Below are 576,716 nucleotides of genomic sequence, written 5' to 3'. Positions count from 1 at the left end.
TGGGCCTGAATTGGACACTGAAGCTCTCCAGAACCAGGGCTGCAGACCTCTGTAGATTTACCTTCTTCTGCCTGGAATGGAAAGGTTACAGCTCCCTAATGAAAACAGTATGAGCATTAGTCATGCTAACAGTGGCTTTCTCTAGCCTGGTAGCATAAGCCATGTGGGAGAGACTTCACAGAAAAATCAGGCCTCTGTTGCAACTGGTGGATGAGGAGGCAGTCTTCCTCTCTATACCATGTAGAAAAGCAATCTTTCAGCTGGAGCATTAAACTGAAGTCCCAAGGCATTTTTCCCCAAGAGTAGGGCATAGACCTCAGGTGCCATAGCCAAATTTCTAGTTCAGCAATATGCAGCCCATAATTGAATTGGCTAGAGACACAAGTTCCACTATTATCTCGGTTGTATTTTTTTTTTAATTGTGTGCAACAATGGCTTCTGTGCATCATCCAGTTGGTAGTGTGCTTGCATTGGTCGTAACAACACATATGTACTTTTTTTTGTTTGTTTTCTTTGCTGTGTAACATGAAGTAAAGGGAAAAGAGAATTTAACGTTATCACTGTTCCCTAAACACATTGTGGCGTGCATTTGTAGTGTAATCCATCATAATGTTCAGATAACGGAGAAGGAGTGTGGAACCTGACATGGCTTAACTGATTGCATCCAGTGAAATATACAGTTCTGTTCTGCAAAGGTATGCCCCAGTAAGTGTGCACCTCTTTTACATGGCATTATAGACACTAACAAAGATGAAGCACCAGTGAGTCGATCTTCCCGCGTACACAGAAACGGTAATGCAAGAAACAAAAGTTTGCATCTATTCACAACTGCTTAACTTCTATGGTATTATAGTCAAGCATATATAAACCAATTCAAATCTCACCTTTCAGCCATATTCTAGAATCTCAACACATATCCCAACCCAACAGACAGCAGTACATTAGGCATCGTTCTTATCCGTCCTCTGTTCAAGAGTGCTGACTTCCTTTCTACTTTATTATTTTGGCATTCTGTGCCATGATGTGCATTTTTTACTCTTGCTCTTCTTGCATGCCACTATTTCCAGGAGTTCACTGACTAGGGGAAAAGACATTCTTGGTCATGAAATAGTTAGAAACGGACAGAGTGTAGCACAGTGGGTAAGGAACTGGGCTTGTAACCGAAAGGTCGCAGGTTCGATTCCCGGGTAGGACACTGCCGTTGTACCCTTGAGCAAGGTACTTAACCGAAATTGCTTCAGTGTATATCCAGCTGTATAAATGGATACAATGTAAAAATGCTATGTAAAAGTTGTGTAAGTCGCTCTGGATAAGAGCGTCTGCTAAATGCCTGTAATGTAATGTAATGTAATGTTAGCAGATAGGACTAGATCAACTGTAGAAGAACGGGTTCTGATACTCCTCCTGTACATGCTGTCTGTTTTGGATAATGTGATCTGTGTATGTTAATTGTGATCTTTGAATTGTATTTGTAATGCCATTCATAACCCAGTTTATATGGACTGCTACCTTCTTGAAGAGATTCTGAAGCACTTGGCTAAAAAAAAAAGCAATTCAAAGAAATAATTAAATCACTTGTTATGGATTCAGTGAAAACCAGTTTCATTAGGTTTTGCATCAGTCAGGTCATGCAGTCGTTTTAGAAATCTATCGAGAAAGCATTGATTGGTTGGTTGATTGATTTATCGATTGATCACCTGAAATCTACAATAATTAAGTTACAGCAAATGACATTCGCTGCCATTTTTAGGCCTGTTCCAGTTGTACCCCAACTGGGAGCTGTTGTCTCTGTCTGAATTTGAATAGTAGAGATTTTCCAGATAAAAATTGCATCCTGATTGGTTCTTGCTATGGCTTAAACAGATCAAAAGCCTGCTGGATGTGATACTGTATGAAAGCCTATTCTCAAATTGATACATGTGTTCTCAATACAGCTGCTTTGTGACATGAAGGGGTTTGTGGGGGTAGGATAGGGATAGCTTCACAGAGACTACAATAAAATGCCTAAAGCTAGCCTCAGGCAATCAGAGGCTGAGAGAGACAGATAGAGAGGGGAAGAATCACAAAAATGCGGCAACCTTTCCATCGCAAAAAAGCCAAACACAAATAACGATTTGGGACATGGTTTCTAAAAGGTCTGCTCGCTCCCCTTCTCTTCCGCTCAATATGTCAGAAGAAATTATATAATTAATTCTCATCCAAGCCCCGAGCGTCACATTGATATCCTTGCTGGAGTTCATATTTCAATAAGGGCCACGGGATTTGTACTTTTTCAAGCTCGAAGGAGAGGATGAAGGGAAATGACAGGTACCAACAAGGCATTGCTGTCTAATATGGCACTGGCATTTTAGGGTCACCACACTGGCCATGTCCACGGGCCAAGTATATGTCACAGTTTTGGGGAGTTCAAGAGAAAAGTGAATGCACATTTTTCCTCCCCTGCAGCAAAGTCAAACTATATCTTACTTTGACACTAGAAAAGCCAGTCTGTTAACCGTCCCAAGGTCCCAAAAGACTTGCAAAAAGATGCTTGCATTTAAACTTTATACAGACACATTTTTAAAGATAGCTAAACCGATATGATGAAAAATGTGTTGATGAAAATATGCATTTTGAAACCAATGAACAGTGAGAAATTATGTTTATAATGATGGCATTATTCCAGGTCTCTGCTAGAGTCAGTTGCACCTCTGTAGAGCAGTGTCTTTGTCAGTTGCCATAAAACACCAGCATTATAATTTTGGACACCTGACCAATGATTTTTTTTTTTTCTCCAAAATTCATTGGCTAGTTATATGTGTTTTTTATGTCACATTTCATAACAAAAATTGTCTAAAATATAGTGTAAACAAATAACATATATGTTCGCATGATTTGTATGATGTAGTGGTGAGCAATTAACCGACATAATGGTGTTTAAATCATTAATTGATCAATTTTGGTTTGATTATTTGAATTGTATTAATTCATTGGATAAATTGTGTTTTTGTTCAGATTTACTTTAAATATATAAGTTTAACATGAGTCTAAGTCATATGTTCAGTATGTGAATGTTAAATTTGCATGAAAAAATAATTACATCATACTGTATGGAGCAAATTAATTGCAGTGGGTTTCACCAGCTTAAAAAAATATGTGGGTGATTCTTGTGTTCAAGCAGATATAAGTATTGGTTATATATATTTGTACAATGGCTTAGCTGAATACTCAGTTCTGATTGGTTCAAGGGTGTGCATTAATTTTCAATAACGGGACTCCATGGCCCTTTAACAGTTCTAAAATCAATGTGCTACAAAATCCAACATTCCAAAGCAGTTAAACAGCAACACATTCTTTTTGAATTAATGTTACATCCAATCCCATATTCAAAGTCCAATTTCACTATAAACAGCAACCTTGAATCAAAGTTCTAGCTACTGTAGCTTATAGCTATATTTAGCTAAGCTGCCAAGCCAAGCATCCCGCAAAATATGGAATCATCCCTTATTTGGACAGTAGAATAGACATTCTGTATTTAACTCATGCCTACGCATTTTCTTCTGTATGTTTGTAAATGATTGTGTTTACAGTTTAACTGCTGTTTCTAATATTATTCAATAGTTAGCTAACTAGCTAGCTAGCTGGGATAACAAGCATGCCATGAGACCATTTTGAACTAAAACCAAGTTGAATTTTAATATTTGCTAGATAACCAGCGATGGTAATCCTATCATACAGGTTTTTCAGGGGATCGACAAAGATGCTAAGTCTACACTGCTTGATCACTCCATTTAAAAAAAGCAAGCATTATTATTATTATTTTGTTTTTAATTCCATTATCAATCAAAAAACCTTTTGGCTTTCATTCAGAGAGATGTGTGGAGTCCACATTTTGCTCTTTTAATTGCTCTGAATGACTCCTCGTGAAGCTTAGCGCATGCACCCTGAAATTATAAGATCCTAATTGGCATAATGCATTATGCACAAGCACTGATAATGACTCCAAGCACCCTCCAAGCTGCTGTTGGATATTATACATGTCTGAGTTCCTCCTCTGTCTTTGGCATTTCAAAAAAATCTGTAATAAAAGACAAAGAAATAGGATAAAATGAAATTAAAAATGTAACCAATCTCACCAAACCACTCCCATTGGCACTACTTGAGAGCATGAAGTCCATCAAAATTATTAAAAAAAGGCTTTTTAATGACAGTATGTGATGACTCCATTGAAACTATTAGACAAACTCCTATTGATGGCAACGTATGAAAGTAAGCTATAATCAATAGACTACTAATTACAGGATAATTATGAGAGATTAAATGTGGACAATTTGTGCTAAATTACCATAAAAGCCATTCTATTGCAAAAGGAGCCAACTGTGTAAAGTTCACTTTGCTAAAACTGAACTGCTTCAGTTCAGATTGACTTAGTGGAGTAAATTGTATACTGCACTTTACACTTTGCCACAGAGTGTGCATTTGCCAATTTACTATGACACAAAAGCGACCGGATGCACAAAGCAGCTTTGGTGAAGGAAAAGGAAGCTATAATTATTTGTTTCTGTATAATTCTATTGTTTTTCTGATCATGCATAGTGTTTTTATTGTTCTTTTTTGTTATGAATCGAAATATTGTATATTTACAGTAACATACAGGAATTTCATTAAAAAGAACTTCCATTTTTATATGTGAAGTTTTTGTCTTCCAATGTCCTGTAGCATGCCTAAACACAACAAATGGGCTATGCTATTTTTGAGATAGTAGGTATTACAATGAGAAATTACACATTTTAACATAACAGGTAAAGACATCACTAGGCAACTAAGAGTTGCAAAACCACAGCTGTTTGTAGTGTGAAAAGTCACCAATCGTAGTGTGAAGAGTCATATAGTGTATACGATGCTAGAGATGGTGAAAAAGGAGCAATTAAGACCTGCAAGCGAGTACCATGCTACAATTAAAGGCACTGAATTCTCAAAAAAGTGGTTGCAATGAACAACTTGCACTGTTGTTAAATTTGTTGTAAAGTTTTGTTGTTGCTGCTGTTGCTGCCACTGTTCTTCAGAGTCAACCAGCCAAGCCTGCTTGGGAAAATTGTTTTTCCACACAAGGCAGTTTCAAACATTTGAGTTAAATGTGAGAAAGCTATCAAAGCAAAGACATTTCTGAATAGTCTGCAGCTGTGCGAACAGAGGAAGTTTGTGCGGCTCAGGAGGTTAAGGTCACAGCAGAGCACACCTACTGTGCTAATGAACCGTGTACTTAACCTACAGTCTTACAATAAATGCACAACAGAGTACCATACACAGAAGCTTTACCTTCAAAGAGCAGGAAGAGAAAAAAATACAAGAAGAAAAATAACAAAGAATTATAACTTCAAAAATGAAAAAAAAAACAAGATCAAAAGGAGCTATGGGAATAGTGTCAAAAGCACAACACCAACAACAAAATGAACGCTATAAAAAGCAGCAGAAGGACCAATAACAAGAAATATATCACCAGCAACAGCGACAATCACATTCTCATGGCAGCCTGTCAATCAGATTACTGCACTGTACTGTACCAGTAACACAAATGTTCAAGGTTTCAGTCTCAGGTGAGGTTCTAGTCTTAAACCAGGAGCTTAGCTTGAACTATGTTCACTGTGATCTAATTGGATCTGGAAATGTCCAGATCTATATGAAATTTTAAATATGAATAATAACATACAAACACACACAAAATACAAACACATTTTTAATGCGGCTCTTCTGAAATTAGACACTCTACTGCACAAAGGTAATACTGCTAGCTAGCTATTCAGTTCACAGATCATGGAGGTAATATAGCCTGCTGCTGTTGCAATAACCTCAAAGGCAAATGTGGTCACCACATGGATGGAAATGGATGGAAAATGTGTGGGTTGAACAAACATTTCACATAAAACAAAAATATTTTAAAATGTTAAATATTGTTAAGATATCTTTTTGAAAAATATGAGTGCAGTTATTGGAGTTTTTCTGTTAAGAGATGTCAACTTACCCTGTGAGCCATAAAATTTCCATTACTTAGCTTATGTCTACTTATGTCTTGTATTCATCTGTTCTGTGTAAATATTTTGAATCTTAAAGGACTTTCTTTTCAGCAATTAAAGAGAGAGGTTTTGGCTTCTGAGACCTTGCTAATTTTTCATTTTCCAAATCACTTAAAATTTGATGTGTTGGCATGAAGAGGCTTTCCAAAGAATGTGAACATATTTCAGGTAAGCAAAAAAATTAATAAAATAATAATCAGAATAAAAATAGTCAGGGTCTTTTTGTGGGAACTCAAACCATGCAGGAACTCTACACAGTACCAGATAGAACAACAACCACTATAAACTGTGCTGGAATCTTTTGTCACAAGAAAAGGAGTGAACAGGCTGTGTCACTATTATTTGAATTCATCATTTTAGCTTTACATTGGACTTAATTATAGATAAGTGACTTACCACTCTCTGCTAAGAAACAGAGGTGTGTCTGTACTGTGTGTGTGTGCTGTGCAAGGACTTGCAATACAAGAGGAGACCAGATGCGTGCATGTGTACTTGCATGCTTCTGTGCATGCATTGTGCTTGTGCATGCGTTTGTGCGTATGTGTTCAGTCACTTCCACAACTATAACAGGAGATTAGATGTACCAGATTGGTGTGTGTATGTATTAATGTGTTTTACATTAATTGGTATAAAGTCTTACAACAAAATGGCACTTATCAAAATCTAACACCACTGAGAGTACCCATCTTCCCAGAGGTTCAGAACTGCGGATCACACTCACGTATAGTTTCAGCACCATGGGTAGCACCCATCCCCCCCAGAGCTTCAGCACCACAGACAGTACCAATCTCACCTGGGTTCCAGCATTTTGTAGATCAGTGGATTGCAGCCAATAGACAATTATGCACACCTGCACATGGTTCCCCATCCGAGACATATATAAGGCTCTCTCTAACATCCACACTTCAGTTCCTCTGGAGCTGAGCTGAGGAGAAGAGAGCAAGAGAGAGACAGGAATCAAGCAAATCATTCATTCATTCAATCAATCAATCTAGGATGGCCAAGTTTGGCTTTTTCATCTGTTTGCTAAATTGTCACTGATTTCACACTGACTTGTATGATTGAATTTCAGTTGGCATTTTGAATATTCTTAGTTCTTTCCAAAAAAAATCAATTTAACAACGATTCACATTTTTGTGAGAATGATCAGACAGCCAAGCACTTGACTGAATTTCATTGACATATTCTATGGAACCATGGGGCAGTTTTCTTTTAATTTTTTTATTTTCTCCACTTGCCAAGTAAAAGTTAGAGTACTTAAAAGCTGGCAAGTAATATAATGGTTTTGCATTGCTTCAGCTCATGTTCACTTTGGATTTTGAAATCTGGGAACCAGGCATGTTAATGCTCACTCCCGTCTATTGTTTGATAATTATTAGCAAATGTTTTCACCACAGCATCTCCCTGCTTTGCATATGCTGGTTACATTCTCCATTTGTGGATTTACCGTGTCAAAACATCCAATTTGCCTAATATCGCTCCTGGATTTACCACAACACATCCTACTTACCCAAAATCCTGCCTGAATTTACAATGCATTCACTGCCCAATACAGCATCTTCACTGGGCAGCTTTACCACAATAATGCACTGTACTTGCCCAATACCACACTTGGGAAATGTATCTGCCCAGTGGAGCATCAGACCTGGCTACACCAAATGAATGCATCTGGAGCAGTCACATTAATACACCCTATCTGCACACATGTCACACTTGGTTTTACAATGTACCTGCTCAGTACAAAATTACTTCTGGACTTACCATACTAATACACTCTTCCTGTCCAATACCAACAGTATTAATGTCCCCGGAGTGACATTGCAGTGACACAGTGCATCCATATTTAAGTGGCAAGCTAAATGTGCCTAAGATGTCATTTATGTTCTATACGTCTTCACCTGCAGCTGATGAGCCAAGCCCCTGCAGGTGCTTGGAAAGTGGCTGTGCCAGTGAATGTAGGGCCTTGTGCAGCCTAAACTTTGCAGTAATTCAGTGTACGTCTAATCAACAGTGTGGCATCAGTCTGCTGACATCAACCCAGCCACAAGTTTTTGTTTTTTTTGAATGAGGAACAAGAAAAGGATTATTATGTTAACTAAAACACCCCAACAATATTTGGGTGTTTTCATCCGAGGTACATCAAATAATGATAAATGGTGCCTCCATATTTTCTTTATATTAAATAATAATCTTCTGATTGAATAGAAAATGAAAGCAAAAGACGGTTTTCCTGTTGAATAGTAGAGGTGACAATTAGTTGTGGATTCCAGTCATTATCCTCTCAAACGCTATGGTCAGCTCACTACTGTTATCATCCATGCACATCTTTGACACAGTGAATATACCCTAAACCAGCAGTACGTGCAGACTCACATTTAAGCAACGCATCTTGAGCTTTGCTTAACAGTAATTTGCATAAAATATGTTTGCACCTGGCCTTAATGAGACCAGCTCCCCTAGTCTCAGAGAGACCGCAGCCTGCTCTAATAAAGTGGGTGTTTGGCTAAGCCCTGTAAAGATCAAGCCCTACTCTAATAGACCGTCTCTGGCAGCGCCGCTGAGGGAGTTCCTCTTTGAGAACGGTCGTTCTGCTGACATTTTTTCTTTGTTTGTTTTGTTTTTGTGCGTTGACTGGCGTTTCCCTCACTCCCCACTGGGAGAGGTAAGGGGGAGAGAGGGAGGTGGGCGGTGATGGAGCCGAGAAGGCAAGACGGTCGTGCGACTCCCACGGCATCCTTTGCTCATATGTCCTCATGAGATATTGTTGGAGAGAAACCTCCACAGGATTAAATGAGGCTGCCTCAAATTTAGCGCTACTAACCAACTGCAGCTAAGGTGGCTAACATCAAAGGTAAGGGCAAAGTAAGTCGAATTTTTCACTTAACGACCATGCAGCCAGCACAGTTCTATCCATTCACCATGAAAAAGTCCCCACTCCCACATCAATATAAAACACAAGGCCTTCTTATCTTGCTTTTTCAAGCATGAGATTTATACATATCACTAATATTTTGCTTTTAAGTGTAATAGACTTTGTTCTATCAAACAGTTTTATAAAGCCAAGAGTTTTTAATGTTCTATGCACAGTAATACAAGCCATAACCTTTACTGTGTCTTTTTATAAAAATGCTCCCAATTACATATTTGTGTTTTTATCCATAATATTTCAGTACTCGTATGCTATTTATTTATTTGTACTTAAATTGATGAATCCTGTAATGAGTAGTAATATTTTACATATTCTGACACTGGTAATATTAATGGCATCCAAATGCATTGGTTGTCTGTATAAATGTAAGTCATTAAAAGATGTAAAGGTTGTCCTATATCACCCTTTACTCTCTGCGTGTGAGCCAGCAGAAGCTAAGCAATCATATTAATCAGTACCTTTCTCATGCCAAACTGCTGAACCTAAGAAGCTGTACCACCCTGTAACCTTTGTCAAACTGCTGAAGCTAAGCACCCATACCCCCTGTAGACTGTGTGTTGAATTGCTGGGGCTAAGCAGGTGTGGCCTTGGTTAGTACTTAGATGTAAGACTGCCAAGAAAAACGGAGTTTCTGCTGTGGTGATGGGTCTGTAGGGGGCATGTTTGACTAAATAGCCACTGGTCATTAAACATCCCATGGAATCTGTTGAAAGAGTTTAACCTTGATCGTCCTGGTTAACTTCCCACAAAAACTAGGTCTCTACATCTGTCCGCCTAATCATCCCCTGCATATGACCAGCTATGCAGTCCTTTCCATTGTGGGCCCACAGCAATTCATCACTGGGAAACAGAATTTATTTCACAAGTGGCCTGCTTGTTTAAATAAGACAGTGTCAAAGCAGTACTGGAAAATGGCCACATGTTGAGGGTCTTGCTTCTCTCATCTCATCCATCACAGTCTATCATTGGCCTCATAGGTTCACAAAGGAGCATTCCTGGTAAATACATGCAACGTCAGAAAAATCAGCATCCCACTGCCTTTCAACAGCTGCCCTATCAGTCTAATGTCACCTGGCAACCTCTGTTGTGCTGTAGAAAGATCAGCAGTGACACACTACCCATAACATTAGAACCTACTGCCTGAAAAGCAGAGGCACTACAAGGAGGTTGGTCCATTAAAGACCCTGACAGGTGTGTGGTAATGAGGCATAGCTATATTATTTCACTAGGCCTATACTCTAGCAGGAGCTTAAAGCTTGTGCTTTTAGCAGGATGCTTAAAAAAACAACCCTTCAAAGTAAATTAAATGTCGTCTTAATTTTTTTATTGTAGCAGAATAGCAATTTGTCCAAAGTTTAATAAGTAGATTTAAAAGGGACAGTCTTGGTTCCAGTTTTGGACTCTTGACCAGACTTGCATATTCATATTCCATTTAATAAATGTCTATATGTGACCCCACATGAGCCAGTTTTCTCAGGCCCTGTTTTGCCGAAACACAATATTAAAACATCCCCACAAATATTTACTCAGCATTATTCCTCATGTTATACCTCATTTTGTAGATCTGATTCTGTGCTTTAACATGAAATGAAAAACTGAAATAATCACATTGGAAACATCCATTTGAAGTATCCAAAGTAAGTATCTGGCCACATATTCCTAATTTTGAACCGTTCATCATTTTTGCCAGCAGTATTTTAATGGCAGTTTACCTGAATTTGATCATACATTCCCACAATGGGCCACGAAAGCATGGCTCAGCCTTTTTCTGTCCTGGCAGTAGTGATGGATTGTCACCAGAAGGAGCTGGGATCCTATGGGTGCTGTGATGTCCTACACCTGTGATCTCGTATAGTGCACCAGTTTCCTCAGCCTCCGCCTGCAGGAAATTACTCTCATGGCCCTCGGAAATCTTTATGATACCCCCCCCACCCTCTCCACACCCACACACCACCAACCCAGAAGAACAAACCATGTCATTTTTTCCCCTGTATCTACGAGTCAGTGCACACAAATTAAATATGGGGTACAGTACAGGTTCTCCAATACCCAAGGATCCATTTTTGAGGAGAGTGGTTTTCAGGAGCACAGATAGGTAAAATAAAGCCCCTCCTCATTGATGTGCATGATGTTCCTAATGCAAAGCAGTTTGAGGCAATCCTAGTCTCACAAGGGGCATGTCACATGGTCTTTCCACCTGCATACTGAACCACATCCATACATCTGTCTATTCTTTTCTCTTTTAGGAACAGTACAGTTTGAATCTGGGGAAGAAAGTGCACCACAGTGCATGGTAATGGTATGGATATGACAATACTGCACAGGGAGTGTGTTCAACTGCAACTACAATGGCTAGTGCCAATCCCTAAATTAAAAGATTCCTCTTAAGCTGACAGTCCCCTCCTTCAATTGCATTTGGCTGACCAGTCCTTAATGGGGTATCCAAACAATCATCTAGTGCAGTATGCAATAAATTTATATTAATGGTACATGTGTATTCTCAAAATTGTACTATTATTCTATTCAAAGAAGGGAGATTGGATAATTAGCACTGGCAATTTATTGTGCTACATACGGTATATACATGTTCTGATCTGGTGTGAGACTCGCAGCTTTTATTTGATTTATTTTCTATACACATCTGGATATTTACTGAAGCGGTTTGGCCAAGTCTGCCACTCAAGAATGTAACAGCAGGGCCTCCTCTTGGGATGTGAGCCTGCAAACCCTGGGTAATGAGTCCAGTTTTCCTCATGGCTATGCCTCACAAAACACAGAAAGAAACTAAAAGCATAATTGACAAAAGAATTGAAACTGCATTCCCAAAAGATCATATATAACAGCCTTCCACAAACAAAAGCCCTACCCCAGACCGAGAGATCGGCACTGGGGCTGATGGAATTTGACTGGAGCCTCGGAGAGGGACTGGAATGGTCAGTCAGGCTGTGATGGGAGATTGAAGTTTCAAGAATGGCATGATGCCTGGAGCTGCCGAACTAGAGGTAGCTGTCCAACACTAAATCATACCGAACAAATAAAAGGACTCTGCTCTCCATAGGAGAACGCCATGATTTGTTCAATCCTCCAGTGTTTCGCACACACACACACACACATTTCTGGGGGAAATTGAGTTTAGACGGACTGAATGGAATAATCCGGTCGTTAAAATCTTGTCTTATTATGTTCAGTGACTCACAGGTAACACATGATTGCTCTGCCAGTTCTGCAGTTACTGACTTCCCTCTTGCCTCACAGCATGTAGGTAGTACAGAGATGAGGTGGAGCGTAACGCCTATCCCTCTATCTGCGCATCTGAATTCATCAGCCATGTGTTCTCGACAATAACATCTTCAGCGGTGTGTGAATACGCACGCTCGGGTAACACTGTGTTATAGTCTGCAGCTACCAGCGCATCACACCCGTGATTCTTCAGCAAACCTGCCTGTGGCTGAGCACCCATGCTGGAGTGAAGCTCTTGAGTTCTATTTCCAGATGATTCCAGCCACATCTGACGTAGTACACAGCTGGTACTTGTGTATTTAAAGAAAGGACCCCATGTATTTACACTTTAACATTCTATGAAAGTTACAGCCCAAACAGTACATTCTTTTGTATTTATTTTCTATTTATTACTGAAATGTACAATTTGAGGCTTGAAAAAAAAGGCGCTTGCAATTAATTTTATACTCTGTGAAATGGGCTGGTTGTGATTCAAAGTGGACTGAAGGGGAGGTGGTTTGAAGCGTACTGTTTGTCCCTCCCAAATCCTCTCATTTATGTTCCAATCACGTTTGAATTTATGATAAATATTGTTTGTGCCTTCTGGCTTATTCTCGCTCTCCAAGTAAACCAGAAAACAAAGCAAAGCGAAAGAGGCTTCTCAAGAGCCTGTTTAATGCATACATTCCAAATATTGTAAAATATCAATTATGGTATACAATATCCAGATGTGCTGTAATTGCTGCAAAATTACAGTGCACTGTAGTTATAAGAAGATATAAATGAACCTGCAGCAATGACTTCACTCTTGGAAGGGCGTACAATGTATCTTCGTTCCTTGGCTGAAATGGATTCTCATTTCTGGCAGAGTTATTGTATTTTTTGTAGTGCTTTATGATTATAACTGTAAAAGCAGGGCTAATAATCACTCTGTCTCTGTACTCCTCTCCATATTCATCACACATTGAGGCTGATGGAGCACTTTATTACATTTCCAGTGGAGGCTCCGGAGAATATTAGGAGGTGAGAGGAAAGAAGAAAGTCCTGTGTCTGGTAGGGTTCAGGGGCTGTTATTCAGTCAAACTTATGTGGTACAAAACTACCTCACATTCTGTAATGAATACTTTCTTTTTTTCTTGCTACATCTAGCTTGATTTTAGAGTTCTGGAAAAAAAATATATATTACAAGATTTGAAAGAGGTTATTCAATTGAATTGGTTGAACAACTGATTTTTCCCACGGCGCGCAGGAACTGGCGCCGTGGCCTATGCGTGGCAAACTGTGGTCACTCACTCACTCAGTCACTCACGGACAACCTTTGAGGGAGGTTTGGTGGGACGCATGCGCAGGTGGTGCTTCGTTTAGCTTTATCGCCTAACGTTACTTTAGCTAACCTAATTAGCACATACGGATCGCCTACTTTAGTTAACCTAGTTAGCACGTACGGATGCTATTCTGCACGCATGAGTAGGAGCTAAGGACACACCGCTACAACCACCAATACAGATGTATGGACACACGGAGGACAACAAATAACATTACAGAGGTGAGGGCATGCCATAGCTAGCTAGCTGTACTATATCCGGACGGCAAAACAGAGCTTTAGAATGTCGCGAGCAGTGTATGCGCGTGAGCTCGACAACACATTTCTCATAGAAAAGGTAGTTTGTAGCCTTTTTTTAGTTCATTACAGTGGTGGTACAAGTGACAAGAAATAAGTGGTACTGTGCTGTTAGCCTTTATTGATCACCGTAAAAGGTTCATGTAAAGTAGCTAGCACAATCTGACAGCACTAACCCATAAAAATGTACTGTGTATGGTACTTGCTCAATCGAACGGTAAATGTGAAAAAACATTTGATTACAGTCAGCTGCACCAAAATTTTCTGTCACACCCTCAATAATCGGCAAAACTCCCAGTAGAAGATTGAATTAAATCTTTTAACATTATATATTTTCTGAAACGGTATCAATTCCGCTTGGGCACAGTAACTGAAACTAGGTGATCTGAGCGTATAGTTTCTATGTAAATTATGCCAAAGGGATTCAGCCTTGTTGTTTGCTACCTAAACTTCACAGCACAGTCATTTCCATTGTCATGATTGTAGCATGAAGTGTCTATTTTCTAAATCCATTTCAGCCTTTCACAAATGACCTGGGACTTTGAAGTTATAAGGCAGTATCATGTCTCCAGTGAAAATATTGACCTGGCTATATCAGTCAGAATTCTGAGAGAAGCAACTGCCATATGTGAGCGCGAAAATCAACCAAAAAATATCGTTCGACAAGTTGCGCCGTGGGTCTGGACAGTCTCGTGCTTGTTTCTTCATAAGTTGATGACAGAGTACACTGTAAGGGGTGTGGAGAGTTAGCCAGCCAATATGTGCAAAATTGGGGGAAAAAATAATGTTCATTAACATTATTTACTGCAAAGCCTAAAAGCATAAAGCCCTTTGGGAGTAAATGATGACCGGTCCCTTCTAAATATTATGACAATGGTAAAATATATACAATATAAGTAAATACGCGCAGTGCTGGAGGAAAAACTTTTGCCTTTTTAGAAATATAATTTATATCAGTGAGGCTTTCAATAATGTATTATGTGATGTTTATATGTATAAACATTACATAGTGCATTACAAAAATATTTATATATATTTTGTACTTCAGCAGATGTTGAGTCTTCTGCTGCAAAATGGCTGCCATGCATTATCCAGGTTGGAGCTACTCATGGTGGGCGAGAGTAATTTCCCACTATAAACGCTTCATGATCACAAAATGAAAAATCTCTATTGTAGTGCAATCTATCCAGTTCATTCACCTTAAAGCCATGAGGTTTTTTATGGCCCTGTCCTCAAAGACATTTTGCTTCTGGAAATGTGTCTACAAGTGTGATCAAATTGTGCCATTGGTATCTTTATCAATGGGTAAGGATTTATAACCACAAAAATAAGTAATAATGGCAAGTGTTGCCTTGTTTCACATGCAAGCTAAGAAGTAAAATAATCTTACTGAGTAGCATAGACACTATAACCAGGGGGGCCATGGAGGACGTGGACTCACTATGTTCTATGATCAGTGAACCACGCAATGTAGAAGAGAGTGGCCATAAATATTAACAGTTTTTAGATTTTGCTCATTTACTCAGTAAATATTTAGTTTAGCACTATGAAATTTTACTTCAAAGAGCTTCTATATGTGATTAAACGGCTAGTCCTTAGCCGTTTTAATCACATTTATAACTTAATTGATTCGGACACAATTAAAACCGAAGTACACGCGGCCCGATGTATACAATCATACCGACTAGGTGGTATGAATGTAACAAGGTGCATAATAAATGCAACATTAAATGAAAACGCTCTGTAATGTGCGTACACATGTTTTTTCTGCACATACTAATGTTAATTAAAAAACACATTTCCACGTGAGACCAGCCACATCCTCAGATTATGAAGCATGGGGCTTTATTCATGAAAAAAGACACTGACACACAACTTACTAACTTAGCGTGAAGTGGAACTTATCATTTCCCACTGCTGCGCATGAGATCTATTAATTTATTTAATATATCAATGTTTAAAAAAAAAAATGATTTCTTTCGCTTTTTAAAAAATTTTGGCAACTTTGTGTGACTGCTCCACATGTGATTGCATCTCAGTGCCAAGCAAGCAATGATAAGAGTGAACCTTTCATGTACAACTAATTAGCTCACTAATAGTTTTATCTGCACTGAAGTGCGTGGCCTTGTTTTCAATCATATTATCATTGCAACTGGCCCCCCCACTTTAAAACTGGTTCCGGCGCTACTGCAGAGTAATTACTTCTGTTGTGCGAGCTGGGAGTCAGCAGTATTATATTTAGTTACCATTGTGCATTACCATTGATACGACCATTTGTTCATTCCGGGACATTACTAAACATATTATTTCTTTACTTTATGTTTAACCCTCATCAGCCCTGAATTAAGGTCTGTAAATCACCAGAATTAATGGAATAAACGTGTGTTTGTAATGGAGAAAACATATTTAATGGAAGTTGGAGTTCAGGAAAAATTCACTAGCCCAGGAGATTGCCAGTGTCTCTTTTAGTTCGGTATCTTATCTTCTTTCTACTGAATTGGTCTGAATTTGTATTTATCTGCTGGGGGTTTGGACCATAACCATTATAAATTGAATCAACCATATAATAATACATTTACTTCAATGGTTTTATTTAAAGAACATAAAATAAGAATATAGCTACAGATGCTAAGCACAACGGCACCCCCGTAGGACAAGTTCTGCAAGCTCTGGACTTTGGGCAAAGTGGCAGTGATGCATTAGCAAAGGCTTTGTGGCTGCAGAGGAGAAGGCGTGAACGGCATGTATGTTTTCAAATGAGGCCACAGTGGAAGGGTAGCGCTAGTGGAATGGTCTAACAGAGCATGCTGGGATGCTCAGTTTGATTAGTAACACATTTTAATTCACATTGCAATCAGGCAAACAGTTAAGGAGATCTGCTTATTTCCTGTGTGGTCAAGTTGGAACAAAATCAGACAGTGCATCGAGGAGATGTGGCCTACACAGAGGTCATGGTTGGCATTGACTTCTGGTGACCTTTATGTGTTGCCTTATCAAACTGTTTTTTGGAATTAATGTTTAGGAAAAATAGGACAAATGGTCTGAGAAGAGTTCGAATAAGGAGACCGTGCGATTTTAATGCATTGGTTCCTGTGCACTCTTTGACCTCTGGCAGCCATATGGTTTGGCCTAATTCCAAAAAACTTGTATGTGTTTTGCAGAAAATTGGATCCCAAGTGCAATAATGTACGATAGGTTCAAATTGCACCTTTCAGCATTGAGGAGATAGACCTAACTTGAACTTGTTGATGCAACAGTTCAAATGTGACCTTTGGCCACTGCCAGCCATTTTGTTTGAACTTTTCCAGAATGTTTTTCATAATTATTTCACTCATGCCGTCTATCAGTATTCCAAGTTTTTTTTTTTTTTTTTAAGTGACCAAGCCAAAATGGATGCTGCCATATACACCCACTATGGAAGATAAATGTATCCTGTTTTATTCACCCCACAGAAGGTTATATCCATACAATCACTTCTAGTGTTTCTGTCACAGTGTCATGCAGCTTTTTTTTTGTCATTCAAATATAATTTCACCATTGAGTTTTCATGTAATAAACAACAGGGTGTGCAACAGGAGGATCCATTTGATTGCTATCTTTCAATGTGAAAGGCTGGCACATTTAAGCTCAATATGGTGTAATTGTGTGTCAGCTATTGTAATCATTTGATGCAGGCACAAATTATAGACTTGGTTTTTTGTTGTCTTGCTTTAAGGCTGCCCATTCTTTTACCTATATGCCCTGTAATCTTAACCAGTGTCATTCTGTTTTAGTGTTTTATTACAAATCAACTGCTGCTTTTTGGGTGATACCCAAAGGTTTATGATAGTTTTCTTGGTGCTATTATATTGATTTAAAATAGGCACAATGAGACAGAATCTGTATCACAGCAGGAGAGATATATAAGTGGGTAAAACTCAGGCCTATAAAGATTAAATTTAGCCATTGACTCTGAAAAAGAGAGAGAGAGGATATTAACATACCATCTCTTTAGATTGCAGTAGGAATATTTCAGGTAGAATATTATCTGTACAAAATAGGTTTCTTTAGTTTTATCACTGATTTTTATTATTATTTATTATTTTTTGACTGAGACCCTAAACTGAGCTCCTCATCCATGAACGATTTAATTTCCTGGGTTCCCAAACCTAACCACCTAGTCATCCACCAGTTAATTTGATTCAACAACGATTCAAATATCTGTGGTAATGTTTGAGTCATCATCATCATCAATTCATCCATACCACCTTCATTTCATCCAGAGTCCATAATGCCACTGCTTTTCTGATCCATGTTTCAACTTTCATAAACCTCCCTCTGGTTTCTCATTAGGTTCCATCAGGGATATTTGATTAAAATTCCAGTCACCCAAAGTTCCACCATAGACTAGGTCCGAAATATCAGGATGTATAACAATTGTGCATAATTCTTATTCAAAGGCCTGCATGCAGGTTTAATCATATGACTATTAAAACATTACATCAACCAGGTATTTCAACATTTTTATTGTGAATGTTCAATGTTTTTTCATTAGTTATGCATAAATGCACATTTTAACTGTAGGCAATCTAAAGCAATTGTATGGGCCTTGTACTTGTTGCAGGGAGAATAAAGGCATATGTTTTTTTTTTTTTTTTTTTTGTCGACTCCTCTTTGAACATTCCATTTTCAGTGTAAATTTTTTTTATTTGTGAACACGCCATTTATCTGTCAGCACTCACTCTTTTTGTTTTGTTTCACTCACTATATTTAATCAATAGGAAAAGGTAATAACATTTTTCCTTTATCAAAATTATAAGAGAAAAAGTATGATCACGAAAGAGTAATTGGATTGCATTGACAGGGCGCACTGGTCTCTAATTGGATAAGAACAAACCAATGAGATTTGTAATTGGGTCATGGGTCAAAGCTAGCAGCATCACAGCTTCATCGTGTAATGAAGCCTAACCCCATTACAGTTTCGGTTTTGTCGCAAAGCCACCAAGCGACATAAATTATCTCAAAAATAGCCTATCAGCAAACTACCTCACTAGCTAGATAATGTTAGCAAACCGTTAGCAAGAAGTTCACTAGCTTCAGATATATAAACAGCCAGATATTGTGTTGAATAATAGTTTTGGCAGAGATATAAATCCTACCAACACGGCACAGTGATAGCTTTAAGATAACTTAAGATAACACCTTTAGCCAATAGCTCAGTTATATGATCCCAAATAGCTATCATTAGATTGACAATGGAAGTATAGTGTACCAGCCAAAAATCAATACTTATATATGCAGAGTTGGTTTCAGTGAAAACCAATGAAAGTAATTATGTTACCCAGGTTAAATAGCTAGCTATATCTGCCATTGCTGTGCAGCTAACATAGACATAGCGCTAACCAGCTTGCTACATTAGGTAAAAAAGAAACATAACTGGAATATCTTAACACAGATGTTTACCAGAGAGAAGTACTGCATAGCAATTTTTGAGGCATTGTTTATTCTATTCCTATTTTTTTCTTCATAAAATCACACGATGCAGCTCCTATCTTATCTAAATCCATCTAATACAGGCCAATATCCTCCCATTTTTGAGGATATTAGGCAAGTAAATTCAGTGTTGTCTTTTAAATCTCTTCTTAAAATCAATTTTTATAGACTAGCTTTTATCTGATGCGGCCCCATTTCTTTTAATTGTGCTATATTTTACTAGTGTTTTATTGTGTTTTACCAGTAATTATTATTATTATGGGGTTTTTTTAGGTGATATGACCTAATCTGAAATGGAACTGGCAGTGTTACTGGGTCAGGGTGGCAGTGGGCTACAGTCCACTATTTGTCTTATTCATTATAAGGGACATCTTATTTTCAGACACACCACATGTGTGCAATGCAGCACAGACTTACTGAAGAAAAGAGCCATTTGCATTTAGATTCAGATTCACATTGAATTCCCCAAGTACCCCAATATTGTATGACCATATACAAAATGCTTGTGGGAACTTGTGTAAAGTTATTACAGCCATTTAAGGTATCATAATGTTTTAAATCCCTAAACAGGAAGACAATGACTTCAGTAGCCTCGCCAACAAAACGTGAGTCCAGAGAGAAATATGCTTGCTTAAGAAAATGATTTACAAAAGGCATTTATAAAAGTGTATTCCCACTTGCCTTTTTTATTTATTATTTTACTTATTTTTACTTTCATTTTATTATATTTTTGCTTTTTCCCATGAGGAGAATGCAGCAGCTTTAGGGACATTCCTTGGCCCACGAGAGAATTTATTCATCACTTATATACATTGCTGCTGTCAGGAGAATTGCCCTAAGGATATCCACATTTTCTCTTACAGACTCTTAAAAGCAAATACTAAATCAAAGCATTTACCTTTTCTGTGGCTCAGCAATATATAAATGTGATGGGGCAATACAAAAAGACTTACAGATTCATGAAACCTTATGGACTTGACACCTATACAACCCTTCCCATAAACTCAAAACTTACATAACAATTCACACAAGCTATTATCTCTATTTTTACTTCTTTATTCAAGCATAAAAGGGACATAATGCATGATGCAACAGACACAATGAATGATGTAACTATCATGCGCACACCACCAGCTTCCAACAAATTGCGAGCAGAATTTATGCTTCAGTTTTCTGCAGAAGTTATCGCGTGGCAGCCATTTTGAGGGTCAAAACATTCAAAGTCTGCCCAGAGCCCTGCCTAAAGATAGAATGCTCATGAGCATGCCACAGTGTCCTTCCTGGATTTGCTTGGCTCTCAGTGAATGTTTTCAGTTTCTTCATTGTTTTTATACTAACTTAAGCACACATAATGACAAGAACCAGCCATTCAGCCCATCTCCACTCATTATTTACCTTCCAGCATTGCGTCAACTAGACTTTAACACCTCGAGGGTCTCTGCCCTTACTGCATGTTCTGGCAAGCTGTTCTACACTTTGACAACTCTCTTGTTAACTGTTTTTTTTTCTTTTCTTTTTTTTTCACATTCACCAGAAACAAGCCATGATGCCAAGCCATGATGCCGGCTTTACAGTTTACCATTTGCAGGGCAGCATGGATGACAGTCAGAGGTGATTAGCCGGTAGCCAATGCTGAGCAGTGCTGTGGCAGTGCAGGTGTTTCAGTGCCCTTCTGTCTGTCGCTATTCATTCATGTGGGAAGATCCTCAGTTTTCATGTACTGATGATAAAACCACTAATCACAGGAGCAATTCAAAGAGGAAACAAATGTACATACGGCATATTACAAATTGCTAGATTGATCTAGGTGCACTTTGCAGGATATTTCGTTTTTGATTCCAATGCTATGTGTCTTTGAGCCTGGGTTTATTTTATTTATTTTTTATTTTAAATCAAGTTTGTGACAGCTAGTTCATTTTTCCTTTTGAAATGATTTAGAGCCATAATGTCACACCATCTCTCTAAAACTGTCGAGATGCATGTCATTTTAAATTAAATCAAGGTGATAGTTAAAATTAAATTTCAGTCATATTCATACCCATTAGATGTTTTATGAATTATTTATCTTCAAAATTCCTTGACATGGCACTTTATCAGTGTCCCCAACGTGGTGAGCTACTTTTTTTTCTTTACTTTCGTAGAATATGAGCACACAGCTGTTGTGCACCACAGATGAATCATTGATCATGTTTAATATTCACAATCTTCCATACCTTTCAAGCTAAATTATTTGGCTTTACTATATTATTAGGTCGGGCTCAGATACCCTGCAGCACATCATTTTCATGTGTTGCCTAATTACATTGCGATTCACACTCTTTCCTCAAAATGGGTTTCCTCTACCGAAGGCCTAATCCAATCTCAGGTCAGTGCTGGTTGCTTGTGATGGTTTCAAGGGACTTCATGTCTCCATTAAGCTGAAATAGTATAAGAATCTAATGATGCAATTTTTTCCACTTAGCAGCCTATGCACTGGATGGCACCAATTAAAACTTTTGTGCTACCAAATTAATTTATTAAATTGTAGTTCTCTCCCAGGCCTTACCCAGACAATCAGCATGGATTTTTCTGCATGGAGCTTCCTACAGTCTGATATTGTTTTATTGATCGCACAGTCAGCAACTTGCCTGATTGCATTTCCAACTCCTTCAATCCCAAAACCCCCATCATAACTGGAAAAAAATGAAGCAACTTAGTTAACATGTCCTTGTACTCCCTCCTGGCAAAAGCAATTTTGTGATGCGCATACACATGCACATATTGAATGGGAAAGTCTCTCATTAATTAGTGGAGCCTCCTGTTAATGAGTATATGTTTACCTCTGAAGGTCCTACACACAGACATCATTTCATCCTCGCTGATTTAAGAGACAGCACTTTTCAAGATGTTTGGCCATTTGGTGTTGATTTGTCTTTGAGTCAGTTTTCTTCCCAATTAATTTTTTACACACCATTTTCACATTAATGTCATCGAGAGTCAGAAACATGGAGAGACACACAGATATCAGGCAAATAAATCACATTTAAAATCTGACTATCTTTGAGGGAGAACACACTGATTGAATCTGCCTTTTTATTGGCTCATACAGAAGGAGAAAAAATCTTCCATTATCAGGCTGTAAAAATGTGTGTTCCACAGAGTATTCTCTTTCTCCCACCTTTATCTGATTGAGCTTCCTCTTGAAAACATTGCCATTTGGGTCTATTTTATTTTTGCAAAATTAAATGACATAATTTCCTGTGTAGTTCATTAGGCAGTCAACCACTGGGAAGCAAACACACCTACAGTATGAATGGAATGCATAAATAATTGGAGAGTGTGAATTTGCCTCCTGGGGGAGAGACATGACAGCGCCGGAGATAAACAACAAGAAAAAGAATGCACCACATCCCCTGCAGTATTACCAACATATCAACCGAGTGCATAAGGGGGAAAACATCGCTGCTGGCACCCTGCTGACAGCTAAATTAGCCTGTTGGCAATAAGAGCCACTATTCCACTATGGTGTTATAACATTTAAATAAAGAGCTTTTTTATTTTTTTTTATTATTTAAATTTTGCAAAACAGAAACTAACTAAAATTTCAAACTATGAAGAGGAGTTTTTTTATGCAGATAACTGTGCGCACTTGCCTGCAAAGTTACAAATTGCTCGCAATTACAAGATCCTGGAAATAGGAGGAAGCTCAAGTGGCAGGTTACCAGGCGGGCCTGTCCCAAAATGATGTCTGAAAGGGGTTTCTGGGAAACAGGCAGGCTGTCAAAGTGCGAAAATGCTGCAGCTGTGTTCTCTGCCGGTGTCTTTTCAGTTCACCTGAGTAGTGAACCACCCGAAGGTCCATCGGTTGTATCAGAGGGCTTGTTTCAGTGGGATTCAGGCCTGTCTTTCTCAGGGATTCACTTCAACAGGGACACAGCAAAAATGTGCGGTTGGAGAAGTGCTCGCCCCCTCTACAAATTTCCCATCCCATAAATTATGACCCTCCACTCCCGCTTCCCCAAATCCACTGAACAAGCCCCTCCCTCAGAAACAACCTATTGAATCTGGTGCTGGAGGGGTTGGTTTCTTCACGCCTCCTGGGGAGTTTCTGTTTGCCACTGTCACTCTCAGCTTGCTCGTGTGGGAGGTTTCTGCTAGGTTACGCTCTACGGCAGTCTGTGACAAATGTATAAAAAAATTTTTTTAAAAACCTTTCTTTTTTTATTCTTGATCGGAACTTCATGAACCACCCACCCCACAAGTCCACCACCAACGTGGCCCCTCTGAACCATCAACTCTATAAATCAAACCACCACCCCCCCACCAATAACCGTTCCATTAACCACCTAGCTTAGCAGTTACCACCTCTCCCAAAAAATAAAAACACTAAAACTACCCAACTCAACCCCTTCATGACCCATCAATAGCACAAGTCCACTACTCCACTCCAGAAAGATAATCCATCAAAGAGCCATCTCTCCAAAGAAAGCCATGTCTTCTCTTCCTCATCTATGTTAACGGAAAGTACCTGACCTGTTTTTAAACTGTTGTTTATTTATGCAGCACCTACACTCAAAATATACATAACACAGACACGTCAGGTCTCCCGGGTAGAGTGAGAGACTTAACGCTGTGGGGCCCCACTTCACAGCTGTCACACTCAGACCTGAGAAACGTGGGCTGTTCTTCTTCCCTGCTTTTTCTCAATGTCTCCCGGCAAAAGCATCATTTGAGTAAGACAAAGCAGCCACGGGGAACAATGATGCCATGTGTAATATGTAAACTCTTAAGAGAGTTTTTTGACTGATTAAAAATTGCTCTGTACAGATTTAGTAAGCAGTTATTCACACCAACATGCCCTCCAGTTCTCAGCTACAAATCTCTACCTTTGTCTGTAAAGCTAGGCACAATATGTCATTGCTGGCTTGGCAAACATGGACTAAACCAGAAAGGCAATGCCTTCAACCTCTAAGACCCTTTTATTTTATTCATATAAAAAAATACTACATGTGAATGATCATTCAAGTTAATTTTATCAGAAAAGTTCAGTAAATCTGATATGTCAGTACTTCCATCCATAAATTATTATAAAGACTCATTGTATGATAATCCCATCCTATGCAGTTCTAAAGAGTGTTGGGGGAATGGAGGAGAGTTTTATCTATCATAAACTAGAAGTCTAGGCCTTACAGCACGGCCCCTCCGTCTCCAGGCACCGAACTTATCAAGGACAACAAGAAGTTCGAAGCATTGCATGTACGAGTGTCTGTGTGTGTGTGTGTGTCTGTGTGTTTTCTTTCTCCCTGTCTCTTATACATTTCTAAACGTGCAAACTGATGAGCTTGGCCTTTCTCCTCCCCCTGTTATCCTGCAGGGAAGAACCGGCTATGACACCATACTGCCCAGGACTCTGAAAGCAACTGATAGATTAAGACTAAATACTTATTTCTGATGTAAAGCTTGTTTATGTAACATTGAAGGCTAAGAGGTCACCTTGTGCTCATTCAGTATTCATGCTACATGATTAGACACAACCAAATCATTCGCTTTGTCAGATCTTACTGCATGCGTATGTATTACCCATGTACCAATCAATTACAGAATTATGTGGGACTGCCCCTGTTTTCTTCAGTTCTGATTTATCTATATTGTTGTGTGGAAGTGCTGAACTCTTTCTGCAGAAATAAATCCTATTTCTTATATGGACATACTTGGTCGTGCCTGGTTATTCTAAGCAGAGTATTTTCTCTGCTCAACAGTGCCTATATATTGCATATGAAGATTCTATGCTATATCTTTCTAATTAGTGCCTATGTATCATTTACAATGAGCTTATTCTTTGAAGTTCTGATGAATGCTTTTGTAATCCCTGCATAGTTGTCATGCAGTTCGTATGAATGTATTATGCCGGTCTTAACTACCCATTATTTCCCAAAATTCTTTTTCTTGCAAAATGAAAGAAATAATCAGGAATGTTAACAGCAAAGAAACCAAAAAGATTACACCATGTGAGCAGCAATACGCACTCCATGAATTATATATTTTGCACTGGCACTTCCATGCGGTTAGCAGCTGAGGCTGTGGTAAGCACGCGGAGAATAATGTCCAGAGAAATAAGCTGAACATATAAGTAGTCAGGCAAGTGTGAAAAGTATAATTGCCTTTTTTATAGTCTACAGTTGTACCCAGCACACTTCAAATTTTAAGTATGTGCTCTGAATATACCTGCTTTATATTTAGTAAAATATTTGCCTTTTGTGGGTATCATTGCAATCATAAATGAATTAACTAGTGTACGTTTGAATTGCCATATTTTGTCTGTATATTTAATAAGCATATTCAATCTTAAATCATGTATTGGGTTTGATTTATTTGATGATTCCAGCAGTTTATCACTTTAATAACCTCTCAAAAATTGAGATTTAAGTTAAGATTATTAAATTGTCTAATTTTGTCCCTACTGTTGTCTTCATATTATGTCTGCACCCTGTATCCACATGATTAAAAATGACCCATCCTCGCCAGACCCCGTGTGATAACGTCTCTTCATTGAATTTTAAACCCAACTTGGTGAAACACTGTTTTCCTACTTTGAAGTCCAGAGAAAGTGTATGTCATCAGTGTACACAACTCATACACAAATCACAGTTTTTTCTGTATTTTCAGAGGAAGTTACCTGTAAAAATGTTTTAATCTGCAATGTTATTTAGTGGTAGATTAAACTCACAAAAATGAGAGAAATTTATAGTGAACAGTTGATGACTGAATGTCAATGTGAGCTAGCTAGTTAGATAACGTTGTTTTAAGAACATACACATGGCTAGCTGTTATGTCCTATTTATGTATGTAGCTAGCTAGTTAGTTGATGTAAGATAACTTACCAGTAATTAAGTATCATTGCTGCTCAATAATGGGAACACTTTTTTAAAAAAGTGCTATTTATCTTTAGTCTCAGGCTAGCTGCTATTTAAAAATGGAGCCTCACTGGAAGTTAAGAACAGAGAACAGAGTAAGTTGCGCATGTGCAGATGTAATTTTATCGTTTTGGTCTTTGAAACGGTCTATACAGCTTGATTTGTTTGGTCCAATTGTTTTCAAGTATACATAGAATGGACTCTGATTTGGTTCAAGTGGTCAGCCAAGCCGTGCCTTCAGAGATTTTGATCCCTTTGGCTTGTGGTAGCCTGTGGATCATCTGTGCGGGTGTGAGCCAGTGTCAGCCTCAGACTGTGCATCCAATCGGGTCAGACTCAGAGCCATCTGGGCTCTCAAAAAAGGGGCAGTTTGTCACTACAAGCAAACCAAAGAACAAAAATCCAAATTAAAAAATTACTTCCACTCAGACTTGGTCCCATTTTCTGGAACACAGGAATCAATGAAACCTCTTTTGCTCCCCCAAAATGAGCTGATGCCCCAAGGCCATTTTCATCATCTCCATCGAGTTCCCCCAAGCTGCATCACTTCAACGTGCCAAAACAAGATTGTTGGGCTGGTTCATAATGATGGTAAAGAAAAAATATTATGGAAAATATTAATCTTGAGAGCTTGCCAACATGACTAAGGCATATGCTCACCTAGCTGATATGGATTTGGGGAGTGAATTTGAAGAGGAGTGAGGGAAACTCCTCTGAGCCCCACAAAATTGATTCTTTCAAAGAGGATGCATACAAACATGGCAAATGTCCTCCTCAACATGCATGTATTACTGTTTGAAAACTGGAAGTTACATGTATAATTTTTTCCGCCTTTGCCATATTTTTTGTATTGTTATATCCGCATTGTTTCCTTTGCTAATAATTCTGAGAGTTAATGGCTAATAAATGGTACCATAGTAGCTTGTTGTGGCCAGCTCTGTCAGGAGTCATACCACTCACAATGGAATCGAGTGTCTATCAAGAGGTCAGCACTTTTCTCTAATGGTGACATTTCACATACTGCAGCGTAAGTGCTCATATTTGGCTCAGTCATATGTTATGTCTGAGGCACCAATTTGCCGTGAGGCTTGAACATTGCCATTATTTCCCTGATGGTGGTATATTATCTTTTTATTATACGTAAGGTAGACTATGGAGGATTAGTGTCTCCAGGGGCATGTAAAGTACTTATTCAAACTGCTGATATATGCTAGATCAATGCAAGATTTCTCCTTGACTGATTATAAATAGCAACATTTGTGAAACACACTACAGAGAAATGACATCCCTGGACATTCAACAAAAGATTACATATTTATACAATACAGAAAAAATGGTGTTTTATTAATTTAGGTGTAAGTACCACAATGTGTGATAATGCTTCTGCATTAAGTCATTTGTTCCTATCCTAACATTTTTAATAGGGCTCTGGTGAAAAATGGTCAAATTTAAATGCTTTATAATGGACAAAAAGCATTTTATTAATTTTCGAGGATGTTTTGGATAGGTTTTTGGATCCCAAAATATTTTGTCTATTACAATAGACAAAATATGAACCACTCCATCTAGTTTAACTTTTTCAGGTCTGCCTTGATAAAGAAGTTTTTTATCACAAGGGACTCCCTGATTACAAATAGGTGATTTATTTATTTTTTTATGGAAGTGTTCATTTGTCAGATCAGCGTCTGTGAGATTCCGTCACATGTTCTGCTGAGTTTACTTTTTGCCATGGCCCAGCGAGAGTTTTAGTTGCAGCACTGTAGTGCTGTATTTATGTTTTTATTCCTCTGTCTGCATTGGTCCTGCCATTTAATGAACATGTGAATGTTGCCTCCGTGCCATGAGCAGTCTGCCCCCACCCACCCCCACCCCTCACTCCTGAGTTCAGAGCAGTGACTGATGGCTCACACGGCCAAACAGTTTTCTTCTCCCCTTCCATTCGATGCACCCACCACTTCAGCGAGTCGATTAGTATCTCCATTACAACCCCTGCTACAGTCCAGGACCTCCCAAGGCATACGATATGAAAGATTGTCTATAGACGGCATCATATGAATGTAACTAATAATGGGGTATGCTCAGCTTTCGTATTTATCATCCGGTGGCATTCTGTTGGAGACACCGTAGCTGAAGAATGGCTTTGCTCTCCCATTAATCAGCGTTGCGGACCTTCAGGTGTGGCGCACGCAGTCAGGGCCTCACATGTGGTGCCTGTAATGATTCACACAAAGTTGGAGCAATTAACATGTATGCATGTGATTGACAGCCATTGTTCACCCAGTAACATTTCACATACCTGTACTACATTCAAGTCAGTATACAGTCTGGCGAGCCATTGCTTCAAGCGTGGAACACAAGTGAAATTTGGATTTCTATCGCTCATTATAAAACAAACTGTGTTTATTTGTCAGGGTCAACATTTTCGAAAGTACATGACCCACAAGGATTTAAACTTGCATCACAATCAATTTCCTAGCGGGGTCCCAGTAGGCACTGGATTAGCACAATCACCTAACTAATCATACAATTAGAGATTAATTGTGACCCAGCAATTTGTTTATAGTAGTCAACGGATTGAGAGGAAGGAAATTACCCATAGGCAGGATGTCAGACAAAAAAATAATTGCAGCAGTGAACCAGTATGTGCCTGTTACACTGCATATACTGCGATATAATCTAGCACAATGTCATGTTTGATATGCACATATAAAAATTGAGAAACGCTGCTGGTCCACTGCCTCTATTGTCCACACGGAGCTTTTTCTGCAGATACTGCAGTGGCTGTTCAATGAACTGAATGAGCTTGTGTGCCAACAGGGATGCAGAAGCATTTTGTGTGAAATTATTAAAGGCTTTTATCACAATAGCCACTTTTCTCTTCACTGAATGAATAGTCAGTGTTGCACATCAATACAGTTGGGATCTATTTGAACTTCAGCTGCCCTGCAGTTGGCTATGATATTATTGCGCATGTAGCTCTGGGAAAGAGGGCTGATGACTGGGATAATGAAGTGTCATCGCTCACCAGTGACCCCTGCTGGTCAGTCTGTCACCAGCAGCCTGCTTCGTCCAGCTGCACATGGAGTGACGCCCTCTGACTCACATCTGTTCAAACTCAACTTGGGGACTGAGGTGTATAAAAGAAGCAAGAGCTTGATATCACGCGTTTTTGGAGAAGAGCATGTGCTTGCTTGCACTCTCCCAAAATTAGTTCAGCTAGAGAACACAATTGACTAAATTATGAGAGAAAGGTGGGGGAAGAAATCTTAATGAAGTGCACTGATGACACCAGTTGGCCTCACTCTCTGCTCCTGAGACACAGGATAGCTGACAGCACGTATCACTGAGGATACATGTGTTACTCCCCAATTTACAGTTTCAGTTGGCCTGGTCTGACTGGAAGTCCAAATAGGGAAAATACTATTAAAAATTATATCTGAAATCTAAAATAATTACAGTCATACAGCACCTCATAGGAAACTGTGTCTGGCCTTGACTCTGGTGATGACTGGGGTTACTTTAGCACAGGGGTGAGGATCATCTGGGCCCGGTTTTGTATAATTAATAAATTCTGCGTTAGCCGAGGGCTCCCTGGCAGGCCTCAGCTGGGGCTCCGCACAGCGAGGCCTCCCTCTGGTCCTGGCTCTGCGCTGCTGCGGCTCCACGCGGCCCAGCTAATGACTCACACCTGTGATTCATCTTCAGCCCTTCCGGAAAGCAGAGGCTGCCACTGCTCGCGCTCAGACACTGGAGACTCCACACAGGGCGAGCGCGGGATGGTGCTCTCCTCTGGCCCTCTGGGTCTGACCCGATGAGTCATCAATGGATCAATGGTGACCTATAGGCTATATAGGAGAGCAAACAAATGGCTTAATGTTTTCATATTCAACAAAAAAGTCAGTACATATTAAATGAGCGGTTTTGCATTGCATAAATATTTAGCATTTTGGCATCATTTACAATTTGCAGTCCGGTGTTCATGTTCAGTTCAGTTCAGTTCAGTTCATGAAGAAAATTTTCCAAAGGGGCGAAAAAAGAAAAGAAATACGGATCGCTGACTTGGATAAAAACTGGAATCTCCCCTGAACCCTCAAGCTGAACTGGAAAATGGTGGGAAGAAGAAGATAATAACTCAATAAACACTAATGTATTGGAGAACATAGGCCAACCGTCTTAAAGATGACAGGTCAGCTCAGGTCCTCTGATAGTAACCATCTATTACACACACTTCCCCTCCTCCAACGCACCCTCCCACAACTATTAGCTCTGCTACCACTTCAGCACTACTACAGCTGACTTATTTAACACTATCAGCCCATTAAACACTGTTACCAGCACCCCCATCACAACTACAACCTGCTCCCACACCCCGACTTCCCATTCCACATGTTAATAATACAATTACACGCACGCACGCGCACACACAAACACACACACACACCCGCACACATTCACAAATGCACACACACACAAACATATGCACACAAACACACTCAAACATATGCACATATTCACACACACACACACACACACATGCATGTACAGATATACATTCACACACCCAAACACGCACATATTCACACAGGTACATGCACATACACACACACACACATAGATGAACACACATACCCGCACACATTCACACATGCAAACACGCACATATTCACACAGGCACATGCACATACACACACACACCTGCAGACATTCATGCATACACACGCACACAACCACACCCCTACACATTAATGCACACATACAAACATGCACATAATCACATACACAAACATACATTTGGATGCACAAGCACACATACACAGGGATACATACACATACACTCAAACACACACACACACACACATGTCCACACATTCACAGGAATAGACGCAAACACACAGAGGCACATTCATACCAACTAAACAGAATATTGTCATTTTTTTATATGAAATCAACAGTCGGAATGAATTGCATGGCAAGCCCCCATACAAGGCTTAAGTATTTAAGCTTGGCAGTACACACATCTACAGCATAAGACAGCATTTTTCTTCTGCTATAAGTGGCAGAAAACTTCCAGGCATGTGCAGCAGCTCTGGAGCCCGCCATGGGCAAGTTTGGCTGCCACAGCTGTGCCTCTGCTCCCCACAATACAGTATATCCCCAGCAAGCTGTGGTAAAATCAGGTCTGAGACGGTCACATGCTCCGGCTGTGTTTCCACCCCAGAAGCAAGCTCCGAGCTGCAAACCAAGAGCCGCTGAAAAACATCAGCAGAATGCGAAGACAATAAGACCATTATTTTAATATATTATTAAAAAATTATAATTTGTTATAAATGTAATGAATGTAAAAGGGGGCCTGCTTGTATTCCCGCTATAAATGTGGAATTCAGAGCAGTGGAGACACCCTTCATAGACAGTGATGGCATAAATTAAGGATGCAGGCACAATTTGAATGTATGAAAATGACAGCTTGTAGCAGTGTGGAGATCTGCACACATCGTGCAGACCCACCAGTGGGTAAACACGAGTCGGGGACACGGTTTGATACATGAGCACCCTAATCTGCCAACAATACACACAACACAGAGGAATAACAACTTGCTCACTCGTAATTTTTGTTGTGAATGCACTTGCCCATGATTAAATGTATGGTTAGTTGATTTATATTGCCATCCTCAGTGTAACAGGTGCAGTGTAAATCAAATCTGCATAACCGTATTTTCATCTAGATTTTCTTTCAGATGTACAAGCACGCACCGAACAAACACACACACACACACACACACACACACACATGCACATGCATACACATGTGCCCACACACACAAACACATACACACACCCAGAGGGACACACAAGCATGCACACATACACAAATTAAGTTTAGTTGATTAAATAACCTGAGGGCTGTTCAAAGATTCATCTGAGTAAATCGAATCCCAGAGCATATTAAATACGAAGCCTCAATCTCACACTGCAGTCTTCAATAAAACCCACCTGTGTTCAATCAATTATGGAGCTCTCATTTGCAACTATAAATGCCTGTGCCTCTGTGTTTTTGCTAAATGCACTGCTTATTCATTGTGCTATAAATGCACTTTCTCAGTGCTTTATTAAATGTGTATCCATATGTTTTGTTGTAAATGTATTGCGTCTGCTCTTTGCTATAAATGCACTGTGTGTTTTTAAATTTATCTGTTTGTTTTGCTGTAGTAAATGCACCGATCTGTCTCTTGAGGAAGCCTGACATGCTCTTGTGATTTTGCCAAGTCTTTAAAAAATCTTTTCCAAATTTACAAATGTTTGTACACATTTATGTATGTAATATGTTTGCATTATAGTACGATATAAACTCCTCAGTGTAAGCCAAACAGTTTGCTAAATGACAAACACATATTTAAAACTTTGTTCACAAAGACATGCATGTGCTTTCCTCTAAAGACTGTAATGTCAGCTGCCGCTTCTTCTGGTCAGGGGTGTCTGCCGGATTGCTTCTATAAGGTACACAGAAAAAAAAATCAAGTAACGGTAATTGTAGCAAGCCTGATCCTTAACCAATGAAATCCAGGCATTTGAGTTACTACTGTTTGACGTTCTTACACATTGATAAGCAGACGTTTTATGGTTACAGGCAGTTGACTATGAAATTTTTAATGCAGCTGAGTAACGCAGCGTGCATACTCTGTTGCATACAGTTGAGAGCACCACTGCCACAGGTCGCGATTAAACTCACACAGACACAAGTTGGGGAGAAACATTTTGCGTACAGCTCAACAGATGAACTTGTGGGCATAGGGGGGTGGCTGGTGTGTGATGAGACACTGTCACCCCAGTCAACTGAAACCCTCCCATGCCTGGTAAACACCAGAGCCTACTGTGCATTGCCCTGTGGGGCCGCCAGCCACGGTATGCATTGGCACAGTGAATTCAATACCAAACCCGTGGGGCCCATCCACAGTGCCGTAACAGGATGAGCCCGACAGCCCAAAACTAAACTCCTGGACAGCCTAAACTCACAACTCCTTTGCAAACACAAACACTAATTTATTTTGTTGTCATCACATGACTGGGCATGTGCTCACCCAACATTTCAGCCTGTCTCCGTCTGTTTTTACTAGACAAGGAACCGAAGGTGGTTTTAAAATGGGATTACTGCATGGCCAGGCAGGACCCGTGCCGGACATAAAAGACAGTCCTCTTTGGCTGTTGCCTGCCAAGGCCTGGGAGGCCTTCGGGATCAGAAACCGCAACTGCCTCACTTACAGGCCTTCAGGGCCTTGGACAGAAACTGCCTCACTTACAGGCCTTCAGGGCCTTGGACAGAAACTGCCTCACTTACCGGCCTCCAGGGCCTTGGACAGCAGCTGCTTCACTTACAGACCTGCACACCTGGGACTGATTACAAATCAACCCAAGAGTTCTTGTTCTTTGGTCAGGTTTTCTATAAAGGCTCCAGTCTGCTGTGCTTTCAGAAATACAGACACTGTCTGTTCTGGCTCTCAGGCTTCTTCCTATTTAGGCTGTTTGAAGCGTCCCCCCCTCCCCCAGCCTCTGCACGGATAGTTTATGTTTTTGATTTGTTTTTGGTTATTCATGCTCTGTTTTTCTCAGCCCCTCTCAAATGGTAAGACCGTGGCCTCAGGCGTGTTTACCATCTTCTGTTCTTGCCTTGTCTTATCCTCTCACTGTCCCAGCATGGCGGTCAAACCCATAACTACGCCATGACAACGTTTGCTTAACCTCTCTCCGGTGTTGTTATACTACTACAGTTTGATCCATGATTCAGGCACAATACTGCTAAAGCAGCATAGTAAATGGAACCAGGTTCATAACATGGAAACTGCAGGGTCAGTTCAAGGGTGGGGCTCTACAATTATACCCTTGAGCAAGGTACTTAAGCTGAATTGTGTGAGTTAATATCCAGCTGTATAAATGGATTGTTTGTTTCAAAAAGCTGTGTAAACTACTCTGGATAAGAGCATCTGCTAAATGCCTGCATGTAATGTGAATGTAAAGCACACTGCTCACTCTCGTGAAACACAATCTCAAATCTCAAGAGGAGAAAACCAACTCTGGTGTTAACAATGCATTTTCCACCATCAGCATGTATTATGTATATACACTCAGCTGCTATAGAAGCTGCTATACAATTGCATAAGCATTCTCTTAAAAATAATGATGATTTAAATATTGCAGCTTTTTACCCCCCTGCCTAACACAGTGCAGAATGCTACCCAGCAGTTTCCTCTAATGTTATGGGAGGCAGGGATGATATTGTATTCAGTTCAATCTACATTCAATCACATTCTCCCTGACTAACGCAATATAATATCACTTAATCAAGGTGAGTCAGAAGGATGTCCGTGAGAAGAGGCGCTACTGCTGGGGTGGATCGTGTAATGGGAGATGAATTTAAGACCCGTACAGCACAGTGACATCAGACTTTATCTAAGGCTCCTGGAAGGCAGAAGTCCTGTTCTGTAATCGTATAATAATGTTGGTGCATCATTATGCGGGGTTTTGGAGGAGGCCTGCATGTGGGAATGGGTCTCCTGTTCACATTTAATTATTGTAGGGGATGCCAAATCAAATGTTTGTTTGGCTCGCTTGCCAGTTCTGCATGCTGGCTTTCTGAAATCTCACTTTTCTCTGAGCAAATACGGCGTCACGAGATCTCCAGCAAGGTGCTGGTCGTCGTGGAATCACGTTTGTTTGTCCCTTAATCTCCAACGCAGCTGCGCAAATAGAATTGATATTCATTTCCCAACGAATAAGGTTGCTTGGAATGCTAAAACCTTGTTAAAACAAATTGCACTCCTGAATGAAACCTGATATGTCCATTGTGTTTGGTCGGTTTCTTTCCGTTCCTCTCTGTGTTTACAATCCGTTTAAAGCCCAGAATATTCTTCACATTTTACTTTTTATTGTTTATTAAAATATCCTCAGGCTTTTATGTTAGCTGTTGGCATGTGTTATTGAAAGCTCATAAAATACTTTTTGATTTTTTTTTTATGAATCAACAAAAACTAAATTTGAAATAACAATCCAGTACTCATGCAGCCATTAGTTATAGAGAGGTTTGAGCAATATGTGAACACATTCCCTTTGAGCCCTTCTGATGTTACAAGATGACCCACACTTCAGTATCCTGACATGCATCACAAGTAATAACCTGAATTCCCTATTTCTAAATGCACAGATAATGCCTTGTATACAGATGGATTTATTTCCAGGTTGATAAGTCAACCAATAATAACCAGAATACAGTCTTTATTCATTTGTTGGTAAACTGTAGACATCCCAGAAAAGAACCTTTGATTCATACAAATAGTGAGAAATAAACAGAAACATTTACAATAGATGAAAAACTGCACATTCCTTATGGGTTCATATCCTCATGTTTCTGCTGCAGCTAGGCACTAAGGGATGGGTCTGCTGTGGAGACTGACACACACATGGAGGGAGAGAGATACTGTCAAAATCTTCTAGCTTAGTTATACTGATATGCATTTATTTGATTACCACTAAAAAAGTTTTAAATAAGATTGGCATGGGTTAGCATCTCAGTAGTGTACTGCTGTACAACTTCAGTTATCTACAAATACAATGGGTGGAAGTGTAGTATAATGGTGAAGAATCTGCCCTTGTAACCTAAAGGTCACAGGTGTGATTTCCAGGATAAGAGTGTCAGCTAAATGCTTGTAATGTAGCAAAAAAAATATAGCTTGAAAAACTTTTATTATAGTTATTAATGTTATGATAGTGTTAAATCGCAAGTAAAAACTGCATGGTCAATGTGCATTGATTAGATGAGAAAATACATGAGAAACTATTTTACACTATTTCTGGTTTAAGTAATGTCCAATTCTTGGGGATTTTTTATCCTAAGACAAAGACAGATACACTATATGACCAAAAGTATCTGGACACCCTTGGTCTGGTGCTGTTTTTCATGGTTTGGGATAGCCCCCAAAGTTCCAGTGAAGGCAAATCCTAATGCTACAGCATACAATCACATTCTAGATGATTCTGTGCTTCCCCATCTGTTTCCCCAGCTGTTTCAGCATTGCAATGCCCCCTGGGCGCACAGCAAGGTCCACATAGAAATGGTTTTGTCAAGAATGGTGAGAAAGAACTTGACTAGCCTGCACAGAGCCCTGACCTCTACCCCATCCAACACCTTTGGGGTCAATTGGAAAGCCAACTGCGAGTCAGTCCTAATCACCCCATCAGTACCCGACCTCACTAATGCTCTCCTGGGTGAATGGAAGCAAATCCCTGCAGCAATGCTCCAACATCTATTATATAGCCTTCCCAGAAGAGTAGAGGTTGTTATAGCAGGAAAGGGTGGACCAACTCTATATTAATGCCCATAACCTGATGAGATGTTGGATGTCATGTGTCCATGTAGTGTACAGATATAGATAGCATAATTTGTGCATACCCTCAGGAGTTAATACATAAATCTACACCATAAGTTCCACAGGGGCTGCAATAGGGAGATTGAGAATATAGTGCTTTACCAGAGAGAATTTGTTAATGTTGACCTATAAAAATACCCTAACTCTCAACACATAAGCTTTGAAAGTATGTGTGCTTATCTATGGCAAAATTAAGGAACATGGGATGGATACATAATGTTTTATCCAGTTTCCAGACAGTTTCTTGAAAATTGTTTGCACTTTTTCACCTTCGCTGTCAAAATGCAACTGTTGGCTGGCCACAGCACCTGGTGGGGATCTGTGCAGTTCTAGGTGGTGTCTAAGCATGAGCACAGATGGTTTTTATTTCCTGTTTCTAAGAAAATGTGTCTCTGTTCAATGACAAATTAACCATTAAGACATCTCATTAAAATACAACACTGTCATTGGTAAAAGAGGGTCCCTGGAGAGTCTGCACCCTGAGAATTCTATCTTCCAAGAAACCTGTTCGGCATATTTTTTTTCTGTGCCTCCTTATTTTCAAGGGATCGTTAATTTATGATCAATTAATTCACCATATAATCTTGTGTTGTGCCATTTGTCAAGCTGGCAAATGACCAGCCCTTGTGTTTGGAAATTAACTCTCCATGTGTTTATTTCCACATGTTTGGTTGTTATTATGTACATCCTCCTAAAAATATATTTTTTTTTTTATTTCTTCCTGAATATCACCATCTGTTTGAACCACTTGTTACAATGTGTCACAGACAACTTGCATTGCTACCGTCAAGCAATTGCCACACTCCAAGAAGTACACAAATTAAAAAGTACACAAATTATTTTGAACATAAAATGCAAGAAAATACTGCCTATAATTTCCTTGTAGCAAAATGACATGTCTTTATCCAAAAAGATCATATTAGAAGTTTTACAAGACTAAGTGCCAGGGTATCATGTTTAAGGACATATGCAATTCAATCAAACCCTCCAGATAATCCGGCATATCTCAACGCATTCTTAGCTCGCCGTATTGAGATCTACTGACCAGGTGTAGTGTCTTCCTGCCAATGAAAATTAGTTTTCATCAAATTATTGACACTACTGGTTGTGACCCATTTGTTAGGCCACTTATAAAATATCTGCACTTCTAGGCGAAAAGCTCTGTATCTTAATCTTTAGGCCACAAATGGTCCCTTTTTTGGATATTTCAGTCATAAGGAGCTTTAAGTCTTGTTTGATTGTTGGTTTGAATATGAAGCAACTTATGTCTGGTTTGTATGAATTGCATGTGGCCTTAAATGGACTAATGGCATTTGATTGACTATCAGGAAGGTTCTTCGAGTGGTAGATTGAATGATGAATTCATGGAAACCCTGCATAAGTCAGCATTGTTCTTCAGAGGAGTTGCTTCAGCGCAGCGCATTTCCTTATTGAAAGACATTCATCTTCAAAGGCATTTCCTCTCTGATAAGCCCTTATTTTCAGTATCAGTATCGTACTTCATGACCATCACACTTGGACTTGGACAAGACTGAAAATACTCACAACCTCTTCTGAGTCCTTGTGCTTGATCATTATCATTCATACTGAATTGCATATGACCGTCACTATGAATTTTGAGTTTCTGGAAGGAACGAAAATAGGTTTAGGAAAAAACCCTATATTTCTATGCTTTAAAGATTTAGTAGACTGAAACTACAGAATGACAAGCATATGAGAATGACATTGATTATAACAAAGGTGATTCTCTTGACACCAGTTGTTGATGTATAGTATATATTGTATATTGAATGACTACGTTCACAGTACCACTTCAATAAATTATCTTTGTTCTCTATTATACTAAGCTTTCTACCTTTCCCCTTTCTTTTTACCTGCCTGGAGTTTTGGGAGTTTTTTTATCGTTCAGGTCATACCATTTTTTTAATAATCTAATCATTCTTTTTCAAAGGGTTCTTTCATCAAAACTAGAGTAATGGAAAAAATAATTGAGCAAAAGAACTATCTGGATTGCTGTTAGAGAACATTTCAGCATATATTGTAATATTTCATGATGATGACAACATGACAAGGCTTTTTTTAACAGATGGCAGTAGCTACTCACATACAGTAAGGTGTGCAGAAAAAAAAGGTTGCATCATCAAAAAGTGTAATAATCATGGATATCCACAGCAAGAATTGACCGAACACCTAATTCTATTTTTCATTTGCCGTTATTTTTCCCACTGCATTGTGCATTATTGTTAAGATGTGTCCCAGATTTCGTTTAGATGAGACTGTGCTTTCCCGCCTCCCGCAGCTTTGACAGAAGAACAGCATTCATCTCTTTTGCATTTCAGCCCTCACCCAGACCCCCACCCCGTCGCCTATGAGGGAGAGGCATCTGCTCTGCCGCCAGAATCACTCCTGGGACAGCAGTTTTGGGGGTTTTTTTTTTCATCATGACAAATCAATTAATAAACGAAAAACTTTACACGCAACTTCAGCGAAAGGCTTATGCGCTATGCATCGCGCTGCCTAAGGGGCATGTTCTGACAAAGCTGGGAATGCGGCGTGACCTGCCAGCGCTTTCCTGATGCCTGGAGGCAGGTATAAGCAATACGCAGCCAATATTGAGCAGAGGAGCTATCGCGGGCTAGCAGCGTTCACCTGCTTCCGCGTTCGTGCGAGGGACTTCAGCTCCCCGGGATGCCCTGAATTTTATTACCTGCCAAAAGGGTCCAGATAATGAAACACGGCACCCAGCAGAGATGCAAAAAAATAAATAAATAAAATCCCCCTCTGCGTGATAGCTGGTTTCCCTTAGCTTAAACCTCATATTTTTCAGGCAAATTGACTTCCATTATTATGAAAGAACTGTAGCATGGATGATGCTTCTGCATAAACGATACAGCAGGAGAGAGAAAAAAACGCATCACTGGTGGCTGGCTGAAGCTCGCATAAATAAGCGCAAAGATTATGTGTTCTGTTATTTAATAGGTACCATTAGAAATAATGCCATTTTGCAGCCAACTGCTGCTCACTCATTTTCTTTATAATTATCCAATTTTGTAAATCAGCAGGTGCCCGGGAAAATTTATTGAAGGTGCCATTCCGCGTGTAATTTATGACAGGCGTGGGAATGGACCGAGGAGAGTGTGTTCAGCTCAGCACCAATGGCGTCGATGCGCGTCATTTCTACCGCCCCACTCCGCTGCCAGTGGCAGCCGCCGTTTGATGATGAGAATGCACTCGGAGCCAGGGTGCTGAAGTGACTGATGTTAGCAGCCTAGCGACAATTTGTCTGCTATCCTATTCTGTTAGCCCCCAACCCCCACTCCCCCCACATCATCACTAATATCATAAAACCCCCGGAAGACCGCCCAGTGTTATCTTTGAAAGGGGAGGGCGCACGTCTTTGAGTCTGTTCTCTTTTTTTCAAGGGTGACAGTAATTTTGGAGGCCAAAGTTAATGGTTTTTTCTGAGGTTACTTTTTACCTTCATTTTAAGCTGTTTTTAGGCCCTGAGTGGATTAGTCAGCACCTCTTTGACGGTGTGCTGTCCTTCAGTGTGCTGTAACATGGCCATAATCAATGCAGGTTGGGACATCTATAAAAGAGTGGGTGCCTGCTAAAAAAGGGACCAGGGAGTGGCTCTGCCATCTCATTTCATTAATCTAATGAAAGTTTAGTATAGCACAGTATAGTTCCCGGTGGTGTTACTGAAGAAGCTCAGTATGTTGTTAGCTTGGAGTAGAGGAGCGGGCTCGATCTAAGGAATGGTAAGTATGGTGTGTTAACAGGTACTGGGTACACCACTTGTTTAAAAAATAAACCTGAAACTCATTAAATCTAAAAGCCCAATTCAGTGAGTGCTTACGTACGTATTGGAAATGGCATAATAGCATGTTCTTTAATGTAAGCAACTCACAAATGACTGTAGCAAAGTAATAACACGTTAAACTGAAATAATAATTGATTATTTGAAAATAAGAAAATACCGTATTGATTTAGTTAAACATCATTAGTTAAACATGTCTAACTGCCTTCCGTTATCTAACATTTATCATGCAGTAATGACATCCCCTGTATATTTACAGGTGCACGCACACACACACGCACACACACACACACACACACACTCACACAACCATGAAAAAACTATTTATTTTTACAATGAAATGACTCTGTTACTTAGGTTGGACAGATTCCAGAGAATTATCTGCAAAAAAGCTTTTATTAAACCTTGTCACTAAGGATGATGAGGGAATGGTGAACATGGCTTTGAATTCAGGGTTGAAATATTAAAATCACATAAATAATAAAAAGGGATTATGCAAAATGTGAATTTATGATATATGGGTGACTCTTTACACACAGTTATAAAAAATATGTATCGCCTGACTTCTCTGATAAGATAAGCATATTTATTGGAATCTATTCAGCAGGAATAAAGAAGAATAAATAGATCTCATACTGAAATGTTACCAAGAAAGGCTTCGCTCTTACCTGTAAACAGTCCCACCTCTTGACATGCCAACTACTCAAGAATACTCATATTGGACTTGCATCTAAATTGAGGAATTTCAAAGAACATTTCAAGAAGCAATGTTCTCAACCGATGCTCATTTTATGTTACAGTTAATAGCACAAGGACATGACGTAAACAAATAAATAAAAAAGAGAAGATTAATCTGGAAGCAGATATGACCCATTCTGTGATGGATATGCAATGAAAAATCAATTAAGCATTGATGCAGGTGCTGAATTAAATGTGTGAGATGGCAGACAGAGGAAGAGGATCTTGTTGACTGAAGGTCATGACTGGTGCAGTAGGGCCAGAGGGCTAAAATAAGATCATTTTGTTTTTATTTCCATTTGCCTAGTTTTTTTGGCACACTGTCCTGTTACACTGTGCCTGGCTTATAAAATGATTTCATACAAAAGGCCCATCCTGTCATGGTTTTGGCTGATACCACCATTTATTTTCCTTACTGCGCCTTTTCTTCAGTTATTACGGCCATTGTTTTTTACTGCGCCTTTTCTTCAGTTATTACGACCATTTAGTTGTCTTCTTTTCCTTGATTGAATTATACGCGTGCAAATCCCCTTTAACTATTTGCACCTGTTGGCTCTCTATTTAAACCCTTAGCAAGCCGATAAGCTTTGCTTCAGTGTCACTTGCGTTACATGAAAGCTGGTAACTTGGTCTGTTTGGTAAGAGGTTTAGCGTTTGTTCAGGACTAGATCAGTTCCTCTTCTGGGTCCTTCGTTTTACGCGAAGAGTTACTGCGGAACTGAACTTGGAGGTTATTGGATTGTGGGCTACAAAGTTAGCACTACTGTCCTTGCTCATTTCTACTACTCTCTCTAGTGATTCTTTTGACAGTCCTCTGTGCGAGTGCTTCTTAAAGTTCTCACGTTCTCCAATGTTTTCAGACCGCTGTTTTTGTTGTTATACTCCTTAAGCTTTTGTTTGTTACCCAGTACGCTGGTTATTCTACCTCTGGTGAATAGCTTAAAGAACCCCTGTTCGGTCGCGGTTGGTCTCCCAAAAACCCCACTCCATCACAAATCCATTTGTGAATGCATCATTTCTAAATAAACTAAAAAATGAAAGACCACTTAACACTGCTGGAGAGAGAGGGGGAAAAAAAGAATTCCCAAAAGGCTAGTTCAGTTCGTTTTAATGTTTCTTATGAACAGAGCCATGGATTCATTGTACATGTAGCCTTAACTTGATTTACATTTGTTAATGTTCGTTTTATTTATTCATGAACATTTTCACAAATTGATCATGAAATGAATTAATTGAATTCTAGTTTCAACAAAAAAACTAGAATTTTCATTCTTGCATTTAATTGTTCTTATAATTCTGCTATTATCAAATTTATGGAATAGTTACAACCTCAGATCCCATAATTTGGTGCAATTCTATCTTCCATTCCAAATTCTGTCTACTTGGCTTATTATAGACCATGATCTTGAGTTTTATTTTGCTCGTAAACCACTCCAAGTCATTTATTCTTCTATCAAATCAGAATGAAATTACAGAAAATTCACAATGGTGTGTTTTGAATAGCTGTTAACTTTCAGGGCCAAAGTTTGTTTTTGTTTGTCCGCTGATATTGTAAGGGTTGTATAAGGTTGTCTTGTTTGTCTTGTTTTTATTTTGTGTTCCTCTAGTCTGCTGCAGTTTCCCTGTCTTTACCAGGTCTCACTTGTAAAAGAGGTTTTAAATCTCACTGACTTCCTAGTAAAATAAAGGTTAATATATGCAGTCGGGAGCCAACATTACTGAGATCAGGCATTAAATATGGGGATTATTCTGGTCAGAACTTGGAGGAACTTAACGACACAAGTATGCATATCTGCAATGTTTGTTTTTGTGCAGAATAATGGTTCAGAATAATGATTACATGCTACATATGGATTTCATTGCCATCTTCCATCACTGTTCATATATATGCCCAATTATCAGGAGAAAATTGAAGATCCTATGAAGAAGGATCTGCCATCGATAATTTTCTCCTGTCTGCAAGCAGCATCCGGGCAGCAAGTAAAATGTTAGTGCAGCATTTTATAACGTTGCAGTAAGCCTGTACTGAATAGCAACCCTGATATATTTTTTTACTGTGCTTCTAACACCCTCTCCCCCAGAAAAGAACTTTCCAGCTGAGTCATAAACAGAGATCCAGATCATACTTGTTTGAAGCCCGACCCAACCTGTTTTTACGACTTTTCACGACCTACAATAATGTTTTACTTTTTGTTAATTATTGTTGTTGTTGTTGTTGTTCTATGTACTCCACAAGTCAAAACACTGATGCAGGAGCATTAGTCTTAAGGAGTCTTAAGACCGCCTCTAACAATCTAGTCAGATTGAGTAGCACATAACCACTAAAGACTTGAATAAAACAATGTAATTAAATTTTATTTTTAAAATGTGTGCAGTTAATGATATTGCTAACACAATTGTGCATTTGTGTTGCTGTACTACTAATCATTGACTTATTGACATGTCAAATGATTAATTATTCATGCATTCAAAGTCATTCATTGGTTATTTCATATCATCAGATATCAACCTCCCCTTCCCATTAGCATTATAATTCTGATCCTTCTGTAAATAGTTTGTTTGTTATAAATGCAAATTCTGTTTATTTACAAATAGTGTTGTCTCATTATTATAATAAGTCAGGCTCTACTGATTAAGCAAACTCAGAAGAATGCCATTTGCAGCTTCCGTCTAGATGTGCATTATTTGCTCATGTTAATGCAATAAGTGGCTCCCCATTTTACGAAAGCCTTGATGCCGTGTCTTAAAAAGAAAACTACAGAAGCAGAGCTGAATGATATTTAACAGCCAGAGCCATTACATTGAGATTTACAGTGATGTGGATTGTAAGGAGTATAACAGGCAGTGTGTACATATTATTCACATTTACTTGGTATTGTGGAAGAATGAGTCATAAAGATACACACAAACACTAACATTAACATAACTCTCTCTCTCTCTCTCTCTCTCTCTCTAATTAAGGTTGGTTGGGATGAAATGGGGGGTGGGAGGAAGTGATGGGTTGGGGTGGGGGGATGGGGGTTTAATGGAAGTGTAGTGACGGAGCGTGTGCGAGCGAGGGCGGACCGTTTAAAAAGTGCGCCGCCATTAACGGGAGACGATTCGGCGGCGCTGTTTGTTTCCCGCTAACGGACGGAGGGTGGGGCCAAGATGACAGGGCGGTGCAGCCGGGGAGCAGAGCTAAAAGGCTGAAGGGACCAAAGTGCACTCGTTAAATGTTTGCGGAACCAGAGCTTGAACGCCCCTGAGCTGCCACTTTGATCTTTACATAATGTCCCTATTAAGCAGTCACCCTTAGTCAGGTTGGCTTACACTGGGTTACAAGTCATCCCGTTTGTGCGACTGGCTATTATAAACAGCCATTCAGGTCAAGTACAACAGCAACAGCAGTGTCATGGACACAGGCCCACACTCAGTCACCGACCAAATTAACTGCCGGACTGTTTGAAAGGCTTGTTATATTCTAAAACATACAACCACAATGGCATGTAAGTGATACCAAAGCTATCTAAACACAGAAAATGAAATAATTTATATGCCATTGTGGATGTATGTTTTACAATATAAAAAAGTATCATAGTATCATTTTCAGTAGCAATGATACTTTGAAGGTTATATTTAAAATCTGAAGAACACAAGAAAACATTGTACAAATTGACAATATCTTGTATTGATGCCAGTTTACAGTGTTTAAATGTCTACAGACCAAAAAAGCATTTGAAATAGTTTAACATTTTAGATGCCAATAATATCTAAAATGCTCCAGCAGATCCCTGACAATTTTCAATGGAGCATGACATTAACCGAAATGCATATCATATGAAAGAACATTTTGTATTCTGTATAGCTGTGAAGAAGATGCTTCTTTTATACTTCTCGGTAATCTGCAGGAGTTTTACTGGTGGTGATATTTCAAATAGCGCATTTGACCCTGGACCCCTTCTCACTGAAATGGTGATGGGGCACCTCTGCTCATCCGTCATTAGGGTTTAAATGGTGGGAAAAGAAGGGCTTTCACCCCACTTGCCTTTGGAGTTTGACGTGTCAGCAGTGGCGATGCTCTTCTAGGCCGGTCCTCTGCCATCTCGCTGCATGTGGGAGACCAGTAGTGATGACAGCAGCAAATTGCACTGGGACTGATACAATGACTTTCCCCTCCAAGGTGAGTCTTCGAGAGATAGAGAGAGAGAGGGAGGGACAGAGAGGCCAAGAGGGAGAGGGAAAGAGAGTCAGAGAGAGAGGAGATCGAGAAACAAGAGGGGAGCAAAAAAGAAAAAGTTAAAGGCCAGGTCACCAATCAAACTGAAGGGCTGCAGTTCCAGTCAAAGCCTGTGATTTTTTTTTTTTTTTTTCTCCCGGGCAGAATCTGACTCACCCTGTTTTTCCATGTCTTCATTCTCAAGCCCTACGAGTGCTGTGAGAATCCATCCATCAGGAGATCCAGGAGATGCAAAAAATGACTACAGTATGAAAATATATTCAGTTCCTTTGGTGCAATAAAGTTATGGTTCTAATAAAGTCCATTGGCTTCAACAACACAACATGGCGTTTCCTCTGATATCAAAACCTTACAGTGGATGTTTTCACCGACACCACCCCAATTCAGTTCTCCAAACTAGTATTTTAATCAAGTGATCTTGGCGTGAGTAATAAATAACTGCTACAGTGAATAAAATTATCTGAGGTTAGACTCAATGTGAATTTAATATTCATGGTCTGCTTTCTTGGGATTGTCAGGATTAATTATCTGTTTTTTAGTTAACCGACAAAAAATATTTCTTTCTTTCTTTCTTCCAGCATCTAATCAACCAAGCAGCAGATTTTTTGTATTACAGTGCCAACTACTGTTCAAGAAAAGTGACATTTATTCACAGACTACATTCTGGGCACAGATTAAAGTATTTCTCTTCAAAGGGTAAATTGAAGGAATTTAAACATTATCGTTTGTGTCATTATCGTTTTGCTTAGCTTCACAGTCACTGTCTCAGGTTCCAAGGTAAATTATGTTCTTGTCATCTCATTTGGTACAAAGGGATCAAATTAAATTAGGTACAGTAATAAAACCTTCCCAAATTTGCATAAAAATATGTTCCATTCAAAGATTTGTTCTTCATTGAAATGTTAAAGAAACTAATTTCCTGCAAACCGCCACTGCACCCTCCCCCAGCCCCCTTCACTATACCTCTCTGTTCTGGAGTGCTCATGCGTTCCCCATGTTGGGTCTGCCTTGGAATGGCATCCATCAAAATTGGGAGGAAGTTCATTTAACGGCAGAGTACAAATCCCTTTCTAAGCAGCTGTAAATTTCACAGCAGTAAAACGGTAGGTTTCTGGGTACTGGAGAAATGAGAGTTTTTGGGAGGGGAAGTTTGAGGCAGCCAAAAGCTCAAGCTGAGCTCGCAAAGCCAGGGCACGCCCCTCTCTCTCCCCTCCCCCTCCCCCCAAAAAAAGATAATTAATGGTACTCTTAGTCCTAATTAAAAGCTCTTAGGTTCTCTTGTCGCCGAGTGTCAGCAGCTGCCTTGCTGGCACTGGCTGTGATGGGAGAGGAGTAAATTCATTGGTTGGGATTGGCGAAGGCACCTGGCCCTGCCTACTGTGCCCAGCATGATGGACCCCCATACTTCATCCTGTCTGCAAATTAACATTCTCCTGAGTGCAAAAATCACATTTTTCATCTCCCGCCTTTTTTGGTGGCAAGAGGCAGCGGTTTGAATGCATTTTTTTGATGCTAATATATGACATTGTTGTGTGGCGCAGTGATGCAGGCACCGGCTTCCTGCAGTGAAAGACATGTGCCGGATCTGAGAGATTTCCCCTGGGGTCCACACTCGAGCCCCAGCACGTAATCGTCACGTCAAGATCTGCTGAGGATCATATACATTGTCCAAGCCACAGAAACTTCCAGCCATCAACCAGCCAGCCAAAAAGTTTAAAATATTTTTTTAAAAAGGGGGGGGGGAGAGAGTGCCCTCAAGAGTGTTTAAGCATGAGCAGGAAAATAAAATAAAGGAGGGGGGATAGAAAGGCATCTGTAAGAATCATAGTGAACAGCATGGATTTTTCCATTTTCCATTTAAGTTGTATGAGAATGAAAAGGCAAATGGTGTTACACGATGGTGGATGACTTTCCTCACCAGAGCTTTTTAACCCCTTTGTGGGTCTGTTGATAAAGCCCAGGGGGAGGGTGGGGTATTTGGTGGGGGTGGGGGTGGGGGTGGGCGTAGGGGGGGGATTTCCCCACATCAGTAGCAGCTGCCTCACTCCGCATCTGGAGCTCACCAGAGAGGAAGACTTCTGAAGACCAGAGATATGAGAAAAGAAGGAGATGATGCAGTGGCATGAAAGGAACCCTGGATGCTGACCGCTCAGTGTGGCCAGACCAGGCCTTAATTATTCATGCCAACACTCCTTCAGTAATTAGGCCATTTAATTGTGGCCAGACACCCTTGTAGCTGCGAGCCAAAAAAGAGAGGACAGAAGGTTGAGAAAAGAACTGTCTGCGCACACACAAAAACTAAGTGTGTGTGTGTGAGTGTGAGTGTGTGTGGTTTCTGTGTATAACACACCATTTTAGTTTTTTTATTTTACATTTTATTTTTTACATACTGTGCATAGATATACAGTGAAATAGCATAGGACCATATACAAAATTGAGGAGTGGCAATCGGTGGGAGCTTCACAGTTCAACCTGCTGATGTTTTATGATTATTCTGGTCTGATGAAAAAGGATGATAGCTATGTTGAGCATCTTTAGATTATGTGTGTGTGTGTGTGTGTGTGGGTGCGTGCATTCATTGCATGCCTGTGTGTGTTCGGGGGTGGGGGGTTCAGTGCAATATCTAAGACACTGGACCGTACAGGGGTTCATATCTCATTTGGAGCTTTTCCCAGTATTGAACCCCAAGATTTATTATCTTTAAATCATGTGTATTGACATAATGGATTTATTGTACATTTTTGTCTCGACAATAATGGCAAAGAAATCATAGGCCTACCCTATGGTATTTTCTCCAGAATATCATTCCGCCCTGACCTTGACTGCGGCATTAACCTGATCTGATGCCACATTACGACCCACCAGGAAGTTGGGAATGGGGGGAAATTGCAGCGATCAAGGCTCACGGAAGAGAAATAAACGATGAACAAACAAGGAAGAAATCACCTGACCTCTCCCGTGTGCTATGAACCCAGAAGCGCACAGAGTGAATTTCTATTTACGCTTTATTATATATGATCTCGCAGGCAGATGGTCTGACAATAAAGTACTACTCTTAGAGAAAATTCATATAAGGCAGAAGTATATATTTCTGTTTTTTCATTATCCCTTCACTGCTGCCCAGAAGTACAAACACACTGCCCACCCAGTTAGCAGCTCCCACCCTAAACGATAGGCTTCATTTGGAATTGTGTCATTTCCTGTGTTCATTATTATTTGGGTTTTTGTATACAAAGCTGTGCCAGTTTTTGTCTTTATAGCACAGGTGCCAGACTTCTGTTCTGGAGGGCCACAGTGTCTAGTGGTTTCTAATCCGTTTCAGCACTTAAGTACTTGAGTCATTGATTGTTTAAAAAGTTCAACCCATGTTTCCGAGGCCTACATTAGCTGCTGATCGAATGGCCTGAGACCCTACGGACCTCCAGGACCGACTCCAGTGCTTTAAAGTGTACAGTGTAGTTATACATTATAATAAAACATTCTTCTGAAAACCTTGTGGAAATTTATAAGGCCTGTTTTGGAAGTATAGAGAAGAAGACGTGGGGGTAAAACAGCCCGTTGTGTGAGAGTGGCTGCTATCACCCCTGAAATTACAGGAACAGATTCAGCAGAAAACAACTTGTCATCTATATACACTATGATAATATGATGAATTGTCAGAGTAGACACTTCGATCATCAGCGCTGTCTACCACAGCCACACTTGATCACTGTCAGCTCCTTGTGATACAATATAAGATGGGTGCAGAGAGAGGGAGGGGGAGACACAAACACACACTCAACTGCTATCTCTGGATGCTCGGGGAGTATATTCTCCCAGAATGCATTGCAACGGAAACACTGTGATTTACTGCTTGGGGGTAGGTTCATCCAGAATGCATGGCAGCTGAATCAGTCGCTTGATTTACATTATTTTATGACTTCATTGTGGCCGCAAAAAAAGGTAAATTGCTTATGCTGAACAACTAATTAAACGGTCAAACAATATACAATTAGCAGCAGATGCAATTAACTAAAAGGCTACCACATAACTGCCCACTTTGAACCACAGCTCCACCCCGATTCCCATTGCCCCAGTCCTGATTATGCATGCCACTGTCACTGCCTACATTATGTTTGCTTGTTAAAAGTTCATTTAAAAGAATGCATGCCTTTGTGATTTTTTTTACAAAAACATATAATGAGATCCTTTATCAGACATCCCAAAATGGGCAAGAATACAGACATTGTACATGTGAACTTACAAATGTGCATGAGGCTTTTTGAAGTTGCAATGGCAAATTTTCACAATACTCACTCTTCTGTGGGCCTTGTCTTCTCTTAGTCAAAGCATCGTCTCTAGTTCAGTGCCAAGAGGGATGGTCTCAAACCCTAGTTCCGGCCGGTGAGGCTCTGACAGCAAAAATAAATAAACACACAAAGTTGCAGAGATGTAAATTCCAAGGTCTGTCATCAGTGGCACAGCCGGGATTAAAACCTGCAGCACCTGCCGAAGGGAAGGCGTCTGTCCAAATAGCGATTAAGACTGCTCCATCACCCGGCTCCTGTTGGCACCTCCAGTTTCTCAGCAGGAGATTGGGTGAGGCAGCTGTCTTGACCAATCAGGGTGGCAGGTACCAGCCCAGCCCTGCTTATGTAGGCTTAATCTATAAGAGCAGCGGAAACTCAATGTGTACAAACTGTGCCTGAAACGTTCGCTTTATTGCTCTTTCCATTGCATCACCGATACGCAGCTGTCATTACGTGACTTCAGTGCACAGCCCACATTATATAAAGAAACCCTGGCTTTTAGGTTACTCCAGACATCTGTAAATAGAACATGTATCCGCATTAAATATTAAATACAGAAAATATTGCATGTGAGTATGTGTGATGCCTTGTGGACTCTTATAAATGATCAGAGTTTATTTAATACTATTTTACTGTGTATATTTACAGGAAATATCATTTCATTGGATGTTCAGTTGACATCATATCTGTACTGCCGTTTCTTGTGCTTATGGTAAATGGTAAATGGACTGCATTTATATAGCGCTTTTATCCAAAGCGCTTTACAATTGATGCCTCTCATTCGCCAGAGCAGTTAGAGGTTAGGGGTTAGGTGTCTTGCTCAAGGACACCTCGACATGCCCAGGGCGGGGTTTGAACCGGCAACCCTCCGACTGCCAGACAATCGGTCTTACCTCCTGAGCTATATCGCCCCTCAGTGCTTATGATGTCATACACATATTAAAATATCACTACCAAAAATGTTTAGCTTTTCAGGTTTACCATGTATTATACATTTGATGTAAGTAAGAGCAAATATTGTTTCGTGAGAAATTCTGACTTTATACAACTCTGACCACACATCAGTGTATGGATGTCAACAGGTACATTTGCTCTGTGATTCTGCATCATTTTAGTTATTTTCATGGAGATGGATGACAACCTCCCCAAATTCATCTACAACCTCCCCAAATTCTCCCACGTCACTCCTCTGCTGCGATCACTTCACTGGCTACCGGTCGCTGCCAGGATCCGATTCAAAGCCCTGACCCTTGCCTACACTGCCGCCAACAGGACAGCCCCCATCTACTTGCAGGACATGACTCAATTCTATGTGCCTGCTCGACCACTCCGCTCTGCGGCAGCAGGGCGTCTTGCAACGCCTCCCACCCGCCCAAAGGGATCACAGAGCTTCTCCACCCTAGCTCCCCAGTGGTGGAACGAACTCCCCGTCCCTCTCCGAACCTCCCCCTCACTATCCATCTTCCGCCGTGGCCTGAAGACTCATCTCTTCAGACTATACCTAGAATAACCACCACCACGCTGTGTATATATATATTATATATATATTAAAAAAAAAAAAAAAAAAAACCTTTTTCCTGTCACTTGTTACATGTTGCCCCATCCCTGCACTTCTTGGTAAATTGTATTTGTCCTAATACTCTAGCTTATTCTTCTGCCTAGTTTGGCTTTGCAGATGTTAGACCAGGATAGTGTTCTTTGTTCTCGGCTAGAAATAGCTTTACAAAATAAGTAATTGCACCTTACTGAACCCGTGTTCAGCAGTTGTCTACGATCATGAAAATGCACTTTTTGTACGTCGCTTTGGATAAAAGCGTCTGCTAAATGAATGTAATGTAATGTAATGACTCACAGCCAAGGTCAGTCAAATAAGTAAGCAGCCAGCTATTCTCTATTTTAGTTTACAAACCAGGTGTAGTTTACTATAAAGTAATTTTCCTTGAAACATGTTTCAAATACAGCATTGAAAAAGGATTGTCACAGTTTATTTAATTGAGTAGCCTAGTAATTACTATATTATATAAAGATATTTCAGCCATTGTCTTGCATGCAAAGGTGCATGGAAAATATTATGTCTAAAAAAAATCATTTTTTATTTCAATTAAACTATAAACAACAAAATCATATTAAGCTATGCAGGCTTTGTAGCCTAACAATAGTTTAGATTTGTTTACACTGTGATGGCATGTTAATACTGTTTTAGGCTGGAACTGGCTTGGTGATGTCACATCCAGCAATTGAGAATATAATATTACTATAAATGAAGGAAGCTCACTCGTCAAAAGCAGAGGAATGTACTTCAAAATGAGGAAACATTATGAGTAAAGATTAGAATAATTGACTACAATAAAATCAAGTTGGCACATTTCAAATAGCCTAAATTCATGATGCTATTTTTTGCTATGCATGCACTATTTATTTATTTATTTATTTATTTTATTTGAGGAGTCGTCCAAATAATTTTCCCAGAAGATGACTTGGAAACCCTAAATATGTTCTCTGGAATCATCATGCCAATCATCTTCATACTTTAGAATGAGCTTCAATGGTGAATCATGATTTTTGTTATAATGGTAGATTTTCTATATTTCTTAACCTTCAGAGTGTCTGCTCATTTCTGGACCCTGGGGTTAAACACATTTTGGGAACTTATACCTGGAGCGCATAGAGCAACATCCCTCTTTGGGCACCTGTACGGATAAATATACCTTTTTTATCTCACCTGGTTATGTGTGAGCTTCCCTTGGCTTTCCCATCTCTTTGTGGTCGGGTGGTGTGAATATTAATCAGCCACGTCTGCTATCGTGCGGCATCAGCGCGTTCGTGCATGCATACCGATGAGGTGGGGAAAGCGTAATGAACAAACACCTGACATTTACCCCGGAATGTTGTGAAGTCACGGATCAGATGTGTGTTAGCGATCACGGCGGGTTTTCAGCGACCGTAAAGGTCACACCAAGCCAGGCCGGTTCAAGGGCGCGGGGAGGTTTACGAGATCCCGTGAAGGGTTTATGGTCACAGCTTTTACTGTGGTGCATCTTTTATTTATGAAAGTCAAAAGGAACATAAAGACTGTAGATGGAATGCCCGTGGAAAGAGCCAGAAGATGGAGGAGGGCAGGCCGGGGAAAGTAGGAGGGGGCAAAGAGTGTGGCAGGCAGGTAGGCAGGCCTCCAAAATGTGCAATATTGCAATTAGAAAATAGGACATTGGTCATCTTAAGAATATAAATATAGCAGTGTAACGAAAGGCTAGGCACAATCAGCCAATGAAAGGTGCAGTGAGTGCATTGAGGCATCAAGAATAGTATTATTAGTAGTATTATTTTACTTTTGTCATTTAAACATATTGTTACTGCAACATGAGGAAAGGCAGCTGCAGTCTCAAAGCTCACTCAGGTGATGGAAAAAAACAGAGCAAAGGAGGTGGCTGGATGGCAGGAGGCTGCAGTACAGAAGCTGCAGAAAGAGGGAGACAGACAAACTCTATACATATTGATGACACCCATCTACGCGAAAGGTTTGATTGAGCTGTAGGGTGATTGAAGAAGGCAGGCAATTCCTCATGTTGGCCAATCAATCAATTAACAGCCCCCCCCCCCCCCCCCCCTAACTCATAGAACAGGCATTTTTGTGGTCTGATCCCCCATAGACATTTGGGAAACAAGTGGCTGTGATAATAAAATGAAATGTATATTCGTTGAGGTTTGGGTCTTTCAGAGACAGAAACCGCTTAAAATGACCACGGTGCCTGTTTGTTTTGGAAGACCAAGAGAACCAATGGGGCAGAACTCCACTCTGGGTTATTATACAAAATATGCTTCCTATCATATGGCAATAAATATAAATGAGACTTTTATGAGTCTAAAACTTCCACAACATCCCTGTGGATTTAATGAAGTTCTTCTTATTTGTAATTTATCATAATAGGCCTATTTACCCTTTCGAAAAGAAAATGTCACATTTTCACATTTGATTAGCTTTTTTTACTTGAATGAAAATTTCCACATGCGAAAACGAAACACATGACATGAAAGCTTGTGAATTTCCAAATTTTCACATGCTAGTGACTTTTTCAAATGTAAAGTACAATTTTTACACATGAAAACAAAACATGTGACTTGAAATAGCATAGCTTCCATTTTCCCACTTCCATTTTACAAATGGGATTATTTTTATAGTCCACATGTGCATGGGATTGTCTTTATTTTTTGATAATGGGTGTTCACATGTGGTTTTTGGACACATAGTTTTTTAATTTTTTAAGGTCTATATACAGCGGAAAAAAAATCTTTTTTTTTTTTTTTTTTAGGCTACACTAAATATCAACTTTTAAAGAGTAATCCAAGCAAATCCTTCAAAAGGATTTTAACTCCATAAAACTTTTTTTTTTGTTTTATGAAAATAACCAGATGAAGAAATTGCAATAGCACAGTTATAAATATATATATTGGATTGGACCTAACTTTTTTAGCATTTAGAAAACTTATTCAAACAGAAATCATTTGTAAAGTGATGTTTGCCTATCTTTTCTGTGCATTACAATGACAGTAAATGGGGGTACTGTGGAGAAGGTGATGAAAAAAATTATTCATTTGCTCCATCCCTTGAAGGTTTGTTTTAACGAGGTCATATTCAGAGTAAAAGCAATATAAATATACTTTTTTTCTTATACTTTTAAAGGGGGATTGAAATGTAAATTCACACCTACTTTTGCACCCTTATAATGGCCAGTTAGAATCCCTGATTCCTTTAGAGCTGGATGTTAGGTGTGAGAAGTGTATTATTTTAAGGGAAGAAACAGCCCAAATGAGCCTGATAATGAGTTAGGAGAGTCAGAGAGAAAAGGCAGCCGAGCAGCATTCAGCACCTCACTCACACATCGGCTCGCTTTGAGAACAGAGCTGTGTTCTCAGCTCCGGGGCTGAGAATAACACTCACATTCAGTTACTCAGTTTTGCTTAGCCAGTTACTCGCTCCAAACTCACAAAGTACTGGCTCCAGCTCCCAATTAATGTGCCTCTCTCTCTCCCTTTCTCCCTCTCTCTCTCTCTCTCTCTCTCTCTCTCTCTCTCTCTCTCAGAAGTCATTGAAGTTCACATGGGGCCACATAATTTCCTGCTGCTTGAGGATAACCAAAATGTACCATGTTTTCCCATATCCATATTTTGAACAACTATGTATGTGTGTATGGATGTATGTATGTGTATATCGATGTATGCATATATGCATGCAGAACAAATTAAGTTCTACTACAAATCAGAATTCTGTACGTCTGTAGAGCAAACTTTGTGACATAAGTTGGGCTCTAATCGTTAGGAAAAATTATATATTTTTTATTGGCTATGATTATGAATATATGAACAGGCTAACTGAAAACAACAATTTGCATAAAATGATGAATAATATTATACGATCCTTATTCTTAGGAATAAAATTATACAAGAAAATGATAATTCTGCAATGGCTAAATATACAAGTTAACAATACTACCATTTTACTAAGGTTAATTTGTGTTATGGGTTAGTGACATACTACTATATATCATGTGGTGAGTTCATTTCATCAGTCTCATAAAATGAAGTTTTAATGAGGTAAAACAACAAGGTCAGGGAATTTGCTGTTCCAGACCCACAGACACACAGCAAAACAAAACACAACAACAAACAGCAATTAAATGACCCAATCAGGTATTACTAGTTTTACGCTATCCTATTGTTTAATGTCAGTGTTTAAAAAAATGTATTTCAATACTTAACGGCCAGTCTTTAATTCCATTAGGTGGTGGGACAGCTCTTCAGCTGGTCCAAGGCTACTGCAGGTGTGTCAACTCCTAGGAACCTCCTTCTTGGAAGTTGGGGTCGTGACAGGGTTCCAGTCAAGACAACTTTGGGGGGAGCTTTTGGGGGAGCTTTTGTCTCTCTGCACTGCGTGCGCTAGTGAACACTCATGACTCAACACACACACGCAACACTCGCCCCCTTTTCATACGCTCTCTTATTTAGCCTTTAATGATTTTAGTTTAGATGTTTGTTTGCTAGTTAATAAATTCTATTCTATCTAACCTGATATTTATTGTTATTTGGATAAACGCTCGAGCCTTACCACCTCAAAGAACTTATGCATGTTGTTATGTCATTGGTTGTTACTTTAATATTTAATATTGAAATTTGTAATCAGGATTTAATCATTTATTTTATGAGACTGATTGATTATGAGACTGATTATACTTTGGCACAATTTGATCACTGTATATATTTATATCCCATGCATTCCTTGGTGCTTATTTGTGAGGATTTAAATGGAGAAGTTTTAATTATTCATTCTCACAATTTTACAGTTTGTAGAGGTGTTTTCCCCTACACTTCATTATGCCTTGATTGACAAAAAAAGTTCATGGTGAATGTGACTTGGCGGAGGGTCAATCCTGTGGTCAAGAAACCAGAGACCACAAACGTTCCTGCGTATAGTTACATTGTTACATATGTATGTATGTATGTACGCAGTCACTCAGTCAGTCAGGCAATCAGTCAGTCATACTTGCATCAGGCAGGTGGATTTTTTATGGCGCCAGCCAGAACTATAGAAAACTATGAATGTCAAATACACTGTCATGGAATCTATGGGGAAATCATGGAAAGATAATTAAGCGAAGCAATGATTAAATGATTAATCAACTAAATGATAAACATTGTGGTTGCGGTAAAGTTAGTAATTTGTCAGACGTTTAAATGAGTTTACAATGATTTAATGATTTTTAAATGTTTTCTCAGCATTTCAACCCCTGTAACTCCCTCCACCCTCCATATAAAAAGCAATTTGACCGAGGAGGTAATTTTATGGAAGGTAAATGCAGCCATGGAGCATGTCAACCAGGAAGAACATTAACAGGATGTAGTTTTACAGTGTGCTGACAGTGATTAAACTCTGGGTGGAAAGCATTTTAAAACTCTCTCCTCGCATCCTTGTCAATTTACTGGATCCCATTAGTTCAACAAGCTGCTGAGACACAGTGCAGGAGCCAAAGAGAAGCCAAGTCCACTTCACACCCTTGCCCCACAGAGACCTGTTCCCATACGCTTTACTTCATGCTCCTCATCTGCTGCTATAAAAATGGCTGCTTGCTGACTTTAGAACTATGCCCATAAATTCTTAGCATCAACTATGTGAGTGTGTGAGTGTGTGTGTGCGCATGTGCGTGCATATGTGCGTGTGTGCATGTGAGTTCGCGTGTGTGTGTATGTGATGGTTCAGGGAAACCCCTTTTTGATTTTTTGACAGTTTTTTATGTTTTTGTTGTTGTCATAGTATATAGTGTAGGAGAGAAGGAATTATGTCTGTTGACCTTCACAGTGTTTCATCAGTGAGCATTTTGCATTATAATGCACACAGTCTAAACTATGTAAATGTGATGAAGTTCTGAGCCCTGGATGAATTCCAGGAAGTCTTAGTCTGGACACAGTGCCCACCCCTTCTGGACAGCAGCTCCTGGGACAATGTTCTGCTCACATGGGCTGCAGCGATTTCCCTCGCCTTCGTTGTCAGGCTCATAGCACTGCAAGGCCACGAGCCTGAGAACGCAGGCTAGCACTGCGATGAGCGAAAAGGCCGACACACTGATGTTATCTGACATTAGCGAGGCCCCAATCGGAGGCAGCAATTCAAGCTAACTCAGCCATTGACATATAATATAACGCTGGCTAATACTCGGTTGAACAGATCATATTGAAGAACACCAATCTCACGCACTGAAGCTTCTGTTCAGACTCAAGAGATCATCTGATGTCAAGACTACTGTGTGTCAGAGAAATGCATGGTGCTCCTCGAGCAAGGAAGCATCAGCTTCCCTGGGGCTCGAATGACATTATGACAGTCTTAGCCATATTTTTTTTTTTAATTATTAATTCTCCTGTTTGTTATTCCATGTTACGGGTCATCTACCAGTTCTGCATTTACACTGCTGAATAAAACCTCCTTCAGGCCTCACCTCCTGGTAGGAAATGGCAGGTAAAATCTAAAAAAAGCAACACTTTTCAAGCAGTAAGCAACGGAGGCTCTCGGCTCAATGAAGTGGGAGAAGAGATTAGTTTTTAAATGATCATTTGAAAAGAGCCTCTGTGATCCCTCTGTGCAGCAAGAGCCTGCTTTGCCAGGTCTGTCTCAAATTAAATGAAATGTTTGGAGGGTAATACTGGAAGGATGAGTCTGCCGAGACCTCTTCCTGAAATTATGCGGCAGTTAACTTTTGAGTTAATTTAATAAATTGCAGTCATTTCAGCAGCCATTTCTTTGAGTACCCCTGTACATGTGTAAAGTAGCCCCCGAAGGCTTGGAAATAGTTGGCTAATGTTACTGTACTGTACTTCCAATCAATGGCATGTAAATAGGTATTTAACAATCGCTGCAAGGCATGAATCTTATGAACAAAGAGAGGGCCTGAAATTGTATTAAAAAAACAATATTGTGCATAACTCACTGGATGTGAAACCGATTCTGCCAAAAGCAAAGATAATTCATACAATTATTTCTCGTGCCTTGCTGATTTATAACACCAATATGAAATACAGATTATTTTAGACTGCGGATTACTGTTCTGACAGCTGTCAAAATGAACCTGGGGCATAAAAAGTCGTATTTCCACTTCAAGACTCAAGTCTTTTAATGATTTCTAAGATTGACAAAAATAAGACTTAAGACTTTTCAAGTGTTCTTAAAGCCGTTTATTTTCTCTTTAGTTTTGGCTTTTGTAAAACATAATCAGACTGTTACATCATCCACAGCGGGGGCAGGGAAAAGCTCACTCAGTCTAGCGAGAGCAGTGCAGAGTTTCATTGCAAGCTTTGGTGCTCTTGCCACGCACTATCGACTACTCCTGTCTGTTAACTGGATTTGCCTATGATTGTGACACACTGCCGGTGGAATAGTTTATTGTGTATAAGGCTGTGTTTTTAGTTCTTGCCACAATTACAAATTACTAGGGATTTAGCTCGGATAGGCAATCCATTCTACAGGGCTTAAAGCCATGTTTAAGTTTTTGTAGTCATAGTTTTGTCACCTTTTAAGGGACTGAGGTCTTCTCCCCTTTTATCTTGCTTCTAATAAATCTAGACATTCATGCATGATACAGCGCATGATGTAATATAGGCTGTTTGCAATCATATAGCATCAAGGTTAAATTATACTTTATTTGGCTTTATAAAATATTTTATTGGTGTTCTTGTTATCATGCAATTTAGCATGGTTATAAAAAATGCCAAAAAAAATTTAATCTCATCTTCTCAAGCCCTATATGTAATTAACCTTTGATGAACCAAAGAGGTGTAGAAGTTAATGGAGTGTTGTTTTTTATTAATTATAACTCAAACTGAAATTAAGAGTCCAGAATATGTACATGTAAACAATGTATTTAACAAATGGTGTGGCACATTGTCTTTTAATGCGCAATTAAACTGCATGTGTCTTGGGATCTGCAAAAAAAAGAATATTTGCTTTCCAAAGGCAGGTTCATATATCATTCTTTCACTGTTAATAGTTCAACGGTCCCCAATAATAGCTTTTGGAGACAAATGGCTTGCTAAGAAAAGTACTTAACGATACACCTTCAGTTCAATGGAATCATATAGTGCCTCATGTTTTTATGAAAAAGTTTTAAACAGTTTGCACAAAAAGCAAAATAATGGCAGTGACATGTGCATAGATTCATAACAGACATACGTAGCAGATAATATGCTATTTAATATGAATAGGATTTTTGCTCAGTGGTTTGAAGTTAACTAAAACGTATCTGCTTATCAAAGTCCCCCTAAGGCCAACTGACTGCCTACTAAAAGCAGGAACTGCAGCAGGAAAAAATCTTGTCATTTTTTTCTCTTTTTTTGCATTTTATGGCTGAAGGCATAGGTAGATTCTGGATTTATTCCCTGCCAGGTTGATCTCATTTGTTCCCTGTGTTAATTCAGACTAGGGTTTCATGCTTACACTCTTTTTTTCCCTCTCTTTTTTGCCAGTTCATTTTTTGATGGGTGGAAACTGCACCACAATCTGTGCAGTTCTGATCTGTTCTGTTTACTGACAGAACAGATCAGACCTGCACAGAATCTGATCTGTTCTGTCAGTAAACAAAAAAATATTCCCCCAAATGTGACTGTGCTCAAAATGTACAATGATTAGTATCCTCCAATGTCATGTTTATGGCTCTAATGCTGACAAACAGGGGCAATTGGTTTTATGGATCCTCTTCCGGGATTAACTTTGGAAAGACAACATCAGCCAGAGGGTTATTACATTACAGTATTCATTTGTTGAGCTCATTCGGGGTGACTTCACTGCCTAGGTTTTACATGCTATCTATGTAGCCATACATCTGAATATCTGCTTAAATAATTCAAGTGGCTTGTGCAAGGAACCAAGGGAATTGCCCCAACTGGGGATTAACCCAACAAACCAGTTACCCAGAAATTATCAGTCCAGTTCAGCAACCTCTGCATGACAATATTCCCAAAATATGGTACAAAAACAAAGCAAATCTGGCAGGCTAGGCTTAGCACATCCAAAGCCAACAGCCAACAAGGCACATTTAGAAAGATGTTTAGCTGGAAAAGACTGACGTAACAGAGACTCCTGTCCACCAATAGTGATTTTAGTTTGCCTTCACCAGGGTGTGATTTATAAAATAAGGTACAAAATGTATTTCTTTACGAAGCCTAATTGCCTTGTGTCTAAATTCAACACCCATCCTTATTGGTAGAAGGATGCATTCTCTATGAAGCATGTCTCTGCAAAGTTCTGTTCATTTTGTGTTGAAACTCCTGCATTAACACCTACAAAAATTAATTAATAGTCATCAGTAATAATAATAATAATAATAATAATAATAATAATAAACTTTATTTGTACAGTACCCTTCAGTCTTTTGCAGCTCAAAGTGCATACAGTGGGGAAAAAGCATTGTGGAATTCAATAAAAAAAAGGAAAAGAATGTGAATAATACAGGAACAATGCAGAATCAAGGCATAAGTAAAATGAAGGCTTTAAATCAATAAATATTTGAGATTAAAATAAATATTGTTTAAAAACAAGCATAGAAAGGGGTCATTTGAGCTGCTTTTTAAAATAGTCATGCCAAAAGCCTCCACAAAAGAGAGTACTTCCTTTTTAAATAACCATAATTGTATGCTTGCAGTGAAGTTTTCTGAAAGACTAAAAAGAAAATAAGGAGTTTTAAGCATTGAATCTTCATCCATGTTTATCCACTTTAGAATGAGAAACTTTGAATGAGCCATGATAGGCAATGCCAGATTTCTGCTATATTTTTCAGAGCATAACTTGGCCTGGATGGAAAATGAAGGTGCTAAAATAGTTCACATTTAATGAGGCTCAAAATTGGAATTGTTATCATTTTAGCGGTTTGTTTAATGAAGAAATTTGGCTTAAAATTGTCTTCTATTCTTTGCTGGCATGAAAGAAAAAAAAACTGTCCTGTTTGTCTGTGAGTCAGACAAACAGGAAAGTTAATGAGAAACCTGGATAAAAGGGGAAAACTTAAATCTAGAGTGCCTGAAACTCCAGCTTTGAAAATACTCGTCACTTTGTTTGTCACCGAGACACAAAACTACTACATAACCATGAGAAACTGTCTGATAACCATTCCGCATTATGGACAATTTATAATGGAAGGCCCAGTGAATATCTTTTTTTTCGGAAAGAAAAGGACAATATGTTTATAAATCAGCGCAATTGGATGCAGGAACCTGATGGAGATGAAAGGGAAGGCATGGCTGATAACACTTGTGTGCAGTCTTTTTTTCAGCTAGCCGAACAGGCAGCTAAAGGGACAGCTCTGTTACATCTTAAAAAGATCATCAGACCCTGCATACCGACCAGACCTCTGTTCTGTTACCGCTGGGTGCCTGGCGCCTCCCCACTATTCCTGCTCTTCCAGGTCACATCTCCTGCCTGCCTGGGCTCCCCAGTGGTGTTATGAGCTTCCCACTGCAGGAGGGACAGTAGAAACCTTGCCCATCTTCTGATACAGACTGAACACTCACCTCTCCAGATTGCACCATGCCCCCTCTGACCCCTTTTAATTATTCTTTCTTTCTTTCTTTCTTTTTCTTGCTTTAAGTTTCCTTTTGGATAATGTTAAAGGTATATCTATCTAACAACAGATTATCTGTCTACTTTCTTTTGTTACAATACAACCTTGCTTGGAATAAGTGGATATTTAAAAGATTTTATTGCTAAATCTGGTTGAAAAGATATGCATTGCCACTGTATAATAAATAAAATACATGAAAAATAAATCTCTTTCTCAAATTAAACATAGTTTTCCTTTGCTTTTATAACCATGACTCTAAATATATTTCTGGCTACCAGACTACCATCTTCATTCCTTTACATCGCCCATTGCCTAAAGCATGGATACTCAAATCTGTACCTCGAATCCAAATCCAGCCCTGGTTTTCTTTTTCCCCCGGTAATGATCTGAACAATTAGCGCTACTGATTGGCCAGACTGCCTTCACACCTGACTCCCAGGTAAAGGGAAGGTGTAAAAGCAGCAGTTCTTGGACCTTGAACGCAGTGATTTGAGAAACAGAGGCTAAAGATTTTATAATGAATTCAGTCATTCTATAAAAATTCCTTTCCAATGAATTTTGATTGATTTATTCATCTCTGGGTTTATTTTTTTTATAATAGGGCCAAAGGCTGATCCTTCCTTGGACTTTAGGTTTAGTGCCTACACAGCAAAAAAATAGTGTTAAATCAATTCTGATGTGAATTTTATATGGATGGAGTATATTTTATCCCAAGTGGACTCATAAACAATGTTAGTATTAAGTGAATGTTGAACATTTTACTGTGTACAGTTTGGAATTACAGTTTGTTGGTATCGTGGTCATGTGATGCTGGAATGGGTGGGTAAGGAGCAGACAGAGCTGCTGGCAGAGCTCCCTGCTGTCTCACAAGCCTGGGAGGCATTCAGAACCATGGACAGCAGCTGCCACAACCACATTCCTGCAGGACCAAGGACAGCTGCAGATTCCCTTGTAAGCATGCACAGCTGACTTTGATGGATAATCAGTCCAGGTGCATCTAATTGTCTTTGTCAGGCCTGTATTTAAGGCCTAAAGGAGTGGCTTTCATGGATCAATATATTGTGTGAGGGTTAGTTTGTTTGGCTTGCGCCTGTGGTGTCTGCATTGTAAAAATCAGCCTTGAAAATCATACACAAAGCTTTGTGTTCTGTTCTGGGTTTTCTTTTTTTTTTCTTTTGAAAGAAACTTGAAAAGGGGGTTCATAAGACTGGTATTTGATATTTGACATTTCAGTCATTATGCTCCAGTGACTCTTATCTAATCATAAGCTGGAGCCCAAAGCCATATGCAGTTTTGAAGAAACTACCTGGCACAGACCTGTTTGCCATTAAATCATATATACCTTTATTAGGGATTTAACACATGCTGTTTTGCTGTATTTGCAAAACAAATGGGCAATTATTGTGCTTCAAATACAGCTCACATAATTATGCCCCCCACCCCACCCTCTCTTCCAAACAAATTGGACTTTCACAATTGTCATTACATTGGGCTGTTCTTATGTCCCAGGGACCATATACCTATCTATATTTACTACAACATAAAAAAGCTAAATAAAATTGTACACAACTTTAGCCATATGGGCATACAGCTTTCATTCCACATCAAAATCTGAAATTTATGAAACTTGTGAACTTGATTAAATGGGATTCATATATTATGTATACTTAGTAAACCTGCTAGGAGAGCATAAGACTGCAAGAGTACATAATGGTGAGCTAATATATGGTATGGTATTTGGTATAATGGTATTTCAACTCATATACCTGCATTCTGTAAGATTAAGGAATAAAGATTGAAGACTAACTGCATGTGGTGGACAACGTGAGTGCAGGGGCTTATGTGGTCTACTATTTGATGCCTGGGGAGACTCATGCTTTCCAAAGAGGAGAGATTAGGACCAAAGTCTTGTGGAATTGATTGCAGGACATGTGAAATTGCATGCCCAAAAACCACAGAGATTCCTGCTATTCAAAGCCAAAAAAGAGACAGACAAGACAGTTTGTTTTGGGTTTTATTTATTTACCTACTTTGAGTCGGCCATTGATTTTTGCTGGTGGTCACAGGCACCAGTCTGAGCCTCCATGCCTGGTAAATCAATCTTTACTCTGGAATCAAAAAGTGTGCATCCCCGGCTCCCAGGATGAGCCCAACCTGTGTTCCTGCTGCACTTTTACATTCACTGTTGATGCAGGTGTTTGGTTTTCACTGCTGTGATGGTTTTTAAAGGAAAACCTTCCTAGAGTTTTTATTATTTATTTATTTTTTAAGTTTGATATTTGTGTTATCGGCTGACAATAATACAAAACCCTTTACCACAAAATGTGTACTACACCCAGCCAGACAAGTGCTGAGAAGATTTTGACAAAGCAGATTTGTATTGACCAAGTAATGGTGAGAATAAGTCTACTCCTGTTTAAAAGGATAAGCACATGTACATCTGAGTTCATGCTTTTAGAGACTTTCCATTATGTTTAAGTTTTCAAAAACAATTGACTATACATGTGCGGGTACTTTTCCTCCGTCAATTGATAATTGTATAGCCTCAAACTTCATAATTCATTGCAAAGTCATTGTCAATGATGATTATGAGATATTGATTAAATGCATCATGGGAAATGTAGTGCAATGTAAATTGGAAGACATGACAGAATTTTAAAAATGCAGTTTTACAACTTACAAAAGCTAATCATATTGTATTTGGGGACATTACTGCCACATTTTATATAGGTCACAACATACGGATTGAAATCTGATATGTTGTATATCTTCTACATTTGAGTGTCATTAAATTACAAAAGCCAAAATGGCAGGAGTCAGATCATGCACACTCAAAGAGATGGATGACAGCTGAAAGTGCTCGTCTTCAGAAAAAAATATCTTCTGTTATGTGCCCATAAAATATTGATGTGTGTGTTGTTTTTTGCATGTGGTACCACAAAAAGGATATCCCTCAACAAGGGAATGATAAAAGTCTATTAATCTGCAATCCAGATGGTAAAATTCTCCCCTGATGTTGATTAGGCAACTGTAGATGATGCTTAGCTTTTGCATCCTCACCAAATATCTGGGCAAAGCAGACTGCAAAGAGATAATAACTGACAAAATGGCAGCTTCTTTTTCTTTTTCTCTGTGGAAGAATGTATGGACTAGATGATGCTTGTAAACTGGAGATCAATATTTTGGAGGAAGCATGGCCAAATGCCTCGAATTGATCAATGCCATCATCAGAGAGTGTTTTTTTCCTTCAGTGTAATGTGATAAGTGCATACTGGACACATTACACCAAAAGGTGATGTGCAGAGTTATAAAATGTGGTGCTTTCAGGGCTCAGTGGCCTGCCCTTTGCCCCAATGAAATTCAGGAAGGAGCTGGGCATTCCAGAGCATTCTTGCATAAAATAAGTGAATTTCCCCCATTTTCTCTTCTCTTCTGCAGTGTTTTCTAATGCTCTGTAAGTTATCCGGTGCTTTTGCCAAATTACGGAGCTACTATAATACATAATTTGTGAAATCATGCTACTAAATCACAGCTATGGGAAATTCTATGTTTGCTGTGGGAAAATCTGTCAAAATTAAATCAGAGGGAAATATCCATGTGGCAGCATTTCCATAAATTATGAATGTGCACATAATCAGCAAATCTGTGCACTTTTAGTGCCCAAAAAATACTTCAAATTTTAAACATAAATTGTACTTGCCTATGGATGTGTTTTCCTGTTTAGTGTGATTGAAGAATATGCCGTTTTATTCTGTGTGTGTTTAATCATCCTGTCTAGTTCTTGGGTCATTGATTATCTGTGGAAGCTTCAAGTGCTGTAGTTTCACAACATTTTTTCCAAGGGAGCTGAGGCCAAATCCAAAGTCATATCCAACTTCAGAAACAAATCACCGCACGTGTATGTCTTCTTTATAGCCCTATAAAGGCGAAAGGCAGCTCTTGCCTTGTTTAATGGTATTCGAAGGTGAAAAGATGAAAATCCTTAAAATACCCAGTACTGTGCTTCTGTAAAACAGAAGAACTTTTGTTATTTTCCTGTAAAGTTTAAACCTTTAAGAAATATACATTGCTGTTAAATTGTGTTCCTGGAAGATGAGGTTCTTTCCAAACCCTGTAGAATAGAATTTAGTATAGATACTCCTAAAAATTCCAATTAAAAAAATATTTCAATTTAAAACTACTATAGGCACTGCATGTTCACTATATTTTTATACCACCAACCAGGTATCAAGCCAGATTAAACAGAATCCAAAGTTCCTTGTAAATGATTATTATCACTATTCTGACAATTCTCTCAGATGAGCAAGGTTTTATCGTGAGTGTTCTGTTGTATGATGAGTGAGGTTTTATTACGAGTGTGCTGTTGTACAGATAATGAGGTTGAACATGTTGCCAAGTCCTCTCAGGACAACACAATCATTTGACCATATTTCTCTTCTCTGCCCCTGAAGATCACCCTCTTCCTTCTGTTGCTTTATTTGTGTCATATTTTCGGCTCCTCCCCTGAGATTTCTACTGCAGATAAATCTGTGTTCTGAGAGTTCACTACATGTGCTTTCAAGTGACTGACTGAAAAGTTAACAACAAGTCACACTGCTATCACACTGTGAACAGTTAACTGAAAAAGCTATGCAGAAATATGTAACGGTCTCAACTGTATACAGATATAACAAAGATGTTGTTTGTTCTTTGATACCCACCCATATGTCCTCATCCCTATATTCAATAGCAATAATAATTTCTGGCACAGCTGTAATTAGTTTCCAATATATTTTAACTAGTACAATGCATGCAGAATACATATCAATATTAAAAGATGTTCCTGGACTGTCAAAACTCTTTACAAAGAATTTACACAATGACAGTGAACAGAAAGAGGAAAAAGAAGAAGATGAAAAAGAAGAGGAAGAGGAGGAAGAATAGAAAGAGGACAAGGACACAAGAAGAAGAGGAAGAAGAGGAAGGAAGAAAAGATTTTTAAAAAGATAAGAACAAGAAGAAGATGACATGATTTCTCCTGTTTTTGTGTGATGATGACATTTTCTACTGATGTCTAATATAAATGGGTGAATAGGTGTATCTGGGCTTTTAATATTACTGACAGGATTTATGTGGGATATGTCAGAGTAGCATGCAATGCATTAATAAACATTACCATTTTCGTTATATTACCATTAATATCATTACAATTTAATTACATTTGTTTCCATTACCATCTCCGGAATCATTTCAGTTCTATTGCATTACCATTGGCTTATATTGCCATCTCTGTCACCAAAATCATTTCCATTTCATTACATTACAGCTGCCTTCATTGAATTTGATCACAGGGAGTAAAAACACACATCTGCTTCAGAGGACAGACAAAGAATATGAATCACAAGAAGCAAAACAGGCCATTCTGAATAATTTGGTGCTGTGCTGCAATAAATGTGCATTTATAAAAACTTCACTCAAATTGCCTGTTGCGAATGACAAACTGTTTATTAAAGCAAGATTAAGCTACTTGTGGGGTTTGTATTTACATTCTGATTCTCAAATCTCCACCAGACCATTCATTTGTAATAAACCCCAAATATTAACCTTTTTTTATTTTAATACTTCTCCAGCCATCCGCACAACAGAGAAAGCCCAATTTACTTGAAAGCTTATTAAAAGTATATACCGGTCCAGAGCAGCAAACTGCTTGAATTGCACTGTGCTGTTTCTAGGGTGTGTTATGGATAAAAACCTTGTTTCTGGCGCTCAGACCCTTCCCCTTCCTGATAATTGAATGCATAACAAGTGTGGCTGGGCGGCTAGGTGAATCTTGGAGTCTGCCTACAGCTTTTGTCCCTGGCCTGTCCGCTAACCTTCAAGTAGCTCGGCTCTGCCCTTGTGAATGTAATGAGGAGGATCATTTCCCAGCCTTCCCTGCTAATCTCTAAACCCTGGCTTCGCTACAAAGGCGCCGTACCTGAAGCTGACCTCACAGGCTCCCAGGAAGAAGACCATTTATTTTTTTAACACACTCAACTGTTACGCTGTTAATTATAAACACGTTTCCATCATGCTCTCTCTCCATTAAGTCCGTGTTTTATCTGCTTAAAACCTGCCTCAAACATCATTATTCCCTTTTTAAATTAAATATAGGTAAACATATTAGTGGTAGTAGTTGTGGTAGTGTTAGTTGTAGTGGTACTGGTGATGGTGGTGGTTGTAGATGTGGTAGTGTTAGTTGTAGTGGTACTGGTGATGGTGGTGGTAGTAGATGCTGATACAGGGCATATTGCACAGCTTGCATTTTATACATTATCCATTTATATTTTCCTGGATTCTCATTTATTGAGCATTTATACAGGTGGATATTTATTAAAGCCATTCGGGTTGAGCACATTGCTTGAGGGTGCAAACAGCAATGTCCCACTGAGGATTCAAACCCATGACCTTCTGGTTATGGCCACCAATAATTTTCTCATACTGCTGCCCTCAATATCCCATACAGCATTCTTCAAGGTCTCGCAGTAATACCTGGCTATTATATATTAATGTCCCCCGTATGCAATGCATGTTCACTGAGGCATTAATTCCACATACAAGTTATAGTTGTGTCCTGCAGCATGTGTTATCATCATTCAGCCTATTAAACAGGCTGTGGGTGTTGTTTATTATCATTTATTCAGCCTTTATATAACCAAGTCAGTACTCGTTGAGATTAAAATGTTTTTACAAGAGAGATCTGGTCAAGAGGGAGGCAAAACAAACAAACACAATAGCGCATTCATGAAAAAACACTGTATAAAACATTCATACAATGATCTCAAAATGTAATTCTCACTGTACAATTCACACAGAAAAAGCAAGAATCTGATGTGTTTTAAAAACACTGAAAAGCAGCCTTTTGACTTATGTAAATCTACCATTGATAATTATGTCTGGTTTCTCATGTTTATGGCCTCCTAGCAGCATACCTGCAGGTGCCTTGGTGACTGCGTTTGTTATAGATTTACTGTGCTGCTCCAGGGGCGAGACTATTCCACTCCAAACCCGCCTCACCGTGGTCATAATAATGTAAGTGCTCTCATGGTGGTGTTGACGGTGCACGTTTAACTTAAATCGGCTGTTTAATTGATTGATCAATCAATCACTCAATTGAGCAAATAACTGATCGATGATGGTGAAATTAGTTTCTATAGGTTTCCATGGTTGAACAATCAAATAAATTAATTAAGTCGAGGCCATATTCGTGTTTCACAACAGGATTATTGTAGGATGTGGTAATGGTTGGGTGCGCTGATCCACAAATTAGCATATAGTTTATCAATTTTGAGTTCAAAAGTGCAACTTGTATGGTATTTGAATTTACAGTAATTACAGATGCTGACAGATTGAAGGCATGCAATTTACCAGAGGGGGCGCTGTTGCACACGTGCATTGTGTGTAAACCCACTGTACCTTCTTCAAATACATCTGCCAGCATGTACGCAAAGTGTAATTACACATGTAAGATGAACATTCTGATAAAGTCTGTTTAAAGTGTTGTTAATAGCATTTATAATTAAACATTTCTGCGCTTCTTAATTAAAAATTATAAGGGGCATTAGTTCCAGCAAAAAAATGAATGAATGAATGAATTGTTAAAAGAGTTCTAAACCAAAGCACAGTTAAGATCTGAATCCTACCCAGTCTTTTTTTTTCTTATACTTCTTCTTAAAGAACACATCACTGCTTAGGAACACTCTAATCTCTTAAGGCCATTTTGTGTGAAGGTAATGCAATCGTTTCAAAATTGTGCAATGGGCAATGTTGAACCATGTAATACCCCCTTTGGGGCCATTCCAGTCCAACATGAGTGTTTAATATAGCGCAATCCCTACCCACTTACGGCCTTGTGGGTACAACCTTTAGCAGCAGGATAGATGACCACTCACAGGTGAACTTACACAAAGAGAGACAGAGAGCAAGAGGCAGATCTCACGCCAGGCTGCAGGCACAACCTTTAAAAGCTCTCCTCCTTCATTACCTTGCTTCCTTTCCATGTGATTCCTTATGAATTAGCCACAAGGAACCAAGAAAGGGAAGGAGAGGAGATGAAACGTCCCATTCATTTTGAGGCAACATCATTTAAGTGACATTGAAGCCTACAACGCACATACAACACATCATAGACCATTGCATATTAATATTTTAATGTTCAAGACTGACTTGTAACGTGTAAATTTTAATAAGTAAATGTATAGTATAAAGCATTAAGGAAACCTATGGGAATTGCTGTCCACAGTTTTTGTTTCTCTGATTATTTTAAGTGTATTTTCCTTTAAAAAGGAATTTTTAAAAAACAGCAAGGTAAGATTAAGGGCTAATGTTAATTAATGCTCGCATCAAATTCAAAACATTGGTTCTAGCATACCAGGCAGTCAAGGGATCAGCCCCAGCATACCTTCACAAGATTTTCAAACCCTACATGCCAGCCAGATCCCTCCGTTCTGCTACCTCAGGACGCCTAGCACCTCCCCCTCTTCGCACCTGCACTTCCAGAACACGTCTCCTGTCTGTTCTGGCCCCACGATGGTGGAATGACTTCCCTGTGGAGGTCAGAACAGCTGAGACTGTGAACAATTTCAAACGACGACTGAAGACCCACCTCTTCAGGCTGCACCTCTCTCCATCCCTCCCTTCCCCCCCTGTAAATGACTAAACTTAGGGTTGTATCTAGGCAGCTGTTTCATAGGTTACTTAGTGGATGCGCCAGTCTTAACGACTACTTGTATTTTTATTTATTTTTATTTTTCCGTAGATTGCGTTGTTGCCGTTCTCGTTGTTAGTGTCAATCAGTTTAACCACCAGGGTCCAAGTTGAACTATGCGGTTGTTCCCTGTACTTGGACCGGTACTTCTCTCTAGGGGTTTCGTCATACTTGTTCCTGGTTATGGTTATACACTTTGTTGTACGTCGCTCTGGATAAGAGCGTCTGCCAAATGCCTGTAATGTAATGTAATGTAATGTGATGTGAACCAATCAATCAAATTTCAAAAACAGTTGCCGCAATACGCTTCACAGACAACCCTGGCCTAAAGCCCCACAGGAGCAAGTCTAAAGCAACAGTGGCAAGGAAATACTTCCTGTAGCCCATAGGATGAAACCTCAGAAGGAACCAGTCTGAAGGGGGGGAACCCATCCTCCTCTGGTCGGCTCAGGGTGTAGCTTTGTGAAAAACGTGGTCAGTCAGTCAACAATCCTGATTGACCGACACCCACAAAATGCAGTACTATCAAAGCAAGGATGTTAAGAATATTTCTTGTTGGTACTGCATGCCTTGTGGTGGTTTAAAGGAAGTCATACAACACATTATAGACCAGTGCATAGATTAAAGCCTGCATTCAATATTTGTCTTTGACTTACAAGCAACTGCGAGCAACTGCAAGCAATACATTTTCTTCAAACTCTCTTTAACAGGCTAGATTTAAACCTGTTTGTAAAGATGAAAAAATATGTTTAGTTGTTAATGTAGACAAAGACAAATCTTGGTTGAGTCCCTGCTTTGATTTTTGCTTTGTACACTGTATTGCTTTGTACATTCCTGTTTCAAAGCACTTTTGTGGCTATTTGATAAAACGGTTACACTCCAGTTATTCTCAACAAAACAAACTTCAACTGACACTTCAAAAATAGCTTTTCAAACAAAGACAGACTGCCAAGGACCCAGTTTTTAAAACCTGAAGCAAATCATCAATTAACACAATATTTTACAAAACTAAGGTGTGTTTTCTATAAATCTAAATACGGACTCCTCACTGTATAATTTCTGCATGAAGCCCTGACCTATACAGGCTTGTTTGAGGGTGGGAATGCAAGTGAGTAAGTTGATGTAAAGAAAATATCAGATAAATGATTTTATGTAACTGTAAAGCTTGTTATTTTCACTGAAGTTAGATTAATGTCCTTGATAACAAGGTGAGTGATTGTGTAGCTTTTTCATCTTTTAGAAGATTTTCATCTTTTAACTTCTTTCACATACCAAAGCTGGAATTTAGTTTTATAAATGTTAAAAGAATTATTTTTTTTTATTAAAACAAAATAATGTAAAACAAAATCAGTAGTAAAATTTTTGCTTTATCATTGTTTTCAGCCTGATTGGGTAAGGGTCGTTAGAAAACTCACACCCCCCCCCCCCCCCCCCACCCGATATACCCTTTAGTTTCAGTGTGGATGTTTCAGAGTCGTTCACAAGGGAAATGCTCACCCTGTGTGGCAGATTTGTGTTGGCCAGATTGATTCATGCAATGCCTTCAATTGTAAAATTCAAAGCATGTGATGTGAAGATTGTACATTTGGAAGTTAAATTAATATTTCAGGCTAAGCCTTGTTTTGTTGCCTTGATGTTCTTTACTGCGGCACTAGTCAGCTTTCTAATATGGCCATTAACACTGAAGCATCACAACTGCATTTAAGCCTATGTAAAGGACCCTGTTCCTTTTCATAGTTTGCTTGTACAACCACATTGCTGATATGAATAACAAAATAAGAATGAAAATAAATATTCCTCCACTCTAAACACTGTTCATTTTTTTATATACATTAGGCAGTTGTGTGTATGAAGTGGCACTACAAAGTAAAGCATTACAATTCTCATGATTGACGCGTTTTGGAAAACATTAATAACTAGCTAAATGCACAGCTGTCTCTATTTGGATAATTCCTCAAAAGGTTCTGCATCCTCATTATAAATGTTTAACATTTTTGAATAAACTCTTGGAATCTGCTGTGGACTGTTTATCAGTGAAGTAAAAAAAACTGTAAATTAAAAATTGACAACGCGCTGCATAACAAAACTCCCCATAAAAGCATGCAGAAAATATTCCCTCAGGAAGGGTTGAAAACCATATGGCCAAAAAAAAAAAAAAAAGAAATCCAACCGCATTTATCATTCTTCCCATCTACATTTGTGTTTTGAAACTTGAAATTTAAGGGGGGGAAACAAATTTGAGGGGAATAAAGAAAACATGCTGAGCCTTGGATCAGTTGAAGCAGTTTTGTTTTGTTTTTTTGGCTGCACATGCACTGTTTAATTTAATTTCATCACACCCTCAGCACTTGAAGGCAGTCAGACAGACCGAATAACAAGGCCAGAGAGAGGGACAGAGGGACAGAGAGACAGAGACACAGAGAGACACAGACCTTAGTTAGATAGCCACGTTTCAGATGCTGCATGAACACCTGTGTGAGTTCAGTAAAAATACAAGCCGAGTGACATGAAGCTCAGACCAGGTCAGTCTTGGTCAAACTCTGATGTTAAAAAAACAAAACAAAGCTATTTCAGCACAGATGGTCTTTTAATTGTGATGTCACTCAAACAACTGAGCCATCGGCCGAAACCAGGATTTGAAATGTCTCTCTCGGTCTATAGCCTTTGATTTTTCCCCCTGCCATTGATGGTGGCTTGTCAGAAAAAGCTTGAAGCGTGTGTGCATGCATGTGTTTGTGTTGGGGGGGGGGGGTGGGGTGGTGGTGGGATTAAGGGTGAGGTGGGACAGAGGAAAGGTCATTTGGCAGTCAATGTCGGGAGATATGGCACGTGGGAGTATCAAAGGGAGATTGGTAGAGCAAACACCAGAGTCTCAAACTCCCTTCTGTCACGTCACTCTTTCTGGCTCCGGCCCCTTGGCTCCCTGTTATCAGTATCTGTTTCATATGGGCCTTCTGTTCGCCTCTGCTTCATCTTTACACATCCCCATCTTTCTGCACTCCCCCTCATTCCCTGCGATGCCTTAAATGACCCTGCTCCTACCGTCTTATCTTGTCCCTTTAACTGTAATTCACCTTCATTTAATATTTAAATTATAAATATTAAATGTATGTGTATGTGTATGTGTGTGTGTGTGTGTGTGTGTAGGCTTACTCTTCTGTTCAAATACTAATGGAATGCACAGTAATGTTGTTCTGTTTCTTTAAACATTTGAATGCTAAGCTCATTGATAAATGGTGTTGTTGCTGGACAAAGTCTCTTAAAATTTTAAGCAAATTATGAGCAAGAAATCTATAAAAATCATAAATCATAGAAATTGATTTTCAATCCAAATGGTTTTACTGCAGCAGCTGCCATTGATAGTGGTGATACTGAACTGTAACTGGTTATCGCCAATAGCATAAAGCTGTGACCTTCAAAGGCTACTCATTATACTGCCTCAGCAATGCACACTGTTTTTGAAGTAAACCAGCACCCCTAAAATTGGTTTCTGGGTCTATGCTTAATAAAGGCATGCAGTCTCTTTGTACTCTGGCTCCAGTGTGTATATGCTAATTATATTTGACAGATGAAGACAAGACTGCACATGCAAAGTACAACAGAAATTAATGCAATCCCATGGCCCAACTGCACATTTTTAATGACTGCACCAGAAAGTTTATTAATTATTTAAGCATGCCCGACATCATCACTTTCTTTGTCAAACCATGCAGCAGGACTGCACATCTTGCATGGGTTGTGTATCAAGCAAACAGGGAGAGCTATGCACAAACCATTTTACACAAAGTCTGTGTTTGCAAAAGGACAATGCACAGACACACACACACATAAATATATTTATGAGCTCAAATATCATAGATCCTTGATATCTGACAATAACCCCTGCAATAAAAAACTTCAGGAAGTAATGATGTTTGGAAAAAACCCTACAAGAGAATTGCAAAGGAAAACCATGTTTCCGTGCTAAATGCTGCTGGTTTTTCTGTTTAATAACTTTACGACTTTTTTCAAACTTTTCATTCAACAGTTTTAGTTTTTTCACAAATGCGGAATTCCTAACCATAATGGTTTCATAATTTCTTTATGAAATTAGCTCACTGTGGGTGCAGACATCGATGCTATAATGCTGGATCAGCCTAACACCTCTGGGCGTCATGCTTGGCAGTGGAAGGTAGTGACAAAACGCCACCTTTCTCATTTTAACTGTTGTGGTGGTTCTGTAATGGTATGAACTGCATAGTCCCGGCATGGTTTGGGTGAAATCGCACCCTTCAAAACCAAGTCATTGTCAAATATGTCTTCATAGTACAGAGTGATTATTTTCACCAGTACTAAAACATTTTTTCCTGCAGAGGAGAGACGTTCATGATTTCAGTCCCCCCTTCACCAGAGCATGAGTAGCCACCCAAAGATTTGATGAGCATGACATTGATGTTATCCATATGTTATGGTCTTCTCGGTTACCGGGTCTGAACCCAATCAAGCATTAATCGGATTTTCTGGAATGACACCTGTGACAGCATTCTCCACGTCCATCAACTAAGTGTGGGGTGATTGCCTTTCTTGTGGGAGGATGCTGTCATATTCCTCCAACAGAATTCCAGACACCGGTGTAGACTCTGCCATACAAGCTGTACTGACAAGACAGGATAGCTCAACGCCGGGATAGTTCTTCCCGATTGTTTACCCAGGAAAACTGGTCATATGAAACTAATGAGCAAGACTTACGTTTATGTGCAAAAAAAGACAATTTCTTAAAGACTCTGAACACAAATCACTTGTTTTTGTATGCATTTCAGTCTCAACAATATCACTTCACAAAATTCACTTTAAAATTTATTGTAATTCCCATTTTACAAAATGGAACAATATTTACAATCTTTGCAAAGGTGATAATCGACAATTATTACATAAAAATTCATTATTAATAATAAGAAGAAGAATAACAATAATAGTAATAATAATAATGAGAAAGAAAATAAAGAAAAACAAAAACCCAGTAGAGCACACCAAAGGTTGTTGGCCCAAACACAGACAACTATATTAATTGAAATGAGGACATAAATGTTTCAAGTAAAATAATTGAATTATGAAAACCATCTGAGATAGGATGAAGCAAATGTAGCACTGAAAGAATGAAAGATCTCTGCTACTTATATGTGCAAGCAAGTATGCATGTACTATAATCCTCAACCATAAGCACCTGCTAACCCATAAATCTGTTAAAGGATTATTGGAGTTGTGGTTTATATACCTGTCAGCAAAATAAATCCTTATTTACTCTTTCTAAAAATGTCAAAATTCTCTTGTTTTTCACTATATACTGACTGTAGGAGATATATTCCTTATACTGTTATCAGTTATCATACGGTTGTATGACACTTTTTCTGGGGATGTTGAACTCCATATAATCCTCATTTCACATGAGTACATTTTCTTTGTTGAGGCAGGGTTGGATTTGGCAAAACGTAGGAGACACGGAAGGAACATCATTGTCCACCATGCCATCATCTAAGAAATATCACTCTGCAGACATCAGCAGCCAGGAGGTCATCCATCGCCAAGCCCACACTTAATCCATTCTATTCAGTATTGCACATCTCACTTCCCTTCACACTTTCCATGATGGTCTCATCCCACCTGAGATGAGCCAGCACATCTTATATACATTGTCATTTGGGGAAATATAAGTTTCCACTGGACTGCTCTGGTCCCCAACTGGTTTGATAAACTAACATTTTTCATCTCTGTTTCTCCCTCCATATTCACCTTTCCCAAGTCCAAGAGAGGGTTTTTTTCACATGGTGGTGAAAAGATTGCAGCCAAAACCCCTATGACCATGTGACCAGATAAGGAGTGGAGAAGGAATTTGGGCATATACTGGCACAGTCCCTCCAGGGGTGGATGCATCATGGCGCATGAACATATCCCCCTGCTGCTTAGTCAGAGAGAACACAGCTTCTTATGTAGATGAAAGTCTCAGGTCTGATCAAGAGCAACGACAGGACCCTCAATGATTCATTTACTTTGTGTGTTTTTGTTCCTTCCCAGTTCTGTGTAGTTCTCCTGTTTCTTTTTGCAGTTTCCCTTTTGTCACCTGCATATAGTCCTTGTAATTTGGGAAAAATCTCCCTTTTTTCCTTTTATATTTGAGAGGGCTTGTACATTTTGCATTGAACAAAGAGCTACTGTGCATTAGTTCTACATTACAGTACTGAAAAAGCAAGAGCATACTGATGCCGTAATAGTGACTTTTATTTATCACCCCAGTGCTTAACTGATATTCAGTAAGCTCTATTCATTTCATGCTGGTGTGTACGATTTGAAAGCAAAATGTTATTTTGATGGGACATGATTTTGAATGGCATGATTTTATATGTAACAGTTTAACAGAAACTATGTAACTTACTGTTATTGTGAAATTAATTCAAAATTGATACCTTATTGCATGTGCTGAGTATTTGAGCTCAGTATTCATGAAAAAAAGCTAAATTTGGTTTGCCAAATTTCTCCTACTGAACCAAAGTCATTTTATTCTCAGTGGGTTTTTACTGGGAAAAAAAGAATGGTTTTACCTCTTCTAATATTGGCTTTGTTCTATTTTGCAAACAACATCATTTTACAAAAAGGTGTTTTCATGTGGAATTTTAAATTCTCACACATATTGGCCAAACATATCAAAATGACTTTAACGGAGAAACACCTCTGTTACATACAGTTTATCTATGTTCACATAAAATTGTATCGGAACAAATTTCAAATAATGGAAAATAACTAATGACTGCACCATTATGTGAAACCTCACATTGAAAAGATATGACTGAGCAAGCCTTTAACCCTACTCAACAGTACCAGTGCATAACTGAATACTGCTGTTGTTCAATAAGGGGGCATTCCAGGGCAAATAACAGAAGCCAGAGCTAAGCCTCCAGCCCCCTGGAGCATGTCTGTAAGTAAAGCTGCATTAGTGGTCCACATCCTAACCTCACTTTTACAGAGGCTTCCATTAGCCGCTAATACAGCTCCTTATTAACAAGGTGATTAGATTTTTTTTTAAAGATGCTACAGCCCTTAAGGATTGAAAGAGACTCCAGCTGCTCTAAGAGGGATGTACCTGCACTAAGACACTTGGTCCTTATTGTTCCCTAAAGGACCTGCAATTACATCAGAAGTGGAGGTTTGAAACCTACTGCAGGATTCAAAAACACTTTCCTTCGTTAAAGGAAACTAATCCTTCTATTCACTGGTTGTAGGGAGTGACTCTTTTTTTAGGGGACACTCACCTCACTAAAGTAATCAGGCCCTGATGCTGTGTCCTATTTTAAATACATACAGACATCTACTGTGCTGGTTAGGTTGATGGCTACACCCCCTCCCCAATTTGGTGAACAGCTAGTTCTTGCTAATGTACATTCGTGACACATTTTCAAGGTAATGATAATAAGATGTGTCACAATGAAAATGCAGCTGTATCTATAGGCAAATGGCGAGTTGAAGAGTTGTTCCTATTCCTGCCTTCAAATAAATTGCAACTGGGAACCTGGCGGAACTAGGAATTTCAAAAATAAAAAAAATAAAACAGAACATCAGACTGTCCAGCCTTTCATCAGAATCTATTTTAGTTTCCATGGCAACAAAATAATTTTCCCTCATCAATCAATCATCCCATTTCTTCATTTTTGCCATCCAGTTAATTGATCACAGCATGCTCCAAACATTACCAGAATGGTTCTTGAGGCATGGAGTGCTTCAAATACAGAGCGTCCAGTGAACATGCAGTACAAAATGGCTGCTGCACATCACCTAAGGTGGAGGTCACACATTTATGATAGATGAGTGGAGTGAAACAGGAAGACCCATGTGATGCAGCCCTAGTATCAACCATAGATAATCTCACTCTAGAGCATCTGGAAAGGGACATTAACAGTTTCTCTCAGTTTGCTTATGTGTAATTGGTTCAAGTGACTTTCGGCTTGCATTATACAATAGGTCAAGGAATTGGCTTGAATCTCATCCTCTAATTGGAGCCTAACCTACACAATGGTTTACTAGCAAAGTATATTCAATTTGTGCAGGCTTATCTCACATGAGTCAACCTGGTCAGGCTTATAGTCCTACAAGGTTATGAGCCTGATATAAAGCCATTTATTTGACTCTTTCCTCAAACATTAGCCACTCTGTTCTTAACCTGAATATGGATGAGGTACTGACATTTCAAAGAAACCAGAAGCACTTGGCAGATCTACTTGTACGGATCAAATTGGAAATTAGTTAGAAATTGGTATGGAGTCAGAAGTTCTTATTTAGACCTTAAAGTACTTTAAGTTGAAAAAAGCAAGTACTGGTTAGACTGTTCCTGTTGAAGCAGAAAACAACAACCTCACCAGCATTATAGTCCTACAAGCATCATAGACCCTTTATGAACCATCATATTTTCTACACACATGTACGTACACACCACACACACACAAATATATGTACCTGTGCCACACACAAGCACACAGGCCACATATTTGTGTTGCCACAAAAATAATTAAACTGGTAAAGTAACTGAACATTAAAGATTAAACAACATACAGTACAGGAGAGGCCAACTTAAGCGAGCTTTTCATGGGCTGAAAGGCACATAGCTGTGCACACATTCAGGCATGCGAGCAGTATGGAGACATGTACGCACACACACACACACACACACACACACACACACTTTTCACTTCACAAGCACAGCTAGGATGCATGGCACACACAACTGATTGCTAGATAGCACAGGAGATGTATCAAGTGAATTTCCAGGATAGATATGGGACTGATGAACCAGCGACAAGCGGAGGGCTTTCCAGAGTAATTTATCCTGGGGCTTAAAAAGGGATGGCAAGGGGGAGCAGGGGGTAGCTGGGGGCCCTGGGGTGTAAGGAATTACATCTGAAAAGGGCCAGGCGTGTGAAGCATTAGCCAGCCCATGTCTATGTTAAATTTACCCAGCACTCAGTCACCAAGACCGTGTAAAGCCCAACCACTTAATGTGATCTCCTTCTAGTTCTTGAAGAGGAAAGACACTTAACCCAACCCTCCCCACTAAATCCATCCATTCACCTCTTACGCCTCCCTTCTCCCTGAGAGATAGCGGGGTTTTGTGGGCAGGGCGTGTGCCGTTTCTGTCCTGGTGCATAGCCCAAACGAATCATGTGGAAAAAAAAAAGTGCCAAGACAAGAAAAAATCAATCGGCCAATTATCCTGATTCGTACTGTCATGTCGGCACGTCCAATCTGGCCGTGGCGACAGAGGAAAAGAGACATATTGTTGAGTTTGAACTTTTCTCAATTTGAAAACATCATTCTGTCCTGCCTGTTCAAGCATTCTCTACCCTCCTTTTCAGCTTCTGCTTCTTTTCTTCCTCTTCTTGAGCAGCAGCTATTACTGTGCGCTGCGGAACTGAAGTATAAAAGACCGCACAGCAAGACGGGATGGTTAAAAAACAGGAGTACACCATGGTGACTACTGAGAATACTTCTGTTTTCTAACCGCGTGTGGACGTGTGCCTGGACTCAATCAATTCATCCTTAGCTTTAACATTTTATTTTTTCTATCAGTTTGTTGAGTTATGATTTTCTAGTTGCTTTCAGGGTGAATACATTAACTGTTTGTGAAGAAAATCAATTATTACTTGCATGTATCTATGTTTCCATAGTTAAAGTTGAGGATGAATGTTGATTAAATCCAGGCCATAAGAAAAAAGGGTGTAGAATGTGTGTTAAAATGATTTAAATAACTGCTTGTAAAATGAGCTGCAGTAATTGATTAAACATGAAGTTAAAGAGATGGGACTTTGGGTCTCCAGACCACATGAATTAAACTCTTCTGCGCTCAGCCCCTAAGGAGAAACAGTTTAGGTGGCACAATATTTCCGAGCGCTGAGACCAACCGAGCAAAAGAAATAAACACCTGCGTCTCGGCTGCGTTACAAAACAAAGCTCCGGCAAATAACCCCACAGAGAGGAGACTCACGAGAACGTGCCCTCGGGCAAAATGTACGCTGTGCCTAAAGATCAACGAGGAAAACCAGGAAGCGCACCCCACCACCACAAAAAAAGCTTCCTCCTCATTCAGCAATCCATGGGAACATGCATCATTAATCACGGCAGGGCTCGGTATCGATCACCCACCTTGTTCAAATATTCAGACGCTGGCGGTGCTGCAAGGCCGGGCGCAAAGGGGGTTTCATACCTACACGGCGGCAACAAAACATTCATTTTTTAAAAGTGGCGGAGAGGAAAAGGGCTTGCGTGCAATGATCCATATTTATCAGTCAGAGGCCTCCTGCAAATGTTATACTGCCTGCCCTTTTCACCCCGAGCCACTGTTATAATGCACTTTGATCCCTTCAGCTTTTTCAACATCTTTATCCTTCCATGCCCTTTTATATAATCCACAAAGTGCATTCACAAATATCTAAAGGACCTTGATCTCCGTATGGCATTAGGGACATCATTGTCATTGGGTGACACTCAATAGGGAGACTGCACTTTGGTACGAGTGTCATTAAAATGCTAAAAGCCACCCCTCCCCAGATCACAAACATCTTAGAGCTCCACGCGCATCTGCGTCAAGATTAAATTCAACAAAAAGCTTTTATCAGCCCGCAAATAAATAAAAAAATTAAGTGTGAATTGCATAGTTGTCTGCAAACTGAAAAAGACACAAAACTACAATCAATACATTGAACTTTTTCTACGGGATGAGAACTTGAATCCTTAATATCAACCATTTTTATGTATGTATTTGTATTTCCTTTTTTTATAAAACACAAAGAACCAGCTGAAATGATTAATCATGGCCATAAAGGGGATAACCCTGTGATATTAATCACTAGAGCTGGAGGGCAAGAAGATAATTGGTTGTGAAGCCGTTTACAAAGGGAGTAAAGCACTATCAGGGGAGATAAGGGAAGTATTGAGCGAAAACAACAAACTTGCTCCCAACAGATGGGATGCAGAGAGAGAGAGAGAGAGTGAGAGAGAGAGAGAGAGAGAGAGTGAGAGAGAGCGTGTGTGTGTGTCATTGGAGGGCAGAGAGGGGAGGTCAAGTGAATTGAAAGTTAAATATGACCGCTTTTCTCAAGAGTTGTCCTATCTTTTACGGTGATCGAGGTGCCTTTTCAATGCAAAAATAAAAAATAAATACCCACCGCTCCATCCCCCATTCCCACCAACAGAACATGCAAACAGCACTGTCCACAGAGCTTGGGCCCCACCACTTAACCTTGCTCTGCTTCTCCTTCCTACCATTTAGCACTAATTGCTACCTTGGTCAGCAGTTTTTTTTTTTTTTGTTTTGTTTTTCAGATAAAGGCGGGTGTGTCTCCAGTAGGTGTGCACAGTGTTGGTCTGATTTAATAGCTTGGTGTTGTGCCAATGTGTTGCGCTGTTGCTGGGAGACAGACTGACCTTGACTGAATGCAAATAACGGATGCGTACTCTTCGTGCTGAGGGAGAGCGAGACAGACAGCGTCAGATTCTTCAAAGGAATACATCGCCTCTGAATTACCTTCAATTACATAGATGACACGCTGACACAAGCATAAGAGTTCACACTCACCTGATTGACTTCAGCCACTACTCTAGGAAACACAGCTGTGTCATTTATATTCTGAGTATGTATGTATATGGTAAATATGATTGACTGAAAAAAGGCTGAATCTTCAAAACTTAAGCAAACGCCGACCCCACAGTGCCAAACTTGTTGTCCCGCTTTATCAATCCTGACTGAAACTTTCATTTTATCAACAAGAAAAATAATGCACTATGGCAGTTCAAGTCTTAAACAGTTGGATGTAAAATTAAGCAGAAATCCATTGCATTTCAATGTAACAAAAATGTTGCAGAGTGAAAGGGAGGCATACCAGGCACGTCCAATAAACTGGCAACATCTATCAAAGTTGAAAGATGCCTGAAGTCATTCAAGAGCTAATGTAACTATCAAGGCTACTAGAAACTAGAAAAACACACATCTTCATTGCTCACTATTAGCACCCACTCAGTTTTGAAAAGCTAATTAATGAGACTGAATTAGACTGATTTAAAAACAAACAAAAAATAACAGGCTATGAACCCACACCCTGAGCCAGTCTGAGAGAGAATATTGAAGAATCTCCATCTGAAGAACCCAGAAGCGCCCCTTGGTTAAACTGAAGCTGAAGGACTCTGAGAGAGGAGCTCCGTGAGGGGACTAGAGGACTGAATCAGGCTAAAAGCTGTTTAAGATTAAGCGTCAGTACTCAGATGCACAGTGTTCTGGGCTTCAGTGGTAGAGCAGGACACAGGGGATAATGAAGGATTCTGGGACTGCCTCTGTCAACAGCGCCAGTCGCACTGACAGCTGTTTATCAAGCGCTAATGTTCCCCAGCTGCTGGGAGCACACAGCCCTTCTGAGGTCAAGCCAATGCACCCCCCACCCCCCCGTTCCAAATCCCCCATCAGCACTTTGTGTGTTTTTAAATCCACTGGAGAAAGGCTCTGGCTTTGGCCCGAGTGAATTATGTCAGGGATTATAACACAATATGGACCATGCACTCTTTTCAGTCCTGGACCTTGAAAACACATTTCATAAACCCTGCTCCACCCACCCTCCCAACACTCCCACACACACACACACACACACACAGGTCTGATCTGAATGGCACGGTGCATGGTCACAGGGGACAAGCTAAGCCTGCCAAGGGACCTTGAGAGGCTACTTGAGGTTTGTTCTCAGAGAAATTTCAATTTCTAATGGAGCGTTCTTTTGTTGGTCTCTGAGGCGAGGCTCCTACTTGCACCCTTTGCAAGCGCACAAATAAAACATCGCGCCGACAGAGCGACTGACAAAGAGCGGGAGCTACGGCAACGCCGCCATTCCTCCGCCGCCTTCGGTACTGACTGAGGCCTGATGATTACAAATGGAGCGACACTGTATATTGATTTAATTTAGCAAAGTTTTATTTTTCCCTTTTCGAACGCAGCCGGTGTGAAATGCCTGTGAAATGGTGCGGTTAGACTGGCTCCTCTCAAGGACCCCAGTGCCTCAGCCGATGGCGTTTCTTCTCCTTGCTTATATTAAGGCGCAAAAAGTAATAAAGCTTCAGCTCAACTTGTGATGGGTTAGTTGTGATGGATAAACAGCAATAAAGTAAGAGTCAGAGATTTTTTAAAGTTGGTGTTGGGCAGTAATATTGCTCCTGACAAAACAGAGGTACACCCTAATTTTAGAGCAGTATATTGCATCGCATTCATTCCCTGACCAATAAGTGTATGTGCAAACATACAGTTTCAAAGATTTTACCAATTTTACCCAAACATTTATGGGTGACTACAAGTCAGTTACTATACCAAATAGTATCCAAACGTCAAGGACCCAAATGAAAACCCCCACAGAAAGGATTCAGTGTTGTGTAATGTCATTTTATGAGGTGTTACCTTATCCCCATAAAATATGTGATCATGTCAGTGGTTGACTCTTGTCACTGGAAGCCATAGGTTCATCAAGGAAAGTAGATTAGCCCCCCCACCCAAATACTTAATAGTTTGTATCACCATGTAATTTAAAATAACATTCAATTACAGCTGCACTAGTACAAGTAAAGCTGGTACATACAACACTGTGTATGTTTATATGTTCAAATGTATGAATCCTGTGGGTGTTTTCTGCATCTTGGAAATGTGATTAAAGTGATTAAAGACTGTGCTGACAGGTGTGTCCTATACAGAGTCTAGGGAAAGACCTCTCCTTACCTGAAAACTCTCTTTTCCAGAAGTGCTTACTAGGGTGCCAAATATTTTCTGATAAAATGGGCCTTCTTGGCCTGAAAAAAATATGGCACTTATTCAAAGAACCTGAAACTAGAGACAAAATAAGAGTTGGTTGTTTCTGGCTTTGAATTGGTAGGTGTCGAGTTTTTACAAAGAACCACTTGTATTGCATTGTTTGTGATGGGAGGTTTCTCATCAAGTGCAAGGCTTCCAACGGTCTCTGTTGGTGGCTTCACATATGTATTATCTTCTTTCATCTAGGAATAAATTTGCCTGTCAACTGATAATAAACTGTGTCCTTTATTCTTTGTCCAATCAAAGGTAAATCCCATTCAGCGGAAATGGATCATGTATATGTATATATGTGTACATTATATATATATATATATATATATATATATATATATATATATATATATATATATATATATATATATATATAATCAAGATATTTATTTCCCTTTTTAAAGCACGTGTGCTTTAAAAAAAAAGTTGGAAAATACAAAGGCATAACTCAGTCAATTATAAGCAGTCATATAAAAGCACCGTCAGAAAGGAATGTTTTTAGTTGGATTATTTCTGCATAATTATTTTATCATTTGACAAAGCTTCACAATACTATAAAACGTATGTTGGTCTTAAAAAGATGGTTTTATTATACGTCAGTGGTTCTCAGTGGAGTTTTTTTTTTTCTTTGACATGAAAGCCAATAGTGCCCATATTCAAACGTACAAGGGGCCAAAAATCTGTTCAACAGCTGAAATATGTTTCAACAGCCAGTCTGTCAAGCTGAAGCAGACAAGGACAGTTGTTGAAATCGCTATAGCTCATTTTACAAAGGGAAAGTTATTCTGTCATGCTAGAAATTGACTTAAGGGTCAAAGTTCAAACTGACTAGCTTGCTGCTTCACATTGATATAGCTAACTTGTTATTCCCTTTTGTGTACATATGTACCCAGTACAGCCCGGTTGGCCACTAGAGGGAACAGCTACTGTAGCTGATGTTTGATGGCTGCCAAACCGGACAGTGAAGAAAATGTGGTCCAGCATGGTCAAGCATGTCTTGGGAAAAATGTGCTTGACACTTTGTCAATGAAATCTCGCTGCTACTGCAGGTTGGCTGCCATTGACAGCTTTCTTCTTCCTAAAGGTTGAATCGGGTTCCTGTTTGTTTTTCATGGTTGCATTGCCAGTGGCGGTGAGATATAGTGAAATAAAATACATGATGCCAAGACCGGGCTATCAAACAGTGCAATGTCCCTAGACCCAGACGTAGAGCATATTATTGCAGTTGAGACTCCATCACTGTATTTAGAGTATATTCTGTATACATGAAAAAACAGATTATTTAATCAACCCTTTTTTTGTTCTTTGATTCAATTGATTTGTGTATGTATAAAATGCAGCCTGTACTTTATTTTTTATATCTTCAGTTAATACATTTTAGTTTAAATTCTATCAACAGTATTATGTAGTATAACATATAGCTCATGAAACTACCACAGGCTTTTTCTATATCTCATATATAAACCATAATTTTGATGCTCGTAATTGGTCACAGTTATTTGTGATCAGCAAGTTAGATAACGTTTATATTTTTTCAGTGAATGTGTGAAAGAAAAGGAGTTTGAGCTCACATACAGTGAATGGGCAGATGCCACTAGTCCATTTCAAAAAATGAATCAGTCTTGGTTAAACTTATCTGGGAATGTTCCTTCTTTATTTTCGAAGAATATTGGGTTAGCAAGGGTTAGCAACTGCAGCAGGCCAAACTGATATGATTTACAGCAGTTCATGTGAAGGAGGCTTCAATTACCCTTCCCTCTGTCTGCCTTTCTGTCTTGTCTTGATGAATTTTAATTGACGCTGTTCTCTCTATCTTCCTCTCCCATTCTCTTGCTCTCTCTCACTCTCTTTCTCTCAGAGACAATGACAGCAAGACAGTTGTGCTCTCTTTCCTTCTCTCTCTCTCTCTCATAATACCGCTTCCTCCCGAGAAACAATTAAACATCTGTAGTGTCGATAAGGCTTCTATTGCCTCACTCCATTGCCATGCATACATCATTTCCCCCTCTTCTTCTATTAATCTGTTATACCAAAGGAAAAAACCCTGCCACTCAGACACATGCACACACACATGAGCACGCACGCACACATGAGCGTACACACGCACACACACACACACAGTGTGCAGTTAAGTACAAAGTCAAATTGCACATCCTCTTATCACCCACGTTTTCATATCTAACAGTGGCGTGATGCTTGTTAGTTGTGTTTTTCACAAAAGTGCATTGAAATACATACATGGCATCTGTGAGTAGCATGCATTAGAGAGGAAACTGCATCAAGTGTGTACTTTGTCATTCGCTGAGCTTTATTCTTCCCGTCAAAATGGGTTGTAATAGGTCCAAACTTAATGACCTGCAAATAAGTGTTTATCCTTTTTATTTCCATGATAAAAAAATGTTGTGTGCATCACATACCAATATCCAGGCCTGAGTTTCAATGAAATAAGGTAAATGATGAATAAGGACAGATGTGAGGTGAAGCCGGGCTTGATCTGGGGTGAATAAAATAAACAGGTGCTTTTTGCTGATGCCTGATGAGTCAATACCATTAATTCTCCAAGTATTGATCAGCTAACTTCTCCAGGATACAATCCATGTGAGCGTTCTCCCACCTTCCCATGATCTCTTTCAGTGTAAAATTCTTACTGTAGCACTGTTGAGATGTAAGTACATTTGCAACATCTGAAAACAATGCTCTAATCTGAACTCATTGCATTAATTGGTTGTGGGATTGGTTGTGATTGCACTGTTGATCAGGCATCTTATCAACAGTACACTGTTAAACACCCCCTAATGGGAGAAAAGGTTGATTTCTTTTGTATGCTTTGTAATTCTGCCCATTATAAATTCCTGCACCAAAGCAATCCTTGCTTATGAAATATTGATGAATAAAATGAACAACCCACCCCACCCCCCACCCCTTCAATATTAGGCCTTTTGCATTTCAATATGCACATACTACGCTTGCATAATACATTGCTTGACATTTAACATTTTAGGTTGATGGTAATATGTTATAATTAATTGGCTTTGACCTCCGTGATGCACATTTTGCACTTAACCAGTTATTTTAGTGTTTAGTGTGCCAAGGAGAAATGTTTATTGATGGCCTTCCTGAATGCAGATAGTGTGAATGCAGTTTGATGTATACAAAGCAAATAAGTATTTTTAATAAATCCAAAAGGAAAAGTTTTTGATTTTTTCTTTATATTTAAACCTGGGCATAAATAATGGTTCCCTTTAAAAAAAAATACAAAATAATAATAATAATTATTATTATTATTATTATTATTATTATGTAAACCTTCAAAATACTGGAACTGGAAGAAATTCCCAGAAAACTAAATCTACACTTAATTTCTTTAAAATCTCCCCTCCTATTTGCAGGACCAGGAACCTGATAACTATTTCTACTCGTAAGAGATACAGTATTTTACAGTTCATATAACTCAGAAACTCTCTCTAGTTTGCATGCTGGATGCTGTCTACCACAGAACAACAATTATCCATGGCTGAAACAGGATGTCTACAGCTCAAAAGTGGCTCTGAAAGAGACCATTGTCATCCGTGGAAAAATAAGTGGAGCTATCATGTGCTACCTGTGCTAGCAACTCACTGTTCTCACCCATCCATAGTACTTTGTAATATCTATTATTTGGTTTGACAGAACCAGTGATTGAACAGCATGTGGAAGTTTCCCACATTATGTGGCTTCATTTTTTAAGCCTTATCTTCCCCTAATTTTTATTTTTGGTGTTCTAATATTAAAAGTGTTCACATTGACCAATTCCCATTGAGTAAAAGCCAGAATCTAGACATCTTGAGGCATGGAAATGTGAGATGTTTTGACATGAACGAACTAGGTTAACCCCAATATAGTTCAGGGTTTACCCAGATATCGTTTGGCTACATCCTAGTCGGCTAGAAAACTTTTAGTTTTCAAGCAAATGTAGCCGGGTTTTCACCTGAACACGTATATGGCATCTCACAGACGTTTCACCACTGGGATCCCACTGGGATACAAGTCCTTGCTCAGGGAATTGTCCTTTTTTCTTTTTTTTTCTTTTAGAGCGAATGTGTTTGTTTTAGGAATAGATTGACTGGAGAACAGAAAGTTTCTAAAGAGACATCTGTCTCTGCCTTGCCAGGTTTGAGGGGAAAACAAAATCTGGTATTTTAATGCATTTTGGTTGATTAGCAGTGTAATGGCCCATTGGTAGTGTGGCTAAGGGAATATTTTGTGTTCTTGCAGCAGTAATAACTGCTCTTTTTGCATATGCATTTATGGCTGCTTTTCCAAATATTACTGTGTGTATTTTGTTGACCGAATGAGCAATTCAATGTGTACAGAAAATACAGTGCAGCTAAGCAATTTAAGCTAGGATTAGGGGTGTGAATCTCTCCCTCTCAGATGATTCGATATGCATCGTGATGCATGGTCTATGATACAATACAGAAAAGAATCCCTTATAAAGGCAACAATTCGATCCCATTCATTAGGATTCGATTCAGCTCTGATTCAGTTCAATTTTACTCGTACGCATTTCAGTTCAGATTTAATGCAGTACAGTTTTCCATGTTCAACTTAACATTGACTGCTTTGACTGTGTTGGCAGAAGAAATTATTTATTCTAGATCGTGAAATAACCGAAGTTGCCAAATACTGATTCAAATCTTGATTCTACATAATCAAACAGTATCAATTTCAAATAGCCTAATGTTAACTTGTGGAAAATTTCTTTTAGCTAATGTTCTCCCTACGACACCATGGCCCATGTATGCTCAACAAATGTGTCTATTACCATTTGTTCCATCATCGTAGTATCATGACTATAGGCCACATGCACATACACAGTGCCAAGCTAAAGAAAACGAGGTCCAGGTTATTTTGACAGATGTATTGGTTTTTGACAGCTATATTACTATTTGACCAGTTTTCCTCCTAATTTGAACCCTCTTGGAATCAATGCAGCACATTTCAAACACGTGGTGCATCAGTTGAACCTGTGAATCTAGTCATGTTAAGTCTCTGTTTGACATTCATTTTCTTTTTGCAATATTTTTTTTTTCATTGACTTGAAATTTACCTCTCTCTTTGTTAGTTTTTTAAAAATCATTATTATTAATATTTTTTATTTCTCTGCATTCAATTTTGCTTTGGCTGCTTATAGGAGTAATGGGTAGTTTCCATGGGGTGAATATTCAAGGTTGAGGAAAAATACCCTTCACTCTCAGAAAAAAAGGTACCATTCAGTACCTAGAAAGGTACAATTGCTTGTCACTGTGGCAGCACCCCTTGAAGGTACATAACTGTACCTTTACCAGAAAAAAAGGTACCATTCAGTACCTAGAAAGGTACAATCGCTTGTCACTAGTACCTTTAAAGGTACAGTTTTGTACTTGTACAGAATTTGTACCCTTGTGTACCTTTATTTCTGAGAGTGTTCTAATAAAATGTCAATACTGATGTGTAAAGTAAATATCTTTAACACAAACAATATGTGAATCATAACCGATCATTTATGATGGAGATGTGATCTTCATGTACATGATTAGACTGCTAATTGACCTACTGCAAGATTTGTGAGACTTGCGTAGAATATTTTGATGATTATAGCCAATGGAACGCTGTTTGTTCTGTACACAGATAATATGAGAGAGCATATTTCCTCTCCATGCTGAAGTAGAATCATTATGAAGCATCCAGTACCTGCAATAAATATCTCCACACCTGCAATCAATAAACACTCTGGATGGTTGCTATGGCGGCTAACCTTAGAATGGCATTTTATTCTGCTAGGACTGTGTAATAAACCTAATGAAGCTTGCTGCCGGTTCTGTCATTATGATATAATTTCAGGCATGCATTTGAAATGTCATAACTCACAAAATAGGATCTTCAGTGCTTAAAGAGTCTCCACCAAGATACAATCACAGTTAAACAAGCCCCTTCCATCCTGTTGTAAGTTGTGAAACTCTCACAGGACACTAAGAGATCAGTTCCTACCAAATAGTAGAGTATTGGACTCACTGTTACTCAGTGGTCACTTGTAATCCTGTGATAGAGAACGTTTTGCAAAGCAGCCTATTTAAAACATCATATCGCCGCCAGGAGACCCCCTTTTTCCAGAGATGAACATTACATGGTACATGGTACTGTACCTTAGGGAGAAAATTAGCGCTATCGATAAATATTCAATGAATTTCCTCGTCCTCTTCCCCATATCGCAGTTGCTAAATTAAAAGAGCCTTTAGTCAGCTAATGTAGGGGCAAATATAAGATTCCCAGCACAACAATTTGTTAAAATAACTTTGCAGGTTGTTGTAGTGTGTGTTGCACATTGAGCACACGTGTGATTGTACGCTCAGGGTTGGTGAGGAAATGGAACTACCTGATAACGCTCCACTGGTGTCATGAGTTTAAAATGAGCACAGGGGGATTATGATAAACACATAAGCGCATAAATGCTGAATAAGGAGAGGACATAGAATCCTAAACCAGAATATACTCGATTACGTTTTCCTATGATTAATGCGGCCAGTTGCCTCAGTAGAAGGCAGGAGGATTCAATCAATTTAGCCAATTAATCGAACCATGAAGTTAAACGGAAGAAACCTACTGTAATATGATAAGCAGAAGATTTTCTTCCTGAACTTTACCAAGAACACAAATGGGTTCTGAAATGAGACGGCTTTACTCTTGGGCTGTATTCAACCATCAGCACTACATAAATATAACCATGGACCTTGACCATATAAAGTTCTCAGAAGAAGAATTCGAAACTTTAAATTTGGAACGTGAATTTCGTAATTGTTTAACATAGAACTTTCCTTACCATACCAGAAAGTACCACAAGCCTGTTTTATGAAATCAGGTGCATGCATTCTGTTTCTAGAGAGAGGACTGGGGGTTTGGGCTCAGTGATGTTGCTTTTACCTCAGAGATTTTACCTCAGATCAAAAGGTTGGGGCATTGTTGGCAATGTCAACTGGCAATAAGTTATTTAAAAGGGGTGGGGAGAAGTGGGTGATCCTGAAATATTAATGAATATGCCTTTTTTTCATTGTGTGCCATCTCCACAAACATTTCTAACTGTGTATCATATACAATGAGTTCTTCATTTGCCAAAAGGGAGTGCTTTCAGTTAGTTTACAATTACGTTTACGATTTGGACTGAGAAGAATCACAATTAATAAGAATTACAAATAACAAATAAGAGAGAGCCACTTTTTCTCATTATTCTTCCGCTTATGCTTATGGTGGTTAGCCAGGCCCAAGGACTTGCACAGACCATCCTTCTCCACATGTTAGCGTCCTACCACATTAAAATACATTATTCTGTCTCTGTGTCAATGCAGATGAGTCCACCTGCCCTTAACTCTGCACTGCATATGATTAAGCATTATGTACTGTAATTCCCCTTTTTCCATGGGTCTGAATCTTTCACTTTACCCCATAATCCTCCTTTCTTCTCACAGAAGGTTCCAGCATTCCCTCTCTGCAGGTTGTTGTGACGACAATCCCTGTGCCTTAATCTCTCTCCCCTAATGGACCAACGCATGGTTTCATTTTTTAAGAATAGGGCAGTAGAAAGCAGTGGTGCTCCTAGCTGTGCTGTTCCCCCTCCCTCCCTCCGATCCTCACGCTCCGGCCTCAGGGCCTGGCTTTGCTCTCTGCAGTATGGCTTTTTTAGCTGTAGGGGAACACTTTCTAAGCTTTTATCACCATGCTGGCTGTTGAGTAGAAGCCAAAGCACAGGTACAGGGTGGGGGTGGGGGGGGGGGGGGGGGGGGGCAACAGAACACTGCAGCAAAGTACAGTTTAAATCCAAAACTTTATACAAGCATCGATGATGATGACGACGACGACTATTATTATTATTATTATTATTATTATTATTATTATTAATAACAATAATAATAATAATAATAACAACCATCATGGTCAATTCAACTCAATTTAAAAGAAATCGAATTAATTAATCGAAAAGTCAGTCTTGGGCTTTTTGCCATCCATTAATTTAATTCCATTTCATTTTGTGAATTGACTGAATTGAAATTGAATTGACCCAAACCCTGATAATAACAATAGCTGGAACATGAAAAAGATTTGAAGATTGCTGTAATGTCAATGCCTTCCATACACTCAGTATATGAAGAGGGCCCAGTGCTTCTGTTGCCTGTGGAGGTACAACATTATGAGCAGGTCTTCTGATCTTTTCATATCCCATCAACATTTCATCAAAAGAGTGGGAGAAAAAAGCCCCGTCTCTGCATAATATAATGTAGAAACAACATGAAAAGAAGTTAAGAGTCTCCAAATTCAAATCCTGCAAAAGAAAAACTACAGTGTTTTTTGTTTTACGGTGCAAATATAATTAACAGACATGTAAATGTGAAGTCATCACTCATCAAATTAAACCATAACAAAAATATTCTTCAGGACCTACTAATTTATGAGGATTCTTGAATATTTAGAAAATTTACTGTAGAATATCCTGCACTTTTTTGACAGTTCTGTGGTTGTAAAAGATTGCTACTTCATTATCCTTAGTTTGGGTCACACATATTTCTGTCTTTCTGAAACTGACTTTCATAAACTGGGCCTAATTATTAACTATGCCTCTGTAGCCTTTATATCTGTTTGGCTATGGTGTTACCGTTGATCAGAATGATAAGTGGGCAAAAAGACTGGAAAACTACTGCAAAGTTCTGAAGACATGTGACAGACTTCCACCCGGCACAGTTTAACATTGCGAATTCCACCTGGAGGACTGAAATAAAATCTGTTGTTTTTCTTCGTAAGGTTCTTAATAAGTCTCTCGGGGCCCAGGTGACATGTTGCATAATTTTTCACACACTGACGACTGTTGACTGTGCCAGGGAAAGAGGAAGCTGTACCTTCTCTGCTGCATTTTCTTATTATAATATTATGTATTTTATATTTTTGCTTCAGTCGATCAGTGTATTTTCAATGCGTGTTTATCGCTTTTGCCTTGTCTCTCTGCTTTATCCTCTACTGTGAGTTCCAAACTGCCAGAGTGTTAAAGAACAACAGCAAGACTGCCTTTTTTACGTAAAACAACTTCCCCGAAATGAAACCGGCTGCCCTTTTAACACTTCAGTATTCTGTTTTTTTTTTGGGGGGGGGGGGGTTGGGGATAAAAAAGAATACTAATCCTAATGGACTGTGTGCACTCGAGCAGATGAGGGACGCCGAGAGTGTCGCACAATGCACCTCAGCCCTTGGAAATAAGGCTGTCATGTCCGCGCTCGTCTCCACCCACTGTAATCTATGCAGGAGACACACAATTTATTTTCCCTCTCACCGAGCCCCTCGTTCACCGCCATCCCCGCGTTCACCAAACGCTGCGCCCGACTTCCTGTTTCCACAGTTAATTTCCATTCACCTTTGCCTGCTTCTCCAGCATCCATCATACGATGCACCATCTGGACTTGATTTATTATTATTATTATTGTTATTGCTGTTCTTGTTGTACTGTATGTTTTCTTGTCTTGTTCTAAAATGTTTGTAAGAGTGGCATATTTCCTGGAAATACCCAATCTTTAGGAGAGCCACGAAAATTGAATGCTCAGGGTTAGGATTATGGATTCATATTAGAAGTTATGGTTAGGGACTAAAGGTAGGTGTTAGGAGTTTGGGATCTGAGTTAGAATACCAGTTAGGAGTTATAGGTTGTGGATTTGTGTCCACACATCAAGCCTGATATTATTGAAGACAGCAAAAATTATGTTAATGTGAGCTGAGTGAGAAATGTTGACCACATGCACTATAGGAAAAAAAAATCAATTTAGTGTACAAATGCATTGGTTGCTTGGCCTATGCGTATATTGGTTGGATATGTATGTGTATTGGTTTGTCATTGGCACATTTATTGGTTTGTCACTGATGCATCTATTGGTTTGTCATTTATGCATATTGGTTTGCTTCACATGCATATTGGTTTGATATATGCATGTATGGATTAATAATTTGTGCATTTATTGGTTTCTCATTTACATTTGTATTGGTTGTCATTGATGATTGTATATTGGTTTATTATTTATGAATCTATTGGTTTGATTGTCATGTATATTGATTTGCTTCACATACATATCGGTTTGCTATCTGCATGTATTGGCTAGTCATTCACACATATATTGGTTTTCCACTTATACATTTATTGGTTTGATTATCATGTATATTAGTTTATTTTTCATTGTTTGATATAAAAATCTATTGGCTAGTCATTCGAGCATACATTGTTTTGTCATCAATGCTCATATATTGGTTTGTTATTTACACATCTGTTGATATGATTTTCATGTCTTTTTGTAAGATGCATAAATAGCAAACCAATATGCATGAGAATGACTAAGCAATACATATGTATATCAAACCAATATACATTACATGACAATCAAACCAATAGATGTGTAAACAGAAAACCGATTTGTGTGAATGACTAATCAATACATGCATATAGCAAACCAATATACAGTATATCTGAAGCAAACCAATATTCATGACAAACCAATAGATGCATCAATAATAAACCAATATACAAGCATCAGTGACAAGCCAATACAAATGTAAATGAAATGCCAATATTTGCATGAATAATTAATCCAAACAAGCATATATCATCCAATATGCATGTGAAGCAAACCAATACGTATGACAATCAAACCAATAGATGCAGCGATTACAAACCGGTGTATGCATAAATGACAAACCAACAGATATGTCAGTGATAAACCAATATAGACGTAAATGACAAACCAATAGATGTGTCAATGACAAACCAATACATACGTATATCAAACCAATTTATATGCCAAGCAGCCAATTAATTTGTGCACTGAATGGATTGTTGTTTTCCTAAACGGCGGCCTACACTTTGTCGTGGTCACAGAGATGAACTAGTGAAAATCTTTAAGTTACAAGCAATTTCATCTTGAGCCGGCCTGAGCTGAGTAGACCATTGTGTTGTAGGAGCAACAGCAAAACAGAGGCTTCATTATAAAAGAGCCTGAGGACACACGACTCGGCTCTCCGTCCACACTGACGCTCTAATAAGCAGTGGCTGAGGCAAGTCCGATTACTGTGACATACCTCCGGCTAGAGTGTCTCAACAGATTGTGTGTGTGCGTGCGTGGTGAGTGTGTGTGTGCGTGCGTGTGAGTGTGTGTGAGTGCGTGTGAGTGTGTGTGTGTGTGGGTGTGTGTGTGCGTGCGTGTGAGTGTGTGTGTGTGTGTGTGGGTGTGTGGATATCTGTGCATCCAAGTATACGTGTGCTTGTTTTGTACATGTTTGTGAGTCACTGTGTGTGCACACGCACACAAGTGTGCTTGTGTATGCGTGTTTTTATGTATGTGTGCATGCATATATGTGTATGTGTTTGCACGTCCGTGTGTGTATGCATGTGGGCATGTGTCTGCATGTTCACTGGGATTTGGGTGAATGCTGAAAGATAATTTAAGGGGAGGAATTTATTGGCCAAAATCCACTGAGCCGCATGGTGCAGGCTTTATACTAAGCTCAATGACAGTTGTGGTGATTGCTTATTTAATAAATGTATGGAAAACTGACAAAGTTAACAGACACAATTTCAAAAGTCCCTCATCTGGCATTTTAATTACAATGCCAAATTGTGAGTACCACTGAACGATTGGAACTCTGTTAAAAATCCACAATAAAATCTAAGGCCTAGCAGGATTGGTTTGGTTTTAGTTTTGAACCATTTTAGAAACATTCCAGTTGAGAGGTTTTTTGCAACCTTGGCCAGTTTGAAAACACTTTTTGCATTCTGTGGTTTTCAAAATCTAAAATGCGCTTCATGCAGCACATTTCCTTGACAGCGGATTTGATCTTTAGCGTGCCTTGGTACCCATAGCTACATTTACATCTGAACTGAAACCAAAATAAACTACATGGAGCCATTTGCCGCTGTCCAAGTGTTTACGAAGATGTCCAGTGCTCTTCCATCAAAGTTGAACCACAATCATAATATAGAGATATGATAATCATTATAAAATAAAATGTTCGACTGTCAAAATAACTATGATGTTCGAAATTCCCACAGAACTCATGAGTACCACAAATGGAACTCTAAATCATTAATTTATGATGAAAATGATTGTACAGGTAGGTAGGTAGGCAACAGATCCTGTACACATTCACAGCTAAAACCAGCTATGGGTTTTTGTGACATTTCTGATACTTGAGGGGTTTTTAATTAAGACGTTTTTGCAACCCCTGACAGTGCGGATTTGACGGTTTTAAGGAGCTGAAACGGTTTTCAAAATGCATTTTAATGCCTTGTGTGTACAAGGCGGAAAAGTCATATTAAAAGTAATATGTATGCACTAATTTGATCCAACACTTTCACATCAGGTACATTTATACCAGAAATGTTAACTGGGAAGGGAAGGAGTAAAAAAATGTTTGTTTTTTTTACAGAAAGTGGATTATTTATGAGGGAACATGAAGCCAGCAGGAGGGGGGAATGTTGAATGAGGTTAGCGATTGCAGGGTAGCGATTGTTGCGCTGCGATGAATGGGAAGAGAGGATGGAGTAGTGAGTGGGGCTCGTGTCAGAAGTATGGAGGGTAAGCAGGAGAGCCCTTCTTCACTCCTCCTCAGTGGCGAAATCCACAACAGGGTAACACTGAAACACTGTAATTCTTGCTAAAATAGCATTCAAATTGCCACATATTCCACATAGGTTTGGACAGCCTGGGTCTGTGCTACTGGAGATACATATTTTATCTAAACATCTAAACATAAGGTTGCTGCTGTTGTATTAGTGTTTTCTTCTCCTCCTTTCTCCTGTCTCTTGTTTTAGACTCATCTCTCTCTCTCTCTCTCACCCCCCCTACTCCCCCCTCCAGGACAGGGTCACACCTCCTTGGGCTCTGCATCGTCACAGTTAATGGGAGCTAGCATTGTCACACTCCCCCTGACCCCCAGAAATCCACAATCCCCAATTCCCCCCACACCCCCTTTGTATCCTTTGATACCATTTGAGTGTTACTGCAAACATGTGGTTGGGGGGAGGGCTGCTTTTGCACCCAAATGCATCATGGATCATGTAAGTGGTGGCATGGATAAGGGGGGCATGTCCCACCCCCTAATTACCCTCAGGGGTCAGCTGCCACAGACACCCATCAACACCCCCCCTATCAGCACCACCCCACAAACATGCGCTAGGCACACACACACACACACACACACACACACACACATGCATGCATGCATGCACACAAAAACACAAAAACACACACAGACACACGCATGTATGCAAACGCACACACACGCAACGTATGCACGCACACATGCAAACACACACACACCCCCCCACCCCAGCCGGAACCATGCAGACAGGTCCATCAGAAGCCCACTGGAGAAATGGCAAATGACAGAGGTGAATGAAGCTGTTTTTCTCTTAATTTTATTTAATTTGCCATAACAGTTCCTCTCATCTGGTATTATTAAAGGACCAAGAGGAAAGAGGAGGGAAGAGAGCGGGGGAGAGAAAGAGAGACAGAGGAGGGAAGAGAGTGGGGGAGAGAAAGAGAGACAGAGTTGTTATGAGTTGACTGGTCTACGAGTGCCACCATGTGGAGAGAAACACAGGGGAAGTGTGTTTTCCTTGCAGGGGGTGGGGAGGTTTGTTTGTTTGCTTTTCTAGAGTGTTGGTCAGCGATGTCTCCGCTTTAACAGTATTCTGATCAGCACTTATCAAGCGCAGGGATTTATCATTGTTCCAGTGTTCCTGGGTTGTTTGTTTTTTTTTTTCAGAAAAATGTTTTGTAAAAAGTAACCGTGTGCCAACATACATTCATGTTTTATAGGGATCATCCACCAGCTGCACTATACTTCTTATTACGGTATCTCTGATCTGTGAAATAAGATGAGAACTTCTCCAGTGGTATTGTTATCTTCACTTCAGTTACAGGGGCTGTATGCTCATGCTCCTGTCAATAACGGCTTTTCTTTTCACTCACAACCAACAAAATAATTTCCATAATACTTTGAAGTTGATCCTCATACCTCTATCTAATGCAATACATTTACTCATTCAATAAGTATTATGCTCGAGCCATATGAAAACCTTTTGGTACAAGCTGGTCATAATATTGAGGTATGCTTAGGACAGTGTTTATGATGCCTTGTGTAGTGCTTGCTACAGTACCGTTCCATACTTTGTCCAGGTTTGCAGGGCGTGTGAGGTTCACTGAAAATTTTTATTATTTTTTTAAATGATTTCTTTGTGCATGTGCAGTCAAGACCTTTAGCACATGCAAAATCTTTTAGCACACAAAAAACCAGCAACATGACCAAAAATTGGCTGTTATTAGTTTTGCATGTGCTATAGCTCTTAAGAAATGAGGGTCTTTGTGTACAGAATTTCTGGTGCCCGACTGACCAGTAAGGGTCACCGGTGCTTGATGAGCAGCTGTCCTCCAGGCCAACTGAAACCCTCCCGTCCCTAGGAGATGCCAGAGTCGACTGTGCCCTGAGGGGTAGCCAGCCACAGTCAGCACTGGCACGGTTCAGATTCCATACCAAACCACAAAAAGATAACAAAAAATGCATTGAGGAATACATGCATTAAATGAACTTCATACATAGTGTGTCTCCCCCTCCTGTAATATATTCTAATCCCAATCCCGTACCCCCCCCCCCCCAGACCCCTGCCACCCCCTCCCTTTTTCTCATGACCTTTGCTTTTTCCCAATCTGCCAAGATTCTGATCAAATACAAAACTCTATAAAACACTTTTTTTGTATATGTGACCTTTCCTTGTCTATACTGTGAGAGGCAATGGGTTACATATTTTAGTCATTTACCAGGACTACATCAGGCTTGCACTTTCATTTAGAAGTGAATTTTAAAAGTTGCGCATAGGTACAACACTGTGATCTCTATCAGATGCCCACACAGTACGAAGCAAAAATATGTTAATTCCTGCAAAAAAGGTTTACTTTTGCCTCTAGCTCAAAAATACTGAAACACTGTAATTCTACTTGAATCATATATTGCTAAGCTTCTGCTTTCTACATATGTGGGTTTTGGGCATCCTGGGCCTGTGATGTTGTAAGTACTGGGGGGGTTATGTCAGGTTGCTGCTGTTGTATTGGAGTTTATGAGGCCTTCCTCCGCAATCATCTCTCTCTCTCTCTCTCTCTCTCTCTCTCTCTCTCTCTCTCTCTCTCTCTCTCTCTCACGGGGGCGGACCCACTGTCATTAGCAGTTTGTATATATGTGTGAATAAATACCAAATAATAGTTGTGCCATTTGAAAAACAGCCCTTTAAAAATGCACTGCTCTGTTGCTGAGGGAACAAAATAATTACCCGGCGCTGCTTTGTGAGCGAGCGGCGGCAGTCACAGCGACACGGCATTCGGCTCGACATGGAGGTGATGTACGGCCACGTGCGCAGATGAGTCCTGTATGCTAATAATAGGTCCGCACAACGCCGTGTAAGCTCACAGGGCATATTTATAACCCGAGGAAGACAAAGCGTGTGGGATGTCCCCGTCATCGGGAGATTAAGCATATATGAGTGTGACAGGCTAAATGTATGGGCCCCTCCGGTTAGCGCTTAGCGCTAGCCCTGCATCCCAGCGCAGCAGAGCGGTGAAGGAGGAGGCATTGAGCTGCTGGGCCCCTGGACCACAAGCCCAAATTGAACAACTCAATTACATTAGCGTAGGTAAATGCCCAGGTTAAATAACCCTGCCTTTCACTGTTAGCCCATGGTCCAATGGGTCCCTCCAAATGGGAAAAAAGAAAAATGTGCGCAAAGAAAATTCTTGTGTACCCTCCCAGACTGCAAATGGCAAACTCTGCGCCCAGGCGCTGGGGTTGGGGGGGAAGAACCGTTGCAGCTCTGCAAAGCTCGCGATTAGTAATTCCAAGCAGCGCTAACATTTGCATAGGAGGAACGCATATTGGAACAGCCTTCTGTGGGAATGCCATCCTGCTGAAAAGTGTAAACATTGTACGTCTTCGGAACCCACGGCGGGAAAAGGTCACATTTCGGGAACATGGAGGGAGGATGTTCACGTGTTGCATCTGGACAGAGGGGTGGGGGGTCACGTTGCAAGATGCACATGGCCCCTGTGTAAATTATGAATGTTTGCAGACCTTGCTCATGTGACCAGGTGCTTAGAGAACAACAACTGGTGAATATGAATGAACAAAAACCTTGCACAATGGATTTCCTGACAATCTCACCAACTTTAACATGTCAGTTACAACCCGGTCACAGTCCGTTCCATCTTCCTCAGGGTCCAAATAGGCCAAAACGTTGGTTTTAACTTCACACATTAAGGTTTGTGGTATTGACAGAAATTGCCCTTTTGAAGTTTTAGACCTTCAATACATAAAATGTTGTACTACTATTTATTTTTATTTTTCATTACAGGCAGTATATTGATTGTCTGTGTTCAAATGTACATGGACATATTTGTAATAGAGGCCTGTGAAATGGCCTTTGTGTTATATATCAAGATTATCATGCAATGGTACAGAAAAAGTAGGGTGCATATGGCATTGCTAATGATGTGCAATGTACGATTTTTTAATTATTAATATTTTTATTTTTCCCATCCCTTGATCTAGGAGGTAGATAATGTACAGTATACTGGCTTTTAATAGCAAGGTCTTTTTAAGAAAATTCATTTGATTTCTTAATTTAATACAGACCTAAATACAAAATATAGCCGCAAGCAGCAATTAACGGGCCCAAACAGCATTGGGCAAATGGCGCACAACTGCATAGTCTTACGTATCACTTGTCAAGATGTAATGCATGACACAAAACACCAGACCGATGAGTCTTCGAATGTAAGGATGAATGTAGGCCAAGTAGTTATATCAAAAATATAAAACACATGCTTCATTTGATGATGGCAATGTATAGATCAGCTATTTCTACTCAGTATGCTTTGTGGACTTTAGAAAACATATTAATGTAAGTTTCATCCAAGTTTCATGGGTTATGCAGAGATCATCACGCATCACACCCATATTCACCACAAATTTTGAATGTGCGTTGTGGCCGACATGTTTGGATTACTTTTCATTAGCATACTCGAAAGGGTTAGAATTGTTCGTTATGTGAACATTGGCCCCACCGGTCTCTGAAGAGATCATGGAATGCAATATGGTGCAAAATTTTGGTGGCCTGAAAATATGTTGATTTTGTCCCATTCGCATGCAGCATCCAGGAGTTACACCTCACTACACGTTTACAGGGTATTTTCCACAAATGTTGTGAGAGTGATAATGTGAAATACTTGGGACTTCAGTCTAATGGTCGAATTTTAAAAAATTGTTTTCCAAAAATTGTTTTTTTCAAATATCCAAATCCAATTTGGCAACAGTGCACCCAACATGGCAACAGTGCATACATTGGATTCTGTGTGACTCAAGGTTTCTCAGCCTCACAGTTTGTGAGATACAGGCCAAAAAGTAAAATGCCTTGTTATAGCGCCACCACGTGGTCAATGCAGATGGGCTTTGACTGAGTAGTGGGTCACATTTGAAAGCTATCTACTAAATTTTGTTGCTCTACACTTATGGTTTCTGAGATCCAGATACTTTCAGGGTAGAAAAAGAATAATAATAATAATAATAATAATGATAATAATAATAGGGTTCTAGCATCTTTTCCTCTAACTGAAGTTTGCCTTATGGATCTAGCTACATCTAATTTTTAATAAAAATACATGGTAATGAAGAGAAATTGAGAGGATTGTGCTTATAAAAAGATATAAGTAATAGGATTTGTTCAGTATATTTTTCTTCATGTAGTTTGTACCCTTAAAGGAAACATCGGGCAGCTTTCTCAATGAAGCTTAATTAGCTGAATTAATTGTTCTAGGCCATAAAACAGTTATTCAAACAACCAATTAATCCTTTTTAGAATTTAAATACCAATTTATTTTAGGGGCACAAATTTAAAGAAAAGGGTTGAGGAAATAGCTGAACTTGTGTGTCTCATGGTAAAATCACCCTGTAAACACATCTAAAGAATAGCGACTCAAATTCAGAATTTGGTTAGCTTCTCACACAAAGCCCAGCCCATTTAGTGAGATTTTAGCAGCACACACTACGTAGTACAATGTGTTTATAGCAGTTTAGTATAATGGTCAGGAAAAGTGGGCTTGCGTAAGTTGGAAGTTGTACATTTTATTCTCAAGTGGTCCACTGTCATTGTACTCTTCAGCCAGGTTTTTAAGAATGTTTTCAGTACATATCTTTTTGTATTAATGGAACGTATGTTAAAAAGAACCTGTAAGATCTGGAGCATCTGTAAAATCTGTGAATGTAAATGAACTGGAATATTCATCATTATCTGATATAAATGAGTGGGTTCAACTCATATCAACCCATCACCTGAGCTCAGACCTGAAGTCTACAAGACAGAGCCTTGATCTTCCTCCACAAAGCAGCTGCCTTTTGTCATGTGATCACCCTTTGAACCAATTGCGTTTTAGATTAAATCGCTTCCTGTCATAACTTGACTATTCTCAAGAAAAGCAAGGAAATATAACCGTGACCCTTAGAATACCACCTACACGCCCCTGCGTCCACACACAATGATGCAAATGAACACACGTGTACGCACATGTATGTACATATAAACAAATGAACAAAAAGACACAAACATGAACAGAAACACACAAGACACACATGCATACATGCACAGATAGAATACTCTCTCTCTCACACACACACACACACACACACACACAAACACGCACACACACACACACAGATCCACACAGATGGTAATCTGAATGACGCAAAAATGCAGGGAAGTTGAAGGACCTCATGGAGAGATGTAAATGAATGGCTTTAACAGGACAGGTGTAATTGGTTTTAACAGGCTAACCGATGCCAGGCGGCTTCGCTCCAGGAAGAAAGACATGGGGGAGGAAGGCTACTGTGCTGAACGTTACCTCCGTTTAACACAGCCAGAGTTCCCCACATCATCCTAAAGTCTGCATCTCACTCGGCTATTTCAGTCCGCTACCACAGTCTGGACAGCCCACATCATCCTAACATCTGAATCTCACTCAGCTACTTAACACCACCAACACAGTCTGAACAGCCCACATCATCCTAACATCTGAATCTCACTCAGCTACTTAACACCACCAACACAGTCTGAACAGCCCACATCATCCTAACATCTGAATCTCACTCAGCTACTTAACACCACCAACACAGTCTGAACAGCCCACATCATCCTAACATCTGAATCTCACTCAGCTACTTAACACCACCAACACAGTCTGAACAGCCCACATCATCCTAACATCTGAATCTCACTCAGCTACTTAACACCACCAACACAGTCTGAACAGCCCACATCATCCTAACATCTGAATCACACTCAGCTACTTAACACCACCGACAAGCCGGGCACCCACCGCACGCGTATCGACCGCGAGCGCACTACGCGCGTATTACGCGCGTAACTGAAGCGTAGTTGAAGTACTGTTATTACAACGGCAGCGGGCGACGTCGTCTCCACCAGATGCGAACGCGTCGCGTACCGGCTGCGAAGCTCGCGCGACACAAGCGAACTGAAGCGTAGTTTTTCGCTTCTGTTCTATTTTTTCGGCTTGTCGCGCGTCACGGTGGCCTGTTTATACACAGAAATATGCTCTAAAATGCTAGGTATACATGCTCTGATTTATATTTCATCCTTATATTACTGGGGGTGTGTCCCTAGTTACCTCCCAGATATTTTATAAGCAGCAAAAAAAAAAAAAAAATACAAGCCTTTTCGTTTTGTAAAAATAAATAAATAAATAACTGGTTCATACTAATTCATATCCCTTCAAGTTTAAACTGTTATCTTTTTGACGATGAACTGATTTTAGTAAATATGATCATATAAATGTTTTGACGTGAATAACAAGACGACACGGGAATTCCCAATGGTTGATTATGGATTATTATTATTATTATTATTATGATCATTACATATTCTTCACAAAGTTGGCACGCTTGTTAACCAAGCAAATAAATTAATACCGTTGTTAGATTGTTATGCAGGCTACGTTGCGATTTAAGTTTATGGTAATTCTTTAAAGCGTTTACTTTCTCACGTATTTACATATAAAAACATATTAAGAAATATTACCAAATTAACAGAATGAAAAAGGTCTCTCACCAAGTATTCACTTAACCCATAATCAAAAGTCCTGAACAAACGTGAAATACACGATGTAAGCCCACTGCAGACTGCGAGAGCTACTGGGAATATATAGCTTTTACGCAAGCCTTTGCGCGACACAAACGGAACCAGTGGAGACACCCTACGCGTCGCGTCGTGCTGCTTCGCCCTGCTGTTTACGCGACGCTTACGCGACGCGTGCGGTGGGTGCCCGGCGACAGTCTGAACAGCCCACATCATCCTAACATCTGAATCTCACTCAGCTACTTAACACCACCAATACAGTCGGAGCTCCCTAGATCATTTGGCAGTCTGTATCTCACTCACCAAACTACTTAACACACTCACAGTGCCCATCACCTGCATCACACCCCAACACTTATCAGAATGCCGTATCAATTATATTGTCCGATCTGGATCTTGCTCACTTCAGCTCCCATTTACAATAGTACAGGACATTTTGACAGGACAACAGTTTTGTGTGGAAATAAATGAAACTGAGAGAAATCACTCTTTTTGTCTATGCTGGAATATCATTTCTTGTCTTGCATTTTCGTTCTGTCTGATAGCAGTATGGGTGATTTGGAGTGTATGGAACAATGTTGTCTAAAGCCTTGGATTCAAGAAACATTTGTCCTTACCTTTGACTCGCAAATAAATGCAAGTGTTTGTTTTCAATGTCTTCAAACCCAGTTCAGTGTAGTAACCAAACTCCCCACTGTTCCCCAGCAGTGAATAAAAACAAGAATCAACTTGAATTTATTTGTGAATCAAGGACGAGTTAAGAGTTGAGTTAAGGACAAAAGTTGCTGTAATTCAAAGGTTACCCATTCCTGCTAAAGAACATGTGTGTGTGCATGAGTGTGTGTATGTTGTGTGTGTATGTGTGCGTAGTGTGCATTTGTGTGTGCATATGTGTGTGTGTGTTCCAAGCCAGACTACTCCTTGTCCTCTGGCCCAAGCTGTAGATAAAAGAAGGTGATGAATGTTTTACTGTACTTTGGTCTCAGTGTGAGGAACAAAACCATAGTATTATTGCAAGTGGGAGTGGTGACCTGTCCACAGCGGCGACAGACAGGTTCACTGCTCCACAGCAGCCTCCCTGACAAATACACTATTAATATTTGCTGACTGGAGGAGAGGTTCAGCTATGAGTGGCTCTGAGGTGCTCGTGTGCTTGGTTTAAAGCCAAGAAGGTTGCATCCACTGACCAGAAATACAACACAACCCCCAATCATACTGAAATTTCCCATCTGGTTCCAGGGAAGAATGTATTTTATAGTCATTTTCTCCATATTCACATTTCTTTGCCCGAGGACAAAAATTATTCTGAAAGCCATTCCATTCATGGTCGACCGGCTGGCCTTGCGTTATAAAATCCACATGAGATATGGCGCAGAGCAGCTCCTTTGATTTCTGTTACATTTAATCACATTGAATTGTGCTGCATTGTAATCAATGAAAGACCCAAGGTGTGCAAGGGCTATGATTTTAGATTAGGGCCCTATTTTCTGTGCAGGAAAGGCACGACTCATTAACGCTGTGTGTTCTTTGCATTGTGGCTCCCAGTCCCACGGTTTGGAGAGGTCGAGTCTGCAGCACCGTAAAATAATCTATTGTGCTCTGCGGTTATTATCTAGCTGCAAATTGTGTGTGTGTGCGTGTGTGTGTGGAGGCAGGGGGGAGGGGTGGTTTGGGGGAACCGTCTATTGAACTTTAAGAATAAACCTTGAATCAGCTATGTAGGCATTTATTAGAGGTGATGGAGAATTTTAAAGCCTGTCAGCTTTTGAGGGCTGTTTGGATTTGCCTTTAACGACACTGGGGGGATACAGCAGTCCAGCAATCAGCCCCTACGCGGGTGCTGTTGTTCTTCTTGCTGCTCTTGCTGTTTCTGTTGCTGGGGTTTGTTGTAAAAGTTTTGTAGCTCATTACTCTAATGTGCAGAGTACTGGAGGGGCCTATAACTTCCTTTGTTTCTTTGTCTCCTATCTGTCATATTCTTCATTATTGAAATTAAATTACAAAAAAAAAAATACTTGAAATATCCCACTGAGACCAAAGCCTCATTTTCTGATGGTGTCCTAGAAACAGAAAAATCTCATTATAATTTAGAACATCAAGACAATCTACATCTGAATAACATAAAATGATTAAAGATAAAAAAGATTTTAAAATAAGCATATTGAAAATTTCAAACAACTCCCAGCTATACATATGCATAGACGCCATACGCCAGCTTTCAGCTAAACATACTGAAAAAATCATTCAAATCTTTGAAACTTCCCAGAAATAATTAAGTGTTGTTTTTGCTGTCACAGTGTGGACCAAAGTAACATTCTCCAATTTAATGATGCCTAATTAATATTTGTTGTATCCTTCTTACGCTCCATCTTTCTTTTACATGTTGAGCATGAATATCCCAACACAAGGAGAAATTCTAGCAGTAGAATGAGGCCAAACATAAGCATTAATAACTTATCTTGTGTAAATTAGACTGTACAAATGGAAAACTCGAGGGACAAAACAGATGTTTTTCCACCAGTGTTACATTCCTTCTGATTTATGTTGTCTCTGAACCCCTTGATTTTTCTTATCTGTGTGTTCCGATCATGATTTACTATATCTTTTTCACAGTAAAGAAAGACAGTTTTCTGTAAAAAAAAAAAAAAATGAATACTGATAATAAAAAATATATGTCGGCCTATTCTGTATGGGTCCATTTGTCAGAGCAGGAGAGTAATTTGATTGCTATGCTTATAAACATGTCTTTTGCTTTGCTGAACTAGCAGCACTGAGAACTTGAAAATCATCTATCCCATTAACCATACGCATCGAGGACCTGTCTCACACTTTCCCTTTATCCTTCTGAGACTGTGAAGAGGAAGAACCTAAAAGCAAAGGCTTCAGTCTCCTCACCACTTCATGTGTAAAAAAAAACGGTGCATTTATTTTATTGAATGGTTTATCAATCTGTTGGATATATAGTTTAAATTATCACCTTTGAGAAACAGACAATATAATTTTATCTAGTAGACTTACTCTGTTCCATCTTTTTTTCCCCCAGAGGCATGGGAAAGAATGTCTTGGGGCAATTAAAAGTCACGTTGCAGGTCTTATCTCTGGGGTGTACGGGGGTTTTCTCTCCCTTGAAAGTTTTAGAATTTTAGAAGCTGTTCTAGGTTCAAGCAGAAACCAATGCAGCGCAATTTGGCTTTGTTAAATGGAAAATAGTTTGCTTGAAGTTGGAGATTATAATTGCCTGGATTATTTGTCAACAAATATCACCTCTTTTATTAGAAGCAGAAAAACTTCTTTTTTTAAGAGTTATGCAGTAGCTCAGCTGGATTGCCTCCTAACATTCTCATATTCGGTCTCAATATAAAAAGACTAGGCTCATGAATCTTTTCAGAATAAGATCATAGTGTTTAGCCTTGCTCCTAACTACATAAGGCAACTTTAATATGTAATTTGTTCAGATTAGTCAGCCCTTGTCTGACCCCACTCCCACACACACCTCAACCCTTCCCCAATCAGTGTCACCATGCCAGGCTCCTTTCTCCCCTCTCTTGCAACAGCATAAAATGTGAACCTTTCTTTGCTTGCAGACAGAATTATGCGAGCTCAATGTCAGCCAGTGAACATCTGTTGCGGTGGACATTTAGGGGTTGATATCTGCTTTTGCCATCTGAGGAATCTGAATCTTGCATCTGGGCCTGGTGTTTCCTAATGTTTGGCATGTGCTGGGTTGGAAGTTTTTTCTTACATCTCATTAGGTATTTTTTACATTTTCAACCCTGGTTTTCTGGAATATTAGGTTTTTTTATTTTTTTATTTTACACTTTTACTTGGGAATATCTCAGGCAAAACAAGCTGTGCTTTGGTATCTTCTTTGATTCATTTGTTTGTGACTGTTACCTGTCTATGTCTGTATCATTTGTTATTTGTTAAGGTAGTTTGAATGTTCATCTTTAGATTAGACATTGAATAATTTGTTGTGACTTAATACATTTCTTAATTTTAATCTGGCTGTGAGTTGTACATTTCAATAATGGTTGAACCAACAGGGTGCTCTGCCTATAAGCAAATTCAGCGATTTAATTTATAATTAATATTTTTAATAATGATCACCAAATTAAATCAAATAGAGTTTATAAACGGGACAAGTGAGAAGTTTTAACAGTTGATGCACTTGTGTTTGGTATTCAGAGTGCTGAACATTTAACATGAGTGTTAGCTTTTAGTTAAAACCACTGGATTCAAAATATAAACATATTTTACTCACTCCTCACTGTCCCAACAAATCAATGCCTAAGACGTATCAGTGATACAACACAGCTGTCCTTAAAGCCTCCACTGGCAACGTATTATGTATAATAATGCATAAATTAATATTCATGGCCTTGGTACTCCTCGTCCCCTCACAACTGGGGTCCCTCAGGGCTCTGTCCTTGGTCCCCTCCTCTTTTCTCTGTATACTAGGTCCCTTGGCCCTGTTATTGCCGCCCATGGCATGTCATATCATCTCTATGCAGATGATATTCAACTTTTCTACTCTTTCTCTCCCACAGACACTCAGGTCTCCGATCGCATATCCGCCTGCCTGAGTGACATCCAGAGCTGGATGACCAAACACCAGCTCAAGCTCAACACAAGCAAAACGGAACTTCTCCATATTCCTTCTCTTACCTCTCCCACTTCTCATCTGCCCATTTCTTTAGGAGACACTCCCCTACACCCTTCACAGAGTGCCCGAAATCTTGGAGTTGTGCTCGACAACAGGCTGTCACTCTCTGAGAATATCGCGGCAACCACCCGGTCGTGCAGGTTCATCCTGTACAATATCCGCAGAATAAGACCACTCCTCACAAATTATTCCACACAGCTCCTGGTCCAGGCCATGATACTGTCACGTCTGGACTACTGCAACTCCCTCCTGGCTGGCCTCCCAGCATCAGCCACCAGACCCCTTCAGCTCATCCAGAATGCAGCAGCACGTCTGGTTTACAACCTCCCTCGTGACTCCCACGTCACTCCCTCCTCATCTCCCTCCACTGGCTACCAGTGCAAGCTCGCATCCGGTTTAAGACACTGGTGCTTGCTTTCCAAGCAGTCAAGGGGTCAGCTCCTGGTTATCTGCAGAAGATGATCAGACCCTACAAGCCGGCCAGATCGCTCCGATCGGCTACTACAGGGCGGCTGATTCCTCCCCCAACACGAGCAGCAACAAGGTCTCGACTCTTTGCAGTTCTGGCCCCACGATGGTGGAACGATCTTCCAGTGGAGGTCAGAACAGCAGAGTGTCTGAGCACCTTCAAACGGAAACTCAAGACGCACCTCTTCTCTGTGTACCTCTCTCCTCTTCCCTAAACCCCCTCCCATAACTATTAAAAAAAAAAAAAAAAAAAAAAAAAAATTTTGGTTCAGACTATCTTGTTTCTCCTTAATGTATGCATCATAGTAAAGGCTTTTTATCTACATGTTGTTCAATGGACTTAAGTGGACTTGATCCTGAGTTTGGTTACACTGTTGTAAGTCGCTCTGGATAAGAGCGTCAGCTAAATGCCTATAATGTAATGTAATGTAATGTAATCTGTTTATATGACTGAATAACTAACAGTAATTTTGCAAACTGGATGAAATCAAGGTCACAAGTAGAATAAAACTATTACTATTAAACTCAGTTACCTGTACATTCTGCTGTGTTCAGAGAACAGGCCATTCATTGCACATAGACGTGTTGGTTCAACCTGCTGTTGATCAACGTCTTCCTTCTTGCATTTCATGCATATGGACCAAATACACAAAAACCATATTTGGTAAATTCTCTTAGCATATGTGTAATTGGTATGATCTGTGTTCTATATGTCAAAACTGAATCTTTTGTTTGTTGTGTGCAAAAGACAATTTTAAGTAACTATTGGATAAAATATCTCCACTTTGTTCTCTCATTTAAAGAGAAATTATGTAAATTATTTAAGAGTTCTACACTGTATTATTGAGCCCACCATTGTTGGGAGGTTAAAAATGTTAATAAGGGGTAGTCTATAATTCTTAGTTACTGCATCTCACATTCAATATACACCACTGAGAGTGGGTGTGGTGTCAGATCTTTCCAGGATGGGAGACAGATATCAAAGATGTCCCCCCTCTTACAAATTGAAACATATATGTTTTTTTGCTTCATGCTGGTTTTGAGCTTCCAGTTGTGTACGCCAGACAACCTGTTAAAAAGTGCCATGCCGTGCATGACGCCATTTCTGGCTGGTGAGTCCGTCCTCTCTCCCTGACATCCCTACAGGATGCAGACGCGCAGCGAGAGCCTATGATTCCTCATCACCTCCCCTGAATACAGGGTAGTGAAGACGTCTCATTTTTAATTATGCGTGAATGAAATATCCCACAATGCCACTGAGTAGCTCACCAGCATTACTGAAAAGGCAGTAATAACTTTACCGTGAATAAGCTCAGAAGAGCTGCTGGACAGAGACCAGATTTTTATTTGCGGCACTATACCTCAGCACTAGCACTCTTTCAGGAGTATGTGATATAAAATAGGATGTTATTATATTACTACTAAATCAAATTATCGGGCTAAAATAAATGAGGCACAGATTTTACACCACTCATGTCGTGTTGTTACCTCGCCTATCCCAATTTGAACCCCCCACACACATACACGCACACAGCCCACCCCCAGAAAACAGGACCATTTTTTCTTTTTTTAAAAAGAATGTGCTGCAGAACCGTAAGTACTTGAGATTGCATGAAAAGGTTCCCTCCTTTATTTATTCACCAGCAGTAATATATTTTGCTGTAGAGTAATGCGATTCTGTCAGTGTTTGGCTGCTCCCTAAGGCGCACAGATGTTCTCTGGGACATATGGTGTCTAAACTCTATTTTGTCCGCTGCCACAGAGTTTTGTTGGAGAAACTTGTGGAAAGATGTGCTGGTGTAGGGGAGGGGGCTTTGTGGGAGGGACCACAGGTGGTCAGGGTGGATTGAGTGGTGTGGAAGTGGTTTCTTTACTGTAGATATGAGATACAGGGCCAAGCTTTGCGAAGACTGTTGGCACAGAACAACCAGACACAATAGAAATAAGCATTCAGCTGGAAAAGCAGCAATAAATTACAAGCATGCAACAGTCTGTGTTTAATTATCCAATTTAAAAACACACTTGCACAGTACCAACATGCTTATTTGCCATTTGATTATGGATAGGCTAATGTTAAAGTCGTATGAAGTAAGTGGTTCATAGGAGAATATTAATGTCTTGCAATGTCTTAAAGTGTCAGTAACGTGTATTCTTTTGTGAACTGTTGCATTAGCCTGGTCATATATTGTATTTCAGTAGGTATTCAGTAAATTGCAGTTATGTGAGGGATATCTTTTTTTGCTAACTCTGGCCTGACTTCTGAAGCAAGACAAAAACGAGCATCAAGTGAGCAGCATCAAAGATCAACTCAGCACCGACCGACCCCATCCAGTTCTGAAAATAACAATAACAGTCATTATGAATCTATTTGAAGAGCTATAATCAGTACACCAACACAATGGGTAAAGTTTGCCCGTTATTCATTATATGGCATCCAAGCAAATACAATGAGGAGATGGCCACATGAAGCACATGAAGGGCTTGCCTTTCAAAGGCAAGGAAAACCAGAAGATTCAGCACATTTCAGCAGACTTCATTGGGGCTCTTAATTACTTGCTTGTATTTTATTTTTTGTTTGTTGTTTTTTTTTTTTTTTTTTTGCAGTTTCAACTTGCCACCGCTTCAACTGAAGTGGTAATAGATTCCCAAGTTCCAATTACTCACAAGCAAAAAAGCAGAGAGGGAAAACTCTCCTCTCCACCCCAGCTGCGCGGGCTAGAAAAGGCTTTGAAACATCAAAGTCCTCTCTCTGATAAACCACTCCAAGCTTGGTCCAGTTAGTTTTCTGTCTTATGTTCTTTCATTTTCTATCTCTAATTCTTTTTTGTTTTATGTAGAATATTCCAGATAATCACATTACCTCTGCTTTACAACAGCCAGCGCTTACTTATCTTAATCACAGTAATCAAGGAGTGAACCCAACAGCTAATCACCAATTACAGCGCTTGTCTCCTCACCTTCACATTTTCAATGGCAGATGCTAACTTTTAGACACCCACAACCCTGGCCCTGTCCTTTTTATTTTATCTTTTGAACTGGTGGATGGGTAAAGCTTTTGGTCTGTGTTTCCTTTGCTGTACTGTGGTGAATCAAATTTATTTTCTAGGCTTCTTAAAAGATATAACAATGCATTTTCTATAGATCAGGAAGCAAATAACCCCCCCACCCCCCCAAACTGAAGAAGGAATCCTTCCAGCAGGCAAACTGGCTGGACTGTTTACGATTTTCACTTTATTATTCAAAGATCAACTGTTTCAGTGAGAACAACCTTTCAAGATTTGACCTTTTTCAAGAATCGCAAATCTCAAAAAAAGGTTGGCATGACGGAAACATCTCTCTCCATCTGGATTATGCAAAGATAAAAAAATCAAAGTGTGCCATGTTTTGGCCATGGCAATAATGCATTTTGTTCTTTTGCATTAAATAAACCAAAAGTCTGGCTATCGTGCTACACTGCACTGCAGAGCCTCCGGTGCACGCTAACCGTCCTGTGTTCACCGGGTGGTAAAAGGGTGACAGATTATGATTGATCGTAATGAAAAACCAGTTAAATGTCAGGCGTTTATTAAAGCCAGCATGTATATGCTTCATTCATCTCAACTGTGGCACAAGTAACAAGACCTCAATTAGTCTGCTAATACCAACATCAGCTCTTTAGCCTTCTTTTTTTCCAAGGGATCATGTTTCATTTCCTCTCAGCGACAAGGAAGGCTTTTGCCATATTTGAGCTTTTCATTCGACTCTGCTTTCCTTTACTTTTTAGCCTAGGGGTAGAGGAAAGGCATTGGACCCTTTTACCTTCACCAACCCCAGGCCTCTAACACTACGGTACAACACAACGGCTCTCTGTGGATGTGAATTTACCATAAAGCAAAGGTGGCCAGTTCCACTCTGAGAGTGTCTGGTGTGTATACGGGTTTTATTAGAAATTTACATTGAACCAGTTTACAAATGCTATTATTCAGAACAACCATCATCATTGCATGCATGAAGGTTTAGCCAATAACCTGAGTTGACGCTAAGTCACTTGTTTCACAACTGTTGATACATACAGCTACAATATAAAGTTAAATGTCATAGTAGGTGTAAGAGGGAGATTGAGAATTAACTGCATTACATGGAACCTGGGTTTGAGTGTATAATGTTTGATGTAGCACAGATAGCGCTAGTAAACTCAGTTAGCTCATTTAGGTAACCAGCTGTATACAAAAACATCAGTTCATAGACCCAAGTACAGTCCTCAGGTGCCATTCATGAGCTTGCCAAGAAACAGAAATAAACTGCATAAATGATTGCGGCAGAGTAAATAATTAAGAACAGAAGCTGCCATGAAATCCAGAAACTGATACAGCCTTCTTTGCCCACTCCTGCTGGAATACACAAAATTAGATGACTCATATTTTCAAAACCATGTATTTGTGTTTTTTTGTGTTTGTGTCACTGTGACTTTCATTACTTTCATACATTTATGTATGACCCACACGGGCCTGGATCACATTATGTTGTTTCACAGTTTGAGGTAGTTCCAGTATTATTTGCCAAACTGTGAATTCTGACTGTGTTTGTGAAGATAACCTGCATTTGTTTGTTAATCAAAGTAAAAGCAAAATTTTGAATGTATCCAAGTAATAGCCAATTCTTTAAAAACTTAAATGTATATGACTTAAATGTATAGTAGTTTCTAATGGGGGGGGGGGAAATGGTGCTGTCTGCTTGCTGCTCATGTTTAAGGGTCTGACAGCGCCAAAATATTCTTGCATTTGTTCCATTTTTTGCCATTGGTTTTGTTAATTAAGCATAATCATTTCATTAATTTGGGGAGCTTGAGATTACCCTAAAGCTCTAAACCACTTGATTGGACCACAGCACTAATGATGGCAGGGGGTGTATGTTCTTGTGATTTTAATAAACTGTAAAATTCCTTCGTTAACAAATGCCTGAATCTGAGCAGGGGAAAAAATATGAAATGAATGTTATTAATTAAGATGTCAAATTGGAAAAAAGGGCCATATTGCAGCATGGCCCTGGGTACCCATAGAGTGAGACGAAAAATAACAAAAAACATGAAGATGCCGCAAATGACAAAAACCGGGGGACTAAGGGACCGTGTTCTCTTAAATATGAATGCATTAGGAGCTCTGGTGTTCAGAGCTCTGTGTCTGCTTTGTGCTTTGTATTTGAAATTTTCATAAATTATGCAACCCTGAATGGGGCAAAAAATCTATTATTATACTTTTTCTTGTTATGTACACTCACATATATATGGGAATATGGCTCTATGCAGCAACGTGCTATGTGGCTTGACTTTAGGTGAAATGAAATATCATTCTGAGTTTTAATTTTTTAATCTTTTAATGCTAGCGCCTATACAGCATTCCTTCCTGGTTGGCAACTAAGACTCTTTAATGATTTCATGTTTCTTGCCAAATTCCTACACCTGGCCTCAGCAGCACAAAGTAGCAGAAAAAAGCAATGCATATTTTAAATGAAGCTCAACGCTCCATGTGATGCAATAGTAGATTCAGACTCCATGGAATTACAGGCATTTCAAATTCAGTAGGCACCAAATTTAGCATACCCGTGAAGTGGCCTCAGTTAGAACTACAATCCAATATGGCCACCACAGCAAGGAATACAAAACCCAGTGAACCAAAGCACACAGCTGTTAAGAATCAGAACTTGTGATTGAGGCCTATATAAGCTCTTCAACCACAACAAAGGGACTAGATGGTTGGGACTTTTGATAGAGGCTTTGTAGCAGGCTTTTGGGTGACAATAGGTAATGAAGCTTAAAAACACTGAATGGCCTCTTTTCTCTTCTTATTACATTTGCTGAGTTTTTTATTCATTCATTTTTTTTTGGCAGTACTATTTAGGTGTGGGTTGAGTTTGGCAGTGTAGACAGTCAGTAGAGTAAATAAATCATTAATAGCAGCAAATATTTATTCTCAACTTGATATTTCCAGCAGTGCCTCTCCTGCTCTATGTGTGGTTCTCAGAACTACACTGTCCCGTAACAAAAACTTAATAAAAAGGGCTGTAAATTTAAAGAGATGTATCCCCCAAACAACTGAGATTTTTGTTTGGGGGAATATAAATGGTTTTGATTATTTTACACATAATACTAACATTATAAAACTGTGGTATATGATGTCATTTGTGGCTCTTAAGTGTGGAATAAATGTGCTTCAACTGCTTTTTTAGATTTTTATAAAAAATTTTGTAGCTTTTCTTGATTTCTCAATCATGGCTTCTTGTAGCCCCTTACTGTTAACGCACTGACTAACTGAATTAAACAATTAAGTTCACGTTTTTGCTGCAGAGAGTCAAGCTGTTTAATTTAGAAATGTGGCAATATGAACAAATAGCTTGCAGCTATTTTTGTAAGTCTTTTGCATTTGGAATCAGACTTGCAAATTATTGTTTACAATATGTATTTTTTTCTTTTCAAAATCCTATTAATGATGTAAGACCAGGCAAAATATAATGGGATTAGAGAACGTATGTCAGGGAGTTGAACGGCACTCCTGAACTCTGTTGCTTCAAAATGGCAGTGGACTGAATCAGGAGACTGAATCAGAAGACTCATTTCCTCTCCTCTTTGATTCCTGCTTTTGTGGTCAAGAAGAAATCAAGGAATGGAAGCAAAGTAAGGATTAGAGGAAACGTTTTAAAGGATTTGAACATTGCCTGACTCTCCTGTGGCTCTGACTCAAATCCCCAACACTCGCCACTGTTTGACCCCGCATGTGACCAGAGGCCCAGGCTCAAGAGGATCAATCATGTCTCTTGTTTTTACTAATGCTGATGATGGCATAATTTAATAATGCTCAAAGCAATTTATTATAAAAATTGTTTTGTGATTTATATACACCAAAGCAAAGGTGCGGGCTTCACCTCAGATATAAAATATCCATAGCAGCAAGATGGCAATACAGCCTCTTCATGAAGGTAGGAAGCTGTTGAGCAAACAACTACCCACTTTGGGAGACCCATATACCAATTTCCTCCTGCAACTGGGGGGGTTAATTCCCTGCCAGGACATTTTCTGCACTGTGAACTGTCCTGTCTGAATAAAGGCGAAAAATACATAAGGAGGCCAGACTGTATTTGAATCTTCCTAATTAGAAACTTGAGTACTGATTGCCTGCAGTTGCATTAATTCATAGAATGCACTTATGTGGATTTTTTTTTTTTTTTTTAATTGAACAGTATGCACAGTAACATACAGTATAAATAATATGCTGTTCACAAATCCAGCATCACGTGAGTTAAACCCGGCTCCGGGTGAATCAGCTGATGGTTTGGCTGAGCAGTGATGTTCAGCAATCATGGTCCATTCACATAACAGTGTGGTCTATCAAAACGGCCCCTCGCTACTCCTTCGACTGCTTCCTCCTGCATGCATGCTTGCTGCAGCTGCCAGTCTAAATCCCCCTCCTCCACCCCAGTTCCATCCCTCTTGTGTTTATTCAGTAAGACTATCCTCATTGCTGCTGTACCCCTCTGTGGTTTTTTTTGCTCTGACTCCTTTCCTCGGCATAGGTGAGTGGGAGGGCTCCCAGAACAGAGCCAAACCTCAAAGATTCAAACTTTGATGACAGGTTTTTTTTGTTAAAATCCTCCCTTTGTTTTAAAAAACTTGATTATCTCCAAAACTATACACAGTGCAGATATAGTTCAAAACTTGAAATATAGAGCACATTTGTACGAAAAGGACCAAATGCCCTGATCCTACAGTTTCACTCTGTATTCTGTAGTAATTACATGTACTTCTGACACTGGACAAAACCAAATATATCTTCCAATCATACCCCAGGATGTATACAGCACTAGGATAAAAGTGTGGAGAAGACTGAACAAAGCAGTAAAATTTGACGTGTTTTCCCAAAGGCGAGCCCAAGTGTCCCCAAAACCTCTCCAAATGCACGCTTTTTCCAATTAACAAACAAAGCTCCAATAAACAAATGATAAAGCCTGTAATAATATGCCACTCATGCGCTATGCGAAAACAGAAAGTTACAGTAACTCCGTACACTGCAGAATAACTAAGCCACAATTTTAGCTAGAAGGAAGCTGTAAACTACATTTGAAAGCTGTGTAAATGTGTTTGAAGAACACAAGACTGTAAGGTTACTGTAACATATACAGGGTTTCCATGCCGGGACAGAACTGATTTTGGGTAGATCACAAAGAGAGTCCATTTTTTCAGGAAGCATCTTGCTTTTTGGTGATTTACCCAGCACTCAAATTTCTAATTGAGATAATTTTTCACTGTTTGTAAGGTAAGAAGTTACTTTTTTAGGAAAACTTCACTTTTTGCATTTGAAAATCAATTTACCAAATAGAAAAAGTGCTCCTGAAAATGTTTTCAGCTCAATGGAAAAATGCATTGACTTTTTCTAGCCTGTAGAATTAGTGGTTGTTTTGACTTGTTTTGAAGAGTTATTGGATTGTAAAATACCATAATCATCAACCTGGGGTGTCAATTTCAGCCCTTCTTTGGGGAAAGTGACTGCCTTCTTATTTCTTTTTTATCTCTAGTTTTTACTGATTGAGGTGTGTGTTTTTTTTGTTTTTTTTACATCAAAGTGCAAAGAGTCTAAGCTTTACAATGATATACGGTACAGGTTATAGTGCTGCAATAGAATCAATGACAGATAAAAGCAATAATTTATGAGAATGCTATTGTTAGACACCAGTGTGGCATTTCATCGCATTAGGGCTTTAAGGATTTAACTTAAGAAAACAAAAACTGAATAAAATGTTTCATACTGTGAAATGTCATTTTGAAAAATTCTCTTATGAAATAAATTTAAAATAATAACAAAGAGCAAGCTAGTGGTGAAAATTAAACAGTTCAAAATGTATAATTAAAGCAACTGGAAGAGTCAAAAACCTACTTCTGTTTGTCCCTCACGGGTATGCCCTGGCTCCCTACTGTTAACAATTTATAAGTTATACTTAATATACTATATATTTAGCAATGTCAGTTATCATTATACTGAAACTTTATCATCTGCAACAGATCGTATGACTCCTCTTTAATGGAAACTAGTTAAAACAAGGTTAATTCCACACTAATATCAGGACATTTTGTTTTTTGCCGTTGTTGTAGTTGTTGTTAATGTGTGGGACAGCTTGCCAAGGCACTCTCTTGGAGTGTTCAAGTCTAAACTTAATGAAGGACTGCATACTCCACTGCAGATTAGTGACAACCCTAGATAGGCTGGGTGGCCTGTTCCCATCATTATTTGTTCTTATGCTTCATGTAGAATAAACTGGTCTTTTGAAATTCAGTTCAATGGATGCTGCATGCCAGGCCTTGGCAATGATCTTTCATCAGTTCAGTTTTTGCATGAAATGAAACAGGTCAACAATATCAAATAATAAACCCAGATTCTCTAAATGACAGGGTGAAACTCATCTCAAAGACTGGCCCCATCGGCACTGATCCCAAACAGACGTGATGGAATAACCAAGGACCATACACAAATATGCAAACAGATCATGTGTCTCCTCACAAAAACAACTTTGAAAATACACTGGTGAACTGGATAACAGAAAATGGCCCACCTTTGCATTTTGTTTACTTTACTTAAATTGCTAGCATGTGGAGGACAGAGGCTTACCAATTAGCACAGAAATGAAATGGCTAATTTCTTCTTTGTTTCATAAAAATGTGTATTGCTAAGCTGGCTATTTTAGCATAATAATAAAGGAAGGGGAGGTGGTGAAGCCTGCCTTTGTTTGCACTTGAGTGGCCTTTTCAGTTTGCTGGTTGTAGCCGTGGAAACCATAGTCAGGGGACACTCATTTCTGTGTAATGGGCAGCAACGCTATATGTTATTTATACATAATTTGCATGAAAAACACAAGTTGCGCAGTGTTTTTATTTCATGAAAGAGCTGTATGCACCATAACACTCAGCTCCTTAGTGGAATAACATCCCTGTTTGACAAGATGAAAAAAAGAGAGAAGAAAAAACCAAAATGCTAGCTTTCAAAACCAGCTGTCTCGTCAGCACATTTTCTTTTTTTTATTTCATGCTCTCATCTTCAGAGAGTTGCATGACAGGACAAAAGAACAAATCGGATGATTTATTTCTTTTTTAATCTTTTTTGTTTTTTTATGTCTTTAGAGGTGAGCAATGGTGAATTTCCGTTAACAAGGTCTGTAGCTTGAGCTCTTTTTACCTTCCCCTCTTTTCATGTTTTTTTTTATTTTTATTTTTTATTGGTATGTCCTCTTGAGGACATAACGCGTGTGCGCTTAACACGGGTGACATGGCAGGCATAAGTGCCACCCCCATGCCTCCCCAAGGCCAAAGCATTAACATTCAGAGCATTGTACAACCCGCAGAATATTGCGCTTTTATGTCCAAGGTCCCTCCATTGCTGTAACTCACAGCTGAATGCCCCCCCCCCCTTCCCCAAGAGTGGCATTTACTGAATAGATGAATGGTAAGAAAGGCAAAGACCACCCCAGAATAGATCGGATGAAAAATGCGTTAGCAAAGCATTATGTCTGCCCGTGTCTGTGCTGAAACGTGGGGGAGAGTGGGTGTAGAGAGGGAGGGTTTAGGGGCAGAGGGACATTACTCGTGGGAGTCGAACAAGAAAAAAATGTTAACACCACAAAATGGAGGTCCGGCAAAAATATATTTATATAAAAAGCAGAAAAATAACAGAAAGGTTTCCTTTTGATAATTTTCCGCTTGCTTTCTGAGCCTCCAGGCCTCGTACCCGAGCGAAAGTGACCGACGTGCTACGGATAAAATGTGGGAATCTATCAGATCGAGATGGCCAAGGGCAGATACGCACATGCCGGAACAACTGATACAGGGATCTCCCCTCCACCATCAGCTCATTCATCTGACATTAGGGAAGCCAGGGGAATATGTTCGCACTGTTAATGCTGCCGGTAATACAACTCACCTGACAGCATGACGGCAGCTTGCATGAGTCATTGTTCCATCATTATTGATATTTAAGTGGTGGGTTTCTTTATAGAGCACTAGTAAGATTTGCTGGAAAAACCATTTAATATGCTACAATTTTAATATGCATTTCTTTAATTTTTTGAAAATGCTTGAGTGTCTCATTTACTTTTTTTGTACTGATGGTAACACAGGTATCACAAAATTAGATTCTTCACTGAGTCATTTTTCAGAACACGGCACTTTAACAGGGCATACAAAATAAGTTCATCTGTGTGCCATGGGCTAATGCAATCCAATGCTGCCGTTCTGTTCTCTCCGTGCAGACCCTTGGTGTACAGTTCAGAGCCTCCCCCTCACTTCTGTCCCTACCACCCCAATGCCGTACAAATGAACACATTGAAAATGGTCTTCACTCCACCCTAAAATGGGTGAGTCACACACCTCACACCATCCAGGCGGCCCCACCTCTGGCCTTTGCCCCCTGAACCCTGATCTCTGACCCATCTCATGTACAGCCCTTTCCCTCCGTGGAAAAAGCTTGGGTGGACTGACCGCTCCTCACATCCTCTTGCTCCTCACGTTTTCTTTCTGGCTCACTAAAACAAAAAGCTTTGTGTCCCTCTCTCCTTCTCTCTCCCTTTCTGCACTCTTACTTTCCTTTGTAGCTTCTCTATCCTGTCTTAATCCTTCTTGATCTCCCTCCTCTGGGTTTTTTTTGACACAGTGGATCACTTGGGCCATCTCCATTATCGACTTCCTCTGTCTTCTCCCGGAAATCTCAGAGACGGTTAAAAGGAGTGTGTGTCCTGGAAATGTGGAGATACTTGTTCTTCCTTCCATTAGTGCCCCCCTTCCCTTGTCTCTGCCAGTACGTTGAGTCCAGAGACTGCGTCAGTCCTCACAAAACAAAAAAGCTTCATCATACACTCCTCCCACAGTTTCCCTGCATCAACAGTGGACCCTAATCAATCACATTCCTCCATCCACAATCATATCACTTCACTTCACTGAAAGAGGTCACCTGTGGTGACCTTGGGTCGGTCCATTTGGCCAGGAGTTACAGGTGTTTCCACTGAGCTGCTCATCGGAAGTGGAAACATCGAAGTGCAAGGAGCTCATGTGCTAGGCTTCCCCAGCTCTGCTTACAGTAAAATGATGCTCAACTTTCAAGACAGCAGTGCCCAGCACAACCGAGTCCATTTATTTATATATTTCACCTTTACATAACCAGGCAAGTCAACCGAGAACTCCGTTCTCTTTTGCAGTGACAACCTGGAGGATCAAAGTGGGTCGGGAACTCAAGGAATCGTGTAGCCAATCTGGCGCATGAGATGATTAGGCGGAAAGACGTAGACAGCCAGTTCCTGCGGGGAAGGTAATGCCCCTACTCATTTGAGAAGTGCCATAGGATCTTTTAATGACCATGGTGAGTCAGGACCTTGGTTTAACATCTCTTCTCAGGGACTTCACCTTCTACAGCACAGTGTCCCATTTGCTGCACTGAATACTCGATTTCTATTTTGGTCCAGAGGGAAGAGTGCCACCTATTAGCCACTATCAACAGCTTAGTTTTCCCAGGAGGTATCCCGGCCAAGTACTAACCAAGCCCACGCCTGCTTAGCTTAACCATCATGTCAGTTGTCATGGGATCTCTAACTCCTAGCATACCTTGCGTTTTGCTTTTCCTACAATTGCACTGCTATTCAATAAATAAATAAAAATTCAGAAATCATATAAAGCAGTTCTGACTAAAAAGTCTCCCCACCTGTCTTATCAGTACTCTATAGTCTGTTCAACATTAAGATAAAGATATCTCATGCTAGATACATTTTTATTGACAATCGGGTAGTATTAATGGATTTTTGTAGCCTATTCTATTGTTTCATACTGGATTTAAATTAAAGTTATTCTACTTTGTTATCTTGTTTCTGTCCAGAAATTTCTTTTAGCTTCTCAAAGTTAATCTTGGCTGTTACCCTTCCATCATATTTGTGACTCAAATACCTGCAGTGGTGGTGAATTGTCAAGAAGATGATTCTAAACCTGCTGTTAAATTGTTAATAACAATATGGCAGTAATGAGAAATCGAGAAATATTTTTGCACTTAAAAAACATTGCTGCAGCCACAAGTTTACTTGCCATGGTAGTTCTTAATCAGTTGTAAAGTGTGAAGTATTTGTTTCTATGTAGTGACAGACACTTCAGGGTACGTTAAGGTAATTGTGACCTCATATTACAAAGTTATTTTTACCACATTTACCGCCCACACCAATGAAGCAGCAATCTATGTTTCTTTACTGTCTTACTGTTAGTATAAAATAATTGCTGTTGTTTATACCTGAATTTGAGGAATTCATAATTGCTGGCAGAGGCCGTGCAGTGGAAGTCAGTCTCCTGGGTTAAATGTTTGACAGGGTAACAGAAATTGGCAGGGCCCCCAGCGGTTCCTTCCTGTTTTAATATTTTTAACCACAAATCCCCGTGCTGAAAGCTTCGCTTATAAATGAGCGAATCTCCATTCCCGAATTCTCCACATTTCTTCGGTGGCCACCAGACATTTCACTTAAATATTCCTGTGTGGCTCTAGGAATTTAATTAGCATGTAACAGTTTATGATTATTAATATTCATTAAGCTGGCATTTGCACTGATGCAAATTGCACCAGATGGACAAACTCGATTCTGAATTAAACTATGCATTTTGCATCCTCAAACAAAACATTTATTTAAAATAAATAAACTCAGGAGGGACTTGAGAGCTGATCATTTGCCGAGGGAGAGAAACATTCCCCAAACCCTGAGTGAGTGTGTGCTCTTCTGGAATCTTAATTGCAGGCACTTTATTCTAAACTTCTACTGGACTTGTGGTCATTGATGACCCCACCATGTGTTTCCACATTCATTTTTTCTCCTCTCTATAGAATGTCTGGAGCAGAGCTGAGAGGACTATATAATTTACATATTTTAACGCTGAATATTATATTGTATATTATATTGTATAAGCCTAGATTTGATAGCCAATCAGTGCCTTAAACTAAGCACTTCCATGCTGAAACACTACAAAATGCCAGCAGACACTGTGGCCCCTCAGGATTGGACTTTCATCCCTGTACTGTACCTGTAGGTAAAAGACAAGCTTTGATTGGCTAAATAGCCATATCAGTTCATTTTATTCTAATGTTCTTATTTCTAACGGGCTTCCATGATTAAGATGCATCATATGATGAACATGTCATACATGACATGTAATAAACCTATTATGATGATATCAATTAATATAATATTCATTTAATTATAGTTGGCTTGTTTATGACAATTTTTTATACTTTATACTTTTTTTTATACGTTTTGCACATTTGCGGTATGCTTTATGGCTCAAGGCTCATTCTTGTCATAGTCTAGTCCTTGGGTGTTACTTTATTTTGAATATTGGAGGTTGAAATGCATAGAACCCGAGAACTGCAGCCCTTAAGGGTGGGCATGCCCACCTGGAAGAATTTTCTTTTTAAAGAACAGTTGTGAAATAGCATTTCTGGTGGATTCTAAGTACTACAGATAACTGCACAGCAAGGCTGGGCGTTACGGAAAATATTGGCTGAAGTAGCGGAGCAGTCACAGCAAAGTTGTTGTTTTTTTAAAAATATTAATTTATTGTAGACCAGCACAGGCTCAGCAGTCATCATCTCAACAAAAAAAAAAAAAAATTCTTTGGTTTTCAAAAAGAGTACATGTTTGTACCCTACATTTTGCAGTGCATTGTGGGGAATATTGAGTGAAATATTTAGGGTGTCATATATGATACCCAAAATTTGTAAATCCTGTAAAATGGCTGATCCCCTTTATAGTGCACTATGAACCGCATAGAGAGCCATTTCGAACATAGCTTGATGAGTGTTGAACTAAGGCCGACGAGCTGAGACTGAGATGTTGACTCACGGCCACGGCCAAGTGTCCTTTTCATGGTAGGTTTGACTCTTTTTTTTTTCAGTGAGATGAACAAACTTTTTGTAAGAAACATGCCTCATATTTCCTCATCTACATATTTGCTTTGTTGTAAGGCATGGAAAAAAATTCAACTCAAATGCTGACCGGTGATTTAGAACCAGTACATCTGGGGATTTCCACTTAAAATGTAATGAATGCAAGAAATGGTGTACATTTCACAAAAAAATCAAGAATATTGAGAAACTGTCACATGCACCTAAATTTAGGTTTGAGTCCAAGCTAAAGACAAATGTTGATAGAACCAATGACCTTGTGTCAACCACACACCCTCCTCTCTCAATTCCTCACCTCCATTACTGCCTACCTACTCAATCCTCTTCATACTGAGGGGTAAATAAGACATGCACAAGAGAGCACCACCGTTCATCTTTATTACTATGAGCAGAAAACCTGCACCTGGCACCTTTTGGATTTAGCTGTGTGATTGGAGCTATACTGGAGCCTGGATTCAGTCAACATTTATTCTTACAAATGAATTTGACTTGCAAATAACCGCAAGTATTTGGTGTGTTTACATTTTTTTTTACATTTTTACTATCGGTCTCTTCTGAACTGACCAAACTGTGCTTGTGAACAAAATAAGTAACACTCTATTTACTGGGGGTCAAGGTTCAGAATAAATTAAATCCATTCTTGTATCTTTGGTGTATCATTTTTTAAAATCTCTTTTTCCAGAAATCTGGCACATGCAAACCCTTCTCTCCAATGTTTTGCTCTCCATTGCTAGGCAACTGTGCTTCTGGGAAAGGACTGTTGCACAATTATGTTTCTGGCTTTTTTTGTAAATAAATAATTTGCATTGCATCTGACTATGCCCCATATCACAGATGGACCCCCCCCCCCCCTACTTCACAGGGAAAAAGTAGTAATAAAAATTGCAGACAATCAAAATTCCAAAAAAGCAAGTGTTTTTGTGTGTACTCTTTCTGGTTTGAGCCACTGAAACAGGAAGACTGGTTGCTCATGTGACCTGGTATTTCATGAATTCTGCAATTCCTGCCTACCCAGGGTCACCACATTGTGTATTATAGAACACTTTGGCCATTCACATTAACATCTGTTCCAAGTGTTTCTCTGTTTTTTTTGTGTGTAATGAACATGCCTTTTGGATCTAGAATACAGCTGGCCATAGAACTCAAGTGTCACAAACATGACTTCCCGTCCGCTTTTCCTCAAATTGCAGTTTGTGTTGTTCTTTAAAGTCTGGGTATATTGTGATTTTGAGCTAGGGAAGTTCCCTTTCATGTGGTTAATGGTGCACTTATTTGTGAGGTAGAGGCTGTTGATGTGTAAGAACCTCTATTCTGAAGAGAGTTGATCTGACGCTAAGTCACTGCACTTACAGGTTGTAAGACCCGAACAATATTATTTTTGTTCTCAAACTAAATAGTATGTTAGTTATACATAGTAAGAAATCATGGTCCCCTCAGGTTAGGACAGAACTCTTCCATGCTGTAACCACAAAGTCACTGTTCTGCAATGACAAGAGAATGCTGACCACTGGGTACCTTAAAGATTTTGGTTTATATTTACTACAGAAATTAGCATTTAGTGCTGAAATCATTAAGTTTCTAAATGTTGGCACTAATATGATTATCTGGTTGATGGTAATGAAAGCATCTAATCGTTCCTGGTGGTCTCCAATAATGCTTCAATCCAGCTACCACCAGCTGACAGTCATTTTGACAAGAGCCCCTGGGTCACACCTGCACACAGAGAGGGCGATCTGAAGACCCTGTGATATTAACAGCATGTATTTTGATTACATAATTCATTTAAAAAGCATATCTCCAAAATGTTCATTGGCAGTATCCTGGTGCCTTTGGAAGAATGCTTGGAAGAGTGCTTCTCTGTGATGTTTCAGGATGTGAACCTGCCACCGGTGGCTGACAATCAAATGATCGACATGGCAGCATGAAGAGGACGTTCTATTCAGCATAATTCATGCATTGCAATAACATAGCCAGAATAAACTATCCTTTTCATATTACCATGTTTAGGATTTTAGAATAGAATAACTATTTTCTCCAGGGGGGACTACAGATATTTCACACTTTCATTTACATCTCAGTGTAATTTCATTTATAATTTTAATTATGCCTCAATCCTTAGGCTGCATGTTCCACAATTGACTGCAGCCTGAATGTAATTTATGACACCTTACCTTTCATTTACATTGCTCAATATGTATGTTGTTTTTTGTATTAAAAGCTTTCGTGCATTTGTAACTGTACACAGTCAGGTTTTCAGGATCAAGGACAGAGGTTGATTTGGAATAAGCCCCGGTGTTTCTGGTTTCATTCATGCTTTTTATAAAGGCACAGACCTCAGTGCCCAGGGGAGACTCTTCCAGGGACACGTCCTGACTGTGCTCGAGATCCCAGACACATAGAGGGCACAGGTCAGGTCCCTGGTGAGTCATCAGGACTGAATAGTCACCAGTGTGTGAAGCTGTCAGTGCCAACCCCCACAGGCACAAGGGGAAAACGTGAGAGAAGAATGAGAGATTGTGCCAGACCTGGGTCAAATAAAAAAAAATTACATTTGTTAACCCTTTAAATAACAGTAAAATCCTTGCCGATTACAAGCAATTTTACAAGAAACTGTAGTTTTCACCAATATTCAGAACAGAACTATGTATGTTTTTTATATGATTGTACACAATCTAAAGAGTTTTTTTCTGTATTTTCAACATTTTTTGCATGTTCCATGGACTCGCTGGAGTGATATATTCTCTATTTTACATACATACAGTCAGCTCCAGAATTATTGGCAAGCTTCATCAAAATGAGTAAAAATGGCTGTAAAAAATGAACAATGCATACACTTAGTCATATTATGGGCTCTTAGTCAAACATATGGGGGAGCAGTATCACAATTTTCAAACTCAAAGAAAGTTTTATTGAGCAGTACTGTACATTTTCTTTTGGAAAAATAAGCTTAAATTATTAGTACCCCTGAGATGAATATTTGGCAAACCTTCCCTGGAGAGGATTACAGCACTGCGCTCTTCTTGTATTGTCTGACAAGGTTGGAGAACACTTTTAGAGGGATCTTGGACCACTCCTCCTTGCAGATAATTTCAAGATCCTTGCACTTGTGGACTGCCCTCTTCAATTCAGACCACAGGCTTCAAGGCTTCAATAGGCTTCAAGTCCAGAGACTGAGATGGCCTTTGCAAAAAACAGATTTTTTTTTTGTTCCAGCAACCAGGTTTTGGATTAAAATAGCAGTTTGTTGACCTTGTTTTTGATTTTTTTTTAAATACTATCACTCAAAGAAAAAAGGTTTTTTTATAAGAATAATTTTTTTTAGAGTGAAAGTAGTTTCCCCAAATGTTAAAGCAGAAAATGTGAATCATTATGTGTATTTTTTATTTTTTTATGCGGTCATTTTTGTTGATTTTCATGAAGGGTGCCAATAATTCTGGAGTTAACTAACCCAGGTCGGGTAATAATTAAATATAAGAATTGAATTTCATATTTACTGTTTACTGTGTAATCTTCCATGCATTACCATACTCTGACGTTATTTCTGTAGCTCATGGACTGAAGGTCAGATTTGTCTGCATGATTGACAGGCTGTGCATTTAATCAGGGTCTCGTACAGCCAGAGAGGGCGGAGACATATTCTGTATTTACCAGCTTAGCTCAGACCTTCAGATGTACCAGCCTTTTTTTAAAATTGTAACCTGACAAATGTACATGGATTAGGAATGCACAGCATTCAATAATTCAGTGCAGGAAGGGGGTTCAGAAAAGGCCATGTGTGGAATTTAACAATATCTTTTCTGTGCAAAAAATACATTTCCAAAAATGGTTTTTTCCCCTTAATTGTTCAACATCTTAAAATAAAAAAAAACATTTGTTATGAATGTGTTTAAATTAGAAGTGAAACTAAATAATGGAAGTGGGCGTAGGATGCAGACCCCCTGGGTCAGTTTGGGGGTGGAATCCCTGCATGGGATGCACACAGTATGAGGGGATGGGTGCCAGGACAGGGCCACAGCACAGCCAGACCAGACTGATGGGCTGAGTTATGGCAGGAGGGGTATAAATAACACTGCACAGAGGAGTGGTGGGGGAGAAAGGGGTGGAGTGAGAGAGGGGGAGGGAGAGAAGGACGGGGGAGTGAGGGAGAAAGTGAGAAATATGGCAGGGAGAAAGAAACAGAGGGAAGGAAAATGAGAGCGAGTTGAACGCACAGAGGTGTCAGATGGAGTGAGTGTAGGGGAGGAGAAAGGGTTGGGCAGGCAAAAGGGGTGCCACAGGAGATGCCCCGTACCCCCGCGCCCTGCCCCCCCACCCTTTTGGAAATTGCTTTGCGTCTTGGGCGGTTCACGCGGTGGCCTTCTCCCTGCAGCTCCAATTATTGTATTTCTCTCTCCACGGTCCTGGGCCATCGTGTCGCTGAGTGAGGCTGGCTTTGGATACCTTGTTGCTGTGCTGAATGTGCCCTCCTCCTCCTCCTCCTCCTCCTCATTGTCGCGGTAGCCGGTGACGGTTGCTGTGATGGTGGCGGTTGCCGTGACAGCGGTGGTGGGAGAAGAGGGTACGGGGAAACACTCCCTAGGGGGTACTGACTTCCACCTGTGCCCTTCCCCCCCTCACCATAGGAAGCCAGCGTGGGTGATGTGTGGGTTACTAAATCTCAGGGGCACTTTCAAAAGGGCTGGAGTTGGGGGATACGTGAGTGTGTGTGTGTGTGTGTGTGTGTGGGCATGTATTACTATCTTTGTGAGAACCAAATGTCCCCACAAGGATAGAAAAATGAGGAAAATTACGCAAGGTGGGGACCTTTTGCTGGTCCCCACAAGTTCAAGAGGCTGTTTTAGGGTTAGGGGTTAGGGTTAGGGTTACAATTCGGTTAAGGTTAGGGTTAAGGTTAGGCATGTAGTGGTTGGGGTTAGGCTTAGGGTTAGAGTTTACGGAATGAATGTAAGTCAATGGGAAGTCCTCACAAGTATAGTAATACAAATGTGTGTGTGTGCGTGCGTGCGTGGGTGTGTGTGTTTAAATAACACAGAGGTCAAAAACATGAAGGCTTTAATATTAAATAACGGGGAGACATGCTCTAAATCATCAGCATGGACAGACAGCACGCAGTCAGCCTGTTTGAACCCTCTCTCAGTATACCACAGGCTAGTAAACCTGCTTTAACACCAAGCCACTGTGAGACAGAAAGGAAAAATGAGAATCAATTCAGGTTATTTACTTTGATAATGGCCCTATACACCTGCAGAAAGCATGTGGTTATGAAGTGGAAGTTCAGTTTTTTACAGTTATTATTTTTATTAAATTATTATAAAGAATTATATTTGAATTAGATCCAGGGGGATAGGAATGTTGAGATTACTAAATGCCTACAGTTTTATTCAGTAAACCATTGGGCAGCATGCACATCTGTGTTACCCTATACCTACAGGACTAAGTGGGGGAAACAGACTTGCACACTGTGGGTCTCCTCTGGATTTAATATGAGCCACTGGCTCACACCTTGTGTTTCCCCACGTGAACGCTGACCCTCCCTTCTTGACCCTCACCACCAGAAACCATTAAGATACAGCAAGTGTAAAATACTGTTGTACCTTTTAAAACGGTACAGTAAGGTTGTGGTGAATAATGTTGCATCGACTTTGATTTATTGTCACCCTTCATTGTCACCCGAACCACCGCTGTATCCTAAATAGGTCCAGATCAATTCTACTTTTTGATGCAGGAAGATCTTTTAAGGAATGTTTTTTTTTTTTTGCCTTTTATCAACTGAATTTAGTGTTCACTAAGTTATCAGTTTATGGTAGATTCATCAGATCTATGCAACAATTGCAGCTCAAATGAACTGTGTTTACAAATATACTGTATCAGCCATAGAAGGCTGTTGTTAATTCTGACATGATGTGATCTGCGCTCTTGACGTCGCTGCAGCAACACACGCACACAACTGATGCACACAGCGCCTCAATTTCAAGGATGCAGCTGATCTATGTGGCCCTCTGGGGGTTTGTAGTTATTATGTTTACTCTTTTTTTTTTTTTTTTGTATTTTTCAATATAATGTTTGCATGTGGAAGTATAAAGGAAAGAGATGGTGTCCATGGAGACCGGATGGGGGAGTGGATGGGGATGTTCTGTCTGTGGCCACAGAGTGACTGACACACCACAGAAAGAGCTTTCAGCTTGACTAAGGAAATTCAGAATTGTCATTATTAAATTCTAATTCCAGAGCTGTCAGTTTCTGTTACCCACACACTGCTCACAGTACAAGAGGTTATTGATTTAAGTTGTAATCTACAAACAAATGTATTACCTGAGTTTTCCGGACCGGGAGCAATGTTAAACCAAGGGCAAAGACAGAGAATGGATGTGGAGGAGTGAGGCTCTACCAACCAGCCTGAAGATGGAAACTTCAGGGTTTAGCTTTTCACTTTTTTAATTAGAAAGAAGATGGTTCACACATGAGCATGCACATATATGCATGGAAGGATTCACACACACAAACACACAAAGAACATTGTCACACACACAAACAAACAAACATACACACACAAATATTCACATACAAACACATACACAATCAAACACACAGAACACAAAATATAGACCAATATTCACACACAAACCCGCACATATGCACAGACCATACACAAAACACACACACACACACACACACACACACTAACAAAAAAAAGCTGAGAATAGCAACAGAATTTGGAGATTAGGGTGTCTTTTGAAGAAGAGGCTGGGTTTCTTATTGTTACACAGCATTTGTTGAAGTACAATTATTAGCAAGTGCTTGTGCAGAAAAAGAGAGAGAGCGAGAGAAAGAGAGAGAGAGAGATGGAGAGGGGCTTTGTTGCGCCCCAGAGGCCTCAGTGAGAGTTTCTAAATCAAAGGTGATACAGTATGGCTGAGTCTCCAGAACCAGGAAACAGCAGCGCTTTTTGATATCAGTGTTTTTCCCAGAACGCACTTTGAGATTCAGTGACACCCTCAACCATTAGAAGCTCCCTTTCATCAGTACTGTCAGCGTTTACAGTACCAGCAAATGCAGAACAGAAAGCAGATAGAGCCTTGGGATTGCATGGGGGGGGGGGAGAGAAACTCAGTCATGTAAGGTCAATATCAATAATGAGCTACATATAAATCTACACTCTGCATCAATAACCCCTCATTTCTGAAGCATCCACTAAACACGCAGAGAAACTCACTGTAGCAATTTCATTCTAATTATCCAAGGGCACTTTTTGAAGATCCTTTAAAAAAGCAGTATCCATCTCTGCTGCGCAGAAATGGAATTTTATCTCTGTGTTGTCGGCAGGAACAAGTGATAAAAAGGAATCAAAGCACGCTGCAGGCTTATTGGACCCCACCGATTAAAAGCGCACCACTGCCCCCTGGTGTTACAGCACGGTAACCATCATAATTACACCAAACACAGTGGGTTGGGGTTGGGGTAGGTGTTGGTGTTGGTGATGAGGGGGGAGGTGACTGGCAGGAGGTGCTGAAGAGGGTTGGCTTTCATGTTGTTAATGTGTAGTAAGGTCTGATAGTGAATACACATAATCCCACCAAAATCTCTTGCCCCATAATGATGCATTGAGCAAGGGGAAGAGGCAGACTGGACTACAAGCTTAACGAGTATGAGTGGAGGCACTGCCCTTCTACTCAAATTCCTCAAATGGACTGAGGAACGTGAGACCTTACCTGTGCCCAACACCTGTGACGCTGCCCGGTTAAAAGGGGGGATTTTATTGGGTGTGAGAGCAGCATATGTGCTGTGGTATGGTAATGGATGGGGGAGCCCACGACGATGCGGTGGGCAAACCTGCGTTCTTCCACTCAACCTCACAGTAAGTGAGACAGATTACAACCATTAAGACGGCTTATTGCTTTCAAGATAGAATCGTTGGTGGCGTGGCTTCAGTACAGAGAGAGAGAGAGAGAGAAGGGAAAGAGAGGGATTGAAGGAGAGAGGGAGAGAGAGAGAGGAGGGGGGGATATAAAAAAGTAAGTCTTGCCCAGAAGTGATGGGCCAGGTGGTCTGAGCATCTGGAAAGAGAAGACTGGATCAGTTTCCGCTGCAACTCTTTCACCTTGTGAGCAAATTAGCAAAGTGAGAAAATATGGAAAGTGTAAATGATTGTGACAATCACGCCACAGACCCTACAGAGGACGCATTCATCTGGAGAAGCCATTATTACATTAATGGGAGGAGGGACCACTGGATATGCGCCTATAAATTGATTAAAAAGTTATTTAAAGTCCATATATGACCCAGGTGAAGCCCCCGGTCTGACAGACCCATACATCTAAAGATTTATAGTAATGATTGTAGGGGGAGGGGGCTTGGGGGTGCAGGTTTTGGGGGGGGTTGGGGTTGACCGTTGTTTTAATCATTAATGGTAATGAGAAGCCTAATTTGAATAAATAAGAAAATGAGGAGGCCTACGTGTTTATGTAATTTGTCTGGGGCTCACCTTTGACCCCTTGGCAAGGTTACTGCAAGGGCGCTCTGCTGAAGAGGACGGGCTCACCCTCAACCACTCTTCCAGTCTTTCTGCCAGCTTCAGGTGGTTAAATGAATTTACCCCCAGCCCCCAACCCGCCCCCCCCAAAAGAAAAAAAAAACTAGGCCACATAGAGGTCATGAAGACATGAAGGGAGAGGTCAACCTGTAATGTTTCTTTACTGACCACCATCCATCCATCCATCCAGATCCTAACACAAGCTGAGCTACAGAGATTAATGGCTGGGATACGTGAAGGCATTAGGACTGTTGCCTATGCACAGACACACACAGACACGCACAGACACATACACACACACCAAAGGCCCATATGTGCACACAGATACGCAGACATTCATCCACATGCGCAAGCTGAGACACAGGCACCCAAACAGACACGTGTATGTACAAACGGATACACACACACACAGAGACACAGCTGCTTGTGCATACTCGAAAAGACATACACACACACACACACACGCACATACCAGCACAAACAGACGCAGCTCAGATGTGCATGCACACACATGAACAGAGGCAAACGTTGGCACATGGTGCACAGACACGCACACAAACACTCACGCCGCACACAAACGCACACGCCGCACATATGGAAAACGCGCACGGCGAGGACGGAGCAGAGGTGCGCCAGACCAGCGGGCGTCCGCGGCAGCGCTGTCAGGAGCGCGTCTGCACCCGCATCTTAAATGTCGCGCGCTGCTTGGCATGCGCGCCACGCCGGTCGCCTGGGAATACCGCGCCGCTAATTTATTCACCTATCCGATGACCGCGCAGCCGGCCGCACCGCCTCCCCGAGCGCCTGATCTACTGCGCCCTTCAGCCCGAGGAGTCACTGCAAAGGTTAGGCCCACACTAAAACAAATAGAGCTAATGACTCCCCATCAGGCTCCCCCCTCCCTCTCACTCTCCCTCTCTCTGTCACACTCTCACTCACCCTCCCTGTCACACTCTCTCTCACTCACCCTCTCTCTCACACACTCTCTCTCACACACACTCTCTCTCACTCTCTGTCACACACACTCTCTCTCTCAGCCAATTCTCACTATTAGCCGTCAAGCCAAACATCCACATGTTATTGTAAAGCGCGGGCGTTCTGAATTGCGAGGGGAATTTTCCCGCTTCGGTCCGTCTGCCCAGAGCGGCGCCCTTCCTTCCGCGCTCCCCGCTCGCCGTTTGTTTATTTGCCTGCCGGAGAGAGAGAACCTGGGCAGCCCAAGCCGAGCCCAGACACTGATCAATACCAGCGGCCCTTCTGAAGGGTCAATTACCACAATTCATTGTTCGGCTACTCTCTGCAAACACACCGGGAGCAGCAAACCGCAAGGTTGTTAAAGAATGGTACGACGGGACTGATAACTCAAATTGGTCGCACGGATGCCATGATTTAATCTTTTAGTCTCTCCCATGGCGTGCGAACTGAAATCAGCGCTTAATCATGCTGACAAAGGAGGAAAATAAATTCCCCAATAAGCCTGTGACCTTCAGATCTTACCTTCCTTTTTAATTTGCCTGTTTATTTATTTATATATTTTATAATCAGTTTTAATGGAGGCCAGATAATTTCTAACAGAAAAATGTTAATCACAGGTGTGGGGTTTCTTTCTGACAGATCTTGTTGACCCCTTGCTCTCGCCCTCTTCCAGGATGAAATCGACAAACCCGGCTGCAACTACGTGTCAGTGCCAGTTGCAGTTATGCTTTTCATATTTAATATGAGAACTCGCTGCTCTTTTTATACGGTTTATACCTGTGTGGCGCCAGCAAAGTAACCTGCAGCTCCTCTGTTTTCATTGAAGTTTATAGCCTAGATACATTTATTTGGTATTTTGTATCCTGCAGCAAAGTACATTTTAGTGTATTTTTGCCTGTGTCCTGAGTAAAGAAATGGCCTTTCTCCTTGGCTGAACCCACCATCTTGGAGCATTAGTCCTCATCAAACGTGCCGGCCATTTTTCATTTTCTACTCACCTGGCTCTTCAGCAGCATACCCGTGAACACCAAAGGAAGCGGGAACCCTCTTTTATATGTTCTCCTGCCGGACCAGACCAGACCTGACCCGCATCCAGGTCTGGGGGGGCACTATTCCTGGAGGTGTCTAACCGCTGCCGACTGGCATGCGTGGGGCTTTCCAGCTGAACAGAGGAGGAGAGGCACAGCACAGGGAATTATGGGTATACTCAATTCCCATTTATGGTTTTAGCCGGAGCTCTAACTCATTAATACATGAATAGAGGCAGAACCGCACACGCAAGCTAAGGGATACTGAGGTTATGGGGGGACCCTGTTCCTCTGCTTAGTGATACTGAGTTTATAAAGGCAGGTTGTACATACATGACTAGCTTCTAGGTTGTAAATTAATAGTCTGTCCCTTAACCATTCTAGTTGGCATGCTCATGTGACACCACTATACTGAAATTAAAGATGCCCGTATCATTTAAAGCGACATCACCTCAAGAACAGATAATGCATAGATACTCAAATCTGGCCCTCAAATTCAAAACCAACCCTGGTTTTCTTTTCCCCCAGGTAATGAACTGGACAATCAGTGCTACTGGTTGGCCAGACTGCCTTCCCACCTGACTCCCAGGTAAAGGGAGGGTAGATAACCTGCAGTTCTCGGTCCTCCTTTAGCAAGTGGCTTCACTTGTAGATTAGACCGCGGTTGAACTGGCTGGTAGGGCTCACTGCCCTTATGTGCAAGAGCATGTTGTCTGGTGGCCGTGCCAGAATACCGCACCTCCGAGCCGAAGACATGGCGCAGTTTCCTGTGCATTAAACCCCACCCAGTGAGGTCTGTTTCAGCATGTTTAATCACATTCAGACGAATGCACATTAATGCACCTCAGGGGTTTTCCCACTGACGAGTTATCGTGAGCATGTGGCATCTTACGTTTCTCTCGTCTACTAACCAAGCAATGAACCAGAATGGATCCGAGACCTGATATCCAGACTTTATACATTATAGAATTTACTATTATTATTATTATTTTTATTATTATTATTATTATTATTATTATTATTATTATTGTTATTATTATCATAGCCCCTTCCATACAGTAAAGTAGGATAAAGTGTTTTACAGAGATACAACAATGATAAAATAAGAAAACCGCCAGAATAGCTTCTAGGTATACTCAATAAAAGCAATAATAAAACTGCAATGAAAGCCCATAAAACATTTATAAAATTACCATCAAAAAAGTGCAAGTCCTACATGAACTTAAATTGTACTCTCGAATGTACTCTATCTGAGTTAAATTAACACAGACCATTTTTGCTGCACAGGAGTAAACAATGATATTCTCAGTAATTTCACCTTTAGGGATACTTAATGCATTGTGCTACTTTCATTATTTTTTTATCATGTTTTTATCATTTGCGATAGATTGGCAGCCTGTCCAGGGTGTATTCCTGCCTCTTGCCCGTAGCACACTGGGATAGGCTCCAGCACCCCCCTGACCAAGATAAGCGGGTATAGAAAATGGATGGGTGGATGTTTTTACTTTATTTTATTTTTATTTTATTATTTAAGTAAATAAGTGGCCCAGATAAGGAGGCTGTGTTTAGAGAACGTGTTCCCTGGAGGAGAGGCTGCAGAGATGCTGTGTGATCCAGCAAATGGCAGTGGAAACAGACAGCCCTGTTGCAGCTGTGCTGTTCTCTCAGGATAATAAGGAACTGTGCACATCCTCTCCACCTCCCTCTCAGCCTGATCTGTCACTGCACAGAAACAATACCTCATCCTGCTCTCTCTCTCTCTCTCTCTCTCTCTCTCTCTTACTCTCTTTCTCTCTCGCTTCCTGTTCGCTTGCTCTTTTCTCACTCCTTTTATTTCCCTTTTTAATTCTCTTGACTGTTTCTTCTGCCATTCTCTCTTTCCTCTCTCCTCTTCCATTCTTCTCTTCTTTCAGTTCATTCTCTCGTCCTTTTCTCTCTCTCCTCTCTCTCTCTCAGTTTATTATCAGGGATAGCATGACTCTAGATGAAATGAGTGCAGATGAATTTCCTGCTTGTTATTACCATTCTTGCTGATATTAGTAACACCACCCCAGAGGGGCACTTCTAATTATCTGCTGCCAAGTGTCACTTCCTACAAGACTCCCCTGGATTACATGGCCCACCTTTGATCCCCAGTTTAATTTCCCTGGGAAGAAGAAACTTTACTATTTTTATTAAATAGGGAAATTACTTAGATGCAGCGTTGATTAGCTGTGGAGGAGGGGGAAAACACACACACACACATACACTGAGACACACACATACACACGCACACACCGAACACCACATACCACCACACACACACCATCACGAGACACACACACACATACACAACACATACCAGAGCACACACAACACACGCACACACACACATACACTGAGACACACACATACACACGCACACACACACATGCACACACACACACACACATACACTGAGACACACACATACACACGCACACACACAGCACACACATACACTGAGACACACACATACACACGCACACACACGCATGCACACACACACACACATGCACGCAGACAGACACACACATGCATATACGCGCACACACACATGCACGCAGACAGACAGACAGACACACACACACACACACACACACTCGCACGCACACGCAAGTGGCGGATGGATGACAAAAAGTTCCACAAATTAAGCGAGTTGTGGGAGAGGAGCGGGAAATGTCAGCGCTGTTTGCTTTAACGCCCGCGCTGTCAGCAGGACACTGATGAATTACCGCGGCTCAGTGGATCCCAGCAGAGAGTAAACGAGCCCAACACTCCCCAGCATCTCCTCCGCTCGCGCGGGCTGACCTAATAAATGAGCACTGCTCCTTTATTTTCACACAGACGGCGCAGTGTTGCATCATTCCGCCTCGTCAAACTATTGCAGCGAAACCAAAAAGTACATGCATTTTTTGGAGGGGCGAGGGAGATGACAACTATTATTTTCTTTGTTTTCCGATACGAGTGTGAAACAGAAAAACGCACGATGCGCTCTCGACCTTCTTCTCTCGCCCTGTTCTCTTCATACTCCCTGCGTCTCGGTGAATGGATGACAGTCCCTTGAGAATACGATATTGTTGTTTTCTGTATGAATCTTACAGTGCTATTTAAAAGTTTGGACACCCCTGGTCAGATTTCATGTTTTGGAGAACCTCTAAGTGAAGTGAAGAATATTTTCGCTTTGCAATTCAACAAAACATGCAACATTTTATTTATTTTTTAAATTTTCTTTAAAATGCAGCAAAGAAATGGTAATTGTGAAGAAATGTGTAATGTTTAAGTTTGTGTAATGTTTAACTTCATTTCACTTAAAGATTAACAAAGCATGCAACTGGACCAGGGGTGCCCAAACTTTTGCACACCACTGTCTTCGGTTCTTGCCTTCTCATATGGTATTTAATTAACACTTACTCCGAGATGTGACCCAGTAAAGCCCAGTGTTCACAGCGGGCTTTAGGGAACAGCTGGTACCCAGACACCCATACCAGTAGGTGAGAATACGCTTTTAACCCCACAGAGGGGACTTATGACAGTTAATGATAAATAAATGATCATCAGCAGACTGGAGCTGAGTGTTGCACTCAAAGGTGTTACATCAGATCAGCCAATCAGGTTTCCACTGGGAAACAGCCTTGAGTCATCCAATTCATTTTCTTTTTTTAGGGAACTCTCTCTCTCTCTCTCTCTCTCTCTCTCTCTCTCTCTCTCTCTCTCTCTCTCTGTGTGAAAACAAATGCATAATCACTCTTGGATGTTTTTTTCTTTTGTCAAAAACTCAAGTATTTGTTGTTTAATCCAGTATCCAATATGTTTTTATCATTGCAATTCTTAATTTGCATTTACTCATATTCTTGTGGGTGCTGATGTTTGTGTGTGTTTGCACCTTTGTGTGTACAGTATGTGTGTATGTGCGTTTAGTTATTATGTCCATACTGCTCACTTAATATCTATTTTATTGGCAGACAACCGTATCCTGGGGGACACCACAACCCACCATATAACGTCAGAGCCGCCACTTGAGAATCAAACCTGCAACCTCTGAGATGCAAACCCAGATCCATAATCACAACAGAAGCGTGGTTTTGATTGGCGTGACTGTGAGGCTCGTCTCTGCGGCCTCCCCTGAGTGTGCGCGCTGCGTGTCCAGCCGCTGCTCCGCTGTCGGAGCTTCCTGTTCTCCCACCTGTTCCAGCGCGGCTCAATGCCCCTGAGATCTCATAACGCCCATCCTCACCTGTTTCCCCGCAGCGCAGCTGCACAGAGGCCCTGTTCTCCTCCACACTCCAGAGCAGAGCCTTCCTCCAGCATTGAGCAGCTGCGCTTACTGTAAGAATACAGGATCCATTAACGATGGCATGATAAACCATCAAAAAACGTCACTAAGAAATATACACATTTTGTATATTTCAAATAAATTTTGGTTTACTTGTTAATGATCTATTTTTTGTACTGTTTTATATTATTCTTCAATGATTGCACATCACATCTGTTCTGATACTGCCAAAGAGATTTGACAGTTTTTTTCAAATCCGATTGTGTATGATTTAGAGAGAGACGTACAGATTCCAAAAATAGAGTGATATTGGTCTATGGTGTTGCATTACCCAAAATGAGTTTGTTTGTTGCCCCAGGAAATAACCTTTGAATGATCTAGATGATGGACAAATCTCAAAAGAAATACATTTCTGAGGGTCGCATGTCTGCAAACTGTCCTCTAGCTATGAACGCCATAAAATGGAAAAATGCTAAATGGGAAATATGATTCTTCATATCCAGATATGCTAATGTGAGACTGACTTTCAATGCAACTCAGCATATATTTTAAAAAAGCCATACAATACTATATTGTACCACGGACTGATAAGCAAAGACAATAAATATTTACACATACATTTAAATATGATTTCTACTTTTAGCTGAACTTGATTTTAGCAAACATATTTTGCATGTATAAACCTGAAAGAAGGTCACTCTTATGCAGTTTCAAAAGATTTTCTATTTTATTTTCAGAGCTGGAACAACACTGGTCTGTTTCTGTAATCTTCTACACAGGAAACATTACGTTCTGTTCCTGCATTTCAAGGGTATTTGTTGGTGGATGTGCACATAGAAAAATGTAATTTTTTCCCTTGATAAATATTTCCATTTTCGTACAATTGTAAATGTGAATCATTATCTATGGTGTCGTGGCATAAGTGGATATACAGTACAGGTCGTGTTAGGCCACCTGTCGTTTTCTTTTTCTTTTTTTAAACTTAATGTAGAAAACAGTTCAGTTAATTTGTGTACATTCATTGGATAACAAACCAAAGTACAAACAGTTTTTTCAATTTCTACCTGCAATGACAAAAAAGGTGAGTTTTACTTAAAAATGAAATAGCCTCCTTTGGCTTTATTTACAATGAAACAAATTATTGGAAGTCTATCCAATTATTTTTCAAAGTGGGAGGTGGAGGGGGGAGGGAGATGGAGAGGTAATTAAACTGAGTGAAATCTTTTTTTTTTTTTTTTTAAACCACAGGTAGCCTCATACCTTTAGTGCAAGTAAAATAGGCATGGACATATGCAAGAAATATGGCAACAAAAAAAAGTAGGAGTTAGGCTTAGATGTGCAGGGCTAAGTAAACATATTGTGGCAGGAAGGTTATTCCCAGTGAGAAATTGCAAAGAACCTTAAGATTTCCAGGTGTTCAGTTCCCACTCAGATGGGATTAGCTGATGGGCAGTAGAGGGAAGCAGAGGGAAGAACTTGTCAATCACCCTACTGTTATAAAATTACAACAACAAAAAAAACAATCTAATTACCTAACTTCAAATTTATATAGGGTTTATTTATCTGGATGTTATAATTTACATGTGGTACATTTTTGGGCACAAATATTACATGTTTGGGTACAAACAACACATCGTAAGTTTTAGAAGTTTGTTTTATTTTGAAGGTTTTCATATATTCCACAAACAGCCTCAACAACTATTCTTGCTCAAAGCAATGCTAAAACAAATTTAGCTTACCCAAATGTTAAAAGTTGTCATGCTAGTAACTTTAGCTACTATCAATAGTCCAATCTGTTGAAGGTGAACATGTTTATGGCATCATGGTTGTTATTATATTGTGTATTATAATACAGCTGGAATGCTGTGTTGATCAATCAGCATCCAGGGCCAGAACTATCCATTTTATAAAATGTATGTATACAGTATCTTGCATCATGTTTATATTCGTGAAAACCACACAACTTGTCATGGATTATTCAGCTATCAATATTTTGTACAAGGGCACCACAGCACCACCATTAACCTTTTTTCTTGCAAATATTCAAAGCCAGCGCTTCCCCTTCCCCATGTATGAAATTCAGATTGCCGATATGTCTGCCTGCATTCCATTCTCGGGGCTGTTATTTTGGGGCAGTTTATCTTCTGCAATTTAAGGATTGCTGATTGTGGGGCAAACAGCCTCTAAAAGGGGGTATAATTCCTGCTTTGCAAGGGAGGTACTTTGCGATGATGGAAAGCACCTGCAGAACAGTTATACTGTATACATTTATGGCAATATTCTACAAATGCTTGTGTTTAAGGCTGCACGCATATTAAAATAACCACTTCAGTCCAAAACACAATTTCCAGCGTTGTTCCACAGCCAGCCGAAGAGGAAACGCTGAAATAACAGTGAATAGTGAAATTACACGGTTGATATTGGAGGATGTCTTCAAATTTAAGAATGTGAACAATTCCCATGACAATGCTCTGTCTTCTGCAAAAGGCAGAACCTTTATTTGTATCGATGCTGCTAACATAATGGCCAGTATTTCATCAAGCTTTGTCCTTAACAAGTAAATGCAAGCGTAACACTTGTCCTTCACAAACTTAGTTTGACAAGTTATATTTAATGATTTTGACCTTGCCAAATTGTGTTAGTGAAGGAAAAAAAAACATTTTTATTCAAAGTTCAGGACAAATGTTGATTGAATACCAGTTAATGTTCATAATGTTATTAAATATGATAGTATAACAATGTCATATTTAATTAAATATATTTTATGTATTACTGTAGTTTAGATTTATTTAAATATGGTAAATATTTGAATGCACCTTGTCTTCAAATAAATTTTGTTAGAATTGTAGCATTTATTTATAGTTTTGTAATTGTCCTTTAAATAGCTTTTGTGAGTTACCTATAAGCCTAATTGAAACTAAGCAAGTGCATACTGGAATCCTCCCTCAACTTAATACCTTTGGATTGTGCAGTATATCAGCTACCTCCAAGGATGAGCTCTTTGCTCTCACCAGATCCTGAGAAGGCAGAAAGTGTCTTTTGTGCAGGCTTTAGATGTTTTGCCAAACTCTTGTTCGGTGTTTGGGGTCAAGAGCAGTGCAATACTGCCAACAGCCAATATATAATCAGGCCAAAAAACCCCATTCTGCATCATAACATGGCAACATGAAACAGCTGCTTTCTATAAGCCTTTTCCTGTAGAGACTGAACAGGAGGCAAGGAGAGAACCCACGGAATAATAAAACAGAAAAAACGCGAGCTCCAAGCAGATACGCACGTTGGACAGGAACGCGATTGGGAGATGAGGAATTCCTCGAGCTGTGGAGCGAGAATGAGGGTTTATTTCATCAATCTATTCTACAGGCAACAACTGCACACTAACAGCAGAAGTACAGGCTGCTAGAGAGGAACAGACTGGCAGTTTGATAGAAAGTCTAGGTGGCCTTGTGTGTGTGCTAGAGTTAATGAATACTAAGTGCTTCATAAAAGTGTAATATGTCATCAGTGACCAATGGGTGTAGTCTCATAATGTTCGAAAATCATTGTACTGAGTCCTAAGGTGGTGGGAAAAGGTAGAATTCCTCTGATTTCATAACTTGCAAGACATGTCAGACCATAAACCGCATCCTGCAGTGTGCCGGTCAAACAATTAACCCTGCCAGTTATACTGCGTTCCATTAAATCTGCGCTAAGGACAAAGGACAAACTGCTGAAAACATTGACTGTGGGGAAAAACGTCTCCTTTAAGAAGAAATAAGCCAATTGCCTAAGTACTGCAATAATTATTTTAGGGGTCTTCTTTCAGTGCCCCCCCCCCTGCTCTGGGACAGCATGACAATGGTCTGCTGTAAAGAAGATGCCCAGCAAAGCTGCTTGTGCCGTAATCTGAGGAAGGAAAAGAGCTGCATCTGTTTAAGCAGTTTGCTCCAGTACCCTCCGGTCCCTCGCTAAATTCAAGCAGTTAATCCCCTGCAATGAAGACGGGATGACTCTTCAGTTCACTTCAACTTTATTTGTGTAGTGCTGTTCACAAAGGGACCAAGGCCTCAAAGCGTTTTAGAGATATTTTGGGCCCAGACCTCAGGCCCCTGTGAGTAAGCCAGGGGCAACAGTGGTAAGCAAAACCTCCCTTGAAGGAATAGGAAAAGACCGTGGGACAGCCATCCATTCCTAGCAGACGCTGGGCAAACTAATTAAAGTGGTGGCAGAGTATGGAGAGATTTGGGTTAAGTCTTCTAGCCATATTCCCAGTTCCCATTTTACAGATGATTACTTTCTCAATTTGAAACATAAATCTGCTCGCTCCTCTATAGTTGTTATTTCTTCGTAGATATGCAAAGCCGGTTATTTGTAAAGCAGGATGGGTTTGCCCTGCCTAAAACTGCTTGTTGTGTACTGTATGTCAGTGCTGTGTTGTCTTGTTCTTATTTTAAATCTGTGTCTTTTTACTGATAGGCATTCCTTATAATGATATGTGCTTTTTATTTATTTATTATTGTTATAGTTGTTGTTGTTTATTCCCACTGTATTGCCGTGCATCATTATAAACAACAGTATTTTTTTTTTTTAACTGTAATGTATTGTGATACAAAATTACACGCCTCACAGCCAGAGCATATAGGACAGTATAGCTGTTTGGAAGAGCAGTGGGGTAATTTTGCCACATCAATGGGCTCCACGGTTTTATTGATCTGGAGGCGTCTGGCTCACCTGTCCCATTGGATTCGTTCATAACATCCGCCAACGTAAGGACCACAAAACCAGTGAATATGTGAAGCATCGATCGAGAAGGAAAAGAACTTTTAAAAAAGTCTTTATTTTGTGGTTTTCTGTGTGCCTGTGCGTGCGTGTTTGTGTGTAGGTGCATGCGTGTGTGCGTGTGCCTGTGCGTGTGCGTGTGCGTGTGCGTGTGCGCGGAGTAACGCAGTGACAGTATAGTATAATAGTCAGCGATCTGGGCTTGTAATGCAGATGTTACAGGTTTCATTCCCAGGTGGTGCATTGCTGCTCTTGCCTTGAGTCAGGTCATTAAATTCAGTAAATTATCTTATCATAAATATTCAGCTGCATAAACGGATTGCATGTAAAACCGAAAATGTAAGCTGTGTAAGTCCATCTGCATAAGACGACCTTATAAAAATGTATAGATTTATCCAAATACAGTGTAGCCAGCTCATACATTGGGAGTTTCTGAGCTTTAAATCTTTCGTGGTCAGGCATAATTGTGTGCCTGAAATGAAGCCTAACTCCCAAGTAATGACACCTTTCAAAATGTGGAATGAGCCAAGTGATTTTCTGGATGATTTTTATCTGTGAAGCACAATGAGAAGTGTAGAAGGTGTGTGGTCATGTGACAAGATTGCCCATACAGGCAGCTCCTTTGTTAGTAATTGTCATGTCTGTCTGTACATAATGACAAACATTTAACATTTAACAATTTTGAGGGGCGGGGCGGGGCTGAGTAATTAACTCAGAAATGTTATATTTCCAGTTTTTCTCAAATATGTTTATTTGACAAAAGGTGGACTCCATAATGTTTGGTACAAAGACATATTTTTCTTGATTTGGCTCTGTCATCCAAAATTTTAGATTTGTAATCAAACGATTCACGTGTGCGTTTTCGGCTTTTATTTAATGGTACTTTGATTTCACCATGTAGAAATGGCAGCAGTTCTCACATAGCCCTTACATGTGTATGTGTAGCCCAGCTTCCCAGTGGGCAAATTACCGTTACACAATGTGGTGCGACAGGAGGTAACCATGACGTTGCAGCCTCGTCATGGCTTCCTTGACTTTCACTGGCACAACTCTGGTCCTCACGTTGACAAATGCCAATAACTGACTACAAAGGCTGTCAAAACTGTAGAATCAAGACTAGATACTGAAAGCACACCCGCCATATCAGAAACACCAGTGAAGCCATTTGTCCAAAACATTATGGTGCCTTGAAAAGAGGGGACAATGTATAAAAAGCGCTGTAATTTCAAAATGACTGTCAACATGACTGTCAGGCACAATTAATATTTATAAATGGCCAGGCACATCTATGTCTTGAGTCACAATAAAGGTAACACAAAATGTACAGTATGGGTAAATATACAGTGTGTACCTTTTATACACTGCACTGACAGTAGTTGTAGAGGGGTAAAGTCTAAAATCCATTTCAATATTTACCACCAGAGGGCAGTGTTTTCCAGATAGAATTGTACCAATTTGATCTCCTTTTGATTATTGATAATTAAAATATTTTGAAATGATAGTTAATGGTAGTATTGGTAACAAGGTTCTGCTGGTGGTTTTGATTGTGAATTACTAGAATCACTCAATGGCATTCTGGGAACGAGAGTCTTTTTTGTGATGCCTGCTGTTTGAGTGGTTGGGGGACGTGTTCGTTTTTATTTTTTATTGTTTCAGTTTTTTGTTTCACAGCCACAAGACTTTTTATCTGAAAATTGAGCCTGTGAACATCCTTCACACTATTCCTCTCAAAATAAATGCTCCTATTAATCATTGTGAATTTTCAGGAAGGTACCATAATTTTGCATTCAATTTTGCCAACAAAAAATAAATAAATTCTGAATTACGTAATTTGGTTTCACTGAATTGCCTGATAGCCAGGCACAGATAACCTTTTCTGCAAGCTATTCAAATTAATATAGACCTGGAGATTTTTTTGAAACTTCTATTGTTGCAGACAATTTTACAACGTGGTTGGAAAGCTCATCTTTTAAGCCATACGGGGAGCAATGAATGACATTGACAGCGACTGAATAATACAGCCAACGTGGCTTTTTTGCTATCATTTATATATTAAAATATTAACAGCAAAGTGAGAATGAAATTATCTGTAGCAAAGCATCGCTTTACCATTTCCTGTGTTGCAAAGAGCCTCTGTGTTTCTGGTGTCTCTCCCTATTTGCAGGAGTGAGTGGCATGATCCCACCATCTTGGTTTCCTGTGTTTCGGTGCCTAACCCAATAGCTGACCCTTTCCGCCTCCAACATCACTGCAATCCTCTTTAACCTGTGTGGACACATCAAAGGGGAGGCAGGATCCCAATAGCACATTTCCAGGTGTCAGAAATCATGGACCGTGGGGGTCATTCACAACCTGGCCAGTGTTGCTTAGACTGTTTTAAATCGTGTTTATGGATTCTCAGGCTTTTTTTAAACTCCCCCCCGTCCCTTCATATGGTGGTTTTACATTTATTGACTGAGAGACCGGCAAGCCCCCAGAGAATGACCTCTAATAATGCATGAACGCAATAAAAAAAATAATCCCTCCCTCCCTCCCACTGTTACTGCATCATCATGCTCTGCTGGTGAGTCGCGCGGCGTTAATATGCTTCCCCAACTCAATTTCCTGTCAGCTTGTTTTTTTCTTTTCTTTTTTTTCAGAAGAGTTCATCTTCCTGCCTGTGGAGTGGAGTGATTTTCACCCACCATGTGGAAGTTCTGAAATGACCTTGGGGTGCCAGAGTAGGGAGGGGGGAGACGCGGGGGGTGGGGGTGTGTGGGGGGTCAGGGGGGGTGGGCGGCACGGGCGCCAGCCGAACCCTCCCATCTGTTCAGGGGAGTCAAAACAGTTGATCTCCCGTGCCCTCTCAACATCAAGGCTCTGTCGCCTCCTGGCCGGATCATTATGGGATATCCACACTAGAGAGGAAAAGGGAGAGGGAGAGGGAGATTGGTGGGTGACCCAGGTGAGGGAACTTGACTTGTTACCAGAAGGTCGCAGGTTAACATCCCAGATGGGAACACTGCTGTTGTACCCTTGAGCAAGGTGCTTAACCTGAACAGCTTCAGAAGCTAAAAATAAACCGATCGCATGTCAAAGTCAAATGTAAGCTTTGAAGGTCATCCTGGATGAAGACATCTGCTGAGAGAAATATTATTATTATTATTATTATTATAGGGACTGTCTGCGAGCACTGCAGATGTCTGCAGAAGGCAGCTCAGTCTGTTTGTGGGGATGGGGCAGGGCTGAGCCAGGGGCCGCCCCATTGCAGTTTGCTTCAAGAGTGCTGCTCTGCCACTGCCTGTTTCCTGTACCCTGCTGCTGCTGCTGCTGCTCTACCCTGCTACTGCTGCTGCTGCTGTACCTTACTGCTAGGTAAGCTGGGAAAGTGGTGACATTTTACGCACGTCCCATCTATTAGCCAATCAGATGCTAGGAACACCAATTAATTAACCTCCTGATTGACCTTCTCGCTGTTCCTCATTTATACTGTACTGTATTTAACCATTGATTTTCCATTGTTATATTTGTGGACATCAAAACTTGGTTAAAAGGAGTAAGATAAAATCAATAAGGCTTAATGTGTTTAATGGGTAATCTGGTTCTGGGTCTTGTCTAGCTGATAACTAGGAATGAGACCTTATTAGGCCTCATAAGATCCAGCAAACAGCGCTCCAGTCATTCACAACAGGCTGGCTAGCTCTGTGCCTTACATAAAATGATAGGAAAGATAAAGAAACATTCAGAAGCTATTTGAAAGGCGTAGAAAATTAGATTAATAATCCAAACAATAGCACCTTGAGAATGTAATAAAAGCAGAGAAGCTGAACGAGCTCCTCGCTGGCAGCCCTGCTTCTAAGCGGAGAAAGAGGTGAAGAGTGTTTTGTATTGTGCGCGCGTGTGTTACAAGACCAGAAATGACTGGGGGGTGGGGGTTTTGGAGGGGGGGGGTGGCAGGGGGGAAGGAGGTGTAGCTGAAGATGATTTAGCACCAGTCCACAAGCAGTCGCTCGGTCTGTGAGCAGACAGCTTCAGCCTTGTATCTCTGTCAGACAGAAGTCAAGGTTTTTCGCACTTTTACGATCTGCGTCGCCATGGTTTCAATGAGCGGGACCCATTCCTCGACGCAAGTCAATCTAATCTCAGACAAGCGCCTGCGTGCAAGAACTTAAACAGCTCTTTCAGGCACTCGTGGTTTTACTAGTATTACACACAGTCATGCCTCCAAATACATTTTATATTGCATATTAGTAGCTTTTTGTCTCTTTTTTTATTGATTATTCTACAAACCAGGGGGTCAAGGTAGGGGTGGCGGCTCAAAGACAAGATCTACTGGGAATGGATCTCATGACTGAAAGATCCCAAAAGTTGCCAAACAAAGCCAGAACATTATATTCCAGAACTATTCACTTCGGGTGACTACTTTTTAAATCTCTGTTTCATTACTATGGACCCAATCCACAGAATCCAGCACATTATAAAACAAACACGCTTGCTTTGCAGACACTTCTATTACATCCCTTGTTATCATAACTACAGGGTGGTTTGAGCATGATGCAACACTACCCCCTGCCTGTGAGGCAGTATTAACCAGGTCATTCTAAAAGCAATTAATCAGTTATCCCTCAGACTCTACCTGAAACAGCCCACTGTATGACAGCATAGGAGAAGCAAGAGCACAGCCAAGGACATCTTTTTTTTCTTCTTTTTTTTGAAGATTGTTTAGCTGTGCTACTGGATTCTGCCTATAATAGCTGGGAGACTGGCGCTTATGGGATGTGCAGAAGAAAAATCAATGCTTTTCTTTTTTTTGGTAATCTCATTTTACTCCTGAGTTTTGTGTGTTTTGATTTATGGACACAGGAGAGACTCGGGCACGTCGTCCCTGCTTGGATTCCACACCGCTGGTCAGGCTAAATTGTTTCTCTTGTGAATTTAGCTTGACATAAAGCTCAAAACATAATCTCTGGAACAGAGCCTCCTGACCTTGCACACAAAAAAACGTCCAAACTAACTGTACACAGGAGGACACAAACAGTGTTCATAAGGCAGCGTGTGAACTGCTTGAAAAAATACACTAATTTATATAGCCACTCAGGGTGCAAACACTGGCTTTTAAATGCAAACAGAGAGAATATGTTAAGGAATATGTTTAATTCATGAGTGGGAACTATGCCTAACAATCACGTGTACATTATTCTGTTCGTATTACAAAATTGAATCCATTCATTATCTGCTTTTTACCTCTCCACAGTTATGTCCCGTTTTGACCAAGAGAGGGCGCTGTGTCCTAAAAATACAAGTGATTGAAGGGCCTGTCAGCCTCCCAGATCCCTCTCTCACTTGGACGCATACAAACACAATAATTAGCACTGGTACAGATGACCAGAGAGAGAGCGCTCATTCACTGTGATCAAATGTTTTTAATGAACCGTTCTTTAATGAACCGTTCAGTAATGAATCCTGCAGAAATGATGATCTGAGTGTTTCCACAAGATTTGGTACAATGTACAAATCATTCCAGGAAATTGTTCTTATGAAAGAAAATCACATAATACCTGTCTCAAATTTAGCTACACCCACAGTGAGAGAACTCTGTAAGGGATTAATCCGCTCAGAAATATCCCAGTGTCAGGTATCGGCTAATCGAAAAAAGGTGTGCTGTTTTAAGGAGATTAATGTCAACGGCAATAAAAAGGATGGTTTCAATTCGCACAAGGGTCTACCTGATAAAATCCAATTAGGAGGCAAATATCTTTGCAAAGGCTCACTAATGTGCCTTCAGCTTTGCTATTTCTGTTGCCCTTGGCACAAAATGGACACCCTTACCTCCATGTTTTGAGAAAATTAATGGGCTTTATGACCCCCCATAAAGTGGGGTCAACGTCTTTCACCCCACTTTATGGTCCACCCCACTATCAAACGACCAATCCTTCTTTCAAAGCAAAATTCACACACACAGCTCTTCACATGGACATTTTCTGAAAGTACGACTATTCCCCCTTTTTAAATACATAATTCCAAAGAAAGATCTATTTTAAAAATAAACTGTGTCTAGGCATAAAATGCCTGCCAAATAAAGAAAAAAAAACTGCACAGTCATAGGTAGCTTTGTAGGTGACATAGAGATAGAAGCCATATAAAAGATAGGAAAGCAAGTTGTATTATTGTATGTAAATACAAGCACATGCATCAGAAATAAGTGCCCATCATAGACTATAGTGTTTTCATGCTTCTGTGTATGGAGAATGTGTGTTAAACAATTATGAGTGAATATACACACTTATTATGGTTCCCAATTTGGTCCCTTACACAGGTCATTTAAAGGGAGTCTGAAATGATTGTTTTATTCATGAACACCATTTTAATAATATGGCATTCTCTGATCTTTACAGCCATAAAACACTACATCAGTCACTAAATACCAGAAAGGCCCTCCCCTCCTTGTACCCACAACAAGACAAGGACCCCAGTCCTTGAGGGGCTCTGCTTCAGCATTTAAGTAACTAATTTTAGTAATTTATTGGTCTGAGTCCACACACCTCATTTCCAAAGTTTAAACTGGCTGCTGATTAAAAGAAAACTACAAAGACCAGACTGGAGTCTGAGATCATTGACATGAGTGAAATATTAGCATATTCACTATTTGAGAATGGTGCGGTACACAGATACTGTGGACTCAGTGACATGTGTATCGTGTGGTGTGGTGGATCCAGCATGTAAGATCCAGATTAAGTGAAGAGAGACATTAGAGGAATCGTGTGCAGAATATCCTCAGGGACCACCATTTTGTTTAAGAAGATTATGTGCTCGTGCTGTGAGGGAAGCTGCCATAAAATATGGCGAAGAGTTCCACCAATCATGGATTTTGTTGGTAACAACTGATGCAACAATGCCAGTGGAGATTGGTGGAGACTTTCTCAATGTTTCCTCACACCCATAAAGATCCAAGTAGGATCGCCATCAGAAAGTATCTCCCAATCAACATCAGCATTGCTATGTATAACTTAGTCTGTGATTGTTGGAGTTCCTCTCTGCTTTCTATAAGTAAGGTAATGTCATGACTCTGTTTTGTTTTTTAATATGTTTTATTGTGATGGAGGGATTGAGGACAACCTGTAGAGCAGGGCCCAGGGGTTTGACAGCTAGAAGACCACTATGCCATACCTGGGCTCCTAGGGGTGGACCCACTTCCGGTCGTTAACAGTCCATAATTTCTAAGATATACATAATTCAGTCAATGATGGTTTATACTGTTGTAGCCACAAGGCCCCATTATGAATAGCCTATGAAATGCACATTACTACACGGTTACCATGTGCCACCTGTGTAAATAAATTTATAAACCACACCTGTGCATCCGTGGAGAGTCCCGTTTCCAAGGAAGGGGATGTTAGCAACTCTAATCCCACCCGACCCGCCGGCAGTTTCTGTTAGCGGTGTCCCCCCACCCCCCGCCTTCACTCCACTGATGACTACAGGAGAGAAAGGAAGGATGGGACGGCTTTGAGCGGGACATCCCAGATCAGGGCGCGGCGTGCCGGGATTCTCATCAGGCAGGAACGCACCCAGCTCTCACACGCAGGGCTGAAGATTACCCACCGCCGAGCGGAAATGAGATCCTTCACAACATTCCAGATGGCACTTTAATAAGGAGGGAGGGAGGGAGAGAGGGAGGGAGGAGGGGAGGGCAGAGCAATCCCATAGAATTCTGATTAACCAAACAGAAGGCCCAGGAGGGAATTAGCACCTGCCCCCCACCTGTCCAGACTGCAGTTCTGCCTGCGGGTCTGAGAAGACTGGGGGGTAAGGGAGGGCAGAGAGCCCACTTCAGCAGTGTGAGCAGAGCCGCTCGTCTGAGGAAGCTGTCAGCCCACTCCTAACCAGCGCACTCCTAAAGGCGCTAATGAGCGCGCTGAATTACAGTTTAAACGCTCTATTAATTTCACTGTGTCTCCAACCAGTCTCCAGCGAGGGTGCTTTAGAGTCAGTATACAGTATACTGTATACTTTAATGAGACCCTCTGGTCACAGTCTATAGCCTGTGGAGTCACACTATATATGTGAAATATCACAGTGATAAGGCTGGCTTCGGCCAGGCTGGCTGCTCGTATCGCATTAGTTAGCTCAGTATCTAGTCATGTGTTTTATTCCGTGAAGTGTACACTTTTCTGTGGAGTGGCTACTAGACACAGAAACCTAGCAGCCAATGCATCGTTGACATTTTCTCTTCCCTTAAGGAGCAGAATTTATTTGTGTGTTTATTTTTATCTTTATTTAACCATTTATTAAAAACAACTTCAAGTACGGTGATTACAATAAACTGTAAAAGAACAAATTAAGTTTAAATATTTAACTGGTAAGAAAAGATTAAATAAGAATTTTATTTACAAAAGCACATTCAAACATTTGTTCCTTTTCTAATCCCTCCCACCACCCACAGGTGGGGGCTGACCCACAGTTAGAGCGCAGGGTTGCCAGGTTCTGCAGAGCCAAAGTGTGGGGGTGTTCAAGTTTGACCCTGTGGAACAAGCAGTTTGTACAAATCGATTAGTGCCCAAGGTCTGAGAATGGCCTCACCGATGTTAAACGTGGCCTGGCATTTAACATAGCTGATCTGGTGATGCAGAGAAAGTAAAATACCCTCCACATTTTTCATCCACATACCTTGTGCATCAGAGCTGTTGGCCTGATGTCTAAATCCCTGCTGACTGATATAATCTGTCTGCCAAAGGAACCAAAGCCAGGACACTCTGCTGCCAAGTGCCTATAACACCATTCATTTTTTATCAAAACAAATCCAAATGAGCAAATCATTGTTGGCAATGTGATAATTTCAACTCAGGGATGAATCCATCTTTATAGCATTACTCAAACTGTGGTTTTTTAAATTATGTTTTATTGAGTTATTTTTATTAGGTGAAGTTTTTGTTATAGTTAAATGGAAAAGCCTGTTGGTTTTCCAATCCTTCAAGTTAATGTGAAATCAGTGTGATGATCCTGTACATTTTTTGAAGGAGCTACCAGTGGGAGACACCTGTGGACTATTTGGAAAGAGAATGAATGTCAGTGCGTCTGTGGTCTAATCCAATCAGTAGAAGCTTCTGCCCGTTACGTTTTAAATGTCTGCTGGAAAAAAAGTTGGCGAGGTAGAGTATCGTGATCAGTTAAAGTATCTAGCTGGCTGCACAAAACCATGCTGTAACATTCTGCATCTGGGCAGTGCATCATTCTTATTTCTATTCAAATATGCAACATTTTGGAGCTCTTTTGCATGCAGGTGCAGTGATAAAAAGCTGTGAACATTTTAATTGGGTAATTGGATAATTGCTCCACTTCTTTAGCAATGTGAGTACACAGAGTTTAAATACTGCAGAGGTGAGGGGTTAGAAGAAGTGAATTTACCAGCATGCTGCTATGGTGTTAGGCTTGTGGCGGTGTGGTTCAGCAATCACGTGCATTTTTAAATGCATGAATTTTAAACCGAGAAGATCTAGCAATTGATTTTCGAGACAAGTTAACAGATACCACCTGAGATGAATGGGGTTCATTGCTAAGAATGCTACACTCATGCATGCACTCGCTCATTCTGGAAACCAAATACGGCTTTAAGCGTCTTGTTTTGCCTGGACTCTTCTGCAGTGGAAAAACTGCCTGATCAGGTGTGAAAAGCGTGATGAGACTGTTTCCTAGGCAGATATCTGAGCTATTTGCTGGCCCTAGGCTTGTGTACATTGGAACTTAGCAGGACTGGAGACGGTGCTTTTTTTCATTTCTGAAACCCTTTTACATTTAACTGATGGAAATGGGTTTTCACCACCTTGTGTGAACCTGCCTCTTTCTTGGAGAGAATGTAACGTTAAAGCGATTGCATGTGAAATTTCAGTATGTGACAGAACTGGTTTGCTCAAGTGATTTGGGTGGATGTGTTTGCAAAAACAGAAAAACGGGCTGTGTTCAAACTCTTTAAAACATTTCTCCATAAGACAAAAACCAGAAAATGTTTCCTTCCTTTAAAAAAGTTTAAACTTGCTGTCCTGGCAGTCAGTAAGCCCCTTCCAGGGTAGAAGAAGCTGAGGGGGGAAAGGTGCTTTTTTTTTATTAAAGCTGTTTTATGGCTGGCTCTCACCAAGGCATTCAATCAATTCAATTCAAATTACTTTATTTTCCGTGAGGAATTTCATTTGTGCAGTGGACAAATAAGACAAATACAACAGTCACAGACAATCATTATAAAATACATACTTAATTCACATACACATTCACATACAAATTCAAATACAAAGCTAAGGACAAATTTAGCATTATTTAGGCTCCTGTGATTTTGAGATCAGACTCGTTTAATTTTTATTTAAAACACAGAAACGCACGAAAATGGATCTCTTTCCAGCGGAAGACATCGCTGAAGGGGGCTATGCACAGCATGAGAAGAACATCGTAGATTGTTTTTATGTGTTTGCTGCATTCCATAATGCAAAGTGTCTAAATACGCTGGGCTTCACACAAGTCCCATGTGAAATGACATTTGGAAACACCAGTAGCATAGCCTAAATGTGACCGATCATTCAACTCAGTCCAAAGGACTGTGTGTGTGTGTGTGTGTGTGCTGGCTTCATTCCAGCCACTACTACAATCCCCAATTACAGTGAACAGCTCATTGTTAATCCTAATTAGACACTTTAATGTCTATTATGGGATGGGCCCTCTTAAGCCCAAATTATGTCAGAAGTAGTTGAGAATATGTACGGTATGTTCCATATTCAAATCCCAAGTCTTTAAATCAGTCCAATCAATGAATGCTTTCATTTATTGTGCTACACGGTGAATAATTCCTTCAGAAATATGTTTTAAATCAATTCATTTTTAGATATGAACTCAGTGGGGTCTCAATTGCTGAGTTGAACAGCTAGTCACAAAAAATGAAACCCATTAGTGGAAAATTTAAAAACAGTTTAAAGTGATACCAGTGCAAATGGCAATAAGCCAAACCTCATTTGTTTAAGGGTTTAAGGGTTTAACAGAAAAAATATCTGCAACTTAAACTCTTGATTTCAACAACCCTGAAACCTGATCAAGGTGGCTGCAACAAATCCCAGCAAACAGGGACTTGCCCAACGTTCCCACATTCATGCAAACAACACCCTGATTCACGTATGTCACAAACTGAGTTAATCCAATTAGTCTGTTGACATTTTGGGATAAAGCCAGGATTTTTGGTTTTACAAAGGGAGGTCCCCATTTAGCCAGACTTGTTACCAGAGCAACAGTGTCATAAGCCCAAACCTGCAAAAACTCAGGTTTAGGCTCAAGTTAGCTGGATGACATGAGCATAGCTTAAAAGCAACGTGGTGAAATCACAAACACACCAACAGCAGAAATGAATGCTTGTTGATAGTTTGTAAGAGGTTCTTGTCAATGGAAGAGCCATCATTGTAAGAAGGGCATTCAGAAGGGAACTTGTTTTCGAGACCGACAATACTGTTTCAAAGCACTTGTACAATTAAATTTATGAGCACTACCAATTTAGTCGTGAGGGAATTATTTACCTCAATTAATGAACATTGCTGATTCGGACCAAAAGTAGAGCTCTAACAGTGCCACCAGCAATGTGCTGAGCACCACTTCCTCACACCACCACATTTATATATGTTATAGGCAATGCTGAAAATATAATAATTATAAACTTAATTTGTAAAACACTTTCCATGCGTAAAATGCTATGCAAAGTGCTTTACATTTGAGGAGAATAAAAACAAAGTAAGAATGGATATGAGATTACACAATACAGTAGGGTAGTAAAAATTAGAAAATTAAAACAGGACAGAGACAAAGAAATATTAAGAATTAAGTAAAATGAGAGACATCATTAAAGCCTCAAAAATGAAAATATCAGTTTAGCCACAGTATGCTGAGCAATCAAAAAGTGTAGCCTACTTTGCATTCAAAAGGCTTATCAGTGTGTTCACATTACTGGGCCATGCAGGAGTGGACACTATAAGGAAAGTTTCCATGCAGTCGAAGGTAAAAGTGCCATCATTTGCAAGGTTTCACAATGGTAATATTTACATAAGTCCTCTACAATCCCAAAACAAAATTTAAAAAACCACATAGTTTACACAACGAGGTCGAAAATACTTCTTTTGTCAATTGCAATGTCATGTGATCCTGCAAAGGGCCGCCTCACCTCACTTTGTGTCCATGTAAGGAGTGTGATGCGATTAATCTCCCCTTTATAGCAGAGTGGATGCGCAGTTACCTGGGATGATTTAACGCTAGATGAACTAATCAAATCCTTATTTACGTTCGTGAAACCGAGTTTAATTTAAGAGATAATTTGATACGATACGCATTAAATTATCCTGGATGGTTTTAGTGCCGTACAAGAAACAGGGCCCAGGACTTTATGAGAACCCATGCACTCATTCACTCTTTCAACTCCTTCAATGAATTCACTTATTCACTCACTGACCAGCGCATTGATCTCAGTCTGCTCACTCAACCCACTAAACGTCCCAGCACCTGCCGTGAATGCGGGTGCAAGACCAGGAACAAGTTCCAACAAAGATCTACGTCTTAAGAAAAGTGTTCATCTGTTTTTGTTTTTGGTGTAATAAAACGGTCATCAGCAGTAAGTTTCACTGTATTTAATGAGGGGCCAGGTGGTACTTTAAGAAGTGTGATTCACCAGAGAATTTCTTTCTTTCTCATAAGTCTGCTCGTTAAAATGAATAATTGCTCAATGGCCGTGCTCATTCACCTGTGAGGGAAGGGGGAAAGGCTCTGTGATGGTCTTTAAGAGGTATTCATGACAGCTCTCTTATGTGATCACAGACAAGTTTTAGGCTTAATTACATTACTTCCATAAAACCCCTACCTTATTAGCTGCCATACAGAGAGAATTTGTATAATAAAATATTTCTATTGTTTTTTCTTTATTCTTTCAGCTGCTTTGGCATGACCGCCATGGAATAAAACTGTCAAACAGATTTAAAGGCTAGGAGACAACATCATGAGAATGCTGCCAAATACCAATATGTCCTTCCTGAAAATATGGGGGGAAAACATAATTAAATTCATAAAAATAATGTGTAATTGTAAAAATAAATGATATGGACATGTATGTGCATATTCCTAATGTACTTCAATCAGTAATTTCAAACTGTTTGGGTAGAAATGGTGCTATGAGACATAAGACATACTGAAAAGGTTCCATAAATCTGGACACACATTTGTGCTCCATGTTTTTTCCCTGATACATGCAGAACTAGTGAATCATTTCACAATGTAGGGAGGGAGCATCTCGGTTAGTCATTTCCTCTGGGCTATGTTAAACCAATGCATGCTTTTTAATGCTGTGTGTCTATGTACTAGCAACTTGGCGCTTAGCAGGACTTTAATTAAGACTGAAGCACAAAGTTAACAGGACATCTGTGGAGGGATTATGTCCACCACCCTAACAGCATATGCAGCTGCTGTAATTAATGGCAAGAGCGCCTTCTGAGTCATGTCTTCACATAATCTTTATGTAACTTCAGACAGATGGAGGATGGAGGGAAGGTTTAAAATTCACATATCAATATACTTTCCCTATTTATTTTTTGCAGACTAATAAATGCTGTTTTTCCTTTTGGCATTTGCTATATTCGTGTTCAGTGTAGCTTAAGTTGAATGAATGAGGGGTCTAATGTGGGTTTTTACATTGCCCCATTTAACATCAGCAATGCCTTCAAATTTGATTAGATGTACTGCTTCTTTTTTTTTATTTGAGATTAATTCCAGAGGCTGAGATCATCAGGATTATTACAAAGTGTCTACATTAGAATCAGTATATGTACTTGGGTCATGTAACCAATCATTGCACTCATCCTTCCAGAGTTATTATGTTTTCTCTGGAACTTTGAATACCTGCATAATAAATCTTTCTCTCTTGGTCTATGAAGACACAAATCTCTCACCCATCTAGCCATGCCCTTCACAGGTTTGGATGCAAAATTAGTCATCCATCAATTTGCGAGCATGGACACTCGCAAGCCTCTCCATGGGGGCTGTGTAATAACTGTGCTGGAAGGTAAGAATGCATGATGATGACGATTGGCCATTCAACCCATCTAGCTACGCCCTTCACCCACAAACTGGAGAGTATCCGGTACAGGGTCGACCTTTAGGGTGTGTGCCTCGACCGCAGGACCAGACCAGCGCTGTGCAGCAGCACTTGTGGTTCAGGGTAGTCAAACCGAAACTGAAACTGAATGAGTCACTTTAGTTATTCACTTGGCTGCCGAAACATGCCAAAAACAGGTAGACTGTAGTCCTCCAGTTTTGGAGTCACTGCAATAGCCAATTTCACATTGACCTGCACAGCAGTGACCGGAACAGATCAATACCTTCACCTGCAAATGTAAAATTATCGCGCTGTGCATGATTTCTACGTTAAACTTTATTTTCACAACAACAGTTTTGAATTGCATAAAGGCACAGGGTAGGAAATGTCCCTATATGCCCCTAAAGTCAGAGTGTGACATTCCACAAACTTTTCCCACATCAGTTTTTTTTACCATCAATCATGTGTGTGTGTGTGTGCAGGTACATGTGTATGGGCGTGCGTGTGCGTGGGTGTGTTTGTTTTAATTTTTTCGCACTTAAATCACTGAAGTCAAGGGACACAGTGAAGTTAGCGACGCCCTGTGCCAACCATGACTGCAGGTCCCTGTGGGACGGTCTGGACTTGTATCCACAGGTGATAATACAGCCAAGTGCTCAGCGTGCCAGGGGACACGCAGCCAGCGCTGACTGTGAGGCAGTCTGGATTTCCTTTCTGTCCATGGGGCATATTTCTGTGAGCCACAGCTTTATCTGTGTATAAGATCACAAGTTGTTGTGGTGGTGGTAATGATAGAAGTCTTTATTTGTGTAGCACCTTATCATACAAAAACAGCACAAAGAGCTTCACACAATCAGAAACACCGTGAGCGCTTTGTAGGAGTGCCGCAGCCTGTTAAATCAGGACGTGTTTAATGGTATTGAATGAAAGCGTAAATTTCTTTCATGATTTAACTTGCCCAAGGTATGTGAGATTCCCACAGCAGTCCCTATCACATAACTACACGTATATGTGGGTTTGTCTTTCCTAACACAATCTTTTAGCCACTTGTCCCCACCCACCCGCCCTGTATCTGTAGGCCTGACCCCATTGAGATGTGAGGAAGGGGGGTGTACTGGAATGTGCAAAAACAGTTGCAGCTAGCCACCATTTGTTCACTGAAATTCATGCTTTGAGATGTGCAGGACTAAGCAGCTGGAGCAGCTGGTCCAGACAGATCACATATGGTAAAATCAACCTCATTGAAACCAAATATATTATCAAGATATTAGTACATTTCACAGTATATTAGAGTGAAGTTGACCTGCCCTCTGTTGCATTATCAGTTCAGCATTCTCAGATATGACAGCACTGCAGCACTTCATGGTATTTCACCTGCTTGGTGTTAAAAGGAGGAAGGGACAGATTGTTTATCAGCTCTGGTGCAGCCTGTCCTAGTGGCAATAGTCATGGTGATGCCTTACAGAAAATGAAAATATATTGAAAGAAAATATATTTTAAAATACTGCAACATATGGGCAAACATGCAAATTGGATATTTCAATATATTATACTACAGTCATATACATAAAGCCTTTATTTACAATATATTTCAGTAATAGAATCTTCAATGGAATATAAAGATTGTTGTTATTGTTGTTGCCATCTTTCTTTTGAAATCTGAGCTCAAAACTAAAGCTGCTCCCACTGTTTGGCTGTGGTCTCCTAAACCACAATGACCCAGTCAGTAAGAGGTAAGACTTTTCTCCATATTAGGATGTTTCCCCCGGGGTTCACAGGGAAGGCTGTACCTGTGAAGCATAAACATTCACGGGAATGGCCGCCTTTGATGGAGGCTCTGGAAGGTTCTGTTCATAAACAGGTCAGGAGATGACTAATCACTTTCTGCATGTGGGTATCTGGATGCCTTCTGTAAATGTGCAAATGTGGCCCTCTCTGCAGGCCTCCCTGGTTCTGCCATCTACAACACTGCTGCTGGCCTGCTTTACAACCTCCCTACAACATAGCCACATCTCTCCCCCTCTCATGGCATCTGTGCTTGTCTAGTGGCCTAGCGCCTTGCACGCCCCCCCCCCCCCCAATCCGAGTAATGGGATCACCCTAGCTCCCCAGTGGTGGAACAAACTCCCTGTCCCTCTTCAAACCTCTCCCTCACTACCCATCTTCCACATTGGTCAGAAGGCACATCTCTTCAGACTATACCTGGACTGACTGCCACCACTATGTGAATCATTTCACTTGAAATCCCCCCTTTCATGGCACTCTTGTTACATGTACCCCCATTCCAGCACTTTTTGTCATTTGTATTTTCGTCCTAATAGTGTAGCTTGCTCTTCCCTCTAGTTTGTTCTTGGTTATAGATAGCTGTACGAAATGAGTATTGTACCTTATCGAACCTGTGTTTTGTAATTGTTCCAATGACCATGATATGCACTTTTGTAGGTCGCTTTGGATAAAAGCGTCTGCTAAATAAATGCAATGTAATGTAGTGGCCAAGGGACCGCTCTGCTATATTATTTAAAAAATCATTACACCACACACACCAGCCAGACCTCTCTGTTCTGCAGCTTCTGGGTGTATCCAAACCTAGAACTGCATAATTGGATCATTAGGCTAAATAAAGTCAGCTGACAATGCACTGGCGGCACTCGTGATTCAGCATTCAGGCTCATATTGAATATTGAGGCTCAGACACTTAATAAAGCAAACGCTTACAATCAAGACCAGTTCTTTGATGGATTAATGTAGGGCATGGATCTAAATCATCAAGCGATCACTACCTTTCAATGGGGCTGTTTCTCTGAATGGTTTCCAGACTAAACCCCAGGTGTATTTTGCAACACGTGAACTAACAGATATAATCATGAGGATATTACATTACAGTGAATTGCAATCACAAGCAGACCCTCTTATCTATAGTGACACACAGCCCTTATTTGTTACTTTGACAGGGCCAAAGACGAAACATCTGACATATCTGCACGTTCCAAGTTTTCAAATCATGTTTTTTACTTCTAATCCCATTTACACACGTTTATATAATCCGAGTTTTAGTAGTCTGATTGCACAATCAGCATTCCTCTTCATTTGCTCTCATCCACTTAATGATTCACAGTGCAGGCTGACTCCAAAATTGATTCCTACTGTATGTCAACATACTGTAGGAATGTGTCAACTGACTCCAACAAGACCCAGCAGGATTTAAAGTGTCACACCCATTTAAATATAAACATGCAATTAATGCAAACATTAAGGCCTGAATCATTAATCAGTAATCATATTGAATCAGTAATCATATTTCCTCTTAATTTTAATTTACAAACAAACCTATAGTTGCTGGCTGTTTCATCCTGTAAAGACAACTGCATCCTGCCATGTCTCAAGGAATAAAAAAAAATAACAATCTCACCTACATGAACTCAGCAATATATTTCATTTAGATTTAAAAAGGAGTTTGTATGTATTTGAAATACTAAGCAAGATACCATGGGTATTTGAAAAGTCTATTCTACACAAACACAAACCTGATGGAAACAGAAAATACATACATTTTTATTGCAATAGGAAGGTATGAAGAATGGGTGAAGTGTATATTATTCATGTTACATTCTGTAACCAATGCGCATGAAGGGACATGTCTGTCAGGGTCACTGAAGAACTCGTTTTTCACTGTTCATTCTGATATTACAAGAGGAGATAGCAAGTGCGTAAAAACAAGTGAGGCTGATATTATTTCATTTTTTACCATGTATTGAGATGGGACTTGTGGGTAAAATTGGTGAGAAAGAATGGAACTAAAAAGCAATGAGAAGGGGTCTGCCCTCTGCAGAGGAAAATCCAGGAAATTGCTGGAATGGGCTAAATCTTTACAAAAATAACCAGATTAAATCAGTGGGGGAAAATGACTGGGGTCTTGGTGTAGGAATTTCTACAGGACATCTGGATGCTATGGTTTCTACCACACTGTGCTCCATAAGAACATCAAAAAAGTTGGCCAAGAAAGAAAGATATTAATAATGAGAGACTATTTACCGGGAAAATGTGACAGGCCATAATCATTATAAACAGGACTTATCGAATGTAAAAAGGATTTTGTACCTTCATGCAATCTTGTGTTATAGTCATTTATATTCCTTACAGAAGAGTTTAAAATGTGACTAAAATGAATGAGCCTCATGGCTTTGGATCGAATCCAGAGTGTTCCAGTGCCAACTGTGGCCGGTAGCTCCATAGGGCAATGAGCAATTGACGATTGTGTCTCCCAGAGTATAGGAGGGTTCAGTCAGTTAGGGGTCCATGTTTCAGCACTATCAGGTAACACCAACTGGTTGATTGGACATCGGTGCATTGCATGCATAAAAGGGTCTGCACATAAAGAGGGGGCTTATGGGAAATGAAGTCTGTGTAGCGACATTTGCTGCTCATTATGTTTTGTAACAAATTTGTAAGAAATTGAGGTAAACCGCACACTTTGGTAAACTAAAACATTTAGGAGTGACTTCAATCATTCATGAAGGAAGTACAAATTAGAGTGTGCAAGTCGAAAAATATGACTCTAAATATTATGCTGAAGTGGTTCAAAACACAAATAGGTTGCTGGGATATAGCAAAAATTTTGGTGTATAGATCTTAGTACTTCATTGTATTCATTTTTTTATAGCAGGTAGATAGAAGTTAAAGTAAACTAATATTCATATGACTTTGTGCTAACAGTAATAATCATGTAGCATTTAGTGATCTTGTTTCACCTGGATGTAGAACAAAGTTAACTGGTGTAGTTTCGCCTGACAATCATGTATTATTTTGTGAACAAACCGATTATTAAAGGCAATACATCATTCGGTACACAAGTTTACACTGTTATATTGAAATACTATTGGACGGAGCACAAAGACTTTCTCACTTACTGCACTTGCTAAGCCTGGGATCCTGTGGTTGTGTGTCGCTCATTAGAGACAAAAGGAATGTAAAATACAGACCTTGGTAGATGGATATCATAAAAATGTAATGCAACCGCCCCACACACCTCATTAATCACAGGAAACTGAGACATGTTCGGGTTTTTCTTTTAAAAAAAAAACAAAAAAACAGGAGCTGTTTGAAGCCAAGTTCTGTAGTGCTCGTCTGTCAATCAAATTGTTTACCTAGAGCTTCCTGGAAACGACGACCTCGTGGGTCTGGTTTTAAGGACACGCAGTTGGCAAACACCAGGGCAGATATTAAAAAAGGCATGTCAAAATCAGATTTAAAGATACTAGCATATGTGGTGTGGAGTGTAATGATTCAGGGACTACCCCAGGAATGAGTTCAAAGGGGAAGATGAGGGCGTGACCAAAAGCTCCCGCTCTCCCAGGGTAAGCATGAATAGCACTGCTTTGAGCAATCCCAGGATAACTAGCCAGCACACGTGTTGTGCTGCATTTTGTATCACAATCGATGGGCATATCGACAGAATTGACCCCCTATATGGTCCACCAATATTAATCGTGCATAATATCTCAGAAACGAGCTTTTCGATGGCAGGAGTAAAATGAGGCGCTAAATGGGTATATTTAACCAGTATTGAAAATACTGTAACTATTTTGCAAATGTCTTAAATGTGACAAGATTTTCATTTCCACTGAATTTATTATCTTGAAATTTGTAGGACAAAAGAAAAGAGAAAAGCACTGTATAATACTGCTTTTCACTGCCGTGCATATTGTTCTTTAATAAAGTGGCTGTAGCACTCCCAGTGATGCACTGATATAAAATCCTGACGTGCAGGGCTTCCCTTTGCCCCTGCATCTGCTTGTTTTGTTCTCTGTCTCTTGCATAATCAAGCCTGTGTTTACACTGAGGGTTTCGACTGACCCAGTGAAGCCCTGCTATCTATGTCTTTATAGCCAGTGTGGACATAATAAAACATCCGCAGATGGCCTTTTTTAAGGCACTACTAGGTAGATGCTCACTGGGGTTGTCTGGTACTGGTAGTCTCTGTGTAACATGAGCATGGATGGTCCTACCTAATGAAAGTGATTGTATTGCATTACAGATGGACTTTTTCTGAGCTCATAATCCTTCTATCTTTATCAATTATTTCTAATTTATTATCAATGATTTTCAAATTTTATACTAAATGTTTGCAATAAAGTCCTCTGTTGCAAATTCAAATTATTAACATATTCAAAATTACTGTAATTTAAAGAAATGAGGGGTATTTTGAGGATGCAAGATCAGTTGGAAAATGGACAGTAGCACAGATCAAGAGAGGTCTGTCAAAATCCACTTTAATAACTCTAACGAGCTGAAGGTACATGTTTTTCTGTATAGACTGAGGTCTACATTGTAGTTTACCACACAGTGTATCATAAATCACAACACAGCACACGTGGGTGCTACATATTCCTGTAAACCAAATTAAGATGAAAGGCTGACTACAAAAGCAATTCACCATTTTTATTACCATCATCACAGTACACTGCTGACAACCAGCAATTAACAGCTTGTCTTAAATAATAATGATTGTGTTGTTGTTTTTTAAAAAATGTTTTAATAGCACATCCAAACTGCTCACCACTCTCCTCCTCTCTAATAAACTGCTCTCTTTCAACAGCACTGTCCTCATTGCTCTTAAGAAAGTCTGTGTAACTCATTTCCAAAGAAAACCCCTCTCTGAACCCAGTCAATGTACACATTACTGACCTGTCTCACTCCTCTCATGTTTATCTAAAACTATTGAGGGTGCAGTGTGCAATCAACTGTCTCTCTTCATCTTCAGCAGAATGTCCTCAATAACCTCCTCCACAGAAAAGCACAGACTTTCCAGTCCTTACATTCTGTGGGTCAGCTTATGTAAATTTGGATCATGCATAAGTTGAGCGCATCTGCAGTTTTGATCCACACCAACAAAAAAAATCACACTGAGCCATCCAGCATACATAGGGTAAAAGGCAGAGTCCCGGAGAGCCAGCAGCACTCACAATCCGGTTGGCTGACTTTGAGAAGTAATTTGCATATGGGAGGTGTGTCCAAAGTCTGAGAGCAGATGAATGACTTCTGCCTTTCACACTGTGAGAGCAAAGCCATCAAGGGAGGTCTGGCTGATCAGCGGGGGGAGAAAATGTATCAGTGGTAAAAAAATTTCTCCATTTCTTCGTGCTGGAGTACGAACGCTGTTGTGCGGAAATATGCCCAGCGATCAGCGCCACATCTTACGGGGAAAATTATGGGTAAGTGGTGTGAAGAGGGGAGGCAGCTGGGACTTTACAAGGTGTGTGTGTGTGTGCTTGCGTGCGTGCGCGTGTGTGTGCGTAAGTGTGTGCTCAGTGTTAACTGAGCATTTATTGTGCTCAGTTGTATTGATTTCAAAGTAACTGGTCATTCCCCATCTTTGTTAGGAATATTTTACTCACCTCAGTTTTTGAAAAGCTTGATGAGTTATTTTTTACAGTTTAAAAGACAAATCTGGACTTCTTTACTCTAATCTTGTTTGAAAATATTTATTGCAAAAATGATAAAAATGTAATAATCTAGCCTGTTCTGCTGTTGATGACAGAAGTCTCACACTTTGGCAATTTTTCTAACTGCATCCTTTATATTACAAGACAATAATTACTTGTAAAAGTTTCAGTAGTGTTATGATTATTTCTGTCATTGCTATAAGATAATAATATGCTAATTATTTGATGACTCGCATTATTATCATTGCTGGCATTACTATTATTATTTCTTTTGTTATATACAAATTTTTATTTCTCTTTTCAGGGATTCTGCATTCTCCTGCCTCTCATTAGCCCTCTCTCCTGCTTTACAAGTCAGGCGAAGGAACTGATCTACAAAATCAGAGAAGGATTACCCAGGGGAACCTTCATAGGAGCCATTGGTGCAGACTTACAGTTGGATTTCTCTGTTGATCCTCCTCTTTTATTCAATCAGGCTTTAAAGATTAGCCAGCAGTATGTGAACCTAAATGACACCACGGGTGAGCTCTACACATCTGCCAATGCAATAGACAGGGAGACTCTGTGCCAGGGCAACCAGGGGCCACGAGACTGTTCCCTGTCCTTGGACATCTTCATCCTGCCCCAGCAATACTTCCAGCTGGTCAAAGTCAGGATTTTGGTGGAGGACGTGAATGACAACAGGCCCAGCTTCCTATCAGACGAGATCCAGCTCTTTGTCCCAGAGAATGCCCCGGTAAACTCCAGGTTCGCACTAGAGCAGTCAGCGGTCGACCCCGACGCCGGGATTAATGGGGTCCAGACCTACTGGGTGGTCAACGACTTTGAGGTGTTCACCTTGGATGTGGAGGAGAGCGAGGGCGGGGAGCTGACCCCCATCCTCATTGTGACAGGCCCCCTGGACCGAGAGACCACAGACGCGTATGAGACCAGCATCATTGCAGAGGATGGCGGGACGCCCCCCCTCCTGGGGACAGCCACGCTCAGGATTGTTGTGACTGACGTCAACGACAACTGCCCTCAGTTCCAGGAGAAGCAGGTCAACGTCACGCTGTATGAGAACACAACCAAAGGCTCGCACCTGGCACACCTCCACGCCCACGACCCCGACCTCGGCGCTAATGCCCAGATCACCTACGCCTACAGCGAGCGGGTCCCCCGGGACGTCAGGGCCTTGTTTCACTTGGACAAGGTCACCGGGGTCATCAAGCTGTCCGGCAAGATCGACGGCAGCACGGCCAAATTCTATAAGCTGACCATCCTGGCCAACGGGCCTGCCTGCATACCCGCCGTCGCCATGGTGATGGTACGCATTGTGAAATTGTCGTCTGGCCCACCAGCAGTGATTCCTCGATACATCGCCTTGGAGAAGGACGGTGTGGTGTGGCTGAAGGAGTCAGAGTCGGCGTCTTCCCCCATTGCCTTTTTCACGGTGAAGAATGGGGCAGAGCAGCGACAAAAGGTGGAGTGTCACCTTGAAGGGGAGGGGCCTTTCAGGCTGGCCCCTTACAAGCTATTTACAGATGAGTACCTGCTAGAGACCACCGAGGTGCTGGACTACGAGCAGAGGCAGGAGTATGAGCTGACCATTGTGGCTAGGAACAGCCACGGTATGGTCATCAAGACCTTCATCAGGATCCAGGTGACAGACGAGAACGACAATGCACCCATCTTCAAGCAAGCTCAGTTGGATTTGTTTGTGGAGGAGAACAACTCACCAAACACATTCCTGGCAAAGCTGCATGCCACGGACGAGGACAGCGGAATCCGGGGTGAGGTGATCTACCTGCTGGGCTCTGACGCACCGTCCATCTTCAGCTTGGACCGGGAAACAGGCGTCCTGACTGTGTCCACGTCTCTGGACCGGGAGGAGCAGGAAAAGTACCGATTCACAGTCCGGGCACTGGACCGTGGGTCACCACGCCAGGAGACCGCTGCCACAGTCATTATAACTGTGGTGGACCGCAATGACAACAGCCCTCGCTTCATCAACAAGGACTTCACCTTCTTTGTGCCAGAGAACTTCCCCGGGTTCGGTGAGATTGGCGTCCTTTCAGTCACCGATGCGGACTCAGGAAAGAATGGCTGGGTGGCACTGTCTATCATCAATGGCAGTGACATCTTCATCATCGACACAGGGAAGGGTGCCCTGAGAGCCAAGATGCCCCTGGACCGAGAGCAACAGGGCACCTACTTCCTGTGGATTGAGGCTGTGGATGGGGGCGAGCCTTCACTCTCCTGCATCACCATGGTGACCGTCCTGCTCCTGGACGTGAACGACAACCCACCCTTAGTCCTGTTCCCACAGTCAAACCAATCGTACATGCTGGTCCTACCCAGCACTCAGCCCGGAACAGCCATAACTGAGGTGTATGCAGTAGACAAGGACACGGGCATGAACGCCGTCATAGCCTACAGCATCATCAAGAGGAAGGGTGGGGAGCCAGGATCCTTTGACATCGACCCTGACACGGGCAACATTACGCTGAGGAAGACACTCAATGACAGGGGCCTCTATAGCCTCCTAGTCAAGGTCAGTGACCATGGCCAGCCTGAGCCTCTCCACTCCATGGTCCTGGTCAACCTGTTTGTCAATGAGACGATCAGTAATGAGAGCTACATCCAGAGCCTGCTGATGAGGGAGGATGAGATAGAGATTGAGGAGGCCCCACTGGGCAGACGGACAGAAGGCCCTGGGAAGGATGAGGTGTTCCCATGCCGACTCATGGTAATGGCGCTCTCGGCCACCAGCCTGGGCCTTCTGCTGCTGGTGGTCCTGCTTACCACCTACATCTGCTGCAAGGTGAAAATGCACAAACACAGCAAGGTGCCCAGGAAAAAGGAGGTGAACCCTGAGTTTCAGGATGTTGACAGGAAGCTAATGGAGATCTCAAATGTATGACCGTCCTTTTGTGCTTTAGGATGGGAACCGGTTGGGGGGGGGGGGGGCTATGATTCCTACCCCGGCTGTTTACAAGACTTTCAACGCTCATGAGGAGGGGTGTTTATTTTATTTCTACAGAGAACCTAATTTATGAGAGAAAAATATGAATATATTGTACATAATGGAATGTTTTATAATTTTTGTAACAGGAAAAAGCAGTGTTTCTTTTATGTGTAAGGCACATGACAACCTTAGGTCTGACAGGCTCCCCCAGGCTTTGAAAACAAACGTTGTCCAACAAGTTGAAAAATTGAATAATGGCTTCAGGAATGTAATATCGCTTTCACCTGAAAGCAGCAGAGTAATCATCCTCAGTGCACAATATCTGACAAATATCTGATTCATATGTCACACAAAAAGGAATATGACCCCCTTTCATTTTAAAATCCTCAGATCTTTTTTATTTCCCCCTCCATCAACATAACCCTTAAGAGTGAACAGTTTTCGTATTTTCATTTTAGAGTCCTTCGCAGACTTTTAAAGCTTATTTATTCGGGAATGATCTTTGCACATTTTTGTCCTCTTTGAATTTCCCTTTTCCTTAAGGTTCTCAGGTAGATTGCTGAGCCATGTTTGTCACAAGAGTGTTACGTTTAAGTGATCCTGTTCAGCCCCAATTTATGGCTTTACATCCTGAGTCCATCTTGTCAATATCATGTACAAACAAAATGCAAATATTAAAAAGGCCTTTATTTTCATAGTTATACCTATCTCATGTTGTTCCTGCTGTGAATGGTGTGCTGGGATTACTTTTAAACAGATGCACTGAACTGTGCTCATTTCCAGCACTTCAGTGCACATACACAGTGTTAACCACTACTCGTTTCACATATGAGGTGGTATGCTTTGCAACATGAGCAGCTCCTTTCTTCATCCACACTTTCCTCTGTCCATCACTTTGGTACAAGTTCTACTTATCTCATCTGTCCATAAGACTGCTTCAGTCTAGGAAACTTTAAACAGGCCATTCTGTTCTTGAAGCTTACCAGTGGCTGGCATTTTGCCATGAACCCTCTGAGTTTATGCTGGTGTAGTTTTCTCTTTAGGGTAGTCTTTGAAACATCTATGCCTACATCCTGGAGAGTGTTCATGATCAATAGAAAATGGGGTTTTTCTTCATGCTTGAATATATTATTTGGGTCATCCACTACAGTGTTCTTCTGTGGGCTATTTGCTACTCCTGAGCTCACCAATGCATTCTTGCTTTTTAACAAGGCTTTGAAAACCAGATTTGTCCAACAAGTTGAAAAACGGAATAATCACTTCAGGAATGTGATATCGCCTGGACCTGAACAAAGCAACGTTATCATGCTCAGTGCACAATAAATATCTGATTCATATGTCATACAAAAAGGAATATGACCTCTTCTCATCTATGGAGAGGGAAATGCTTGAATCTTTTAATGTCTCTCTCCATCAACATAACCCTCAAGAGTGTACAGTTGTTGTTTTTTTATTTATTTTAGAGTCCTTTACAGACTTTTAAAGCCTATTTATTCTGGAATGATCTTTGCACATTTCCGTTCTCTTTGAATTTCCCTTTTCCTTCAGGTTCTCAGGTAGATTGCAGAGCCATGTTTGTCACAAGACTATTAAGTTTAAGTGAGTGATCCAGTTCTACACTCATTTATGGTCCCTCTGTCAATATTATGTACAAACAAAATGCAATTATGAAAAAGGCTTTTACTTTCATAGGTATACATTTCTCCTATGTTCCTGATGTGAATGATGCACTTTTAAACAGGATGTTCATTTGCAGCACTTCAGTGCACAAACAGTGTTAACTACTACTCTGAATCGTATGCACATACATGTCGTAATATGCTCGTGACAGATACCTAAGTGAACTTCAGTAAACTCTTACTGAAGTGGGGTATTGACCTGAAGTACTGAACTGTTTACCTTTGCCGGATGCCAGACTTTGTATGGAGATGCAAAAGAGAAAGATAGTGCTGCTAGTCTGCTTATTTACACATTCCTTCAGCTGTAACTTGCGGTACTGTAATCATTTAAAAACTTAAATATGCTTAAAATTGCACTGATAACATTGTTTGGCTTAACAGCCATGTTAAAATGCTTTTCTGCCTCTTTCATGCATACATTTCCTGGAGATATCACTTCATTTCTACTGAAAAGATCACTCAAAATACCGTATCTTCTTCTGTGACTATGTGGCCATCGGAAAAGATGAAAGAACTCCCTGGAATTTTGATGGTGAAAGTACTCCAAAACAAAAATGAATTCTTTAAGTAGTCACAGTGTCAACAGTCAAAGATTTAAGACCAGCACCACCTGCCAATTCATATAATTTAATTTAACATACAACTGCTTTAAGCAGGCTGATATCAGAACACTAAAATGTTTGTCATTACCCTAAGAGTAACTGTAATGTGGTTAGGTGTGAATAATTAATTCAAAAAAAGTGTGGCAAACTCAGTTGGCACTTTGGAGGAGATTCCATATCGAGGAGTCACTTTGAAATTAATTTTTGTTTGTTTTGTTTTTATATTTTGCATATTATACTCATGGATTACTCAACCACTCAGTCTGGCAGGACCTGGGCATAATTAGACTAGAGTTTGAGATTAAAATTCTGACCAATAAAAATTACAAAAACAAGAGAACATTTAAAAAAATCTGCAATTCCATTACAGCCGATTCTTCCTTACTTGCATGTGGTGGTTAACCCATGCCTGAGGACCCTCAAAGAAAAACTGGACACCCTTTAAATATGTTATGCTACCACCGACTGTACCGCCCATTTTAAAATCATACAGTTTTTGGAAAAAAAAATCTAATTAAAACTCATTTAAATGACAGCGATGTTAAGAAAATGGGAACCAGAAGCAGAAGAATCTTTTTTGAGAGTTACCACAGTCCCCCACTCTCTCACTACCACCCTATGCCCCCCATCAATGTGGCACACTGGCAGACATCTTGGGTTACACCCCCTCACTACCACTCTACGGCCCCCATCAATGTGGCACACTGGCGGACATCTTGGGTTACACCCCCTCACTACCACCCTACGGCCCCCATCAATGTGGCACACTGGCGGACATCTTGGGTTACACCCCCTCACTACCACTCTATGGCCCCCATCAATGTGGCACACTGGCGGACATCTTGGGTTACACAGCAAAAGAAAAGGCAAAGGGCCGAGTGAGAGAATGAGAGGTCCACTGAAGCAGCCAGCCCTTTCTATCCCTGTGTTTCGCACTGAGAGGAGGGTTACAGTGTGTGTAGATATCTACGCATCAGCCTCTGTGCACAAAGTCAGTAAATGTCTCATCGGTGCTTCCTACTCTTCTGCCAATTAATAAGGAAACACTGATTTTATTCTATTTTTTTCTTCTTTTTTTTTTACAATTTTTTCAAAAAAAAAAAACATCTGTTGTCTCCTTTTTATTTGGCCTTATTCCATAACATTCTCTACTGCTACCACTTTTCAGAGTGCAAAAATTATCTCGTATACTCAAGTGTCTTGTTTCTAAGAGTCATTACTGGTAGATAAATTTAAAATAGCAGTTGACTGAGATCATTTTGGAGTGAGTGATATAACCTGCCTCGTAAGGCTGTTTTTGTACTTATGTTGCATTGTTTGTGTGTTAATTAAGTACCAAGCCAGCTAACAAAATGTCAACTATTTTGTTAGATGAAAAATCTTACACAAAAACAGAGCGATAAATGTCTTTGATTGATTCACCGGTTCAGCACATACAGTGCCCTCTTAAGAGATCAAAATATGAATATGAGTCTTCTGAGTTCATGATGATGTATGCCTGCTGACTCCAAATGCAATCTCTGCCAATGAAAGAATAGGCACTCACTGCTCTTTTTTAACAATCCATGCAAAATCCATGCTGTGTGCTTGCTGGGGACTTGTTCTTTATGTTTTTCCATCAACCTGCCTAGGGACTACAGATAAAAATTAGACATAATGGCTAAATGTGGTACATTTTAAATTAGGTATATAAAAGTGCATTGTGCCTGTCTGTTTTTAAATAAACTTAAACTTAAAAAGGAAAGCATGAGGTAAGGGGAAAATGAGTCTCCCCAAAAGTAAAAAAAAGAGGGTGAATCTTGAATTTGGGATACTTCACTTTCATTTTTAATAATACTCAATTTATGTTTCGATTTAAGTATCTAAATAAAGGTCATCTATTGAAGCACATTTTTAATGTGTGTGTGCATAACACGCATGTTTAAGTGGAGAGAGAGATAGACATCACTATTTAAAAGAAATCTCTTTGTTTTTAAAATCACTGTTTTTGTAAGAGTGTATAAACTTTTTTGAAAACCTTCTCCAAAAGCTAATTTAACCTACAGCCAAACTCATACCTGTCATGGTAACTCCAACTACAATATAATATATAACTTTCTTAAATTGTGTTTTATAACACTGGACCTTTACTTTTACAACAGAGAATTAAAGTATGGAGGGGGGATATTTTTTGAATGCTGATACTATAAAAAGTAGACATTTTCCCCCTGCAATGAATGTGCTATATTACTCTTTCTTTTCAGGTCATCTAATAATCTGTCATTTTAGGTAAAATATATAATTGTCTAAGCAGCAGGTCAGTTTCCTTGCATTCTGGTCTTTCCACATAAACACTATGCGTGCTTTTGCAGCTGTTCCTCAGAGACCAAAACCAACAGTAATTCTACCCTTTGGCAACAAAGCTTGATTATAGCTGTTGCAGTGATGGAACACCTTTGTACACCACAATAACAGACTCTAATTCTGATTAATACAACCGCACGTTCATGATGTATATTGTTCCCAGGGCATACCAGTGCACATCGACATTTTGAACGCAGATGTATTTATCTTAATCACCGGTGTGAATTTTGGCACCGCTGACATTACTAGTTTTTCTCAATTATTTTTTTTAGATCATTATTGTTGTGATCGGTGACATTCCCTATATTTCAGCAGGCTGGAATTCAACACAACCAGCTTGTTAGCGTTAGCAATACCTTCTGAAAACTTTAACTGATGAGATTCTGTTAATCACAGTGAAATACAAGAGCAGTCTATGAGGATGAGTTATAAATATTTAATCTATTCAGAATTGTAAACGGCATGCACGCACCCTGCTTGCTATCTGAGTAACACTGCTGCAAATTTGCAAGGTCAAAACATATTCAAATTGCATCTATGTTATGTAAATCACTGAACACCTTCCTTGGAAGTATGTGAAAATTACTAAAATAATTATTAGAGGTGTAAACTTATGAAATTTGGAAGTTAGCGCAAAGATTCTTCCTGAAAATCTGTTGGAAATCAACACAGACCCCAGCTCCTTCTGACATGTCTGTGATTTATTTTTATTGTTTATTTCCTTTTGTTTTGACTTATTTTTTTCCCCTTTATTCCTTCGAGAGCACAGAGACAAGAAGTTTCATGTTTCCTTTGTCTGCTCTGTTTGCCATTATTTTTGAAGCAAAGGGAGCCTTTAATACCCAGTTTTGACAAATTGCGATCTGAACTTTCCGTAACCTCCCACCCATACAATGCCATTGTGATCCTGAAAAGGAAATTACCTACTTGACTGCTCAGTACCTCCCAAGCATCTTTGCTGGAGATCTCTCTTGACAAACTGTGCTGTAGAGTACATCTATTGGCAGTGACAATGCCAGTACTGCACTTCTCTCGGTGTATCACTCTTCTTTTCATTTTACATCAACTTGTATCTTTTAAATGTAAAGGGTCTGTTGAAAACAAATGAGGAAAATATACTTGTTTCCTCTCTCACTATCTTATTTCAAACTTTATTACTTTTTCCTCTGGCATTGTTAGCATTTTCCATGGAAGGTATGTAGCCTATGTACAGTTTGCAGAGTCCAGCCTTAAGCTTTCTGGAAAATGGTGTATCTGAAATTACATTGAATTATTAATTGCGTAGACAGCAAGTAATTACTATCAGTCATGGACTGCTCACATTTCTCGATTGGCTTTATTGTTCTGTCCCCGCCTTGAATTCAAACAAATGCAGGCCCAATAAAAGAGGGAGGGTCAGGTTACTCGTGTCCCAAAATGTGATTAGCTCTGCGCCCCAGTTATGATACAAATCCACTTCATCTCCTCTCTTGTCTCCTACTTCAATAATGCATTTTGATATTATTCGCCATTCGCTAAATCTCTGTCTTTGATCGAATAGGTCTTTCAGGGCTGCCATACCATAGAAATAATTCAATCCCTGTCTCTCATCTCCCACCGGATTAAGTTACTTTTTATTTTTTGTCTGTATAAAAAAGGTTCACAATTCACTGCTCTGTGTGCTACAGTACTAAAGTTACAAAGATTCCTGCTGTTTTGAAAAGTTTTTCCCATCCTAGTAAGCTGCAGTATTGACTGGTGTAAATTAGTCAGAGGTGATTTATGCAGACATTCGGATGTTATTCCACATTAGACTGTAGCAGCAGGGACATTATGGATACACTCCCTGGCAGCACTTACTAACATGTCAGCCCAAAGACTTCACTGAATGTCATTCCTCAACAGATCTTTCCCTCAACAGATTAACTGTAAAACTGCGGTACTTCAGTTAGATGTGATTGAAATATACGTTTCACTACCGTTTAGTCATGAGAGAAGTAGGCTTCCTTCCAAGGTTCTGATGATCTTCACTGTCAGACCATCTTAGCCGACAGTTGAATCTTTGTCAGATATATTGGGTTTGTAAACCACAATGGTTTTAGTAAATATACTTCAAGCATATAGAAGAACACCACTGGGTGTGAGTTTCCATTACCTCATTTTTGATGGAATGTTCAGTTAAATCTCTTCACAACTCAAGAACCACATCTTTTGGTTACTGAATGATTTGAGAAGATTTAGAGCTTGCCCTTTCATGTTTCATGCCCCCTAAAAAGTCCTCGTTTCTCAGTGCTGTCTCCTGCATAACTGCCATCCCAAGATGTTGGGTGGAGAAATAAGAAGGGATTACCGACCCCCTACACATGCATACTCCTGAATGAACATGGGCCCAACATGGCCAAACTATGGAGTTCATCTGATATTTTATTGTAACAGCAAAGCAAGCCAGTGTTTTTTATTACATGTTTTTTTAAAACCTGAAATAATGTTGTAGGAAAAATAAACTTTAACTAAACTTTAACTAAACAACATTCCCAGACCAGTGAGTAAAGATGCAATATCTCTAAAAGATTAGTGCAAATTAACTATGCTAAACAATAACCAAAAAATATTTTTAATACATACAGACCACATCCATAATAAGCCCTAAGAAAGCCCATAACATCATGGTAAGTCCTCCGTGACTGGCCAGGAGGAAATTGCTCTTGGGGAGCCAATTTATTATGTGTGCACTCTGCCTGTTGCCAAGCTAAGCCACAATCTAGGGCATTCATGCTAAATACAATACACTAAACAGAGACCAAACACTAGTTCACAACACGCAATCACAGCAGGGCATAGGCTCCCTGCCCCTGCATAGTAATCCATTGACGTTCCTATTTAAAAATAATAAATGAAAATTATGTTAAAATGGTACATAGTTTGACCATAATTACATCCCATCCTATATTTAAGGCCAAGAATTCCCCTCACCCCTTGAAGAACAAAATTGGATATGTCAATTTAATCTCAATCCAAAAATGAATGTATCATGTTCCTGTGTAATCTTCATAGCACTGACAAAGCTGGATGAATCAAACAGTGACTTCAATCGAAACTTTAGTTAGGCAATTATATTCAGTGATGTTATCATCTTCCACTGACTTGTAACCTTGTCTTCGCTTTCTTTAAAACAGTTTCTCTTAAAGGCATACTATGCAGGACTTTTTAGCCTTGCTGTGGTCCTGTTCACAATCAAATAAGTCTCCTCCTCTGTCTTCAACACTGCCAAATCACCCCCGAGTAGTCTACTCAACTGAGTCACAAACAAGCAAATTTATTAGAAACTACTGGCAAATTTCTCCCTTCAGTTACTCGGACCAGACATTACATTGTCTGGTCGGGAGTCTGGACCCCAAACCGGACATGAACAAATAATTTAAAAACCAGACATTCTGGTTAAAAACCGGACGTCTGGCAGCCCTAACTGGATAGGTAGTGGTAACGTTATTTAACAGTCCAACAGAAAATAAGCCAACTCACTTTTCGTCCCCTTGGCAAACTTCAGCTGACACCACTGAGGAAAAGCAATTTCAAGGTTAACTCTTGTTCTTGAACAAGCCTTGTCAGCTTGTCTTTTTTCTTTCCTGTATCTTGGCCATTACATCAGCTAGCTAGCTAGCAACAAGCACAGGCTCTGTAGCTACACCCATCTCTCTCCACACAGGAAAGAGCGCCACACCCAGAAATGTCCTGAACACGTTTGAGTAACAAAAATAGGTAAAGGTGCACAAATTTGGTGAAAGTGTGTAAGCACAGAGATTGCTAGTGCATCATAGCATAATTAGCATAATTATTTTAATAATACTTTCTAGGTAAAAAATCATGCATAATATGCCTTTAACAGTTACAAGTCCTTTATCTTTGATTGACAGCAGAAATGTTTTTTGTGAGCGGTTGAGCATTACTCAGAACATGAACATGATTCATTCTGAATCATTGGTCACCTTTGTGGGGTAGGTCAGATTGACAGGCCCACTGTGAATGGACGAGGTGGCTCGTGGATGAGGTGGCTTTGACTTTCACTTTAATCCTGTTCACTGCGTAGTCATGGCAACATGGCTGCAGTACTGGCATCACAAATGTCTTCTGAAGGGCAGGAACTGCCATTGTCAGTCGGTTAAACTTACCAAGGAGAGGAGCTTGTATACAGTTACTGTACCAGGAATGTATTTCTTAGGAGCATCACGAATAATGTCTACTGTACACTGGTGAGCACCCATGCCCCAAGTCAATCAACACGCGCAACAACTGTCCCATTTGTCTAAAAAAAGCCATGGTTTCAGTTGTCACTAAATGTCATCCCTTTCATGAATAACCAGACACAGAGTGACATCACAATAATCAAGCAAATAAAATCACAACACAGACAGCCAATAGACTGGAACAGAACAGAGAATGACATTGGAATAAAATTAGAAAACAAGAGTGGATGACAGAAACAAGACATACAGTATGTTCCAAAATGGGGGGAATGTGTGAGTACTGTGAAAAAGAGGGCTGGTCTTTTAAAGCCCCTTAGATTGACAGTCACACTTGGCTGGTTCGGGTCATGAGGATTACTTGACCCACTTAAGGGAATTTGCATTTATACCTTGCCGGTCTTGGCTTAGGTCAGCCCTAACCATATGCTAAAGAGTACAGTATCCTTTTACATACATACAGATATTTGCATCAACACAAAGTGTGGGTGTTTTTTCAGTGTACGTCAGGTGCATCCAATGTTACATTTAAATGTGAATTTGTAATAAGCAGGCACTGTACATGTAAATAAGGGAAGGAATACTTTGCCTGTTAGTTACAAGATTAAGATTGCCCTCACATGTGAGCACAGAGACACTGCAAGTTTTGCTTTATCCATGTCATGACCTCTTCTAAGCAGTTATTAAGGCAAGACAGGGAGTCAGGCAATGGGAGTTTACTGCACTCATCAATGCTGCCAGTGTGAAAGCTGTCAGGGGAAAGCATGCCTGTGTTAAGCCTATATTCATGTCAGAATATATTTTCATTTGAAAATGTAATTAATCTCTTTTTTCATTCACTTGTTTTTTATTGTATCAATTTTAAATTGTATTTGTCACAAAAATATCCTAAATAAATATAGATAAATAAACAAGCAAAGAAAATACAGCTGTAAAACACTATGGGACCTAACACTAAACCATGAGGTTCACCAGAGTTTACAGAGTCAACCCCCCACCCTCCCTGCTAAACTTTGACTTGAACATGAGGCCTCCTGAATAATCTCAGAGCTTCAGCCAGAAAGCCCCGACATGCCCTGTAAAGGCAGCAAATCCCCCTTATGAAGGATCACTGCCTTGTTTACCAGCGGCCTCCTCAGAATCAGCCTTTCCCGTCTTAAGAGGCGGGGCAGGAATCATAAAGAAAAATGTGCTTCAGTGGAAGCCGTAGGTATTCACGGATGATGCAGCCCTCAGCTGAGAGGCCTTATTTGGAGTGACAGTGTAAGTAATACAACTCCTACATACCCTTTCTTATAAGATAACAATGTGCCCTGAGCTCTGGGCTTCACGCTAATGTAAAACAAACAATTTTTTCTGTCATCCAGCATGGCATATGCAGGCATTAATCATATTTAACCAGACTTCTGTCAATTGAAGGTATATATTTATGCATGACTGTCAAAAAAAGTAACTAGTCCTTGCACATATACACAAAAAGTAGTAAACAATAATTATGCAAATAAAATAGAACAGAATTGACCATAGTATAATAATCACAATTATCTCCACTAACAGTCAAAAAAAGGAAAATTGACATTGAAATACTCAGAGAATTTTCAGCATAAAGGTTTACATGTTATACAGAGCATTTCAGCCAGATTACATGGAGAAATATGGAACTGGCAGCCGTGAGTCACTTCACAATATGCCAGAGAAAGCCCCTGCAACAAATTCCAACAACAAACCTCATCCTTTGACTTAGGAAAAACAGCAGAGGGAAAGTTTTGCATTTTCCTCCACCTTTCATAATTTATGGGGGGTTGTGATTCCATTGGCTTTTTCTTGCCCACCATTGCATTAGTTAGGGTTTCACTTTTCTAGTGTTACCACTCAAGACCACGCACCTATCAGCCAGACATAGTTTGATAAATAATCAAATAATAACTACACAAGAGCATATGATATTATTTTGTGAATATCCAGACATAATGAATCCTAACTCCCAAAGCCCTCATCGCCATGTTGAAAAAGACAATATATCATGCAGGTTTAGGTCTCATATTTATTAATTATTTTATTTATGTATTTACAGTATTTATTTGTTTGTTGATGTATTTGGATTTCAAAATCAATATTTTTTCATGCTGCAGGCAGATGAGGGTGCCCACTACATGAATCAAAGACAAATTTTAGATGCTTGGAATTAAAATTTAGAAGAGACCTGTGTTTCAGAGTGTAATGAACAATGGTCTGCTGACACATCGATTATATTTCTAGCTTTGAACACACATCTGATGTTGAAGGTGTTGTGGGGTTTTTTTCTTCTTTGTTTTGAGAAGATACACAAGACAGTGGCTAAGGCCAAATTAATTCCTTTGTTAAAATGCCTGATGCAATTAAGGGCCAGATTCAGTTGACCACACTTATTGTTTAAGGACATATCTAGTTCAGTCAGACCCTGTGGATTAACCTGCCCCGTATCTCAATAAAGTCTACTTTGTTTACGTTACTGAGACACAGCAACCTGCAGAAAAGGTTTGTGCCTAGTCTGGTTTTACTGGATATATCAGTAAACAGGCTCAGGTATTTGAATCTCAGGGTAAATCTAAGCAATAAAGAAAGGTTTATTTTTTTTTTATTTAAGAAAGTTTCCAGAAAGAGAATATGCAGAAATTTTATACTAGTGGGAAAAATGTTTTCATTCTTTTAACTTCTGTTAATTTTGTCTTAAACACTGCTGTAACAAATCTGGATTCATGCATGATATTTTTGGAGACCACTGGAGGGACCTGAAGTCAAAATGCACTGGGAAAACTCTAAATAAACTAAAATGCCAACTCTGGGTTAACATTACAATGAGCCTTTTAGCAATTCCAACAAGGTTTTTTTCTTTTCATCGCCTTTGATCTCTGAGAATTTGTTCATTAAGGCTTGGTCTTATTAGCTAATTTGAAAATACTTTTATATTCGAGGAATAGGTCTAAATGAGAGTGGGCTTTTATGGTTATAAAGCAACTCGAACTATCAAATTCAGTTAGTGCTGTGATCTGTAACTGGTGCTTGTTAATTCCAGGCACTGGGGCATTGCAGAGCGAACCTGTAAAAGTTCTCCGGTGTCACTAATTTACAAAAGTACTCTGAATTGCTTTCTTCAACACGGGCATATATTTATCACATTTGAGGGAAAAGAGCTGGGATTGGTAAAAAAAACAACAAAAAAAAACAAGTAAGGCTGTGACTCATACCCTTTCAATGTGCGTTTGCTATTAACTTGTTTTTCCATGAAAACAAGACATTAAGTTAAGTATGATAAATGTCAAGTTTATTTCAGTTCAGTGTAATTTAATACAACTAAACCAGATTTTTGGATTAACGTAATGCTGTGATGTTTAAACACAATGGGCCAGACTCCTGGGGGCGTGCTGTGGCACGAGCAATGACGGTCTTCCATGGTATGTAACCACTCACCAGTGGGCACTGTGCCCGGCTAATCCATTTACAACTGGTGCAATTGCATGCCAAGGAGGAGATAAGCACCACTGACCTAATCTACTCACTGCCATCGTTTCAACTGCCACCTCACACATGGAAAGGCACCCTTGCATTATTGTACCAATGGAGTTTGAAAACTGCTCACCTTCTCTGCTTTATAAAGGCAAATGGGAGGGTTACTTTGAGAACAGGATATAGACAGTTATAATGTAAGTTATGTTTTTGCCTGGTTGGCACTTTTGAATGTACAACTTCATTTATTTTTCATATTATTCATTTGCTAAGTGAACACATTTATCCACAGCACTGCTAAGCACACAACTGCATTCACTCACATAGCACGTGAAATAGTATTAATTTACACAACTAATATTTACTGAAGCAGGTCGAACAAGTTATCAGGCTCAAGTGTATGACGGCAGTGCCCCACCTGAGGTTTGAACCTGCAATCGCTTCAATTGTAAATCCACTTTCTGTACTCATTCGGCTGGTCTTATTCCATTGTGCTGGATATTTATCGACTTAAATAGCTGGTTCAATTGTAGTGCCCTGAATGGGAATTGCAGTATACCCACAAGCTTCTCATTGTAAAGTTCCATTGTCTAATAACTACACCATACATTCACCCTAACCAATCATGAATAAAATCAGGGAATCATACTTTATAGTGGCTCAGGCAGACTGTGTAATGTACTCTTTAACCTCAGGTCAGGGCATCAGTGTGTCTGTGTAACCTTTTTTTTAAAGCGACCACCGCTCCTTGGCATGAGTCTCTGGTCATTCCATAATAGTAAATAGAATCTGTTGCATGACGTTTGAGTCATACACTTTAAACAAAGATATATTCAAATCCAAAGAACATCCTAGAGCAAGGAGTCATCGTGTCTGCTGATTTATGGTGTGCTTCAGCACTTAAGTGCTTACTGAGAGGAAGCCCCTGAAGCCTGCAGACAATGCAGCCTTCCTGCACTGCAGTGTGAGATCGCTGAGGTAAACAATGCCGCAAGCCACTGTTTCAGCCCATTTCCAAGCAAATAAAAAAAAAAATCACATTAAATGCAATACCACCATTATTGAGGTAACATGACAGCAATCTCAACCACAATTTTTTAAAATGTAAAAGTAAATTTCATAATGCCTCTAAAGAAAATTCCATTTTATAAATCTTCTCCTTCCCTTTAATATGGATGATGAAGTTCAATACAAAAAGTACTGAACTGAAAGCAAAAAAGCCACTTGTGCTTTATTTAATATATTTTTAAAATAACTTTATTGTCATACTGTTGACATACAACTGGCTATTAAGGCACTGAGTTGAAACACATTTCCACTTTCATCACTGTTTGTGCATGCTGGTGATGAAATATACCGCCAAAGAAATTGCAAAACAAAAGCAGTGCAAGGTAGAGCTGTCTCGTGGCCCCATTCATTCCAGAGATGAGGGTCAAAAGCAACACACAAAGGGCGCGAGTGCGCAGGATTACGATTTCCAAATCCACAACAATAACGACACATTCCAGCGCCGTTCCCCTGTCTCTGCATTATCCAAACAAGAGATTCCATGGCTGCGCATTGGCTACACCCATGCTAATGCAGTACTCACTGGTGTGTGTAGCAGTGGCTCCCAAACCGTTGGTCCGGGCTCAATCATTAGGTGAGTACTAACACAGTTTAAGGGGGGGGGGGGGGGTCAAGGGTCGCACATGAAAAAATAGCTCACTGCACATGCTGCGAGACTTCAATTAATAAACAGAGCATTTAATTGCTTACAGTGCAGGTAAAATCCAGCCTTTGTTGGAGACAGCATCTTGGTGTTTCTGGCTAACACAGATGGGCTACACCGCATTCTAAACTAGGCTACTAAAACACCAGCATATTGCCTAGGTTTTCAATTGCGCAAGTCAAATGGTTCAGTTGGATGATCAGAAGACTGGTAGAACTAAAAACATATTTATTAAAGTACATTCCTAGTCTACGGGTAGTGTATTTATATACACATACCAGTCGCATTATTGTGAATCAGCACTGAACTTCTGTAACTCTGTTTAAGGTGTTTGGTCCGTGGAATAATATATGTTAAAACCATTGTTTCCATTATTGAATACATCAGGCTGAATTTAAATTTAAATTTAAATTTTCATTTTAATGAGGATGGGGATTTTAGGATATGTGCTTGCCAATAAGTGGGTCGTGGGCACATACAATTTGGGACACACAAGTCCACACAAGGCTGTATTTAGTTTAGGGGACATGATTGTACTGAGGAAAGCATTCTCTTGCTTGTTACTGCCATTGACTGTGGCGGTTGTTTTTGAAGGAAGATTGTTTAAAAAATACAATACTCTAATTAAGAGTTCCCTTACATCCTGTTAAACTACAGGCCATCCGTGTAGGTATAAAGATATAGTGGACCGTGTAACGTATTGCATATTGAACTGTGTAAACTGTTAGAAGTAGATGGATGCTCTGTGTACACAATCTCCAGTGAATGCAAATTAAAAACAGTGGAGATCTCAACATGACCAGCATTTGTGATTATACTGTGATGTATAATAAACCATTTTTGTTTAAAGTCCTGTCATCCCATAAGGATTACAGCTGACCTCATTAAAATGCAGCTTCACATTACACAATAAGTATTATTCATTACTATTTCATGTAATACTGGTCACCTGAAACATTATCTATGACGAATAAAAATGATAAACAGACGCTTGGCCTCAACACCAATGTGCTCCATGCTAGACTGACCTCTGTAATATTAAATGGGTATTATGAAATTTACAGAGGTGGGCTTACCGGCTGATGACAAGTATCTAATTTCATAACAGAAATTTAGCATTTTCAAAAGGCGGTTTTATTCATTTGAACTAATTCTTGGCCAGAGTCTTCTCTCACACTATTTATTCTCACCCAGCCCTTGTTTACCATTCATAAATCATAGGAGATGGGTCTTGTGCTGAGTGTGATTCATTATCACTCAATCACGAATAAACAATGTTTGAATAAAAATTATTCATTATATACAGTGAGCTCCATAATGTTTGGGACAAAGACTTTTTTTCTTTTTTTTACGAAAGGTCTCTCATACCAGCACTAAGGAAGCAATTGAACACTTATATCTAATCAGAAACACCCAAATTTGTCCCAAACATTATGGTGTCCCGAAATGGGGAAAAAGTACTGCAATTTATACAAAATATATAAAAATACCCTTCAATAAAAGCTGGGAATTTGCACTTTTTAATTACAAATATTAAATTGTGAAGTACAGAGCCAAATCAAGAAAAAATATGCCTTTGTCCCAAACATTCTGGAACTGAGTGTATATACTTGTATTTATTCATGTTCTTACTTATTTGCTTTCATTTTTAAATAAAATCCATTTACACTGCCGGATATTTACTGGAGCACTGAAGGTTAGGCTCCTTGCTCAAGGGTACAAGAGTGGTGCTCCACCTGGGACTTGCAAATAGACTTCAAATTAAATAGACAATGCTCATACTGCATGTGTGTTCAAGTCCAGGCTCGTAGCACAGCCAGATACTCCCTTCTGTTCTCATTATTATGTTCTCACAAGTGGACATTCCAAATTGCCAGCAAAATAATGTCTTTAATTATAATAAAAACTGGTTAAAAAAGAAAAAAGATGTGTAAAAACGATGTTTAAAATGTGACCTGCAGAAGTCTCGTTGGAAGAGGGTGTCTCCTGAGCAAACATAATCCTGTAGTAAATAGATTTTGAGCAAAAAGATTTAATCACATGCCGTATAACTTCATTTCCAGGGAGCCACTTGTGTGCGAGATGAATCGCTCAGATGTTTATCTGTGAGATGTTCAGGTGCCGCCCCCACACCCATCCCCACCCCCAGAGCAAACCACAGAAGCACAGTGACTCCCCTAATGCACATCCGGCCTGGGTCACCTGCCTTAAAGCTCTCCCATGATCCATCCATTTCATTAAGATGGCTGAGGCTCTTCATTGAGTGGAAATTGAATAATGAACTGAGATTGTTTTAACACTGTTTCCGTCTGGCACAGGCCCTGATGCAGTCCAGGCTACACAGTTTCCTTGGCAGTTCCGGGCTTTTCCGCTAATGATGGGGTCATTTAACTTGATTCGCGGTGACTCACTTCAAAGGAATAGACCTTGCCAGCAGAGCACACATTTGTTAACAGCATTACGCTTTGTTTCATTTTATTTTTCATCAAGATAAATTAAATCAACACGGTTCACATGGGTTACTTTGGACTGTAATGAAATACCCCCGTGTTTGAGGGCAACGCATGCAAGTGTTAGTCCTGTTGCTTTTTTTCCCCACCTCAACATGACCTTTACTTCTGCCTTGGAATATCGCTGCTGGCTGTACTGAGACTTGTACCAGGGAACAAAAGTAATAATTCCATACTTTTGAATAAGTGTGTGTCAAACAGTGTGACATGAGCATCATTTGCAGCCACTACTTTCTGCTGTGGGACAGATGTTGATAATAAAGATCAATGCGCAAAGCACAGATGCATTCCACACTTGAAGCTGGGTTTTGCTGGCCCCAGAAGCCGGCCCATTTATCACTGAGATTGTCCAGCTCCATTGGTGCTCACACAGGCATGCTGTTAGCCTACATTCTTGACAGGAGGGTTTTCATTTTCTTTTTATTTTTCCAATTAATCGTGACAGAAATGCTAGTGCATTCCAAAAACACCTAAGCTCGGGCATCTGAAATTTATTTTTATCACCTGCGAAGTTGGTTCTGCCCTTGTCAGAAAAAGAATAAAAAAGAATGAGGAAACAGACCATTAACTCAACAACTCTTAGTGTACAGTTTTTAAACTTCTTGGATTTTGAAATGTTTTTACCCCATAGTTTTAGCCTTGTGGTGGTAATGAAAAAATACACTTTCTCTATTCAATCTGACAATAATGCAATGCAATTTGTCCATAAATTAGTAATTACGATATGTGTCTATGAAATAAGTTCAACAAAAAACAATATTTGGAAGAGAAGCATAGGCTGCTTCACAAATATCATTAAAGATTATTAGACAAATAGGAAGATATTATATTTAATACATTCCAGGCTGGGAATATGTAGTTATTTATTTTCCACTTGGGTGAAAAACTGAGTTATGGGGCAGATACACAGTTCTATTGTGGTTAAGGAGCTGGGTTTGTAACTTCAATTCCTCAGATTTGATTCCCAGGTAGAAACACGACTGCCTTTTAACCCTCCAAGCAATGTAATATCTGGTTTGCCTAAGGCATCATCTATCATAAACAGAGAAGTACGTCAAACTGTAAAATCAGCTTCCGTTTACAGAACGTAGGAGACAGTAATGAGCAGCCTGTTCCTTGCTCAGTATCATGTCAGTTAGGAGCTGTGGCTGTCTTTCCTTTGATTAGCATTGACACTTCGCTGTTGAAGACTTTGCCTAATCAATGATTTACCCTTGTGTGACTAATTAAAACTGACAGTAGTTGTGGCCCCATCCACAGGCTGGCACTGTAGGGTGCTTTAAAGATTATAGAAGTACATCTCCTGTCCAAATCCCACCCCGCTCCCCTAAGACCCCAAAAGCATGTAAATTATGTTCACAGTGCCTGCAGGGAGCCAGCAGGTCGTAAAAAAACAAACAGTATTGGATTGCCTCAGTCGCTCTGCAGACTGAAACAAAACTTTCCGCCCAGGAGGCTGCACTATGGACTGAGTTAACCTCATATTATTACGTGTATATACTGTAAAATTACGTCTACTGCATGATCATGTTTGATGTTGTTAAAGAGTTCGCTGTATGAAAAACAAACTGACGACGGCAAGGCGGGCAGGGCCTTGTAATGCTGGTAGACACTGGACCAGTGCCTTTGTGTTTCTTTCATGTTATTTTTGAAAACGAGGAAGTCATATTGGACCGTTGCCAATCATGAAAGACACTGATCCACATAAAAGGTTTCTGAATGGCTAACTGTCTGATAGTAATCTCTTAAAATGCATTTACACCCCCACATTCGCAGTACGGAAGTATAGCTTTAAAAACAACAATGGCACCGTCTTGACAAATAACCACAGCACATGATCCAACTTCAACACCCTCCATGTCTGCTCTGCATTCTCTTTGAGTTTTAACATTTTCTTCGAACTTTTCTAATATATCTAATATTTCTAAATATGGGTTTACTTATGGCCATCCGTAATGGAGCAAACCCTCCATTCCTGCTAGGACACCAATTCTAATTACGATCGGGTTTTAACTGTGTATCTGCTTATGGTCGCGGTTGTTTGGCGTGAGTAGTGTGCACCAGGCATTTATGTTTGCCGGTTTGTCAGCTCAAACACATTCGCTACCGTACATCTGTTCACTACCATAATGTACTTCAAATAACAAACATACCATGTTCAATAAACGCAATGTTAGGAGTTGCAACTAACCGTTTTGTTCCGTTTGTTCCATGTTCAAACTGGAATGACGTAACCCGAATGTCACGATTCTGTGCAATTTTATTGGAATCGCCGGACAAGAAGAATTGCCTATTTTAGACGGGGGTAGACTGTAGAGTGTAGTTGGTAATATTTTCTCGTACCCAATTAGACATGTGATTATTAGATATAAAGTCGAAACTGATAATGAGTGAGATAATTGAATATTGTATGCAAATGGTATAGTCTGGATAATGTAGAGTATATAAGCAGGTCATTTGCTGTCAGTAGGGTGGCTGGCAGTAGGTGGGTGTAATTGAATATGGGTATAATTGATGTGCTGATTCCTTTGTTTTGTATATGTATAGAAATGTTTGTATAATAGTTGGGGGCACTTTTGTAAATAAAACACCCCACTTGGGTTGCACAAGTTTGAGTCTCTTCTCCAATGTTAACTGTAAAATCTGCCGACCGACTATCCTTGTAACACCATCCTTAGCCAGTGGCTTACTGACCATACGCTGACACCTTTTTCAATGTATGACCATTTATGACCCATTTACAAGCCTACAATATTGTTCAATGACACTAAGGGTGCTATATTCACATTCAAGGTGCAAATGTCAAATGCTAACTCAAGGCTCTGGCAAATTAGGGAGTGTCCAATTCAATTTATGTAATTTTGTGACTCCAGGCATTAGTACAACTGTCTTACGGTTGTAAAAGGGGTTGGTTGGGTAAGAATAAATTAACTGGGAGTGTGGTGGGGGTTTTGTTTCATCATTGCCAACTGCCCTGTTTCCCTTTAAAAACCCATGTTAATTCAGTGTGTGTGAGATCAAATTAGCAATTCCACTCAGAAATAAAGCTACAGTGGCGTACATTTTTGTTCTTTAAGTAACAAATCTCCCAAATGTACCCTGAAAGTACAATAATATTCTATTTGGATACTAATAAGTACTTTTCAAAAAAGGTACAATTGACTTAAGTATTGCTGGCTAGGGGTACAATTTTATATATCTATAGGGAACCACCTCCATTGAAAAGCATTTGTACCTTTTTAGGCACTTTTTCATACCTTTTTTTCTGAGAGTACAGGTGCATTTGTAGGGACTGTACATCACAGTTCCAGAAAATTCTCTACAAGGAAGGATATGAAGAAAAATGTAAATAAAGGAGAGGGCCATCGGGAGTTCTTCTCGTGAAGACAAATGCTAATAACAGAGTAACTGGGGCTGGTAGGTGGCTCCTGATTAGGAAACTGTTCCAGCATGTGGATGGGCCTCACAGTCTGGGCTCAAATCCAGACTGTGCCAGTGCTGGCTAAGGGTGGCAGCCCCACAGGATGACACATTTAGTGTTAACTAAACATCAGAGGATGACTCGGCAAAGGTATTTCTTGCCAACTTCTACTCTTAATGGTTTGATTAGTCAATTTGTTTTTACCAAATCTAAAGTTTTGGCTGCATTTCATAAATTCATTAATGACAGCTGATGGCAGCTCTTGTTGTTGGTTAAAAAATATAAATGAATGAAGGGCATATGTGTCCCTACTTTAAATGTTTTACTATGAAATAGACTGTATTAATAGATAAATTCATTAAAACCAGAAACCTGTTCTCCAAGAGTGACTACCACTGAGCCACACTGATTCATGATGTCCGACTCTCTTTCTTGCCATTCTGTATTTTTTGGTTATTATGTAATAGTCTTTACAGCTTTCAGTAAGAATCTTGTTCTTACAGATAAATACAACTTGAATTTAGAGGTTGCCTAATTTAAAATTTTAACATGGATTCATAATGGAAGATTTCAGAAACACAGCCCTGATCATGCTCTTAGCTTTATTAAAATATTCATAACCTAACACTTGTGATTCATTTTTGCAGACAGACAGACAGATAGATAGATAGATAGATAGATAGATAGATAGATAGATAGATAGAGCATGGTAGTACACGTTAGTCAGGATCTTGTTCAAAAAAGAAATAAATGGCTTTTTTGATAAAATAAAAATGTTCATAACATCAGGTAAAAGACATTGTGGCATGTAATTTCAGGAAAAAGCTGTTAATACAGCTGCAGGATACATTCGATCTCTTTTGCCCTCTCGCTATCTCTCTTTTTCTCTCTCTTAATCTTTCTATATATACAGTATATATATATATATAGACACACGCGCACACACACAAAACACATGCACAGACCTATATAGCATTGCAGCGTTGTGGATTAATCACTTGCGCCATGAACCATCCTATCCATCCCCCATGTAGTTCAGCATAGCATGTACTGCCAGAGTAATTTACTCAGCGATGCAGTGCCCTTCCCCAGGGACGGGACGGAGAAGGAGGCCTGTAAGCAGATCACAGGACTCAGACGCTGCAGCGGAGCTCCGCAGATGAAATAACGCTCCGCACACACAGAACAGAGCGGGGCCATAAAAAGCCCCCGTCCTCCTTCTGTTACTGAAGCCTATCGGGTTCCAAAGGGCTTTGGAGAGCACTCCACGTGGGAAACTGCACCGGAATCAAAGGCCCCATTTAAAAGGCAAGAGAGAGCCTCCCCCCATACACATCTCTCACACACACATTATGCTCGCATGCACACACACATGCACGCACACGCACACACGCACACGTATACGCTTGCATGCGCGAATGTACACATACGCATATGCACACACTCAAAACACGAGATAAGACAACATAGACACGATGGTAAATTTTGTCCTGTACCAACTAAGATAGAGATCTGAATGAGTGAAACAACATTTGTTTTTATATATTTTCTTAAGAATATATATTACAGTTGAAAGCACAGCCTACAGTCATCGCCAGCATGCGTGCCTGAAATGATTAGGCTGGATCAGCTTTGTTAACATCATCTAAATGATAATCAAGAGTCTGTCCCACCACACATTACACTCAACAGCAATAAAACATACAGGCACGGAAACACAATCTTAAAGCAAAGTGATCAAACCATCAAAAACAATGTAATCCACTTTAGAGGAAATTCTCACACCTACATTCTTTGCAACAGTGAAATACAATCTAGTAATTTCACACAGGGTTCCAAAACCTCTTAAAAACCCCAAACAAAAGTTTGCTCATTGTGTAAAACTGAAGTAAGAACACTGGATGGGAGCCATAGGTGAGTGGGAAATGAATGACGCACACTTGTATGTGATGGCTGATGACTGAGGATTTACTGAGGATTTACTCCTCAGGTAACTAAGATGAGATAAAGGGGCAGAAAATGTAAACTTGAATAAAATCAGGAGCAAATTGCTCAGGCCTAACAAAATTCACAACCTCACACGTCTGCAGTGAGCTCTCACTCACTCGAAGGCACTCCCGTTCCTGTAAAATCGCAGCTTAAATGCATATTAGATGTATGAAATATGGTATTCAGAACGTCCTTGGAAAGAACCAACGGAGCGACTAATTCTAGCTGTTATCTTGCTGGGAAATCTACTTCGTGTTCCAGGTGAAATCTGTTTGCTTAGAAAAAGATAACTGCATTTCAGACAAGAATCAGGCCCTCATAACAGCAACTCAATCTTTTTTCCCCTGAATGCCGGATCATATCCAGCTGCCATCTCCACAGTGGACACGGAAGATTATAGACAAGGATATACAATCAGCCAATCATGAGCTATGTGAAACTATAAAAAAACAAAACAAAATAAAAAAACAGAATAACAGAAAGGCTCTATACATGATTTGTTATTTCTATATTCCTTTTTCACACCAGTGGTATCCCACAGTGCGTTTGGACAATTGAACTTGAAATCCAAAAACACAGCAAACGTCCTAACTGCCAGGCACCTTTTCTGCGGAAAACCTTGTGCAATACAAGCACAGTGCACGCATGCGGTTAGATCTTTGTGACAAGGTATTGCCACCTAGTGTCACAGAAGCTGCACTCGTGTAATGTGCTCTGTGACAGTTTAGGGCTGTATCACCAGCATCAATGGCACTCGATGCTAGGGCGCTAGGATCCCCACCCACAGGAAAATAGCACGTAGTCCATATGAAGGTGTGAAATACCTTGGATTAATTTGCATTTTCTCTGAAACAAAAGGTTGTTTACCGACAGGGACCTTGGTTTTCATAAGCTTTGTGCTGTGGCTGCCATGTGTTGAGTGCATGCTATTCTGAGGTTTGGGAGTTAATTAAATTTGACTCAAATTTTACCTACTGCTAAGTCAGTCAATATGATAAAACCACTGAGAACACAGACAAGAGCGCTTTACTAAAAATGGTTATTCTCTCCAAAATCTGTGTAAATCAAACACTGTGGAAGCAGAATCATGGCACAGAGAGTGCCATGGTGGGGAATCAAACCTCAAGCCACACAAGGGGCTTGTACATGGGTTGAAAGTCAGTTGCCCTACAAACTGCATGAAGTGGTCTTCCTCAAATAGCTCAAGGACTTACAGAACAACAAAACCTCCTCATAAAGTATTTCTCTTGCCAGTAATTAAATAATGCAGCTGTGTACTGTGGGGGCATGTGTAATTATTTAGCCGACAACACAAACGAACAAATCACCAGATGAAGTTTCTGTCAGCCCCGGTGTAATAAATTATGTCTTCATTGAATCATTGGAGATGTTTTACACCTTTAGGACATTTTAAAAATGTGAATACCCAAAAAATTCAGAATGATAAATAAGTGTGTAACATGGAAAGCCATGGCAGGAGCGGCAGACAAAGTAAGAGGTTGAAATCAATGAGTAAGAATAAAACAATTTTTTTTTTTCTACACTGCCCATCAGCAGATTTGCTATCAATTTGATTTCATTCAAAGGAATTAGAAACCCCACAATATAAGGATGACAATCTGTAAGCAAGTCTCTTGTTAAAGTTTCCCTGCCATTAATTTTCAGCTATGTGGACTTGTCAACATGACGCAGAGGTGTGGTTGTGATAGGGCAGGCCATGAAATGGGGGGAGAGAGGGGGAGATAACTGTGAGATTAACCAATGGTGATTAACGTCCAGTGAAAGACACAGCGCATTTTCACATTGAGTTTCCACCATTGCATCAAAAATGACCTCATTGCCATAACGAGTATTTCTAAATGAGTATATAATTGTGAGACGAAGATGTGTGCGTGTGCGTGTGCGTGTGTGTGATGGGGGGGGGGGGAGGGATAGATCAAAGCCAGCTGGCTGTCTGGGGCTGTATACATGCATGAAACATTACTGACTCTGTTCTTCAAAGTCTACATACAGCAGTGAACAAAGAAATTTAGTTTATGTTCTTTGAGGGAAAAAATCTACAATGCCAGTCTTTCATTTCATGAATTTCATTCTTTTATTGTTTTATTTATGTATTTTTAAATAAAACATTTTTTTATCTCAGATGTTATTTCTGACGTCGTGAAGGCTGATATTTTAGTGGAAGTAAGGCGCGATGGTATTATTATTATTTTTTTTATTATTATTATTATTATTATTATTATTATTTTGTCCAGTTGTCTGCTTTTTATCCTTGACCCAGTAGAGACCAGTGGGTCTAAAGCCGTGGTAAATGACAGCCGCGCTGCACTGACCTGCAAGCGATACCTCTCACCCCAGCAGTGGTGGTCTCCATTACAGTGCTGTGGCTCTCTCAGATCGGGTATCCCAGCATCGCTCCGGGTCTGCTGCACTGGCCCCGGGTACCGGCCCTCAGGGAGCTGGAGCACAGAGCCCCCAATCAGCTCCACTCACAATGCAGCTGGCCAATGCGGAGTGAATGGCATGAAGCTCAGCGTTAGCCAGCTGCACCCACCTACTGCTCTGCACGGCTCAAATGTGTCCCTGCAGTGCTGAATGACGATAGCATTATTGGCAATTTTCCTGCTGTTGTTGCTTTTGCTCTTTTCTTTCCAGAGAAACTGTAACAGATCACACTCGGTCTATATCTTGAGCGTATCATGCGGCATTGACATAAACAGTGATTCAGTTATGAAGTTGTGGGAGCGTATAATGGTGTGCTGTGGGAGAGAACCACACCGTAATCAGTGTAACACAGGAGTTGTGTCTTAACATGCAGTATGTGTCTAATCATTCTGAATGCAGTGGCACACCTTTGAAGAGATACCAATAACAGTGTAATTGGGGGCTGCAGGGAAGCTCATTAAAACATAAAACATAATCAATTAATCCTTAATTCAATTAATATTAAAAAAACTCTCCTCTCCTGAAATGACATGACCCTTTTAAAAAACACTCTGCTTCGAGACATGATGAGCACGAAACTACAAAGTAAGACTGATTCTGTTTTCCAAAAGAAAAAGATTCGCTGTGTGGCTACGGAAGTTCAAATTGAGTCTCTGCCGCTCGTTTCATTGAAAAATCACCCAATATCTGTTTTTTTAACAGAAAATCAGTTGGGTTATCCATCCATGCGCAAAGACTCCTCTCTCATCATTTCACCAATAACACCGTGGCTATGATGGCAGCAGACATCTCACTGTATTTTTATTTTGCGCATGATGAGCACTTACTGTATGCTTGGAGAAACTCTCAGTCAGTGACCCATCAGCGTCTGATGTAATGCAGATCACAGTGACTGTGAACACAATATAAACCAGAATGCACCCTTCCAGACTTCAGATCTTCAGAGCTTAGATCTTAGATCTAAGATTCTTACATCTTCCTTAAAAAAATTGTTGTAAAACATCCCTTGCAGGCTTACTGTTCAGGAGGTTATGTTCACATCAACTCCCTAAACCCCTAAGCTTTAGATTCAGCAACAGGAAAACGTTTCCTTTTCAAATCTTTTTTGTTCCATTTTGTTGGGGGGGGGGGGGGTGCAGGAGACTCGGGGAAGGTGCTATGTGGGGAAGGGGGCCATGTTGTTCCCGTTCCTGTTGTTGATGTGTGAGAATGTGTGAAAAGACCATTTCAGCCATTTTATTTCCCATACGAAGGGGTGTTTACCAGCTGCCTTAACATTGACTTGCAAAAAGATGGAGCCACCCAAAGTGGCTGAGTGTGTGCACTGGAGAGACAGGTAGAGCTAGGGAAGGGGGAGATGTCAGAACAGCTTGACTCCGCATTCTGTGATCTAATCAGGTCACACGAAGACACTGTCCTGACATGACATAGGTCAAAGGTCGCAGGTGACAGGAAGTAGTCCTTTGACAAGAGACCTACTAATCTGCAGAAGGGGGTGAAGGGGTTGGGTGAGGGGCAGAGAGGCGGGCTACAGCCGCTTGAGATGAGGGCAAAAATCAACCCAAACCAGCTGGTCAGCAATTAAATCATATGCTCTCTGCTGTTTTTCAATTCATTTGTCTTTCTAGAAGAAGCAAGGGCAAGGAAACCCGGTCTTCATTTTCAGTGCAATAAATACAGTGGTCTATTCAGACCATGTCAATGACATAGTTTTATTGTTTTCATCAATGAAGGTTTAACATTTAAGTCAGATCAGGGTATTGTTTTTTTGTTTGTTTGTTTGTTTCCTTTTTTAAATTGACTGCCATGAGACTTGGTTTCAAAAGAAATAGTGGCACTATACCAAAATAAATATGAAAAACATTTTATAATCATTGTAGCAATATCTGAACCATTTATTCTGATGGCCTGACCCGCATGCAGTGCTGGCTAAAGTTTTAAAAGAATGTGCTGTACCGTGTTTTCACAGGTATCTCCATTATTCTTGCATGCAAGGTTTATTCCTGCAAGATATTCACCATCACACCCTACCCAAGAAAGCAAATGCCAAAATTGTTAAATGACTTTTTCCAATTGTTTCTGTTCCGGCAAATGCTTGAAACAATATGGAAGGCAGTCAGCCTTGTGTATTCTTTCACTTTGTTCAAAGAGGAGGATGGGATCACTATGCAAAGAGTGCCACAGCAGGGAATCGAGCCCCCAACCACATACCACCCCCGACCCCCCCTCCCTGAGGGGGATTTGTACATGGTTTGACAGTCAGCCACCCTACGGACTGCACCACACACTCTCCCTATAACAACCCTTTATTGCAGCCGGCAATGAAACACAGACTCTGTGCAAGTTGCCTGAAGTGGAATATGGGGATTGTCATCTTGACCCTATTAGACCAAGTATGTCAATGTTTTGTAAATACATCAAGCGCCAACAATGTGTTAATATTTAGAATTTGGATTTTTCCCCTGCTTACAGTACACATTTTTAATTGGATAATGTCTCATCCAATTAACTGGTTATAAGCACAGGAGAACTCCAAAGCCATGTTTTGCCCAGTGCTTTACAATACACTACTTGTGATTTTAAAAGTTAGGTTAAAATATGACGGGATTATAGCACATGTGCTGGTGGGGTTTCAACGTCACCGAATGATTTTTCTGCAAAATTGACACTGGAGTGACCAAGGACATCCAAATTCATATGAAAACTTTCTTATATTATCTATATTATTATATAGTATCTTCTTCATGTGTCCTTGTGACATGTTCAGAATCATGCAATTTCATTCATGAGTTTTAATATCAGTTTTAATCCTGGCAATGGGCCGTGTAGCAGAAGCTGACATTTTACTTTTAAAAATAAAGAATTTTCTCTTTATTTAAAGAGATAACAAACTACTGAAACAACCCGTAGTTTTCCAAGTTTCACAACCTTGAGTAATAAGTAAAATACTAGGGTGACAGTGTAGCAAAATGGAGCATAATGTAATATAATGGTTCCAAGGTTGTTGGTCAGAGCACTTCCATTACATGTTTCAGCAAGTTAAAATGATCTGCATTGCTTCGGTAAAAAAAAAATCAACTGGCAAAGAATAAGCAAGCTAACAATTCATATTCATCTATGACTGTATGTGTGTATGTGTGTACGTTAATGCATCCAGTTAGAACAGCAGCCCTGGGTGACTGCAGCGTCTACAGGTTTAACTCCAGTCCTTGAGGCTTCTGCAGGTCTGTGTGGTTTCCTTTCAATCAACAGCCAATTTCAGTTTTAGAAACACAGTGTGGGGACTGTAGAGCCAATCAGTGACATTTAAGACCCGAAGCATACATAAAAACAGGCCCTGCAGACCTCCAGGATTTGAGTTTGAAACCTTTCATTTAGATGCCTTATATAACAGCTCTGGCTGCAGAAGAGAGGGGATGCAGTGGGGGTTATGTAGTAATCTGTCTTGGCCACCATACAGAAGTTGTGAAAACACACACAGCCATTTTGTGTTTCCTCAGGCCATCTGCTGGAGTCTGCACTATATTGAAAAGCCTTTAGGAATGTCATTTCTATGCCAATATGTTCCACAGTTACAAGCACCTTGAATTTGCATACTTGTTCTTTACATAAAAACTGAGAAATTGCTGACATAACGGCTTCCGACAAAGCCAAGCCCTGGTCAGGAATCTGAACGACTCATTTTTATGATTAGAATTTCTCAAAAAAAGATAAAAGAAAAAACATTTTCCTCTCAAACCTGGTTTCTGTGAGTAATCTGCCTGCCTCTTCTCCCCTGGCAAATGTGCACATCTCAAACCAGTTCCAAAAACTGCATAAATACACAAATTACAGTAATAAAAGGAGTCACGAGTAACACACAGTTTACTGCAGTTTACACCCATGCAATTATCCGGCAGTTATGGCACAGTAAATAAGTACAGTTTAACTGCAAGCAAGGACTACAGAACTGCTTTCCATGTGCACTTTTTGCAGGTTGTGCATTTATATGTAAGATTAAAGCTGGATCTGAAAGCAGTTCTGCTAGTTAAGATCAATAAGACAGCATGTATTTTCTTAAACTATAAATTATATATATTTTTAGACATATTAAAATATTTCTTATCAAAATTAATACTACAATGGAGGAAATGAAATCCACCCAGATCATAAGACAATCCAGGGGAAGAGAAACTGGTTAAATAACAGCCATTTCCATATACCAGTTACCATACTGTAGATTTCTTCAGTCTAGTGTTCACCAGTCCAATGTGATCTACTGTAAGCATGCTCTGATAAACAGGAAGTGGCATTCCTATGCAGGTGTTATGATGGCTGCTGTTCTTATTCACTGTCCTTCTCAGCCAGGGAGTGTGGGAGTGTGCTTTCTGTGTGTGTGTGTGCGTATGTGTGTGTGTCTCACTTTATCTTAAGGCCTCCTAAGTAGGAAAACAAAAGTTCCATCATGTGTGCTGATGCGGTAATTCCATAAGTTATAATGGCAGTCAGGGGCCAAGTCAAGTACAGCTCATTCACTTCCAATCTGGCTTCTCATCTTTAAGAAAACCAAACCTTATTTAGAGCTTTTCATCAGCCCAACTCTCAAGCTGGAGGCCTTTACTAAAGCACTCAGCAGAACAAGTGAAACACAGTAAAAACTGGTCCAACAGGGTAGCTGGGGGACTCATCCTGTTAAAGGAGTACCATGGTGGTTGAACGTGACACTTCCCAGTTGTCTTCAGGCAACAACAAAACAAATGTGCATAATTTTTTTATTCTTCAGTCATTTCAATGTACTTTAAAACGTATTTTTCTAAGCCTAAATTTCCCACTATAAAAATTCACCCGAACCGTCTGGGCGTGGTAATGAGAACTGTCAGTTAGCTATGATTGACAGACCGTTCCCCGTTACCATAGCTACCCCCATGATACGCGCTCTCTTTGGGAGACAGAATTTTCACAAGCTAGCTAGCTTAGTAGTATATCAAGTATCGATAGATAGCTAAGGTAAGGACGTTGACTTGTATCCAGTTACAATTTTTGCTATCTAGCTAGCCAAGTTAAGATAAAAGCACAACTATAACGTCCTCATAAAAGCGAACTAGCAAGCTAACGTTATCGATAACATTGCCTTATGAAAGCAAACCTCCTAGCTAGCTAACGTTAGCTAGCTAGCTAAATGAATATAACCAGAAATAATCTAAAGGAACTCTAATTTAAGTGAACCTAACGTTAGTCAAATATTTGCATTGTCTGAACAGCAGGACGGTGTGTCCTGTCAGATTTCTTTACGGGGCGTGGAAATAGGAGTGGTTACTGTATTCGTGACGTAGATAAATGACAACTTTCTCAACCGGTTGAAAATGGGACGATGAATTTAAAACGCATATTTCTCCAAAAATACAGAACGGACATATTTAATACTTTGCTCATTGTGTTTCTTCAATGCCTCTTGTGCAAATAGCACATAAAACAGAGAAAGTGTGAAAATCACCATGGTACTCCTTTAAAGCATTGTTTTAATACATGGAAGGGCCCCATGGTCTGCCATTGAATCCAGACTACAACAGTGCACTAATAAAAATATATTATTTGCATTGCATGCACTGCATGCTGAAAGAGAAAGCTCATCACTTGACAGCAAGCGTCCTGTGCCGGTCAAGCACAGAAAAGATATATACATATATATATATATATATATATATATTTTTTTTTTTTTTTTTTTTTTTAACACACCACATGCACAGAACACCTCATTTGCAATGCAGTTATGAAGTTAATATTTATTTGTTGCTCTGGATAAGAGTCTTCCCAATGGCATAATAATGTCGACATTATTGTGTCACAGACAGCACTTCCAGCTAGTAATAATTCTTTACTCTGGTGATATTTTCGTGCATGCTGGCCACACCTGTATTAAAATCTAAATATAACTGTAAGCAGTTTTTTACTGATCAGGTTAGCTGGAGTAGAAAGTTAGTACCTGATCTGATATACAGCTCTTGTCTCAAGTCAAAATGTCCTATAAAATAGTGTTTTTTTTGGTCGCCACATCAATAACAAATGTGACTGGGGTCTATGCAGTCAGTAGAGTGTTACATTACATTTCAGAAATTGCATCTACTGATCTGGATCAGTTCAAGTGTGTAACTGGTCACAATATGAAGGCTGCAGCACAACACACAATTGGTCTCACAGTCCCCATACCTGCAGTTAGGCAGTTTCCATTTTTAATTCCATCTTGAATTAAAGACACAGGCTTTAGAGGAGCATCAGAGGAGTACTGCCCCCCCCCCCCCGAGTTTGGTCCCTCCCAAAGTTTCATCATATTTACCTTTTAAGGAGTTTTTTCCTTGCCTCTGTCACCTTGGCTTGCTTTTGTGGGAGCTTGGGCTGGGGTATCCTGTGAAGCATTCTGTGACACAATGCTCTGTAAGCACATTTTCATTGACTGACTGGTTACTTTTTACTTATCAATCATGTGCTCAGCTGTGCATCAAGGGGAAGACTGGCGAGTCACATACACAACAATCATGTCAACTTGAGTTTGCGGAGGATAGCACATTATACCATAGAGGTATTTATCCTGCCATATGACATGATATTTATAAAACAAGTACCCGGTTTAACTCACCCTCAGAAATATAATTACATATTACAGTTTGAGACTACAGGCATTAAGTCACTGTTGCCACAGCAGGGGAAGCTGGGATAAACAAACACAGTGTGACACAACGTTAATGACAGATAATTGAATTAAGGCTCATTTGAAGTCAGGGAGTCGTGTAGTCTGGTAATATCCTTAAAGGGGAAGAGAAAGCCACAAAGCCATTTCCACTGAAATTAGGGAGCCATTAATACGTTCACTCAATGCACTTTTACAGCAGGTGTTTATGGGATGCTGGTTCCTACTGCATTGCTGCATATCCATGGTCTAGTAGAGGCAGGATCTCATTCAGCAAGTTTTCCCTTTAGCCCATCAAGCACCAGTGCCTCATCTGATCAGTTACAATTAGATTTACAGGTACAGCAATTACAGACAAGCATTATGTGGGTGGGTGAGGTTGCAAGATTGAATCCTGGGTAGGGCAAAGCTGAAGCTTTCCAGTAAAATCACTCCAGTAAAAATCCAGCTGTATTAATGCTAAATATAATCCAGGCTAGTCAAAGAATTATGCTGAATCTCCATAAATTGATACATTTGCTTTTGTTGCATCAGGGCTAGTAGTTTAAATCCTGTGGCTTTAATTCTTAAGTAGATCTGTTCCACCCTCGTATCCAGGATGCTTAATCTACTGATTTGCAATTACCGGATGGCATTAAGCATATGAGCTCTCTCTTCATAAAATAATCTGTCAAGAAAATTAATAATGATAACAAATAGCAAATGGGATTTGCAAATGTTGATGGACGATAACATCAGTAGGAGGATTAAGGTTTCTCTTTCTTGTGCCCTGTAGTCTTTGCTGTGTGCCTGCAGGGGAGCCCACAGATGAACTGCACAGGTTCTGTTGTTGAGGATCAAAGGCAGACCTTCAAAAGCAGCCAGCAGTGCATACTGTGGTCAAGCTCTGAATAACCTTACCGGACAGAAGAATGTCTTTTACACTAGCAATCGCAGATAATTACTTACCTGAAAAGATACCCAAGCAAGGCAAGCCATGGTAGTACACAGCATGCCCTACATACAATAGATGTCACGTAGATTCACTTTGGCATGTGAATAGGTAACATGTAATATAACAGGGAACTGGAATCGACTCAGAGGTTGCAGACGTTTTCCCTGATTGGGTACTGTCATCGTATCCTCATACGTGGAATTTAACCTGAATTGTTTTTGCAAATATGCAGCTGCGCAAATTAGCTGAATATAAAAAAGTAAGCACCGTAACTCTGTCTGGATAAGCAAATATATAATGGAATGTCGTTACCCATGTTGCTGTTGAAAAAGATCTGGAGCAGATGCAAAAGCAGAGTCTCACTTACTTATTTTACCCATATTTTGTCCTGAATTTGGGCTCACTTCTACAGCCTTTTCTGTCAATTCAAGAGCGCACAGACAAGCATACACTCTTCTCCAGAACCCATGATGTCAGTCATTGTTTCACTTCAAAGTCGACCAGCTAAACTCACAAAGACAGTGAATTGGAGGAAGCCACTATGTTTGTATCTTGTGCAGGCAGACATTGAACACCCAACTGGTTAAATGGGCTCACTGGTGCGCAATGAACTATGTACATCCCTCTGACTGAAATTCCCTCTTCTCTATGTATGGATAGATGATGGCTTTATATTTTCTATCCGTTTCAGCCTGGCTAAAGCTAGCCTGGCAGGTTGGGCTACCATGCCAAGCTTAGACGAATACAAAATTTTTCTCTGTCTAAACATACAAATATAAGTATGTACATATGCCCAAGTATCATAGAAGTAAAGCTCATGTTAATTCTGACTCCAACTATTTACGTATTATGAAAACAAAGCTTAAAACCATAGCTAACAGCATGTACTCACTAGCGAACATACTTATGATGAACAATGCGGCTAGAATGCTAAACAGTTCATAGACATTACAGAATTTTAGCTAGGTTATTGGCATAACCTTGAAATGTTCATGAGTGCTTGTGTAATATTTATCACCTGATGATCATATTAAAATAATCTAACAATCTATAGGCCATTCAGCTGTTGCTGCTAGTGACACTCCCGGTTGTCACAGAAATGATGCATGATGGATCAGTAAGTAGGCCTAGTGATAATTAAATGGCGTTCAAGCTGAGATGTGGAATCAAAGCCTTTATTTATTCGGGTGTAATGTTCAGAGTTTGAGACTGCTGTCAAGTCTAATGTGTACAGTAGCTCAGTGTAACAACATTGTTAAACACTGAATGATCTGCAGGTTTAACTATCCAATGGTAAAGCCTAGTTCTTATTGTTTTCGTTTGTGTTGTCTGGTTTAATGTTACTGCATGGGACAACCTGCTCTGACCTAGCGAGGAGGAATGGTTTGCATATGATGCGGTGTACATATATGAATATTAATGAGTGCAGGATACATACCAACCCTGTCCTTAATTGGGTGAAAAACTTGAAAGAAATATTAAGAAGTAAATCAGTTGTCACTTCTGGGGAATATAACCACCGTTTTAATCCAGTTTTCTGGACCTTTAAGGTCAAAAAAGCATTGCTCAGTATAGAATTAATTTCTGTGCAGAGTAATTATTTTAGGATGCATGGGCATACTGCATTCTCCATGAATTATACATCGAAGGGAACAAATTATACATCTAAAAGTAAATATTACTGAAACTTTAAAGAACTTGGAGGAAAAGGAATAGGTCTGAAAGTGTAATTTAAACCCAGGGGAAATGTTTGGCTGGGCATCCCAAGTGTTTGACTGTGTGTTCCTGCAATTCGCCATATAAGGAGCATCTTCTCTCTGTTCTCTTAATGTGCTCAACCCAAAATTCCAAAAGGATACACATTTGGGGGAGGATGAGACATGACACTACTTCTGAAGCTTACAGGGGGAAACATGCAAGGAAACTGGCTCAGCTGGTTCTGATTAGAAGAATAAAAGTAAAATAATAAGTTTCTGGACAAATGCCCAGGTAAGCTTTTTCCTGACCAAGAGTATGTTGTGAAGCGCCAGTTCGCCTCATAGGGCTTCTCCTCTTGCCCCCCTTGGACAAAACTCTGATGTTCCATGCTATTGCAAGTCCTGGGCAACCACATATAATCCCCTCCCCCCCTCATCCTCCTCCTCCTCCTCATGCTCTCTCACTCGAACAAACAGCTCTCTGTCCTAATCAAAGCTGCCAGCCCTAAGACCTCTCATTAAACACCAGGGACTTATATGGATTCGAGTCACTCGTTCACTCAGGCATAACGCCGCTGTAGCAATTAGGGAATTCACTAAGGCAGCAGACTGCCCAATGTCTCCTCAGGACTCAGGCTTGCCATGAGACAGTGTCAAGGGTCTGATAGAGGGATTGAGAGGTCAGTCTCTCTCTACCAACCCCCCTTCACCCCCACTCACACACACACACACACACACACACATTCAGTCTCGCTATACCAGCTACCCCTACCACAACACACACACACAGACACACACCACATTCAGTCCCGCTATACCAGCTCCCCCCACCACAACACACACATAGACACACGTGCACACACACACATGCACACACACAGCTTCTGGCTGGAGTGCTAATGTCAGTTGAGCTCAATATCAGCCGTGGGTTGGTGTCATTTTTCCGGGAACACTGCATAAAGAGGGCTTGTTTCTCAAAAGAGTGGTGGAGGAGATGTGGGGGGGAGTGTTGGTGCCCACCTGTGTAAATTGGCTGGACTCCACCATCGAATCGCAGAAAGAGATAAAAACCAAAATGGTGGGGTAGGCAGTACAAAGGGGTGGCTGCCAAGATAATGTAACAGGGAAGAGAGAGGGGCAAGGTGGTCAGACCTTAGCTTATCCTTGCTCATGGTTAAAACACAGACAAAGACATTTCAAACAGTCTGATTAACCTGCTCAGTTAGACACACAATTTTTACATATTTGGTTTTTTCTTTTGGTCTTTTGTTGCCTGATAAAGGCCAGCATAGCCTAAAATATTTTTAATAATAATATTTTCTCATAAGCGAGTGTCATACCTGTCCATCAATGAATACAGTTGTCTATTTTGGTAAACACTAAAAATGTGAGAAAAAAATTATTTATGCGTTATTTTTTATTGATAAAGTAACACTTGCACTCATTTGCACAGTAAGCATCAGTTAAGGACAAGTGTTGATTAAATCCTGGACCGGGTCATGCACACAGACCATTTTTCATGAGGAGTGGATCAGTCTCTAGTGCCCAGTGCTCTGCTAATACTGAACTGAACATGTTTCATTCCCTGCAGGAAAATTAGGATTTTGTCCAGCTCCATTTATAGGCTTTAAACAGTGCAGATTAAACTAAGATTAAATACGATTTTACACCCCAGTTGTTCCAGAGTATAATCCTCACTGACCGAATTTTCCACACCAGGGTTTTAGCTAATGGAAATTTTCACCAAGACATGGATACCATTAGTCTCTGTAGTATTTCATAGCTGTGTATATCGCCTAAGTTTATATTCCACTTTTAAACTGATAATACTTTGTATAGTTTAATCTATAAAGGAGACTTGGATAAATGCCTGGATTCCATTGACTTTTCTAGTGAATTTACATTCACCATTAAATTCAGTTGTAAATTTTGTTCAATAAAAACAGTTTTTACTAAAATAAAAAATATTACTTCCATGTGTCAGTCAATGTTACACAGAAATGTGAATTGAACCCAGGCCGGAATATTTTTTGAGGAACAAACTGTTAATTAATTTATTTTAATGGATTTAATAGATGTAATTTAATTATAAATGGCAGCAAGGTTAGTAGGTGATAGAGCAACTGTGGTGATTTCTCAGGCAACAGGAAACAGGGAATTATCCATCTGTTGATTTTGCAATTACTGTGTGAGCAGACTAATCAAAACATCAATTAGTCTTTTCATTTTTTTCCTTTCATCATCCCAATTTAGAATGCCCAATGATATTTATCAGCACTCATTGTCACAACCTCCAGACCACGGGTCCTATTTGTGCTCTTGCACAGTGTCTTCCTAGATACCAGACCATGGGGCCCATCCATGCACTAGAACTGTGCCTTAAGGGACAGTGGACTATGGGGCCCATCCATGCACTAGAACTGTGCCTTAAGGGACAGTGGACTATGGGGCCCATCCATGCACTAGAACTGTGCCTTAAGGGACAGTGGACTATGGGGCCCATCCATGCACTAGAACTGTGCCTTAAGGACAGTGGACTATGGGGCCCATCCATGCACTAGAACTGTGCCTTAGGGACAGTGGACTATGGGGCCCATCCATGCACTAGAACTGTGCCTTAAGGGACAGTGGACTATGGGGCCCATCCATGCACTAGAACTGTGCCTTAAGGGACAGTGGACTATGGGGCCCATCCATGCACTAGAACTGTGCCTTAAGGGACAGTGGACTATGGGGCCCATCCATGCACTAGAATAGTGTCTTAATAGGATGAGTCCCCCAGGAGCCCCAATCACCATATTTTTGTATTGTGAGAATGGGGCAAGGAAAGCAGCTATTTATTTACAGTAGGCAGAAGCTAAGTCCATTTCAGTTTAGAGCAAAAATTCAGAGAGGGTGTTTTCTGTGGGCACAAGAGATCTGTTATTCACTTTCACCTGTTCTAAACTTGTCAAGCCGGTCCAAACTCAAGATCAGTCAGATCCAATCAGGCTGAAAATAAACACAGTCCTGTGTGTCCAGTGTTGATGAATTAATCACTGTCATGTTAATTAATGGCACAGTATTTCTGAATAACTTCTTCACCCAAAGCAATAATCATACTCTTAAGAGCCTTAACATGGTTTAAATGACTTTTCATCAAATGGGTGGCTTAAATGTAAGATGTACTTGAGTGCTCTGGGCTTTGTACAACGAAGAATTAAATGTGTTATTTCATCAACCAATTAGCCATAATAATTAAGGGGGACATTTTTTAATATTTTAATTTTGAGTTCATACAGCAATCATGTCTTTAATAATAACTGCTGTGATGAGGCCCGACAAATAGAGCAAGGCAAGCCAATTAGTTTGTTAACATGTAGGGATTCATTCCACAGGTCCATATGCAGGAAATTTAACTGCCATTGGCAAGACTTCAATATTTATGCATCAACTTTACTGGAAAGCCATTGGATGAATTAGATTGAACGAATCATTGATAAACTGGTTCATTTAATCTGAGGAACACTGTGCCAGATACTGATTTTTTCACTTGAGTTTAGCGGGTGAGTCCAGCTTTAGTTGGGCTCAACTGCAAATTCCAAGCTTAGAAATTGCTAATTGACCTGACCTGATATTTGACAGGTGCTTGGGGCCTGCTGCCCACACAGCTGGTGTAGGCATTCAACAGCTCCAATGAGCTGAAGGGCAGAAAATGTTCTGCTAATGAATGAGCACTCCACTTGAAATTTCATAGCTTTCAGCAAAGCCCTTTATGACTGAAAACAGCAAAGGTGTTTGGCCTTGTCAGCAATCACACTGATTGCTTAATTACGCACAAGAACTATAGAGCAAGAACCATTCAAACGACTCTTTTGAAGGTATCTGCAACACTTTCCAAATGTATTGACTGGTCTACATGTTTGTCACTTCCAGAAGACATTCAACACAATGTTAGTTATGAGTACAGTCATTATTTCTGGATTTAATAAATGGGATTAATAGTATTACATTTCCAGTTGAGTTATATCTGTGTAGATTATTTATAATACTCAGTAATAATGAACTCAAGCCAATCTCACTCTGATATACTGATGATATTTTCAAAAGACCATTTAGTTACAAACTGTTTAACAGTAATGTTCATATTTTGGATGCATCTTCAATATTGCCATGCAAGGGATACTTTTTTTTACTGGAGGAAAATAAACTATTCTAAAATTCTGGTGCCTGATTTATTCAAAATCATTTAAGATTAACAAGGTTGGAATGAAAAACAGTACATTTGCAGCTCTTTTCCTTTTCTACAAGATGTAGTACCTTCATGTGCTACATATCAAACAAGTTATATATGGCAAAAGATCAGGTACATTAAATAATTTGATTCCAAAATTAGATTAGAGGTCTGTCTACCTATGAGATGGCCTTGTTCATGCAATGTTCCCCTAAGTAATGGCATTGGAATCATTTCAGAAGTTGAGGGTCCCTAAGGCAAACAATGCTTGTATGATGATGTTACCTTGTCACTTCTGTTTTTATTTTCACCACTTTTATGTTTTCTTGGTTCTCTTCCACTGATTTCCTGAGAGAGAGTCTTTCGCTCAACTGACTTTTCCTGGAGTGTTTTTTCCCCCACTAACATGGTCTAGGATTGTGACAATGCACTGGTAGAATGGCCTTAATACATATTGATTAACTGATCTTGTGTATCTGCAGAAAACACTCCCACTTCAAACAACGGAAAAAACATATCCACATTAATCCAGCAAGCGTCACCTGAGGTCCACCCTGCAGATTGGCAGACGCATTTGAACTCTTTGAGCATGGATTCCAAGAGTTTTTCAGAGGGTGATACCTCTGTCATCTGCGGGGCATATAAAACTACTTATTTACAACATTATCATCTCATCTTTTTAAATTTGATATACTGTGGGTATGACTCCCAGCTGAGTCATACTGGTGACTCGACCAGGAATCATCTTCCACTTACCCAGTGAACAATGCACATCACACAACAACAAATCTGCAGGTTATTTTGTTTAATCTTTACCTCTATATCCATGTACCAGGTAAAGTGTGCTTCTAAATATGCCCATTAATCAGTACTAATAAAGGACTAACAAGAGTTTAATTCCCCAGGATTAAGAAATATATTGCCATATAATGTGAGTTAATCACATATGCTATTGTCTATTTCTTATCTTGTGATACAAGTACACTATATGCCCTTTCCTGTTTCCACATGACAGTGCCCTGGGGGGGAGGGGGGGTTTGGGGGCAGGTCCATTATAAATGGTTTTGTTGAGATTGGTGTGGAAGAACTTCACTAGCCTGCATAGAGCCCTGACCTCAATCCCATCCAACACCTTTGGGATCAACTGGAAAGCTAACTGTGGAAGCAAATACCTGCAGCAGTGCTCCAACTTATAGTATAAAGCTTTCCCAGAAGAGTGGAGGTTGTTATAGCAGCAAAGGGTGGACCAACTCCATATTAATGCCCATAACCTTGGATGAGATGTTGGATGTCCACATAATTTTGGCCATGTAGTGTACCCCGTTTCTCCAACTCACAACCCAAGGTAACTCTTGAAAGTCTTTTCTTTCTAACATTGTTCTTACACAGGAGCAAACGTCTTTTACAAATGGATCATTTTCCAATCTTTACCTGCTACTGACATCATGTGTCCAATACAAGCAATAGCAAGTGGCATCATAACCTGCCTTTATTTCACTGTTTATTTTTTACTCATTAATTTGCAATTGTGTTTTGTTATAATTTAATATAAAACCATTTCATTCAGTGGGAATACTGGACATGCAATAAGTTGTGACATATTTTAACAAGGTCATTTCCCAGTCATGCTTAGAACACCTTGCCTTTAATAATATTTTAATTGGGCACAAACGTGTGTTCGCATGATGTTCTTTCTGTACATTGACACTGACAGCTAATGAACACAAGGTCACCTTACCTGGTACACAATTTCTTGGGGTTGCAAAAGTTTTTTTTGTTTGAGGTGTTGTAAGATCATTATACAATGTTGGACAAGAATCCCACACAAGGAACCAACTGAGTCATAGATGGCATCCATCAGGACAGTACCAAACCTTACACCCTCCTGTACCACAATTCTGACAGCTGAGACCCCATTACAACAACACAATTTGCCTGGTTTCCAGGCCAGAATTTTGTGTCAATTTGATGGACGCCCTCGCATCAGCACCCAGACATGAATGACGCAAATCTGGTGACCTCCACCCATCCTTAGGGAGAAAATACCTTTTGAGAACAGTAAACAGCCATCAGTTTGATTTTACTGTCCTCAGCCTGTTTGAGACTGAGGCAAGAGACTGCAATGTTCCAAAAGGCTTTCACAATCTGAAGTATGTCTGTGCACAAACCTGAACTTTTGAAATTGTTTTTGAGCTAATTATAGTTGAGCTAATCTGCTATTCATTGTAAATATTTACATGTAAACATTCAAGTTTAATATTGGATTGACACAACACACATATTTTGAAGCCTTGGTAGTATATTCATGACAGTGTCTCTATTCAAATTATTTTGTATTAGGTTAAAGAATCTAAGTTGTACCACCTGAGCTGGTCCTGGTCAGATGCCATGGGTCTTTGCAAATATTAAAGGTGCTTGATTCACTTGATTTTTACACTTTGTTTTGGAAATCCAAAAACTCAGAGCTGTATCAGCCTGTCCTGATTATGACATTATTCAGCTGTTTTCCATATTATATTAATTTATTATAAGCTGACTTCAGTTTGAGGGTTTGAAATTCAATTTAAAAACATTGAACTCTTAACTGTAAGTCACGTATTTGGTAAAAAAAGTCCTTAGATACTGTATACTGTAACAACTCTGTCTCATTTGAAGAGTCCACAATATAAATATACCATAGTTGTCGTTGTATGCTGTATAAATCTAAATTTTTTTCACATTTTGTTGTATTGTCCTAATTCCGCCATTTGTCGACTGTTTTTCTTCTTGGTGTGTGATGTGGTTGTTAATGATGCTGTTCTACGTTGGTCATGAAGGGTTTAGGATGGGTAAAATGAGTGTCACTTTAATTATACTAAAAAGCTACATAAACCTGTCATGTCATGTCATAATGGCCAGTATTAGCCACGGCTGCAGTTTTTGCTGTCGTGAGATATTTACGATGGTTTTATGACTGGTAAACTAAGACTCGCTTACCTTTAATTACACAGATAAATGAAACTGTCATGCCAGAATGATGAACAGTTCTGCTGTTTTCATTCTTGGGGATGCTGCCTTTCGCCTACAAAAAAGATGAATACTGAAATGTTTGTGGAAACCTAACACTCAGTTTATGATCAGAACTGATCATACGCATATTTTGTGAATCAGGCCCATTGTTTAAGTGGAATTATGTGCTGTTGTCATGGCACTTCTGTCAAGTAGCTTTCACCTATATTTTAAATCCCAGCATGGCATTTTATCACACTAGTGTCATATTGGTATTATTTCACTATGTGGTCACTATACATTCATTATTGTAGTTTCTATAAACCAGAATACACACATCAACATCAGTACAAAAACAAGTTGCATATTCACATGTATTGTACAAATTATGGGGTCCAAATGTCATTAAAACAACCAAAAACAGGCTTTTTTTTGACAGATATTCTGATATTCTCGTAAGGAAAAACATCTCAGGTAGTATATAAATACAGACAAAATTTGTTATTTTGTTCTTATTTCCTGTTCTTAATATTCTACAATAACAGTGGCCTAAGCTGGTGAGTTATAAAATACCACCATCTAGTGGGACAAAGCTGTCAATGTATGTTTTCCCCTCTAACAATTAAAGTGGAAATTATTTTCTAAAATTTATCTAAGTATAATCTCAGAAATATTAGCCACTTAAAAATTCTCTAGATGACTTAATCCTGTAAATAAATAAACAATTTCTGTAATAGCCAGCACTTTATCACAGTTAATCATTATATATATATATATATATATATATATGAAAGGAAGTGCATAAAAATAATAGAGCATTCAACCTTTTCAAAATGCCAATATTAATTAAATGACACATACATGCTATCAAACAAAACTCATATATGCTATGGTACATGACATAGTGTAGGCAGTCCTAAATTTGGAACATATTAAATAAAAAAGTGATATGAATCCTGGTGCATCTTTAGGAATTTAAACTGATTGGTGGCATCATGGTTCTTTGTGCGGCTTGAACAATGACGATTACACAAATGTCTGTCAGGCACCTGTGAAACACCATGTCCTCTAAGTTTTGGGAGAGCTTAGGCACATGGCAGGTAGGGCATAGCATGAAAGTCCTCCATTTTATAGACCCTACCTACACCAGTGGTGTGTGTCAACATTTGAGGCTGATGTTTGTCTCGTCATGGGTACAAGCGGGGTGAGGGTGAAAAGCCCCCTTCTTTTGGGGCAGACAGGTATTGTAGTACCTGTGCCTGGCCTTTGTACTGTCCCTGTACTGGCAGTATTTCAATCATGTGCATTTCAAGCTTGAACAAGTGTAAGTGCTTTCCAAGAGATACTTGAAATGCATTTTCTTCCATTAAACCACAAGCTTGTTGATGCCTGCATACCCCAGCCATGGTAAAGCTGGCAGGTTGAGAGAAATTCTGTGAGTTTCTAAAATATCCTCCATTACACACAAAAACTCCCTGAGCCAATCAAAAAAGCATAATAAAACTGAAAAGTTTTTTTGTTGTTGTTAAACTCCAGAAAGTGACCTACCCATTTAATTGGTCTACATGGCCCAGAGGTAAATTTAGCTATACTTAGTTGTATGCTGCAGGTCATTTTGCTCTTGATTGCGCTCTTATTAGTATTCTGTGCTGTATTTCAGAGTGGTGTATGGGTAAGGGCATCTGTCAAATAAACTGCTTAATTAATTAATTGATAGTGTTGATGTAGTCTACATAATGCAACTAGAATATTTCATTATGGTATCCCTTTTTGTGACCCTGTGAAGATGGCACAAGGTTATGTCTGATGACTGTCCCGTTTGGCACACAGACAGGGCATTCATTTCCTGGTTTCAGCTGGTCATAACTGGTCCATCTCCTTTTATGTACTGCACTACGTGTGCAGTAAAATAACCCCATGTGTTTGCATTACTCCAGATGTCCTCTGATGTCTGTCCCCTATCTTCAAAGTCTTTGGTGTCCTTGCAACTATCAAACAACTCTTTACTTAATGTAATTAAACTAAGAATAATAAAAGTTCATAGGAGGCTGCAAATATTCTATTGTGGATTTATGTTATAAAAATACAGATCAATCTTTTTATAAATCCATTCAGTGGTGGCAGGGAAAGACCAGCATTGACAGCAAGAACTGCACTGAGCTGTACATACAGTATAAGCCAGACTTACTGTGATGTAAAGAGTCTCTTTCTCCTGTCAAGTTCATGCTTGTAGGCCGAACCCTGTCAAAGGCAACTGAAAAACTTAAATGTTTTTTAATATCTCCCGTCCTGATGATATGTTTTTTTCTTCCTGTCTCCCCTAGTCTATTTTAAAACATTTGTCCAAAATTATCCTGTGACCCTGACCAGGATAAGCAGGTATAGATAATGATGGATGGATGGATGCCCACTATTATTTTTCTATTTCTGGTAGCACTCATTATCAAAATTAAAATGACATTAAGATAAACATTAATGTTAATCATTTATGATAGGAGCGAACTAGTTATTTATAGACGAGGGCAAGCTAGCTACAAAGAACAAAGTCAAATCATGAAGGTGAAATATATACTAGATTATGAGTAGGTAGACAGCAACATCAACCTGTCACAACAACAGGAAATTATTTAGGATATATGTCACATTTGATTAACTAAAACATTTATGTTCTACATTATACTAAGACAGGATTTCTGAACGACAGGTTTGTAAACTGCTTCCAACATGGTGGTGATACTGGTTAGCTGGCTATCTTCAAAACACTATTTTTTTTACCATGAGTAAATGATCTACTGATGGACTATTCACTACAATTGGTACTACTACTACTACTAATAATAATAATAATAACAAAAGAATGCATTTTATTTGTATAGTGTTTTTCTCACACTCAAAACACTTTATGACAAGTGAACATGAGCAAAGGAAAAAAACGACATAAAAACAACAGAACCGCCAGCCTATTTATGTACATTATTATACGTGCTCAAGGTACTTATTTGTTACATGCTTCATAGTCCTGCATCATGGTCGTGAAAACAAAATGTGACGTCGCTACTGTGGATGTATAAATCGAATGCAGAAATTACGCTCTCTTGCAATACAACCTGGAGATGCATCTTGAATGGCAGATGTGCTGACTGCCCCATACCTACACAGAACCGAGAGTTTGGCACTTTTAACGGTTTCCTACAGACCTGCACACTGAAGAAGGCAACATGCCGAAACGTTTGTGCATGAATCTGCATTAAAGAAAACTAATAAAAAATAAATAATGACATTTTTTGAAGCTTTGTAGCCATTTTTTTGAGTGCGAACCAATTTCTTTTCAATTTCCTACAGAAATAACCACAATGACCACCGACTCTCGAACCTCCAGAACATTCATTTTTGTACATTCTTACCTCATGTAAACACACACCATTCAGATACAGCTTCACACGTCCACGCAATAAAGCAGCAAACTTTGGTTATTTTATTTTTCTCCAGACGATAAAATGAAAAACACAGGGGGCAAGTTACATTCAATAATTTATGAAACATTGGGTAGCATAGCTTTGGAATAGAGCTTGTTTAACTTGTGTAAACTAACGTAGCCAATATTGTTGGTTGTATCTTGGCCTCATTTGATAGCAATACTTTTAACGGCCTATGTTTTGCAAGTTTTAATTAATGATTTATAGACAGTGGTTTCTGTGCGTAAGTAAATTGGCATTTTTGTACGCTGAAAACGTTTTTTGTTGAGATTTGCATAGCTTCACTGATCCCATTTCCACTGGGTTTTGGCGGTTTCAGGATACCAGCCTGTGATGATTATCCTATCCCAGTACCTCCGTCATCATCTGTGAATGTGTGCAGGTCCTACATTCTTGGAAAAGACTAAAAAAGTCCGAAGGCTGAATAGCATTTCTGGCGGCCAATCAAGTTTGCGAAATATTTGACAAGCCCACTTGCTCAAAGCCAACGATTGGCTAGATCTGACCCTTCAGTGTCAGAAGTGTGGCGGGATATTCAGATTATCGGATTTTTCCGTTTTTCGGTTAGGTTTGTTTGAATTACAGCAGGCCTACTGACAGCGATTAGTCAACAAGCTAAACCTACAATAAGCAAGATTTTTATGAATCAGTAACCCGTTGAATGTCTTAAATATTTAAACTAGCCTTAAAGTGGACAGGAAGCTAAACGCGCCACCTGGCATTTTCTCTGCGAAATCCTCTCTCATTCAGTTACAGCGAGCTGGGCTAACTTGGCTAACTATTAGCTATACGTTCTTCTGATTTCATATTCTTGCTTTTTTGGGTTAGCTTTTTTGCAGGGTTGGGTTATTTTACTTTGTTGAGTGTTAGCTAGCTAGTTACATCTCGTAAGAAAACGTTTAACGTTTGCTAAGTAGCGAGGCAACATGTGCTAGAAAATTTGGATAACCCGAATTTTACCTTGTATAGTGTTAGCTAGGTAGGCAGTGTATTAGCTAGTTATCCATTTACATAACGCTAACGATGGAAAATTATCACCAGCGTTGTGAATCCTCCGGAAGGGAAAATAAATTTAACCGAAAGAAATGTTTTCCTGGGGGAGTTGCAGCGCCTTTTCAAGGGAGTCATGGAAACGACGACGGGGAAAGGAAGCCTAAATTTGTAAGTACGGAGTCAATACATGTTAGACTGTTTTGTGACAGTAGCTAAAGTTTACTTCATCCTTGCTCTGTCTAAACGATACGTTAGGTACACTGATCAGCTGCGGTTTCCTTGCGTCACACCAGATAGCTATTTTAATCTGTGGTTAGTTGGGTAGCTAGGATTAGCTAGCTAACGTTAAATAACATTAACAATGTAGGGCCTGCTAGAGTAATTTCTTTGGATCTCGTGTGTTCTTGGGACTAGCTAACATGACACTGGAATTAACGTCAGACTAAATGATATTCGGTAAAGTTATCGGAGCGGTGCTTAGATCATGCAACTCGCTTCTGGGTACACATAACTAGTGTGTTAGCTAGATAATCATGTTAACCGAATACTAGACTTGTTTAATGCATTACTGAAATACTGTAATGAGTTATTTGTTTTGCTGTACTTGATTAAAAAAATGTTTTTTATATTTCACTTAGTCATACACAGCGAGCTACTCTTGCGAATTAGGTTTTAGCTAACGTTAACTTTTGCTGTAGGGAGGAGCCAACAAACTGACGTTACTAGATGCCAAACGGAGTTTAAAAATTCCCGGGCAGGAGGCAAAAAGTCTGTGTTCTCTCCGGAAATAGCCGAAATAATCAGATCAAGACAGGCTATTTCGTGACATTGGGCTTTTAAGTCAGCAGTTGCATTTTCATGTCTCAAAAACGAAAAACGCAGATGTTGCCATCTTGAGAAAAATAGCTCATTTACTTAACCGGCATCTCTCCTGCTGTGTGAATGGTTCGTAGATCTACGAAAAAAATATAAGATGTCGAAGGATAAGTAGTCAGACTGGTGGCGCGTCTGCTAAACAAATGAGTACAGTAATGTAATATGATGTTCCCTATCGCAAATACTGCGTAACCATTCCAAAAAGCAGTGTTGTTCTCAACTTCAATGATTATAGTAACTATTTGTTGGGTGCTTTCAGTTCACATATTCATTTAAAGCAATACATTCATAATAAAGCTAGGGAACAATAAAAAGGCATATTAAGAACTAACAAATTAAAGACTGAATTATTAAACCAAAAAGGTATAAAACTGTATTTGTGCTGATTATAAACTGCTTGAAAAAAGCAGGAACAGTGGAAAGGTCAAAATAGACATCACCAATCGTGTATAAGAGTGTAAAACTATATCTAGTTTTGCAGAAAATATCTAATGGATACGTGAAGGAGTAAGACCGCTATAGCTTCATTCATTGAAATCCAGGTGGAGACCAAGGGGTGCTACCCTGTGTCTGACTGACTTTGCCGAGCTCAATCAAAGGTTAAAATTAGCTACCGGATTAGTGTGCGTAATCCTGTGCTGCCTGTCCATGCGAGCCTGGCCGCTGCTACTGGTATTGTGTCTGCACGTCACCATGTGAGAAAACAAGCGGATTTGTTTGGACCGTGCGGTAGATTCCGGCTTTTGGACGTTGCCATTGCCACAGGTCTGCTCTGGCTAAACACAGAAGGGTTCAGGGGCTTGTGTTGAGATTATTATGGATCGTTAACCACTTTTAAGGCAGCCACTGAGTTCAAGGTGTTTCATGACTTTGTATGGCAATATTGCGTCCTTGTTCCGTTGTGACTGGCGCCAGTGTAACCTTGAAGGTGGTACATTTTTCCTTAAATGCTTTTGAAAATTGGTTTATGTTACCTGACAAACTCTTAACTTGAGCCTCAGGAATCTCAAAGGCTGTACGAAGTTGTTCATTTTTTCTTTGCTCCCATATTGCCGTCTCAGAAATGCTGCTTCTAGTGAGTCATGTTTCATTATGACCCTTATTATTACATGGTTAATTAAGTTTTCTAACGGGGCTCATCTTTTCATCTACTAATTGTTTGGCAAAGTGTTCATTAGCTGCTTGCTCTAATCAAGTCAATTTGTTGAAGACATTGAAATAGTGGTAAATTACCCTTTCATCATTGGCATCGTCTCATGGGTAAATACAGTGTGCTTGATTCAAGACCTTCATTGCTTCTGTTGGTAAATCCAACTATGACTGCAATATAGTCATCTTTGCATTCATTAAGAAAGGGAGCTAATGTTTGTAAGGGAATACACAAAGCAGTTACTCATCACTGGCCATGGGACCCAGAGTCTGTTGAAACAATTTTTGGAGTACTCTTTGCATGTAGAGAGAACCGTGTACCAAAATAACCTTTTGGGTTGTGTGATAGGGATGGGCGCAAGACATCAGTCCTTACCCTGATCATGTGACCATTGTTTTGAGAGATTTCCCTCAAATACAACAGATCTTGAAGTGTTGACTCCAGATTGTGGGAAATGAATTTTGCAACTGACAGGAAATGATGAAGTGTTGTGCTGCTTCTACATAATGGAAATTAGCATATCCCAACATGTCTTCCTGTGGCCTTGTGACCTTTGAATTTGGAAAATGAATGGACACACTACATAAATGCATACATTGAATTTGTACAGTTTGACCATTCATTCATTAATTTCTTTTCCAGATGACCTTTATCATGATGGCTGCCCCTAAGGGTATTAACCCTTATGGGACCTGTCTCATTCGCCCCATCATCTTATAAGTACCTATTTTGTCCTGTCTGACCTGCCCCAATAATATATTTCTAATAGCTTCTCTGTATTTTACTTTACCCTACCACACTACACCAAACAACTGCACAAAATATAAATTATGAATTCTGGTAATCAAGGACATTTTCCCAACTTGGAGGTGAAACTGAAACTTGCAAAATGCATTCATGTACACATTCGGTACACACAACCTCTGGAGGGATAACACTGGTGTACGAGTGGTATAATTGCATTATCCATACAAGTGTATTCTCTTCCTTTAAACCACAAACCCATCGATGCCTCTGTACCAGCAGTTGTGAAGCCATCAGATCATCAGAAACTTCTGCACGCTCCTTAAACAGTAAAATGTCCATCATGGAACACAAAACCTGTCTGGTCTAATCTGAAACGTCCTGCCCGGCACTCTAAAACTGAAATAATGTGCAAAAACAGAAGTACTCCAGTCAGTGAACTATTCCTTTTAACTGTGTTATTCAAAATTAAGGACATATGGCAATTGAGTAACATTGACCTTTAGTCGGTGTTTGCATTGTTAAATGGCTGCAGGGCAGCGTTGCTCTGCTCAGCCCTGTAATATTACATCACATCGAGCGGCTTGGTGGCGTACGTCTCCCTTATCTCCGCTCCGGCTCCAGCGCTCGCCGCTGTCCTGGCCTCAGGCTCGCAGTCCCGCGCTATAACAAGCAATCTGGCTCGGGTGATTAATCTGGCACATAACCCACTAATCTCACGCAGGGCAGCCTCCCCGGGGGCTCCCCGCGCTGGGCCTGCGCCGGGGTTTCTCCCGCCGATTCGCACAGCGCCGACGGTGTGCGGGTCCCTCTGAGCCGGCCTGGCCTCTCGCTGTGGTGTACAGTATAGCCGTGGGTCAGCGGGTCGCCCCCTCCCCTGCCCTTCTCCGAGGCCCCCTGAGGTAGACGAATGCCAGTTTTAGGCCAACAGCTAACCGTAAAGGTCAGGAGCTGGCGAGCTGGGCTTACTCATTTTATTCACACCTAAATGACAGCCCAACCCAGTTTAAAAAAAGATTTTGCTGTTTAGAATAAGAAACGGCTTCATGCGGGGGTATTGCTGGTTTGCTCTTGTGTTCTGGGCTGGTGATTTGTTCTGGCACTTTCTTCTGTGTGTGCAGTAATCCCGCAGAAGCACTGGCCTGCCTGCCCTTCCTGTCCTGTCAGGCTGCTGAACTTTTAATGCAATTAAGAGGGATTGGGCCCACTTTTAGCTCGCTGGACGTACCCTGGAGGCTGGAGGTCACTGCTAGACTGTAGACAGAGAAGGAGGGATCAGTTAATCAGATGGATTCATTTCCTTCTGCAAACTGTGTCATGTTTTAGAGGTGTGCAAGGTGTAGAATTTTGATTGCTTAACATTTTACAGCTGCGAAGGACATAACAGTTTTGGCAAGTTGGTAAATTTAGGAAGGCACTTATGCATCCCTATTAGTAGTTGTGCTCCTAAATATTTTTTTTTCCAGTTAGCACTAGCACACATCAGTTTTCAGGTGCAAATGCCCCTGAGCTGGGAGTACTGTAGAGCTCTGCTTCCTGAAGGACCCCCCGCTGGTGCGCGCTCTCTCCGACTACGGGATTCCGCTGCAACTGCGAGACAGGCTGACAAACATGATTCAGTTTGACTTCAGTTGCAAGATATTTCCCCCAGATTTATAGTCAAAATGATTTTTATTTATTTTTATTTTTTTCAAGATTTGTAGGGAAATCAAATCACAAAAAGTTCTTAACATCTGTTGATATTTACTTTAGGTCTACGAATGAAATGGCCGGGTAGGGAGTGGGTGGAGAGTGCGAACGACAGATCTCTCATTTTAATGAACCTGCGTGCTCCGTTTTTGAAAACCCTCTTGCCGCTGCATAGGCGAAGACGTTGATGTATTATGGTAATTATTCATCATTTGAGGATGAGGCTCAGCTCCTTAAAGGAGTTTGGAAGCGGTTGTTTCTCAGCTGGAGCTGTCCTGAGACCGCCTTATTGACGGCGGAGCGTTAAATCGGGACGTTCTCTTAATCTGGCGCAGCTGTGATGAGCGCTGAGCGCCGGCAGCTGCCGCGGTGCCGAGCGGAGCCGAGCGGAGCCGCTCCTCCCCGTAAGTGATTCCTCCTGAGCCCGCCGTGAGACGCCCGGGCGTTTAAAGAGCGCCATCTGAAGCCTTCTCAAATCTGCGCGCGGGTGAGGAAGAAGCCAATCATGCCCTTAACGGGGAACAAGGCTCGCCCCCGCCGCGCTCTCCCACAGACGGGCCGGCGCGAGCCAGAGACCCCGCCGCTTCTGCTCGTCTCCGCCCATTTCACGCGGGCTTCGCCCCAAACCCCGAACACGGGCCTCTTGTAGACGGTCGCAGGCCCTGCGCTCCATGGATCCACAGCCAGCCTCTAGACAGGGATCTGGGGACTGGGGAATCTGGGGAATCGTTACCAGTTTTACGTAGATGAGCATCAATCCTCACAGCTTTGAATGTTTCATTAAAGTCAGCAGTGTTTTTATATAACATTCTTTCAGGGCCGCAGTCATTGACTGAGTCGAGACTAAGTTGCAAAGATTGTCCCAAAGTCTCTGTGCTCGTTTAGCTGAAATGCCTGTTTCTCGATGGAGAAAGCGAGCTGGGAGAGGCTCTTATGAGGAGCACGGGGCTCCTGGTGTGCTGGGAATCTATTGATTCCTGCTCGTTCCTTTGCCTGATGTCACAGCTGGTGAATTTTATATTGGAGCCCTGCTAAATACCCACACGGGCTGTACACACATTTTTGGGAGGGATCTTACAATGTCTTTTAAGGGTTTCCTTCTCCGGTTCACGTCCAGATCGGCGAGCGCTGCAGAGTTTGCAGGGATGAGGAGGGAAGCGTTTGGCAGTGCGAGTCTGCGCAGACACAGTAATCCAGCATCGTATCCAGCATTGTCCACCAAATGTGGGTTCCCTTTGGGGAGGAATTGGAGAGGGAGAGGGCGGGAGCCTGCCAGAGTGACAGATAGAGAGGCACAGAGACGGAGGAAGCAGCCAGTGTCCCTGGTGGAGCAGGAGTGCGTTCTAGCCCTGATGACAGAGGGAGATAACGCAAACTCATCTTCACTTGATCGCCGCACATGGTCCTATCCGCCGCGGCGTAATGCTGCTCCCATCCCGGGGATACTCGGGGGTTAGCGCGGATTTCTGGAATAATCCCATCGAGGGTCCCTCACGGATTCGTATGAAGAAAGTGGCATTTTTTGCCACGGACATCGCAGGGTTTATTAAACCCACACAGGCTTGTTAGCCTACAGAACAAGACACAATCACAGCAATGGCACAGCAAATGTCCGTTTCTAAAAATAATACTCCATAAAAAGTGCTAACAGGAAAAATAATGTTAATCCACAAACACTTGGCTGCACAGTCGTATGGGCAGAGCATAATTTGTGTTTGTCAGCCATAATTTTTCTGTTCTTGTTATTTGTGGGGTCACGGAGTGCTTGCTCGTTTAGCTTAATTTGCTCAGTGGAAACGGACGGACCAGACCGCTTTTCACTGCTGCTCTGTGATGAGCACCGCAGGCACAGGACAATTAGTCATAAAATTGAGTTTTCCTGTTTTAAAGGGAAGATGATGAGGGTTATGTTCTCTTTTTAGATCCTGCTTTGAGTCACGTGAACTCTAGAATTTGTCCAGTAGGTGGCGCTTTAAACCCACGGAATGGAGACATTTGCAGAGTTCTGACGCTGCTTCCCCGCTCCCTCTGATGCATTAGTTTGTGTGAGGTTTTGGAGCTGTGATTAGACATGCTGCGAAATGACAAAAGCATGAAATGGGTTTTAATGTTCGCATTCCTGAATGTCTGTCACCGCGCTTCAAAGATGGGACGATCAAAAAAACAAAAAGAAAACACACAAAACTTTTCCGAGCTGCCGCGCACTTTCCAGCGTCCTCGATTCAGGATTTGTTGAGCGGTTTTGTCTAATTGCGTCTCGTCAGACAGCAGAGTAATCAATGTTTATCGTCTTCCTTCAGCAGAAGCTCAGGGTCTCATTACCCACGAGCACCGGCGAGAAAACTCTGCACGGTAACACCGATACTCGGTAAAGAAAAACAAAATAAAAACCCCTTAACCCAGTGCCTGGTAGGAAGTTCGGGAAGTGTTAGTAGAATAATTTATTGTAATTTTGTGTTTCCTATTGCATTATAAAAGCAGTTAAAGGCGTTCTTGTGGCCTTGCAGTTAAAGAGCCATTGGCTCCCTCACCCTGGGCCGTGTGTTGTAATAGAATACGGGGAATAGATTAGTGGTGTTGTAACAGCGTGCGGTTCACTGGAAAGGTTGAGACGCAGCCGGAAGGTTGCAGGCAGTTGGTAGCGACAGTGGCACTGAGGCGCGTGCTGTTTGTCACAGTCTGTGGGCTGCACTCTGTAATTAAGACAGTGGGAAGGAGGGGACTGTACTCTGCCCTGATTGACAGGGCCAGAGGCAGGCAGGCAGGCTGGCTCCGCGCTTCCTCGCTCAAGTCCCAGTGTTGCAGTGCACCGTGGGAAGAGTAACATTGTGTGTAATGTGTGACTGTGAACAGATAAAGCTGAGTGCTGGTGTTCTCACGTTTTTTTTTAGGGGGGGGAGGTTGTTGGGATCGGACACTTGGGAAGGGTTGACAGGGGGTAAAGTGCAAACTTGAGAGGTATACAGCATGATAAGTGATATTGATATTTGAATTGTCATTTCCCTGGCAATTTATTTTGCGACTGTGGGTCAGCATAACTAGACGATGCCGCTGGTACACTCCTCAGTTCTTAGGATGTGAAGGGACGCACACCTTGTATTTAGAAAGTATGCATTATACACTCACCTGGTGTCACACGTGTGTCCAGTATACATTATACACTCACCTTGTATGGATATATATATACAATAAAATCATTGCTTAACACCGACCCACTGTGCGGTATGTATATCATGTACAAAATCTGTCTAACAATGTTTAGTATAATTAAGGCTGGGTGTTTGTCACGGAAAATATTGGCTAAAGTCATGGAGCAGTTGCGATAAAGTTGTTGAAAATAATGGAAAACCGGAAAAAAGCGGTGGTTTTAAAAACATTACATTTTAAAATTAATATAGATCTCACGCAAAATGACTGAAATTACGTGCAACTACAGAAACAGAGACAGGTCCGTGAAGTAAAAAAAATAAAATAAAAAATCTGCGGGCAGTTGCCGCTACTGGAGCACTAAAAATAATTCATCCGTCGTACCCAGCATAAATTACACACTCGTATCACATACTGCCGAGTGTGTTTATCTTATTGTCCCTTACATCCTTTATGCTTAGTTAAGGAGCCTAATAGCTGATGGAATGAGGCTTACCCTTTGAAGCTTCTTGCTTAGCAGTGCGCTCATGCATGCCTGTGTTCTTGGTTCGGAGGTGAACTCAGAGGGTGTGTTTTTGTGCAGGGTGGGTACCGTAGTTACAGTATATTTTGCAGCCCTGTGTCATCCTTACTGAGCAGCTAGTGTAAACCAGGCCACGTCAGCTACAAGCTAATGGCTATGTGCTACTGCCATATGCTAACCTGCATAGGCATACATTTTTAAAAATGAAAGGCATTTACTATTGTGCATGGATCCTGTTATGCAGATGCAAGTGCTATAGAGGTTTCTGTCACATCCCAATGTCTAAATGAACCAACGTGGCTGAGAAGCTAGCAGGAAAAGAGTGGATTTGCCTGCGTCTGGCATGAACAATGACTGGATCAAACGGAGCGTTTCATTGCCGGATTTAAATATGTAATTCTTAAGAATAAATTTGAGGAAACCTGTGAGAGATTCTTCCTCTAAATACGTTGCCTTTTTATGCTTTCTGTCAGTGATTGAAATGATAATTTAATGTGTCATGAACAATAAGACATTGCTTCATTCTGAATATGAATAGAATGTGTGCATTCATTGCTTAACTGTGCATTCTGATTGGATTTACGGTTTGTGCATAGAGGAAAACGGGACTGAGAGGGAATAATGAGCACTGTACAAGAAGGGATAGATTTGCGTGGAGAACACTTCGAGAGGGTGAATGGACTGCGTTAAGGCCCGGGGAGCCTGCCCAACAGCGCTGAGCATTTCACTAAAGTGATTAATAATCGCTCTCCCGCTGAACGCCAGTCCAGCTTTCCCCTGATTGCTCCAAACAAACGGCGGCCGAAACAAACAGAGCCTGGCTGGCTGGCGGAAAATGGAATTTGCCCCCGACACATTCTGCTCTCGAGCGGCTGGGCTATCTCCCCCGGAGAGCGGCGGTGATGCATTATCTGCTGCGTTAGGACGAGGCTGCTGGAGCGCGTTCAGCGCGCAGTCTGCACCCCGGGAGGAGCGCAGCTCAGCGTCCTGGCAGAGCCCTCACCTTTCGCCGGCTGCCTGCTTTATCTGCAGCCACTACAGCGGCCAGAATGGGCTCGATAAGGCTTTAGAACTCACTGTGTGCACACGGTGAAGGGTGGAGAGGTGTGTCAGGCCAGCGGTATATTCATTACAGCCTGGGCAAGCTGTGGAATTCACACATACTTCACTAGTTAACTTAGTGAAAATGGAAGGATTCTAATTAAAAAAAAAAACACATTAAGTGGTTATTGCAGGGCATTTTTTGTATATTTGTGTAAATGTTTTATAGCGTATATAGCTATAGATATTGGCCTGTATATTTCTGTGTGTGTATATATGAGTCAGTGTTTTTGCATTTCTATAGTGTTGGATTTCTTATTGATGTACAGGCACACGCACAGACACACGCTCTTTGTTTTAGGATTTTGGGCCTGTGTTTAATAAAAGGCTGTGTTTGCCGGTCCCGCTGTAATGAAGAGGTAAAGCTGAAGCCCTGGCGGAGCGTCGGCTTTCGGCACGCTTCATTTCCCAAATAAACGGGAACGGCGAGAGCAGGTGTTGGGACCGCCAGAGCGCCCCCTCCTGAGCGAAACTCCACCCCTCCCATCTGCTCCCAGCGAAGAGGGGGAGCCCGCCAGCCAGCGCGGCCCGGACGCCACCGGCCGCCTCCGCTCGCGCCTCCAACGCGAGGGAGGACGGACGCCCCCTCGCCTTCTCCAAACTGTGGTCTGCGCTCGGGGTTCTCTGCAGCCAGCGGGGCACCGCCTGCACCAGGGCCCTTACTAACAAAGCCTCTCGGGGATCAGCGCTGCCTGCTGCCTCGTAACGGACGAGGCCGGGAACCAGAGCCTCCGCTCTGAGAGGCCTTACGAACCTGGGCTCCAGCTCTTCTGCTCGGGAGAGACTGGAGACCCAGATAACCATGGGGATAACCATGGGGATTTCAGCTTGCAGCACAGCGACCTGTAGAAACGGTCCTTCTGCATCCTCATTAGCTATGCCCGTGTTTCCATTAGAGGGTCTTGAGTCCAGCACTCGAGTCTTAAGAGTTTCTGCTGTGTAGTCAAAGCCTGGTGGAAAACTAGCCAATATTTTGCATCTAACTTTCAAGGATTGTGAAACATCCTGAACTCTCTAAACTGAGGTAGTATAAGTGCTGACCTGCTGACGGAACATAATGTGTGCTTAACTGTAATGGAAACTTATTCTGCATTGTGGCGCAGGTCACTTGTGTTTTGGGAGAAGCCGTTTGAGGGGGTAGAGTTCAGGAGAGTAGGGACAGAAAGAGTAGAGTGCGGCGAGCATGCTGCTTTTCCAGCAGAGAAAGATGGAAGCAGCAGCTGCAGTTTACTGGCCTCTCGGAGGGCAGAAGCGAGGGCTGGCTTGCCTGGGAGTCTGCCTGTAAAATCACTGCCAGTAAAAGGCTCGGGAGTGGAGAGAGTTTTTGATGGCCTGCCTCCATTCCCCTATGGGGCTGGCTGATTTGCTGTAACACAGTAAATATCGTCAAGTGATTGGCCTGCTCCTAGTCTGCAAAACACACATTTACTTGATGAATGAGTCGGCCAGCCTGATCCATTCCTTGTGCTGAAGGAGGATAGGTGTTAGGAGGATAGCACAGTGGTATGTAACATCTAAACCCATCTGATAGCACTCTTACTGTTATGTGACATCCATTTACCTGTCTGATGGCACTGTTACTGGTATGTAACATCCATTTACCTGTCTGATGGCACTGTTACTGGTATGTAACATCCATTTACCTGTCTGATGGCACTGTTACTGGTATGTAACATCCATTTACCTGTCTGATGGCACTGTTACTGGTATGTAACATCCATTTACCTGTCTGATGGCACTGTTACTGGTATGTAACATCCATTTACCTGTCTGATGGCACTGTTACTGGTATGTAACATCCATTTACCTGTCTGATGGCACTGTTACTGGTATGTAACATCCATTACCTGTCTGATGGCACTGTTACTGGTATGTAACATCCATTTACCTGTCTGATGGCACTGTTACTGGTAGTAACATCCATTTACCTGTCTGATGGCATTGTTACTGGTATGTAACATCCATTTACCTGTCTGATGGCACTGTTACTGGTAGTAACATCCATTTACCTGTCTGATGGCACTGTTACTGGTATGTAACATCCATTTACCTGTCTGATGGCACTGTTACTGGTATGTAACATCCATTTACCTGTCTGATGGCACTGTTACTGGTATGTAACATCCATTTACCTGTCTGATGGCACTGTTACTGGTATGTAACATCCATTTACCTGTCTGATGGCACTGTTACTGGTATGTAACATCCATTTACCTGTCTGATGGCACTGTTACTGGTAAGTAACATCCATTTACCTGTCTGATGGCACTGTTACTGGTATGTAACATCCATTTACCGGTCTGATGGCACTGTTACTGGTATGTAACATCCATTTACCTGTCTATGGCACTGTTACTGGTATGTAACATCCATTTACCTGTCTGATGGCACTGTTACTGGTATGTAACATCCATTTACCTGTCTGATGGCACTGTTACTGGTATGTAACATCCATTTACCCGTCTGATGGCACTGTTACTGGTATGTAACATCCATTTACCTGTCTGATGGCACTGTTACTGGTATGTAACATCCATTTACCTGTCTAATGACACTGTTACTGGTAAGTAACATCCATTTACCTGTCTGATGGCACTGTTACTGGAAAGTAACATCCATTTACCTGTCTGATGGCACTGTTACTGGTAAGTAACATCCATTTACCTGTCTAATGACACTGTTACTGGTAAGTAACATCCATTTACCTGTCTGATGGCACTGTTACTGGTATGTAACATCCATTTACCTGTCTGATGGCACTGTTACTGGTAAGTAACATCCATTTACCTGTCTAATGACACTGTTACTGGTAAGTAACATCCATTTACCTGTCTGATGGCACTGTTACTGGTAAGTAACATCCATTTACCTGTCTGATGGCACTGTTACTGGTAAGTAAATCCATTACGTCTATGCACTGTTACTGGTAAGTAACACCATTTACCGTCTGATGGCACTGTTACTGGTAAGTAACATCCATTTACCTGTCTGATGGCACTGTTACTGGTAGTAACATCCATTTACCTGTCTGATGGCACTGTTACTGGTAATAACATCCATTTACCTGTCTGATGCACTGTTACTGGTATGTAACATCCATTTACCTGTCTGATGGCACTGTTACTGGTATGTAACATCCATTTACCTGTCTGATGCACTGTTACTGGTAGTAACATCCATTTACCTGTCTGATGGCACTGTTACTGGTATGTAACATCCATTTACCTGTCTGATGGCACTGTTACTGGTAAGTAACATCCATTTACCTGTCTGATGGCACTGTTACTGGTAAGTAACATCCATTTACCTGTCTGATGGCACTGTTACTGGTAAGTAACATCCATTTACCTGTCTGATGGCACTGTTACTGGTATGTAACATCCATTTACCTGTCTGATGGCACTGTTACTGGTATGTAACATCCATTTACCCGTCTGATGGCACTGTTACTGGTATGTAACATCCATTTACCGTCTGATGGCTGACTTGAATTACTGCGTATGGTATAACATCCATTTACCTGTCTGATGCATGTACTGTAAGTAACATCTTTACTGTTGATGGCACTACGGTAGTAACATCCCTTTACCGGTCTGATGGCACTGTGATGTAACATCCATGTCTGTAGCTCTTTCTTCTGTTCCACACTTGCCTCTTTGAAGATGGCGCTCATGCACACTGCTCTGAGTGTGGGGCTTTGTGGCTGCAGCACCATTTGCGCTTGCTCTGGCCCAGTGAATTTGGAGAACTATTTTTGTTTCCCAGGGATGTGTTTTGCTGATGGTGGTTTGAGTACTGGGGCTCTAATTACAGGCTATAGACAGTTTTCACCTGCACCCGTGCCAGTCAAAGGCTCATTCAATTACAATTTTAAATTAAAAAACCATAGAGCGCATGGACCCGGCTGCCCCGGCCAGCTAAAACATTCGCCCTCAGTGGATAGGGGGGACAAACAAATGGGGTATAAAAAACAAATTACCGCACACTAAAATAGCTTGAACTTAATTAAAATCTTTCATTTGAATAGAAAGGAAAGCACTCCTTTACGCAACGGGTAATTGGACTGTAGCTCTCAGAGTGCTTTGTTGGAAATAAAGGAGCAAGGGCACTTAAAATAGTGGTTTTTGGCCATACTGATTCTGGCCTTCAGGGACCTGACTGAAGCTTCTCAGGGACCTACGCTTTTTTCCAAGGGGCGCATGTGCTCCTGAGTTTTAGGAGATGTGCTCCTGAATTATCTTTCCAGTTGGCAATAGCGCACATCCATTTTCTGGAGCAAGTGCTCCTAAAATGGGAGCACTGTAAAGCCCTGCCTCTCAAAGTGGCCAGGGCAGCAGAACCATTGGTCATCTTCCAATAGACTGAAGCTCTGCCCTTTTCAGACTATTGGGTTCCCTCCCATCCGCCCATCCACTTCTACATTGCGTACTAATTCATGTTGTATTTTTATAGTGTTAGGCTACAGTTTTGTGGTCTAATGTTTCTCTTCTTACAGTGCATCACAGATGTAATCTGCCTCTATTTGGAATTTGTATTTCACTCTTGTTTAGCGTAGTTAACTTTCACTTGTGCTCTAGGGATGTTGCATCTACTGGTCTGAGCATGTTGTTTGCCAGGTCTGGCTCTATTGCTTATATTAATGAGATGAATGCACATATGTTTCCGCTACATTGTTTGTCGCTGTGGTTTACAGAGCCTGTTTAATGAATGTAATGTAATGGGGGATAAAAGGATATCAATCTTAGCGCCTCCCCACTTCCAGATTTAGTTCATTTAAAATCTGGCAGGCCCTGTGTGACTTATACTGCGCGGCGGCCATGTCGGGCCCGAGCATCTGCTGTTTTAATCAGCTTCGTTTGGTTTCGCCGTGGACCGCTTTGCTCTCATTTACACAAGAAAAGGTGACCCACAACTTTGAGATGTGTTTAAATGTCCGCTTTAAAATTCAGCAAAGCGTCTTCTGCTCGGTCTCCGGCTTCTCTGCTGCTCATCTTTCAAGCGGCATAAAACATCCAATAAAAACATGGCTGTCTTGCTCCCAGCTCTTGTATTTAGTCATTTTTACCTGTGCTGCAGTCACTAGCCTTCTCACCGCCATCGCTGTGACTATTCAGCGCCGTGCCAGTCCACAGGAAGTCTCTGACCCTCTCAGCGGCCCTTCCTGTCTGACCCTCGCTGAGGAGAGCCTCGTAAGAAGCCTGCCCAGCACCCCAAAAATGAGCCTGTCCCGTTAGCGAAGCCAGCCGTGATTAAAACCTGACCGGACACGTGTTTAAGTGTGACACAGTGTTTGTAGCATATGCGAGCAGGCCTGCATTCGCATTGTGAGCAGCCTGGCCTGCATTCGCATTGTGAGCAGCCTGGCCTGCATTCGCATTGTGAGCAGCCTGGCCTGCATTCGCATTGTGAGCAGCCTGGCCTGCATTCGCATTGTGAGCAGCCTGGCCTGCATTCGCATTGTGAGCAGCCTGGCCTGCATTCGCATTGTGAGCAGCCTGGCCTGCATTCGCATTGTGAGCAGCCTGGCCTGCATTCGCATTGTGAGCAGCCTGGCCTGCATTCGCATTGTGAGCAGCCTGGCCTGCATTCGCATTGTGAGCAGCCTGGCCTGCATTCGCATTGTGAGCAGCCTGGCATGCATTCGCATTGTGAGCAGCCTGGCCTGCATTCGCATTGTGAGCAGCCTGGCCTGCATTCGCATTGTGAGCAGCCTGGCCTGCATTCGCATTGTGAGCAGCCTGGCCTGCATTCGCATTGTGAGCAGCCTGGCCTGCATTCGCATTGTGAGCAGCCTGGCATGCATCCCTCCGTCTCCAGTCGTTTTTTTAAACGGGCGAAGGCCTGCGCCCTTGCAGGCTGACCTTGCTGCTGGAGGCTGTAATTGGATGGAGAAGCGAGCGGGGCTGGCGCGCGGCGCGCGTGCGAGAGACACAAACGGCCCAGATCCTAAAGGCAAGTGACAGCGGCCATTAAAGCGTTTAGCCGCAGTCGGGCCTCCAGGCGGCCCTTTTGACTCCATTTACTGCAGTATATCAGGAGCGCAGCATCGCGCGGTCCGCTCGACCCCTCTGCCTGCCCGCCTGCCTGCCTGCCTGCCTGCCCGCCTGCCTGCCTGCCTGCCTGCCTGCGCGCCTCTGCAGCCGCCGACACTGTCCACCGGCAAGTACACCAACCCCCCCCGCAACTTTGATCTCATCTTACTGCAGGATGACAGCCTTTTTTTTCAGTTTTCGCAGATTATATTTATATGTATGTGTCATGCAAAAAAAAAAGGAGATTTCTCAGGAACACTGAGAAAACCACCCAAAAAATGAGAAAAGCAGCTATTCTTCACTCATCGTTACAGTGTTCTGGGCGTCGTGCGGTGCTTTCACACCCCCCCCCCCCCCCCAACCTGCAGACGGTCGTAAAGGCTTCATTAACGGGACGCGTTGAGAAAGTGAGGCTGTGCTTCCTGCCCCCCCTCAGAAGCGGCTGGCGTAATTGCGGTGGACGTGGCCTTTGCGGAGCGCGGGCGAGGCAGAAATGCCAGCGGCCTCATTGGTAGGCAGCGCGGCGGCGTGCGCTCATCGAGCGGGACCTTCTCCGCCAGCAGCGCCCGCGCCTCCTCACACTACACGCGCGGCCGGCGTAATGGCGCACTTAACATTTGGACACCCCCCAAATTAAAGCCTTTCCCCCTCTCCCTTCTCTTCAAATGCCTCTGTGCGGACGCTGACCTTTAGTTTGGGTGACTCTGATGAATAATAACGTTCCTGTGTGCTCGCTTTCTGTAAAACGCGATAAACAGCCATATTTGCTTTATTTTATAGAAATGAAAAAATGTCTTTATTTGGCACCGAAACCCATGAAATGGCCTATTGTAATGATATTAGCCGTAAAGGATTGTGTTTGTGTGATTCTGAAAATGCTGGAGTCGGATTTGAACTGGCCGACTGTCTCCTTGAGGTCTGCCGTTCGCCCATTTGGCACACACAGGGAGACACACAGCTGGGCATGCAGCTCTCTCCGCCTTGTTCCGCAGGTGAAGTCCGCTAGCTGGAGACTACAGGAACACATTTAACGTCATTTCACTGCCAAATGGATGCTTTTACCCTTTTATACGATTACAGCTCACCGAGTGCGGCACTGTGTTTGGTCTGTAGTTTGTACAGAGACTGCAGTCGTCTGGGCAGTGGGTATTAGTCAGCAGTGATGCTATGTGCAAAAGCGCTAACGAAAAGAGAAGCGCCTGAACAGGACGAGCCACCCAGCAGCCCTAAAACCATCCATTTTCAGAATGTGTTTCCTGCATCCCCCGTGTGTATTAATCTGCACTGAAGGAGGCAGTAATTTGTCGAATGCCCTGTTACTTTCCATGTATGTACGCATTGATTTATCCTCTCATTCATTTACAGTGTTGCAGTACAGGCCCTCCATCTCATTAAATCAAAGCCCCAGTATTTTACATAAATCTCACGTGGTCTTATAGATTTTAATGTCTTGCCGCCTGATGCTTGTGTTGATGCACATTAAAGTGTCAAGAGACGTTTAATGTGAAGTAAACCAGTGACTGATGCATTCAAATCAGATTCTCAGAGCTTTTGAGGAAATCCTTAATATGAGAGAGACTGCAGCTTTACTTCTCTCTGCTGTGTGTGTATATATATTTGGTTTTTATGTTCGACCGATACTGGTGGGCACTCGTGTTCAACAAAGCGGAGCTGAAAGAAAGCGGAGCGGCAGGAAAGAGGGGAAGTTTAACAGTGTCCAGATGTGAGGAGGATGAGGGTGTGATCCAGCGGCCCGCGTGTTGGTTACGCGGGGTTACCGGTGCAGCCGGAAGCGCCGCTCCCCCGCCGGCCACCCTTCAGCTCGCCGCTCCATGACCGGCATGGGAAAACCAGCCGCCGCGCGCAACACCCTGCATTCCCCCGGTCTCCATGGCGACGGCACTCGGCGGCTGCCGGGGCCGGTTCCGAGGGGGTCCGCGGGCAGGAGACGCTGCGGAGCGAACTGTCAGCACCTGAACTCTGCGGGGGGGCGTGCCGGAAATGGACGCCAGTCCGCCTGCTGTGTTCAGCAGCTCTTAGGAGTAGAAGAAGCCAGAAAAAGGACAGGAAATGGTTTTAAAAACCCTGTGTAATCATATTGAATTTAAAATGTTAATTTATCCCCCAGCTACAAATGTATAATTACTTTCTCAAAATGTATAGCCTGGAAAATAACATTTGCTTTCAGTAAAAACTAGGCCTATATCCATTCTAAACTTCAGGGTTGGAGGTCTGAAATTGTGTGTCTGTTCTGTTGTTGATAATCACTTCAGGCTCGCTTCTGATTGGCAGCTCATTAAGAGGTTGCACCGTTGATTGGTTGAAATGCATATTACGTAAGAAACACATTCTGAGAACGTTTCCGTACCGAATTCCCCTGTAGTGGGCAGCATAAGAACATCAAACTCATTTAAAATCTCAACAGAATAGCCTTTGTCAAAGTAGGCTGTTTGTTATCTTTGATGCTTAGTGTGTAACTATCTGGTCTTGTTTGCACAGGGTCTTTTAAAGGAAATCGTAGGAGCACAGGCTATTGGCCGTCCAAAACGAGCACACACTGGAGGAGGGGAAGGTGCGTCTGTGTTTTTAATTGAGCTGCTCTGGCCCGCCCAGCGAATGGCGGACGGTGTACGGCGGTTCGGGGCGGGCGCGGGGTAATTGATGCAGGTCCGGGTCCGGGGCAGGCATTTATCTTGCCCTTCATACCTCCTTACCCCGCATCGATTTCTGTTCAGCCCTGATTGCCTCCGTCACCCTGACCTCCGCGGCCAAGGTGGACGCGGTCCTCCGAGACCGGCTGTCAGGCCAGTCGATTCCTCCCTCCCTCCCCCCTCTCCCCGTTTGAGAGGGGGAAAAATTGGAAGAAGACCAGGGGTCCAGAGATGTCTTATCTGTTGATATTGGAGTCCAGAGGAGGGCCGGACTCAATCACCGCGGGGATATTGGGCCAGACGGCCGCGGTCGCGTCTGCTGTGGCTAGCCGGGGTGAACCGCCGCCGACACGTCTTTCTTTTCCACAGATACACTCTCGAGCTGTTCAGCTCCTCTTGCCCCTCCTGGTTGGGCATGGTGGTGTAGGAGGACGGAAAATAGGCCTATGTCGTTCATACCTGATGTACGTATGAGGATCGTAAGGGCATTGTGCGATACACTCGTTCAAAATGGCGATCTGCTGCTGGGTGTACGTTTCTTCTTTAAATACCAGTTTTTTTTTGAGGAGAGCAGGCAGTCTGTCCTCTTTCTGAAACTTTCGCTTCTTTCGGATGGGGAAAGTTGAAAGTTGAGCGGTACATGTGAAGAATGGACCTAGGAAAGGAGAGCGATGCTGCAGGGAATCGAGCCTCCCGTCACCCTATACGGACTGCACCTCACAGCCTCCCCCAATACCAGTTTTACCCTTATGCTGTTGAGAGCTTCGCTATAGCGACTCGTAGAAGCACGTCGGCACAGCTTTAAGAACGGAAGCCACAGATGTGGAATCTTACTGTCCTAAAGGGCCTGTGTGTTTGTGAGTTTCACTTTGCCCCCCACATCGGCCAGCCCTAGGCTGCGGTTTGGCGGTTTGGCGGTTATGGAGGAGCCCGCGCTGGCGGAGTGAAACGGACAGGCTCTGCTCCTTCATAAAAGCAGCGCAGGAGAGAAGCCCCGCACACGTGCGCGTGCGGCCTTGTCCAAACAAAACCGCAGGCCCACCGACTGCCGAGGAGCACAGATACACAGCGCCAAGGTCAGTCGCCTCATAAAACAGTTTTTTCCTCTTGCTCACATGGCGTCCCTGCGTATACGTGCGGCTGGATGGAGGGCAGCAGCTGCTGGGGTCTGACAGGAATGATCGCTGGCGCATAAACGCGCACGCGGGGAGAAGGGCGGTTAACCACAAGCCCTGCACGTTCACAATTAGAGCAGGGCACTGCAGCCGGGAGCAATTAAGCTGCTTAATAGAAAAGGGTAAATAAGCCCGTACATATAGATGTTAACTTTGGCATGGCCGCCACGGCACACTAAGCTGATGTTTACGGTGTGTTGGGGTGAGCAGTCCCTGGAGTGCGGGCGCCTGGGTGCACGAGCGCTCGCTGCAGCAGGAGCCTGGCGCACGGGGCCCTCCATTTCCTCTCTCCATTTCCTGTGTTTTAGGTGCACTAAAGCACCGCAGCATTATGGCCAGGAAGCTGGGCTTGTTCCTGAGTTCGGTTCCCAGGTGGAGCTGAACCTGAATGTCTAGCTGTGCAAATGGATTGTACTTAAAGTATAGCTAAATGGATTAGTAAATATAGTCGTACTGAATAAGACCTAAATGCCTAAATGTAAATGAGACTGAGGCTTGAACCTGTGCTTTACTGACCGAGACACTCTATAGGGCCCATCCTGCCCTTTACTGACTGAGCCATCTTACTTTGTTCAGTATCTTTAACTACAGAGGAGCAGTTTCCATTTTTACTGCATTTGAATTTAATGGATGCGTGTCATAATGGTGTGCAAATATGAAAGGGAGACTGTTTTTTTCTTTTTGTATTTCTGGATTTTTTTTTGTCTGATTTGCAAATAATTGACCATATAGGATAAAAATCACTGCAAAGTGCATTGAGATAATTGGGTATAATGGTGTGCAAATATGACAGAGAAGCAGTTTTGATTGTGATAGAGGAGAACAGTAGTGTGAAAAAATGACCAGTGTTTACAAACTGAAAAATGCTTTAACAAGATTGTGTGGACCTCTACTGCTCCATAAAATAGCTGCTCTTTGTGAAAGGAATATTAGGGTGCTGGACATCGCGTTTGGAATCGCTTCAATTTCAGTTCAGTCCATTGAGGAGAGTAATTGGAAGTCAATGTCGGCCTTAATGCTCTATGGATGTTTTTCAGCCCTGCAGTTGAGTTTCAGTGCGTTCTCTGCACTGGAGTGGAATTGACCTCATCCCTGTTGGCGTTTATTTGGATTTTTCTTTGAAGTGAAACCTGATACTTTTGACCACAGGCAGCTTCAGCCTTCATTGCACTTACGTGCTTGCCGAACTGGAAATAGATGGGTTGAACATGACATATCGTGATAAAGCCAGTTCCCCCCCCCACAGAAAACAGGCCACACCATTTTTATGGACAGGGGTAGGTCACCGATTAACTTGCCCTCGTCAGTGAAGCTGTCGAGACTTTAATAAATACAGGGTCTCTGTGAGACTCCCACTCACTTGGCTCTCTTATTAAATCGCACCCCCGTGCGGGGAGACACATGGCGCGGTCCATGGGGAGGCCCGACGTGTGAGACCCCCCCACCGTGACGCCTTCTGGGCTGTGATCCCTTCTCTGGAGGCTGCCCCCCCTGCTTGGTAACTGTGAGTACAGCAAAAAATACAGAGAGGGCGGATGGAAAAAAAAAAAAAAGAAAAATGCGGCCCCTTCACCGCGGAGCAGAAACATACTGAGCTGATATGAGTTCCTCACAAGTCATAAGTCTGGCGCTGGAGCTCTCCGGGGCGACTGGGCCCCCGCTGCACTCGCTCTGAAAGTGTATTACCCAGCGCCGGCTCGGGTGATTTACCGAGATGAAGCCCGTGTCTGATGAATGGCGGCCGTGTCACTGCTCTGTCTGAGACTGCCTGAGCCCCCCCCCCACCCCCACCCCCACCCAGCAAGGTCACAGCAGTCACGAGCAGGTGAGTGTGATTGAGTCTAATGGGCGGGAATTGACAGGATCAGCGGCCCTTGCCGCGATGGAGTCGCGCGCACGGATTGATTTTGATGCGCCACGGCGTAAAACGCCCCATAAGAAATCGCTCTCCTTCCGCACGCCTTGTTTTCAGCGACCTTCACGACGCTGCCGCTGCAATTAGCCGCATTGCTGCTGGTTCATTAATGCATTCATTGGGGTTATGTAGTAATTGAACGATCGCCGTTTAATTAAGGTTTGTGCCGCTGTGTTTCTTGTGTGAATGCTTGTGCAAAAAGCCCAATCGTTGCACCATTGACCCTCATACTCCGACACAATCACAATAGGCTACATATTCTTGTTCTGTGCCGAATGAAACCCAGGTAGGTAACCTCAAACATTTATTTATTTATTGACCATTACAAGGTTATCTCAGTTTTAAAATGTAGCCTGTTTTTCAGGTGGTTTGGTTCATGGACACACAGCAGAGTCGTGACATCACGGTGGCACAGGGCTACCAATATTACTATTTCAGAAACACTTTTTTGTTGACCCTTTTCTTTGTAGATTTGTGGTCTTTTTTGCTGGTTTCCTGAGTGTCAGTGCTTTCCCAGACAGGAAAAAAACCCCTTGTCATGTCAGTGCCAGCCTGGTTCCATTGAGCGGTGACAAATGGAGGACAGCGCAGACATTGGAACTGTCTCTGTAAAAATGTCCTTCTCCCTCATTATTGAATGCCCTCTGATTCGATGATGGGTTCCACACACTGCTAACAAAGGAAAATGGCTCTGAGAGGCTGCCGTAATATGAAATATTTATCACTACCTGCCCGGTTTGAAGAAAGTGTCGGTTGGAAAAAAGTTCTGGACAATAGCTTTGATCAAAAGATCAGTTTGTTTATTAACCCTTTGAAGAGTAGGTTTTTTGGAATGTTGCTCAATATTATACGTCCAAATTCCTGTGAGATGGTAAATGCAACATGTTCACCAATAACAGACATGATGTGCAAACTCAAACACAAGGAATGTTTTTCCAAATAGAAGATCCAAGTTTCTACTTTAAAAAGCTAGACCACCTACACTGTAACTTTGCATCTTTGCCAATTGGTCTACCAAGCTTTGCCTACGATATTTTCCTGCCATTTTTATATAAAAAAAACCAAAAACACATTTTTCCCTAATCGTCCTTCATAGTTTCACCGATTTCCACCAACTTCAGCCAAAAGCAAGTATGGACCAAGCTCTTGAGTCTCATTCATTGCAATAGTTCTATTTTCATTAATTTTTTCATATTGCACCCATTGCCCCATGCTGTTTGCACTTCATTAATTGCAGCGTGTGGCTATATTTTAAATGTAATTTGTATTGTTATTTTTTTAGACATCGCTTGCTCCATCTTCTTTAATACCTAACGATCCCCTTCTGCTGCTTTTGGCAAAAACCAGAGACCTCTGAGAAGAGATGGCTGCCATAGCCTCATTTACATGCAAAATAATTGTAGTATACCCGTAGACAATGAATAAAGGTGAGCTTGATGTGTTCATATAAACAAATGGCTTAATTAATTAGGTGATGGGTGCATGTATATATAAATAAATAAAACTGTGAGATGGTCTTATGTTTGGGGAGAAAGAGAGTGTGCCTGTATCTACCCTGTGTACTAGAGCCCTTGTAAACACACTGCCGTGTGTGAAGAGGGAGCGGGTATCTGTGTGCGGGGAGATTTATAAAGCTGCTGAAAATGGCAATGCAGGTTTAACCCAAGAACAGGAATTTACTTGTCAAGGCTGTGCCAACCGCTGTATCTTTTGAGTGCGATTTTCTTTGATGGCTTGTCTAGAGGGCCTTGTCTCTTAAAAATGCAGAGCTGTCTGCAATTCATTGAATGGCACAGGCTATACTTTGTTGTTAAAAAAAAAAAAGAAAAAATGTGTGTCGCAATACACTGTTAAACAGCGTTTCCCTGTAACAGGAACCTCTGCGTACAGGGCACGTACAGGAGAATTTATGGTCCGTATGGATACATGAAATGATTTCTTTAAGGTACTCACTCCTACATCACATCTAGAGTTTATGAAATGCTAAATATTTTATTTTGCATGTGGGTCCTGGCTTTTGCAAGTAAGGTGCTTTCACCAAGAGAATAATGTGCGTGTGATGGTAACGTAGCCCTGCGATCACAATTTTTGGAAGAACATTTTGCCATGTTTAATTGCATTGAATGATTCTTGATGAGTAATGGGTTTCTTGCTTTATTTTGTGCTGAGGGGAAGCAAACCCTCTTTCCTTCAGTGTTGTTTTAGAGACCTGTTGTGAAGGATGGATCATTTATACCAACATATGAATGAGCTACTGCTGGAAACCAACTGGATTTATTTATAACAGTGGAACTGAAGCGTTAAAACTGATTTCAATTAATGTTTTTATTTCTTTTTTTTTAATTAATGGAGGCGATCACATGAATGAGGATGAGGCCCACCTGTTAGGTCTACATCTTAAAGTAAGCCATGGAAATAGGCTATATCGGTATCTAATTTGCAGTGTTTGTGCAGCTGTTATTGTTTGTTAAAACAAAGGTCTTCTACATTTCAAGGGGATGTTCCCTCTAACCATTAGTAAGGAAAAATGACGTTGCTGCAGATGTCTTCTGTATTGAGCATTGAGGCTCAGTGGAAAAGCTTTTTATATTCAGAGTTGGTTTATGCCATAAGATGCTCAGTGAGAACAATGTGCTATTGTTAAAATTGAAATAGGATTTTGTCAAAGAATGATCAGGGTTCAGAGTTGTGAAATTAATTTGTATTTTTAGACTAACAGCTCTCTAAGAGATGACAGAATCCATACGTCAGATTAAAGTAGCTCTGTTTGCCCTAAATAATTTATATACATCCGCTGCCATTAGTTATTAGGCTATATGCTAGCCACATTAGAACACCATTGCATGGATAAAATCTGCATTCATTCTTCTGGGTTTCACAGAATGTCAATCATAGTTGCTTTATGTGTGTGTGTGTGTGTGTGAGAGAGAGAGAGAGAGAGAGATGGAAGCAGTTTTCCATTTTGTTGGGTTTGCTGTTTTGAACTCCAAGGTCAATCTATGTTGTGGAAAGGCCACAGTGAAAATCCTTTTGTGTTTTGTTCCTTTTTCTTTTGTGGTTATTGTACATTTTTGGACAGTGCAGTTAGTTGAATAGTCCAAATGGTTTATGGAAGTGCAGCCATAAAAAAAGTTTATCAACTTAATTTGACAAGGTACTCTATTATTTGTGGCATTACAGCCTTCTGTACGAATGGTTGTGCCCTTGGACTGCTTAAACGCCCTTTATTGTGGACGTGTATCTGCAACATGCCTTCACCTGCCCTTTTTATGGGAATACTGGGCTCTGCTGAAGTGGCTTTGACCTTGGATCACTCTGTTGGATTGCTCATGTAGTATTAAGTTCCATGTGGTGTGCTGGAGCTGGGGTGAGCACTTAAACTGGGTGGGGGGGTGTTGATTAGATTTACACAGAGCTGGAATGTCTTAACAGTGTTTTTCCAGTCTCAGACTGAGGCAGAAGCGGTACTTTAATCGCGATCACGTGATCAAACTTACCACATCTTGCTATTAATGTGAATTATACTTTGTAAAGGCCAGTAATGATCAGATGGTAACTGTATTGTCTTTTCACTCGCTCCTCCTTGCAAACTCTTCTACGGGCCTGATCCGCAAAATGTTGAAAACATCAAATCGATAGGATGTAATTTAGGAAATTTTTTGAAAATACTGGACATGCTTGGTTCCTACAGAAAAATAGAGTTAGCTGTCGGAACGCAGCGAACTGAGAGCGAGGTCTCTTCATGGCCTTCATGCATACAGTGCTGTAGCTTCGCGTTCTTCTGTAGCGCTTTTCTGTGCGTTGTGCTGATTAAGAAACAGCGGCAACGTCAGGATAATGCTGCCATCGCATTGATAGAAATCCCCCGAGCGCAAGACTTGCATTCACAGTGTCATATAATTCCACAATAACGTGTGTGATATAATATCATTTGTGTGGACTCCGGTCAGAGTTTTGTGTGGGCGGCTGCCTCAGCATTCTGTATGCAGGAAAAAGCCCTGCTCGAGCAGTAAAGGGTGGGCATGCCCGCGATCTCTCCACAGCGCTACAGCGCTCTGCGCACAGTGCTGCGCAGTCAGTAATTCCAACAAATCCAAGCCCAAATGCACCTGTTTCCTCAGCAAACCACCCAAATGACTGTAATGCTGTTTGGTGCGGTAATTTGGTGCAATCACACCCCTGTAATTGTCAGCGCGGCGCGCTCCGTGAGCCAGATCCGCCGGCCCGTCCGCGCCCCTTCCAGAGAGAGCGGGCGGCGAGATCGGCCTGGCATGGGGGCTAATCGTCCTTCGCGGCGCAGCGCCTCCGTCCCCCACCAGGAGCAGCTGACTCCCAGCGGGACCCCGGGGAAACGAGCGGGGAGGCGCCGGCGGAGGGGCCGCCCGCCGAGCCGCCGTCCCCCGCGGAGTCACGGCCTTAAAGCGCCCTCCCCAGACCCCCCCCCCCCCTGCGTCTCTGAGGCCGCCCGCTTCCCGCCGACAGGGCTAAGGACGCGCTAAGCGGTGCTAAACAGCCCTGCACTCCGCCAGCGAGGGCGCCGCGAGGCCGCCATTTTCTGCCCGCCTGTCTTGTAGCATCGATTTCAGCTCGAGCAGGCCGCTCTGCCAGAGTCATTGCTGCGGTGTCGGAGGCTCGTACCCTTAGTGGGGGAAATGTAGCGTGGCTTGTTTCTACTGGCGAGTGCGCAGACAGGAAATGAGTACACCGAATCAACAAACATGGCCAGGGCCTCTCTTCTGCCCGAGATAAGGTGGATTAGATTGCAGACTCAGACAAGCTGTCTGATTTACACCAGAAGCTCCGGGCCCCACTGAAAAGCGCTTATTAAAACGATGCGGCGATTTAACCATTAAAACGATATTAGGCCCTCTGGCCGACTGGAAAGCCTTCCGTCCCTCATGTGCCATGTAAAATGAACCAAATGAGATTGGGCTTCAACCCCAAAACGGACCCATGCCGCATGCAACAGCCAAAACGCTGGCTTTCAAACTGCTGCCGTTAAATCCAGTTCTTCCTCTAACACCTGCTCTCCTCGACTCCTTTCACCATGTGCCTGTTTCTCTTCCTCAGGGTCATGGCCTTTCATCCATTCTAAACAGGAAGCCTGTTTCTCTTCCTCAGGGTCATGGCCTTTCATCCATTCTAAACAGGAAGCTCTTGCATTTTGCGTCATGGTTTGCCCAAAGAAAGCAAACTCTTTCGTCTGTTCCCACTTGTCAGAAAACCTTCACGATTTCGACTTTTTTAGTGAAAGACGGCAAACTTTTCCAGTTGTGTGAACATTCTTGTTCACCACTGCTGAGACTGAAATTTGGTGATAAACATACTTGATACTTAAATATTTTAATAGTTAAAATACCATGTATGATTACCATGTCCAATTAGACGTGTACGTAAGATAACCTGGAAGAACACTAATGAATATACAGACTTAGCTGGGCTCTGGAAAGTGGCTGTAGCAATATGCTAACGAGTACACAACTGCTAACGTGTGAACGCTTGTATTATTAAAACTTGTCACCTGACAGCATTCAGCGGGATGCATTTGGAACGCTGTACGATTGATACGTGGGCATTTATGTGTATCAACATTACTCTGTATTTAAATGCTCTCTTCTTAAACGTTTAACAGAAGTATAAGAAGTGGTGATACTCATCTAGTGGGGACCCACGTGCCTTCGCTTCTGATTATTGTTTAATTATCAAGTGAAATGAAACTAAGCGTTCAGCCTAATTCCCTTGTGCTTCAGTGCCATGCAGTTATAATGGAAGTTCTGTGACTTAGTTCTGCAACCACTGTTTCGACAGACACTTTTTCGAAGTGAGAATTTTACTGTTTATTTGTATTCACCATGAAATCATTAGACTGTTACAGAAATACAGCGCGCGAGAAACAAACTTTTGGCAGATGCGGTGGCATGCTCTTCGGTTAGGGAATACAGGAATACATTAGAGCTAGCTCTTTGTTTTACGTTGTCACACGGCTTTATTACTTAGCCTGCAAATGCTGGGAAGACTCATTTGCTTCAGTGCAAACGAGCAATCGGACTGAGATGCAGGGGGCAGTTAAGCAAACGGCTAAGGAAGCAGACCGGTAAATATCAGAGGTGTAAAGGTAGGCTATATTTTCCTGTAGTGCAGTGTCCGTGGAGCCCTGCCTGTATTTATAGCCTGTTTATGATCTCTTTGAAGTGGCTGCTTTCTTCTCATCCTGTGTGCAAGTTCATCCACAGCAGGGCCAGTTTATTACTGCTATTTCACACTTAAGTTTTGTTTGCGCATTTCCATGGTATAATGAGCACTGTATGTGTGGCAGTGAATAAATTGGAATAAATTAGACAACACAATGGGTCCCCTAGGAATGCAAATTGACTAGCATTAACTTACTAGCAAATAGCCAAGCGGTCAGGCACCTTGCTTTGTTTTTCTCAGTCACGGACGAGGTGCATGGTGCTGTACTGTGTACCGCTGTTACACATGTTTTTCTCGCACCCTTATTTCTGCTTTTATTTTGCTAAAAGTCTCAGTCAAGGGGTATCCAATCTTATCTGAAAAGGTCCAATGTGAGTGCAGGTTTTTGTTGTGGCCCAGCGCAAAGACACCTGACTCAACAGATTAACTAGTTGTGGTCGTCAGTCGTGACCTTGATAAGTAGAATTGGGTGTCCTAATGCAAAGCTAAAACAAACAACCTGCACCCGCACCAGCCATTTACAAATAAGATTGGACACTCCGGATCGGGTAGGAAATTTACTTTAAAAAACAAAAAACAAAAACAAATGAGGACATTTTTGCTCATTGCCCTCGTATATGTTTGACCCTATCACCAGGTCTAAATACTTTCAGCCACTGAATTATTTGATTGCCAAGTATGGAGAATTTTGAAAGTCGGTGCGTCTCTGAGGTTGTAGTAGCCTAATGCCTAGCATTAATGCTGAACAGTACTGAACTGCGGTGAATTTGCAATCTTGGGGGAGAGACGGCCCCTCTGGCGTTCATTGATAAATAAAGTTTTTCCTGTCGTGTTTTATAGAGTTTGCATGCAAATGCGCTGTTCTCCTGAGCTTCTGGGAACAACTGGGCCACCATTAATGCTGACTTCTGGATCAGCTCTCTTTCCTTTTAAACTTGGCCTGTACTATGGGTGCAAAAGTCATGGTTAGCTGCTTGTTTTAATAATTTTTTTTTTTTTTTTTGCTTAGGTCTAAAAATTCTTTAAAGGTATGAGGTATTTCTCCTTGGCATAGGAAATTGTTATTCATGTTTTTTGAGGCGTATATTAGACGGAAGTTGAAGCCTGTAGGCCGTATATCCACTGATACTTTTGAACGATTACTTACTTTTACACGGGCCTTGCAAAACGGCTGGAGCTGACACGCTGATTTAAGAGGGGAAAACTTTGCGGAAACTTTCTTCTTTATTGAAATCTAACTAATGTAGTTTGTGCTTAATTTTGCCGTATCCCCTCTGCAGACTGGACTTTTCCTTCTTTAACAAGCGGCTGCTGACGCACTTTTTTTTATCCGGCTTTGCCGCCGTCCCTCCCGGCCGGCCGCTCTGGCGGTTGTGTTGTCCTAATGAGGGTCCGTGTGAATTACTCCCAGCCCTTGAGCGGAGTGGCCCGGGCGCCTTAATGAGCCGCCCGCCCAAAGAGAGGCGCTTTTAATGGCCTTTAATGCAGTCGGGAGCCGCCGTGCTGCCGTCCCACGCCGGGCGCTGTTACTGAGAGGCTTTTTTAATGAGCGCGCCTGGATGTGACCTGAATGCTTCGCCACGGCGACTGGATGTGACCTGAATGCTTCGCCACGGCGACTGGATGTGACCTGAATGCTTTTCCGCGGCGACCCGTCTCCAGCGGTGTCTCAGGATGCCGCGAGGCCATTGGACCCTCGTCATCGCCGGAACCTTGGCCACACCGGGAACGACCGCTCCCCCGCGGCCGCCCCCTCCACCACCACCACCAGCTCCATTCATCCGTTACTCGGCCCCGCAGAGATTCCGCTAAATGAAGTCTGGGAGAAGCCTGCAGGGGCTTTACTTTAGATCACCTTCCTATCTCTCTCAGGTTTAGCGCTCTAAAGCACGAGCGGATGCTTCCTTAATTGGCCCCCCCTCCAATGTCCCCTCGTCCGTTAGCCTAGCTGCCGAATCTGCCGTGTCACAGTGTGCTCCTCCTGAGGAGAACACCGCCATTCCAGACCGCTGTTTACCTGCCGCCCCTCTCCGCATGCGGGCGCAAGTCGCCGGACCCTAATTAATCACGGCTCAGCCGGCAGCCATCTTAGAATTACAAGGGAGAGCGGAACAAAGACAGAGCGAGACCAAAGTAAAACACCGGCCCACATGATCAAAACCAGATCTGCACACCTGTGGCTCGGCACCTCAGCGCTCGCCTGTAGGAGAGCGGGGTTCCTGCTAGCGCCCGCCGCGCTCCGCAGACCGCCACTGAATCCGTGCGCTCTCCCTCTCTCTCTCTCTGTCTCCCACCCTCTCTCTCTCACTCTCTCTCTCTCTCTCTCTCTCTCTCTCTCTCCCCCTCTCTCTCTCACTCTCTCTCTCCCCCTCTCTCTCTCTCTCTCCCTCTCCCTCTCCCCCTCTCTCTCTCTCTCTCCCTCTCTCTCTCCCTCTCTCCCTCTCCCTGCAGCGTTTTCCTCCTGTGCTCATCCTGCGTAGTGGTTTGTTTTGTTGGGAGGTGAAGCGGGGCAGATGGTGAGGCTCGGGGTCGTGGGGTGCATTGATTGGGAGACTGGAACAGACAGGTAGAATCCGCTGGTGGGGAAGCACCACCGCGCTGCGTCTGTGTGAGTGAAACCTCTGTCTGAACCTCCTTCATTTAGGACTGAGGCTCAGAGCAGAGGCCCTCAGCATATCAACCCTGCACGTCCCACGTGTGCCTGCAAAAGTTTTCCATTTTCGGGGGAGTACAGGCATAAAAAAACGTTTTCTTAATACATTTTTTGTGATAGACGTATGAAAGAGAGATGTGTAAAAGACAAGCGCTTCAGGACAGATCTCGCGCTCATATCGGTCTTAATTAGTCTCAGATAATGGGCGGGTAGGTAAGCGGCTGTTTGTGAACCCAGATCGTGGCGATGTGTGAAGGTTGCGGAGGATGTATTTAGTTGGCTCGCGGGGGGATTTTTGGGCTGTTAATTGGCAGCATGCTGGGAGAAATGAAGATGGCGGGTTCACTGGGCTAATCCCCACGTGCCGGGGCTGATGGGGAGATCACCTACGGGGCAACAGGCAGCTGACATCTCTCTCACTCTCTATTCCTTCCTCTCTGGATGGAGATGCTGATAACACAACACCCAGTAACCCTGTGTAGTCCCCCAGTGTTGAACCAAATGCATCTTAGCCTGCCAGATCCTTTTAAAATATTACACTGAGTCCTATGATGCAACACACAATTGGATTATCCTGTGCCATTTTTATTTTCTCTTTGTCTCTGAAAATTGCATGTTTGTGCACTTAAGATCAGTTGGTTAAGCACATGCAAACAATAAAACACCCATATGCATACATAACCTATTAGGTTTTATTATGAGCTGAAGTAATATGGTCATAATTCTATTACTAGGTGTGAGTGAATGAGGAGGGGAAAACTCTTTTTTTCCCCATGGTGTTTGTGGTTGAAATGTTCAGTTGCATGTTGTTTAAATTCTCAGAGATTGGCCTTGGCGCCTAATTCAGATGGGCAGGTCTGTCTGCTTGGGCTTTTTGTGAACTATGTGCATGTATCTGAATCATAATCATCAGTTATTTTTACAGAATCTGTTGTAGATTGTTGAAAATCTTTTGCGATGCTGCAGTATCATTGTGTGGTTAACTTGTTTTTCTTGTCGACTGCTGTGCTGAATTTTACCAATTACTTTGAGGACTGTTGAAGTGAAGGGGTTATCATTTCAGATTATGGTTTCAAACAAGTAGCTCTAAATTAGTTTTGGGCGCAATGTCTGTATAGTTAATTGCTTTGTTTACCTGGTTCATTTAGAAGTTTTCGAAGCTGTGTGCTCACAGGGGATTTCTATCTTGAGACAGGTCCAAAATTACTGCTGGCCCTATCTTTTCCTGTCCTGCGAAACTTTCTATCTCTTTCCATCCCGCAAAGTTTGTGGGCTGACCTTGAAAGTTGGAGTTTCTGTTTGCTGTGAGAAATTGCGAGCTTGGTTAACTGATTAGATCTCCAAGTAGAGAGTGGTGTATTTCTGAAATTCTTTTTTTTTTTTTTGGTTGCTGACAATTACGGTTTCCAAAAAAGGTTAGAATGGAGAACTGAGCAAGGCTACATGTGGAGGGGGAGGACAATATTCTCAATTTTAAAACCTAGCTTCAAAAAAGGGGATGGGAGTAGGGGGGTGATTTCAAACCCTCTCTCTGGAAAACCTGGAATTTTGTATCTGGTTTTCTAGTCATGGACAAGTCATGGAAAATGAGAATCTCCACCCTCGCCTCGGTCCGCTGTCGCAGTGTCCCCCTCCACAGGTGCGGAATAACATTAAACCCCAAAACGTCTGGGAGCCTGTCTCAGAGTTGTATTCAGAAGTCAGCAAACGCCCACCCCTTATGCTCACTCTCACAAAGCCAAGGAAACGGTGATAAATGAAGGGCCTTTTTAAATTTTGAGGCAAAGGCTGCTCTGAGTTAGCAGGCTTCCTTGATTGATCGCTCCCTCATGCTTACCCTGAGCTCTGCCAATTTGTTTTGACTTCATTAATGAAGTGAGACTGATGGAAGAGTTTCGTTAGCCCAGCCTTCGCTGGCCATTCCGGGAGGACGGGCGTGTTCCATCCGAATGAGCCATGCATCAGTCGGGGACATTCCAGACTAAAACCGTCGGGACCTTCAGAATTTTAATTAGGGCTCGCCGTCGTCGGGCAAATATAGATTTTGCTGATAACTAAGTTCCACCTCCTAGCGTGATTTTGAAACGAACGGAACGACCCCATTTTGGCTGTGTCATGAACTAGCGACGGCACGGTGAGGTTTCATGAGCCCGCAAAGCGACGTAGCTGCCGTATGATTTCAGAGGCTAATTGGTTTGAGCCAATCCTTGCATTTCGTTGTGGGTTGCGGGGCCCTCAGTGATTGACAGCTCATTGCAGCCCTAGCATTGTGGGTTCATGAAGCCTTGCTCTCCCATCAGAATGTCCAGTGCACTCATTTAAATGTTAATGTAAATTTTAACAGTCTGGCATTGTGCAATGCACACTTGATGCAAGCTAGAGCTTCTGGTCTTCGCCCATTGTACGCAGTTGATATTTAGATGCTGTGAAACAAATTAAAGGAATTAAAGGAATTTGTCTTTTTTTTGCTCAGTGTTTATGTTATGGAAATTTTCGTATTGAAATCATATTTCATTCTGTAATAAGTGAAATATTTAATACTTACTTTTTCAAATGATTAATTGGGCAAATTCATTTTTGCATATTAACATTTTGGAATTGGATCAGCTGCCACATGTATTTTCATTTACTGGTTTATACAACCTATCATATATCAACCTTTCATATATAAAATATGGGACTTTATTGTGTGCCCTTAAAATGTTGATATGGAGTGATGGCTTTGTGTCTGTAATAAAACATTTTGTTGCTGCAATGCATTGCTTCTGAAGAGCTTGCTGATGCTAACATTGGGATTACCATGTGAAAGCAAAAACGTGTCTCACATGAGTATTCAATCCACCTCAGGATTTTGTCCTATTCTCTCCAATGTTCTTAAGCACTACATTTTAATTCATTTGTTGAATTTTTTGATCTTTTAAAAATTCTATTTTAATTTAATTTTGTGTGGAACTGGGTACAATTTTTGGCTTCTGAACCATTTCACGCTCCCTGACTATTTCACATATTCAATTGTCTTTCTCGATATGTCAGGAGAGGGAATTTGTGTGTGTGAAAATTTTAAAATTAACTGTGCTGATGTTCCTTCCTTTCTTGCCTGTAAAACACTAAATTGGATTCAGGAGGATTTCTGCCTGGCTGGTGCTTCCATATACAGATAAAATGGCCCCATTCCCAGACTTTCAGATTTTATAGTTAAATGAACTATAGAAACTCTATAGTAAAATTACTTGCATTAACTCGGTACATTATATGACCAAAAGTATCTGGACACCCCTTGGTCTGGGGATGTTTCTCATGGTTTGGGCTAGGCCCCTTAGTTCCAATGAAGGCAAATCTTAATGTTGCAACATGCAATCACATTTTAGATGATTCTGTGCTTCCCCAACAGTTTGGGGAAGGCCCTTTCCTGATTCATCTTGACAGTGCCCTAGGGCACACAGCGTGGTCCATGTAGAAATGGTTTTGTAAAGAATGGTGTGGAAGTATTTGATTGGCCTGCACAGAGCCCTGACCTCTGCCCCACCCAACACTGACAGACAGTTATCTACACGAGAGAGGCGCGAAAACAAAATGAGAACAAAATGGATTCCCGCAGCGGCAGCCAACCTTCCTTGTACAGCAATCTTCACTAGATCTGTGCAACATGTTGCACTATCTGAAGACAGCAAGTCTGTTTCATCCCTTTCCTTTCTGCCGTGAGTGTCTGTGCACGTTTCTCAGGTCGCGCTAGCCAGTGGAATGCTGCGCCTTTGAAACACCAGTTCACTTGTGTTCTGATGAAAATAACAACACAACATTCATTCATAAGTTTAATATGACCGCTGTAACAAGCGTGATTGAACAGCGGGATTCGTGGGGTGAAAGAAGTTGCATATGATGTTTTGGCGTTCTGATTAAAACAACGTTTTTGCCGCACTGGCTAAAAAATTCCTAAAGCCATAGGAGGTGGAAGTGCCGGGCCAAACAGGGCCACCTTGATGTTCAGTGAAAAGTGCTCCAGAGGATTATTTGTCTGAGAGGACGGGCATCTTTTTCTCTTTGTCCTTCAGGGGGCCTCATGGCCATCTGAGTTATCAGGCAATAAGGATAATAATTGGAAACACTTAGTAATTGGCAGTTTGCATGCTGTAGACCGCATTTTTTTTTTCCGAAGGCTCACTGAAAATTTCAAGATATTTTTGAAAGGTTACAACTGAAAAAAGTGTCTTTGCAATTCTAAGCATCCCTTTTTTCTGAGTGACCTGCTCATTGAACCTGTGAAGTGTACCAGCGAGCAACATTGTACTTGCTGAAAAGCCCTTTCAGAACATGCATCCCATAATCCCCCCTGCAATTCACAGCCTGCCTCTTTGTATGTATGAGCAGCATGCAGCAGCCAGGCACATCTGCCAGCCAGCCAGCCAGGCTGCTAGAAGGCTTGAGAGTCATTTCTATTTCCACAGCCACTAAGATGGCGGAAATGTCACAAGGTATCATTCCGGAGGGTCGGCCTGGGTAGAAGAAGGCGAGGCACCATTGTGGAAGAGCGAGTGAAAGTACTGCAGTCCCCAGAGGAGCGTGACCCCCTCATGGTGCTCCAGATTGCGGGGCCGAGCAGATCAGAGCTGGGCGTACAGGCCGATGCCCCGGAGGAAGGCATACGTTTGGCCCATCGGCTCTGAGGCTGGTGCCCTGGCCCCCGCTCGCCCAGCCAATGGCACGACAAAGCGGAGACGCAGCCTTCGCCGCCTCGTTTCTCTCTCCCGTCACTGGCAACATGCTAACAGCAGAGGCTTCTGGGTATCAGTGCGCTCCACTAACCACGTCCGGCTCTTCCAACGACGCCGCTCCGCCAGGGAGGCCACGCCACCCCCCTCTGCCGCTCATCGCCGAGCGGCAGAACTCTGTCCGTCTGTGAGATTCATTACCGTCCGTTTAGATGGCACTGATGCCACAACCGCCTTTCCGCGCCGCAGCAGCTTTCCCACTAGCTGCTCGCGGAAAGAGCGTAACCTGGGAAACGCCGTTTCTCTCCTCCTTTTCCCTTCCGGTCTGAAGAAGGCGCGGCTCTGTCGGTTCTGGCTGATCTTTTCTAGCCGTCTTTGTGCGGTGCTTGCTTGGCCGTGCGGAGCCCTGCGGAGCCCTGCGGAGCGGCTTTTCAGTGCCGTGGCCGCGCACTCGCCCAGCCTGATTGAGTGAGGGCTCCTTCCCCTCTGCTGCAGGTGACTGAGCAGAGACGGACGTGGGCAGGTGTGCGTGATGGGGACCAGCGGGGGAACATCTCCCGCTCCCATAATTCAGCTCCCTCCCGGCTCGGGAAATTGCCCCGTAAATCGTTTTCTTACGCCCCGCTGAAATGACCCCCCCGACCGGCCGCGGAGGTCTGTCCCATTTGAGTACGGGACGCGCGATCGCCCCGCGACGTGTCCTTACCCGCACCGCATTCGGGTCACACTCTCGCCGCGTCCTCCCTGCCCCACCTTCAGCGCTCCCAACCCCGGTGGCGGTTCGTCTTCGTCCCGAAGGCCGACTCCTGAGGTCTTTGGAAGATTTAATGCGAACATTATAGTGTATATTCAGAGCACAGCTGAATTTCTCAGCGTCTGACAGCAACCCGATAAGGAAAAATTCAGATCCTTTTGGGGGGAAAAATGTGGCCCAGCCGTGTCTGACCAGAACACTTCATCAGAAGTGTTTTCAGTGTCATGTGGAAGATTGGGTTTTCTGTCCCTGTATTTGGCAAAAAAATAAAAATAAAGTAAGAATTATACTTGGTCAAATTCAATTTTTATTGCTAAATATTAACAAGAAGTGTCTGACCGTTATGTATATTCCCACTGGTCTTGTTTAAATCTGTGAATGTTTGGAAGGAATTGAGTGCTGCTCGGCTAAATTATTGCTTTAATTTCCAGACTTCCATTCTGTCATCAAACTCAATTTCTGTGCTTTGCACTTTGTGCGACCGGGATCCATAATATAAAACAGTGGTTCCCAAACCTTTCAGGCCTGAGGCACCCGTGTGAATAATTTCCATTTCCGTGGCACCCCATAATGACGAATTAAGCTTGCAACTCCTTATACTCATGTTTTTAAATAATAAAAAAAACTGCCCACACTATGAACTGGTTGTGACTCTTATTGAAGACGGAAATAGATGAGCATGTCATAATATTAAATCTGTTTCTTTCAACAAATGACATTTTTAGAATTGTAGGTCATTCTCACGAGCCAATGCAGTGAAATAACTAACGACTTGACCACTCGGCTAATTTAGTGCAGCGATTAGCGCCACCACTGGGATCGGTCTTTGAGCCTTGCCCCATCCCTGCTCTTACAGTTTGTTTTGCTATCTTTTGTTCATTTATACAACCGCATCTAATTAATTAATTTTTGCGGTGAAATTTACAAAACAGCCGCGTTGTCAGTCTAGCTAAACGAATTAAAATCGGTCGTTTCAGAGAATTTGACCAAACGTATTTTGTTTACATCCTGACGGGAGATCAGTCTGTGCAGACAGAGGGTGAATGTTGACAGGACTGAGTTGAGGTGAATTCTAGTATTTTCAGTATGAGCAATGCTCCTTTATGAGTTAATATCAGTTGAGCTTACAAATGCTTCGTTATGAATTGAAATAAGTTTTTTTCTAATTCACAGTATGACTTATTAGCTTTTTAATTTTGAACATATAATTTAAATTATGAGGCTCCCCTTTACTTCCTGTATTTAGCCTACCATAAACACAAAGGCAAAATCTCATTTTGCGGTAACTGGAATGTAATGTGATTTCAAGGTCAGAGTCACCTTTCAGGCCCTGGGTTTTCCTCAGAATTTGCATACATATCATTGTGTCATAATCACTGCTTAGCCCCACAGATACAAGCTGGCCCTGACTGAAGAGAAACGAGGGGCAGGTTCTCTTTGGTTTTGGGCTGTGATTCTGATTATGTCCTTTTCTTTCCCTTTGTAGCAGTTAAATATTAGAACGCTTACGGATGACGTGGTAAGGCCTTTTCTGTTTGCTTCACTCCTCCTCTAACCGCACACCCACAGCATCCTCCTGGGGATGGGACAATGCGGCTTCATGACCTCATAAATGGGCGGAGCTACCAGGCGTTATCAGTAGCTCACTGATTCGAGCTAGTTGTCGTGCTTTGCTCTAGAGAGCAAAAGATTTTGATTGGTTCAAGCACGTTTACTGACAGAAATACAGCTTGTTCTAACTCCACCTGTTAAGGGGTTCATGAAACTTAATTCTCCCCACACTGCTTTCCATTACTGACCAAACATCACACACTTTGAGCATTTGATTGATGGGCGACTCAATAAACAAGGCTTATCCTTTATGATTGATGGCAGAATACGGGCCTTATGTTCACTAACTAAGAGTTTTTTCGTCCCTTTAACCGATTATACTGTGTATAATTGAACTGGATTTAACATAAATTTGCATGTAGAGCTTGGTAAGGCACTGTCTCCACTGCATTCGTTTGTATGGGCTTGGCTTGGTCTTCAGCACAGTTGGGAGCATGTGAGCATTTTATCTGAGCGTTTAGCCATATGTTTTTATTTACGCTCGGCGAAAATGTCTGGAACGATTGTAAAACAGTGATTTTCTTGTGATCCAAATAAATGTTCTTGGACGCTTTCCAGATGTTTCTGGCTGCGTGGAGCAGGTAAGCCATGCCAATGCGCAGGGAGAAAGGGAAGTTCAGTGATCAGTGTCACCGCGAACGATGTGTGTGTGCCTCGCATACAAGGCGGGCTCGTGCACGCACACACATACTCAGTCACGCGTGCTGCATCTCCCCAGTTCCATTGTCTGTACATTAAGCATTCATGCCTCTGTTCTGTCACCCCATCCGTGAGGCTTTTGAAATCCAGGAACTCTTTCACTTCCTTTAAATATGAACTGAAACGCTTTCCCAGTTTTTCTTTTATTTGGAAATATGCGTATGTTCAGTATGCTGTGTTAAGTGCCAAATTCGTATAGATTTGAGATGTATTTACACTTAAATTAATTCCATTCATATTCATTATTTAATTAATTTATTTAATAGCAGTGCTGTAAGCAGTTTCACTCAGCATGTAGTTTTGTGTGAATGATAATTCAAATTATTGTTGATCATCTTTTTGGTGGCTTTATTTGATATTATATTGATGCTTTTTAAACCAGATATCTTTTTAATTTCATCAGGCAGGGTCTAATTTTAATGTACCCTTCCATCTCTATCTTAAGACCCCAAACACAGTTCGTAAATGTCTAGCAAAATCAGATGCTGGGCTGAAATTGGAGTGTGTGCGTGATGTATCCAGCTATATTTTCATGAAATTTGACATTTTCTTTAACCACATAGATCAGCTGAAAACTCAGTTCTTTTTGCTGTGACAGCATGTCATATCAAAGTAGGTGGGCATTGCAAAGGATGGTGTCACCGGTGAGATGCGTGGGATCAATGGGAGGCCATGTGCAGACACCCAGATGTGTGAGATGTGAGACAGCCCTCCATGCTGCACACGAGAGCAAAGAGATTGTTGCTTATCTGGACTCGGAAAGGTGCCGCAGATCCCGGGATAGAGATCTTTAGCTTGTGGGGGAGGGGTCGCTTCCCTTTCAGTTTGGCCAATTCAGAAAATTGAGTTTCGTTGGATCATTTGAAAAATGCTCATGTTATATGGGGCTTTTTCAATTCATGAGTTGAATCTTCGTTCATTTCTTGGAGTGAAATGAAACTGACCCCAACCCTGGCCTGTGAATGTTTTCTTTTAATTGCTGTTCATTCACAACGCAGATGGTACTGTGTGTTTGCGTGTATGTGAGAGCGTGTGTGTGTGCATGTACGTGAGAGTGTGTGTGCTTGCAGAGAGAGGCTGAGACAGGGACAGAGGGTAATGAGCACATGCTGTTCTTCTGCAGTATGATCACACTGCCAGTGGGGCTCGCACAGAAATCAGTGTGAAGCGCACAAGTGCAGCGTAACCAGCAGGTGTCGCTGGTGCGTGAAGAGAGACGCTCATCCCGGCCGGCCGGACCCCTCCCATCGCTGGGGGGGACGGCAGAGCCAGCTGTGGGTCACCCGCCAGTCCGGGCCTCTGGACCGCCCCTCAGGGCGTGTCTGAAACGCGTTGTTTTTCGAGACTCCGCAGCAGCAGGACTTTGAGTGCTGAGTTGGGTGCAGACACCTTTCCTGCGCGCTCAGGCTGCAGTCTGTCATATTTATTGGCGTATAAACCCGCGCTTAATCAGCGAGGGCCTGGCCGGCCTTCTGAGGGATGGAGTAATTGCATGCGTAATGGAAGGTTTATCTGCGCTAGCGAACCGGCCCGCTCCCGAGGTCACGCCGCGCACCCAGGCTTTAACTCAGAGGATGAAATATGGAGCGCTGCCGAGGGCCTCGGCCCGCCCCGCCCGCCGCTGCGCCCTGAGCGCTAACCGACGCTGCGCCCTGAGCGCTAACCGACGCTGCGCCCTGAGCGCTAACCGACGCAGCGGCGCGTTCGCCTGGGGCCGCGCGCAATTTAACACACCCGCACCACGCACCGCGCTCAAATCGCTGAAAAGCTGATTCTGCAGTCCCAGAACAACGCATTAAAAAGCATTTTTGGAAACACTGGCGCGTAAGGCCGACCGAGGGTGCGTTCCGTTTACCGCGACTGAGAATGGGCTGGTGCATCGTCTGGGGAGAACCGCGCTCGTGCGGGAGGGGGAAGGGAGTTAACGGAGTTGTTTGCAGATGGAAGTTCTCCGTGATGGCTCTGTGACGGCCTTTGTGCTGAGAGCAGCTGATTGGACGATTAGGAGGGGGAGGGGCTGTGACTCTTCTCCTGCACGGCCATTAGTCTCCACATCAAAGACAATGGAGGCCATTCACAGCATATAGGCTATACAGGCTCCGGAGGGACTGCATCTGTACCTCACCTGCGTCTTTCTCACAATCATTCCCTTATTACTCTGCAAACAGCTGCCTTCCCCCAGCGCACCGCTCCTGTAGCAGAGCAGAACTTACTGTCGCACGCTCCTTTTATGGCATCATGCATAATGTATTAAACGACTAGCTTATTGCGATGGTAGCTTATTTCTTAATGAATTAATCAGGGAACGCACCGCACAGAATTCATCTTCATAGATTAATTTATCTCGCACATCTAAGTAGCCACTGACAACAGCAGACTGAGGAGGAGACCGAAGTGTACATGTTGTCTCCTGTACAAAAACAATCCATTCTCCCAAAGCGCGCTGTAGGTGAAGTCATGAAAGCAGCTACGGTGGTATTTAATTGAATGGGCATTAGTGTCACGGCAGATTATCTGAGCCGGAACTGCGGGTAAGATAATGCACAATGGGAAGACCGGTGTAGAATATCCCTGAAGATAAGGGCTGGCAATTTACCCGCCCAGTACAAATCAAAAGCCATAAGATGAACAAACTACCTTATCCCCCCCACGCCGATATCTCAATCTGCAGTCCCCGCTCTCATAGCCGCCTGATGATAAAAGCAAATAGTTTTTGACAAGTCTAATCCAATTACAGAATCATTATTGCTGTAATGTTTGATGCCGTCCGCACAACATAAATCAATTTGAGGCTTCTCTGCGCTTTATCTTGTTTGCTGTTGCTCTGCGCCCCAGTTACAAGGCAATTTATGGAGGAAGGGTATTATGGACAGTTTAGTGGCTGTATTGTGTGTGTCTGCTTTGTCCTCTTCGGTTGCTGTTCTCTGACCAGCGCATGAGCGTCCCTTTGGCCTCTCCTTAATGAGTTCTGCTCTGAGAACAACAGCGCACAGAAGCGAAGGCTCGTATCATTCACGCACCGCAGTCTCGGAAGAGTACGGAAGTGAATTCACCAGACAGAAGGAAATATTCAATAGGCAGTGGTGCTGTGCGTATGTTAAGAGTTTTCTAGTGCGTTGTAGTTTGTACTGCATATGAATTTGCTTTCTAAAAACATTTTTAAAATACTACTTTTTGAAAAACTTTAAATAAAAATACATTTAAACGTCAACCTAGTTGGAATCTGTCAAAAATGAAAAGACAAGTACTGTGTAAAATCAAAATTGGGGCAGCAATTGGGGAAAAAACAATAAAAAACAAGGCAGCAGACAAACACGGTCCTAGAAATCAGCACTTTTATGTAGTTTGCATTGAAGCTTTTAAAGTGGTGTTTTTATTTGAGCAGCTGTGTATAATATTGAAAGCTGCCTACAGCATTAGGCCTGTATTTGCTGGGCTTTTTCAGTCCTCAGTTATAAAGTTTTAGATTAACTATGTAGCATGCAAGTGAACTTTTTGCAACCAATATCTCTCTCTCTCTTTCGCACACACGCATTGAATATCTATACATTTAATTATGCTGGATGTGACTTTTCAGACTCATTTGTACACAAGGGTTTCGATATTTCACTTTCTCTGCATCCCTGTGCAAATAACTGGCTGCATGCTGTGTTCTAATAATGATTGGAAAGTTTCTGAAATGGACAGCACTTGAGGCTGGATTTACGGAAGGATTTTTTGTGCATCACAGTTTATAAAGGCTAAGAGCTCACACAGAATGCGATGAGGTGTACTATCAGTACTGCGGCTGGTATAATCCCGCTAAGAATTTATTTTTCTTGTTTCTGGGGATGGAGTCACTGCACCATTGCCTTTGGTACACACACAGTTTAGAATATGCATATGTGTTGCTGGGGATTAACTCCCTAAAGCCGCAAAGTGAATCTGTCCCTCTAGTTTGACTGTTGGGGCCCTATCGCTACTGGACACCTGCAGGCAGAGGGATTTGACAGGGCTTGTAGCGTTTTCTTTTTCCGGTGTGTTTGGTGTGCTGTTATAGCGGCTTTTTCATGTCCTCCTCCCCTCCCCCCCCCCCCAGCTGGACAGGTTCGCCAGCATCCGCATCCCCGGCAGCCGGAAGGAACGCCCGCACCTGGCGCACGTCAAGCACTCCGCCTCCAGCGACTGGCACGCCTCCTCCGAGTTCGAGGACCTCTCCACCAAAATCACCTCCGAGAAGGAGATCCTGGCCCTGTTTGAGAAGATGATGGTACGTTCAGGTTGCCTTCGCCTCAGCACAGGCACAGATGGTAACCTTAGGTTTCCTGGGATTTACCATTCAGTACGACCATATAAAGAGGGTACCAATGCAGTCATTCAACTGTGGTCACTTCATCACAAAAATAAATAAATAAAATGAATTGATTCAATTAAAACGAGAGCATAGACAAATTAATATTGTTAGCGAACATTATACCATAATTCTAACACTGTAACTAGAAAGCTAACAAAGTACTAAGATTTAAGTATATAATAAAAAGTGATATTTTTCTGTTTGTGTGGCTGAAGGATACAAGTTTGGGTTCTAAAATATATGCACTTAAACAATACAGATATTACAGAGTTTCCCATAATTTATACTGAGTGTGAGTGTATGTTTACTTTGTGAACAGTAGTGCAGAGGGGGTATTTCTGTCTGAGGTGTCAGTGGGACACCCTGGTGGTGGCAGTCACTCATACGGCTGGGGGGGGGGGGGGGAGACAGCTGTCAGGCCACTGTAACACCGAACTGAAATCCTCAGCTTTCCCAGGTGGACCGTGTAGTGGTGCGGGATTAGTGAGAGATGGGACACGCCCGCGGCGCACAGAGACTGCTCCCCTCCCGCCTCTGGGAGGTTTAGCGGGCGGAGGCTGGAGGAGGGGCCGGGGACTCGCATGTTCACGCCCCACTTGCTACGCACATCGCCTTGGTTTAGCTGCCAAGCAGCACGACCCGGGAGAAAGGGAAATAAGTAAGAGGGCGGAAAGTGAGCCTCATAAACAGCTCCCTGGAAAAAGGGGCTCGATTTGACTGCAGGCGGCGACCATGGGCAGGAGTCCACCGTGGAGCAGCTCAGCCAGGATGCTGCTCTTTACTCCTGCACTAGCTCCTCTCAGGGGCGTGTTTTCAGCGAGAGACGCGCCGCTGCTCTCCTGTAGCGCTGTGTGGACTGTAGTGAGGTGCAGGTGAGCGAATGGGAGGGCTCCTCTGCTTGGGGTATGGGCCGCGGGCAGGAAGGGAGAAGGGCTTTACGGCTCAAAGCGCTTATTCATTCCCCCTCTCCCTGACGCGCCCCTGTCGACCTGAGCCGCCGGCCCCCGCCGCCGCCGGAAAGTCATAAAGAATGGCTCCGTGACATTCACCCCCTCTCAATATGACCAGGCTTAACTGAGCTCTGCCTGGCTCCCCCTCAACCTTCACACTTCCACCCACCTCTACCTCACGTCCACCTCGGCGCGCCGTCTGCCCGCGCCAACACACACTCTGAGCAGCGCGCGGAACGTGCTGTGTGTCAGTCGCTCCTGTAAAAATAAGAACAAAATTCTCAATTTAAAAAAAAAAAAAGATTTGTCATCCTCAAGAGAACATCCATTAAGGTGTCTGTTCACCTGCTTACCTTTGCTGTAGGGTTTGAAATGCCACGCCTGCAGATCCTTACGGATCAGCTTTCTCCTGCTAAAATGTCACATGAGATTAACTCTGAAGTCAGGTGCTGGCAGGAAAAAAAAAAGCACGGGAATAAGTGGGGACATAAGTGTCAGGATACGTCAAACATTTCTGTAAACATCAAGCGGTTTGTAACATGACAAATTCACCGTGACAGGGCTAGTTTGCAGCAAATTGCTGTCTTTTAAGTGTGTATAATTGCAGATTTAGCTGCGGCAAAAATAGAATCTCTTTCATGTAGTTACTGTGGTTGACGGTAGTTTACTGCGCGTGTTTGGAGAATGACAGGTTCTGATGCCGAGTGACATACATGGCTGGGAACAGAACAAAGAATTGGAGCAACATATTGGTCCTGTAACCAAGCTATAGAGGGAGGGTCCTCAGAAAGCAGTTTAATGTCTTACCGACTGACAGGCGACTGAAAGTCCCCGTTCCAGGCGAACATAAATGTGTAAATATTTATTCAGTGTCTTCATAACCAGTTGGAGCCTGAAGGTGGGGAGGGGATTTAAGTGGCACGTGCGCTGTTTGCATTCGCCTCTTTCCCCAAATGGAAACTACAGAAGATTCTGCCTCTACTGCACGTCTGTAGGTTTCATATTAGCAGCAGTATGGGTAATGGCAGCGGAGGAGGTGCTGCTGTGAATATAAAATGGGCCCCAGAGCCCCGAAGCACGAGCGGAGATGTGCGGGAGATGTGCGTGTTTGTACCCTCTCGCTTTATCGCCGACTGCGCATCCTACGTTTTTCGGTAAAGCCGTTTTAGCCTCCGCCCCGCTCAGCTTCGTAAAGCTGGGCGCGCCCCTGCCCAAGCGTCCCCGCGGCCGACTCCGCCCTCGTCCAGTCTCCGCGGTCATCCCCTGTTTTTCCCAGCTGCGTAGAGCACGCCAGGCGCCAGGACCCCGCCAGCTCTTACTCCCCAGCTCTTTACCTCCAGCTTACTCCCGGCTCTTCTCCCGGCTCTTACTCCCGTCTTACCTCCCGCTCTACCCCGGCTCTACTCCCCGGCTCTTACTCCCCGGCTCTTACTCCCCGGCTCTTACTCCCCGGCTCTTACTCCCCGGCTCTTACTCCCCGGCTCTTACTCCCCGGCTCTTACTCCCCGGCTCTTACTCCCCGGCTCTTACTCCCCGGCTCTTTTCCAGCTCCTTTCCCGAGCAGCGGAGCCCCGGTTCCCGGGTTGGGACCGGGCCGGCCCGTGGCCGTAGCGCCTGAGGGGAACGTGCGCTGGCAGAACCGCGCTGGTGTCTGTCCAGCCGGGAACATGACGCGGTGTCAGGGCTAACTCGGGTAATTGATGGTCCTCCAGTGTCTGCCTTCAAGTCATCCCCGGTGTGTGTGGGTGTGCGCCATGCATGTATCTGACAGAGCTGTCACTACATTGTGACACAAGCCTTTAATTGCATAGCCTCGTTGTCATTGTCGTTACTCCGCTTTTTTAACACTCACATCACATGCATGCTGAACTTTCCATACTACCCTTGATGCACACACGCAAGGGTACCGCAGGGTCTAATTAGTCTTTCATCTCGGTTGTTGCCATTGGCTCTGTCATGACACATCATGACTATGTCCGGAGGGTCATTCAGTGTTGAAATTCTGATTTTGCCTCGCTGTTGCCCTCGACTGTCTGCGTGGACTAATCCCTGTGCATTCGCGGAGTCCACATGTCTAAATGTATTCCAGGTGAAGCGCAGGGGTATGCAGAAGCGCTGCTTTGTTCCTGTCGGTGGGCTGTGTACAGGTGTGCCGCGGTGGAGTTCATTTTGTTCTGAACAGAGCAGCTGAACGTGGGCGAAGCCCTTCAGCTGAATGACAGCGTGCTGGGGATTCGTCTCATCTTCAAAAAGAACACGCCGGATAAAAAGGAAAAAAAATGGTTTACTGTACTGCTGGAACTTAATGGCTCCCCTACAAAGCCACCGCAGAGAGATAATTTTGGCTCTTATTACCTTTCCGCCCGTTTCATACTGTTCCCTGTTTGCCCCCCTTTCATTCTGTCTCTTGCACCTGGAGGGAGTTTCTCTCCGAAATTGTGGCCGCGTTTCCTGTGCTGCGGATGTGTCCGGCTCTGTGTGCCCCCGGCCCCTGTCGGAACCTTCCGGCACACGGGCTCGAGCGTGTGTGAGGGCGGATGAGTAATGTTTCTGACAGAGCGGCTGAGCAGAGCCTGAGCGGAGCAGAAGCTCTTATTGCCCATACGGCCGCTCCGCTGTCTTACAGAGCGGTCCCTTTGGCTTGCTGATCTGATACCAATTTCTTAAACTTTCCTCCTCACCTTCTCACTTTCTCCCCCCCTCGGCTGCGTGGGGTTGCGGCTGTAGCTTACCTTCCTTCAAATTAATTTCCTCGTTTGTCTGTTGCAATGCGGCCTGTTAATATTCCAACCAGAGCTAAGGGTCACTTCCATTTAGATTCAGTCAGTTTGGGAAATTTCAGTTCCGTTTCCAAATTGGAATTCACTCAAACCTTGGTTCGACCGACCGTGAATGTTTTGTATTCAGTTGGTTGATTTTCTCCCTTATTATAGACAATTATTTATTTATTTTTGTTTTCAGTCCAGATCTGCCAATAGCCCAATTGTGTGTACAAGATGCGTTAAGTATGTGCTTTAAGTAGCTGCGTTAGGAAACCACAAATAGTACATATGTCTCAAATGTCAGTCCTCATACTTTAGCCAATAAGACATTGTCTCAAGTGCTGTCGTCCAATCCGGCCTCATCTCAAGGTGCTTTCATCGAATCCCCGCCTTCATTCTCAAACAGATGCTGAAGATCGCTAAGCAGCTGGACCTTCTCCCGTGTGGCGTAGGCAGGAGTTTTACAGGAGTAACATGATGATGATGATGTCTGTCTGCCTGTCTGTCTGTCCGTCCGTCCGTCCGTGACAGACATATCTGGGAAAGGAATGGCCGGATTGCCCTGAAATTTGCGGTGCACAATCATGCTCCCAGGAGGAAGAAACTTATTGACTTTGGTGACCCCACGACCTTTCCTGTGGACCCACCATCAGACCAATCGTAACTCGAAAAGTAATGACTGGATTGCAGAGACAATTGCCGTGCACACTCATGTGATGGGAGGCTGCTCTACTGAGTGCATTCTTTCTGGTTTAAATACATAATTGCCGTTGCTAACCGAAGCTCCACTTCAAATGGGGGAAAAGCAGGGGAACCTCTGAGCCGGAAGATGGCCCCGCCGGGCCAGGCTGCTGGAGACACGAGTTTCCTTTTTCAGCCTGAGGTGTTCATTCGCACCTCGGTGGGAAGCAAGAGTTTAACGATTTTCATGTAAACTAATTTCCCATGTTGGAGGGTAATAGGTTAATCTATCTTCCTGCAGAGTGTCCGTCGAGTGGATGGTACACGTGGTGTGTCTCTCGGTAGTTACCTCGACACAGCTAGGAATGAATAATCTTTGGTAGCCAATAACATTTCTTAATTTACTGTACATTCTTTGGGAAACATTTAACGAGGTGATTAAAGTTAATATAGCAGCTGTCTCGCGGTGCTGGGGAGGCATATTGCCTTTGCTGGTCCCAAATTGCATTAATCTTACAGACTTCTCATATATGGAAGCAGCTCTCATTTGTAAAGACCAATGTCACCTTTTAGACTGGATAATCACAGAATGGCAGAGCAGTAGTCTGTCCAAAGAAATTTCCATCTCTACAGAACTGCCAGACCCTGGAATGGTTGGCAAGCGGGGGTGGTAGGAGAGTGATGTACAAAAAAAAAAAGAAAACTACACGCTCAGGCACACAGGCACGTTAACACGGAGACACACACACACACACACATACACAGACACACATAGATGCACATGCACACACGTAAGCATACACAGGCACACACAAACACACGCACACACACGCACCGGCATATGCACACACAGTCACACATAGAGACACACACCCACACACAAAGACACAGGCACACATAAAGGCACACACACACACACGCGCACACACTCAGAAGCAGACCGGCTCTCAGGCTTTTGGTGGGTCTGAGGTTGTGTGTGTAGAAGGATGAGGGTGCAGGGATGAGAGCCCCCCCCCCCGCTGTCTCTACACCTTGGTCTCCTGCTCTCATCTCTCTGTTTTTGTTTCTCCTTCTGCCTCTCCTTCCCTTCTAAACTCTATTTTTCCTCCCCCCCACTCTCTCTCTTTCTCTCTCGACTGCGATCGAAATGTTAACCAAGTACTTTGACACTGTCCGTTTAAAAATGCAGTGTTGCTACAAAGGACTGATTTTGAAGGCTTGTAGCAGCTGCGTCTTCATGTCTTGTTTTCTCTCCCCAGAAAGTAAACCATTGCATTGTTTCAGTTGTTTCCATATGTTTCCCCCATACAAGCAATACTTGTGTATTGTGCAGTCTGAAAGGTTGAGTTCATTATTTCCTTATGAAGAAATCCCCTTATTTCACTGTTATAGTATTTTTTTGTAGTAATACAAATTTTAAGCTGATAGACATAAAAATGAAATTTTATAAGAGAGTGCACACTAAACGCTTGACAGCTTTTTTCCCCTTGTTGTTTTTTTTTCTCACAGGAGGATATGAACCTAAACGAAGATAAAAAAGCTCCTTTGCGTGAAAAGGACCTGAACATGAAAAAGGAGATGGTCATCCAGTACATCATCACAGCCTCCAAAACGGTAAGCAGCAGATTTGATGTGTTTCCGGCTGCCTTCCTCTCTGTTCACTTCCTCTGTCTGAAAGCGTTTGCGCCGCTGGGCGTGTCTATTTCCCACCTTTAGTCTGAGTTAGGAGATTATGACCACTGGAGTGTGAGCTGAGTAGAGTGTGCTAAACTGTGCTGAGGAGAGTGTGTTAAACTGTGCTGAGGAGAGGGTGTTGTACTGTACTGAGGAGTGGGTGTTGTACTGTACTGAGGAGTGGGTGTTGTACTGTACTGAGGAGTGGGTGTTGTACTGTACTGAGGAGTGGGTGTTGTACTGTACTGAGGAGTGGGTGTTGTACTGTACTGAGGAGTGGGTGTTGTACTGTACTGAGGAGTGGGTGTTGTACTGTACTGAGGAGTGGGTGTTGTGCTGTACTGAGGAGTGGGTGTTGTACTGTACTGAGGAGTGGGTGTTGTACTGTACTGAGGAGTGGGTGTTGTGCTGTACTGAGGAGTGGGTGTTGTACTGTGCTGAGGAGTGGGTGTTGTACTGTGCTGAGGAGTGGATGTTGTACTGTACTGAGGAGTGGGTGTTGTACTGTACTGAGGAGTGGGTGTTGTACTGTACTGCAGTTTTGTCGCACTGGGAGAGGTGGGTAGGGGCTGCAGGCTGAATCGGGCCAGGACAGCACTGACATCCTGGCACCGTGTGACAGGGTGACTCTCCTTCACTTCGAACACCACGACTCTTTCTTCTGCGCTGGCTTTCCCAGTTTGACTTTGAATCTAAAAATGTGTGTTAAATCTTTTGGCCTGGCCATCTGCTCTGCTATACTTGAGGTATTGGGATTGTTATCTTGCCAGTGTTAGATAATAGTTTCTGACACATATTCCATGGGGTAAAATATTTATAACTTGAGTATATTGTATTCAGTGACAGTTGAATCAATGGAAGTCATTATCCAGAATATCCAGGCCTCAGTCTCCTCAAGAACTAAAACCAGGCTGGCTCATTATACCCCTTTCCCACTGTAGAGCTGAACCAGGCTGGCTCATTATACCCCTTTCCCACTGTAGAGCTGAACCAGGCTGGCTCATTATACCCCTTTCCCACTGTAGAGCTGAACCAGGCTGGCTCATTATACCCCTTTCCCACTGTAGAGCTGAACCAGGCTGGCTCATTATACCCCTTTCCCACTGTAGAGCTGAACCAGGCTGGCTCATTATACCCCTTTCCCACTGTAGAGCTGAACCAGGCTGGCTCATTATACCCCTTTCCCACTGTAGAGCTGAACCAGGCTGGCTCATTATATCCCTTTCCCACTGTAGAGCTGAACCAGGCTGGCTCATTATACCCCTTTCCCACTGTAGAGCTGAACCAGGCTGGCTCATTATACCCCTTTCCCACTGTAGAGCTGAACCAGGCTGGCTCATTATATCCCTTTCCCACTGTAGAGCTGAACCAGGCTGGCTCATTATACCCCTTTCCCACTGTAGAGCTGAACCAGGCTGGCTCATTATACCCCTTTCCCACTGTAGAGCTGAACCAGGCTGGCTCATTATACCCCTTTCCCACTGTAGAGCTGAACCAGGCTGGCTCATTATACCCCTTTCCCACTGTAGAGCTGAACCAGGCTGGCTCATTATACCCTTTCCACTGTAGAGCTGAACCAGGCTGGCTCATTATTCCCTTTCCACTGTAGACTGAACCAGGCTGGCTCATTATACCCCTTTCCACTGTGAGCTGAACCAGGCTGGCTCATTATATCCCTTTCCCACTGTAGAGCTGAACCAGGCTGCTCATTAATCCCCTTTCCCACTGTAGAGCTGAACCAGGCTGGCTCATTATAATCCCTTTTCCACTGTAAGCTGAACCAGGCTGGCTCATTATACACTTTCCCACTGTAGAGCTGAACCAGCTGGTTCATTTACCCTTTCCACTGTAGAGCTGAACAGGCGTGCTCATTATTACCCTTTCCACTGAGAGGTGAACCAGGCTGGCTCATTTATTCCCTTTCCCACTGAGAGCTGAACCAGGCTGGCTCATTGTAACCCTTTCCCACTGAAGCTGAACCAGGCTGGCTCTTACCCCTTTCACCACGTTAACTGACAGCTGGCTTATACCCCTTTCCACTGTAGAGCTGAACCAGGCTGGCTCATTATACCCCTTTCCCACTGTAACTGAACCAGGCTGGCTCATTATCCCTTTCCATGTAGAGCTGAACCAGGCTGGCTCATATAATCCCATTATCCACTGTAGAGCTGAACCAGGCTGGCTCATTATACCCTCTTCCCACTGTAAGCTGAACCAGGCTGGCTCATTATACCCTTTCCCACTGTAGAGCTGGAACCAGGCTGGCTCATTATCCCTTTCCCACTGTAGAGCTGGACCAGGCTGGCTCATTATACCCCTTTCCCACTGTAGAGCTGAACCAGGCTGGCTCATTATACCCTTTCCCACTGTAGAGCTGAACCAGGCTGGCTCATTATTCCCCTTTCCCACTGTAGAGCTGAACCAGGCTGGCTCATTATATCCCTTTCCCACTGTAGAGCTGAACCAGGCTGGCTCATTATTCCCCTTTCCCACTGTAGAGCTGAACCAGGCTGGCTCATTATTCCCCTTTCCCACTGTAGAGCTGAACCAGGCTGGCTCATTATATCCCTTTCCCACTGTAGAGCTGGACCAGGCTGGCTCATTATTCCCCTTTCCCACTGTAGAGCTGAACCAGACTGGCTCATTATACCCCTTTCCCACTGTAGAGCTGAACCAGGCTGGCTCATTATACCCCTTTCCCACTGTAGAGCTGAACCAGGCTGGCTCATTATACCCCTTTCCCACTGTAGAGCTGAACCAGGCTGGCTCATTATCACCCTTTCCCACTGTAGAGCTGACCAGGCTGGCTCATTATTCCCCTTTCCCACTGTAGAGCTGAACCAGGCTGGCTCATTATACCCCTTTCCCACTGTAGAGCTGAACCAGGCTGGCTCATTATACCCCTTTCCCACTGTAGAGCTGAACCAGGCTGGCTCATTATACCCCTTTCCCACTGTAGAGCTGGACCAGGCTGGCTCATTATCCCTTTCCCACTGTAGAGCTGAACCAGGCTGGCTCATTATTCCCCTTTCCCACTGTAGAGCTGGACCAGGCTGGCTCATTATACCCCTTTCCCACTGTAGAGCTGAACCAGGCTGGCTCATTATACCCCTTTCCCACTGTAGAGCTGAACCAGGCTGGCTCATTATACCCCTTTCCCACTGTAGAGCTGAACCAGGCTGGCTCATTATACCCCTTTCCCACTGTAGAGCTGAACCAGGCTGGCTCATTATACCCCTTTCCCACTGTAGAGCTGAACCAGGCTGGCTCATTATACCCCTTTCCCACTGTAGAGCTGAACCAGGCTGGCTCATTATACCCCTTTCCCACTGTAAGCTGAACCAGGCTGGCTCATTATTCCCTTTCCCACTGTAGAGCTGAACCAGGCTGGCTCATTATACCCCTTTCCCACTGTAGAGCTGAACCAGGCTGGCTCATTATACCCCTTTCCCACTGTAGAGCTGAACCAGGCTGGCTCATTATACCCCTTTCCCACTGTAGAGCTGAACCAGGCTGGCTCATTATTCCCCTTTCCCACTGTAGAGCTGAACCAGGCTGGCTCATTATATCCCTTTCCCACTGTAGAGCTGAACCAGGCTGGCTCATTATATCCCTTTCCCACTGTAGAGCTGAACCAGGCTGGCTCATTATACCCCTTTCCCACTGTAGAGCTGAACCAGGCTGGCTCATTATATCCCTTTCCCACTGTAGAGCTGAACCAGGCTGATGAATATTCTGATATTTCAATCTCAATGGGGCTTTCCTGGTAGGAAAAAAATATGAATAAAAAGGATGCTTTTCCCATGGTCAGAAGTTGCACAGTGAAGTAGCCTACCTAAAATAAATAAACAAATGCATAAAAACACTTAACACATGGTCATTACCCTAATAATGGCTCACTATCTCATAAACTAACACTGCCATTATACCATTATAGCATGCAAAAACCGTAATATGTAACACTTAAGAAACACTTGTATTAATAAGAATAAAGTGGGGTCATTTGTAACAATAAGAAGGGATTTAGTGAATATTTCATTAGTAATGTGAAACCCAATGCGCCAAGTAATCTGTATTAATTTCAGAAGCTGCATTAGAGCGATCAGAGTGTTTTTGTATTCCTGTCCAGTAGAGACCTCATTTCCATTTCTTGCATTTTCCATGCGTTGAGCATGTTTGTTCAGACATGGTATTAGCGTGGTTACAAAGGGAATAATTCAATTTTCTGAAATTGATAAGGAACCGTGAATCTTTAATGTTGACAGGGCTGAATATTTAATTTATCATTTTTTACAGCATGGGAATGTGTGCAATTGTAGAATCCACATTTGAGACTCGCAAAGGTGCATCAAAAAAGCATTTTGGACTCGAGCGAACGGCGGCGTCTAATCCCCCCTCAGCCCGGCCTGGCTCCGTCTCTGCCTCCAAACCTGGCTGAAAATCACAAGCAAACGGGAGCGTTTAATTATCCTGCAGTTTGCGCTCGTCTTCAGGGAATGTGATTATTTTAGAGTGCCGTAAGATTGGCTGATCCGCTGTATTCCCTCCTCATATTTTTGAAGGGTATAAAACAGTCTGATGTGTGCTCTCCAGACCGGCTCGCTTTCTTTTCCGCTTTTTTTTTTTGCTCCTATTGTGAACGCAGATTTTCTCCTTGAAAGTTTGCGGCGCAGCGATCAAGGGCAGGGGAAAGTTGAGCCTGAGAAACCCACGTCATTCAGCAGCCACTTCCCTCCAAATAAATAAATAAAGGCTGCATACAGTACATCGATTTCAATTACCCTCTGGGACATAAACCTTTACAAGACTGTGGAAGTGAATTAAAAAAACACACAAAGCAGGAACTTTTGATAAATAAATGCATTTAACATTGATTGGAAATGGTTTAAAATGCGATTCGTCAAATGCGGTAAATTGCGTATTACAATCAATAAGTATAGTTCAGGCTTTTCATAAGGTAGGAAGTATAAATAAAAAACAACGGAAAACAAAGGTTTTTGTGGCTGGAAGCTTTGTGTAATTATGACCAGCTGTATCAGCCAATGGGAGAGCGGAGGGGAGGGGCCACGGAGCCCCCGGCCTCATCACAGCACAGCAATCATGCGTGTCCACCTCTGTCAGAGCGGAAAAGTGACATTTTCTCTCCCTGTTTCCCCATGATTCCCTGCTGTACTCCTATGTGACAGCTGCTGGAAAGACAGGTGTGGCTCGATCCCTAGCTGTCCCAGAGGCCTCTCTGATTTATTGAATCTGCCTCCTTACCTGTTCTGAGTCCCAATACTGAAATTCACACCGCCCCCCCGTCAGGCTCTGGCTGGAATAACACCTTTTGATTTCTGCCACCCATGTCTACAGGGCTTTGGCTGCATGACCCTCACGCCTACTACTAGCACTGTGCTCCATCAACAAAAAATTAAAATGTGAAAAATCAATAACACGAAAATGCAGTTGAAAGGGTAGTGAAGCAGTCTTATTACTTGTGTGGAATGGCAAGTAACATGTAGGCTATTTAGAGACAACCTGTGCAATGTGGGAGCTTCAACAACAGCTGAGCAGTATTGGCCATTGTGACATGAGATGATGTTACCTGATTATGGCGGTCATTGTGACATCAGGTGATGCTGGCTGATGTGGTGTCATTGTGTTATCAGGTGATGAAGCTGATTGCGAGGGAATCATTGTGACATAAGATGGTGCCGGCTGATGGTGGCGTTATTGTGTTATCAGGTGATGTTGCGTAGCTGATTGTGGGGGATGAGGTCATTGTGACATAAGACGTGAACTAATTGTGGTATTATTGTGACATCAGCAGGTGTTCGCATGTTGTGGTGTTACTTTGCCCTCAGATGATGCTGTCTACTCAGTGTAGGTCATTAACCCCTTTGTGCAAGCCTCCTAGTGGCCAGGAAACCAGCATCCTGCGATTGCTCAACTCAGACATTCAGTGCTCCAGCAACCAAGCTATGATTCACCATTGCAACAAGGTCAAGCCAACAATAGGTATGCCGATACAGCAGAGAAAAAGGAGGAATTCTTGCGTAATTATACCACGTTATTATTCTGTCAATATCTGTGACAAAATATGGATTAAATATATAGTCTTACCATTGGTTTTACACATAGAGATGTTCCTTTCAGTGGTCGTTTGAGAAATGAACATGCAAATGGAAAGCAGGGGTATGCATTTACATCGGCCACACACAAAACCCCACCTGATTTCATGCCGTTGTAACTCTGTTCAGTTCATTCTGGTTTGATAAGTCTTTTATCCAGTAAAGGACAGTGCAAGTTTCCCAACGGCGTATGGCATGTCTCATTGGGAGTTTATAACAACAATTCGGAGCCAAGTGCAACACCATGAATGGTTGCTTCAGCACTGCATTGTGCAGCCAACCATAACTTTAGGCAGTAATACACAAGCGCTTTGGTGAAACGTAATTGTTGTTTTCTTTTGGTTTTTAGAATATTTTACTTATCTTGCCAACTCATCAGCATGGCTAAAGCAAATTCTCCCCATTCTGACATGGATTTGGAGAGTGGGTCAGAAGAGGAGGAAGCATGAAGTCTAGCGAAGAGGCATATGAAAAAGGCGATGATTAATGCTTGTGCCATTTCAATTGTTTATTTTGTCATTTTTTGATATTGTTATGTTTGCATTCGTTGTAATGGACAACTGTTAGCCCTTGGTAGTAATGCTCAGCATATTTGTATTTGGGACTAGCTAATAGCTGTTAGTAGAGGGGCATTGTTAACGTACGCAGTTCGGTGTAGTGGCTCATAGTCAGCTGGCTTGCTTTGTTAGAATTCATCCCACTCACAATGCCTATACATTTCTGCAAGTAAAATGCAACCCCTACCTATGAAGAGGGAAACGTGTTCACAAAACAGCTTACACGTTCTGAGATGATGTGGAGTAGTGTAAAGTATTGTAATTCAAGGTTAAATAAATGAAGGTATCAAAAAAGGAATGCTGTCCATTTTCCCTCTGCTGTTGGGTATGGTGTTGTGACGGTAGCGCTGCCGTCTGTCCCCACGCTAGCTGCTTTGCGTCATTGTGACGTCGCGCCACGTTAGCCAAGTGATTTTACTGAACCGGTGTGACCAGGGACACACCGCTGCCTTGACACATGAATGGCAACCACAGTCTCTATGGAAACAGCGGCCTGCTTGCGATGGGCTGATAGGCTAATTCCTTCAGGCGTGTTCCGGGATGGAGCTGCGGCACGCGGAGGAGACGCAGCGGGGCCGGGCCTCCACACTCGGGCTCTTTCTGTGACCCAGCGCTAGGAGCCATTCCTCTCCTCCGCTCTAACCGCACACTCAGACCCAGAGGCCAGCCCCACTCCATAAAGCATTTCCAGTGCAAAGCGCGGAGCTGGCTGGAGCTGGCTGGAGCCCGGCTATTCATTTATCCGACTGTTTTAAGGAAACGATTTCCGTTCGCGCTTCCCCAAGGCGGGCTCCGACGGGACGCAGAGGTCAGAATAAGCCTGATTAAGCCTCTTTATGGACTCCATCTGATCGGCCTCTGTGCGTCTGCGGGCCCTGGGCGAGGCCTGTTTCCTGTCCCGCTGCGCGGCGGGTCCCCCGCGAGACGCCCGTGTCCAATGTCACATTTCTGCACCTGTTACCTTCGCCAAGATGGGACAGAGGGCACTATTTAAGAATGCAAAACTAGGATGGGGACCACCCGAATATCCTCAGACCGCACACACCCTCTTAACATACGCATGCTTTCATCACGTGTGACAGATTTGTGGAATTCAGTGTTATAGATTAATATGTATGTTTATTAGTTTATTAAGACATCTTTCCTAAGCAGGCAGGATGGCAGTAAGTGGATCTTGGCACAGAGTGCTGCTAGTAGGGACTTCAGCACACTGCTCATTGGTTGTTCAGGCTCAGAATCTGCACAGCCCCTGTTTGTCCCCCTGGGTGAACATCTCTTTTCACAATTGACATCATTATGACTGACCTATTTGTTTTTTTTTTTTCTCTACTTCCAAGATAAATTGGACAGCCGCATTTTGTGTAGTGATTTAACATGGACCCCTTCTATGTCTGAATGGCTCGGCACACTGTGAAGTGAGTGGGCTCCACAGTGCTCCCATTTTAGGAGCATTTTCTCCTGAAACTAGATGTGTGCAGACTGGAAAAATAATTTAGCTGCACATCTACTAATTGAGATGCATTAGTGTGCTCCTGAATTTTTTAAACTTGGCAGCACGTGCTTCTTGAGTGAAAAAAATGTTATCGTGGAGCCCTGAATGACTCAACTTTTAATGAAGGCCGTAAGAAATTATGAGCTCAGTGCGAGTCTGCCTGAGAGTTGTGGGTAAACAGGCTGTTTGCAGCTGATGAGTTCAGTGCAAGTCTGACTGATAGTTAAAATTATGTATAAGCTGTGGGTAAACGGGCTGTTTGCAACTGTCACTGTAATAAATCATAAAATATACACTGAATTCCAATGTAGAATTATACAGTAAGCGTGAGCTTAAGCAGGCAGCAGCCAGGAATTTTTATCCTCCAGGGGTGATGTTTTTATGCTCCTGATTGGCTCACGGATTCAAATCCTGAGAAGAGGGGAGCGCCTGAAACCTGGAGCAGGCTACGTTACATGGAACAGCCTCACTTACCTGGAGCGGCCTCCCTTACCTGGAGCAGCCTGCTTTACCTGGAGTAGCCTGCCTTACCTGGAGTAGCCTACCTTACCTGGAGCGGCCTCCCTTACCTGGAGCAGCCTGCTTTACCTGGAGTAGCCTGCCTTACCTGGAGTAGCCTACCTTACCTGGAGCGGCCTCCCTTACCTGGAGCAGCCTCCCTTACCTGGAGTAGCCTCCCTTACTTGGAGCAGCCTGCTTTACCTGGAGCCGCCTGTCTTACCTGGAGCAGCCTGCCTTACCTGGAGTAGCCTACCTTACCTGGAGCGGCCTCCCTTACCTGGAGTAGCCTGCCTTACCTGGAGTAGCCTACCTTGCCTGGAGCAGCCTCGCTTACCTGGCGCAGCCTCCCTTACCTGGAGAAGCCTGCCTTACCTGGAGCAGCCTCCCTTACCTGGAGCAGCCTGTCTTACCTGGAGCAGCCTCGCTTACCTGGAGCAGCCTCCCTTACCTGGAGCAACCTGCTTTACCTGGAGCAGCCTGTCTTACCTGAAGTAGCCTACCTTGCCTGGAGTAGCCTCCCTTACCTGGAGTAGCCTCCCTTACCTGGAGCAGCCTGCCTTACCTGGAGCACCTCCCTTACCTGGAGCAGCCTGCCTTACCTGGAGCAGCCTGCCTTACCTGGAGCAGCCTGTCTTACCTGGAGCAGCCTGTCTTACCTGGAGCAGCCTGCCTTACCTGGAGCAGCCTCCCTTACCTGGAGCAGCTGGAGATGCTATGGATCTACATGAGCACGTGCACGTAAATGGAGACATCAAAAAACAAAAATAATAAAATAAAAACAGTAAAAAAAAAAAATGAATAGAAAGTCTTGTATGACAAGAAGTCATGCTTCCTGTACTGATGATATTCACTACAGCGATGAAACGGGAGTCTTGCCAAGAACATTTGAATATCAGATGAAATTTTTACCTCGGGCTCTTCACTGAGGTAGAACAAGTTAGCATTAAAAATATAGTTTTAGCTTTAAATGCATATTTAAAACAAGCAAGCAAGGGAAAAAAGGGCTTCTCCTAACCAAATATTCTTTGTGCAAATGGGCCTGGAGGAACGCGGCGGTTAAAATGGCTGAACTGCTCCATACAGATGCAGAGGAGCGCAGCAGCAGTGTCCCTGTGGAGCGGGGCCGTTTCCTGCTCCTCATTATGGGCTGGGGCAGAGCCAGCGCTCCGGTCCGGCCCCCGGGGACTGCGCCGCTGTGCTGGACCCGTGGGCCCCCCCGCCTGACCGAGCCCCCGAAGCTGCCTGGAGAGGGCACGTTCCTCTCCACCCCATTCAGGAAGTCCGCTTGGGAAAGCTTTATTTAAAATAACGGCCATTTATTTAAAATTAGTGAATGCAATTTCAGGAATTGTAAAGTGATTTCTCTCCAACCCTGCTGCACAGATAGCGGTGTCATTGTTTGGGACCATAAAACACCGTGGGTTTATGTACTGATGAAACATGCATATGTAAAGGAGAGCCACAACCAAACAAACCACACACTGCAGTACGAAGCAGCTGCCCTGATGGGCAGGAGAGCCGGCGAGATCCGGAGCGGAGCGGAGCACGCACAGAGCGAGGCGTGACCAGCAGATGGCAGTGTTCACTTCCGGATGCCTGAGACGGAGAGAGAGCAGGCGGTTTGAGAACTTAAGCTCAGCTGCTCGGGGACTTCATGAAGCGCCGCTGCCCTGGATGTGAAGGCTCAAGCGCGCGCCGGCTCCTTGTTTCGCACATCATTAGTTCCGGGGCTCCCCAGATAACGATCTCGGGGTGACACCGTTGTCCTTTAAGAGGCAGGAGCAGCGGGGGAGACGGGGCCGGCTGCGGTCCGGAGCGGCCTCTCACAGCCCACCGTGTCCCTGTCATTCGTTCGGCTCACGCCGGCTCTGGAGCGAATATTCAAATCCGGCCGTGCGTTACATGCACACGAGCCCGCCTCCGCCTCGGCGTCCCTTTGACTGCGGTACCTGCTCATTGGCCTTTGCTTTGGCGTGTTTGAGTGACTGTGCTACCCTTCAGAGCGGGGCCCTCCGCTCTTTCTTTAATGCAGATTTTCCTGTAGAGGAGACTTTCACATTGGCCACAAATCACCTCCGCAAAGTTTAATCTCTCTCTCCCTCTCTTTTTGGCTCCCCTCACTCTTGAGCGGCTGTAGGTCATGCGGTGAAGAAAAGCAGTTGTGCTATAGCCCTGACTTAGCGCGCCGCTCGCTTTTGAAAGCCCCCCTGGCTGCCCTTGGTGATAGATGTATTATACAGGAAGCTTTCTCCCGTTCCGCCCAGCCCGTGTGAACCCAGTTCACCGCGCTCGCCGAGTGCGGGGGATGGAGCTGGGCGCCTGGCCCAGTTACTGAAGTTTAGCTTCCTTCTGCGGCTCAACACGGGCTCATTACGCTCTGAGGCTGGAGGTGTGGACCGCTTGCCGTGCCCCAAAGTGTCCGCGTCTCCGCCTGCTCCTTCTCCTGTGGCCAAAGCCCTCTTCCCTCCACCAGGCTGCACCGCTGAATTATGGGTAATGTTTCCATTAGACACAGAGTAGTATTGCGGTAATGGGACCAGGGACCTATAGACATGTGTGTGCGTGTGCTTTTTTTGTATTTTAATATTTTTTCTTGATTAATTAGAAGGCGCTGATTTGCAGACCCTGGGGGTCTCAGTTGTGCTTGGGTACGTGATGAAGAGTTTTTGCATAGTCAGACATCTGATGGCCGGGCAGGACGATTGAGTGGCCCCCCCAGAGACATTTTGGATCTGGAAACCAGTATTTCCCGGTTAATCAGGACAGATCCCGCTGGTGCCATGCAGCGCTGTGTGTGCATGAGAAGTCCTTGATGAGGCCACTTGCTCATTTAAGCTGTGCCAGCTTTATTTCCTTTGGCTTCAGAGGAAAGAAGAATGTTCCTCCGCAGCTTTGTGTGCTTTCTCGGTCTTTTCCGCTTTGCTATGAGTAGCGTTGCCACAAGTGTGCGCATTTGCATAATCTCCTTTAGTGAAGATTAAAAGAACACAGCTTCGTGCTGAAATTAATTTGTAAGAGCGCTTTTTGGGTTCCCATCACGTTTCCCATGTTCATCTTGGGGGGTGAGCGCTCCTTTCAAGCTGAAAACACAGATTTTTGGGGAGAATCGGGTTGAGGTTACTGATGTGGCTGCTATCGATAGATAGACATTGATTGTGTTTTGGCTGAACATTGAAAAAATGCTCCTGATGGGTAGAAATTCAGGGACCCTTCTGTTGCATTAAAACCACACCTGCAGGACAAACCTCTAGGAAGCCAATTTACTTGTGACCTCTAGTAAAGCCACCTCACCTGTGAGCCAACTCTCCACCTGACCAGCAAACTAAACAGTACCTGACCAGCAAGCCAGCTAGCCACCTCACCAGTGAGCTAACTCATCACCTCACCAGCAAGCTAAACAGTACCTGACCAGCAAGCCAGCTAGCCACCCCCTCAGTGAGCCAACTCTCCACCTGACCAGCAAGCTAAACAGTACCTGACCAGCAAGCCAGCTAGCCACCCCCTCAGTGAGCTAACTTGCCACCTCACCAGCAAGCTAAACAGTACCTCACTAGCAAGCCAGCTAGCCACCCCCTCAGTGAGCCAACTCTCACCTGACCAGCAAGCTAACAGTACCTGACCAGCAAGCCAGCTAGCCACCCCTCAGTGAGCTAACTTGCACTCACACAAGCTAACAGTACCTCACTAGCAAGCCAGCTAGCCACCCCCTCAGTGAGCTAACTTGCCACCTCACCAGCAAACTAACAGTACCTCACTAGCAAGCCAGCTAGCTTACCTCACCTGTGAGCTCATTAGCCATATCCATACCTTTGGCAGGGGGGGCAGATCTTTTTCATACTTTCAAACATTTAAAGATCTTACAGGGCTTTTCAAATTTTGTTCATGTACTCCCTGAGGTGCCTTCATTTTAATTTGGTGTTTATCTCAAATGGACAATTTTATAAGACTTGGTCTTTACGCTCAAATTTAATTGCCAGCGTTAGGCTATATTAAAATCTTGGAGAAAAAATTCCCGCGTGTACCAGGAGGAGATGTCGAGATTAACTTCATTGTAATTGGTGTTATGTCTGAGAATTACATCATTTCATTTGGGAGAAAGTGAATAGTTTAAAGCAAAAATCTCCGTGATTTTGTTGTCTTATGTTGGGATTTTTGAATATTTAACTTCCAAACTTTAGTCTTAGACTTGTTTTTAATTTTTGAAGCTTAGCCTCATAAAGGGAAAAACGTCACAGGTGAAAATACTGCAGAGAATTGGATTTTGTGTTGCCTGAACTGCATCTGCTTTGTACTAATGTTGGAATTTGGTAAATGGTAAATGGACTGCATTTATATAGCGCTTTTATCCAAAGCGCTTTACAATTAATGCCTCTCATTCGCCAGAGCAGTTAGGGGTTAGGGGTTAGGTGTCTTGCTCAAGGACACTTCGACATGCCCAGGGCGGGGTTTGAACCGGCAACCCTCCGACTGCCAGACAATCGGTCTTACCTCCTGAGCTATGTCGCCCCCTTAATTTCTATTAATAAGGCATTTGAATGATCTGCCTGCCCTTCCATTAAAATAATACACATTTCTTTGCTGAATTGATGTCACATAATACAGTTTCCCCCCTTTAAATTTTGATCACACGGTACATTTCCCCCCTCTTTCAATTAATATCACAAACTGCATTCCTGCACGGTCAGGTAAAATGTAAACACTCTCCCCTCCTCCCCACAGACACATTTAAATTAGCCCTTACATCACCCACCATATCCTACCCACTGTCCATTAAGATCACACACAGCATTTTCTGCTCTCTTCATTAACATCGCTCACAGAGGACTGCTGTTTCTCTATTTCAGCTGGACATGCTCTCCATCAGCACCCCATCCTCCTCCATCAGCACTCTGTCTTCCTCCATCAGTGATTTATTCTCCATCCTCCTCCATCAATGCTCTGTCCTCCTCCGTCCTCCGTCATCAGCACTATTCTTCTTCATCTCCACTGTCCTCCTCCATCAGCACTCTGTACTCCTCCATACTTCTCCATCCGCTCTACTCTCCTCCATCAGTGCACTGTCCTCCTCCATCAGCACTCTGTACTCCTCCATACTTCTCCATCTGCTCTACTCTCCTCCATCAGTGCACTGTCCTCCTCCATCAGCACTACTCTCCTCCTCCATCCTCCTCCATCAGCACTACTCTCCTCCAACAGTGCACTGTCCTCCTCCATCCGCACTCTGTATTCCCCCATCCTCATCCATCAGTACTATTCTCCTCCGTCAGCACTCTGTACTCCTCCATCCTCCTCCACCAGTCCCATACACCAGTGGCACGGTGTAGATGGTGCTGTAATTGAATGACTGGGAAACTGGGCTTGTACCTCCCAGTGCCAAATGTGCTACCTGTAATATTACTTTAGCTAAAGGAACACATTTTGAAGGTCATGGCATTATTTGAAAGGTCACAGCTCTTTTGTCAGTGCTTTGTTTCTGTTCTTTTTTTCCATCTCAGTTTTCCCCCTGATTATTCCGTAAACGCAGTTTAAATCATGTTCCCTGCCTGGCTGAGGTATTGAATATTTGCAGTGTTGTATTTCCTGATTAATCTGGAACAGTCACAAGCCTTTTGTCTCTTAGCTGAAACTGTCTTGCCGGCACCCAGTCCCATGTCATCTGACTCCCCTCGTCACCGCTGCTACCGCCCAGTTCTTAGTTGTTTGCAAACGCCGAACGGCGCTAATTAACTTGCATGGCTGACAACTTCCTAATCAGACAGAGCTTTCATTTTGCAAAGGTCCTGTCCAGAAACATCTATATTTAACCAAGCTACTGAAACAGAGGGAGGCTTTGTGAGTGAGTGCCATGTCTGATGTGTGTGAGACAGACAGACAGATTTAGTGTGTGTGTGTGTATGTGTGACAGCTTAACGATTTGTCAGTCACCCTGGATCTCGTGTTGAGCTGTCATTGTTTGGAAATATCTTCCCTGTGTTGCATTATGCTCTTAAATTGAGTTCTGCATTTTGCCTTTGCTTGAGTCCCATTAAAATGGAAACCGTATATTTGTTTAAGGTTTTGTAGTTGTGAAATTCACCTTTTATGTTATGTCCTCTGGGTTGCTTTAGGGCATCCATCAATTTATTCTGCATCTCCCTCTCCCTCCTGCCCACTGTTTACCTTCCACATGCAAGCTTTGCTTTTACTGTTTCCCGTTTCCCATGCGATTAGAAATGGCCATTCAGAACCGGCTCTTATGCAGATCTTGTTTTTCTCCTGTTTAGTGGAGATTTTGTCATGGGGGAATGTTTTCCTTTCTTTTGGAAAAGGTGATTCACAGTAATAAAGAAGCCCCATATGCTTGTAATGGCCCCAGTGTGGTAAAGGTAATATTTGGAAGATGCAGGAAACCGTTTCCCTCCTGCTCTGCAAATGCATTTTCTATTCAGCTCAGTGTTTTTGAGCTTTTCTGTGATCCGGGATAACCTTGCCCCTTCTCATTAAAACCCACAAAGAGCAGCCCATGCATCTGTGAACTCTGCCCAGTCAAGGCTGTTCGCCTAATCTGCTCTTGTTCTGTCCAAACCAACACATTCTCCACCGACCCCCTCCACCCTCTAAGAGAAACTCACTTTGAGACCCTATTAATTATGCATGTTTAATTGAAGGATATTTGGGATGCGTACAGTCAGGTGAAGCGCTGGTTTGTAGGACACTCTGCCGGAGCGGGAGAGCGTTATAGCGAGCGTTTGGCGGGTAGGACTCCTGAAGCGGCGCCTCCATCGTTTATTGTGAGGCCCGGGAAGAGGGCTTCGCTCTGGTCCCTGGGGAAGTGCGCGCACTTCCTGCTCAGCGGAGCGCGAGCGGCTTGCCGTCAGGAGACGGTACTGCAGAACCAGCGGGCGATTAACGCACATTAACTTAAAGTTACGGTCCTGTGTGTGTGTGGCGTGGCTCCGCGTGTGGCGAGCTTCTCTGCTCCGGGGTGGGTGTGAGGACCTCAGAACGCTGCTGGGTGTTTTGGAGTACCCACAATGCTCTGCTCTGTTTTCACTGCACAAGCAGCTCTGGTGTGCAGTTTGAGGGTGTGTTTTCCTTCTTTAGTAAAGCCAGCAGGTCAGAAATATAAAAATATCCTTATAGGATCTCGCAGCACTCTGGGCCAATCAAAAACATGCCCTGAAATTGAAATGATATTTTTAAATAACCCCTAGAAAGAGAACTCTCTCTTTAAGTTCCATCCCTTTTCATTTCTTGTCCTCATTGACATTCCACTGCACTCGTTTTTATTTATTTATTTGATTTATGTGTTTTTTTCCCCCAAGCTTTGCATTTGAATAACGTAGAGAGCAATAACTTGGAGAGCAAGAGTCACTGAAAGTGGTAAACAAACCTGTGATTCCCCCGATAGCAGGAATGACCTTAATCTTACTGTCACACAGCCCATAGTGCCCTTCTCATTTTCTGTGTGTTAGATCATTAAAGGAAGGGCACGTTGGCTTGCAGTTCCAAGGGCAGTGCCACCATTAGGCAGCTGGTGAATTCATCAGTCAAATTAAAAAGGCCATATTTCAGGAGGAGAGGGAAAAAAATGAAACAATATAGCCTAGCCTAAAGGTTGCGTAAAAGCAACTAGCATGCTCTCGGCACTGCCGAGCTTCCCGCTTTATTAACTGGCTAATTAGCCTGTTTGCTAGGCTGACAAACATCACAGTAAGAAAAAGTGTTTGGGGGGTGGGGTGGGATAAAAGGTTTTTGCTTCTGTAAATTGTGAATTGTAAATTGTGAATTTTTTTTGCCTGATTAAAAACCAGAAATTAATAGATATGCTGAACAACCTGACTCACCCCCCCCGCCCCAAAAAAAAGGTTGTTTTTGGACTTAATCATGAAAGTCAGCACTCCGTTGCAGTGAGGGGTAGAGGTGAGTGGGAGTGAAGGATCCGGACACGTGCGCATGTGTGTGTGTGTGTGTGACCCGTGCATTATTTTATTTCCTTTCGTTCTCCCAAAGCTGCACAGGGGTTAATGAAAAATGAAATGGTATCCATGCTGCGCATGAGGATGAAGCTAGCTATTCTTTATCTTCACACTGTCCAGAGTAATCTACCCAGGGATAGCTGAAGGACCCGCGCTTCCTGTGATTCAGGAAGATTAACTCCAAAAGGAATCCGCTGTGGAACGTCTTGACTGCACAATCGTTCTCAATGCTTTGCATGTTGATGAGCTTTGCGGCAAAAAGTAAAAGCAAACAAAATACGGTAGCAAAAAAAGGAATGCAGGTTTTTTTGGGTAGAGGCTGGTCCTTCATTAGCACATCGTATCCGATATAGCCTGGATGTTTATTTATAGGAGCGGTGCCAGCAGGAGTCCCATGGGAGACTCAGTGAGGCCATCACAATTCATTTGGAGGCACACGCATGTTTCAGCTGCTCAAATGCACAGTTACCGTGGACAAGCAGTGCTGTCTCTTATACAGCGGTGCTATAAAATGGACACCAAGGCAAAGGAACTAATGCGTTTCACTCTTTTTACAGGTGCTCTCTGGCATCACAAAAAGGTACTACTGAAAATCCTGAGGACCTTGACAGTGGGAAACCCTTCGCGGTCCTCTTTTTAAAATCCCATATATTGTTCTCCTTCGTAGTCTTAAGATTCTATTAAGAAAATAAACTTAATTTCAAAAGCAGCTCTGCCAAAATGAGCATTTTTTAGAAAGAGAGGGTATATATTTTTGATTGAACATGATAAAAAAACACAACAGTGGCTGTGCCGGGTAAGTGCTCAAATTTGGCCAGTTGCCAGACTTTGCACTGCTGCTAGAAAGTTACTATCTCACAGTGTATGGTGGGAATTAGAGTTCTACAGTATCGCTGTTCACGGGGCATGCTACAGAATGATGCTGACAGCTTGGAATACATAATGCAGGTGCAATTGTCCAACTTGGAAGGGAAATCGTATTGAACTTGGAGTCCTTTAGATTTAACGTTAATAAAGATAAAACTGGGTACATTTTTTAAATTGCAGATGCGACAATGTTGTGGCACTTAACAGCCCTGCTGAGCCTAAGTCTGAGGCTTTATTGATTTTTCTCTGTTTGCGCTGATGAATGCACCTGGGGGAGACCCTGCATTTCAGTCTCTTAAATGCACACGATGCCAGTTCAGAAACTTTCAAACCTGTAGAAATGAACCAACTATGGCCTTGGGGGTGCTAACCATAGCTTGGAAATAGCTGGATAGGTAGGCACTTGGTAACTTGCTAACAATCATATTTTAGCCTGCAAATCTCTAGTATTTTAGCTAGTTGCAGAGTACACCAGTGTACACAGCTAATTATTTATTCTGACTTAACAAACAGCAAATTTCTGGCCAATGTTTACTGTTGTGGCTAATCCATTTGTGACAGTTTTACTTAACCAGTGATTTGTGATATTCTTTCATTCTAATACATTCTGCGCTGTATTTCTCTATAATATGGGGAACAGGGAAAGCCATATGGCTAAACCAGCATGCATTAATGAAAAGCAAATTAAACGAAATGGCACATGGATATCAATTACAATGGGAGGGAGAGAGGAAGAAAAACAAACATTACTGTGTTTAAGTGTATAGCTTGTTAGCTCTCTATCGCTAACCAGCAAATACACCTGCTTGAATAGCTCCTGAACAATCAGCCAGTTCCTGTACAGTTTTTATGTTGATAGCATACATGTTTTTATTAGTTTACTGTCATTTCAATCCAGAAAATTCTCGGCTTCTTCATGTTGGCACTGTTTCAGTGAGAGGCTTACTGCGAAGTGATCAAATTACCTATTGCCCTAAAATAAGAGCGTTCATCTGCTTTTGGAACCCTTACAAACCTTTACGCCTTTCTTGCCAATTTTTTCTAAATTAATTAAAATTAATTAAAAGGAGTCACTGTTGCTTCATTTTTTTCTGTTTTAAGTAGCGAGTAATGAACAGAAATAGACAGCACACTAGATATGTCCTGGGCTGCTTTTTGAGCCCTTCCTGTGGTTGTCATGAATTACTCGGCAATTTGGGAACTGAGCGGAGTAATGGTGAGTTTTACAGCCGGTGACAGCTTTGTTCTGAGCTGAAAGAGAAGCGGGCTCATGGGAAATGAAGTGCGTAGGTGAGAGCTGCTCACCTGCCGGCCCCGGGGCCACACGCGGCCAGCCGCAGACTAACTCACGGCCCCCCGAGCTCTCAGCAGGGGAACATGGGTCTGCGTTTGCAGTACCAGCATGCATCTCTACTGGGACAGAATGGTCAGCCATGTCAGTTATGCTTATTTGTTTGCACATGTATATTCTGATGCAAGCATTGTTTTTTCAGCAATGCATGGAAGCCATTTGGCCATTTAAAAAAGCACAATTTCAAAACTAAGAAAATAGAACATACCTCCCGGAAGTAGTGGTGAAACTCTGCGCCAAGACATGCCTGACAGTTACATTATTTTCTCCTGCCAGTAAATGTTGTATCTGGGTCAACATGATGTACTTGCTTAATTTTTTTCACAATTTCTTTCCCATTTAGTTAAGGGCAAATTTTTGTGTTGGCGTTTAGCGCCAAGATCTTTCTTTGACCGTGGCTTCATATTAGTCCTTGAAGCCATTAATGAGTACAAGACATAGTAGGAAATTGGCACAGTTTAATGAGAGTTAAATGGGTGTTTGCAACATGCACTTTTTCCCCCTGTAAAATAGACATGATGCGTACAGTGGACAGGAGCAGATTGTGACTGTAAGCGCAGCTGTAGAGTACGTCCCTGTGTATTTTTCTCTTCAGCAAACAGGACGGAAGCAAAACTTTTTTTAATATCGGGCCTTTGTGGTTATTAGAAGTGGCGAAATCCCGGATCACCGTGCCCCGGGGGAGCGGACGGGTCGGGGCCCCACCTTGTAATTCCCCCGACAGCAGCGGGGCGCGGGGACGGGGGGGTCGGAGACAGGGGGGTCACGGGCGCGTCGCTCCCAGTAATCAAAAGCGCCTTTTCTCGCCTAAGCCCCCTCGCCCTTAATACTGGAAGGTGTCCCGCAAAACTAATTTGCTTCGAAAAAAGGGTAAGCCCAGACAGCTGGAAACCCAAAATGACCAGCAAAGAACATTCGGGAGTTCAGAGTGGCCTGCCGCCCTGCGCCCAGCCTCATTTTGATAGCATTGTGTCTGTATTAAGCGCTTAGGCGACTTGATCCTCCCTCTGAGTCCTTCGATAGCAATTCCTTTGTCATGTCCTTTGCTGTGAAGAGGAGGGCGTTTAACACCAAGGATGCTAGCTTGATAACTGAGGGGGGGGGAGAGAAGAAAGTGTCCGGCTCTGTGAGAAAAGGAAATGTTTGTCTTTGTGAAAGGGCAGATTTAAACAAGTGAGCAGCATGCTAATTCCCCCCTCCCCCCCCCCCTTTTAATATTAATGCAAGAGGATTCATTCATGCCTGTGTGGTAATGTAATTGTGCAAAGAGAGAGCTAACATATGCAGATGGTTTAATTAAATGGAAGTGAGCCCTGGAAAAACACAAGCCAATTTTTAAAACTCCATTTCAACATCACATAGAGCAGAGGACAGCGGTCTTCATCCAGACAGGTTCGATGAAGGCCGAGGGGTGAACCTGTCGACTCATTCTTTATGCATTTCTTTCACCCTTCAAACACTAAGCCCTCACGTGTAAAATAATTGAAACTTACAACACAGTCTCATTTGGGCGATCATGCTCTTCTGCTGAGTGGAGAAGGCGTTGTGATATGTCTCTCCTGTTTGAGGATGGACACTGTGAAGACATCGGCCTTCATGTTATTTCCAAGCTGGTCAATTTTGAACTTTGTCAAGATTGACTTCAGGCTGAACCGGACAGCGATTAGCTAGCGCACTGCCTTTATTGCTACGTGTTATTAGCGGTGCTCAGACCCCCGAGGAGCCTCTGTAGGGCTTTGATCGATCCTGTTGGGGCGTAAAGCACACGTTTGCCTCGCTGCCCTTCTCATACCGCGTTTTTTTCCGGCTCGCGTCTTTCCCCGCAGTAATGCACATTAATTTGTGGTTTCCCCTTTCGAGACCACGCGGCTTGATCGTTTCCGCTTAATAATGAATTTATTCCGGAAGGCACTTGAGCTGAACCGTTCTTGGGGCTGTCAGAGCTGTCTGTGTGGCCCTTCTCCGGCGTTCCCGCGAGCCTCTCCCCGGCTCGATAGCTTCGCGGCAGACTGCAAATATTTTCCGTCTTTTTGACTGGGTCCCTTAGACGGGGGACATGAAGGACGCGGGAGCGGCGCCATTCCATGGCGGGACGCGGGTCCTTTGTTTTTATGGAAATGAAGTCGTCTCCCCTCCGTGCCGTACAGCGTGTTTGTTTTTTTTCCCCTTTTTCTCGTCCTCTTTTCTGCAATTCCTTGGTGTCCTCCTTCCCTAAACCTTTGTCGGTGGGCGTTTGTAAAATATTTACGGCTCGGCAGTCTCCCCCCAGGCAGATGCAGCGCAGGGGCGTGCGGACATGAATAATTTGTGCGAGCGGGAGATTAGATTATGTGGCTCTCTCCTTATCGGGCCTCCTGCAGAGCTTCACTCCAGGCCGAGCGTGGGGCAGCCCCGCGCGCTAGGCCGCTACATTCATTAGCTTCAGTTAACCCCAAACCCAGGCCTTCTTTATCTGGGGTCGCTGTGTGTGGAAGCTCACCTGTACTCACCTTGCTGTTGCTCGGTCACATGTTACCCAAATTGTGAGGGGGGAGGCGGTGTGTGGTTTGGGGGGGAAGGGGTGGACTTTCCTTAATCATTTTGGCATATTGTAAGTCATGACAAGAAAGGTGCACTCCTGTTGGATGTGTTCATGCATGGCTGTAGTAGATGGTCTATTCAAGGGTCCTGAAAGGCTTTTATTTTTCTTTTAAATCCATGTTTCACATAATAATGTCGTACATTGTTATTTTAAAGAATGTTCCCTTCCCTCCTAAAGCCTATCATCCTGTCCTGCTGTCCAGCTCAGGAAGCAGTGCTATGCACTATGGCCTTGCTTTGACTCTCCTGTGGGTAAAGTACTGCATACTACACGGCAGCCTGCACCCCAGAGGCTCAAGAGCTGGAGAAAGGGAGAGCTACAATTTATAAGATTGGCTTCCAGCAACCTGATTATTTCACCAGGATTTGACCAGCGTTTTCATAGGTCAGTGGCTGACTTGACTGAATCATCGCCTCCGGTTGGAGCCCCATCCACACGAGGTGGTGATATATCTTGACAGAGGTAGTAACTGAATATCGGTCTACTAGCAAAGCCTGTTGCCCGCACTCACATCGACGTCAGCCCGGCCAGGCTCATAGCACCATTAGGTGACGAGTCTGACAAGCAAAGGTTAGACGTATGGCGGTGTACATGGAGATTGTATTATCTCGCAGCGCTTTTCACCTAGGATGTGTCTTCAGGGAGCTGGATTGTTCCCTGATTCCCTCTCCTCTGACAGCTCCTCTTGTTTCATAAATCATGATGGAGCTTGACGGCATTTAATTTGCGGACGTGATGATGGAAGCGGGGCTTAAACGGAGCACAGTTGGTCATGGCCGCCAAAGCTCAAAGTGGCCGGGTTCAGTATTTATTTATTTATCCGCCAGACGTGCAGTGTGGCTACGAGGCTAGAAGGTGAACTCCCGTTTTCACAGGCGCTGAAGAAGCGCGAGATTACGAGATTAATACTCATTCTGTGCTCGTCGTTATCACGTCTTTATTTTTATCACACGAACCCAGGAAAATGAAAGCGCCTTTGCAAATTGTGTGAGCACATCTTTTTTTTTACCTGGAACACTCAATGCCCAGGTCACCTGTGGTGCACACAGGAACTGGACAAAAAAATGTCATTAAACGCATTATCTTCCTCTGTGCTCCAATTATGAATCTTCTGTCAGTATCCAGTGATTCCAACTGTCTCTCTGTCTGTTCCCATTTAGCCTGACCGGCCCTCATAAGGTGGCAAGGGCAATCCATTATAGACCCTCCACCCCTTAAAGCTAGCTTCAGATCTGAGCATAATCTCTTAAAACCACAGATATAAATGTCTACCACGTAGGTAAGTGTGACTTTAATATTTTTTTTTAAACCGCTTGACATTTTGTGCTGCTTAAGTGCTTTTCAAGCCTCTTTTTGAAGTGTGATCTAAATCTTCAGCAGCCTAAAATTTCATAAAGCTGCCATTTGCTGCCCCTTCGGGCTTTAGCGCGGCTGAACCAGGTGGGCGAGGGGCGCGGCAGAGAAAGGCAGCATTAACCGGCAGGATTGGAGCCGGCGAATTTAGCCAGAAAGGTGGTCAGGTAATTATCCTTTGTCTTAATACCTTATCTTAATTGCCTTAATGCCTTACCTCGCGGTTCTGAGCGATGAGGCTCTTTCGGCTCCTGTACTGCTCCTGTCTGTTTTTTTAATGGGAGGAATCTGAGTCTGAGTCACGTCTCATCTCCTCAAAGCTGGCTCAGGAGCCCGGGGTGAAAGTTCCGGAAAGGCCATTTGCACACTCAGGAGGGGATTTGGGAGAAATGGAGTGCTGAGGAGAGGCGGCGACAGCGTCGTAAATGACAGGGAATGTGGGTGTGAAGCTACTGATAACCCGTGCAGGTGCAGTAATGGATCACATGATCAGTTCTATCAGTCCCAGAAGCGCTCTCTCACCGTCTCTCCATAGGATCTAGAAATTGAAGTTGGTTTGTGGGATTGAGTCTCGCACGTTTTAGCCAGTGTTGCGATATTGGACGGTTGTTGACACGGCTTCAGTTGCCGACTCCATCTTGGGCTCCGTCTACTCAAGATGGTGATTTGCCAGAAAGTAACCGACCAATGTTTAACCAGCAAAGCACATCTGTGGAAGCTCCCTCCACAGTGTCAGCCTGGCCTGGCTCATAGCAGTGTAAAGTCACGAGCCTGAGAAGCAAGGCTGCGTGACTGTCAGTGGACCCAGCGGTCACATGAACTCCACCGCAAATCAGCGGTCCATATGTTAAATGAGCTCTCGCAGGCAGGTAAATATTTTAACCAAACGACCATCACCGTCGGGGGTTGGTTAGCATTTAAAGATATTTTTTTTTTTTTTAAGTCTCATTTAAGACAGAAAGCTTCATTACACATGCATGGAATTTTGGGCGATAACAGGGAGAGTGGAATTCCTGCGCTGGTTTGTTTCTGAACCGCCACGGCCAGCGGTCGCTCTTTAAACACGATCAGCTGGGCCGTTAAACCGCCCTGCTCCTGGCCTTAATCCCGTCTGCCTCTGACTGACAGACGAGACGAGTCCCCCCCCTCGCTCTCTCCCAAATCTCTTTACATTTGCTGTGTCACGGGCTTAATTGGGCTCTTTGACTTGGACAAACTCAGATGGGTTTTTTTTTTAAACCCTGGTATTTGATTATAGAAGATTTAAGATTTCTTAACGGGACTTTCTATTGTGTGCTTCCTCTGTGAGCCTGTGTAAGGGGTTTTTCATGGCCAGTATTGTGCTTCAAAGCTGTCCTTTTTGAGTATTATGGTCAAATCCCAGCCATTTGGAATTGAAATGGCCGCACAGAAGACATCTGTATTTCACACGCATGCGTACCTCAGCACACGTTTGTAGCATGCAGTGCGTTAATGAAACGGCACATCGCGGCAGTGGGAACCAGCAGCGAGAGGAATCCCTGTGTGTTGGTGTTAAAAGGAGGGCAAAGCGAGCTCTGTGATTGGCCCACGTCGCCCTGTCCCTTGGCCTCGTCGCTTCCTGCGCTCTTCGCTTCGCAGGTTGATAATTGACAGGCGATGGCCTGGCTGCTCTGTCATGTTTGGAGTCTAATGAGAAACGGGAAAGAGCGAGGGAGGGTGGCCGGAAGTTCAGTCTGTTTGAGCTCCCTGTCTTCACAAGCGCCGCACCTCCCATTTAAGTAGATTAAGACGGTCGTCTAAATTCACTCTTTTTAAAAAAAGTTAGGCCGCGTTTACGAGCCTTCTCCTCATTTGATTTCCACAAACGTCGTCGAAGCAGCTGTAAACAACTCTTTTTTTTTCTTTCATTATTTATTTTTATTTTAAGGTGCGCCGGCGTCGAATTGAATTGCAAATTGGCGCCGCTGGTCCTCCCCGCGCAGTGCTGGGCCGGTAAACCTGGGAGCGCAGTGAAGTGCAAATGAGTTGTGTGCATGTTTACCGCGCGGCGTTGCTATGGTGTGGACTTTAGAGCGGGCGAGCAACAAAGAGCATTCTCACCTGAGACCGGCTCCGCTCCCACACCCAGGAGCCCCTTCCGTGGCTGTTAAATAAACCAGAGCGGGGCCCCCGCGTTTCGGCACTCTCACCGCCCTCGTTACGGCCCCGCGGAGGCTCCCTCGGGCCCGTTTGGGGGGCGGGGGGGGGAAGATGGGGGAGTTATTGCGATTAACGGTACAGTGGTGATTTAACGAGGCTTTTGTCCATGCAGTTGAGTACGGAGCACAATGTACTGTTATGAGAATAGAACAGAAGGGCTGCTCTTTCATAACCATTTAAAATGCCTGTGTGGGCTCGCTCCAGCTCTGGGTCTGTGAGCTCTGCACATTATCTGCTCCCTGCTCTACGCCGCTGTGGGCCCAGAGCAGTGGGTTCATTTCGTAGGCCGAACCCGTTTGAACGCAAATCATAAAACTTGGCTTTATGCATGTTCAATTTACTGCCATATCTGCTTTTAGAAATTGCAGTTTCTTTCCCCCTCTTTGTGCTCTCCCCCACCCTCTCTTTTCTAGTTGAAGGCCTGATTCAGGCAGATGCACGGCACCCTGATAGGCTCGGCACAATCAACTTCCAATTGTGAGTCCCTATTGGCAAAAGCCAATGTTTGCAAACCAATTGCTGAAATCAAGCGGAGGGCTGGGGGGGTGAAGTCTACCTTTTGATTCTGCAGTTCAGCACTTCTGCAAAAGAATTCTTTATCTCATAATTACAGTGCAGGCGGTCTAATGGAATGTGTGTTATTAAGCTGGAGCTTGCATGACAATGAGCCTTTCCCAGCAGCACAGAGGCACCGGGGCACGTTAGACGCCTCCTTTCCCATGCACCTGAACTCTGCCTGACTGGCGGCCATTTTGGCTTTTCTGTCACCCGCCGGGTCCCTTTTTTGATGCCGCTGGCATTGCCTTTGTGACTGAATATTTCTGTGTTTTAATCTGGTGCTTAGACTTTCTCAGGAGAGAGACTGTGCATGTCTAGAGAGAGAGACTGTGCCTGCCTAAAGAGAGAGACTGTGCTGTCTAAAGAGAGAGACTGTGCCTGTCTAGAGAGAGAGACTGTGTGTCTAAAGAGAGAGACTGTGCCTGTCTAAGGAGAGAGACTGTGCTTGTCTAAAGAGAAAGACTGTGCCTGTCTAAAGAGAGAGACTGTGCCTGTCTAAAGAGAGAGACTGTGCCTGTCTAGAGAGAGAGACTGTGTGTCTAAAGAGAGGCACTGGCACTGTGCCTGTCGAAAGAGAGGAAGGTTTTTTACCAACAGCTAGCAGCTTTGGCAGACAGGGGGCGCTCACGCTGCGGTAACTGACTGAAACCTGTCCGACGGCTTCAGACCGGTCCTCCTTGAAAAGCAATCACGCACGCCGCTGCGGACTGGCGGTCACGGTCGGCTAATGGCGGAGCCCAGGCGTGTGCTGCGGGGTGTGCGCCTCGAGGACCCAGCCGCCCGTGAGCACGCGGCGCAGAGTTAGCGCCGCATTAGCTTCTCACCCCCGGGCTGCGGGCGCGTGCACCATCAAATTAATTGGGCAGGGAGCCACGCGGCGGGACGGCGGGATCAGAGGAGCACGCGGCGCTGACAGCTTCGCCGAGCACGCCCGGCCCTTTCGGAGATCCCGCCCGCACCCTCCAAGCGTCAGAGGCCGTTTCCATGCCGACGTAAGATCCTCCGGCGAGGAGGCGTGACCGCGGCGCGAGTGTTTGCGGTTGCCTCCTGCGCGCCGCGTGATTTCCGCGACTCCCAGGGCCCGTGCGCGGGGCTCAGACATGACATGACAGCCCGCCAGCCCCACTCCCGTCTCCCTCTCTGGCAGGTGATGACAGACCGGGGACTGTGTGCTATATGACTACAATTCCCAGCATGCCGCTCACAAAAGTTTTAATCACTTCATGTCCAATAGAGTGCTCATAGATAACAGGCAGTGCTTTATTGAAACTTTCCAAAAGAAGAAAAAAAAAAACATTCTGTCCCTCAAAATCCTATTGTGTGAAATACTTATTTCATCCTACTATTGTGCAGGGTAAGGTCCTCCGAATACCTTTAAGGATATGTGAAGAAGTAAAGCAGAAGGTTAGCTTTGCATAATCCTCACAATTTGGAATTTTCTAGCGCATTAATGCAAGCCCTGGGCAGCAAGTTTGGGGTCGACTCCATTTCAAATAGCCAATTCGGGAAATTCATTGAAAGTCAGTTAATGAAGTGAGAAAATGGCTGAAGTTTTGGATGGAGGCTTGTTCAGTTTTTGTGTTGGAATTGAAAGGGAGCAGACCCCTGGATAAACCCCAGCAGCTTAGCTTGAGGGCCTCTGCTCACTGCCACAGTTCCTCAGGTCCTGCGTCCATTCGCACACCTCAGCTCCGTCATGTTCCATAAAGCCAGCAGTCAGTTACTACGGTTACCATGAATTATTTATTATTTTAGCCTTTACTTAACCCGGCAGATGACTTTCTATTGCACTGACGACCGGGGGAATCGAAACGGGCGAGGGCGTATCCAATCAGATGTGGAGGGATGATTAGAGGATCGGATATGGAAGGCCAGGGACTTGACCGGGACCCCAGGGTTATTACCCCCAATCGCCCCTGACGTGCGACTGAGCCCGGGCATGCATGCGCTTCCCACCCCGGCTGCTAGGGGGAGCCGTAGCCAAGCGCACACGTTTTAGCCGCGGGCGGAATAGCGGGGGGGCGTGGCGTGCCTCCCTTGGCCCTGTGCGTTTTTAACAGCGCGCCGTGTCGGACGTCTCCGCCGACGGCAGACTGCGTTCCGCTCGCGCGGCGCACACACATCGGCGGTCTCGCTCAGGTGGCTGCCGCCGCTCGCGTCTCGCCTGGGGGGAAAGGTTCCCTCGCGACCATTTGCCTCGTTTATCCGTTTCCATGGAGACGTCACGGCCGCGGCAGTACTGTGAGATTTGGCCGCCCGTGCGACATTTACCTGCGAGAATGCCCGACTGTGATCTGGTCTTGATGTTTTCATTAGATGATCCTCTGGTTGCTTTGTGCCGTTTGTTTTTCTAAGCTGTTCTTGACATTGCTTGTTTTTTATATAGCTTCTTTACCATTCTGCGGGTTTGTACCTCAGATTACAATATTTTCTTGCCGTATAATAGGGTGGAAACATACAGTTACTTAAAAGAGAGAAATGGAACAGCTGGCACAATATGTTTCACTTTGCACAAGATTCACAAAAATGACTGGAAATATGATTTCCTCTGTTGCAGAAACAAAATGCTTTGACAGAATTGCCCTTTGAATTAATTGCTGATTAGATTTTCTGGTGTGCACAGAAATGGGAAACATTTACTTTGCGTCAGACTTGCGTCTTTGTTCGGAAATTACATTTGGAAATCAACATGCAGAAAAAAAACCAAATACTGTAAGAACAAGAGATGCCATCTGTGCTTGCAGAACATGCAAAGCGAATCATCCGATTCAGCGTCAACAGCTGCACGCTCAGCACTGTGCAGAGTTAACTATGCAAGTGATAGAAGAATGAGATTTCATGATGTCATAATGGGTGGCACGGTGGAGAGATGTACAGGCACTTGCGTCAGCCAATCAGAAGGCTTTGCTCTCCACCTTAAAACATAATGTGTGGTTATGCATTATAGTAGCTCCAAACTTTTTGTTGTTGTTATGAATGCTCATTCTCCTGTTGCTAGCTTGCATTTCTGCAAATTTAAAAGTAAATAATAAAGCGGCCGCTTGTAACGTGTGACATCATCACAGTCTGCATTCTACTTTACTGCACTGCAGGAAGTAAATACGAAAGGGATTTTCTGTGTTCTGAATTACTGCATTACTTCATACTGTCAGCGCTGCTGCCATATAGATACATATTTGACAAGAGATACAATTTTGTCTTTCGACATCAAAATGGGAAAAGTATCTTGATATGCACTCACCACCTGCCACTGGTGAAGAAGCAAACCTTCTGTTGGTCACACGCACACACACACACACACACACACTCACACTCCCCACTCTGCACCTTCGGACGATGCCGCGATGCATCTCAAAAATAAAAAGTAGCGTTACATGTAGAATTAACTGGGCCATTCTGGACCGCTCCAGAACATTCACAGCCGCTAACTGAATATACATCACAGAATGATGGTGTGATCTGAGAGACTGAACCCCCCGCGCAGTCTACGTGCTAACGATAAGCGCACTCTCAGGACTGGATCCCAGAGTAATGGTGTGATCTGAGGGACATTAGCCCCCGTGCAGTCTACGTGCTAACGATAAGCGCACTCTCAGGACTGGATCCCAGAGTAATGGTGTGATCTGAGGGACATTAGCCCCCGTGCAGTCTACGTGCTAACGATAAGCGCACTCTCAGGACTGGATCCCAGAGTAATGGTGTGATCTACGTGCTAACGATAAGCGCACTCTCAGGACTGGATCCCAGAGTAATGGTGTGATCTGAGGGACATTAGCCCCCGTGCAGTCTACGTGCTAACGATAAGCGCACTCTCAGGACTGGGATTCCGCACGCATCATCAGAGCCTGGTCTCTGGCGGCGGGGCCGTCGGGACCCGTCTCTTAATTACACGTGCGCTGAAAGGGAGCCCCGGCCCGGCTGGGGCGCTCGTTTGCATTTTGCATTAAGGTACGGGCCCGCGGCTCGGCCTGCTGGGGGATCAGCCTGAGAAAGACAGGAGCCACGCTTCCTGTTCCTCATGATATACTGCACAGGGGCTTCATAATGGAGTCTGCGGCCAAGACACACGTCAGCGCGGAGGAAAAACAACAAATGAAATATTCTCCCTCTCTCTCTTCCCCACCCCTCCCATTTTCTTTCTCTGTCTCCCTGTCTCTCCCCCCTCTCTCTCCCCTCCTCCGTCTCTCTCTACCACTCTGTCTCTCCTCTTTCTCTGTCACTCTCTCTCCTCTCTCTCTCTCTCTCTCTCTCTCTCTCCCCCTCTCTCCCCCTCCTCAGAGGGGAGGTGGTGACTGCTCAGAGAGTATGCAGGGAAATGCTATTTGACCCTTGTGCAACATTATGCGATGTTAAAAGCAAAAATGGAAGGGGAGACGTGCAGATGCCCCTCCAGCCCCTCACGAATCCCCCTGGGGGGTGGGTTAGAGCCCCGTCCTGGCACCTCCTGACATCGGGGATCTGCTGTATCTGTCACCCTGTGGGCTTTGTACCTGCCCAAATAAAGCAGAGGGCCACAGCCTGTCAGCTCTCCTTTCAACACACTGTGTTACACATGCAAACTACGAGCAGGAACTAGCAAACTATCAGTGAAACATTGTGAAGTTGGAGCAATGCATTATGGGGTGACAAAAGTAGTTTGCTTTTTCATGAAGCACTCTGAAGTGCTAAGTATGTTAAGTATGCATCTGACTTTTGTGAAAATGTAATTGTGTAACTATAGCCTATATAATATATATTTATTTACAATGGATAAATGTCAGCTTTTTTCTGGCTTTTAATTACTGTAGTAATTACATTAGTCCCGCAGTCTATAATGGTTCATGTTCAGTACTGTAAAAAACATAACTGCACAAAGCACAAAGCGGTCTTATTTCTATCGTCCTGAAACGCTTATTGAATTAGATGCAGTTCAGTTCAGGTAAATGTCAGTTGCCGTAAAGGGTATTTGTTTAGAAGAAGCTGTCACTAAATTAGCTCTCGATCTTTTGACCAGATGCAGCGCGTTCTCCACTTTGTGGCTTTAGAGTGTGCATTTCAGCCGATTGGGCCTTTTGTGCTCCTCGAGTGGCGCTGGCCTCAGAAAACCCTCACAATAGGACTTTCAGCCTCTTTTTTATGACGGCCCACCTGCAGCACATTTTCACAGAGAGAGAATGTGGGCTGCACCCCGTCTGTTCCCTGGCTCGTGATGGAGGGATGAAAGCGTCCCCTCTCTCCTCTGGCCTGCGGGGGGAAATGAAAGGTGATCGTGGTCGTATGTAGATGGGCGGGCGGCGCGGGCCGAATGCATGTTTCCTGCTGGGAGACATGGGCGATGTGGCCCTGATGATGAAACCGCCGTGCCGGGCGGGGAGGAGGCTTTGAGGAGCACACGCTGCCCCGGCCGCGTCTTTACGACCGCGGCGCACGCGTCATCTCCGCCTGGCATCTGCCATCTGGTGCAGCTGACCCGAAGAGCAGTGTGTGTGTGTGTGTTTGTGTGTGCGCATGCGTGTGTGTGCGCGTGTGGCACTCCTACGTTGACACTTATATTCCATGGTCAGGCATTTGGCTGAGGCTCTTATCCATACACACATGCATAAATGTTCCAGTAGGCTGAGCGGATGCTAAGTCACCAGTATCGGCTATGGCTGTGCAGACCTCATACCGCTAAGCGCTATATTGGAGCCAGTGGGAGATTGAGAATGCAGTGCTTTAAGCGGTGGGAGGGCTTCAGGCCGTGGTGTTGGACGAAGCTTAGTTTGGGCTAGTAAACCCAGCATGAATGCTCAGGAATTGAGCCTTAGCCCAGCCAAAGACGCAGCACACACAAATGTATTTTGAGTGGTTTCAGTCCAAGATGACAACTCTCCTATCCCCACACTAATGCTCTTAAAGTAAGGCTTGGAATCGCTGAAACGTCTGTGCCCTGGCAGCGATAGTCGCTTCTCCGGTGAGGGTATAGGCATTAGTGAGCAGGGCGTTAAAAGAAACGGGTTTCAGAAAGCCATGATCGGCGGCATTCGCACTTCCTTTGGAGATGATTTAGGTCCCGGTCTCTGCTTTTGATGTGAGGTGGAATTGAAGGCTGATTGGTTTACCGGCGAGTCTCTGAAGGTCCTGCATGCTGATGATTGGCTGCGTGGGTGAGCCTTCGTGGGTTTGCAGTGGCTGGCTAGTGGCAAGCATATTTATGACTCTGTAAAAAAAAAAAAAAAAAGCCCTCCTTGTCATAAAAGCAAAGATGTTGTTAAAATATATTTATGAAACACTTACACGGCAAGCCAGAGAGTCTTAACTGCTGCACGCGTGGCCTGATTTACTACTGTCATTGGTAATCAGAGAGGCACTCAAATCAAAGGCTGCTGCGACTGAGCTGTGAGCCTGTTTCACGGTGGTGCACTTACCCCCTGCCCCCTGGCTCCCCCGGCCCCCTGGCCAGGCTCAAGCAGCTCTTCCCCAGGCTCACCTGACCCCGCCCTATTGTCACACCTTTCTCATTAGCCCCGCCCCCCTCAGACGAGTATAAATGCAGAGTTTGCAGGGAGGGTTTTGTCCTTAAAATGGCTCCAGGTGGGAGTCCTCAGAGCGCTGTCCCAGCCTGGAGTCTTCAGGTCTGCCCTTAAGGAAGGTCTGATCGGCCAGCGGACAGGCGCGCAGGCCGCTCCCCGAAACGCCTGCCATAGCGCCCCGCTGGGTCGAGTAATAAAACACCAAAATAAAAATGTGTCCCGTCGCCTCCTCAGATTAGAGTGCTTCTCAGAAATGTGTCTGCTCGCACCGGTCACACATACCAGAGCAGAGCTGTGTGTGTGTGTGTGTGTGTGTGTGTGTGTGTGTGTGTGTGTGTGGTTGTGTTGTGCGTTGTGTGGCTGGTGTTGTGCATTTGTGTGTGCTGTGTGTGTGTGTGCGCGCATGTGTAGAAGTGCAGGGTACTTGTACACGTAATGCTCAGTAATAAGTAACTCGCGTGGACAAGCCTTTCACAGCAAATCAGAATGCTCAGCATGTCCTCTGCACATGTTTTTGCTTTTTATAATCAGTTTTTCCTGCATGTGGAGGCCCTGGGCTGTGATTTCATTAGTAACCTCAGGGATGTGAGGCTCCGGGCCTGCTGGGCTGCAGTCTGTGATTTCCTTTAATTCAGCAGTGATAGCAGACCTTGGAAGCAAGGTGTGTGGACTCCTTTGCCAATCAGTGACTTGAATTAATCACTGCATTGCTGGAACATAGTGCACCAGCAGAACTGACTGATGCTGCAGCTCTCCTGGCCCAGAATTTAAGACCCTGATTTCCATTTAAACCCTGCGCCTCTGTCACCCTGCGGCCCCCGGGCAACCTCGCTTTAATTCATGCACTTTATTAATAGTAATAACGCCGCTCCACTGACAACAGCCGGGATTCAGTGCCCGTTTTATGAGTCCAGACCTTTTTGGGAGTTACTGACTGAGTAACTCAGTCAGTAGTTACCCCCCCCCCCCCCGTGTCTGTGTGCAGCAGGCCGGGGACCGGCTGACATTGTGTGCGGTTTTTGCAGCTTCATGAGGACCTGAGCCGTGCAGCTCTGAGCAGGCCCGTGTCCGTGTCTGTAAGGATTACTCGGGGTTATCCCTCCCGCTTTACATTTCTCCCTTTGTTAGGAAACATCATCTCCTGCAGCTCTGCGGCTGCTTCCCCGTTCTCCCAGGAGTCACAGCGCCGTGTCCGGCCTCCAGCGCCTCGCATCGATTAGTCTGGGAACCGCTGTCCTCTTTTTTGTGATTCATGAAACCCTTTTTGAAAACTCGTTTCCCCCGTTTACCGAGAGGAGCGGGATTGTGAGCACGCGGTGCGGGCCGGAGAGCGCCGCGGCCCGGGGTGATTTACGCGGCTCGTAAAGCGCGCGTCCTGCGCGCCCGAAGGCCGGCCGGCCTTTCAGAAGCGATGGAAACGCCGCACGGGTGACGCGCTGTGTGCCAGGGCGGCCCGCGGCGGGAAGGCCAAGTCCGCCGTCGGCTTCGTTTACGGACCGGTCACGTTTGAAGGCTGCTGTGCTGTTTTTTTCTTTTTGCCTTTGCCGTCACCCGTCTAAATGGCGTTAGCGTTGCTGTGGTTCGCCATCTTCTACCCCTCAGAACGTCTTTATACTTGTATATACTTGTAGTTGTCTTCATACGCATCAGGATTGACCTATTTGGGTTCTGCAAGGTCATAAACCTGCATTTAAATAAGAGGAAGTTTAGGTTGCTCTGCTCTTCCTCTGAGCTGTCAGACATCCTGGCCGTTGTTTATCCTGGACCTCAGCGGCCGCCCTTACCTGCTGGTTTGATTGGCGTGTGGGAGGGATTCGGGGGTTAGCGGGGATTACCGGAGCAGGGAATCCACGCTCCCCTCGCTCTCCCCGGCGGGCTGCGGGCTTGTGTTTCTCTTTAATGCAGAGACAATTAGTGACACGGCGCGCGCGTGTTCTCCTAAGCCTGGCGGCGGCAGAGCAGCCTTTTCCCGCTGACCTCGCGCGAGTTTGGCCCCTCTCTCAGCCCAGCTCCGCTCACGGCCAATAAGAGGGGCTCTCCCGGCCTTGGCTGTCCTGCTGGTGCCCTGTAATTACACACAGCTCCGTCTCCTCCTCAGACTGTAGGTCTAATTACTGTGCGCTCTCTCTCTCTCTCTCTCTCTCTCTGTCTGTCTCTCTCTCTCTCTCTCTCTCTCTCTCTGTCTCTCTCTTCTCTATCTATTCTCTTTTCTGCCTGTGGTTAGTTTTTTTTAATAGTTTTTCTCTTTATGTTGCTTGTCTATTATTTTTATTTTGAAGTACAGTAATTTCTGTGGTTGAACAATGTCCCAATAAAAGGGGTTTTTAAATCTCTCTCTCTCTCTCAGGGTGGTCTGAAGAGCAGTCATCAGGTGCACCCACAGGAGTTCCTGAGCGAGCTCAAATCCGGCATTGTGGATGAGAGACTGGTGGCCTACCTGGACTCCCTGCGAGTTTCGCTCACCAGCAACCCTGTCAGGTAACCCCGCCCAGAACATCCCCCGCCTCTGCCCTCTACCTACATCATCTGCCCTCCCCTCCTTCACTGTGCCCACTGTGTCTCTCGATGACCTGTCAGTCCAGGTAGCCCAGCCTCACCCTGCCCCATTCTGGGGTTGCACTGTATACCATGTTATTAATAGTCCCCCCCCCCCCCCCCGCAGTATCCATTTTCATCACCGACTGACCACATTTGCTTCCTTTTCAAAAACACATTTTTAAAAAATTTTGACACTGACATTTTATGCATCACGTGAGGTCTTACAGTTTCAGGGAGGGCAAAATGGAGCTTTAGATTGACAGCAGTGTGCGTGTGAGCTCCACAATGCATTTCTCACAGAAAGTGTAGTTCATTGGCTGTGGTCAAATTTACAAGATAGTGTGCACTGGTCTTTGTTGATTGCAATTCCAGTGCCATATGATATAACTAGCAAAAGCTAATAGCACTGACTCGTGAAAATTGATTTTTAATGTTACTTGTTCAACTTAACGTTCAAAGTGAAACTTTCAAGAGTTGCCAGACATTTCTGTTATACCCTCAATAGATGGTGGAAGTCCCAGTATAACTTCAGGGCTCTACAGTGCTCGCATTTTAGGAGAATTTGCTCCTGAAAACCGATGTGTGCTAACTGGAAAAACAATTTAGGAGCACATCTACTAACGGGGATGCATTAGTGTCATCCTAAATTTTTCAACTTAGGAGCAAGTGTGCTCCCTGGAACAAATGTTAGTGTAGAGCCCTGAACTTGGACTTTAATCTTTAAACGTTATACATTTTTTGAATCAGCATCATTGTTGCTTGGTGGCAGTCAATGATGCTAATTGGTCTGACCTTGAACCAACTGCCATAAAGGAGCGTGTAAAATCATCCAGTCAGAGCCGTTGTGAAGCTGCACACGGGCCAGTGTTCCAAACCTCCATAAACGTAAACAGTGGAATGCTCAGCCAAATCAGTCTGTTTTCAGTACCGTCAGGGTCTGACTGTTATTATTGACAGAATGCTGGAGAAATGTGAGTTAAAAAAAATTGTCAGTGTGTCACAATGAAATTCCATTTAAGGACATGTATTGTTCACAGTAATTTAATTTGGGGTTCAATTAGTATTTTAATAACAAATATTTATATTGATTATTCAAAAATAGCATTTTTGGCTATCTTGAATTGAGATAATTGTCTCGCACGCGTAACCTATGCTATTTCAAAAATAGCTGTAATAGTATATGCCGAGGTGTTGTTTAGAAAGCAAATCGGGCTATGAAAAACCCCGCCCCACCACATTATCTACCCCGCACTCTCTGGCCCCTCTCCTCCACTGGGGTTCATGGCGAATATCGCTACCCAGCACCCCTGTCAGGTCCCCCGCTCGGCTCAGCACTTTCTCCACCCTCCACCGTACGGCCCCTGACCTTTACGGATGATGCGATCCCAATACCCACCCCCACCGTTTCCCTAGCACCCCGCGCCAGCGAATCGCACGCTGGGCCTCATTAATATTCATTAGCGATGCACGAGGTGCCCGCGGTTCTCTCGCTCACCTTTTTTTAATTGTCTGCCGCCTTATCCTTCTCCTCTCAATTAGCCCGCTGTTTTCCTGAGCTTGTCTCACAAGCACGACACCAGACTGCGGGGGGGGTCGTCATAAATAATTTTAAAATAATGAAACATTTTGCTCCGGTGACTACCTTCGTTTAATGGTTTCATGTTTTTAAATGTAGCTCCCGCTGAGAGAGGGGGCCCGCTGGCTATGGGAGTACGGCTAACTCTTAGCACACAGTCTCTTTACCCGCCATCCTTCAGCCGTCCTTGGATTGCATCCCTTTTACCTTCCTCAAGTGTGTGAGAGTGCGCGTGTGCATGTTTAGGGATGCTTGCGTGTCAAATCTGCTAAATTGGTATGTCAGCGTTGGCACTGATAATAAGCAAGGCTTTGGCTCATGACTGGTGCTACAAGGAGTTGTTTTGGATGATGAAACCTTTTACTGTGACCTTTGTCCTTGGCTGGAAATGCATTTTGCGGACTGAAGTAGATTACAGTGAATGCCACTAGTTGACAGATTGTGAAGTAGCATCTTTATGAATGTGACCGGGGTGGAAATTTTGTTTCCGCAAATGAATGGAGCCTGTTGCAGCAAATATGATTTATAAACAGAATGCATTCTCTCGCTCTCAGCATCCGTTAATACAGTATGAAGATCGGTTTGGGTAAAACTGTTGCCACAGACATAAAAATGACGAATGCAGTAATGCATATAGCTACATGTACAGAGCACATACCGTTTGATAGCTGTGTTGTATCACATACGGGAGCCTAGTTGTTAGTGTGACCGGGTCATATAGCAGAGCTTGGGCTTGTCCAAGCCAAGGCTTGACGCTGTTTTGGATACTCTCTGGATTACAGGTTAATGACAGCCAGAGAGGGGCTGAATCGCCTATTAATACTGAGTGATTCTCCAGAACAAAGCTAGATAAGCTGCTACTCAGTTTAGCTAGCCTGGCTTTTTCTCTTTGCATCTCAGCTGGTATAAATTACCGCTGGGTCCTTCAGTGGAATATCGGGTAGAGCAGGCAACTTTAAATTATCTGCTTCATTGTATCACATATTAATGTCAGTGTTTCTCAGGGAGGGGAAAAAGCATTATGGCATTTCTAAATGCAGTCTGGCCCTCTTCATTTCCCTTTGGTGCGCAGCCAGCTTTGAGGACACCGATGTAAGAGCGCGCAGCCGGAACAGAATGTTTACAATGTGAAAATGTTTATAGCACTGGCAGGCTGTGGCGCTGGGGGAATCTCACCCCTCAAACAGAGTGCACTCGCTCTTCAAAACACACAGCCCTCGCAACATTAGTCACAAAATGGCTTCACGCACATTTCCCAAGGTATCAGAACTCTCCACGTCAGCGTGTTACCTTGCTGTTGCTACCCTGCACTTCATCACAAGTATGTAAAAGAATAAAACAGTTTTCTTCAAAATAATCACAGTCACACAGTTCTTTTTTTTATAAAGCAATAGAACTTTGAAAATGCATTAGATAAAAAAACAAAAAAAAGCCGATTGTTCGACAGACCTTTCAACATTAGTCCTCTCTTTTATCGATGTATTATCGTCTGTAGTTAGTTTGCGCTTTAAAACTATTAATTTTGGCGAGGTCTCAAATGAATGGGGTGATTTGGGAGCCAGACAGGGAGGAATGGCGATGCCATTGACGGTCAGCAGGGACAGCTGATGCTGCCCATATTTACTCTATGCAAATACGATGGGGCAAGTTCCACAAAATGACTTGTTATACCTAAGTGAAACATCCCTTTAAGTCTAACAGTGCAGTGTCCTGTAGATCATTACACCAAATTACATGACTGTTCAGTCTGGTGACTTCAGTGTTCACTACTAGCTGTAGGAAACTTGATGCTCTGGCACTGAATATATCCAGTTTCTTGTCCCGTAAAAGATGAGACATTCCACAGCAGTGTCCTCTCACCCTATTAAAAACGGCAGAGACTGGAAGTATTCAGCTATGGTCACTATGTTGTATTACTTGGGTGTCTTGGATCAACAATGTTTCGTATTCTTCATAATTTTATTTTTTAAGACTTTAATCGCAGTCCTGATTTTTATATTGCCAGTTCAAGGATAAAAAAGACCTCCTTGGTGGGAAATTACAGTATCTTATAGTATTAAAGTTTTAATTCTGACTTGAGTCAGTAATCAAATCTGTTGTATTATAAATGGAAAGTGTAATGCAGTAGCTCTGTCGCTAATGAGCATTACACTGCGTTCTTTCACCAAGCCGGAATGTTCTGGAAAAAGACCGTTTCACTTCCTCCTTGAGAGCAGAGTGAGGCTGAGCGTTTAACTCCTTCAGAAGATGAAGGTTATGCTGTTTGTACCTGGGGCTTTTGCTAATGATTTTTAAGAAGCCATTATGAGGGGGTGGCTGGCTAGAGAGTGGCTCTTTTGCCCCCCCGCCCCCACCTCTGTCCCCAGTTTAATGGCCAGGGTTCGCAGCACACTTCTCATGAGCGCTTTGAAAACGTTTGTATGTCGTATGTAATATCTGTAATAATCCCTGTTTGTTCTGGCCGTCAGCGAATAGAGAAGGCGTTTAATATCCTCCCAGAAAACATGTTCACACCATTTGTGCTCAAAGTGTGTCTCTTCATATGTGCCATTGTGGGTTCTTCCCTGTGGAAGTCATTCTCAGGCTCAGAATATGCAAGCGTGCTAGACTGGCACCAGACTGGGGGAAGAAGCACGGAGCGGCAGAAACACAGTTTAGCATAATGGCTGTTGGAACGGCCACCATAACACCCTCCCACACGTCACCACCTCCTCTTAACAGTATGGCGCTTTCTCCGCTAGTTAAAAAGACGAGTGTGTCTGAGCCCCCCCCCGGATATCTGTACCGTAGGACCGGCGGGGGACAGGAAGAGGAACGCATAGCGGCAGGAAGCCGGTTGCTTCAGAAACCGAGGCAGTGGTGTGGTTTCTGTAACGATAGCTGGCAGTTTGTTTTGAGTGCACAGGAATGAAACGCTCCCTCATTGGCCAACTGAGATCGCTGTGCGTGTCCGTAGTCCACCTGCTGCTGACTGTATGGAGAGAATTACACCCCTCTGCCATTTTGCATTTGCATCATCTCTGGCGTTTGTTGTGCTTAAAGCCTGAATTAAGTGGGTTGCGTCTTTTTCGTCTCGTTAAAATCAGGAGGCAGACGGTTAAAATATTACTGCTTGTCCTCGGTGTAATTGATGGAACTGGTCAGACTTTCTGATGGTCCATCACTAAGCCTGGATTTATGTCCTTCCACTTCAATCAGGCAAATATGTGTTTGAGTGAATTATAAATTTGCCATCCTTCAAGCCTAATGCCTTGCGACAGGTAGGCTGCATTCTCATGGACACTCTGTCCTTCATTGGGATGTGGTCACTAATGCAGTCTCTGGCACAGGGATTGATTTTAACCACAGGTTATGAGTTCAGAGTGGGGTGGTCTGTGTGTGTGTGTGTCTGTGATGTCACTGGGAACTCCACTGGTGACCACATTCCATGCCTGACAGAACAGTGAGTCTGACCAGGCTGCTCATATCCTTATGGTACTATGAGTCTGACCAGGCTGCTCATATACTTATGGTACTACGAGTCTGACCAGGCTGCTCATATCCTTATGGTACTATTAGCCTGGCCAATTTGATGTTATGGTGCTGTAAGCCTGACTGGATTTTCTTTCATACATCTCTTCCCATACGTTTGAAAACAAAGAAAGACTGCGCCACCATTTAAAACTTCACCTGCAAGGTCCGTTCTGTAAAAGCCACGTCTGCCTGCTATTGCTATTGACTACCAAATGAAACGCTGCAGAGATTTATGAAACGGGAGGGAGTTTGTCAGAAAAGAGCAGTCCAGCTCCCTAAAGACACGCCCCTGGTGACAGGCAGTATGAGGTAATGCAGTCTGTGTGTGCTCGGCCTCGGCTGACTTACGGCACCCCGATCTTGACCCGGCGGACCCTCGCACGCCGTTACGTTTATGTTTATGTCCGGCGATGAGCTCCGGCGCAGGCCGTTCATTCTGCTGGAGCACCGCGGCCATTACAGCCGCTTTAAGGCCAATTAGGCCGCGCGTGATTGGGGGATCCGCCCGGCAGCAGCGCGACCGCGGCGGCGCTGGAAACGCTGGCACAGCGTGAGATGAGGTGTTGGCGGCAGTGTGGGGGAACCCCGTTTGGGCGCCCGCGCTCCTGTTGCTTACCCATCTGTGCGGAGGAGCGGCAGAGCGTCTGTGGACCGTACGGCGGTCCGCTCTGTCAGCGCTCAGATGGCTCACAGCGCACGTTGCTGAACGCCCAGCTCGCAGCACTGTCCCGTCAGCGCGTGCAGTGCACTTCAGGCACAGTCCTGAGTGTTAATACAGCACAAATAAAACCAGTTCACCACACACGTGGATCATCTCAGACGCGATCAGTGCCGTGCACAGTATTAGTACTATTGCGCACATTTACGCTCTTACTGCAGCAGTGACTAATGATGGATGAATATATCAGCGCCTGAGTGTGCGGGTTCTCTGGCGGTGGGAGTGCAGTGAGTGGCGTGCGGGGCCAGTGCGCCCGTTTGTCACGCCGCTAACTGCTGCAGCGCTCCCTCTCATCCTTTCTACCTGCGCTTTTTTATCTTCTTGTCAAAATTCACAGCAGATGTGTTCCGTCCCACGGAAATTCGGGACGGAATATAAAACCCGTAATTTCCCCGGGGGCCAATAAAAGCCGCAACTCCGTCTCCCACAGACCCGCTGGGCATTGCCCCGCTCTGAAAGCCTACAGATGAGAAATTTCACAACAGCATTATCATTTTTCTCTTCCTCGCTTTCTTGCATTTTAGCCGTCTCTCTCTCTGCCTCTCTCTCTCTCTGTCTCCCCGTTCCCTCCTCCCTCCCCCTCTCCCTTCCCCCTCCCCCCCTCATAAACACCGCTGCGGTTGCCCGTGTGACAGTGAAAATTGTCTTTGACACTTGGTGTGATGAAAAGGCAATCACAGAGGTAAATGTCGATCGCAGGCCTAAGGCTGGGCACAAGTCCTGTGTACCCTTCACTGAAATTGGCTCGGCTGTGGCTGCTGGGGTCCGCGGGCCCTTGAAGACTTGTTTGTGGGGGGGGTGACCGGGGGGGGGGGGGGCGGATGGTCTCAACCCTTCACGCATCATATTTCACGCACTGAAAGATTTTCCCCCGGAACGGCTGCACACACTGCAGATTATTATATTATTGCTACATGGGCTATTATTTAGCAGGAGATCTGCGGAGTATCGGGGCTTGCTGGTGAAGTGAAGGAAAGCAGCTTGCCCGTTTCGGAGTGATAAAGTATGTGGGCTGAGAGCTCACAGTGACTCAGGCGCCAAAGTTTCTCTTCACCCAAGGCTTTCTCTCTGCAGTGCTTGGCGAGGCTTAAAGGGATCCATCATCACGAAATTACATCTGTCACTGTTCTCTTCCTTATGTTTCCCCAGATCAACCTACATTACTCATGAGATGCCAAGCTACATATAACCCATTTTTATAAATGCTTTGTATCTTCTTTTTAAAAAAGAAAAAAATACTAGGCCTACTTCTTTAAGATTGTATTTTAGATGTTTCAGAATTCTTAGAAAAAGTTCCTATGGGTCCTTGGGAAAAAAAAGTTGGATTCTTTATGTTGTATACTGGAGGTTGTGAAAGCGCTTTAAGGTTTGAAATTTTTTGGTTGGGTTTTTCCTTTTACAAAAAGGATCTTGCAATATGTGAATCTGGTCTTAACCATTTGCAGTCTGGGTAGTATACATTTCTAAGGCTGTTATGAGGCTATTAATTCATAAATACAGTTCAGAATGTATTAAGAATGTGTTTGCCAATGACCTCTCTCTCGGGGCTAGAAATCGAATGGCTCTTAGTGCTTCCATGGCTTCATTAACACCAGGGATCGAAGCATTGGAAAAACAAGCAAACGAAAAAATCAAACGCGCACGCTCTGTGTGAGTATGGAAATATCACTCCACAGACACTCAATTGGCCATGGCGGAAACCCACCTCAGTCAATAACGCTGTTTACCCTCGTCGACTCTGTGAAATTCATATTCGTTTTGAGTAGCGACAGAGTCGCTGCCGGTTTGTGGCAAACCGAGCGGTAGCCTGAACGCAGACAGATCTGTTTAATCTCTTTTCAAGTCCCCTGCATTTGTTCTTCAGTGAACCGATTTTGTAGCTTGAGGGGTAAATATCCTATCAACTCTTTTTTTGTTTTGTTTAAAAATGAGAGTTGAAGTGTCTTTTTAAGCCGCGCTGTTAATTGTAAGGCTTGAGCCTGGCGGTGGACACTGAGAGGGAGAGGGTGGGGGGCGGGGGCGTTAAATCCCCGTCTGTGTGCGTCCAGACACGGCGAAACGGTGCGTTACCGGTGCGGTGTAGACCTCCCGAGCGCGCCCTGCGTCACACGCCCCGTTTTTACTGCCGGAGAACGAGGGAAAAATGGCTCTGAGAGCGGAGAGCAATTTGTGGGAGAGCTGAATCTGAGGACAGAAAAGCACATTTTCTTTTTTTTGAGGTTCTCTCGCAGACACCCTTTTAGACATCAAACCGGTTTTCTCATTTTAGCACATGTACCTTTTAGCGCTATCCAAGGTGGCGACTATACTGTGCTTTTGTTCTCTTTGAAAATTGGGGATGTGAAAGCCCTCATTCACTGCGTCCTTCCTGACGCGGTTCACAGCAGCGTTCGCGAGCGTTTGTGTGCATGTAAATGCGTGCGTGCGTGCTTGCGTGCGTGCGTGCGTGCGTGCGTGCGTGATGTGGGGCGGTGGGGGTCCGGTCACCCGGACTCAAAAACAAACCCATACTTCGGAACCCTTGACAAATCCAGATTACAGTTGATTGTGGCGAAAGGTCAGTATTAACTGTATATAATTACTGAATGAGGAGAGCCCTGGGCTGTCTTTCTCATGTACGAGTGTGTGCAGTTAACGGCGTTGAGGCTGACGTTTCTGGCAGGGCCCGTTCTATCAGAGATGAGCAGGCTGGTGGAGGGGCTGTGTTTTTACTGGGCGAAGTTCTTGGCGAACGGGCGGACTGGTGCTTGCGAGTGAGCCATCTGCTCGAGATGCCGTCGCAGCGACCGCCGTTTCTCCCGGGGGTAGCAGGGAGGTGCTCTGGTCTTGGGGAGTCTCCAGAGTCTAGCAGGGAGGTGCTCTGGTCTTGGGGAGTCTCCAGAGTCTAGCAGGGAGGTGCTCTGGTCTTGGGGAGTCTCCAGAGTCTAGCAGGGAGGTGCTCTGGTCTTGGGGAGTCTCCAGAGTCTAGCAGGGAGGTGCTCTGGTCTTGGGGAGTCTCCAGAGTCTAGCAGGGAGGTGCTCTGGTCTTGGGGAGTCTCCAGAGTCTAGCAGGGAGGTGCTCTGGTCTTAGGGAGTCTCCAGAGTCTAGCAGGGAGGTGCTCTGGTCTTGGGGAGTCTCCAGAGTCTAGCAGGGAGGTGCTCTGGTCTTGGGGAGTCTCCAGAGTCTAGCAGGAGTGCTCTGGTCTTAGGAGTCTCCAGAGTCTAGCAGGAGGTGCTCTGGTCTTGGGGAGTCTCCAGAGTCTAGCAGGCAGGTGCTCTGGTCTTGGGGAGTCTCCAGAGTCTAGCAGGGAGGTGCTCTGGTCTTGGGGAGTCTCCAGAGTCTAGCAGGCAGGTGCTCTGGTCTTGGGGAGGTGAACATGGCTGTCGCTTTGCCTTTCATGCCACATCGCTTCCGCCAAAAAGTAAAAAAAAAAAAAACAAAGTTAAATAAAACCCTTTCCAGGCTTCTACAGTGCAAGTGCAATTTTCTGTGAGAATGTGAAGAATGACATAGGGACACCTGTGTAAGTGGCTCGGGGAGTTTAGATTGTTCTCCTTCTTTCTGATGTAGTTTGGCTGTAGTTCAGTGAAGAAGGTAAAGGTGCTGTGCCAATTATGGCAGGAAGACCGGCGTCGCTATGGGAAGTTCACATAAAGAGACCTGTGAGGAATGCTTGGAATTTTGACGGCCTTCCTTTTTGGAGCTGGAGTCGATCGATTGGCGTGCCTGAAAAACAGCCCCGTCAGGAGGGCTTCACAGCTCCTCCAAAGGGCGGGCGTCGTAATGAGCAGCCATGCCGGAGACGTTGGTGGCCACTGCGGCCCGTTGCCGTGGTAGTGTGGCCATGGAGACTCGGGCGGAGTGCGGAGGCCTGTCTCCTGTAATAAAGCCGGAGGAAACGGGCCGTGCCGTGAAGCCGACCAAGCACCGTGCCTCACCCGGCAGCCCCCAGCTCCCCGCCTAACCCAGCAGCCCCCAGCCCCCCGCCTAACCCAGCAGCCCCCAGCCCTCCGCCCCAGCAGCCAGCATGGCCCCCGATGCCCCCCGCGCCCAGGTCTATTTACCCAAGAGATGGGTGCAAGTGAACATCGCTGATGCAGACCGCAGTCCTCCGGCTTTGTTCTATGAGTGGCACTAAAACAGGCTCTCAGTCACACAGAAACAATTATGGAAATCTTAGACTCAATCAAGCCAGTTTCTGTGACATAACAGCACCTTACTGTTTCACAGTGCAGCTAATTAAACCAAATCTGATAAAGCATGCTGATTTCATCTTGTGCATATACCATGATTTACTTTACTAATCTTTTTTCAAATGTTTTTTGTCACCTTCCTACTCTTTTGAAAGAAAGTGTTGTACACATGCAGATTCTCATTTTGTCCTTTTCTTTTCTTGTTGTTGGAATGCACATGTGAGTGTGTGACCTTTGGTTTTGCATTGCTTTTCTAAAATGATCTGCGGAATACTCCTGGGAGAATGGTTGCTGCTCTTTACATGAATTCCTGGGAATCGCAGCATCTAGTAGTCGCCAATCTTTTCTAAATGAAAACGCCCACTCACTCCACTCTTCAGTAACCAGTTTGGCAGTAGTGTTCCCCTTGCTCCTGTTTCTTACGGTTAGCAGTGCAGATCACAAAACCTTGAACTCCTGTGTTTTCAGGCATCTGCTGATGGCAGTGGTGATCTTCAATATGAAATGTGTCAAATCGCCAGACTCATAACTTGTTGTGGAAATGTATTTGTTTAACTCACTGTGTACTGTGTAGGCTAATCTTTACTTCGTACTATTCTACAGAAAATGCACCAGTCTTGGATTGTAGTACTCTGCTGTTGGGTAATGCCCTGCTGTGTTAGTGTTCTCATTGGGTAATGCCCTGCTGTGTTAGTGTTCTCATTGGGTAATGCCCTGCTGTGTTAGTGTTCCCATTGGGTAATGCCCTGCTGTGTTAGTGTTCCCATTGGGTAATGCCCTGCTGTGTTAGTGTTGCCATTGGATAATGCCCTGCTGTGTTAGTGTTCTCATTGGGTAATGCCCTGCTGTGTTAGTGTTGCCGTTGGGTAATGCCCTGCTGTGTTAGTGTTGCCATTGGATAATGCCCTGCTGTGTTAGTGTTCTCATTGGGTAATGCCCTGCTGTATTAATGTTCCCATTGGGTAATGCCCTGTTGTGTTAGTGTTGCCATTGGATAATGCCCTGCTGTGTTAGTGTTCTCATTGGGTAATGCCCTGCTGTATTAATGTTCCCATTGGATAATGCCCTGCTGTGTTAGTGTTCTCATTGGGTAATGCCCTGCTGTGTTAGTGTTGCCATTGGGTAATGCCCTGCTGTGTTAGTGTTCTCATTGGGTAATGCCCTGCTGTGTTAGTGTTCTCATTGGGTAATGCCCTGCTGTGTTAGTGTTCTCATTGGGTAATGCCCTGCTGTGTTAGTGTTGCCGTTGGGTAATGCCCTGCTGTGTTAGTGTTGCCATTGGGTAATGCCCTGCTGTGTTAGTGTTCTCATTGGGTAATGCCCTGCTGTATTAATGTTCCCATTGGGTAATGCCCTGTTGTGTTAGTGTTGCCATTGGATAATGCCCTGCTGTGTTAGTGTTCTCATTGGGTAATGCCCTGCTGTATTAATGTCCCATGATATGCCCTGCGTATTAGTGTTTCATTGTAATGCCCTGCTGTGTTAGTGTTGCCATTGGGTAATGCCCTGCTGTGTTAGTGTTCTCATTGGGCATGCCCTGCTGTGTTAGTGTTCATGGTAATGCCCTGCTGTGTTAGTGTTGCCGTTGGTAATGCCCTGCTGTGTAGTGTTGCCGTTGGTAATGCCCTGCTGTGTTAGTGTTCTCATTGGGTAATGCCCTGCTGTGTTAGTGTTCTCATTGGGTAATGCCCTGCTGTGTTAGTGTTGCCGTTGGACAGTGTGACCTTGTGCCTGTTTGTAAATGCTTGAGTTAGTGTTGGAGTTGGTTGTGCTGTTTAATATCCCACCCCCCCTTTATGCCTGACTGGCTGCATCTCGACTCTGGACTCTTCCTCTCTTCCACGGGTCACCGTCTTTTGTTTGGGAGGTTTTGCAGTTTCCCATCCATTATTAAAGCTGTCATCAGAGCGGAGTGCGGACGGGCCTGAAAGCAATTCCGTCTCCGGAGTTCAGAGTTTGTGGCGCCCGGGTCCCCAGCGGCTTCGCGGCTCTGCCGCGGCTAATCACCCCCCCCGCTCCCCGCAACGCCGCCGACCGAAGGCCCGCTATCTGCCCTAATTGTGTTAAATGGATGTGATAAATGGATCTGACAAACAAGTGGAAATTGGTTTTTGATATTATATTAAAACTGACCTTCAGGTTTAAGGCCCCAGATCTGTTATTTTGTCAGATATACAATAGCGAGGCCTTTTTCTAACTGGCTAAATGAATAGAAAAGACTGAAGTGCGCGGCGTCGCTCGCTCCGTGCACCGGCTGAATAAAACAAGCCGCTCCCCAGCCCGCGCCGCTCCCAGCCGCCGCTCCCCAGCCCGCGCTCCCAGCCCGCCCGCTCCCAGCCCGCGCGCCCCCAGCCCGCGCCGCTCCCCCAGCCCGCGCCGCTCCCCCAGCCCGCGCCGCTCCCCCAGCCGCCAGCCTGCGCCGGCCGTGTCTCCCGCTCTGCGGCGAGCGGAGAGCTGGTCCCTGACATTTGACACTGGCATTGTCTGCTGGGCAAACGCTGGGTACGGAACGGTGCGTTTTTGCAGGGCCCTTTCTGTAGGCCTGTTCCAAGGTCGAGGCCTTTTATTCCTCCTCTTAGTTTGTGAAGTTTTTCTGTTTACGTTGTGGAGAGACCGTTTTGAGCAGTCGGCAGTTGTTGCGAAAAGGCAATCGCCTGTGTGCTTGGGCCTTGGTATCACATTTCACTGCATTCAGGCTCTCGCACAGGTGTGTTAATGGACTAGACTCACCAAGAAAGAATGGCTAGCACAGCACTGAAGTTCAGAAGGCATCATACTGAGAGTGCGACTGCAAAAGAAGCAAGAAAATGAGTGCGTGAGTGGGAGAAGGGTAGTAGTGAGGGAAAGAGAACGTGTCACAAAGGCAAATGTGTTCTGGATTCATCCATTTTAGTTTTGTTGAAAGTTAGGCAAGGTCTGGTTTGGTGCAAGCTGCATTTTGTTCAGTGCAGGTTACTTCCAGGTCGCTGTAGGCTCGTCCCTGTCAGGTGCAATTTATTGTCTGCTTGGTTCAGGTTACTCCATGCTTGGTAAAGGGTATTTCCTTTTTTGGTGCAGCTTATTTCCTGTTCTGTGCAGGTTACCTTCTGCCTAGGGCAGGTTATTTTCTGATTAGTACAGATCATTTACTGTTTGTTGCAGGTTAATTCCTGTTTGGTGCAGTGCTGGTGGGAACTAACTTGTTTTCCTCTTCCTTTCGGAGCTAAAGATCCTCGTGTTCCTGCAGACCTGCTTTGTCAGTGAAATGGTCTTTATGAATGACAACTACAGTATGCATACCATAGCTCAAAAACTTTCTTAGTTGGTAGTACTGGTGCTCCCAAACTCAAAAAGAGCACTAAAATAATTTAGGAGCACCCACCAAAATTGAGCAGTAGCGCATTGAGCAGTAGTGTATGTCTTTTGAAAATGACTGTTAAAAAAAGTTCTGAATGTAAGCACAAGGGATCCTCTTCCAGGAACACTTGGATTGAAGTCATTATAGTTTGGTTAATGAGCAGTAGGCTTCTGAATATCTCCTTACAGGCTCATAATGAATATTAAATGTACAGTTTATTAGAAAAATAATTTTGAAATAATTACGTTTCACAAATAAGCCAAGGGTTGTGTTTACAAAAGGTCCTCTTACAGTTGGGCGGAGGTCATTATATGTTTTGATAAGTAGCAACATTACATTGAATAGCATATTTGAAGTCCATAATGAGTTCTAGAATGTAGTTTATTAGAAAAATAATTTAAAATTAATTAAAGGTTTCACAAATTAGTAAAAGCTTGTGAAGGATTTTGCTTGGGGTCCTCTTTTTCCACATGATTGAGGTCAGTGTGTCACCATAGCACCGTAGAACTTGCTGGGAATAATTAGCCTACTCAATACAAATTAATTCAGCATAGCTCCTGTATCCCTATGTAACCAGTTCCCTGCATGAAACTCAAAGAACTCTCCATTATATCATTTCCAAGTCACACGAGGTGGGCGTTCGTTGGTTTGAGTGGTAATTATTCCTGGTGCTGGTTTTAACGCAACTGACCTTTAACTTTTTACAAACACTATTCTTTTCATGTCGTTTCAGATACCTTCGTCTTTCCGTTTTTCAGTGAATGTGTGCTGAATAAAGGATTTCTGGACGTTGTTGGTATTATTTGTCAATGTACGGATGATGGCGAGATAGATACAATAAAAGTTATTAAGGAATTCAAAAATCACCCTCAGCAAAATGCAACTGTGCCGAAATCTCTTGGTAGCTAAATCATGGAATTACGAGACTTTGAAAACAAGTGTATTAGAACTGAATAAAAAAAAATCACCTTCACAAATCATGCTATTCAGAATGCAAGTCATTTCCAAATGTTTGGTATTAGGAAAATTTTTTATAAATGACTGAATTTGAATAGCAAAATGTAAGCTGTCTTTACCATGGTGTCGCAAACTGGATTTTAAACACAATCATCACTCCACATTGTTTGCAGTGCACACATTAGCCTAAGTTTTGCTAGTCTCTTAACCAGGACAATTATTTTAGCTACTGTTTGCGAAAGGTGTATGGCTTACCTTTGCTGGTTTGGATGTCTCGATCAGCTTTGCTGCTGGGCGATGGGGTCGCGTCTTGTGAACATATAATAAATAAGTGTATTTATTTTTTTAGCTAAAAAATATGTGATTGGTCATTTCATTTTATTAGTCTTGAGAAAAGGCTGATTCAGTTTGCTAACTTTAGTTGGTTTAGGGAATGCTAGCTCGCTTGGCAGGTGTCGGTGAAAGGACGGATTTTAGCGAATCTTAAAGCAGCATAACGCTTACTAAAGTGAAGCTTATGTTTGTTTGGTTAGAATGGTTACAGGGGAAAGACTCATGGTAGTTTGTCTAAGTAGCATAGGTTGCATGAATTTATAAAAAGAAAACTGACAGTCACACCTGAGCAAATTGTTCGTCACACCAGTGCTCCCAATATAATTTTCTGATAGCACAGTTTAAATTTAGGCCCAAAACAGTCACATTTTTCACCTCTGTTCGCTGCAAAATGTCACCACAGACACACATGATAATAATAGAAAAATTACCAGTCTGTTGCCAATCTGTTTTCAGGTATTCTGATATAGAGTACTGAACTCTTGGTGTCAAGTACAAGAAACATACATATTAGGAAGAAATGTGCTGAGCTCGTATTGCAGGCCTTAAGATTAGAAACACAGGCACACAGATGTAAAGTCTAAAGACTGGCTATGTTCAGAAGAGGCCAGCAGCCGCTCAGCAGGCCAGCTTTTATACAGACTCATACGGTCAAGTCCCAGTGGACCTATGAACACTGCTGGCTTTCTGTTAGCCTCCTAAACCACCCTGCATCACGCCTGTGATATTCTCTGCCCTCTCCCTTGTCCTTAGGATGTCTCCCATATCCAGAGTATAACCCTTTATGCAAATATATACATTTCAAAATATGAAAGTGTATATATATATATATATATATATATATATATATATATATATATATATATATATATATATATATATACAGAGTAGCGCGTGCCATTTTCCACCGTCAGCTTATTCCACTGCCGTCAGATCAGGCCCAGGTCATGGAATCCTTTTCTTTGCCTGCCGGCTGGAGTAAAAGTTCCTTCTGGCTTTCTTTCATTATCTTACTGAAGAGCGTGATGTGATTATTTCACGCGGGCGGTTATGATTATGAATATGTGCAGAACGGCGACGGCATCGATCGGGTCCGGCCGCGTGGCCCTCCGACAGGCCCTTAATTTGCCACATTAAGCGCGAGCATATTTTGACATTTTGCAGAATTAGGCGCCTGGAATTCCTCTGTCCGAGCGGGGAGGGGGCTTATTGACAGGCGGCGGGGGCTCCAGGCCGCGGGCCTAACTGGCATTGATTGAGGAGTCTAAATGAAGGGAGCCCGGGCCCGCGCCGCCGCCCCCTCCGCCTCCTCGCTGTTATTGCAGTCAGGACAGGGAGCCGCGCGCGGCGGGCCGTTAGCGCTTCCCCCGGACGGGCGGCACGCTCCTGGTGTTCCACATAATTGGGCCGCTCGCTGACTTCATTGATCTGGACTGGACCCCGTCCAGCTGCGTTTAATTCCCGCTCCATGGCCGCGCCCTCGTCCCGCCGCATCCCCGATAAAAAACGGGGGGAGAACAGCACAGGCGCTCATTGAGAATGTAATGATGAATTGTGCCGGTTGAGCCCGCTGCTGTTTCTGAGCCGCGGGGCGAGGTGAGGAGGACGCGTGGAGGCGACGAGCTGCGGCTCCCCTGGCTGCAGTCTTAAGGGGACGTGGAGCCATTGTGCAGTGTGCGCTGCCCATCACGGCTCCGGCCATTTCGGCTCTCCGGTTTCCTCATTGGGCATGTCAGGCCGGGCCAAAGCAGTCCAAACTAAGCATCTTGTATCTGCTACACAGGTAAACGTGCACTTTCTCAAACTTTCTCTCCTGAAAATGTACCTGGTGTGTGTAACCAACTTATCCTGCCTGGAGAGAGCTTTGAGGGCCTGTATGAAAACTGCATTTCAAAATAGTGTATAAAGTTAATGTTCCAATTATTGTTAATAATTAAAGTAATGATTATAATAACAATCAGCCATTGATTCATAGCAATCAGGACTGGCTGCTTCAGACTGCAGTTTTCTCCTGTCTGGGCTGTGGAGTTTAAGAGAGAAGTGGAGTTTAAGAGAGAAGTGCAGGTGTGGCAGTGGGCTGGGAACAGAATGGAGGGGCTGAGAGGCTGCGGCTAGCACTGCAGAGCTCAGTCACGGGGGGAAGGGGGAAGATACTTTTAGGCTCTATTTGTGTGGGTAATTTACCACGTTTAAACTCTTACGTTACACAACGAGGGACATGACATATAATTTGTTTGTCACATGATTCAATCGATGGTGAAGTATTCATTTATTTTTACTTGTTTTGATTGCTTTCTTCTTGAGGGTTGACTTTAAAAAAAAAAATAAAAAGAAAAAAATGTGTGGTTCAGATTTAATTTTCAGTCCCTAAATGATTTAGAATGAGTCCGCAGTGCGTTTTTCCGTGATAGTCATGAGACACGGGAGACTCAGAAGAAAGTTGTGTGGCTGTTTTCTCCTTTAAAGGCACATCAGTGGGGAAACTGTCAGTTTGAACCCCGTGTACTCCCCCCAAAGTCGCCTAGGCTCCACTGCCAAGCGTTATTTATTGAAGTGATCTTGTGGCTCGCAAAGAGAATGCGTAAAACCCGCGGCACTTCAGAAACGACGCTGTCACGAGTCTCCAGAGCTGGCTCCCGCTCCACTTCCTCTCTTTCTCCCGCGATTGAAGCCCGCGCTATCGCTAAATGCTGTGATGCGCGCTTTTTGTTTTTCCCAGCGAATTATGCTAATGCGTCAGCGATGTCGTGCGTCTAATGACAGTTTAGGTGCCTTTCGACAAACGCTGCGTCTCGGGAGGCTCTCCTCCAGGAGTCGCGCTCTTTAAGCGTCTTTATCCGCTTCTTACAATAAAGCAAAAAAGGGGATTGAATTCCCTACCTGCAGCTCGGAGCTCAGCTCAAATGAATCGGGGCTAATCGCAGTTTACTTGTCAGGTGAAGTCGACGGTCCTGTCTGACGGAAGCAGGAGTCTCTTTGCAGTCTACACTGGCCTAGTTAGACTGTGTGGCTGATGAACGCTTTCATTGAAAGACGCCTCCCGTCTCTGCGTTAGTCACATGCCACAGTCGCGCTCCGACACTTTCTGAAAGCCGTCGTGGGTTTCTGCGTCTCCATTTCGACAGTGAATAAGAATGAGGATACGAATGTGTTTTCCTCAGTAAGTGATGCATTGTGGGCCAGATAGACTGCCGCGCAGGAAAACCCCAGTGCCTGATGCCTGTTTCTGAAATGACGGTGTGTCATTAATAAGTTGCTCTGAAATACCCTTGACTGTTTTTTAAACACACTATCCATTCATGCAGTTGGATACTGTGACTGGTGAAATTCAGCTGAAGTACCTTTGCTCAGGAGTACAGTACAAAGCTAGTGCCCCATCTGGGATGTGAACCTGACGCCTGGGCTACAGGCCCAGTTCCTTGACTTTCACACAGCTATTCAGATGAGACGAGTGTGCTTATTTGCAGCCTGCAGAAAGGAATCCAGCTCACAGTTATGTCCTGGGCTGCAGTAGGAAGAGCAGTTTTGAGCGCATGGGAAGTGAAAGTGCTGTCTTTATGGTAGACATGATCTCACAGATACAGTAGTATTAAACCGCTGCTCTGTGGTACAGCAGTAGTTGATCTCACAGACGGTATTAAGATGCTGCTCTGTGGTACAGCAGTAGTTGATCTCACAGACGGTATTAAGATGCTGCTCTGTGGTACAGCAGTAGTTGATCTCACAGACGGTATTAAGATGCTGCTCTGTGGTACAGCAGTAGTTGATCTCACAGACGGTATTAAGATGCTGCTCTGTGGTACAGCAGTAGTTGATCTCACAGACGGTATTAAGATGCTGCTCTGTGGTACAGCAGTAGGTGATCTCACAGACGGTATTAAGATGCTGCTCTGTGGTACAGCAGTAGTTGATCTCACGGACGGTATTAAGATGCTGCTCTGTGGTACAGCAGTAGTTGATCTCACGGACGGTATTAAGATGCTGCTCTGTGGTACAGCAGTAGTTGATCTCACAGACGGTATTAAGATGCTGCTCTGTGGTACAGCAGTAGTTGATCTCACAGACGGTATTAAGATGCTGCTCTGTGGTACAGCAGTCCTCTGTTTAGCAGCAGAGCTGAGGTTTCTCTTGCCTGACCTGCAGTGTGTTGGGAACACAAACGCAGGGCAGCCTTTTGTACACCGATAGCGTTTAACCCTTTCCCCCCTGGCTCTCCATGACCGCGCTGCACCTCTGCCGTCTCCAGAGTGCTCCCAGGATCCTGGTGACGGGAATCCTGATGGGAAACAGCGACGCCCCATTAAACCTCGGGGAGCGGCTTGCGTCTGCTGGAACAACAGCTCCCTACGCAGGGCCTCTCCTGGCAGGGCTGGGTTATTTATGGGCCCTTCCCCTGCGAGGCTAATAATAGACGCGGGCTTCCAGGTGCCAGACGCAGCGCCGCACAAGGGCATCCTTTTCCTTTTACCGCCCGGGGGCTGCAGCTACTCACGAGGAAAGGAAAGAAAAGTTATGAATCATGGCGCTTTTTGTTGCGGGTTGCGTAACAGTTGTAACAGTTTAAGGTGTTTATTTTTATTTTTTTCCTGGTTTTGTTCCCCGGTCTGCGGCACTGCTGTCTGCGTGTGATGCTGCTGCCGCCTGGAGCGGGATATCATCCGCCGGTGCGTTTCCTGTCTTTAGCGCCTCGGCTCTTTGTGGCGAACGGGCGCCGATGCGCTCAGCGTAAGCGCTGCAAACAGGCTCCTCTTTCAGCTCGCGTTTCTGCTCCGCGTCAGCCAGAGGAACTCTCCAGCTCTCTCACATTAACGCCACTGTTTATTCCACCATCATCTTCACTGATTCACTTTTACTGACGCCCTTCTGGTGTGTGTTCGTGTGTGTGTGTGTGTGTGTGTGGTGTGTGTATGTGAGGAGAGTGAGTGAGTGAGCCAGTCAGAATTGAATCAGCTCTGGTAAAATGAAGCAATTAGATTTTTATGTAATAGTGAAGTACAGAGTTCATACTGTGAAAATTCTGGTCATTTATTGAAATCAGCCAATTAAGTTGTTCCACCTTGAAAGTTGCAAGACATTTTTAAGTTAAAAAAAGTTATTTAAAAGTTCTGAAGTTCAGGTCAAAGTTTTTTCTCAGTTATTCATCAAGTCCTCATGCATTTAAATGAAGAGTTCTGATGCTGAATGACCCAACATGCATTCTGTCTTCCTCTTGGAACTGTTGCTTATTAACTAAATCTATAGCTATTTTAACCAATTTAAAAGGAAAGATTTGATATAGAAATGCTGCTTTGCTCAAGGTCTGAAGCATGGCTGCAGAGAAAAAGTCCATTATGTTTAATGGACAATAGCGTATTCTATTTTACTCTGCTGTGTTTTTATGAAGGTGATTGATGTAAATTGATCCTTTCGCAGCGAATGTTCCGGGCTGCAGTACAGCAGCAGAAACTCCTGTTCCCATCCGGAGCCCCTGATGCTCCAGAAGAGAGGATTAGGGGGCCGGTCGGGAAACGGCCCCGATGCCCCTGTGTCGTAACCCCCGGGCAGGCGGGGCCCGTCCTCTCGTCTCCGCCCACGCCTCCTGTCCATAAACGCCACGCCACGCCAGGCCGGCCGCCGTCTGCGCCCCTCCGCTCGTTCCGTCGATGCGCCGCTGCGCCTGCATGAGCCCTTGCGTCGTTATCCAGCGGCCGAGCGGGGATTACTCTAGATGGCATCACCGTTACTCTGTTCTCCTCCGATGCCCGCTTTGCTCTTCAGCGCGCCTGCAGGAATCGCATTAGTCCGCCCAAATCCAATGCTGCACTGTACACTCCACTTCACTGCAATAAAAAAGCAAATTATATAAACACTCCCGTGTTAGTTGTGTAGACAGCGCGACCCCCACAATCGCGTTAGTATAAAGGAATATAATCTTCTCATTATTTTGAGCGTGTACCATAACTTAATTCTTGTATTGTTTATTTCATGCAGCCTTCTTTGCTGAACTTTTCCAGTGGTGCGAATACTGGAGGCGTGTGTATTATTGCATAAGTCCTGCGCTTGAAACGTGCCGTCAAATTTCATCTTAGCAATTATAGATTCATCAGAGGTCAGCTGTCAACAAATGCTGCAAAGTTATGCGCGCATACGCTTAAACTTTTACACAGTTTACAGGAGCAGTCTGAAAGTTCTACACAGAAACCAGTCAGAATATCATTACTGTAACAGTCAAGGAGTGCAATTTTTAACTTCTGTCAACATTGCGTGTCTGGCATATACAGTACTTCTGAGGGGTATGATAACTAATGATCTAGCTCCTTCTCCAATGAGCAAATTCATATCACTGCTCAGACAGTATTTGAAATGAAAGATCCTCCACCTCCACGGTTACCAAAATATTATAGTAGCCAGCCAGGCCAGCAAGGGATTTTGGTGAAAAGGAGACAAAGTGTTGTGATGACATAATTTTTTACTAAATTAATGGTCAAACCTTATATTTAGCGATTATGGGAGTAGGAGGCCAAACAGAGGCCTGTAGTTGGGTTGTTTATCTGACAGTGGGTACTTGGGGAACTCCTTGTATAGTCCTTCACAGATTAACTGAATTAGGCCAATCAGCCTTTTTTAAATCAGGGCCACACATATTTGAAATGCAGGCATCAATTGCAATTGCAATGATGACTGAAAGCCAATCAGTCATGTGACCCCTTGACATGAAATTGCTAGATTTGCAGTTTTTTATTTAATTTAAATTTCCTTCCTTCATTTTCATATGTTTGTAATAATGGGGGATACAGCTGCACGTGTTGTATGGTTTTTAATGATTTCGTGTGTTTGCAATATTCATTGTGTCGATCCCTGTCCTGTTGTCTGCATGCAAACAAACAAACAAATAAATAAATTCCAGCTGGGTTATTTTCTCGGTCCTTAAAGATGGTGTAGTGAATTGGATCGGGCTTGCATAAGCAGGCGTGACTGTACCCCGCGGAGCTAATGTTATTTTCAGCTCGTAGCGCGGCACGTCGGCGTAGCCCTGAGTTCCCTCCGGAGGCAGCGCAAGGCAGGCTAACGTAGCCGTGAAGTTAGCCGGATAGGGCGCCTCATTTTTCTCTTTGATTTATGGCTGTTTTGGCTGGCGGGGAACGGAGTGATGGATCTGTTTGGGGTATTTTTAATGCCAGGGTCGCGAGCGCGGGGGACCCCGGCGAGGCGGTAACGAGCGGGCTGACCGCACCTCGCCTTCGCCTCCGCTTCGGCGCGGTCCCCCCCAAAGGGAGCTCAAAACTCCCCTGCGTACGCGCACGCGTCTGTGCTTAACCCTCTGTGTTCACAGTTTAACACTGCACACTCCCTGAACTACCTTTTTAAAAGCAGCGTCTCATTTCTCCTGGATTACAGGCCTCCAATGACATGCCTTATTATAAAGGTCAGAGATGTTGTCTGGTCCTCGTACTGTCATTTTAAAATGCGTTTAGTTTTTAGGTTGGGTGTTTTGAGGGCCTCAGCCCTGGTCGTTTGCCCCCCTCTCCTGAGCGCTCAGTGACGTGCTAACGCTAACAGACGAGCATCATTAGGCCTGGAGACGCGCAGGGCTGTCCACTGGAGATCCACCCAGCTTTGATCATTAACGTGCGTGTGGATCCGCACGCCGTGCAGCTGTCTCCCGCGTAGCACCGCCCCAGTCTCGTCCCAAGCGTGTCGGACGTCACGTATGCACAGAAGATGTGGAGTTTGACACGTGTTACAGGGCTTCAGTCGACACACTGTCTTAAAGCTGCGTCACTTTGTCCTTTTCCTCCACTAATGAACCAAAGCAAGTGTCTTCTTACTCTTGCACAGTATTTTTCCCTCCCGCCAACATAAAGGGACGTTTCACGCTTGTATAACACAAGTAATTTAGTGGAGCTCACCCCATTGTATTTGCATAGCGTGAATACTAGCGACATCAGCTGTCCCTCTTGACTGTTCATGGCATCGCCGTTCCTCCCGGTTGTCCGGCTCCCAAATCACCCCATTCATTTTCGGGACCTTGCCGAAATGAATAGTTTTAAATCACACCAACTGCGGAGGACAAGAGATCAACAAAAAGAATACTAACGTCAGAAGGTCTCTGCAAATAGAGTAGCAATTTTCAGACTGGCTATTGCCTAGAAATACAGCAAACCGTAGTTTGGCCATTTTATTGCGCACACCCGTGTGAATGTTATCGTGTGCAAGGATACATCACTTTGTTAAAACAAACTTTTTCCAAGTTTTCTTTTTCTTTTATAAGGCAATAAAATGTCAAAATACGTCAGATATTTAGAAAACCAGGGACTGCGAATGTTGCTAGTATTCACGCTATGCAGGTACAATGGGGTAAGCTCCACAAAATGACTTGTTATACAAAAGTGAAACATCCCTTTAAATATCTAACCACTTGGACTCTGCTCTGTCTTTTGGGCATACAGGAGAGCTGTGGCAGTTTCACGTCCTGAATCCCGCTCTTCTAAAAAAGAGGGCATCAGCAGTATTATTTGTTATACTGTTTTTCTTTCCCAGAAGCACTTACTGGGCCTCAGTTTCCACAGGAAATAAGCTTCTACAAACGCTCCAGATTTCAGCCATCTTGTGCCACGGTACACATTGTTTCTAATTGAGCTTTGGGGGACTGTGTGATGAATTTATTTTCATGCTCGTACATTTACAAATGTGTTGGCTTGTAAAGCATTGCCCTGTAAAAGCTCCCCCTTCACCACTTCAGTACAGAGGGGGCAGTGCAGGCTTGATGTGATGTGAATTCTGATTCAAAGATGGATAATGATTGGGATTGTGTAGATGAAAAGGGAACCATTTATGTGTCATAACTACTAAAAAAAATAATGGTCATGGTATTAAAACAGAGTTATTGTGATTATGCAGACTCGTTTATCAGCGATGGGTCATACTAATGAAGTCCAAGTCAATCAAATTGTTTTGCTAAGGGGCACAACCACTTTTGATTGGTTGATGGGAGACTGTGATTGGCCAGCTGGGAGTAGACCCTCCCATTATAGGGCTGACGAAGTTTGCCTCCCCTCGGTGTGATTCTGGACGGCTGTTGGAGGCTCACCCTTGGCTCGCTGATTTGGGGGAAGGTTTATCCGTCGCCATCACGCCACGCGGTTCCAGCTCGATGTGCGTCCGCTCTTTCGCGCTTCTGGGAAACAGCCGGCCCCGATGCAGGAGCCGCAGTGTTCCTGTGCCAAATTATTCCTTTATTCATCAGCTGATTGTTCTCCCTTTCCACTCTGCTGATGAGGAAATATGGGTGCTGTGTGCTGTCAGGCCCTGGGGCCCATCTGTCTCAGTGTCTCTGAATCTCTACGTCACTCTTATCTCTCACTCCTGTCTCAAATATCACCCCTGTCTCAAATATCACTCCTGTCTCTGTCTCACTCCTGTCTCAAATATCACTCCTGACTCTGTTTTACATGTGAATGAAACATTTGTGTCAGGAGTCTTATTAGCGCACATATCTGGATGGATACTAGAATGTCTTGCATGGATGATGAATTTGTTTCCTCCTCCTCCAAGTGTTCAATACGAGGCGAGTTTCATCCCCCCCCCGGCAGCAGCGATGTCAGCCGACGTGTTTACTGGCATGCTGATGTGTAATCTGGAGCCATATCCCCCATCCCATCCCTTCATCTGGGCTAATTCATCATTGATTTAACTGCTTTCCAGCAGATTTGAGATCCCTGGTCTCCCCGTCCGTCTGAAACGGAAAGTTCATTCGCATTATTTCTGCTCTTTAGAGAAGTGTGGGGGGGGGGTAGAGTCCCCGCAAATTAATTTGTGTTTGACGGAATTGGCGCTGGCGTACACGCTCGAGTTTGATGAGAGCCTGGGAGTCGTGCGGCCTGTTCATTAAAATGGCGGCAGCGCTGCATTCTAATCGGCAGTGTGTGGACCGGCGCGTCTCTCTGGGGTCCGCGGGCACGCTCGCACGCTCCGGCGACGCACGCTGTCAGACAGCCACCGCCCCGTCAGCATGAGCATGGGACGCAGGGTCATTACGGTGGCGACCGTTATCGATAAACCGAGAGGTTGCGTCTGACATGGGTATGGAAGGTACGGCGTTCAGCAGGTCACTGCGTAACCGCAGACCCCTTACTCCATCAGGGTCCACCCTTACCGCATCTCAGCTCAAGTGGACCGTGTGATTTACATGCGGAGAGGGGGGGTAAGGCTGAAACATGGAAAGACAATCTGCCTGTAAGCTTAGGGACCTGGGGCTCCTCTGAGCACCTCGTGGGGGCGCTACACTCTGCTCAGAGGCCCCCGCACATCCTGGCCTGCTGCTGCTGGGCACTGGCGGCTGGCTTTTCTCAGGGAGCGCACAATGCCTTTTGTGAGCTGGCCAGGGTCATCTCACTCTGCAGGCCTGTTAAAAAGAGTGCCCTCGTGATGGGGGAAAAAAACCTGATTTATGAAAATTGGGTAAAAATGAGTTATACCGGAGACCGCTGAGAGACGGAGCTCACACACACACACTCACACACACACACACACACACTCACACACACACACATACACTCACTCACACACACACACACACACACACACATACACTCATACACTCACACACACACACACACGCTCACACACACACACGCATACACTCATACACACACACACTCATACACTCACACACACACACACACGCTCACACACACACACGCATACACTCATACACACACACACTCATACACTCACACACACACTCACACACTCACAATACACTCACACACACACTCACACACACACACATACACTCATACACACACACACACACGCTCACAACACACACACACACCTACACACACACCACAAACGTACACACACACAACACACTAACACACACACACAACACCTACACACACACACATCACTCACTCACACACACACACACACACACATACACTCATACACTCACACACACACACACACACACACACGCTCACACACACACACGCATACACTCATACACACACACACTCATACACTCACACACACACACACACACACACGCTCACACACACACACGCATACACTCATACACACACACACTCATACACTCACACACACACTCACACACTCACACATACACTCACACACACACTCACACACACACACACATACACTCATACACACACACACACACTCTCACACACACACACACACGACACACACACACACACACACACACACTCACACACCACACACACACACACTCATACACTCACACACACATACATACACACACTCACACACACACACACACACTCATCACACACACACACACACACTCACACACACACACATCTCTCACACACACACACAACACACACACACACCCACACACACACACACACACACACACACACACACACACACACACACACACACACACACACACACACACTCACACACACACACACTCATACACACACACCACACACACACACACACACACACACACACACACACACACATACACTCACACACACACGCTCACACACACACACATACACTCATACACACACACACACACACACACTCGCGCACACCTGCCTGAGCTCGCTGTGAAGCTCCCCGCGTTAACGGCTAGCAGGTGCCTTAATTATAAGCAATCAGCTCAGCGTTTAACACATTAATAAGCTGTTGGAATGAATGCATGCTAAACGCTTGGAGACATTTGATTACTGTGAAGCCTTTTATACGTTTCTGGTTTTACCTGTTTATCGGAATATGGCACATTTTTACGCATATGGTATCAGAATTATACTGTAAACTACATTTTTGCCGATTAGCTAACCACCATTATTTTTACATTATAATAAATGCACTGAGAAAGAGTTCAGGAACTTAGCCACTGACTGTAACCTTGTGTGTCTGTGTGTGAGCGGGAGATAAAGGATGAGTTTCACTCTTAATTAGGGGAGACTGTACCTTCAGACACTTGTATTTTGTAGGACTCTGAGAATCCTGTCCCCTTGGAAAGCAGGATAAATAAGCTTGTGCGTCTCCACATCATCACCTTCCTGGTGACCCGCCTGCTCCCCAGACTGCAGCTCAATAGCTGTGTAAAGCAGCCCCTTTATTATGATGAAGCTGAGCTATAAACACGCGCGGGCTCAGACTCGACTTCCCCACAGATTCATTAGCTGCGTAGCGTGTAGCGCTTAATGCATTAGGGATGCCAACATGACCGTGAAATGTCACTGGCTTCATATAAATATTTGCTCTATATAAGTGCATTACTGTAAATGCCGCTTTCCCTGAAATGGATGACTCTTTCCTTCTCGGCCTGCACCTCTGTCCGCGAATCGGCCTGCTTGGCGTAATCGTTTTAATTTTTTATCATTTTATGAATTTTATTATGATTACTTTTCTCTTTCCCTAGTAACAATGTTTGCACTGTAAGTTGCTCTGGTTCAGAGCTGTTGGAAGAGGCAGAAAAATTCAATCAAATGACACAGTAAGGTGCCAGATTTGAGAGTTGTGCCATTTTTTACAGTGGCTCAGACTACTCCTGCATGGCTTTTTCTGATCCCTGGTATAAAGTGTGTTCATAAAGGGATGGCACGTCAGCTTAGGGTTTAGAGGTTTGTTTTGCACTTCCTTTCGGAAGGGCAGCCTGGATGATCGCTCTCTCGCTCTTACGTTCGCGGTCGGTCTTCTCTGTTTCCAGACGGGAGAGGGCGGGAAGGAGAGAGCCTCCGCGGGGTAGCGGTGTGCTTTACGCACACACACCAGACGCGCAGGTATATCAGGGTGTGGTGTATTAAACGCCAGCTGATTGTCTGCGGGGGTGAGGTAGCGGGTTGTTAGCGGGTTGGGCTAACACGGCGGGAGGGCTGACTGCTGGCGGTGGCGCGGTTGCACTTTCCCTGTGTTTGCTGGGAGGAGCCAGGCTCTCTCAGGCCTGTGAATTGCAGGGGGATGCAGAGCGGTCTTCTGAAAGGCCCTGTTTCTGCTGTATTAAAGGCCAGAGGCCTCCCTCCCTCCCTCTTACTGTCTGTTTATTTTAAACCACCTCACACTACCCAGGGCAGCCGGGTTTTACTGCTGTTACACTGAAGAGAAAGGACTGTATGCACAGCATGCTTTAAAAATGAATAATAGTGGTTCAGAGGTAATTAAAATGTAAAGGCTTTTATTAAAGCAGGGTGCTTTTTATTTTGGTGTTTAAAAGAAGAAAGTACAAAGAAGTACCAAAAGGTGCATTTCACACCTCCACTAATAGTTCCCACTCACTGAGTTATCATACATTTACAAAGGCTGTGGGTCAGAGTGACACCACAGTGCATTTTGGTAATGCACTTTAACCTGCACGTTTGATTTTAATGTGAACATAAATAGGCAGGGAATGCACCAGCCTGTTACTGATTAATGCCTAAAATCATCTGGAGTAAAACCACGGAACGGCGCGGTGCTACATTTAACGGCACGCGCCGAACAAATGGTTTTATCATCCCATTATTATTTTATCACCGTTATTTTTTAAGGCGGCATCGTCGTGAAGGACGCATCTGTCTGAAAATGAACACCCCTTGCAGATCGGACCCTTATTAGCTTTTCCTCCGCGGATTAGCACGCAGAAAGACGGGAATGAAGCCAGGCAGCTGGCGCGCGTGCGGTGCACTACTGCTGTAGGATTTTAAAGGGGCGCTTTGGTTCCGTGACTGCGGTTCCAGATAGGGGGAAGCTCCATTATTGAGGAGGGACCGGCTTTTCCCCTCAATTCCGGTCGTTTTTAAAACATTATTTTCGTCTCTGCTCCACGGGCTTTCTCCCACATCCTCCGGGCTCCGGGGCTTTCAAAGAGACGCAGAATGAGGCTGAATATTTGATCGTGGAAACATTCGACCGTCAGATCCCTAATCAGTGACTTGGATAAGCATTTCGCTGTTGGTTGATTAGGAAAAAAGTGAATTAATTTTTTTGTACTTTCTCATCAGTTTGTCTGAAGGAGCACCTAAAAAAAAATCCCGCATGAAATAATTTTATTCATTCATATGAATATTCTTGAAATTGTGAGAAAGTTCTGATGTCTTTGGAGTTTAACACTGTGCTGGGGTTAGGGCTGGGGGATTTTATTATTTGATTATTCAATCCAGGGAGCCACAGATTATTCATGCATAAAATTACTTGAAATTATTTTCCTAAAAGAGATGTGGGTCTTTGGCCGGGCTGTGTGCTCTGGATGTGAAAATTTCCAATTTTGCACCAAAAAACCCACAGAGCACACACTCACTCACACACACACTTACACGCTCCCTCCGTCATGTACTCATTCGCTCATACACACGCACTCACTCACGCACACACACACTCGCTCACACACTCTTGCTCTTACCCTGTGTAATGTGCTGCTGGTTAGGAGCTGGTGTGTTTTGTAGCTGTGTGTAATGTGCTGCTGGTTAGGAGCTGGTGTGTTTTGTAGCTGTGTGTAATGTGCTGCTGGTTAGGAGCTGGTGTGTTTTGTAGCTGTGTGTAATGTGCTGCTGGTTAGGCGCTGGTGTGTTTTGTAGCTGTGTGTAATGTGCTGCTGGTTAGGAGCTGGTGTGTTTTGTAGCTGTGTGTAATGTGCTGCTGGTTAGGAGCTGGTGTGTTTTGCAGCGGGTCTGGCCGCGTCCCCTGCAGTGTGTTTGCGCTGGCTGTGTGTCACACGTCCAGCCGCTCTCCTTGGGGACAGAGTGGCTCTCTGCGCTTCCCTCTGTTGTTGTTAATGGCGGTCCTCTGTCAGGGGCGCTGCCAGTAGTCCATTTTAATTGTGGTTTGGCTTTGAAGGGCACCCACGGCTCTTGACATTGGCTCTGAGGATTGGCCCCTTGATGTTTTTTCTGCAGATGACACACAACCGCGCGGCTCTTTCTCTCCGCGCCGCTCTGAGCTGGAGTGCAGCGTGATGAGCGGTTACGAGCCGCCCGCAATCACGCCGCGCCGCTCCTTCACCCCACACCGGACGCTTCCCGAGAAGGGCCGCCGCGCGCTGACGGAATCTTAACACCGCGGCCCGCGCAGCCCAACCGACCCGTGCGCTCTCTCGCCTCAGATCTACCGACCCGGACGAGCGCCGGGGGCTGGACCCCCACGGTGAAGCTGCTGACGGTTATTTGGTGGGAAGGCTGCTGGGCTGCATCCAGCCAGCGTGGCGTTTATTAGCCAGTCAGAGCTGAGGGAAAGGGGCGATTGGACCCGGACCTCAGTCTGTCTCCCAGCGGCCTCCGCGCTGCAGGCTCTCCTCATTGGCTTTCATTCGTAGTCACAGCTAGGCTGCGGGCTCCACCTTATCTTATGAGGAGACGGGAGCTAGCCAAACCCGACCGTCTCCTCCTGACCCATTCAGTGGCCTGTTTTATTCACACAAAGCGGATTAAAGGGAGGGCCTTCACTGAGTCAGACAGTGGACTGAGTGTCCATAATACCCCAGTAGGGCTTTACTGCAGGACTCACAGCTGTTGCCATTGCGTAGTCACCACCACAGGTTTTAAAGCATGCTGGGAACCATGATGAAAGGCACCCTGGGATAGGAGGTACATCCTGGGATGAGAGGCACACCCTGGGATGAAAGACACGCCCTGGGATGAAAGGTGGACCCTGAGAGGTGGCGGCTCGCTGCCCCTTTGGGAGCTGGTCTGAACCCTGTGAGCCGAGCGTGAGCCCACAGGCCATCACTCTGTAGCTGACGCTGCCCGTGCAACAGCGTGCAGAATCAGAGCAGACCGGAGTTAACATGCACGGGGGGGCAGTCGGGTCTAATTCACTTCACACGAGTGCCTGCTGTGTGTGGGTAGGCTGTTGAGCAGTCCCCACAGAACCAGCCGCACACGTTCATTTACATCAGCTCAGTATCGCAGCCTTCCTCCCGCTGCGCAGGGCTTCTTACACTCGCAGGCCGTTCTTCTCAAACGCAGTCTACGCTGCAGTGAGTTGGCTGTGCTGTGAGAGAGCCTTGAGGGGCCGTGTCCAACCCAGCCTGAGTTCACTGTGCTGTGAGAGAGCCTTGAGGGGCCGTGTCCAACCCAGCCTGAGTTCACTGTGCTGTGAGAGAGCCTTGAGGGGCCGTGTCCAACCCAGCCTGAGTTCACTGTGCTGTGAGAGAGCCTTGAGGGGCCGTGTCCAACCCAGCCTGAGTTCACTGTGCTGTGAGAGAGCCTTGAGGGGCCGTGTCCAACCCAGCCTGAGTTCACTGTGCTGTGAGAGAGCCTTGAGGGCCGTGTCCAACCCAGCCTGAGTTCACTGTGCTGTGAGAGAGCCTTGAGGGGCCGTGTCCAACCCAGCCTGAGTTCACTGTGCTGTGAGAGAGCCTTGAGGGGCCGTGTCCAACCCAGCCTGAGTTCACTGTGCTGTGAGAGAGCCTTGAGGGGCCGTGTCCAACCCAGCCTGAGTTCACTGTGCTGTGAGAGAGCCTTGAGGGGCCGTGTCCAACCCAGCCTGAGTTCACTGTGCTGTGAGAGAGCCTTGAGGGGCCGTGTCCAACCCAGCCTGAGTTCACTGTGCTGTGAGAGAGCCTTGAGGGGCCGTGTCCAACCCAGCCTGAGTTCACTGTGCTGTGAGAGAGCCTTGAGGGGCCGTGTCCAACCCAGCCTGAGTTCACTGTGCTGTGAGAGAGCCTTGAGGGGCCGTGTCCAACCCAGCCTGAGTTCACTGTGCTGTGAGAGAGCCTTGAGGGGCCGTGTCCAACCCAGCCTGAGTTCACTGTGCTGTGAGAGAGCCTTGAGGGGCCGTGTCCAACCCAGCCTGAGTTCACTGTGCTGTGAGAGAGCCTTGAGGGGCCGTGTCCAACCCAGCCTGAGTTCACTGTGCTGTGAGAGAGCCTTGAGGGGCCGTGTCCAACCCAGCCTGAGTTCACTGTGCTGTGAGAGAGCCTTGAGGGGCCGTGTCCAACCCAGCCTGAGTTCACTGTGCTGTGAGAGAGCCTTGAGGGGCCGTGTCCAACCCAGCCTGAGTTCACTGTGCTGTGAGAGAGCCTTGAGGGGCCGTGTCCAACCCAGCCTGAGTTCACTGTGCTGTGAGAGAGCCTTGAGGGGCCGTGTCCAACCCAGCCTGAGTTCACTGTGCTGTGAGAGAGCCTTGAGGGGCCGTGTCCAACCCAGCCTGAGTTCACTGTGCTGTGAGAGAGCCTTGAGGGGCCGTGTCCAACCCAGCCTGAGTTCACAGAACGGCCGCGCACACCCGCCTGTCACGAAAGACCCGGCGCCGCCTTGGTGTGGAGCCCCTTTGGGTCCCCGCCCCGCCCGTGCAGTAACGGGGGCCAGCTGCGGGATTGGGATCCCAGGCGTAGTGAATGAGCTTTGTCCTGGCTGTCTGTCGGCGGGGTTCTGTGGCGATGGCCCGTTCCGTGGCCGTCCCGCTCGGGCTCACAGTGCCCGTGTGCTCCCCCCCCCAGAAGGATGCAAGCGGATTCACGTTCCTGCCCCTACAGGCTCTCGGCCAAATCCAGCGCGGTGCGGAGGGAGGGGCCGTCTGTTTGCATAGACGGGAATAAACATCTATAATCCGTTACACCTGTCGTTACAGCGAGAGAGGGGGAGCGCAGTGTCTGGGGGAATCTGCCAGCGTTTAGCAGAGTCCCCCGACGGGCTCAGATAAGCCTTATTGACTCGCATCTTTTATTCGGGCGGGCTTTATTCATCTGTCTGAGCAGAACCAAGACCACGCCGTCACCACCACACCTGCAGGGAACTCAAGGCACATTGGAGAGGAGCCCATCGAGGGATCATCTGATTGGTTGCTTTTTCCTCATGTTTTGTTGACATTGGATTGTGTACCTGCAGTGCCCTGCTCCTCACCTCCCTTGGCCTGTGCGTGACTCAGCAGTTCCTCAGCAGACACAGACAGCTACTTGCCTTACGGCAGCTGCCATGACCGTGCCTAAGAACGGCCCTGTTTGTTTCGGATATTTCCTGGAAACCACTCAGGGCTTGACATTAACACTTGTCCAATTGTCTGGGACAAGTAAAAAAAGAAAAAAAGTGGTCGAACAAGCATAATACAGCTTTAACTTTCCCGAACAGACTAGTATAAATAAAAACAAACCCTCCAAACTAATAGTACCGCTATTCCGACTGATCGGAAAGTGCATGTCTCGCAGTGTTGCGCTGATTACTAAATCTCTGCATTATGCCACCGTCACTGGCTGCAGTGATTAGTAGAAAGGTCAGACTGGTGTGGCACATATAAAGTTGTGAAAATTTGTCCATAGAAAGACACGCATCTTTCTGCCTCGACTGAGTTTGTGAGGTTTGGACACGCTTCTTCAGCTGTGTCCCAGAATTCACCCAGTGACATTGCAGGGCTGCTTTCTTGTGCAGATTATTTTGTAATTGCTCAGCTCCAATCTGCAGTTTTCATCAAAGCCCAGAACTGAGTGTAGCGGGAGGGTTACGCATCGAGTCTGCACACTTGCTCGGGATCAAAAACTCTAACAGCCTCGAGAAATTCATGAGCCGGTTGATAGAAATGTGGATTATTTTACAGTTGATCAGGGTTGTAATATGCTGCTGAATATTTCTGCAACTTCATTGATAATTTTGACAAATTGGCGGTTTGTTGTTTTTTCTGTGCTATGCATCTGCTGAGCATGTGCACAATATTCATTTTTAAGCTGTTCAGTTTTATAATAGGTTTCATGGATTCTCATGTTACGACTTTCATACCACCAGATCATGTCAATAAGACTCTTGCCATTTTCAACGATTAACCTGAGCAAATTTGTCTAACGTCATATGTCGATTTGACTCGTTTTCCATTACCGTTATTGCAATAACTTTCTATGTGCATAGCGATATAGGCTAATTCTTTAATGGAAAAAGGGCTAGCTATAGCTAATTTGACAGTATCTCACTTTCTCACTGTATTACCTGACAAAATATGAAGTAGGTGATCATTCTGAAGACTGTTGAAGAGGCGGAGCAAAAAGAGTAAATGTTTTGATCTTATTTCTTGCCTTTATTTCAATAAAAAATATTCTTATTAATGTTATGAATCATAAAATAGGACAACTTCTTCTGTCTGGCTGGTGTATTGCATTTTTTATAATAGCTCGTGCCTTTATATGCTCTTAATATACAACTCTCATTGTCAGGCACATGCAGTCATGTTTTCAAAATAAATATTATATTCCAATAAGCATTTCTAGCGGAGTAACTGAGGAGTAATTTAGGTCAGTTGGGTACACTTTGTTAGCATGGTGGTGAGGGATTTCCTTGAAGAACAAAATGTAATATGTAAAATGTAATTATCTGTGCAATCTGTTGATTTGTCCATTACCACAGATATGCTGCCAGTTGTTTCATTCAGTTCTTGAATTTTTCTTTTACGCAACATAGTGGTCTGCTGCACATACTTCTGTCGAGCTGACAGAATGCCCCCCCCCCCCCCTCGTTAATTACACGCTTGTTTAAAAATGAATGTAATTTGGAATTGTCCACCTTTTCCAGCGGAATATTTGCACTTAACACGTGTCAAATCTTGAGCGACATTGTGTCACTGCTCTGGGCTGCTTTTCCCTGCTGGCTGATGATTCCCCTCAGTGTTAATCTCAGACCTTAATTCATGTTTCTTCATTGGTCTATTGTTAGCTTCTTGGGATTTATTGATAAATTGCGAGTTGTACAAAATAAATTCCATCTGTCGGTATGCAGCGTACCAGATGGATCCTGCTTCACTCGTTCGCTCAGAAATTCATTTAAACACCTGTACGTGCTGGCTTTCCTTCCTGACTCTCCCCACGTTAGATCAGCTGATTGTTTTTAATGGCGTCCTGTCTCCCCTTTCACAGCTGGGTGCAGAGCTTTGGACATGAAGGCCTGGGTTTGCTGCTGGACACTCTGGAGAGGCTGCTCCATAAGAAACAGTACGTTTGGCGGGTGGTGCTGCATGCTCCACAGGGCGACTCTCAGCCCGCCTGCGATTCCCCTCTCCTGCACCTCCGGAGCTGTGCTTCCTTTACCCTCTCTGCCTTTCCTCTGTCTGCATGAAGCAAGGACAAAAATCAGCTAAGAAAGAATAGAAGCATTGTAGTCTGCACACTTTCCTGCTAGCCTCCCAGTGACTGGCCCCTAGCCTCCTGGCTGTGCCAGTGTGCTCTGTGGATGGGACCCATACATGGCCTTTGTGTTGCCTGAGGAAGGAGGGTTGACTATTGTAGGGATTGTCTGTTCCATTTCAGTTTTGTGAACTGTGAATTTTTTTTCCCATTCAAATCATAAATGGGGGAAAATGTTCAATATTTTTCAGTTATATTGGATTGTATTTCAATTCATCTCTTGCATTGACTAAAATGGAATTGACTGCCGCTCTGCTGGGTGTTCCTTGCTGCTTTGTGCAATAGTGCCCCCTCTGGTCAGCTGACCTGCTTTCCAGCGCAACGACTGCGCCTGAATGAACCGAGGAAGTTGCACGGCTGAGGAATGGATTCCAAATGTGCATTTCAAGAAATAACAAAGTATTGTGCTTTATAGATAAAATAAAACCCCCTTTCATGATTCTGTTTGTTTTTTAGCCCAGAACCTATCGACAAGAAGAGCCAACACAAAGTGATCCAGTGTCTGAAAGCCTTCATGAACAACAAGGTAAAGTGCAGCGTCAATCATTTCACTGCCTGGCTTGTCCCTGGCTCGCAATGGCTTTGCACCATGAAAAGGGCCTGTTCTTCTTGTCAGAATATCTAAACGTGGAAAGGAAACGTAGTAGTTGTGAATCTTCCAGATCCCGGTTCTGTGAAAGGAGCGAGGCCGTGTTTGGGCCGGCTCTGCTGCACACCGTGTTCTTTTTTTCTTAAATGTTGATAACGCTCGTGCTGCCTGCCTGCCTGCCTGCTGGTTGGCTTTAAACGGGGCCCTCTAAGCTGAGCAGAGAGAGCGGGCCTTGTGTTTGTGTCGGGGGGCAGCACTGAGGTGCACTGCTTAAGTGGATAAGCTTGCCAACAAAGGGGTTGCAGTTTCAATTCCCGGGTAAGCTCCTGCCTCACTACCTCTGAGTAATGTACTTAACCAGTGTTACTTCTCTATAAATTATGGATGATAAACACACTCCAAGAAAGAGCAACTGGATCATTTTTACACGTTTAAACCCTAACGTTTAGAAGTTAAGTCATGCGGGAAATACAGGTGCTTGCTTGGAATTTCTGTGTGGGATTTGAACTTGCAACCTCTTTAGAAGCTAGGAGAGCAGTTGAGCAGCAGTGCTGCCTGCCAAAGCTGTGAAATTTAATGAAAAGCGCTGGATTAGCTGGCACGGCCGAGCGCCACGCGCGGGCTAATGGGACGGCCACGCCGGCTGGAGCCCGCTTCGGAGGCGTGTCCTGTCAGTGTGCCGCTCCTCGTCCTGTGAGGCGATTGGCTGGCCGGTCACCGGGGTGCCAGCTCACTGGTCCTCAGGCAGCAGCTTAGCCTTAGAGCATTCTAGCCAAAAGCTGCGTTGGGCTTTATCTCATCAGACAGGGAGCCAGAGCGGCCTTTTCATCTCCCCCCCGTTATTCTCTCGCCGAGTCTGAGGGTTCCCGGCGGCCTGTAATGCCGACGCGGCGGATAAAGCGCGGGCTGCACCTGATGCGTTTCCCACGCGCTGCTGATGCACGCGCCGTCTCGGGGAGTGATTTAGTAATGGGTGAAGAGACTAAGGGATCACATTCAGCTCCGGCATAAATCCAGCCGACACGTGCAGGCTCTCTGTATGGTAATGCTTAATCCGCCCTGATAACAGGGCTAGAGAGCTGGAGGAGCACCTGCATCTCGCACTCCCCTCACCTCCCCTCAGTCCCCGCTCTGTGAAAGAGAGTCGCCTCACCTCCCCTCAGTCCCCGCTCTGTGAAAGAGAGTCCCCTCACCTCCCCTCAGTCCCCGCTCTGTGAAAGAGAGTCCACCCCCAGTCCGCTCAGTCCCCTCAGTCCCCGCTCTGTGAAAGAGAGCCTCCTCCCTCATCCTCACCTCTCAGTCCCCGCTCTGTGAAAGAGAGTCCCTCACCTCCCTCAGTCCGCTCTGTGAAAGGTCCCTCACCTCCCTCAGTCCCCGCTCTGTGAAAGAGAGTCCCTCACTCCCCTCAGTCCCCTCACCTCCCTCAGTCCCGCTCTGTGAAAGAAGTCCCCTCACCTCCCTCAGTCCCTGCTCTGTGAAAGAGAGTCCCCTCACCTCCCCTCAGTCCCGCTCTGTGAAAGAGAGTCCCTCACCTCCCCTCAGTCCCCGCTCTGTGAAAGAGAGTCCCCTCACCTCCCCTCAGTCCCCGCTCTGTGAAAGAGAGTCCCCTCACCTCCCCTCAGTCCCCGCTCTGTGAAAGAGAGTCCCCTCACCTCCCCTCAGTCCCCGCTCTGTGAAAGAGAGTCCCCTCACCTCCCCTCAGTCCCCGACCCTCGTCACGCAAGAGTCAGTCACCTCCCCCATCTCCCGCCTGTGAAAGAGATCACACCCACCTCCTCAGTCCCGTTGCTCATGTGGAAAGAGACTCATCACGTACCCACACCTCAGTCCCTGCACTGTGAAAGAGACTCATCACCCACACTCAGTCCCCGCTCTGTGAAAGAGACTCATCACCCACACTCAGTCCCCGCTCTGTGAAAGAGACTCATCACCCACACTCAGTCCCCGCTCTGTGAAAGAGACTCATCACCCACACTCAGTCCCTGCTCTGTGAAAGAGACTCATCACCCACACTCAGTCCCTGCTCTGTGAAAGAGACTCATCACCCACACTCAGTCCCTGCTCTGTGAAAGAGACTCATCACCCACACTCAGTCCCTGCTCTGTGAAAGAGACTCATCACCCACACTCAGTCCCTGCTCTGTGAAAGAGACTCATCACCCACACTCAGTCCCTGCTCTGTGAAAGAGGCTCCACCCGCTCTAAACAGCCAGGTGTTTCCCACCAGCTGCTCACGCAATCAAAACCAGCCCAAATGATCATATTTAATGAATTTACCAAATATTCAGAGAAGAAAACATGTTATGAAACGTAGCGGTTCAGAAGAGCAGTTTGCGCTGTAATTAAGCCCCGTTTGTTCAGGCTCTAACGGACTTTTCCAGATAGAGTCTCTGGAACGTGGGGACCTGCAGGGGCGCGGTAAGCGGGTCCTGTTTGTGGCGCGTTTTGGTGAGCGGGGCGCGGTAAGCGGGGCTGTTGTTCTCCTCCCACGCGCAGGCCCTCTGTTTGAAAAGCCGCATTGGCGTAATGGCAGGCACTCCACTCAGAAAGAAAGCCGGCGGCTCTCTCCTCTCTCAGAGAGCTCTCCAGCGGCTCAATACATTGGGCTGTTCGGTGTCAGAAGAACAGGGGAAGCGAGAGGGAGAGAAAAGGTTTAAATTAGTCTGTTTTTTCTTCTGCTGCGGCTCCAGCGGAGAAGCGCAGCGGGTGGCTGACGGTGGACAATTCCCCGTGTGAAAGAGGAACTCTGAGCCACACCAGCTCGTTTCGGGGGCGCGGGGGGGCCCTGGAGAGTCACAGCTCTCTGGGCTTTGAGGGGACAGACTGACCCCCACTGTGGGACTCCCACCGTTCTCCCTCCTTCAGCCTAACTGGGACCCCCTTGCGCCCCCCCCTTCCCCCCTTGCTCGCTGGTTCCCTGCGTCGGGCCGAATTACCCCTCTTGATTATTCGGCGGTGGCGGTAATAGGCAGCTGCTCCTCCATCACTTCGTCCTTGAGCCCAGGAAATGTCAGCCTACCTGCCCGGGAGGGAAGGCGGGTCTTTATTCCGGAGCGTTCCGTCATTATGCCCTCCAAGAAATGCTTTTGATTAGCGCTCTCAGGCAGTGATTCTCAGCGCTCTCTCAGCGCACTCTCAGCGCATTCTCAGCGCATTCTCAGCGCCAGCGTGTACCCCTTCCCCTTATTTAGTTATTCCCGACTCAGTCGTAACATTAGAGAGACGGAGAATGGAATGAGGAGGGCTGATGGTAGTAGCAGCAGTGAAGTGTGATTGTGCAGCCAGGCTGTGAAGTGGCTGGGAGTGCAGCCTCCTGCGTTGGGAGAGCTGAACACCACGCGCTCTGTACGGGCCTCTCAGAGGCACAGAACCGGCCCTTATCACACACCGCACCCATTCAGCTCTGAACCTGCAACACCACAGGGACTGGAGGCAGAAATACGCCTTTCCATCAAGCGTCATCCTTTAGGGGGCTGTGCATCGTGATACGCTCAGTTCTGCGGTTGTTCAATCAGTGTACGCCACTGTTTATTCAGTATGCTGTACAATCCTGCTGTGCACTTTGTGGTATATGCAGTATCATGCATCATACAGTGTGCATCTGTAACATATAGAGTGTCATGCAGTATCATACGCTATGCATCATGGTATATGGAGTATCCGTATGGTACATACAGTCTCCTGGGATGATGGTAAATATAATGTTACGGGTGTGAGGATTGCGCTCGTGTCACAGTGTGACGCTCACAGTGCCTGGTGGGTAAAGCAGGAGCACATTAATCAGCCGCTGCGCCTGCGCTTGTCAGGGCCGGCTCCTTGCGTAAGCGGCGCTGAGCGGAGACTGACAGCCGCGCCGCGCCGTATTGAGGAGTTGCCACAGCTCTAGGTGTGATGTTGCCGTGGCGTCTCTTTGACGCGGCTCTGACAGCCCCTCGCCGCCGCGGAGGCGGGCGTGATGTTTCCGCGAGGATGACGCGACGTCGATCGTCTCTCCGGGCGCGGTCCGGGGTGACAGCGCGGCTGAGGGCCGGGTCTGATGTTGACGTGGCGTTGATGTGGCGCTCGAGCGTGGTTTGGAGAGGAACCAGAAGCGGGGGAGCCCGAGTCTTACCTCAGCGGCTGATGCCGCTCTGACACCTGACTGTTTGTTGCTTTGGTGGCGGTTTGGATGCTGACTGAATGCTCCAGAGTGATCCGCCACAGAGCCAAAGCCAGGAGAAGCGCCCGTTGCCGTGACAGCAGTCAGTTAGCCGTGACGTTAGCTTGACGTCTCGGGGCGATCTGCATTGGATCCAGAGCTGTCCGAATCTTCCCTCGGTCCCCAGTGTTGCTTTAACCTTCCTGACCTTTGATGCTGTGGCGAGGGGTGTGATGTTTGCCCGAGGTTGACGTGACGTTGATGTGACGTTGACGTAACGCTGATGTAATGTTGATGTAATGTTGATGTAACGTTGATGTGGCGTTGCAGTTTGGCCTAGAGCGGATCCTGAGTGAGGAGAAGAGCCTGACGCTGCTGGCCCGGGCCATCGACCCCAGCCAGCCCGCCATGATGACCGACGTGGTCAAGCTGCTGTCCGCCATTTGCATCGTGGGCGAGGAGAACACGTAGTCACCTGCCACTGCTGCGCGACACAACACCACACGATGCAACACAACACCTCCCGCAACAACACCCCTGCACGCAACCTGCACTCATGTAACATCATCGACACCTTGCACTGGTGTCAGACCTGTGTAAAGCCAGTGGGTTATGCCTATCAGTGATTAAGATTGCATACACCGCTGTGAAGGTTGTGACATTTCAGATAAAATTTTATTAAAACTCAAAGCATTAGATAACAACAAATGCATGCAGTAGAGAATGAAATCAATTTATAATACAAGCCCATACTTTATTTTTCTCTTTAAAGAACGAGCCAAAGAAAGCAGTGTCGTTAGGTATGTGTTTTTGTAAATGTAGGGAACAGAAAGAAGACAGATAAGCAGGAAGGAGAAGGCCTTGTGAGACCCTGTTTGTACGCGGCGTGCGAAGCGGGGCGATTGCCGTGAAGTCGAAGGCGCGCCGCCTGTTTGCCGTTTATCCACTCCTGCGTTTCATTTTCCCGTTTAGTCTGGAGAAGGTCCTTGAAGCCATCACCGTGGCGGGAGAGCGGAGGGGCGTCGAGAGGTTCGGGCCCATCGTCCAAGGCCTGCGCGATCGCTCCGTGCAGTTACAGGTGAGTACGAGGCTGGCCTCGCCCCCCCCAACCCCCAACCCCCCTTCCTTTTTTTTGTTTTCGCAAAAAATGCACCGCTCTTTGGAATGAAAAGTTAGACGCACTTAGAGAAAAATCCTTTTTTCTCGCCGACCTCCTCGATCAAGAGGGAAAAAAAGAGTCTACCTTGGAGCTGTCAGGCTGAAACAGAAAAAGAAAGACAGCACAAATGGGGCTGTTAAATGCACCTCTGCGTTCAGTTAATTGGTTGATTGCCTTTTCTGCTTTTGAAAGAAAATATTCCCACCATATTGTGTTTTCTTTCTTATTTCCTTTAAACATAGCATAGAATTTGTTTGAGTTGAGGATTGATGATTTGAGTCGAATGTCTTGAAGATCTCAGGTGTTTTCTTCCCCTAATGGTGACACTCAGTCCATGCTCATATATTTTTGTAAGTGATTGGACTTGCGTGGTGCTGTGAGGCCTCTAACATACACCCCGCCTGTAGTAAAGTAGTAAATGCATGAGTCTGAGATAACACTTGGATGATTATAAGTCTTGGTCACCTTATTAAATGTTACAGTATATGACCTTGTATAATCATAATTATCTTAAAGCTAAAATAGCACAAGACGCTTACTTAGATCTTTTCTAGCTTAATTTCCCATCCAGCAGCACAGCAGGGCCTTGGTTTCCCATGGCACCTTTTGTTTATGTTTTTGCTAAAGACTTCTATGTATGTTTACCTTTACTAAGAATATTCTGCATATGCTTTCCCTGTCAAAACACAGACTGATAATTAAAATAAATGATTAGAATATGATACCAATACTCATGATAGTTAATAACAACAACAATCATTACCTTAACATTTCAAATGATATTTTCATCAGCGAATAGTTACATATGATAGTTTGTTTCAAAAAGTGGAAAGTGCTGTTTGCAACAGAAGTGAGTTTACTTTGGATTTAAATGAGGTTCTTCACTTCCCCATTCAGTGGGCTCATTTAAATGCATGAAAGCATTGCTTTGGGCTCTTGAATGGTATTTGAATACAAGCATACAAACATACAGGCCTAATATTTGCAATCCACCTTTTATAAGTTTTATTACAATAATAGTAATTTTTTTTGAGGCTGTTTGCTGTGAGTTAGTGCAGCTGAATTTTGCGACCCAGGCACTGAAGAGCCTGACTCTGTGGGGAAAGAGGCCATTTTCTCCTCCTTGCTTGTTCCCCTGTAAGCCGGTGGGGGTATTGAGGGTGCATTTATCCAGCCGTTAGAGGGCAGACGTTTTCCTGGTCGGGTACTTTGATTGGATATCTACTGGTTTTTAGATGCACTGAGATTATTAAGAGGCTTCATATTATTGTGTGGGACTATTTTCTTGGCTGTGTGTAGCTTGTGTTATGTTGGGATTCTCATGTCACATTAAAGAGGCCCACATAACACCGTAGATTCTGTAGACTCAACAGATATTCAGATTCAATTCCCTCTGCTTCTTAACAGCAGGAGGCTTCTGATGCTGTACTTCAGTCCAGGATGTCTGGTACCGCAGTGTTTTCCTTAGTCATGCCTCTCAGAGAATTTTCATCAGAAGCATCACATTGGGTGGCGTAGGAGATGGGAGAAACCATGCGATGCTAAGAGTGCAGTATCTAGTATGTTTAAGGAATCTGTGACACCCCCCGCTAATATTAAATAAACACATGCATTCCTTCTCTACTAATGGAGGTGGAAAATGCCCTATGAGGTGCATTAAAGAGGTGAGATTGCATGGCTGTTATAATTTTACAGACCTGAAAATTGAAATGGTACTCAAGACAAACCTGTGGCTGATTTGCTGTCTGTTCCCAAAATCAATTCAGTACATATTGCTTGCTAGCTAGTCAGGTAGCAGGGCTAGTGCTGCTCATCACCCCATACGCAGTTCCTGGCTAGCACTTGGTTCATGTGAGCTTACATGTTTTGACCTTGCTCGTGCTAAGTTACCCATTCCCCCATAGGCTGTAATCTCTTCATGCTCTATGGTGTTTGTAAAGTGCCTGTATGTAAAGACTCCCCCTGCTTGCTTTGATTGTTAGGAGGGCCATACCCCCTAAATCTTGAAAATGAAAAGTAAATATTCTATTTCCATTTTAATTGTGTCTATTCGGCTTTAGTTTTTCCTACATTTATGTTCATAGTAAATCTGCAGTTCACCCAAACATGGTAGCCCAGTTCGATATGAACTTAATGTCTGGAAAGTGTAAAAGGGCCAAATGCAGTTCATATATCATGAGAAAGTTAAAAAAAAACAATTACAATCCCCTGCCCCTCTTCAAAAATCAGTGACCACACAGGAAAATGAGCTTGTAAGCAGAACTGAAAGCTGAGTTCTGAAAAGGCATTTCTTTGCTGACGGTTCTGTGGCTGAAGTGTAATCTAGTTTAGAGCCTGATAGAGTGTTAACAGCGCAAGTCCTCTGCCTGGTAAGTGGCTGAACGTGATGAAAGCTTGCCGTCGCCCATCTAGAGAGCAGACCGCCTTACTGCGCTAATGTTTGTGGAGACGGTGGGGCGGCTTTTCTGAAAGCAGTCGCCTCCTCTTGGCTGTTTGTGGACCAAACCTGCTTTGATGTTTGTGGACCAAAAGAAAGACCAGAGGAAGGGTCTGCCTTCTAGAGAGCTACTTCCAAACTGTCGTGTACTTCGATAGGAAATGTGCCTTTATTTATGTTGCCTGTGCAATCTCTTATTTCCATTTTTCTCCATCCTCGCTCGAGTGTGCTGCCGGGCTCAAGCCAGTACTTGTGATGCATAAGGCGAGCTCCATGGCTGCGAATCGTAAAATATTATTCTGCTCACCTCTTGAGGACACGGCCTGATTTGCCGAAATTGTGTATCGGGCATGGCAGGAGGAGCAGACGACCTCTGACCCCGAGCAGACAGCGCTTCAGACAGCGGCTGCATGCGCAGTGGCGGGTGAAAAGGGGAGCGGTGTGGAACATCTCCGTGCTGGTGAAATATTATAGATAATAAGCGCTGCTGGCTGGCATATGGCTGTCAGGGAGGAGGATTAATGAAAAGCAGGATTGGTAGTGATGGGAGAGGGAGAGAGATGTGCGCTTTAATTTGACAGGGCCTGGGCGGGCGCGCCGTGGTCCGTGTGCGCCCCGCTGCGAGGCGCGATGCCGCCGCCTGACCTTTACCCACCGCCGCCGAGCCCTCCTCTCCATCACAGAGCAGGACCAGGAGGCCCGCCGCTCTCCGTCTCTGTCTGTCCTCTCCCTCTCTCTGTCTATCTCTCTCTCTCTGTCTGTCCTCTCTCTCTATCTATCTCTCTCTCTGTCTGTCCTCTCCCTCTCTCTATCTATCTCTCTCTCTGTCTGTCCTTTCCCTCTCTCTATCTCTCTCTCTCTCTGTCTGTCCTCTCCCTCTCTCTATCTATCTCTCTCTGTCTGTCCTCTCCCTCTCTCTATCTATCTCTCTCTGTCTGTCCTGATCCTCTCCCTCTCTCTATCTATCTCTCTCTCTGTCTGTCTCTCTCTCTATCTATCTCTCTCTCTGTCTGTCCTCTCCCTCTCTCTATCTATCTCTCTCTCTGTCTGTCCTCTCCCTCTCTCTGTCTATCTCTCTCTCTGTCTGTCCTCGCCCTCTCTCTATCTCTCTCTCTCTGTCTGTCCTCTCCCTCTCTCTATCTATCTCTCTCCATTTCTTTTTCTGTCTCGCTTCCTCCCTCCCTCTCTCTCTCCATCTCTCCCTCCCTCCCTCTCCTCTCTTCTTTCGCTTCTCCCTCTCTCTCTCTCTCCCTCTCGTCCTCTCCCTCTCCCTCTCTCTCTCTCTCTCTCTCTCTCTCTCTCTCTCTCTCTCTCTCTCTCTCTCTCAGGGATAATAGATGCAGGGTGTGTGTTCCCTGCCTTGCTCCACTGGGGTTTGGGTGTACTTTCCTCTGCTCCTGTATGTATGGATGCAATCATCGCTCTGCTCCCTTGTGCTTCCAGCTCTGAGCCTTTCCCAGAATTCCCGGCATTCAGCCAGTCACTCACACAGGAAAGCCCAGCTCGGGTCTGACCCCAGTGCTCTGGTGTAGATGAAGCGGGGAGGAGAGACGCGGGGGGTCCTGAGATCAGGCGTGTGGGGGGTCAGTTCCCAGACCTGGATCTCTCCGCCACTGCGCTCTCATTTATTCATTTTAACCGGGCTCTTCCCCCCATATCCTTACACACAGGAAGTGACTGATTTCAAGCCCTAAGTGTTTCCACTCCATATTTCTATCAATCATTTTGTTCAAGAAATCTTTATATTTTTATTTTTATAGATTTGTTTGTGTTCATAAATGTTGTATTTTAATAGTTTTTTTATGCAACTGAAGTGGCATTGCAGGTTCCTTTACTGTCATATTGAAGCAACCTTGTCAGCAGGCATGATTAATCAATTACCGCATGGCTGTTCATGCAGAACTGGGACAGCGGCCTGTTGGAGGGGGCATCTCCTAGGTCTGTGACAAGCTCAGATAGGGGAGAGATGAAGCTTATGGAAACAAACTTGAATGACTGCACAATAATGGAAACCTTCAAAACAAACAGAGGAGGGTAAGATAGATACTGTAGAAACCTTAAAAAGTTATGGAATGTGGAGAGAGAGATAACGTGAGCATGACACAGCCTGTAAAAATCAGCAAGGAAAATCAGAACTCTCCTGCACACTCAGTCTGATGGCATGGCAGTGGGTGCTTGTAGAGCCTCAATTTATTTACCTTTTTACCTTTTTTTACCTAATTCTTTTTTATTTCTTTCTTTCTTTCTTTTATTTGATTTTACCATTTTATGGTTTTATTTTTTTCTGGTTATCAGAGTACAAATTTTGACTGATTTTTGCCATCAATATGAGTTTTGTTTCGTTTCACTTCTTTCATTGTGAACTAGCTTGTAGTTTGGTAAAGTTTCTCCCACACTGGTTATTGGAAATAAAATAAATAAGATCCTCTTCCGTTTCTATGACGGGATGCTGGACTCGCATGCTGTACCGCCGCAGAATCCTCTACAAACTGGCATCTGGCATCGGAGGACGATGGAGCACAGTCACGTCCATTGCTATCTCCAATGCTCCAACGGCACCACGTTTGCAATATATTCTTCACCGAAATCTTGCAATTCCATGTTTGTATAAATTCTGCTTTCTAAAATATGAGGTCTTACACTCATAGGAGCGTGCGAGTGTAAATGCCATCAGAGCACCAGCATTGTCATTTTCCACAAATAAATTAATGTTCCCGTGGAATAATGCTTTTTACCAGAAAAAAATCAAAATAAGTTATGTTGGCCAGTATGCTGTTGCATTCCTACTAAAGTTAGGACGAAGGACAACATGCAATTTTCAGGTTTGTACAGAAAACAGGTGGACAAATGTGACATTGATAAAATTCCAGAGCATGTTGTAAGTGTAAATGTTGGCGAAGGCCAGCTTTAGCCAAGCAGTGGGCTGAGAGTTCTGTCAGAACATGGCTGCAGTCATTTAGTCACCATGTCCTTCACAAACTCATCCTTTATGCGTGCGTGTGCCTGTTGTCGTGGTCCCCGGATTGAGCACAGAGCACACCACGTGCGGAGTGCAGGAGCCACATGGCTTGTGTCAGTAAATTTGCTAGCGACATGCCTGGATATAAATGAGTAAGGTGCTCTTCCCTGTGTCTGAATAACATGCCTGTGTTAGCAGCGCGGGTGATTCCATTTATGAGCATGTACTCTGCGCGTGTGTTTTATTATTAAACTCCGGGGGCGTGTAAATAAATAAAAGGAAGCGCTCGTGTTTTCCTTTCCGGCTCTCTCTCTCTCTCCCTCGGCCTCTCGCCCCTCCCTCCCCGCCCCTCTCGGAGGGCAGCGCAGCGGCGTTCTCAGCCAGCTCTGTCCGGAGAGGAAATGACATGCTGTTGGCTGTTTCCACGGCGGAGGCAGTAACGGCGGAGCGGGCGTAGAAAGCCGCGCCCGTCCCCGGCAGAGCCGCTCCTCGAACGCGGACACGCTGTGAGCGATCGCCACGGCGACGGAGCCTTCGCGCGTCCCCGCCCCGGACGAGGCCGGCGGAGAAAGAGGCCCTTCACCACAGCGGATTGTTTCCATTAAGCCGCGGCTGCCGCTCGGAGCCCGTTGCTGATGTTTTATTGATACTTTGGGTTATTCTTTCCAATTACTAATAGATAAACCCTGATCCCTTTTAACCCAAACATCACTAATTCATGCCGCCGCCCTCGTCCCGCTGTGTAGTTAAAGGCATTTCACGCTTGACCTGAGGACGTACTCCTCCGCCCCCTCTCCCCCGCTCCTTCCCTCCCTTTCACTTCAGGTTAAGTGTTTTAAAGGCCACGACTGTAAATACAAACACTTAAAAAGGGAGAAATCTGCTAGACGGTGCGCTGTAAGTGCAAAACACTGGATGACGGGGGCAGGCTGTGTGCAAAAGGGCTGAACTGCACTAAAATCAACCCCTGAGGGGTTAGATGTGTTTAAGGGAGTCGAGAAGCCCCCAGTGACAAATTATGAAGACGCGACTATGCCGTGCAGTCCGAGCAGCAAGGCTTAAAGATACCGGTGATTTAACATTACCAGTCTGCCATTGTGATGCTCTTATTCCTCTTTGTTATGTTTTCCTCTGGTAACGTGACTTGGAACCAAATGAGAGGTGGCGTTTCAGAAGAAGCGGTTCTGGCAGAAGGCAGCAGTGGATGGGGCGGGAGTTTGGTGGAGAGCTGGCATGAAGGATGAAACTGCTGAGAGAACTGAGGGGCAGGATTTAGGGCCCCACTAATCTGAGATCTGTACGCAGATCCAAACCCTTTCATTATACGCAGGCAAGCTATTTGCTGTCCCTGCAAACATACAGGTGTTGATGCCGGTGATATTGGCATTCATTATAAAGCTTCTTTTTCCTTTCATGTTGCTCAGCTGTTTTGAAGGGGAGAAAAAACAAAACTGGCAACAGAAAGGAGAAATAAATTGGCTGTTGCAGACACAGAGGCATGGAGAGAGAGAGAAAAAGAAAAAGAGAAAGGGGAGTTCAGAAGCCCAACCCGAGGCTATGTTTCCCACAAACGCTTAGACCAGGAGGGCTTTTGAAATGCGTTAGCCAAAAGGGTTCGCTTTTTTTTTTTTTTTGTTGTTGATCATCCGGCCGCCCCCGACTTCAAGGGCGGAGAGACGAGAGAAAGCCCACTCACAGGTGCTTCACATGAGGACGTGATCAGGGGCGCGGCCGAGGCGTGTGATCTGGCCCCCCGCGCTCGCCCTCCTCAAACGAGCCCCGCGTGGGCAGGGCTGGCCCCGGAGCGGGCGGGCGGGCGGGCGGGGCGGGGCAGCGGGGCGGTGGACCTCTCCGCGCGTTTGCGGGTTCCTGATTCTCATGCGTACCTCATCCACCGGGCCTGGCCCTTATTCTGATAAATACATGCTGGTTATGGACTAATGCTGGGTGGGGTGGGCCTCTCAGCCCTCTCTCATCTCCCTCCAACGCTGGATGGCTGCCTGGCTTTGTCTGGTTTGGTTTTGGCGTTCACTGTGTTCACTCCCGGTTTGTTTCAATGCGTCAGCAGACGGCTGATGAACAGTGTTTAAGTACCTGCTCATGCGCTGCGTTTGCTTTAAAACAGAGAGTAAAACAGGGAGAATCCCATCACATTAAGTGCAACATTCTGATAGTGTGAAGTACCACCTCAAACAAAGGGAACCTTCACCTGTTTTCACCTTGTTAAAATGTACTAGCCTGCTCCTGTTTTCACCTTGTTAGAGTGCACTAGCCTGTTCCTGTTTTCACCTTGTTAGAGTGCACTAGCCTGCTCCAGTTTTCACCTTGTTAGAGTGCACTAGCCTGTTCCTGTTTTCACCTTGTTAGGGTGCACTAGCCTGCTCCTGTTTTCACCTTGTTAGAGTGCACTAGCCTGCTCCTGTTTTCACCTTGTTAGGGTGCACTAGCCTGCTGCTATTTTCACCTTGTTAGAGTGCACTAGCCTGCTGCTATTTTCACCTTGTTAGAGTGCACTAGCCTGCTGCTATTTTCACCTTGTTAGAGTGCACTAGCCTGCTGCTATTTTCACCTTGTTAGAGTGCACTAGCCTGCTGCTATTTTCACCTTGTTAGAGTGCACTAGCCTGCTGCTATTTTCACCTTGTTAGAGTGCACTAGCCTGCTGCTATTTTCACCTTGTTAGAGTGCACTAGCCTGCTCCTGTTTTCACCTTGTTAGAGTGCACTAGCCTGCTGCTATTTTCACCTTGTTAGAGTGCACTAGCCTGCTGCTATTTTCACCTTGTTAGAGTGCACTAGCCTGCTGCCATTTTCACCTTGTTAGAGTGCACTAGCCTGCTGCCATTTTCACCTTGTTAGAGTGCACTAGCCTGCTGCTATTTTCACCTTGTTAGAGTGCACTAGCCTGCTCCTGTTTCCTTAAGCACTAGCCTTGTTTCACCTGTAGGTGCACTAGCTTGCTGCTATTTTCACCTTGTTAGAGTGCACTAGCCTGCTGCCATTTTCACCTTGTTAGAGTGCACTAGCCTGCTGCTATTTTCACCTTGTTAGAGTGCACTAGCCTGCTCCTGTTTTCACCTTGTTAGAGAGCACTAGCCTGCTGCTATTTTCACCTTGTTAGAGAGCACTAGCCTGCTGCTATTTTCACCTTGTTTGGCAGAGTAGTTGTGACTCTTGGGCTCTTTGAATAGAAGAGCTCTTCACATATTCCCTGCTTTTATCCTCACAGGCTGTCACTGTGATTACTGTCTGTCAGAGCTGTGTCATTTTTTCATGATTGTTGGGTAACGTTTAAGAATATGGCATATTTGTGTTTAACCATTAACCAACACATTTTTCATTGTTGATGTTATGCCAGGATTAAAGTAGTCATTATTTTAAAGTGGGGGAGCCACATTTAGAAAGTTTCACGCAAGTTTTTTCAGTGTATAAACAACTTAGTTCTTGTATATTCCTGTCTCAGTGATGCACTTTGTAACCTTGCGTTGAATTTTCTCTGAATCTGATAACCCTGGGCTTCACCTTCACGATCATTTATTTATGTTGGTGTGGCTGCAGAGATACATATGTCTGGGGTTGTGAATTCAGCCAGTTATTAAGCATTTATAAGCAGTCCAAATCCTATAGGCTTATCAGATGCTAGACAGTTGCTTCATTCTGTACAGAGTCGTAGAGTATTCTGTATCGATTTCATCAGTGTTATCACTTTATGCAATAGAATATAGTACAGGTACAGCTTTGTATTTTCTTTATTATTGCACTGGAATGTCTTTACAAAATATGTATACGCACTTGTGTGTGTATGAATACACATAGCACATAGACACACAAGCATGCATGCTCAAACATACATATCTGTCACACGCAGATGACTACTGCCTCTAAACGTGTAAATATGCTGGATGACAATGCAGCGTGGAAAGTGAGTTCTCCCAGAAACGGACCGTCGGGTGCCGTCCTCCACATCAATATTAGAGCAGAACTCGAGTTTCTGACAGCCGAAATGGACATGCATTAATCATGGCTCCCATCCGCCCGGCGAAGCCCCTTCTTTAATATGTATGCTCTCACGTGCTGGGAGAAAAGACGTGAGCGGACGCGCACACTCACGCCCGCACGCACGCCCGTCTGTGCTGCGCCGGGGTGCTGCTGAGCGCGACTGTGCTGTCTGTCTGTCTGTGTGCAGGTGGCCTGCATGCAGCTCATTAACGCGCTGGTGACGTCTCCCGATGACCTGGACTTCCGGCTGCACATCAGAAACGAGTTCATGCGCTGCGGGCTGAAGGAGCTGCTGCCGGTAAGAGCCCCGCCCCCTCGCCCTCTCTGCATTAATATTTAAATGAGCCGTGCAGCTGAGCCCACTGCTCTGTACCGCTGCAGATAATTGAGTTTGGGCCGGGCGTCCGAATCGATACACACGACTGGGGGAGAGAAAGCTCTGGCCGTCTCCTGTCAGGGTTATGTTAGCATGTTTATACTGTGTGAACAACTAAAACACAATGCTACCGCCAGAGCAAACAGTGACCAGGGAGGTGTGTGTGTGTTTGTGTGTGCGTGTGTGTGCGCGTGCATGCTTGCGTGTCTGTGTGTGCGTGTGTGTGCGTGTCTGTGTGTGCGTGTCTGTGTGTGTGTGTGTGCGCGCGTCTCCGTGCTCGTGCGTGTGAGCTACAGGAGGGGATAGTGTAAGAAGAGTGATGTGAGAGTACCGTGTATTTATTATTGAAGCTTGCAGCCAGCCTTCAGCCTCCTTTCGGAACGGAGGAGGGGAACACAATCAAATTTGATGTCTGAATCTGTAGAGACCCTTAAACAGAATCTAATCAGCCTCTCCGGCTCTTACCTTTCCCCTCTCCCCTCTCCCCGCGCTGATACCCCAGCGGCTGGGCGTCCTGCGCAGCGAGGCTCTGGACATCCAGCTGCGCGTGCACGAGGAGCACCGTGAGGAGGACATGATGGAGTTCTCCCACCGGCTGGAGGACATCAAAGCAGAGCTGGAATATCCTTCCCAGCCCGCGTAAGAGGCTGTGTGTGATTAGGCCTCAGTTACACACTCCGCCCAGCGTTTAGCAGTTAGTTTCACTTAATTAATCACATTTATTTTGGATGAAATAATTTCTTTTCTTTTCTTCATACGGGGCGGTGGTGCTCTTGTCACCTCACAGCAGTCTGGTTCTGGGTCCGAATCCCGTCCTGGGCCTTTCTGTGTGGAGTTTGCATGGTCCCCCCGTGTCCATGTAGCTTTCCTCCGGGTACACCAGTTTCCTCCCACATTCTGAAGACATGAAGTTTAGGTGAATTGGAGAGTCTAAATTGCCCATAGGTGTGTGTGTGTCTTGCCCTGTGTGTACAGCGTATGTGTGCGTGTGGTTGTCTTGCCCTGTGTGTACAGCGTATGTGTGTGTGGTTGTCTTGCCCTGTGTGGTTGTCTTGCCCTGCGTGTACAGCACACGCCTTTGAGTGCGTTCCTTAACGCCGCTCACTGATGCGGGAGACGTGTTCAGCATGTTGATGAGCGTGGTGAAGAACACGGCGGCAGAGGGCCACTTCCTGTCCATCCTGCAGCACCTCCTGCTCATCAGGAACGATTACCACATCCGGTGAGTGGCCCGCCCCAGCCCCGCACCCCCGGGTGTGTGAGCCCAGGCTCGGCACAGCGCCGGCTAGTCTCCGCACCGCGGCTAGTGGCTTTGCCCTCAGAGTGCCGCACGCTCTGCTGGGGTTTTCTGTCAAACCGAGGGCCCAGTGCAGGCCCAACCAGCCAGGAGAGGTCAGTTAACTGTGTAAGCACCTTACTAAAGTGAATTATCAAGCCCTGACCAACAAGGAAAACTCTAGCTCCAGATTGCAGTGAAATTACTGAGCTGAACAGACCTCATCTGCTTATTGAAATGGTCTTTCTTACATTTTCAAAGCATGCAAAGTGAAGGGCCTTGACTTTCCAGCAGCCAATGGGTTGCTTGTATTAAACAGTATTTTAATCTTCTTCATGCTGTTTATTGTGTACTAGATAAATTGTGCGGACACTTGTCCCAGCTGGCAGATGAGATAAATAGCTATTGCAGAAGATGGCTTGTTTGCTGACCCCCTGCACATACTGTATAAGCCAGTTCATGTTTGTCTTTTTGTAAGAAAAACATGCAGAATAGTGTTTGCTGCCTGACACAAATGAAGCATTGAGTTCACACTCTTAAAAACACTGCGTGACACTGCGGCAGCAGCTGCCTTTAATGGGGGCTGGCACCACGCTTGGATTGTCCGCAGTGCTCAAAGCCGCTTTCAAAGGCCTTTTCATGTTTGCTTTCATGGAATTACCTGCCCAGCCTGAGAACTGGCCGCAAGATGGGTCTGTACTGGGAAATCAAACATGAAGTCGTCGCTGAAAATGGGTCAATAAGAAGTTTTGATCAGGTCCTTTTGGTGCTGTCATTTACTGATTTCAAATGTAATGTTTTAGTGTAGATTTGGAGTAGAATAACATTTTCTCAGAGTATTCCTTACAGTGATTCAGATGAGTGGCAGTTGTCAATTCACCCAAAGTGCTGATAATATTCTAAATCACATCTGCTTATTGCTACGTATATAATGTTACTTGCTAAAATACTCTTGTAGTCAACAGGAAATTCTGCATATGTTAATTACAAGTGAAGCGATTTTTGCCAAAGTGACCCAGTTAACCGGAAACTTGGCAGCAATTACAGGAGCAGTTTAATATTCTGTCTGCATGTAATTTGCCAGTTACAGAATGGAAACGTCTTTTGTGTTTCAACTCTGCCATATGTTGTACTGAACATCTGCAGAAGAAAGGCAGAACGTGACCCAGTTCAAACTTTACTACAACACAACTTCCGACACGTCTGATCACAGCGTCCCCTGCTCTTTGCACAAAGTGTTGCATAAATCATGCATAAAAGTGCATCGTGTTGTTTGATTTTTAAACGTTACCTCAAAGAACAAAGATCAGGCAGCAGTGGGAAGTTTCCATCTTCGCTAGCACAAATGCGGCTAACGGCAAAGTGTAGAGGACATACACACAACCAGAGCAAAGAGAACAGGCAGCTAACACAACCAGAGCAAAGTGAACAGGCAGCTAACACAACCAGAGCAAAGTGAACAGGTGGCTAATACAACCAGAGCAAAGAGAACAGGCAGCGAACACAGCCAGAGCAAAGAGAACAGGCAGCTAACACAACCAGAGCAAAGAGAACAGGCGGCTAACACAACCAGAGCAAAGTGAACAGGCGGCTAACACAACCAGAGCAAAGTGAACAGGCAGCTAACACAACCAGAGCAAAATGAACAGGCGGCTAACACAACCAGAGCAAAGTGAACAGGCAGCTAACACAACCAGAGCAAAGTGAACAGGCGGCTAACACAACCAGAGCAAAGAGAACAGGCAGCTAACACAGCCAGAGCAAAGTGAACAGGTGACTAGCACAGCCAGAGCAAAGAGAACAGGCAGCTAACACAACCAGAGCAAAGAGAACAGGCGGCTAACACAACCAGAGCAAAGTGAACAGGCGGCTAACACAACCAGAGCAAAGTGAACAGGCAGCTAACACAACCAGAGCAAAATGAACAGGCGGCTAACACAACCAGAGCAAAGTGAACAGGCGGCTAACACAACCAGAGCAAAGAGAACAGGCAGCTAACACAACCAGAGCAAAATGAACAGGCGGCTAACACAACCAGAGCAAAGTGAACAGGCAGCTAACACAACCAGAGCAAAGTGAACAGGCGGCTAACACAACCAGAGCAAAGTGAACAGGCAGCTAACACAACCAGAGCAAAGTGAACAGGCAGCTAACACAACCAGAGCAAAGAACAGGCAGCTAACACAACCAGAGCAAAGAGAACAGGCAGCTAACACAACCAGAGCAAAGAGAACAGGCGGCTAACACAACCAGAGCAAAGAGAACAGGCAGCTAACACAACCAGAGCAAAGAGAACAGGCAGCTAACACAACCAGAGCAAAGAACAGGCAGCTAACACAACCAGAGCAAAGAGAACAGGCAGCTAACACAACCAGAGCAAAGAGAACAGGCGGCTAACACAACCAGAGCAAAGAGAACAGGCAGCTAACACAACCAGAGCAAAGTGAAGAGGCGGCTAACACAACCAGAGCAAAGAGAACAGGCGGCTAACACAACCAGAGCAAAGAGAACAGGCAGCTAACACAACCAGAGCAAAGTGAACAGGCGGCTAACACAACCAGAGCAAAGAGAACAGGCGGCTAACACAACCAGAGCAAAGAGAACAGGCAGCTAACACAACCAGAGCAAAGAGAACAGGCGGCTAACACAACCAGAGCAAAGAGAACAGGCAGCTAACACAACCAGAGCAAAGAGAACAGGCAGCTAACACAACCAGAGCAAAGAGAACAGGCGGCTAACACAACCAGAGCAAAGAGAACAGGCAGCTAACACAACCAGAGCAAAGAGAACAGGCAGCTAACACAACCAGAGCAAAGAGAACAGGCAGCTAACACAACCAGAGCAAAGAGAACAGGCGGCTAACACAACCAGAGCAAAGTGAAGAGGCGGCTAACACAACCAGAGCAAAGTGAACAGGCAGCTAACACAACCAGAGCAAAGTGAACAGGCAGCTAACACAACCAGAGCAAAGTGAAGAGGCGGCTAACACAACCAGAGCAAAGTGAACAGGCGGCTAACACAACCAGAGCAAAGTGAACAGGCGGCTAACACAACCAGAGCAAAGAGAACAGGCAGCTAAAACAACCAGAGCAAAGAGAACAGGCAGCTAACACAGCTAGAGCAAAGAGAACAGGCAGCTAACACAACCAGAGCAAAGTGAACAGGCAGCTAACACAACCAGAGCAAAGTGAACAGGCAGCTAACACAACCAGAGCAAAGAGAACAGGCAGCTAACACAACCAGAGCAAAGAGAACAGGCAGCTAACACAACCAGAGCAAAGTGAACAGGCAGCTAACACAGCCAGAGCAAAGAGAACAGGCAGCTAACACAGCCAGAGCAAAGAGAACAGGCGCAAGCCGCGGTGCTACACATGTCCATTGTTTTTTTTTCCGGCTAGCTGTCTGTATGTGGGAGAGGTGAGTTCTTCTGAGCGTGTCCTGGCTGTGGGGGGGGGGTGGGGGAGTCCTGACTGAGAGGTGTGTGAGGTCGCCGGATTGCCCTGCTCCACAGATTAAGTGGGCAGTGCTCCTTATTGATTTTGTCTGAGCGCCATAAATTGTGTTGTAGCAGCCTTAGCCGCGGCGTGCCGTGTTAAACTCTTATCTCAAATCAAGGTCTTTTCAACCTTTCTGCCGCAGGCCGTCAGGGGGTTGTAATTGGACACATTAAAACAAGCGGCAGCCCCCCTCTCTGGTTACAGAGGGATAACACGGCCCTTAATTCCACGCCGACAGTGACAGGGAAAGTATGATGAAGGTTTGGGGAGTGGTACGGGGGGAGGGGGGGCGCGGGGGGGTGAAGCGCGCTCAGTGTTTGCGGATGACCGGCGCGGGGCAGGTGTGCGAGCCGGTTAATGGCGCTCTCAGAGCCCTCATCAGTCACCTTTCGACTGGGCCGGCTGGGCTGAGAGGCGCTTCGTCCCCGGGGGAGTGTGCTCAGAGGTGGGGGGGCGGAGTGGGCTGCCCGGTCGCTCTGACTCCTGGAGGAGCGCGGGAGCCAGAATCATGAATCCTGTGCTTTATGTTATCATTTGTCAGCCCCTCAGAGTTGGGGGTAAGGCACCGCTGCGCTGGATCATGGGTTTGAGTGTGTGTAGAGTTTGCGGGGGGGATTGACGTCCGGGTCCTACCCCTGCCTGTGTGACCCCCAGGCCCCAGTACTTCAGGATCATAGAGGAGTGTGTGTCCCAGATCGTCCTGCACCGCAGCGGCACCGACCCGGACTTCTCCTACAGGAAGCGGCTGGACGTGGACTTCAGCCACCTCCTGGGTGAGTCTGCACTGCCTCTGTCCTTAGGGAACGCGTTTAGAGAGAGATCAGGGTGCGTGTGTGTGAGTGTGTGCAGTCTGATTTCTTTCTGTTTTCCAACGTGTGAGCGAGAATGTGTGTGTGTGATAGCAGTTGTGTTTTCATGTCTATGTGTGTGCTTGCGTTTGACATGTGCATTTCACTGTGTGGGATTGCGTATGTGCCTGTATGTGTGTGCGCGTGCAAGTGTTAAGTGTGTGTATGCATATGAGTTTGTGTCAGCATGAAGGTGTGTGTGCATGCCTATAGGCATATGTTTGTGTGTGTGACTGTTTGTATGAAGGTGTGTTTGGATACGTGTGTGTGTTGTGCGTGTGTGCATTTATGTGTATGTCTGAGTGTGTATGTATCAGTGTGTGAAGGTGAGTGTATATGCATGAGTGTGTATGTTTTAATGTGTCTGAGTATGTGTATGAGCACAGGTATGTATGGGTGTATGTATGACTCCCTCTCTCTCTCTCTCTGTGGGCAGATGTGTGTGTGGATAAAGCTCGGGCAGACGAGTACGAGCAGAGGGCATCGGACCTGGCGCAGAAGGTACACCCAGCCCCTCCCATCAGCGCTCAGCAGTGCGCCATTTAGCCGCCATTAATTACGGCGAGATCAGCGCAGATCGTTAAAACAGCCGTTTGTAATTAACACTGTTCTTAGATTAAAGGACGACGGCATCGATTTTTCCGAACGGCCCTTTGTAATTGCGTGCAGATATGTATGCGGCTCCAGACTCGATCTATTGGTCGAGAAGCCCGGCCCTTTGGTTAACCCTGTGCGTCCTGGGCTTGGAGCGTTAGTGAGCGTTAGTGAGCCTTTCTCCTCTGCAGCTGGTATCAGGCCCTGCCAGGCCTCTGGAGCTCCACAGGACTCTCCCGCTTTATTGCACCCCCCCTCTCAGGGCAGGGATAAGCAAGCCAAGCTCCGTGTGCCGGCAGGCCGTCGTGTATCTTGGATGAAGGGGGGAGGGGTTACCGGTAGTTGGGGGGGTACCTGCTGTTAGGATGCCGACGCTCATGAAAGGGGTGATGTCATTGACACACGGTGGGTGTGCTGTCAAGACCTTGTGATAAAATGTGTGTGTTTGAAGCCATCCCTCTACTCACTTATTCGCACACACATGCGCGCGCGCGCGCACACACACAGGCAAGGTGACGCACGGCTGAGGTTCAGAGATTTTTCTGGGTTTTCTCCTGTCCGAGCCTTCCATTAATCTGAACAGTTATCACGCTAAATTAGCTCGGGTCACCACCTGCGCTAATTTAGCGTAATAATTGAGCTAATTATGTCGTTACAAACTGGAAGGATAGGGGCGGAGAGAAAGCAGGACGGCTTCCTCCGGGAGCTCGGCGGCCGTACCCCGGGTGTAACGGAAACCTCCGGAAATAACAGGTGTGCCTGTCACAGCTCAGCGGGGAGACTGCCGGCGTGATCGCAGGCTGGGCCTCTTTTATTTTTCACCTCGCCTTTTAAAACGCAGTGACCAAACATAAATTCATCTCTTTAGTTCATCGCAGAGCGCTCTCTCAGGCAGAGCGAGAGAGAGGGGTGGAGAGTGGGGGAGAGAGAGAGAGTCAGAGAGAGAAAGTGTGGGGAATAGCGAATAGTGGGGAAGAGCGGTAGAGAGATGGAGAGGGAGAAATTTGGTGACTGCAATGACAGGCAGTTGAATTGCACGTCGGGGGAAGAATACCAAAGGAGATCCCCATTCAGCACACGTCCTTTACAGCCTCAAACGCACCATCCTTCTGCCCTGCTGCTGAAATAAAAGCCAGGGCGGCTAATTGTGTCCATGAGGTGTAATTCAGGATTAATTAACGCTCGCTTGGTCGTGTCTGTAATAAGAGCAGAAGAACGGGTGTTGGGCGGGGGTGCGGTGATCCCGGCTGTGTGCTGCAGGCCCTACGGCCTCCGCTCCTTATTGCATCAGCTCAGTCATCTTCAGGTGACATTGGTATGGGCACCAGCTACAGCTGCAGACTGCAAGCGTATCCTAAGGATTCCACTGCGCTCAAGTGCAGGAGTAAGCCTGCATAGTTTAGAGAGCTGGCAGAGAACTAAAAACAAGGCAGTCGGTTGGAAGAAAAACCAGGACGCGGACCGACACCTGTGCACCCCTGCTCTACAGGCTGAGCTGTGCTGTAGGCCTCTTCCCTGACTACCCCAATCAGCTCGGGGCCACTACATGAATCACACTTGTCTATCAGGCACGTGTGACTTAATGATCAAACTTAAACTTGATCAAGGATAACACAATGTCATAAATCTTATTTCCACTGTGGGCACAGAGCTGATGTGGTCAGATAGCTCTCCATTTGGTGTAGTTTTTATTCAGTCTTAATGTAGTGAACTTGGCTCTTGAATGCTGTTTGTGAATGGTAAATAAATGTACCGTCTTTGTCTCAGACACTGCTGACCTCAGGTGATCCCTGTCTCTCTTCCTCTCCCCACTCCCATTTTCTCTTTATTTTCCTCTCTCTCTCCAATTCTCTTTATTTTCCTCTCTCACTCCAATTCTCTTTATTTTCCTCTCTCACTCCAATTCTCTTTATTTTCCTCTCTCACTCCAATTCTCTTTCTCTCTCTTGCTCTTGCTCTCTCTCTCTCCCCATCTCTTGCGTGTGTGGTTAACTGCGCTGTTGTCTTCATCAGTTTGAGGAAGAGTTCCTGGTCCGACAGGAAGCCCAGGCGCAGTTGCTGAAGAAGGACGAGAAGATCAGCGAGCTGGAGGCGGAGTTGCAGGCTTTTAGGTCCCAGGTAAAACACTGGCCCCCTGGTTACTGTTCCTGCATTCAGTCATTTAGTGAAAATGTTTGGTTAGTTTTATTTAATCATGCCGTTTCATTTTTATTTCTTTTGTTATATTTGAAATGAAACGTTAGGAAAGAAGATGAGTTTTGAAAGGTGCACTGCAGAATCACTGCTACAGGATTTACACAAATATAATATAAATGAAATACAAAAAAGAACAGATAAAAAAATGGAGGGATGCAATAAGAGGAAAATGCATTCGTACACATTTACATTTACAGATGGTGTGGAGATGTGAGATGGGGCATGAAGTTGCAATAGACTTTCCTCTGCAGACAGTAAAAGGTGCAGCAGTCGTGAGATGTTTCCTCTGTTCTGAAGACACTGTGAGCTGATTATATAATGACGTGAGGTCATTTAGCATCGTCCCCTTCCGTGCCCTCAGCTTTGAGTGCTTGCTTCCCTGCCATTAGCAGGTTTATTGCAGACTCACGCCTGTTCGCTCCTCAGGAATCCTGCGATACTTAACACCACCCAAGTCCTCACCTTGGTTAACAGCTGCGAATTAGCTGCCCTTTTTATTTTTTTATTCTTGGGGTCCGCTGATTTATTCGTTCAGTTCCTTTCTCATCCCGCCTCTTTTTTTTGATAATAATTAAGCTTAAGATTGGATCCCGAGAGTTCGGCTCTTACGTTAGGCTCTAATCGCTGATCTCTATCCCTGAAAGGAAATTGTTCTTAAGGCGGTTCATTCTGCCCGAGCTCGTCTGTGCGCGACACTGCCTGGGGAAGATAACTGATGGCGGAATGAACTTTTATTCCGATAATATTTCAATTCCACAAAGTAAACACTTTCAAAGAATCCTCAAACAGAGCTTAAGCTCAGATTACCCACAATGCAATGTGTACGGTGCATATTTCCCCAACATCCCATGCGGAAATAAAAAACGTATGGCCGCGTGCACATGAACGATACCTGAAGTATAATTAATGTTTATCCAGTTTAACTTGAGGTATGCCTGCTGAAGTATGCTATTTTTCACGTTGGATGTTCAGCATGCTGTGTCTGAAGGCATTAGCCTTCTTATCAGAGTCACTTTTTTGGGAGGTTCTTGGGCTGGAAACGAAAGCAGGACTCGCCCTGGAGCACGAGCACAGCTCTGAAGAGTCACTTTCACGGTTGTTTTTTTTTTCATTCTTAGTTTATTTTTGGTGGTGCACCTGTTCTCAGAGCAACAGAGCTTTCAGCTCAGGTGGCTTTGCACTGCTCTCTCCCCTGGTAGTTAGATGTCTGATTTTGGAAACAAAAAAACAAAAAAGATTCCTTAATTTTAAAGTGAAGGTTAGGGTGATATGCTCAGGACATGATATAATATGATTATATGCACATTCTTTCCATGCCAAGTATCGTAAACTAAATCCGAATTCACTTACAGTGCAGCGTGATTGAGTAAAAAGGATAAGCGCTTTCCGCTAATGCGCTACACTTGGCTGAGTGCACTCATCTCTCTTAACTTTTATTGAGAGTTGCGTGATACCTGCAACGCCGTGCTTCAGGGCTCACCGCCACCAGTTCAGTCAGTTTCAGCAGCCTTACGTCAGAGTCTGTGGCGTGACTCACCCGCCGGTGCTCCGTAAGCACACCTGGCCCAGTATTTACCCAGAATGCCCGTAGCCTGAAACTGTCGCACTGGTCCAAAAGCCATAGTGTGTGAAGTACACAGTCTGTGCAGTTTTTGACTGCGCTGGTATGACATTTTGTTTTTACCTCTGGAAAATAAATAAAGCGAAACGAAAAGTTAAGTCGGGATGAGTTTGAAGACGAAATGGCACCGGCCAGATTTTTTGGCTTGGGTCAGGGCCACCTTGAGGGGGGACCGCATGGTTTAAAACCGTGTCCGCAGAGAGAGCCCACAGCTTTGCCCTCGTCCCTCCCCCTTTCAAGTTTTCCTTCGCCCGAGATAAGGAAGGCAAAAAGGCTTTTGAAAAGCTCATTTCACAGGCAGGCTTTTTATTTATTCATTTTGTTTCCAAGGTCTTTTTTGTTGCGATCTGCGGGCAATTTTTTAAAAGTCCAGATGGATTGAGTTTCCGGGCTTTAGACGAAGGACAGCCCAAGGCAGCCTGACAGAACGGAGGCATCCGGCTTTGAGGCGCTCTGAAAAAAGGCCCACGTCCTCGCAGGCCGCCGCAGCCGCCACAGCCCCTGCCCTGGAAAACACAGAGAGAGAAACTTAGCCTTGGCTAACTCGGCACACCTGCTGCAAGCGCCGTTCCCTCTACCCAGCTCGCCCTCTCTCCCTCTCTTTGTTCCTCTCAAATGTAAATACAAATTCAGAAATGCTTTATTGGCATGACCACATATAGGCATCGTATTGACGAAGCGGTCATTTGCACAAAATTTAAATCAACAGCAATGACATCAGCTACTCTCCGCTTCTTGCTTTCTGTTCAACAATTGAATTGAATTGTTCAGTTAAGGCTTAATGCATGACTTTTCATTATACTGGCAAATCTATACAGAAGCACTTTTATCAAAGTCAGGTAAAGTAAATACATGTTTCACAGCTCGTGAAGTGTGTGGAAATGAAAGGAAACGGAGCTAGTTCATGAAATAGATCGTTCATGCTGCAAGGTGAGGTTTCATCCACTACACCTTAGGTCATCTCTCACGCGTTCCCTCCCTCCATCTCTCTCTCTCTCTACCTCTCTCCTGCTATCTCTCAGCATTCTGACAGTTTCAAGGATAAAACTCCCAAGAGTTATGAAGCCAGCGCTGGCGGTGTCCCATAAGTCTTTCAGCATCTCCTCCATGTGCCATCTGAAAACTCAGAGCACAAGGGCTCTGTCGGCATCGTCACAGTAATAATCACCGTCACCGCGGTTACGCACTCGTTAACTTCACCCCGTCCCTCTGCAGATTAGCGGCTGTGCTGTGCGTCACGCCGGTACGTCGTTTAAAGTTTTCAAATCCCAGTTTGTGGGGCTGATATTCGCAAGCAGATGTAGATCCGACACAGCGTCACAACGTGAGGGTGAGGTCTCTCTCCAGGCTGCCAGCCTTCATGTCGTAGTCGGTGCAGTACTCCATGGTTTCTGGTCGCCGTGGCGATGTGGTGAGCTCCCGCCTGCCAACGCGTTTGTAGATTTACGCTTAATTTAAATTTAAATGGAGCTGTTCCATTGTTGGGCCTAGCTGTGATTGGAAATGCGTGTAAAAGTATATTTTTAAGTACCTAATCAGGACCTGGATTTATTCATCTCGGAGATGGCTTTGTACAGTGCCCTCTATTACCCCCACAAGAACATCTGCCAGAGCCATAGATGGGTATCTTCAGGTGGCAAAGCCCTCTCTTAAGAAAATAAGCTTTTAATTATGCAGTAGGACTTCACATTTTAAAAAGGGAAAATAGCTGTTACTTTAGATTTTATATATATATATGTGTGTGTGTGTGTGTGTCTAAAGTACCATCCAAAAACATGGGGAGAAGGTAGAATTACATTAATGTTGCTATGTACTTAAGGCATTAGGATTTGAGATCATGACCATGAGACAAAAGTACAAACGTGCGTATGTGTTTTATGCATTTTGCAGAAGCAGCTGTTTTTGCGTTGGTTCCACATTTTCAGCTGTACAAAACAAGTTAATGGATGAACTTAAATGTAAATAAAAGCAATTAAGTCTAATATTTGGTGGCATAGCCCTTAAATGAAAAAATAGGCAATATCTTAAAATATATTTTTTAATATCTTCATTTATTAATGTATTCATTAGCTTGAAGCGCATAAACAGGCATTAGTGTTCCAGCCATTTAAGCCATCCGAGGCCGGTCTGTCAGGTGGACGGCGGCCACGTGTGCGCTTGCGTGCGCGTTTGTTGTGCTGTGTGCCCGTGTGACGCAGCCGGGGCTTTTGTATGGCCGAGAGTGCGTCAGCAGCTCTGCCGTCACAGCGCTGTGCTAAGCCCTCTCCCTTTATTCTGCCAAGTACAAACCCGGCCTGAGATTTACTTGCGCGAGGGGAAAACTGAGGGAAGAGGGCTTTGCCTTCATAAAAGGACGCTCTTCGGGGCCATGTGTCTCAGGTGCTGGAGAGATGATCAAAAAGACCACAAAGGCTTTCTTCATGAAAATGTTGATCATGGTTTTGCACCTTGGTTTTTTGGCCTTTATGTTCTTGGTGGACTTTATCATATTTTATTCTTTATTGCGTATGGCACACTGTTCACAGAGTATTGTTGCCATGCACAGTAGTCAGATTCCTGCGATCATATTTGCGTGGGCTAAATTGTTGCTGTTGATTTTAATCTTGTTGAGCACTGCTAATTTGGGCTGAGAGAAGTATAGCCTGGGACTGCAGTCTAAAGCCTTCACTTTGTGTGGTGGAGAGTAAATGAAAATGTCTCTGCACAGTCTGGGTGAGGTATGGACCTGCACAGAGAGCCTGGTCTAAAATCATTACCTGAAAACACACACCTCGAAAAGAGAAGAAACCTGCGGTAGCCCCCCCATATAAAACCCCTCATTAACTCCTCATTAATCACTGGCCCTCCCCTGCCCTTTTTTTACCATTTCCTCTGAGAGGATGAGAACACTCAGAGGATGCTGTAATGTATTAAATATCATTTCACACAGATGCATGAACGTTGCCATGCAGCTGGTATTATTTTCACCGGGTGCAGGTGCTCATCTATTTTTCATTACCTCACAATCCGGCTTTTCCCTTTTGCGTTAGCGTGTAAATAAATACAGTTAACGAATAACAACATAAATGTGCTTAGCTAATTAAGAGCATGTGGCCTCATTACATTGCAGTGGAAAAACTTTGACACTTTTAGCAGAAAGGCGACCTTAATGTGAGCGGCAGCATTGCATAACACCAATCTGCAGCTGCTACTTTAGTTTGACAAAACTCTGACTTTCTTACAAAAGGAGTTCCTGTCTGGGAAAAAATGAGTTCCCGTCTCGAGGGCTACGTCCGCCCTGAATTGCTACCGGGACCTGGTGTGGAAAGGCAATCGATAACGCTGTTTCGAAATGCTCTTGCAAATGTTAGAAAATTCTACAGTCTGGTCCCCGTGCAGCTTGAATGTGTGGATGTGCCGTAGACTGCAGCAGAGCAGAGCCGTTGCGCTGGGCGTGTAACTGATCACGCACGCTTGTTTCCTGCACAGCAGCGCGCGCGTGTCACGCGTTTGTGTATGCACACGCCTGTCCGCTCGGCTCGGGCCTGACAGCTGTGTTCCGCCCGCAGCGCTCAGCCAGGACCCACGTTTCAGCCTCGGCCTCCGTGAGTTTGAGGCATTTTGTGCTGAGCGTTCGCTCCTTTACAGGTGTGCTCACGGGTGTGGCTTGGGTGTTCGGCCCTGTTCACACACACAGTTCATGTGTCCGTAGCCAGGTTCCTTCTTTTTTTAGGTTCCTAATCATTGGCCAGAATTTGACCACCGGAGTGTATTGATTTTGTCGCACCTTTGACTGTGCAGCAGTGTGCTTGAGCTCTGTCACTCTGAAGTGCTGCCCTTCAGTCTCATGTTAGTATGCTCTATGTAGACTAATAGCCCTTCTCAGTGATTAACATAGCCAAACTACATATTTCCTAATTTACTTTATGAGCACAATCATTAATTGGTTTACAGGTGTGCTGCTTATTGATTGGTTTGAAAGTGTGCTGTTTACTGAGTGGTTCACAGGTATGCTGCAGCCTGATTCGTTTACAGTCGTGCTGCTTTCTGATTGGTGTATGTTTGCAGGTGCTGTTCTTGCATGCGCTCAGTCTTTTCCACTCTTGTTTTTTTGCAGTTTGGAGCAGTGCCAGTGGGGACCAGCCCCGCCCACCCTGTCCAGGCCTTCCCATCATCCTGTGCCCCCGTGCCCCCGGTGCCTCCGCCTCCCCCAGGCTGCCCCCCGCCCCCTCCGCCCCCGCCCCCTCCTCCTCTCCCCGGCTTCGGGCCCATCCCCTCCGGAGTGCCTCCCCCTGGGCTGCCGCCCCCGCCCCCGCCGGGCTTCATGGGCGGAGCCTGCTCCCCGCCCCACCACCCCCTGCCTTTCGGCCTGAGGCCCAAGAAGGAGTTCAAGCCTGAGACGGCCATGAAGCGCCTCAACTGGTCCAAGGTGAGATCTCCCTGGCCTCCTCGCAGGGTGCCACACAGCGTTTCACACTCAGCCTGGTGTGACTACGCCAGTTTTCAGTCTGCAGTTTTAGAGCCACACATAGGGTATATATTTGGATTATAGAGGACGGGTGTTGACAGACAGGCTAAACTGTTATGTTTTGATTTAAACATCAGCACGATTTCCTGCTCCCTGCACAGTCCGGGGGAGGAAGTGAGTGTGAAGCTCGCGTGAAGCTACGTGAAAGCTCTGCCGCTAGTTTAAGCTGAAGTTTGTGTGGCACAGAGATCCAAGGCTGATGCGATGTTTACCGAGGCATAGCAGGTGAAGTACCTCATCAGGACGCCAGCGTGGGGACCTTGGGCTCCGGTCCTTCGGCCCTGTGAAGCTTTCCGAGCAAGGGGGCAACTTAAACTTTAAATGGGTTTGTTTGTCCTCCCTCTCTTCAGAAAAGCTTTTACGTCCGCGTGTGCGTAACGTTGCAGACATACGTTCTTTCTGCTCCTTCGCCAGATGTCGTTTGTTTACAGCATTCCAATTAATGATTAATACCTTTCCCACTTCCTTCACTCATACAGCTGTTTCCGGAACTTTCCCATATGCCTCTCCTGCTGTAAGTCTGCACTTAATTAGTTTATAAAGGGACACATGGAGACACACGGCCCACATGTTGTTAGGTTATTTATTTATTTTTTTCCTCTTCCCAGAAGGTACACATCTGCTTCAGAGACTGCGGAATGTGTGTGCACTCATCCCAAAATGTTTCGGCAGGGACGGCGAAGCCTCACGCTCGCGTGTTTAGAGCGGGGCCTCAGTCCGCCTCAGTACGCCACCTCACCGCGGTGCCGCGGACGCTGCCTTTAGACGCGGAGACGGCGTCCGAGAGGCTGGGTTTGCCGTGACCCGCCTAGTTTTACAGTGTCCGCTACGGTGTCCAAGATTTCAAACGTTAAACCTGTCAAGAGCTGAGGACCAGGTCCGTTTGTATTTCCTGCTGTTTTTAGGCAGATTATGTTGTCTTTGCTTAGTTACCCAGCTGGGCTTTACAGTACCCGATATGCATGTTCCTGGCTTTGCCTGTCATAGCCCGAGATTTGAATCCTGCTACTGTCCAGTCCTGCCAACACAGTGCCTCATATCCCACCCAGCTGCTTTCACTTCCAGCAGCAAGTACCTCTCACATTTCCACTGCCTCAAGTCCTCAGGTGCTGCAGTGTAGAAATTCCCCTACCTGTAGCTCAGGAGCTCAGGTGCAGCGGTGTACAATGTTCCCTACCTGTAGCTCAGGTGCAGCAGTGTAGAATGTTCCCTACCTGTAGCTCAGGAGCTCAGGTGCAGCGGTGTAGAATGTTCCCTACCTGTAACTCAGGTGCAGCAGTGTAGAATGTTCCCTACCTGTAGCTCAGGAGCTCAGGTGCAGCGGTGTAGAATGTTCCCTACCTGTAGCTCAGGTGCAGCAGTGTAGAATGTTCCCTACCTGTAGCTCAGGAGCTCAGGTGCAGCGGTGTAGAATGTTCCCTACCTGTAGCTCAGGTGCAGCAGTGTAGAATGTTCCCTACCTGTAGCTCAGGAGCTCAGGTGCAGCGGTGTAGAATGTTCCCTACCTGTAGCTCAGGTGCAGCAGTGTAGAATGTTCCCTACCTGTAGCTCAGGAGCTCAGGTGCAGCAGTGTAGAATGTTCCCTACCTGTAGCTCAGGTGCAGCGGTGTAGAATGTTCCCTACCTGTAGCTCAGGTGCAGCAGTGTAGAATGTTCCCTACCTGTAGCTCAGGAGCTCAGGTGCAGCGGTGTAGAATGTTCCCTACCTGTAGCTCAGGTGCAGCAGTGTAGAATGTTCCCTACCTGTAGCTCAGGTGCAGCAGTGTAGAATGTTCCCTACCTGTAGCTCAGGAGCTCAGGTGCAGCAGTGTAGAATGTTCCCTACCTGTAGCTCAGGAGCTCAGGTGCAGCGGTGTAGAATGTTCCCTACCTGTAGCTCAGGAGCTCAGGTGCAGCGGTGTAGAATGTTCCCTACCTGTAGCTCAGGTGCAGCGGTGTAGAATGTTCCCTACCTGTAGCTCAGATGCAGCAGTGTAGAATGTTCCCTACCTGTAGCTCAGGTGCAGCGGTGTAGAATGTTCCCTACCTGTAGCTCAGGTGCAGCAGTGTAGAATGTTCCCTACCTGTAGCTCAGGTGCAGCGGTGTAGAATGTTCCCTACCTGTAGCTCAGGTGCAGCGGTGTAGAATGTTCCCTACCTGTAGCTCAGGTGCAGCAGTGTAGAATGTTCCCTACCTGTAGCTCAGGTGCAGCAGTGTAGAATGTTCCCTACCTGTAGCTCAGGTGCAGCAGTGTAGAATGTTCCCTACCTGTAGCTCAGGTGCAGCGGTGTAGAATGTTCCCTACCTGTAGCACAGGTGCAGCGGTGTAGAATGTTCCCTACCTGTACCTCAGGTGCAGCAGTGTAGAATGTTCCCTACCTGTACCTCAGGTGCAGCAGTGTAGAATGTTCCCTACCTGTAGCTCAGGTGCAGCAGTGTAGAATGTTCCCTACCTGTACCTCAGGTGCAGCAGTGTAGAATGTTCCCTACCTGTAGCTCAGGTGCAGCAGTGTAGAATGTTCCCTACCTGTAGCTCAGGTGCAGCAGTGTAGAATGTTCCCTACCTGTAGCTCAGGTGCAGCAGTGTAGAATGTTCCCTACCTGTAGCTCAGGTGCAGAGTGTAGAATGTTCCCTACCTGTAGCTCAGGTGCAGCAGTGTAGAATGTTCCCTACCTGTAGCTCAGGTGCAGCAGTGTAGAATGTTCCCTACCTGTACCTCAGGTGCAGCAGTGTAGAATGTTCCCTACCTGTAGCTCAGGTGCAGCAGTGTAGAATGTTCCCTACCTGTAGCTCAGGTGCAGCGTGTAGAATGTTCCCTACCTGTAGCTCGGGTGCAGCAGTGTAGAATGTTCCCTACCTGTACTCAGGTGCAGCAGTGTAGAATGTTCCCTACCTGTAGCTCAGGTGCAGCAGTGTAGAATGTTCCCTACCTGTACCTCAGGTGCAGCAGTGTAGAATGTTCCCTACCTGTACCTCAGGTGCAGCAGTGTAGAATGTTCCCTACCTGTACCTCAGGTGCAGCAGTGTAGAATGTTCCCTACCTGTAGCTCAGGTGCAGCAGTGTAGAATGTTCCCTACCTGTACCTCAGGTGCAGCAGTGTAGAATGTTCCCTACCTGTAGCTCAGGTGCAGCGGTGTAGAATGTTCCCTACCTGTAGCTCAGGAGCTCAGGTGCAGCGGTGTAGAATGTTCCCTACCTGTAGCTCAGGTGCAGCAGTGTAGAATGTTCCCTACCTGTAGCTCAGGTGCAGCGGTGTAGAATGTTCCCTACCTGTAGCTCAGGAGCTCAGGTGCAGCAGTGTAGAATGTTCCCTACCTGTAGCTCAGGAGCTCAGGTGCAGCAGGGTAGAATGTTCCCTACCTGTAGCTCAGATGCAGCAGTGTAGAATGTTCCCTACCTGTAGCTCAGGTTCTGTGGAGTTCAGGGATGTAGTGGCTGCATTTGAAACAGCGGTCTGGTTTAGTTTTTCGTTGTGCAGAGCGATGGCCACAGAACAGGCAGTCGAAGGCAGTAGTTAAAAAGCTCTATTAGAGCGTGTTTATCCAAACGCCATCCCGGTAAATATTTAAAGAGCAACAATTACCTGTCAGTCTGCGTGCGATGTGTAATACATTCCCCCCATTCTCGCCCGAGGTGCAGAACACAGAGCAACGCTGAAACCCCCCCTTTGGAGGAGCGGAGACCGCTCTCCCCCCTCCCCAGCAGTGGAACCCCGCCCGGCTGCCGGCTGATTTATTCTCCCCGCCGGCGGGCTCAATCGTCTCCGTCTCCGGAGCCGCACGTCACAAAAAAAACAATCGATGGGCTGGGTTTTGATTAGCGCGGACCGGGCCCGTCCCGTCCCGTCCCCCCCCTCGCCACGGCCGCATCACAAGCTTCACAAACTCCAGGGGGCGCTGTCCGCATGCTGCTTTCCCAGGTCACCCACCCACGCTGCTGTAATTACCGCTCCTGTTAAACGGGAAACCGTTCTTTCTTAAAGGGGAGAAAGCGCTGACCCAGCTGTCACCGTCTTGTTTTGATGGATCTCTCCAAGGGGGCAATAAGCGTGAGAAAAATAACAATGATGAAGATGACGCCGATTATAGTCCAGTTTTATTGACATTACGCCTTTCTCGGGTTAAGGGTCGGCATACGTAGGAATAGTAAAATAAGATATTATAGTAATTATAACTAAATATTGTAGCAAGTTTAACATTACAAACAGAAAGCAGTGGTGAAAAAATAACATAAATCAATTAAAATAAAATTAAAAGAATAAAAAAGTATTCACATGAAAGTATCCTCAGAAAAGAGGATTTGATGCAGCCCTCACTCCTGGCACAGAGGGAGGGAAATGGCAGTGTAATATTGAGCTTTCTGAAAGTCTGTACCCACAACGTAGCCAGTTTCATTTCCCATTCATCAGCCTCCTGCTCTTTATCTGAAATCACACTCTCTTCCTCTCCCTTATTCTCAAGCGCTCGCCATGTCCTCTCTATTTACAGATCCGTCCCCAGGAGATGTCTGAGAGCTGTTTCTGGATAATGGCAAATGAAGACAAATATGAGAACGCTGACCTGCTCGCCAAGCTCGCTCACACCTTCGGTTCACAGAAACTAGGTTAGTCTCTCTCTCTCTCTCTCTCTCTCTTTGTCTCTTTCTTTCTCTGCCTCTTCTCTCTCTTTCTCTGTCTCTTCTCTCTGGTGATTTGACTGTTTAGAGGTTGAGCTGTCTCTGGTTTTGTGCCATTGATGTTTCTCCACAGCCCTCCCATCACTATACCAGCTCGCCGTCGTTTATCCCTACCCACAACCCCCCACCTCCCGCTCCCCCCCTTCCTGTTCTCTGGCTTTTTGCACAACAGAAAGGATGAAATTGTCTGGGCGTGATTAGGCTGCAGTAATTAAGCGGTGGATGCTGGGTTGAATGGGTGGCGTGTGCGGGCGCTCGTGTAGATGGATCAGACGCTTTAGCGCTAGCATTAGCCATCCTGCTTATTAGCGCCACGCTTGCCTTTTTATCTCCTTCATTAAGTGGATTGCGGAATATGCATGAAGGAAAAGGAACATTAATTTGTTATGGTTCAGTTTAGTATAATCTTTAATGCTGTTTTATGCTTAAGATGAACCCCCTACTTCCTGCCTGAGTGTTTCTTTTTTTTTGTGTGTGTGGCAGCTTCTTCAGACTAACGCCTGGATTTAGTCGGCGTTTGTTCTTAGCATTGACTCCCTTTGATGCGTTTCATTTTTTTTCAGTAGCAGTATCATAAAGTTCGGTAACCATTTACTTTAACTTACCAAGACAGGAAGCAACGCTGAAGCCCCAGGTCCCTTTTTATCATGGAATGTTTGTTGAGGCCAGCTGGCCAGTTGCAGGTCTAGGCGGCGGCAGAGGGAGGTCTTCAGCAGGTGTTCGAACCCGTCTCCACTGTCATGCGTGCGTTGATGTGGCTGAAGAGAAAAAACGGGATCCCTTAAGGACACCTTAAAGCACAGGCGTACTGTGGGCTTGTTTTCGTAATTCAGGATGCTGTTAGCTTAAAAAGAACAAGCGGTGTATTCAGACTAGAGCCCGGCGCTCTGAAAGTGTGGCACCATGTACTTTACCTCCACAGAAGGAAGGCCGTCCCTCATAACTGACCCAGTTTGCAGTAACAGCCTGAGAGCGAGAGCTGCAGATACTCTTCCGTTTAGCCACAATGAATGTGTGTGTGTGCGCGTGTGTGTGCGTGTGTGCGTGTGTGTGTGTGTGTGTGTGTGTGTGTGTGTGTGTGTGTGTGTGTGTGTGTGTGTGTGCGTGGTGTGTGTGTGTGTGTGTGTGTGTGTGTGTGTGTGTGTGTGGTGTGTGTGTGTGCGTGTGTGTGGTGCGTGTGCGTGCGTGCTGTGCGTGTGCGTGCTGTGAGTGTGCGTGCTGTGCGTGCGTGCGTGTGCGTGCGTGCGTGTGTGTGCGTGCGTGCGTGCGTGCGTGTCTCAGTTTATATAAAGTGCTGGCCTTTCATTACGTTAACTGTGTTTCATCTTCAGTCAGCCGTGAAGTGGCCCCTCTGTTGTCTCTCCCGCAGTAAATGAGTTGATCTTTATTTCTAAAAACGTCTTTCTCTGGGGTGTCAGGGAGGGGCGGGAAAGCGACGCAGCTTCATAATTCTTATATGTGCGCTCAAATATGGGTTGTAAACGGAACTTACTGATGTGCATAAATAAACAATTTAAGACAGGTGGTTTGAAAAAAAAATATGGATTCTTAAGTGGTTATGATTGAAGAATTAGTAAAAGGAAATTAGGAAACATCTGGTGCGCTTAGCAGTATATTTTTTATTTGCAGACATAATTTAAACCGAAACCCTGTTGTGACACTGTGTTACTAACTGGTGTTAATTGCAGTGAAGAGCATTGTCACTCTCAGCGTGGATGAAAAATTATAGGGGAATATATTTTTATGTAAAATTTTAATTGTCAGCTGAATAGTGCAAGAATTTGAGTACACACAGGAAAAGATACTCTTGTTCATGTAAAATGCTGTACATCAGAGTTGATTTTTTTTGCAGTGTTGAGCAACCAAAAGTTTCAAATCTTATGAATACTATTGCAGTTTGATTATGGCTACCAAAGTGTATAGCAACTGAAAAGACAATGATCGGTCGGCACAATTTTATTTGAAAAAGAAATTGTGGAATGGAATTTATAAATTACATTTAAAAAATAATAAAGCAAACATATCCTCCATTTGTTTTAACTATGGCATCAATGCCTACTACACACCTCACAAAAAAAAAAAAAACAGTGGTTTCATCCAAGGACCTAGTCATGCTCTTCTTTTAAATTTTAGTTTGAAGACCTTTCAGGGAAACCTTGTTAAACAGTCTCATTTATTAGGCGCACAAAGTAGGGTTGGGCGATCGGACCAATTTTGACGTATCGCTCAACGCTAGAGCGAAGCACAGAGCTCTGTCTGGGCCGTTGTGCCCAGTTTGTCAGCCTGTTTCACACACCGTCTCCCATGTACTGTAAAGAGAGCCCGTGTTTCCAAATAGTAACATGCGCCTGCAATTAAAAATTTAAAGGGCTACCGTGCCTACAATAGCAAGCGGAATCGCACAGGGACCCGGCGTCCTGCCGCACCGTATCTATTAGCCCTCAAATAATGATTAATTTAGGCCCGCTGCTGTTTTTACGCACGCTGGATCGGAGCTCGCTTTTGTTTTTTTAAATTATTCATCCCTGGCAATACCCACCTGACACGGCGCGGTGTGGAACACGGACGTTTAAGAGTCTTCAGATATTAGAGGACTTTGCTGAATTATGTAAATGGAATAAACGTTGCAGCCTGATGCCGCTGCCGCCCTGCAGTCTCCGCCCCCTGAACCACCCCGGTTACTGCCTCTCTGCTGCTCCACTTATTCACCCTTCCACTCACCCCGGGGTCAACCACAGTACCGTTAGAATATTATCTATTTGCCTTATTTTGTTTGAATTAGACAAACAGACGTTAAACAAGCAAATTAGATTAAAGTAAATGTGTCAAAAGGGCAGGTCTTTTAGGATTAAAAAAAAAGAAATATATATATACATATTTTTTTTTCTTGGTGAAAATGAACCATAAGAAACTCAATGGTGAAACTAGAACTGATGCTGTGGATTTCTGAAATGACCAATAACACCCTAGCACTCGGAAATGTAAAGAATCATTGCCTAAAATGTATTAAAAAACACAGGGAGTGCACCAAACGGTGGTTGGTGAATGTTGCAGTTAACTATTGCTCTGTTTGTTCCTCTGTAAAGTGTCTTTGTGACAGTTCTCTGTAAAATAATAAAATGGAATTGAACTTCCTAAAGCCTTGTAGCAGTGATGCATAGAAGGCCTGCTGATGAAATCGTCTAGTTCCAGCCAACAAAGTTTTGTTATTGAGTCCAGGGCTTAATTTCTTTTTCTCTAATTGGATTGTATTTTACTTTGCATGCATTAGCAGTTGCAGGTACACACTCGTAATATCTCCTAATGAGTTTGGTGATCGTTCTGCTTTTGCTTAAGGCTGCCCTTTTGAACAGCAGCACTGCAGACCTTCTTCTGAGGGGAATTTACAAGATGACTTTGGTTTTAAGGTATGCTATATGGCAAAAAGTATGTGGACACCTGACATCCAATGTCTCATCCATAATTATGGGCATTAATATGGAGTTGATCCACCCTTTTCTGCTATAACAACCTCCTCTCTGGGAAGGCTTTATACTAGATGTTGGAGCATTGTTGAAAGAATTTGCTTCCATTCAGCCAGGAGAGCATTAGAGAGGTCAGGCACTGATTGGGCAATTAGGCCTGGCTCGCAATTGGCTTTCCAATTGATCCCAAAGGACATGGATAGGGTTGAGGTCAGGGTTCTGTGCAGGCCAGTCATGTTCTTCCTCATCGTTCTCAACAAGTTTTTTTCTATATGGACCTCCCTATGTGCCTGGGGGCATTGTCATGCTGAAATAGGAAAGGGCCATCCCCAAACTGTTGGGGAAGCACAGAATCATCTGGAATGTGATTGTATGCTTGAATTAAGATTTACCTTCACTAGAACTAAGGGGCTCAGCCCAAATCATGAAAAACAGCCCGGACCAAGGGGTGTCCAGATACCTTTGGTCATATAGTGTACGCAGAAGACATGATAGGCAAAAACTTACTTGTTTAAGTAAATGTGATCATCTGCAAACTAAGCATTCACCACTACTTCAATCTTCGCCACTTCGTATTAGTCCAACTGTGTGTCAACTTTCTTTTGAACTTTTCAGAATTCTCTTGTTCTGAGCAACCAAAAGAGCCAACAAAAAGACTTTGTGTCACCATATCCACACACCCCCATTGCATCATTCCTCGCCCACCTCCATCCTCTCCTATTCTGTTCCGCCCCTCACTTCCTGCCCCACCCTGTCCCTCGCCCACGTCCCTCTCCATCTCTTTCTGGGTTTGCGTAAAGTGTCACGGTTTCAGCAGGAAGTGACACGCGAGGCCAGCCATGTTTATCTGGAGCGGCTGTTCCCCAGAGTTCTGCCCTCGCTGTGAATCTGCCCCAGCGAGGCCTTTGCTCCGGCACTTTCCGCGCCGTCCTGCACCGCGGCGCGGCTCGCCGGTGTTCCGCTCATTAGCATCACTGCGCAGTTTATTTTCATCTCCCTTAACTGCGAAGACATCTGGATTTTCATTAAAGTTTAACACGATCTTTTATCTAATGAAATATTCATTGTCTCTTCTAACCAGATTGTGTCTCCCTGCAGACGTGGTGATTACATTTCATGTTTGTTATCTAAAAATCCCAGCCATGGAGTTCGCACGATATGAACATGCTACTTTCCTATCTCTGACAAGATTCGCTCCAAAACCCCTGCCCCCACCTAAAGCTGCTGCACCGTTCATGTTCCAAAATATCTTTGTTATTTATCAATACTGGCAATTTTGAAACTTTAAAAAGGCCAGTGTATCTTATGTCTGTCAGACGAATGTGACTGTACTCTTGTAGCTAAAGCTCTTCTGTCTGTAATTAACCTGGTCAGACTGATGAACATAAAGTTAATGTGCCTTCACAAATCAGGCCAGCACTATTGACTTGTTCTTCCATCTAGAATTGGATTTTAGATGACCGTTACTTTTTCTGTGGTTCGGAGCCATATCTACCCCTCACGTGACACGGCGTCAGACTCTGCATTCCAGCGCGTGCGCACGCTTGGCCCGAAAGGCCTGGTTGGTTGGGTTTCTCACAGGGTGAAAGGCTGTGTCCGGCATGTGTACGTCGCTTATTGGTGATGGACTCTGTTCATCCATTCCATTCAATCAAAACCGCCTAATCAGGAGAGAGAGAAAATCAGTGATGGAGTTTCTGTGGTAATACCCCTCCGTTCCGGAGCATTCTGAGCTCCCCGTGCCCCACAGTACCGGTGTCTGAGCTGAGCCTAATACAGCCATCAGTGCTATCAGTTGTAACCAGAGCGGTGTAATTGGCCCGGTGATAAATATTTTAATTTGCGTTCCTCAGAGATGGCTGCCTGACAGCTGCGCACGTTAGAGGGCGTCGCGTTCGCTCTGTCGCCGTCCTCGTCCCCGCCACCGCCACCTGCCTGAACCTCCTCACAAACGCCCCCCACCTTTCTCTCTGCCCCTTGCTCCCATAGGGCCCCGCTACCCCGTCCCCCACCCGGGGGCGGTGGTTTGGCCCGGGGCCACGTATCGGCTGCATCTCTAGGGCCGCAATTCGCGGTAGCATTTAACCCAGTGTGAAATTTAATTTATTTCTCACACCTCGTTTCACACCGTAGCGCTGCATCTCGAGCGCTGATGGGGTAGGATCGGAAAGCCAGATGCGTCAGCGCTGCTGCCAGCTGTCACCGACATGCGAACAATGGATCACGTCTTTAAAAAGGTGCGTTAGGGGGGCAGGCGCCGCCAAATGCAAATGAGCCCCCGAGCACATTCGCCCCACGTGTCACACAGATCACCACTTAAGAGCAGAGCACTTTTAGCGCCGGGAAAAGGCTGCTAATTGGCTCTTTTTCGGGGGATTTGTTTGGCCTGTTACGCCGTCTGTTAAAGGTTACATTTCCATTCTTGGGTTCTGCAAACGCAGTGTGGTGATAATTTAGCGGAGTGTGTTTCTGTTCTGTGACACACTGAGTCAGCTGGTGGAGAAACACACTCCTGCACTGTGCCACTCGCATACACTTCAGTCCTAACGTGTTGACTGCAAGAGTACATATCCTTAAGTCATCTAGCTGGGATTTCCTTTTATTTTCTTAAAGAAAAGCAGGCTGTCTGCCTTCCTTTTGTATTTCTTGCTTTGTTCAGGTGGTAGAAAGCAGAGAGGGTAACACAGAAGGGATCACAGCTTATAAGTTGCCATGGCGAGGGATTGAAGCCCCAGCTGCGTGGGGAGACTCTTGCTCTGTGCGAGAGTCAGCTGCCCTACGGCGTGTGCCACATGCCACGCCTGCCAGGATGTGACTTCACACCCTTTCAGTCCACTGGCCAGGATGTGACTTCACACCCTTTCAGTCCACTGGCCAGGATGTGACTTCACACCCTTTCAGTCCACTGGCCAGGATGTGACTTCACACCCTTATAGTCCACTGGCCAGGATGTGACTTCACACCCTTACAGTCCACTGGCCAGGATGTGACTTCTCACCCTTTCACCCTTTCAGCCCACTGGCCACAATGTGACTTTATGCCCTTACAGAGTCAAGTGGACATGGTTTGGGTTGTTTTTTGTTTTTTTCTTTGCTGCCAACTGGCACGGATGTGAAAAAGTACGAAGTGAGCAGTTCATGAGGCCTGCAGTGAGAGAGGACGTTGGGACGGGTTGGTACGCCGGCCGTTCTGTGCAGAAATGTGGGCCTTCGCTGCTGTTATTTATTTATAAACGTGACAGCGCGCTGGGGGGCCTGGATAAAAGCCTGGCATCCTGGCACGACACTTAACCCACTGCATTTTAATGGGATTCCTCCCGCAGTCTGGCCCTTTAGTCAGGCTCTGCCCTGTCTCATAATCTCCCCCCCCCCACTCCTAATCTGTCTCTGCTGCATGCCTTAGACAAACCGCCAATCAGAGGTGAGTGGCAGTGGTGTGAGAGGTGGCTCTTGCGCATAATGAGTAATGCTGACATGGAGGATGGACCCCCCAGGCTGTGTCCAGCCCCTCAGGAAGGGGTCATCCCTCTGGTCTGATTTATGTATTTATTGATTTCTTTTTAAATAGACATTTATCAGTTATGTAGATCAGTAATATTTTTTCCTCTGGAATGTTTTGTTTGTTCCTCCTAAGTAACAGAGTGTGGCAGTTTTTATAAGAAATTTGGAGTGATCCACTGTTCTCTGTGTTACACGAGTGTAGACGGGAGGAGGAACACATAATAAATCATCTTCTGTGTGTACTGAACGATTACTTGAAGTTTTACTTGAAGAATGTTCTGTGGTTTAAAAAGGGGGAAAAAGAAAACTTTGTTTCCTTCTGTCATCAGTATTCATGAAGTTGGGGCCTGAGTATCCTGCATAAAAATAAAGTCAAATTGTATTGGTATGCATTAATTTTCCTGTCTGAAAGTGCGAGCGCATGTAGATGACTGTCATTATTTAGACTGAAGGAAGTGGAGCTCCAGTACGGGCTTGAGTGGAATGAGGAACATAAAATCAGGGATTTGATTATTTGACTGTTGAATGTGAGGACTTATCCAGTGCTCCAGTGTTAAATTATGGATGTGTTTCTGCCCTCGGAGCCTGTTCTGCAGGATACAGTAGGAAGTGCTTCTCTCTGCAGCCCGTGGCCTGAAGCTTAATGAAGCTCGCAGTCACTCTGCTTCTTTTCCCCTCCCAGGCCCGGCTTAAGCTTCACTTTCAGCGCTGTGGCATTTTCATTTAAAAAATAAATAAATAAAATGCTAAATTTTGCTTTGTGGAAATGTCACAGAGCTGGATGAATCGGCACTGTGGACACTGCACACAGCGTGTATGTGTGTGTAGATTTCTATAGTAATGTGTTGGTTCTGGAGTGTAGTGTAGATCTCTATAGTAGCTCTCTAGTCTAGTGCAGATCTCTATACTAATGCGTACATGCTGTAGTGTAGATGTGTACTCTAATGCATATACGCTGGAATGTAGTGTAGATCTCTGCAGTAGTGCTGTAGTGTAGTGTAGATCTCTATAGTAGTGCTGTAGTGTAGATCTGCACACTAATGCGTACGTGCTGTTGTGTAGATCTGCACACTAATGCGTACGTGCTGTTGTGTAGATCTGCACACTAATGTGCACGTGCTGTAGTGTAGGTGTGTACACGAATGCGTACGTGCTGTAGTGTAGATGTGTACTCTAATGCATACATGCTGTAGTGTAGATGTGTACACTAATGCATACATACTGTAGTGTAGATGTGTAGTCTAATGCGTACGTGCTGTAGTGTAGATGTGTACTCTAATGCGTACGTGCTGTAGTGTAGATGTGTACTCTAATGCATACATGCTGTAGTGTAGATGTGTACTCTAATGCGTACGATGCTGATGTTGTAGATGTACTTAATGCGACATGCTGTAGTGTAGATGTGTACTCTAATGCGTAGTGCTGTAGTGTAGATGTGTACTACTAATGTGTACGTGCTGAGTGTAGATGTGATCTCTAATGCGTACGTGCTGTAGGTTATGATGTGTCTCCTAATGCATACATGCTGTAGTGTTAGATGTGTTACTCTAATGCGTACGTGCTGAGTGTAGATGTGTACCTAATGCATACATGCTGTAGTGTAGATGTGTACTTAATGCGTACGTGCTGTAGTGTAGATGTGTATCTAATGGTAACTGCTTGTAGTGTGATGTATGACTCTAATGCTACATGCTGTAGTGTAGATGTGTACTCTAATGCATACTGCTGTAGTGTAGATGTGTACTCTAATGCGTACGTGCTGTAGTGTAGATGTGTACTCTAATGCATACAGTGCTGTAGTGTAGATGTGTACTCTAATGCGTACGTGCTGTAGTGTAGATGTGTACTAATCTAGCTGTAGTAGTGTTGTAATCTACGTGCTGTAGAGAATGTAGCTGGTTAGATGTACTCTAATGCGTACTGCTGTAGTGTAGATGTGTACTCTAATGCGTACATGCTGTAGTGTAGATGTGTACTCTAATGCTGACTGCTGTAGTGTAGATGTGTACTCTAATGCGTACGTGCTGTAGTGTAGATGTGTACTCTAATGCATACATGCTGTAGTGTAGATGTGTACTCTAATGCGTACGTGCTGTAGTGTAGATGTGTACTCTAATGCATACATGCTGTAGTGTAGATGTGTACTCTAATGCGTACGTGCTGTAGTGTAGATGTGTACTCTAATGCATACATGCTGTAGTGTAGATGTGTACTCTAATGCATACATGCTGTAGTGTAGATGTGTACTCTAATGCGTACGTGCTGTAGTGTAGATGTGTACTCTAATGCGTACGTGCTGTAGTGTAGATGTGTACTCTAATGCGTACGTGCTGTAGTGTAGATGTGTACTCTAATGCGTACATGCTGTAGTGTAGATGTGTACTCTAATGCGTACAGCTGTGTGTAGATGTGTACTAATGCGTACGTGCTGTAGTGTAGATGTGTACTCTAATGCGTACGTGCTGTAGTGTAGATGTGTACTCTAATGCATACATGCTGTAGTGTAGATGTGTACTCTAATGCGTACGTGCTGTAGTGTAGATGTGTACTCTAATGCATACATGCTGTAGTGTAGATGTGTACTCTAATGCATACATGCTGTAGTGAGATGTGTACTCTAATGCGTATCGGAGTGTCTGTACGTGTGAGGAGTGTGTACTCTAATGCATACATGCTGTAGTGTAGATGTGTACTGAATGCGTACTGCTGTAGTGTAGATGGTACCTAATGCATACATGCTGTAGTGTAGATGTGTACTCTAATGCGTACATGCTGTAGTGTAGATGTGTACTCTAATGCATACATGCTGTAGTGTAGATGTGTACTCTAATGCGTACATGCTGTAGTGTAATGTACTCTATGATACATGCTGTAGTGTAGATGTGTACTAATGCTACATGCTGTAGTGTAGATGTGTACTCTAATGCGTACATGCTGTAGTGTAGATGTGTACTCTAATGCGTACGTGCTGTAGTGTAGATGTGTACTCTAATGCGTACGTGCTGTAGTGTAGATGTGTACTCTAATGCATACATGCTGTAGTGTAGATGTGTACTCTAATGCATACATGCTGTAGTGTAGATGTGTACACTAATACATACATGCTGTAGTGTAGATGTGTACACTAATGCATACATACTGTAGTGTAGATGTGTACTCTAATGCGTACGTGTGTAGTGTAGATGTGTACTCTAATGCTACATGCTGTAGTGTAGATGTGTACTCTAATGCGTACGTGCTGTAGTGTAGATGTGTACTCTAATGCATACATGCTGTAGTGTAGATGTGTACTCTAATGCATACATGCTGTAGTGTAGATGTGTACTCTAATGCGTACATGCTGTAGTGTAGATGTGTACTCTAATGCGTACATGCTGTAGTGTAGATGTGTACTCTAATGCGTACATGCTGTAGTGTAGATGTGTACTCTAATGCGTACATGCTGTAGTGTAGAGTGGTATCTAAGATACTGCTGTAGTGTATGTGTCTTAATGCATACATGCTGTAGTGTAGATGTGTACTCTAATGCATACATGCTGTAGTGTAGATGTGTACTCTAATGCGTACGTGCTGCAGTGGGTGAGGAGGTGGCTGGTGAGCGCCAGGTTTATGCAGCTGTGACTGAGAGGACAGATGAGACCCTCTCACTGAGCTCCATACGGCATGCCGGTTACAGCCCGCAGGGCCCGTCGGCATCTGGATGGCCGATTCTGTTTACCTCCCCCCCCCCAGCTGGCCGCCTCGCCACCTGGGACCAGCCGGCGAGATCGCGGCGAATCCGAGCCCGCCGCTACGCCCGGCGGGCGGAAAGCGGGGGCGAGCCGAGGTGCCAGATCGGGTCCGAGACAAGGGGAGCGGCTGGGTTCTGATAATTGCGCCTTGTTTACTCCTTTCGGCGAGGAGGAGCGGGGATAAACAGCGCCGTGCGCGAAAGTGGACGTCATTTTCATGCAGAAAAACAGCGGAGCGGTGATTGAAGGAAGGCGATGGAGCCGGCAGACAGCACTGCGCCTCTGCAGTCTTATCACCTCCACACAGCCCTTTAGATTAGAGGTGTTTAACTCCGCTGGGGAGCATTCTGGGGGTGTGTTCACGCTGCTTTTTAATGCGCACATTTCACAGCCGCAGGAAGAAGGGAAATAAATAGAAATAAGTAAAGGTAGAACTGCGCGCAGCGATGCCTCGGTAACTTTTGAAGGCCCAAAGCTCTGTCCCGTCGCCGAGCTGAAAGTCAGTGTTTGTTTAGCGAGACCGTTTTGAAATATGCAGATCCATCATCTCGTGTTAGAAAAAGGAAAGCTAAAAATGAACGAATATGTTTAAAAATAATAATTTTAAAGCCCTGTCCTTGTGCCTTGTGGATTCTTTTGAAAAGAATCCCATATTGTGCTGTACAGTAGCCCTGTTCTGGTGCCATTCACACCACATACACACAGTGCCTTTGACAAATAAGGACTTGCTGCCCTTTAAAAATCAGAGCACATTCTTTTGTGCCATTTATTGTTGGGCCGCGATGCTGTGCTGAAAGAAAAGGCGGATTATGGCCCGGAGCAGGTCTGAGGCTGATTATGGACCGGAGCAGGTCTGAGGCTGATTATGGACCGGAGCAGGTCTGAGGCTGATTATGGACCGGAGCAGGTCTGAGGCTGATTACGGACCGGAGCAGGTCTGAGGCTGATTACGGACCGGAGCAGGTCTGAGGCTGATTATGGACTGGAGCAGGTCTGAGGCTGATTATGGACTGGAGCAGGTCTGAGGCTGATTACGGACCGGAGCAGGTCTGAGGCTGATTATGGACCGGAGCAGGTCTGAGGCGGATTATGGACCGGAGCAGGTCTGAGGCTGATTATGAACCGGAGCAGGTCTGAGGCTGATTATGAACCAGAGCAGGTCTGAGGCTGATTATGGACAAGAGCAGGTCTGAAAAACCTGCTGAATGGAGGTGAAAATTCTGTTCTGGAGCAGAACTTCTCTCTAGCTTGGTTCTGCTCCTCCCCCTCCCCTCGGACATTAACCAGGCTGTCGTGAATTTCCCAGAATGCACCCGCTGTGAGTCCGCCTGACACAGACTGCTCATAAGAATTCCACAGGGCTCATCTGTGAACTGGAGACACTCATTAAAATGTGCCTTCTGCTGCCGCGGTGGGACCCTTGCAGTACTACAAACTAAACTCTCCCTCTCTCTCCCTCACCCTTGCCCTTTCTCCCTGTCTCTCTCTCTCTCTCTCTCTCTCTCTCTCTCTGTCTGTCTGTCTGTCTGTCTCTCTCTCTCTCTCTGTCTCTCTGTCTGTCTGTCTCTCTCTCTCACTCACTCACTCCATTTGCTCACATAATTACAGCCCATCATCCGCTTGCTGCTTTATTCTACTCCCACGTGCTGTTTAAACCTCCACCCTCCACTTTCTCTCCCTCCCCTCTCCACCCCTCCCTCCGCTCTGCTGTTTTTTGTTAGCACAAGCAGTCCCACTAATGAGTTTTTGGGGGGGGTAGAACAGCCCCGTGTCTGCATTTGAAGAGCCAGCGGCTGCATGCTAACAAGGCCGGCGCGATTCCCCCAGTCTGAGGGCAGGATACCGCTGCACCCTGCGGACACACCCGCTATCCCGCCACAGGATCCTAAACAAACCCCGCCGCCGTTCGCCGTCCTCCACTTCTCGTTCCTTTCTTCGGGGTCCCGCGGAAAGAGGACGCGCCGCGAACTTGGACACCGCCGTGGGAGCCAGCGGGTTTGCCCCGAGATGGCCGTTCTGCGGCTGTGCCCACACGAGGCAGCCCGGGCCAGAAACCCACGTTTCCATTTTCATTCAGTCAATCTGCACGCAGGCAAATGTAGGCAAACAAAACAAGCGGAACTCCACTTTGAAATGAAGCAATCGATGAAGCTAGTTAGAAAGAGCGCTGGCCCGTTTCGCCCAGGCCCGTCAGCTGTCAGGTGTAAGCTTCTTGCCTCGTTGCAGGTCTGAAATGAAATTGATGCGTATGAAAGTAATCCTGCAGTTTCCTTGCTGTCAGGGACGCAGGCTCTTTAGCCGTGTGCTGTGTGCTTCATCTGAGCGCTCAGGCTTTTTGCACTAATGTCTTTTGATTGGATACCTGGGGTGCTAATGGGCGCAGTCCCCGCCCCCTGCACGCCGAACAGCGCGGCATTGTAACGGCACCCTTATCAGCGTTTCCGTCCATCCCGCTGAGCTCGGCACGCATCCCCGCCGCGTGTCATTTCTGCTGTATCAATATTTAAGGGGCCCTCTTAAAGTGCATTAGTTCTTGTTAAAACCCGAGCACGTCCCGCCCCCACTTCCTCCGAACAGACAATAAAATGCTTTCTCATTTGAATAATTTAAGTAGCGTCTGTCCTTGTCTGTCAGTTTTCTCGCGGGGAGGTGAGTTGGAGGAAGATGCTCCGGAATTTGGAGAAATAGCCGCAGGCCCACGTTGACCCTCGGAACTCCCGCCCTACCCCGGAGAGAGAGAGAGAGAGAGAGAGAGAGAGAGAGAGAGACCTGCAGGCCTGTGTCAGATGAAAGTAGCCGGTCTCTGCTGCTGCTCAGCCCTGCTCTGGCACTGTATGTGCTGTTGGTGAAGTGATGTGTAATTACATCAAACCTCACACCCCATTTACCCGCTTCCGACAGCATCGCCCTGGCCCCGCCCCGCCCTGCCCCACCACACCACACTTTTAACCTCTTAACCTGCACTAGCCGTTTGGGAGAGCGCAGAGGAGCAGAGGCTCTTCTCCCAAGCGCGTGATGTCAGAGGCTGTTTCTTTACCGCTCGACGTCTCGCGCGGCCGGCTCACGCTAACGTGAGCTCAACAGGTGGGCCCGCAGGCGCCCGATCGACCAGCGGGGGCCGCTAGCGAGCAGCGAGGCGCTGTAATCCCAGCCACGCGGCCCGCGTTCGATAGAAAAAGGGACATTCTGAATAAATAAATAAATCAGCCAGAAATATGGAGGAAGGAACAGGTGTTGTTATTGATTTTAAAATGACACGCTCTCAGCTCCTCCTGATGTTTGATAGGATCGATCCGCGCTCTCGCTGTAAAGTGCCCTTATCGGCACCGTGGGTGGAGTGTAATCTTGAGTACTGTCCTGACGTTCGTACAGTGCGGAGAGTGTCGTGTGTGTGTGTGTGTGTGTGTGTGGGGTGGGGAGATGAGGAGATGAAGCTGGGAACCTAGGTTCTTATCAGGAGTGTGTGTGCGTGTGTGCTAATGTGAATTCTCTGTCATGAGCATGCACAGTTGTGCAGGTTGTCCCTGTCCTCTCTCACAGAGCTGCTGACATGTTTAATCATGTTGTAGCACTGAGCGGGCGTACAGCAGGTGACCAAAGCGTCCATGCCCGGGGATAGTGTGAGATTCCTGCTGAAAGTATGAAGGGGAAGATGGCCACTAATGGATGGTTTTTCTCCTGTAGCGGAGCCTGTTCCCTGAGGAGCTCTAAGGTCTGAGAGAGCGCGCTCATTAGGCTGAGGTTGGAGGTGAGGTGCAGCAGGCCCCAGCTCACCTTCATTAGGGTGGCCTGCAGTCACACCCGCGCTTCCTCTGTTATTGATGTTTACCTCACAAAGTCCACCTCTGAAATATTGCTCGGAGCGTGAAGGCACTGCTCTGGGCTGAATTCCCAACAAGTGACAGCCCTGGTCTTTCTGGGAGCTCTGTGCCGCTTTTCGGGGCTTGACTGGTTTGCGAGTGTTTTGTGGTTGCTGATGTAAGTGTTTGTGTTGTTAATGTGTAGAACAGCTGCCCAGGCCGTGTAGCAGAGGCAGAGGCGCGCTGGGTGTTCAGGCCCAGGCTGGCTGCAGTCTAGACGCTGTTAGACTGTCCTCAGAAGGACAAGCGTAGATGTTCTCCTGTGTGTCCTAACTTCCCCAGCCTTGACTCTTCACCGTGTAGTAACACTGAAACTTATTGAAGCTGTTGTTGGTTTTGAAAACAGCTAAGACTTGTGTCAAGCATGCCATGCAACATCCTCAGTATGAAGCAACCAAGAATCAGCAGTCAATAAGACCCCCCCCCCCCCCAAACCCCTATTTGGTGTCTCGCTTCCATTGATAAACTCACATCATAACCTTTCGTCCATCATAATTCACTGTGTGGCTCTTCATAATCTGCTAAAAGGTTGTTTTGTTTTTATGCTGAAAGGCTTAAAAACTGAAAGCTTAAAAACAGTGTGTTGTGGGTATGAGGGGGCTTATTTGATGGTGCTGGAGGAAGAGCTGTATCGTGGTCCCCTAACTGCTGTGAATGGAAAAAAACAACAAAACGAAAGCCACGCTGTCCTATGCTGTGGGTGTGCTTGTTTGCTAATGCTGTCCTTTTGCCTGGCCCCCAGTGTTGACAGCAGGGCCGAGTGACAGTGTTCCCCAGAGCCTGCAGGGTTTGTGGAGGCTGAATCTGCCAGCTGTGAAGAACTGGCCGTTTCTTGTGTACTGTGAGAAACGCCTTGGCCTACCTCTGTCTGTCTGAAGCACAAACTAGCCATCTTATTGTGTAGTCTGGTCCAGAATTATTTCCACTCTTGATGAAAATGAGGGAAAAGGCTGTATAAAATAACACGGATAATAATGTTTACGCTCAGACATATGGGAAACTATATGTGCGCTGCAGGGTCTGTCAGTTTTCATTCAGTCAGTCATGGGGTTTATACTGGCTGTACACAGTGCATGGTACAGAGGTTCAGCACAGACTCAGAAAGGAAGTGCAGTGCTACTCTCGGCAGTGGCTGGAGTTAAGAGACGTCAAGCAGCGCTGCTCTCTGGACAGAGAGGAGCTGAAGTGGACGTGCCCTGTGGCATGCGCCTGGCTGTGTGTGCGTGTGTGTGTCTGTGTCTGTGTGTGTGTGCGCGCACGTGTGTGTGTGTGTGTGTGTGTCGGTGGGCATGTGTGCTTTATAAACTGTTGTTTTGACTTGGGGGAAGGAAAATGCTGTAAAAAGCAAGTGTTCGTGGGGGGGAGAGGTAGAAAGTGAGGGAGTTGAAGTCCCACAGCCACTTCCTGGTGAGTAAATGTTTGTTGAAGGGTTTTTGCATGTGGGAGGTGTGCAGTGTTGAGATTCACACTGTCCCTTCCAGCTACGCAAAGGCTGACGGAACTGCATACACTCCCATCGCGGTCGAGCCAACCACGAGGAAAGGAGGGGGAAACCAGCAACAGGGAAAGAGAGGCGATTTGAAAGCCCTCAGCTGGGTTGGAGGAAATGTTTTGGCATGGGATAAGATCAGCAGCTGCACTCTACACTTCCCTTCTCCGTCTTTTTTCTACAGGCGGAGTTTGACTCCAAAGCTTAGATGCCAGTCGAGACATTTGGGAATGTGGACAAAGGGATCTCTAATGATTGTAGAGCCTTTTGTCCACTCTAGCACCCCGTACAAACCTGTGCTCATGACCTACACACATAGAGTACAGACTCCCAGAATGCATTCCATTCTGACAGGAAGAGAGGAACTTCCATCTGCTTCGCCTCTGGGCGTCTGCTCTTTCCCGCATGTTCAGTTTGACCGTATTCATAGTGATGTGTGAATACTGTAGTGAGATTCGTATTTGTACTGTGTGTTCGCCTGTTTTGTACCTGTGTCTGCCGCAGTATTGCCCTGGCTCTGTGTTACCAAGGCCTCCCTTCTAAAAGAGTTGTTCTTCTCAATGTGACTTCTGGTAAAAGATCAGATACAGATCTACCGCGCCGTGCTCTGCGCTCTGTATATTTTCCTGCTTCTTTGTCACGTGCCTGTAATCAGCACCGTGCAATCATTACCACATATAACCGTGTCAGTAGAAAACCAATTATATATATATATATATATATAATATGGGTCTGTAAATATTATAAATGAGTAATTGGAGTAGGAACTGTTGAAAAGGGTGCAGGTTTATCACAAGGGGTTGCAAAACCAGTGTGCCTGAGACCCCAGTACCTCACATGTATCACATGACTGAATAAGCACTTGTACAAATGAAAAGTTTGGAATTGCAACTTGTACACGTTCCCTAAAATAAAGCATCTATAATGCACGCACAGTAAATGATGACAATAGCAACATGCTGGTTTTATCACGATGATGTTGCATTTGTATGGTTCTACACTTAGGGGTTGAGCCAGTCTAGTGGTGGGGGCGGATGCTTTGAGTTGAATGGTGGGCAGAGACTACTGGTTCAGGTCAGCAGTCCACTTCACACCCTCACTGTGTGAGAGGAATTGACCCCACTCGTTAGCCCTGTCGCGCTGCGCTAGCTGAAGCGCCCCGGTTGAGCTGCAGACCCTGTTCTGTGACCCCACTTCTGCAGGAGCGCGTGTCCGAGCGACACCCCTCATCGACCCCTCATTGACCCCGCTGGCTCTAACTCCCCATAATGGACTGAAAAGGAGTGGGAGAAAGGCTACAGCGTTTATGTGAAGGGTTTTTTGCACGTTCGTTCCCGTCTGTGCTGTCCAACAAAGCCCGTAATTTGGGATGTTGCAGGTTTGAATCCCAGCTAGGAAAGGACCAATGCACATCTACATATCTGCCGCATTTGTAAAGCATTTAAACACTGCACATTATTCACTTTATGCAATCCTGCAACGTCTACGAGAACTGTAATATGCCCTCAGAAGCAGGATGCTACTGTCTGTTGATGGGCTGTGTAGAATGAAGTGGCATCTGTTGCCACAGTTACTGATTGTCATAGCTTTTGTTCTGTGGTTGAGGGAAGTGCAGGAGTTGAGGGACAGCAGTTTGAGCCTGGCCAGTTTTTTTGACACACAGCTTGATCCGCTGTGTGTTCCTGGAATATTTGCGGTACAGTACGGTATACTGACAGGGCATGAGTCAAAACGCTGATACTGCTTGAATCAAAGGCCTTTTTAAAGAAGATTAACTCGGCTTCATCTTGGTTTGGGAAACCACCCACATGAGTGTAATTAAATCTCTGAAATATTCAAATGTAAATGGATACAAGTTCAATTTTACCTCAACGTGGGTGGGTGGGGGGTGCATTTCAAACGTCTGCAGCTAGGCGGTGGTACAGTTGCCCCTCGTGTCTCCTCAGAGCAGGTATGCTCCTGTGTGGGGAAATCACAGTGGTGTGAATAGACTTAAAAATCAGAGCAAAATCAATTTCCCCTTACAAAGAGAGTGCGCCGTAGCCGCGAAAGGGATGCTCATTTTAATGAACCGAGCCGGCTGTTCTCTCGCGGGATAGTCTGAGGGTGAGAGCTGTGATTAGCGTTTTCCACTGAGCCTATCGCTGCTCCGCTGCTGTTCTTCCTCCTCTGCTGATCCACGTATCCTCTTACCTGCCATTTCCCCTCTCTTTAACATTTTTATTTCCCAGTGAGTCCCGAGTCAAATATGTATTAGAAATCATTTATCTCTGGCTGGAAAACACCCCTGAGAATCTTTGACAAGAAGTGTAACTTGCTGAAATGTGGAGTCACCTGAAGTAAAAAAAAAAGAATATTATGAGTGAATATTAAATTCTTATGAAACTGTGAATAAGCTGCACAATTTACTGGTGTATAAATGGTTAAAGTATTATATTATATTATTATAATAGCATTTGTCCTGGTCTGCCCAGTCTTGACTCGTCAGCTGGACAGTGACCGTTTTCCAATCTACAGTTCACAACGTGCCACAGGAGAGCCAGTGATTATTAACACCCTACAGGCCACACAGGACTACAGGAGAGCCGGTGATTATTAACACCCTACAGGCCACAGTATTACAGGAGTGACAGTGCCTATTTAACACCCTACATGCCACACAGGACTACAGGAGAGCCAGTGACTATTTACACCCCACAGGCCACACAGTACTACAGGAGATCCTGTGACTATTTACACCCTACTGGCCACACAGTACTACAGGGACTAGCAGAAGGGCAGAGGTGCCACCGCGGTCGCATGATAATGTGAACGAACCCGCAGCTAGCCAGCCCATGCAACACTAGTCAGCCTTGACCAACCAGATGTCCGCTGCAGATGGACTGCTAAAGCTATATAAAATGCAGTGTGCTTACGACTGAGCACCAGCAGCTCGCTCAGCGTCCGACGAAAAGGGCCTGATGAACATTGACAGATTAGCGTCTACCAAAAGTGTCCGCCAGTGTGATGCAGCAATTCTGTCCACCTGAACGGGGATGATTGACTTCTGTCACCAAGGAGGAAGTGTTTACAAAGCGAAGCCAAACACTTTCCCCTCCCGGGGCCTGTGTGTGTACGTGTGCGTTTGGCGTGCGATGGCACGCGCTCTTGTCGGGGAAGCTGGCGGGATTGTGGCGTCCTCTGTTTGTCCTTTCACACTGCCGTGCACACGCTCGCTGAGCGCTCAGTCTCCACGCAGGTCGTATTTCATCAAGGGCGGTTCATCTTCAGTGACAAAGCAGGCCACGGAAGCGTTATTGTCTTTGCCTTGCGGCATCTCCAGACTGTGTGATTTGCATGCATACGTTAGGCTCGGAGATGAGGTGCATTACCTCAACTCCTTTTCCCGATTAGGATGCAACCCATAATGAGAGATTCAGTGCAGACGTGCTCCAGCGCAGTATTCAGAGATCTGCTGTACCCATTCAGAACTGTGGACTGAATCATTTCTACTGCTACCCAGAACACTGGACTGAATAATGTCTACTGCTACACAGAACACTGGACTGAATAATTTCTACTGCTACACAGAACACTGGACTGAATAATTTCTACTTTTACACAGAACACTGGACTGAATAATTTCTACTGCTACACAGAACACTGGACTGAATAATTTCTACTGCTACATAGAACACTGAACTGAAACAAATTCTACTGTTACACAGAACACTGGACTGAATAATTTCTACTGTTACACAGAACACTGGACTGAATAATTTCTACTGCTACACAGAACACTGGACTGAATAATTTCTACTGTTACACAGAACACTGGACTGAATAATTTCTACTGCTACACAGAACACTGGACTGAATAATTTCTACTGCTACAGAACACTGGACTGAAAAATGTCTACTGTTACACAGAACACTGGACTGAAAAAATTCTACTGTTACACAACACTGGACTGAATAATTTCTACTGCTACACAGAACACTGGACTGAAAAAATTCTACTGTTACACAACACTGGACTGAATAATTTCTACTGTTACACAGAACACTGGACTGAATTATTTCTACTGCTACAGAACACTGGACTGAATCATTTCTACTGTTACACAGAACACTGGACTGAATCATTTCTACTGCTACATAGAACACTGAACTGAAACAAATTCTACTGTTACACAGAACACTGGACTGAAAAAATTCTACTGTTACACAACACTGGACGGGAAAATTGTTACTGTACCAGAACACTGACTGAATAATTTCTACTGCTAAGAAACTGGACTGAAAAATGTCTACTGTTACACGAACACTGGATGAAAATTCTACGTTACACAACACATGACTGAATATTTTACTGTCACAGAACTGGACTGGAAAAATGTGTTGTGCCAAACACTGAACTGAATGATTTCTACTTTTTCAAAGAAAAATGTACTGAAAATGTATACTGTTGTGCAGAAGACTGGAGTGAATGATTTCTACCGTTAAACAAAAAAACAGACTGAAATATTTTTGCTGTTGCACAGAACTGTGGGCTGATTGATTTGCGCTGTTACTGGAGCACTGAAATGTGTGCCCGATGCAAAGAGCGCTGAACCTGTGGCTCTGCCTGAGCGACATGAAGTACGATGCAGGACTCCGCGGCTACGTCAGAGGAGCTGAAGGCCACAGACGTGTCCTATAAATCGGGGACAGTTGCGGCCCTGTACAGTAAATCAATGTGTGTCCTTCTGATAGGATTGTATTTAGCCCTGGGAAAAGGCTGTTGACTTTCAATTACCCACCTCATTAAAATTAAATGCGGCCTTATTCAAACTGTTAATTATGACATTCCGCCAAGCCCACGTTACGCGCCAGGCCCGTCTGCAGCTGGGGTGGGAAGGCCGGCGAGGTGCGAGTGAGACAGTGAGCGAGTGAGTGAGTAAGAGAGTGAGTGAGTGAGAGAAGGTGTGTGAGTGACAGTGAGTGAGAGAGTGAGTGAGTGAGAGAAGGTGTGTGAGTGACAGTGAGTGAGAGAGTGAGTGAGTGAGTGAGAGAAGGTGTGTGAGTGACAGTGAGTGAGAGAGTGAGTGAGTGAGAGAAGGTGTGTGAGTGACAGTGAGTGAGAGTGAGTGAGTGAGAGAAGGTGTGTGAGTGACAGTGAGTGAGAGAGTGAGTGAGTGAGAGAAGGTGTGTGAGTGACAGTGAGTGAGAGAGTGAGTGAGTGAGAGAAGGTGTGTGAGTGACAGTGAGTGAGAGAGTGAGTGAGTGAGTGAGAGAAGGTGTGTGAGTGACAGTGAGTGAGAGAGTGAGTGAGTGAGGGAGAGAAGGTGTGTGAGTGACATGGTAGATGATGTGTACGGAGAGAAGGTGTGTGCCGATGACAGGCGTGAATGTGGTGTGAGGACATGAGTAGAGCAGGATGCGGCTACGTCAGAGGAGTGAGGCCGAGTGCAAAAGGTCGGGTGACAGTTGCGGTGAGAATCAAGTGAGTCTTCTGATTTTTTTTTTTAATTAATGGAGAATGTTTTTGATGACACGTAGTGCAGGCAGTTGAGTGGGGTGGAGGGAGGTGCGTGAGTGACGTGAGTGAGAGAGGAGTGAGTGAGAGAGTGAGTGAGTGAGTAAGAGAGTGAGTGAGTGAGTGAGAGAAGGTGTGTGAGTGACAGTGAGTGAGAGAGTGAGTGAGTGAGAGAAGGTGTGTGAGTGACAGTGAGTGAGTGAGAGAGAGAGAGTGAGAGAGAGGGAGCGTGCAGTGGGTACGGTGAGGGGGCTGGGCTGTGATGACGCTGGCGTTGCGGCTGAATGAAAGCCCTGCCCTCTCTGGCCGATGCTGGAGCCAGTTGTGCTGCAGGCCCCAGCTGGCCTATGACAGGATGACCTGGTCCTGGTTGGTTCTCTCCTTCCTGCCCACGCTCTTAATTCCATTCCTTACAGGGGTGAGAGTGGGCTGGGACCCTCCTCCTCTAGAGAGCGCTATTTCACAGAGGAATGAGACGCCCTGATTGGCCGGGTGAGCGGGCCTGTTCCAAAAGAGCGGGTGTAGCCTCCCATTGCAGACTCAAAGGGGTGTGATTTTCCCATTTATGCCCCCCCCCCCTCCCACACCCACCTGCTGTGACAGCAGGCTGGAGCAGCCCAGCCCAGGTGAGCCCAGCTGTGCGCGCCCGCGCTGCTGCTCGTTTATTATCGTTAGCGCTGAGCGCGCGCACGCCGTATCTGAGCCAGATGGTTAGCCGCGCTCCCGCGCAGCACCGCTACCTGACTGCTCTTCAGTCACCACAGCGACCACGCTCCGGGGGGGTCGAGCCCCACGGAGTAAACCGGAGAAGGAGCTGGAGCCGTTCTAACGGGCCACGTCCTGGCAGCAGAGGGCTGTTCCGCGTTCACTGTGTCGCGTTCGCTGTGTCGCGTTCGCTGTGCCGCGTTCGCTGTGTCGCGTTCGCTGTGTCGCGTTCGCTGTTCCGCGTTCGCTGTGTCGCATTCGCTGTTCCGCGTTCGCCGTTCCGCGTTCGCCGTGTCGCATTCGCCGTGTCGCATTCGCTGTGCGATCTGTCACCAAGTGCAAGCAACTCTTTGCGTGACACCGTACGCTGTGTGTGTATGTGTGTGTGTGTGTGTGTGTGTGTGTGTGTGTGCTTGAGTGTGTGCTTGTCTCTATCTGTGTGTGTGTCTATGCATGCGAGTGTCTGTGTGTGAATGAATGTGTGTGTTTCTGTGCATGTGTGTGTGTTTCTGTGTTTTTCTTTTTTTGTGTGATTGTGTGTGTGTCTGTGTGTATCTCCATGCATGTGGTGCTGTGTGATGATCAGGATGTGGCAGTGGTGAGTGGCTGGGGGAAAGTGCTTCTCCTGGATCATTGGAACACCAGGCACGGCTGCTGTTCCCTACCCGTACATTATTCTGATACTATCACACACAGCAACATGCAGCAGAAAGGCTACATTAGTTTATTCTCTCCAGATTACATCTCATATCTCTTATAAACCAATTTTCTCATAAAACACAGATAATACAAACCAAGGCTTCTTCAAAAAAGGTAGTTAGCGTATTATTTATCTGCTGTTATGTGGCTTTTTATATATAAAAAATGGGGCAAAAAAACCGGCTTGTTTTTGTATGAACTGCTCTGACAGGAAGAACTTTCTGTTTTATCCCTGGCCTTCCAGACGCACACATTCAAAACACTGCTGTCTCTGCTGTTGTTTTCTTGATAAACATCTGTTAAAATTAAGTGTTATCTTTAGAGGTTACAGGGTGGTCTCGGTTGTAAGCTGCGAACTGAATCAGTTTGAAAGCACATTACCTTTGTCTTGTTGTGCTGATGTATGCCTGTGTGTGTGTGTATGTGCATGTGCATGCATGCGCATATGTGAGATGGTAATAATTTCTGCAAACAGTGGCTATAGTTTTATATGAAATAAGACTGGTGGGATTTTCCAAAATGTTTTTCACCAGCATTAGCGTGTAAAGTGTGCATTTATGCGTGAAGCACGTGTGCGTTTGTGCTTAGCGCACGCGTGTGTGATGTGTGCGTTTGTGCTTAGCGCACGTGTGTGTGATGTGTGCGTTTGTGCTTAGCGCACGTGTGTGTGATGTGTGCGTTTGTGCTTAGCGCACGTGTGTGTGATGTGTGCGTTTGTGCTTAGCGCACGGGTGTGGCGTGTGCGTTTGTGCTTAGCGCACGTGTGTGATGTGTGCGTTTGTGCTTAGCGCACGTGTGTGATGTGTGCGTTTGTGCTTAGCGCACGTGTGTGTGACGTGTGCGTTTGTGCTTAGCGCACGCGTGTGTGATGTGTGCGTTTGTGCTTAGCGCACGTGTGTGTGATGTGTGCGTTTGTGCTTAGCGCACGTGTGTGTGACGTGTGCGTTTGTGCTTAGCGCACGTGTGTGTGATGTGTGCGTTTGTGCTTAGCGCACGTGTGTGTGATGTGTGCGTTTGTGCTTAGCGCACGGGTGTGTGACGTGTGCGTTTGTGCTTAGCGCACGTGTGTGATGTGTGCGTTTGTGCTTAGCGCACGCGTGTGTGATGTGTGCGTTTGTGCTTAGCGCACGCGTGTGTGATGTGTGCGTTTGTGCTTAGCGCACGGGTGTGGCGTGTGCGTTTGTGCTTAGCGCACGTGTGTGACGTGTGCGTTTGTGCTTAGCGCACGTGTGTGATGTGTGCGTTTGTGCTTAGCGCACGTGTGTGACGTGTGCGTTTGTGCTTAGCGCACGTGTGTGACGTGTGCGTTTGTGCTTAGCGCACGCGTGTGTGATGTGTGCGTTTGTGCTTAGCGCACGCGTGTGTGATGTGTGCGTTTGTGCTTAGCGCACGGGTGTGGCGTGTGCGTTTGTGCTTAGCGCACGTGTGTGATGTGTGCGTTTGTGCTTAGCGCACGTGTGTGACGTGTGCGTTTGTGCTTAGCGCACGCGTGTGTGACGTGTGCGTTTGTGCTTAGCGCACGTGTGTGACGTGTGCGTTTGTGCTTAGCGCACGCGTGTGTGACGTGTGCGTTTGTGCTTAGCGCACGTGTGTGACGTGTGCGTTGTGCTTAGCGCACGCGTGTGTGACGTGTGCGTTTGTGCTTAGCGCACGCGTGTGTGACGTGTGCGTTTGTGCTTAGCGCACGCGTGTGTGACGTGTGCGTTTGTGCTTAGCGCACGCGTGTGTGACGTGTGCGTTTGTGCTTAGCGCACGTGTGTGACGTGTGCGTTTGTGCTTAGCGCACGTGTGTGACGTGTGCGTTTGTGCTTAGCGCACGTGTGTGACGTGTGCGTTTGTGCTTAGCGCACGTGTGTGACGTGTGCGTTTGTGCTTAGCGCACGTGTGTGTGATGTGTGCGTTTGTGCTTAGCGCACGTGTGTGACGTGTGCGTTTGTGCTTAGCGCACGTGTGTGGCGTGTGCGTTTGTGCTTAGCGCACGTGTGTGGCGTGTGCGTTTGTGCTTAGCGCACGTGTGTGATGTGTGCGTTTGTGCTTAGCGCACGCGTGTGTGATGTGTGCGTTTGTGCTTAGCGCACGTGTGTGGCGTGTGCGTTTGTGCTTAGCGCACGTGTGTGGCGTGTGCGTTTGTGCTTAGCGCACGTGTGTGGCGTGTGCGTTTAAAGTGCAGATCTGCAGTGAATCCCTCACGCCTTCCCTAACGGACTCAGTGTTTCAGGCTGGCTCCGCTCTGAGCTCAGTAGCTGCAGAGGTGTGTGTTCAGTCTGAGTGCCCTGCAGCTGGAGCTGGAGAGCTGTGTATCCTGTGCTGTTGCAGCCTCCTCATTCGGCGCCTCCGGGTCCTGCTGGGACACCTGCTCCCGCGTGTCCTTCTGCAGTGGGGCTGTCGCTTGTGCCAAAGATTGAGTTTGAATAAGCAAAATTAGGATTTCTACCATCAATATTTCAATAAAATGCCCCCTTAATGTAATAATTATTACCAATGGGAATTTCCCATTAAACATTCAGCTAAATAGCTTAAACGTGCTATGCTGTAACTAGGAATATATGATTATGCGATGCTACAGTATGACAACAGCATCTTGAAGTTTCATTATACAAAATAAAAAGTCATACCAATGTTAATGATTTTGTTCACAGCAATCAAATGTATCGGTGGATGAACCACTGCTCAAACAAAAGAGAAAATAAATAACGAGCCCATCATGAATTCCTTACAAGGGCATAGCTTACTAAAAAGTGTCAGCCTTTGGATATGTTGCAGGCTACTTTCTCCTTGGTTATTATTTTTTCGCCTCCGGCATACAACCCGTAATATTTCCAAATGGCACTTCTGAGGTGCGCTGTAATTACGTTTCTTTCAGCTTCTCCATTTGGAATCTAGCCTACAGGCTGTGTGGACAGCATGACCCACACATGAACTTTATTTTTAGGCTGCCTAACGGTACACCCTGCAGACAAAACAATAACGTGGCCTGTCTGTCTGTCTCTGATGCCGAGAGATTGCATGAGCATAACACAGAGCACAGCTGGGCTCCTCATTTCACAGTGGCCACGGGTTTACATGTTTAAAATTTTACGAAGATTCAAACAATTTCAGTTAACGAACCAAAGTAGCAAAAGTCCTATTCAGCATGGGTCAAAGACAGAGCTGGCCCACAGTCCTCTCTGCCAGCCCAGCGCACAGTTTAAATCTCGTTCTATGTGCGTGTGAAATCGCGCGGAAGCGACCCTCCTTGTGCAGGTGGGCAGTTGGCGGGTAAATGAGAGGCCGCGCTGCCCTGTGAAGTTTTTATTTTTATTTTATGTTGTTTTTGTTCGTTCCGACGCGGCCGGGCCTTTCAGGGGCGTCCGCGGGGATCGGGGCTAGCCCGTGTCGCTCTCTTTAAGCGCGCTCCAGGTTGTCATTGTAATCATGAATGAAACAGCGGCTAATGATGGCGGCGCGGGGCCGTCTGATCTCCCCTTTCATTTGGCCTCTGAAGGCTTGCGCTTAACGGCGGCGCACGTGCAGGTGCGCTAGCGGCCTGCTGAAGGGTCTGCCGCGCTGTCGCAGCTGCACCGTGCGCGTCTTCCCTCACACGCTCAGGACCCGCACCCTCACTAAGGGCTGTGAATTTGACCAGGTTTAATCAACTATGCAGTCACGTCAGCCCAGGATCGGTCACTTCTCTTCCTCCTTTTCCTGCTCCTACTCATCCTGATACTTAGGGCTGACTCCTCTGTAAAATTGCCTGTGGCGTGGTTGTGTTGGGAATTCAGTTCTCGCATTTAATCTTACTTTTGTAAACGTTTCTAGTCGGATAAAGATCATCTTTACATACAAAAAGCTATTAACCCAAGGACCACATTTTGATGTTCCCATTTCAAAAATAATAGAGTAGTAGTAGCCAATACAAAGCATGCCACGGATTGGACATTTAATAATAATGAAAATTTTAAATTTCTCTTTGCGGTGTAAAATGACTTTGATGTTAGAGTTTATTTCATACCTGTAGGTATTTTTTGGCTGGGAGAAAAAAACCACCGTGTCCTGGGTTATCACTTATCCGACAGATCCGACAGTCTCTCTGTGTGACGTGTAATCCCACAGCCCACCACCTTCCCCTCACCTTCTCCCCCACCTCATGCAGAGAGATCTGCCATTGACAACCAGGTGTTTTCTAATTTGCCCCTGCAACACAAACACACGCAGACGTGCGCACACGCACACACGCAGATGCGCGCACACACACGTGCGCACAAGCACACACGCAGATGCGCGCACACTTGGCACACAGCGCCACTGTAAACCCAAGCATGCACACTGTGCGAGTCACTGGCACCACACGCATGCACACTGGTGCACGCACACGCGCATCGGGGGGGAGAAGTGACCTGCTTGTTGAGTCACTGTGTCTGCATGGTCAATTATGCCTTTTAATGGCTTTTTAACTTGATTTGTGTCTGCACACAGACGAGCGCCTAACTCACTTACCGCGCAGTATGAAGTGTCTCTGTTTTCCTCCTGCTCTTCATAACGTCCGAGCCTCCATATGGCCGCGCCTGCCCCCCTACCTGCATGGCTAACGCTCATCTCTCTCCTCCTCTCTCCTCTCCGCACCTCCTGCTGCTTCCCCTCCGCTGTCCCTGCCAGCCGAAGCCAAAGGTCAGTGTCTGTGTTCGGTGTGTGTGTGCGTGTCTGCACACACGTCTGTGAACTGTGTGTGTGTGTGTGTCTGCACACACCCTGTCCTGTGTGTGTCTCTGTGTGGTTTTAAAAAAAAATTATTTCATCTTGTGCCATCTGCTACTGGAGTGATGAGCTGTTTTCCTTTTTAATCTTTAATTGTTTGTTTTTCGGAAGAAATATGCCAGTTTGAATTAGGCAGTACAGTGATGCATGTTTGGCATACTTCCTGGTTTAATGCAGGGACTTTCAGATGTTTAGCTACATTTCAGTTAGCGGCCTAGCCCTGGAACTAATGGGTGAGGTGGCTTTCTGTCCGGGTCGTCAACTTTTTTACTGATCATTGAAGTGCTGAGTAACAATGAAAAACCAGCTAGCCCTGTGGCTCTCCTGGACCAGGGTTGACCACCCTTGTCCAAGACCTTTGACCTCTGATGCCTCTAACTGACTACCTCCCTCTAGGGGCTGACCTGTGAATCACACGTCATATTTGTCAAAGTCTCACTGTTTCACACATTCTGTAGCTTGCTTGACATCAATGGTGAGATTTCTCGTTTCTGGGATATGCCTTCAGACAGACTGACCGACAGCAGTGAAGCTACGAAGGCTGTGTGTCCCTTTGACTTTTTTTGATTTGTCTTCATTTGCTCATGAAGAAGGGCCCTGGCATTGCCCTTCTGTGCCCGCTTGTGTGCCCCTGCGCGCCGTGCTGCTGAGGGAGACCGCGCTCCGCACCTCCCTGTCGTCTTAAAGCGCGAGTCAAGAAGAGCGCCGCGCTCCCATCTGTAGCCGTTTCCAAGGCGATCTGATTATGCGCAGTGAGTGCACACGGCGTAAATGTCACATCACTCCTGGTGCCGTAACAGGCCCGTCCCCCGCCGCGCCGTCCCCTCTTCAGCGGAGTCCGGAGGGCCACAGGGTCGTTTGGGTAATTATCAGGCAGCCCGCAGGCTTTTCATAAACACATTATTCTCTCCGCGTTTTCCCTCTGTTTTGAATAATCCTCTTTCAGAAGCAGTGGTATTGATTGCAGGAACCCTGCTGAATCCTCTTTGCTCTTCAGAGCTTCTTTTTTTTTTTTTTTTTTTTTTTGTCGTAATTGCGAGGAAAAGATACAAAAAAAAAAAAGATTGAATATAAAAATCTCGAATCGCCATCGCACCCCGAACAAGCAACTTCTGGCTCAGAAGTGCCACCTTGGAGCCGTGCTGAGCTGTGCTGTGCCGAGCTGTTCCGAGCCAAGCTGGTGAAATTGAGCCCCCCCCTCCCCCCATGGTAAAAGCAGTGTTTTGCTGGACTCATGGATGCACTGGGTGTTTTTGTCTGAACGAGTCTAGCATTATTCTGCAGGTTTGATTCCCCACCGGGGTCTTGTCCTGAAGCAAGAATTAAAATATCCCGCAGTTTAAATTGATTTTTTATTATTTTTTTAAAAGTAATCTGTAATTTGCAGAATATGATCTCTTAAGGCTGTTTTCGTGGACACGGCAGGGGAGAAAGTTCCAGCTTAACCCCTCTGAAGCAGATTTTACTGTGGTTCCATCGGCACTGGTGTGTACAGCTGTTTAGAAAATGAAGCCTGAATACTTGGTTGCGGCAAAAAAATCTCATATTGGACGAAACCCTCCAATCGCTTGATGTTTTCAGCAGCAGTGTTCTCGGGTGGACACGGACTGCCAGCGTATCAGGTCTGAATTTACCGCCCCTAGTTGTGATTCATCACATGAAGCCTTTGAGAGGGGATCAACTGGGCTCCTCCTTTCAATTTGGGCTGGCTTATCCTCCAAAACAGTGCTTTTATGACCAGGCTTTATTCCTCCGGAGGATACAGAAAAGCCGATCAAGTGAGGCTACATTTTAACCAATCAGCAGCGCCTCGTCTAGCCGGCTGCCAATTGGAAGCAGTCTCGTTGCTGCCACCGCAGCTCTTGTATTTACTTCACATAAAAATTGAAGAGAGGAATTTATTTTCCTGTTTAAAAATGCATGCATACTATAAACATGAGAGAAGAATGGATTGCACAAGGTCCTTAAGACGCTGCAGAAGGTTAAAAATTCAGTGGGTTTTCAGCAGTCTTGTCATGCCTCATCTCGGTGCTGCCCATATGTGCATCCTTTGCCCTTCATTTGAATATGCTATTGCTGCTGTGCTGGAGGAGGTGGAAAACAAGACTTCTGCATATTACTCCAGCTGTTGAGCAGGGAGAAATTGGGTTATCTTCTGAGGGGGCCGAGTAGAATGTCAGTGCAGTGCACTCTGGGCCATAGGTATAGCAGTGGAGGACCCAGGTGTCCAAACAGGGAGCCAAGGAAGTGGAATGTAAAAGGGGGCATACAAAAGCACACACACGCCCGCGCGCACACACACAACATACACACACACACACGTGATGTGCACACCCACCCGCACACACACACACACGTGATGCTCACACCCACCTACACACACACACACACACACACACACACACGCGCACACACAACATACACACACACACGTGACGTGCACACCCACCCTCACACACACACACACACACCATCACACACACACAGCGCGCACACACACATACACGTGACGCGCACACAATCACACATTAATGTGTGCCCACACACATTCACACACTTAATAGGCCTCTTCTACGTCCTTTAAAAAGCGTTTGATGGAATTCAGATCAGGGTTTCACAGGGATCCATGGAGGACACATTAATAGATGTCGCCAATTAATCTGGGTCTCCGGCATCAAACGGAGTCAGTGGAATGATGTAAATGAAATGGCTTTTGAATCAGACCCGTAATTTAGAACTTGAGGAAAAGTGGCCTTTGACGAGGTTGTCTGACAGAAGTTGGGAGTCAAGAGCCGGGTGCGCATGCTGCAGCCGCTCCAGTTAATTAAAAGGCCATTGTGAGACGCTAACACTTTAAAGATTGGGTCTTCCCATTTAAGTCCCTCTGTCTCTCCCTCTCTCGACAGTTTAAAGATCCGCGTTCGCGTCTTAAAGCTAGATTGATCTGTCTTTAACTTCCCGGAAGATCGCATTTAAGTCCGTCGGATAATCAGGCTGGAACGCGGGCGGAAGGGAACGTTGGCGGTAATTGAAATCTAACCAAAGAGACGTGGCCGTGAGGGTTTTTTCTAATTAGCCGCACGCTCGCGCAGTGAGACGGCCCCTCGGCCGAGGCGGACGGCGGGGCGGAACACGGCGCCTCTCTGTTGGAAATGCCAGAGTCGGTGTTGGGGAAGTGTGTTCGGCGCGACGCGACAGTGAGGAGCAGCGTGGAGCAGCGAGGAGACGCACAGAGCCATCTGTTTACATTTACAGCGCTCAGACTTTTATTAAAAGAAATATTCAAAGGGCACAGCGAGAAATATCAGGCGCAGCAGGAAGCTACAAGCAAATGTTAGAGCCGGCATGAGCAGAATCAGCAAGTGCTCAGGCCTGGAAGGCCAGGCCGAATACCAAGTGATCCTTACAGTACGCATAGCGTGCGCTTTACAACATGCACATGTATGTCCACAAGCACTGGCACAGTCTCTGTCACACACGCACGCATGCACACATACACACACACACGCACACATGCATACACACACACACACACATACACACACAAACACACACACGCACACATACACACACACACACACACATACTCACACACACACACACACACATGCACACACAAACACGCACACATACACACACACACACACACACACATACACACACAAACACACACACGCACACATACATACACACACAAACACACACACGCACACATACTCACACACACACACACATACACACACACACACACACACACACGCACACATACTCACACACACTCACACACACAAACAAACACACCCACACACGCGTGAACGCACAAACACACGCACACATACTCACATGCGCACACACATACATACACACGGACAAGCAAGGGCACATATCCGTCTAAGCCTACATGCACACAGTAACACACAGGTGCGCACACACACACACACACACACACACACAAGCTGTTTTATTTATTTGTGTCATTCCCCTGCTGGGCCAATGAATGCGAGGCGTTTGGGTTCAGAATGTGATGCATCATAAATCAGAAAGCCTGCACACAAAGCCGCAAGGCCACTGCCGGCTAGAAAACTCTCTGTAGTTCTGGCCAGACACTAGCCACTAGTGTTTACTGTTAACAGACATGCAATATGCCACAATCAACCATATTTAGTGAAGCTGGGTTTATCCTTATATGCATGTCTCTAGTGTTAGACCTGGATTAAGACATCTAGAGGGAGGAATGCTCCAAGTGTTTCAGAGGCTTCAAAAAGCAAGTGCATAGTTGAGGCGTCAGCCATAGTAATGCACCTGTCCTACTGTCCTCTTTGTTGCTCTGATCTGATAATTTAGCTTTCTGGAGTATTAGCATGAGCATATAACTTCAGCACTGTATCATATATTTGAATCAGGACTTCAGTTTATTTTGTATTGCATTGTTGTATGGTTGCAAGAGTGGCTGAGGGGTCACAAATGTGGGTCTTCCACTCCTCACTTTAACTAGCTAGCCAGCAGAGGCTGATCATTTGCAGTGTCTGTCTTCCACTGCTTGCTAATGTTAGTTAAGCTGTCAACTGCAAAACTCACACTTAGCTAGTTTGATAGCAATCTAACTAGCACAAACTACTGGTAAACTAGTCTGTTATCCCATATTTTACACATAAAGGGAACACGGGAAATTTGCAAAGTGGATTATTACTACAGCTTGATGTTATTCCATGTTCAGAAATTATCTGAGAAAGTAAATGTGTTCTTTTTGAGATCAGCCAACTTTGAAAGATCCGTCTGAAATACCCACCAAAAGTGAGAAGAGAACACTGGAAGTTGTTTTTCTACCCTGAGCAAACATGGCTTGTTTTTTTTATGTCAAGCTGAGTTGTTATATAGTGCAGTATAGAGTGGTACTTAAGAATATAGAAAGGGGTAGAAAGGGTGTGGAAGGGGGTTACGGGTTCAAATTTCTCATAGACCTTTGTTCTGCCATGGTGTGCAGAGAGGGCTAATTTAAGGTGCCTAAGGGCCAGAGTGGGCTTGCTGGGCCTTTTCATTAAATTTGATAATTTCCTAATTACTTTCTCATTGTCCTGGAGACAGTAGAATAGGCTGGTTGCCAGTCTCATGGGTACTTATGGTAAAAATTTATGGTACTCAAACCACTAAAATTTTAATTTGTACCTTTCCAACTTCAAAGTTCTTCTACAGTTTAATTCTGATATTTAGCACAGATTTGAGAAAACACTTTGTACTGGACACATTTCTGGCAATAGAGTTTTTGTCAATATAATGAGTTATATTGTTGAAAGTGTTGAACTTGAAGGAATTGCTCTGGAAAGCACGTTCATGGACTTCCAGCTATCCACAGTATATCTGCAGAATTTAAAGCACCTGCAGGGGTTTAAATTAAATAGTCTTACCTGCAGGAAGCTTGCCTTTGAGATATAAAGCTTTAATGTGTTTCCAATCCCATATAACACGCATTGATTTCTGTTATGCCTATATGTGTATTCTTAAGAAAAAGCAAAGGAACTGTGCGGGCGTGTGTGCGAGCGCAAGTGTGTGCGTGCAAGTGTGTGTGCGTGCGAGCGAGTGTCTGTGAGTGTGAGTGTGTGTGCTCTTCAGGGACATCAGCGGCCACTGAAAGCAGAGCTGCCCATTGTTTGTCTGGCCGGAGCTTTCCAGGGTCAGCGAGCCTGACTTTTTCCCCCTTAAATCAATATGAGTCATCTCTTTTCGGACGCCCGCTCACTCCCGTTATCAGAAAAGGAGCTCCCAAGGTCGATGTGGGATTGACTCACTGCCGGTTTGTCTTCTCTCTGCAAGCAGGCCTGGGACGTGGACTGCTGTGAACCTCTCCAGCGCCTGCAAATGTGCAGGCCCAAATGACATCACTGCAGCTCGTGATGTCATTGGAGCAGGCAACAGCACCGCGGAATAGATGTGTTCAGGATCTGGTGGAAGCGACATTTCAGACATTTTTGACTGAGCAGTGATGTGCGGAGTCAGGATGGATGTTGTTGGGGTTGCGGAGGAGGGGGTTGGGTTCATATTGTGAGTGGCATTTATGGGCAGTTCACTAGAAGCAATGGCAGTTGTCATGCTATCATTTTTCAAAATGGCCGTTTTTAAGAAAGGGCAGTTGTGCACTGTGTAGGTTGTATCATACTTAATGTATGGGTGTGCATATACTGGGGGGTAATAGGTTGGACCTTTGGTACGTTTCGTTCCTTGTTTAATGGACAGAGTACATTCACTGCGGATTATGAATGTCATAAAAGCCCCAGTGCTCTCCCTATCCTGCCACTGGCCATTTGGAAGGCCCAAAGTGGAAGTCAGTAAGTGCAGGCGAGTGTCTGTGTTTATATTCATAATTTTCTAGAGAGATTGAAAAGGGAGGAGGGGAAAATGAAGTTCGCAGAGGGTGAAAACACAACTTCAGAAGTTGGGGAAAGTGCTGCGATCCCCTCTGGTCTCAGGAGAGCCACTTAAAGATAATTTGTGTCAATAAGTAAAGAGCAGCTGGGAGGTTCAGCAAAACAGTTTAATGCGTTTGGAGCCGGTGGGCCGACTGGTATAAAACCAAGGGGCCGGGCATTAAAGGGGAGTCTCTCTCTCTCTCTCTCTCTCACTCACTGTTTCTCTCTCTCTCTCACTCACTCCCTGACTTTATCTCTCTCACTCGCTCACTGTTTCTCTCTCTCTCTCTCTCACTGTTTCTCTCTCTCTCTCACTCGCTCACTTGGAGCAGAGTGTTTTTGTGTATACACACACACACACACGTGTGTGCCAGACAGCCTGGTGCAGACGCGTTTATGAACGAGCTGTGGTGCAGTTTGTGAGCGTAGAGCGCATTCATTCTGTTATTGAGAGCCCTGTGTACACTGATGAGGCTTTCCATTTGCAGTCCCCAAGGATGCCTCTCCCCCAATCTTTTTCTTTTTTTTTTTGTCTTGGGCTTATGTTTTGTTTGCTTTGGAAGAATTGCAGCAAACCCCCCGGTCCAACCTCCACCCCCCCCCACCTCCCTTCAAAAAGAAGAGCAATCTTTGCAACGCTGTCTTGCTCTGTGTTTTATCTGTGTTGTACTGCATATACACAGGGACAGATAATGGAACTATGAAATTTTAGCATGCGTAAGCATGCGCAAAAAAGTGCACGAATTCCCACATTAGACATTCCACTTAACCATGACATTTAATTTCACCCAGGGAAGGCCGGGTAATGGAATTGTTTATTAGGTGGCAGCTGTAAGACGGATTTCTCACACACAAGGTTGAGGCCCTTCCTCCTTTTAATCCCAGTAGCCTTTAAATTGGATGCTGCTGAACTGGGCCTGGCTTTTATTTTGCTTTGGCTTAGCGGATGTGGCTCTGAATCAGTAATGCCCCATCACAGGGTAAGAAGAGAAAAAAAGACACGTAATCATTCTGGGCACAAAGGTCCCTGTCCTGTCTTTGTCCTACAAAAAATAAAAGAACAGGAACTCCTTTAATTTTGCTCTGGTTTTAGAGCTAGAGGCTGAATTCAAATTCCAAACTGTGTACCCAAACACCTGGGTGAAACGAGGTAATGGGATGCGCTCGCTCCCTTTGCGCCTCTTCAGTGTGGGGTGACGGACCAGCCCACAGAGCCGCACAAGGCATTACGTTCATTTAGGGAACGCACTTATCCAGAGTGACGCAGGAAGTCAAACGCCTAAGTGCATTCAGTGGGTTAACAAGAGTGGCATCCATATTACAGGCCAGAATCAATAGCACTCTTTGAGCCAGCAACAGTCAAAGCAGGAAGCACTACAATCAGCCACGCTGACTGCCTTTATGTGCAAAGTAACACTCCAACATTAATATGAATATTTACATATTTCCATTGTGACATGGGTCATGTAAACGGATAGCCATGACCTGAATAAAACAGACTCTCAGTTTAAGTGTGGAATACTTAGTCACTTATGTGGAATGTACCTCCTACCCAGAAATATACTTGGGTCTGTATGGTCAATTTGCACAGAATCCTGGGTTATTTTAGGCTCCCTGACTTCTTGTTGTGACCAATCTAAAAAGCTTGTTTTTGTCTATTGGTTCTGAAGGTTATGAATATGTGGTTTATGTGCAGAAGAAAAAAAACCACCACAGTGATGTTTAAAAAAAAAAAAAAAACCAGAGAATATATAATGAGGATGAATGTTCACAATAAACAGACCAACAAAAAACACAATATAATAATAGTATAAAAGTGAGTTTTCCCCTAAACTGAGATAGCAGTGAATTGTTTTTTAAAGGACTTATTTGGGATACTGTGAAGACCACATTTACAGGAATATCAATGGCCGCCATATTTCTTTGCGCATGTTAGAAGGGTATTTGGAATGGGACTGTGACCAGGATAAGGACCGTTACCCGGGTGATCGTGTGCGTTTAACCGTGCTCTCGGTCCTGGTGACCGTGCTCAGCCGGCCTGTTGGCACATGCAGGGGTAGGCCTTAAGTCTGCGTCTCTGAAAGGCTGGGCATATGGCATTTTGGGGCTCATTAATATGCGTAGACACGCCTCGTCGGTCTGTGTGAAGGGTCACCTCTGTTCCGCACCTGTCTGGCAGTGTGCGGAGACCTGACTTGTGGAAAGTACTAGAAGGCCTGGCGATTAAGGTTAAAGGGAAGCAATAACGAAATGCAGATAGTGTTGCTGCACTTAACATGGTGCCAAACAGCCACACAAGTAGCAGTGTTAAAGACGCGTTTTCAGTGGCGGTATGAGTGGTTTGGGGCCAAGGTTCAGGCAGTCATACTTTCGTTATGTAATGCAATGTTTCTTTTTTCAATTTCACACTTTTTTCAGTGTCATTTAGAGGACTAAATAACCAAAACGCACTGTTTTTCATTTGCACGGAAATATAATTGTATAAAAGAAAGATAGTCTATCAAATTCAAAGTGCTTTATTAGCATGACAAAATTTGCATTGCCAAAGCATGAAACATCAGGACAAACAGTAATAGAATAATGTAACTCTATCCATATTGCCAACTTTGTAATTAAATGTATCTCCGAAAAGGTAACCTTACAGCAAGCGAGAAAACATATTTATTCCTGAATTACAGTACATTAGAGCAGTTTTAGTCGCATGGTATTTGAGAACACTGAACACTGACCCCAGGACACTGACAGTGCACAATTCATGGTGAAAGCTTTCTATGTATCAGCATCACAAAAAAATACCAAATACTTGTACCCTCTGGCATACGTTTTTTAGACACCAAAACTTCAACCCCCTCCAAATTGCCAGTGTTTGCCGAGGGAGTTTCTAAACCCCCTGTGCACGGGCACATGGCTGCTTGGGCCTGACTGGCAGTGCCCATTTACCAAGCGACACCCTGTGCGAATGGCCAGGACGAGATTGAGTGGCAGGGCTGGGCTCTGCTGTGAAGTTTCCTGCGTGTGGGCCCCCTCCCCCGCCCCCCCAGCCAGCGCTTCCGCAGAATGAAAGGCAAACACATGAAGGTATTATTAGCACCTTTAGTGCTCTCTGCCTGCACGTTTGCCTTTATAAGACCTGCGCATAATGGATCTCAGCATATTCATTAGGCACGGGGGGGCGGTGGAGTGCGGCTCCTGTGCGCTGCGTGCTCGGGGCGGGGGGGGGGAGGCAGAGCGAGACGGAGATCAAACAGAAGAGATGCATTCTCTCGCCCTTGATCTGCTCTCCCATCCACGCTGTGTTTTCCGTGACCGTTTTTTAAAATTTGGTACACGTGCGCTATTGGGGTCAGACCGCGGAGGCACGCCCGTCCTCTGGAGCCCTTTACGCTCTGTCAGAGGAGGGGGCGGGGGAATCGAGGCCAAGCGCCTGTTTTTCAATCAAGATGTCCTAGCCTTGATGAAGCCGTGGAGTTCAGATAAGGAGCCGAGCTCCAGGCCAGAAAGGGACGCTTCCGCAGATCTCTCTAGCGTTCCAGTTTTGGCGCATCTTTCCGATTGGCTCAGGCAGTTTTTGTGCGCGATGAAGGATACTTTAGACACGGAGGTTTCTGGAGTCCCGATTCTTTACTGTGACAGATATGAGGGCATTCACGGTCTAAAGCAGGAAAATCCACTTCTAGCAACAGCACAGCAGCTTGGGCAGCGATGTTATGTCTCCAGCGGTTGTGCTTGAGTGTATTTCCTAGGGGCTCAAGGAAATTGTGGGGTGGCTTCCTATACTGCTGGAGAACTGAGGCGGAAAAAAGTACCAGCACAACAAAACTGACATTTACGTTTATAATGGTGAATAAACTTTATGAAATGGATCTGTACTTATGTACGGCCTCTGGAAACACTGCGTCTTTCCACAAGCTGCTTTGGAGCTGTACTTGCTTTTACACCTCAGACCCCTGAAAGCTCTGACACCTGCCGCTGGAAAGCCCGCAGGTCGGGAGAAAGTTCTGGAAGTGTCTAAAAAGTCTTTCCCCGTACACAAAGGCTGTCTGGACCGACTGAAAAACATAAGCTGGAACTGAAATGACACCGTAAGAAAAACCTCAGAAAGCGAACGACGCCTTTATGACTGGCGGTGAATGAGTTTTTTTTGTCGTCGGTTGGTTTCGCTCCGGCAGGTAGATTACGCTGCCCGGCTGGGGAGCGGCGTAGGCGCCGGGGGAATGAGGCACGCGGGCGGCCTGTCAAAGCGGCTCGGCGGCGGCGCGTGTCACCGGCGGGGAGGGACAGGAAAGGCGGGCGCGGCCGCTCCGAGGGACAATCGCCCGCTGAAAGCCCAATCAGCTCCCCTTTATTCTCACGCCTCTATTCAGCCATTACGCTCCTGCTCGCCGCGGCCCTGCTCCCGTGTGTGCCTGCCAGCAAACCCTGATTGTGCCTTCGCCAGAGGCAAACCTTGTGAGGACAAATGAAATCAATTTCTCTTCACTTCCTAATACTGGCCAATCAGCCTGCCGGGGAAGGAGGCCGCGACGCCGGGAGTACGCTCGCGGAAACAAACTCCGGCTGGTTCCTGCGAAACCCGGATGACGTAAGACGGCGCGTCCGCGGGGAGAGAACGGAACTCCGCGTCGACTTCGGCCGCCGCGGGGTGCGGCTCCCCGCTGGCTGAGATGGGCGAGATGTTCGCACGGCGACGTCAGCGCGGAGTCTGAGACATCCGTCTGCGCGCCAGTCTCGGGCGGCTGCGTTGGCGGCGTCCTGTCGCGCCGTCTTCTCCCTGCTCTTCAGACGCTGCCTCCTCATAAGTAGCAGCGTAGGGGTTTCGGGCTTCTTGGGGTGACAGAATATTATTGCGCAGATAGCCCTCTGCTATCTACCCACCCACGCCCCCTCCCTGCTCAGAGGGGCTCCTGCCAATCATCCTGCCATTACGTGCTGGGGGATAGAGCTGGTCCCTCGCTTTGATAGGTACGATAAGCATCTTCACCCGAAACTGCTTGTGTTAAGCGAGTGACCATGGAAGGCCTTGGTTAGAGTAGGGTCAGGGTACCGTGGTTACGGCAATGAGAATGATTCAGTAGCTGCTCCACTTTTTCTGGATGAGGGTAAAGCCCCCCCAAAACCCCGCTAAAAAACGGTCATTTACAGTTGAAATAAAGCTTGTCTTAAAACGAAAACAAATAAATAACAAATCTGCAACACTTAAAAAAACAAAACAAATCCAATTAGACAAATTTCTGAAGACCGCAAAATGCTTGTGCATTTTTTCCTTAAGACAGAGTCAACCTCAATACATGTTATTTTGTTCTTTGTTTTGATCCAAAGCAGAATTGCAAAAACAGTTTACAAAGGAGGCTGAGGAGGGGAATAAAGCCTAGCGGTGGTGTATTAGAAACACAGCAGGTATCTCATAAGTCCACGATTTGTTTCTTTAAAGAACTACCTGGCAGCCAGAATGACTTGAATCCCATGAACTTGTCGACAGCTTCAGATCAATGCAACCCATTAAAACAAGCCAGGGAGAGACTGCCTTTTCATGTTAATGACATATTGGAAAAGATAATTAGCCTTATTTACATAAAGTAACACCAGCCTGTCAGGAGTAGAGGGGACAGGAGAGGAGAGTGGAACAAAGGCAAATGATCAAGGAACAAAACTACTCTCACGTCGAGGTAAAAAGCCTCTGGGGAAGAGAGGAGAAAAATAACCCACCGAGACATCAAAGCCAAAAGAACGTCAGATATCTCAGTGTCAGCGTACGCACGCAGCGCACACGGCTGCTTTAACCGCGTAAAAACAAACAAAGCAAAAAAACACGACTATTAAAAGCCGGCTTTGGACAGGAAGGGTGGGTCTCGCCTCGACAGCGGGTGGAGGAAGCGCTTTGTCTCGCGCGTTTGTAACTGCTCAGAAACACCTGAGCTGTGTTCATAAACGCAGGCCGTCCGCGCTGTTTAAGGGAGCTGGCTTTTCCGATGGCCCCAAACAAATCCGAGCGGCCATTTTGTGCGGCGCGCGATTGCGGACTGCCTGCTTCCGGGGGGGAGATTCTCAGAACCGTGTGCAAATTGTAATCTGGACACAGACACAGGTTACGCACATTGTGATGGAAACACTGACTGCACACACAAATTCCCCACACCAACAGATCACACGCATTGTACAGCGTGTTCCTCAGACAAAAGCATGTATTGTATGTTTCTTGCACAAATACCAATTACAGCACACGTCTTGGTGCCCTGGTATATTTTTCACACAAAGAAAGATTGCAGCAAATTATTGGCTGAAATTCTCACGCGCAAAAAAAAGAGGAGAAGTAATGCGAGGAGTCCAGCCTAGGTGTCGCCTTGTTAGTTTTGGCTCTTGAGCGTTTTTAATGAGGATGTGAAGAAGATGAATGCATCCGGCCTCATCAGCGCGGGCGCTCCAGCTCCGCGTGGAAGAGGCAGGAGAGCTCTTCAGCCCTCTCTCGTTAGGCTGTGGAGTGGCGGTGTTTCTGTTTCTAATGAAAGGAAACAAGATAATCCAGCGAGCATGTCCAATCCTTTTATTTATTTATATATTTGTCTTTTCTTCGCTGATGTTCTTTCGCTGATGTTTTTCCCGTGCCGCCGGAAGAAGAACTGGTAGAGCGAGTGTGCGAGACGGGGAGAGAGAGAGAGAACCTCGTGCCCGCTTTCTGACGGCAGCGCTGTCGCGAGCGCTTGAAAATAAAACCAACTTGATGAACTTCCTGCCCAAAGCTTTTAAGCTGCTTTGCTCTTCGTTGTGAAAAACAACGTCTGTGGCTAACTGTGGCATTTTGTACGGCCGTGGGCTGACGGCAAAGCTTCTCAGGGTGGCCTCCTTGCTGTTATTGTCCTTAAATCCACACAATACTTCTGTTTGACCCATTCTACATTCATCCTTTCCCTTCTGGAACAACCATGGCTTGATAGCAAAGTCATTCTATTGCAAGATAAACCAAGCGAACTAGTTATAAGCCGTAGATGCATAAATATGTATGAGTAACATCAAATACTTGCAGTGATATCCACTGTGAGCTACTGGAAGAAAGGGCACTGTTCGTGAAAATCTATATGTACAGACACGCACGCGCACTGACAGGATTGACGTTGGCTCAGAAGAAGTATGCCAGTTGGTAAATGTCAGTTGATTGGTTGAGTGGTTTGAGTGGACGGGGGTCAGGGGTTCAGGGGCTGATTCAGTCACGTGTAATATCCAGCTCCAGAATGAAAGGCTGACACGTGGACAAATGAGTGTGCAGCTGATGATCAGCCACTCCAGCGAGTCCTAGAGAGAGAAAGAGAGGGGGAGTGTGGGGAGAGAGGGAGCCTGCGCTTCTCTGTAGCTGCGACTCCTACTTAATCGCAGAAGTACCACAATTTATTTACAGGCTGTTTTCGTGAACAGGTTTTTCTTTCTGCAGCCTCATTACATTGCAGAGGGTTTTTGTTCCATCTGTGCCCCCCCCCCCTTACTATCATGGTATGGGCTGAAAATACATGTTTTTTCTCTCTTGATAATTTATTCTATAATTATGGAAAACATTGAGAGCAGAAAGGATCTTCTTTACTTCACCCCCTGCTCCTTTAAGGAACTTTAGAGTGGAACCTTTTGAAGTTATGGCCAGTTAGCTGAACCTTGAAGCTGGAAGTAGCACGAACAGTTGTGCCTGTAAATCTATTTTAATCATCACTGATGCACAGAGAAGTGAGAATTAAATTGAAACATGTCACACTTTCATTGATTAAAGTGAAAGGACCATGTCTTGGCACAATTGCTAAAGAATACAATTTATGAAAGTCTTCACTGTTTCACATAATGAATGGTTATCAACTTGAACTAAGAATTTCTGTTGCACAATGCAAGTAGTCTTTTTTTTTTTTAAAGCGACTTATTTAAGTGTATGAATTCAGTCAGTTCTGGTAAAATTTTTAAAACTGGTTTATTTTCATTTCACTTTCCAAGCTAGACAGAATTCTAAACCATCTCCACTCCCTAAGATTTTAAGTATAATAAATGAGTGAACGAACATAACGAATGCAGATGCTTCCAGGTATATTGCATGATGAAATTAAGCAATTAACATCCTATCATGCTCTGTGACATGACAATGCCCTTTGATATGCACTTATTGTATGTCTCTTTGGATAAAAGCGTCTGGCAAATAAGTGTAATGTAATGTTTCCTTTTGCCATCTTGATCCAAAATCGAGGATCACTCATTTAGTTTCCTTTCATTTGTCTGTGTGTGTGTGTGTGTGTGTGTGTATATATATATAATTTAGAACAACAACATAATGAAAGAATGCAGTTTAAAGGAAGGCAGCACGGTTGTCTTACAGCTTCTCTTAGCACCTCTGATCTGTAGAGACAGGCAGTTCCACGGTCTAGGAGAATAAAAGGAAAAGTAAACTTCACCTGCTCTTCTGTAATGAACTTCAGTCTGGCATCCGCAGATCTGTTTCATAGACGGCGCTGACCCCAGACGCTCTCTGCCGCGCGGGGAAAAGGGAACTACAGCGAGCGATCTGACCACTTCTGCCAAGTTTCAGCCAGTGTTATGCTATAGGTCAGTGGCTGAATTGGTTGAGTTGCTGCCTCCAATCAGAGCCTGAGTTCAGGATTCAACAGAAAAAGGAACTTGCCATTGATTTATTAGCAAAGCACATCTTTGCAGTTTGGGTGGAATGATCTGGTATCATAGTGTAGTGTCAGGCTAATGGTACAGTAAGGTCATGTGGTCGGTTACAGAGATTTACTTTGTGTGGAGATTAAATGAGGTCCTGAGTTGGTTAATTCTTTTTAAAGAATCTGTGTGGAGAGAGGGAGGTAGAGGCGATAGAAATAAAGGGAGAGAGGAGAACAGGAGGCAGGGTAGAAAAGGGAACAAGGGGGAAAGAGGGAGATGGAATGAGAGAAACAGAGAATAAAGAGAGAGAGAGTAGGTGGGAGAGGAAGAGTGACAGATGGAGACAGTGCACAAACACACACACTATAATTAGACGAGCATCTATAGCTCGAGGCTTTCTATATGGGATTCAACAAGTATTCGCAGCATGCTTTTCCCCCGTAATGTGCTTCTGAAAGCTCCGTTCTGCTGTGAGTCACAGTGTGCAGAGGCTTGCGATCTGGAGATGGTGCAGTTTCACACCAATCAGGCGTGCCTGTGTAACATGTTCTGGGGCTCGGGGAACCGCTCACAACACAAGTTCAGACGAGGAGTGCTGCTAACCGCGTGAAGCCGTAGCACGGCTACGCCCTACGCCACCGCTACCCGCGCCGATGTCACAGATACAGGCAGGAGCCCGGGATTCGTTTCATTACGCGGAGTCTCCCATGTCTCGAGTTCTGTCGCCGAGCCGACGCGGGGACGGGGTTGTTGTCATGGAAGCGCGTGCGGTGGGCGGGCTCTCTGTCAGGCTTCTGTGGGAAAGGCGTGGTGCCGATGGCTGTGAAACATGAAAATGAGAGCGTGAAGGCAGCTGCATATCAACGGGGTTCCTGCTCACCAGTCTAATGGCTCCTTGCTGAGCGGGCTCTGCTGGGCTTCTGTCTTCACATGTTCATTCCTCATGTGGCTACCGTCTCAGACAGCAGTGCTGGAGGGTCACAGTGCCTGCAGGTCCCCAGATCTCGCCAGCACTGCTGCCCTCCAGGACTACACAGGGGCTTCTTCCCAGAAACGAGGAGTCCTCTCCATGCAAGCTGACGTCACGCTTGCCCGAGGTCTTAGCTGGTCTTCCTTTGGCCTTGCGTCAGAGGCCCTTATATGATTGACTTTGTGTCGTGCAGTATCTGGTGAGCTTGGCCTGTAAGCATTGTGCCCCGGAGCAGGGTATTTATGTGAGGAAGCAGGCTGGGAAATGGAGTCCTGAAAGCCCGGTTGGGACACTGGAAGGGAGGTAATGGTGGTGCCATTTCTAAGTTTTGAAAATGATTTACATCAGGGTGAAACCCCTTGAGAGGTACTGTTTCATTTTTATGGTGGTCTTTGCAGAATCCCTTCCCTCCACGTTCTTATTAAAGGAATAAAGTAGAACAAATTGTCATCAATTTTTTTGTGCAAAACTACAAAAAAGTGTCCCACTTGGTAAAATATAGAGCGCGCTGCCATATGCCATGGTAAATAAGTTATCGCAAACATGTTCTTCTACTCTGTCTGTTTTTTTTTATATATATATTTTATTTTTATTTTTTCTTTTATTTTTTTTTTTTAATTTGCAAAATTTAGTCTTCCACAATCCCTAGTCCCTGGATTACCACACATGTTTAAGTCTTTATTTAATGTTGGAATCTATCAAATAGTAATGCCTGAGGCTTGCCAGCATATATAATTGAAGTCATTCCAAACGGAACATTCTAGAGTAGGAGGCCTGGTGGGGTTGGGGGAGGGGTGTTTTGGCTGGTGATTTCAGTCCGCTGTATTGCTGTCGTTGTCAATACCGTCAGTGCCCCAGGCCCTGTTAGCGCTGAGCACCGCCTCGAACCGCAGCGGCAGTCTATCGAGCCCCATCGCCGTGTCAACCGCGCCAGCTCTCCGTCGGAATTCAGATGCCTGCCAACCCCCCCCCCCCCCCCCAGCCTCCCCAGCGCATTGCAGGTCACGGTTTTTACACCTCTCCAATAGCAATCTCTAGAATAACGATTATTTGTGTCTTTCCTCCCCAATTGCCTTAATTGGCCATTAGAAACAAAACACTGATTTCATTTCCCTTCCGTTTTGGCTGATGACACCGATCTCTCTTTCTCCCTCTCCCTCCCTCCCTCTCTCCCTCCCTCTCTCTCCCCCTCCTTGCTTTTCCTAAGTGCGATATGAAGGCGCACAGTGCCGTCGGAGTGCCGTTTGAGCTCTGGAGATCGAGCACGGCGGAGCGGAGCAAACAAGACTTTGATAGCGGGTAGGGAGAAAAAAAAATGAAAGGAAATAAAAACAGAAGAAAACACAAGTTCAGGCGCTGATTGTGCTATTCAGATGGGGGAGCTGAGGAGACGTTTTTTGGCTGTGATTGCAGAGCAGAATTCAGTTGTTTTGATGAACCTTTATTTTGGGAACATCGCGTCAGCACTCGAGCCCATTCTCAGAGCTGTTTGCGGCGTGTCAACCTGTAATTCCGCACGCTTTCCTGGAGAAGGGAAATCAGAGGCAGAGTGGGCCGGGGGCGGCGCTTCCCACACCCCTGAATGAAGGATATCAAACGGGGGTGTGCGACGGCGACGCCTGTTCCGCCAGGGAACCAGCAGGGGGCGCTTGACCTGCTCCACCCGCCCAGTCTAAAGCTCAGTACAATAAGCCTGCCTGCTAAGTGTACAGTGTGCAGCCAGCATTTTCACACCTAGTCACAATGACCAGTTTTTGTTTTTAAGGACATGGACAAAATGTAAGGGGTTATAACTCAATAACAGAAAGCAAGAAGAATATTAAACTATGGAAGAAGCAGATGAATGATGATAAGGTGTAATGATGGATTGATTTTTCTCTAACACCCTACATCTTCTTTGAAAGTGCTTGAGTAGTTGTGGCGTGGGAGAGGGAGGGGGGGTTGTGGGTAGAGAAGACCGCCACCGATGCGTGGCACCCATTTGTGTGATGTGTGTGGCCATTTTGAGCCACAGGTACAGTATAGGTTCAGCATCTGAACTTTGATAAGGACCAGGTGTTTTAATCACATTCACACAATGCGTGCTGCTTTGGAGCCAGTATTGCTCCAAGTAATTCTGTCCCATTCATAATACCATCACAATGAACAGAAGGAGCGCACCGTTTTCACCCTTCATCAAAAAAGGAATCGGGATCCTGGATTAGCCCATTACCATTAAAATGATTTTAATGGCATATGTACATGGAAATGTAAACAGGCAAATGTAGAGCTACATCGATGCGTATGACAACTTCAGAAATGTACGGAAATGCTGCTTTGGTGATAACACTGAGATGATGATTGGGTGACAGGAGAGGAGTGCTGTGGCTTTGAGTGGGGAGTGTGTTTGATTAGACCGCCGCAGAACTCTCAGCGTGTACCTGTTATAAACAGCGCCAGCACCAGCCCACCCACATCAAAGCGCCTCTAATTAGATGAGCCAAGCGATGTGTAGGATAATAGGCCTGCCGCTCGTCCGGGGGCAGGGGGGGCCGGGGGGGTGCGCTTTCGGGACGGGGTCCGCTCCTCTTTCATCTGGAGGGCCACTCCCGCGCCTCCCATTAACAGGCTGGCGGTAAGGCGCGAAGAGCTCCTCTCCATATGCAGCACTGTGGGGCGACGGCGGGGGGGATTAGAACATCCAACCCGCAGAGGCCTCTGTGTGGGAGCACACCTCCTGCTCCAGGACTCTGTCTGGAGCCCACTTCCTGATGGGCGGGGCCCCCTTCACACGTTAAAGCACGGGGTCCTGCTGAGGGCCAATCTGGAGATGGATAGATAGATAGATAGACACAGAGAGAGAGAGAGAGAGAGAGGATGGGGTGGGGGAAGATTGAAATAAACTGATAGTGGAGGAGAGAAAGAAAAAGATGGAGGAAGAGAGCTAGATGGAGAGAGATTGAGTGAGATGGAGAAGGAAGAGGATAAAAAGGCAGGGAGAGGGACGAGAGGGAGCTTGTATATGCATTTGGGTTAGATGTTAAATAGTACCTTTGTGAGGTAATGTGGCACGATCTTTTCATCACACACAAATTACAGCACTGCTTCACAGAGGCGTGGGAAGAGTCCTTCTATTCAGTGTGTCGTATGGAAAAAAAAATCACTGCAAAAAAGCGCCATTTATTTCTTTATTTCGAGTGTCAAGACTGTTGTTTATTATTTTCTCAAACACTCTATTGGAATTATTTTCCTCTTGACTCTTGCTGTTGACTCATTTTTGCAGAGAATTGCTTTTATACAGTTGTGTAGTTTTTTTTGTTTTTTTTATTTTCTATTTATTTTTTCTGAACATATTTTTATATGTAGATGGAAACTGGCAACAATGAACCGAACAGTACACAGTACAGATGCAGCGTTTGGGATGGGGGGGAGGTGCGGGGCAGGACTGGGGTGGAGGACGGTTTTTGGGGGACAGGTGTTGCGGCGATGCCGGTGTGGGAAGCGGGAGCGGGCACTGCGTCAGAACTTAAAGCCGCGGCGTCCCTCTGAAGCGCGGTGCGTCATGTGACAGCTGCCGGAGCGCGGGGTCAGAACAGCGAACGCGACGGAAAGGACCGCACTGGGTGCGTCGTGCGCGTGTGACAGATGTTCATGTGATGTGTTCACAAGGCCTTGTTCTGTTCACAGGGTGGTTTTTTTATTCATGTTTTTTCTGCAGTGTGCAGATGGCTTTACACTTATAAAGAGATTTCAGTGCTTTGCTCTGAAAAAAGGGCATGAAATTCCAGAATGTGAACTTGGCAGCGCTGGATAGAGAGGGGGCTGCAGCAGCGTCTGAGGAAATGAGCACGCTCAAAATTGAATTTTAAAATGAGATGCTTTTGAAGTTTCAGCAGTCTCTCTTCTGCCAAGGCCTTTCTGTGTGTTGGCTTTTTCTTGTGTTCCTTCGTGCTGCTCAGGTGTTTGCGCACGGCGACCTCGGTGGCCCAACCGTTAAACGCCCCGCTGCACGTCCGTCCAGTTCAGGCTTAATTATTCATGAGATGGAATATTTATGTAAATTAGCTCCACGCTGCGTTTATGAGCCCGTCTGCGCGCTCCCTCCTGCTCTTCAGAAAGGATCCCGCCAGGCTGGACCTCCGCAGGAACGCGCCCCATTCGCCCGGCTCCACCGGCGCAGCGCTAACTTTTGCGCGGTACGGAGGAGGGGGGCCCCAGCTGAACTACCAATCCGCTCTCGGTCGGCTCCGTCGCCTCTAGCGGGTCACGCTTTGTGTGCGTGCTGCCGGCACGTCCAGCGAATGCCGTTCAGAGAACATGAAAGGCGCAGGAAAGCCGCTGACGCAGGTACGCCACAGGTTTGGCCTTTCATATTAAAGCCTCCGTCTGGAAACGTAGCCACCGCTTTCACAGTTAGCGGCGTGCTCGTGGTGCTCAGAGGAAATGGCCTAAGGTAACCTCAGGTCAGTATAGAAGACCGCTCTCTCCTCACCAGCGCCCCAGCTTTGAAGTAAAACACAAATGCTTGAGCTGCAACTGTGAATCATCTGTCATGTCTCCTTTGTTTCTAGAAAACGTACAAAGTATTTTTCACGCATTTAGTCTGGCCCAAGCGCAGCTGCAGTCAGGAGCGCAGCCGCAGTCAGGAGCGCAGCCGCAGTCAGGAGCGCAGCTGCAGTCAGGAGCGCAGCCGGCTCGCGTCTCACGCAGTCTCCCTCGGGAGTCGGGGGCGAGGTTTAAAATGACAAATTCTATTCCAGCGGCTTACGTGGAGGTAATGCAGGAAGGCCGGCTCAGGCTGCGCGCTTAATGAAGCGGGCTCATCTCTGCAGCGGGCGCACTGAGAGCGCGCACACCGCCGGCCAATCGGCTCAATTTGCGGCTGGAGCCAAGGTCAGAGGCCCGGGCCGCGTTCATACGCGCGGCGTGCGGCTGTCGAGCCCTCCCCCCACGCAGCGCACACAAACAAACCCCGCAGCCATCCGCCGCACACCTGGCTAATTAGAGGTCAGCTGTGCAGACAGCAGGCGGGGATCACTGTGGGCTGCTTCTGAGAGACGGAGCTCTGCAGTCACAGTGTGACTACCACCCCCGGCTCCCTTCCCACTGTGACTCACGTACACGCGCACACTCACACACATACACACAGAAATACACACACACACTCACGCACACACAGAAATACACACACACACTCACGCACACACACACACTCACACGCACACAGAAATACACACACACACTCGCACGCACACACACACACACACGCACACATGCTCGCACAGATATACACACACACGGATACACACTCGCGCACACACTCACGCACACACGCTCGCACAGATATACACACGGATACACACTCGCGCGCACACTCACACACACACACATGCGTATATATGCCTACATACTCACACACATGCATAAATGCACGCATATGTGCATACTCACATACAAGCGTACATGCACATGCATACATGCACACACAGCCCACTGCAAAAGAACTTCCCAGCGCCTCTTCCCCATCAGCCCCAATGCAGAATGGTCCTGGCTGCCGGTGTGTCCTGCTGGCCACGATGCTACAGATCCTTCACACTAACCAGATAGTGAGCTCCGTGCTCTCTCTCTAACCAGATAGTGAGCTCCGTGCTCTCTCACTAACCAGATAGTGAGCTCCGTGCTCTCTCACTAACCAGATAGTGAGCTCCGTGCTCTCTCACTAACCAGATAGTGAGCTCCGTGCTCTCTCTCTAACCAGATAGTGAGCTCCGTGCTCTCTCTCTAACCAGATAGTGAGCTCCGTGCTCTCTCTCTAACCAGATAGTGAGCTCCGTGCTCTCTCACTAACCAGATAGTGAGCTCCGTGCTCTCTCACTAACCAGATAGTGAGCTCCATGCTCTCTCTCTAACCAGATAGTGAGCTCCGTGCTCTCTCTCTAACCAGATAGTGAGCTCCGTGCTCTCTCTCTAACCAGATAGTGAGCTCCGTGCTCTCTCTCTAACCAGATAGTGAGCTCCGTGCTCTCTCTCTAACCAGATAGTGAGCTCCGTGCTCTCTCACTAACCAGATAGTGAGCTCCGTGCTCTCTCACTAACCAGATAGTGAGCTCCGTGCTCTCTCACTAACCAGATAGTGAGCTCCGTGCTCTCTCTCTAACCAGATAGTGAGCTCCGTGCTCTCTCTCTAACCAGATAGTGAGCTCCGTGCTCTCTCACTAACCAGATAGTGAGCTCCGTGCTCTCTCACTAACCAGATAGTGAGCTCTGTGCTCTCTCACTAACCAGATAGTGAGCTCCATGCTCTCTCACTAACCAGATAGTGAGCTCCGTGCTCTCTCACTAACCAGATAGTGAGCTCCGTGCTCTCTCACTAACCAGATAGTGAGCTCCGTGCTCTCTCACTAACCAGATAGTGAGCTCCGTGCTCTCTCACTAACCAGATAGTGAGCTCCGTGCTCTCTCACTAACCAGATAGTGAGCTCCGTGCTCTCTCACTAACCAGATAGTGAGCTCCGTGCTCTCTCACTAACCAGATAGTGAGCTCCGTGCTCTCTCCTAACCAGATAGTGAGCTCCGTGCTCTCTCTCTAACCAGATAGTGAGCTCCGTGCTCTCTCTCTAACCAGATAGTGAGCTCCTGCTCTCTCTCTAACCAGATAGTGAGCTCCGTGCTCTCTCACTAACCAGATAGTGAGCTCCGTGCTCTCTCACTAACCAGATAGTGAGCTCCTGCTCTCTCTCTAACCAGATAGTGAGCTCCGTGCTCTCTCACTAACCAGATAGTGAGCTCCGTGCTCTCTCACTAACCAGATAGTGAGCTTCGTGCTCTCTCTCTAACCAGATAGTGAGCTCCGTGCTCTCAGCACCAGTGGTTCCGCATGTCTGTCAGTGGAGCCGGAATGTTCCATTTCAGGTCTAATGTGGTCAGATGAATCATCCTTCAGTGGTTCTGTCTAGCAGTGAAGTGTGCCGGTAGCTCCTTAGTGGCGCCGTTTGGAGGTAATTATCTCCTTAGATGCCGTTGACTATTCAGTGACTCTTTTTCGTCCTCATTCCGTGTTAAAGCATTTCTCTCCTGCCCCAAGGGGCCTCTTCCAGGGTGATGTCGTCCCTATACGCAGAGCGCATGTGTGTTCACCTGCGGTTTATGAGGAACAGTGATGCTGTTCACGTTCCACAGCCTTCTCAGTCACCAGACCTTAACCCAACTTGGGACCAAGGCTTAGGCAGCGATCTCCGCCAGCGTTGTCCACGGAGTTGAGCTGATTGGCTTTGTTGTGGGAGAGCGGTGCCGCATCCATCCAGCAGAGCTCCAGATATGAGTGCAGTAGGTCCTAAGCTGTGGTGGGCACAAGCTGTTCAGGTAGCATTGTATCTGCCAGTGCCCTATTGAATGGCCTCCACCTGTAGCTGCAAAGTGAGAGCCTGAAAAAATCATTCAAAATAAAGCATGATGCAAGTAACAATTCCAGCAACTTATTCTGATTAAACCTGGTGTGTTAAAACTTACTTTCAAAGTTTTGAACAGTGTTTCTGGAAATGTATATATTATTATGGTAGGACGAAGGTGCGGAGAGCACTCTAATCATATACCAGATACCAGGTGTGCTCTTTCTGTAGATAGCACTCTAGTAATTACTGTAGTTAACTTTACTTTCCATAAGGACTGTCTTTCCTGTGGCAAACAAAAAGCTTGGAGTGGCAACAGAAGCCTGCACTCACATGGTCTCCAGAAGCAAGGACTGCAGATCATTCAGTGCTGGCTAAAATTGCTGTAGTTATAGTGTTTTCATTGTGCTCCATGAAAACTAACATTATCACTGTATCAAATCATCTATTCGTATGCCTAGTGGCTACCCAAAAGTAATGCTCATTGTTATGAATAAATCTCATCTTGGATACTCAGAAATCCTCCATTTGATGTATTCATACCCTGCCTCTCAGTGTGCTATGATTGAGGGAAGAAGGAAGGTTGAGGGAAGAAAATGACAGGGTCGCATCGAGGTAAAATGTGCGGATCCCTCCTTGTTAATGGCTAGAGACAGACCATAATTTTTGTGACAGTCCATTACATTAATTTAGCAGATGCTTTTATCCAGAGCCACTAACAATGTAGGAGAACATAAGTGCATTCATCCCATTTACATGAGTAATGGCGCCAGACCTGGCTAACGTTCTCAGACAGGCGAGTATGTACGTAGCATCGCTAAAGCACAAATGCAAATGAACCGCAGAGCAAGAACCTGAAACACGCACATTACATCCACAGCAAGTCCCAAGACAAAGAATCTGAACCTGATAAAGAATAATGATGATAAATAATAAAAAGATATTAGCCTGAACTAATATAACAGATGCGACCCAAAGCTGTTTCTCTGTGTTTTGGTGATATCTGTAAATCTTTGGCATCTGTGTTCTCGTGACAGTTAAGTGAATGTAATACGCCTTTGACAGTCATTTTGCTTAGTTATTACATCATTCAGTGATGGTTTTACATTATTCATCGAAAAAGTTCTTTCCCACCTGAATATGCCCTGGATAATGTTATTACACTAAGCGGGAAAAAGTTATTACATTATCCGTTCAACAGGTTTATTGCATTACCAGGTTTTATTACAAAAAAAGTTATTGCATTATAACAAGTTATTACATTATCCAGTGTTATTACATCATCCTTTGTTGTAGGGAGCACCAAGGACAATTTTTATACATGTATAATAAAGTCGGTAAGGCTCGAAGTGCTTATATTTAAATCACTGGAATGTCCTCTTACCATCTGTAACCTCCTAGAACACAGGAATCCGGTCTCAGCCATGGAGGGCCTCTGTAGCTGCAGGCTCAGCTACTGAATTCCACAAACGCTTGATTCCACACAAGGTCTTGATTGATGACAGTGACGAGCTGATGTGTTGAATCGGGTGTTCCAGTCCCAGAAAAGGCCCATGACCACAGCTTCTCAGGTCAGACTGGACACCGTGGTCCTGGGCCAAAGCCGTGCCGGGCGTGAGAAGGACCACTGGAGCCGCCCATCTGGCTCCTGTAGAGGATCTGTGTCGCTTCGCTGGCTGCTGGGGCGGACTGCCAAATAAGGACCCGATGAGTTTAATTTCCTGGTTCACAGATTAGCTCGGCTGATAGGGGCCTAATGATGTAAGACATCTCCTGGTTCCTGCTTAAGCCCTTATCACTTACCACCCTTCTGATGTTTGTGGCGATAACAAAGAGCCCGGCGCGTTCTGTGATTGATTAACTAATGAACCCTACCCTGAGACAATTAATTGGCGCCTGAATACGCAACATTCCAGATCCCACCCACCCCACACAAAAAAACTGTAAAGCAGCCGTTCGATTTAATTACCTGATAACCACCTGACCGAACACCTTGTTTGTACCAGCCCAAGGTTGCTTGTGCAATCAGTCCGACGGCTTTGTGTTTGTTTCTGCTCAATTCGGACCGGCCTGCCCGCTCGCTGCCTCGCATTGCGGTATGGCAGCGGGTACATGTCACCTGTCACCTGTCACAGACGCAGAGTAACTGAGCTCCTCTCCCCATTTACACAAAATGAGTGATTCACTGTGCACCGAAAAAAGAAATGCTAATATTTAACCTCCGTGTTGCTTATCTTGCTTCATTGTTATCTTTGTGTATCACACTTGTATCTACTTGAGCTTAATTCCGTAGATGAAGACGTGAGTGTGCATATGTTTAACTTAAGGAAGTTGATGCCTATCATGCAAATGTTAGCTGCAAGCCTGTTTCTTTTCTATGGCAGTAAGTTGGAGTGCAGATTAATAGGGACTGTTCTAATCTTAACCAGCTTCTTCACTGTTCAGCATTGTCTCCCCCTCTCTTCTGGTGGCAAACTGCATTTGAATACATTGTCTTCAGACTTCATTTGAATTTGAATACACTGTCTGTAAACTGCATTTGAATTTGAATACACTGTCTGTAAACTGCATTTGAATTTGAATACACTGTCTGCAAACTGCATTTGGATTTGAATACACTGTCTGCAAACTGCATTTGGATTTGAATACACTGTCTGTAAACTTCATATGAAATTAAATACATCCTACACTCTGTATTTAATTTGAATACATTGTTCTCACCTGCCTGTGGCTTCATGTATTCTCAAAATCATTTATTTGGTAAATACAAGGCATGCTTAAAATGCTTTAGATATGTTTTAACTTACTCTGTAATGGGCAGAATGCTGTTGGATTGAGCTCTGGTTGCATTGCGAAGTTGGCCAGATGATAACAGTGTGCCTAGCATGTGGAGTCTGAGATTTTGCGCATGTTATCGGGGATTGGACAGTGCTCCCCTCATTTCACCTGTATCTTGCTGATTGACCCACTGTTTGTCACAGGATGATCAGCGTACTGTTTTTCCCTTAGTCATCCATGAGGTTCTTTTCCAGCATGTCTCCAGCTTTACTTGGCCTAGCAGTAAAAGTTCATGGCTGTTCCTTGTATTTTTTCTTGTATGATGAACATTTAATGCACTCATGCTGGCCCTTGCCCTTTCTCTCCCTCTCTCGCCTCTTTGCTAAAGTATGTGAAGAGAGTGTCCTAGAGGAAGAGCCACGTAAGTCTTTTGAATGTGAAACCCCACAGTGTGATTAACCTCCTATGTAGAGGGATTACCTCTGTGTGGATAGAATATCCCAGTTCAGTGTGATTAACCCCTATGTAGAGGGATTACCTCTGTGTAGAGAGAATATCCCAGTACAGTGTGATTAACCCCCAATGTAGAGGGATTACCTCTGTGTGGAGAGAATATCCCAGTACAGTGTGTGATCTCACTGCATGGGGATTGATTCCATTGTATAGTGATTATCCCTGTGTACTGGGCGTATCACACTACCCCAGTATGATTATCCCAGTTACTACCTGAATCTAGTACGCTTATCCCCAAATAGAGTGGTTGTGTGATTACCTCAGTGTAGTGTTGTCGCAGTGCGTTGTACACCCTGTCCGGGCCCTGGCTTCAGTGCTTTGCTGTAACTGGCTGATTTCCCTGTTTGCTTTAAGACAGGCCTAAGGGGAAAGCTCGGCTGGAGCGTGTTTCTTTACTTTCACTGGTTTGATAAAGGTTATGCCTCAGTGTAAACATGCCCATGGAAAGGCTCTCTCTCTCTCTCTCTCTCTCGCTCTCTGTCTCTCTCTCTATCTATCTGTATTCCTGTGCTGTTCATGCTGTGTCGGCCTGTTTGGTTGCGAATGCTTCTTCTGAAAGCGCTAATGAAGCGAGACGTGGGAGGGGAGAAAAAGCTGCATGCGCGCACACACACACACACATATATATATCATGAATACGCAAACACATTACAGTACATTACAGGCATTTAGCAGACGCTCTTATCCAGAGCGACTTACACAACTTTTACATAGCATTTACATTGTATCCATTTATACAGCTGGATATATACTGAAGCAATTACGGTTAAGTACCTTGCTCAAGGGTACAACGACAGTGTCCTTACCCGGGAATCGAACCTCCGACCTTTCGGTTACAAGCCCAGTTCCTTACCCACTGTGCTACACTCCGTCCTCATGTGCGCACACAAACCCAAGAGTTTTTTTCCCCCTATTCTTTTTCCTCAAGTTTAAACTACCTGCTTTTTAAAGCTTTTAGCTCCTGTGCCTGGTGCAGCCTAGTAATTAGCACACCAGGCAATTACCCACAATCCAGTGGGAGTTCCCATTTTGTTCCCTTAATCTGGTGTCTTAAATAATTAAAGTTGCGTTGACCCCCTCCCCCCCCTCCCCCTAACATTGCTGTGCTGATGTGTACTAGAAGAGGTGAAAGGTTCCTGATTCTGTTTTTAACAGTAATCAAAGGAGAGAGCCAGCCGCAGCTACCCACGCTCTCCATTCTCAGTAATTACCGTGATATTGCATTAATTAACACCGCTGGGGCGCCATGTCCGTGCAGACTGCCATGGAGACCGCTCTGCAGGGCCGCGGGGGAAACGGGATTACTTCCAAAACCCAGTTTCTACCGCGCCTCTCTCTCTCCCTCCCTCCGCAGTGTTCTGCGTGTACATGGACACATGCGGGCGCGTGTGTCTTTAGAATACTCATCACATTGGGAGTCCTTTTCTAAATTATGTAACGCTTTCTGAAATGGAGCCGTCGTGCTAATCAGCGAGCGCGAGAGCTTTTTGCACCCTTAATTCAGTCTGTGTTAAAAGGGGCCAGAAACAAGCCGGTCCATTTTTCCCCTCATTTGTATGACCTAACATGTCGTTTGGTGTGAAATTTGAAAACGCGGCATATTTGTATTGATGGCGCGGCGGTGTTGGAGCGTGGAGCCCATGCCTACGTGCGATCATTAGCTTTAAGAGTATTAATAGGGGTGCAGGCCGGCCCCGGCCCCGCCCCAGTAATTCTGTCCATACGCGGCCTAATGAGAGAGGCTGGAGAGAGACGGAGAGCGTGAGCTCGAGGCAGGCCGGGCCGGGTTCGGTTCTGCCATTTACACCTGATATAAATGTGGGCTTTCATTTGCAGCCAGGAGGGAGGAAGACGACCTGGAGGAGAAGAAATCCATCAAGAAGAGGATCAAAGAACTGAAGGTCCTGGACCCCAAGATCGCTCAGAACCTGTGTGAGTATGACGCCGGCCCAGGGAGGAGGGCCCTCAGTCAGCCCCCGTGCCCTGTACATAGGTCTGTCACCAGCAGAACTCCAGTGCTAAAAGCACAAAGACATCTGCTACACCGAGGAGACGGACGTGAAGTTCATTACAGCAGAAAGGTGAATAGAATCAAATCAAATCAAACCAATCCTGCCACGATCGGTGTCAATCAATTTTGGTTCATTCTATTAAAGAAATGAATCATAATTCAATGAATCATTTGAAGAATCCTCATAGAACATTGTGGGAAATTAAATGTTTTTATTAATTGGTTACTGAAATAGATCGGACTGAACTGGATTCTGACGGCCAGCTCTGTGCAGAATCTCAGGGTCGGTCTGTCTCACCACGTGGATCCTCGCTGTCTGTGACATGCGACCCGTCCGCTCGCAAAGATGGCCAATCTATTCGCAGCTCCCACTTTGTCCAAACAACCCCCCCCCTTCCCCAATCGCAACCCCCTCTGTGTCCTAACAACCCCCTGGAACAGAGGGCAGAAAAGCTGTAATCATCGATGGAATTGTAACGTTCAATTTCCTCCTTTTGCCGCTGTCTTTCTCCATTCAGCAAGCTGCACAGTTCAGCCCTGCCTCCCTTTTAATGCAGCAAAGGCTGCTGGGAAGTCCCGAGGTTGCAGTCAGGACAATAAAAGCAGCGTGCGCCACAGAGAAAGTGAATAGCTGAGGAAATGGGGAGGTAAATATATGGAACGCACTTGAGCAGCAGGGAGAGAGCGGGAGAATGTTCTCCACCTTGCAGCGCCCACACAGTTTTACTCCATTTAATTTGATTCAGTTTAATTTAATTACATTCTCTTTTATTATGATTTTTAAATCTCTCATGTTTCTAACACCCGATCCTGTTTTCAGCAACAGCCATTGCAGTGCTGCGCTGAAGGAATCGGTGTGAATGTGAATGTGAATGTGATAGGCTGACCTATCGGCTGTGAGCTGACCTGTCAGAGCGCCCTGGGGCGTTCGCGTTAGCGCCCTTTATGAGGCAGCGCCTATCGACGCGGTGACGCCAGGCACTGCCATCTCGCCGTTGGGTCGGCCAAAAGTCCCAGAACGCCAAGCTTGGCGAGATCCTGCCTGGGCAAGTGCGGCTGAGCAGCTCAAAGTATGCTGTGCTTACCGCTAACTGGAAAGAGCGCAGCAGCTGTGATGGATTACACGCAAACAACAGACGCATGTAGGCAAATGCTCATGCATGCGACATACACACAAACATACTGACATCACATGCGTACTAATGACAGTGACGCGCGCGCACGCACGCACGCACGCACGCACACACACACACACTCTGTCCCTCAAATGACCATCACAGCCACACTGGTTAAACTTTGCTTTGATTCAGACTGCTCTTCAGTGCAGGCTGAGTTATGCAGTTCATTGAATTTTATCAGGCAGTCTTGTGACCTTTGTTTCCTGTATTAAAAGAAAATGAGGCTAATCATCCATGTCAAAGTGATAAATTGAACAGTGAAAAAAACCTGCAACTTCAAGCAAAGACTCCTGATCAGAACCACTGCAGAACTTGGCCCTAAGACTCCTGATCAGAACCACTGCAGAACTGTGGCCCTAAGACTCCTGATCAGAACCACTGCAGAACTGTGGCCCTAAGACTCCTGATCAGAACCACTGCAGAACTGTGGCCCTAAGACTCCTGATCAGAACCACTGCAGAACTGTGGCCCTAAGACTCCTGATCAGAACCACTGCAGAACTGTGGCCCTAAGACTCCTGATCAGAACCACTGCAGAACTGTGGCCCTAAGACTCCTGATCAGAACCACTGCAGAACTGTGGCCCTAAGACTCCTGATCAGAACCACTGCAGAACTGTGGCCCTAAGACTCCTGATCAGAACCACTGCAGAACTGTGGCCCTAAGACTCCTGATCAGAACCACTGCAGAACTGTGGCCCTAAGACTCCTGATCAGAAACACTGCAGAACTGTGGCCCTAAGACTCCTGATCGGAAACACTGCAGAACTGTGGCCCTAAGACTCCTGATCAGAACCACTGCAGAACTGTGGCCCTAAGACTCCTGATCAGAACCACTGCAGAACTGTGGCCCTAAGACTCCTGATCAGAACCACTGCAGAACTGTGGCCCTAAGACTCCTGATCAGAAACACTGCAGAACTGTGGCCCTAAGACTCCTGATCAGAACCACTGCAGAACTGTGGCCCTAAGACTCCTGATCAGAACCACTGCAGAACTGTGGCCCTAGGACTCCTGATCAGAACCACTGCAGAACTGTGGCCCTAAGACTCCTGATCAGAACCACCAATGTCCACTGACAGCTGTGGCCCTAAGACTCCTGATCAGAACCACTGCAGAACTGTGGCCCTAAGACTCCTGATCGGAACCACTGCAGAACTGTGGCCCTAAGACTCCTGATCAGAACCACTGCAGAACTGTGGCCCTAAGACTCCTGATCAGAAACACTGCAGAACTGTGGCCCTAAGACTCCTGATCAGAACCACTGCAGAACTGTGGCCCTAAGACTCCTGATCAGAACCACTGCAGAACTGTGGCCCTAAGACTCCTGATCAGAACCACTGCAGAACTGTGGCCCTAAGACTCCTGATCAGAACCACTGCAGAACTGTGGCTGGGGTAAATGTCTCGCAGCACTGCAGTAGGGCTGGGTTTGCTTTGCTTTAACATTCCAAACCTGTTCCTTTAAGAGGAACACACGAAAGCATCCTTCCACCCAAATGTCCACACCTGCAGTCTGTTGCAGTTTCTCACAAGATCTTTAGACCAGTAATAAGGGTACCGATATTAAGGAACATTCTTTTGCCGTCACATTTCATCTTGTATGAATGTATTGTAATCATTTTCCTGCTCTGCGCGGAGCCTTTGGGTTCGTGTGCAGGGCTCCCCTCCCGTGGCCCATCACTGTAACTGTGAGAGCTGTCCTAACGTGCCTGCGGTTAAGCACCCAAAACCACACCGGCTCATTTATTCTCCTTATTTAGGCCTTTTCTTCACGGCTGGCTAATCCGGAGATGCTGCCCTAACGCCGTATCGCCCTCTCCACCACAGAGTTCAGCCTCCCCAACACCTCAGTGCTCTCCAGCACAGAGTTCAGCCTCCCCAACACCTCAGTGCTCTCCAGCACAGAGTTCAGCCTCCCCAACACCTCAGTGCTCTCCAGCACAGAGTTCAGCCTCCCCAACACCTCAGTGCTCTCCAGCACAGAGTTCAGCCTCCCCAACACCTCAGTGCTCTCCAGCACAGAGTTCAGCCTCCCCAACACCTCAGTGCTCTCCAGCACAGAGTTCAGCCTCCCCAACACCTCAGTGCTCTCCAGCACAGAGTTCAGCCTCCCCAACACCTCAGTGCTCTCCAGCACAGAGTTCAGCCTCCCCAACACCTCAGTGCTCTCCAGCACAGAGTTCAGCCTCCCCAACACCTCAGTGCTCTCCAGCACAGAGTTCAGCCTCCCCAACACCTCAGTGCTCTCCAGCACAGAGTTCAGCCTCCCCAACACCTCAGTGCTCTCCAGCACAGAGTTCAGCCTCCCCAACACCTCAGTGCTCTCCAGCACAGAGTTCAGCCTCCCCAACACCTCAGTGCTCTCCAGCACAGAGTTCAGCCTCCCCAACACCTCAGTGCTCTCCAGCACAGAGTTCAGCCTCCCCAACACCTCAGTGCTCTCCAGCACAGAGTTCAGCCTCCCCAACACCTCAGTGCTCTCCAGCACAGAGTTCAGCCTCCCCAACACCTCAGTGCTCTCCAGCACAGAGTTCAGCCTCCCCAACACCTCAGTGCTCTCCAGCACAGAGTTCAGCCTCCCCAACACCTCAGTGCTCTCCAGCACAGAGTTCAGCCTCCCCAACACCTCAGTGCTCTCCAGCACAGAGTTCAGCCTCCCCAACACCTCAGTGCTCTCCAGCACAGAGTTCAGCCTCCCCAACACCTCAGTGCTCTCCAGCACAGAGTTCAGCCTCCCCAACACCTCAGTGCTCTCCAGCACAGAGTTCAGCGCTGCGTTTCAGTTCTACACGGAATTTTAATCCGCTGTTTTCGCGGTGCCCGCGGTGGTCGCTTTCCATGGATATGTGCAGCACACAGGCGAGCGGATTCTCGCCGTCCTCGGACTGCAGGGTTCCTGGAGTCAGTCCGCTCTTGCAGTGGAATGCACAAGCAGGCCGGGGTCTTCAGTTCTGCGGCCTTACCTGTAGGCTCAAAGCCCCGCCATGCTTTCCCCCGCCGCGCAGGGAAACGTAAACTGGGCCTGGGTCCTCAAACGCGGGGCGGAGGCTGACGCCTGTGTTTTTGTTTCCCCTTTGGGCAGCCATCTTCCTGGGCTCCTTCCGCATGCCGTACCAGGAGATCCGCAGGATCGTGCTGGAGGTGGACGAGGAGCAGCTGAGCGAGCCCATGATACAGGTGAGCGGTGGGAGAGGGGCATGCTGGGTAAAGCACCGGTCGGTAAAACACACTGCGCTTTACGTCTGTGTCTTGTAACTGGCATTGCATTTGTGAAGCAGTGATGAAGCCTTGCTGGTGATGTGTTTACGTAGACTCGTCTTTGGAAAGCTCATTGGAATGTAATTCTCCTCTTTGATGTCTGTTAATCACCTGGTGGTGGGGTCAAATGCAGCGATCCCCCATCACCTCAGTCCCTCCTTAGATCTTCAGAGCTCCCAAAGCTTAAAGCAGACCGCCATGGGGCGAGCCCTAATTAAAGAGCGAGAAGCCGGGCCGGCCGGGTTGGGGTGCGCAGTGGCCGCGGGGCACGCTCGGTAAACCCCCCTCCCCCGTCTCCCGGGGCCCTGCGCGCTCTCTGTCCTCCGGTCAATTAGAGACCGGGCTGCACCTGGCCAGCCCGCACACTTCAGTGGGAGTCTGAACATCACTCACACAGCTTCATTAAGAACCAGAATCAATTCAGGAATTCCTGGAAGAGGCGGCTATACATTTTAATGTTTTTCTGCAGGGAAAGGGAGTTCGGGTAATTGCATTCGGCCAACTGTTAAACAGGGCTTGAGTTAGGCGCTGAATTAATTTGAACCAAAATAATTCACAAGGAATCTCCTTCCAGCAGTCCACTCTACAAAGCCCTTTTCTTTATTTATTTTGCTTCCCATCTGCCCGATATTCTAATATGCTCAGGAATTAATGTTCCATGGGGTTAGAGTGTATGTCATGCATTCCAGACTGCTGCATATACTTTTAAGGTCAAGTATATCTACACTTTTGTACCAGCTTTTGATTCCTGGCACAGTTGTGGAAGTCTTCTGGGGTAGAGATTTTCTGTAGCTCTTATAGGCTCCTCTGGGGTCAGGGGTTGGATGGAGGTCGTTTGGGGGGGCGTCAGCAGTGCCTGTACACCCTAGGGGTAAGATTTGGTTAGGGGAGGTATTTGGTGTTTAGTGTAATCACCGTGCTGTTTTATACAAAATGCATGTTTTTCTATCCGCTCTGATACTTGCAAAGAGACAGACACAAAGAAACATATGCACACGCACACATGGATACACACACTCACACACACATGTACATGCACACCTACACAAGCACACACACTCGCACTCAGACACTCTCTCACACACACACACACACACACACACCACTGAGCAAGTACAAAGCCCTGTAAGTGTAAAGCCCTCGTTCTTCCTTGTCAGTAGAACAGTAGAAAGCGGCTTGTTTGATGTGATTTCTGATGTGTAATAACTGCTGTTTCCTCTGCAACCTGCGGCAAGCTGTGTTCTGCGCCGCTTCACATTAGAGGAGAATTGATTTGCTAATGGAAGCGAAAGTGCTTCAGCACACCGCTCATGTAGCTCAGCACACAGCACATGTAGCTCAGCACACCGCTCATGTAGCTCAGCACACCGCTCATGTAGCTCAGCACACAGCTCATGTAGCTCAGCACACAGCTCATGTACCTCAGCACACCGCTCATGTACCTCAGCACACCACTCATGTAGCTCAGCACACAGCTAATGTAGCTCAGCACACCGCTCATGTAGCTCAGCACACCGCTCATGTAGCTCAGCACACAGCTAATGTAGCTCAGCACACAGCTCATGTAGCTCAGCACACAGCTCATGTACCTCAGCACACCGCTCATGTATCTCAGCACACAGCTCATGTATCTCAGCACACCGCTCGTGTAGCTCAGCACACAGCACATGTAGTACAGCACACAGCTAATGTAGCTCAGCACACAGCTAATGTAGCTCAGCACACAGCTCATGTACCTCAGCACACAGCTAATGTAGCTCAGCACACCGCTAATGTAGCTCAGCACACAGCTAATGTAGCTCAGCACACCGCTCATGTAGCTCAGCACACAGCTCATGTAGCTCAGCACACAGCTAATGTAGCTCAACACACAGCTCATTTAGCTCAACACACAGCTAATGTAGCTCAACACACAGCTCATGTAGCTCAGCACACAGCACATGTAGTACAGCACACAGCTAATGTAGCTCAACACATAGCTCATGTAGCTCAGCACATAGCACATGTAGCTCAGCACACAGCTAATGTAGCTCAACACACCACTCATGTAGCTCAGCACACCGCTCATGTAGCTCAGCACACAGCTAATGTAGCTCAGCACACAGCTCATGTAGCTCAGCACACAGCTCATGTAGCTCAGCACACCGCTCATGTATCTCAGCACACAGCTCATGTATCTCAGCACACCGCTCGTGTAGCTCAGCACACAGCACATGTAGTACAGCACACAGCTAATGTAGCTCAGCACACAGGTCATGTAGCTCAGCACACAGGTCATGTACCTCAGCACACAGCTAATGTAGCTCAGCACACCGCTCATGTAGCTCAGCACACAGCTAATGTAGCTCAGCACACAGCTCATGTAGCTCAGCACACAGCTCATGTAGCTCAGCACACAGCTAATGTAGCTCAACACACAGCTCATGTAGCTCAGCACACAGCACATGTAGTACAGCACACAGCTAATGTAGCTCAACACATAGCTCATGTAGCTCAGCACATAGCACATGTAGCTCAGCACACAGCTAATGTAGCTCAACACACAGCTCATGTAGCTCAGCACACAGCACATGTAGCTCAGCACACAGCTAATGTAGCTCAGCACACCGCTCATGTAGCTCAGCACACAGCACATGTAGCTCAGCACACAGCTCATGTAGCTCAGCACACAGCTCATGTAGCTCAGCACACAGCTCATGTAGCTCAGCACACAGCTCATGTAGCTCAGCACACAGCTCATGTACCTCAGCACACCGCTCATGTAGCTCAGCACATAGCACATGTAGCTCAGCACACAGCTCATGTAGCTCAACACACAGCACATGTAGCTCAGCACATAGCTCATGTAGCTCAGCACACCGCTCATGTAGATCAGCACAAAGTGCCTGTAGTCCAGCTCTCACTCATATCTTTCTCTCCTCTTCCTTTTTTCATCCCTTCTCCTCTGTCTGTCTCCCTATATCCCTCCTACTCTTTCATGCTGTACCTTTTTCTCTTTTGTTTCATCCCTCCTTCCCTCTGTCTCCCTAAACAGAACCTGGTGAAGCACCTTCCGGAGCAGGAGCAGCTGAATGCCTTGGTGAAGTACAAGCACGAGTACGCTAACCTGTCTGAGCCGGAGCAGTTTGGGGTGGTGGTAAGGACACTCTCTCTCACCCACATATCCTCCAGCGGCCCCTCCACACACACCACGCGCAGACAGGGTGTCGTTCAGAAAGGGTTTTCGCCTCACAAGTGTTTAATTAGCTTTTTGTGTCAATAGCACAGAAACAGAGCCACATCTGAGTGATGAAGAACCAGTGCAGTTTTTGAGACCCTGTAAAGCGATCTGCATTCTAGATACTTGTCCTTCATGATGCACTGTGGATTCATTTCTGTCATGCTTAGCCCTGAATGTGTTGGATTAAAAAGTCAGTGGTGGTGGGTGGTGGGTGGTGGGTGTTGGGCTGGGCAGTATACCGTTAAATCTTTTTCAGTATACCGGCATGAATTCATGCAGCGCCATGCTGTTTTGTAACACCGTTGTCAAAGGTATTTAATTGTTTTTCATCCAATGACGATAACATTGCACCTTGCTACAGTACGGTAAAACCTAGCGTGAATTGTCTGTTTGAATGAAACTCCATTTCATGAAATATTCATGTTGAAGTCGGAGTGACCCCGGTGGTGAAACCCCTCACCCTCTGCTGCATCTGGCTGCACTTTTATATCATTAACAAATACCTGGAAGTAGGGCTGTGTGCACCATATCGACGATTTTTGAATGTTTTTAAGTGTAATTAGTCATCTTTCTTTTTTGGGGTCATGTGATGTGTTTTTGTTAATCATGTGCAAGCTGCAATGTGGATGTCATCAACACCCAATAGATTGCAGTGGTACTTAATTTTTTTTAATCCTGGCAGCATTTTGTATGGCCCCAAAAAAAGTTTGGATGTTTATTACCACATCAGGTATGATTTAAAAAAAAATAATAAAATCAAAAGAAAGCTGATTTGGCAGGTGGTGATGATTGTTATCTGGCTTTTAAAACAGTTGAGGATTGTTGATGTGGTTTATTGCCCTGCCCTACCTGGAAGTCTTTTTTTAAATTTAATTCCAAACCTAGGTGCTTGGGTTTTTACTTTTTATTTATTTTTTTGATTTTCCTAGCTTGAGTATTTTGTTTTCGTAACACTTGCAGGGTGCACATTAGGGCGTTTTATGTTTGCTATCCAATTTTTAAATGTTAGTCAATATTACACACTAGTTCAGTGTTCATGTTTCAGTTTATTACTGCATTTCGATTTGTCCTTCTTTTCTGCAATTACGGTACATTTCAGTTTACTTCTCCTGTAATTTGTATCAGAAAACCAAACAGCGTTAAATACCGTTCTACTGTCAAAAATATGAAAAATATGTTTTTGGCCATATCGCCTAGCCCTTGGTGGGTGTATGAGCAGATGTGTAATTTGATTACTGCAGAACAATTAAGTAAATACTTGGCTGCTTCCAGAGTTTCAGGTGCTTTTAAGTTGAAATCAGATTCGTTCCAAACAGCGCGTGTTGAGCTCGGCTCCCGTAACGCGAAAGGACACCTCGCCTTAAATTGGATATGCAAATGAGCGGAACTCGACTTGGGAAGGTTCTGGAGTGGAGTCAACATCAGAGCCGCTGTGCGAGCATTCGCTGTTCTGACCTCCACTAGAGCGGCAGCACCGCGTTTAATCCAATAAAATCTAACTATTCAGACTGTTTAAAGGTGCGCGCTTCAGAGTTACTCTGTTTAATTGGCAACATGCGTTCTCTTTTCCTCTTCCTCTTCTCAGAGGTTAAATTCTCTGACTCCAAACGGTCTCCGAGAGGAGATCATGCAAATCATTTTTGTCATGCGTTGCAATGTGCAACGCTTATTTGATACATTAAATGGAATTGGTAATTGTACTGTAGTTATTATTTTTTTTAAATAAAGACTTTTTAGTTGTAATTCTGAAGGGAGCAGCAATTAAAATGCAGATAATCCCTTTTTTTTCTGAAGCGTATAAAGAAAAGCACCTGCGGTCTGATGATCCGTGCTTATTAAAGGGAGATGTAGTAACCCAATTATGTCTCCCGCGCTTGGGTATGGGATCATTCAGCAGAGATTTATTAAAGCGCATGCATGATTTAGTGTGAACCCATCCCCCTCCGCTGTAGAATAATACCGTTTAAAAGCCCTTCGGAGCGGGGGGGGCGGGGGGGGCGCGGGTGTGGACGGGCTGGCCCCGGGCCCCTCTCCTGCCCATGGGGCCCTTCTCTCTCTCACACATCCGTCTCTGCGCTGGCCTCCCCCTGCTTACATATGCCATTACTGAGCTGGCAGGCCCCATTCATCACCGCCAAATTATCCCAGCTGTTTTTGGGCTCTGTGCCGACGCATTCGCACGCGGTCGGCGGCCCGATTCGCTGACACCTTCAGCACGTGCAAAACCTCTCAGCACACGCGTAACCAATGATATGACCAGAGACTGGTCATCGTATTTATTTTGCAGCAATCATTGGTTGTGCTTTTAGTTTTAACACTGCATGGTCCCTCGGTAGCATCGCGGTTATGGAAGTGGGCTTGTTGCTGGTTTAGTTCCCATCCCGGTGCTGTGTTACCTTTGAGCGCATTCCGTTACTGTTATTGCTTGAGTGAATGTCCATTCTGTGCAGTTTTTAACAGAATGTGCATTCTGTTAAAAATTAAGCTGTACAGGGTCCTCGGAATAAAGACATCTAAATAAAGAATACGCAAATGAACAATAATAGTAATAATAAACACTGTGTAGAATAATTTATGGAAATGCCGTAAATTGAATTTTGTGTCAGTTGAATTGAATTCCTTCATGTTCCGGAGTAAAATGTGCGCACTGTTGTGCGGAGCCTGGGCTGGGAGCCAGTTAATTTCTCCAGCCTTTCATGAACACAATGAGCTAATTGTGCAGCGGGTCGCGGGGCGGGAGGGCCGAGCTGGGCTCAGCAGACGCGCTCATTGTGCTCATTATTGCTGCTTGCCTGCAAGACGGGAGCCCTTATCCGGGGTGAGCGCGGGAGAGCAGGCCTGTTTACACACCCTCCGTCTGTAGCGCTCCGGAGGCTAACCGGTGCGGATCGGGGGCCAGAGCAAAGCGGGTCTCGCGGGAATCAAACTGGCAACCCCCCCTCTCCTGAGGCTCTGTAGAGCCTGAGGAAGGCCTGTCAGGCGAGCATGCAGAGCCACAGCGCCGGGATCCCGCCTCAGCCGCGATTCTCGCCAAGCTGCTGGCTAATGACTGCCGACCTTGCGCTGGGAGGGCGTCGGCCTGACAGATGACACGTGCCAGGAGGCGGGGATTTGTCGGGCGGGGAGTGGCCTCGTTTGATCCTGGAGCCCAAAACGCACGCGTTTAATTTCTGTATTCACTCAAACCCCAAAACTCACTGCGGCAGATGATGTCGAGTTTAAAATACCGACTTTATCACCATTATGCTCATTAAAGGCTGCACTCTTACACACGTGTTAATTACCACTGGTGCTTAACTGCTTAACTTAGCAGTTCTGCTGACTCACCAGTTCATGCGACAGTTCAGAAATCACATCACTTTATTGATTGAAAGCTTTGATGATGTCTTGATAATTTATGAAGTAAAGTAATTATAAAATAATAGGTGAGAAATTAAGTGTGATATGTGTTCATGGCTTTCGTCCCAGGAGCACAGTCATCCTCGAACGGTGATTATGATTGGCTCACGGTTTCTTCTGCAGATACCGCACGAGTCTTGCATAATGTTACAAATGGCCCCCTACCCATTTTCTCTCTAAAATGTTCTTTATTTTACATTACAGGCATTTAGCAGACGCTCTTATCCAGAGCGACTTACACAACTTTTACATAGCATTTTACATTGTATCCATTTATACAGCTGGATATATACTGAAGCACTTTCGGTTAAGTACCTTGCTCAAGGGTACAACGGCAGTGTCCTACCCGGGAATCGAACCTGCGACCTTTCGGTTACCAGTCTAGTTCCCTACCCACTGTGCTACACTCCGTCCTTATTTAAACACTATTTAAACATTTTCCCCTAGTTAATGCACAGACGGCGTTATCATTTTGATAAAAGTACAATCCATCACTGGCTCAATGAAGAAAATAGTCATTTGTAACTCCGTCTGTAAATCTATCCTAAGCCTCTACCTGCCAAACTGCCAGTTCTACATTGTTCACTGCCAATTGGGAGCAGGATGGGTAAAAAAAAAATATGTGTTTAACATTTTTGAAAAGTAAGTATGTTCTAAAAACACGCATGTCACGAAAAAAGAAAGGAAGAGTTCTGTGCCGGTTTGTCTGCCAGTTTTGACTCTCGATGGACTGTTTCCCTCTCTGGTGAATAACGGGTCTTTAGAGGAGGATTCCAGAGAGGCAGAGGGAATGCACACACACACACACACACACACACACAGCGTGATGTGTTAAAAGGTGAGAAAATGCTTTGGGGGTGTCTGTCTGAGAGGAAGAAACTTTCCCTGTGTGAGATCAGCTGTGAGCCAGTGGAACTTCAGGGGCATTGCTTCCTCGCTGAGTTTGAACCTCGTTCCCATGGTAACCATGCCCCCCACAACCACCTCCTTTACAGCGTGCATACCTGTGTATACAGACGACCCCAGTGCCCTCCTCAAAAGCACTCCTGTTCACACCAGGTTATTAGCCTATTAAGTGGGTTAATAAAAAGGACACTGGCACAGAGTTCAGGCAGTGGAATTAAATGCTGCTAACAGCACTACTGTGTGGTTTTGTGAAGCTCGAACCGTAACCTTGAATCACGCACACGCACACACACACACACACTCTCTCACACACACACACACACACACACAGACCCATACAACCTAAATGAGCTGGGAATGATGTGGGGGGGAAAATGAAAAGAGAAGCAGAAAGGGAGCGTTTTTGCGAGCGAGAGATAGCTAACACTCCGTCCTCGCTACAGAGGAAGTAAATTAGGGCAATAAATGAAGACGAATTGGACGGTGGTAACCCAACTCAATTCCTGCAGGACTGCTCCATTCGCTAGGTTTTCCTTTCAACCTCTGCTCTTAATGTCTTTATTTAGGCCAGCCGCTTACCCGGTTTGGGACTCTGTTCCGCACACGCGCGCCTCCCCGCTCTCTCGCTCTCTGCCGCGTTCCCGGGGAAGGCGCACCACCGTGACTGAACGCCGCTAATTAACTAATTGGACCAATTAAGCCTGGGTAATCGGTCGGAACTAAAACCAGCTCGCAGCCCGGAGGCCCTGCAGGGGCTGGGTTTGACGCCCCCGCCCCGGCCTGCGTTTGACAGAGCGAGAGTGTGCGCTGATCACGGGTTTTAGGACCCGCGCCGTCTCCTCCTCCTGTGGGTGGAAAGAGCTACGCTCGGCCGGGCCCTGCGGAGAACGTCAGTTCTGCCATCTCTCCCTGAAATCTGTGCCGCGGTTAGATGTTACTTTACCTCCAAATAAAATACGGTTTTAGAATTGAACATGTTTTTATTTGAAAGTTGTTGTTTACTTTGTTTTCTCTGAAATCAAAGCAGGATTATGGAGAGAATGGCTATGACTTCAAGAATTACATGCAGATTCAGATTCAGACAAACCCCTACTGCCTTTGTTTTGTTTTTTGTTTTTTTGTATTACAGTTTTATGTAAATCTATCTTATTGAGATTTTTCCAGAGCACGTCTTTTAAAATCTTAAATGGCTCTGAGTGGCAGTGCCTGTTGCCAACTGGACCAGAAAATTACATCTGAATATCCCATTCCAAAATATAAGACTTTTTATTATATTCAAATATTTATTGCAATTGCAATTATCACACTGTGGTAAAATGCGTAGAACACTTTTAGGTGCTTCCCGTTATGCATGTTACGGATGAAAGAAGGGCACAGAGGCAAAAGGTGAGGTTTTGACATTGAAGCTTGCTATAGGTAAATTGACAAAATTATTGCTTGTTACAATGACCTAAGTAAACAAAAATCTAGACAATCACGTCATGATGTGAAAACGTGTCAGCAGCGGAACACAACAAATTCCTGGCTCGAGCTGGGGATACCTGAGGAGAGTTTTGGAAACTTGTCTAGATCAAGTATTTTAACCTAACAATTAAGCTCTTTTTATTTTGACCACAACATTCTCATTCTGAAAGGGTGTTCTGGGGAATAGAATTTGCTGAACTGTGATGAAAAAGTGGTGAAAAACATTCTATTTCACTTTGGCAGCCGGTAATAACAGAATCCTTTAAAAGATTATGTACCAAAACTCCATGATCCATGGCTCTGAGCGGTTTTGTTTGTTGTAAACTAAAGTTCCATGGCTGAGTGGTCATGCATGCTGGGAACTGTGGTTTTATTACTCTGATTGGCTGTGCATGCTGGGAGCTAATTATTGAAGGCTATGAGTGCCTGTGCATGTTGGCAACTGATTTCTGATGTCTCTGAGTAGATGTGCATGTTGGGAACTGAAGTTCCATATGGAAGATGTCACATGTGGTGGCCAGCCTGATGTGAATTCTCCAGACTGGAGCCTAGAAAGTCTCTTGTGCCTCACTTCACGCTCAGACAACTTGTCAGCAAGGTGACGGACGTGAATGTGAACGGCGCTGAGGATGAGCCTTTCCGTGCTGCTCCCCTACGCGCCGCGCTAAGCGCTACAGTGCTATGCGCTGCTCCGCTACACGCTGTGCTAAGGACTGCTCGAGCTGAGAGAGAGGACAAAGCATTCAACCTAAAGCACAGCCCTGGACAAATTATGCATTTTTCACCACACCCCTCCCTTCAGAAAACAAAAAAAGTGTCCAACTTTTTAAGGTCACACTGCACATCAAAATATCAGAGCAGTCAATCCAGCATGACCTTTACACTTATTTAGAGCTGAATATTTATCACAAGAAACATTTCTAACTGAAGAAATTACTGAAAAAGGAGGGGGGGGGAACCATGCTTGCTCTTTACTTAATGTGGTGAACAGGAAAGTATGCATGTGTACATTTATGCATGTATATGTATGTATATATATATATATATGTATTCGTATTTATATGTAAGGGGAGTGCTGTGGAGGAGATGCATGAATTGCTATGGCTGTGAGTTGCTCTACTCTCCGACCACAGAGAGTTTTTATTAACGGGAACAAACAACAAAAGTGCCGACTCTTGCGCAGTTACAAATGAAGAATTCTCTTTCATCCTGGTACTGTGGATCCCTCGCTTGTTGTGAAACAAAACAGCAAAAGCAGAGCCGCCCGGCTGATTTCGTGCATAGGAGCTCATGCGCTGGTCTTCTCTTGTGCATTTTTCCCTTCACACCTGTCCCTGTGTTCACGCCCGTCACCATGCCGCCTGGTTGCCATGACAAAAGCTGTATTCTCGGACAGTGTTCTGTTCTGTGGTGGTTAGTGAGTCAGTTACTAAAAAATAAATAAATAAAAAAAATTCAATTAGAAAGAAAAACTTTTCTACATTTATGGAAACGTATGTTTTTAGTTAAAGGTCAAGGAAACTGGATTCAGAATATGGTTATATTCTTCAGATGTGACAATTGATTGTCTTCTTAATATTTCTTTTAGGTTTTTAACCCAGTTATAACCATTAGATTGCAGATATGAAAGAAAGCAAAATAAGATTTTACCATCATATTGTTAAACCTGCAGATCATTTAATGTGTATTAATGTTGTAATGCTGTAACTTGAATGCTATTTAAGTATTGCTAACTAACAGTAGGCTTACTTACTGATCTATCACATCTTTGTGATAGCCGGTCGCTAGCAGCCACAGTTTGGGGGGGGGTACAACTTCATATTGTTTCATTTCAAATCCAATGCTGGAGCACAGAGCTAAAACAACAAACATTGTGTCACTGTCCCAGTCTTTTTGCATTTAACTGTGTGTACCTGTTAGTCAAACGGCATACTCACAAATCTTTGCCTCAAAGTCTACACTTGTTTTCAAAGGCACGGGCAAGGAGAACCAAAACATTTAGTTGGGCTTTGTTTTTTCTCTTTTTTTTCTTTTTTGTTGTTGTAGTTTAGCGGTTGCTCCATATTGATTCTGTTTTGACAGCAGAGAGCGGGAGACTGGGAGACGCGGACGAACGCGTAGACGCACGACTGCGATATGACAGCTGGACTCCGAGACCGACCGGCCCATTAATGATTCTGAATTTAAAATTAATTCGCCGACGAGAGCTGGAAAATAAGAACACTAGAAGAAAAAAACAAGCATACGGCGACAGCTTTGGAACAGCAGACTACAAAAACAGACAGTGACAATGACAGCAAATAAAAGAAAAAATAGAATTACAAAAAAGGCATTAAAAGGCGGACAGAAAGCGATGGAGAGAGGAGGCTGGGATCGAGTTGAACACAGGCGTGTAGCTGCGGAGTTTGAAACAGATCTGGCAGCCCATCAGTGCCGTCCTCTTTCACTGCTCGGTGCTGCGCTGGGGAAAGTGGCGCTTTGATTGTTTCTAGAAGGAAACTGACTGTTTTTGACTCCTTAATAACCCAAGGGAGATTTGTCTTGAGCCTACAGGCATCAGTACAAAAATCCCTGACTGAGACACAACAGCTCAAGACCCCTCTATCATCAGTCAATGAGGGGCAGAGCTCGTCTTTTCAAATAGCCCCCCACTCATCCACTGTGTTCTGGCACATAAGAGCTGAGGATCAATGCCCGGGACTTTCATAAGAAACCCAGTGTATCCAGTGAAAACAAACACAAACGCCACACTTTGCCCCCAAAAACGAAGCTCTCCTCCACACTAAAGAAAAGCAGAAAAAGACCTGCCTTCCGGCACTGGAAATTGGAAGGTAGTTCAGACAGGAGTCTGGAGGAAAAACAAGTGACTGGTTGGGGAGGAGGTGCATGCGGAGCGAGGCTTTGGGTGAACCCTCGCTGCTGGAAGCTCCCCAAAGTCTGTGACCTTTGCGAAACAATCAGAAGACATCGCTCCCCACAGAAAAGCGTAGATTGGTTCAAATGAGCGAGTTATGGATGTCTCACGAGAGTTCCACCCACTTTGGGGTTCATGAAGCCTCGTTCTCCATCACACGCCTAAACTGGCACAACAATTGTTTTTTTCTGCTCTGAATGTAAAAAGAGAGAGAGGAGGAACACAGTGTGTGATGCCTCACTGAGTCTTAAATATTGAAACACACGAGCTGGATTCACCCAGAATGTTGCAACTCTGCACCGCCTGAATTTTTGCATCTCTACCACATCCACAGTAATCCGAGAAAGTATGACTAATTCGCAAAATGAATTGTGTTAAAGGGCTGATTACCCAGTCAGCTGAAAAATTAGCCATGGCAAATAGCAAAGAGCCTTGCCAGCAAAAGTGTTTCATCCGAAGCATCGAGCGGCCCACGCTCCACATCACAAAAAAGAAGAAAAAAGGATAAGACAGTGAATTCAATATGAAGACACAAGGTGTAGGAGAGCGATCGGATTCGCCAGGAGAGCAGAACGTGTGGAAGCCTGGATTAAACGCAGGCGCTCACCTGGGAAAAGGAATCAAGGAAGCCGTCGAGTCAGACGCAGAATGAATACTTAGGGGATGGTATCCCTTTCAGCAGCAACCGGCGCGGGAGAAGAAGCGGCCATTTTAAAGCCCCGCAGGCTGCTGGGCTAGCGTGAGGAGCGGGACCGCACCCGAGCAGCACGCCGTCAGAGCGGCACGGTGCGGGCAGCTGCAGGTGGAGCCGGGGCGGTGGAGGCTCACGCCGTAGCGCTGGAGGAATGACTGGGCCTGCACCGGCCCATAATGCACTCGGCAGTCAGCCGGAACAGCCGGGCCCTGGGAAACGTCTTCCCTCTCAGCCCGATTTTCAGACAGCGCAAATACAGTCACTGTCAGCTGCGTAACTTCTGCTCTGCTTCACACTGAACTGTGTTGGGTTTTTCCTCCTGTTTTCTGCAGTTGAGAGTGCGGTGCACTCGGCCCAGACCAGTGAATTAGTCCGAAATGCTAACAAACCTAATTGTTAATTGGAAAGCGGTGGTTAATTGGCCAGGCTTTGCCCATTGGAAGGACATCCGCTTTTTCCACCATCTGTGTCTGCTTTACAGTTGGAAGCAAAGTCCTTCAGTGGCTGTGTCTGTTCATACCTTACGCTGTGATAAAGGAATAACGGTGAAGGAGAGAGTGCAGTCAGTGTAGGGCGACATAGCTCAGGAGGTAAGAGCGATTGTCTGGCATTCGGAGGGTTGCCGGTTCAAACCCTGCCCTGGGCATGTCGAAGTGTCCTTGAGCAAGACACCTAACCCCTAACTGCTCTGGCGAATGAGAGGCATCAATTGTAAAGCGCTTTGGATAAAAGCGCTATATAAATGCAGTCCATTTACTATTTACCATTTACCAGGCTCTTATTCAGCATTAATGCGCTGGCCAAGCAGCAGCCGAAGCCTCCTGTCGCACGTACCTGTAGCTGTGACTGTGACCCGCGCGTTCCTGCCCATGTTCTCTTTCAGGTTCGTTTGCACAGCACGTGCAGCATCTGCAGGACAGGTGCGGGGGGTGGAGTTTTCTGAGCGCTCGCCGTTTGTTCGCCCGTTCTGGTATTAAACCGGAGGGCGCACGCAGCCCGAAACGTCAATTAGGGAGAAGCTGCGCGCCCCACCCTCTGCTTCTCTCTCCCTAACGAGCGCCGAGCTAGCTGCAGCCCTAGCGTCTGCTTTAATGGGGCGTCAACACCGCCGCTCCGCACAGGATTCCCTGTGTCTGATTTAAAAGAAGCAGGGAGAAGAAAACGTGAAAAAGGTGATATTAGGGAATCTTTATGTGCTGTTAGGGAACAATCGGTTTGCCGTCGAATGAGAGAACCACGAGCATCTCGAATCCAGAATTTTTAGTCAGATGTGAAAGGATAAAAGACGACATACAAAAAGACTTTGAGGAATTTGTGTTTGCGGCTGGTACGCAGTCAGGGAGTGTCGCCGCGTGTTTGCCGTCGAACGCGAGGGCCGTGGGTGAGCCGCGGCAGACTCACCCGTCAGGAGAGCGAGACCGAGCAGCCGCCGGCCGCACCTCCAGTGCCGCGACTCTGCCGCTAATCCTCCTCAAACACGCGCCGTCCGCAGACCTTTTTAACTGAAGTCTGTTTCATCACGGATTAGACTGGGGCTGACATCTGAAGATGATGCTCATTACAAGTTGGCAGCGTATTTGCACACATGCATTAGGCATTCAGCCCCGCTCTGCTCCTCTCTCTCTCTCTTTGGCTTTGTCACCGATTGGCCCGTTCGAGCTGCATCTGCTAGAAAAAGATAGCCTCTCCCCACTCGTACTTATTGCTATCGATTTAAAGTGTCCCTCTGCCAAAGATGCATTTTTGTCCCTGTTTACTTGCCTAGGTTCTGATCATCCTTTTTGTTTATTTGTTCATTGTGCCGTCAAACATCTGTGCTGTGCGAGATACGCAGCCTGAGTTGTGAAGTGAGAGTAAAGTAAGTTATCTCGGGTGAGGCCGTGGGAGGAAACGTCACCGCGGGTGGAGGTAGCCGTAAAGGGACGGGTGGGTCCAGCCACGTTCTTCAGCGGTGTGTTCCCAAACAGCGGGCAGTGAGAGGGGTTCAGGGGGGTCGCGCGATGCACACGGGGGAGGAACACTTCCTGCTGACATTAGCTCCAGACAGAGGAAGCCGCAGCTGGCAGTGCACGGGTTCGTTTGAGGCTGACTCCCTCGCTGAGAAACGGTTCATTCCAGTTTGAAACGCGTGTCAGTGGATATTTTAACACGGGCTGCCGTATTTCCACAGGAAGTGGGCTGAGGGCTGGAAGGGTTCGCTCACCCCTGTCCTAGCCGCCCGGTTAGGCTAACGGCGCTAGCGGAAGAGCGCTTCTGTCCTGGCAGCGGTGCGCATTGTTATGCCCTTTAATGCTGGCGTTATTCTTATTTATTTTCTCCTCTCCGCCGTTAGCAGGAAGTGCTGCTCCCCGGAAGACCTGTTTGGCGTGCGGTGACAGCTAAACAGCCCTGGCAGAGAAAACATTATGTAAAATAGGCCTGTTTATATCAGGCACCTCGCCCTGTTTTTCTCTCTTTATTTCCTTTTCAAATAACACGCTAAGCAGCCGCACCGAAGGCTGTAATGGCCCGTGAGTGAGAGAGGCCTTCTACATATTAATCTCTCCCCCCTTCCTCACCGGCCCTTTTCTCTACCTGTTTTTTTTTTTTTTTTTGTGGTCGGCGGTTTGTTTCCACGGCGATTAATCTACCTCGGCTCTCCGCGCGGCTTCATCAGCCGCGTCTTCGGTCCGCGTATTAGAGACTATTAATCACGCGCCTTAACGCCGCCCGGCCACCGGCGGCGGACGACGCGGCGCCGGCGCGCGGCTAGCGGGGAAGGGCTCTTAATGGAGCTTCGTTTGCGAGCGCGCTCCCTGGCGGCCGTGCGCGGTTACCCTCAGACGCTGCAGAGACTTAAGGTTTAAAAGGCAATACTTCCTCATTTGCGGTAATTGTGTAACTGCGGTAAAGCTACACCGCGTGAGGCGACAGCGCGGCCCACCCAGTCACAGCGCAATAACAGAAAAGCAATTAAGCTTTCTCCTTCCATCCCCGATCGAATCACAGCCCGAACGCGGCGCCCATGTTTTCATCTCTCCTGCTTTGACCCGAAATGATAGCGGGGTGATGGCGCTTTTGATCAGACACTGTTCTAAACTACTAAACACTTCTGGGAGACTCAATCTCCCAGTTGACTCTGCTTCTGTGTTTTGTCTTGTACGTGAAGGCGAGGGCCTTTGTGATTAAACTCCTGTTTGTCTTTAACTTTGCCGGCTGCTTTTTTTTTATTTTTTATTACATGAAATTCAATTATTTTTTTTTAGATATGAATGTAAAATGAACTTGTTTCTTAGGACAAAGGGCTTTGTGAGCAGTCAGGAAAGAAACTCAGTTTGCTTTATTGGTGATGACACCCATTACAATGACCTGTCAGCCCTTGACGAGTCTGAATGAAAAACTGTGGCTCTGCGCAGAGAGACGCGATTATTGGTTCAAAGCAGTGCCCCCCCCCTCCAAATTCACCCTCCCTCCTCTAGGTGGCGGTGCTCTGACCGGCTCTCCCTCCTTTCAGATGAGCAGCGTGAAGAGGCTGCGTCCGCGGCTGAGCTCCATCCTGTTCCGGCTGCAGTTCGAGGAGCAGGTGAACAACGTGCGGCCGGACGTGCTGGCGGTGAGCGCGGCCTGCGAGGAGGTGCGGCGCAGCCGGGGCTTCCGCACGCTGCTGGAGCTGGTGCTGCTCATCGGCAACTACATGAACGCCGGCTCCCGCAACGCCCAGTCCTACGGCTTCGACCTCAGCTCCCTCTGCAAGGTGGGCCCCGCGTCCTCCCTCCCGCCGCGCTCCTCTCCTCTCCCCCGCTCCTCTCTGCTCGTCTAAGGGCGGGCGTACATTGTACCAGTTGCGGGCTCCTGATTATTTTTAATTTATTGATTTATTTCTGATCGGGGCGAAATCGTAAGAAAAACATTCAGCCGTTACGTCACAACTCGCAAGGTGTGAGACACCATTACGAAGCGATCCGACTGGTCGGCTTGAATTCGTCTGGTGTGGGAGGTCATACGAGCCGATTCTGTTGACCAATCAGGAGGCGGCTCCATGTATGACATTCTGCCCACTGTGCTCGGCCCACTGTAAGGTCATCTGACCTGGTCAGGAGCTCGTATAGTCTATGCTATCATCTGTCCGGTTGCCACAGTCTGAGCCCGGTTAAGTGTGAGAGGGCATCCGAACTCCAGACGTCGTAACCAGTGAGAAAATACATGCCCAACTCACTATTCCACTAGAGGCGCTGTTTCCCTATCCCTTCGCCCATTCTACACTGAACACTGCAAAAACATCAGCTCTTTTTAAAGCTTAAGCATTTCACTGTTAAATCTGTGACTGCCTTTGATGTTATGATCATGTTTAATGTTTATGTTAATCGTCCTCCTTCGAAGTTAGTGTACCCCTTCCCCACAATCATAAACGTTCCTTTTAAATACTGGAATATAATGTATATCTCTGGCCATTTTGAACAGGTAAGAGTTTAAACATGTCCTTCATAACGTGTTTGCATGTGGTAAATCACATTTATGTTTTATTAATGACATGGTGAGTTCAGGCTCATGGAATGGCGAGAGTGGGACCACCACTCAATGTAGAGGCGTAACAGATTGTGTTCCTATTCAATTTAAAAATGCAATCATCAGACTTTCATACATACATTGAATGAATTTGATAGCCAGTAAGTGACATTTCAAAACGGGACACGCAATGGTTCTATTTGTGCCTTTGGTTTATCTTAAAATGTGTTTTCAAAAGTACAAGTTCTAAAAAAGCGGCATGATTAGGCACAGCTACGCTAAATGGGTTAAGTGCATGGTTCATTTCCTACACCTTCAGTTTCAGTGAAGGGAAAAACGAGTGTTTTTAATCAGCTTAATCTTTCCTGATGTGTCTTGGTTTGCCTGGAACCAGGTAAAAGGCGATTGTAGCAGTGATTACAGCCCTTCCAGAGTGGAACGCACAAGTAAAGAGCAGTGATAGTGCACTTTCCTCCTCCTCTCTTCTCTCTTCTCCTCCTGTTCTTCTTGCCTTTCCCCTCTCGTCTTATTCTCCACTCCCCCCATTTGCTTTTCAGTCGCTTAGAAAAGACACGCTGCTTTTTATTGCTTTGACTAAAATGCAACATCGGTCAGTCTAAGCAAAGAGGACATTTAGGTAGTGTTTGTGTCGACTCTCGCTCATGAAGAGTGTGCGCAATTTAGCCTCAACTAAGACTAGATTAAAAGTTGACATTAAAATGAACACAATGAAAAACTGAAAAATGGCTACTTGCTTTGCAAATGTCACAAACAGCCCCCCAAAGGCTAGCTAGGCTAGCCCTTGAGGCGCTTTGGCGCTCGTCTGATGGTCTTTGACAAAGACGTGTCCCATAGCTAATTACCCACTCCCCTTTGACTTACCTTGAACATTAAAATCAATGCAGTTTCTGAGAGAGAGAGAGAGAGAGAGAGACAGAGACAGAGAAAGAGAGAGACAGAGAGAGCAAGAGGGAGACTTTCCAGATCTTATGCTCTAAACGGAGGTCTTATGCAACAGTACAGGCTGTGAGTGGACTCTGTTTCATTACTGGAGAAAAACAGAAAGGAACTGGGTGCCTTCAGCGCCTGCCCACTTAATTCCTTTATTCTGTAATTTGGGGTTGTTTCGTTCAGGAAAAGACAACATGTCAGCGCGTCAGTGCAAATATGCAATTAAAACAATTAATCCTGTGCGGTTATTTCTGCTTTCTGTCATTATTTTAATTATTTATTTATTTGTTTTTTAATAAAACCCCACTTCATAGAAATTTGCAACCGTACAGCTTGCGTAAGGTGGAATTGTGTGTGTGACTTATTTGTTCATTTTTATACTTTTACACAGAAATACGTGACCTCAGGAGTCTTAGCAGCTGTTTACTACTGTTTTATAAAGGATGCTTGTGAAGGTATTTCATATGCTTCGTTACAGTCTTACAAACTCACAGTGCGACCATGGTACACACTGAATAAATACACAAGTATCTGATACGTAGGCGTTCCAATTTTTAGTTTGTTTTTTCCTTCTTGCATCTCGAAAACCACCATTACACTCGCTGGAGTCTCCAGGACCAAAAAGACTACAGAAATCTTTGAATGCTGACTTTGAGAGAAGCTCTAAAACGCATGTTTATCTTTAATATCGCCCTCCTTCCCCCTTCATCTTGAAAGCGGGGACGCGGACGGCTTTGGGCCTCGTGTGGGGAAGGCGCTACATCGCGCGGGCCGGCCAGGGCTCCTCAGCGCTCCGTTTCAGGGCCATCTGCTCCCGAACACTGACGTGCGCTAACTGCTAAAATGATTCAGGAGCACATCTACTAATTGGGATGGGTTAGCGTGCTCCTCCGTGGAGGAGATGTTAGCGTAGCGCCCTGGAGCCAGGGTTTCAGCGCCGGGCTCTCCTTTAAGGGGGAATCGGCGACGCACTTCCCATAATGCCCTGGTCTTTTCTTTCACCTTGACTGGCGGCGAGAGGCCGTATCCTCACCCACATCTAAAGTGCTCGGCCCTGATAAAGCGCTTCTGTTTGGAAGGGCTTGATTTGATTTCACATTATCAAGTGCAGAGATGGGCGCGAGTCTGACTTTGTCCATCAGAGCTGCAGAGCCTGGAAAAGAAAGAGCCTCTGGATGATTGGAGTCTGAAAGGACCAGAGGGAAAGGAAACCACTGGAATGTATCAGAACCCATCCTCTAAATGTGGGAGTAGGTGCTGTTACCGTGTGATGTGTAGTCACACAGTCGTAAATGTTCTCCCTCTCTTTCGGTCTCTGCCTTTCTTATCCTTTCTCTCATATATGTCATGTTTTCGTGCATTTTGTGTAAAATATCTGGAATGGCACTGTGTCTGTGAACAGACATTTTGTGCAGCGTATTTGAGGGGAGATGATGGGGGGGATATGATTGGAAAAACACTGAAATGAAAAATACAAACATTCAGCAATGCACAGTTGTACAGGCTTTCCCCCTCCTAATGTTTTTTCCCCGTTCTTTCTCCTCTCATTCTTTCTCCCACTCTCACCTTCTCCTTCCTCCAAAGCACATGAAAGAACACAACTAAGAGCATTTTAATGGAACAGGAAAGAAAGAACATGCAATAATATACATAAGACATTGACACATCATTATTATCCTTTCACATTTTTGTCATGCGCATTGTTGAAGCGGGGGAGCGGGCGGTGCTGTAATGTATAGCAGGGCTGCTGTGTGCAGTGATAAAGCCCTGCTAAGGCTCCATGCCCTCCGTCCCTCTAACACCGTTTTCCTTGTACTTATTTAAGCGCCTAATGTAAGAGTTCTCCATTGGGAGAGAGGGGAAGATGGCAGTGAATAATGAGCCATTGAGCCAAGATAAGGCCTTACGGCGGTGCACTAAAAATACTTACGCTACGCGGCACATTAGCGCCAGACTGGACCCCCAGCCCCCACCGCTCAAGTATGAATTATTACATATGAGCACTGTCAGTCTGCAGCCCCGCCGCTTCTGCAGCTAGAAAGAGCAAGAGTGTGTGTGCGTGTGTGTGTGTGTGTGAGTATGTGTATGTGTATGTGTATGTGTACGTCCATGGACGTGTGTGTGAGTGACACAGAAAGTGCTTGCACATGTGTTTGTGTGTGTGCATGTCCATGAGTGTGTGTGTGTATCAGTGCGCACCCTTGTGTTTGTGTTCGTGTGCGGTTGCAGAGTCTCATTCAGACTGTAATTCCAGTTCTCTCGCGTACCCACACACAGGAGTGTGAGTGCGCAAAGTCACAAACCCCCCACCCTTCCTCTTCTCCTCCAGACTGGGGAACTGGTGGGGGAGGGGGCGTGGCGCTCGCGTTGGGTTTTGTGCTGAGGCGCATTAAAGCGCAATGTTAAGTGTTTAATTTTGCGGGAGGACGGCGGTGCGATAAAAGCCAGCGCTGCGCTGAAAGGCGGGATGGGGAAGCTGTGATTTAATTACAGAGGAGCATCGGCACTGTTTCCACAGCAACACGCCGGCTCTTCATTAATCTCGCCGAGAGTCAGCTTCCTGTTAGAATGCTGTCAGTTCATTTAACTGCATCCCCACAAAATCTATAAATAAAATTAGTATGCACCTATTACAACAGAATGAGTTTCAAAAAAATCTAATTACCATGCCTGTAAACAGCAGATGTTCCGTTTGTTTCTAGCGGGGAAGGTGAGTCGGTGGCGGAAGGTTCTGTGTGAGGTATGTTCTACAGGTACAGTGTGTGAATGTGTGGCTGTCTCCCAGCTTCTCTGAAGACTTGCCATTGCTTCAGGCTACGAAAGCTGAATCTGTTCATGGCTGAGTTTTTTTTCTTTGTACAGTACTGTGCTAATAGACCACTTTAGCAGTGACAACTGTGTGTCGAAGGTCCTGTCATGGACACTGGAGAGATTCCAGTGTTCTCTGCTTAATGGTACATCTTTATAATTTGAATGGTCCAATTTTATTTTTTATTTTTTTTTGAATGACCTTGTCTGCAGAAAAGTGTATATCACACGTGAGAGCCACAAAATATGAGCTCTAATTGTAATTGTAATATAATTATCACTAGGGACACCTATAACTGTACATTTTGAACTGTAAATTACTATACAGAAAACAGACTTTTATTTTTTTATTTTTTAAAGAATATCTTTAACAATGAACATCCGCTACATGTTCTCTCAAATACCAGGCGTATGATAAGTTAATGTTAGAAAGGCTGCGTTAAATTCATGGGCTGTCGATTTCTCCCATAAACATCAGCCTATCCTAACCTTAACCCATTTTTAGGTCAAGTTCCGTCAGTGTAAAGGCAGACCTTGGCGTTTGCGTGTGCTACGCTGTAACATTCTGCTGAACTCTGAGGAAGTGACTGCTAAAAACGGAACAGTACCACACGGGGGGTGTACTCATTCTGGAACCCCGCTCCTCAGGGGGGGCGACATCCAGTGGTGCCCCGTCCCAGCGAACCCCCACACACAGCCTTCCCACTGCTCCTCCGCTGTTTTAACTGCTCTCCTTTTCAGTGGAGCGTCTAAAAAGTGAAGCGCCGCAATTATGAAGCACAGCAGGTCAGCAGCTGGAGCAGCGTGCGGAGCAGTGTGCGGAGCAGCGCGGTATCCCACATGACCCTAACACCGAGTGTGGATACAGTGGCTCCTGCCGTCCTCCACATTAGGGCATGATTAAGGTCCAGCTATGAAACTGTGACCTGTCACACGTGCCTCTCTACTCGCGTCCCTTTGTCTCCATGCGCTGTACGCCAGTCTGCTTTGGTTCCGCAGTAGCCTGGTAGAGTGCGAAGGCTCGGCCCGTTTTTTTACGGCCTTCAGCAGCCCTGAGTTTCGCTCTTCAGTACTGTGGGAGCGGTCAGGAGGCTCCGCCCCCAGCGCGAGCCCTCGCCGTTGTTGGCCCCCCGCGAGTGTGCATGGTTGAGTGACTTGGTGCTTCTGAAGGGACTGACTGCTGGACATGTGTGAGCGGGATCTTCACAGAACTGGAATGAATACATTCCAACATTTTCCTTTGTGTTCCTTTATTCTTTTTATTTATTATAAGCTTGATTGGTCTGAAATAAGCATTTTTCATTCTGTGGTGTGATGATAAATGTAGTGAGAATAGGACTTCCCATGAGGGGGGGTGGTTAGATTATTATTATTTAGTTGTTTATGTCTTTGATGGAAACTTACTTGGGGAAAATTGAAAGTTTGCAGAGCTCATGCTCATTTCTTTTCTGTGTCGCTTTAGCTCTGCAAACAGTGTTGGTTTTTTTTGTTTTGTTTTTTAATCTCCCACCCCCCCACCCTTCTTCCATTTTGTTTTAAGGACACATGCAGACTCTCACCGGGCAATCAGCCTTTTAAAGCAGTCATGCAGAGTTTAATCATGTTTTTATTATCTCTTTTAATCAAATGCATTTGTGTTCTGTCTCCCCTTTCAAAACTGCTAATGCTCCCACAAAGAGTTTGCATTGAAATTGCAGGATGGTAGTCATAATTGAGAATGAAAACATTCTACTTCTCCCACCCCCTTTCTCATTCTCTCTCTCACTCTCTCTTACTCACACACACACACACACACACAATCTATCCCTCCCTCCCCCCTCTCTCACATGCAAGCACGCACACACACACACAATCTCTCTCCCTCTCTCGCCTTCCCTCCCTTCCTCCATCCCTCCCTCTCTCTCTCACAAGCACACATACACACACACACACACATGCAATCTCGCTCTCTCTCTCTCTCCCTGTCTCTCTTCCTCCAGCACATCTGTAATTTTAGCCGTGGCATCAAATTAACTTGTCAAATTCGAGGCGGCCTGCCCGACGACGTCTCTCCTTCTCCCTTCACAAAAGGGGGCAGAAAAGCAGTTTAAAAAATAAATATTGACTCCTTTCATGATGAGATGTCAACAGTATCAGTCAAAACAGTAGCGGCGCTGCGCGCGGCGCTCTTATCGCACACGGGCATGCGAGATACAGGCCTGCAGACGCATTAATAAGAAGCGCTCCCTTTCCGCCAGACGCGCCAGCCAGCCCGCAGCTCTGTTCCAGGCTCTCTCGCGTGTCAGGTGCACATTGAAAAAGGAACGAAGCGATTCCTAGCGTTTTCACTTTTATACCGCGCGTTTAAGAGGAGCCTGCTCTCAGTCCTGCAGTTCAGTTAACATGCTCGTCTTTCTTCAGCTGAAAGGAATCTGCATTTTCTCACGGTTTACAGGAGAAGCTGTGGAATATCTCTGGCTGTACCTTTCAGGTGCAACGTGAGCTTTGGCTTCTGTAACGGATAATCCGTTGCTGGTAGGATTCGTGTCGTACGTTTTCTCTCTTTTTCTTCTTGCTGAAAATGGTGCAAATGCAACCATGCAACCCAGGCTGTTGACATCACAGTAGAATTTTAGTCTTTCCATCACCTATGAAATAATGGTATTACTGCAGAGAGGGCACACACACACACACACACACACACACACACACACTCTCCATCACACACACACACTCTCTCTCTCTCTCACACACACACACACACACACTCTCTCCTCCCTGACACACCACCTCTCTTCCACAAACTCACCACTCCGTCCACGGGATCCCTCGTCGTCAGCGGGCGGGGCTGTTGCGTGGTGTGGATCATTGATCGTGGGGAGGGGGTGTGGGTGGTGGAGATATTGTGACAGGACATTGATAGGCACGTATTTTAATCTATGGGGAGCAGTCAGAGCCGTGGCGTGCGCTTCACCATGACGAGCGCTGCCGGAGACTCCCAACGCGTGACCTCCGCTGTAGCAGCGCCACACCTCCACTGCAGCTCCACACCGCTGAGACTGCCTTCAGCTCGCTGCAAAGACCTCATGATGGAAGTCTGACTTAAGCGTCTTACGCTGATGTGAAGTTCACTGCAGGCACTCAGTTCCTCACAAGTCTTTTTTAATAGTCATTATGGACAGCGTTCTTTGATTTCAGACTACAGACGCACTTGCCACACACACGCACACACACACACACACACACACACATACTTGCTTGAACACTGTTTCAGTGGCTGTGTGAGTGTTTGTCTACATTTGTTTGTGATTGCTTACTTGTATTTGTGTCACTGTGTGTTTACCTGTGTGTGTGTGTGTTTGCATGTGTGTGTTTGTATGCGTGTGCGCTACAGGTTGTGATCCAGACGCTTAATTAATTTGGATTCCCGTTAAAACCCAGTAATTCAGTGTTTGTGATGAGAACTTGAGATTTCGTTTTTGTGTAATTTATTAGAAAGAAAAGCCTTTTTTCTCGGGCAAGGTCTTAATTTGTTGTGCTTGTCAGAGCTTTATACTTTTTGCTTTGTGTTGTTTCTTTTGAAGAAAGGAGCCGTTTGATTCTCCATTGCTGGGTTAGACCCGTGCATATCTAATCATGCAGCGGTGTTTTTGATGGAGGCCGAAACAATGCGGTTTTGTTTGTTTGTCTTTAACCAAACAGCCATTTTTCCAGGGATGACAAATGAAAGGCTTCTGGCGAGACGCGCTCGCAGGAACGCGGGTATTTGGAGAAGAAAAGGAAACCTGGCTGCCAAGTGGCTCCTCATCAAGAAAGCGCACGCTCCGCTTGTGCAGTTCAGCTCTCAGGAATCCTATGCATTCACCTTCTCTCTCTCTCTCCTTTCGCCTTGATGAAAACTTTGTTCCACGCACTTAGCTGCATCTGTCTAGACACAGTCTCACAACGAGGAAGTGGAGTACGCAAGGGCGTATTTTCAGACTTTCTCTTTCTCTTCCAGTTTGTAAGCTAGTTCGCCTTCGTGATGCGTGGAACGGACCTGTTCTGCCGCGTGAAAGCCTGTTTGTGGAGCTCGCGCTTGTCTTGTTCTGCGGCCGTAGTGGAATTACTCCGTTCAGAAGATTTTGGTACAGGTCTATAGGGATGATATTGAGGCTTTGAGTGGATTCCTACCCTGACAGGGCCGGCGTTGGTTAGCAGAGTCAGAGAGCATGTGAAGCTTATCAGTCCGGTAGCAGCGAACAGACTGCCACTGTTCTGCTACTCCTGCTCCACCACACAGGTGTTGATTGTATCGTGGGTGGTGGCAGTGTAGCATGCATGTTAGCAATCTGGGGTGGCAGCGCAGAGGGGGCAGGTTCAGTTCCCAGGTAGGGCACTGCTGCTGGACCCCTGAACGAGGTACTACAGGACTGCTGCAGTATATATCCTGCTGTATAAATGTATTGTGAGAGTACGATCTGTAAAAGTCACTCTGGATAAGAACGTCTGCTAAATGTAATGTAACATAAATCATTCTTAAAGGAGTACCATGGTGGTTGAACGTGACACTTCCCAGTTGTCTTCAGGCAACAACAAAACAAATGTGCATAATTTTTTTATTCTTCAGTCATTTCAATGTACTTTAAAACGTATTTTTCTAAGCCTAAATTTCCCACTATAAAAATTCACCCGAACCGTCTGGGCGTGGTAATGAGAACTGTCAGTTAGCTATGATTGACAGACCGTTCCCCGTTACCATAGCTACCCCCATGATACGCGCTCTCTTTGGGAGACTGAATTTTCACAAGCTAGCTAGCTTAGTAGTATATCAAGTATCGATAGATAGCTAAGGTAAGGACGTTGACTTGTATCCAGTTACAATTTTTGCTATCTAGCTAGCCAAGTTAAGATAAAAGCACAACTATAACGTCCTCATAAAAGCGAACTAGCAAGCTAACGTTATCGATAACATTGCCTTATGAAAGCAAACCTCCTAGCTAGCTAACGTTAGCTAGCTAGCTAAATGAATATAACCAGAAATAATCTAAAGGAACTCTAATTTAAGTGAACCTAACGTTAGTCAAATATTTGCATTGTCTGAACAGCAGGACGGTGTGTCCTGTCAGATTTCTTTACGGGGCGTGGAAATAGGAGTGGTTACTGTATTCGTGACGTAGAAAAAACTTTCTCAACCGGTTGAAAATGGGACGATGAATTTAAAACGCATATTTCTCCAAAAATACAGAACGGACATATTTAATACTTTGCTCATTGTGTTTCTTCAATGCCTCTTGTGCAAATAGCACATAAAACAGAGAAAGTGTGAAAATCACCATGGTACTCCTTTAAATGATCATCCCTCCATATTAGACTCTTCTGCGTGTGCTTCCCGCGTGTTTTCTGCATTTAGCCAGCAGGAAGTTGAACGGTGACGTGCAGAAGGCAGATACTATTAAACTACACTTTTATCATGGCAGAAAATCGGGGCATTTCTGTGTAGAACAGACGAGTAGCCATTTTAACACAAAAACACATAACGTCTCCAGTGTGGCCAGATGGTAAGCAGCGTGTCCGTGAAGGTACCATCACACCCCAAGAGCGTGCGCCGCAAGTTTCCCTTTCCCTTAACGGGCCCGTGTGGAGCTAGAGAAGCCGCATGTGCTAGTGCTAAAGAAGCTAACGACGGCGCAACGTGTGAGGCGTTCGCTACGTCTATGGAGGAAGAAAATGTAATTTCCCAAATAACCTCTGAATATAAATTTGCCTTCCATCCCTGTCTGACGCTGACGGAACACTGAGAGGAGTGACTTTGGCATTGATCTTAGTGGGGTGCACAGAGAAACGGGGGCTCTTCCACAGAACAAGGCGGAGAACGTTAGCGCGGGTCATCTAGGCTGGTCAGGTACTTGCGGGTAGTCTAAGCGTCTAGCGCAGGGATGTGGAGCTCACAGGCCCGCAACGCAGGACAGCGCTTTTCTGCTTTCCTTTCAAACAACGGGCGCGCACAGTGGACGTCTGAAGCGAAGCAATCGAGCGCCGAAACACTTGAAACACCGGCAGTCCGCCCTCCTCCAGGTTCGGTCAGCGTCGTTCCAGCGTCGTGTCTCGCCAGAGCGGGCCCGTTCTGTTTAATGAATACTTTTTTATTTTCACGAGAGCCTCATAAGGAACAGCTGAATTTGACAGTAGCGCCGTTCCATTACCGCCTCTTAAATGTGGAAAGCGATAGCGCTCCCTCGGGCTATGGCTGGCTTCAGTCGTTTAATGCATTTATTCAGCCACTCTTCACAGGGATTAGTCATTAGCGTGGCCCCCGCAAGGCAGTTTAGGTGACAACCACGAGCGAAATGCATTTGTTTATTGTTTTTGCGCGATAAATTCAGATGAATGTCAGAATCGCGGATCAACAGAGATGATTAGCATGGGACGCAGGGAGGCCGGATGCTGAAATTTAGCATGCGTCGTCAGTACACCTTTGCCAGATAAATAGCCTCACATAAAGTGAGCCGTAATTACCGAGCGAAGTTAACTCTGCGGGCCGCGAATTACTTATTGAACGAGGCTCGGCGTTTATGAACGCGGAGGAACGTGATGGATTAGCCAGTTAGGCCGCGTTGCCGTGGGCATCGGGAGAGGGCCAGAGGCGGCGGGGTGAAATATGGCCACTTCGCCCCTTCAGTTCCGTTTTTCTTTCTCTCCTCTCCTCATATTAGCGCTCTTGATTTTCCAGCCGTCTGAGAATGCCGTGTGACATTTGCTTGTTTTGTGAAAAGAAGCTGGTGCTCGGGGCGGGCGTGACACACCTGAATAGAGGTTACATAACCGCGGCTGGTTCTTCTCTCTCATGAACAGGCCTTCACTTTTTTGGCTTGTTTTGTGGTGATTATTTAGGGAGACATATTTCAGCGGTGGAGATTACAGAGGACTGCTTGACATTTGATCAAACAAATATTTTTCATTGAGTCATTTTTCTTTCAGGCTTTTTTCCCCCTGCCTTTGAAATGGCAGCTTTTCATGTAGATGCGCCCCAGCCCCCCCCCCCCCCCCCCCCCCCTTTACAGTGTTTCAGAAAAAGTTATAAAATATCGACTCTGGCAGAGACTAAACGTCTCTGAAAATATAATTATTCCAAAACAAAACCTTTACTGCAGTAACAGTTTAAATGATGGATGTTGCCTTGTCTGTGTGTGAGTGTGTGTGTGTGTGTGCGTGTGCTTGTTTGCATGTGTCTGTGTTGTGTGTGTGTTTGTGTGTAAGAACAGATTTCCTTATTGGCTGTGTGTGCCAGAGTCTGTGAGCACGCGTGCATGTATGTGTGTGCATTTGGTATGCATATGCATACGTGCGCACGCTCGGCTGCGTGTGCATTTACTTAATTATTGTCTCTTATTATCTTGGCATGCACCATTATTCAGTGTGACTTTTACACCCGTAGCTTAAATTAGATTTTTATTTATGCGGCTGGGTGTTTACACATGGAGAGCTCAGCTCAGCAGCACAGTGGCTGTGCTCCAGCCAGTGTTTGGTCCCACAGGTCGTGCTGTTCACCACAGGGGCACGTGATTGGCCTCTGATGACGTCTTAGCTCCGCCCCTTTAAGGTGTTGGTGGCGTATGGGGGCTGTACCCGGTTCGGAGGGGTCATACTGACTGCTCTCTGAATGCCCCCTCAGCTGAAGGACACTAAATCTGCGGACCAGAAGCAGACGCTGCTGCACTTCCTGGCCGAGGCCTGTGAGGAGAGCTTCCCCGAGGTGCTCAGGTTTGTGGAGGACCTTCAGCACGTGGAGCGAGCCAGCAGAGGTAAGAGCACCTGTTTACCTGTACGCCAGCCTGCGCACCTGTACGTCCGCTTTACACCTGTTAACCTGTTCATCTGTACTCCCGTCTGTACAGCTGCTAACCTGTTTATCTGTACTCCTGTACTCCCGTCTGTACTCCCGTCTGTACTCCCGTCTGTACTCCCGTCTGTACTCCCGTCTGTACACCTGTAAAGCTGTATGCACCCCTGTGCACCCACCTTACACCTGGAAGGTCTCTTGTACTGTACTGGTCACTGTCTGTCTCCCTGACCTCTCTGTCTGAATGGTGCTTCCTCTCTGGACCCTCAATCCTGAATAAGCACTACATCTATGACATTCTCTTATTGGACACATGCACACACCCACACACGCTCATACAAATATACACACACACACACACGCACATACATATTTTTATTTCTTTCTTTGTGTCACTGGTGTGGACCACTTCCATGGGTACTAAACGCTAATTAATTAGTCCCACGGTTAATTTAGTCTCATTCACAGCCCTCACACGCGGAGCTTCCCATAGTCCTATAGGGAACATACAGCTTCACCCACAGCCGGTGCCCTTATGCGTAGCCAAGTATCTATGGCAACGCATTTTGAGTGACAGGCGTGCTGCAGTCACGCGGGCTCACCTGCGCAAGATGAGAGGGGCGGTCACGGCATCTCTCCAAGGCGCTATATCGCCGCAGTGTCAACACGGCCCGCCTTCAGAAAGCCCTTGTGCTAAAGATGTCTCTTACTGTTGAAAATCTTCCTCCCGTCCCCAGTTTTGATCTGCTATTCTCTTTGCTCTTTGATGTGGCTGAGCTCTGAGCTGCAGAAATCACGGGGAAGGAACAGAGGGGCTTACATAATGCAAGACATAAGGCTCTGAGCAGCCTTTAAGAAATTTAATCAGTCACGTTTCCGTCTCACTCATTTTTATTTTAGTTTTTTTTGCAGATAAAGAGCAGATGCCCATTTACGTGACTGTCAACACAATTCAGGGCTCTAGACTAACTTTTTGCGTCGGTGACATCGGTGCCAGTAACTTTTTTAGTTACCGGCACCTGCACAAAATTTGGTCACGCTGAAAAATTGGCGACGGCCAATTGGACCGGAGTATTTAACGCTTTTTTACTCTTTCTTTACCTTCACATTTGCTTTTTAGTCTCAAGCTCACAGCACATGCAAATAAATATTAAAGCAGGAATAAGGTGCAACAAAGAATTTTAATTAACATTTTGAAATGCACTTCAAGGAAAGGTCAGAAGACACAATGCTTGTAAAAACAACATATTTATGATGTAATTACATACTCATTTGATAACTTAATTTTAATATTAGTCCAACAAGTTTGGACAAATAGAGTACAACTTTATGGATGCAACACATTAACAAAAGTGGGGCTGCTGGACGATAATTTTGGTTGTCCGTTTGAAACTGATAAGAGTGTAATGTTTGTTAATGCCAATGTTTGGTCAGTAGGTTAGGAGTCTGCACAGGTAGCCTGCCTAAGCTAATTAACACACTTGGTGTGTGTTATTTTATTCATTTTTTTATTTAATTGTCTGTGTGAAATGATGTGTTGGTAACTTGGTGCTTACAGCATGTTATTACCCAATGTAAGCCCACATTTGAGTTTGGTCTGCCTCGAACAGAAAAGGCACCAGCTCCCCTAGCCTTTTATTATGTTAAGTTTCTTATCCATCTTGTTTTTTATCCAAGTGTTTCCTGATGGAAACGTGCCTTTTCGGGAGATATATTTGCCATATCAGCTAGTGAGTTTTGCCTTCTGCTCTCCTGGCTGACTGTATGAAAGGCTGTTCACCTGACTTGACTGAATGAAAGGCTGCTTGTGTGGCTGATTGTATGAAAGACTGTTCACCTGGCTGACTGTATGAAAGGCTGTTCACCTGGTTGACTGTACGAAAAGCTGTTCACCTGGCTGACTGTATGAAAAGCTGTTCACCTGGCTGACTGTATGAAAAGCTGTTCACCTGGGTGACTGTATGAATAGCTGTTCACCTGGCTGACTGTATGAAAAGCTGTTCACCTGGCTGACTGTATGAAAAGCTGTTCACCTGGTTGACTGTATGAAAAGCTGTTCACCTGGCTGACTGTATGAAAAGCTGTTCACCTGGCTGACTGTATGAAAAGCTGTTCACCTGGCTGACTGTATGAAAAGCTGTTCACCTGGCTGACTGTGTGAAAAGCTGTTCGCCTGGCTGACTGTATGAAAAGCTGTTCGCCTGGCTGACTGTATGAAAAGCTGTTCGCCTGGATGACTGTATGAAAAGCTGTTCACCTGGCTGACTGTATGAGAGCTGTTCACCTGGCTGTCTGTATGAAAAGCTGTTCACCTGGCTGACTGTATGAAAAGCTGTTCACCTGGCTGACTGTATGAAAAGCTGTTCACATGATTGTCTGTATGAAAAGCTGTTCACCTGGCTGACTGTATGAGAAGCTGTTCACCTGGCTGACTGTATGAAAAGCTGTTCACCTGGCTGACTGTATGAAAAGCTGTTCGCCTGGCTGACTGTATGAAAAGCTGTTCACCTGGCTGACTGTATGAAAAGCTGTTCACCTGGTTGTATGAAAGTTTGGGTGAGTCTGCGGCGCGTTGGCCTCGGTGTATGTGGTGAGCGTGAGCGCGGTTGAGAGTGCTGTGATTTCCCAGCAGATAAACACAGTCCTGTCACTGCAGCCCCAGGGCTTTGCTGTTTCCTCTCTCTTACTACCCTATTTTTCACTGAAACATGGAAAGTCGTAGGAATTCAAATTCCACTCACCTGCCTTTGTGTTTGTGCGTGAGCGCATCTGTGTGTGAGTGTGTGTGAGCACGTGTGTTTGTGTGTGTGTGTGTGTGTGCATGCCTGCGTGCGTTTACTATGTTGTTTTTGCTTTGAAGAGGTTACTAATCTCTTTGCTGTATATACATCTGAGTAAATCCTGTAAATTAAATGGTCCCTTTATCAAAGCTTAAGTGCTGCATTTCTTACAAAATATATTAAACAGATGTGAACAATTCCTTGCATGACTGAATACTTCAAAACAGGGGTGTCCAGTGTGGGTTCTGGCTTTTGTTACAGCCGAGCACTAACACATCCGATTCTACTTATCACGGTCTCCATTGAAGACCATGATTTGTTAATTGCTTTAATCGGGTGTTGTAGTACTGGGCTAAAACAAAAACCTGCACCCATACCGGCCCTTTTTGGACACCTCTGCTTTAAATGTTTTACTTTGCATTCATCACAAAATGTATCATACAGATATCTTTCACCTGTGAAAACTTCTTTCTGAAAAGGCAAACATTCATTTCCAAGGCAGAAAAGTAATTCCCCTTTTCCATGTTCCCCATCTCCCTCTCTGTCGATCAGTCTTCCCTCCTAACCGAAGTTTGGAACTGATTGTACTGTACTGCAGACTCTAATGAGAATCTAAGTCTGTGCACCAGCATTTCTTTACATTGATTTCTCAGTGATGAAACCCTCCCACCCTTACTCTCCCTTCCCTTCCACAGAGTGAGACATCCCTGCGACTAATTTAAGCTGACTGGCTAAAAGGCTGGGTGGGTTTGGGTGGAGGGGGTGGGGGTCTGGGACCGGTGCGTTCTGGGTATGGTCATATCGCCCCTGGCGATGCCAGAGGCTAAAAGGCGTGGGATACGCAGTCTGTCTAAGTGAATCACTTTCCAGTCCGGAGGAGCTAGCAGGCCAAACACTTTAGCGCAGAGGCGTTGCCCCATGCTAATGTGCTGCCTTTCACAATTCATTAAAAAATACAGGTGAACAGTGATGAGCATTGGGATCTCCTGCTCTACTACTAACCGCCATTTTTTTTCTGTATCTTTTGCTCTTCTTTCTTCTTACTGAGGTTATTCAGTTTTTAGTTTTCTAGTTTTTTTTTTTTACTGAGAAAAGTTGTTGTTTTTTTTAACAGGATATACATTTCTACTGCAGCTGTGGTCTAAGCTAGCCGACAGACCTGTTATGCAGAGACCAGTCCAAATCCAGGGAAGCCTTTGTGCTGTTTGCGCTGCTGTGCTTCCGTTTGATCAGCCAAAAGCTCATTCCCATTGGCAGTAAAATCACGTACCGCCGTTTCTGACTCAAGGCTATGTTGTGCTTGTTGATAGGGGCGCGGGAGTATTGATAACAATACAGAGCTCTTACCTGGCCAGGGGTTGTGTTCTGTGCAAACAAACCACCCCCCCCCCCCTTCGCTAAGCAGTCAAACACTGCAGCACATCGAATGCTTTCCCTTTATCCTCAGTTGCCCAGGTTAGCAGTGCTTCCTGATTCCGTGCTTTTTCTGTACTCTAACTTGCCAGAAGGGAGGTAACTTTTTAAAATGTTATTGTGAGAGACCGAGCATCTCAGCTACCGCATGTCAGCTGAGGAAACACACTGGAAAACGGTCTGAGCACGTCTGATTTGAGGCTCCTCTGAACGCATTATTATACGCCGTTTAATCACGTTACAGAAATAGAACCTACGCTGTTTGATCCTTTATTTCACATGGGCGGAGTTTCGACTTTTTAACTCTTTCTACTCTACCCGACGCCTCTTTCTTTTCTTTCTACCCTGAACGTCGTCCGTGTACTCTGAAAGAATGACAAGAAAGCCTGTGTAAGTGGGCCAGAATGTGCGAGGAACAAGCTGTCTTCACACCCTCCGCGCTTGCGTTCGGGAGGGAAAATTTCACCGCGTCTAATGAGCCAGCGTGACACCACAGCGGTACGCGCATCCTTAAAAACCCGCCGGCTTGGCAAACACCGTAATGGCCTCGGCATTTACCGCTCTTTCAGTTTGACTTGTTGTTTCCCAGTGTCTTTTTCTCTGCCCGCTATTTTCATTATTTAAAAATGGCGCCAGTTAGCACACCCCGACCGTCTCGGAAAAGAACACTGATCTTTTCTAAGCTCATCACACAAACCCGGGACGTAATCCTGCCCACCGTGACCTGCCGTGTTACGTGCTTTGATCCTGTGAAATTTGGTCTTTGTCCTGGCTGTCTCTAGCGCAGGTATTGTGCTTTTAATACAGAATGTGTTTTTCCCCCTTTCTAAAATTACTTGTAGTGTATTCAGGGTATTCATTATAAAGATGGAACATTCTGTAATGGTTCACATAATGGCTTTGGTTGAATTGCTAAGGGCTCAGTCCTGACTTGAGATACTGACTCAAATGAAGTGCTTGTTTTTCTGCATGCAACCTGGCCTGGGTGACTTATGTAGCATATGACAGATGCGTGCTTGGGGTGGAGTCTCGCTGAAATTAAGGTAAACCCCAGCTGGATTTTGAGTTAAGTGAGTCCTTAATCCTTAAATCGCACAATTAGCTACACAAACTTGAGCAAACATTGCTCGTTTTAGTTTTGTTTCCATGTCCTAACTGCCGAAATGAAAATTTGTTCTCGGCTATATACACTGCAGACTATTTTATAATTAAATTCACCCATGCCTTGTGTCACTGAATAATGTTTTTTTATATAAAGGAAAAGCCAATGAAATGGGAAATCCTGGCAAATGTTTATGTCCACTGTGGGCGTGCGTTGGGATTAGCTAATTGAACTGTATTCAGTGCTGCTCGACATGGACCGCCCGTTTCAGAGTTTAGCGGCTGGGTGTCTGGACTGAGCATGCTCAGATCACTGTGAGCCCCGTGTAGCCGAGAGTGTGTAAAAAGCCAGGCACACAGCGGCTGGGTGTCTGGACTGAGCATGCTCAGATCACTGTGAGTCCCGTGTAGCCGGGAGTGTGTAAAAAGCCAGGCACACAGCGCGGCTGCCAGTCGCCTGGGCTGCTGTAATTACAGGGCTCGCTAGACGAAGTGTGCCTGTGCATTCTGGGTAGCAGCACCTCGAAGTTATTGAGTCAGACAATAAAATAAAAGCTGCCGACGGATCCTTCCGGAATCAATTCCTGCCTGCCAAACCAGCCAGGTTAGGCGTGGAGCTCATACTTGCACATTTCTTCCAGTGTTTGGTGTAGGAATGTAAATCTCCTGGTGAGAGCCCTTCTGTCCTTAACTTGCTCATATCTTGGAGTCGAACCATGAGAAAAAGTTTTTAGGGTCCAGGAAACAAAGTTTTTAGTGAGTTTTATTAAATTTAAGGGCACTCTTAAAGAACTGTTTGCATCTCTGTATTTATGAAGATGGGTTAGCGTTACGTCACTCGTGCTGCTAGTACCACTGGTTAGCATCACATTGCCCGCGCTGCTAGTGCCGCTGGTTAGCATCACATCGCCCGCGCTGCTAGTACCGCTGGTTAGCATCACATCGCCCGCGCTGCTAGTGCCGCTGGTTAGCATCACATCGCCCGCGCTGCTAGTGCCACTGGTTAGCATCACATCGCCCGCGCTGCTAGTGCCGCTGGTTAACATCACATCGCCCGCGCTGCTAGTGCCGCTGGTTAGCATCATTTCGCCCGCGCTGCTAGTGCCGCTGGTTAGCATCACATCGCCCGCGCTGCTAGTGCCGCTGGTTAGCATCACATCGCCCGCGCTGCTAGTGCCGCTGGTTAGCATCACATCGCCCGCGCTGCTAGTGCCGCTGGTTAGCATCACATCGCCCGCGCTGCTAGTGCCGCTGGTTAGCATCACACCGCCGCTGCTAGTGCCGCTGGTTAGCATCACATCGCCCGCGCTGCTAGTACCGCTGGTTAGCATCACATCGCCCGCGCTGCTAGTGCCGCTGGTTAGCTTCACGTTGCCAGCACCACGTATGCAGTGATGCGCCTGTGGAGCCTGGTATAACAGTACTAGGATGGACTGGAGCAAACACTCAAACGTGTGACAAAAAGTTTCACAAAAAGTACTAGTGATACTGCAAAATATAATCACTGCATGAAAACAATGTTATGCAAGGGAGGAAGTACCATCTAACATGGCGATGCATTTACTGCAGCATGGCGTATACCGTGAAGAATCCACCATGTCCCCAGTCTCAGACATAATGCCCCAGAGTAAGGTAATGCTAGTTTTACAGCATCAGGCTCAGGTAAAAAAAAAACGAATGTAAAACTAGGGAATAGTTGTACTCTGTTCACAGAGAAACAGTGCTCCGCCTCCTCCTCCACCCTGAGAGCGCTGCTGAAGCTCCATTCACCCTTGCAGCGACGGGGCTGATGAGCACAAAGAGAGTAAATGAATGTGACCGAGCGGTGACGAGCTTTATTGTGAAGAGATTACATTCCTTTTCAGCAGTCGCGTCTCCTTTATTCACGTAAGCAAAATACATGCTTTATATCCTGTTATTATTTAGGTGTTGTTGAAATAGATTTATAGTCTATTTTAGCTCTGTATTCTTTATGATATTAAAATTAGAAATAAAACTTTTGGTAAATTTTGTTCAGCATTTCTTAAAGCGAGAGTGCGCTATTTTTAAAAGATTTTACTTTACCTTTTTAAAAAAAATCAAAAGTGTATGCTCTCCAAAGCACTCACCTATGTACTAGTATCTGCAGTCTACACAGTACTACAGGAGAGCCAATGACTATTTTACACCCTACAGGTCACACAGTACTACAGGAGAGCCATTGACTATTTTATACTCTACAGGCCGTATCAGTGACTATTTTGCATCCTACCGGCCACACAATACTACAGGAGAGCTAGTGTTTGTTTACAGCCTACAGGCCACTCAGTAATACAGGACAGCCAGTCAGTCAGTAGGCTTGTGACTTGGCAATAAAAGTGCCTGGCCCTTGACAATAAACATGGCTGCATCAAAGCTTTTTGTTTTTAACATTTTTCAACTGTACCGTTTTTATTTGCACAGTCCTCCACACCCCACACTCGCACCCGTGTTCCTGGCAGACACCACGGGAAGGTGCAGCGCGTTATAAATGACTCGCTCTGTAGAGGAGACGATGGATTTAGCTGCGGACAGATCTGGATTAGTGTTCAGTGTCTGGGAACTGTGAAACTCCTTCTCTGTAAAGTTCCCCTGATGAATGGAACATAAATAAATATTCCTGTTTTTCTCTGAACAGGACACAGTGCTTTTATTGAAAGTAATATTGCATAGATTGCAGTCGTGCGTGCGTGTGTGTACATGCATGTTTTTACAGTGGGTAGCGCATAGAGAACGGTGTGCCGTACACAAGGCGTCCAGTGTGAGTTAGTATTTAAATGAGGGCTCGGCTCTGCTGGCTTGTTGTCTGGGGGGTGGGGGGTGGGGGGAGTGGTGCCCAGGAGAGCACCAGGACACGTCCCGCTCTGCCCACCCTGAACAGAAGCCCCCCCTTCATCTGCAAACACTTAGGCTAACAGCGGTGGGCCTCCTTCTCTTCTCCCGTCTCAGAAGCCCCGTGGCCCCAGGAAGAGAAAAAAATCGAGCCAAATCCCCATTTCTCCTCAGGGTGCATGAATTTTAATATTCCATAACCAAACTGGGGGAATAAAAAAGCAATATGCTCCCGTGATTGCCGGCTTATTTGGAGCATGCTTTCAGAAGCCTCCCCCATCCATCATGCTCTGTGTGATAATCACTCTTATCATCCCCCTTATTTATTTGGTTTTCTCTGACTTGAGTCAAAGGGATATTGGTATATTTATCTTGGGCTCCACAAAGCAGAGCTCCCCCCACCCCCCCGCCCCGCCCCGCAATTCCCCGCCGCCCGCCGATATGATCTGCTACGCGCCGGACACCTGCGCAAATTTCATTTCCAGAACAAATCGCCCGTGTGCGCCTGCATTCAAATCCTGTCCCAGCATGCCTCAGCGCCGCGGCTTAGTTATGCACCGCCGGGCCTCTCCGGCCTACAGGGGGCGATAGATGGCGGGCGGTGGGAGGGAAGGGAGGGGTGTGCGAATATATTATATCTGGAGGAAACTTTTTTAGGCTGGGTACGGAGCGTGCTTGTGAATGCTTGTTTATTCCCTTTCTCCGTGCAGCCATGTCTGAGAATAGAAAGATCTTTGGTGTTCCTTTTTATGAGTGATGTGCGATACGACAGAGAAGGTCATTGGCGGTTTAATTAATTTGCGCGTGCGTGTGTCTGCGTATGTGTGTGTGTGCGTGCATCTGCATGTCTGTGTGCGTGTATGCGTGTGTGTGAGAGAGAGAGACAAAAGGACTTTAAGCAGAAGCCTTTTCATTAGGAGAAGTTGATTCCCTTTCTCGCAGTGAAAATGCCATGGGCTGAAAGTCTGAAAATAACCCACCTGCTGAAACCGCTTCCTTCAGGGAAGAGTGGAGCACCGGAGTATACAGAACTGGGGCTGGTGCTGTTCTGCACACTTACCATTAGTAATGCTCACATACAGAACTGGGGCTGGTGCTGTTCTGCACACTTACCATTAGTAATGCTCACATACAGAACTGGGGCTGGTGCTGTTCTGCACACTCACCATTAGTAATGCTCACATACAGAACTGGGGCTGGTGCTGTTCTGCACACTCACCATTAGTAATGCTCACATACAGAACTGGGGCTGGTGCTGTTCTACACACTTACCATTAGTAATGCTCACATACAGAACTGGGGCTGGTGCTGTTCTGCACACCATTAGTAATGCTCACATACAGAACTGGGGCTGGTGCTGTTCTACACACTTACCATTAGTAATGCTCACATACAGAACTGGGGCTGGTGCTGTTCTACACACTTACCATTAGTAATGCTCACATACAGAACTGGAGCTGGTGCTGTTCTGCACACTTACCATTAGTAATGCTCACATACAGAACTGGGGCTGGTGCTGTTCTGCACACCATTAGTAATGCTCACATACAGAACTGGGGCTGGTGCTGTTCTGCACACTCACCATTAGTAATGCTCACATACAGAACTGGGGCTGGTGCTGTTCTGCCACACCATTAGTAATGCTCACATACAGAACTGGGGCTGGTGCTGTTCTGCACACTCACCATTAGTAATGCTCACATACAGAACTGGGGCTGGTGCTGTTCTGCACACCATTAGTAATGCTCACATACAGAACTGGGGCTGGTGCTGTTCTGCACACTCACCATTAGTAATGCTCACATACAGAACTGGGGCTGGTGCTGTTCTGCACACTTACCATTAGTAATGCTCACATACAGAACTGGGGCTGGTGCTGTTCTACACACTTACCATTAGTAATGCTCACATACAGAACTGGGGCTGGTGCTGTTCTACACACTCACCATTAGTAATGCTCACATACAGAACTGGGGCTGGTGCTGTTCTGCACACTTACCATTAGTAATGCTCACATACAGAACTGGGGCTGGTGCTGTTCTACACACTCACCATTAGTAATGCTCACATACAGAACTGGGGCTGGTGCTGTTCTACACACTTACCATTAGTAATGCATTACGCCATGAACAGGACTCCGTTGGTAATGAGTAATGGTTAAATTATGCATGTTACACCGTGAACAGGACTCTGTTGGTAATGAGTAATGGTTAAATTGTGCATGTTACACCATGAACAGGACACTGTTGGTAATGAGTAATGGTTAAATTGTGCATGTTACACCATGAACAGGACACTGTTGGTAATGAGTAATGGTTAAATTATGCATGTTACACGGTGAACAGGACTCCGTTGGTAATGAGTAATGGTTAAATTGTGCATGTTACACGGTGAACAGCACTCCGTTGGTAATGAGACGGTGCACTGCCTCTTTTGTCTGTGCTGAAGGTTTTCTGTGTGAGACTTTCAGCCCACAGCTCAGATGTCCTCTTCCTTCTCTCTCCACCCGGGTGCTTTGTCTCGCCTTATAAATAGCGCAGCAGTTTTCTGGTGTGGAAACTCTGTTTGCTTGTAGCCAAATGACCCGCAGGTTTACCTGCATTGCAGCTTTTATTTAAAAGAGAAAGAACTTTAACAGCTTGTACACTTGTTTATACATCTGCTGTTCTGATCATTTCTGTGCCTGTGTTTGTTTGTGTCTCACTCTGTGCCTCTGTGTGTCTCTGTATGTGTTTGCATACTCGCCTGCACGCGTCTGTGTGTGTGTGTGTGTGTGTGTGTGTGTCTGTATGTATGTGTGTGTCTGTGTGTTTGTGCCTGTGTGTACATACATTAATGAGAGGAAGGAAAGTCACATATGTTGAGTTCTGTACACTCCTGTGTCTAAATATGCTGTTAAGCCCCCCCCCCCGTTTTAATTGTGAGTAAGTCCAGTTCCTGCTGCTTGTTGGCACACTGTAATGTGCCTGCCTTTAGGGACTTGGCTTTAATGGGTTCTGATGATCCTGCCAAACGCTGAGCCATACATCCTCAGTATCAGTGTATAGAAAACAGCAGCACAGGCCTGTTCAGAGAGATCTGTCTCATTTACGCCAGCGTGTGGCAGCTTTGCTTGTCTGCCGATTGAGTGATGGTGTAATATTTCATATTTCATGCAAACATGCCCACGCAGAACCTTATTATGATGCTCATGACCAGGGATTGCCCAAAGGGAAATTTCATAATTTTGCTTGTCTTTTTCTGGGCACTAGTGCCCTACATAGAATGCTTCCTCGCTAGCCTCGCTTCCTCACTTGAAGCACAGCCCCTGGACTGGCTGGGGATCTTTAGTTGTGCAGATTACTGATTATCGCATTCTGATTGTCCGGTCCTATGCACGTAGGCTGTGATCACATTGCTGTGCAGCTGTTTCCCTCTGTGCTCCACCCGTCTATCAACTAGCTGTACAGATACGCTTATTATGAGATGTTACTTATTCCTGCAGCGTTGTTGACTGAAGATGTGCGATCCAATTTCTTGTTTTTAGAGCACAATCATCAAATCTGACACCCATAAGATTTTCACAAGAAACTGGATATGTGTTGCATTAGAAGGAGGGTGTGTAACCGGTTGTGTGGAGTGTCATTTTAATGACGAAATTTGCAGAGCGCAGCAGAGGCCCCCCCATATGGGGGACACATGGTCACGTGTCCCAGTGAGAGAGAGAGAGAGAGAAAGAGGGTTAGGTAGAGAGATATTGAGATCGAGAGGGTTTGGGTTAGGAAGAGGGGGGGGGGGGGTTATGAATGAGGAGGGGAGATGCAGGAAGAGAGATGGAGGGGGGATGGGAACCTGCAGGAGGAAGGGACGAGAGAGGGAAAGATGGGAGATGTAGAAGGAGAGTGAGAAGTGTAGATGGAGAGATAGGGGAGAGGGACAGCATGATGAGTGGTTGGCGGGGCAGGGAGAGCAGAGGGAGAAGCTGATAGAGATGGAGAGATGAGAGGAGAGGAGAGTGATGGGATTATAGAGGAACACATGCGAGGCAGTGAAACTATAGATGAAGAGGAGAGTATAGAGGAAGAGCAGAAAGGGATGGAGCATTGAGGTGGTAAGGAAATGAAGAGAGATGGAGAGATGATAGGGGGATGGTAAGGAGGATAGGCAGAGGGACTGCAGTATGAGAGAGGTGGACTGAAAGATGGAGGGATGCATAGATGGTAGTTAAAGCACCGTAGCAGAGGTTGATGATTGGGCTGGAGCCCCGATGCTCTGGCCCATGGGAGCCGTGTGGCGGGGGCTGTACTGAGAGGGCGCTGGGAACAGGACCAATAGCGGTGCTCCACTCTGCCCCGCCTTCACAAGCAGCCCTCCAATCAGCTCTGTCTGTCCGCCGACTGCCTGTGGACAGAATGACTGAAAGCCATTGGCCGGCTTTGATTGAGCACGGACGCATGGGTGCCCCTGTAACCGGGAGGAACTGATGTGGCTGTCTGTGAAGGCACTCTGTAGGGCTCCGCTGACTGCTGTTAAGGGTGACAGTGGTACGCAGGTGGCAGGAAGGACACGCGTGTGGCTGGAGTGAGACATGGCGCGTGTGTGTGTGTGCGTCAGGCAGAACATCAGGACATCAGGCAGAAGGTGTTCAGCCAGTTAAATAATAAGCCCCAGTCCTGCCGTAAATCAGTCTGGTAGGAAGCCGCTACACAACAAATTGTCTCAACGGCTGTGTGGCTTCTGCCCTCTCCATCCAAGCGATATCAGTTTCCCCAAAGCAGCGTAAAAATGAACACACGCAAACACACTCGTACACACGCACAGGCACACCACACACACACACACACACACACACGCACCAGCATGATTGAGATTGCGTTTGTGTACTGCGTAGCCCAGTCAAAGCAGTCCGTAACGGGGAAGTGATTTGTGCCGTGGCCCGGTTTCTGCAGGGGGAGAAAATCGTGGCCGTGCATTATGTGATGAGGTTTCATGGCTTTTGAAGAAAAACCTTTTTCTCTCCGTCTCTCTGTTGAAAAAGTAGCGTCGGGCGCAAAATTAGATTTAGACCCATTTGTACCACGGAGACGGGAGTAATGAAGAAAAACGGATTGAGTGGATGACTCCACCACAAAAAAAGAAAAAATCCTCCTTTAACCCCCCTCCCCCTCCCCCGGGGCGCGGCGTCTTACCGCCGCTGGCTCCCCCACCGCCCCTCTAATCCCCTTATTTCAGCCCCATCTTGGGAGACCCTCAGCACGGCGGCCGCCGCTCCGTTGCCAGGCTAGCTGGCCGCAGCCCGATGAAGCAATTATTTGTTTATAATGGGAATTCACACTTGATTAAGGAGACAAACTGCAGTTAGGACAGGAGCGTCACGGCGAGCCGTCCGCACGCACCGTGAGAGGCGTCGTCACATGGCGGCTTTATTAAGCTCCGCTCCCTTCGGGTTCCCCCGGACGCTGTGGCGGGCGGAGAAGAGGCGCATCTGGCACGTTTCCTTAAAGGGTGCCGGGGAAACGGAAGGCTACTCCAAACTAAGCGGCTTAATTGGTTTTTTTTCACCGGAGACGCGAGCATCAATTTCACACCTGTTCCTGCCGCTCCCTCGCTCCGACCCGCCCCGCGCCGCGCCGCTGTCGCGCACGCGTTTACGGCCGCTCGTAAGTCTGCGCCCGTTTGTCCGATCGATTTCGCTCGCGTGGGGAGAGAGCGGCGTCTCCACACTGCAGAGAGTAACCGCCGCACTCAGAGTCCTGCTCCTGATACAGAGCCAGCCTTTTCACATTCATCACCACTCAGAGTCCTGCTCCTGATACAGAGCCAGAGCCTTTTCACATTCATCACCACTCAGAGTCCTTCTGAGATGCTTCAGGTGGAAGGGATTGTTCCCTTCATTCTGCTTTGATGCATTCCAGCTTTGTTCTCAGGCCTGTTTGAATAATAATAATAGTAATTATTAGTCTTATTTCTGTTGCGTTTACGCAATGATTGACCTCAGAGTACTTTAGAGTGCATGTGGGAGATGCACGATGGGGATTTTGGCCCCTGATGTTCACACACAGCTGAGGTGCAGAGGGATTATTAAGCCAGTTACACAGGGGAGGGGGGGTGGGGGTGGGTTGCCAGGTTAAGATAGCCAGGACTGGAGGGACCCCCTGCTCATTGCGATTAGTGCTCTGGGACCTTTAATGACCTTTAATGAGCTTGGACCTGAGGTTCATGTTGTATCCAGCGGAGGGAAAGGCTTACGCTCTGCGCTGTGCTGTCTGTGCTGCTCTGCCTCCCATGGGGTGATGCCTGGGAAGTGGTCTGGGGGGGGGGGGAGGAGGTGTGGGCGTATGTGGTGGGGGTGGGGGGGGGGTAATGGTATTGCTGTCTTTGGATCTGTAATTAAGTGTCAGACAAGCATATCCCTGACAGTGCCACTTGCTACCATGACCATTAAGCCCAAAGAAAAAGAGAAAGAGTCCTTCTGGAGTAAACGTTTTATACATACGCACACACATGCACGCACGCACGCACACACGCACATATATACACACACGCACGCACGCACGCACATATATACACACGCACGCACGCACATATATACACACACACACACACACACACACCCCAGGGGTTTAAAGGTGAACTGTGTTCCACTTTTCTCCTGCACAGCGTTTGTTGCACTTATAACGTGAGGTTTCCTGTGAAAGACTGATCTGTTTCCTGTGAAAATACTGACCCGTTTCCTATGAAAATACTGACCCGTTTCCAATGAAAATACTGACCCGTTTCCTATGAAAATACTGACCCGTTTCCTATGAAAGACTGACCTGTTCACTGTTAAAATACTGACCCGTTTCCTATGAAAATACTGACCCGTTTCCTATGAAAATACTGACCCGTTTCCTATGAAAGACTGACCTGTTCACTGTTAAAATACTGACCCGTTTCCTATGAAAATACTGACCTGTTTCCTATGAAAATACTGACCCGTTTCCTATGAAAGACTGACCTGTTCACTGTTAAAATACTGACCCGTTTCCTATGAAAATACTGACCCGTTTCCTATGAAAATACTGACCCGTTTCCGCTGAAAGACTGACCTGTTCACTGTTAAAATACTGACCCGTTTCCGCTGAAAGACTGACCTGTTCACTGTTAAAATACTGACCCGTTTCCTGTGAAAAGGTTATTTATTTCTGTATTGTTTTTCCTGGTCTCCTCAGTATCTGCGGAGAACCTGGAGAGGAACCTGAAGCAGATGGAGCGGCAGATCGCTCAGCTGGAGAGGGACCTGGAGACCTTCTCCTCCGAGGAACCGCAGGACATGTTCGTCTCCAAGATGTCCATATCCTTTCTGACCCGCAGCTGTGCACGCGTTAACACTGCAGTGCGTACAGTCAGGGCCATGCGCTGCACTGCTTACCGTCTAATACAGATGGAGACATAGATCGTTTGTTGAAAGGAATTTCATTTCCATGTTCATGTAGCTCAGCATTTGCATAAAAACATACATAATGTGCAATGAAAACCTGCAGAATGTGCCACTATGAAATGTGCACAGTTCGGCTAGCTTACTAGTAATGTAATGGTACAGTCTTTGTTTCTCTAGCCGTCCCTGTCTTTCTCTAGTGATTAAGTCAGTACAACCTCACATGCCAGCTTATAACTCTTGACAATGAGCCTGGCACAAGCTGCACATGCACCCGCCCACTTTTTTGGATATAGCCATTCACATTCGTCCCAACCCAATGAATGCTGGTGAGCAAAGTGACCAGCGTCTAAGCTGTCATCCCCCTGGCCTGGCCTATTGCTGCTGCAGTAGCGCCGTTCTCAGACGGCACGGCCGGCGTGTAATTGGCTCCCCCGTCATCTGACCACCTGGATTCTGACACTGAAGTATGAGTTCACATGGTATTGAGTGGGTGGGGTTTGGGTTTCACATGGTATTGAGTGGGTGGGGTTTGGGTTTCACATGGTATTGAGTGGGTGGGGTTTGGGTTTCACGTGGTATTGATTGGGTGGGGTTTGAGCTTCTCGTGGTTTTGATTGGGTGGGGTTGGGGGGAAGACCAACCCTGTATTTCTGTAGTAACGTGACGGCCACGTGTGGGTGGGTCAGCCTTCAGGTCCAGGGCAGTAAATGATTCAGTGGTGTGCTCCATGCAGCCCTTCCCTTCGCCGTTCTGCTTGACAGTAATGACAAAGGCAGGTACCACTTTAAATAATACATGTCCTCCGCTCCGCTCCGGTGTTTGTGTTCCCTATATGATCCCGGGTTTTAGAGTGCGCGTGAGTGACACATGCTGGTGAAAATAACATGGCCGGGAGCTGGGATCATCCTGCCGCGGCCCCGGAGTGCGTCGGGGGAAGTCATTACTCCTCCTCCGCTCCGCGGCGCTTGTGTGTCTCTCCTAAATAAGGCTGCGAGGCGGCCGCGGGCTTCGGGAGGGCCTGGCAGCCCTCCATTTCCACGTATCAAACGCGCTCCCGCGCTCCGACGGGCCGCTCCCTCCCATTGGCTCGTCCCCGAAGATGGCAGCTCGTTTAGGAGCAAAGGCTCGCTAATTAGACAGGCGCGGCTGACGGGCCCCGACAGAGGGACCGCCCACCCGCCACCCGGGGGCCTCCGACGGGCTGCCGACGCCCACCTGAAGGGGCGAGGAGGGGGGAGGGGGGAGGGGGAGGGACGCCGCGGCTCCTCCTGTCAGAGATTTGTTAACCAGAGTAATCACTGCCCCCCCCCCGCCTGCCCGCCCGCCCGCCCGTCGCCGCGCGGATCACACGCAGCCGCTCCCTAACGAAAGCGACTGACGATAGCGTTCTGACATGAAACAATTTCCATTCCGTTCGCCGACCGCGTCTGCTAATCAGCCCCCCCACCCCGCCCCTGTCGCAACCAAAAAAATATAATTGTGTTTCTTCGCCTGTTTCTCTCCCTCTCTCTCTCTCCCTTCATTTGACTGAAAGCAATTAGGACGGAATCAAAGCGTCCTCCTGCTCTTTAATTAGAGAAGGAGCAGGGCCGGAGCTTCAAACGCGGCGCGGAGCCGCTGTGGCCCCACGCGGGCCCCCAGCCCCTTCCTGTTCCTCCTTTCATTTCGCCCCGCTCTGGTCTCAGCGCTGACCGCTCGGTAAAACCATGCGCACTTCTGCAGCTCCATACCTCTCTCCTTCTGATCCCAGCGGAACGGCCTGGCACAGATCCAGCGCCGAAGATCAATTACTTCTTTTATTCCGCTCAATTATTTCTCTGTGGCTTCAGTTTTTTCGGACTGAGCTGGAACCTTTTCTTTAACAATTTTCTTTAGCACAGGGCAAACTTGATGTGACAGGCTTGCACAGTGAACTTTATTGGTCCGTATTAGAGTGGAGTGTTTTCTTGAGACTGTCCCCGTTTCTTTCTTTCTGAAGGCAGAGGTGTGGCCGTATCTGTTTTGGAATACGTGCCATTTATCAATAAGCTCATGAATGACAGCTTAACACTTTTCTTGTCCCAAAAGACTTTGACTGCACTTCACCTGCGAGTGGACCGACGTTCATATACCACTGTTCACATCCCAATGTTCATATACCACTGTTCAGATCCCAATGTTCATATACCACTGTTCACATCCCAATGTTCATATACCACTGTTCATATCCCAATGTTCATATCCATGATTCATCCCAATGTTCATATCCTCTGTTCATATCATGTCATACACTGTTCATATCCCGCGGCTGTTTTATATCCCGCTGTTCATATGCCGGTGTTCTTTTGTTATCGTTCGTTTGGATTTTTTGTCTCCTTCAGCCAAAAAGAGGAAACAGAGCCAAATTAAAGACGCACACACGCGGGCTCACATACACACGCTCATGCGCACACACACACACACACACACACGCGCGTACACACACATTCACATGCTCACGCATACACAATCACACGAACTTATACGCACGCGCACACACAAACTCATACTCACATGCGTTCACACACACTCACACACACACACATTCACATACGCCCACGCACACACAGACTCGCTCGCTCGCTCCCTCACACTCACATATGCACATAAACACACACGCACACACACAAACTCATGCGCTCATGCATGCGCACACCCACACACATTCACATACGCATGCACGCACACACACAAACTCATACAGACATGAGTGCACGCTCACACACACATGCACACACACACACACACATTCACATACGCCCACGCAGACAGATACTCATACGTACGTGTGTGCTCGCTCGCTCACGCTCACACACACCCTCACACTCACATATGCACACAAGCACACAAACGCACACACACACGCAGAGGATGTGTCTAAGAGGGGTCCGTAGGAGGTTTTCCCCCCACACTCTTCAGACGGTCTGGCCCTGCAGCCTGCAGCTGTTTCCCACGCTGGGGGGGTGACCTCAGCCTGAGGACAGGCCGAAACTCAGCCATTATTCATCAAACTGTTTTCCAATTTTTTTTCCCCTCGCCCACCAGTTTTTGCAGTTCGTGGCGCACTTGAGAGATTGAGAAGTCAATCTGCGAGGATCAGCGCTGAGTACGATTTAGCCAGCACCGCGAGCACCTCTGCAAATGATGTCATCGTTTGAGCCGTAGTGCAGGAGCTGAGGGGTCTGTCCGTGGCTGCTGCTTATATCACACCCGAGTCTGACGGCACAGGTTCACCCTCCCCACACACAGCCCCGTCACCGCCAGCCTTATCCCTCATTATTAATCAAGCCACATTCCACACGGAAGAGTATCACACACTGAAAGCATTCAACTCCAACTAGGACTAATTGGTATTCTTTTAAATAAAATAAAAAAAAAAATAAATCTGATTGAAATTTGAGAATCAGCCACTTCAGGCAAGTGTGCTATGCAAAAAAAGAAACCATAAACAAAATATGTATCCTCAATCGTTGGATGTGTGTCATTAAAAAAGCATTGAGAGCTGCCCTGTCTAACGGTGGCTTTTTTGGAGAATAAGGATCCCAGGCTGTTGGTTGTGAGCAGTGCATCTGAGCGGGCACTGGGCCAGCGCCTTTCTTTATTGGAAATGATTTTGTGTATGAACCCGGGTGGAGCGGGAGGGGGTTTGCCACGTCTCATGTCCGTCGCGGCGCCGGATACTTATCCGCGCGGATAAAGGAAATGATGCGTGCGTTCATAACCGCGCCGAGCCTCTTCTGTTTGTGCCCCGGCGGCGTGTGGCAGAGAGGTTACAGCAGCACGGGTAATGCCTCCTGTAATGGGGAGCGGTGTGCTGGGCTGTGGCAGAGAGGTTACAGCAGCACGGGTAATGCCTCCTGTAATGGGGAGCGGTGTGCTGGGCTGTGGCAGAGAGGTTACGGCAGCACGGGTAATGCCTCCTGTAATGGGGAGCGGTGTGCTGGGCTGTGGCAGAGAGGTTACAGCAGCAGGGTAATGCCTCCTGTAATGGGGAGCGTGTGCTGGGCTGTGGCAGAGAGGTTATGGCAGCACGGGTAATGCCTCCTGTTATGGGGAGCGGTGTGCTGGGCTGTGGCAGAGAGGTTATAGCAGCACGGGTAATGCCTCCTGTAATGGGGAGCGGTGTGCTGGGCTGTGGCAGAGAGGTTACAGCAGCACGGGTAATGCCTCCTGTAATGGGGAGCGTGTGCTGGGCTGTGGCAGAGAGGTTACAGCAGCACGGGTAATGCCTCCTGTAATGGGGAGCGGTGTGCTGGGCTGTGGCAGAGAGGTTACAGCAGCACGGGTAATGCCTCCTGTAATGGGAGCGGTGTGCTGGGCTGTGGCAGAGAGGTTACAGCAGCACGGGTAATGCCTCCTGTAATGGGGAGCGGTGTGCTGGGCTGTGGCAGAGAGGTTACAGCAGCACGGGTAATGCCTCCTGTAATGGGGAGCGGTGTGCTGGGCTGTGGCAGAGAGGTTACAGCAGCACGGGTAATGCCTCCTGTAATGGGGAGCGGTGTGCTGGGCTGTGGCAGAGAGGTTACAGCAGCACGGGTAATGCCTCCTGTAATGGGGAGCGGTGTGCTGGGCTGTGGCAGAGAGGTTACAGCAGCACGGGTAATGCCTCCTGTAATGGGGAGCGGTGTGCTGGGCTGTGGCAGAGGGTTACAGCAGCACGGGTAATGCCTCCTGTAATGGGGAGCGGTGTGCTGGGCTGTGGCAGAGAGGTTACGCAGCACGGGTAATGCCTCCTGTAATGGGGAGCGGTGTGCTGGGCTGTGGCAGAGAGGTTACAGCAGCACGGGTAATGCCTCCTGTAATGGGGAGCGGTGTGCTGGGCTGTGGCAGAGAGGTTACGGCAGCACGGGTAATGCCTCCTGTAATGGGGAGCGGTGTGCTGGGCTGTGGCAGAGAGGTTACGCAGCACGGGTAATGCCTCCTGTAATGGGGAGCGGTGTGCTGGGCTGTGGCAGAGAGGTTACAGCAGCACGGGTAATGCCTCCTGTAATGGGAGCGGTGTGCTGGGCTGTGGCAGAGAGGTTACAGCAGCACGGGTAATGCCTCCTGTAATGGGGAGCGGTGTGCTGGCTGTGGCAGAGAGGTTACAGCAGCACGGTAATGCCTCCTGTAATGGGGAGCGGTGTGCTGGGCTGTGGCAGAGAGGTTACAGCAGCACGGGTAATGCCTCCTGTAATGGGGAGCGGTGTGCTGGGCTGTGGCAGAGAGGTTACAGCAGCACGGGTAATGCCTCCTGTAATGGGGAGCGGTGTGCTGGGCTGTGGCAGAGAGGTTACAGCAGCAGGGTAATGCCTCCTGTAATGGGAGCGTGTGCTGGGCTGTGGCAGAGAGTTACAGCAGCATAGGTAATGCCTCCTGTAATGGGAGCGGTGTGCTGGGCTGTGGCAGAGAGGTTATAGCAGCACGGGTAATGCCTCCTGTAATGGGGAGCGGTGTGCTGGGCTGTGGCAGAGAGGTTACAGCAGCATGGGTAATGCCTCCTGTAATGGGGAGCGGTGTGCTGGGCTGTGGCAGCGGGCCTGTCTGTGCTGGGGTATAATCAGGCTGAGAGCAGCGCTCCAGCACCGCACGCCCCAGACCCAGCTCAGCCTTCAGACTCCCGCTGCTCCCGCCGCCGCCCAGTCTGTGTGTGTCTGTGTCTGTCTGTCTGTCTGCGTGTGTGTCTGTGTCTGTCTGTCTGTCTGCGTGTGTGTCTGTGTCTGTCTGTCTGTCTGCGTGTGTGTCTGTCTGTCTGTCTGTCTATGTGTGTGTGTGTCTGTGTCTGTGTGTGTGTTTCTGTCTGTCTCTGTGTGTGACTGTCTGTGTGTGTGTGCGTGCGTGCGTGTGTGTGTGGAATGGCCTGTGGAATGGTTTGGTCAATATGACAGTAAAAGGCGGAGGTGTGATGGGGGAGAATGGCTGGCTCAGAGCACTCAGCTTTCCATCTGCTGGCCTTCAGGAATGCCCCGGGTTACGGCCGTCTCCAGGGGCAACTCCTCTCCAACACTCTCCTCTACGCCTGCCTTTCATTTCAGCTCTGCATGCCGCGCCGTTGCCTGCTAATCAATAACTTATCCCGTACCGGATCCGATTGATTTCCCATTTGCTTGACATCAGAGGGTTATATGAGTGAATAGGGGCCTTGCAGTAATTTCCTGTATCCAACATTTAGGGATGAATCAGCTGATGCATTTTAAAAAGAGTAGTATTCTTAATATGCGTATTAAGAGTAATGTACTTCAAGGCATATTTATCTTAATCTGCCATAGTTTTACACCTTTTACAATTTATGTGAAGGATTGATTTAATCTGCACCATTGATCATAGATTAGTTGCATTCTCGGGGGAGAAAGATTTGTAGCACTAGGACCGGTTATAAATGGGTCACGAGGGCAACCAACACGCCCCCCCCACCCCACCCCCAGCCTGAAATTTTCATAAAGCTAACAGGAGCACGAGGTGTTGAGAAGATAAATGTGAGAGGGATTTAATTAAAGAGCTTGCCGTCTCTTTTAATCTTTTAATTAATTGCTTCGGAGATGCTACATCTCATTTTTTGTCACATAATTTCTAAATGCTGCGCCACTTTTTAAATGCTATTTGGTATTTTGAACCACAACCGTTTGCTCGCTGCATATTCCAGACTCCTGCCATCCTTTATGCGTGGACGTGTTTAAACAAGCCCTTTCTCTGGGTCTTCACTGCGGAGTAGATTAATGCAAATTATGGAGCGAGATTAATCAACATGTTGACAAGTCCCAGGATTTGGCATTAGCGAGACTTTGGAGCCGCAAAAGAGATGGCTTATTTATGAACCCAAAATAAGCCTTATTCTGGAGCCTGATTGATACTATCAGATTAAGTCTCGGGAAAACGCTTGTGCTGCCACTCACTAACCGACAGCCTCTTCTCATTCTTTCTCTAACGCGCAAACTGAACATTTTTTTTAAATTAGTGAATAATAATTTCTAAAATGGAATGCTATCAGAGGAGCCTTTTCCATTTTCCTTCATTGCTGGTCTCGGGGATAGTGCTCCATTGGTGTTTTTTATTTTTATTTTATTTCACCCTTATTTCACCAGGCAAGTCATTAAGAACGACTTCTTATTTACAGGATGTTAGCTGAATGGGGCGGGTGGTTTGAGCAGTGCTGTGCTCCCCCCCCGGCCCTTCCTGCTGGATCAGTTCATGCGTGTTGCTCATGCTTGAGCGGCTCTGGGTTGGTGTTGTGCTTCACCGAGCATTTACTCGCTCTGTTTAGCCCCATATTTATCAATGTGTTTTTTTGTTTCTGTTTTGATTAACGTTGTTAGGCAGACGCTTTGTTTTTTTTTGGGGGGTGGGGTTGGGGGGTTGCCTTTTTTGTTGTTTCTTTTTGGGAGTCTGGGATATGTAAGTGGAGTCGACGCGTTTTCCGGCCTCTCAGATGTCCAGTAGGATAGTCGCCATGGCAGCACTGCCACTCCTCTGCAGTGGAGATGCAGATGATGATGTTTACCTGGCTGGCCTGCCCCTGCCTGTTCAGCCATCGCTCTTCTCTCTGGCTGCTTAGCCTCCTCAGTCAGAGTCAGAGCGATCTTCAGGGCTGTCTTCCAGTGCAGCCTGCAGCCTGTCGCTAGCTGTACATCAGCTCTGCTTTTAGATCAAGCTGTAAGAGTGTGTGTGTGTGTGTGTGTGTGTGTGTGTGTGTGTGTGTGTGTGTGTGTGTGTGTGTGTGTGTGTGTGTGTGTGTGTGTGTGTGTGTGTGTGTGTGTGTGGTTTGTGTGTGTGTGTGTGCGTGTTTGTGTGTGTGTGTGTGTGCGTGTGTGCGTGTGCGTGTGTGCAGGTGTGTGTGTGCGTGTGTGTGTGTGTGTGTGTGTGTGTGTGTGTGCGCGCGTACGTGCGTGCCCGCCCAGCCTGTTGGGTACTTACCAGATGAGTGTGGGTTTCATTTTGAGGACCCCTAAATTGACCGCTTTTCTTGACATTGGCCTCATAGATTTGTGATTCACTGTCAGGGCCTGAGGTGGTCAGTACTCTAATATATGTTTGTTCATAGATTCATTGGTAAAAAAGGTTAAAATTCCTGCATTCTTCTTTTTTTTTCTAGATTATTTCTTTTTGCAAGACTCCCCTTTTTTACATCCCTTTTCTGGATTGATGGAGCAGATTGACTTGTGAATGTGTGCGTGGGCGTGTGTGTGCGTGCGTGTTTGTGTTTGTGTGCGTGTGCATGTGCGTTCCTGCATGCGCGTGCAGCCCCAGAGTCCACCTCCTTTGTGATTCCGAGGCTTTGATCTTCTTCACGGCGTTCGTGTGGGAACACAGAGTCACGTTTGCGGGCAGCGATTGGCTGGAGATCCTGATGTAACGGGCCCTTCTAACAGCCGACCCCCAGAGCCAATGGCATTTAATAACCCACACCTGAGACCACTGAACTGATAAATATGACTCTTTTAAAAGCCTGCTTCACTCTGCAGGCTGAGTGTGAAGTTCCTATTATTTGGCTGGAGCCACAGTTGATGATAAATTCAGTTCTCAGAATTAATTTGAAATATCAGAGAGCTCCATTGTACCTCCTTAATTAAGCCTGGCCTCAATCTGGGAATGAGAATTCGGTGAGAACTGAGATGCTCTCTGTGATGTTTGTCCCATGTGTTCTCTGCTGTAGTCTGGTGAAGAATACTCTCAGAACATAATGCTTTTTATTCTCTGACTCAACTGGCCATACTGAGATTTATGTTTTTAAGTGACATTTCATGTTTCTTGTCTTATTATTATTATTATTATTGGTACTACTTATTTTACTGCTGTTTACTATAAGAACAAAAACTACTCCAAATACAAAGAGAGGCATACTTTTATGTTTGCTGTTCACTAATCCTAGTAACCCAGTTCAAAATATAAATTTGGTTAGGAAAATGTATTAGTATCTGTTTATTCTTGCTTATAGAGAAGGTAGCAGTTTCCTGAGTGGAATTTCATGTCATTTCCTGGGTTGACTGAATTGAAATTGTATTGACCCCTCCCCCTCTGTGTGTGGGCTGAGGAGGAGCAGGACTATTGGGCGTTGGTTTAAAGTGGTGGGTGCTGGAGATAGGGAATGCCTGTATTCCCTCTCGTGTGAATTGGGGGACCCCCTTGACTCAGCTCCTCACAGCTTCTCCCTGGTGGCCCGCGAGCAGCACCAGAAGCTGCTGATCCTGCATGACAACATGGGCTCCCTGTACCAGGACATGCTGCAGTACTTCGCCATCGACCCCAAGAAGACGTCCGTGGAGGAGTTCTTCACCGACGTCAGCAACTTCCGCTCCATGTTCACGGTGAGCCTGCCGACCCGCTGCTCTCTGTGCGGTGGCGTGGGGCGCTCTCCCGTCTGGTCCTCTGCCTGTGACGCCGTTGGGCACATTGCTGTGATTGAGGCTCGGGGTGGGGGGGTTCTGATGAAACCCTGGCGGGGCTCAGTGAGGCGAGAGATAGTGGAAGGCGGGGTGGGGCGAAGCGGGGGCTGGGCGGGGGCTGGCTGTAACCTGGCGGTGAGGGACGCGATGCGCAGCGCAGCGCAGGTGTTTGGTAACGAGCTGCTTGTGTTCCGCCCCGGCTCGGCTCTGCCGCGTTATTGAGATTTCACACCTCTTCACCCGGCGCTGCTCGAGTGGGCCAGCTTATTTACACAGTTTATACACAAGCACACACACAGACAAACAGCACGCACGACACTCACGACTCACTCACACGTGCTCACTCAGACCACAACATGCATGCACGCACGCACGCACACTCACGTACTCACTCAACACATGCACGCACGCACGCACACTCACGTACTCACTCAACACACATGCACGCACGCTCACTCTTAATCTCCCTCTCTATGAGACTGATTTTGCAGAAACATGGTCTCCCAGTCTGCGCCTTTTCCTCACTGTTTGAGAGGACGTTCTGTGCCGGACTGAGGAAGATGATGCCAGCTAATTAGCTCGCACGCAGCCCTGGCCTCCTCTTGAGTGACAGATCGGCGTGTACTTATCACAATGGATGTTCCACTCCCTTGCCTTTGTCTCTCTGTCTCCGGCTCCCTCTCCTCTTTTTTTTGACATTTTTTATTTCTTTTTTTTTGTGAACCCTCATTCCATATTCTACATATTTCACTCGCAGTAATCTGACAGAAGAGAAGCAGACCGTGTTTTTTTTTATTTTTATGAAAATGGCATTTGAAATGCAAAGTTATTTTCTGCTTGGCTGCAGCACCGATGAAATGAATCTCATTGCTTTTATTATTTTAAATGATTTCATGATTGAAATCAGTGCAAGTTTGGGGGCTGTGGCATGTTGCCCTCTCCAGTTAGATGCCCTAGTTACCCTCTCTGGTGAGCCTTGAGCAGCCTATGGAAGAGCAGTGGGGTTAGCGTGTGAGCTAATCTGACCCTAATAATGTTTGAATATAACGCTTGTGCATCTTCATGGTATTTCTGATATGTGGAGACCCTCAAGGTGTGCAAATCAACACTTCATAGAATGTTTAAATATGTTGTAAAGTCTGTTTGTTGTAACTGTGTGTCTGAATGAATGTGTGCCTATATGTACACACACCCACTTAAACGTGTTAGTGTGTCACCATATGGACGGAACCACACCATCCGATACTAATTTAACACTAATAACACAGTAACCATTAAAACAAGGGTACAGAGTTATCGGAGGAAATTGCAGTGCTCTGAAGATGAGGCCCTTTGTACTGAAGGAGCTGAAGGAGCCCCCCGCGTAAGCAGGGTCCCTGCAGCTCAGAGGTTGTAGATCAGGTGCTGGGGGGGCTGTTATCCTTGGAGGCCATCTCTTCTGGGAAGTGATGGCGTAATGGACAGGAGGACGCACGTGCCAGAGCGGGAAGCACTCTGAGCCTGGCCCTCAGCAGCTTCACTCCACAGCCCATAAAGGCCTGATCACCATGACTACTGTAGCTCTGCGTGTGCTCAATGTATGAACCCCTTCCCCCTCCCCCGCCCACTGAATGACATTGATGTGTTCCTCAGACTGTCCGGCTGCCTGATTGGCCAGATATGCCCTGCTTCTCAGAAGCGGCCTCCGCAGAGAGCGAGGTGGAAGCTGCTCCCGCTCTGTCGCAGGATATCACAGTTGTACAGCCAAGCAAATGACAGGACAGCGTGAGATCTCAACAGACAGATGGGCTCCTCGATAGACAGCGACACCCTGACAGGCGAACGGACAGAGAGGCGGAGGGACATCTCAGGTTCACAGCAGGGGTGTCAGTTTCCAGTCCTGGAGAGCCGCAGTGCCTGCAGGTTTAACTCCAGGCCGCAGTGCCTGCAGGTTTAACTCCAGGCCTGGAGAGCCGCAGTGTCTGCAGGTTTAACTCCAGTCCTGGAGGGCCGCAGTGTCTGCAGGTTTAACTCCAGTCCTGGAAGGCCACAGTACCTGCAGCTTTAACTCTAGCCCTGGAGGGCCACAGTGCCTACAGCTTTAACTCTAGCCCTGGAGAGCCGCAGTGCCTGCAGGTTTAACTCCAGTCCTGGAGAGCCGCAGTGCCTGCAGGTTTAACTCCAGTCCTGGAAGGCCACAGTGCCTGCAGGTTTAACTCCGGTCCTGGAAGGCCACAGTGCCTGCAGCTTTAACTCCGGTCCTGGAAGGCCACAGTGCCTGCAGGTTTATCTCCGGTCCTGGAGGGCTGCAGTATGTGCAAGTATAAGGCCCGAGACATGTCCTACATGAGTGCAATGCCAGTATGTGAATGGAAATGACAACGCCAGGCCAATGACGTGGGAAAAGGACTTTGCATAGCTGGGAGTTAACCTGTGGTCTTCTAGCACTGGGGTTTGAGGGCCCTAGTTTACAGTATTTCCCATCTTGCCTGTGATTGGCTGATCCAATAGGCCCTGTACCCTCACAGGCCAGCGTGCATGTCCATTATTAAAATGCATCCAGCTTGATTGAGTTATTGGTTGTGATTTTGTGGCAGCGAAATAACCGGCATGCGCTGCATGCGGAACATAATACATTCTGAGGAGGGAGTTGGTAAATTGATTTTTATGGATTTAATTGGAGGTGTTGGACGTTACATTAGTGTATTATTACCAGTCCCATGGCTTTACCGGCACGTTGTAATAATGCGATTGTATTTAAGGCTGTTTTCCTGCCTGTAAGAGCTGAATTCCTCATTAAGAGGAGTATTAGGCTTCCCGTGGACCTGCTCTGCTTCTGGGTTTCCCTCTAACTCCGCCAATAATTAGGTTTGATTGAGCTGTTAATTGAATAATTATCTGGATTTGACATCTCTTGACAGTTATTTGCATTGAAATAAGTGTGTAATTGTCGCTTGTGAAAACACAGTCTTTCAACAACTTATTGCAGCTTTTATTAACAAACTAGTACAATGGATTAGTATTCAAATGAGATTCATTTAATTAAGTAAATTTCACGGGCCCCGGTACAATTAATTGAATTAATTTACATATGTTTCTTGAATACCAATTTGTTTTAAGGTGCACTTGGACAAACATAATTTAATGGCATTATTAGTATCCACATTATTATTTTATTTCATATTTTTAATGGCATAAACACCTCATTCCTTTCATATAGGCCTTGCCGTTAATGGCTGTCAGGACGTGTCAGAGCCAGATCTGCATGTAATTAGCAGCTCAATGGAAGCCCGTTAATGAAGAAGCCCGGCTGTGCTGAGAACAGACAGGCCAGCGGAGCCGCGTGCTCCCGTGCCAGACCTGGAGGAGCGCTGGAGCTGGCTCAGTACCTGCGCCCAATAGCACTCCAAAAGAGCCGCCATGCGGACTCAATTTCACACCCGGTCTTCATCCGCGCCGAGTGACAAAATACATTTTCGCGGGGAAAAGTGCCGCAAAATTTGATAATTGTTATTGCTGCCCTTTTAATGAAATCTGTTTCTATGACAACTGTGGACTCCTCGAGAGTGGCCGGACTTACTCCTGTGATACCTGAGTTACGACACCCAGCTCGTACGATGACCCCAAAACTTTAACTGATTCGCTAACAATGCCCCACAACAGACCTCCAACTGCCACTCACTGGGACCTGCCCACCAACGCCACTACCTGCCACTAACATGACCCTCAAACGCCCATATCTGACCCCACTCCAAAAAAAAACTGACCTCAGCTGAACACTGACCCAAACTGCCCCAATAACACTGACCCCCTCCAAACTGCCCCACAAACACTGACCCTCCACCCACAACACTGACCCTCCAAACTTGAACGCCTGCCCCTCCACTGAAGCCCCCAAACTCCCACAACACTGACCTCAACTGCCCTGCCTCCCAAACTGCCCCACTACACTGCCCTCCAAACTGCCCCACTGACACTGCCCCTCCAAACTGCCCCACTAACACTGACCCTCCAAACTGCCCCACTAACACTGACCCTGCCCCTCCAAACTGTTGGATAGACCACACATTTTTCCAAGAAATATATGTGCTCATCAGTGCAGTTCCTGTGGCAGCAGGGTGTGTGCACATGCATGTGTGTGTATGTGTGTGTGTGCAGAGGTTGGAAAGGACTGTCACAGACACAGGAAGTTAACATGGCTCGGATTTTCACATTGTTGCAAATGAGATGATGCATAGATTCTCCCTGTCAGCGGTGACAGTATATGTGAGTGTGTACGGTCTGTGCAGGGAAGTGATTTAGCAGCTTTTTCTTATGCTATGCCCCCGCAACACTAACTCATTCAGACACCTGATTGCACACAGAACAGGGGCAAAAAAATAAACCCAAACCTGTTAACATTCCATTTTGTTTCCATGGAATTGACTCATTTTTCATTCTCTCTCTGTCTCCAAGTTAATATGAACTCCCTACTAGCCTAGCTTTCACATTGGTGCTGTATAATGCCTGCATCGTGCTCTGTGGACTCTGATCAGAACACCTTAAATATGTTCAAACAGCGTAATTAAGTTCAAACGTGTGTTAAAAATCGAGGTGGACTTCTTAATAAGAAAGCTGGAGTATTATGAAAAAGGTGGAGGAGTTTTCCTAATTGTGTATTGAACGTCCTTTGTGTCGTCGTTCCCCCCCCCCCCCGCCTTTGTAAAGTTTAAGCCTTTTCCATGTCATCACCAGGTTTTTGAGCTTCCTCTAATTTTTCCGCATGAGTGGCTTCCCACAATGCCCCTGCCAGCGTGTGCGCTGAGCGTGTGGACAGGAAGCCCAAACTGCTCGCTTCCACTCAGTGTAAACCGCGCAGACGTAGATGAGATGCGGCGGGAGGGCGGGCCTTTTCCCCGCTTTCAGGAGCCTGGGTTTTTTTTTTTAAGTTTCCCCCACCTCTCCTTTTACTGAACGCCAGTCAGCATAGACTCAGGCTCCCACGGCCAAGACCAGAGGAGGAGGAGGAGCTAGAGGAACGGCGGCAGGGACGTCTGGCGGCTTTTCTGTGGGCGTCCTCACCCCTGTCAGCAGCCCTTCGGAAGCCCCCAGCAGATCCGCTGTGAGGGGCGGGCTTTAGCACGACTCGCTCACCTGTCAGAGACCCGGCTTTTCATCCTCCAGCGCCTCTTCCTACAGGAGCAAGGCCCCGTGAAGCCACACCCCTCCAGCATGCACCTCTGTTCAAAGTCATGCTACCAACCATGTCGCCTCACTGCGCCCCTTCACAGTAATCGCATCTCGCTCAAGCCACACCCATCCAGCCCAATGTCACACCCCCTGAACTGTGAATCCACACCCCTCCAGCACAGAATTGCACATCCTCTGCTTAAAAGCCACACCCCTTTAGCTCAAAGCCAGACAAATGGCTCCCCTGCGGGTCTGGCCCCACTGGAGGAATTTGGGTGGCGTTGAGGTGGGTCGCAAGATAGCGTTAACAAAAGTACGATCATTTCTGTTCTCAGCTGCAACACATGGCTCTTGCTACGTGCACTGGGATGTTTTGACAGATGTTAAAAATATGTTTTTGTATGAATACGTTTTAGGGAGGGGAGGAAAGAGGGAACATGTTCCCGCTCATTAAGGGGCTGTGGGCACAGGAAGTTTGGGAAGGGCCGAGGCAGGCGTCACTGATGCCCGCCGCGCTTGCGTGCCCATTCCCTGTCGCCGAAGCGCGTTCCCTTCCCCTCGCTCCGCGCTGGGCGCTGCCGCTGCCGCAGCCCCACAGAGACGGGTGTCGGCACGCAGCGGCACAAGCAGCTGCCTGCCTCTGGGCTTCCTCGCCCGCGTGAGTCGCGTGCAGCTTAGTGGCAGCACAGTAAAGTGTCCCAGTGTCAGCTCAACTCTAACAGAGTTTATACGGGTCCACCAGGGACCGCGTGTACTCTGTTAATTTTAGACAGAACGTTTTGTGGGCGCGCGGAAGATAGCTTCGGATGCCATTAGCGCTGCTAATCTGCGGGGAACGGTCTGCTTGGGCTGTGACACAATCCGCTGTGTCCCCGCTGCCGCAGATGCCATTTGATCTGCTCGTCCATCCATTTCGGCACAAGGTAGAATTGGTTACGTAATGCGCTGTTCTGGTCGGTGAAGTAATCGTCTATTTATGGCTGATGTTACTGGAATACACAGTAGCCACTTGAAAGACCTGTACAATGTGGCTTTACCCACACCGCGACTGTCATTTCCTTTGCTAAAATAAACCTGCTTCATGTCTTTGTTCATGCAAAAAAAAAGAAAAATCATGCATGGATTTGGTTGCTTTGCATTTTATCCAGGTCGTTGAATGTATAAAAGTGAAACTTCTGTAATTTTAGAGATAGTCAGACTGTCTTAACATGGAAAATAGGAAAAAGAAATGTTCTTTTTAACGTTGTTAGTACCATTTTGAATAGACACGTCAAATAATTGAAAGTGATCAACCAGCAAAATCACTGTTTACTAAATGCTCTTTTCAGGCAGCTTCCTAATTACAACAATCTTGGAGACGGACAGGCGCCTTCTCTCTCAGCGTGCGTTCAGTGTGCATTTACCACACGCGTGCTGCAAATGTTAAGCAATTTAGCGCAATTTAGTTAAGGTCAGATAGCTAAAAAACGAGTGGCTGAAGTGTGTGCAATTACCGTGATTATTCAAAAGAAAAACCTTTGGCCATAAATACGGTAAATAAAGGAGGTCTCGCTGGCAGGCTCTCTTCAGCCTTCAAAAGGGAAGCGGTGCAGGGACGCGAGGTGCTGCTCTCTCTCAAACGAAATGTCACCCGCTGCGTGGAGAGGGCCGAGCTGGAGCCCGCGCGAACAGGCAGCGGCCCCTTCGCCGCCCTCCACTTTAAGTGCATCCTTCTTTATTTCTGATCCTCCTTCTCCTGCTTCCACCATGGAGGTCAAATAAACATATTTAAAGAATAATATAAAGTCACGAATTGGCAACCGCACATCTTTCACAGTAATAGAGTCGTTTTATTTTTAAAAGCGCTCTCCATCAATGCTATTTTCGCATTAATCTGGTCAGATGTTATTTTTCTTGTAGATTTATGAACCGCCTTTAACGCATCCACTCACCCCTCAAGTTTCCTAATATATATTTTTGGCTGTGGGTGATATACTGATGACAGTGCGAGATATTATTGATTAAATGAAAGCATCCTTTGGTATGTTAGTACCCACTGATAACAGCCATCAGAAGAGTCCACTGACAGTTGAGAAGGATATTTTCAGTGTGACTCAAAATCTATTATTTATTAAGAATAATGCACAGACCTTTACCATCAGTCAGTGCTTCTTCTCTGTGGCTTTATCAGCCCGGGCCTTTCATGTACATCTCTCCTGGGTGTCGTAAATATTATAATATTGATCAAGCGCAGACAGCTGAGATCCTTATCCCTTTTCCCCTCCTCCGTACTTTGGAGAGCGCGGATCAGTCGCGGAACGCCCTCCGTGTCGGTCACTGACCCGGGCTTTTAAGGAAAAGCCAGCGGGCGTGGTCTTCACCGACTGTGTGAAGCCTTCCACGGTCCTGCCATGGTCCTGGCCCCGCCCCGCCAGGTCGGGCGGCGAGACGCTAGGTCTGCGGCGGGCTTTTCACCAGGGTTGCCAGCTGAGGGAACCAGTCGCTCTCTCTCTCTCTCTCATTCACGTGGTAACTCACGAATCTCCACACTCCGAACTTCATGCTTCGTTTCAGTCTCGTCTTTTCTGAGCCTGGTCCTTCGGTTTGATTAAAAACATTGTTTTTTCACACTTTTTTTCTTCCTCACGTAAATGTTGAATGTTCATTTTTGCAGATGCGGTATTGCTCATCATCTTCATTTTAACTCCAGCACTGTTAAGCTTGGAGCGTTGCGTCAGAAATGAAACCGTCAAAAGTGCACTGCTGAATCTGGACCTCCTGATTTGCGTCGATGCTCCATAATCGCTTGTCGGCCCGTCGATACAGAGATGCGCCTCTCCCCACACGCCTGGCTCGCAGCGGGAGGACGAGGCTCGCATGGGGAGCAAGGTGTCTGTGCGAGGGGAGGGGCTCTGAGTGTTGTCTTTACCCACGGCGGTGCTGCTGCTGATCCATTAAATTAAATGTGCTCTCCACGACTGTGTTTCCCCCGCGCAGAAGCTGTTAACAGCGGTCCCCAGAGAGCGGAGCCGCTAGTGCGCGTATACCCATCTGCACTCCGCTTGCTCCGTGCTTCTCAAACGGCCCTGCTCTCGGGGAATTAAAACCATGTTCCCGTGCATACAGTAAATAAAAGGAGCAAAGGGTGGTGTAGTACTCCTGCTGGCTGCACTACTGCTGCTGATGATCTGAAAGTGCTTTACAGTGGAGGGGGCAAACTGCTCACCCTCCACCAGTGCAGCCCCCACTGGGTTATGCACAGCAGCCATTTGTGGCAGAGCTTCAGGGTTTTTCTTTCCCCTGAGAGGAGTCCTCCATCAACCTGCCATGCTTCAGTGGTTGATAGTAAAGAGGCGTGTTGCTGATTTTTGGTCTCGGGGGAAGGGGGGGTTCTTGGTTTTGGTTCTCGTGGGTCCCCTTGTTAGTGTAACAGGTGACCCCTCCAGGGCAGACCTGATTACACGTCAATGTGCTTCTCAGCCTTTCTGGATCATTCTGCGAGGACATCCAACGACTGCTGCTGTTAGGGCATTAAAAGCAGGAGCTGAAGCGTGCAGGGCGGGGCAGGGTCGGGTTTGGCCAGCAGGTGGCGGCAGTGATCCCATTTTGCCGCACTCCGGTGCCGGGGGGTGTGCAGCAGCTGCCGTTTCTCACCGCGAGACGCCGCAGCGGTAATGAAACAGACAGCGGCCTTGGTGTCAGCAGTCATGTGCTCCAGCGCTTTGATGAGGGAGCGGGGCCTGACAGGATGTGGGAGGACAGTGACGGCTCCATCTTGAAAGCTGATTTGTTAAATGTGGCTGCTCGCATGTTTCATCTGTTCCATCTCCGCTGATTTGAGAGAGGAACTTTAGGTTACTGTAGTCCATGCCAACCTAACCGCTAATGCGATTGGCGCATGTTCAGGTTCATTATGTTATTTATTTATGTATTTATTTTACTGTATTGAGCTGCTATTTTTGCCACCTGGTGTGATTTAGTAATGACTACGCTTATACGGAATGACACTTTTTTTTCCCCCCGTACAAGAAAAAGCTCCTCTGATGCGTTTCCTTTTGATCACCAGCGTACTCAACACCTAGAAAACAACCTTTCATCAGCGAAGATGGGAGCATATATGTTCCTCTAAAAAGCAGCGCTCTTCATCTGCTAATGGGTGAAGAAGGGCCGGGGGCTTTTTCCTTTCACACGGGTGCTTATAGCACACTGACAGCCCCGCGCTGAAACTTGGCCAAACTAATGAGATCCCGTTCTTTTTCTCAGCAGTCTTCTGAGGGGACCGGAGGGGTCACCTAATCGGTGTCATCTCCGGCTAATGGAGCCCCCGGTGACGGCTCTGCCGGGCCGTTTGATGGCGGCGGCGGCGGCGGGGCCTTGGCGGCGGCGGGTGTCTGATGTGTGGCTCTCCCCCCCCCACAGCAAGCGGTGCGGGAGAACGTGCGGAGGCGCGAGGCGGAGGAGAAGCAGAGGCGGGTGCGGGCGGCCCAGGAGAAGGCCCAGCGCGAGAAGCAGGAGAGGCAGCAGAAGAAGAAACGCCTCCTGGAGGTCAACACGGGTGAGGCGCTCGGCGACCTCTTCCTTTCTCTCTCTCTCTGTCCCTCTCCCCTCTGGCTCTTTTTCATTTCTCTCTCTCTCTGTCCCTCTCCCCTCTGGCTCTTTTTCATTTGTCTCTCTCTCATCACTGGTAGCAGCGTCTTCGCGTGTTCATGTTTTGTCAGGTTAACTTGGCTGCCATTCAAACAAGTCTCAAGTAAATAAATAATTAACCACAGCAAACTGTATAGAAGTGAGTTTTATAGGTGTTTATCGTAGGAGGTGAAGACGGTAAGCTGAGAACACACAAAGCATGAGGACTCGATCAGGCCCTTCAGCCCAGTAAAGTTGGGGGCAGGAGCAGTGTGCTGATGTGCTCCTTCAGCGTGGAAACGCTCACCCCTGACAGTGTGTGTTACTGGCTCTCGGGGGCATTCTAGGCAAAATGGCGGCGCGCCCCTCTCCACCCCACCCTCCCACTCCTCGCGCCCTGTCAGAACGCCTCATTCAAACAGACCGGTTCCTCTGCTTTCAGCCCCACAAGCCAAAGGGAACTTCGATCCAAAAAGACCCCAACGCTGCCAAACCCAACTCCTGCACTTTCCTCTCCGCTCCAGACGCGCATGGAGCCATTTGCAATGCATTATTATTTCGTTTTTTTGGCAGAGGTCCTCAGTGGGAGGACCTTTTTGCGCAGCGCCGCTCGGCTGGACAGCTGGAGGCTTACGGAAGCGGCTGAGGTTAAGTGCCTCGCTCAAGGGCTGCAACTGCAGCGCCTCCTCTCGGGACTGGAGCCCGTGACCCCCCGCTGGCCCGGAGCCCGGTTCCTGAACCACAGCGCCGCTCGGCTGCGGCTCCTGATCCGCACAGCTGATGCGTGCGCAAGGTTCAGAATTAGAATATAAAAACGCCATAAAAAAAGTACTTTATGTGCCTTACGTTCAAAGCACTTTCGAAAACTTCAGAACAAAGTAGCAATGAGAGAGCAGAGAGGAAGAAAAAAAAGTGTGTGTGTGTGTTTAGGGGGGTTTGCTTTAAAATACAGTAGGTTAAAGAGTAAGCTAATGTGATGCAAATAAAAAACTGCATCAGGGTGGGAGCTGTTGGATGAGCCTCACAGCCTCGGGTCAAATCCGGACTGTAGCACTCTCCCCTGTGACCGGTAGCTCCATAGAGCGTCGCCCAGGGTTTGAGAGGGTTCAGTCAGTTTGTGTTCAGTGCTCATCGCTATCCAGTGACCCCCGCTGGACAATCAGTGCCCGTGTGCTGCATGCTAAAGCCGCATGTGAGAGGTCTTCCTCTGACTTTACTCTACGAAAGCTTAGCGGTAGTCTGCGGTGTGAAAAGAAGCATCTGGCTACACCACGTGGTTTTGGAGGAGATCCTTGGATGTGTCCACACTCTCCTGAATTGGCAGTGGGGTTTACGCGTGAACACGTCTGCGGTTGCAGACGATTGGCCGCTCCAAATTCAGGTGGGAATTGGACGTGCTCAGCACTCCATTGGGAGGCAAATGTTTTTTTTTGGAAAAACTGCATTAGATGCAAGGTTAATGGCATACGGTTAAGAACAGGAATTAAAAAACAATTTTTAAACCTGTTTTTGAAAGGAAAGCAAGTGCCTCTTAGTGGGATTTCAGCATGCTAATCTGTCTGAAGCAACTAGGAATGTTAAATAATGAGTAAATATTTAAACGGATGTCTGCACGTTTAAAGGGGAATCAGGTTGACGCTCCGTAATATGAAGAGCTTTCTAAATGAGGCCTGGGGAATGTAATTAGGGTTTTATTGAGGCCATGCGTTGGATTGTGTGTAAGCCTCTTTAAAACCAGGTTAGGATGAGGCTTCACTGTGAACTACACGCCACTGCAATCTCAGAGGGGAACTGGAAAACAACAAAAATTAAAGGTGGTCTGTTGGTCTCCTGTATTCTTCTGTACAACAGCCTCCCAAGCCAGTCACCCCATCAACCCATAACAAAAACAAATATAAAAAATGCTCGCTAAAATCCACTCCCCTCAGGACAGTTGTGAAACTGGAAATAGTGTATGAAATTGCATCCTGTCAAGCTCCTTGTTATCACTGATAAAAAAAGGTGAGCGTCAAACAGAATCAAGACACATTTTCCATTGGTGAAAAATTTGACTGCTATCAAAATTAGACACAGGCGTTTCTTGGCATACTGTGAAAAAGATTATATAGGGAAGTCGAGAGTTAATACTGTCTTAGGCATATAGAAGAGCCAGAAATAACGGTTCACAAGAGTCCACAGATAGGGGGTCACTGAAGGGGAGGACTGGAGCCTATCCCAGCATGCAGTGGGTGAGAGGCAGGAATACACCCTGGACAGGTCACCAACGACCGCAGGGCCCACACACCATTAACTCGCACACTCATATTATATAATGTCACATGTACGTATGATATAATATGTTGTATTATGGCATTGTAAAGGAAGTGCATCATATTTATGTATGACACTGCAGTAGTGTAGATATGTTTAATCTATATCTGAAATATGTGTATTTTCCTTTAAGAAATGTCGAAAATTTAAGGCATCGGGCTGCTGTGTGCCTGTTAAACAGGGATGTTCAATCTCATCGGAAAAGGGCTGACGTAGGTCCATTTTCTTATTTAAGCCCAGCACTGAGACACCTGATTCAGTCAATGAAATAATCTTGGTCTGAAATAAAGCAAAAGCCTACAGCCTCATCAGCCATTTTCAGATAAGTTTGGACACCCCTGCTGTTCTAGTGCATGGACGGGCCCCATGGTGTGCTGTTGAATCTGGGCTGTAAGCAGCTGGACTGGTAAGCAGGCGGCCAATGCTCCATCACCCCAGGATGGGGGGGGTTAATTTGGCTTGGATAACAGTCTCTCAGTGCTCACTAGCAATCCCTGCTTCTTCACTGGGTGGCCGCAAATCCACCTGTTGACTTGCACATGGAGTGTTTTCCTCCAACTCATGTTTGTGCAAGCCTGAATTGCAATATAAGCAGTGGATGACGTTACGTTTTTGGAAATAAATGTATGTGGGAATAATAAAAAGAAGTGGTATCGAGGGCCCTGGTCACACTGTACTGAGGAAATTTGAGCTAAACGTTCGTCTAGATCTTGCATCCCATTGGCTATCGTAGGCTTGGTAAAGGAAATGTGTTGCTGGAGGTGTGTAAAAATAGATTCAAGTTAGCTTGTTTCTTTTTAGCAAACTGACAATTCATTGTCATGGTATTCAACTCAATTCAATTTTTCAAGTTAATTATTATTAGGCTTGAAGCAAATGATGTTACTACCAAGTTATTTTAATTGAATCCAGCCACATTTTTGTATAAGGGCCTGGTGTTAAAAATGACATTGAAGCAGCACTGCATTATTAATCTATGCATATTGAGAGACCAGCCCTCACCTTCACATTTTATACAGCAGAAGATTTACAGTGGATATCCCTCCATGGATATAAAATCGACATCGCAATCAATGAAGCTCTCAGACACACTGATTTAGGGTTGTTTGAATGAAACGCTGTGCTGTGCAGTCTCTGGTGGCGCGAGTGATGTTTCCTTCGCGGACCCTTGAGTGAGTTATATAATAATAAGAAGAAAGGGTAGCACTGATAATCTCGCCTTTCATTCGTCTCTGCATAATGCATTAGTGCACTCAGAGGAACAACTTCTAAACTGAGCTGTCCAAAGTTTTACCTCTTCCCAACAAAATATAAAAGCCGAAATACTGGTTCTTTGCAAACGAAACAGCCCTTTGTTTCCCTTTCAGGCAGGCCGTCGTCCTCTCCCCGAGCCTCCTCCTGTGAGCTGCTCTTTTCCTCCTCCGCTCTGCCAGTCATTAGCTTAGCGAACAGTCTTTTCCAGGGTAACTTGCGAGGCTTACAAATTTTACATATTATCCTTTTATACGGGCGTGTGTTTGCTTCCGCATCTCAGCTCAGTGTCACTAGGAGGATTCAAACCCGCCGCTCCGACCGCAGTGCCACGCTGTCAGTCTGTTTAGAAACCGTTTGGCACATAATTTCCTTGCGACGTTTTAAAACCGAGTCCTGACATGGCGTGGTTATCCCTTTCAGCATCGTCTTTATCTTCGCTATTACTGCGCTCCTAGTCCTTGTTTAGAAAAGCGGCTCCCGGATTTTTTCCGCTGTCGAATGTTTGCTTATCAGGAACCATGTGGCGTATTTGAAGAGCAGGAAACATGCTTATTTTTCTATCTCAGGCTGACTGGATCAATCACCTCATGGAACCCATGCAGAAATAACTGAATATGTGACAGGCTTGCTTTTGAAATATTTCCCTGTTCATTTTCCTTCAGTTACGAAGTCATTGCAGAGAACTGCAAAGTGATCACAGCGCATTGGAAAGCAAAAAATAAATAAAAATATGGTGCATCAAGAAAAAAAACTGGGCAGCGTAGTGAAACATGTTGGATCGCCACAGGGATACCTCCTACCGGAGTTTATGGAAACTGTGCTGTAGCACAGTGGTGCTCAACCTCCGTCCTGGGGCCCCCTGTGTATGCTGGGTTTCCTTCCAACAACAGTCGCAATCCAGAATTTTAACAAGCTGTTTATTTTTCTTAATTATGTACTTTTCATGTTTGGAGGGATTTTTTTTACCCTCTTAAGCCAAATTATGTCAGAAATAGCTGTGCATGCCAAGAACACTAAAAATCCCATGTTTACATTGTGCTTATTGTGCTGTATTGCAAACAATTAAATAAAGAGGTAACACTTTTTTTAACTTATCAAATTAACTATTGAGGTGAATGAATAGGCTCCTAATTAGATTGTTGAACATGTGCACTATATAATATATATATATTTTTAATTTATTGCATTATAATTGTTTCCTTAATCTTAACACAATGCAGGTTTGGCTCGTTATCATTTGCTTTGTCTTTGAATTCTTCATTATCTACCGAATGGCTAGTTTATTGGCCATGTGTTCACACATTCACAGATTAGGAGCCCTAACCTGAGGTGAGGTGAGGGGGGTGGGGGAGACGTAGTCACCTGATCTGGAGCAGCGGCTTCCAATTCCCATCGCTGGGGCTCCACAGGGGGCTGGCTGGATTCCAGCTGGGCTCCAGCGCCATGGCGACGCTCCGGCCACAGGAAAATGAATTATTAACGTTCGTGTGTTAAACTTGTTACGTGCTCCCAGCTGAGGTTTAAGTGAGACGCGTGCTGGCGGTCGTATGCGTTATCGCAAACCCGCCGTTGAGCAGAGCGAGGACAGACCCGCAGCTCTAACTGGCCTGGAAACGCGCGGAAGCACGGGGGCCATGTTTGTGAGAGCAGTTCTCACAGAAACACTGCTGCAGGGGTGGGCCACCCCAAGGAGAGCAAAACAGCGGAATAAAGGGCGCCATCAATAGAGCCGGAACCTTCCCTGAGCAACATGGCGCCCACTCCATGCCTCGTGTGCCAATACGCTTACCTTCCTGTCCACTTCCCCCGCAGCACTGTTTTAAAACTGTTGTAAGAACCTCGCTTTAACCTGTGTGAGTCCAAAGAGGGGGTAGAGTGCTATGTCATTAGGTAAATACATAGTTTCTGGAGTTTACTTAAAATGATGTAGGCCTATGTAAAGTAAGTGCTGGATGTTGTTCTGCAATGCTGATTTAAGATCAGTGAAATCAGTTAGGTTTGTTTGCTATGGTTGCCGTTTTCTTTCAGTAGTTCCATTGGTGCAGAGTACTGAGCTTCACTCTAATACAGGTTCTTGCAGCAACCTTATAAACAGTGCTCTGTTTCTGAATGCTAGCAGCTCAGCGGCACGTATGAAAGGTCAGAACTCAGCTCAGATCAAAACTGCAGGAGAAGATAAGATGCAACCTGTGAGTTTTAAACAAAAGAAAAAGTAATTGCTGTTTTGCTGAGCAAAAAAGGCACGGTCGACCTCAAAGCAGCAGCTAGCTGTGAATTGGTTGAGCAGGTCCTTTCTGAGATTTGGAATTTTGTATCACAGACACTATTGCAGTGATTGGCGGACATACTAAAACCTGATAGGTGCACGCTTGGCAAAATTCCCTATGAACTTGTTCTGAAGCCATCTCTTTGTGGATGAATTGTTGATTTGGATGGCTTTTACAGAACTTAATAAAAATTATTTTTATTCCAGAAGTAGGAACTTTTGTTTTGTACCAGCAGTGACAGCAATGGGGCTGAAGCCAGTGAACTTCTCTGTAACCTGAAGGATGTGAATTTATAAAGATACAGTTTATACCTTTAAACGGTCTTTACTTCAACACATTCAGTGTTTAGATGGCTGATGCAAATGTTCTCTCATCTCTGCTCCTTGCTGCCATCTGTATTTGATGATTTGTTTGACCTCTGGTAATTGGCATGATAACAGACTTCTGTGTCCGGGTCACTGTTCAGTAAATGGTAGCAGCTGCCACCTGGGTGTCTGTTGACCTTGCACTTGCTAAAGACATGGATGAATAACAGCTAAATGATCAACACGCTTGATTTGTAATTGAATATTTGAGACTTTAGGTGGGTGTGGGTCTGAGCCTGACTAGCGTGCAAAGCTTACACCTTTTATAAATATAGTATCAGGGTTCATTCAGCTGCTGGCGCTGTTGCCTTAGCCAAGTTGCATCAGAAGTGTTCCTGCATTCTAAATCATTTATGGCACTCAGTGTATGTTTGGTCAGCTCTCCTTTCAAAACAGCAATATTTGCACCTAGATATCTCCGCCGTTTCAAAACCAATCTCAGTGCCATTTCGCAGGTGGACTACAATCGCCATGGACCCGCCAACTACCGATTTTGGTATAGCTAACATAACTCAATTTAAACGCAACGGATCCTGACACAAGACCCCTTATTCTATCGGTCATTTTGAGACCTGCCAGCCTCAAAAGGCTGACATTTTAATTGATCAGCCCTAACGCTAACATCCCCCTTCTCTCCATCTTTTTTGACAACTGCTACAGCTCTGTACATGTCTACTGTACTTCAGACATGTACTCAACACTGGGCCCATTGCTGAAGATTCAAACCTTCCCTCAAAGAGACCAATTCATACTCTTCTGAGCTGTGACAACCATATACATGTTTGTGCTGTGAAGAATTAAGACTGATGTTAATAGTTTTAAAGATATAATTCCCAAGACTGTCACGGTGGCATTTTAAATGGCTTTACACAGTACAGGGAATCAATAAATGACAATAGTTTATATTTAGTTTGTGCAGAGCAAGACTTAATTCTCTGTTATATCTAATTGTTTGCATGGTATTAAGATGGCAGCATATTATTAATTACTTTGATAGATTCAGCAGATGAAAGATAAATTGGACCAGTCCAATATATTGCACGTACATTACATTACAATATTCATTCCCCAGAATGAGGATCAGTGTGATTTGTGGGTGACTATCATTGAGTGACCGTGTGTACGCAATAGTTATCCATGACTTTAATTGGCCAATTACATTTGGACAGATCTGAATATATATAGGCCCATATATGTACATACTGTATGTATATTTACTTCTTAGCAGACATACAGTATTTGAATGCATGTATTTTTCAGCATCCGTAGTTCCCAGTTCAAATCCACTACCTCTGCGTTGTTAGCGTAATGCTCTACCAAATGAGCCATAGGACTAGTACTATGATGATTGTGATGTAATGTAGTAACCATGTGACCTGGAGTTATGAGTTGAAAATTAGATTCATATCCTTAAGTTTTAATTGTAATATACACTCTGTAATGTACACTCTAATGCAGGTTCTATCAATTAATCACACTAGTTTAAAAATTGTATGCTCTATGTACTGACACGATTGGGGACAAGCTCTACTGAAAGAGTGCCTCTGGGTTTAATGTCCAAAATTTCCAATATACAGTACAGTACAGAGCACTACTCTAAGAGTATGAATTAGGCTCTTTGAGAGAAGGCTTGAATATTAAGCAGTCTGCCCAGTGGTGAGTACAAGCTGTTTTAAGTACAGTAGACATATACAGAGCTGTAGCAGTTGTCAAAGCTCTGTGCTGATACACCTTGATGGAGAGCAGGCTAGTGTTAGTGTTAGGGCTGATGAATTTAATTTCCTGTCTTTTGTGGCTTTGGGCAAATGCAAGCATTTCACTTAAAACATAGTTTTTTCTGAATAATGATACACTGTTTCAGCAAAAACTTTGGCTTAATAATGAATGCTTGTTTGCATCACAAGATTGGCGTTAGCATTGTCTGGTCTGTACCCTTTAATTAAGGGCATTCTTGTGCTTTGCACTGATGTAGCAGCAAGTAGCCAGCCAGGTAAATGGCTACACTAATAGATAACAGTGCTAACGCGGAGACCCATTTGTTTGGTCTCCCGCTGAACGGCGCGCCAGCGCACTGTCGCGTCAGGAGGCCTGTCAGCTCTTTCCCAGCGTTCACGGGCTGTTTAATCAGGGCCCAAATCCCTGACTAATACACCCGCCGGCTGGGCTGATATTAAGCGACTGCGCGGATTCCTCCTCCCAGCCGGGTCCCGCCGCGCTCGGTGTGGAAGCCCTAACGGGGAAAAGTTTCATTTCTGTGTTTGACTGGAGAGGGAAAGCTGAGAAGGGCCGTTCCTCCTCCTCCTCCTCATGCCGCTGACAGAGCTTCCTGCTGTCCCCCAGTTCCCGCGAGGCCCCCAGGGACGCGGACGGCGACGGCCTCTCCTGCAGGCGCGCACGGCTGAGGCTCATTTATAATGGTCCCCGCTGCGCGTCCGCTGCATTCCCAGGCCCTTTGTGAAGCACAGCTTGCCCTGCCTTTCAGGAGGACAGGCCTCCATAGGAATGTCTTCTACACGTCCAGACCTTCCAGGGCTCATCGTATTCTTGGGATTGGGATATTTATTTGCTTTTTTTCTTTTTGTGGCTTACAGGAAAATGAAATTGAGCCTTGCAACCTTTGCTTCTTTTTTTGCTCACACACACACACACACACACACACACACACATTGGCTCCACCTGACGCAATGCCACAGGCCCTCAGATGAGTATGATGGTCCTGGAGCAACACCGTAGTGTGTATTTACTTCACCTTTTAATATTATGTGCACTGATTCAAATTGCCACAGTAAAAAGACATAGAGCCTAAAGATGTCCAGGTTATGTAAAAGCAACTTTGCTTTAGTTTAGCTCTCAGATTCAAAATATCAGACTTTTTTAATGATCTCAAATGGACAACAATGTGGACTACTCCTAGTAACAACATCACTACTACAATTCCTATGACTACCTCTACTTTTGCAACTGTTATTACTATGATGATGTCTAGTACTGTCACTGCCACTATTACTAGTACTATAAGCACCTCTGCTGCTAATACTTTTTTCTTATTCACCTCATCTGCTTTCTCTTCCTCTTTCCACCATCCCTTTGTTATTACTGTTATTTTGCAGATGCTCTTGTCGCCAGTGACGCAGAGGGCCTTCGCAGTCGCGCACATTAAAATTTGCATCGCAGAAAGAGCACTCAGAACAGCGTATTTATGGAACAAATAAAGCCAAACTGCGGGACAGGGCTGAAATGCGTGCCGTCTGCGTCTCAGTGAAAGGAAAGCAGAGAGAACCTGTCTGTTTACTGAGGCGGAGATCGGCCTCACAAAGAGAGCGCCTAAACTGGGTCATTTGCTGCCTGTCGTATTATTCTAAAAATCGACCAGAGATATTCGCCGTACACCCCCCCGAGGCAGTGAACAAAACTGAACTTGTGACCTTTGTAATTAAACTGAAAAAGAATGTGCATTTAGAACAAAATCCTCATTCCCTTTTGAATATTTTTCTTTACTTTTTATTTTAACGAATGTTTTTATTGGCATTAATTTAACTGGCAGTATTTTTTGTTACCTTACCTGCCATTGGGTTATATCGGGTACTTTTCTGTCCCATTTGATTACCCATCAGCACTCTTAAAAGCCCTTGTGGAACCTAGCAACACTGCATTTATGAACACCGTAATGAGAAACATGGGTTGCCTGTGTGTGGGAGTTGGATCCATTTGGCTAGTTTAAATTTAGATCCACATAGAGGTGCCTTTTGTTGAAATTCCCCTTTGTATCCATTTCTCTACTATCCTATCCTGAAGTTGACCTGTTTTCCTTCCTTATTTCTTTATATATTTTTTGTTTCGCCTGCTTATAATGAGAAGAAAAAATCATCCCTGAGATACTTGTGTTGCCTGCTTCACAGTCACTGATGTGAGAGCCAGTGTGCTGCATTTACACACAAAGTTCCAGGGTAGGTAGAGAAGGGCAATGTTTATTGAGCAGCAAATTACACATCAGAGCATTGTTAAAATTCTTCCACTCCGAACTCGACACACCATTTGTTCATGGACCCCGCTTTGTGCATGGGGTCATTATCATGCTGAAACTTTCCCAAACCGTTGCCACAAAGTTGAAAGCATACAATTCTCTCGACTGTGATTGTATGCTGTAGTATTAAGATTTCTCTTCACTGGAACTAAGGGGCCTAGCCCAAACCATGAAAAAGATCCCTCGACCCTTATTCCTTCTCCGCCAAATTTGAAAGATTTGTCCATCAGACTGCCAGATAGTGCAGCGTGATTCATCACTTCAGAAAAGGTTTCCACTGCTCCAGTCCAGTGGCAGTGTCCTTTACCCCACTCCGTTCGACCCTTAGCATTGCACGTGGTGATCTTGGGCTTTTGTGCGGCTGCTCGGCCATGGAAGCCCATTTCATGAAGCTCCTGACAAACAGTTCTTGTACTGTGGTTGTTTCCAGAGGCAGTCTGGAACTCACTGCAGTGAGTGTTGTGACGGAGGACAGACGATTTTCACACGCTACGTGCTTCAGCGTGCGGTGGTCCCATTCCGTGAGCTTGTGTGGCCTAATGCTTCACAGCCGAGCTGTCGTTGCTCCTAGACACTTCCTCTTCACAATAACAGCACTTACAGCTGACTGGGGCAGGTCCAGCAGGGCAGAAATTTGACTAACTCTCTTGTTGGAAAGGTGGCACGTTGAAAGTCACTGAACTTTTCAGTATGACCCATTCTACCACCAATGTTTGTTCATGTAGATTGCATGGCTGTATGCTTTATGGACCTGTCAGCAATGGGTGTGTCTGAAATAGCCAAACCCACTAATTAGAAGGGGTGTCCCCATATTTTTGGCCATGTAGTGTACCTGTCCTCAATAAGACCTCTCTCATAAGAAGAACGATAGTTGCACCCACAGACTTAGAGGCTCTTGGGTGAAATGCGGAGAAAGCTTTTTTTAGGAAACGTCAGCCTGGAATAGCAAGTTAATCACTGCTTCTCGCTCACCGCGGCGGGCGTCCTGTAGCATGGCGTGCCGCTTGCAGAGTGCAGTATGAGGGCTCCCGGCTGGAGCTCTTCACTGAGCACACTCTGCCCACTCAGCTGCAGGGATTACATCAGCACCCGCATCCTCCGCCAAGCGTGCACGCTCCTATCAGAGGGGCTGGGAGAATGGCAGAGGGGCCGGGCCGGCTAGAATTACCCAGCACACTCTAGTGATTCTTCAGCTAATTGATGTTATAAGTAAAGTGGGCCCTGGCCGTGTGGGGAAGCAGAAGATTGGCAGGGGTGCTTTTAGCATCTTCGGAAACGCCTCGCTCTCGGGCCACCCACGGGCTCCGTGGCCTTTCCATCAGAAAGACAGAGCGCTTCATTCTCCTCCAGTGAAGCAGAGAGTCGGCTGTGCTGGCCGCTCCGCTGCCCCAGGGGTTTCCTCTTCTGCGATTTTGTTTTTAAATGAATGCAAAATAAGGGTTTTATGCACAAGCTGTTTTGTGCCACATTTTTTTTTTCCAAAGGGATAGGAAGCAAGCATAGTTGAAGCATATAGTGGTCTATTTTATTTTGAACATATTGACACAAGGTCCACTGCCCCCGCCCCCTGAAGGGAAGTTTATTTTTTATTTTTTAATCTTTAGTTATTTTTGCCAAAAGGGAAAGGCAAGTGTTTGAATAGTTAATCAACGCGAACGAGGCACAGCAAGTTTCTTTTTTTGGCCTTTTTCTTCTCTTTCGTCTTTTTTCAGGATCTGATTTCATTTTTATACCATGTATGTATTCATGAGTCCTTCATTTAAAAAGCAAAATGTTCGGTATACATCTCTTTAGCGAGAACTCCAGTCACAGGTGTTTCAAAAATTAGGGGAGGCAGGAGAGGAAGAACGAGGCTTGCAACATCAAAGCCCTGTTCACTGGTGTTATCTTCAAAGGAAGATTACCCCTCACTTCCTTCTTGTCACTTCTTAGAAGTTCTGCTTCTCTTCTATTTCGAATCTATTTCACAGCAATTAGTTCTAATCTTATTCCTGGTTTCAACATTCTTCAGGACCCAGGACTCTGTCGCCTGTGCTCTGTTTATTTGTATATTTATTTCTTTTTTATAAACACTTATTTTTTTTAAAGTTTATGTAAAATGATTCTGTCTTCTTCACATGTATGTAAATCAGTAGTTTGTGAGTGGTATAAATTTGAGTAGTTGGCATTCCTCTCTGCTTCTGTTGAATTTCTCACTCACTCTGGTCCTGCTTTCTCCCTGCAAAGTTGTTGTCTGTTAATCTTTTCTATACCCCAGCCTGTTTTCACTTCTGAGTGATAGTGGAGCATATAATAATAATAATAATAATAATAATTGCTTGACTTATGCAGTGCTTTTCATACAATGCCCTCAACACAAAGACAGGAAAGGACCTGTGAGCACAATGTAAAGTTTGTGAAATGTAATAATATATGCCTGATATAAATTTAACAGTAAAAATAAGGTAAAATATGCAATGTCAGATAGAGACAACATAAAATAATTAAAATAATATAGAATAAAAAATTATATAAGCAAATAGTAAGAAATGCGTCTTTAAAATAGGTTTGAAATGCTGTGCTTGAGCATTTCTCATGGCCTCAGGTAAATCATCCCATAGCTCAGGAGCCTGTGCCAGTGAAAGCTTGACCGCCTTTGTTTCTAACCTTGCGGATAGAACATTCTGGAGACCCTTCACAGCTGATATAAGATGAGCCGATTTGTCACTGGTTGTAGGGCAGAGAGATGCAGGCTCTGTGTCAGTAATGAATTTGGAAGAGAGTCAAATCCCTTGTGTGGAGTCCCAGAGGTGTGCCATAGCAGTTTCAACAGTTTCAAATTAAACAGGCTACAACAAGCAGAAGGGCCACAAACGCCCATGAGAACTTTAGAAAGAGTTTTGTAGTAAGATTTAAGTTTTTGAGATTGCCCTAAAAAAAAAACATGTATTTGGCACTTGCGGCTACATCCCAGGTACTTTCCTGAACTCCTGACCTTTCCATAACAACTTCTTTGACTATCGTAGATCAAAGGTTAACCTCTGTTTACATCCATCTGCAGTAGCTAGCTAGCCTAAGTGACTCACAGAAAGTAAATACAATTACTTAATCACAATATTCGGATGTACTATTATAGGGAAACACTTCATTTTTAGGCTAGTTTCTGATATAAATCACACTAACAGGCCTCTAGAAAGCTAGCTGCATGACTATCTTGCTAGCTTTTGCTATTGTTAGCTGAAACCCCTTGAAAATAGTTGGTGTTAGCGTTACTTCTTAACAGACCTTGCAGACTCTACTGACTTGCGTAACTCCGAGTTCTGCACTGCTGTGGGATTGCGATGGTAATCAAGAAGCTTGTCATTTTTCTGCTGTGGTAACGCCGCGTGTCCGCAGGTGTGTACAACACAAAACCACAAAAAAACCTAATGGCTTATTGTGTCATCCGAACACTTTCATATGGCTGGTCTCTTGACCCTTACTTTAATATCATGTACAGGTTTGTGTGGTCACCTTATGACTGTTTACACAACCAATACAAAGTTTCCTGTGTGAAATATTAGTAGCACCATAACGTGCATGCCAGTCAAAATCGCTGTTGAAGTAGGCTGTGAGTAGTTTAAGATAGCACCGATTCAATCAATCAATCTGTTTACAAGATCATAGTTAATCAGCCAATAGCCTAAGCGATATTCCAGACATGCTATACCTGCAAATTTTTTTCACTGTGGACATTTGGATGTGTTAAATCCATATGTTAAAATGCTATGATTGACCATTCTTATTTTAATTCCTAAATTACATTTGTAACAGTTTTTCTTTCTCGAAGCACATTAAATTTCTTAAAGCTTCTTTTTAAATTAATAAACAGATTTTACATTGTTTGTTCCCCAGAGCAGGCATTGCGCCTCCTTTGCCTTTCCCAAAAGCTATGGGAAGTCATAGCCAGCTCACAATGGACTTCTAATGTTTGTTTTTTAAACACAGCTTTTCTAAATTCCGGTTGTGAATGCTTGAAAGAACAAACACAAAGCTTTCAGTTTTTATTTTTCTTCTCCCCAGGGTTTACTCCTTAAGCTTTTGGTGGTGTTGAAATTCCAATGTCCTGTAGGCCCATACAGGCAAGTGCCTGGTGGGGCAGTGCTGAAAGGAGAGGAGGGGGCCTCACGATTGAATTTTTAAACGGGCCCCCGGGGCCACGGAACGGTTCGGGGTGCCCAATAGCAACGACAGCTTGCTCGCATTACAGGTGGCCGTGCAAGTGAACGGGTGAACAGCAGGAAACGGTGTGTTTTCATTGATATAGCAGATGCTCTTATCCAGAGTGGCTTACACAGGTTATGTTTTTTTTTCTCATTCAGTCCATTATACAGCTGGGTATTTACTGAAGCAGTTCAGGTTAAGTGTCTTGTTCAAATGTATGACAGTAGTGCTGCATTTGAGAGTTGTAAGTCTAGATTCCCTAAGCATTATATTATGCTTCTATGTATTATATCTTCTCATTGTTGGACACTCCAGACTTTTTAAATGGGGAGCTTTTTATTGGCTGAAGAGCCTGCTCTTCTCGGTGTTTGTTCTTATATGGTATATCACGTGGCATTTTGTCCTGTTTATTCTAACAGGAATGTTTGAATTCCTCTGAGTAGCTTCCGAGTGAAGCGTTTACGGCTAAAGTGAGCTGAAAGCAGGCGGCGCTCACTGTACAGAAGGAAGGACCCTACGGCCGTTCAGTCCAGCAGAGCCCACTCCAGTGTAGATTTCACATTAACCCAGCAGAACTAGAGCACACTAAGGATCTAGATTAATTTAATATGGAACATGTGAACAACAGACATTTAAACCTGTCAGATCATGGGAAGAAAAATGGAGAAAATATGGTGGAATACGTTTGGTGTTTTCTCTGGGAAGACATGTGTGACCTTTAACTTGTGATCAGTCCACTCAGCCAGTGAAATTGTTGGCAGTCCTTTTGAAGGGGAGAAGACTAACAGTTTATAATCACCTTTTCCCATTGAGGGCAAAGCCACTCAGCTGTTCTTAATGGAGCTTCCTAAGTCAAATCTGTTGACAGTAACAAGGCTGAGTGAGTAGATGTGGTAATAATGTGTCCCTGTTATGTTTATGGGTTTTTAATTTTCACACAGATTGTATTAGTTCATTCATTTATATTAATTTGCAGAAATGCTTGGAATCTGTGACCTTTCTGCTGGTTCAAAAATAACCTTGAATTGTGATTTACAGCCCTTCATGTGGATTGACTGTTGGCATTTTGCAAAAGTTGATACTATATGAAATGAAATTAATATTTCTTCCTTGTATCTTCTCAAAACTCGTGAGTTGGAAGAGATAAAAAAAAAAGAAAAGAAAAACGAAAGGTCATCTATCAAGTAATTACGGCAGGCTCGGTGATAATATCGTTATTTTTTTTCCTTTCCATTTCCCTCTGCAAATGCCTGATGCATGTTGAAAAGGGTTTGTAGAAATGTGCTTCCAGAGTCCTTCTGCTTACCTTCAATCTGCGGCGATGCTTGTTCTCTTCACAGAAAGGGTCTGCTTTCTGTGTTTTAGTCTTCCTTTGCCTGCCGAACCTAGTGTTCTTAAAACCGTCATATTTTTTCGTTTTTATTATCGTATTTATATTTATTTAAATTACGTTTTTTTTTTTTTTTTTTTTAAAGAGTGAACAAAATGTAATGGAGCCATGGTGACTAGCAGGGCTCACATTTGCTATAACATTGTTTTATTATGGTCTTTTGTATTTGCCAAATTTGTTTGTGCAGATGGATATACAGTAGTGTAGTACCCAATCATGTGCCATGGAGAGGCCGAGAGTATGCAGGTTTTCATTCCAGCCAATCACTGCACCTTCTGATTTCAGTAGTTAACACCTGCAAATCAGATAGGAGGGAACTAGTTAGTGAAATCAGCGATTGGAGAACCTGCATGCTCTTAACCCTATATGGCACTTGACTGGACACCACTGCAATAGTGTCTTGCTCGACCTACAGTATCAACCCTAAGAATAAAGCATATAGATTTTACAGTCAGTTCCTTCAGTTTACCCTCCTGTGTTTAATGTGTAGTCAAAGTGTTGTGTATTAGACCGCAAGTGGGTGTGTTTAGCCAGTCGATCAATCGCGAGCCACTGTAGTCACATCATCCCTCTCTCCTTCCCCCTGATGGGGTCATCCTGCCAGTTAATAACGCATTCCTTTCCACACCACTCTGGCCTCATAATCTATACTCTGTCTCTCCCCTTATTTTGGATAAATCACAGGGTAAAGAAGGACCAGAAGCCAGGGGAGTTAGGGAAGACTGCTTAAAGAACTCTGGGATTTTATAGCCGCAAACTGCCCTCAGCTTGAATAATGAAGCTGTTCAGCAGTGCCCCTCCACTTTGAGTCACGAGCCTCCATATTGAGTGGCACAGTCCGTAACTTACTCCTCTCCCAAGTCCGAGTCAGGGCGGGGCCCCCGCTTAAGAGACCCCGTACTCCCCAGCGCCTTTTAACCCTGCCCTCAACTTCCCCCCCCCCCTTCCCCCTCCCAATCATCATGGGATCTTTGCCGTTAATACATTTTTAAAATCCTTCATTTCACTTATTCACTATCCACAGAAATGTTATGACGCTAAACGGAATTATTTGGAATATTTGCAAAGATTTAATTATTTATTTGAACTAAGAACAGCGCATTGTTTGTGGCATCATACTGGACACTAGAAATTCACAGTTTGGGTGTGGTGTTTTTGAAACTATTCATATGTAGAGCAGTACCCATTCAGAGTTTAACTGAACCTCTGCAAATAAATGGCTCCTTTTCCATCAGTTCTTTCAGTAGAAGTTTTTTTGTGAATGAATTTTAAAATGGGGGGTGGCAGGTTTTGAGTTACATCCCCATTGTTTTTAGCTGCTGGACATTGTCTGTGAGATGCTGGGGTTTTGAAAATGGACCATCTGATGAGCAGAGTTTCACTCTTGTGTACCCGCCCCCCACTCTCGCTGCTCAAACTTTCACACAGTAACTTCATCGGCACTGCAGTCCCTGAAAGTAGAGCTTGTTACTGCTCCTGGATTTTTCATTAGTCCTAATTGTGTGCGCATTCTGACCCCAAACGCCACAGCCGCACACAGGAGGGAGAGGAGGAGAGAGCTTGTAGCAGTGTGATGCATTTTATTTTCCTTCCAGTTTTGAATCTTCACTGAAAATGTATGGCATCGCATACTAATCCAGGAGTCGGCATCTCTGGTTCCTGAGTGCCAAAGACCATGAAATATTATATTTTCGTTGATTACGGGGCACATGGTCACCTGCATTTATTAAGGCTATTAATTAATACAGTTATGCTGGTCAGGATTTGAATGGAGTAAAGACCCTTGAAGCACACGACTGGGGTTTATGGAGCTAAAATAGGTCATCAGAGAAGTGGACCAGAAGCCTTACACGTACAAGTACACTTCTTTATCTTTTTCTCTTTTTTCTTTTTTGTTTATTTGCCCCCACTCCCCAATTATTTCCATGGAAATCAAAGGTCTGGAACTCGGGTCCTGCAGAGCAGCCGCAGTATCTGAAAGTTTGTGTGGATTCCTTTCAATCAGCAGCCAATTTAGACCTTGCTAACTAGACTCAAGATATGTGTTGACTCTTTAGCCAATCAATGATTTAAATTAAGCACTGAAACACAACGAAAGCCAGCAGACACTGCAGCAGTCCTCCAGGGCTGGAGCTGGAGATCCCTACTGTCGATTTGCACATAGATCTCCCCCTCTCACGGGCGGCCTCTCCCATCACCTGGAGTGAGTACAGTGGGCAGTCTGGATGAAGTCACCGAGCCTTTCAAACGGCTTGGTGTTCAGCTAATTACCCGAGACTGCAGTCTGCTTCATTATGCTGCAGTCCATGGCTGGATCTGGGTAGCGGGCCAGTGATAATTAAAATGAGAGCCGTTCGCTCTTGGCTTTTTTTTGGGTTGCAGGCTATAGGTACTTTTCTTTTTCTTCTTTTTTTCCATCCCCTTATTTCTGCGGAGCCGTGCGTTTATTTGCTGTGTCATGGTCTGTGTGAAACGCGGCGAAACGGTGGCTTTCTGAGGCGCGGGCAAGGCCGATTTACGGGTAACTGGGTCGCCCGGTAAAGGTCCCGGTGCAAGGATGGCGCTGTGATTGGAGGCATATTCCCAGCAGGGTTATTGCTCATTTTCCATAAGAAAAGCTGATGGCCCGAGGTTAATCGTTTGAACCGAAGTCTGTTTTATTGGTCACAATGCCACAAAACAATAGGTCCTTCTTTTGGAGAGGGGGGGTGGGTGATTTATGAGAGCGTTAAAGGCTTGTCTGCTTTTCAAATTGCTGGTTTTAGTCATGATATAGTGCCTGTGTTTTACATCCATATTCTTTGACATTGCTATGGCAACCCTCAAGGCTGATAAAATTCCCCTAATCTTTTTTCTTTTTTTTTTCTTTCTCTTTCATTCTGTTTCTTTTCCCCTCCCTCTCTGCCTGTCAATCTCTGTTCTCTCCCTTCTCCCTTTCTCTCCACTTCCCTCTTTTCCCATGTCTTCTCTTTCCTCTCTATCCCCCTCTCTCTCTCTCCCCCTCTCTATCTCTCTCTCCCCCCTCTCTCTTTCTACCTCTCTCTTTTTCTCTCTCTCCCTCTCACCATCTCTCTCTCTCTGCCTCCCTCTCCCCTCTCTCTCTCTATCTCACTCTATCCCCCCCCCCCTCTCTCACACAGAAAACGATGAGACGGGGGTGATGGATAGTTTGCTGGAGGCGCTGCAGTCTGGGGCGGCGTTCAGAGACCGTCGGAAACGCGCTCCCAGGACCAGAGGTGAGGGCTGCTCCCCTTCCTGCTTCCTGGTAATGCCCGCATTTCCCTTTTTCATTTTCCTCCCCCGCCCCCCACTCGGCTGGAGGAGTCGCACACTCAGGAGGGGGGGGGCACCCCCGCACCCCCCACTGCCGCCACAGGGCCCAGCCTGTAATCTCTCCTTTATTATGACAAATGTCACAGAGACGCTTATCCCAGTTGGCTGATGTCAGTACCAGTTTACAGGCTGATGGACTGAAGTGGCCGGGTGTCGTTGTTCTCTCTCTCTCTCTCTCTCTCTCTCTCTCTCTCTCGCTCTCTCACTCTCTCTCTGTCTCTCGCTCTCTCACTCTCTCTCTCTCTCTCTCTCTCTCTCTCTCTTCTCTCTCTCTCTCTCTCTCTCTCTCTGTCTCTCTCTCTCTCTGTCTCTGTCTCTCGCTCTCTCACTCTCTGTCTGTGTCTCTCTCTCTCTCTCTGATGGCCACAGTGTGGGGCCTAGGCTCATTGGGGGCCCCCCTCAGCCCCACATCACCACCGATTTAATGGAATTACATGGAGGCCGAAAGCCAGAGTGTCCCTAAAGAGGTCTTATATCCCCCCAGTGAGTGTGGTGGTGGGGTGTAGTGCCATCATGCTGTGAAGGGGGGCTGGTGCACACACACTCATACACACAAACACACACACACATGCATGCACACGCACGCAAGAACACACACACACACATGCACACAGACCCACGCATGCACACAGACGCACGCACACACGAACACAGACACACACACACACACGCATGCACACAGACACACACATGCACACAAACTTACACACGCGCACGCATTGTTGCCGTTGATCTCCAGACTGCGACATGACGGGCTGCTGATTTTTACTTTCCGTGCTCGTTTCAGACGTCTGGCCAAACCTCAGTCCCTCCTCCTCCTCCTCCTCCTCCTCCTCCTCGCAGCAGCCACAGCGGCCCGTACTGAAGCCCTGTAACCATGGTAAAACGGAATCCCTTAAACGTGTATAAAACGCTCCTCTCTTCTTTTTGGTATGCCTCAGCCGTTTCCTTCCTCGTCTGTCCTGCATGGATGATCATTCGCTCTCCTTCCTGCTCCGTTCCCCCGCTCTCTGCCTGCATACTGCACGCGCTCCTCGCCCCCCCATCTCTCCCCCCCCTCGAAGCTGCAGCTCTGTACCACGATGACCCCGCCGTCCCCAATTCTCTCCTCCCCCCGCAAAAAGAAATCCAGCCAAATGCCCGTCTGCGTTATCAACGGGAGGAGTTTAATTTCCACGGCGCACCGACACGCGCGAGAACGCGGACGGCGTGATTAACACGGACGCGGCGGCGCTATTGACAGCTTCTCCTCCCCGTAATGGAACCAGCTCCCTCCCCACCCCGGCCCCGCCCCCGAGAGCAGAGCTGGGCGAGGCGTGATTCAGCCCCGCCGCTCGGCCCGGGCGTGGGGACGTCAGTTCCAGCGGCTTCGCCACTCGCTTCTGAGCGCGGCCCAGAAGAAGGGCGGCGAGCAGACTCCTTCCCCCTGCATTATTTATTAATTAGGCTGTGAGAGATATTAGGGCTTTCAGCAGCTGCGGGGGAGCAGCGGGGGAGCAGCGGGGGCTCACCTTCCTTTATGAAAAAGGTTACCGGCGTCATTACGGGCGCTCTTAAAAAACCAGGCCGTGACCCGCGGCACTCCAGCGCCTTCACCGCCGCGCGGACGTCTGCGCCGCTCTAATTACACATTCAGACCCCCCCACCCCCGCTTCAGCGGCCGCCCTGAAGGACGCTGTGTGGAGAGCCCGTGCGACTTACTGTTTTCCACATCAGGCTGGAAAGGCGAGGGAGGGAGGGAGGGAGGGAGGGGGAACGGAGGGAAGAGAGAATGAGTATTTCGCAGCTCGGCGTGATCCATCACATGGGAAACGAGGCCGTCTCCTCACTGAGCACGCTCACATGTCCGGCAGCCAGAATAAGCGGAGTGTGCCGGGATTTCAGCTCCGGTCTCCGAGGAAGGCGAGGGGAGCGGAAAAAAACTTTCCCCAGGGAAGGCGGGCCCAGCCTCCGAGCCGGGCTACCCGTCCCCGCCTGCTCCGACCGCAGCTTATTGAGCAGTCAAGCCCCAGGCTTCACCCTGTCAGCGCTGGGCCCCGTCAGCCACTCTTTGCTAGCCGCCAGCGCCAACGCAGCTAATTACCTCACGTCCTGCAGCCCTAGCGTCCGTCTTCATTCCTTAACACCATCTGCCTCTTCAAGAAACGCTTTCCAACCATAACCCGCATTTTAAAAAATCTGCTCTTTCTTTTACCATCATTGCTATCTCTGTGCTTGCTCTTGGCTTACACACACACACTTCTTAACCTGAAACTTTGGAAAATGTTCTTTCTTTGCCGCCGTCGCCATCGTCGTCGTCGTTGTTGTTGTGCTTGCTCCTGGCTCACACCCACTTCTTAATTGCTCTCTGTTTGCGTCAAAATGTGTGTTATTAAGCGTGGTGCTGACCTGAGGGGATTGCAGTCAGGTAAGGGGAGCTGTCCTGATGTGTGCGGGCTCCTGTGCGGAGCCTGGCTCTGCGAGCGCCGGGGGGAATCCAGCCAGCGCCCACGCGGCGCAGAACCCGCGCCCAGCGCCTCCTCGCAGTCGCGCCCGCCGTAAATACCCTCTAATAATTGATCTCCGGAGCCCGGCGTATTACCCCCTGGCGAGCGCGCCGCGGGGAGCTGAAGGAGGGGCCTCTGCGTGCGGGGGGAGGCGCCCTAATTAGCGGCAGGACTGAGCGGTCAGAGCTCCCCCCCGGCTCCGCCCCCATCGGCGTTTTGGGACCGGGCCCGCCCCATTAGCGGCTATGAGCTCACTCTCCCTGCAGGACTGGACAGGTGCGCAGATGCTCCTGTTGACTGATCTCTGTCAGTTACTTCAGTGGGATGGGGGCGGGGTCTCTGCAGCTGCTTCTCCCGCATGATTGGACTTTAACAGGATGATGGGAATGTGATGTCCCACTGTCTGAGGGACAGAGGGCTGATTTGGGCCAAACTGCATTTTGTGTTCTTTCCCCCCATGCATTGGACCACACATACATGCATGCTGAGGCACACGTGCACAAACACAAGCACGCACGCAAGCACACACATACACACACATGCATGTGCACAGGCTCATGCACAGAATACGCATCCATCCAGGAACATTGATATTAAAAGCAACAAAACAGTAGTAATAATTTTAGTAATAATAAGAATGATTCTGTCCTGTCTTATCTATTTTTCTTCCTCATTGTGTCTTCTTCCCTCTTTTTCCTCTAATTTTGTTTGCTTTCTCCCAGTCGCTTCCCTTCTCTCTCTTCCATCTCTCCCTTTCACTCCACCCACTCCCTCCTCCTGTCAGTTCATTGGAATTCTTTGTTGCTTTATCGCCATGACAATTAGAGCATTAGTGCCAAGGCACGTAAATATTTGACATTCATGTTAAGTAACAATGGCATATAAAAACATCAACATGATCATAATAATATTTACTGTTATTAAAAATGAAAATAAATAAATTAAACAGTACAGATAGTAAGAAGAATAAGAATAATTCAAGACCCAAGTTTCACAACATTCCCTGAGTCCAGTACCCATTTAATGAAACAATACAATTTTCACTTATTAAAATGTAGTCAGTCACAAAATATTTTAACATGTCAAAACAACTGCATGCACATTGAATGCTCTGCATGTGGCTTGCGTAGTTTTTACATTTGGTTAATTTGATTTGTTTGACTGATGTAATTGTTGAGTGTATTATATATTGTACAGTACATCGCATTATGCATTTTTATATTTATCTTGTGACCCAGATCACAGCTTTGCAAACTACTCTTAGCACAAAGCTCGTTTTTACACCCTGTGAAACTGAAACTACAATGGCAACTTTAATAGTAAATTTATAAGTTTTACTTTAAGGGATCTTGAGGGACAGAATCTGTCCACGACCTGTGGAAGATGCTTACAAAATGTCAGCTCATTTGCTCCTCCGAATGCTGTGAAATTGCACCCCTACGAAATTGCCTGAAACACCGAGACCGTTAGCAACGGTTTCCCCCAGACGCTGATATGCTAGACGGTTTGATGGTGGGAAAATATTTTCCTAAATGATATCCCAGTCTGAATGGAGCCCCAGCACGCTCCGCTCCTGCGCTGCCGTGTGCACGTAAGGGATGGGTGTTTTTGTTGGGGTTTTATTTGGTAGCTCACTGCAGCAGGCCACATGCCAGCACAACACCGCCTGCTGCATACGGAGAGACAAATCTGGCCAGGATTCTCCGCTTTAATTGGAGCGTTGCAGTTTAGTTTTTTCCCCCCATCTCTCTCTCTCTTTCTCTCCCTGTCCCTCTTTCTCTCGCTCCCTCTGTCTCCCTCTCCCTCTCTATTTCTCTCTCCCTCTCTCTATTCCTCTCTTTCCCTTTCTCTCCCTCTCTCTTTCTCTCTCCCCCCGTCACTCTTCTCTCTCCTCCAGTAACCCGTTCCCTGCTGTTGAATGTTTCTGCATCAACCCAAAAAGTCACTTTTTCCTCTTGTATTTGAGGAGCACAGTTGTTTTTCTCACACACAGGGTGATTTCATGAATAATATTTTGGACGGGAGGTGAGAAATGGAATAAGCTTTAAGAAATCAGACTATCAGACGAAATACTCAGCCACAGAAGAACCTGCAGCAGGGTGTGGGGGGGCGGGGGGGCAATGAAGCTGAAATGGAAGTCAGACGGAAAGTAAGATGAACATTTGAAAGTTTTTCCCTGCATAATAGGTTTCCAACTGCGAAACTTTAATGTGTCTTGGAGGTTACCGTTAGTTCTCGGGGGTATGATTCTGTCCAAGCTGGTCTACTGAGTGTGGTCCTCCTTCAGCTACACCCCTTCATTAATATTCATAACAGCGCTGCAAATCAAAGCCGTTTTGGTTTCAGCACTGGGCGAGCCGTGGCTTTCACTCTGCGTCTTTGCTGACACCCCCTCATGAATATCCACATAGCAAGGCACCCAGTTAGCACTCTTTAAGCAGCACCAAGTGAGAGAGTTATGGATTGCCTTCCTGCTGCATCATTAATATTCAGGAGACGGCACCTCCAGCCCCAGAAAGCGTTAGTCAGAACCTGAAGCCGTTGAGTAGGCGGATGCTGAATGAATACCTGCAGAGGTAGGCGGAGCCGTGGGCCCCAGCAGCGCGGTAAACACAGGAGCCCCGCGGAGGGGGCGGGGCTAACACGCCTACAGGCGCTGGCTCCCTTTCCTCTCCTCATGGTCATCAGGGGCAGGCGGGTCTGCGGAGCACAGGGGGACGCGGCGGCTCCACGGCGGGGCGCCGGCGTCTCAGCTGGGCTTAACGAGAGCGTACGCAGCCGGCCTGACCGGCCCCGCGGCCCCGGCTGCCCCGGCGACGGTTACCACGGCACACGCTGCACACAGCCTTCCTTTGAGTCATCTTCCTGTTTTATTCTTTTCTCCATTTCCTTGTTCTTTCTCCCCTTCCATTTGATTTCTAGCTCACTTAATTTTTTTCCTCTATATTGCTGTCTTTTCTGTTTTCCTGTTAGGAAAGAAGTGCTTGTTGTGGATTGGTCTAAGTAAGTAAATCACATTGGCTCTGAACAGCGTTAAATGAGCTAACGTGCTGCTTTAGTTTTTCCATGTTTATTTTTGGCTGAACCGCAACAGCGGGGCCAGCCCTATAAACGCGCATGTCTGTGACTGAGTGAGTGATGAAGTTACACCGCGCATGTCTGTGACTGAGTGACTGGGTGAGTGATGAAGTTACACCGCGCATGTCTGTGACTGAGTGACTGGGTGAGTGATGAAGTTACACCGCGCATGTCTGTGACTGAGTGACTGGGTGAGTGATGAAGTTACACCGCGCATGTCTGTGACTGAGTGACTGGGTGAGTGATGAAGTTACACCGCGCATGTCTGTGACTGAGTGACTGACTGATGAAGTTACACCATTGGTCGGCCGGTTCGGTCCAGCCATATACTAGGTTTTGACCTGGTCTTGTTTAGGGGAGAATACGCATAGTGGAGTGGAGAATCCTGGAAGATTAAATGCTTTTCATTTATTTTATTTTTTTGCTGTGAATGGAGCCTACAGTTGAGAAACACAAATATTGTACACTATACCTTGAAGGGAACCTTATGTTAGACATGACAATGTTCCTATAAGCCCTGGCGAAACATCCTGCCTTTTAGCCTTGGCGTCCTTTATTTCTGAGTTTCAAGCAGAACCAATTGCCTTAAATAATTATGCCCCCCCCCCCCATGCCCCCAATACACACTGAACGCATTATAGATCCATTTCATCCACTTGTATCTCCCATCCCTCTCCTAGCCTTCAGTGGTCAGCACAGCCATGCTTTCTAATGACGGCAGAAGGCAGAAGGGAGGATATGACTGGAAAGGCCTTAACGTGGACTTGAGCTCCTGAGAGCCTCTCTGATCAGGAACCTTTCTCACTCACTGAACTGCCTCATTCCCCCATTGTGAGGCTTTAAAATGTTCCTCTGGTAGAGGCGTGGCTGTACGTGTGTACGTCAGGCCCTCGTGTGTAATGGCCTTATTGGGACTTATGGCTTTTATGACTGCCTTTAGCTGAGCTGCACAACTACAGAAGTGAATGTAAATGTAATGGTGGCAGTCCTGGATCTTCAGACAACGGTACAATTCCTGCCGAATACAGATTGCCAAATCATTTTTTAAGGAACCATGTATTTTCACGGGAAAATTCTTTCATCTGGACATATTGGGTGACAACCTGTTTATGTTAAAATTCTCAGGGATCTCCCGTTTTTTCTTTTTGTTTTGTTTTCTTCTTCCCCTCCCCAAATTTTGCCAGCTTGCGAGTAGCCTGCTTCAGCTGTGTATTTGTGTGTGTTTTTTAATAACGGGTCAATCTGTCATCAGTAGAGATTAAGCAAGAGTAATACCGAGGGTTTTACACCGCTTGTCTCTGGTCCCTGTACCAAACGGTGTGTCACTAAAAGCGTGTTGGGTTAGATATTGGCTGTGAGAGTTTTAAAGATAACCATCAGTTTATCCCTGTGGTGTTTTCTCCTGCTTTCCGACGTGACACAGGGAGAGAAGTGAGTAATGCTGGTCATTAAATCAATGTACTCTCTCCAGTCTGAGAGAGAGGGAGCAGCAGCTCTCTTCCAAAGTGCGCTTTAATTGATGTAACATGTCATTGTTCTGAAAGTTTGACTGTCAAAACTCTTGATTTATCGGTATTTGTCTGCAATACATCTTCCACACTCCGCATAGCGTCCATGTGCTTTTCTTTGGAATGACTGATGATTACAGTACACTTTTGTTCTTTTGTAAAAGAGCACCACACCAAGAAAATAGAAAGTTACACAAAGATCAAATCAAAAACGGTATTTATTTTATTTATTTATTTTTATCTGTATTTGTTGGGATGGGGCTTTGTGAGCTGCAGAGCATCACGAACAGAAGCCTGCACTCTAACGGTGCGTAAGGAAGAGAAACGCTCTCTGCCCGCTTTGCATGATGATGTATTTGTATGCGCTCGTGGGGGTGGTGATATTGTGTAGTGCTTGTTGGCTCTTTGAACGCTGCGGGAGGAACAGTAATTTCCCGCGTTGGATCTCTGGCCCGTGGCCTTCAGATGGGAGGCAGGTGTTTAAATGTACGGTGAGGGCTTCGCAGCAGCGGTGATCCTGTAACGAAGACGAGCGCAGGAGAACTCCTGAACGTCTTAAACATTCCTGCCGGAGTCCTGAGGGACTGCCACTCCCACTCGAATCTTAACGAACATTAAGGCTCCCCACTCTCGGCTGTTAAATTAGTTGTCTATTTTAAATCCATTTTTGTCATCAGAAATGCCTCAGATAATTAAATCACCGATTGAAACTTCAGGAAAACTAGCCTAGGTTCTGCTTTTTAGGTATTGTATTTAAAATAAGCAGTTTTCTGCTATACTTTTAGTGCATATGTGGCCTTATATTTCTCCTTGTTTATTCCATGGAGAAACACACACACACACACACACACACAGTATATGAGAGAGAGCGAGAGAGCACAGAATGGCTTAGCAGTGTATGTGACGTGTAAGTGGATCACAGGGAGCCCTATCTGCTCTTATGTGTATTATGAGGAGCCGGGCAGGGTCCTGTGTCGGTAATGGAGGCTGTGGGTTGTGAAATGGGAGTGAGGAGAGATGGGCCTAATCAGCCTCCTCACAGACTGACAGAGCTGCAGGTGAGCGGCTAATCTCTGATTGCTTAGCCTTCTGTAGAGTCCCGGCTTTTGGCTCCCCCTCTAATAGCCACGCGCCTCCACAGAGAGACAGAGAGAGAGATATTGTCTGCAGAGGGGATTGTGAAATGAGCGGCTTGATCGGTGAAATCCGCGGTGATTTCTGGGCGCTGGCACTGGAGCGTCACATTGAGGAGAGAGAAACTTTCAGGGAGGAGGGGAGGGGGCCGATTGGGTGTCTCGCTGGGAAATTTCTCTCCGCTTCTACAGAGGCTCTGAAGTCCGAGAGCGCTCCTCCACACGCCTGCAGAATCGGGTACGATGGTCGAAGCGCCGCACGGACGCTTTATCTTGAATCAAACTCATTTTGCTGGGAATTGTTCATTTGTTCAGTTTTTGGGCAGGGTGGGTGTCTTCCCCACCCACTCCCTGGTGAGCACGCGGTGCTAATGGAATGCGACGCTGGCCTTCTCGCTGCTCCGCGTCCCGCCATGGCCCTCCCACGCAGCGCGGAGCGATGCCGTCTGCCCTGCGCGTTCGCCGACATCGCTCCCCGTCTTCTCACTGCGCTGTGAGAGCTCTGCTCCGGCCCGCGTAACGTTCATTCAGTCTGAGAGGCTGGATGCAACGGGCCCAAATTCGGTTTCTGAGCCGATAAATACATGGATAGATTGTCAGAGATGCTTATTCTCTCTTTCTAAATGCAACCGTGTTACAGTTACAGTTCGGGAGGGAGATGGCAACTGATAATCAAAGAAATATATGTATTTCTTTTGGCAGCCCGTAAAGTGGGAGATATATCAGCTATAATGGTTTTTGCTCGTTGTTCTCATGGAATGGTCAGGCAGCTGAAGACAGACAGTGGCTGAATGCTGTATGCATGCGCTGTGCAGTTCGCTGCAGCCCGTGTTCCTCTGAGCTGTGTTCATTTTTAATTGCCTTCTCTTCCTCATCGGTGAACCCAGGTGACTGTAGCACTGGGTTTTTCCCCTTGATGACTTCTGGGTATTTTCATTTGTGGTAAATGAGACAGGGAGGTCATTATGGTTTAATATTTAAGAGCGAGCGTATGAACTTCAATACCCAGTAGCGCCTCGCTTTCAAAAGGGGGTTAAAGCAGGAGCTGCCGCAGGCAAAATGTGGGCCCCGGGGCTGGAGACCCCAGCAGACCCGCGCGTGACCGCCATGCTCAATGCGGTCTCACACGAGCGTGCTGAATATCGAGTATACGGACTGGCAAGGGGAAATGGTGGTCGTCACGAGAGCCAGTTTCAGCGTGGTCTGATTTAATGTCTCATTTTGTTTATTAAACCTGGAGCAAACGTACAAAAAAGTACTCGCAGCACAAAAGGAAAATGCTCTTCTTTTTTTTTGGCTGCTTCCTCCGTACCCCCCTCAGTCGTTGGTTGGCTTTCCCTGTTTGTTAATAGTCTGATTGATCTCAGATCAGTCCGTCTAAGAGGCGGTTCAAAGCGGGCTTTGAGACCGTGTTGCCGTGGTGATGGTTGCCTGCGTCGACAGTAACAACTTTTTTTTATTTAGTCAGGGATGAGCAGGTGGGAGCGCGTGCGGGCGAACGCGCCGACAGCAGATCTCCTGTCGTCCCTCTGAAGCCGGCCCGGCTGGGCCCGCACCGGGCAGGACACAGACGCTCCCCCCGTAGCGGGACCGCGGGGTTCGGTCTCATCCGCGGCAGAGAGGGGCGAGACTGAGCGTGCTCGGGCCCCGTTGCCTGGAGCTGCTCTGGGCTGAAAGGATCCTGCTGTAATTAAGCCCACTGAGATGCAATTAACAGACCTTGTTTTAAAGTCTCTTTCGAATAAATAAATGAATTGGTGAAGTAATTATATATATGCATAAAAACACTGTTTATCGGGAGACATCGGGACTCTTTCATAGGTGATATATTCATGTCCTGTGATTGCGTGCTTTTTGTCTGTGGCTGCAAAGTGGCAGTTAAACTTCAGTACAGCCTAAGCGCTTTGACTTAGTGCTGCTTTATTAATATAAGGGCAACTTCTGCACAATAGTAATCAGTTTGAACAGCATTTACTTTCACCAAATAACTTTCACAGCATGCAGCCACACTTGAAATTATCGTATTTAGCCTTATACAACACTCAATATTTTAGCCACAGCATTATATATCTATTTTGGGAACCGAGCTTGTTCTGTAGCTATGCATTTTTTTTTTTTTTTTTTGATGTATTTATTGGAAGATGAAATTGCATCTGGTCCCCCGCGGTGAGCGGTGTGGATTGCAGGACTTCCTGCCCGGGGTGTATTGGATTGAGAAGCGGTCCCTGCGAGGCCTGCAGTTAGATGGCCTCTGACTCAGCCTGTGATTGCATTAGCCCCTCTGTTCTCATTCTCGGCTCGAACCGGCAGCCACGGCACCCCGCGTGCCTTTTCATACCGGACTACTGCGTCTGATTTAGCGCCTCCGAGAGGAACCTGATGGCGCTTGCGAGAGGTGTCGCTCGGCCTGTAGGGGGTGGTCTTCTATTTTTAACAAACAGAATCCCAGTGCAGTAATGGGGACACTGTGCTGTGGAAGGTGCCAGCCTTTGGATGAGACGAGTTCCTGTCTCGCTGGTCGTTAAAGATGCCATGGCACTTTTTTTACAAGAGTAGGTTGTTAACCCTGGTGCCCTGGCCACCTGCGTCTGACTGGCTACTTAATCCTGTGCATTCCTACCCACTTTGACTCCCCATGGTCGTCACGGCAAAAGAGAGCCCAGCTCTCATATATAAAATAGTATATTCTATCCACTGAAATTCACACTGGCTAAATGAAGCAGTGTACACGCAGTTGCTCTGACATATGTTAAAAGGTTTTAGTAAGGCGTGGGAACCGTGACTGTGGGGTCACATGAAATGAAATGTTCATTAAGTGCATTGTGTCATTAAATGCTCATTAAGTAGGTTTAGGAAGCGCAGGGTTAGTTTATGATAAAATAAAATTAAAGAGAGGAACATCATCCCAGTGCAGATGGTAGACTGGAACGGGCTCTTAATTGTTATACAAAACCCATAATGCACCGCTCCGGGTCTGCTCCTCTCAGTGTGTTATGGAAAATGGCATTTGCAAATTGTGTCATTCATCACTCGAACAAATGAACAAATACTGACTCCAGACCCTTAGCTAAGCTGTGGGCATAATCTTTTTTGTGCGTGTGTGGTAAGCTGGCTTGTGTTTTACCCTGTGAAACTTGGATTTATCCCCAATTTAGCAGCACTCTGAGCTCAATGCCAGTAGACAGAATGGGGCGGCTATCACTTCAGTGTTCCCTTCTGACCAGAAACGGACAGAGACAGCGTGAGAGAGAGCAAACGCGCATGAAATATGCATAACCATGAACACTGTCAGCTGCAGGAAACTGCGAGACTGCCACCTGTGTGTGCCGTGCAGGTTAGTCTGAGTTACTTTGCCTACCATCTCCTGCAAGCCTGGCTGTAAAGGTGACGTTATCTGTGCCTCTGCCCTCAGAACACTGGTGAATTTCTCTTTCTCCCTCTCTCTCCCTCTCCCTCCCTCTCTCTCTCTCTCTCAGTGGGATACTCTTCCTCATTGTCCATTCATCCATCACAAAACATGGTGGAATTATTCATCGAGGCGCCAGCTGCTTTGTAATTGCCCAGCTTGGCATTTTATAGGGTTGTAGTCTGTGGAGATTAGCTGTTGCTTTCCATTTCAGTCCAGGCCCTCTGCAGAAAGAGCCACTGCGCTGGAGCTGAAGACTTGTCCCGAGGCAAGCTCTCTCAGCACGCAGCCCTGGTCGCAGCGCAAAGTCTCAAACCCCCCCCCCTTTCCTCTGTCAGTTTGGGAGCCGGACTCTTCTCCACACTTTGATCCTCGCATCACGGCGGCTGCTGTTTATTAAACCTCGTTCCCCCCTGAATGAAGTCTGCGCGCGGGTTGGGGGGGAGCGCTGCGGAGCGAGTCTGCAGGAACATTAGCGCGCTAGCGCGGCTGTTTAAAGGCTGCCCGGTTGACAGGACAGGGGAGGATTTGGCGGAGAACACCCGGAGGTAGCCGGGCGCAATTTGCTTAAATAACAGCAACAAAGCCCCAAATGCCCGAGGACGGAAATGAAAAGCGCTCCTGTTCGCTTCCACATTACGGCTAAGTGAACAAATACGGCGGGGCTGATGGGATGGCGAGCTCCAGCCCTCCTCCTTTTTTTTTTTACTGCTTATCAGCCCCGGCCTGTCTCGTAAAGGCGCCCTCCACAGCGGCCATCTTAAACGCTTAGAAAAGCTTCCGCCGCCACCAGACGGCCTTTTAGCCAAATCCTTCCCTCTTAACGAGGCCCTTAACGAGCCGCGCCAGGCCGGCACAAGTGTCGAGAACATCCTCACGCTTTCGGCTCGGAGCGGGAAGGAGGGGGGGGGGGGGGGGGGGGGTTGGGGGAGGAGAAGGTGACGTACACGACGGTGTTGGTGAGATGTGCTCAGTAGCAGAGCTAAGGTGTTAAACGCTAAAGCCTGCTTCCTGTTCGCGTGTCAGGCTCTGGGCTCATCCTGCGACTCCCCGCCCCAAGATTTAAAAAAAAAAAAAATCCGGTCATTAACGTGACATGCCATCTCCCGCATTATCACACCTTTTACAGTTTAAAGCCGCTTCTGTTCCTGAAGAATAGGAGCGACTGAGAGGTAAAATCCCGCCTACAAAAGGGGGACAGTCTCTGAAGCTCCCTCGCGGCTAATCCCTGTAAGTCCCGCAGTGTCGTCAGTATCTCGAACAATGGCGAGGTGGGAAAGATACGGGGATTACAGGGTGACGTGCACATGGATCACAGTTTACCCCCTACCCGGGCCCTGCTCATGTCTGTCTAGTTTTGGCACTTGGGATTTAGAAATGATTTATCTGATCCATTTTATGACACGCACGCGCGCACATGCACACACGCGCACACACACAGTTAAAGTGCGTATGTGTGTACCCAAGCCATGTTTGTATAGATCTATGTATGTGCGTATGGGAGCGTGTGTTTTCTATACACATTTATAGATTGATATCAAATATTTTACCATTGCTGTAACCAATAGTCCAGTATTAGACTGATAATCATTCACTCAATCAGCTCCTCCTGCTTGGATCGTTCCCCACCCTCCTCCAATCACACGGCTCAAATGGACGTGCGCCTACCCGACGTGCGGAACTGTCGGGGAAATGGGGGCGTGGACCGGTCCAGCAGTCTGTTTGGAGTCAATATTTGGGTTTGCAATGTTTTCTTGAAAGGTTACTGAAAAAGTCCTGCTGGCTTTCATCCACGCGGAGCGAGATAGAGAGAGAGACAGAGAGAGAGCTCCGATCCTGAGCTCCCGGCTTATTTACGGCAGTGTGGCACAAAGGAAACGCGAGATTTTCCTCAGCTGTGCCTTCGCAGCGCTGTTTGTGGCTCTTAAGAGAAGCAGAGCACGGGCACAGTGTGGCACAAGGACAGCGTGGCACAGGGACAGCGAGGCGGGAGGACAGCGTGGGGCAGGGACAGCGTGGGGCAGGGACAGTGTGGCACAGGGACAGCGTGGGGCAGGGACAGTGTGGCACAAGGACAGCGTGGGGCAGGGACAGCGTGGGGCAGGGACAGCGTGGCACAGGGACAGCGTGGGGCAGGGACAGCGTGGGGCAGGGACAGCGTGGCACAGGGACAGCGTGGGGCAGGGACAGCGTGGGGCGGGGACAGCGAGGTGGGAGGACAGCGTGTCCCACTGCGCTGCAGTGTGTTTACAGGACAGTTACCCGTCTTTGGTGGGTGCAGACGGAAGGTGACGGGAACCCAGAATAGATCAGCAGTGGCGTGTCTGATCCCCTCCTGGCAGAGCGAAAATGAAACGATGAAACACTTCAGTCGAGCGCGCCGGTTTTCATGTGCAAATGAAAGCGTGCGACGCACTGACAGCTCACATCCAGCTTTCCGGCTCAGTCTGCGCGTCTCTATAACCGTCCTTATTACTGATCCTGTCCTAATCTCCCTCCCTTCCCTCTGAGCCAGGAGACAGCCCACGTCTCCTTTTGTCCTCAGGAGATGTTTTGAAGATGTAAATTAGATTCGCAAACAGCGGCAAATAAACGGAGGCTAACTCCAGCTTCTGCGTTGACTTTTGAGATACCGCGGTTAGTATCATTATTAATTGTGTATTTTTTCTCCAATGTTTCTCCAGCTTCTTAGAAACGAAAGCAGCATGTGTATCTTTAGAGTAGCAGGAAGGCTTGTGCTCAGAAGCAACTAGGATGTGTATTCTTGTCTACTTGGCCCAAGCCTGACCCCGCACTAGTGAAAGGGGGACACTTCTCATGATTTGAAGTATGTTTTCGGAACTGCTGAGTTTCCCGGTAAAGTTTCCTTTGCCTCAGATATCAAAAGCATTCCTACAGATGGTGTTTCTATAAAGAGCAGAAACGAGCGGACGAACCGCGCTCTTCGCTCTTGCCTTGCAGGCCTGTGTTAAAGCTGTAGACATCCGTGCGAATGATCTGTTGCATCACCCTCCTTGCTGGAGGCTGTGGCCGGTACCCATGTAAATGAGAGGGGATGGCGCTCTCGCGGTATCCTCACCAGTTGGCTGGGCGTTCAGCATCTCCAGAGCCCTCACCGCGGCCAGCCGCTCCGTGGCGCTGGCGCATGTTAGATTACATCTGGTTAGCAGACACTGCGTATAACAGACCGCATATGGCATTCAGTGTGATTAAGGGCAGCAGTAGCTGCAGAAAAGGCCATTTAGAAGTCTGAGGGCCTCACTTCACTGTGCAATCAGGATGCATTGGAATCCAATATATATTTTGCATAGTCGACTTGTCCAATGAACCAGGCCTGTTTGTTTGCCGTGTTTTTCTGCAGGTACCATTTAGAGGAATTTTGGAGAAAACCTTAAGGAAATGACTTTTCTTTTAAAATTGTTAGTAATCTGCAGGAATTTCCTGTCTGAAACGCTGACAACATTTAAAATAATAAGGTGACCCAGGTGCGGCTGTCAGTCAGTGCTGCTGTCAGCGGTTCCAGGATGGAAGCTTCCGGGGACGGTTAGAGGAGGTCAGGCCGGGCGGGGGCGTGGCAGCAGACACCCCCGCGTGTGTGCGCGCGTAGAGGGGGCCCCTGAATCTCCGAGCGGGAAGCGGGGGCAGACAGCCAGAGAGCGGCGAAGACAGACGGACTCTCTGACTGATGAAACGGCGGCTGATTTATGACGGCTGTCGGCAGGCGCGGGTCCCCGCCGGCGTTCCGTCGCCGTCGGACGTGAGCTGAAGGTTGACAGGTTCTCTTATCAGTCACGCCCCGCCCCGCGCCAGGCAACACGCTGCGACCCCTCTAATGGGGCCAGCTGGGGCCCGTGTCACTGCTGCAAACAGGAAGTGGGTGAAGGTGGGGGAAGGCAGGGGGCCAAACGAACTGTGGGAGATGGTTTTGGAATAATTGGCTTTGGTAACTTTTAAGTGGGGGCATCACGTCCGTCTGTCCTTGAGGGCGACCATTTTGTGTGTGCTACTTCCTTTCAATCTGATGCACAACAAAAACCAGCAGACAGTGCGGCCTGACAGCAGTTCAGTCTGAGAGCCTTGAACTTCAGCTGCTAACAAGCCAGTGTTTTGGCTGTTTTATGTAACACAGGGAGGTTTGGTTCCTCAGGTCCTGCATGTTTGTCTTTGGTTAATGAAATAACCCCTTATAGAGCTTAAAAATTTGTAATGTTTAAGATTCAAGATACCTTTCATTCACGCGTTATCTGGAACAAAAGAATATGCAGGATGCAACAGCCTTGTTTTGGAGATGTAATTACAGGTGTACCAAAGATGAGGTTGACAGTGTGATTAGTAAGATAATTGGATAGGTTTCTTTGGGGTTGCCAGAGAAATATGAGCTCTTCTAATTTGCTCCCTAATTCTAAGCAAAACAAGTGACCCTGATGCAGAATTGCCGTGAACCCTCATTAGAATGTAATCAAGGGGAGATTAATTGCCTCCCAACATTACATGTCTATTCCCATTATCACAGAGGTGGGAAACGTCATCTTTAACAGGCCCACAGATGCAAGTTCACAGCCTCTTCTCTTACACAGACTCCTACCTTCACACTTCTTTCATTAAGCAGTGCTAGTTTGAGTGCTGGGTGAAATGAACGTTTCTTTCAAAGTCAGTAATGAGCAGTTTTGCTGGCGCCTGTATGGTCAACGCGTTTCCAGCAGTTATTTGACTTGTGTTTGGTTGGCTGTTGGCGCTGCTGGGGCTGGTGACTCGCGCACCTCTTTCAGTCAACAGCTTTCCTGACCTTAGATCCCCTTTGCATGGCACTCTGGGAAGGGTAAAATGCATCGACCGCCATGGGCGAACGCTCGTAAGGAATGGAGTCATCTTACAAAAAGGGGAAGGGGTTGGCAGCGATTTGCGGAGGGTCCTGGGCAGGTGGGGACATCCTCCCAGGCGTTCTCCTGGGAAATGTTCCCAAGCCCGTTGACGTCTCTAATTTCGGTGGCCAGGAGGTTCCTCCATTGTCTCCACGGTAACGAGCTGCTTTGACATGTTCACCACGATGGGCTGTAAATGTTAGGCAGCTTAAACTCAGAACAGAACAGCGCACAGAATGGCCTGAATAGTGCCTGGATCACAAACCTTACAAAAGAGGCCAGCAGCACATGTAATGTTAAACAAGCATGCTCTCCCTTTGTTATAGGGCTGCCTTAGGAATGGTAAAAGGTAATTAGTGCTGTGTACAGGCAGGCAATGAGCAGAGGATGAGCAAAGCTACCTGCGGTCACCTGCCTGAGTCTTACCATTAGCATAACTGCATTTGTGACCAACTATTTGGGTCAGAACATTTGTGCTGATCTGCTGTACCAGAGGTCCTGAGGGGGCGTACTCCAAAATCCTGCGTGATGCTCGAAAATCTGCCTTTTACTGCTGAACCAGTCAGAAGGCTAGACAGTGAATCATGGACACTTCCGTCACTGCCGAGTCATCCTGAGCCAATCAGCATGCGGATGATTTTTTGTAACCTGACCTTTTTTAAATCTCTCACACACACGCACACACACACAAACGCACAGCATGAAAATCGTGCTCGCGGCGCTGTTCCGTGGCGGTTTTACCAGGAGGCCGCTAATTTGCCGTTGGGCTGGCAGTTATGGCGGGCAGGGAGCGAGCGGTCTGCTCGGATGATGCTGCACCGCCCGTCCCCACCTCACACACACACAATAAGAGCGTTCTTATTAAGGGAGATTAACTGCTAATGGCTTCTCCTTTTCTTCTCCTGGCCCACCACGGCTAATTTAAGGGCTTGTCAGAGTTTATTTGCTTTGTTGCTTGTTGAGACAGAACTTTTGAAGTTGAGCTAACCTGTGTTTATAACTAATATAAATAGGTGTTTTGTTTTGGGGGGAAAGTTTTCTGTTTTATGCTTCTTCAGGTCTTCTCTTTTGTGGGTTTAATTCAAACTGCTGTCATTTGCAGAGCTGCGTTGGGGAAACGCTTTTCCTAACAGCGTAGCTGTTTCATGTTTGCATTTTAAGAGTTTGCTGGCTTTAAGAGTGTTTACCGTCCTTCTGTAGTTTGTGCTGGTCGTACGAACCTAATGAAGGCAGTTATGTGCTTTTTTGTGCATCTTATTTGCATTCATTTTGTGTGTGCTAAATGGATGCAAATTAAAAGCTCACTTCCTGTCTTTTTTGCAGCAGTGTGTGGTGAACGGGACTCGTTATAGGTCTCCATATAAGGAGCGGCTCTTCCTTCCTGTGTACCATGCTGCGCTCTGCTTTCCTGCGATGCAATTGGCAGATCGCACAGTCAATCACTTTACACTCCACGACCACATTTTCATGAGCGATCTTTGCGAATGCGTTTGCGGTGGCGGTTAGCGATCGCCCGCTCAAAGTCAAACAGGAACGTATCAGAGAGGGACTACGAAGGCGAGAGACAGGATATGTTCCTGTAAGAAAGGAGGAAGTGGGGAGGAAGTGTAAAGCGTGGGATTTCCTTTACAAATGTGAGTCGGTACGGCCTCTGCACACATCTCTTTTGCAAATGAGTGTTGGGGGTTGGGGCAGAGTGGTGTAATCGATTGACAGAGGGGAGGACAGGAGGATTTGGTGGCTCAGAGGGAGGAGTACAGCCCATGATGCCTCTGTTTCCGTGGTTTCAGGTTTTGTGTGTAGGCACTCTGTCCCTGAGCACTGATCTGTACAGTGTGAAGTTGTGAATCTGCTGCCGATGGTGTTGGCTGCTGTCTCTGCTGGAATAAAGCTGTTCCTTGGTTTAGCTGCTGCCCATCTCAGGAGCCTCAAAAGTGCTCATTTTAAACGTTTAGGAGTGGATAAAGCAGGGATCTCAAACACCAGTCCTGGAGGGCCACAGTGCCTGCAGGTTTAACTCCAGTCCTGGAGAGCCGCAGTGTCTGTAGGTTTAACTCCAGTCCTGGAGAGCCGCAGTGCCTGCAGGTTTAACTCCAGTCCTGGAGAGCCGCAGTGCCTGCAGGTTTAACTCCAGTCCTGGAGAGCCGCAGTGCCTGCAGGTTTAACTCCAGTCCTGGAGGGCCGCAGTGTCTGCAGGTTTAACTCCAGCCCTGGAGGGCCACATTACCTGTAGCTTTGACTCCAGTCCTGTATTGTATAGTGTGTGAACAAAATGTACTGTGCAAAATAAATATTGACAAAATAAAGACTTATTGATTGATACAATGAACCGCATCTAATTGTATGGGGTTAAACACATGTTATTTAAAGTAAAAGCACAAGTTAGACTACTAGAGGGAAAAAATACATTTTTAATAATTGAGAAACCACAGGATACATGTATATATGGATGTAGGTAGCTATGTACATCACCTTGCATAAAGACACAAGCTGAGATTAAACACGCTGTGGCCTGTGTTCTGCGCGGGAGAGGAGTCGAAGCTGCGCTTCCCCGTGCGCGGAGCGTACACACAAACACACACACACACACACACACACACACACACACACAGACACACAGACACACACACACACACACCAGCCACACACGCAGACACGCGCACACACACACAGACACGCACACACACAGACACACACACACACACACACACACACACACACACACACCACACCACACAGACACACAACACACACACCACACACACACACACAGACACACACACACACACACACACACACACACACACACACACACACAGAGACAGACACACACACGCGCACACACACACACACGCGCACTCACACGCGCACTCCGGCCCCGTTAGCACGCGCCGTGAATACCAATCAGCCCGCGCCGCGCCAGTCGCCCGCGATTAAAGGCGAGCGCTCGCGCTGCAATCACAAAGATGACACAGTATCAGGCGCCGGTCATTACGCGCTCACCAGGGAAGGGGGGGGGGGGTCACGGCGTGGACACGCAGCAGTGCCGTCACCAGAAGGAGAGGCATGCATATTTAACACCACAGATCTGTGAGGCTCCTTCTTCTTCAAAGATCAGATGAAACGTCTCTCAGAATGACTAATTACAGTCAGGCACGGCGTTTGGTTAGTTTAAGCACAGCCCTCTCTGTCAATGTGTCCCCTCTTGTCGAGGTTCTGAAAGGCCAGAGTGGCGAGCGCCAGGGCTGGGGGTTAGGGCTGTTTAACTGTGCAGTAGTGCAGCTGCTTCTCACTATGGTGTCCACCCTGGAGGACACGAGGAGTTTCCCTTCCTAGTGCTTTTTCCTCTCCTCCCGGGGCTTGTGTGTGTGAAGCACTGACACTTGAGGCCCTTCAGCCTGTCTAGGCTCTCGCCATTTGGCGGCAGACTAAAGAGCGTCCAGCGCGGCCTCACGCCTGGACTGGAGCAGCACGTTTAGCTCAGTTCTGCCGCCTGACACTGAAAAATCTTTTGTCATTCAGGATTGGCCGTACATTTTCTACCAGAGGAAAAGTCCACACGCTACGCCGTGGTTTTCTCCTACAGCTCGTGCCATGCTGGGTACCTGTGTGCCGTCCTATAGCACGGTCCCACGGTGCGTGTAGCACTGCCTTCAATTATTTATCACCTCCAGGGTGACCTGCGCAGCTCATGTTTCTCCTAACCAGAGCTGACACTTTCTGAGGTCGCACCACAGTCGCCACACTGTTAGTGTAATACAGCAGAGACTGGGCCAATCACTGGACACCACGCTGCTGAGGCCCTCCTTTAGAATAAAAAGAAAAGGAGAAAAAAGCCTTATGCAGAAGTGTGATCACTTATTATTGTTTCTTTTGTCCGCCTGATTCTCTTGTTTAGGGCTAGCAGATGTACTGGATAGCTTACATGTGTACCGTGCGTGCTACTGCTGCCTCTCTCCTGTATTAGTCGATTTGACTCTTGGTGAACGAGGGGAAGCTCATAGGGTGTGCTGACACATTTCAGCAAACTACCTTCAACAAATTGAACGCACCATGAATGACAATCGAAATATATATTGTACACCCTTTTTTCTGAGAGGTGTGGACCTCCCAACCCGCGCTCATGCGTTCAGCAGCGGCGGTCTGTGTGTGTAGAGCTTCTCTGTGAGGAAGCGCTGGCTCTGTTCTGGCCCGGGCGCGCTCCGTGACATCACCCCCCGCCCTCATAACAGGAGCTGGAGAAAAGAGCAGCGGAGCTGGTGCTGAGACATGAGTAATACTGTACGTCTCACCGGGGGGTCGGGGCGCTCTGCCTGCTTTTATTTACTCGCCTAGCGGGCTCCCGTTCACAGACTTACACAGCTCACGCATATACATATTATCCGCTTAGGCTGCTGCCTTTCTATTAAAGCCGTTCAGGCTAAGCTCCTTTGCTCCACCGTACAACGGGAGCGCATCATCCGGGATTGGAACCTGCAACCATATCTCTTTCTCTCACTCTGTCTTTGTCTTTCTCTCCCTGTCCCTCGCTTTTTCTCCTTTCTCTGTCTCTCGCTCTATTTCTGTTTCTCTGTTTCTGTATCTCTCGCTCTGTCCCTCTCTTTCTCTCTCCAGACCCCTCTTTCCTTTTTGTGTTTCTGTTTCCCGGTCTGTGTTTCCCTCCTCCGTGCTCTCTGTCTCTATCCCCCTGTCAGCGTCTCTGCCTGGCTGTCAGTCCCTCCCTGTGTGTACTCCCTGGTGCAGTGTATCCTGATTACACGGGCCGGCTGTGTAACAAAGCCCCTCTTTGTGATGCGACACGGCAGGCCGCGTACCGGCGGCGTGTCGGGCGTCCCCGGTCGCCGCGGCGATGCCGCGCTCTGCCATCCCATAATCAGACAGAGCGCTGTATAATCCGGGCTTCTCCACGGGCCCCGGCTGTCTGCAGCAGGCTCTACCTGTTGCCCAGTTCTGAATTGCGTGTGCCTCCCCTGCCTCTCCCTGCTCTGGAAAACACCTGTGCCTCCTGCAGGAGGCGAGCCCTGTATGGGGGTGAGCCCGGTTTGCTGCTGCGCGGTGGAGTTTTTAGGGAAGTCCTGTTTGGTGCAGTGTTGTTTAGTTTGAGCTTTAGGGCGAGTCTGTTTTGGTGCAGTGCTGCACCATTTCAGTTCTGCACTGAACTTAGTTCCCCCAGAAGAAAAATAGGATTGCTTCCTAAAGGGAAATGGGTTCTCCCTCCTCTTATGGAGAATGGCTATCTACAGACTCCTGCTCCTGTTTCCCCTTCAAGATGAATTACACAGGCGTGATCTACCCATGCACAGCCCTGTCTGCTGCTCATGTGTACTCTGAGTGGTCACCGATGTCAATATGTTCAGAACGCCTGAGGAGAAATGGGTCAGCCGAGTGTGTGTGTGGAAGCCTTGAGACTAATTATGACTGAAAATGCTCCATAAGCCAGGAAGACTTGGGCAAAGCCAATAAGGAGTAAGCACAGTTTGGGCTCTCAAACCCACCTGGCTCGTCTGTGACAGCATGCAGAGATCCGTCTCGCTTTCTTCTGGAAGATATGCGGCAGCGTGGCCAATGTGTTTAAAGTGTGTGTGTGTGTGTGTGTGGGTGCGCGCCTACATACTGTATCGGTGTTTGTTTAGCATTTATTTAAAGTACATGGCTGAATCAAAGCTTTGTAATGATCTGTAAGTCTAATCCTTCGTTAAGCTTATAACACCTTCATTACCACGGCATAGCACTGTTATAAGTCGCTATTGAACATTTTTGAGTCGTTTAATTGTTCCACCCAGAACGGCAGGTGCCTGCGGGCTATGGGTACGGGCTATGGGTTTCGCTCGGCGTGGGGCACCAGCCCCGACCCCCTCCTGTGGCACTGTGAGGGCCGGTGTGTGGAAGAGAGCCTGGCTCACGCTCAAGTGCATCAGCGGAGAGCGTTACAGCCGCTGCCCTCCTAACGCAGCGTGTGGGTGGAACGGCAGTAACATGCACCCGTCCACAGCCCTGTCTGCTGCTCATGTGCACTCTGAGTGGTCACCGATGTCAATATGTTCAGAACGCCTGAGGAGAAATGGGTCAGCCGAGTGTGTGTGGAAGCCTTGAGACTAATTATGACTGGAAATGCTCCATAAGCCAGGAAGACTTGGGCAAAGCTAATAAGGAGTAAGCGCAGTTTGGGCTCTCAGACCCACCTGGCTCGTCTCAGTGACAGCATGCAAAGATCCGTCTCGCTTTCTTCTGGAAGATATGTGGCAGCGTGGCCAATGTGTTTAAAGTGTGTGTGTGTGTGTGTGTGTGTACTTGTATATTCATACACTACATGGACAAAAGTATGTGGACACCTGACCATTTCTATGTGAACCTCGCTGTGTGCCCAGGGGCATTGTCATGCTGAAACTGGAAAGGGCCTCCCCCAGACTTTTTCGACAAAGTTTGAAGCACAGAGTCTACACTGACATTAAGATTTGCCTTCACTGGAACTAAGGGGCCCAAGCTCAAAACCTGAAAAACAGCCCCGGACCAAGGGGTGTCCAGATACTTTTGGTCATATAGTGTACCGTGTGGCACCTCTTGGTCTTCCCTGATTGGCTGGGCTTTGCAGTTGGTGGGGGAAAATGAAGCCCCTTGATTTGTGGGTAATGATTGGTGGTTCCAGTTCCCCCCATCCCCGTGTCTAAGCCTGCTCAGTGGGGGGTGGATGTGCAGCTGCTGTGTGAGTTCATCTTGGGACTTTTTATTTCTCCTGGTTTAATGAAACCCCTGTTGGATGATTAACAGTGTATTAAATGCATTTATGTTGATTTTCACAGTTAAAGTGCATTTAAATGCATGAAGCCGAGTTTGGCTTGTGCAGTGCGGAGCGCCTACTTTATAGCTGTTTGCTGGCTTTTAAATCTTACATTAATTGCTTCATTTATCGATCTCTTCCTTGCAATATATTTACAATTTGAAATAACTGTAATTGTGTGGATATATTGCGCATCTGCACGATGTTAATGGTGGATGTTGGTTAATGGGGGAAGTGATGATGTGGCGGTGTGCTTCTGCTGCTCAACGTGCCTCGCTTGCTGATAATTAGGGGTGATGTGTGGCACAGATGTAAACATGTGTGCCTCAGACTACATCACTCATACGCAGGCACACGCAGTCCTGCATGCATGCACTGTCACGCGATTACATTGACACACGTTTGCAAGCAGATACACATGAATAGACAGACACTTACAGAGATATTGGAAAACACACGTGTGCACAGGAGGGCAAATGCACAAGGGCACACACTCATAGACATGTGCACACTCACAAACAGACACACACTCTATGTCTCTCTCTCACACACGCACACAGACACTCTCTCTTGTGCGCGCGCACACACACACACATACTCACACATGCATACAGGCACTCAGACAGTCTCTCTTGTGCGCAGACACACTCACACACGCTCTCTTTCTCACACGCACACAGTAGTTATACGCTGCGCTGGACTCTCTGTCTGCCTGTGTGCATGACTGCGCTGCTGACTGTGCACTGTGATCTGATCACTGCTGGCAGCTGCACAAGTCCTGCTCCCTTCTCTCCGGGGAAACGGGGGGGTGGGGGATCAGCTCAGCTGGGGCTTGCCCCAGAAAGCAGGGCAGCATGGGCCCCCTGGAGAGCGCCTCTTACTGGTCTCACTTCCTGGTCTCTACTGGTCTCACTTCCTGGTCTCTACTGGTCTCACTTTCAGGTCTCTACTGGTCTCACTTCTTGGTCTCTACTGGTCTCACTTCCAGTCAGTGGCATTTTTTTCTCAGTGCCAAAATAAAAGCCTCCTGCAGGCCAGGTCTCCCAGCTGATCTGGGGTCAGCGTCCAGAGTGAATGTCACAAACCAAGCTGCCTACATGACAGGCCTCTCTACTGACCTCAGGTCAGTCTTCAGAGAGGAGGTGAGAGGAGAGCTTTGTCTCTTTTTTCCTGAAAATGAAAAATTTGATTTTTGTTATCTTGGCAGTTCTTTAAAATGGGTTGTGATCAGTGTGAAATTAATGCTGTATTATTATTATTCAAATTATTATTAGTATTATTATTATTTGAAAAACGTGAAATTGTAGGATCGTGTGTTTGACGGCAGTGCGTGTGCCTGCATTGTGACGGTGCGTTTTTGGTTTATGAGCAGTGGGACCTGGAGGAATGTGAGCCTGAGCGGTGGAGTGAGTGATCCGTGTTGCGCTGCCAGCGTTGTTCCTAACCCGCCGTATCGCTGCGGCTGACTCATGCTGTTCAGCCCTGGGTTGTTTTTCTTCTCCCTTACCTGTGTTTTTAAATTCAGGGCGAGCGAGGCGAGACGCGGCTGCGCATTCTCTGAGGGGAGCGCCCATCACCCGAGCGCGCTCTCCCGCCGCTCCGAACTAGCGTGCGGACGGGCGCTCCGCTCCCGGCCAACGCCGGCCTCGTTCACCCTGCCGTACCGCGGTGACTCCGCCTCCCCCCTGCCCCCACCCCCCCACCCCAGAACACGCGTAACCTGAGAGAGCAGCAGGTGACCTCGTACGCAGGGCTCGATGCCTGACAGAGCACCCTGAGCTAACGCCGCGTCCTGGGGATTGTCCCTTTAGCTGGCAGGAGGAGAGCCTTTTCATTGGCCCTTTAGCAGATTTCAGCATTCAACTCTTATCCCTTTCTCAGGCTTCTTCACCTGACTGGATTTATACCTCAGTTGTCCTCAGAGGTAAGATGGCAGACCTCAGTTATTCATCCTGTATCACTGGTCAGGCTCATAGCCTTACGGTGCAGTGAGCCTGTCCAGACGTTCTGATGTGAGAGAACTCCGTGTGCTTTGCTTATAAACCTAGGGGCAGTTTGTTGTTGAGTCATAATCCAACATGGGCGGGGCTTCAGCTCCACCAATGACCTTTAACGTGCCGCTGGCGGGAACATGCTTTAGGGCGTGTCTGGGGCTGTGACTGACTGCTGCGTCTGTGTGTTCTGATGTACTTTGGCTGCTTTCTGTAATGTCAGGTTAGGAGCACACACAGCCATCAGTGACCTTGTGTTCGGTGTATTACATGGTGGCAGTAATATAAATATTGTTTATTTTAACAATGTTATTTGACTGATGAAACTTAACAGTGGTAATCCAAGGAGGGAAAATAATGAATTACGTGTACTGTGATAGATATATCTGGGGGTGGGTGTCAAAAGGTGGAAGAAGATAAATATGCGTGCATCTATAGTACTTAGCATTTAAAATCATGATGAGTAATACATGCTGATTGGTTAAAGAGGCGTGACGGGCGGACTGAGCAGCAGGCAGGGGAACGCACAGCTGCAGCAGCGACACGCAGTCACACCCCCCTCCCCCGCAGCGCCTTTAATCACACGCGCAAGGTCACGGGCGGACACGGCTCAGCCGCCTGGGGTCACAGCTGCCCCCCCTCCCCCCAGAGTAAACTTCATTACCCCGGCACTGCCACCAGAGCCCAGGCTAACCGCTACCTCTGCCTCCACCTGGCCCTTTTACACGGGCTTTTCACAATGAGAAAGTCAATGAGATATTCTTAAAAACCAATGTGAAAGGAGGCCCCAGACTGAGATGGGAGAGTCCTGTGATCTCGGACTCCTTTGAGCGATTACATCATGGCCTTCAGGGAAATTAATAATTACATCACAGACTGTTACATCAGATGGGGGGGTCTGCTCGTGGTTTGGTTTATTTGATGGTTGGCACCAGTGAAAGTCGTGTAGGGGTCGAAGACCTGGGTTGTGAAATTGCAGTACTCCATAGCAGCTGTGAAGTGGTAGACATTTAGGCCTGTCTAAATATTAAGGTTTCGCCAATTTTGTTTATGGGTAATCCAAAAAAACATTTCAGCAGCCTTTATTATTATGTCACACTAGATGACATTGTGGGTGTGTCAACTTATCAGTCTTTTCACATGCGATGATTGAATTGAATCAGTAAGTGTGGATTCATGAGTAATACTCAAGTGGTCATAAAAAATAGTTTTTTATCTTTTCCACTTTCTAAATTTGACCAGTGGACTTGAAATGCCCTACCCGCCTCTTGCCCTTTCAGATAATTTTATGACAACGCACTTTTGAACACACTCTTGCCCTTTAACGCACTTTTATGATATGTAGTCATTCCCTGTATAAAAATAAAAGGGTATTTTTCTACCCTTTCAGTGGTTTCATTTTTTTTGACTGTGTGGGTCCTGCTCTTCTGCTCTTACGCTGCACCACAGGCCCAGCTTCTGCTCGGGCTTCTGCTCAAGGTGTGGCTCCCAGCGTGCTCTGTGGGACATGCGTGATCGAGGACACGCCATTCAGTCCGTCTCAGCACGTCCCTGCAAATGACAATTACACTAACAAGTACATTTGTAGCTGTGTGAAACCTCTCTTGAACTTTGCTTGGCTGACGTCTGATTTGCTGTCTGTTGGTGGTTGTGTGTGTGTGTGCGTGTGGTGCGTGTCTACATGTGTGTGGCGGTTCTGTCTGCGGTGTGTGTGCTGTCGCGTGCATGATCTGTATGTATGGGTGCCTGTGTGGTGCTGTGTCTGTGTGTTAAGGCTGTCAAAAGTGCCATGAAATTGAGTTTGAATATTAGCTTTTGTAATTAGTTAGAGTTCAAATATATTAGAATATCGGCTAATACCTGTAGCCTAAAACAACATAAATTACTTACTCTGTTTAGTTTGTTTAACTTCTTTCATCACCCAATTTTATCAAAATCTTCAGAACAGAAAGGAAACGTAGCCTGACATGGGAACATTATTTAGCCTAAATTGTTAGCTGAGCAGATCTGTTGAACGAAGTGAAAAAACAGACTGGCTCGCGAGGCTAGCTGACCAGTAACGTTAGGTGTCCATGAGCTGAAAGTATCACCGGAGGTTATTGGCAAGGAAAACCAGACGATCCACTTGCCCTGGGTCCAGGGCAGAACGTTTTTTGTTGACAGAGGAAGTAACGTTAGCACAGGAAATGAACTTTGTGTGCATGAACATGATTCGCCGCATGAAATTAAGCCTGTATATTCATGTTAATTACAAAACGCGGGATCCAAAACTAATATTCGATTGCTCAAATTTAGGTTAGAACTTTAAAAAAAAAAAAAAGATTTTCGAATAGTTTTCGAACTTCGAATATTTTTTGACAGCCCTAGTGTGTGTGCGCACTGGATTGCATGTTTGTGTGGGTCTGTGTCTGCAGTTCTGTGCTGTGTTTGTTGCGAGTGGTATCTGCATGTTTGTGTGTGTGTGTGCATGTGTCTGCGCGTGTGTGTGTGTGGGGTTGTGTGTATCTGCATATTTGTGTGTGTGTGTGTGCATATGTCTGCGCGTCTGTGTGTGTTTTGTGTGCGCACGTGTGTATCTACATATTTGTGTGTGTGTCTGCGTGTCTGTGTGTGTGTGTGTCTGCGCGTCTGTGTGTGTGTGTGTCTGTGCGTCTGTGTGTGTGTGTGTCTGCGCGTCTGTGTGTGTGTGTGTCTGCGCGTCTGTGTGTGTGTGTGTCTGCGCGTCTGTGTGTGTGTGTGTGTGTGTGTGTCGCGCTGTTTGTGGTGTGTTGGTGTCTGCGCCTTGTGTGTGTGTCTGCGCCGTTGGTCTGCGTTGTGTGGTGTGCATCATCCCCATGGGAAGGGCCAGCTCCGCTCCAGTGGGGAATTCACATTTCAGTCACACACATTACCAGTCGGATTTGCTGGCTACCGGGAGCATTCCAGTTTACAGAAAGGTTTTCTTGCTAAGCGATGTTTGCATAACTCCCTTCCCTGCACATAATTTGTAATTCCTTTTTCTATTTTTAATGCTCACTGTTGTATTAAACTAATAGGTAGTCTGTACCCCAGGCTATATCACATATCATTTGTTTGAGCGACGGATTCTTTGATTTAAGTGAGCTTCAGAAGGCATGGAATGACTGCTTGACTTCCTCCGCTCGCTGTTTTGTTCTCTTCCCCCCACCCTTTTTGTTCTTGTCTGTAGGCTCAGTGTGTCTTTAAATGGAAACAGAATTACATACTCTTTAATTTTCTTCTGAGCGGTTTCATTTCCTGCTTTTGCCAGCAGGTCTCTCGGTAACAGGAACCAGTCGCCCTTACGAGCAATAATAAAACAATAACTCATTTTTCCCAGATGGATCGCTTCTCGAAATGTGCGACGACCGCTAATCCGATTTGAACATTCTAGAGTAGCGTGATATTAATAATTTACCCTCAACATTTGGTTATCGCAATATTGTTCCGCTTAACCTCGTTTCCCGCAAAAGCGCTTAGCATACCCGATTGTGGCTGACACGTCGTCTTTACCCCCCCCCCATTTCTCTTTCTCGGGCACACCGAACTCAATAACCGGAATGAAAATATAAATATGGCCGGTGATCCGGATGTTTCTCTGAAGAGTCAATTATATGTGCTGCTGTGCTCCACGCGGCTCCACGCGGCTCCACGCGGCTCCCCCCCGCTCCTCCATTAAAGGCCCGGGCTGCAGACGTCAGCCCGCCGGGAGAAATAGGGAGCGAGTGTTTAGTGATTTCTGCGAGAAGATTAGAATCAGCGAGGGGTCCCGGGGAGGTTGCGACCCCTCTGACAGCATACAAGCTGCCAGGAATAATCTTTACCTCCCTCACTGCCCCCCCCCCCCCTCCCCAATCCTCACCGGCCTGCCTTGGGGGGGGGAAACACGTGTTTCTCTGTCCGCGCGTCCCGTTGACAGGCCCAAATGAATTCCAGGCCCATTTCCCTACCTCCGCCATTGACTGTTTGCTTCCTGGGGCGTCGCCAGCGCTGTGCAGGTAATCGGGTTTGTGTATTATCGGGGGTGACGGGCTCAAATCCCCGGATCCCTCAAAGATACACCAAATGAAATTTCCCGTTTTGCCAAACACTGCGGCAAGCTGAGGGAGTTCTCCAAAAGACCCTGTGCAATCAAAATCTGCGTTTTTAATGGAACCAAAGAAAACTAATACTCTGATATTAAGCCGAGTTTATCCAGTTGGGGTTTAAATTAATTATTACATTTATTTAAATTCTGAAAGAAACAGAGTTCTTGTACTGCTTGCTACAGGAGGATTTCGTTTAGGTCATTTGGAGAAGGTGTTTATTAACCTGGTGTTTGCTTTTTAGCCAGTCGGACGCACCCCATGGTAGAGCTCCAGCTCTCTTGGTCAGAAATAATACTTTGCAGTTTTTTCCTGTTCCTATGTACGTTTGGCAAAAGTGAGACCGCATCTTTATCCTGCAGTTCAGCGAAACTCAGACGCTGCGCGGGATGTGTAGAGCAAAAACACACACTGGCGATAAGTTCACAGCCGCCGTGGCTGGGCTTTTTCGCTGGAAGCTTCCGGCGCTCCAGGGCAAAAGAAAAGAGCGCGCCCAGGCCCAGGGCTTTTCGGGCGAAGACGGCTCCGCGGAAGACTCCGGAAAGCGGGGGCGGCGGCGGCGCGGCTCTGCGCGGGATTAAGGTGAGCGAGGCGAGGCTCAGCCAGACCTGATTTAGGGGCAAACCGAAGGAAGGAGAAGATTAAGATTCCAGTCCACTCCGCTATCGGCGCGCGACAGCTCGACCCCGCCCGTACGCGGCCGCCATCTCAAACCCGCCGGGGACGCTCCGGCCCTTCAGTGCGTGGCCGAGATAAAGCCAGCGAAACGGCCGCGCCTTTCAGCCTGGCAGTGCCAGCGTGCCCGCTCTCAGGGCGCTGCTCGCAACGCCCCGGCAAAGTTTCCCCAGTTTACTGACCTCTGACGGCACCGAGGACGCGCAGACCGCTGGTTTCCACGTAGCAACCCCAACGTTACCTAATGTTTCATCATCGGGGGGAAGTCCGCCCCCTGCTCTTCAGTCGGGAGTGATTAAGTCCTGTATTTCACCCTCTTGAGTTTCCTTCCGCATCGAGTCCCTCATAGCAATGGCTCCTGACGTAAAATTTGACACGCTGAGATAGCCCTGCATCTCGGATGGGTTTAGTACAGAGAAATCATAAATTTTGCATTTATGATCCAGTAGAGGAATACTCACTCGTTTCAACTGTTTGCCTGTCTGAAACTGCAGGAGTTCCCAAACTGGGATTTGTGTCTGTGTCTGTGTCTGTGTCTGTGTCTGTGTCTGTGTCTGTGTCTGTGTGTGTGTGTGTGTGCATGCGCGCGCGTGCGTGCCCGTGTGATTGTATATGTCAAATTCATAAATGTCATCATGACAAAAATACTAAACAAAAAAAGTTAAGCGCAAGTTTGTTCTGTAATTTGCAGTTATTGTGTTAAGTAAATACATAGGCCTATGCTATATGCCATGCTTTCCGGTACTTTACCCTTAAAACTGCATACACCATACACCAGAGCACAGCAGTGTTAAACTAGTTCAGAGTGAGAGTCTTTCACAAGCAAAAGGGCCTGCAGTTTTTTAAGATGCAGCATACACAGAAAGATTTAGTGAGGAGGAAAGGAAAAAGTCATATCCCCCCCCCCCCCCCAACTCCAGCTTTAATTCAAATTTGCACAGAGAGGGGTCTGGCTATGTGCAATTTCCCTATAATCATGGCCCAGTATAACTGGTGAATAAATCCTGCCCTCGCTGTTTCAGACGTCCCACAGTGAGCATTCTGACACAAAATGGCAGCCGTCCATCACTCCCTCAGGTGGTCTGTGCATGAGTCAGCTCCCTCTGGGGGGGAAAACACATTGAGATTCAGGAGAGACCCATCCGCACCACTGTTTGAAATGCGCCTCAGGCATAATGAAGTCTCTTATATTGTCTTTAGCGGATGGAGTTCATTTGGTCTTGTGATGGAGGCAAAGGTCGCAGGTGAAGATCACTGCTTTTTCTGTTAATGTCCGTGGTGTGTACGCTGTGTGTGTTTGTGTGTGTGTGTGTGCGCCTTTCTGCATGCCGTGTATGCGTTTGTGTGTGCGTGTGTGTGTGTGTGCATATATGCATGCCGTGAATGCGTTTGTGTGTGCGTTTGTGCGTGCGTGCGTGCAAGTGTGTTTGTTTGCCAAACTGCACTGTTACTCTCTCAGCCCGCGTACAGGGAGGAGGGTGCTGTTGTCGTAGTGACAATGAGGGGGATTATTGTATCCAATTGTGGCGATATCGATTCATTCCCCTATCTCTGTCTGTTTGCTGTTGCCGTGTCTGCGGGTATTAGTCTGTGACACAGTGCACGGTCCTCCCTGTGCCAGTCCCAGCCCCTCCTGGCCTGCAGTCTCATATGAAGCGCACCTCACTGCTCTCGCTGCAGCACAGAAAGCACACTGTGATTAAAGGAGCCCCCAGGGCTTGGAAGCAGCTCTGTCTGGATGAGAAAGAGCTGCACTGGATGACCTGTATATTCCTCATCTGTATATACCCCGCTCGTCCCTATAAGGAACCTTTGCAGCGATGCTTCCCAGTGTATACCGTTGATGATTGTTGGACTAATAGCAGGTTCTGTACTTGGACAGAAAGGCAAGGAAGGTAATGAAACCTAGTTTCTATGATGCACAGGTCTTTTTCCACAGTCTTCCACTGGTTATTTCTCTTTTTCCTTTTTCTTTTGTGCTATTTTCTTCTGAGAGGAGAGCGGGCTGGTGTGGTGGTTTGTGTGTGTTTTTCATCGCCGAAGCGAAGGGGAACTGCGGGACAGAGCGGCGCGAGTCTCTGTGTGCTGCTCTGTGTGCTGCTCTGTGTGCTGCTCTGTGTGCTGCTCTGCGTGCTGCTCTGCGCGCTGCTCTGCGTGCTGCTCTGCGCGCTGCTCTGCGTGCTGCTCTGCGCGCTGCTCTGCGCGCTGCTCTGCGCGCTGCTCTGCCACTGACGAGGCCTCTCCACTTTGAGCACACAGACATCTTATGGCCCGCTCTCCCACCCTGCTCTCCCGCCCCGCTCTACCCTCCCGCGCTCCCACCCTGTTCTTACACACACCACCATCAAAGCCGGATCAGGAGAGGCTTCTTCTCCCCATGGGAAGAGCCTCTCCGCGCTCTCCCTGGTGCCTACCTGCCGTCTGTCAGTTTGGGGTCTGGCACGCCCCTCCCTCAGCTCTTTATGTGGTTCTCTTTTTCCTGGATAAGCACAATGCCACAGCCATGTAATTAACTTTATTTCACTGAAGGAGCGCGCCCAGGAAGACCGCTCTGGGGTCTCTTGTTAAGCGCTTTCCGAGAGTGAAACTAAGGGGTTTTTCTGTAGTACGATGACACCCACCACGCCCCTGTTTCACTTTTATTGTTCATAATAAACGACAGCTTTTGTACCTACATAGGTTTCTGGTGAGTTGGCATACAACATAATGTTTCTATTCTAGTCCTCTGGCTTTTTTTATAGACGATTTTGAAAGTGCCCGATTTGTTCTATGAGTTTTTAAACAGTGGCAGCGATAAGGTCAGTACTGGAGAAATTATATCCCACTTGTGAATACTAAACTTGCTTTGGGAAGACACTTTTACACTCTCGTTGATGTAAAAGTTGACTTTTTAAAAATTACTTCATATCTTATGTGTAGATTGCTAGCTTGATTCTTTGGCCACTTATTTGCTGTTTGCAATGAAATGAGTTCTTATTGGTTTGCTGGCAGTATAACTGTGGCTGTTATCTACAAAATGAGTCTAGTGAGTGAGCTAGCTATTAGTGTATTATTGTACTTAAGATCTTCCCTGCAATAGATGAATAGGGTCACCAAAAAAAACACAGTGAGTCTAGAAAGAATCCTCCAAGATTCCTTACTCTAGCCTCTCTAGAGTTTAATGGTCTCTTTGTAAGTCATTCATTTCAGTTAAATTTAGCCATGGTAACAGCAGGACATTAGTGAAGTCTCAAGGCAAGCAGGAAGCATGGTTACTCACAGAAAGTAGTTCTAGGAAGCCGGGTCACTCTCAGGAAATAGGGTAACTTTCAGGAAGTTTTCCATTTGGCCTACAATACAGCCAGTTTTTTTTTCCAGGTCCCAGTCAGTTTCACAACAGTGACGCTGTAGTGACTACTCACTTCAAGCCAATCCATACCATTCAGTCACTGACAGATTAGCATGTCAATGGGGGTATGAAGACACAAACAGAACAGAAGTGGTGATACTAGCAGGGCTCAACTTGAAAAAATATGACGAGCAAAAGAATATAAAAATCTGTCCTTGGGAACAATTTTGCTGCTGCATTACAGAACCAAGTAATGAAATAACTATCCAAAGTAAAAACTCACTGCAATACCCCGCAGAATGAACTGGGATTACAGAAAGCACAGGGTTCAAGGCAGGTCACCCTGGGCTGAGTGCGAGGTACAGCCTGTTCTCACTCTTAGCCTCCTAAATCTAATGTCCTTTCGCTCAGGTGCCCCGCCCGTCATCCGCTCTTATGACATCATCAGGTCGTCTCCGTTTGTGCCTGTGCTCAGTCAGGGGGCTGGTCGCCCGAGCGAAAGCCAGCGTAAGAAAGCAGGTTTTTCACACGCGTTTTCCTGAGGAATCGCCTGCTCTGAAAGTCCGGCGAATGGCGGCAAATTGAATTTGCTGCCCCCGCCTTTCCGTAGAGCGTCTTTGATGAATTTCCGCGGTCTCCAATAAAGGCATTTAACATTCTAATGTATTTTAGTGTACGGTCTAAATTGCCCTTAGCCTCCGATGGCCGACTGAGCCGTTTCTAATTGAAAGTAAATTAGGGGGTAACTATCTATTTTCCGTTGTTGGTACCGGCAGGAATGAAACATTGTCGCTTGCGTCTCAGATTTATGCGGCAGTTACTGGTGCATGTCTTTTTAATTGCGTGTCTGGGCTCAGTGCTGTCGATGGCAGCGCCGGATGGCAGCCAGACGAAACCAGCGGTTAATTTGTGTCCTTTTTTCCCCTCTTAAAGGAATATCCACCACTTTCACTGGAGTCTAACGTCGAGGCTAATTGCCCCTAAACAACGGGCGGCTCTGGCCCGCCGCGGCCCCGGGGCCGAACCCGCCATTAGCGCCGGCCCAGGAGACTCGCGGCGCTCGCCCCTTTGTCGTCACGGCGGCGTATCCCTTAACGACGTGCCGCGAGCTCCGTTCGTACAGCATGGGGGGGGGAGTGGGGGCTCGATGTCCGAGTTTAATCAGCAGTAATGGTGTCACTACGTAATCTTTCCCCTCCTTTTGTCCCTCTTGTGAAAGTCTGTGTGAAGTGAATTGTTCTTTTTTTTTTTGTTCTTGTACTTGTGTTCACCTGTCTTTGCACATTCAACATTTATATTACAGTGTTTCATTTTTGGATGGTTATCAAATGAGGACCCCCACAGAGTTGTGAAGGTAGATGTTTGAATATCTTTACAGAAAGTCCCATTGTGTGCATGAATTAAAAATAGCGGAACTAGACCAAGCTGTTTTTAAGGCTGTGATATGAAACCTGGTATTTTTTGTGTCGTACATTTTTTTTTTTTTTTGCATCGTGTATAAATAAAAGTTTATCTGATGACAACATTTAGAAACTCCAGGGTTTTAGTCAGTCATTGAGCTGCTTCCACAGGCAGAAGTCAATATTGATAGCCTTTGTCTCGCAGTGAGACTTTTATCAGCTACTAGAGCTTCACATAATGTCATCAAGGAGGTTTTTACATCTGCTGTTATTCCTTCATTCATGTGAGGCACAGTCTCCAAACCCCTGCACATTTAGCCTGGTAAATAAGCAAATTCAGTTATTTTCTGCTATTAGAAAATAATAAGGGCAAACGGGGAATGAACTAGCGTTGGCATGGCAATGAGTGTTGACCTTTTAAATGCATGTCTTTTCGTTATCGGAGAAAGACTCATTATACATTATGAGCCAAAACAATGCTCCTCCTTTTCCTAGAAATGGCAGGTTTAATTGAAAACATGCAACTTCCAGTGCTCCATTATATTTGGTGAATTGAGGCGAATGCGGGGGTCTCATTGGCCAAACGTACTTCCATGCGTCATTTGATTAAGCGCGCAGTGGTCATTACTGTTGTTCTTCGCACTGTCATCTGTAAACAGACTAAGGGGAGCCAAAGTGCGCTTTTTTGACTGGAGACCAGCAGCACATTCGCACTCCTCCGTCAGCTTTATTGTCTGCAGTGGAAATGTCAGGCACGTCCGTCATCCAATCAGTCGTTTTTCTTACGAGCGCAGCGGGATGGGCGACTGCACTTTCCGGCAGAATGAGAACACAGCATTAGGTCTCATGCAAATGGAGTGCAAAAATATCGTCCCTTAAAGGTTGGAAGCCGCATCCTGCTTGTGTTTTGACTGATTCCAGGCGCGGGGGTACAAGCAGCGGTGAACCACAGCCACACTCATCTCGGCCTTAATTTCAGAGCCTCTTATCCAGACCGTGGGAGACTGTGACGCTCTCGACGGGGAAAAACGGAGGGCCTGCTGGAAAGGGCTGGTGCTGCCGCGGGGTATTTAAGCAGAGCTCACAGCGCGCGTGTAGATGTGAGCCGTGTTAAGTACCTTTGCTCAAGGTTGCAGCTGTGGCAGTTGGGGACGTGCGGCGGCCATTTTGTGCCAGCTCGCTCACCCACACACGAGGTGGAGAGGAGAGGGAATGGAGCCAATTAAAGTGGGAGATGATTGGGTGGCCAGGTTGAGGGACCGGTTGAGAATTATGGCAAAGATGCATTCTGTTATGATCCAGAGCAACAGCTGGGTACATTTTGTGGTTCATGAATCCTCATTCTCCCATAATTCTGTTGTGCTCCTTGTGGTAAATGGTTGTTACTGCAGGAGCAGTTACTTGGACCATGTGTAGGCCACCGTCTTCATTTGCAGCCAAGAGGAAAAAATAAATAATTAAGCAGAGCAAAGTTTTTCATTATCGTGGCCAGTATTAATCTTTTTTAATCAGACTGCCCTGCGCAGGAGGACTTTAGGAAGTGCCAGGAATCAGAAATGAACGCGAGGCATGTGGGAGGAATAAAGAGCGGTGGAGTGGGGGCCGCCCCACACCTGGACTTGACTCAGCCAAACCTCCCCTCTCGCTCAGGGCAGCCGCGGTGTGGAAGCTGAGCTGCCACCCCACTGAGCGCACACAGGGACCCAAGCCAGCGCTCTCTCTCTCTCTCCCCCCCTCTCTCTCTCTCTCTGTCTCCCTCCCCCTCTCTCTCTCTGTCTCTCTCTATCTCTCTCTCTCTCTGTCTCTCTCCCTCTCTCTCTCTCTCTCTCTCTCTCTCTCTCTCTCTCTCTCTCTCTCCTCTCTCCTCTCTCTCTCTCTCTCCTCCTCTCTCTCTCCTCTCTCTCTCTCCTCTCTCTCTCTCCCCTCTCGTCTCTCTCTCCCTCTCTCCCTCTCTCTCCTCCTCTCTCTCTCTCTCCTCTCTCTCTCTCTCTCTCTCTCTCCCCTCCCCTCTCTTTCTCTCTCTCTCTCTCTCTCTGTCTCCTCTCTGTCTCTCTCTCTCTCTCTCTCTCCCCTCCCCTCCTCTCTCTCTCTCTCTCTCTCTCTCTCTCTCTCTCTCTCTCTTCCCTCTCTCTCTCTCCCCTCTCTCTCTCCCTCTCTCTCTCTCTCTCTCTCTCTCTCCCCCTCTCTCTCTGTCCCTCTCTCTCTCTCTCCCTCTCTCTGTCCCTCTCTCTCCCTCTCTCTCTCCCTGTCAGCACCCCGGCGGAACACACAGCCCGCGTACGGACCGGCTTCTCGCCGCAGCGGCGTGTCGGTGCCGCTCTCGTGATGCGGTTAGCGGTAATGCGATATGACGTGCAGAATCTTATTTATAGGACAGACAAACCAGTGAAAAGGTTTTTTATCGGTTTTTGAGTGGGTTGGTCTTTTTAAATATTCAGCTTCAATGAAATATGGAACATGACTCTCGGCTGTTTTGAATTTATAAGCACCGTGTGTTTCAGAAAAGGGGAGAGGTGCATATTGAGGCCTGTCGAAATGGGTTTCCTCGCGGAATACAAACTATTGTGAATAAAGGTAGCTGTATAAAAGACATGAAAGATCTGGAGGGGGGCAGGGGGTGGAGGGAGAGTACAAAGAAGTGAAAATAACTTCAGTGGAAAGTTCAAAAGAAGAATGGTTTAATCTTTTCTTTTTTGATGTACAAAACAATAAGCTTGATCAGAATTTTAACAGCCCTGTAATTGATTGTCATCAGTACTGAATGGTATTGTGCACATTCTCCATATTTGAGTTTTTAATTTTTTATTATTATTCTTTTTCCTTTGAAAGACTGCTATGTTCAATGAAGCAGTTAGTTTCTGAAATGCTGACAGATGGTCTAAATGTTTCTTTGTCTTATGTTCCTTGCTGTGATTGTACAGCTGGGTATTGTTTTACCTTAAAATGACTTAAATCGGGTAGGAAGGCGAAATAAGAAAAAAGTTCATTTGAAAAACACTGCGGAACCCAAACAAGCTGGTGATCAATATTAGTTTTCAGCGCGTGGGAGTGGGAGCCGGCCTGTTGTTTGTGAGCAGGCGTATACATATTCATTATTCCAGAGCACCGCGCTAAAAAACAAACAGCAGCAAACAATGGCTGAAACCCAAGGGGAGGGAGGAGAGCTATGCTGAAGGGGGGGGCACCCCCACCCACGCCCCCATGGGAGTCAGATACCCGCTGCCTCGCTCACTCATCGACCGCTCAGACCGCGCCAGGCTAGCGGGTAGTTACACCGTTTTACATGATGAGTTTGCACCTGGAGAAACATCTACTCTGAAGGCATAAGCGCCTCCCCACTTCAGAGATGCTTTATTTGCATGACAAGAGAACTTGTTGTAAAACATGTTTTTTGGTTTTTTTTTTTAGTTTATTTTGGATTGTGTGTCTCTCTCTCTCTCTCTCTCACACACACTCTCTCATCGTTGGCAGAGTGCAGAGCTGTAGATGTGTGCAGTCAGTCCCAGCGTGTGAATGGCGTTAGCGCAGAGTCGGGCGTGGCCAGTGCGAGGTCTCTGCGTCAGCACCAGTCTGTGGTGGGGCTCTGACAGAGCTGTGCACAGGGCGCTGTTCTGCCTGGTCAACACTCAGTCACTGCTGTTTGTTTCTGTTTGTGGTGTAAATCCACTGCCCTGCTGCATCAGGTGTCACCAGCACCACCTCTGGCAGGTGGGGATGGGAGGGTCCCGCAGACCTGCTGCATTTACAGTGGTCTCTTTAATGTCTCTCTTCCTCCCAAAGTTAGAAAGTGCTCTCACATTTTTACATTTTCAACGGAGCCATTCAGCAGACGCCTTGGTCCACAGCAGCTTGCTCATCTTAAGTGTTCTTAGAGACAGTCCTTTCAAACAGCTGGACATGTACTGAAGCACTTCGGCTTAAGAAACTTTCTTAAGGGAGCAGGTGTGGCACTTCTGAATCTAAAACCCAGTTCCTGAACCACTGCTGTTCTTCAGCTTTGGGTGTGGCTTGTGTGGCGAGGGCCGTCCGGTCACCCTTTTCTCCTCTGTTGGGGCGTGAGCGCGTTTGAGTCTGAGTGTGTGTGTGTGTGCGTGTGCGTGTGCGTGTGCATAGGGTTCATCTGTGGGTATACACAGATAGAATTATTTGAAATGACCCTGAAATCACAGAGGCCCTTTGGAGTGACAGTGAAAAATATGTTTAAAAACTTAAAAAAACTTTTAAAAAACTTAAGCAACTGCCTGACCCTGAAATATAATATTTAACAATACAAAAAATACGGTATCTATTATGAGTCGGGCAAACGGGGGGATAAGGAGTGTCGATGAGCTGAAAAGATATCTGCTTAAACAAACTATCTGAACAAATAATGATTTAAAAAACAGATTTAAGATAAAATGCGGTTTTGCCTAGAGAGAGACCTCACCAAAATCATTATCAGTACGATCTTCCCTGCCGGAGATAACTTTGATTCATTCCTTTTGCTCCCCCCCCTTCCTGAAATGCACCTTGCATTCAGAGCCAAATCAGATTTGTTTATTTCAAGCTGTTCTTCGTGTGAAATACTTGCTGACTATTTGTTTACACGGATATTTTATCTGTCGGCCAACAGCAGACATCACCCCCCTCATCCCCCCTCCCTTCTCCCTATGGCTGGTTAAATATGTTTAATCTCAAAATCATCAGAAAGCATATTAGATGGGAGCTCTACCCCCGTAACAAATGCAATTTGATGACAGTCGCTTCCCTCCCTGGGTTCAAATAACCATTAAGCTGTTGCGATTCGTAATTAATTTTTCAGTGCCGTTGAATGCAGTGGGATTCCAGGACCCCATTGCTGCTCTTTGTAAATTGCAGCGATTGTACAATAGCAGTAGTGTACCATAGCATGGAGCCTGTCAATCAGTCGGCAGAAGAGAGAGGGAGAGAGAGAGAGAGAGAGAGGGAGGGGAGAGAGAGAGAGCGAGAGGAGGGGAGAGAGAGAGAGAGAGAGGGAGGGGGAGAGAGAGAGAGAGAGAGGGAGGGGGAGGGAGAGAGAGAGAGAGAGGGGAGGGGGAAGAGAGAGAGAGGGAGGGGGAGAGAGAGAGAGAGAGAGAGAGAGAGAGAGGAGAGAGGGAGGGGAGAGAGGAAGAGAGAGAGAGAGGGAGAGAGGGAGGGGGAGAGAGAGAGAGAGAGAGAGAGAGAAGCTCTCCTCTAAAGTGCACTACTGCTTTTCAATCAGCAGCATTAGCCATTCTCTTTCTGTGTCTCAACAAAGACATTGCGCTCTTAAGTACATGATGAGAATAGCATTAGGTTTAAGAGCGAAGAAGCAGAGGAAGGAGAAATAAAGACCCCAGTTCAACAGGGGGAAAGCTCTTTGATATGAATTGCAATAGGGAAAGGCTTGGGGTTGCTTCACAAGCTTTACTTTAGGTAGTCATTTAGTCTAATATTTCCATTGTGCCTCCATTTTGTTTCGGCTCTGCGCCGGTCTCTTGAAGGGTCAGTCAGAGGTGGGGTAACTACCGGTGGGGGGGCTTTAGCTGGGTTTTTGCAGACTCATCTGGTGAACGGCTCCCCTAATTAGCGTTTGCTCGTCACGCGGCTCGGCGGTAATTCCCCGCTCGTTGCTCAGCGGGTCCTTTCCACGCGACTTGGGGCAAAACCTTGCCGTCGTTTTGATTCATGATTCCATTTCCCCGTTTCTTTTTCCCTTCTTCGGTTATCACGTCCCCGTCTGTTTAGCACGCGGAGCGCTTAGCGGGCTGCCCCTGCACGCGGCTCGCCCTGCCCTGCCCGCGGCTCGCCCTGCCTTTTCAGCGTGCAGACGCGCGGGTCAGAGGAGTTAGCTGCGTAAGAGGATCCCTTCTCACCCTCCTGTGGTGGGGGGCAGGTATACGAGCAGAGATTGGTGTTCCTGAGGGGGCAGAAGAATTTGGTATTTGTGCTAATTCTCAAGGATAACATTTTACATTAAGTTGCAGCTATAGCTGTGTAATAAACATTGTTGGAGTTACTCGGAAATAGCAAGAGGTTATTACTGAGTAACTCTAACATAGGTAACGTAGAATAACAGTTAGCTGTATTCTTAATTACATGTGAGTATATGTAAATACTTGCACTGATAGGCCATATTTTCATGATACACAACAAATAAACATTGCCTGTTATTTTCATAAGGTCTTCATGACACGGAATGAACTCATTTTGGCAGGAGAGATGTAACAGGGCTGGCCTTGTTTCACATACGTAATTAAGAATACTGCTAACCGTTGTTTCATGGCACCTATGCTGGAGTTACTCAGTAATAACCCCTTATTACCAAATTAGTTCCAATTTATTTAGACAGGTATAGCTGCAGCTTAGTGTGAAGTGTTGCCTTCTGAAGGATGTGACTCTGTTAGCTTTTCAGAAGCTTTGGTAATTTCCCCACGGTGCCTTTCCAGTCCCTCTTTAATTTTCTGTCTGTGGCGTTAGGAACCAGAGATCTAGTGATAGTGAAATACATTGGACAATAATCATTTAACGTGGAGTAGAATACTTAAAATAGAACACATATAGAATGCGTTTCTGATGATTTAATCTGACTGCTAAACCTCAGGTATCCCTCTGCTTCCGCCATTACCCGCCAGCATAGGCCTTTCCAACCACACTCCTGTGTGCCGCATCTCGCCTCCAATATTTTTATCTCTCCCCGAGCATCTCACAGCACTCATAATTACCTTTCACTTCATCCCATGCCAAGAAAAACTGGAGCTGTTGCTACTTACTGCAGCATATTTCATCTGTATTATATTTACGGTTGCAGGTATTATTTTATTAATTGTATAATAAAAAAATATGTGTGAATGGCAACGTGAGCGAAAGTTCTCTCTGTTCGGAGTTTCTGTGAATGCTGCGAACGTTCTCGGGGGGGAAAAAACGGGGGTGGACGTGAATCCGAAATGCATTAGGCGCAAATGCATAGGCCCGTGTCCACTGAGTTAAAAAGGCCATTACTAGCCATTAAGTTTATTTCTCTATTGTTATTATTATTTTATTATTTTTTCTGCGTCCGTGTCCATTAATTCCCTGTTCCCCTGGCACTCATCAGTGACATGTATAGCCTAATGCAGGCCTAATGTGTCCTAATGTGTTCTCCTGTGTGACCGAGCCGGGCTGCCTTTAATGGTCTGCCTGTGCTCGCTGAGTTTCAGACAGACAGGCAGGCAGGCTGGAGCGCGCGGCTAATCCAGCCTGCCTGGGCCTCATTAGCTTTATCACATGCACGGAATCAGCCGCCCGCTGCCTAATGCCACCAGTTCTCTCGAAGCACGTGGGAAGAAATTTGGCGGAGGTGCTCTCTCCACTGGCGTAAAACTGAGCGAACGATTCCGCAAGTGACACTGCCGTCCCATAAAATTAGCAGGGGGCATTCCCAAAAAAGAGACCCTCTCCAGTGTGTCTGAGGCTAATGGCTCCTGTTCCCGCATACAGCGAGCAGAGTCTTAAAACTCTGCCGTTTGGGCCGGTGCAGTTTTAATAAGCGTGTGGCTGTGTGAGTGCAGCGCACGCACGCGTAGGCTTCCACCGCGCTTCATAGAAAGTGCAGAGCGACAGAGGAGAATGTGATGATGTGTGAAAGATGTGTGAGAAGGACGTGTATTGAAGAGCGGGGCCGGGCCCTTTGTGTGGTCCAGCCTCGGTGAGACGGGCAGAGGGCCGTTTCTCTGATGAGCGGGCTGATCTCGCCGCTCAGAGAGCGAGGAGGCGGGGCCGAGGTCGCCTCATCTCTGAAACGTCTCTCATGAGGAGCCCCAGAACGCTCCCGTCGCCTTTGATTTTCCAAGGACCAATCAGAGCGCGGCCGTGGGCGGCGAGGTTCACGGACTCGGCAGCGCTCCTCTCCGCAGGATGAAGTGCGATTTCTACCTCGTGAGGAGGTGGGCAGGGGAGATCCTCCGCTTCGCACCGCATCATGGCTCCCTTGACCCTCGTTCTTTCTTCTTGAGTTGCCTTGTGGGATTGCGGTGTTATAGGTCTAGCTGTGTAAAGATTTGTGCTGTGGTGTCTTTAACTCCTGCCTTACTTTAATCACCGGCAGATTTGTTCATTTGGCCCAGTGGTGCGCCCGGTCTGGCCGGTTAATGGAATTCTCTTCATCATATTTAGATTTTTGTTTTTGTTTCGTTTTTTTCTTCATCATTCCGCATTTCCTCTCCCAGATAATGGAGTGCGATGCTAATTCGGACGACTCCGCTGGAAGACTGCGGCTTCATTATTTTGGGAGATGTGGCGAGATTACCCGCGCGGCCGCGCAAAGCGCCAATCCATCACGCGGCGGCCCCCTGGCCCGGCAACGACGACGCGGCGAGTGCCGTCTCCGAGCCGGAGCCGTTCCTGCCACGGTCATAAAACACGTCGCCACCCGCCGGAGCGATGAGCCGATAGGATATCTCTTACCCAATAACCGCCAAAACTTTAAATGTCATGTCAAGCTCATGTTTCCTCTGCGTCCCTCTCAAGGTCGTATGAATATGCAGCCCTTCCTTTTTATCTGACGTGTAGCGTCCGCGCCGGGGGTGTGATTCATAACGTGCGTCGCTTTTTCACAGGCATGGACGGAGGAAGGGAGGGGAATGAGAAAAGTCTCTTTAGTGTGTGTGTGTGTGTGTGTGTGTGTGTATCTATCTATCTATGTGTGTGTGTGTGTCTGCGTGTATGTGTATGCATGAGTGTGTGTGTGCAGGTTTGCGTGTTCATGTAAATGTATGTATATGTGTGTGTATGTACGAATGCTTGTGTGTTTGTGTGTGTGTGTGTATGTATATGTATGGGTGTGTGTGTTTGTGTGTGTGCATGCATTTGTGTCAGAAAAGCTTGGCTCGATATGGGAATTTTGTATCGCAGTAATAAACATTTGTATTATGGTATGAATTGTATTAATTGTTTTTTTTCTTTTTTTAATCATGACAAAAAGAAAAGAGAAAAACAAGGCATGTTCGAAATGTGAACAACCTTTGGAGCAGCCTTTCTATATTTTTGTTCGAAATTGTTTAGACTCTTTTTGAGCTCACAGTCTAAATGAAAAGAAAAATCCATCTCCTGTAATTTGTCTTCTCTCTGCCTGCGTAGGCCTGATGTGGGCTGACTTGCACTGACTGTGCTGAGCCGGAAGATGGTCTTGCAGATGAGAAAATAAATTTGTTGTGTTTGGACTTTTTACGAGGAACAGCTCTCAAACACAAATGGCAAATTATGCTCGACTCATCACTGACTTCTGCAAGTCACCCAACTTTTTAAAATCGTCAACAAGAAGGGTCAAATGATTCAACTAATTATTTAGATTTGGCATTTAAATTATTCAAAGATTATAAAGTAAATTACAACAATCATAATAGTAACAAATGAATGAACTCATTTATCGTCAAAGGCTGTACAGGAATAAATGAGGATAAGCACTGTTTAACTGATGATTGTGCCAGCCCTAGTGTGGGAGGCACAGTGGGTCAGTCTCCTCTGTTTCGTGCTGAGCCTCTTGTCCCTGGTCTGGGTGCTGTAATGAGTCCAGATCTCCGTCTCTTATTAACAAGCGCCTGGAAGAGCCCTCGTCTGGGGTGTTACACGGCCCTCGCCGGAGGCTTTTTAAAAAGGGGCGGGTTCGGCTGGTGGGATATGTCATTTCCTGTCATGAAGCGCGAGCAGTTGGCGCAGTGGGGCGAGCGTGCGGCAGGGCCGGCGGTGCGTTGGAATGCAGGCAGCGCTGGAGCCGGTAACACCGCCGCTTGCACATCAGGATCATTTATTTCCCGGGCTGGAGTGTTGGCGTGAGGGCGCAGGTGTGCGGGGGCGGGCAGCTCTTCAAACGGGACGCTTTTTGGGCCGAGGACAGTTCCGTTTAATTATTTTCGGGGGTTTTGCAGCGCCGGTGGTTTGCGTCATCCTCTTGATTGACACCTCGCGGCTTCCCGCCCACCCGCCCGCCTCTCTCTGTGCTCATCAGTATCTGGAGTCTAATGACTACTTCCCGTGGCCCAGTTTCAGAGTGCTCTGGAGTTTTATGAGATCCTGATTTCTTTTTATTTCTCTCTGCTTCCCTCTCCCCCCCCCTTCTCTTTCTGCTCACCCTCCCCCCACAGAAAACCAGAAGACACCTCTGCAAAGGTCACGGTCCCGGCAGAATATCAATTTCAACTCGACAAGAGCGCCCATCGCCAAGGATCTTAATTACGAGCCTGATCCCCATTCATCTGCTGCCCGCGGTAAAGCTCCCGCAAGGCGACAGAACCACAGCGGGGCCGGCAGAGAGGCCGAGAGGGAGGCCGAGAGGGAGGGACAGAGCGCTGCAGAGACGCAGTGTGAGAGGGAAGGGGAGGCGCAGCCAGCCGTCTGCCCTGCCAATGGAGAGAGTGATGTGGAAACCCTGCTGGCCAGGTTGAGAGCCCTGTAGCTGCACTGTCCTCTGCCTGTCTGTGCTCTTTCCTGTAGCTGCACTCTCTTCTACCTGTCTGTCCTCCTTCCTGTAGCCTGCATTGTCCTCCGTCTGTCTGTTCTCTTTCCTGTAGGCCACACTGTCCTCTGCCTGTCTGTCCTCTTTCCTGTAGCCTGCACTGTACTTTGTCTGTCTGTCATCTTTCTCCCCCCATTTCCTGTAGTCTACTCTTTATACCCTGGTCTGTTTCCTGTAGTCTACTCCTTATATTCTGGTCTGTTTCCTGTAGTCTACTCTTTATACCCTGGTCTGTTTCCTGTAGTCTACTCTTTCTACCCTGGTCTGTTTCCTGTAGTCTACTCTTTCTACCCTGGTCTGTTTCCTGTAGTCTACTCTTTATACCCTGGTCTGTTTCCTGTAGTCTACTCTTTCTACCCTGGTCTGTTTCCTGCAGTCTACTCTTTATACCCTGGTCTGTTTCCTGTAGTCTACTCTTTATACCCTGGTCTGTTTCCTGTAGTCTACTCTTTATACCCTGGTCTGTTTCCTGTAGTCTACTCTTTCTACCCTGGTCTGTTTCCTGTAGTCTACTCTTTATACCCTGGTCTGTTTCCAGTTGTCTGTCCTTCCTGCTGTTTTGTGCTCAACCTTGTGCAGTGCTCTGTACTCTTTCCTGCGGTTGGCGCTCTCTCTTTATTGTATCAGCGAGGCCCAGGTCACACACTCTCCAGGATAACCTTCCTGAAGTCTACAGACTCATCACAACAGAGTGCAAAGTCACCATTTCTAATGAACAGAAGTCTAACAATTAACCTTTCCTTCCTGATTCTTTGACCTTTCTCACCGAGACAGGCGTTTTGTTCTGGAACATCTGAGCGATACTGTGCAAGATTTTTTCTTTTCTTTTCAGCAAATTCTGCCACTTTTCCCTTCATAGGGTGTAACAATTATACTGCCTTGATCCTAAATGGACACGTTAGAGTTTGTTTGAAATTGTAATAAAACACAGGTTAACAGTCTTAAATCAGCTGCACTCAGTTTATTTTAGGGTCCCTGGCTTCCCCATGACTTTTCATGCGAGTGATCATGGAACACGTAATATTTAGTGATTCTCCTACTGCATTTATGCATCGTAAAAGGAGATAAACAGCCTAGCCCGACTGCCAAAGAGCTTGACAAAAATTCATCCTGATTATGAGCAATATATTACTGATCCTTGCTATTTATTATGCACCTTCTAAATTTTTGCTTGTCTTTGGATTTTTACTTACACATTTTGTGTCTAAATATCTAAATTAACATATATACTTATATTCACATTAACAAATGGGAATGCTGTCTTCAGTGTCTATTTTGTGTCTTGGTAAAGCCAAAAATGGTACCTGGGTGATTTACCAGCATGATTCAATGACACATCAAAACAACCCAGCATAGGACCTGAACACTGCAATCTGTGTGTCATGGAAGCCTTGTAGTCAAACATGTATATACACTTTTATTGTATAAATAAAACTAAATATTCTTCTATATCTAAACACACTTATATATACCCATGCTAAATATGCACGTACACTTGGCTATGCAACATTTTTGTTTTTTCTGTGTAAATGTAAGTCTTCTAGATCATTCGAGATCTTGTGTTTTCTGTATTAATGTTTTTTTTTTTTTGTTTTTTTTAGCTCATACAAGAACTTTCCTTCTTCCTTTTATACAGTACTTTATATAACATTTACTTTCATTCCCTTGTCTTACGGCTCCCACTTAATGATGGACTTATGGGTATTCCTGCCAACGGGAAGTTATGTCTTAAACAGAAACCCCTGAATACAAGTCATGGTCTGCATCCGGTTTAAACAAGAGATCCTTAGTGGTGTCTCAGGATGGTCTGCTTGCTATAAAACTGGCTGATTCCGAGTCACTTTTTCTTTCATTATCTCAGTGTGATTGGACATGTTATTACATTAACAAGATTCGTCTGGTAAATTGTAAGCACTTCCCTGTTGGGTTAGGATAAATGTTTCTCTTTCTTTTTTTTCTTTCTTTTTTTTAATATGTTGTTTTGTTGAATTTGATTGAGACACCAAGGGGATTTTCAGTTAATTGTCATAATCTTCTCTTGAGCACCGCAAATGCGATTATCTATTCAGAAAGTGCAATAATTAGACTTAAAATTGAGCAAGACAACGGAATCTATTTCTGAGTGATTTTTTTCCCCCCCTGCTTTGACTTGGCCAATTCAATAGTGTTCTCCTGTTTCCTGCAGAACACCATGAGTATTTAATTAGGGGATAGTGTTGTGAATGAAAGAGCTTCTTTTGTAGTGTCATTTATGCAATAAAAAAGCAAACCTCCGTGTGAGTATCGCGCTTGTTTTGTGTGGGTTGCCTGATAATGTATTGGAAACATTAATTGGATTTCACTTTGTCATTGAGCTGGGTTCGTTAAGGGAGAAAAGGCTCTGGCGGGTTAGGGAGCCTGCCGACGGGAATCTCATTTTCTGCATCAGTACCTGTTTGGTGCTTCACCTAATGGGGAAAAGTGCCACCCGCGATCAACAGTGTTATTGTTGTATAAATAATAATCACCAGTAGCTTCCAAAGGTGTAGGTTCCTTCTGAACCCGTCCTGGCGCGCGCCCGGTGTTGGGCTGTGAGCTCAGCGGCAGAACTGGCGCGGGGCTGGACGGCCGTCCCAGGGTTCACTGGGATTATTTACACTTCCCCGTGTAGGCAGCAGAAAATGAAACGCTAATTGCATGTACGCCGCCTTACAGAGCCATGGCGTTTCAGGGGCGTAATTGTCAGGTGGTTTAAATAAAGTTCTTGTGGAAAATGTCTCGTGTGATATTATTTTCTCTCCCACTAACACCCTTTGTGTTTCAGACGTGCCCATCTCATTTTAAGCTTCCGCTCGCTTCGTTTTATTTTTTAATGGGACAGATAGATTCGGCAAATCCAGACGACTGGTCGAGTAGCTTTCCAGCTTTAATCATGTTCCTTATTAACTGTACATATGTTAAAATGACATTGGTGTTGTGTGTGACATAGACAGTGTGCCTGCCTGTGTGTTGTGAGGGGCAGAGTTTCTGAAGGAGTTAACTGGGGAATGAGCCTACACGTCTATCACAAAGTCTGCAGGTGCACATGAACTGGAGAGCACAAAAACTGGATTATATTTTACCTTCTTTTGGCTGTTGCCAGGATACCATCTAGTTTACAAGCAAGTACTTTTCCCCACTCTCTCCTGCGACGGTTCTCCTGTCATTGCAGTAGCCAGTTCCCAGAATGACTCCTGTCTGTGTGCAGAACTTAATCTGCCTGGGAGAGTTCTAGTGTAGCATACACTTACTGTATAATATTGATGGTTTGAACAGTTGTTCTCATCCTCTCTGCTTTACCAAAGATAAACTGTCTCTACCATTAGCAGATGGGGGGAGAATACTATATTTTTACCCCTTTGGAATAAAACACCTCCCCCTCCAAAGGTGAGAAGGAGAGAGAACCAGCCCTCACCTAACAGACACAGACTAGCCTGTGTGACAGCACAACTGACCAGCAGCTCAGGTTCTGGAATGGACTTCCTGTTCACACTCAGCCAATCAACAGTAATGGAGCAGTCAGAGGTAGGGTCCCAACATCGAGGAACCTCAGTTGAGATTTTTAGTCAAAGTTTTGTGAGCTAGCTCTGAGTTCTGCTGCTCTATCTCTGTTCCTGACAAGCACACAAGAGGCCCTGGAAAAGCCAGACCTTGTCCTTGTGGTGAACCTTACATCATAAAGAGATTCTCCAGGAGGCTGGAACTCAACTTTGCAACAAGGAAAGCTTCTCTTCACTTTTTTTTACTCATGGTGGAAAATCAGTCAGATGTCAAGACATTGGGTTTGGTGAGAAATCTGAAGCAGCAGGCCTTTTCCAGGAAGAAGGAGCCAAGTTCACTCAGCGTCCACGAACAGCCAAAAGACACCAGTCAGCCACGTGGACAGACGTTCCATGTGGGACAGAGGACACCTCTTCCCCACTGGGCCCGCAGGACCCTCTACAGCCCCCAACTGGGCAGCTTAGTATAAGTACCTCAGATCATCAAACACTGTAACAAAATACTTGTCTGAGCATTTCCACTCCTCTAATTTTTCTTCTTTGTTTTTATTTAATCAGTTATATTAGTCATAAGATAATATCCCCTTCACTCCACCTTTGAATTCAAAGTTGTAGCAGTTGGAACGTCTGAAAGACTAATGATTTTTCTCATTAAACAGCAAAGCGTGTACATCTAAAGAAACAGATGCTATCTTTTTGTGCTGTATTTTTGTTTATAAGCAATTTTAAGTAAATCCAATGAGCAGCTATTTTTAATGCTTAACATTGTGAATTTTGTGTACAAGAGTCATACGTCTTGTACTAGAGCCATATGCCTTTGCCGAAGGCTATGCAATACGTTGCAACTGTCTTTTCAGACTACTGTAAATTTTTTAATTTTTTTTTTTTGCACTAAAAGTTCAGTGTGAATTTCCTTCTTGGGTAGCTCAGCGCTATTCATTATTTCATCCCTGATAAATGCAGTATTTTACCTTTTCAGACTTTAAATGTAGTCTGTTGTGAATAATGTGTTTTCATCAAGAACGAACAATATGTAAATGCATACCGGAGTTGCAGCCCTAATTTCTTAGCTGTTCAGTGCTTTCTAGATGCATTCTGGAATTGTCAGTGCTGATTTTTGCACAGATGTTCTCTTTAAGATCCACAATTCTCAATAAAAGTGCAGTAAGCATATCTGTGATGCTGAATTGGCTTCCATTTAATGATGGGATGCATTGAAATGCAGTAAATCAATGGGGATTCCCAGTCACAGGGAATTTCTCCATCAGCTGGTCTCATTTGTATTTCTAGGTGTTTATTGACAACAGCCTTTAGTATCCACTTGTAAATAAGTTGAAGCAGAAACAATTTCTGCTTTGTGAAGTGCTTTAGAAATCGATTTTAAAATGCTATTTGGGTCCAACTCCCATTTTCTGCATTCAGTGCTGTCATTGTAAGGGGATTGACTTTAAGATAAGTCCTTTTAAGTATTCACAGTCCACAGTATTGTTCAGACCCGAGAGTTAATTTGGTGTTCTTATGAGGGTGTTGCTCTGCTAGATGTGCAGTGTAAGGAGAGTCTGTGTCATGTCTTCATAATGTCTTCAGAGGTCATTAACCATGCCCCTCCATTCGTCTTACTGGGGCATCTGTAAGATTCCGGAGGTTTTCAGATCGGAAGCTCATCAGAAGCACCAGTCACTGGACCGTGTTCTGTTCGCGTGTGGAATCGGCATCCATCTTTGAATCCCAGAGGTAACGGCAATGTTTAAATTCTATAAAAAGATAATGTCCACACAATGCTAAATGCTCCCAAGCAGTTAAAAAGTTTAAGAGGAACACAACAAAAAAACAGGGCAATGTTTCAATCCCACGGAGATCTTTGTAAGGTTACCCAACAAAGAATCCTGTGGGATTGAAACATCGTGTTTTTCGGTCATGTGTTCTGAAACTTTTCTTCTTGGGAGCGCTTAGCAGAGTTGGTATCTCTTTTCATGTGATTCATCCTCGCCAAAGCACCTGCAGAGACTTCTCAGATGTGCGCACTTGCAAAGCTTTTCTAATGTTTAAATTCTCACATTCTGCCTTCTGCCCCTTGATAGTTCATCAGTCCATTAGTTCAAACTGGTAAACCTTGAGTCCCAGACGTCTGGCTTACCTCACCCCCCCTCAAAAAAGGCAATCGAATGAACAGACTGACTTTGTGCAGCAGAGATGTGGAAACCCTACTGTAATGGAATATATGGCCAAAAAAATAAACTATTATTACTTTCAGATGCATCTTTTTTAAGTGCTATGAAATATGTTTGTTATAATTTTTTTTTAAATTGCATTTATAATATATTGGAGTATATTTCATAGAATAGGAGGGACCACACCATGTGTTGTGCGCTGATGACCATCTCAATATCAGACCTGCAAAAAATACTAAATTGAATTCATAGTTTAATACAATAACTGCACAAAGATTGGGTAGTAGCCAGTGTTCCTGGACCCCAGATCATATTCATCTAATGTGGAGCAAAGGAAAAGCCTATTATTTCCATCTTTCCAAAAGCGTTACTGATCTTCATTGATGCCAGTCGGCTTTAGGGGTCAGGGAAATTTTACGGTTTCTCCAGTTTTTTTATTTATTTATTTTCTTTTCCTTTTTTAATGTTATTGGTTCCCTTGGCAACCTGTTTGTAAATGGCACCAAATGTGTATTGTATTTCAAATTGTATGACTGGATGGGTGAGATGTCAGTTTTCATAAAAATTCACATAAAAAGCCATATCAACAACAGGAGTCCTAGCTGAAGTTAACAGAGAAAACGTAATCTCAAAGGAAGAATCATAATGACATTTTTAATAACAAGTCCAGTATCTTTTATTTCTCCCATTGATGTCTACCAATAAGGCTGTGATCTGAAACGCCAATGACTGCAGGCTAACCAAAATGTTAGCCATTGAAGTCATTAATCAAGCTTTTGATCAAACTTTTTTTTTTTTTATCAAGTAAAGCAAATGCATGTGGAAAATGAAATGTGGACATTCTCTGATTCGTCTCTGGACTGTTCTAAAATTGAGTGAGTGACTTCAGCAGCTTCTGTTGCTGTTCAAACATGGCCGCCGCAGGACTGTTCGCACTCTCTGCTGCACTGACGGAAGATGGAGGGTGGGAGTGAGATGGAGAGGGTGCCCAAAAGAAGGAGAAAAGAAAAAAGGCCAGTAGTGTGGAGGACTCCTTTTTCCAGTGTTATTTTATGCTTTCATCCTGCCCAGGTAGTTCAGATAGTTATACAAGTTTCTGAGCCAGCTTTACAGTCGCAGGTCTAGGAGCAGTTGGGGGCTGTCATCTTAAGACGGTACACTTCAAAAACAGACATTGCTTTAAACAGGGGGAAAAAAACAGAATTTTACAGTAGTCATGCACTGCACAACTTTGCATGCAAAGTTTTCTGGCCGTTGTAGATGAATCCTGTGGTTTGGAAATGGACAGGTGAGAGCGAGAGTTCTATTCCTGTGTTCTGATCCGGGCTCCCCCTGTGATACATCAGAGGTCCTCTGACAGAACAGCACAGAAATGCTCCCGGGGCCCTTAATGAAGTACGCCACCTTGTCTCCGTTAGAACACGTCTGGCCTCGCACACGCACGGCCTTTACCCGGGAAACCGCGCGCCGAGTCATCCTGACATTACACGCAGCTGAAAGAGACACATGAGTTTGGGGGGGGGGGGGGGCGGCTGCCGTGGTCATGCCTGGGCGGCATTAACCTCCGTCGCTTGCTCGTGCTGTCAGGCAAACGAGAGGGGGGGGGGCTGGCAGACGACAATGCGGCCACCTTCCTTTGACCTTTTTAAGCTGACAGAAGCGCGGTGAGGTCAGGTGGGACTGGTGTAATGCTCTTCAGGCAGAGCAGGGCGGTGACATTCTGAGTTAATTTATACAGACAGGCAGGCCAGGAGGGAGCGGAGGAGGGGGCCTCGGTCTGTAAAATGCCCAGGAGAAGATTTGGCCCTTTCAGTGCCTTTGCTATGGTGGAGACACGCAGCGCTGCACTGCATATTTTAGCCGGAAAGTGTTTTGCCGGAAATTTCCAGCTCAGAGAGAGGTTCTGCAGCACAAAATTTGTGTATAATATTCTACACTTATTGGAATATATATTATTCTGCAGAGATTTGTTTTACCGAATGTATGTTGTTTGCTAGCAGAATTCTGAATGTGAAAAACAGGCCATTTGCTCTGAAGTTGAAAAAAAGTTCAGAATGAACTGTGTCCTGATACTTTTTTAAAAATCTTAAACGTCCAGCAAATAAGCTGCCGGTTATTTGTTGTCTATTTTTATTTAGTATTTTTTTGGGCTTTTCTCGAATTACCTCTGTGGCCAGATGGACTGTTTCTCAGTCGCTCCCACGGCGCCTACTCTGATTTAGTTTTTGCGTTTGAAGGTGGCTCTGCTGGACGTGGGATGGAGAGGCAGACGGCACTTAAGCGAGGACACGCGCGCCAGGCCTCTCCCGAGCGTTTCCAATTAGCGCGGCTACCGCCAATCTGCGCCCTCCCGCTCGGCGTGCGGACCGGGCTCGGCCCCGTTCCCGCTAACGCGCGCCCCCCCCGCCCCGCCTCCCGAGCGCTCCACGCAGAGGCCTCCCTCCCTCGCCGTGAAATTCCTTACCGCTGTAGTCATTGAGTACTTGCCTAATAAAGAGGAAAGCAGCATATTGTGTAACAGATTGCAATCTGTGGAGTTGTAATTGGAGGCTGTGTAAACCTTCCCCCCCCCCCAACTTCTGAAAAATGACAGTTAAAGTGGAACAGTTCTGCCTTGCGCTCCTTCCGTTCTTATCAGTGTATTTTTGTTTTTCACACAGTTTGTATATTTACATGCCCGCCATTTGAATGGCAACTTCTTTGCAAGTTATGATCTATTTGACGTGGCTTTGATGTTGTGAACTAATTCAGTCCTCCCATCGCATCAGCGCGCACGGAAGCGAGCGACCTTGTGTCACAAGGACAGCCATTTCCTGTGGGTGTCAAACGGCCCAGGCTGGGCCATTTCCCCTAATGTTTACTTTCTGCAAATGTTCCGTCCCTAATCGTAAATCTCCCCCTTCTAACCTCCTCTTGTTCCTGTTCCTGGCAGTACTGTATTGAATAATTGCAGTGTCTATCAGCGTAGGATCCTTGAGCTGTTCCTGGGCCGGCTGCCTTGACATCTAATAAATAAGGTGCTTGGCGAATGCCAGGCTCCCTCCCACCCCCACCCCCACTCCCCCCCGGCCTGCCCGGAACGCTGTGTCCTCACGCCCCTCAATCCCCAACCCCACCCCCCAACAGTGAAGGGACTCCACCAGAATGGGCAAATGTTAAGTGACAGGGGGGAACAGGGGGAGTCTTTGGTTTTGCGTGTTAATTACAACAAGGACTGAGGGATGGAGGAGAAGAAGGGAGTGTGATAGAGCGGGAGAGAGACAGGGGAGAGAAGAGGTGGAGAGAAAGTGAGAGCGGGAATAAGGGGAGAGATGGATTGAGGGAGAGAGGGAAAGATTAGATGTTCTCAGGGCTGTCCATTTGTGCTCCCTCTCCATGTGTTAAAAGTCAGCTGCAGTGGATCAGTCTGGAATTACTGCCCCAAGCCTACCAGTGTGGGGGTCAGCAGATCGACTCATTTCCTCTTCTGACATGGTCACTTGAAAGGACAAATGTTTTTTTCCCCTTTAAGTGAATGTAAATGGATGAAGAGGCCTTTCTCTCTCCCCCCCCCACCCCGCCCGTGCATGGGTCTGTGACGATCGTCTGGGTGTTTCTGCGCTGTCGCCCTCCCAATCACTCTTCTCCTGCCATCGAGTGACTGATTGCTCGGCTATCCCAAAATCTATCCCAGATAAGATGCCTTCTGTCTCGCCCCGCACCCGGAGCCTTTCCTTCGTGCCTGTTCTGCGTCTTACCGAAGTGCCTTCAAAGCAGTGCTACTGCCAAAAATGTACAATTTACCACTCACCCCCCTAATGTGGCCCTTCCTGTTCATCACTGTTCATCATCCCCTCTGGACCAATTACACACCCTGCCCCTTAGCCCCGCCCTGTTGTCCCCAAACAGGAAGAGGGGTTTGTCTGGGGACCCTTCAGTGTGTCTCCTGTGTAATTCCACATGGCTTAGACTGAACATTAGTGATCACAGCCTTATTGGTACATTAGTGAACACAGACACAAGAAAAGAGAAGTAGCATCACTGAAAGAAAAGAAAGTGCAGGAAAATAAGAGAATAACCACTCTTTACATGCCTTACTGGACAGTTTAATCTGGCAGGCAGCAGAGCAGAGCAATGCTGATCTGCAGTGTATTACCGTAGCCGCGCAACCAAAGCAGCGTCCGTGATAAAGTCTCAGGCACAGTCAGAAAGCAGGACTTAATTTATTTGTGCCCTCTCCCCCTCCTGAGTGGAGCAGCAGTGCGTCAGACTCCAGACTGCAGAGGCAGCAGCCGCGTCTTTAAAAATAATACTAAAAGCCCCGGCGCTGGAGAGCGCCAGGTAAACACACTAAATCACCAGCGGTCCCCGTCTACCCCCCTCCCTCCCTCCCGCTCGCGCGCTGTCCCGGCCTCGCCCAGCCGTGACGCCGCGCTCTCATTGGCACACGCGGTGTGAACACCGGCGTTAAGATGCGCCCGATAGGATCGGGGCGGAAAATGAGGGGGCAGGAAACAGAGGCTCTGGTTTCCGTGGCGTGGGAGGAGGAGAGAGGGTGATTGGGCGGCGGGGGGGGGTGGAGATTACGGGGGGTGGCAGACCCGTGCGGCTGAGGGCACGGCGGGCACAGCGGAGGTCTGTAAACGCTGCCCCCTCTCCCAGCGCCCTCCCCCGCGGGTAAACAGACAAGCTGCTCGGTACATTCGGGAGGGACTGCAGGTTGTTTATTTGTTTGTTTGTTTATTTATTTATTATTTGACTTGTTTATTGCAGAAAATTCTCCCCATGCTTAGCTGACGAGGAGGAATCTCTTGATGCGTGTGCTCATGATGTCCCCAAATCCTCTACCTCTGCTTGAGACATTTAGGGTATAAAAATCAGCGTTTCCTGATTATGCAGAAAACTCGCATAAATCTGTGGAATTTCTGGTGAAGAGGCTGCAGCAGTAGAGGGAGGAAATGCATCACGAGACATTACAGGGATCATTTTATTTCTATTGTTTATTCATTTTCATTTTTATGTTCTGTCTTGAAGGACTTTCGTCGAAACATCACATGAGATTTACGGACGCACTCGAGTATACACACTGTTCTGTATTACAGAAGCATAAATATGCAGGTACATAGATATGGATGTTCATGTATTGGCAAAAAAATAAAAAGAAATAGATGTACAAGCAGTTATTCTGGATTCCTTTTCCTTTTTGCCTGTCCAATAGCCAACACCCCCAACCCCCTCCGCCCCGCACACACACACACACACACACACACGCAGAAAATGACATGCTCAGTAGGGATACTGATGTGGCTTGTAATCAATGGAAGCCTGTGGTGAAGGAACGGGGACAGAATAGAAATGAACCTTTGAACTCATTACTGTTGCATCAGCATTAGAATGCTGGTTAAGACCGTTGTAATCACATATTAAACATGTTAAATGTGTACAGGATCATTCTGCATGGCTTTGTAAACAATGTTTGCGCTTTACCAGTGCTTTCTTCTAATTGCCTCTGATGTGATAGCAATGTCTATGTGTTTGACGTGAAATCTGATATCATCTTTTTTCTTAATTAAAGATCAGATTAATTATTAAAACCGTTCGATGTGCGAGGCGCAAAAGGTATTGCTACTGCTTTGACACAATTAAACAGACTTGTTAGCAACAGAAAACAAATGGGTTTGGGATAATTGTTGGTTTTAAGGCAAGTTCCCAACTGTGACATTACAATTATGCAGCTGTATGATACAAAAAAGTAATAATGATCACACTGCGATTTGTTTACAAACGGGTGGGCTGATATCCGAGCAGGCGGAAGACGGGCCGGGCTCGCTCTCTCACGCGAGCGAGCCAGCGAGCGAGCAGCGTGATGTGACTGGGGGAGATGTCCTCTCCTCTTCCTCTTCTCTGACCGACTCTAATCAGAGGCACGGAGGCTCGGGCAGTAATCAGAGAGGAGAGGCATCGCCTAGCCCTGCTGGCTCAGCTCCGCCACCCACCCCCCATCCCCCTTCACCCCGGGAAACAAAAGGAGCTCATTTGTTCTGATCACTCCCTGTCGCAAGGTCGACACCCACCCCCCCCCCCCCCACCCCCCCGGCCCATCAGCAGCCAGCGCAGTGTAGTTACAGGGCAGGCCGTGTGGCTTCACTGAGACAGGAGCGTGTGTCACCTCGCTGTGCGAGCGGGGATGATGATGATGAGGGCAGGAGGAGGGGGATAAGGGAGGAGGAAGGGGGGGGAGTAAGACCAGCTCGCAGGTGAGGTTCTGTGAGTGGGCGGAGCATCAGGGGCTATGGCAGGTGGGGAAGTGAGGAAGAGGAGGAGGAGGAAGATGGAGGATGAGGAAACTAAGGTTAATAGGAAGGCGGAGAAGGGAGAATTAAAAGAAAGAGGAGTGAAAAAGGATGAAGAAGTGTTAGAAGAGCATTCTGGTTGCATTTGTGTCTCCAGGGCCAGACGGATGCTGTCGTCGTTTGAGGAAGAAGAGGATGGTCCTCGTCGGGGGTGGGTGGCGAGTAAATCTGTCAGCCGTTCTCACTGCTCTGAGCATCGCCGTGTCGTTGGGCTGTTACTAAAGAGCCGTATATCACGGCTGAAATGGATGGATATACACAGCAGTGTAGGGTCAGAAATAATTACATTACACCATTCATTTGCTTAGCGCACCCCTCCCACACCCCTTTACAGCTTGTGTTTCACATATTAATCACCTGTATGGTCAGATCTCCCTGCACTTGCTCAGGTTAACTGCCCATCTCAAGGGTATATCTAATGCAATATCTGAATGCAGTAAGAGTTTGTAAATCCGCCCATACAGTCGCAATATCATTTCTGATATACTTTTCAGTATTTGCTGTTTGCTCCATTTCTGTAAGGGAAGCAGTTGTCGCCAGAGGCTGGGGTGGAAGCTGGCTCTGTTCCCTCTAGGAACACAAACATACGCATGTGTTTCACCTGAGTGAAGCCAGTGCTAACATAACACCAGGACTGTCTGCCATTGAGGGAGGACCCTTAAGTGTTTTTACAGCCCCTGGTTATCCCTACTGTAGGTACTCTGATGGGGGTGAGTCTAACCTGGCACTATATTGTGATTTAGGGACTGGGTTTAAGTGTAGGGACTGGGAGGCGGGAGGTAGGTGACTTACACTCTCTGTCTGCTTGCGGACAGGCTTAATGGACTCTGGAGTGAGGGGGAGGGGCCCAGTCCCCGTCGCTGCCTTGTACAAGTTTGTTCTTGCGTCTTTCTCCCGTGAATGAGTGAACATTTTACATCAGCATATAATCAAATACACTGAAGGTTCAGAAAAGAAAATGAAGCTCCTGTTGTCAAGATTTTGCCTTAAAACAACCTGTGGGAAGGTTGCTACACCAGCTACATCATTTTACTAATGTAGCGTTTCAAAATAAAAGTGTGTTTGTGTTATGTTCCCAGTAAGTTTCTAAAAGTATTTATTTGTCCATTCACCTGTTCTCTGTTTGCCTGATTCGTTTGTATAACATCTGATTTTTACTTTTAAAAAGTTCATGTTTTTTAAAACTTTTTTCTGGGTTTGAAATTCTGGCAACACCAGCAATACTGTAATGGCATTATGAAAGACACTGCTTACTTACAGATTGCATTTCAGTTAATTAATCTGTTGCCGTTTTTGGATATTTTCCTGAAAACCATTTACATTATCCTGCTCAATTAGTTTGTTTTTTTCTCCTTTAAATACTGTTTAATATGATGGCTGCATTATTGATTTACTGCTAGAACTCATTAAAAACAAAAAGTACAAAAAAAAACTACCTCCTCAAGGGTACATACACCTGCTATTTTATCCAGAGGGCTCATGGACTGAGGCCTGTACTCTCCCTAGTGTTAGTACTAAAGACGTGGCTTTATCCAGCTTAACGTTGTATATGTGTGTCATTTGTCACATGTATGATCAGGTAATTTGACAGAGCTCATTCAGATTGGATCACGCACCCAAGGCCCTTGTTTTACCTACTGTTGGTACTTTGCTGGTACAAACTTGTTTACAGAAAATGAAATAGAATGATGCAATGGCACCATCTCACCTCTCCTTTCCCTCACCCACAGGTGACGCCACAGAAAGATATACCTGCCGAGCGATCGCAAGCCTTTCACCTGGAGGTCACCTGAACGGGGGACCAATCAGAGCCAGGTAAGTGGGAAGGAAGGCGGGCTGCAGTAACACTGTATTTACTGCTCTGGAGCCGGGTGTCAGAACGTGATGCATCAGAAAAACATCCTCATATTTTATTTATTTTAATGACCTCTCCCAGGGCACCAGGAGGGAGGCGATCACCCTCAGGGTAATTAGGTAGCTGCCTGTAATTAGTCCCTGGTGTTCGTTTGAGTGATACTGTAACCCACAGAATAAGCCCTCCTAATGGGCTCTGAAGAGAGTTTTCTTTTTTTCTTTTTTCCCCTTGTTTGCTTTTTAATAGCGCAATGAAACGTTCAGTAAACAAAATAAAAAATGAAATGATTTTGTTTTGTTGTAAGGAAACTGAAAATGTGTGAACTCTCTGATCTTCTCGGAATTCTCAACAGGTAAAGTGACTTTGTGATGGTCTGTTGGGATTCATTAATGTGTAACTGAACAACTTTAATGAGAAAGGCAGACTCATTGTTTATTGGAAATGGATGTTATTAGCACCTGCAATGTATGCAAGCAGTCTGTGATACATGGCACTCTTGACAGCTCTTCATTTAATATTTGATTAATTGAAAGACATTGATTAAGAAAGCTCCAGTCAGTTTAAAACAACTTTTTATTTTCCCATTAAATAGTATACTTATCAGTTGGCAGTATTTCAAAAGGTTCAGAGGACAGAAGAAAAATAAATTTTTCCAGGACACATAAATAAAAATGACCAGGTGTTTGTGATGACTAGGCAAGGCTAGTTGTTAGTTTACCGATGCTAAGCAATTGGTTAACATGGCTACTGCCTTCTATCCATAGTATTCCGTGACGTCACTCTCATCAAAAGTTCACCATAGTGTACAGGGGCACATTATCAGGGTAGACTGGAGTGACATTGGAGTGCAGCAGCACAGATCACCGATGGGTATCTGCCAGACCCAACACCAGGTATAGCGACACTACACATTTTATTTTTATTTTTTATTTTTTAATGTCGTTAATGATATTGCTAACTAGCTAGTAAGTTTCAACATTTTATTCCAGATTTTAATCAAACAGCCCTCTAGGTTATAAGTACTTTAGAATATCACCCAGTGACTGTAAGCCTACCTGCTAAGGATATACAGTATATAGGAATAGGACAGCACAGTACAAAATTTCAAAAATAAAATCTCTGTTGGCTGCTCAAGGATCAGAAGCATACGTTCTAAAATGAAAATACAGAGACTTCACAGGCATTTTATGCAATTTATGGAAAAAAATATTTGGTCCATGCTTGCAATGAACGTGCAAATTAAGGTAATTGACCCAAACATTGCAGACAGTGGAACTACATGTGAAGTGTAGTGTAGCAACGAAATACAGAAATGAATAAACAAGAGACAAACATGATATATTTGTCAGATCATTTATTGAAAAGTATTTGTGCAGATGAATTTGGAGAATATCCAAAAAAAACTCTCCTATGAGAGAATGTCAGTTATGTCCACCATACATTTCTCCTTGCCTGACTTAACTCCCTCATCTCCTCTCCCTCATTCTCTTTTACCACCAAATATTGCACAAGGCATGACTATGCCTGAAATAGCCTGCTAGGGGTCAGCTGGATAAATTGTAGTCTTTCGGTGAGTTCACTTCAATAGTTGTCTGTTATCTATGTGTTATACAATCCTTACAGTATGGAGGAATACTGTGGTTAGGCTTGCCTCTTCAAGCTGTACCTGGATCAGTAGAGTCATTAAATATCTGGTCAGTTTTTAAATAGTTGCCTCTTCAGACTGTACTTGGATCAATAGAGTGAATCACCATCTTCGGTCACCTTCTGAAGACTTGCATCTTCCGACTCTAGATAACATAGTCAATAACCATCTTTAGTCACCTTCTAAAGACCTGCCTCTACAGACTGAACCTGAGTCAGAAGAATAATTCGCCACCGTTGGTGATAGTCTGAAGGCTCATCTCTTGGACCTGGATCAGTGAAATTATCACTGCTTCTGTCACCTTCTGAAGATTTGCCTTTCCAGATTGTTCCTGGGTCTGACTTGGATGATTTAAAATGTCACTGTGCCTCAGCAGGCATCCCTGCGATTGGAACTGTTGCCTTTTGTGATTTAAGAAAATATATATTTCTGAAGTATCAAACATTTTATGTAAAGCCCTGGGTTGCCCTGGGAAATTGATGTAGCTCCGCTCCGCAGCCTTCTGCTGCTTCCAGCTGTGCCGGCTGTATTGACTATTTTGTGTTTTTGCACCTGTAAAGTCGTGTTCTAATTCTCTGTGTAACAGTGTCTCGGCTTTTTCACCTGTGCAAAACAACATGAATGTGTTGAACTGGAGCAAGGATCCATCTGAAAATAAACAGCAGTGCCTTCCCTCCGCAGTCTTAGTGGAGGAGGGGGGTTTCAGAGGGAATATCTCTCCCTCTCTCTCTGACACTTCAAGTCCCAGGGGGCTCGAAGGGGGTGATGGGGGTTTTGTGGCAAGTACAGAACTCTTGTCTGCAAATATTACTCAATATAGCAATCATCCTTCCTAAGCAGGGGTGTGTTTGGTTGTACAAGATGGTCCAAGAGGCTGGCTCCTCCTCCTGAACAGAGTAGCCTATGCGGGAAATCTGAAATATTAACAAAAGCTCATTTTTCAAAATGTTTTTGCCACCATTTTTAATGCCCTCCCAGTTCATGGATACATGATTTCATATTTTGTATGTATAAATTGCCATGAGCTGGATAACTAGAATATGTATCGGGAGGGAGGGGGTTAGTTGTGGGGGAAAAAAATATGTCTGATATTAAAAGTCATGTTCCAGACATCTTGGCGAGCAAATTGCATTAGTGTTGAACAAGTTCATGTGGATTCGCTTTAATGAAGGAATTAAGATTGAAAAGTGAACGGGGCCAGAGGCTACTGTTTAAAAACGCAGTCAATGAAGAGACTGATGATCGAGTTTGAGGACCCTGAGCATAATTTTGAATCTATCCAATTTTGCCATGCAAAGTGCGGAATACATAAATAAATTAGGTCATTAATATGTATGGGCATGGAGTGTCCTGCAGTCCCATGGTATCTGCAGCGCTTTGCAACAAACAATCTTTTTAGGGCATTATGCCTAAACACCACATCAGCTTAAACTGCGCTCGCTGCATGCATTACGCTCACTGGAAGCTTATTGTGGGGATTGCACGTACCCACGCATAACTGGCCTGTCTGTGTGTATATAGTATATACATGTATGTACTGTCAGTGATTGGTATCTCAAAAGCTAATCAAATGAAATCTCATGTCATTGAATGTTATGTCGGTAAACGAAATGAGAAAATAGCAGTAATAACACTATGAGGACTATATATTCTGTGCATATTTACTGACAGCTGGTCCTAGGTTTCTTCAGCGTGTTCATCACATAAATTGTAAATTGGACAATCTGAAGGTGGCATACAAACATGTGACATGGGTGCTGTAAGATCTGCATGAACCTTGAGTAATTAATTACAGAATGCAGTCACCAAACAATGAGCTTTTTTTAATGAGTTTTGAGTCACGTTATCTGAGGTGGGGGGGGCTGGTATGAAAATGATATAGCACTTTATGTAAAATAAGGGTTTTTGTGAAGAAATCAAAGGTGCCTATGTAATTTAAGCCTTAATGAGAGCGACTTGCTTTCTTTTACATTATTCATAGACTATTCAAGTCCAATTAGACCCAATTCATTCCTTACACAAGCATTATGGTGTGTCTTTGAAGAGCAGTCTTTGTGTCCTGTGGCAGTCCTGTACATTTACAAATCTATACACAGGAATTCACTGCCCGCACACTAGAATGCTTCAACACAGTCAGACTATTTCTGGCTTCAGAGAGGCAAAGAGCGAAGGAGAAATTGACTTTTGCATTTAGCTTTTGGGAATGGATATGAATGTCTGTGCTAGAATCCCATACGAATTTACAAAGTAAACTGTCTGCGCCAACAGGGCCAACTTTGATGTTTTTTTTTCTTTCTTTCCTTTTTGTGCACTCACATAGAGGTTCAGAGAAAGGTACCTTTGAATCTCAGCGATTCAGTTCCATTTCACCTGTGACATTTCTAAACATCTCGATTCCTCCATAAACTCAAATAAAGGGGCTGGTGAGTTACCTCTCATTTGCCAAAAATATCGTTGGCATTCGCAATGTTTTCCATGTCAGGAGATCCAACAAGCTGTTTCACGTGTTAGAGAGCTGACAGAGCAGGGACTGGCAATGCGTTTGTCTGATGGGTGAGGACACAAGACTACAGCACTTTGAGAAATTCACATAACTGACGATTTTGATAAAGACGCATGACTCTGCTACGTCTACCCCGTTACTTTTTTTTTGCAGCTCCAATTATGTCAAAATCGGCATTCATCTTCTTGAAGTTAATAAAAATGAGCTAATTTGTCATTTCGCTTCTGATCAAGAGAGAGGGAGAGGCTGATCACTGTCAGAAAATATGAAAAATCTGATAGGGGGATAGATGCAGTGACAGCAGAAATAAAATATTTTTGCCAATTAAAATAACTGTGATAGTGTCATAACATCCAGCTATATTAATACTACATACATTTTCTCATTTTCTCCAAAATGTCACAAAATAAAGTTCTGTCAAATCATGGTTGATTTCACAGGAAACAAAGTTCTGTTTGCATTGCAGTAAAAAAAGAATCTTTTTAGAATCTTTTTAAGAACCCTCTTGGCTGCTATTTTTATGACAAAGAAATGACAGCAAAGAGAATGACAGACAGATCCCTGCCTTTTAATCATGCAGATATAACAATGGTGATTACTGCCATAAAATGTTTTTAAAAAGCGACATAAACAACTACATACCACCAAGGAAACGCAGCATTTTCATAAGTGCTACAGTACTTTTGATTTCCCGAACACTGGCATGGTGTGCTCTGTATTACCGTCCATGTAGATGTGTTTTTACTGCATGTTTTACTGCTACTAAAGTACACTGGAAAATAAGCACATGCAGATTGTTGAGCATATATTTCAAATGATCAAAATTAACTGTTTAAAATTATACTGTTATTACTAGAAGTACCAGGGCTATAAAATAGTGGTTTTTATTATTTGATGGAACACCATCTCTTCCATCCTACTTTTACTGGCATTAAAGGTTTGTTACACACTGCAGCACAATAAAACAGTTATATAAAATGAGCGTATTATTCTTCGATAAAATTTGTTCACTATATCAGCTAATGAACATTTTTACCCCTATGTGCTCTTGATTTGTGATTTATATTCAAATTACAGCATGCAATTTTTTGTTTCATACTCTGTGTGTGCTTATTAAATAATGCTGTGTAATCTGACTTGAATAAGAGCTTCATTCTGGTAAATAAAAACTACTGAACACATAACTTCTGCTTGCCTCCTTGTCCTCAATTGCAGTATCTAAGTGATGAAACCTTACAGAGACAGAAGTTTGAATGCATTTTGTAACTGGAAATGTTTGTATACTCATTTGCATATGTGGGTGGCCTGATTTTCATAATAATAAAGATACAGTACCAAAAAATAAATTAATAAATAATTGTGGATGACTCTGCACCTGACAACATCAGGTAGTTTAAAAATATATACTTATTTTAATTGCCAGGAGAATAAACAGGCCTTATTTTTCTGTTGATCAGGCTGCATACTTATGCAAAGTTGGGCCTGGGGTTGAGAATCACACATCATTAGTTCTCTGGTAACTGTTACTCTGCTCTGTCTTCTTAACCTTGAAAGTTCTTTCTCCTTGCCATTGAACATTCATTAAGGGGCATGCCTAAGAACAATGCTGTGGGCAGCGCACATTGTGTGCTGCAATACTGCACCAGAAACCGCCTGTGCTTAAGAAGCAGAGAGGACAAATGGAACACAGGAGCTGTGTGACTTGAAAGTGCGGTCTCATTAACCCAAGAATGAGATTCCACTTCATGTGTTATCAGTGACTCATTGTTTGAACCAATCATAGTTTTGTTTGCTGAGGGCATGGTATTTTATTGGTTCAAATGAGTCATTTGTAATTTGTAATTAGTGGCACATGGACTCTATTCATTCAGCTCTTATTACTCTTTTCTCTTGTCTGCTTTATTGGATAAAATTACAGTGTATTTAATATAGCAGCACAAATTGCAATATTAGATCATGAAATATGTTAAGAATACCTGCATGTAGTGCGCATGATGCAAACACTAAGCATGCATAAGCGTGGCATAACTAATAAATAATACTTTGCACATTAATATCTGGCATTATTTACAGACCCTGTCCTACGCCATGTTTCAGCCCAAAACCAAATCAGCCCTGCTCTTGAAACTGATATGATTATCATAAAACATCTCATTACTGCCTTTGAAAAATATGCAAAGTTCTCCTAACTGCTGTTTACGCTACTAATTTCCACATCAAGAGGCAAATCTTATGATCAGAGTAAGTCATGTTATAATTTTCACTGAACTGTGAAGGGCAATTTCCTACTCAGAAGATAAGATTTACACACACATCTATGCTTCATGTAGCATATCAGTGAATTATTTGTAATAATTTTTGGACAAGCTTTTATTAACTTTGAAACATCCTTAAGCTTTGGCACACACTTCAATATCATTGTTAACCATTGCCTGTATTCTAAAGTTGTTTCAGAGTTGGAGTGCTGATCTCGAATCAGTTTATCCATTTTGCTCATAATGCATATGGACAGGGAAAACCTGATCCTTGATCTGTATTGTTTACTGAGGCACTTCATAAGTATGGGACAAGGTATACTACTTAAGAAAAAAATTCTCATCATGTGTGAGCTTCATCTCATTTATCAGACTACTGAGGGGACATTATGCAAACAAACAAGCTGAACGACTGATTTAGTGAAATTGTAGTGCAGTTTGTACAATAAGACTTACTTAATGCACAGTAATTAGTAAAATCTTTTTTTTTTAATCCAGGTCTTCAACAATATACTAGGTCATGCACAAGTTAAATATAAACTTTAAAATTAAACTTCATGGAGTTGCACCAAAGAAGCATGTGGATTCCCAGAATGTTTTAGGGAGCAAACTGAGTTTATTCCACTCCATTTCACACTGTTACCCTCTCCTCCATCATGAATTTGCAGTTGCACACCCCTGCACTGTGGAATCTTTATTTCTAACGGTGGCCATTATCTGTCGACACACTCTTCCGTAATCCCCGGGTTTTATTTTTAACGATGTTGTGTTCCAATGCACCTGGAGACAGGGGGAAATCTCATTTTTATTGGATACTTGATGGGTCCGTATAATTGCGTTTGTCTATGTTTTTGTGTTCTTGGGAGGAGGGGGGGCTGGGGGGGGGGCGGCAGTTCCTGTTTAAGGCAGAGAGAGAGAAAATTGCGCAGGGTTGAGTGCCTTCTCTCGTCCTGCTAAAAGATCTTGTCGAGCGACATTACTGTACATATGGTCAGCCTGTCCCTGGGGCCAAATCTCTGCGCAGACTGGATATCTGGAGCTGTCATCTGACACGAGGAAGCAGGCCGCCCCCCACCCCCACCCCCCCCCACTCCCCAGCCGCCACCTCCATCAGATGATTGCATCTGACAGCTGCAGAAACATCGCAGCTGGCCGGGAAACAGGGTTTGAATAAAGGTATGCAGATGCCAAGATTCTCCGCACGCGTTGCGGGAAAAAAAAGAGCTCCCTTTTGTCCAGCACAGCCGGGCGGGACAAAGGGATGGGGGTGGGGGGGGGGTGGGGTGCGTGTACCACGCGGCCCTTTGATTTTCGTCAGCCGCCAGGGCGGCGGCCCTCCAGACAGAGATGTTCACGTGTAAGACACACGCCGCATCTCAAATACACTCCGGCTACGGTCTGTGTCCATACACATGCTGCATATCTGTCTGTAGATACATACAATGCTGTCCTTCTAAATCCATGCTAAATCTCTGTGCGCCTGTGCCCATTCTCACTGTAGCTGCTGTGAGCCTGTGCATTTTCCCCTGTAGTTGTGAAATATATCCTCAAGCTAATGCTGTAACAGGGTGGAGTGTATTGCACTCACAATGTGTCTGATCTTCAGGTGCAGTTTCCCCCGATGAGAGTCTTCAGCTCTACAACAGCAGGAAAGAGCTCCTGAGAGACGGTGGGTGTGGCTTTTATTAATGCTCAACACGCTTCCATTTTACTTTCAACATCCGTCATTCTGTCGTAAGTAAAAGTGTACTCAGTTCAGTGTATGTAGACAGATATTTGTGTTTGGGTGCATGTTTGTGTGTGTGCACGTGCGTGCGTGTGCGTGTGCGTGTGCGTGTGCGTGTGTGTGTGTGTGTATGTGCGTGTGTG

At 44.9% G+C, this 576,716-nt stretch overlaps 2 protein-coding genes and 3 long non-coding RNA genes across 6 annotated transcripts; 3 read left to right on the top strand and 2 right to left on the bottom strand.

Moving 5' to 3' along the window:
- Positions 1–27,829: 27,829 nt before the first annotated feature.
- On the bottom strand, positions 27,830–30,144 carry LOC135241375 (uncharacterized). The gene is made up of 2 exons (XR_010325981.1): positions 29,213–30,144; positions 27,830–28,398 (listed from the first exon to the last, which is right to left on the bottom strand). It is a non-coding gene; the product is annotated as an uncharacterized LOC135241375 (long non-coding RNA).
- Positions 30,145–152,568: 122,424 nt separating this feature from the next.
- On the bottom strand, positions 152,569–153,238 carry LOC135241199 (uncharacterized). The gene is made up of 2 exons (XR_010325930.1): positions 152,872–153,238; positions 152,569–152,725 (listed from the first exon to the last, which is right to left on the bottom strand). It is a non-coding gene; the product is annotated as an uncharacterized LOC135241199 (long non-coding RNA).
- Positions 153,239–164,535: 11,297 nt separating this feature from the next.
- On the top strand, positions 164,536–169,395 carry LOC135240910 (protocadherin-20-like). Of its 2 annotated transcripts, none has more exons than XM_064310954.1 (2): positions 164,536–165,557; positions 166,052–169,395. In XM_064310954.1, exons 1-2 carry the CDS (start codon positions 165,513–165,515, stop codon positions 168,647–168,649), a joined length of 2,643 nt encoding a protein of 880 aa, XP_064167024.1. In that variant the 5' UTR covers positions 164,536–165,512; the 3' UTR covers positions 168,650–169,395. The 2 variants fall into 2 exon arrangements, with proteins under 2 accessions (XP_064167024.1, XP_064167023.1); XM_064310953.1 differs by having other exon boundaries at positions 164,545–165,516.
- Positions 169,396–213,573: 44,178 nt separating this feature from the next.
- Positions 213,574–556,841, top strand: LOC135240415 (protein diaphanous homolog 3-like). Its single transcript, XM_064309839.1, has 28 exons — positions 213,574–214,233; positions 250,863–250,895; positions 255,765–255,935; positions 261,922–262,026; positions 296,437–296,567; positions 331,027–331,101; positions 331,750–331,819; positions 336,350–336,486; positions 336,992–337,097; positions 346,759–346,869; positions 347,450–347,568; positions 348,053–348,169; positions 352,375–352,493; positions 353,005–353,069; positions 355,176–355,280; positions 361,076–361,387; positions 365,956–366,070; positions 422,318–422,413; positions 426,752–426,846; positions 429,962–430,063; positions 443,018–443,257; positions 455,402–455,531; positions 470,907–471,029; positions 480,251–480,414; positions 490,039–490,174; positions 509,178–509,273; positions 510,158–510,250; positions 554,198–556,841. Exons 1-28 carry the CDS (start codon positions 214,096–214,098, stop codon positions 554,506–554,508), a joined length of 3,615 nt encoding a protein of 1,204 aa, XP_064165909.1. The 5' UTR covers positions 213,574–214,095; the 3' UTR covers positions 554,509–556,841.
- LOC135240416 (uncharacterized) lies at positions 267,130–269,054 on the top strand. The gene is made up of 2 exons (XR_010325674.1): positions 267,130–268,086; positions 268,549–269,054. It is a non-coding gene; the product is annotated as an uncharacterized LOC135240416 (long non-coding RNA).
- Positions 556,842–576,716: the final 19,875 nt, after the last annotated feature.

This window comes from Anguilla rostrata, chromosome 15 (genome assembly GCF_018555375.3).
Source record: "Anguilla rostrata isolate EN2019 chromosome 15, ASM1855537v3, whole genome shotgun sequence".
Lineage (NCBI taxonomy): Eukaryota > Metazoa > Chordata > Actinopteri > Anguilliformes > Anguillidae > Anguilla > Anguilla rostrata.
This window is presented reverse-complemented; position numbering and strand designations above follow the sequence as displayed.

Bases quoted from the DNA above. Each gene is read 5' to 3' on its own strand.
- LOC135240910 (XM_064310953.1), top strand. From the start codon at position 165,337: ATGACTTCTGCCTTTCACACTGTGAGAGCAAAGCCATCAAGGGAGGTC. The intron at 165,517-166,051 runs GTAAGTGGTGTG...TTCTCTTTTCAG, and splicing joins TCTTACGGGGAAAATTATGG to GGATTCTGCATTCTCCTGCC.
- LOC135240415 (XM_064309839.1), top strand. From the start codon at position 214,096: ATGGAAAATTATCACCAGCGTTGTGAATCCTCCGGAAGGGAAAATAAA. The intron at 262,027-296,436 runs GTAAGCAGCAGA...TCTCTCTCTCAG, and splicing joins TCATCACAGCCTCCAAAACG to GGTGGTCTGAAGAGCAGTCA. The intron at 480,415-490,038 runs GTGAGCCTGCCG...CCCCCCCCACAG, and splicing joins ACTTCCGCTCCATGTTCACG to CAAGCGGTGCGGGAGAACGT.